Here is a 576,716-nt window from a genome sequence, read left to right as displayed (position 1 = left end):
ACAGACGAGAGACTTTCATTCCTGGTGCTTACTATCATTAGGTGTCCTTGTTTCATTGTGATAGGTTGTTACCTGGAACTGGAGACTTACCACTAACTGTATTAGGCGTCCTCATGCCATCGTAGTTAGGTACAGTTTGGTGGAATATACTGGGTGCATTTTCTGGACTTCAAGCCAACTCCTTTGTCATCTGTGGTAAGTTCCTCTCTGTGTATCACATACTGCTTTCCTCGTACTTAGCCCATGTTATAGTATTATATTCTGTTTCATAGGCACTATCTGGAACTGCATGACAGACGGTTATTTCTAGAGGCCAGTATTGTTCTCCTAGAGAGGAATCCATTTTATACACAGGTTAGCCACAGAACATTTCCCTTTTGATTCCTATTGTATGAATCCAGTATATCCAAGTGACTTGTTTTCTGTTACATTACAGTTACTGGGTTTCGTGCGGTGTTCCATCTTCCGATTAAATGATTCCACTGCATGCGCATTTCATTCAGAGGGTTACATTGGTAGGAAAAACTCTTCGAGTACACTTCGAGTTCAACTACCAGGATTCTGACATACTCCTTGGAACATCTGTTGAAGGCATGCACAAAGAAACCCAAGAAGTCGGGAAACGCGAACACTCGATAGTGGATGGAGTCCTGTTGCCGAATTCCATGTATTTGGACTCTGTTTTAGCAACACCCCTCATGATCCTTTAGAGGGATACATTGGTAGGAAGAACTTTTCAACTACACTTTGAGTTCAACTACCAGGATTCTGACATTATCAAGAAGCTTAGGTTCTGTAGTTCTAATATTGCATCTGTTGTTCATTTGTATTAACTGTTCAGTGAGCTCTAATTGACAATAATGTATTGCAGCAACGATTACAGAGTTACGCTCCCCATTGGAAATGCTACTCCACAAGATGTCACAAGGGATAAGCTGAAGATTCTGATATAACAACTGTAAGTAATATTTTCTTTTAAGAAGTAAGGCTGGACAAAAGATTAATAGATGTTTGAGTGTTTCAGGTTCTGAGGTGTCTTTACAGAATCTGTACACTCTAAAATGTCGTGCTAGTTTTGTCCTTCTTCCTACTACCTCATGCGTGGGCCAACGATTGAATCTAAAGCATAGGTTCATAGTTCTATGTTTTGAACTTGGAAACTTGATTAGATATGATTCAAGGTGATTAAAACTCTTCATTCGGAAATCGCCATCTTTGAATATTTTATAGTGCATGAACTGTTGCTGAGTCAAAATCCAATCATGAAGCCAGAGCTTCGTTTTGCCACATTCTGGATTGCCTATTAGTAGGTCTAGTGTAATTCCTATTGCTGACATGGTAGCCATAATGTGCTTCTTCCACAGTTCTATATTGTTGACCGCATTGGCGTTAAGATAAATACCCAGGATCGATAGGAGCGATTCTTGGGCATTATCAACCATACATTTCTTATACAAATTAAGCATCCTCCATGTGCAAATTGCATTAAGAGACCACAAACCGAGTTCATGTCTTATTATGCACGTTGGCTGACCAAATGGAATGAGCAAAACTCTTTTCCAAAGTTGACTTTCTAGGTTAGTCCAAAAAGCTATGTCCTTAAGAGCTCTGTGCCATACGTTACTACTGGGACCACTTTCTGTACATAGAACTTAATTAAAGGCAAGATATATGGTAAATCAGAGGGATGATTATTTATGTTCAGACTAAGGTAACAATGCTCGTTTACTACTTCCAAATGAGCACTGTGTAAACGCCAAATATATTTGCACTTTTTGATTTGTTGCTGAGAGGCACAGATCAAAATGTTGGTCTTGTTCAAATGTATGATTAACTGATTAGTAACAAGATAGGATTCTAAGGCTGAGAGGAGATTTTGTAAGCCTATTGGTGTCTTGGAGAATAGCACTAGATCATCAGCATACAATAGCCAAGGTAGTACATGTTCACCAATTTTCAGGGAGTAAGGCACAACCAATTTGAGATGTTGCCTGATATCAGCTATAAAGAAATTAAACAAGGATGATGGTAGAATACATACCGGCTTGAGGCCTCTGTAGATCGGGAAAGAATCTGTTAAATTTACATCTATAGAGAGGCGAATTTGCACAGAAGTATTTGCATGAAATTGGGAGACTAATGCTCTTATGTAAGGTGGACAATTTGCGTTTTTCATTTTAGCAAACAATAAGACTCTCTAAATGGAACCAAAGGCTGCTTTGAAATCCACTAAAGCAATATATGTAGGTTGATTGGGTTACAGCCCTTGACTCTTAATCGCCCCTATTGCAAATAAATTCACTGCTTTCCCCAAGCCCGGGGCAAACCCTGTCTGATAAGTATCAAACACCTTTGCCACTTTGACACATGCAGTGAAATTATTTAGCAATCGTCTGCCAAACATTTTCCCTGGAATGTCCAATAGAGCGATAGGACGGTAAAGTTCTTGTTGTTCATGATCGCCCTTTTTAAATATAGGTACAATAATCAACTTCTTCCTGGTGTGGGGGATTCGTTTTTGGCTGATTAACTTGGAAAGGATGGCATAAAGCACGGACGCCGAGTCGTCTGAGTGGTCTCTAAGCATACGATTTGTAAGAGAATCTGGTCCGGGGGCGGGTGAAGTACTTAGTTTTGTTATTTGATATAGTATGTCATCTTTATCAAAGGCCATGTTATCATTAGTGTTCCATTGACATGTCTCCCCCAATTCACTGTCCCTATGGCACGCATATACATTTTGAAAATGTTGTACCCAAACTTCTTTGGGAACAGAATTAATATGATATGGGGGTTGAGTTACTTGATTTGCCGCATTTAGAATTCTCCATGTTTGAGCACTATTTTTAGATGCTATGCCTGTCAACATCAACTCTGAATCTCTTTGATAAATGATGGCGTGATGAGACTTTAGCCAATTTTTATATCGCATTTTCAGAGTTGGAACGACATTGCACCTCATTTCTACTGCCAATTGACAGTGTAGTTTCATGTTTCCGCACAATTCAGATTTTTACATAGACACTGCCTTATCATAGGCAGGCATATGTTTATACATTGGTTTCTGATTCAGTTTTGGCTGCAGTTTGAACAAACTCATAGCTGCCTCATAGTGCCCGTCCGCCTGCAATAGGTGAGGATTCAGGTTCCATGGGTGATTTTGAAGAGAGTGTTGAAACTCGACCAGGAGGGCAGATGAACACCGAAACTGATGGCGTCCTCCTAGAATCTTGAGCGAAGGTTTATAATATTCCAGATCGTGTGAAGAAACTACCCATGACCAAGTCATCACTAGCAGATCGTGATCGCTGTGAACTTGCGGAAGTACTTCAAAGTTCTCAATGATATATAGCATACTTCGCTGAACAAATATGTAATCAATGATGATATGATATGATATTGCATTTGTAACACGTGTTTCAAGGCACGACGAGGCAAGGAAGGGGGAACAGAGGGAGGACAGAGACAACGATCTTAGTAGGCCAAGTGACATTGAGATCACGCAACTCCAGGGGAGGCGGAGGGGAAAAGTGCCAGGGGAAAGGGGACGGGGCAGTGCTGTACATGGGATCAAAACAATAACAAGAAGTTTAATTTAATTTAATTAATGTGTCACAGTTTTAAATTAAAACTTTACACATATTAATTCATCAATCAATACATCGAATATACAGCAACATTCTTTCATCATCATATCATAATATCATAGTATAAAACAGTACAATACTAAAACTATACCAAATTGCATGGAATCAATTGTGTTAATAATAATAATAATAATAATAATAATAATAAAAATAATAATTCAAACAGTTCAATTCAAAAGGTTGCAACAATGAAAAAAAAAAATATATATATATATATATATCCTCTACCTGTATAGCCATATCAATGTCATCATATATTTAAAACCAATTAAATTCAATCAAATTGTCCTTCACCTTCAAATTCTAGGTCATGTTCCTATACCAGCGGGGGGAGTCATCCACAGTTGAGCCAATGACATACCCACATTTCTGTCTCCTTTTAGTTCTAAACCAGATTTAAGTGTTTTTCGACCACCTTCCATACCCTGAAGAGTGCAATATGCTTGCTCTGATTCTGTACCCCAAGCACCGGCAGCCTGTTAATTCGTAATAGGCTGATAAATCTCCATAGCGTTTTAGATGGACACAATGCAAGATAGGATTGCATCCTTTCATAGGTAAAAAGAACTTCTATGATAAATGTATAACTTTTCAAGGATTCCAGGTGTTTAAAACTTTCACCCCAATCCCACAGGTCCAGTTTTTTAGTAAGACGCTGTCGAAGGTTATGTTCTTCTTTCCCCCAATTAGTATTCTAGCTTATTCCCTTAAGTAGTGAAGCAATTCCTCTGCTAATGCCAGATTCAGTTTCAGCTTTCCGGATCTTGGTGCCCAATGTATTTAACAGTGGGTTTGGCGGGACCTGCATAAGCTTTATGAATAATATTTGCCTTTTCTTCAGTACCATCGATTTGAGGGAGTAAAGGCCAAGTTCGAGTCTCAAAATAGCCATGGGAATGCAACTCGGGAAACCCAGTAGCTTCCTCCAAAATTTGCCTTCGATCAGTTGGAGCCAGTCAAGGTCAACTTCCATTAGACTCTCCAAACCATAGATTATTCCTGGGACCATACACTGCATATAGAGATATCTGATACCCAGCCAAAAATAGCCCACTCGTTGCCTTGCAAACTAATTAATGCTATGAGTTGGGCAGCTTTTCTTATCCGGGTTTCGATGCAAATTGTGTAGCCCCTTCTAATTTCAAATTCTATCCCCAAATACCTATACATTGGAGTACACATAATTTCAGTATTTAGAATCTGGATTCTAGGTCTAGCATTCTGTCTCATTGTAAATAGCATAATTCGCGTTTTTTCGTTGTTAATGACAAGGCCATTTTTTTCAGCATATTCCCACCGGTGCCGGGCAATACGTTGGATTCCATTAAAAGTATAGTCTAATAAAACCAACTCATCAGCAACTACTAGGTTCGTTGAATTCGGAGCTCCGCTCCGTCCACCTGCCTCATCCTTAGGTGCCCAGCTGGAAGACCCGTGTCCATCCGACGCCCCTTTTGTTGATTTCAATCCTCTTTTCAATCATCTTTGCCCATTATTTTCTCTCCGTTTGTTCGGAGCAACGTGGAGCCTGCGGCAAGCCTAAAATGGCCACCACAACAACGCCAGTAGGTTGCTAGGCAACCCGTTCTTTGTGTATTCCCCTGATTGGCCCAGCGACTGTGATCTGTGCCCCGGCCCCACCGAAAGGTGAGAGCCGGCACAGGAAGGGCCGCAGAGAAAGGGGCTTGCCTGTCTGCACCTGTCCGCAGCCAGTACGTGCAGTGCCCCAACTACTTGGAAAGAGCTAGTCAGCACATTCTATGAACGCTCTGCAGGAAATCTACACTGAAACACCAAGGTACTTTGATTCAGCTGTCCCATATTACTTGCATCATGGTAGCATCACCATTCTACTGGCTTCACCTGTGTGGACTGATATATGTAGTACTAATGTCTAGCCAAGACTGTTACATTATCAAGCTGAACTCTTCTTTAGATCTCCTGTGCATACAGACTTGTCCTGTAGAATCACTGATTAGCCACTGTGCACCGATCTATACACCCGGACGTATGCAAGTATACACTGCTAATTATGCTAATAACCGCTGTGACACTTAATCCTGTGCAATTGCATGCCATCTACGTTCTGAATTACCTATCACACACTCTGTGTTCATAAAGCTCTCCACTAGAACCTGTCTATCAAGCATCCTGCAGCAGTATGCCCAAATTGCTTACGGTGTGCCACTAGCTTATCTACATGACCAGTAAGTGCTTAGTTCCTACAACACAGCCATACATAGAAACAACTAGCCTCACCACACACTGCCTTCGGATACGCCTAGTAAACTTATTGTATCTGTAAGCTCTACACAAGACAACATACCAGCGTTGCCATACACATTCCCTATGACATTTTGGCTACCCTTAATCATGTTCCCTTTTTGCATTCTATCAGACAGCGTCCCATGCCTTGTCAACCACTACGTAGTCTACAAAAGTGGTCTAACTAAACCTACCTGCCCCGTCACCACCCCATTACTTGCCCTGAACCTTTCCTGCCCACTGTGCCACCATTACCACCAATCACCTACAACCCGCACAACATCAGTCCTTCTCACTGCACCCATGAGCAATAAACATGTACCATGCCACATATAACAAAGCCTGACCTGGTCTACTCTATACCTGGAAACAACCTCTCTGATCCTATCCTAGGTAAGACCAGATGTTCCCGTCTTAGATCTTGCATCATATGTCAGGCCAACACAACTCCACCCAACCACAAAAATGACGTACCCATACTCGCACCTACTGTACTTAAGCTACATGCAGGTATTCCTCCAACCTACCCCATTATAATAGAATGAAATTTTAGATTAGGTACTAGACTTCCTAAGAACAATATCCCATGTACCATACCTAACGCTATGACTACTAGCAGACCACACACAGTCCCCAACAATTCTAAACACATATGCAACAACGCCCAAACCAATACAACAAAGAAGCCTTCTAGCAATAATCCCAGCCACACTAAGAAGACTAATCTAAACCACCCCATAAAAGGAGCACTACTAAATGCAAGGTCCCTGGTTGCCCACGCAACTGAAATCGCAGACATCATATTGTCCAACAACCTAGACTTCCTTGCCGTGACAGAAACATGGTTACATGATGCAGCTGGACCATCTCTAACCCTAGCTGTCCCTGACAACTACTCCATCCTCAGAGCTGATAGACCCAGCGCCCGTGGGGGAGGATTAGCCATCATCTTCAAATCTACCCTTGACATGAGACTAGCCACCTCCTCTATTCTGACATCTTGTGAACTCCTTTCAGTCAATTACCAAACTTCCCCTAAAACCACCATCACCATCCACCTCATATATAGGCCTCCAGGTCCTCCCTCATCCTTTGAAGAAGACTTTACATCATAAGTAGCGGAGAATATTAAACCTAAGGCACAAAGTATTATCCTAGGTGACTTTACCTAGGCTACAATGACCCCGAAGACCAACCAGCCACCTCCCTAGCCAATGCACTATTAGAACAAGGATTCATACAAATCAGCACCCTACCCACTCATGAAAAAGGTAGAACTCTTGACTGGGTAGCAGACTTCAATTGCAATATTACCCTAAAGGACTCCTCACCTCTCGTATGGACTGACCATCATCTCTTGTCTCTAGAAATTAATGTCAATAACTCAGAGACCAAAAAATCTGCCACTGCGCCAGCTTGTCCAACTAGAAACAAACGAAACATCACAGTCGAGGCCATAATACCTTTGTTAGTTCCAATACCTTATGCTATGCCTGCCACTCATGACCTGAATTTATTGGTCAACACCTACAATGATTCCATGACTAAAGCCATAGACACCATTGCCCCACTTAAACTGCGTAAAGGCTAACCCAGAGCACATCTGAACTCATGGTTCACCCCTGAACTCAAAAAATTACGCTCAGATAAAAGAAAACTTGAGACTCTCTGCAAATCGACCCCGTCTATAGAAAATTAAATCAACCTAACTAACATCACAGCCACCTATAAAAGTGAAATTATCCACACCAAAAAAGAAATGTTCAACCTCAGAATAAACCAGGTAAACTCCAGCACCAAAGAATTATTCAATATCCTAAAGGAATTAGGAGACTCTATTCCAACTCCAGATACATGCACCAAGGACAAACCTTGGTGCACTAGCATTCAAAATGCTCTCGCCAACAAAATCACAGGGCTACAGACTAAAATAGCTGACAAACGAACCCAACTCACTTCTTGCAACCCCTCCAGCCCTACCCTGCCATCGACCTCTAACCCCACCATGCCATTGACCGCACACTCCAACTCAAGCTTCAAACTCAATCATGTTACCATACCTGAGGTACAAAAAATTATAGCATCTCTGAGACAATCTAACTGCAAAGGTGGCAGCTGCCCTGCGCAAATCATAAAAGATGCAGCTAGAGATTTATCCCCATTTATTACCAAACTTATGAACTTGACATTCACCAGTAACTCAGTCCCAAGTAATCTGAAACAATCTTGGGTTCTCCCATTATTCAAGAAACAAACACTACATCCGTCCATCCCCACTAAATATAGATCAATTATTACTACAGTCCCTTTTTTACTGAAAATCTTGGATAGAGCTGCATACCTGCAGATCCAAGACTACTTGGAGAAAAATCAACTACTAGGAACCCGTCAATCTGGCTTTAGGCCCCAACATGAAACAGAAACTGCCCTTGTTGATCTCAAAAGCCAAATTGACAAAATAAGACACAGGTAGAACTGCCATCCTACTTCGCTTAGACTTATCAGCAGCTTTTGATCTGGTTGACCATAATATCTTATGCAACCACCTCTCATCGGCAGCACATTTTTCAAACTCTGCTGTCATCTGGATTCAATCATTCCTCACAAAAAGAACCATGCATGTCTTCTCATCCACAGATGCAGCCAATCCAATCCCCATAACCTGCAGTGTCCCACAAGGCGTGTGTGTATCGCCCACTTTGTACAATATGTTTACAAAGCCCCTATTTGATCAACTGGTCCGTCTGGGTGTCACCTACACAAATTATGCCGATGACACCCAGATACTCCTAAAATTATAAAGTTCCTATGACCAAGACGTCTGTCGGATTAACGAAGTTTACACCATCATTCAGGCATGGATGGCCACACATGGCCTCTGCCTGAATGATAAGACTGAGCTACTCCTTGTGGGCACACTCAATAATTTGGCGATACTGAGTCATAAATACAGCAGCATCATTATAGATGGCAATAATATTCACATAGCCAAAAATGTAAAAACTTTTGGTTTCTATCTTGATGCCAACACCAATCTCACCAAACAAATCAACAGGACTGCTTCTGCCACCGCCTACACGGGTAAGCTGATCAGGGCTTTCAGACCCCTATTATCATCTTCCAATAGCTGCCTCATACTGGCCAGAGCACTTATTCAGTCCAAATTGGACTACTGCAATGGCCTATACCTAGGAGCTAACAAATCTATAATCCACAAATTTAAGGTAATCCAAAATAATCCAAAATAATGCGCTCAGAGTGGCATTAAATATACATAGAAGACAGCACATATCAGCAACTAGAAAGTCCTGCAAATGGCTTTCCATTCAAGAAAAAATTGACCTAAAAACCATCTGCCCCACTTACAAAGCTCTGAACCACCAAGCCCTACCATATCTTACGGATAGATTTACCTTGAAACAGTCAACTAGAACCACAAGATCCACTAACACTTCCTGCCTAGTGGTGCCTAGGTTCCAAAGAGAGCTGGCGGAACCAGTTTCCCAGTTCTAGCCGCCCAACTATGGAATACAAAATTAGCCCAACATTCGAAAAATTCAGAAGTCCCGTCATCATATGGTTACTGAATAAAGAGTAACTATACTCACCTCATACCGGATACCCAGACGCCCTATACCTTACACCTTGTAGTACCACCACCCCCTTGTAATGCTTAATCTATTTCCTGCACTATGTATGTGTAAAATGTATATTACTTGTATTTACAACTCTGTAATCTGTATTTATAACTGTATCTTCTAACCGTTATCTTCACCTCAAGCACCCAGATACCTCTGGGTCAGGCGCGCTATACAAATAAAATAAACAAACAAACAAACAATCTGCGTATGCCAGGACCTGACAGTGGGCATTGCCGATCTTAGGTGGAGAGGCTCTAATACAGAACAAGCAATCAGGGAGGTCAGATACAAAAATACTATACAGGATCAGTGCTGTTACGCAACCTTGTTTAACTCCTGTGTTTTGTATAACCAGGGGAGTCGTTGTACCATTGTTATCCAGCCTAAGGTAGACCGTATTGTTATTGTGGAGAAGTTTCAGAAAGTATAGGAGCCCAACTGGGCACCCCAAAAGTTCTAATTTCCTCCACAGCAAACCCCTCCTCACTGTATCGAAGGCAGCCTTCAGATCTACAAACATTGCATAGAGTGGAGGTCTATGAGTTACTTGAGCCTGTTCCACCATATGGTCCAAAAGAAGGAGATTATGAACCGTGGAGTACTCTGTACAGAAACCACTCTGGAATTTATCCAGTATGTTTATGTGTTCTACCCAGGATTGCAATTCTCTAAGGAGAAAAGAAGCAAACACCTTATGAGAGGAGTCTAACATGGATAACAAACGATAGTTACCAGGATCAAGGGGGGAGCCTTTATTTTTTTATTTCTTTCACAATCGGCACCAGATGTGCGGTTTGCCAAGATGTTGGAATTTTACCTTCTGCCAATACCTTGTCGAATAATATTTTAAGGAGGGATGACCAGAAAAAAGAGTTATGGCGCAGAAAAACATTGGCCAGACCATTAGGGCCTGGCAAACGCAAGGCTTTCAAAGTTTTGATTTTCCTATCTTCCTATCTTCTTCGGAAATTTTCACTGCAGGACCTATGGGTTTACAGTCCACCCACACAAGGGGGGTTCCCAGCCCCACTGTGTTACGGTCACTCAGGACCTTAACCCATTCACTACTTTTGATGGGATTTATCATATTCTGTTTGGTGTTTCCTTCGGCTTCCCCCAGGATTGCCCAGACACTACGTGTGTTTCTACTTGCCAAAATTGTCGCCATATTTTGACAGGCTTCATTATTATTGGGCCATCGCCTCATTTTTATCCCGTTGACGTAAGCATTTTTTAGCAATTTCCTTAATTTAATTAGGGTACCACAGGGAAGGTTAGCTGTTTTTAGTCTCCGGAGATCTCTTCGGAGTTTAGACTTAGCTTCTCTAATACCTTTATCATAGTGATTTTGTATTTTTGGTCCGTTAGCCAAAACAAGCGCCTTTGTCCCTGCGTGTCGGACTGAAAAGGACTGTATCCAATCCTCAATACCGTTCACTGACATGTTTTGAGAGGAACGGAAATCGAGCCTCTTCATGGGGGCTGTGGCTTGACAGGCCTGCATGATATTATTATCGGACCATTTTATTTGATTTCCGCTATGATTTACTACTATGTCTCCTGTTTGTGTGGTGTAAAGTTGTACAAACTCTGACCCCAGGGTAAGCACTATCGCATCATGATCACTCCAAGCATTTAGACTTACCCCGAAGTCCTCCACCCAATGGGCCAAGATCGAATTAACATAGATGTAATCTACAGTAGCAACCGATATACCTGACCTCCAGGTGGGTTTACCCGGACGGTCATTCAGTGTACGGGCGTTTAGCATTTCCAATTCCCAGGAGTGTAAGAATCTCAGCCATCCCTCACCCTCCGCATCCATCTGATTCATTGTCATGATACTATTCACAGAGAGTTTCCCCTCCACCTGTGCACCGCCGGATTCCACACACTTACAGTTAAAATCCCCAGCCAACAGAATACCCACAAGTTCCTCGCCACTGTCCCAGTTAACAAAAGTTTCCTGTACTGCCCCTGGTGGGTTGTATACATGTATTAGAAGTAATTTAGAATAGAAAGAAGTGCGGCCACTAGGTGGCAGGTGCAAGGGTAAATGCAGACAGCAGGTGTCCAAAAGTACAGGTTTGGGGACTGTAGGGTTACAGATACAGACCCAAGTGCAAGGGTTACCGGGAGGCAGTGCAGGTGTGCAACTGGGTGGTTAGGGACCTGGGCCCGAAATCAGAGGGTAGCCAGGTGACTAGTGTGGTATCAGACAGGAAATCAGCAGGGGAGAGGAAGAGAGAAGGCAGAAGCAAAGAGGAAGGTCTTGAGGTACTTCCAGAACTAGAGATGGTTCTCCTCGAGTTTCAGAGAACTGTTCCAGAGGGAGGCCCCAGCCAAAAAAAGAGATCTACCACCAACATTTTGCTTGGAGAATAGACTGACCCTAAGGGAGCTGGAGGTGGAGGAGCGAAGAGCTCGAGTAGGAAGGTATTTACAAAGAGAGATTTGGAGGTATTGAGGACCCAGGCCCCAGAAGGCCTTGTGGACAATGCAGAGGGTCTTGAACTTAATCCTTGCAGTCACTGGGAGCCAATGCAGATATTTCAGTGCTGGAGAGATACAATCCCTGGGTTTGAGGCCAAGGACAAGTCTCACAGTCGTGTTCTGGATGAGTTGTAGAGGGCGGAGGGTAGAAGCAGGCATATTTAGAAAGAGGCTGTTGCAGCAGTCCAGCCTAGAGAGAGCCAGAGCTCTAGAGACAGTGAGCTTCTAGGGGAAGGAGCGGAAAGAAAGAATATCTTTGAGGAGGTGCAGTTGGTAGTTTGACATCTTAGAGATGTTAGAGATGTGAGGAAAAAGGAGAGTGTGGAGTCGAAGATGACCCTGAGGTTCTTAGTCTCACAGGTGGGAGCAGGAAGAGTGCCACAGGAGGCGGGCCATAGAGGGACAGGAAGGGAGGGTGCAGGTGTGCTGATGAGGAGAATTTCCGTCTTACTGGCATTAAGGCAGAGATCGTTGGCGGCACACCACTTCTGGATAGCAGACAGACAGTCAGGGATGAGAGAAGGAGAAGAGGTGGCAGAGGGGAGCCTGAAAACGAGCTGAGTGTCATCCACATAGCACTGAAAGTTGGAGCAGAGAGTGGCACTGCGGTGGGCGAGAGGTGCCAGTTATTGGTTGAACAGCCAGGGAGAGAGGTTAGACCCCTGGGGAACACCACAGGTAGAGAGTGAGATAAAGGAAAGGAAGGACCCTAACTGGACCTGGGAGGGTCGATCAGAGAGGAACAAGGTCAGCCAGGTCAGGGCCTGATGGATGTTACCCAGGTTATCACTGAGACGATTGAGCAGGATGGCATGGTTGCCCGTGTCAGAGGCAGAAGAGAGATGGAGTAAGATGAGGACAGAGGGGAGATTAGAATGAAGGTTTGACAGCAGGTCTTCATGGATGTTCAGGAGAGCGCTTTCCGTGCTTCCGGCTGCTCTGAAGCCAGACTTATGGTAATGGAGACAACCAACAGATTCAGTGTGAGATTAAGCTGGAATAAGGCCAGCTTTTCCAGGAGTTTGCCCAGGAAAGGAGTGATGGAGATCGGGCGATAGCCAGACAGGAGGGGTCAGCTGAGGGTTTCTTGAGAAGAGGGTGCACAAGAGAGTGCTTTGGGGGGAGAGAAGGCTCCAGTGGTGAAGGAGTGGTTGCAGAAGTCAGCCAGGGCAGGAGCGAGTGTGTCAGTGTGGTCATTGATGGTTTTGGAAGAACAGGGAAGAACCTGTTTTGACAAGACTTTCACAGATCGGAATTGTTTAGAAACCTCATCAGTGGAGAACAGAGGAAAGGAAGAGAAAGAGGGAGGATAGGTGGCCGGAGGTAGAGGAGAGAGTATAGGGAGGAGGAGAGGACGAGAAGGTGGACAGGATTTCCTGGGTTTTAGAGATGAAATGAGAAGCTAGGGTGGTGCAGAGCGCCTGGGAGGGGACAGGAGAAGTAGAGACCGCAGTAGGTTTGGCCAGCTTCTTGCAGATTTTAAAGAGTTCTGCTGAGTTGTTAGATGCCGCAGAGACATGGGCTTGGATGTGGGCTCTCTTCTTAGTGCGGATGGCAGATTGGTTTCCCCTTTTTCCAAGTGGGCTGTGGTGGAATATCCCCCTTTAGGGCACTGTTTAGCATAATGAATTGCCTGTTGACCATACATTTAAGCCATTTATGACTTGCCTCAGTAGAATTGGTAATATTGTCTTAAAAACAATGGATGTTTAAATCACCTGCTCTGACTGCAAATGTAATGGAAGGTTCTTGTACAATTAACTCTAACATCTATCGTGTTCCAACTGGCTAACTTGCATTTGCGCGGCTGCACAGAAATGAGTTATGTATTACGTGCATCAGTATTAGTCTGTGGACATGCAGTTCCCCAGAGGTCATGTGAGGTAGCCAGTGGAACAGGGGTAATTTGTTGCACAGAATCAAAAGCACCCTGAGAGCAGGTCATTCTTAACGTGGTATTTGATGCTGCAGCAGCTGAATTAGTGTCATGTGGATTACGTTGTGCAACATCAGTTACCCACTTGCAAAGGTTATCTTGCTTTAGTATAAACCCCATGTGAAATAGATCCAGTCTAGCTTTCCACATGGCATTCAGCACTATACCTGATTTAATCCATAATCTAACTTGTGTCCAATCCTGCTCATGTACAAATCCCAGTTGGGAGATGTCCGTAGAACAGAAGTCATTCACTGTCTGAATATCGCTAAAGATGTTCAATACACTAGATCTATTCAAGATGTATGTCTGATATGGGCCAGCTCTACACTGTTATACAAGTGTAGAGTACAATATGGTATGGGTATGGGGCTTCTAAGTTTGCGCTAGGTCCACTTTAAAATAGATCCTGCCGTTTCTTTTGACATTGACATTTTAATTATATGATAACTATGATATTGCCGTAGACCTATTTATAAGGTTAGAACACATTCATTCTACTATGGAATAGACATCCAGTCTTACATCTTCGACACATTCTTCAGCACTTTAAGCACCAGCATAAATATATCGATGCTAATTTGCCATTTAGGTATCTATGATAAGACTAGAAGACTGCCTTGAAAACAACTATTTGTCGAAACACGTGTCGGCTGACATTTTCAATTAAATATTTGGACACAATATTCCAGCACTTTAAGATGAGATAGCTGCACCTCAAGATGGATGGGGGCGCAGGGTCTCTTACTACAACACCAATCAATAAGGACAACTCAATGGTTTGGCAAAGGGGAGTCCGTTTAATGACAAGTACAAAAAACAGGGAAATATGGAAATCGACAGCAGTGAGACAGCCTGTCTCGCTTCAACTGCCTCGAATTTCATACAAAACTTTTATACTCAAAACGCATCATAATCTGACGTGTTACACTCAAAAGTTAACATGCAATTCTATTGGTTGGAAAAAGGTAATTTTAATATAGGTGCTATATCTGTATATGGTAACAGAGTGAGGGATTGGGTAAATACTGTCAGGTGGGCATCTAAAACCTTCCTTCATAAATGACTACTGTAAACATTACTAAAAGTACAACGTCTCATTGGTTCTACTAACTATAGGAAACCAGATTATTTGGTCCACTGTGATTGGGTTGGCATCACCCCCATGCATACCTCTCCACTTTGCCTAGCAGCATGCAGAATGGTCAACCAGGTGGAGGGTGCCCCCTCAGCTACCCGGCCTTCCTCCAATTAAGGTTACAATCAATCATTGCTTCAACAACTATGTGTCAATTATGTTACTGTGGTTGGCCTCGAAACTGCATCTTCTGTCTGGAAAGTTTTGATATCTCTGTCTGGGCCGGTGCCAAGAGTAGGTGTGAACTTGTGCCTCCTCTTGCTTGGCTGGTCACGTGCTAGTACACCATGGATTTGCCTCGTTTCTCTCCATTTGTGCATTTGATTTTCGTTTCACCCTGCCACCTGCCTTCGCTTTCTTATCTCAATTCTTGAGAGGCAGGATATTCTGTTCTTTGCTTTAATTAAAGTAGCTACTGTCTACAGCTTCTATCTATGTGACCTTGGCTTCCCTGGCACGAGCTGCCTCTGCCAAGTTTCGATTCAGCCTTTTTCTCTTGATGCTAGAATATGAGACTTCTTGTGTTTGGCCTGTAATAACCTGAGTTGGTTCTGCTTTTTATGCAAAGTGGACCCGCACTTATAATATTGTGCTTCATTTTAAGGTAGATTATATACAATGGCGCTTGCCGCTCTATTCTTCTACTTAGCATAGCAAGCCGCACTGTTCTCTTTAGCTTCTTGCAGTTCCAAGCATATGTACAGGCGTAAACTGATTGACTGTCTTTATTTTGCTTACAGCGCAACTCTCTTATGCTTTGATAGCTTTCTATCACTTTAAGCTCACAATCTCTTTTCTCAGGGCATTTCGTCTTTTTGTGTCATTCTTGGTTCATCATTTGTTCTATCTGTGAGCCCGTCCAAGCTCTCATGACATCACCATTCACCCTCCCTCAAGGATTTTCTGGTTTCTTCCTGTACAGGAAGAAAAAAGAATGGGCGGACCCTCTTTTTTAGGGGGCCTGACTCAAGAGGGTAGAGAAGTACAGAGATACGAGGGGGTTGAGTCAAAGGCTTCCCAAGCCAATAGCTTGATAGGAGGTTACTGAAGCCTTGCAGGAAGAGCTAGATTATTACTAGCTCAGAACAAAAAATCACCGTAGAGGAACAATACAATATAAATTTATTTAACAGGAAGACATTTTTGAGTTTTTTTGTGCCATTATGTGGCATATATGCATACAATAGATCTGCATTATAGTGGATTAGTATACAATAGTGACAGTCTATTTTCTGTGTTGTTTACTTTCACAACACATTAACTTTGTCGACACTTGAGTATGTGTTTCTGGTTCGGTAAATAGATGAAATGAGGCAGTGGCTGATAGAATTGGAGCAGCGCTGCACAGAGGATACCGAACTGTCTTCAGGACTTGGAGGTCGATTTCAGGCTGGGTGAATGAGTGGGGCGTCATCCTATAGTAAAAGAGGCTATGTTAAAAACGGTGAGTCTAGATTATGTACACTAATGGTGAGAAAAAGCAAGGCAAGGGACCTACCATATGAATGTTGATTAGCGCCATGGCTGTGGTCTGAGTAAATAGCAGCTGCTGGAAATGCGGCTGCGGGGGTCGATCTGCAGATGTCAGAGGCCCCGATCTAAGTCAAAAGGGAGTCAAAAATGACTGGTAAGAGTTAATCTATGCAAGGGCCGTGACTGTGCGAATGGTTTCATCGAGCTTGTGTGCAGTGGGCGGCCAAGACTGGGTGTCTGAGGTGAAGAACACTCATGACTGATTCTCCAAAATTAAGAGAGAGTTAAGGTGAGGCAAGCGTTGGATTGATACAAAAAACGCAATAATTGCAAGTCCGTTATTTAGTGTTGTTTTAATTATGCTAGGAGACCGATAATGTGCAGACTGTTTAATTATCAGTGTGGGGCACGAGTAATCCAGGGATCTGGACAACAAGGGTGAATTGTAGGAGTGGAAATTAGGCGAAACCCTCAGTAATTGCGAAGGTTGGTGCACGCAATGCGAGGGGGAGAGCTGTGCCGTGAGACTTACCCGTGTCCCAGTCGGGAAAAGAGCTGTGTCACTGTCGTCGGGTGTGCTTGACTGACTGCGCATGTCAGTAGTTAAACCGAGGCAGTAGTGCTCGCAGGCACTGCGCATGCGTCTGGGGATAGTGTACGTGGTGGGCGCGGTCGTAATCAGTGCGTAGGTTCGTGCATGCTTGTTGGTCATGTGTGGTAGTGGACACAATTGAAACCTGGAAATGCGTAAGCCTTTTTACTCCTTGAAACATCGATAAGGAGATAGAGTTACCGGCATGCAAACAGAATTATTTATAACAATAGAGTCAATAGGTACTTATACTGTTATGATGCCAACAGTGTAGGGTTTCATTTCTAGTCGTGTGTTACAGTGTAATGCAGAGAAACATTACGGCACTCCATAACATAGTGCCTCCGGATACATTACAAATATAAACAGTATGCAATTGCTGTATCTTTTCTGTATAGACAGATGACCTTAATAAAATGCTCCGTTATACTAAACTGCGTAAACTCTAAATTATGGGCAGCTGAAGGCTGAAGGGAGCGTACTCCACTGGTTAGAGGAGACAAATGGGTGTATGGGTAAACATGGCGTGGTCAGGGCTCAATGAGGGGAGCAATGGGATATGACTTCACTTATTGAAGAACAGGTTCCATTCGATGGAAATATTAAGACCCTGTCTCACAGAATCCAGGCGATAAATCCATTTTTGCTCAAGTTTACGAAGGGCAAGGTCCCTGTTGCCTCCGCGGGAAGGGTTGCCTACTGTTTGCAATATTGCCCAGAAGATGTCGTTATGGGTGTGATTCATCATCTTGAAGTGTGCCACTAGTGGTTTATCTTCTATTTGGTTTCGCACACAGGAACGGTGTTCGCAAATCCGTTGTCGAATTTCTCTCTTTGATTTGCCTATGTAGATAAGGTCACAGGGGCATTTGATGATGTATACGCACCATTTTGTTTTACAGTTGGTGAACGAGTTGAAGGTCCACTGGTTTCCTTTCAGATTGATGGTCTTGAGGTTGGCCGTGAGGTTACAGACGGAGCAATTGCCGCATTTGAAATGGCCTATCACAGGCGGGAGGTTCCACAGTGTGGTTTGAGTACTGTTAGGAGCATCCACTTCTGTGTACGTGTGTACAAGTCGGTCTTTCAGGTTGCGACTCCGTTTGAAGGCGAATCTTGGTTTTTCTGGTTTAAAAGATTCTGTCTGTAGTATGTCCCGTTTTTTAGGACTGCCTTTTTGATTGAGTTACTCAAGGGAGTAAAAGTGGTGACGCAGGTCATTTTAGAGTTGGATTGATCTCTGGTGGTGGGAGTGAGGCAAATCTCCCGATTGGTGTGTTTGACTCTTTTTCTGGCCTGACGGATAATATGGCTAGGATATCCCCGTTCTTTTAGACGGGTAGCAAGTTCTTTGCTCTTGGATTCGTATTCCGTTAGTGTGGAGCAATTACGTCTGATACGTAAGAATTGGCCATAGGGTAAGTTGGTTTTTAACCCTAGAGGGTGGAAGCTGGAGTATTCTAGTAGAGTGTTTTTGGATGTGGGTTTGCGGTATAGAGAGGTGCTGAGGGAGTTGTTTAGGTTCTTGGATATTGCTAGGTCCAGAAAAGGAATTTGATTTGGACTGTACTCCATGGTGAATTTGATGCATTCATGTTGTGAGTTTAACCAAACCAGGAACGCGTGGAGATTTTCTTCGGTCCCTTTCCAAATCATGAACACGTCATCAATATATCTTAGCCAACATCCAATTGATTCTTTAAAGGTGTTGTGTTTATTGTAGATGGAGTTTTTTTCAAAAGTGTCCATGAACAAATTTGCCACATCTGGGGCAAAAGTGGCTCCCATGCTGGTCCCGTGGCATTGTTGGTAAAAAGATTGTTTGAAAATGAAGTAATTTTCCGTTAGAGCTAGTCGGGTACACTCAAGGAGAAAAGCGGTGGGGGGTTCACTTGTTCGCCTCTCGTCTAAGTAGGTTTTAAGAACTTGCAGGCATTCAATTTGAGGGATGCTCGTGTAAAGCGATTCTACGTCCAGGGTAACTAGTAGGTCCACTTGTTCGGCTTGTATTGTGTCCAGTTTTTTTATCATAGACGTAGTGTCTTGGACGTAGGAGGGCATCTTACTGATGAAAGGCCTTAGGAAGTGATCCACGTAGATTGATAGGGGCTCTAGGACTGATCCGATGCCGGCCACGATAGGTCTCCCAGGTGGATTGGTTGTGTTTTTGTGGATTTTTGGGAGCAGATAGAATGCTGGAATAATCGGATGGTTGTTGACCAGGAAAGCTTTCTCGTCCTCGTCGATCCAACCTTCGTCATATGCGTGACACATCAGGCTGGTGACTTCGGACAGGATCCTAGATGTGGGGTTCAACGGTATTGGTCTGTAGAACTTGGTATTCGATAGTTGTCTTATTACTTCAGGCTGGTGACTTCGGACAGGATCCTAGATGTGGGGTTCAACGGTATTGGTCTGTAGAACTTGGTATTCGATAGTTGTCTTATTACTTCAGTGTCGTATAGGGTGTTGCTCCAGAGAACGATACCGCCGCCTTTGTCTGCTGGTTTGATGAGAAAGTTCTTATTGTTTTCTAAGGATTTTAGGGCCAACCTCTGTTGGGCCGAGAGGTTATTCTTGAAGTGGGTTTGTTTGTCGAAGAAGTTCCGCATTTCTAAAAGGATGCGATTCTCAAAAGATAGAATTTCTGGACATATCATAGAGGAGAGGGGGGTGAAAGTAGATGGAGGTTTTAGGCCTGTTGATTTTGGCGGTTCTTTTTCAGGGCTATCTCTGAAGAAATAACGTAAACGGATGGTGCGAAAGAATTTACGTAATTCCACCTCGGTGTTGAACATGTCAGCACGGGAGCTGGGAATAAAGCTAAGGCCTTTGCTGAGGACATTGATTTCGTGTGAGGACAGGATGTGATCACTGAGATTAAAGATTGGGATCACCATGTTTGTTGTGCGCGTGGGGTCCAGTTCCGTGTGCGCATGGGGTGTTGACCTTGGTAGCGGGGTCTGCCCCGTTGTCCCCTCCCTTGAAAACTTGAAGATTGTTGGGGATTTGCAGCTCCTGCGGTAGTTGAATCTGAATCGCTGCTGTTGGAGCTATTAGAGAAAGTGACAAATTTATTCCTTTGTTGTCTCCGTGGGTTTTGTCTGTTATTTGATGCCTGTGAGTTCAGCTGGTTGTAGAAGCCTGGGACTAAATAGGGATAGGTTTTTTCCTCTTTGTAGTTTTTTATGTCGTTTTGTAGTTTCCACAGCTTTTTGTCAATTGTGAATTTTTGAAATTTCTTTATTTCCTCTTCTATCTTGTCCAGGTGTGTCTTTATCTCTGGTATTACAGAATCATTTTTAATTTTGTCCTCAAGGGTTTTGAGTTCTTCGTTTTGTTTCTTAGTTTCCTCGTCGCCTGTTTCAATTACTAAGATGACCCAATCACGGGAGCATTTGTTGCCGACGCCACTAAACTTGGTCATAAACCTGGGGTTGTCTAGAAACACCCGAGGTATGTTCTTTACTTGTAGGCCTTCGGGGATCACGCCAGCTTTCAGATACTCTAACATGAGTTGACCATGTGACTCTGTGCGGGTGAGTTTCTTCTTTTTTTGTAGTAGGGTGTCCAACTCATTTAGTGCCGGATCTTTCACCGGTGCCGCTGGTGTAGTGGTTACACCGAGTAGCGAAGGGGTGTCTAGAAGTTTTTTGTACAGATCATCGGAGAAACTGACAATATTTACTTTCTCCATTTAATGTTTGTCAAATAAATGATGCCCAACAACCAAGAGTTGTCCAAAGGGAAGAAAAAAGAATGGGCGGACCCTCTTTTTTAGGGGGCCTGACTCAAGAGGGTAGAGAAGTACAGAGATACGAGGGGGTTGAGTCAAAGGCTTCCCAAGCCAATAGCTTGATAGGAGGTTACTGAAGCCTTGCAGGAAGAGCTAGATTATTACTAGCTCAGAACAAAAAATCACCGTAGAGGAACAATACAATATAAATTTATTTAACAGGAAGACATTTTTGAGTTTTCTCACCATTAGTGTACATAATCTAGACTCACCGTTTTTAACATAGCCTCTTTTACTATAGGATGACGCCCCACTCATTCACCCAGCCTGAAATCGACCTCCAAGTCCTGAAGACAGTTCGGTATCCTCTGTGCAGCGCTGCTCCAATTCTATCAGCCACTGCCTCATTTCATCTATTTACCGAACCAGAAACACATACTCAAGTGTCGACAAAGTTAATGTGTTGTGAAAGTAAACAACACAGAAAATAGACTGTCACTATTGTATACTAATCCACTATAATGCAGATCTATTGTATGCATATATGCCACATAATGGCACAAAAAAACTCAAAAATGTCTTCCTGTTAAATAAATTTATATTGTATTGTTCCTCTACGGTGATTTTTTGTTCTGAGCTAGTAATAATCTAGCTCTTCCTGCAAGGCTTCAGTAACCTCCTATCAAGCTATTGGCTTGGGAAGCCTTTGACTCAACCCCCTCGTATCTCTGTACTTCTCTACCCTCTTGAGTCAGGCCCCCTAAAAAAGAGGGTCCGCCCATTCTTTTTTCTTCCCTTTGGACAACCCTTGGTTGTTGGGCATCATTTATTTGACAAACATTAAATGGAGAAAGTAAATATTGTCAGTTTCTCCGATGATCTGTACAAAAAACTTCTAGACACCCCTTCGCTACTCGGTGTAACCACTACACCAGCGGCACCGGTGAAAGATCCGGCACTAAATGAGTTGGACACCCTACTACAAAAAAAGAAGAAACTCACCCGCACAGAGTCACATGGTCAACTCATGTTAGAGTATCTGAAAGCTGGCGTGATCCCCAAAGGCCTACAAGTAAAGAACATACCTCGGGTGTTTCTAGACAACCCCAGGTTTATGACCAAGTTTAGTGGCGTCGGCAACAAATGCTCCCGTGATTGGGTCATCTTAGTAATTGAAACAGCCGACGAGGAAACTAAGAAACAAAACGAAGAACTCAAAACCCTTGAGGACAAAATTAAAAATGATTCTGTAATACCAGAGATAAAGACACACCTGGACAAGATAGAAGAGGAAATAAAGAAATTTCAAAAATTCACAATTGACAAAAAGCTGTGGAAACTACAAAACGACATAAAAAACTACAAAGAGGAAAAAACCTATCCTTATTTAGTCCCAGGCTTCTACAACCAGCTGAACTCACAGGCATCAAATAACAGACAAAACCCACGGAGACAACAAAGGAATAAATTTGTCACTTTCTCTAATAGCTCCAACAGCAGCGATTCAGATTCAACTACCGCAGGAGCTGCAAATCCCCAACAATCTTCAAGTTTTCAAGGGAGGGGACAACGGGGCAGACCCCGCTACCAAGGTCAACACCCCATGCGCACACGGAACTGGACCCCACGCGCACAACAAACATGGTGATCCCAATCTTTAATCTCAGTGATCACATCCTGTCCTCACACGAAATCAATGTCCTCAGCAAAGGCCTTAGCTTTATTCCCAGCTCCCGTGCTGACATGTTCAACACCGAGGTGGAATTACGTAAATTCTTTCGCACCATCCGTTTACGTTATTTCTTCAGAGATAGCCCTGAAAAAGAACCGCCAAAATCAACAGGCCTAAAACCTCCATCTACTTTCACCCCCCTCTCCTCTATGATATGTCCAGAGATTCTATCTTTTGAGAATCGCATCCTTTTAGAAATGCGGAACTTCTTCGACAAACAAACCCACTTCAAGAATAACCTCTCGGCCCAACAGAGGTTGGCCCTAAAATCATTAGAAAACAATAAGAACTTTCTCATCAAACCAGCAGACAAAGGCGGCGGTATCGTTCTCTGGAGCAACACCCTATACGACACTGAAGTAATAAGACAACTATCGAATACCAAGTTCTACAGACCAATACCGTTGAACCCCACATCTAGGATCCTGTCCGAAGTCACCAGCCTGATGTGTCACGCATATGACGAAGGTTGGATCGACGAGGACGAGAAAGCTTTCCTGGTCAACAACCATCCGATTATTCCAGCATTCTATCTGCTCCCAAAAATCCACAAAAACACAACCAATCCACCTGGGAGACCTATCGTGGCCGGCATCGGATCAGTCCTAGAGCCCCTATCAATCTACGTGGATCACTTCCTAAGGCCTTTCATCAGTAAGATGCCCTCCTACGTCCAAGACACTACGTCTATGATAAAAAAACTGGACACAATACAAGCTGAACAAGTGGACCTACTAGTTACCCTGGACGTAGAATCGCTTTACACGAGCATCCCTCAAATTGAATGCCTGCAAGTTCTTAAAACCTACTTAGACGAGAGGCGAACAAGTGAACCCCCCACCGCTTTTCTCCTTGAGTGTACCCGACTAGCTCTAACGGAAAATTACTTCATTTTCAAACAATCTTTTTACCAACAATGCCACGGGACCAGCATGGGAGCCACTTTTGCCCCAGATGTGGCAAATTTGTTCATGGACACTTTTGAAAAAAACTCCATCTACAATAAACACAACACCTTTAAAGAATCAATTGGCTGTTGGCTAAGATATATTGATGACGTGTTCATGATTTGGAAAGGGACCGAAGAAAATCTCCACGCGTTCCTGGTTTGGTTAAACTCACAACATGAATGCATCAAATTCACCATGGAGTACAGTCCAAATCAAATTCCTTTTCTGGACCTAGCAATATCCAAGAACCTAAACAACTCCCTCAGCACCTCTCTATACCGCAAACCCACATCCAAAAACACTCTACTAGAATACTCCAGCTTCCACCCTCTAGGGTTAAAAACCAACTTACCCTATGGCCAATTCTTACGTATCAGACGTAATTGCTCCACACTAACGGAATACGAATCCAAGAGCAAAGAACTTGCTACCCGTCTAAAAGAACGGGGATATCCTAGCCATATTATCCGTCAGGCCAGAAAAAGAGTCAAACACACCAATCGGGAGACTTGCCTCACTCCCACCACCAGAGATCAATCCAACTCTAAAATGACCTGCGTCACCACTTTTACTCCCTTGAGTAACTCAATCAAAAAGGCAGTCCTAAAAAACTGGGACATACTACAGACAGAATCTTTTAAACCAGAAAAACCAAGATTCGCCTTCAAACGGAGTCGCAACCTGAAAGACCGACTTGTACACACGTACACAGAAGTGGATGCTCCTAACAGTACTCAAACCACACTGTGGAACCTCCCGCCTGTGATAGGCCATTTCAAATGCGGCAATTGCTCCGTCTGTAACCTCACGGCCAACCTCAAGACCATCAATCTGAAAGGAAACCAGTGGACCTTCAACTCGTTCACCAACTGTAAAACAAAATGGTGCGTATACATCATCAAATGCCCCTGTGACCTTATCTACATAGGCAAATCAAAGAGAGAAATTCGACAACGGATTTGCGAACACCGTTCCTGTGTGCGAAACCAAATAGAAGATAAACCACTAGTGGCACACTTCAAGATGATGAATCACACCCATAACGACATCTTCTGGGCAATATTGCAAACAGTAGGCAACCCTTCCCGCGGAGGCAACAGGGACCTTGCCCTTCGTAAACTTGAGCAAAAATGGATTTATCGCCTGGATTCTGTGAGACAGGGTCTTAATATTTCCATCGAATGGAACCTGTTCTTCAATAAGTGAAGTCATATCCCATTGCTCCCCTCATTGAGCCCTGACCACGCCATGTTTACCCATACACCCATTTGTCTCCTCTAACCAGTGGAGTACGCTCCCTTCAGCCTTCAGCTGCCCATAATTTAGAGTTTACGCAGTTTAGTATAACGGAGCATTTTATTAAGGTCATCTGTCTATACAGAAAAGATACAGCAATTGCATACTGTTTATATTTGTAATGTATCCGGAGGCACTATGTTATGGAGTGCCGTAATGTTTCTCTGCATTACACTGTAACACACGACTAGAAATGAAACCCTACACTGTTGGCATCATAACAGTATAAGTACCTATTGACTCTATTGTTATAAATAATTCTGTTTGCATGCCGGTAACTCTATCTCCTTATCGATGTTTCAAGGAGTAAAAAGGCTTACGCATTTCCAGGTTTCAATTGTGTCCACTACCACACATGACCAACAAGCATGCGCGAACCTACGCACTGATTACGACCGCGCCCACCACGTACACTATCCCCAGACGCATGCGCAGTGCCTGCGAGCACTACGGCCTCGGTTTAACTACTGACATGCGCAGTCAGTCAAGCACACCCGACGACAGTGACACAGCTCTTTTCCCGACTGGGACACGGGTAAGTCTCACGGCACAGCTCTCCCCCTCGCATTGCGTGCACCAACCTTCGCAATTACTGAGGGTTTCGCCTAATTTCCACTCCTACAATTCACCCTTGTTGTCCAGATCCCTGGATTACTCGCGCCCCACACTGATAATTAAACAGTCTGCACATTATCGGTCTCCTAGCATAATTAAAACAACACTAAATAACGGACTTGCAATTATATGCGTTTTTTGTATCAATCCAACGCTTGCCTCACCTTAACTCTCTCTTAATTTTTGAGAATCAGTCATGAGTGTTCTTCACCTCAGACACCCAGTCTTGGCCGCCCACTGCACACAAGCTCGATGAAACCATTCGCACAGTCACGGCCCTTGCATAGATTAACTCTTACCAGTCATTTTTGACTCCCTTTTGACTTAGATCGGGGCCTCTGACATCTGCAGATCGACCCCCGCAGCCGCATTTCCAGCAGCTGCTATTTACTCAGACCACAGCCATGGCGCTAATCAACATTCCTATGGTAGGTCCCTTGCCTTGCTTTTTCTCACCATTAGTGTACATAATCTAGACTCACCGTTTTTAACATAGCCTCTTTTACTATAGGATGATGCCCCACTCATTCACCCAGCCTGAAATCGACCTCCAAGTCCTGAAGACAGTTCGGTATCCTCTGTGCAGCGCTGCTCCAATTCTATCAGCCACTGCCTCATTTCATCTATTTACCGAACCAGAAACACATACTCAAGTGTCGACAAAGTTAATGTGTTGTGAAAGTAAACAACACAGAAAATAGACTGTCACTATTGTATACTAATCCACTATAATGCAGATCTATTGTATGCATATATGCCACATAATGGCACAAAAAAACTCAAAAATGTCTTCCTGTTAAATAAATTTATATTGTATTGTTCCTCTACGGTGATTTTTTGTTCTGAGCTAGTAATAATCTAGCTCTTCCTGCAAGGCTTCAGTAACCTCCTATCAAGATATTGGCTTGGGAAGCCTTTGACTCAACCCCCTCGTATCTCTGTACTTCTTCCTGTACAGTACTTAAACAATCTTCATTTTGTTTCATTTGCTGGTAGGGTTTTCTCAATGGATACCGTACTGCCCATGGTTGTCTGGTTATTGATACTTCACTAGGTATTGTTCTTCTAATAGGTACTGGGCAGAGCCCCACTGCGGCTCTCTGCTGGTTTATTTGCTCATCATATGTCACATATCTCGGTTTGAACGTTCCTGGAGTGGGCGACTGCAGTGCAGGCTATATTTGGGACCTCCTCTACAATGGCATGGCTAAGTTAGCGTTATCAAGGTTTTCCAAATTTTAGCCATTTTGGTCTATTTTTGTGTTATTCGATTTTCTGTTCTCTGAGTTTGCATGGGTGGCAGGGATAAAAATTGTATAAAATTAGGGGACCTTGCCTGGGAGGATTTGTGCAAAGCCTTAAATATGGTTGATTGTTATGAAAAATTGGCAAATAACCCGTTACCAGAATTGGAACTAGAATAGTACAACACAATCAAAAACTGGTACAAACTGAGTCTGCTCAGCGAAAAGGAATATTATGGTCTACTCACCAAAAATTCAATTCAAGCAACCATGTATTTCTTACCTAAAGTACACAAAACATTCAGCAATTTCCCTCCATTACGACCTATAATAAATGGAATTGGATCAATCACTGAAAACACCTCTCAATACATTGATACACATCTTCAACCGTTGACCACCAATCTAGCATCTTTTGTGAAGGACTCAAAACACATTATTCAACAAGTAAATCAGATTCCATGGGAAGAGAACTACTTATTCGTTACCTTGGATGTAGTTCAACTTTACACTAGCATTCAACATAAGAGAGTAATGGAAAGCACATCATTATTTCTAAAAACCAGATCCATCTCATATCAACAACAAAACCAAATGATATTAGAAATGCTTAATTTCTGTCTTCATAATAAAATTTTCACCTTCAATAATACCCTATATAAACAACATCAAGGTACAGCGATGGGATCGAAATTTGCACCTCATATGCAAACCTCTTCATGGTTTTTTTTTAAATTCAGCATGCATGGAAACATGCACTCTTCAATAAAAATGTGAAATATTTGGGGACGCTTTATAGATGATATCCTGCTCATTTGGGAAGGGAATACGGAACAGCTGGATATCTATAACGCATCTCAATGATAACAACTATAATCTTTCCTTCACAAAATCGGTAAACTCGACTAAGATAGAATTTCTAGACTTGGAACTTTTCGTAGAAAACTCACAAATTCAAAGTAAACTTTTCACAAAACCGTCAGCAGGAAACAGTCTCCTCTATGCAACATCACATCATCCGAGACATACAGTTCAAAATATATCATATGGGGAGATCCTTAGAATAAAACGAAATTGCAGTACTACGTCTACCTTTCAAGAAAATTTGAAGACAACTTTTTCAAAATTCAGACAAAGAGGCTATGGCATTAAAAACATTAAAACCGCCATAAAAAAGGCAGAAAATATCTCTAGAGAATCCCTACTTATTGACAAACCAAAAATTGCAAACACCCGACGTAAAACCCAATTCATTACAATTTACAGTACAGAATCAAAGAAAATTAAAAAGATTCTATCAGAAAACTGGAATATCCTCCTTATGGATCCGACCTTAAAAACACATTTGGATGAAACAGCAAGCATATGCTTTCGGAAAGCCCCACCCATAAGAAATCTCATTAGTCCCAGCTCCCTCAAACCATTACCAGATACAAGGAAAATATTTTTTCAATCGCTCACAAAGGGCACTCATAAATGTGGACATTGTAAATTATGCCCGCTGTTAAGCACAGGAAAAAAGGAGATCTCACTACCAAATGGAAAAACTAAACAAATCAATCAACTTATTAACTGCAATTCAACATTTGTTATCTATGGGCTAGAATGTGTTTGCAGAAAACTGTACATTGGCAGCACAATACGAAAACTAAAAGTAAGAATTTTTGAACACCTGAGAGCAGTTCAAAATAAAGATCTAAGATCTCCCATATCAGTTCACATTATGGAAAATCATCCAACGATGGAGATATCAAATCTAAAGCTATTTGGCTTGGAAAAAATCTCCTTACCACCTAGAGGAGGAAACAAGGAAGAAATCTTGAGAAAGCAGGAAAGTAAATGGATATGTATTATGGACACATGTACAACTGGTTTGAATTACGACACAGAGATGTACAATTGGTTATGATTTCTTGTTATGTTAGCTATGAATATGTCTGACTAGAACAAGTTGTATATATGATTTGGTCTTGCTGAAGTAATGATATCCCAGTATAACTGATCATCAGCAGATTATTAAGTGTTAATTCTGGTTAAAATTATCCTAAATTGTAATTTAGTAATCAGAAGAACAAGTTACTTCTTACCTTGTAACGTTCTTTCGACGGGATGTTCCTCCGACGTATTCCTCATCTTAGATATATATCCTTCCAGCTCTGCTGGCCTCGGAAAATTGTTTCCCAGAGGGCGCTGCGCGTCGACGTCCCTCGAGTCGATGACCCTCGACAGCCGCCGTATCGACGCTCGACGTCATCCTGCCTATAAAGGCCGCGCGCAGCGTCCGTTGCTCAGTTCCGTTTTTTAGCCCACAGTATTACTGTTTGGACTAGATTAATCACCCTGAAGGAGCGTAAGCTGCAACAACAAGGGAAGTAAAACTGCGGGGATGGATGGGAGGGTCGATGAGGAATACGTCGGAGGAACATCCCGTCAAAAGAACGTTACAAGGTAAGAAGTAACTTGTTCTTCGAAGGGATTGTGTCCTCCGACGTATTCCTCATCTTAGATAGGCTCCCATAGCAGTATTCTATATTCGGAGGAGGGAGTACTGACTTCACGCTGTCTTCTATTGGTGAATAGAATGTAGTACAGCCCTTCCAAACCTAGTCTCTTGACTAGAGGAGGAATCCAGATTGTAAAAACGTGTAAAGGTATGGACAGACGACCATGTAGCGGCCGCACATATGTCTTTAATCGGCACGCCTCTTTTGAGGGCCGATGAAGCTGCAATACCTCTGGTCGAATGAGCCCTAAGGTTTTGAGGGGGCTCTTTCCCTGCCAGTTTGTAACATTCCAGAATGGCTAGAATGATCCATCTGGAAATGGTCTGCTTAGTTATTGGTAATCCCAGCTTGTGACCTGCGTAGCCTACAAACAGCTGGTCTGCCTGTCTTATCCTGGCTAGTCTACTAATGTAAAAACTTAGAACCCTCCTAGGGTCTAGTCTGTGTAACCTCTCTTCCTCTTTCCCCGGGTGAGGAGGAGGATAGAAAGATGGTAGGATAATCTTCTGAGAGATATGGAATTCAGAGACTACTTTTGGGAGGAAATTAGGCTTCACTTGTAGGACAACTTTGTCTTTGTGAAAGATTGTATGAGGGGGTTTACAAGAAAGAGCTTGTAACTCGCTCACCCTTCTAGCAGATGTAAGTGCTATTAATAAAACAGTCTTAAGGGTAAGAAATCTTAACGAACAAGAATGGAGTGGTTCGAAAGGTGTCCCCATCAGGAAAGTTAATACTAAGTTTAAATCCCATAGGGGAACTTGGAATGGTCTTGGGGGATAAACATTGGTTAACCCCTTTAGAAACTGTATTACCAAGGGTAATTTGAAATAGGATGGTTCCTCCGCAGTACGCTTAAAGATAGATAGCGCTGCGAGATAGCCCTTAATTGTGCCAACTTGAAGGCCTGAATTTGCCAAATATAGTAGGAAGGACAAAACCATTGGTGTACCAAATGAAAATGGGTCGATATTCTGTTCTCTACACCAGCTGCCAAATCTGTTCCAACGGCAGCGGTATAAAGACTTTGTTGCTGGCCTCCTTGCCGAAAGCAACACCTCCATAACATCATCAGGGAGGTCCCAATCCTTGTACCTCATCCGTTCAGAAGCCAAGCGTGAAGGTTGAGGGTTTTGATGTCTGGATGGAGAACCTGACCTCCCTTCTGTGAGAGTAGGTTCTCTCTGAGAGGAAGTCGAAATGGAGGGCAGATGGACAAGTCTAGAAGGTCCGGGTACCACGTTCTCCTGGCCCAATCCGGGGCAATTAGGATCATGGTTCGTCGGAATCTTCTCAACCTCCTGATCATTTGAGGAATGACAGGGACCGGTGGGAACGCGTACAGAAGCGGAAACTCCCAGTCCACTATGAACGCGTCTCCCAGAGCTCCTCTCGGAGGAAATTCCCTTGAGCAGAACAGGTCGCATTTCCTGTTTAGGCTGGTGGCGAACAGGTCTACCTGAGGGGTTCCCCAAAGGGCGAAGATCTCGTGAAGGACTTCCTGAGCTAGTTCCCACTCGTGGGAGACTGTGCTCTGCCTGCTCAGAGCGTCCGCTGTCAAGTTCTTCTCTCCGGCTAGGTGAACTGCCGCTAGAGAGATTCCTTCTTGGATTGCCCAAAACCAGAGCTGCATCGCCTCTCTGCACAGGGGTAGTGATCCTACGCCTCCTCTTTTGTTGAGGTAATGCATGGCCACCGTGTTGTCCGTCATTATCAGGACGTTCTTCCCTTGTACAACTGGCAGGAAAGCCTTTAACGCAAGTTTGATGGCTCTCAGCTCTAACAGGTTGATGTGTAGTCTGGACTCCGATGGAGACCAACGACCTCTGATGGTCAAGTCGTTGGCGTGGGCTCCCCACCCCGTGAGTGAGGCATCCGTGACTACTGTTATCTCCGGCCAGGGTTGCCAAAACTGTTCTCCTTTCAGAATGTTCTCCTGACAGGCCCACCACTGAAGGTCTCAAGCCACCCTGCCGGGAACCTGAAGAAGATCTGTCATTCTCCCTGAGAATTGAGACCACTGAGTCCTCAGTGTCCACTGGAGGGATCTCATTCTCAGGCGAGCCTCTGGCACAAGGAAAATGCAGGACGCCATGAGGCCTAGCAACCTCAAAAAGTCGAAAGCTGGGAGACGTTGGGCAAGTTGGAACTTGGTAACCATCTGTAGAATATCTTGAGCCCTCACCTCTGGAGGCGAGGCTTTTCCCAGGGAAGTATCCAGGATCGCTCCTATGAACTGGAGTCTCTGCGATGGTATCATTTGAGACTTCTTTAAATTGAGGGAGAAGCCCAGTTTGTGAAGGGAGTAGCATACGTGATTTAGCTCGATCTGAGCTTGCTCCGGAGAAACAGCCCTGATTAGCCAATCGTCCAGGTAGGGGTAGACGTGAATCCCTTCCCTCCTTAGACTTGCCGCCACTACCGACATTAACTTGGTGAAGACCCTCGGGGCGGAGGTCAGCCCAAAAGGCAGTACTCGAAATTGATAGTGAGAGTTGCCAATTGCGAACCTCAGGTATTTCCTGTGTTTGAGATGGATAGGCACATGGAAATAAGCGTCCTGAAGGTCCAGAGATACCAACCAGTCCTGAAACTGAAGGGCCTGGAGGATCTGAGAAAGAGTGACCATCTTGAATTTGTCTTTCCTGAGGAATTTGTTCAATTCTCGCAAGTCCAAGATGGATCTCAGTCCTCCGTCTTTCTTTGGAATGAGAAAGTAAGGGGAGTACCAGCCCTTGTTCCTCTCCGCTACAGGTACCAGTTCTATGGCACCTTTCTCTAGCAGGTCTATAATTTCCTGCAAGAGGAGCGGATCTGGAGCTTTCTGAGAGCTGATCCCCGGTGGATGACTCTGAGATATACGTAGGAAAGGTAGGCAGTAACCTTGGGCAACTGTTTCCAATGCCCAAGCATCTGACGTGATAGCCTGCCATTCCGTCAGGTGTTGAGTCAACCTGCCTCCTACAGGTGTCCTGTGAGGGAAGTCCTCAGAGTGGTTTTGGGGCGGCTGATGCAGATGCCGATGGTAAAGAGGCACCTGCTGTTGCTGCGGCTTTAGAATATCTACCCCGTCCACCTCGGGTAGTTCTTCTTTGACCCCTTTGAGCCTGTCGTCCTCTACCTCTTCCGAATGAGGAGTAGAAGCGAAAGGACTTGCCCCTCGCAGAGGTTCCTGTGGGACGAAAAGGAGTCTGACGGATTGCAGCTCCTAGGGATTTTGCTGCTGCTTTTGAAGTTTGCAGTTTCTCTAAACTGTCATCCGCCTTTTTCCCGAACAAAGAAGAGCCATCAAATGGCATGTTCAAGAGCCTGGCTTGCACATCTGGGGCAAAACCCGACTTTCTCAACCAAGCGAACCGCCTGGTTGATGTACTTGCCGCCATTGCTCTGCTGATACTGTCAGCCGAATCAATGCCCGTCTGGAGGGATTCGCACATAGCGTCTTTACCGTCCTGTATAATATTCAGGAACGCATCCCTTTCTTCTCCCTCCGGGATGCAGTCAGCCGCTGTAGAAGCACACTCCCAAAGTGTATGGCTGAACCTAGCAAGGGTGCAAGTAGCATTAACAGACTTTAACGCCATGCTACATGCTGAAAAGACTTTCTTAGCCATAGCATCATATTTTTTATCGTCCCTGTCCTGTGGGACAGTAGGATAAGCCGTCTTGACGTCGGTAGAGGATGCTGCTTGTACCACCAGACTTTCTGGGGATGGATGTTTGGACAAGAACTCTGGGTCTGTGGAAGATACCCTGTACTTTGCAGACAGTTTTTTATTTACTGCTGGTATTACATCTGCGGTTTCCCAGTTTGTCATGATCTTTCTCTGAAGAGCTTTATGAAAAGGCACCACTGGATCCTCTTGTGGGCCTTTGTCAAGAATATCTGTGAGGTCATCTTGCTGGAAAGATTGTGAAGGTGTAGACCACCCCATGAACTCTGTAATTCTGGCCATTAAGGCTATGTAGGGGGTTTCAGCATGCTCCCCCGGTTCTGGTTTAGCAAAATCCACCTCAGGGGAAGTGTCTAAACCACTTGCCTCATGTAAAGAATCATGAAGATCCTTTAATCTGCGCTCTTCAGAGGAAAATTCTTCTCTAACTGGGGTTACAGGTCCCTGTAACTCATCTTGTTCTGACAAATCACCCTCTTCTAAAATTGAGGATATAGTTCTCAATTGTTCTGAACTAATAAAGGGAGTAAATCCCATTTCCAAGGCAGAGGGTGCTGAACTTGTCATTATTGGCCTCGAAAGCGTCGATGTCGTCGACGCCGAAGGCTTCGAGCGTGGCGTCGAAAACAGAGGTGGAGGCCTCGAGGACCTCGACAGAATTGGAATTTTACTCGACAATATCGACGCCATCGACGCCATCGACGTCGAGGGCCTGGTAATCGTCACTGGATGTGTGGTCATCGTGACTTTTCCCGGCGTCGACGCCGGTGTCGAGGCCGGCGTCGAGTCGACAGACCTGTGTGTCGAAGGTCCCTTCGACAACGGCGTCGAAGACCTCGACGTCGACGGAACCTTCGTCGACGGCGTCGACGGAACCTTCGAGGAAGGTTTGGAGGTCATAGTCCTACTCGAGGGTTCGAGACGCGCTCGAGAGGTTTCTTTCGCCGGGTACTGCGACTCGCGGCGTTTTTGACCTTTGGGTCTTTCGACCAGAGCATCGCTCTCGGCAGTCTTCGAGGGGGTCGAGGCCGCTTTCTCGAAGACGCTCATCATGTTTTTTCTGAATTCCTCCCATTCAGCACGGGAACTATGTTTCGTGGGGCAAGGGATTCTTTTTGGCGAAACAGAGGAAGAGGAAGACGGAGAAGGGGATCTTCGACGTTTCCTCTTCGAGTGTTTCGATCTCGAGGAGTGATGAGACCCACTCCGAGATCTGGAGCGTGAATGGTGACGAGGAGACGAATGTCTCGACTTCGTCGAAGAAGAAGAAGCTTTAAAAGTCTTACCTTTCTCCAGCTTCCCCCTACGCTCCTTCAGGGCCTTAGCTGTCATGGACATACAGTCCTCGCACTCCGAACAATGGTGTTCGGCTCCCAAGCACCACAGACAATTTCTGTGAGGATCGGTCAACGACATCTTTTTTCCACAATCTCGACATTTTTTGAAGCCGGATCGAGGGGTTGTCGGTTCCGACGAGGAAGCCATCGAGTACGATTCGAATAACTTGAAGTAAATAGTACTAAGAACTGAGCAACGGTATTCCGAGGCACCGAGTTAGCGCGGAAAAACGGAACTGAGCAACGGACGCTGCGCGCGGCCTTTATAGGCAGGATGACGTCGAGCGTCGATACGGCGGCTGTCGAGGGTCATCGACTCGAGGGACGTCGACGCGCAGCGCCCTCTGGGAAAAAATTTTCCGAGGCCAGCAGAGCTGGAAGGATATATATCTAAGATGAGGAATACGTCGGAGGACACAATCCCTTCGAAATAATTATATACAAAATTGTATTTTTTGCGAACAATTCCCTCTAGTAAAAACACATCTATAGAATCTTAAAAATATAAAAAATATACAACTGTCTCGTTCAAACATCAAAGAAGGGATATATGCCATCTAATGAAATAAAATAGAACTAATGTGAATGTATTAATACCATAAAATCGAATTAGGAATACCCCAAAAATAAGCTTACTTCGAACTAGAATTACAAACAAAAATGGCCGCCGAAAACGTGAGGCCACACGATGATGTCATCACGTAGCACGTAACAGCGCGGCGTGATGACGTCATTGCGCCTCGCGCAAAGTATAAATACAGTGTTTCCCAACAGAGTTGCCGCGAAAGCATCCTGCAGCAATCTGCCAATTACCAGGACCAGGAAGGACAATTTTGAAGATGACCGCAAACAAAAAACAAAGGTGAGATTATCCAGCATCCTCACTAAGAGGTACTTCTCTGTTGAAAATTTAAATACATTTCCAAGCCATCTCTAAACTTAATATTAACCAGTAAGACCTTATACCTTCTAAGTAAGCCTTCTCTGTCTCAACAGAACTTATTAAGAACTATCAGCAGAGAGCTGACATCATAAATTATCATTTAAAAACGCACAGCTATTGGATTTAAAATGACTGCAAATTTAACCAACTTGGAAAAGTGAACACACTACTAAAAAGGGGTTATGAAGGAACAAAATAGGGTGAGTTAAGAAACAATACAACATTTTATATAATCAAAAAGTTGTTTTCTTAAATTTAAATTGTGACAATGGTCTTTTTCTTCTTTTACCCTTCTTTTTTCAACAATAGTGTAAAACAGACCAGGATTTGCTCTCCTGATGAACCATTGTAATGAGGAATGGGGAAACACGTGTCGAGAGTGGATGTGAATTAAACTAATCAAGTGAAAGCAAAAAATATTATTATTTGAGAACTACTTTTGCTTATTGAATTGTAAAGTGTGGAGTAAACACTTGGACTGAATGTTCATGTGATGGTAACATGTGGAAATCAAAATAAAGAGCACCACAAAATAGAAGCAATGTATTGAAGATCCTTTCTTCTTTTGAATACTCATCACAATAAATTTAACTTTAAAGGTTGGCGCATTTGAGTAGAACTTTACAGCTCACATCAATTCATTTTTCAAGAGCCTTTTAAATGTTTAGATTTTTTTTGGCAATTGTATTGTGTGATTTAAGGGTTTCTTTTTGCTGAATATAGTAAAAGGTAAGCAAGTGCGATTAGGTTTAATTGTCTCTGAATTTCGAACTAGTTCCTGAGTTGATTCACAAACCTCCTCTGGGGCAATACTCGGATTATCGCGTTTCACTGAAGGTGTATGTGCTTTCTTTCCCGATTGCTCCGATTCTACTGCAGCTAATGAACTAACTTCTGCATTATGCTGAGTACGTAAAGGTTTAGTTATCAGTGTATTGAAATTCCTCCTCTCTGGCCTTTGATTTGGAGGAGTTACTAGGTTAACCTGAGCATTATTTTGTATGTTTGCGGCTTGATCTAGACTACTGACCCAAAATGCATTGTTAGATGCACTTTTTACTGTTAAATTACATTTATTCAGTTAAATGGATGTTCTTGTTTACTTTTGTTCATGAGCCTGGCGTCAAAGGTGCCAGGACAGTGTCAACCCAGGTCTCCTGTGCAGGCAACCCCTGCATGCCTGTGCCCCTGACTTCATGACCATAACATCCGCATGCCTCTTCCTTGCAGTACGTCTACGCTCTGTCGTCGACGAGCACTGCTAGGAACGAAGCTGCCACTTTTCTGCCGTAGTTCACCCTGTTCATTGCCGGACGTTCGACGACCCGTGGCTCCTGCCTTAAAGGGAGTCCACTCAAGAAGGGCCGTAGATTTCCCGACAAGGAACTCTACAACACCAGGTACTTTGGGGTTGCTGAACAATTGGAAAGACTCTTGTGAACAATATATGGACTGGGCTTGTGATATATCTTTATTCTACAGATTGCCCAGGTGGGGGGATCTCCCCACAGAACTGTGTCTAGGTAAGAGGGCCAGTATTCTGCCAATTGTTCTAACCAACTGCTTTCCTCTTATATCTATTGTTGGTTTCCTTCACAAACTGATTTGTGTGACATTTAATCGTACGGTTTATGCACTTTAAAGAGATCGATTAGTGATTGTGGTACCACGTAGAACTGTTTAGATTTGCCATTATAGATAACCGACTACAAAGTGAGTTATCGTGATATTGTACATAACCTTGAACATTAATTATATAAAGACTGTGTTTTAACTAATACAGTGTGCAGACATTCCTTTGTGGGTGCTTGGGGACTACACTGTACTTAAGAACCAGCCCGCATCACCTCCTGAGATGCTAGGCCCTGATTGCTCATCCATTGCTACCAACAATAGAGAATCTTGGCTGGGGTCCTCTGTGCCTCCCCTCTACCACTTAGAGAGCAGGAGTACAAACCCCCCCTCCCTCCAGTCTTTACAGTGTCGCTATTAGGCACACTTTCTAAATTCAAACTTTAACACAGTGACGCTATTAGGCACACACAATTTTGTTGGGAGAACAGTCTAGCTGCAAGGTTCAGTATAGTGATGCTATTAGGGGACGAGTAGTCATTTGACTTTAATATGTGGCTGTCCGATGTAACACAGTAAAACTTTTTAGATTTCTTTTTTCTTTCTATAAGGAAGAGTGGTAGGGCTTTCTGGCGTGAAGTAATTGCTTCAGTCCCCACCCTTGCCACACTTACATTTAGTTAACAGGAGCGGGCCAAGCTGGTGTTTGTTGTTTTTAGGTCCACAATAGTCCAGATGGGTAATTTAACGATAACGCTGCAAATGGAATGAAGAGGAGAAGCGTTAGAGTTGCCTTTAAGCTGTGCGCTGATAATTTATAAGCAAGAAGGTCCATACAATGTACGATCCAGCAGCAGAGGTGCCTCCTGCGAAACTGCACACGCCAAACCACTCAGCAAATGCGCGTAGCTGGTTGTTTTTAAAGGTGATTACTGTTCAAAGGGGCGGGGCTAGCTGGGGTTCGTTGTTTTTAGGTCCACAATAGTACATAATAGCCCAAAAGGGTAATTTAACAATAACGCATTCAGCAGCAGAGGTTCCTCCTGCGAAACTGCACTCGCTAAAGCACTCAGCAAATGTGCAAATTCTATTATCTGCACTAGAGGTGTTGCATTAAAGCCCTATGGCAGTGAATCTTGTTTAGTTGTTTAATCAATGCAATAAGTGGTGTTTTCTCCTTCTCGCTAGGGAACAGCAGATGTGTCCCTTCTGGCAAATATGCTGCTTCTTTTGCTGCTGTCTGCTCTTTCGTTACCTAATGAGATAAAATCTTGTCCCCAATATGGGCTTTTCTACTGGGAGCGGTAGCATTTCCAATAATTTACTCAAAGGTGCTGCATGTCATACCTGTGAGCCATCCCTTCTCTTGAACCCTCTCCTTTCCCATCTTGCTAGTCCCGAATGTACTGTAGATGTTACGTACGCAGAATCTGAAAAAATATTTACTGCCTGTCCTTCTAATGCCACAAATTCTGTTGCTTTTGCTGAATATTGTGCTGGCAGGTGTGTTTGAGAAAACACCACAAATTCTCCTTCCTTGTGTATTTCATTTTTGTGCCCTACCACTGCTGTACCAGAATGCCTTTGTCCTGAATATGGGTCAATACTTGAAGATGCATCGAGAAAAACCATGTCCTCCCACCCCCCTTCGATTGCTTCTTCATTCACCATGGGGTTCCCTTCGCTCTTGTCCATGCATGTCACACAATCATGTATATAAATGTTCGTTCTCTATTGGTTCTGAAATGAATTTGGCTGGGTTTACTGTACTGCATCTTACAATTTCAATTGCAGGGTTTGTCAGTATAATTTTATAACCTGATGCCCTCTGAGTTCTCAAAGTTGATTTGGACTTTTTTTAGTACCGTAAATAATGCAACATCCACATACAGAACTATTTGGCATCCCATTGTTACTGTTGACACCTTCTCAATTGCGAATGAAGCGGCAGCGACTCCCTGCTCACAGGTATCCTTGCATCACTGCATCTAGACACCCACTGTAATATGCCAGTGGTTTATGTCCCTGTCCCTTCTTTTATGTTAGTACAACTGTCATTACTTTACCGTCTGAGTGAGAAAACAAATGAAACTTCTCTTTGTAATTGGTTGTGGCCAATACAGGTGATGTGCCTTTTTGAGCTTGTCAAAATGTTCATTCATCTCAGCTGTACGTTTTATGGTGCTTTTGTTTTTTTGAGATTCCTTAAGTGCCTGGATGAGTGGCCTGGGGTATGTGGAGTAATCAAAGACCCATGTTCTGCAGTAATTGCATAGACCTAGGAACTGTTGCATTTCTTTTACTTTCTTTGGTCGGGGTGTTTTATGTATTGCTTCAACCCTGTCTTGTGTTATTCTTCTACCATCTGCTGATATAATCTGCCCCAAGTAAACCACCTCTGTTTGACGATACTGCAATTTTCCTTTATTCACTTTTATTTATTTATTTATTTGTATTGCGCCGGTAGCTCTCAAGCTTCGGGGCGCAGAGACAAGAACATGAGGGACAGGCGATGAACAAAAAACATGCAACATGAGACTTTGTACCCATTGTCAGCCCGCAGCGTTAGTAGTGTCACTGAGACCTGTAAGGAAGGCATGGTATCAAACAGTAAGACAGACACAAGTGGTCACAGTTCAAGGGTGTTTATTGAACTTAAATTGGGTTGGAAAAATGCCTATCTAATCATAAATCTAAAGATGGGAGCAAGCTACGACCATCAAATAATAATAACACAGTCCTATTCGTGTCTGTCAAAATAAAAGGGCCTATACTAATACACCTATTGCCAATCCTTACTTCTAAATACAAATAGTGTGGGAAACAATGTTATTCAAAATGAAAGTGTTCAAGAAATCATATGTCAGGATATTCAAGCTGTTGCCTTCCCTTGCCCACGTTTTCAGCACGGGACAAGGCATGACACTCAAGCTTAGCACACTCTCTGGCTTCTCTAGCACAAGGATGCAGTTCAAAACTGCAGTATCAGGGCCTTCGGTGCGAAAGTCTCTTTGCCATTTAACGTATCTTATTGCAGAGGGCCTGATGCGTCAAACAAACATTAAAGTTCCTTCCTTCTCAGGATTTTCATATGCACAATTTCTCAGGTGATTCACTGTTCACCCCGGGTCCCTCTCCACCGGGCTCAGACCCACTTTAACACATTTCTCAATTGGTCTCCCTCGATCGGGGTCAGACCATTTTATCTCATTTGCCATACTTCCTTTTGTGCATCAAAAATCAAAGACTTTTGACTGTACGCAGGATTTTGCTTGACCTGTCGCAGGACCACTTTGATTCACAATTCTTTTGTGAATCGAACACAAAAGATTTGCAAATGTCTTTCCAAAAAACTGAGTAAGAGTTCTTTCTCTTGAACAAAAAATGTATCATACTTCACCTTTTAACTCAGGGTACCCTTCTGTGAGAAACCAGAAGAGGCCTCACCCTCTAGCACCCGGGGATCTCTCATCCAACAGTGGGATCGAATACTATTGAGAATCCGACCAGTGTTTACCTTCATTAGACCTAGTGCTGTAAATCCCCTAGCCCAAACCTTTTTTCTTTGGTACCCAATTACCATAGGTCGCAGGGCCATCTGGGTTACAGACCAACCTACCTAAATCACTCCCTTCGGCGGAATCAAACTCAGAAGGATCAGATGACTTCGAAACTTTATCCGAAGGAGTCAAAACATGTCTTTTTTCTGATTCAGAAAAGACCACAGAAGAAACCCTTACTCTCTCACCCTGGAAGAAATGGACGACCTAACCGATGTCATAGTCCAGTTGATGGCCCATCAAATGCAGGCCAAAACTATGCTCCAAGAAAACTTGACAAAATTAGTTGAGTTGCAAGCCATACCCCTACTGCCCCAAGGGATACTTCAACCATACCTAGAAAGCCAAGATGTAGGGAACTTTTCTGATTTTCGAACGATTAGCCAAACAGTTCGGATGGGAAGAAAACCTTAAAAGATGCCACTTGGGGCCCCTGTTGAAAGGTGAACTACAGACCACCTACCAATTACTCAATCTTGCCCAGGGAGCCACCTTTGTATCTATAAAAGAAGGTCTTTTGAAGAGAGTGGGCCAAACTTGTAACTTCTATCAGCAAACATTGAGGGCCATTAGATTAAATCCTGGAGAAAGCCCCCTTGAAATGGGTGAACGTATCAAAAATAGCATAGCCCTTTGGATCAATAAGAAATCCCTAGAAGAATTGATAGAAATTATTACGTTAGAACCGTTCACCAATTCCTAATCACCTTTTCTGCAAAAGGCCATATTACAATTAAAATGACCTACCCTAGCCATGGCCATTGAAACTGCACAAACCCACTCAGATGCAGCCAAACACTTCCACTCGGTACATCGAGGAGAGGGACAGAAAGATTACAAACCTACCCACCAACCCCAACCACAGGGAGTAGATAAACAAGGAGGGTCACATAATAAGGACTGGATACCAAAGGAAAGAATAGAAGACAAAAGATCTGACCCTAAAAGTAGAAAAGAAAGTAAAAGGGAGGAACCTAAAGGAATCAGACCACCCCCCCCTAATCTGTTTTCTATATATGGAAACTGGGCATTTGGCCAGGCCTGTCCGACATTTTTTAAAGAAGAAACTATAGAAATAGGTTGTTTAAAGGGAGAAGAGTGGGAAGAACCCAAAGAAGATCTAGGGACCTTCAGCATATGTTTATGTCAGTCTTCTACTGACTTTGCATATGAAAAATCTTGGGTGAATGGGAAGCAAGTGAAGGTGTTAATAGAGTCAGGTAGTAAGCACAGCACCATAAGAGCTGACTTGGTCACAACAACAGACCTCGAGAATGCTACATTAGTTAGAGTTACCTGTGTACACAGGGACAATGAAATATACCCCAAAATACCTGTGCGCATTAACATCAGGGGCGAGCCATGTTTAATATCTTCATCCATCTGTTACTCTCACCTGACTCCCACAGGAGCGTCGGTCGGACCCGGATGGCTGCGGTCTCCACCAACATGATGCGTAGTGCAGAGATGACTGACTGGACTGGCCCTCCTAATCTTGTTTGCTTGACCTGTAGAAGTATTCTCCTTATATTCTTGAAAGATGAGCTCTCCATCCTGCATGGATTGCAGGGGCGCGTTGCTGCCAGTTACTTCACTGTTTTGAAGGCGTGCGAGAGTTCCGGAGAGTATTGACTCAGAGGTTACTGGCGAGGACCAGTAAGTATCAAGTTCATAGAGTTCAATATGTCCGATGTTCACTCTTGTCCCCCCTTCCTTCCTTATCTTGCAGCTGAGTTCATAAGAAGATGCTCTCGTGGCAGCTGGTGGCGCTCAGGTAAGAGTCTGTATTACCCGACGCTGTCCGGTAAATGTTGCACGTGTTGTTTTCTCTATCTTTGCAGGTGCGGCACATGAAGATGTGGGGAGTTATAGAATAATGCCTCTGGTGGTAAATCAGGTAAGTCTATGGTGATAAGAGTTATATTTGTTGGTTTACTCGGCTCACCTTGTTGTTTTCTTTTGTCCCCCAGGAGCCGGAGTTCGGGGAAGAAATGATGGAGGCAGCGCCGAATCGAAAGATGCTGCGAGTACTGGTGAGTATGGCGCGGCGCTGCAGCTGGAGATGTGACGCGTACAGAAATGATGTTCTTTCCAGGTCCGGAGGCGAGATGGATCCGGAATCAGGTGAGGAATTTGAAAATAGTTTGTTTTCTAACCTTGTCCTTTTCTTTCCTCTTTGTTTTAGGAGCTCCAGATTCGAGGCGGGCGTGGCAGAAGACTGGATGCTGACTGCAGGCACGGTGAGCGTTACGCTGCTGGATGCAGAATAACGCAAAGCGTGTGCTGCTGTTCGGGCGTGGTTTAAATAGCCTCAAAAGTAGTTCCAGGTAAGAAGTTCCCCAGAACCACGCCTGAGTAAAAAATAGTCCCTGTAATAAAATAGTCCCATCCAGGCCTCACGTTGGCTTGGACTCACTTGCAGCATGGTCTGCATCAGGTAAGTAAAGTCTATGAGCCTGGCGCCTATGGCGCCAGGACTGATTTCTATGATGAGCCTGGCGCCTAAGGCGCCAGGACTGAACCCAAACAGCCACCAGCCGGGGCTGTTGGGGTTTTATTAAGTATCTGGATGCCTGCTCCCAGAGCTGATGGGCTTGGTCCTGATGCCCGGGGGTAGGCATCATGACACCATCATCCTTAAGCTCCCTGAGGAAGTCATTGTAGGTTGGGATTTCCCTACATTTTCCACTCTTTTGCAGGACACCTCACCTTCTTATAGAGAGTTTTCACCCCAGGACTGATGGCACTCTAATTCTATTCCCAAAACTCTCCAATATGGGACTGGAATCCCATGTACCTCCCACAAGAGAGTTTTCACCCCAGGACTGATGGCACTCTAATTCTATTCCCAAAACTCTCCAATATGGGACTGGAATCCCATGTACCTCCGACAAGATGTTTATTTTTGAGAGGTCAATAAAACCACCTTGCCCTCCCTACACAGTAAAAAATAAATCAGTGGAATATGAGAGAGTCCTTGAATATATCTCATCCCTGTTCTTTCCCAGGTCTTAACCATGAAGAACCTGGAAAAAGACCAGTCATATCCACCTCGCATAGGGGAAGGGTATGTGAGAAACCAGAAGGTGTCTCACCCGCTAGTCCCCAGGGATCTGTCATCCAGGTGTCCAGGACACGGCTGTCACTTTTGGATCCAGTTCCTGGGGGTGGACCAGTGCAGGAGGATTACCTGGATGAGGAGTCCTCAGAGAGTGGAAGTGGGACACCAGAGGGTGAGACGCGGTATCCCCTTCTCAATAACACCTTTTCCCCATCCTCCCAGGTAGGATGCCTAGGAATTCAACCCTCCCTCCCCTTTTCCAACACAAACCCTTTCTCACAGACAGCTCAATGTGAGCGACAACGGACTAACACCAGCGCTGCATACCCGACATGTCCCAACTCCATCGACAGGCGAGGTCAGGCAATTAGGGATTATTACAAACCCCTGACTTCAATCACAGTTCCCCAAATGGATAAAAGGCTGAGCACGAAAGCACATTCTGCGCCAGGCAAAGCGCACGAGGAAACAGCAGTTCCAAGATGGCAGTTTAATACAAGGAGAAAGATGGCGAGACAAGATAGAGTCACAAGAAAGGAAGTACTGTGGCCTCTAAAAATGGTCACTTTTGTGAGCCTTGGAAAGTAAGAAACCGAAGATCAGGTACTGAGGCTGATCAAACCTGCACAGTGTGTTGGAGGTACCCAGGGCTCTCCCACGTTGATAACCAAGGCGGAAAGGAGTGATTGGCGCCATGGTACTGTCCTTGGCTCCTACCACAAAGCGACGTCAGAAAAAATAGGAAAGCCGGTGAGTCAGGGAGACTGATATCAAACCAGCTTGTGTTTTGAACCAAGGTTGCAAGCAGCAACATTGTACAAAGAGAACAACGTGTGAGGCATTTGCAAAGAGCAACGCTAGTATAATTGGAACCAAAGAAGTAATTGAACTTTGTGATTGACCTTTGAGAGGCAACCCATGATACCATTCACAGAGTGGTCCAGCGCCACCTGGGTGCTCATTCAAAGGTCTCTGTTAGGTAACCAACTGATGCCGAGTGTGAGAAAAAGGAATACTGAGATCAAAGTGGTCATGCAACAGGTCTTGCTAAATCCTGTGCACATTTGAAAGTCTTCAATAGTTCAAAGTACATCACAATTGGTTCAAGCCCGGCCAAGGGAGACTAATTAAGTAAATTAAAGGGATCTGAGCCCGGCTGAAGAGTATCCGGGGTGAACCGTAAGTCACCCAAGAAAGAATTGTCTGAACATAGTTTGAAAAGGATCTGAGCCTGGAAGAGGGGGATCCAATGTTGAACTTTTTGTTTTGAAAAGGATCTGAACCCAGCTGGTGGGGATCCAGGTTGAACAGCCAAATTGAATGCTGAAAAAGGAAAATAACGTGTTTGTGTTGTTTTTGTATACTAGGCCCTCTGAGTCAAGAGACTTGCAAGAAGTAAAAGAGGCTTGGACACAAAAGGTCTTGAACTGTGAAAATGGAACTGCATCCTCGTGCCGCAGCAGCCAGAGTGTGTGCTTTGCTCGAGTGAACTGCCTTGTCCCGTGCTGAAAACGTGGGGAAGGGAGGCCAAAGGCCTGAACATCCTGACTAATCATTTTGTGAACACTTCTTTCTTTTTCCTGAACATCACACCACCTCATTTTGTAAATTAGTGGTAAGGATTGGCAATATTGTTTTATTTTTAGTGTAGGCCCTTTTTAATTTGACAAGACTCCACTAGGACTGCGTTATTATTATTTGATGGTCGTAGCTTGCTCCCATCTGTAGATTTAGGTTTAGATAGATGTTTATCTCACCCTTGTGAAAGTTCAATAAACACCCTTGAACTTTGGTTACTTGTGTCTGTCTTACTGTTGATACTGTGCCTTCCTTACACGTCCCCAAGCTTTCCTGGTCAAAGACCTTCGAAATGGCACAGAGTTTACCTCAGACCATCGGTAGACGCTCATGGAAGTTGCAGGACAGATGGAGCTTCAGACGCCATTGATTGTGCCCTCACGTTCTATTCGAACATGCTGACAGGTCTAGTCTTCTTGTCCGTCTTCTCTTCTTATTCCGGAACTCAATGCTAATACACTGCGTTGCAACTCCTCTTCTCACTTTCCGGGTAAGATGCTGTTTGTAGAGCTTTCGGCCTACAGTCCGTCCTTTTTTCTCTCTCCTCATTCTGTCTCCCTGGTCTCCCCTCATGGGGCTTCCCCACTCTATAGCTTACGGGCCACTCGTCCCTCATTTGCTTACCTCAGCTATGCAAAAGCGCTTCTGTCGCTCATCTGTTTCCCTTCCAACTATGCCACAGCAATCCTATCCCTCATTGTTCCTGCCATTCACCTCACTCGCACTGTTTGGGGGCCTCTCCTATTCAGCATCCCTGCATGCTGTATTACTGCTACGCTACAGCGCTCCTGTGCCTCATTTGTTCACTTTCCAACTACGCTACGACAGTCCTGTCCCTCATTTTTTCTGCCATCCACCTAACTGACACTGCTGGGGGCCGCTGCGCTTCTGCATCCCTGCATGCTATATACGTATTCAGTCTATAGCATCTGTTTTCCCAGCTTAATTGCTGAGACACTGCATATTGGGACTGCTATACAACTACTTGGAAAACAGATCCTCCTTCCATTCAGTGCCTTGGTGTAAAGCACTCTATAAATAAATAAATAAATCAATCAATCAATCATTCTGCCATAAGGGTCCACTGCCCTATTTCCTGATACTACCAAGGACCAGGCGACCGTCCTCATCTTCACATTAGACACCAGCAGGCATAAAGGGTTTTTTGCCTTTGGGATTTTTCCCTTTGATTTGGTTATCTAGGGCGGGGGCCTATTTCCTTCACTGTGGGATCTGCAGGCATAGTGGCTTCCGCTCAAGATCGTCCTTACCTCTTCAAGGATCGACAATCTACATGCAAGAAGGGAAGTACCCCTCTACCAGACGACTCACCTATTGTGTCAAGCAAGAAGGAATTAGGTGAGGACATTTAGCCTATTGGTGACACCATGCCTGACCACTTTGACCGTATTCAATTAACACTTTCTCTCTCAATGCATTCTGGTCTACGTAGTTCTTACTTTGTCATGAATTCAATTTCATTTGCAGTTCTCACACTTTGTCCTTTTGGTTTCTCTCAATCAGGTTCGAACCTTCGTGACACTTTTACAAATCTTTCTGGCTCCTTCTAACGCTGTAAACACTTTCAGGCTTCCCTCGATCGGACGCAAGCCTTCCTTGTAACACTTTAAACACTTTCAATCAACCAGACTTTTTTTCTGTAGATAACTCCCCGGCTGTATCTTTCAAGAATTTCTCTTCTGTTTTAGCAAACCTCCTCAACTCAGTCATTCACCAGGAGGGAAAAAAATAGTTTGTCGAGGACAGTGTCACCTTTTCGCCTGACTCTCTGGTAAGCGCTCTGCCACTCGCATAGCCTCCTGGATCTACTTCTGAGTCCTCTGCAGCCTTGGAAGAACTGTTTCTTTTTGTCCCCCAGTCTTGCTTTCTGAGGGATTGGGATTTTGGTAGGGATCCTCTGCCGGACTCAGCCTTGCAGCCTCCCTCCTTGCTTTGTGGGAGCAACCTTTCTCTCGCTGTCAGCAGCCTCCTTTTATACACCTGGGTGTGGTTAATTGGCTGCAGGTGTTTGGTTAGGGTTGGGTTTGCCTGACTTTGCCTGGCCTCATTAGTGGGACAATATGGAGGAATCCCATAGGAAGTCATGGCCCTTTTATTTCTATGGGAGATCTTCCTCAGCTCAGTAGAGCGAGTAGAGTGAGAAGGGCAAGAATTATGGGTGTTGTAGTGTCTTATCAATTTGAAGGGTATAGAGATGTGGGATGTGTCAAGAAAAGGAGGTCTTTTTCTTAAAGGTTTCGAGGAGAGGTGGTCTTTTCCATTATTAGAAATATCACCATAAAAGGGGAAAGGAGGATTGTGGGACTGGTAGTTTTGCATGCCATGTGTGGGAGTAAGGCTCTGGAAGGTGTCTGATGACAAGCGGCTTTTCTTTAACTGTGTGCCTAAAGGTAAGATTTGCTTGTTCCTTAAGGTACCCTTGTTTGATTTTCCTGCGAGGGACGAGGCTGGGGTGTAAGAGAGTTAATACAACAGCAGCCTATGAAGGTGGCGGGAATATCAGGTAAGGACGTTGGAACAGGGGAGGGGGCATACCATGTCTCACATTGGGTGTTCCATCCCCACCCCTCAAGGATCCCTCAACCAGGTGATCCTCCCTCGCTTGTCTGCCCCCAGGGTCAGGATCCAAAAGGGATGGCCCTCCCTGGCCACCCGAATAAAAGATCTCTTAGGACTGAGCAGTCAAACACCCTATGGTTTTTCACAGTCCTCCCTGCACTCATCTTCTGTTGTGCTTGTGAGAAAACAAAGGGTGTCTCACTTGCTAGTCCCCGGGATCTCTCTCTCAGGTGGCAAGGGCACGGCCATCGCATTTGGATCCAGACCCTGGGGGTAGACCAGTGTGGGAGGATCACCTGGGTAAGGGGTCTTTGGGGAATGAGGTTGAGGCAAACAAGGGTGAGACACAGTATTCCCCCTTTTCCCGTACCCATACCCCATCCTATTTTATAGGATTCTCCAATGTCCCAACTCCTCCCCCTTTCTACACAAACACTGGGCCGAGGAAGAGGGTGACTGAGGATAAAAAGGTAGGGGGATGGGCCATGTGGTAGTTGTTGGTGGATGAAATTCAGCTCATTGCCACTTCCATAATAATTGCAGCAGAATAGCAGCTTTACAAACAATAAATGGTGCTCTGGGGAGTAGGTGGTTTAACAGCCTCTGTCCCCTACCCACTCTTAATCGGGATCATGGCAGATTCGATGCAGAGGGCAACTTGGGGTGTTTCTTTGGTCGTGCAGGGGCAAATGATGCAATACATCGTCTGCTCTTACCAGACTCATGGTAGGTTAGATTCTGGACTGCACGGCCCGTCACTGTTTGCACAATTTGACGCTGCAGGAGCATGCCATGGTGTACACGGCATGGCAGTACCCATTGAGTTCCAGATCTATAATGAAGGGTGCAGCGTGAAGCGAGGCAAGGGCCAGGCTAGACCTTAGCTCCAGGCATGACCTCACCAATGGGGCTAGGAAAAGAGACGATTTCGTGTTAAGACATCATTGTTATTTCTGTGCTGCAGTTGGGGGTTTACGTGTTCACCTTAGATCTCACGATCTACCCCTGCATATATGTGAGATTCCTTATGTGGAAGGCATGGCAGTTTAATTATCTGTTCCGCTGCCTAGCTAACTTTGCTTCGATTAATTTAGATGATGGTAGGCAGTAGTATTTTGTATATAAGGTATGAGCTTGGTTGTTTGGTTTGTGCTCTGGGGTGACAAGGTATGTGGCAGTCACCAGTTATAGCAATACCAATGTGGCTGTCAGGGGGTGCAGCCCAGAGTCTGTCTATGCATGCCCCAGTTCTGTGGTGCCCGGCCTGCACACCCATGCTCGCTCTGAATCTGGGGAGTGCCCACAATGTAACTCTTCATACTTTTTCAATCTCTGGAGTGCAGCAGCAGGTCAGTGGATTGGTTGGTCTGTGACTCTTTCTAGCCTCCACTTAAGCTCCTAAAGACGTTTTTTTTCTGCAGAAGTTGTAGCAATGGAGATCTGTGGGTAGTGCGATGGAAGGGGGAATCGGGCTGGTGGTGTAACATATGATAGCTTTCCACCAGATCCTTCGACATAGTCAGTAGGCAGCGGGCATCCTGGACTAATCTAGGTGGTTCCTACTTATAACACCTCCCTCACTTAGTTCACATCACCTTACACTGCACAGTCTGCAGGATATGGCAGCCAAGTGTGGTGGAAGGGGCATAACCTAGCCATTGGCTGGCGGTATGTTTTGTTACGTTACTTTGCATTTATATAGCACCTTATGTACCATTGGTATGGTCTGAAGGCGCTGGTATGTTGAACGCCCTTGGGAACCGAAGTTCAAGTCAGTAGAGAGAGTCAAAGGTGCGTGTGAGCACCGGATATGTGTGCAGCTGGTGTGGCATTCATGTAATAACTGCTTCTTAGCAGTGGGTGTGGTGGTTGAGAGATCAAGAGTATGTGTTAGTTCTGGCAGGATTTATCCAGACCGATTGTGGCTGCGTTAGGCCTGAGGAGAACGCATGGTTGGGGGGTGTGTAACAAGCAGTTTTTAGTTAGAGTGATGGGGAGTCTGAGGCAGGTGTTGGTACGAGAACAGCTATACCGAATGGTGTCATAGTATCTCTGTGTTCTAGTTGAATGGTGGTGTAAAGAAGAGAGTAAGCGTGGTGATGTGATATGATGGGTTACATGCTCTTTCAAACGTTCCATGTATTCCAAACCATTCCACTTCTATGCGCTCCAATCCGTTCCACGCACACCAATCCGGTCCATGCACTCCAATCTGCTCCACACACTCCAATCCGCTCAACGCACTCCAATCTGTTTCATGTACTCCGATCCGTTCCATGTATTTCTAAGTTGTTTTATGCACTCCATCCATGTATTTCGCCCGTACCATCCACATACTTCCCTGTACCTTTCACATATTACACCAGTACCTTCCACATACTTCACCCGTTCCATCACCATACTTCACCCGTTCCATCCACATACGTCACCTGTTCCGTCCACATACGTCACCCGTTCCGTCCACATACGTCACCCGTTCCATCCACATACGTCACCCGTTCCATCCACATACGTCACCCGTTGCATCCGCTCTAGGCAATCGTCTGCTCTATGCACTCGTCTGTTTTATGCCCTCTCACACTCTAAGCATTCACTCGCTCTACTCACTCAGCCGCTCTACGCACTCACCCGCTCTTACGTACACATTCGCTCTTACGTACACATTCGCTCTTATGCACTCGTCTGCTCCATACATTCGTCCGCTCTACCCACTAGTTTGTTCTACGCATTCATCCACTCTACACACTCATCTGTTCTTACTCACTCCTACGCTCTGCCCACTCTCCCGCTCTGCCCACTCTTCCGCTCTGCAGGCCCATCACGCTCTGCGCACCCATCACGCTCTGCGCACCCATCCACTCCCCGCACTCATCCACTCTATGCACTCGTTCTTTCCACGCACTCATCTGCTCTATGTACTCATCTGCTCTACAAAGTCGTTCGCTCATATGCACTCATCCGCTCTATATACTCATCCGCTCTATACACTCATCCGCTCTGCACATTCATCTGCTCTATGCACTCCTGCTTTCTACACACTCCTCTGCACTTACACACTCATCCGCTCTACACACTGGTCCGCTCTACACACTGGTCCGCTCTACACACTCGTCCGCTCTACACCCCATCCGCTCAACACACTCATCCGTTCTATACACTCATCTGCTCAACGCATTCATCTGCTCAGCGCACTCATCCATTCCACGCGCTTCATCCATTCTAATGATTTCATCTGCTCCATTCACTTCGTTCATTCATCATGCATTATAGATTCAGGCCATGTCACTTGTTATACGCACTGGATCCGTTCCGTGCTCTCTATCGGTTTCATGCACTACACCCGTCTCATGTACTTGAATCGTCTATTCTGTACTTTCCATTTATGCCATGCACTCATACAGTTGGTGTCATCTGTCTGTGTAATCATCAGTCTCTTGTATTCATCTTTCCATCCTCTTCTCTTTATTCATTTTGTCCATTTTGTCCATTGCACTCATTACATCCATTTTATTAATTTAAACCTCATTACTGTTTTCGTACGATTTATTCTTTTTATCCACTTCACTGCTTTGATCTACTTTACTTGTTCTATTCTGATTGTCCTCTTAGTTTACATTAGCGGTTATTAGTTGTCGGATTCTCGCATGGATCTTGATGTTGTATTGTTATTTGTCTTATTGTTATTCAAGATCTAGTAGTTTGTTGGGTTGGTGTCATTGAGATGCTGTTATTCAGTTTGGGTTAGATTGCGTACGGGTTGGTTTTAGGGGAAGAGCCAAGTTTTCAGTAGTTTGCGGAAAGACATTAGATATTCATTTAGGCGGATGTGGGGTGGGAGTGCGTTCCACAGCGTGGGGGCCAAGGCTGAAAATGATGATCAGCCTAACCTGACTGAGTTTGTTTTAGGTATGACTAGGAGGCCGGCTGAGCTTGATCTTAGAGTATGTAGAGGGTGATAGAATTTTAGCTTGTCTTGAAGATATTGAGGTCCGGTTTTATGCAATGCTTGATGAGAAATGCATAAGGTTTTGAAAGTCACCCTTCGGGCCACTGGAAGCCAGTGCAGAGTTTTAAGGGCTGGGGAGATGTGGTCTCTCGGGCTGAGCGCTAGTAGCAGTTTGGCTGCAGCGTTTTGTGCTCTTTGAAGTTTATTCAGTTGGTAAGCGTGGACTCCGAGGTAGAGGGGGTTAGCGTAGTCCAGTCTTGATATAACAATTGATTGGACCGCAGAGTCTGTTGGGAAAGGAGAGATATGGAAAGATACACCTAAGAGTTTTAAGGTGGTAGTGGCAGGACTTTGAGACGTTATTGACTTGGTGCGAGAGTGTTAGGTCAGAGTCAATGGTGCATCCAAGGTTTTTTACTGAGTTAGAGGGAGTCGGTGAGTTCCCCATGGCAGATGGCCAGGGTAGTGGGTGTGGAAGAAGTTCGGAGTTGCCACATACCATGATTTCAGTTTTGGAGGGGTTTAACAAGAGGTGGCTCTGGGTCATCCAGAACTCTATGTCAAGGAGGGAGGAGGCGAGGTCAGGTCGGCAGTTGGGTTTTGAGTTCAGGAGTTTTAGAATTAGTTGAGTGTCATCAGCGTAGTTGTAACGCAGGATGTTGTGTGAACAAATTATTGGTGGGAGAGTGATCAAGTAGAGATTGAACAGGAGGGCAGATAGGCACGCTCCTTGTGGAACTCCCGTGTCGACTGGTCGGGCTTGGGAGGAATAGGTGGAGAGTAGCGTTATTTGGTACCTATATTTGAGGAATGAAGCTATCCATTTGAGAGCGGTTCCACGAATTCCTAGGGAGTGGAGGCGGTCAAGGATGATTGAGTGATTGATTGTGTCGAAGGCGGGGGATAGGTCAAGAAGGATTAATGCGGCGCATCCCGCAGAGTCTGCCGTGATTTTAAGGTCATCCCAGATTGAGGTTAGGGTGGTTTCAGTTCCGTGTCGGGTTCTGAAACCTGATTGTGCGGGGTCTAGGAGATTGTTGGCTTCGACAAAGGCATTTAGTTGGGAGTAGGCAGTTCGGTCAATGAGTTTGGCAAGGAACCTGGTGTTTGAGATGGGGCGGTAGTTTTTGGGTTTGAGAGGGTCGAGGGAAGGTTTTTTTATTAGAGGTTTGACACGAACCATTTTGAATGCGTCGGGAAAAATACCTGAGGAAAGGGAGTAATTTATGATGGATCTCGCGTGTTCTCCTGCGCATGTAGAAGCGAAAATTTCTTTGAGGGTTGTGGCCGGGCAGGGGTCTAGCGGAGTGCCAGATGGTTAGCGGGCAGAGAGAAGTTTGAGAAATTGGTCGGGTGATATTGGACTAAAGGAGTCGAACGTTGGTTGCGCAGTGGTCGCAGGTGGTGGGTTGGCTGGTATGGGGGGAGGGTTGCCTGGTGGATGTAAGAGAGCCAGTTTGGTAGTTAGCGCATCTGTTCTTTCGAGAGCCGTGGCATAAAAGTGGAGAGAGAGTGAGTCGCACAGTGATTGTGAGGGGGTCGGGATGGTGGTTTTGCATACCGGTTTGGTGAATTCGGTGATGATTTTGTGAAGTTCTTTGCTGGGGTTTTTGCATTTTAGGATTTGGGAGTTGTAGTGGGCTTTTTTTGCTTTCCGGATTTCGGCCTTGTACTGATGAAGGTGTCGGGCCAAGGTGTCTCTGCTCTCTTGGGTTTTGTCTTTCTGCCATTTGCGTTCTATGTATTTATATAGTTGTTTAGTGGTCTTCAATTCAGGTGTAAACCATCTAGGGAACAGGCCACGGCGGGCTGATGGTTTGCAAGAGGGTGTGAGCCACATTAGTGAGGTGTTGAGCCATGAGTCAAAGATGTCATTTGTTAGTTGTTTATTGAGTTGGCAGGTAGGTGGAGGAGACTGGAGGAGTGCGTCGGCTAGGTCAGGAACGATTATTCGTTTTTTCCAGCATTTGCATAGATTCGGAGGTTCAGGTTCGAGTACGGGAAGCGGGTTGGGTGAGCGAATGGCAGAAGAAACAATGAAGTGATCGGACCAGATGATAAGGGTGGGGGGGGTTTAGATGTATCCGGTTGTGCGAGCTGAAGATGGCATCAAGAGTGTCCTTTATAGTGAGTCGGGCCGTTTATGTGGGGTTGGAGGTTAATCGCGTCTAGACCGTCAACCAGAGAGTGTGTCATAGGGTTGGTGGGGATGTCGAGCCATATGTTGAAATCTCCAAGAAGGGTGAGGTTGGGATGGTTTAGTTGAAGGGTGGCAATAGAGTCGCAGAGGTTGTTTGAGAATTGTCTATCATTGCCAGGGGGTCTGTAGATTATTAGGAAGCTGTGTGAGAACGACGGGGAGAGGGATAGTTTAACGAGGAGTGATTCTCAGGAAAGAATGGAAGGTTGATTGTTGATGATTGAGGCGTGGAAGTGAGACTTGAAGACGAATGCTATTCCCCCTCCTCTAGAGGGACGGTTCAGTGGGATGAGGGAGTAGTCGGTGGGGGGGGGGGGGAAGGCTCCATTGGCGATCGGGGCAGAGTCGTCAGAGAACCAAGTTTCGGTGATGAAAACCAGGTCTGGTTTGTCAAAGGCGAGGAGGTCAAAGATGCTGTGTCTGTTTTTTGCTACAGATCGGGCATTAAATAGGATGCAATTCACTTCGGTAGGTGAGGTTGGTGTCGGAGCTGCAGCGTAGGGGGTCGGGGGATGATGGTGGGGGTTAGTGGGAAAAGCGGGGGATGCATGATTGCAGTGTAGGGTGTGCCCCTAATGATAGTAAGGGGAGCGGGCATGATCAATGTAGGCTGGTCGGTGGTGGGGTTCGGGGGAGCAGTGATCTTGGGGTGGTTGGCTCGCCATTGTGCCCCTCTGGCTCGGTGTTTGGAAAGGGGATGGGTAGGGGGTGTGAAGGAGGGTGGGATGATTTGGGAAGGGGGGGGGACGGGAGGCAAGGCTGACCAGAGAGTGGAGGCGGTCCACGGTGGTTGTTTCCAGCCGACCCTGGTGGATTGGGTGCACTCATGGTTAATACGTGCTATTAGGTGCAGTTTCAGGTGCAACTTACACTTTATGTTGGACTTTATAAGTTCGGCTATATCACTGGGTGAGATTAGTCTTGGTTTCTGGGTTCCACTAAGCAGGGAGATATTATTCACTTATTCTAGGTTTTAGTGTACTAATTGTAACTAGCCTGCAGGTATTAGGCCGTTTTGAAGTGTAGCTACACCTTAGGATATGCTGTTAGGCGGCCTATTTAGTTACAACTACAACACAGTTACGCTGTTGAGTACACTTTCTTCTAGCAAGCTGGAATACAGGTAAGCTATTAGGGAGAAATTGAATGTAGCAACGCCACAGGTATGCTTTCAGGTGGACTTTTAAGTGCAATTTAGGAGGACTTTCTAATTGTAGTTCTAAATTCAATAAGGGCACACTATTAGGCACACTTCCAGATTCAGGCACGGGGCGCTATTAGGCCCACTTCTAAATTTGAGTTTTGTACAGATAGGATACTAGGGAGGCTTCTATATTCATCTAGTAACTCAACGCTAATGGGCACACCTTTGCACAGAGAGGGATATTATGTACACAAAGAGGTATTAGGTACACTTCCAAGTTCAATTTGCACTGAGAGGGTATTAGGGACACTTCTGAATTCAACTAGGGCACGTTATTAGGCACACTTCTAAATTCGGGCAAGGTGCGCTATTAGGTCTACTTCTAAATTTAGCTTTGCACAGAGAAGATATTAGGGACACTTCTAAATTCAATTTTGCACAGAGTGGATATTAGACTATTAGGCACACTTGTAAATTCTACATTGCACAGAGATGAATTAGGCACACTTCTAAATTAAACTTTGCACAGACGGGATATTTAGGCACGCTTCAAACTTCAAGTTTTGTACAGAGAGGCTATTAGGTAAACTTGTAAATTCAACTTTATACAAAGCGGAAATAAGGCACTGTTCTAAATTCAACCAGGGTGGACTATTGGGCACCCTTCTAAATTCAACCAGGGCACACTCTTAGGCACACTTCTAAATTCAACTTTGTACAGAGAGGCTATTAGGGAATACTAGTCAGTTGAACTAGGGCACATTATTAGGTACGCTTCTAAATTAAACTTTGCACACAGAGGCTATTAGGGACACTAGTCAGTTCAACCAGGGCATAATTCTAAATGCGACTTTACACAGAGAGGATATTAGGCAAAATTCTAAAATCAGCTTTACACAGAGGGGATATTAAATTCACCAGGGCACGCTATTAGGCATACTTCTAAATTCAAACAGGGCACATTATTAGGCACATTTCTAAATGAAACTATGCACAGAGAGACTATTAGGGACACTAGTCAGTTCAACTAGCTATTAGGCACACGTCGGAATTAAGCTTTACCCAGAGAGGATATTAGGCACAGTTCTAAATTCAACCAGGGCACACTATTGGGCACATTTATAAATGCAAGCAAGGTACGCTGTTGGGCACGCTTCTAGATTCAACCAGGGTACGTTATTGGGCACACTTCTAAATTCAACCAGGGCCCGATATTGGGCACACTTTTAAATTCAACCAGGGCCCGATATTGGCACACTTTTAAATTCAACTAGGGCACGCTATTGGGCACACTTTTAAATTCAACTAGGGCACGCTATTGGGCACACTTCTAAATTCAACCAGGGCACGCTATTAGGCACACTTCTAAATTAAGCTTTACACAGATAAGGTATTAGGCACAATTCTAAATTCAAGTTTTGCACAGGGGGGATATTTAGGCACACTTCTAAATTCAGCTAGGGTACGCTATTGGGCACACTTCTAAATTCAACTAGAGCACGCTATTAGGCACACTTCTAAATTCAGCTAGGGCACGCTTTTGGGCACACTTCTAAATTGAACTAGAGCACGCTATTAGACACACTTCTAAATTCAAATAGGGCACGCTATTGGGCACACTTCGAAAAGCAACTAGGGCACACTATTGGGCACACTTCTAAATTCAACTAGGGCACGCTGTTGGGCACACTTTTAAATTCAACTAGGGCACACTATTGGGCACACTTCTAAATTCAATCAGGGCACGCTATTAGGCACACTTCTAAATTAAGCTTTACACAGAGAAGGTATTAGGCACAATTCTAGATTCAAGTTTTGCACAGAGGGGCTATTTAGGCACACTTCTAAATTCAGCTAGGGCATGCTATTGGGCACACTTCTAAATTCAACTAGAGCACGCTATTAGGCACACTTCTAAATTCAGCTAGGGCACGCTATTGGGCACACTTCTAAATTCAACTAGAGCACGCTATTGGGCACACTTCTAAATTCAACTAGGGCACGCTATTGGGCACACTTTTAAATCCAACTAGGGCACACTTTTGGGCACACTTCTAAATTAAGCTTTACACCGAGAAGGTATTAGGCACAATTCTAGATTCAAGTTATGCACAGAGGGGATATTTAGGCACACTTTTAAATTCAGCTAGGGCACCATATGGGGCACACTTCTAAATTCAACCAGGTTACGCTATTGGGCACAGTTCTAGATTCAACCAGGGCACGCTATTGGGCACACTTCTAAATTAAGCTTTACACAGAGAAGGTATTAGGCACAAATCTAGATTCAAGTTTTGCACAGAGGGGATATTTAGGCACACTTCTAAATTCAGCTAGGGCACGCTATTGGGCACACTTCTAAATTCAACTAGAGCACGCTATTAGGCACATTTCTAAATTCAACTAGGGCACGCTATTGGGCACACTTCCAAAAGCAACTAGGGCACGCTATTGGGCACACTTCTAAATTCAACTAGGGCACGCTATTGGGCACACTTTTAAATTCAACTAGGGCACACTTTTGGGCACACTTCTAAATTAAGCTTTACACCGAGAAGGTATTAGGCACAATTCTAGATTCAAGTTATGCACAGAGGGGATATTTAGGCACACTTCTAAATTCAGCTAGGGCACCTTATTGGGCACACTTCTAAATTCAACCAGGTTATGCTATTGGGCACAGTTCTAGATTCAACCAGGGCACGCTATTGGGCACACTTCTAAATTAAGCTTTACACAGAGAAGGTATTAGGCACAAATCTAGATTCAAGTTTTGCACAGAGGGGATATTTAGGCACACTTCTAAATTCAGCTAGGGCACGCTATTGGGCACAATTCTAAATTCAACTAGAGCACGCTATTAGGCACACTTCTAAATTCAACTAGGGCACGCTATTGGGCACACTTCCAAAAGCAACTAGGGCACGCTATTGGGCACACTTCTAAATTCAACTTGGGCACATTGTTGGGCACAGTTTTAAATTCAACTAGGGCACGCTATTGGGCACACTTCTAAATTCAACAAGGGCACGCTGTTGGGCACACTTCTAAAAGCAACTTTGCACCGAGGGAATATTAGGCACAATTCTAAATTCCACTGTGAATTCCCTTGTCTATGAACAACTATAACACAGCTATGCTATTCTGCACACTTTCTCAAAGCAAAAATATCACAACAATACTGTTAGGCTGGTTTTCTAAATGCAATGCTACCACAGTATGGCGATTATTACAGCAGTTTAGCTTGAATGAATGGACTTAAGCTCTGGCTGGGCTTTCAGGCTCTCCTCATTTAGTTGGGTTGCCTCTTTTGGGTCAGAATAATTGGTTTTACGATTAAAGTGTATTATTGAAGTTCTGCAACATATGGGGGAGGCAGGTCATTTCCCCTTAAATTGTGTTATCTTTCGTTTTGAGGACTAAGGTTGAGCTGTGGGCTCGGGGGCAGGTTTCTAATTCTGGTGGGTGGTTGAGCAGTGCACCTTCAAGAAACTGACCGGAAATCGGGCGGTCTGCTGCTATCCTGACTTGCTCTTATGGTCTTCCATATTAATTTTGACTTGAATATGGCTGAGGGGGCCATTACTTGGGTAACTGGGGTGGCAGGATCTGTGACGTGCCTGGCCTCCTGGGTTCAAAAACACCAGGTTAGATTGGGAAGTTGGGCGCCGACCAAATTGGTGAAGCGGGATGTGAAAATTGTGACATTTGACATGGAGTGTCAAAGGGTTGAATGGACACGGTTACGACATTGCTTTTCTGTAGGAGGCTCAACTGCAGGAAGGAGTTAAGGAAGGGCCATGTGGCTGGATAGGCAAGGGCTTTTAATATAGCTCAAAGGTCCAAGGCATGGCAACACTGATCCGTGTTATTTTCTTCGGTCCATGACCACACAGGCAGGTTGCATTCCGTTCAGGACATATTTCAACGTGGTGATTTATTATGCATTGAACTGTTGGGCTGCACACATTTTTCATGTGTCAACACTGCCTTGATCTCCAGTGTGATTTTCTTACAGAGTGAAGCGACATTTAGGAGGCCCTGGATAATGTGGTCAGGAGGACAGATAAAGGAAGGACAAACGGGGCTTGTTAGGGAACATGGCATAAGCAGAGGTAGCTTTTGTTGCGGGGGGTGCAGCTAATAGGGCACCAGCGAGAGGCTGGGGGGGCACTGGGCACCAAGGGGAGCAACCGCCCTGCCTGCTCCCCCTCACCCCTGGCTCTGCCACCGGAACATGGCATGTCTAACACATGAAGGTTAATATTAGGGAGGGATTACACCTTTCTCTTATGTGATCATAACACATCACAGCTGAATTTCTTTCTGCCCCCCACCCATATAGTTATGAACAGCAAAAAAAAAAAACTGCACAGGTGACATCCTCTTGTCCGACTACACAGCAGATAGCCCTTACAAATATCTTGGCCAGGTCTTTCAACTGGCACCTCAACATCTTCGACAGGATGACAAAAGTAAAAGGCTGAACTAAACAAGGAAGTGGACAAATTCATTAGAACAAACACAACCGGTGAAGTGAGTGACTGTTTAGGGGGCGAATAAGTGTTGCATACGAGAACCTTCTGTATAGACCCAGCAAGCAACAGAGGGCGAAGAAAGAATAGAGTGCAGGCTTGGCGAAGGCAGGGGTTCAATTTAGGATGCTTCAGGTTGCTGAGAGAAAAAAACACACTGGAAAGGGAGAAATTTGAACTGAAACCACACAAGGTGGACTGTGCCCTATTCCATCTAAGGGTGAATTACTTCGAGCAAGGGGAAAGGATTGGGAGACCTCTGGTCCCTAGTCTGAAGTGCATTGAAAGTCAACAAATAATTAAAGCAATACAGCTAGAAATTGTTCAGATGGCAAGAAACAATAAGTGAGGCATTGAGAAGATTCCACCCTACAGAAAGGAGACATCAGAGGTGAGTCTGATGGCAGAGTGCTGTGACAGGCTGCCCGTGCTATGCCTCTTACCTCCCCTTCAAATAACGTTGCTGCCTGTAAGGAAAGATTCCCATTTATGTGAACGTTTCCCTCCAGTTGTGTACCCCACAACTTTTTGCTGCTGTTTAAACACCATAGTATGACAGTGAAGCACAGCCTTCAGTTGCACTCCACTGGGCTTTTTCACTCACTTTTATGGGGAAACTGACATGCCCTTAATGACAGGGAGTACTGGGAGATTGTTTCCCTTAGTCCTTTCCAAAGTTGCAACTTTTCTGCAACATGTTACAAGTGCACAATGTACCTTACAGTACAGTGCGCTTGGGTCTTCCTTGCATTTCCAAAGGCCCTAGACTCCCTCAAAGAATGTTTTAGGAGATGTGCAGATGTGACTTGGATAGGGCTGGTGGCAGCTTATCTTTTTGCATGTTTAACCCTTTCCTGCCAAGCAAACCACGCTTACCGCGTTTTGCATAAGAAGGTGGCGCGGCTCCAAAATGGCCATGCCACAAGGTTCTTTGTCCTGTCCTTTGGCCATCTTGCCCCTTTGGCTTCCCCAGGTCGAGCCAACCTGTGTCAGTTCTTATTTGAGCATGCATTCTCCCGCGAAACGCCAAGCTTTTGCTGGCTTCTGCATGCCTTGTGTGTGTGCTTTCCGGATGTGGGTTGGACTGTCTAGTTCCAATACACATCCTGGGTGCCAGAGAGTCTGGTGTGCTCTGAATGACAGGTACCACTGTGGTCTGTGATTGGTCCACGTCTGGTGTGCCTGTATGTAAGCAGATCTCCTATTAGGTCCTCTTCGTTTTGGCGCGAAAAAGATTCTGGTTAAGAGAAGGCCCAAAACACCCACACCAGGTCGATTTCTTGAGTTCTCACTGAACCTAGGATAGGATCCAAGTATCCTGAACTAAGAAGCCGAGTCGAGGAACCGCTTGTGACCCACTGGAAGGTTTGGCACCTTGACCCCGCTGTCGTCCCGCTGGACCCCTCTGCATCTGATCAAACTAGAAGGTCTGCAAAGACGCTTCGACCCATTAGAATAGTGGGACCAACTACTCTCGGCATCTTCATCAAACCCTGCAAGTAAGCCTTCTCAGAAGTGTCCCTGTGCCAACTAGTGGGCTGACCAGCTGGCGCAGGACATTTGCTCTGACACCGCTGCAGTTTTGAGGAGACCCTTGAAACTTGGTACATTGCAAGCTGTCTGTTCACAGCACTCTCACACCAAATTCCGTACGCTTGACATTCCCAGGTCTGGAATAAAGAGAGAGCGCCCGAACCGGAGTACATGCGGTTACTGTGTCGCCCAGCCGTGGTAACAAACTTTGCAGGTGCCTTGCTGCTGTGTCCCTCTGAAGCCCAGAAATTGCCACCGTCCCACCAGGGAATCATCGCTCTAACTTTGCTGCTGAAAGCCGCAGAGCCGCACAACTGCTACATTTGAACCTGCAACTGAAGTGGACTCGACTGCCGAAGTTTGGTCCGGAGTGCGCTGAGGGTCAGTGAGTACCTGCAATACTTACCGGTGGCCCCTAGCGCATCCATCCACTTTTACGCACGAGTGTCCCGAGGGCCACTCTCCTTTCCAGAGATAGCCTGTGCTATCGAACTTCTCCCAACTCCTGGAACCTGTTCTGTCCTTTTGGGGAGACTCTCCACGAATAGTGGGAACTTGGTCTTCATTGCCTTACCCAACTTCCTGAGCTGCTTGAGCCCCTGCAAGAGACCCTGCTTTCACCCTTCTGCACTATCATGTGCACCAGCATTTGATTGGTGCAAGGCTCCTTTAGGGACTGCCTCTCAGTTAGGGTTTACTTTATGAAGAACTGCCTAAAGACTATTTGCACTGTTTGCCTTTGACAGTTCATTTCCCCAACGCACATGATCACTGAGCCATGCAACGCTGGGGGTGTTTTGCTTCGACAGTCTTGCATAGCTCATTGGAAATGCTGGCTGGGGCACTGCATGTATGGATGTGCGAGGGGGTGCTCCTGCGCCTCCCCGCACATACGGGCAGAGCAACCTGGAGTGGGGCATTTTAGCAACCACACGCAGGCCCCTGAAGAAGGTACGTTTATGGTGATTTATTTAAATGTGTATGGATGTGTGTATGCTTGTGTTATGGGACTGTGGTGGGAGCAGGATGGGCAACAGCACTGGGATAGTGGTGGGAGTAGGGTGGGGAGAGCCCAGGGTCTGTACTGGGAGTAGGGTACGGTGACGGCACGCAAAAGTTCACAGCGATTTCTACATACTGTCCATCTGGCACTTTTAGGGGGGCCCGGCCTGCCCAAAGTTTGAATACCACTGGCGTAGAGGCTCTCTTAATCGCTGTAATCTTGTCCTCTGAGGGAAAGACCCTCTAGGAGGTTGTATCCCAGATGAGTCCCAGGAAGGTGAGGCTCTGTGTGGGCTGCAGCTGTGACTTCTTGAGGTTGATCGTAAATCACAGGCCATGGAGAAAGTCAGGGTAACCCCCTCCCGAGATCTCGCCCTGACGAGCCAGTCGTCCAGGTACAGGTAGACGTGGTGGCCCTTGACCCTGAGGAGGGCTGCCACCATATGCATGAGTTTGGTAAATACCCTGGGGGGCGGAGTTGAGGCCAAAGGGTAGCACTTTGTACTGGAAATGGCAGCCCATGATCCTGAAGTGCAGGAAGGAGCAATGTGGCTGCCAAATTGGGGCGTGTAGATAGGCGTCCTTCAGATCCAGAGAGCACATCCAGTGTCCCCTGTCTAGTATCTCCGCAATGAGTGCTGGTGTTACCATCTTGAATTTCTGAAGAGGGGCGGAGAGGTTGAGGGTGGATAGGTCCAACACAACTCTCAGGCTAGCCTGGTTCTTCTTTTGTATGGTGAAAATCCTGGAATAGAAGCCTAATCCTCTCTGGGAGGCTGGGACTTCTTCCACTCATTGGCTCTCGACGAGCGACTGGATCTCCGCCAACAGCGTTGCTGTCCCAATCTGTGGGAGTGGAGGGGAGGAAGGAGGAGGAGAAGAAGAAGGGACCGTGTGGCGGTACCCCAAGGATACTACAGAGAGGATCTAGGGGTCTGCAAAGTTCTGGCACCAAAATTGCACGTGAAAGGCAAGCCTGCCCCTCCACTGGAGACACGTGGACCCGAAGGGATGCGTCATGCTTTCTTTCCTTCTGAGGGTGCTGATGAGGAGGGGGACTTGAAGAAGCCCTTGCTTTCCCCACCTTTTTATTGTTTGCGTCGGTGCTGACTGGGTGAACTGTCAGGTTGTCTCGACCTCTGCTCCTGGAAGCCCCGGAACCTGACGAACGAACGCCCCCTGTTGGAGTGTTGATGCAACTGGGTGTATGCCTTGGTAGTGGCCTTCGTTAAGATAAAGACTTCGCAGTTTGCGAGCTGTTTTTTCCTTTTATCTAATTCCTCATCGGTGGTAGAGTGGTAGGTGGTAGAGTGGAAAAGGTCACTACCCTCGAATGGAAGATCCAATATGTGTTCCTAGACATCAGGGTTAAATTTAGTAGCCCGAAGCCAAACCATCCCTCTCATGTCCGTGGCGATGCCCATGGCCCAGCCAGAGGTATCAATGTGGGCCATGGTGGACTCCATGATGTCCTGTGCAACCAGGTTGGCATCTCCTAGACCTGCTTTGAAGTGTGCCTGGCTCTGAACCGGAAGTTCTGGGAGGAAGTCTGCTATTTCCCGCCAAAGCCTCTGGTTAGCGGCTGCCAGCATGGCATCCGCGTTGGATTCATGCAAGTGCAAGGAGGGGGTCAGCCAGACCTGCAAGCCCATCGTGGAAGGACTTCGCCGATGATGGCGTGTCAGGGTCCTCCTCCTTGTCTGTGTTTACCAGAGTGTCCAGCTGGTCCGGAGCGGGTGGAGGAGTGCTGGGCACTGTAGGCTGTGGCGTGGGGACTGGAGCCGGAGGCTGCTGCGGAACCGCCTGAATTGTGGGAGGTAGGGGAGCTGGAATCAAAGGGGCCGCCAGGTGCTGCGCGGGGCCTGTGGCACTGGAGCCATGGGAGGAATTACTATGGGCGCCGGTGGGGTAACCGGAGGGAGCAAGTCCACGACTTCATCCCACAGGAGGGCCCCCATCTGGAGGGTTTGCATCAGCAACAGGAACCTTTCCAACCACCTGTCTTTGGAGGCTGAAGAGGTGGCAGGAGATATTGATGGAGTGGCTAGGGGCTGCTGGGGCCGGAGCACACTCTGTCTAGGTTGCAGGGGGAACGGCCCTGTGCCGCTGATGGATAAATATAGGCAACATACCTAGTTGAACGCAGGTACGTACTGCATGCTCCCAGGGCTGCACCCCTGCGCGCCGTGGGAAGAAGTTTTTTTCTGGTGAAAAAGGTTCCATCTCCCGTCCCTAGGAAGGTACGCCCATACAATATGGAGGAAAGGGGAGGAGACGTAAGAGTACTATGGTGGAAAGTGGACTAAGACTACAGTAAGTAACTCAGATCAAAAATCTGAGCATGCTCAAGGCATGTCTGCTAAAGACTAACCTAATACGCTAATGGCACAAATGGACATTTTCCTACCCCATTCAAACTCATTTCTATCTAAATTTCTGTGGTTCAAAGCAATCAATCACAGACACAGTGACCACTGACCTAGAATAATCCCGTCCACCACCACCATAAATGCTTTAAAGGCCCATCAACAAAAGGAGATTTTATACACAAGAGCCAATGTTTATTGCTAGCATATAGCCTGCCATTTTAATCTGGAACTACTACTTCCCCATCTTACTGTGAAGCCATTGTAGGATATGCACAGTAGAATACTTTAGTAGTCAAGAAATCTAAGTGTGTCCTGATGCGTCACTCCAATGACTACACAGGAGGATCATGTATTGTACATGAATGGAGGCATATCTTCTTAACAATATTTTTGTAATGACGTTGGTCTCGTGAAGCAGTCTGTTGTCCAATAGTTTGAGCTAGGTGGCTCACATTGAAAAGGAAATAGGATCTATGATTAAGAATCCCACTAGATCCCTTTTTGATACTCTGATGCAAGTGAGCATAAAAAATGGTTCCCTCCCTTTTTTCCACACCTGGCTAGTAAGGCTGAATTGGGGATTCTTAAATTATAGGTTGAAGATGTAGCTATTTTTCTTACTTTTGGAGTAAATTATTTAATCGCCTTATTTGGTGAACCAGATGCATTGTCGGGTTACATGTATGCTTACTCCAGGTTGACACTTTGAGAATCGGGCACAAAAAAAAAAACACACTGGTACATCTTGTTGAGCTACCTTACGAACATCAGCCATAACACAGCAACATGAGGAACTTCTCGCCAACACGGACATCAAGATACACCAATACGCAGATGTTGCAGCACTTTAATTAAAGATCAACTGCAACAACAATCTACTCAAGTATTGTCCATCCCTCATCTAAGCCTGGACATCAAATAACTATTTGAAGCTCAATCTGACAAAGACCAAATTCATTCACCTAGGAAACCCCACCAAGGAAGCCCATGTTCAGAACTGGCTTACTGGTATGAAGTTCAATAAGTATTGCTTCAACTGTCGCACAATGCAAAATATTAGGAACTCTGACCTCATTCAAAATGCACATCGCTAAGAAGACGGAAGCAGCATGGTACCATTGTGCGCTCCTCCACAGAGTCAAGCCTTTCATCCTGCCCCAGGTTTCAGTAGCGATGTCCAAGCCCTGTTCATCTATTGCACAGTGGATAGTGGCCAGCTCATACTTTACAGGATTCCTACATGTCACATTGGCTGCTCTGAAAGCCAACCTCAACACATGACTAAAAATTAAACAACATCACCTCCATTGTCACAGAGATGCATTGGCTCTCTCTTCAAACCCCGCATAATGTTCCAGACAACCTGCATTTTGTTCGGAGGAACGTACAGCTCTGATGCCCACCCAAACTACTCAGGCTTAGAAAAATGTATTCGCGCACAAGAAAGTGAAGGTGCGCGTCTAGAGGTGTGTGGCGAGTGCAAAAGAGAATACATTAATTTGTTTTATATCAGTCATAGAAGTGTAGGTAGGCCCAGGTTGATTGTGTAGCAGAAGTGAAATATGATGTGTAACGATGATTATGTAGACACAAGGCGTGGGTGCAGGAAATACTGAATTATCGCCATATTGGAAGTTAGGTCGAGCATTTTGTATTCCCTGTAGGAGGTGTAGCAGCGTGGCATGATGAAGAATTTGAATCATTTTCCTTTCTCAAGCCCTAGTAGTGAAGCTGAAAATAATGGCATTCACGCTGAGCAGATAATGGTTTTATTGTATCAAGCTGTAGGCCTGCGAAACCAGAATGGATTGTGAACAGCAGAGAAAGGGTAGGGCTGTGTCCGTCCCGAAGGACCAAACCATGGGAGACACGTTAGAAGTCTCGAGCTGCCAACATGCTTAGATTAGATTTAGGCCACCAGTAACTGCCAGGACTATGGCTATCCCATTTAAACTGCCAGACGGATGGAAAACAGCGTACCTAAATCCATCAGAATTAGGCCAATTTATGTGGTCCTCAAGAGAACAAGCAGGTGTACCATGGGTGGGCAACTGATAAGGGGGAAGCAAGGAGCACAACATCCAGTGATGTATGATACAAGGAGCGGTGATGCCAACAAATCTAGTCCTGTGCCGGTGAGGCATGGCTGGGGCTCCTGCGTGTCTTATATCAAGAGGAGCACACTATTATTTCAAAGGGCCAATTTGACCTAAAAGTTGTCCACTGAGCTTATGCGAATGACCAGGTGCATACCACATGACTAGGCCGGTGGGACGCTAACATCCCAGGCAACTCGCAAATCCAGTAGCTGGGAACCATGGTGACTGAGTAGGGGGGACCACGTGTTAGGGGGGCTGTCCAGTCAAATGGTCGACAGTGAATTGGTCGACAGACAATTGGTCGATTGAATTTGGTCGAATTACAATTTGGTCTAAATACAATTTGGTCAACAATATTTAATTTTGGTCGAAATGACTGAAGCATACACTTTTTTAGAAGTAAATATTTATTTTATTTTGTTTTGTTAGATATTAATGCATTGTATTGTGTATAACAGTATGTTTTATTTTAACATCTTAAACTTTTTAAACTTTGGAATGTTAACTTTTAAAAATAATTAAATATACCAACAGTTCTGTTTAAAAAAAAAATGTGTATTTCTTTTCCAACACTAGGTGGTGGTATTGTACCATTTTTGCATAGCATATTTACATTAAATTTCTTAAATATTGTAATTCGTGACGTGTTACGTTTTCGACGTAGACGCCATTTTGGAAGTTCCGTGTTCACGGTTGGAGACCTGTTGCTCGCGCTCCTGGATTTTCCCCGATTGGATGTTTTTTTTCCCCATGGATCGTGTTTCGGAAGGATTTTTTCAAGGATTCGGAGATGTTCACCGCAACGGATGTATTTTTTTGCAACGCCGGGATTCCTCTTTTTCATGGATTTTAATGGATTTTCTAATGGATTTTTTTTTTTCGGATTTATCAATGGTTTTATTAATGGATTTCCACCGTCTGGGTGTTTTTTTCGCTGGATTCTGTTCAAGATGTGTTTTTTTTTCATGGATTTGGGTGTTTCACTGCAGCTGATGTTTTAATTTTGCAACGTGAGGAGTTCTGGTTTTCATGGTTTTTCATGGAGTACTTGTTTTTTGGGGATTTTGGTTTTTTGCCATTGATGGATTTAGCAGCGAGCCCCTTTTTTGGAGTCGGTTTCCTGTAGTTGGTGAATGGTTTTCGTGCCTGGAGCTGGTGTTTTCTGTCCGGTGAGTTTTTTTAATTTATTTTTAACATTTAAATTGTAGGCTACTGCTTCCAGGAACTGTATAGGCTCTGTATTTGTAAAATTGTGTACTATGCTTGCAATTCTATCTTCATGGTCTCTGTATTTTTTTTTTGGTTACTGGTTGGTTTTCTAGTGATAGTGTCTGGGATAGTTTTGTTTCTTGTCTATTTTGTTCATTTTTTAGACTTTTGAGGAAGTGCCATAGTGTTGGGTTATTAGAATTAAATTCTTTATTTATCTTGCTGTGCCAACCTTCCTGTACGTTGTTTGTTCTGGTTTTTTTTTGTATTACTGATGTATAGCAATTCCATATTTTAATGTCATATTTTCCCTTTCGTCTGGTCCCATGTCTTGTAAATTGCCCAATCCATGTGTTTTCCATGTAGTCAAGTAAATTACACAATTGTTCTTCATGATTAGTATAGTAATCAGATGCAATCAAAGTATCATAATATTTAGTAACCATGTCCTCTTTCACAAATGCTAAAGCTTATAATCTCTTTATTTGGTGCTGAAATTCGGCATCTTCTATGTATAATGTCCGTAATCCTAATTTTTGAATTTGTCTCCACAATGATTGACTAAAATGAAAAAAACAACCTTGAATACGAGTTTCTGGATACATTTTTGAAAATGAGTTCATTTGTCCCTGTTCATAGTCCATGATTATTTTTTCTGGGTTTTTATCTGGCAGTGATTCGTGAATTAATTTGTATATACAGCTGTATAGTTCTTCTGTTTTTCCGGCATTAAAACGAAAATCAGAGGTATAACTGTGTCATTTATTGTTCCATGAATGCTATAAAACTGATGAAAAGGGGTTGGACAGGTTTTAAACGTGGCGTCTCCATGCCAAGTGTTTGAATTTCCCAAGTGGGAGGATAGCTCAGCGGCAGCGTGTGCGTCTTGGAAGCAAGACGACACGAAGCAACACAGGTTCGATCCCTGGGTCCGCGCTTAGAAACCTCTGGGTGTTTAAGCGCGTTATAAATACAAAACAATTACGCAACTAAGAAGAAAAAAAAAACAATTCCTGTAACAGCGCCTCGATGCCCACGGGCTGTGTGAGTGCTTTATAAATGTAAAAATAGAAAAAATGTTTTTAAAAAAGTGCGTTATGTTCTGAAAAGTAGTAAAAATTAACATTTTCTCCTTCTTTATGTCTATAGATTTCCATAGAAACTGCTCTCCTTTTTCTGTTATTTGTAATACATCGGGTATAATCATATTTTCATAATTTTGTGGTGCCATGGGTAAGTTTTCTTTTTGTTGTTTCTGTCTATTTATATTCCGTTTTACTGTTTTCGTATTTGGCATCTGTGCCGTTATATGAAGCGGTAAACTCTCATATGTCTTGGCTACTTGTGAAGTCGATGCTTCATTAATATTCTTCTCTACATTTTCCTTTAATTCGTTAAGCGTTTTCTTTATGAAAACTGCCATAGTGTCCGGCATATGGTTATGTTCGCAAGTCAAACGTATGTTTTCGCCTTCCGTTATTGCTCTTCCTTTGCATGTATTTTTGTTGTACTCCTTACACTTCCAATAGCTCTTTTCTTGTCTTGTGCATTCCTTATTGTATATATTTCCTTCATACGTTAATTGTGCTGCGCCCCTTTGTTATTTTATGAATTCCATTTTTTTGTATGAAGCCGTATCTGAAATAGCACATTTTAGAAATGAATCTACCTATTTTGTTATTATTTTCCGTAAACCAGTGTGTAGTTCAATGTTTGTTTCTTAAAAATGCAAAATTGAATATATAAATCGTAAAAAAACATTTGGTTTCTAATTCTATTTGCGGGACGGTTCGCATTTCTATAAAAAAAAAAAGATTTAAAAAAAAATGGGGGGTTAGGGGGAACCCCCCCCATTTATAATATAAAATTGTGTGAACCACTCTTTAATTTGCTTATTTAGTGTGTTTGACTCACCGTTTTTTTCTAGTCACGTATATGGCCTTCACTTGCGTGTTTTGATCAGCTGCTCTCTCTGTCACTTTTCTGACGCACTGACAGTTTGTTTGTAACCGTCATCTGTGATCATAGGTTTCGTACAAGGTGCTTTACTCTTCACTTAATGTTATCTCCTGTGACCTTCTTTTATGTTGATCGTACTTTCGACCCGTGTATATTATTTATGTGAGTGTCGACCATTTGGCTTTCGACCAGTTTGATTCGATATAATGACCCGTTTACATTGAGTACATGAGATGTCGACCATTTGACATTCGACCAAATTGTTTTGATCAATTTGTATTTCGATCATTTTTTTTCCGACCATTTGACCTATAACCGTTAGGGGGCAGGTGTAGACTAGAATGTGGCTAATCAGTCAAGGGACTACAGGGGACTGGTAGTATGTACATAGATGGTAGCCATTGAGAGTGGAGGATTAACACTGTACATTGTTCACGTCATTCATATTTGCTTTGAACTAACAAAACTTGTCAGTTTGGTCATACAGCAAAAACAAAGAGGTGATGGCTGGAAGGTTTAGAATGAATCTTAACCACTGGCATTGCTCTGGGCAACCCTCCAGACCACCGTTCTTCGCCTGCCAAGCCATTACAGAAGGGGAAAGACCATATGCAAATCAGGCTTGGCCATACCCCAAAAGGGGCAGTCCAGCCCGAACTGCTAGGCCACATCCCTTCTGCACGAGACCACAAGCGTCCCCAAACATGTTTCGCCCTTGTTGGGTCTCATCAGTGAGGAGTAGCTTGGGTCTCTAGGCCCAGCAGGCACGAGACCCACGTCTGGGCATACCAGTTCCACTCAGGGTGACAAAGCAAAAACAAAGAGGTGATGGCTGGAAGGTTTAGAAAAAATCTTAACCACTGACATTGTTCTGGGCAACCCTCCAGAGCACCATTCTTCACCTGACAAGCCATTACAGAAGGGGAAAGACCATATGCAAATCAGGCTTGGCCCTATCCCAAAAGGGGCAGTCCAGCCTGAACTGTTAGGCCACATCCCTACTGCACGAGACCACAAGCATCCCCAAACATGTTTCGCCCTTGTTGGGGCTCATCAGTGAGGAGTAGCTTGGGTCTCTAGGACCCACCAGGCACGGGACCCACGTCTGGGCATACCCGTCCCACTCGGGGTGACAAAGCAAAAACAAAGAGGTGATAGCTGGAAGGTTTAGAATGAATCTTAACCACTGGCATTGCTTTTGGTTATACAGGACCTTCTGTCACCTTTTTCCTTTTTGTATACAAAATAAATATTGTTTTCCTTGCAAAGAGGTGCAACAATCCTTTATCCTTAGAGGAGTGTTTTTATTGTTTGGAGGTCTTGGCCTTACAGATTTGGTGACCCTGACGTGATCCCAGACCCTCTGCGGTGACGGAGGATTCCTGACCACACCCACCTGCAGGTACCAGTCCCCTGTGCAGAACCTGGAGAGGTTTACAGGAACCGTGTTGCCTGAATTCCTGTCTGCTCTTTGGAGCGGGCCACCGCTTCTGGATTGTGCAGGCCGTTGATGGGACTCTGTGATGGAAGAACTCGGGAGAGCACATAGATGTAAGTGCACCTTTTGCAAGAGAAAACAAGGGGACAGGTTGCTAGTGTTGAGGAGTGTGTGTGGTGAAGTGGATCTGGAGTGGAGAGACCACGTGACATTATATATATATATTTTTCTTTTTTTTATATGAGGTAAAAGGATAAGAGCGTAACGGGATCCTCTGTGATTGGAGGGAGACGGTAGCGCTGCAGAACTAAGGAAAAAAAAGAGGAAGGGTAGAAGCCCAGTATATTGAGAGGGCATGTGATACCTCCACCCGATATAAAGGTGGCCTGAGGACAAATTGTAGTTTTAGTTGTGTTTTTATTGTGATGCTAGGGACCGAGGTGGGGTTCGGCATTGGTGTATATCATTTTGTGGAACAACTGTGAGTGTGCATGGTTAGTGTGAGGATTGTAGTGGTGTGGGGAAAATGGGGTGTCTGAGTAACGAGTGGGGACAGAAACAGGAAAGGGGTGGGGAAGGGCATTTAGGCACTGCTGAATTGGAGCCTGGGTCAATTAAGAACGATACAAACAAGTAGGGACCATCAAAACGGAGCAGTTGACTCCAATTGAGTATATGTGTACGGCCCTCCCTTTGTATCGGGAGAACATTCTGAAGTATTATCAGGAGTGGGTTGCCGAGACAAGAGGAGGGATGTATAAGCCATGGCCAGAACAATGAACAAACAACAAGGTCGCCTTGGGTCATATGCACACGTTCTTGGTAGCCAAGTAAAAGGGGAAGAAATTAAAGAATAGAAAGGGGGTTCTAGAATTATGGAGGGTGGAAGATTTGGAAGATATTCCCCCTGACCGGATAAAAACAGTGAGGGGGACACCGGTAACATGCCCCGTTTCCACCTACGCCCATTGCCCCAAATACCCAGCGGTGCTCTGGCCCGCCGAACACAGTTGCTATCTGAGAGGGGTCAGAAATGTGAGGCAGACAACTTTGGGAAGATTTAAAAAAAAAAAAAAATCCATTAAATTAAAAAGGTTGGATAAACGCCTCACTATCCCTACGCTGACAATGATTTCCCTGCCTAAAATAAACTAAATGAAACACTCTAACAAAGGATATCTGTCCCTTACACTTATACATACAATAGGGTAATATATATGGCAGTTCAAAGGCAACAAAAATATAACAGTTGAATTCATAATATGACAACAGTCTCTCCTTATAATCTGGATGAATTCCCCTTCCCCAGATTCAAGCAGACTTCTGCTCCACAGTCCCAAAAGAAACAAGGAAATCCTGATTTGTAACATTTCAACACAGTTCTTTGTGACTCCAACATGACAACAAAAGTTCCAACACTCCAGTTATTTAACCCCTTAAGTGCCAAGGGCGAGGTATCTCGTCCTTGGAATTGCATACACAGTGCCAAGGACGAGATAGCTCGTCCTTTTTGGCACCTTGTTTTGTGTGATCCCTGCAAAGCAGGGATCACACAAAACTGTAATCCAACCCCCGGGCTCAGGGGGCTGGATTACCTTCAGTTTCATGTCGTCGTGCGTAATGCACGTCAGCGTGAAACAAAGTAATTTTCACTGCACCAGCCATTTCGGGCTGCTGCAGTGAAAATGCAAGGTGAGTGTTCACCTTTCTCCCCCTCGATCTCTGGCTGTATTTCAAGCTGGAGATCGAGGGAGGTATCGTTGGAAAGGTGAGATTCTCCCCTTTCCAGCGACACCCTGTGTAACACCATTGCTGCCCACGGATCGGGCGCAGGGCGCTCGATGCGCGGACAGCAATGCCCACTGGACCCCCAGGGAAACGTTTGTGACGTGAGGGGGAGGGGGGCTGCTTACAGTAAGCAGCCCTCTCCCCCCGCCAGCCCCCAAAGCATGGGGGCCCATATATAAAGACCCCTGGGGGCAGACAGGTGACCATCTGCCCCCAGGGGTGGGGGCATAAAAAAAAGTGATGGAAGGGGGAGGGAGTTTGGGGGCCCTAGCCACCAGGGATTTTTTTCGGAAAGGGTGTCCTTGGAAAGGGGAGATTCTCCCCTTTCCAAGGACACCCTGTGTGACAGCATTGCTGCCTGCGCATCGGGCGCAGGGCGCTCGATGCGCAGGCAGCAATGGCCACTAGACACCAGGGATGTCTTTGAATGCAGGAGGAGGTGGGGGATGCTTACAGTAAGCAGCCCTCGCCCCCTCCCGGCCCCCAAAGCATGGGGGCACATATGTGTACAACCCTGGGGGCAGATGGCTGATCATCTGCCCCCAGGAAAGGCCCCCTGAAATGGTGGTGCCCCCCCTCCCACACCAAGTGGAAAGGGGGGCCACCCCTTGTAGCCCTCCCTGGGGGCAGATTTATGGGGGAGGGCCACCAGGAAGAAGTGTGCAGGCCCCCAAAGGATGGGGCCTGCAGGTTAGGGCCCCCCCTGGGGGCAGATGGCTGACCATCTGCCCCCAGGGAAGGGGGCAAAATAAAAATAGGATGTGTGGGGGAGAGGGCCCCCAGAAATTGTGGGACAGGCCCCCCAGTGGGTGGGACAGTAAGGTTTGGGCACCCCGGGGGCCAGATTGGCACACCAATGTGCTCCTCTGCGCCAAGGCAAGTTTCGTAAACAAAGAATAAAATGGAAAATGGTGGAATGCATTTTAGGGGGGCTGTGGGGCACCCCAAAGGGATGGGGAATGATCTAATGGGATGGGGTAGTGAACCCGTCTCCCCCACCCGCAATGGTGTGGGTGCCATGTCATGCAGCCCTCCCTGGGACCAGATATCTGCTCCTAGGAAGGGACTCCCAAGCCCATGGAGGAGTGCAGGATAGCCCCCCGAACTTATCTGCCCCCCGGGAGGGCTACATGACATGCGCCACCCCTCCAATTGGGGTGGGGATGGAGAGGTGCACCCAACTTCACAATAGAAAATGACCTGGCGGTGTATGGGGCCCCTCTGCTCCCGCTAAAGGGCAGCCTGCCATTTTGAATTATTTTCTTTGTTTACTAAACTTGCCTTGGCGCAGATGGGCACATTGGTGTGCCAATCTGGCCCCGGGGTGCCCAAACCTTACTGCCCCACCCACCGGGGGGCCTGTCCCACACATTTTTGGGGGCCCTCTCCCCCCCGCCCCAAATGGAGGGGGGGTGTATCTCACGCAGCCGTTTGTAGGAGGCCCATGGAGGCCTGCATGAGGTGCCCCCGCCACCCATTTGGGGTCAGGGGGGAGAGGGCCCCCAGAAATGGTGGGACAGGCCCCCCAGTGGGTGGGCAAGTAATGTTTGGGCACTCCGGGGCCAGATTGGACCATCAATGTGCCTCTCTGCACCAAGGGGAGTTGGGTTACCAAAGGGAAAAAGTGAAAATGGTGGAATGCTTTTTAGGGGGGGCTGTGGGGCACCCCAAAGGGTGGGGGAATTTTCTAATGGGATGGGGCATTGACCTCCCCACCCCCCACCCGCAATGGAGTGGGTGCCATGTCATGCAGCCCTCCCTGGGACAAGATATCTGCTCCTTGGAAGGGACGCCTGAGGCCAGGGAGGAGTGCAGGACAGCCCCCCCCCTTGTCTTCCCCCAGGGAGGGTTACATTTTGCTGGTGTGTCCTCTTTCCGGAAATGCATGGGGTTCCCTGTTTCCCTTGGTGGCTTGGACACCCGAGGCCCATATCTGTATGATGTGCCGGTCGGCAGAATGTCTGAGATTTCCCTCTGAAAACAGACTTGGGGTTACTTGTGTTTTAGGCTTTCCCCTTGGCGCCCAGGTAGGTGCACCCACACATGTCAGGTACCGTTTTCATCGGGACACCTGTGGGAATGCGGGATGGCAGGCCATGTGTTGTTGGCGGTGTGTTTCGATGGGTGAGCCGAGTGAAATACGCAGAAAATGCATTTTTTTCCCACATTTCGGACTTTGCGGGGGTGTCTGGGTAATAAATTCTGGGCCGATGTGCGCAAATCATACCTCTGCGGATTCCGACGGGTGTCCTCTTTTTGGAAATGCATGGGGTTCCCTGTTTCCCTTGGTGGCTTGGACACCCGAGGCCCATATCTGTATGATGTGCCCGTCTGCAGAGAGTGTGAAATTCTGGTGTGAAAACAGACTTGGGGTTACTTGTGTTTTAGGCTTTCCCCTTGGCGCCCAGGTAGGTGCACCCACACATGTGAGGTACCATTTTCATCGGGACACCTGTGGGAACGCAGCAAGGTATAACATTTGTTGTGTTTGTGTGGTTTTCATAACGTTTTGACCAGGGTCGGACTGGGACAAGAAATAGGCCCGGACACCCAAAAAAAAGTGGCCCACCCTCGCCTCAAAAAAGTGGCCCAGCCTTCAAGGTCACCTCAAAAAGTGGCCCACCACTTGCATCAAGAAAAGTGGCCCTCAAACCATTGCCAATGCAAGCAGACGTCAAGGCAAAATGATAATATGTTATTGTATAGCACTTACTCTTAAGCTCTTTTTTATAGAACAAATATGCATACAATATCACCCAACCTGTGTTGGTACTCATTTAATCGACCTCAGAAGGACGAAAGGCTGAGATGGCCTTGCTGGGATTCGAACCTGCAACCTGCAGATCACACACACATCGCAGTAGCAAGCGCTCAACCCACTGAGCTATCAAATCAGCAATAGTAAACTGAGCAATTATTATGTAGTGGATACCATTAATTGTGCCTGTCTCCACAATCATGCGGAGTGCAGTATGGAATGCAGTGTGGAAAACATGCCACAGTCTGTCGCTCTACTTATCACTTAACCAGATTTAGAGGCCAACCACAGTAGTCTTTTCTTGCTCCTAGCTGCCAGTCACAACTCTCCTCAGCAACGCCCAATCATGGGAAGCAGTGAGTAGGAGCATGCCATGCGGGGTCGCTATCTCATGTTTTTGCCCCACATGCATGGCAGGAATGTTCCTCTTTCACCCCAACAGCACAGCTTGCTGCTCCTGGGATCTAAGGATGCTGTGGTGGGCACTGGTGGAGAGGGAGTTGTAAGAGTAGTCAGCAAAAAGGGTGAAGGGGAGGCAGTGGGAGAAAATGGAAGGGAAACAAAGAATGGAGCTTTGGTTATCAGGGTGTGGAGCTAAGAGAGACAAAGTGAGACAGGTGGGGGGGACATAAATGATAATGTGTTATTTATATAGCGCCTTAATCCAAAGCGCTTTACAGAGCACATATTTACATACAATATCACCCAACCGAAATTGGTACTCATTTATCGACCTCGGATTACTGCAAGCTCTTCCAGTCAACACGCCATCAATCGGCACACCATTTCACACACCATTTCCCATTCCTAACAACTGTGCCCCAACCACATTATTGACACCCCATAAAAGTGCTTCAAGAAAACTTGCCCAACTTGTAGGTCCTCCTCCACTGCCCTTGAAAACCTCTGCAAACCTCTCTTTCCAAATGTTTTCTTTTGCTGATAGCATGAAGTGCTCTCAAAGCCTTTTTTTTGTCTGGAAACTTGTTCTACTTTCCCCTCGTCCTCCTTCCTCACTTTCCTTTCCTCCTACGTCTGACCCCTCTTTCGCGGTCATCGTACCAACTCTGGTACACGCTCCCTTTAGCATGCACATTGCCCTTTCCTGCTCTCTAAATCCTCCTGTCCCCTTTCCTCCTGGGGCCACTCTACTCTCACCGCCCCCGTTCCCATCCCCAAATCCACATCCACCCTTAGCCCACCTTCCAGCCTTTCCTGTGGGGACCCACATCTCTCCTTCTGAGAGCCCAGCACTGTCCATTCGCCTTTTCCTAAGCTGCCAACCAACCCTCTATTTCCTCCCCTGTCAGCATGTTCCTCCTCTGAGCTCATGCCCTCTTTTTTGCTGCGGGTGCCTGGGGTATGTCTTTCCTTTCCCCCTTCACCCTTGGCTGTGCTTCCATTTCTTTTTCCTCTGGAACCACATTCCACCATCACACCTCCATTCCATGTTATTTTGCCATCTGTGGCTGGACTATGCATCCTGCCCTGGGTGCCTATTGTGGGCAAGACCAACACTCCTCCCTTTTCCCCCCTTTGGCAAAAACCATTCTCTCCTACTACCATAGCCATGGCTCCTCCCATTCATCCCCAAGGAAGTTCCACCCCTGTGCACGCCCTTTTATCCTCACCTCATCATAAATCTCCTACTCTTCCCAACTATCCACCCCGCTTGTCCCCACCCATTCAACCCCTTCACTGTCCCAAGCCATTCCCATCCACTGAACCCTCGCTGTCATAATGCCCAACCTCTAACCACTGATGCTTGTGCCCCCTACCACTGCGGCCCTGCACTCCCTCTCCGAGTGCAGCACTGTACCATGCTGCCAACCCTTGTCCGGTCCGCCAAGTGCTCACCAAGTCCTGATCAGCTTTGGTTCTATTTCAAGATGGCCATCAACAGTCCCTCTTCCCCTCCCAGATAGCTCCAGGGAGACCATGCCCAGTCTCACCCCAACTTTATTCTGCTCCTGGGGGGTGTTGGGGGGCCTGAGCACTCATCCCAGCACCCACCTGTGCCAGGCCTCTACCATCGGGCATGGGTGTGCTTGTCATTGATGGCCATTTCTCCTCCTGCTCTACCGTGGCCGATCCTGAGGCTGTACCATGCCGGACCCCAATAACTTCCAATAACTCCACCCACTAACCCCCCTTTTACTCTTACCACTCCTTCTAAGGCTCACCTCCAGCCTACCTCTCCACTGTGACCCGCTCACCATCTTCAGCCTCAGCTACCCACAGTTCTTTGTACCGACCCCCAACTCTCCCTGACATATCGTGAGCAGGCCCCTCGCTTGGGACTGACCCTTCTGCCCTATTTCTGGAGAAACTACACGGCCCTCCTGGGGGTTTTTCAGCCCGACCCCTCTCCGAGCTGACCTCAAAGTGTTTAATATGTTCCACTTTGAAAATTATTTCCAGAGCATCTTTTGGCTCCAGGTCTACCCATGAGAGTAGCAGTTGTGCACTATTCCGGCCTACACTCTGACAAAGTGCAGCATAGCCATGAAGTGCAAAGCCCATCCACTCCCCACACACACGAGAAACCAGATGCAGACTTGATGGCGACGCTCGTACTTCACAGAGAGTAGAAGTGCGGCCCAGTAGCAGCCATGAAGCATTCCCTCGTCACACATCAAGAGTAACAGTGCACGTTTCTTTGCCTCAGTCCCTGTCTAATGTAGATTTCAATGGAGGGACTCGTCGAGCTACAGACGAGCCGATTTGCGGGAATGCTTCAGCGAGTGTACAGCACAAGGAAGCAGCGCCGAGCCACTCTCCCCCCTTCGTAGTCCCACACTGTCAGAAGCAGCGCGTGTGTGAACACGACGCTGGTAGAGGTCACCTGCCTGGCTTTCCCTGGGCTTCTTTGATGAGAGCAGAGTGCGGAAGATCATTAAAGTACCAGTAGGAGGAAGGATGAAAGGCTGAGTTTGCCTTGCCGGGATTCAAACCTGCGACCTGCAGATCACGCTCAGATCGCAGCAGCAATCGGTCAACCCGCTGAGCTATCTTACCGGCCATAACCGCATTTATGGCAGGTGACTCTTACCTCCTCAGCTCAGCCAGGGGCGTCTCTCCATCTCCACTGCCACTTTGGGGTAGTGACTGTGTGGGTAGGGGTCGCCTGTGCCCGAGACCGAGTGCCTGGGTGCCCTCCTGGGCTGGCCTCTGCTGCACTGCTGGAGATGAGTCGACTGACTCTTGCTGTGGTGTGGAGACAGGGGCCTCATTGACCTCACCAATGGCACTGGTCAGGTCCTCCTTTTTGCGCGGCTTCCTGCAGGCTGCAGCTCCAGTCCTGACCTGGGGCTGGGAGTGAGGGATGGTGGCGACACAGAGTCTCGCTGCATTTTCATTGGCCATGGCCAAGATTAGTTGCTTTCAACTTTGCAAAGTGGCGTGCAACAAATGTGTTGCTTGCTTCCTGCAAAGTTGAAAGCAACTTTTCGCGCTTCTGGCCAAGCCCAGCCCTGCAGGCGGCCTCCATGCTCCTCCATCAGAATGCCTGCTGCTGCCCCAGGTCCTTCAAGGGCGAGCAGTTGCAGGAATCTGTTACTTTTTTACAAAACACTGGTAGCGGGCCGGTGTATTGTAAAAAAGTAACACAATCACCTAGCGCCATGGTGTCAGTTTCGCGCTGACTTGCTGCCCGCAGGCCCTGATCATGCAGAGCAGATCGGCACTGCAGGCAGCCCTAAGCCAGCGCGAGAACGCCCCATGCATAGGCTTGAAAGCCGGCCCCTCGCCAGCCTCTAAGGATTTCGTATGGGCCATGGGGCGATCGGCCGACAGGCCAATCCAACACTGGTTTTGACCCATTTTCTGGTGCCCTTTGTCACACAACCCTTTAATTTCCCAAATGTGACCTACATTTAGTCGCTGCTTTAGGCACCATACACTTTTGTAACCTGCACAAGTCACCTACCCTTGAAAAGGTCTGCCTGTGCTCTTTCAGAAAATGTATGCTTGCCGTTCCTCACCACATTGGTTTTCCAAATGTACACATGCTAAGTGCATCTGTTCAGGCCGTGAGCATAAAACTCCTGTGTACCATGGCTCAGTGTTTGGCTTGTGGTATTGCTTGTTTTGTAAAACACTACAAAAAATGTGTGCTTTCCTAACTGCTAGCGTCGGGGGGAATGTAGCAGAGCATTGCTTTTCTCAAAATTCATAGAAGCCATTGCCGTACCAAGCCAACCATGTCCAACACACCTTTTTTTCGGTCATTTTCCCGCTTTCCCCCAATCTATGGCATTTTCCCCTACCTAGTTGTTGCCCGACCTACGCAAATCATCCCTTTGTAAACTTGGAATTTTGTCTACATTTCAGAAATATATGCCTTTCTGTCCTCCAATTCGGCTTTCCTACCCTTTTCTTCCATTCCGTCCATGCATGCCCAATTGGCAAAAATGGCCAAAATTGCCTACCTCTCACAAAACGGTTGATAACCACATCAAAATAATGTTTTTTCGTTTCCACTCAACCTGTTATTGAAAGCCAGGTAATTGGGGAATTCAGCACAGCAGACCATTTGTTCCTAGCTCTTACAAGGAAAAACCACAGGCTTCTTTGTACATCATTTTATTCACATTTATTGAAAAAAAAAAAGATTTTGCCCTTTTTGGTTATTTTCTCTCACCCCCCTACAGCAACCTAGGATTCCTGGGTGGCATTACGACTGCCTACATGTGGGGAAAAAAGGAGCCAAATTTGGAGGGATATCTCATGTAACAAAAAAGTTACAAGGCATTGAATGGCAACATACTGAAATAAGGCCTTGGCACTGCGGGGGAAACCCATGGCACTTAAAGGGTTAACAAAGAATGTAGTAGGTTATTTCTATTCCTTGAGCAAGAGTAAGATTTAGAGTTATCCTCTTCACATAAAGAATATTTTTTTAGTTCCTCATTCGCAACAATAATTGTCTTTGTCAGATGTTTAACCACAACTGATAATTTCTGAAGCAATGTAACTCTTCTACGTCAGTTTTATATAGTTCTTTCTTCAACACCACAGGCAACATAAATGGTCTTTGTCAGCGCCACTTTATAGCGCTTCATAAATTTCTACCTGTTTTACTCCTATGTCAGGCCTACTACTTCAAAGGGTTTGCCATTCAGGTATACTCCCCCGCCTGACCAGCGATTCACAAACAGCAAGCGCTTCTGTGGTTAGGATCCACTTATAACAGCTTCACACTGCTCATTGTTTTGCAACATCAAACTTAGCAACTCTTCAGGGAAAACAAGATTCACATTGGTGCTCTTTAATACTCATCTGCAAATTATTCTCTGTTCCTTCAGAATAACCTTTTCCAGAAGGGCAGCCTTCTTGCCATTCTTTTTCCCCACTGCATAAGTAACCAAATACTGACAAGGAGAAGATCTTATTCTACTTCTTACTTAGCTTTGGCAACAGGGGTTTATACCAGCTTTTGTTTTATGCTTTTCAAAATATGGGCAACAAGCTTCACAACCATTGGATTGTTCATTAGTCCCCTTCTGCCTTTGGCAATGGCTGTTGGATTTCAAATTGCCTTGTTTTTGGTTTCTCTTGGCTAGGGCAATGGTTGCATGCATTAGCTTTTAATAATATTGCCCCATCGGGTGGCTGGGTTCTCAACAAACTCGCAAGCTTAAAGTTACAGTCATTTGCTTTTAACAAATATTGCTTTTGCTGCTTTTTGATAGTTCGGTGTTCAAAATGACTTTTATTATCACTTCCACTGATACGCGAGGGTGCGATTTGGTAAATGCCTGCCTTGCACACATGGGCGTCTTGGAGCACTCCGGGCTTACTATCAACTGGTGAACTCACCTGGTAATACATGTTTGTCCTATCCCCTCGCTGCTCGCTGGTGATCTGCTTCAGGGGCTCCTTGCGACCCAGCAAACAGCTACTTCTGGTCCGCTGTCACGCGTGCCACTTGAAAAAGGAGCTTCCTTTACTCCAGAGGCACTTTGGTGCTTGCCAGCCACTGGAGACACCTCTTGGGAAGGAAAGTTTCCCCTCGCTTTCACTTCCCACTGCACAGCCTCTGCACTTAAGGTCTCTGGAGGCAAAGACCCCCTCAGGAACGGCTATTGTTATCTGCCTGCCACTGGTCTCGGCGTATTCTCCCTCCTCCAGTTCCTGTGTCGGCTGCATGCACGGATCACACTGCTCGTCATGCTCCATCTGCTCAAGAATGGCTTGCACCGATGGACGAATGAGGACGGGAGCACTAGGAGCTTCATCCGGGCTGCCGTTATCCTGCAATATATACCCTGGTTTCCAGTACGGATGGAGGCATTTTTTCAACAGCACAGGATTGTTGAATACACCAGTGCTTGGCTGCTGTATTGCCAATTGAAATCGGCCCAGGGAGACCGTTTTGTGCTGTCCCAACGCCAGGATGCCATCTTGGACCGGTGATGTGCTGCATAGACGGGGATCACCAAGGAGCCCTCCTCGCCCACCTCCCTACAGCAGGAGACTGCAGGAGATGGTGGGAATCCAGACTACCTCCCCGGAGACTGGGCCACCAGACACGGCTGCTCCAACCCCGCAGGCATCAGAGGTAAGGAGAGGCACCCGCGGAAGATGGCCGCTCGCTAGGGGGCACCGGGGCAGAGGGACACCAGTCAGCCAATACAGGGGAGACAGAGCCATCAGTAAGACCATCGGAAGGAGTGTGCCGGTGGCATAGGGGCACGCCTGAACAGCAGACCACACCCCTGCATCGGCCACCATCGGAGAGGGCACAGTTTCCACAAAAAAGTGGGCCATAACAACCGGCTGCTACATTGCAACATAGGACAACTTGGGGTGCCTGAGTTAGGCACACGCAGGACCTCCTGGCTGGAGGATTTCAGGCAGCATCCAGGAACGCCCCATCAGACACTGGACCAAGGTGCTACAATGACACCCACCCAGGCAGGAAGATTTCTCAGGCTGCCGCTGAAGGCAGGTGATCCCGGCGCAATTATACACATTGGGAATTAAACAGGGGAACTCTGGCTGGAGAAACACAGCACTTGAATAGGGCCCACAAAATGCAGAAGGGGCGCCCTCTACACCGTGGTGGAAGACAGATACTGCACAAGGCTGTGACTGGGGACCTCGACTTAAAGGTGGGGATCAGCCACTTGATGAAGCCCACAAGGTCCTGTACATAAGACACCTGACACGCAGAGGGCCTGTCCATACAAGTGGACCTACCCCAGGAAAGGAACAATCAGGTCCACTACTGTTGTGGAATGACCCAAGCCTACACTGCTGGGGTTGGTTGCCTGGGCTGACAACATCAGGGAAGTCATGGTCAAAGATAAAGGCAAGAAATCCGGACAACAGTGCAAAATTGACAAATTTACGGTGGGGGCCAGCCACCCGCATACAGCTCTGGTGCAAGAAACAGGGAATGTGGAGGAAGAAATGGGGGACCCACAGCTCTCCTTCTATTTGTCATGAAGGTCATAAGATATTCCGGCCCTGCAATTGAAGTCAAAGTTGACGGCCTCGCAGCACAGGTGTCCTTCCTGCGCCAGGATATATGGAACCTGGCACCAAGAGTGGGGGAAGTCGAACAACGTGTCTCGGACACTGAAGATGCAGTCCAGCGACTGGAGAAGCAGCTAATTTCGGTCACCCAAAAGCTCACCCCGCTGGATAATAGGGCAGAAGACAGTGAAGGCAGGGCACTGCGTAACAACCTCCGCATCACTGGTGTGCCTGAGAAAAAAGAGGGCCCCAGCATGGAGCTTTACCTGGAGGACTGACTGGCGGTCCCGTTTGCACCAAAGAGACTTTCAAAATTCTTCTCCGTGGAGCGGGTGTACAGAGACCCAACAGGCTGGCCCACCCCAGTAGCTCCCCCAAGCACAATAATAGCAAGGCTGTTGAACTTTCGCAATAGATGAGGCCCTACTGCAAATGGCAAGGGCCAAAAGGGCCCATTACCTACAATGGCCACCGGTTGGGCTGTTTCCCAGATTACAACAGGGAAGTCCAGAAGGCACGGCAATCATATGACTCAATCATAAGAAAGCTGCATTCACTTGGCATCAAATAACCCCTTTTTTTCCCAGCCCAACTGCAGCATGGAGGGTCGATTCATCTCTTCTACAACGCGAATGAGGCATTGTCTTGGGCTTGAGACTCAGGTCTTGTCGGGACCAGGATCCTAACTGACAAGCGCAGGGACGCAAGGTGAACCAGCCCAGAATGGCCCACAGGACACAGTCGGTAACCAAGCTCTGGAGCAGTCAGCATGGAACGAGGCTCATTCCGAAAAGGGAGGCAACGGCTGAGGAAATGTCATGATTAGCCCAAAACAACAAGAGTTAAGCACTAGACAGCGAGCCTTGCATACGCCGAGGAAGCATCACCAGTCCAGTAACGAACCAAGAAACGCTCGTTCGAGCGTTCCGCAACGGCTTGTACCTTGGTCTCCTTTTCGTCATCTCAGAATGCACGCCGCCATGTTACCATGGTGACTATGGCATCCTTTACACATGCAACGCTATCGCGCCTCAGAGAGGAGGAGCCAAGCGAGATCGCAGCCACCCGATATAACACTTCCGGTGGCCGCACTCGCTGCTTCTGATTTATTTGAATCACAGCTAGCGTTATTGTCCTGTTTCGTGTTCATGTTCTTTGGATCTTCTTGACCGTGCCTTGGTCTGCTTGGTTATTGTCTTCTCTGTTACCAACCACGGTCTGTGTTCTTGAACTGCCTCTGCCTCCTGTTTGTGAATACTTTACCTGCCCGCACTTTGCTGAACCCGGAACGTTTTTTGACCAGTCCATTGCCTCAACAATTAATGCACACTTGGTTTGCAAGTCCCGAATGACCCATCATTAGCCAGAGATCTACCTATCAGGCTAAAAGGAACAATTGCATTTCTCCTCTTCAGCTTGGCATTCGTTCTTTGTGAAAGCAGACGTGTTACAGCAATTCATCTATCTCGCTCCAAGTGGCGGGACCAACCAACACACCCACACTGCCTTGAGTGAACCTGCATTACCCGAACTCAAAGCACACAAACTAGAGACTGATACTATTGGCGCTCGGGGTAGTTTATGGACTAGAGACTGCTGATTTCCACCTAGGCGTCCTCGTGTCGTCAAGTATCAGGGATAGGCTGGGTTGTGCAGAGTTCCTCGGTAGTACCTCCCCTATGTCCCCACATTGGTAAGTCAAATCTATGTTCATTCCTCAGTTCATGTCGATGTAATTACCTCTTGCCACTATCTTTTGGTCTTGTTTTATGTTCTTGTTCTTGGGGTATTTTCTGACATAAGGTTTTCCTTTTCTACAGTCCACGGTGTTTGTGTCCTTCGACAGCTGGTGCAGTGTTCCCATCTTTCGTCTAATTGGTTCCTTTGTAGTTTACTTTGGAAATACAAAGGGATACATTGGTAGGAAGAACTCAACGACTACTCTTTGAGTTCTTCTACCGGGCTGCCTGATCAAGATCTGGAGTAACGTGACAGAATCAGAAGCCTAACTTAACAGAAAGATGGACGTTAATGACACTTTGATCAATCTTATGCAATTTATGGCTGAACTATGGACCGACATGACGGCCGTGCATGCTGCCACTCAAGCAAGGATTGATGAGTTACAAGCACAAACCCCACCTACGGTACCAGTAGCCCCTTCTTGACGTGAAATGTTAACAGACTGGGCTCCAGCATTAAATGTCTCCTGGTACTTCAGTATCTGAATAGACACACCCCAGACATAGCGCTCCTCACAGAGACACACCTGATGGGGAATGAGTGTAAAATGTTTAAGAGGACAAATTACACCAAGGCATATCATGCAGGCTTCTCAAGGGGAGCGAGAGGGGTGCTGATATTAATTTACAAGAGGACTCCCTTCCACATTACAGAAGTCAGATCGGACCCCCGGTCAGATACGTATAAAAGGGGAGCTGTGAGGTACTGCATGGGTGGTGATGGCCGTATATGCCCTGCCCCCTCTGACACTTGAACTGTTGAACTACCCACAAGCCCAACTACTCCTAAACCCAGTTTACACATGGGTGATTGGGGGAGATTTTAATGAAGTCATGGATCTGAGGGCAGAACGCACACACCAGGGAAGCAGGAACCCTTCCCTCACCACTAAATTACCACAGCATTGGGCCTAGAGGATGCATGGCAACTGTCGCATAAATCGTAGCCGGGGTATTCCTTTTTCTCGAATGCAGATAGCTCTATGTCATGCATTGACTACTTCTTCCCCACGAGGTCACACATAGGCTTATTTCAGCCACATATCTGACTAGAGGGATTTCCGACCACTCGACACGTCTCATTGAACTGAAAAGTGGCCAGACTAGACCAGCAGCAATGTGGAGGCTGAACACATACTACCTAGGGGTTCCGGAAGTGATGGAGGGGTTGTCCCAAAACTAGGGAATACTTTACCAAGAATGAGGGGTCTGCAGATAGCCCAGTTGTACTTTAGGAAGGTTTCAAGGCAATACTCCCGATAGCAGCCACACGAAAGAAACATGCGTGAAGTAGAGGCCGAAAACCGGATTCTAATGGCAGAGGAGGGGTTCCTTGCCTCCGGTACCAGGGCTACACTCGGGACCCTGGTCACGGCACAGGATGTTCTGAACAATGTAGCGCTAGATAATGCGAGGCAGGTACACTGGGCGATACAGAGCCGAGTCCACCAGTAAGGGGATAAGGCTGGGAAGATGCTGACGTGGCTGGAAAAGAGAGGGAGTGAAGGGACAGGTAAGTGCTATACAGGACTTGAATGGCGCAATACTGACCGGTGACAGGGAGATCGAATGGCGCATTTGCATCCTTATACGAGGAGCTGTGCAGCACCCCAAGGGATAAAACTAAGCCAACGGACCGTGGCTTTATTGGCCCCACGGAACTCTCTTGCCTAACGGTGTATCAGAGAGCACGGTTGGACACAGACATAATGACGGAGGAGGTAACGAGGGCGCTCATGCAATTATAAACAGGTAGGCCACCAGGTCCTAACGGCTTCCCGGTAGAGATCTGGAAGCGGCTCAGAGACAAAGTCACAGAACCAGTGCGCCATCTTTTTCAGCGGTGCAAGGTTGACAGGGTCTTGCCCCCGGACCTGAGGAAGGCCTGCATAGTGGTCCTGCCGAAACCAGGAACCCCCCCGCCCCGAGAGATGCTCCTCATATAGGCCGATATCGCTGATCAACGGCGAGGCCAAAGTGTTGGCGCAGGTGCTGGGCAATCGCCTCCAGGGTCAACGGGGTCCTATCGGAGGGGTTCACCCTCTCACGTGAGACAAGACAGGGGTGTCCCCGTTTCCCCCGCTGTTCATTTTAGCCTTTGAAACATTGGCGATTACACTTTGTAATGACCCAGCCTGGGTGGGCTTCCGCTGGCCCAGAGGAGGGGAGGACCAGGTTTCATTATATGCCGACGATCTTCTGATTTATATGGGCGAGCTGGTGACCTCCTGTCCTACAGGGATTAAGACACTGGGGGAGTATCAGGCCTACTGCGGACTCAAGGTGAACCAGCAGAAGTCAGCATTGTTCCCGCTGCAGGGTGGTGGGGGCAGGAGCTATTCCCCCAGGCTGCCCCTTCCCAGTCTCAGTCTCAGGGTTTAGGTACTTGGGACTACATCTGCGTCCCGAGCCAGAGGAATACCTCAGACTAAATCTCACCCCACTGATGGACCGGTTTACATCAGATGTGACACACTAGCAAACGCTCCCGTTGTCATTGATGGGAAAAGCGTCCCTCTTTCAAATGTTGGCTCTCCTTAGATTCCTATATGTGCTACAGAACGCTCCTAGGGCGATCCCCAAATCTACTTTTGGCATGATCGAGAACTCCTTAAGGGGGCTGCTGTGGGGAGGGAATCAACCAGGTATCGCTCTTCGGAGCTTCCAGCGCTCTGTGTGGGAATTCCCTGTCTGCAACAGTATTATTGGGTGATGCAAATTGGCACAGTAAATGACTGGCTGCATGGGGACCAGGGCTTCCGCACGTGGGAATGGAGAGGGGATGGATGGGGGGGGGGGGGACACGGTCCGAGTATATACTGTACGTGCAGGAGACCACGGGTGTGTCCCTCCCTCGGCTGGTTAAGCATACTAGGCAAGTGTGGGGTGAAGCACACCAGGACATAGGTTTGGGGAAGAGGCCTACATTGGAATAGCCTCTATGGAACAATAGACTCATCCCAGAGCTCAGGAAACTGGGACACTTCAGACAATAGGAAGAATTGGGGGTGAGAAACCTCTGGGATGTGGTCCAAGACGGGGCACTCATCCCCTTCACGAAAATGCAAGATACATTCTGAGTGCTGGGTAGCGACTACTACAAATACATCCAATTAACCCATGCAATGAGGTATCAGTTCCCTGCTCTAGATAAAATACCCACTTGTTCACCCATAGAGGCAAACGCCTTCCCTGCACGTACACCAACAAAGGTCACATCAACCCTATACCAGGTACTAACAGCCTTCGGACCGCCAGAACTATCCTGGCTCAGAGGCAGGTGGGAGGTAGAAGTGGGGATACTAGAGCCAGAAGAATGGGTCGAAGCGTTCATATTCCTGAGAGAAATTGGAATGGCTGCCAGATTACGCTTAATTCAATATAAAATATTCCACAGGGTATATTACTCACGAACAATACTGGTGCGATGGGTGGGTGAGAGACCTAGATAACTGTAGTGTGAGTACTTTTTTCCACACCCTGTGGAAATGTGCTCAAATACACGTATATTGGGGGAAAAGTATTCAAAAACAAAACTGTCAGCAATGAGGTCCCATGTGTTCCTAAACTGGATATACTTGTTATCTGGGGGGAGGCTGGGTTGACGAGACATGAAAAGGTGGTTCTGTCCACTGCACTACGACTGACACAAAAAAAAGAATGGCAACAATATGGGGGTCTGCGGGCCGCCCACGTCTCAGCCAATGGACTGTGGAAATGGACCAATGTATGTCTCTCGAACAGTGTATTTATAATGCCAGAGGCTGCTGACGGAAATTTTAAAAGGTGTGGGGCGCATGGGCGGGAGAGGGTGACTTAACAGGTGAGGGTTGGGGGAGGTGTCCCACCTCAGGCCGGCTGCAGTGGAATATGCCTTTATGATTACCTTTTACAATGTTACATATGATTCCCATGTATACGTGATTGAGGAACCCATGCCAACACTACCCAGTGTTTTGTTTGCTGTAATGTTACCAAAAAGTAATAAAAAGAGTTATTTAAAAAAAACAATGGCCTGCACTGAAGGGAGGCCTTTTAAGCCTCCCAGTCCACCTCAGGTGTGGGTAATTTCTAGTAACAATCTGACCACTCCTGCAGCATTGTTCCTCTTTAGCCCTCTTCTTCGTCCCAGTACTTAGGGAATTATGGGACTCGAAGCCCCTAATGGCAAAGTTCGTTTTTCTCACTTTTTCTGTTTTGCAATAAGCCATTAGGAGGTTGGGGCTTGGGGAGAAAGTTGAATAAGGGGTATTCCCATTCTTCCTGACCTGCTTCCGCCCTCCCCCTCCATGTGATCCTCCTGCAGAACACCACCCACAGGGTCGGGATCAGAAAGCGTCTGCCTTTCTCTAGCCACATGGGAAAGGTCCCAGGTCAGATTCTCTGGAGGAATCATTGCTGATTTACCACATATCCCACACGCGCAGCAGCAGGGTACACATCCATCATACGTCCCACTACCCGCTACTGGGCCCCCCCTCTGCTCAGCACCGCCACAGTATGAGAATATCCCAAACCCCATAGCCTCTGCGGCTACTCAAGTGTGTAGGGAACCAGAGCGCAGGCCACAGAAGGCTTTAGAGGAGGTTTTAAGGAGTACAAAAGAGCTAGCAAGGTTGAAGCTGCACAGAGAGAGATTGTCAGGGAGCCCTGGTTGGAACGGATGAATGGCGAGCAGGGGTAATTTTGTTCAAAATGGACAGTATGGTAATTAGGGATGTGCATGTGGAAACAGAAGGTAGCAGACAGTATTCCGAAAGCCAGCATAGAGGATGGCCACGGGCCGGCAGTTCAGATAATGGATCGGTTCAGTCCAATGCCAATATTGCTGCAGTTGCAAAAGCAGAAGAGTGGGTCACGGAGGAGAAGCCAGAGGAGGATGAAACTCCACCAATGATAACGCTGCAAGTTGAAAGTTTGTGGGAGCCCAGGCTGAGATCGCAGCACGAGCGCATGGTGGCAGTGAAAGGAACATGTCGAGGGTGGGGGGGACAGGCGTTGGGAAGGCTGGTAAATTCACAGTTCCTGTTGTTGCACAAGGATGCTGGCAGGGCATAATATGTACCTTGGCCACACATGGATAGGAACAATAGGAACACATTGATTACGGTGTTACAGTCTCTTAGTGGGCGCAACCAAAGGGATATATAGCTTCAATAAACAGACTTCAGGCATTACGCTATCGTTGGGCGGCTTGAATAGCTTGTTGGCCGCAGTACTAGGAGATCAGGCAGATGACATTTGGGGCAAGGGGGGTTATCCCAGAGTGCAGATAGGGAACGACAGCTATGATGGGGTCTACTTCAACGACTGCAGGGCCGGTGTGTGGGAGCCGATGTGGCGCACATACCCTGACAAAGCAGATCTCCAATTAATAAGGACACAAACTATGCAGGACGATGAGCACCCAGCCCAGTATATATTGCAAACGCAATAAAATGTGGGGGGCAGAAACAGGTAAACCATGGGACAGGTCCACAGCGTGTTCCTATTTTATGGTAAAGAAAGGCCTCACCAAGGAAGTGCAGAAGGCGCTAGATAAGGTGGTAGGGATTGAAGCAAAAGGGTGGGCGGAGATGCAGTCTATAATTGTACACCATTGTTAAAGGGTTCCTGTTGTTGCACAAGGATGCTGGCAGGGCATAATATGTACCTTGGCCACACATGGATAGGAACAATAGGAACACATTGATTACGGTGTTACAGTCTCTTAGTGGGTGCAACCAAAGGGATATATAGCTTCAATAAACAGACTTCAGGCATTACGCTATCTTTGTGCGGCTTGAATAGCTTGTTGGCTGCAGTACTAGGAGATCAGGCAGATGACATTTGGGGCAAGGGGGGTTATCCCAGAGTGCAGATAGGGAACAACAGCTATGATGAGGTCTACTTCAACGACTGCAGGGCCGGTGTGTGGGAGCCGATGTGGCGCACATATCCTGACAAAGCAGATCTCCAATTAATAATGACACAAACTATGCAGGACGATGAGCACCCAGCCCAGTATATATTGCAAACGCAATAAAATGTGGGGGGCAGAAACAGGTAAACCATGGGACAGGTCCACAGCGTGTTCCTATTTTATGGTAAAGAAAGGCCTCACCAAGGAAGTGCAGAAGGCGCTAGATAAGGTGGTAGGGATTGAAGCAAAAGGGTGGGCGGAGATGCAGTCTATAATTGTACACCATTGTTAAAGGGTGAGAGAGAAGGCAAAGAAAACGGCAAAGACTGCACAGAAAGAGTAAGCAAAACGAGTACAGAAGAAGCTAGCGAAGTTGATGGGGGAGGGAGCGGTAGTAACTGTGCCACAAGGAGGGCAGGCGAAGCAGAGGGCGATACCGGGAGAGGTACGAGCAGCCCCTGTGGGAGGAGGGTATGATAAGAACATGGGATACCAGGGGTAACACCAGGGAGGGCCTCAAGGAGGGTACCCTAGAGGTGGAGGGGATTTAGAGGACGTAGGGGGGCAGAGGAGGATTGGGCCATATGTTACAGAAATATGTTACCTACCTTAATTGGTAATTCATCTGTAAATTGAAATTATTTTATTGCCCCATAGAACCCTTGCGTTTCCATTACTTCACCCGATATGGGGAAATGCCCCTCCCTACTACATGACTTTGCTGCTCTGGTGTCTACCATTAAAATAAATGATTTGTTTCCTATCTTCATGCCCACCAATGGTTCCTCTTCTGAGTTGGCAGTGACGACTGACAGGACTGGGCACACTAAAGCTTTTTGTGGGATATCCTAATCTGGATAGGTATTTGTCCCTGGAAATGTAAAGGGATTCCCCCGACCACAATGGCACCCTGGAAATTGGTGTACTGAATTGTTATTTTTCATCTGAGGGACCTGCAATGTGTCAAATATGTGGCATAAGCTTGCATGCTGTTGGATGCTGGTGTGGGCTTCTGTGGATATTGGGGCTGGGCAACAGGTGGTTCCTGTAACGCTCACCTGATTCCCGCAGAGGCGCCGGTCTTGACTGGGCGAATACTGTATCTTCAAAGGTGATGTGTAACACACGGTTGGCTCTTTGGGCTGGACCTCTGTGCACTGTATGTCTGACTCGAAGAGTAAGATGTCTGCGGATAGAAAATATGGGATTAATGAACTGGGGTTATTGGGTGTCTCTCTCTTCTTCCCTTTCTCTTCTCCTGTAGAACCCCAAAGGTTAACGCTCTCACCTTAGGTAAGTGAACGCCGAGCTCTCCATCTGCCTCGGGGCAGGGTGCCGTAACCAGTTTCTTCACTGGATAAGGGTGCAGGCCTCTTGACCTCAGAGGACTGCTGTCCGTCGTTTACTGCACGAACGGTAAGTTCCGAGTATTTCAAATGTCTTTAAAAGTCTTTTGTAATGATGTCTCTTGTCTTGCAGGGTTCCGGCGATGGCGGATGACGGGCTGAAGTGAGTTGAGGATGGAACCCGTGTGAGGAATAGAAGCGCCTGGAAGCACGTAAGTAAGCGCTTGTTGCCTGCTTCACGATGTGCACTAACTGTCCTTTTATCTTGAAGGTACAAGTTCGGAGCTGCTGAAGGGTGCCGGAATACCCACTGGGTTCGGCGTGGGAAGGAGTAATGGCACGTGAGTAATAAAGTTACCCAATGTCTTTAAACGCACCTTCTTTTGTCTTTCAGATGCGGGATGCAGCGCCAAAGGCCTCCGGAGCGTGCAAAGAGTTGGTAAGCTTTTGTCTTTCAGATGCCGGAATGCAGTGCGAAGACCTCCGGAGCACGCGAAGAGTAGGTAAGCCTTTGTCTTTCCGATGCCGGAAAGCAGCGCGAGGCGTTGGTGACAGCCGATGGACCAGGTAAGAGAAGCGCTGTCACTGAAGACCGTATTGCTAACCTGTTCTTTCTCGTCTTTATAGGTGTTGCTGAAGACTGGATTCAGGATGGTAAGCCTTTTTCCCTTAGGCCCAGGATCAGATGCAGAAGACACGATGAGCGTTCTGCTGCAGAGGATGCAGAATAACGCAAAGCAAGATTCATCGATCGGGTGTGGTTTAAATAGCCTCCTGTAGTGCTTAGGTGTCTCCTTCCACAGCCTCGCCTAGGTAAGAAAAGAGTTCCTGCTTTCCAGAAGAGTTCCAGTGTTCTGAACCTAGGGAGTGGCTCCTGCCCCACCCAACAGGAAAAGTAGTCCCAAACAGAAGAGGATTAGAGGCTCAACTGGCAGGTAAGTAAGCAGCATGGTCTGCTGCAGGTAAGTCCACCCAAGCATTATGAGCCCGGCGCTTCCAGCGCTGGGACTGGGCATATTTATGAGCCTGGTGCCACTGGCGCCAGGACAGGGTCCAAAAGGTCCCAATTGGGACTGGTTGGCACTCGGAACCTGGGTTATGGGTCTGCTTCCAAGGGAGTTGGGTAAGTTCTGACCTTTTGGAAGCAGAGATCATGACAGTTCCATGGGCGGTGCTCCATAGGGTGCATTCGAGGATACCATGGCATACGGCTGTGGATAAGGGGCTGGTCCCTCCTTGCATGTATGGGGGCATGGACGGGTCATATACACCCACTGGTCTGCTCCTGCACCCTCGCAAAACAAATGTCCCAGTCTCCCGCAGGTCCAACATTGCCTGTTATGGTCTTTTCCCTTTTGTAACAGCTTGGCAGGTGAAGGACGATGGTCTGGAGGGTTGTGCAGTGCAATGTTAGAGGTTAGATTAATTGCCCAGAGCAATGCCAGAGGTTAGATTAATTTGAAACCTTACAGCTAACACCTGTTTTGTTTGACATGTATAAAACAGGGCAAACATTTAGGACACTGCGTGGCATATTATCCCGCCTCAGTGGGATGTTTCACAAGCTCCAAATAGATGTCAACGATATGGGAGAGAGGTGCAACACCCATAGGTATCTTGTTGTCATTGTGTGGTTTCACGGTGGGGTGAGGCAGGGCCATGTACACATCCAGATGCTAAATCAGAGGCCACATTCTTAGTTTGAGAAGTGTTCCCCTGCTGGGGAGTGTGCAAAGTACTTAAATCTGACAATGGCACTCACTTCTTCAATGAGCTATTCAAAGAGATAACGGAATTGCTAGGTTTTCGACACAAGGTTTGTTCTAACTAGCATCCTCAAGCCAATGGCTTTGTTGAGAGGATGAACACACTTTTGAAGGGGAAATTGTCAAAATTGTGTGTGACCCTCAAAAAGAACTGGGTGCACTGTTTGCCCCTGGGCCTGTTCAGTTTGAGCAAGCATCTCTGCAAAGATCATCACCTCTTGCCTCAAGAGATTGTGACTAGTAGGAGAATGCACATGCCACTTTCACCTACATGTAGTGCATCTGATGCTCACGGGGCTGCAAGGAGTTTGGGGGAGGAGTTTACAGGGTATTTGCGTCAGTTCACCATATGCATAAAAGTTCCCTCTCGACAGATTGCACCAAGAGGTGCAGTGAAAGACAGCACAGCGCCCAACAATGTAAGCTTGCCACCCCTGCAATTGCTGACGGTGACACCATTTAGGTTAGGAATTTTGTATGACACTAAGTCAACCGAGATTGAACGGCCCCCTTTACCATTGCCTATGTGACCCTGTTTGCTGTTAAGGTAACAGAGTTGCGGTATTGGGTTCACCTATCGGATGTCCGGAAGGCACCTCATGCAGCTTCCCCTTTGCCAGACTCATAGCAATTTACAGAATAAAGAGTAATTGTCAGAATAAAGATATGACTGTTTAGGTACGATTTCCAGCATTTGACACCTTAGAGACAACATTTTTTAGTACAGAATGGTTTTTCCTTTGATGACCATCTTCATTGAGTGGCATAACACGTTTGTTTTAATACTACAAAGTATGAAGAAAACTGATCGATGCATGGTTGTCTCGTTCTTCTCATCCCCTACAGGTGTCCCATCACAAGCAACAAGTAATAATGTCTATATTGTATATATGTTTAGGTTTTGTGGTAGGATTTTGCATATATTTGTTGGGTCAGCGACCATTGACCAGGAGAATTACAGGTCATACTGATGGACAGAGATGATGGAGAATGTGCAAAGAAAGAAAAGGACCCACAGTGCAAGACACACCCATTGATAAAGATGGAAGGAGTGTTGTTTGTGGCCAACAGATGGGACCGGGCAGTAGTAAGCAGTGCAGCTAGGGGGTTGGCTTGGGTTAGATGAAGATGTGATATGGAAGGTGAACAAGAATTGTCTTGCCATATGGGGCACATACGTGTCAAAGCCAACGTGGATCAAAGCAAAAGAGAATCCAGTGAAGATAAAAGAAGCAGCAGAATAGGAGTTTTGCTTTAGAGGAAATGGCACTCTTCCTGTAGGGACCAATATCAAGTGCAACAAGACATTGCTCATCCCTGACAACAAAGTAACAGCTGCTTGCGTGGACATTTTTCTGGGTGTGGTGCCAGCAAGCATACATGCATCTCCCACCATGATGGAGAGGCACCTGTTCACCAACTACCCTGCATTAACCTGTCTTAGTGGTTCCTGATGCACACTTGTCTCTTAAACACGCCAAAGAGCAGAGCCACCCCAACCCCTGCAAGTGAAAAGAAGATACCACTCAATCAGAAGATGCCAGAAACGATCCAACTATCCGTCTGAAGAAACTTCCAAATTGTTGAAAGCAATTTCAAATATCGCCTCTATAAAAAGACAAGTATTTTTTCCCTCCCATCTAGTGCCAGGCCCCCAGGGCGCCACCAGTGCTAAGTGGATGCATATTGTGCAGTGGGAAATGATCCAGTAGGTGAATGAAACATAGCAGGGTCTGAACTCAATAAAAGGTGAGCTGCGGGCCCTATAACCGATGACCCTGCAGAATAGGTACTTATTGACAGCCATGGAAGGGGGCGTGTGCAAGAAGATAGGATTGTTGTCTTGCATGCACATCACCCCAAATGATGCAGGCAATTGTCCTTGTCCCACATAATTGCGGCCCCTACATAAGTAAAGATCAGCATGGAGACAGAAGCAGGAGCTGAAGCGGAGGACTGGTTTGTCATATTCTTCTGAGCCCCAACTTGGCTAGGAATAGCAGTGAAGATATTGATGCCTATGGTGGTGTTCCCGCTACTAATATTCTGCACATACCAGATGGTTCTTCGATGTTGCACCACAACTCTCCCAAACAGTGCAATGATGATGGTCTCCATAAGGACAGGTAAAGCTCCTCCTCTCACAAAACACATTTGCACACAGACTGATAGGTGGGATGGGCATACGATGCCATGGATGATAAAAATAGAGCACCCTCTTAACCCCTCGAGGGACAGCAATCACACCCTCAATTATATTGAATGGTAGGTTGATTTAGCAGGAGATGGAGGTTTTTTTTTATGACTGGCACCCGAGGAGAGTACGCCCGTGATTGGGGGAGATTACGTTACATGTGTAGAGCATGGGTACCCAAAGATGAAGAGTATAGAAGAAGGGAAGCTGATGGGTTAATTAATAAAGGATTAACTAAAAAGGGAGGGAATGTTGTAATGCATGTACAGCTGCTGCCCACATAAACGATTCATGCGTAGAAAAATCTATCAGCAGAAGAGAAAGTGAAGGCGGCGGCTGCAGATTGGTGGAGAGCACAAAATAGAACAATAGATGTATTTGTTTTATTTGTAGTTCTAGAAGTGTAGGTAGGCCCTGGTATATGGCATGGGTGATATTGTGTAGCAAAAGTGAAAAATTATTTGCAAAGATGATGATGTAGACATGGGAGTGGGAAATACTGAAATATCGCCATATGGGAAGTGAAGCAGACACATTTTGGAATCTCTATTGGAGGTGTAGCAGCGTGGAATGACGAAGAGTTTATAAAATGTTCCTTTGCCAAGCCTTAATAGTAAAGTTGAGAATATTGGCATTCATACCAAGCAGATAATGGTTTAATTGCATCAAGGTGTAGGCCTGCAAAACCAGAATGGAATATGAATAGTAGAGCAAGGGTAGGGCTGCAGCCGTCCCGAAGGACAAACCCATGGGAGCCAAGTTAGAGGGCTCGAGCTGCCAAAATGCTCAGTCTAGATTTAGGACATCAGTGCCCCCCAGAAGAATGGCTATTCCATTTGTACCGCCAGACGGATGGAAAATAGCTTACCAAAATCCATTTATTTATTTATTAGAATTTATAGAGCGCACAACAGCCCGGGGGCATCGTGGCGCTGTTATATGGAGGCTTGCTGGTTACAATGGATGCAAACTTAGTTACAGGTATTTACATGGTACATATACTTGGTTACAGGACATTACAAGACATTACAATGCAGACAAGATGACATGAGAACCTAGGGTTGAGCAGAAGAGGGCAGAGAGAGGGAGACATGGCAGGCAGGGATTACTTGAAGAGTGTAGTTTTCAAGGTTTTGCGGAAGGCAGGGAGGGACATTTCAGCTCTTAGGGAGTTTGGTAGTGCGTTCCATAGTCTAGGGGCTATGGAAGGGAATCCTATACCTCCGGCATTCGATCCTTTGAAGGGAGGGATGCAGAGTTGATTGGTGTGTGTCTTATTGGGCGTGTGGAGGTGGCTCTGGTGATGGTTTCAGATAGGTAGGGTGGCGCGGAGAGAATGAGGCATTTGTGTGCGAGGGTAAGGATCTTGAAATGGACTCTTTCTTTGACGGGGAGCCATTGGGCGGCTTGTCTTGCCTGGGAGATGCGGCTCTTTTGAGGATGTTAAGGGCTGCTCGAAGCCCATTGTTTTGTACCATCTGTAACTTGTTGAAGTTTTTAGCTGATGGGCCTGCCAGAAGAGCATTACAGTAATCGAGTTTTGCTCTGATCCTGGCTCTGGCAATGGAGAGGCAGTTTTGTCTGGTTAGGAATGGTTTTATGGCATTAATGAGTTTGGTGGTGTGGGCAGCAACGGAGGAGATGGCGCTGACCTGACTATTCATGGAGAGAGGACTCTAGGTAGACACCTAGAGTTTTTACAGAGGATGAGACGGGTATGATGGAGTTGTCAATGTTGAAGTTTTCGTATTTTTTGTTCAGTTTAGGCAGGATTTCCTGGGGGCCCAAGAGGATTAACTCTGTTTTGTCCCCGTTGAGGCAGAGACTATTAGTTGCCATCCATGTTTGGATAGTAGTGTAGATTTAGAGGAGGGCTGCTTTGTCTTGGTCGTAGTCGCCAGTGAGGGGAAGGAGTACCTGCGTATCGTCAGCATAGTTTGTGTACGATACGCCAAGCAAGTCCAGTTTGCTGAAGAGGGGGTTCGTTAATAGGTTGTATAGGGTAGGGGCAGTGCTGGATCCTTGGGGAACTCCACAGTGGATGGTGGTAGGGTCTGCGTTGGCCTGGTCGGAGTACACCTGCCCTGCCCTCCAAGAAGGAGGTTATCCAGGAGGTGTCATGAGAGGAGATATGTGCTGCGTTCGTTAGATGGGAGGTGAGGATGTCATGATTGACTAGGATGAACGCAGCAGAGAGGTCTAGGAGCAGCAGGAGGGCTAGTTTGCCCCTGTCCATTATCTCCGTGATTTTGTTTTATTAGGTCAATAAGGGTAGTTTCTGTTCCATGAGCTTTGCAGAAACCGAATTGTCTCTTGCCTAAGATGGCATTTGACTCAAGGTAGTCTTGGATTTGTGTGTGGGCAGCTTTGTCAAGCATGTTGAGAAGGAAGGGGACGGTGGTTATGGGCCAACAGTTGTTAGGGCATGTTGGATCTAGAGATTTTTTTTTTATAAGTGGCCGGACCCATGCTTCCTTGAGGCTTTGTGGTACAGTCCCTGTGACGAAGGATGCGTTGACAAAGCTGCGATGAGGGGGGATAGGGCGTCAGCACATTCTTTGATGATGGTAGGCAGGCAGATGGTTTGATGTGTTTGATGAGGTCAATGACTTCGGATTTCGTGAATTCTCTGAAGGAGAAGAGAGGAATGGGATTGTGGAGAGGGGTAGGTGTGGGTAATGGTGTACCGTCTGCTTTGGGTCATCCATTCCTTAAATCCATCAGAATTAGTACAATGTATGTGGTCCTCGGGAGAACAAGGTGGTATACCACGGGTGGGCAACTGATCAGGGTGAGGGAGGAGCAGAACATTCTATGATTTGTGATACAAGGAGCAAGATCCAGTCCCACGCCGGCGATGCATGGCTGGGTCACCCACATGTCTGGTATCAAGAGGAGTGCACTATGATTTCAAAGATCCAATTTGATCTTGAAGTTATCCACTGAACTCATGCTAATGACCAGGTGCACACCACGTGATTAATCTGGTGGGGCAGGTAACATCCCAGGTAACTCACTAACCCAGTAGCTGCGAACCAAGGTGACTGAGTAGGGGATCACGTGTTAGAGGCATGGGTAGATTATGATATGGCATTTATAACTAACACATCTATACACAAGTGTTTCAGGCCAATAGGTCAAGGGACTATAGGGGACTTGTGGAATGTATATAGGCGCTAGCCAATGAGCATGGGGGATTAACACTGTATATTGTTCAGATCATGGGTGACTATTCCTTTCCTTATAACTTTGGATTTGCTTTGAACTAACAGAGCTCAGTGTCAGTTTGGTTCTGCGGGACCTTCCATAACCTTTTTCCTTTTTTTATACAAAATAAATCTTGTTCCCTTACAAAGAGGTCAGGGGTGGACTGTCCTATAGAGAACTCTGGAGATTTCCCGGTAGGCCTCTGCACACTGGGCCTTGTGTGGTATTTCCAAATTGTCCCATAGGTTGGGTTGGACTTGCTGAAAATGTGCAATATAGGGGCACTTTGAACATTTTTTTCAGAGCCTCTTTTCATTCCCAGTCCAGTACTGAAAGAGGTGCACCAAGACATTTTTCTTAGAGGAGTGATTTGTATTGTCTGGTTGTGTGGAGGTCTTGCCTTACAATCACCTGCAAAGCAGTCATCACCAAAACACCTCTCTACCTGGACGAGGAACTCCACTCTAGAGACCAGCATACCACCAGAAGCCACACCCATAGCCAGGCTTGAAACAAAGAATTTCAAGAGGGGGCGGAGAAACGAGACAACACCAGCTTTTCCTGCTACAAATCCAGTCTACGGAACAAGTTACCAACACAGGTAAGACTTCCCCAACACCCCTCACCATCCTAAACTTTAGGAAGGACCTGAAGACCCTTTTCTTCAAAGAACATCCTACCATTTGCTGATCACTCCACTCAACCCCAATTTTCCCACCTGGATCGGTCTCTATCCATCCCTGAGCCTCGACTACCTTTGCTTGTAATCCCCTTGGGTGTATACCCCATGGGAAGTGCTCCGCTGCTTCCCATATATGATTACGCTTTATAAATCTAAAGCATAAATAGGCTAAATTCATGTGTTAGATGCAATGTGTGTGTGTTCTAGAACACCCCAAACAGTTCATATTCTGACATTTTATACAATATTTCAGACCAAAATACATTACTTTGATATCTGAAAGAACACCTGCATCTGTAACAGAATCCTATTGCAATACAAATGTATTATAAAAATGTGAAACTGTTGTAGAGAAGCCCCTCAACGCTCACACCAGAGAAAATGCAACCCACTACGGAAAAAGGCCCAGCACGCTTCTTGCAAGGAGAACAAGATTTATTTCCACAAAAATTGGGATGTGCCAGCAAAGCACTGTGCTGCCACTGAACGTTCTGGTGAAGTTAGTACAAGCAACACATTAAAAAGGCACACAGCGTCAGCAGTGATGTAAGTTACATACGGTACAAACCCGAACGGCAGATTGGCGTGACCCTATACATATGCTACCTGCTCCATAGAGGATGCCAGGCCATTGTTTCCAGCCCCTTCTGTCTACCTTCCTCCACGTGGACACCTCCTCACACATCAGGCATGAAGCTACAATTCATTTCTCATTATAAAAAGAAAAATACATTCTTCATCTCTAACCTAATGTGCACCTGGTAGTGCAGACAAGGGCCAAAATGTTACTTTGCTGTCATTATAGCTAACAAACCCCAGCTCGATTCCAGACTGGCGCCCTTCCAAAGCTTTCCACTCTCATTTTAGAGATGGCCTGTCCTGGCTTTCTGATCTTTTCTGATCGATTGGGTGGGTCTAACAGCTTTATGGTCGGTTGTCTTGAACTGACTGGTACCTTGGAATGCTAAGGTATTGTGACGGGGTGCATCTGGGCGCTATTCCTTAGAGCTGGGATAGGGAAGTCCGGAAGTCCGGAGGCTTGAGCCCTCCTTCTCGTGGGATCGCTTTTCGCAGGGAGTGCTCAACCCCCTTGTGGTCTTGCAAGGCGCATTGCTCCTGGGATACAAAATGCTGGCAACATGACAGTGAAACATCTATGAATCTCTACAGCTCTGGCCTTTCTCACCGGTGCCCACAATATAACCTATTTTCGCATGCATACACTTATTTCCATGTTTATGAAGTGGGCCTGCAGTCCCAGCAGCAGCGCGGCATTAGGCCTCGATTTCAATATGGCTATTATCTAAGATGGCGTTTGATTCTCAGTTCGCTCTAAACCCACGGCATGCACTACCTTGCCGCAAAATAGCCCCTGTTGCGAGATCCTTCCCCCATGTAACCCCATGTAACCTCCCCAGATCCCTACCGTACGCTTTCAGGCCTCTGCCTGTTCTGTGGGGAACCATGTGGAGACCTGGGATGATCGTCCTGCGTCCCAACATTCCCCACTTTCGTTAATACCACATCAAGGAACTCCCAGGTGAGCTTCTGTTCCTCTTTCTCCATTCTTTCCTTCTCCAATCTTTCTGCTTCCAAATATGGCAGTGATCCTTCCTTTGGTACCCATGCTCTACATTACAGACCAGAAACATTAACCTGCCTGTGTTTATTGCTCGGGGGGGTACACGTCATATTAAAACATATAAAAAACATCTTCCATCCCCTGCTAAATCTACCCAGTGTTCTACATAATTTTAAGGGTCAGGTGGGGGGGAATTGTGGTGGTGCCTGGTTGGGGGGGGGCAAAGGCATTGCTCTATTGCAACCATGCGGCTTTTCTGGGTCATAGGTTTGAACTGCACCATTTCTTTTGTACCGCGTGGTGCGCCCTGTACCCGAATTGTGATCATCATTGTGCTGCTAGGCACTGCTTTGACACAGCATCGGAGCCCCAGCTGGCAAGTACAGAAAACCACCAGCTTGAACGCGATCACAGGAACCAGTAGCTCCACAATCGCCCCATCCAGGATGGTGCCCAGAAGAAAGGAAGTTTAGTTTATTTGTATAGCGCGGCCTAACCCTAGGGTAACTGGGCGCTGAATCCTTAGGAACAGCAGTGTTACAAATAGTTACACATACAGAATACAACATAGGGTGATACAGTACAATAGTTAGTGTGAGGGACCCGGTTGCAAAATGGTCTGTGCAGAGGCATATATTAGTAATAAGGATACAAGTGGCAGAGAAGCATACCTGGCGGCACGCCTTAGGTGCAAAAGATACATTAGAGACAGAGAGAGCAGGGCTCAGGATTTAGCCAAGTGCAGTTAACAATCTATTGCTGGATTGTGAGTAGTTCCTTTACCTTGGCTCGGAACGACCAGAACGATGTGTCAGCTCTGATTGTCATTGGTAAGACATTCCAGGATTTAGCTGCTAGCACGGGAAAGCTAGCACCCCCAGCTGTTTTCAGGTTGAACCTTGGGATGTTGAGTTGGTGTAGATATGGGGGTCTGGTAGAGTTCTGTCTCGTAAATTTGTCTGATAAGTAACATGGGGCTGTCCAGTAGAGGCATGTGTGTAATAACCAGTGCTCATAGTTTAATTCTCTCACGGATAGGGAGCCAGTGAAATTCCTTTCTAGCAGAGGAAATGTGGGCCTTGCATGGGAGATTAAGGGCATTGTTTTGGAGTATCTGTAGTCTGTTCAAGTTGTGGTTTGTGGAGCCGAGGAAGTGTGTTGCAGTAGTCCAGTTTGCACAATATGAGGGCCCTGGCCAGGTAGTCGAACCAGTCTCTCTTTTATATGCCAGCTTATGTTTGCAAGTGAGTGCAGTGTGTGTGCAGGGCCCCCATTATGTTGGTGAGGGACCCATTGTCTGCATCATTAGGAGGTACGTACATGCAACAGCAATCACCAATTTTCTTGCAGACCCCTCCTTTCATGGCTGTGAGGAGGTCCAGCACATAGTGGTTCTGCAACGTCATTAGCCAGATCACGCAATGTCCATCTTGATGGCACGGAGGCCTTGTTCAGTGTCATTGGCCGACTGGATCAATCTGAAGCCATTTGGCATTCGTGCCAGTTTTCACTCCTGGTACCAGTAACAATGCAAAAAATGTTTCTTCCTCGCTGTACATTGATCTGGTATTTGTTTGTTTATTTTATTTCTATAGCACTCCGGACCCGGGAGTAAAAGGGCGCTTAGTACAAGTTACAAGGCACAGTGCATGGTAATAAGCAGTAATACTTGAACAACTTGAACAACAGTTATATACAGAATATACAGACAGTGGAGGTGATAGCAACCAATAATGACATAAATGAGACATGTGCAATAAGTACAGTTTATAGCAAAGTCTAACTTGAAAGTTGACTTTTTGTCAGAAGCCACCCGATGGCAAGTTTCCTGAACGACTGGAAGGATTTGGATGACTTAATATTCAGTGGCAGGGCATTCCAGAGTTGGGAGGCGAGGACAGTGAAGCTCGAGCCTCCGGCTCTTTTAGAAGTAAATCTAGGTACTGTGAGACATAAGGTATTGGAAGATCTCGTGATTCTATGGAAGATTTCATGGTGAATTTGTTAGTCAGGTGGGGGGGCTAGATGGTTGAGAGCTTTGTAGGTGAGGTAGCGTGTTTTTAGATCAATTTCATGTTGGATGGTGAGCCATTGCATGTGGTTCTGGTGGCAGAGATGTGCTCACTTCTGGGAATGTTTAGCGCTGCCCGTAGCGAATTATTTTGAAGGACTTGGAGTTTAGTAATTATCGCTTGGTTGGCCCCTAAGTAGAGGCTGTTACGTAGTCTAACTTAGATTGTATAAGGGCTCTGGCTAGCGTGAGGCAACTGTTAGAGGAAAAAAATGCTCTACAGGCTCCGATTAGTTTTCCAGTATAGGCAGAAGCTGAAGCGGTCGAGTTGACTTGCTTAGTGAGGTTAATATTGGCATCGAGGGAGGGGCGTGGCCAACCGCCATGTAGGAGAGACGTGTTCGGCGCAGCTCCGCTCGATACGATTATGGATCCGCCGCCAACTATCGCTTAACTTGACTGCAGTCACCTGAAAACCGAACACAGGTCGTGTGAAAGTGTGTTCCGCCTGCTGTCGAAGTTTGGGAACCTCACGTCCCTCTGTTGGCCCGCACCATCGAAAAGAAACAGAACGCCATGCGGAGGCAGGAAATGCTGGCCATGATGATCCCCGGCCCAGCGCTGTAGCGGAGCCCTGCGATCGACCCCAGAGGAGCCCACCAGGGATCTGCCTTAGCGGAACTTGGACTGAAGCGGCAGCAGAGGCCTAAGCCGAGATTCACGCTCCTGCGTCCCGCAGAAGAGCGGTAAGGAGTCGGAGGGGGGGGCACCTGGGGCGGCCTTATAGCAGGATTGTGCCTGCCGCCCTGCCGAGCGGCCCACTGACATTGCCCGGCGGGTGGACGACACACAACCCCCCCTCACGAAGCATCTCCCGCACGGCGCCAGTGGACTGTATAGTGCCCGCCGAGGCCCGGCGGATCTCGTGGACAGGACATGACCACTAAGGGCGCCCGAAGCAAACACCGCCAAACCACCATGGAATCCTTCGCGGCCGCTGGAGCGACCGGACCCAGGGAGGCTCCAGCCCCTGGGGAGGCGTCGGGCGCCGAGAGGCCCGAGCCGGCCAACTCCCAACTGCTAGAGGCCATCAAGACACTCCAGAAAACCATGGGGGACAAAATAGACGCGGTCGCCATCGACCTGAACTTATTGAGGCAAGATGTGCGCTCTATCACCGGCAGAACGGACGCTCTTGAGATCCAAGTCCGAGACAACACCGACGCCAAAACTCAGCTCTTAAAGGATGTGGACATTTTGGCACAAAAAGTGAAGAATCTGGAAGACAGGGCTGAGGAGGCCGAAGGAAGGGCCCGCAGGAACAACATCAGAATTATCGGCCTGCCCGAGGGCATCGAGGGCAGCGACCCCACTAACTACATCGAGAACCTGCTCATACAGGAAATTGGGGCTGGGAAACTGTCGCAGGGCTTCACCATAGAAAGAGCCCATCGCTCCCTAGCCAGGAGGCCGCCACCGGGGTGCCCTTCCAGACCCATAATAGCCAAAGTCCTCAACTACAGGGACAGGGAATCCATTTTGGCCTTTACCAGGATGGGCGGTTCCATACGGAGGGACGCCGCGAAGATTGCAATATACCCCGACTACACCTTGCAGGTTCAAAGGAGCAGGGCCCAGTTTCACCACACCAAGGCAAGACTCAAGGAGGCGGGCCTGCGCTACCTACTCCTCTACCCGGCCAGACTCAAGGTCCTGCACAACAATAAGGCACACTTATTTGACACTCCCGCAGAGGCCTGTGAATGGATGGACAGAGAACAGATCCCAGACATTGAACGGAGGCAGCGCGGGCCCTAGCCGCCCGTAACAAAGGGACTTCTCCTCACCACCTACTGGCTGCAGCAGCCGATCGCACATCAACATGCCAGTACGAGTGGCGACACTGATGGTACCGGAGCCGCGCTGGCCGTGGCGCACCTCCTGATAACACCCTCGGAGGTAGCCCCTCTCCTATCCCCAGGATAATTTGGGTGAGCTCACCCGCCCGGAGGGCACCGGAAGACCCTGGTCTGATGGGGCAGAAACGGGGATGTCAGAGCAAGGGCAACCTCGCTAGACGTGTTGTGTTTGAAGTTGTGTTTGTAGTTAAGTTAGACGTTGTTGTTCATGGGGGTCTGAACCCCAAGTTGGGATCACAGTTTGAATCGGACATAAACCGGACCGGGACCAAGCGCAGCGGAATCGCCACCAGGATGACCAAGTTCGCCGAACACCTCAACCTCAGGCTTCCCACAGCCACACGACCGCACCCAGACTATGGCTGAGAGGATCAGAGTCATGTCCTGGAACGTCAGGGGTCTAAACAGCTACATCGAACAGCGCCGCATTCACGCCTACATGAAGCGCCACAGAGTCGGAATCGCTCTCCTTCAGGAGACCCACTTATGCGGCCCTAAGCTTGCAGTGCTAGCTAAGGTCTGGCGAGGTACCCTAGTGGGTTCCTCCTACTCCACCTACTCCAGAGGAGTCTTGATATGGATTGCCCCCTCTGTCCCATTCAAGCTGATCCACACCAAAACAGACAACGAAGGTAGGATGGCCCTAATTCAGGGCACCATAGAGGGGCGCGGCGTTCGCCTGATTTGCACCTATGCCCCGAATCATGATGCCACTGTTTTCTTTCGTTCGTTGTACGCCCGGCTGTCCCCGAGTAACGAATACATAACAATATGGGGAGGCGACAACAACTGTACCTTAAACCCTCGCATAGATAGATCGGATGGTAAGCATGGTGACCCCTCCCCACCCGCCAAGATACTGAACGCCCTCACGCAGCAATATGCCCTGAAAGACCTGTGGAGAGCGCAAAATCCCGAAATCAGAGGCTACTCCTTTTACTCCCCCCACATAAGGTCCACACCAGGATAGACTGCCTGTTCATTAGCGAAGAGCACGTGGCCGGATTTGAGGACACGCAGTATCTGGCCAGGGTACTTTCAGACCACTCCCCACTGATGACCTCGTGGGTGACCACAGCCCCCAGACCCCCCATCCCGACGTGGAAATTGAGAAGCGAAGCGCTATTAGACAAAGCCTTCAATGAACAAATCAGGGAGGGTTCCACACACTACTGGCAAACCAACATTGATAGCGTCAGATACTTAGGCACAGCATGGGAAGCCTACAAGGTGGTAACTAGAGGGGAAATGATAGCCGCGGCCGGAGGGGCCCTGAAATCTGTCACGTCTCAGCTAGAGCACGCTGAGGCCGAACTCCAAGACCTCGAAGCCAGCCCATCCCCTGATCCCGCCCACCTGCAGAAAATGATTGAACTTAAACAAACATGCTTAACACACTGGGAGACGCTGGGGAGGCTAAGCTATACCAAATTCACGGAAAGGAATCACGCCCTGGGCGACAAACCCGGGAAACTTCTCGCATGGCTTTATAAACGAGAAACTCCCAGACATCCCATTTGCTCCATCCGTAATACAGACGGCTTGACCCTCCACACGCAAGTGGGTATCAACGCAGTGTTTAAGCAATATTACCAAACCCTTTACTCCGATCCGGCCCCGCCCCCAGACCACGCGATCGAAGACGCCCTGGACGCCATCAGGCTCCCTCGCCTGGAGGACCACTTGGCAGATCCCCTCGGAGGCCCCGTCACCCCAGATGAGGTCACAGCCACCATTAGGTCACTGCCCTCTGGTAAAACGCCGGGACCGGACGGTCTCCCGGGCGAATTTTATAAGATCTACGAGGACATACTGGCCCCCCTACTGTCCAAAGTATATAACGAGGCGTATGAAATAGGCCACCTCCCTGACTCCATGACTGAAGCCACCATCATCCCCTTACTTAAGCCCGGCAAGGAAAGCTCTGACTGCGGCTCATACCGCCCCTTATCCATGCTGAATGTAGACAATAAGATCCTCACCGCACTACTGGCCAGAAGGCTGCGTGCAGCCGTCCCGTACCTTATACACCAAGATCAGACAGGCTACGTGCAGGGCCGCTCCATGTCTGAGAACCTGCGAAGGCTGCATCATGTGATACACAGCACAAACGGCATGCCCGGTAAATATGCAGTTGTGTCCCTCGACGCCTCTAAGGCCTTTGATTCGGTCCGATGGAAATGGCTCTACGCCACCCTTGCCAGGATGGGGATCGGAACGGCTTTCTTGAATTGGGTCAAACTCATTTACACTAATCCCACAGCCAGAGTGCGAACCAACAACACCTTTTCGGAAAAATGGAGCCTGGCCAGGGGCACTCGGCAAGGGTGCCCCCTATCCCCTTTGCTCTACATCCTGGCGATTGAACCAGTGGCGGCATACCTTAGGCAGGAGTACGGAGACGGAGGGATAGTGGTAAATGGAGTGAACCACCTTGTCTCCATGTATGCGGACGACACGCTCCTCTACCTAAGGGATCCCGAACTTCTTCTCCCCTACATTCTCGAAACCCTAGATGGGTTCCACAGATGCACCGGGATCCAGATTAACCACGGCAAGTCTTGCCTATTCCCCCTGGCTGCACTTAGTGGAACCAAGAAAGAACACCTCCCCCCTCTGGCCCTTGAATGGGAACCCACCACGTTCAAATATCTGGGCGTCGCGATCCACCGGGACCCCGAAGCCGAACATGCACTAAACACGGGCAGGGCTAAGGAGGGCCTGGCTAAATCAATTGACCTATGGTGTAAATTGCCCCTTTCGATGGCCGGCAGGGCGGGACTCCTTAAAATGGTTGCACTCCCGCGTCTTCTACATTTCTTCACTAACGTCCCCTACAACATCCCCCAACGTTTCTTCAAAGACCTGAGCAAACTATGTAGGAAACTCCTATGGCGGGAGGGGAGGCACAGAGTTGCCCTAGACATAACTCAAAGACCGTACGAGAGGGGAGGCCTGAAAACCCCTAACTTTGAGCTCTACTACATAGCGGCCCAGCTTAAGCACGTGATCCAGTGGATGGCCGATGATGCCACGACGGACACACGCCTATTGCAGCCCCCAGACGCACCTTGGTTGCTTAGGGACCTCCTCTGGACCAGACCATTACCTAAAACGCTGGATGCACACCTCATCCGCCTAGGCACTCAGATCTGGAGTCGGGCCTGCAAATCGGTCAGGTTGACCGACCCTTACTCCCCACAAATCCCTATAGCCGCCATCATGTCCACTAGACCGGAGGACCGTAAAGCGATCCGGAACATGTGGGAACCCTCCGGTGTTGCCACCCTGGGCGATCTGATAGACGACCAGGGCACTCACACATTTCCCGAACTGCACGAGTTGACTGGGGTCCCACTGGGTCAGTTCCTTTTGCACGGGGCGGTGATGGATAAGCTTAGGAAGCGATGCCCGGAAGCGGAATCTCAATGCGCCGGACACGAGACCATTGAGAACTTGGTGGGCTTTGCAGAGGGGGGACACGAAACCTCTAGGCTTTATGAGATCCTAATTGACAACACCACACACAACGAACTCACATGCAAGGGTAAATGGGAAGCCGAACTAAACACGCTATTCGGAGACACGGAGTGGGAAACAATAACACACTACCATAAAAATGTTTCCAGGAATGCCCGATTCCAGCTTATCCAATTTTACATCATCCACAGGGCCTACCTTACCCCAGCTGTCATCTCGAGATTCAATGGCGCCTGCGTAGTGCCGTGCCCCAAGTGCCAAGAACCCGCGGCTTCACTGACCCACATGTTCTGGGCCTGCCCGGATATACAAACCTTCTGGTCGCAAATTCAGACCAGGATAGCGGAGGAGGACATAACGCTAGACGTGCAATCCCCTAAGGCATGTCTATTGGGCTCATATCCGCAAGGGAAAAAAAACAAACCCCTCAATAGGCTCAAGGATCTGATGTACATCCTCGCAAAAAGGCGCATCGCAATGGCCTGGAAGTGCCCCAGGGCCCCCAGACTTGTGACATGGTGGGAAGACCTCCGTAGGTGGTCTGTGGCTGAAACCGGGGCCTGGGAGCTGGCGCAGCGACAGCAGAAAATAGGTGACTCGGAAGACCTCTTACAATGGATAGCCCTCACGACAGCCCTGTTCCGTCCTAAAGAGGTCAGCACCTCAGGCGAGGACCTGGACAGCCCGGGCTCACCCTAATACCAATAGCAGACCGCGCAACCCCGGTCCGGGTTCGCATGGGGGAGGAGGGAATGGGAAGTTATTGTGGATATAGAACTGATTGCTATGTTGATGATGCTGGTTGTATAGTTTTTCTTTGAAAAATCAATAAATATATTTAAAAAAAAAAAAAAAAATATTGGCATCGAGATAGAAACCAAGTGTTTTCACGTTTTTGGCGACCGGGATGGTATTGCCATCAATTATGATGTTGGAGTAATTTGGACTTAGTTTTTGTAAATTGTTCGGGGAACCAACAATGAGCAGTTCAGTCTTCTCGTCATTCAGGCAGAGGCCGTGTGTGGCCATCCATGCCTGAATGACGGAAAAGATTTCATTGATCCTGGCTACATCATTATTGTAATTGCCCGATATGGTGAGGAGTATCTGGGTGTCATCCGCGTAGTTTGTGTAGGTGACACCCAAACTATCCAGTATATCAAAGAGGGGCTTTGATATTGTATAGGGTGGGTGAAACACATGAGCCTTGTGGGACACCACAAGTGATAGGGATAGGGTCTGCTGCTGCCACCGGAGAGAAGACTCTTATGGTTCTATTGGCCAGGAAGGACTGTATCCACGTGACCGCAGAGGGGGAAAAGTGGGTGGCAGAGGACAGGGGGTTGCAGAGTATTTTATGGTCGACCAAGTCGAAGGCTGCTGAGAGATCTAAGAGGAGTAGGATGGCAGCCTTGCCCTTATATTTAATTTCGTCAATCTGACTTTTAAGATCAACAAGGGCAGTTTCTGTTCCACGTTGAGGCCGGAAGCCAGACTGACGCAATCCGAGTAGTTGGTTGGTAATGCTGAATTTGCAAGTCAGCAACTCTGTCAAGGATTTTTAACAGGAAGGGAACGGTTGCGATAGGCCTGTAATTTGTGGGGATGGCTGGGTTCAAGGTCTGTTTTTTTAGTAGCTGGAGGACCCATGACTGCTTCAAATTGTTGGGTATCGAATTAGTGGAGAATGACACAATTATGAGCTTAGAAATGAAGGGGGCGAGGTCTCTTGCTGCATCTTTTATAATCTGTGCGGGGCAACTGTCCCCTTTGCAGTTTGTTGGTTTGTTTGCTTAGTATTTATTATGCGCACCGGACCCTGGAGTATAAGGGCGCAGCAGGTAAGAAAATGTACAGTTTAGAACAAGGTTACAAGGGTCATAGGTTACAAGAGTGTTATACATGTGAAACGTAACAGTTGTATCAGACATGTAGGTAGAGGCAGTCGGTAGCAAGTTCATACATTCATTTAACAGTTGTCGTCAGCCAGTTGATCCCATTTTGCCTGAATTTGGTGAACGATTGTTCTAATCTCACAGTGGTGGGTAGTTCATTCCACAATTGCGCAGCTTTGACTGGAAAGCTGGCTCCTTCTATAGTGGCGTGTTAGAATCGGGGTACTTGCAGGCGATTGGTGTTGGCTAGTAATGTTTGTCTTGTGGAATGTGTTCTAGCGAATCTGTCCTTTAAGTATTGTGGGGCTTTATTATAAAGTGATTTGTGTGTGAGGGATGCAGTTTTGAGTTTAATTTTCTCGTGGGTGGAGAGCCATTTGTGTTTCCTTCTTGTTTCAGAAATGTGTTCTCTCTTGGGAATGCTCAATGCTGCTTGGAGAGCATTGTTCAGCTGTATCTGGATTTTGTTGATGGTGGATTTAGTGGCTCCGATGTACAATGCGTTACAATAGTCAAGTTTGGAGATAATTAGGGCTCTAGCTAATGTTAGGCAGCTGTGCTGAGATAAAAATTGTTTTCCTGCTCTGATTAATTTGCATGTGTAAGCTGTTGATGAGGCTAGGGTATTTACCTGTTTGGAGAATGATAAGGTGGAGTCAAGGTAGATACCTAACGTTCTTACTTCTTTGGCTACTTGTATGAGGTTCTCATCAATGATGAAGGAAGAGTAGTTTGTATTTAGTTTATTGATGTGGGAGGTGGTACCTAGGATGAGAAGCTCAGTTTTATCATCGTTCAGGTATAAGCCATGGGTGGCCATCCATGCCTGAACGATGCTGTAGATTCTGTTCACCATTGCTAAGTCCTTTTCGTAGTCCCCTGAGAGTGGGAGGAGGATCTGGGTATCGTCACCGTAGTTAGTATACGTGATACCCAGATGGTCCAGGTCATCAAACAGGGGTTTAGTGAAAATGTTGTATAGCGTTGGTGAGACGGAGGAGCCCTGTGGCACGCCGCAGGTGATGGGGATGGGGTCTGCGGCTGCTGTAGGGGAGAAGACCCTCATAGTGCGGTCACTAAGGAATGATTGGATCCACACTATAGCCTCAGTGGAGAAGTGTGCTGCTGTATCTAAGTGGTTACACAGGACTCTATGATCTACTAAGTCAAATGCGGCAGATAGATCTAATAGGAGGAGTAGTGCTAGTTTTCCAGAATCTCGTAATTTGTCTATTTGGGCTTTTAGGTCAATCAATGCCGTTTCTGTGCCGTGCAGTGGACGGAAACAAGATTGACAGGAGCCTAGTAGTTGGTTTTGTTCCAGGAAGTTCTGTATTTGGATATATGCCACCTTACCCAGGATCTTCAGGAGGAACGGCACAGTTGTAATTGGTCTATAATTAGTGGGTACAGCCGGGTCCAAGGTTTGCTTTTTAAGGAGTGGGAGCACCCAGGATTCCTTTAGGTTGCTCGGGATGGTGCCAGTAGTAAAGAAGGCATTAATCAGCTTTGTGATGAAAGGTGCTAAATCTCGCGCAGCATCTTTGATGAGTTGTGCTGGGCACGGATCTCCTTTGCAATTGGACGGTTTAAAACCGAGTATTACTTTCTCCACCTCTATTATGGAAACTTTGGAGAAGTTGAAATGGGTGGATGGTTTAGGATTGGATGGCGTTTTAGTGCTAGGCAGTGTGGTGGTGGCTAACGTCACTCTTTTTAGTTCTATTTTCTTTTGGAGGTTTAGGACTTTGTTAGATAATGCATGCTGGATTTCAGAGCACCATTTTTTGTCCTTGAGGCAGTTGTCTGGAGGCGTTATGGGATTTCCCAGTTCTCTGAGTATGGAGAACAGTTCTTTTATGCTTGAGTTAGCTTGTATAATTCTGTTGTTGTAGGTTTCTTGTTTAGCTGAAATTATTTCTTTTTTATATTGAGAAGAGATGTTAGTTAATTTCAGTTTATTTTCCGGAGTGGGGTGCGTTTTCCAAGTGTTTTCCCATTTTCTTTTTTCTAACCTGAGATTTTTTAGGAGCGGGGTGAACCAGTTATTCAGGTGGCTCTGTGGTTTACTGTTTCTAAGCTTTAGCAGAGCGATATCATCAAGAGTTTTGTTCATAATTTTATTAAATTCTTCCACTAAGTCGTAAGGGTTTAGGTTGTTGGGTAGAGCATTCAGAGTGGGCATAATACCGGGGAGTAGGTGGTCTATGGTCATATATTTTTTGTTTCTGGTAAGTGCAGGTGGTGCACAGAGTTGTTGCAGTTTAGGAGTTATAGTGTCCAAGGAGAATGATATCAGGTGGTGATCTGTCCATATTTGAGGTGAGATAGTAAGGTTAGATATTTTGCAGTTGTGGTCAGCAACCCAGTCTAGAGTTCTTCCTTTGATGGGCGTAGGCTCATGCACTCTTTGGGTGTATCCCAGTTCAGTCAAGATGTTGGATGCTGCTATGGCTTGTGGGTCATTTAGATCGTTGAAGCCAATATTAAGGTCACCAAGTAATACTGATTGGGTGGTATCTTTCAGGTTTTCTGTGAGGATGGTAGATAGGTCTTCTATGAAAGTCTTGATGGGACCAGGGGGTCTGTGTATCAAGTGGAGGTTAAGTGTTTGAGAATTAGCAGTAGGTGTCTTCGTAGACATTATTTCGCAGGATTCAATGGCCGGTGACGGGGTGAGTCTCATGCCAAGCTTAGTTTTGGCGATGATGGCTAGTCCGCCGCCACAAGCTCCACATCTATCCGATCTGAGGATAGTGTAGTTGTCAGGAACAGCTAGAGAGAGTGCTGGGTCTGAGGCCTCATGCAGCCATGTTTCTGTTATGGCTAGGAAGTCGTAATCTTCAGTAGAGATGACTTCCGGTATTTCTATAGCATGGGCGACTAGAGATCTAGCGTTTATTAGGGCTCCTTTGAGTTTGGGTATGGAGTTAGTTGGAGGGAATGAGATAAGGTTTATTGGCACTGTCGGGGTGATGGTTTTTTCTCTATTTGTTTGAAGGTTATTATGCCTTTTGTAGTTATGAGAACTAGGTTTGGGGATGGGTTCAGGGGCCATTTTGGTTCGATGGATATTAGTTTCATATTTGATAATAGAATCAAAGTTTCTAGGTAGGCGTGCTCGTAGTCTTGCATTTCTCTCAGCTATATTGCATTTTGTCAGTTTGATGGTTTGAGGGAGGTTATGATTTTTTTTGCACTTCTGGTACGGTTACTTTTTTGAAGGTGAAGCCATGGTTAGTGTTGGGGGTGGTGGGTGGGCTAGGTGGGCTAGGGTTGGGGCTACTATTAGAAAGTTGTAATCTTTTACTTTCAATTTTTGTTTGTAGGCCAGTAATTTTTTTTGCAAGGGCATCTTGGATACTAGTGCACCAGAGTTGGTCCTTCACGGACATGTCCGTAGGTGGATTGGGGTTTTCTAACTCTTTCAGGATGGTGAATAATTCTTTGGTACTGGAACTTGCATTACTTATTCTTATATTGTAGGCTTCCTTTTTAGTGCGAATTATTTCGTTTTTATAAAGGGAGGATGCATTTGTGAGATTGGTTTTGTGTTCCTCTGATGGGTTCATTTTCCAAAGGGTTTCCATTTTGGACTTTTTATTTCTTAGTATTTCAAATTCTGGTGTGTACCAGGAGTTAAGCTGTGCTTTGGGTTTGCCTTTGCGTAGTTTTAGAGGGGCAACAAGGTTGATAGCTTTGGTCATGGCATTATTGTAGGTGTCTACTAGTAAGTTAAGGTCCGATGTGTTGGGGATCACGTTTAGGGTGGGTAGAACCAGTGGGATGAGGGCTTCAGTGGTGATGTTCCGCTTATTTGTCGTCAGACATGCTGGTGCAGGTGGGCACTGTATGTGGTGTGGGTTATTAGTGCTAAGTCCTCTATGAGTAACGGAGGAATCTTGGGATAGATAATGGGACCTTCTTCTCCGCAATTTTTATTTCGTCTCAAGCCGCTGTAGCAGCTTAGTGGTGGGGACGTGGGACACTGGTGCTGGTGTTGCGACCGACAAGCCACTGGGTCCCATCTGCTTGCCACAAACTTTACGCCTTTCAGCTTTAGGTACAGTCTTTGCAAGCACTGCACACTTTTGGGGTTTTGGGCAGTTTGCAGTTGATCTGGATCCATTATTTCGAGTCCCACGCTTTGTGCCTGGAAAGTGCTTTGTAATCTGCACAAGGTCAGAGGAACTAAACATTGAGCATCCAAAATCAGAGTTTCCTACGGTATTAATACCTTGGGGGCTCCCGACACATGTGGAATCAAGGAACAGACATATCGGCTCACATTAACCTATTTCCCCGCTGAGCTCATGTATGTGTACCAACTATTACTTAACTCTGGATGGTGCACATCTTCCATTGTATCTAACCAGAGTCCTCGGTACTGTTTGTACTTGGCCCTTCTAACTTGTCTTTTAAACATTTCGAAACAGTACCATATGGGACACTAGAAGAGAAACTAACATTTGCAATTATGTCGGAAAACACATTAGGAAATAATAACATAAGTAGATTGAAATCATTAGCAGTTGCATTAGGCTTTGTATCAAGGACCGCAGCCGCAGTATTATTAATTTCAGTTACTTCATTTAATAGTGACAAATTAGCAGCATTGTCAAGTGTTAAGGAACCATTAGTTAAAGAACTATTAGTAATGTTTGCATGTCTAATCCCCCCCTTATATATGCCCATCCCATATAAACGTACATCCGAAATATATACCTAGTCCGAACATCGAAATAGCAAATAGACCAGCTACACAGTGCATAACAGGTGTTTGCAGAGAAAAACACTTTTAGAAGAATGTTGCCGGAAATGATACCTTTTGTAAATCAAGTGGTTGGAACCATGTACATCCATTGCAAACCAGGAGAGAGAGAAATACACTTTGTGCAAATAATGCATAGCTGTTTTTATTTATTGTTGAGGTAGATCAGTTACAGAATACCTGAATGATAAGAGGGGACTGGTATTCAAGGTGCAGTTGCACATGTTTGTTCAAGAATGTGAATATGGTGAAGGGGTCAGGGTGCAAGACTGGTTTTACACCTTGGATGTTTATTGAACTTGGATGGGGATGTGGCATGGGGTGCTTTGCGAACATCAGACAGGTGCACCCAATAGCGCAGCTCTATGAACTTTCACCGCAAGCGGAGTGGCATCAACGACCTCAAAGGGGCCGTTATGCCTAGGCCCACTCCACTGGGGGACAAAGTTCCATATGTAGACAAGGTTCCATATGTAGACAAGGTCACATGGAAATAGCTGGAGAGGAGGTAATGTTGCTTGTGTGTCAGATGCAGCGCTGGTGAAGTCTTCAATCCTTGGTGCAGCTATCTGTTTGAGGGATACATTTTATGGCTTTTGTTAGAGCAAACGGGTAACTTTTGAACACGGACGCAACCCTGTGAGCATCAGATGCTCTCCTGATGGAAGACAGGGTGTATTCCTCTGCCGCTCCGTTACCACCTCATGGGGTCATAAATGGTGATCCTTGCAGGGCTGCATGCACATGCTGAACAGTGGATGGAGCAAGCAGTGCACCCCATTTTTTTCTTTAACGTGGTGCAGAGCTTGGACAATTTACTATTTAATAGCCTGTTGATCCTTTCCACAACCCCGTTGGCCTGGGGTGGTTAATTGTGCACATGTGATGATTGATGCCCTGCAATACGGTTATCGATTTAAAGATCTCATTGAAAAAGTGTAAGCTATTATCAGATTTTAATACATCGCACACGCCCCAATGAGGGGAAACCTCCCTGACCAAAAACCTGGCCGTACATTTAGCAACCGGGTGTGCACAATGACCAGCCTCCACCTACCGTAAAAACGGACACACAACCACTATTAGATAACAGGATCCATTACACCTTTCGCTCATGTCCGTGTAATCGATGTGCAATTCGCGGAACAGCCCAGCAGGGTACCTCCGATTGTCCTTAGGGTAAGACCAATGCTTTAGGTTTGACACGTAGTTCAATGAATAACCATATTAGATACTGCCTCCTGCAGTTTGGGGACAAACCAGTCCTCCTGTGTATATGCAGCAATATGCTGTTTTGACACATGGGATGGATGGTGCAGCTGGTCGAATGCGACCAGCAGCAATTCGTGCAGCATGACTGCTTTGCCTGACGTTTCCGGTCGCCACAGTAAATCTGAAGGGGACTGCTTGCATCCCCTTTTCAACCATACATCCTTTTCTTCCTGTGGACTGTTGTGTTGCGTAAGGAATTATATGCATCTGGCAGCTGTTCTGTACTCTACACCAGCACTGGACACAGGGAAATACGCTGCTTGCTTGGCTGCTCATCCGAGGCAGCGTTGCCTAGTGAGACCTCATTGGTGTCATTAGTATGGGCGGTTCATCTCACCACTGCCATCAAGGAGGGCTGGGACAGTGCGTCAATCAGTTTATCTAACAGTGCCGCATGCTGTACCGGGGACCGGTGTAACGCTCACCTGATTCCCACGGAGGCGCTAACCCAAACTGGACTGCTACAGTTGCTTCTATGACTATGATGAGGCGTAGAACTCGGAAGACGCTCTGGGCAGGACCTCCGAATATTGACTGTCTGGCTTGTAAGGTGAGTTTTCTGCAGGTGGAAGAAAAAGGGGTAATTACAAGCTGGTTGGATAAGTTCTCCCACCAATCTTCTGCTTTTCCCACTTCTTGGTTCTCGACTGGTCTCCACGAACTCTCACCTTTGGTTTAGTAAAGCCGAGCTCTTCATCCTGCTTCTGGTGCAGTGGCGCCTGGAATCCAGTTACGTCACTGGATGATTTTAGCGTTTAGGCTCAGTGTCCTTTTGTGGCTTGTAATAGTCCTTCAGGTGCCGAGGAGCTGTTGGCGACACCACCACTGCTGTGCAAGAAGAGGCTCGTGAGTATAGAAGATCTGAGGCCGCTTCTGAAGGAGCACCCTTTTATAATGTTCTTTTCTGTCTTTCAGGTGCTGAGATGCTGTGGGCGATGCCGCCGCTGTTGCACGTGCGGTGGCAAGTAAGTATAACTGAATTGTGGCCGTTTCCAAATGGGCGCCTCTGATAATGTCTTTTCCTTTCTTTCAGATGCCGAAATGCTGAGGGCGATGCTGCCGCTGCTGCCCGTGAAGAAGCGCGTAAGTATAACTGAGTTGCGAACCCTTCGGCTCGGACACCACTAACAATGTCTTTTGTCTTCCAGGTGCTGGGATGCTGCCGAAGCGAAGGCTGCGGTGAACTCCGGTGTGATCACGGATGGATAAGGTAAGCGAGCGCAGCTGCGAGCGTGTTGCCCGTTTTCTAACCTTATGTCTTTATTTGCAGGTTGTCGGAGACTGGACTCTTGTGGCTGAATTCTGGTGAGTAGATGTTCCTGTGCCTTTTCTTCATCCACAGGTTGCTGCGCGAGAAGCTGAGGGTGTGTCTTGACCTGGAATGCAGGAGCCGACTCGGTGAGCGTCCTGCTGCTGTTGCAGAATAATGCGAAGCATGTGAATTCTATCTGGCGTGGTTTAAATAGTGGAGAAGTGCTTTGGTGCGTATTCTTCCTCCAGCCTCACCCAGGTAAGAAAAGAGTTCCTGTAACAGAGGATTGGTCCCTCCCAGTCAGTGGCTGGGACTTCACCCAGCTTGGATTGTTCTAGGTGAGTATGCAGCATGGTCTGCCACAGGTAAGTCCACCCAATCACTACTGCACACTTTAAGAATATGAGCCCGGCGCCCATGGCGCCGGGACTGTGGTTCCTTATGAGCCTGGCACCTGAGGCGCCAGGACATGGTTCAAAGGGCTCCTGTAGGGGTCTGCTGGAACCGGGGGTGTGGATGATGAGCCTGCTTCCGGGGACGCTGGGCCAGTCTTGGCTCCTCGGGAGTAGCGCTCATGACAGCACCCCCCCTCAAGGCCCTTCCCAAACTTGTCCTCCCCGGGGGTTTTGGTTTATCGGGAAAGATTCGGTGGAATTTCCTGACTAGACAAGGAGCATGGATGTAGTCATAGGGTTCCCAGGATCTTTCCTGGGGTCCATAGCCTTTCCAGTCGATTAGGTAGAATAGTTTTGATTTGATGATCTTGGAGTCCAAAATGTTTTTAACTTCAAATTCGGGCTCTCCATTCACCTGAATGGGTTCTGGAGGTCTGGTCAGTCTGGTTCCAGGTTGCATGGGTTTCAAAAGAGATACGTGAAACACAGGATGTATTCTCATATGGGTTGGCAAATCTAATTTAACGGCCACTGGATTAATTATGGCCGTAGTTGAATATGGTCCCAGGTATTGGGGTTGAAGGTGCGAGGTCCTTTTAGCGATAAATGTTTGGTGGACAACCAGACTTGATCCCCAACCTGGTATTGAGGGGCATCGCTTCGGTGTTGGTCTGCTCCTTTTTTGTACCTTTCTTTAGCTTGTTGTAGATGTGCAGTCGCTTCCTTGAAAGCTTGGGTAATAACAGAGTGCAACTGATCTACGGCGGGTGTTCCAAGATCTTGAGGTGGGTCGAGGTTGGAGGTTTGAGGATGAATTCCATACAAGATGTAGAAGGGACTCTTCCCGGATCCCGAATGAACTGAATTGTTGTATGCATATTCAGCTATCCAAAGCATGTCCTTCCAGTTGCTTTCAGATTGTTGTAGCATGCATCGTAAATATTGTTCGAGAGTCTGGTTTGTTCTCTCGGTTTGCCCGTCGGTCTGGGGGTGATGGCTGGTTGAAAGTCTTACATCGATTTGAGCTGACCGACAACAACTACGCCAAAAGTGAGAAATAAACTGGCTTCCTCTATCAGAGATTAGTACCGACGGGAAGCTGTGTAACCGGACAATGTTTTCAAGGAATTCTCTGGCTAGTACTGAAGCTGAAGGTAAGCCTTTTAGCGGAATGAAGTGGGCCATTTTAGAAAACAAATCCACAATAACAAGAATAGTGTTGTACCCGGAACAAGAGGGTAAGTCTGTGATGAAGTCCATGGAAAGGGTATGCCAGGGACACGGTGGAATGCCTAATGGTTGCAGAAGACCAGCCGGCCTTTTCTTTTGACCCTTGTTTTGAGCGCACACACCACAGGACATCACAAATTCTTTTATGTCTTTTCTCCATGAAGGCCACCAGAAGTGTCTCTTCACTTTTTCTGTGGTTTTGGCGATGCCAGGGTGACCCTCCATTAATGAATCATGATAACAGGAGATTACCTGTTTTTGTAAATCGCCGTGTGGTAGGAATAATCGTCCTTGGAAATAAGGCAAGTCATTGTTTACGGTGAAGTTCTCTCCTCTTTGTAACCAGTTCTGTAAGTCTGATGGGGTCACAAGTTGTTTAGTTTTTGCCTCAATATCCTCGATGGATTGCGAAGAAATCAGACCCAAGATCCTTTGTTCAGGAATTATTGGTACGGGTTCGGGATTGACAACGTTATCTCCCATTCCAATTCGGGAAAGAGCATCCGCTTTGCCGTTCTTGTTGCCCGGGCGGTAAGTGATCACGAAGTCAAATTCAGCAAAGAATAGAGCCCAGCGAAGCTGTCTGGAGGATTGAGCTTTGGCGGTTTTCAGATACTGTAGATTTCGATGATCGGTGATCACCGTAACGGTGTGTTTGGCCCCGAGGAGATAATGCCGCCAGGCCTTAAAGGCGGATTTAATAGCTAAAAGCTCTTTGTCCGTGATGGTGTAATTAATCTCAGGCGCCGAGAACAAAACGCCACAGGATGCAGTTGGTTAGTCTCTGGATCCCTTTGTGATAGAACTGCTCCCATTGCTAAGCTGGAGGCGTCGGTTTCAACGATGTAAGGGAGATCCGGGCGTGGGTGTTTCAGTATTGGCGCCGAGGTGAACTTGGCCTTTAGCTCTTGGAAGGCTTGTTCAGCTTCTGCAGACCATTCAAAGCGCTTATTTTTTCTTAAGAGGGATGTGATGGGTTGTACCACTCGTGAAAACTCTGGAATAAATCTGCGGTAAAAATTGGCAAAGCCTAGCATGCTTTGAACGCCTTTCACCGAAGTAGGAGATGGCCATTTGAGGATTGCGTCAACTTTTCTCGAGTCCATGTGGACTCCTTTGGGCGTCAGAATAAATCCCAGAAATTCGACCTCGGTGACATGAAAGGCACATTTCTCGAGCTTGGCAAAGAGTTTATGTTGGCGAAGTTTTTCAAGGACCGCCCTAACATGATTTCGATGATCAGCTTCCGAAGATGAGTACACAAGAATGACGTCTATGTAGACGACAACACAGACATCAATGAGCTCTCTGAGGACGTCATTCATGAAATATTGGAAGGCGGTCGGCGCATTGCATAGTCCAAAGGGCATCACTTGGTATTCAAATAGCCCATACTTAGTGCGAAATGCCGTCTTCCATTCATCACCTTCCTTGATCCGTACCAAATGATAAGCACCCCGGAGATCAAGCTTGGTATAAATACAGGCGTTTTTCACCTGATCGAGGAGTTCCGGGATCAGAGGTAAGGGGTATCTGTTTTTTACTGTTATCTGATTCAGAGCACGGTAATCAATACAGGTTCTGAGGTCACCTTCTTTTTTTGGTACAAAGAACAGAGCCGAGGATGCAGGAGACTTTGACGGACGGATAAAGCCATTGGCCAGATACTGGTCTAAATACTGTCGCAGATGAAGGTTCTCAGGCTCGGTGAGGGCGTAAATCCTACTGCAAGGGGGAGTTGCACCGGGTAGCAGATCTATCTGACAATCGTATGATCTGTGAGGTGGCAAGGTGTTAGCCTGTTCCTTTTGAAAAACATCTTGGAACTCTCGCTACTGTTGAGGTAATTGTGGACTGTCAGTCGTTGCTGACGCTAGGCCAATGCTGGGTCGTGGCTAGCAGGTTGGTGCACACTCAGGGAACATTATCGTCTTTGCTCGCCAATCAATCTGAGGGTTGTGTTTCTCCAACCAAGGGATTCCTAGGATTACTTGGAATTGAGGAGCCTTGATCACGTCGAACACAATTACCTCCCGATGCCCATCTTGGCCTAGTAACGTCACTTCAGCAGTGGCATGGGTTACCGGTCCGGAGGCGATTTCGGTCCCATCCACCGTGGTAATGACGTCTTTAACCGCCTTTGGACAAAGAGGTAGGTTCATCCTGGAAGCCAATTCGCGGTCCACGTAATTTCCTATTGCTCCACTATCAATGTATGCCTTAACAGCCTGCAAACGTTCTGGTTGCTTTGGGTTTACGAGGACCATAGGCATTATGAAGTGCAAGGTCAAAACTGTTTTTTAAGCTCGGCAAGCGGACCTCTACACTTGTCGGGCGAGGTCGTTTCCCGGCTCAGGCTTTTCAGATTTCTTGTCAGAAGCTCCTACTGTCTTCTTAGGTGGTTTTACCGGGCAATCTCAAAGAAAATGTCCAGAGTTTCCACAATAGAGGCACAATTGCATTTGTCGTCTTCTGTCACGCTCTTTCTGGGTTAAGGGACCCTTTACGGCCCCAATCTGCATAGGTTCAACGGTGTCGACCCCTTTGGCGTTGCTTTGTGTTTTCGTGAATACTCGGGTTTCAAACCTGGATCGGTCCGCCTTTCTGTTTTGGAGCCTATGATCCAATTGGACCACCAAATCAATATATTCCGAACAGTCCTGAGGAGGATTCAAGACTTGGGCAAGGACGTCTTTAAGTTCACCACGCAGACCTCTGTGAAATAGCATGATCCTTTTATCCTCGGGCCATCTAGTTTCCACGATTAACCTATTAAAAGATGCAATGTAGGCTAAGAGGTCCTGGTTGCCCTGTCGCAGGGAGAGGAGTTCGTTGTCCAGAGCCTGCCCTTGGGAATGTTTTGCAAAAAGTCTCTCCATACTCGCCTGGAAGGCTGAGAAGTTCCGAAGAATTGGGTCATCCTGTGTAACCAGAGGGATCGACCAATCAGCGGGGCTGCCGCTAAGATACGAAAGTACAAAGGCTACCTTGGTCTGGTCAGTTGGAAAGGCTGCGGGTCTACAAAGAAAGTGCAGTCGGCATTGATTTATAAACACTGCAAATCTTTTAGGGTCACCAGAAAAGCGTTCAGTTGGTGCCAATGGCACATTTCCAGGTAGGTTGATTTGAACGGGATTGGTTGAAGTAACTGGGGTATAATTCCCCCCTGAGTTAGGTAGAGGAGTTTTCCCCGCTTGACTCTGTAATAACTGTCTGGCGAGATCGTCAGTTCGTTCTTTTGACATTATCAATTCCCTCTTAAGGGCGTTCGTTTCCTGGCGAGCAGCATGGACTTCAGCTCTTAATTCCCCCAACAACTGGGCCAATTGGTCTGTGTTGGAAGTTTCCATAGCGCCTGGGTAGGAGATTATGGGTAGGCTTCCCGTTCTGTAACGCTCACCTGATTCCCACGGAGGCGCTAACCCAAACTGGACTGCTACAGTTGCTTCTATGACTATGATGAGGCGTAGAACTCGGAAGTCGCTCTGGGCAGGACCTCCGAATATTGACTGTCTGGCTTGTAAGGCGAGTTTTCTGCAGGTGGAAGAAAAAGGGGTAATTACAAGCTGGTTGGATAAGTTCTCCCAACAGTCTTCTGCTTTTCCCACTTCTTGGTTCTCGACTGGTCTCCACGAACTCTCACCTTTGGTTTAGTAAAGCCGAGCTCTCCATCCTGCTTCTGGTGCAGGGGCGCGTGGAATCCAGTTACGTCACTGGATGATTTCAGTGTTTAGGCTCAGTGTCCTTTTGTGGCTTGTAATAGTCCTTCAGGTGCCGAGGAGCTGTTGGCGACACCACCACTGCTGTGCAAGAAGAGGCTCGTGAGTATAGAAGATCTGAGGCCGCTTCTGAAGGAGCACCCTTTTATAATGTCCTTTTCTGTCTTTCAGGTGCCGAGATGCTGTGGGCGATGCTGTTGCACGTGCGGTGGCACGTAAGTATAACTGAATTGTGGCCATTTCCAAATGGGCGCCTCTGATAATGTCTTTTCCTTTCTTTCAGATGCCGAAATGCTGAGGGCGATGCTGCCGCTGCGGCGCGTGAAGAAGCGCGTAAGTATTACTGAATTGTGGCCACTTCAAAATGGGCACCTCTAATAATGTCCTTTCCTTTCTTTCAGATGCCGAAATGCTGAGGGCGATGCTGCCGCTGCTGCGCGTGAAGAAGCCCGTAAGTATAATTGAGTTGCGAACCCTTCGGCTCGGACACCACTAACAATGTCTTTTGTCTTCCAGGTGCTGGGATGCTGCCAAAGCGAAGGCCGCGGTGAACTCCGGTGTGATCACGGATGGATAAGGTAAGCGTGTTGCCCGTTTTCTAACCTTATGTCTTTATTTGCAGGTTGTCGGAGACTGGACTCTTGTGGCTGAATTCTGGTGAGTAGATGTTCCTGTGCCTTTTCTTCATCCACAGGTTGCTGCTCGAGACGCTGAGGGTGTGTCTGGACCTGGAATGCAGGAGCCGACTCGGTGAGCGTCCTGCTGCTGTTGCAGAATAACGCGAAGCACGTGAATTCTATCGGGCGTGGTTTAAATAGTGGAGAAGTGCTTTGGTGCGTATTCTTCCTCCAGCCTCACCCAGGTAAGAAAAGAGTTCCTGTAACAGAGGATTGGTCCCTCCCAGCCAGTGGCTGGGACTTCACCCAGCTTGGATTGTTCTAGGTGAGTATGCAGCATGGTCTGCCACAGGTAAGTCCACCCAATCACTACTGCACACTTTAAGAATATGAGCCTGGCGTCCATGGCGCCGGGACTGTGGTTCCAAATGAGCCTGGCGCCAGAGGCGCCAGGACATGGTCCAAAGGGCCCCTGTAGGGGTCTGCTGGAACCGGGGGTGTGTAATGATGCTCCTGCTTCCGGGGACGCTGGGCCAGTCTTGGCTCCTCGGGAGTAGCGCTCATGACAACCGGTCAGCCCTTCTAAATCCCCTTCTCTTCCACCATGCCAGTCCTGCATGCACCGTGATGGTGACATGGGCCCAATCAGAATAGATGGTCACATGTCACCCTTGCGACGCTAGAAGCGCTGTAATAAGCGCTATAAATTCTGCTGCTTGGGCCAAATAGTGTATGGGTAATCTTTTTGCACCAATACTTCATACACCCCTCCATCTACTAGGCAGACAACTGTCACCCCAGTATACCTCAAACCAGTTCCCTGGTGGATAGTTTCTGACCCGCCAATGAATAGCACCTCCCCTCTTCGAGTGGGCTTTCCCCTGCTTTTGGGAAGTCTTCCTCCCCTCAAACATCACAGTGAAGTCTGTGCACGGCTCTGTCAGAATGGTGGCAGAATTCACTGTTTTACACCTATGTCAATGTTTGGGCTGGGTAGGATTATTTCATACGCGGATGCCCGCTGTGTAGTCAACGTTGATTTTGATCACTCCAGGATGGCAAACATTGCATGTTCCACATACAGCGTTACAGACTAACCCATTACAATTGTGGAGCTTTTCTGAATTGCAAACGCAGCAGCAGCAAGCGCCTGCTAGCATGGGAACTGGCCTTACATCACTTAATCTAACATTCCGCTGTAGTAGGCTAATGGCTAGTGGCCCATAGTGCTCTTCTGTCCAAGTACAGCAGTCATTAGTTGGCCATTGGAATGAGAAAACAGATACATCTCTTGGGTGTAATCAGGGGTAGCTAGCACTGGGGCAGTGGAAATGACCACTTTCAAGTTATTGAAGCTGGTGAGCATATCCTCCCTCCATGTGAGTCTGTGGTAATTTTTCTCTTTGAGGCCCTGCAAAAGGGGCCTAGTGTAAGCTGTGTAGTCTAGAATCCATGCTCTGCAGTAGTTACACAACCCTAGAAATGTTTACATTTCCTTGACAGTCTTAGGCTGGGGAGTGCTGCGCATGGAAGCAGCAAGATCGGATATAATTATCTTCCGGTGTACAGATATCAATTGTGTGAGAAACCTGAAGGCGTCTCCCTGTCTAGTTCCCAGGGATCCATCATCCAGGTGGCTAGGACACGACCATTGCTATTGGATCCAGTTCCTGGAGGTGGACCAGTGCGGGAGGATCACCTGGATGAGGGGTTGTCGGGGAGTGGAAGCGGGACACCGATGGGTGGTACGCGGTACCCCCTTCCTTATAACCCCTTTTCCCCATCCTACCCCATAGAATATTCAGAAACTCTACCCCCCTCCCTTTTCCAACAGAAACTCTTTCTTACACCAGGATGACAACAGATTAACAGGGCCGTTTTCCTGACATGTCCCAACACAAGGGTCAGGCAGAGTCAGACAATTGACAGTAACTACACACACCTGATGGCCCTTTCCCTTCCCCACCGGGATAAAAAGGTGGAGCATGAGAGCACACTGGGAGCAAGGCAAAACACACAAGTAGGCAGCTGTTCCAGGACAGCAATTCAAAGGGAGTAGAAAAGCGGTGAAACCAAAAAGGACAAGGAGGGAAGTGAAAGCAATCATAAGACCAAGAACGACAGCTAGTGTGTGGTGCAACATATGTCAATGGTGCATGGTAGACTTCCACCCTGATAACCAAGACGGAAAGAGACGCCTACTTCCGTGGTACCATCCTCGACTCCAGATACCAGAAACGCCAGGGAGTTCAACTCAGCCAGTGAGTCGGAGGGCAAGCCGATAGCAGACCGGCTGCGTTGAGAGAAAGTTGCAACTGGCAACATATGAATTGAAAGAGCTTGTGAACAAAGAATGTGTGTGTGTTAATGAACTTTTGTGTAACCCTGTGAAGACTGGCTGCAGAGTAGTCCGGTACCATGGGCGCTTATTTAAAAGACTCTGGTTGGTCGCCTTTCATTGAACTACAGCTACCAGGAGGCCCTAGGAGAGCCCAATGTAAGAGGTCAAAGTGGTCATACAAGGGTCGAGGAATATCCCTTGTACAATCAAAAGTCTTTGACCCATAACCACGAGAACAAAAAAAGATCTGTGAACTTTGTGAGGACAAGCATGAACCCGACTGAGGGATGTCCACAATGAGATGATGATCTGAGCCTGATCGAGGGAGGCTATTGCCAAAGAGAGAAAGGGAAATCCAAAATAAAATAAAGCAACTACAAGTCCCAAGAGGCATTGGGGCGAAGGTGAAAACTTGTACAGCTCGAGCCCGGCTGAAGGAAGCGTACAAAAGGAATAAAGAGCGGAAAAATGGTCAGCGTGCTCATCTGGGGTTCCCGTAAAAGTCTCACCCACTCGAAAGTCTCTGACCCAGCAAACAGTGGAAGGTCAAGTGGCTCGAGCCCAACTGAGGGAAGCCAAAGTGCAAGAACCACTGAAGAAGGTTTCAGCCCGACTGAAGTGAACCTTGTGTGATAATAGAATTGTGCAAAGCCTGACAAGAGGCTTAAGAGAAAGCCTGAGTAGGGACTTAAGGGAGAGCCTGAATAGGGGCTGAGACCCAGACTTGGGGGGTAAGAGACAAAAGCTAAGGGAAGTGAATCCCACAGTAGGATTAAACCCAAGCGAACTTTGTAGCTGGCAAATGTGAACCCGGCTACAGGATGCCTGCAAAGTGGGGTGAAGCATGATAACGTTGTGAACATTGTGTTGACAAGAATGCACTCGGCTGAGGGATGTCCACAGTGGAAGGTTGTTTAAAAATATATTGAAACTCATGAATAAGACAGGTGACATTATTCTGATTGAAAAGCCGTAGTGAACCTGACGGAGGGAGGCTAACATTCAAAAGGATAGGAGCCTGGTTCAGGGGAATCCAGGAGTGAAGAAATCACCCTATGGAAAAATATATGGAAAGGAACTTTTTGTTGTATTATTTTGATACATCAGGCCCTGGGAGGCAGACACTTTTGTAGGAAAATGACTTGACCACGAAGATCCTGATATCGCTGAAGGGAACTGTAGCATCGTGTTGAAGCAGTCCAGGAGTGTGCTGTGCTCAAGAGTCCAGCCTTGTCCTGTGCAAAAAACATGGGGAAGGGAGACTCCGGCCATAGCATCCAGACTTATTTTTGTGAACACTTCTTGTGAACACTATCCCACACTATTTTTGTAAACTTAGCGGTAAGGATTGGCAATAATTTATTTTTAGAATAGGCCCTTTTATTTGACAAGACGCCACAAGGACTGCCTTATTATTATTTGATGCTCGTAGCTTGTTCCCATCTTAGATTTAGGTTTAGATTAGGCGTTTTTCGCACCCATTTAAATAGTTTATTAGAACACCCTAGTGGTGTTTCTGGGAAGCTGATTAGTCAATCTATGGGCTATTCGCACTGGTATAGCCCGCAGATTGATTACAGCCCGTAGTTCGAGTTGCATTCACTTACGTGAGCAATCAGGGCTGTCCACAGGCAGGGAAGGCAGCACAAGTGAACACGTTGGTCGGCGTGTCATTTCGGAATGGAAAGTTAACTTTCCATTCCGAAATGCACGTTGAGAAACCAACGTGTCCAAGGAGAGACGCCCATTGTGTTGGGATGAAAGAGCAACCTGCTTCGCAATGGGTGTGATTTTATCTTTGCTGACTTCTTTCCTGGCCGATTCCAGTGACCTTTCCAACAACCAAGGTAATCCAAACCATGTGAGGGTTAGAAGTTTGATTTAATCGCATGCTAGACTTTTACAGTGTTTAGGATGGATCCAGAAAGTGCTGTGTGTAAACGGGCGTGTTAGTGCAAGGAGTACACCTCATCATTTTGCCTTAATTATGACGTATTCGTGTGTTTCAAGAAATACACTGTGGGTTGTAGACCAGCCCCAATCACACATGCGTGTCAGAAAACAGGCTTTGATCCTAAATAATAATAATTTAAACTAATATAATAAGACATACAACGGGAGAGACTATTTAGTGATATGAATCACTAAACTAATGCAACGCTTTCGGTTTAAATGTATATATTGAAACCTTTAGATAGGTGGAAAAGGGGCAGACATCTGCAGCAGTGTGCAACGTGAAAGTGTGGAAAAGCTTTGTGTTTGTGAAGAAAATTAAAAGGAATTTTGCATGCACCTCGGAATGTTTAATAAAGCATGGAAATTGCAATATAAAAGAAAGGCACAGAAAGGTAAGTGAAGTGCCTGTTTATTGAATGTATGTACAGATGCAGCTTGCAGATGTATAGTGACCGCATGTTTGTGTAGAGTAATTTGAACCTTACATTTGTGTAGTGGGGGGGTAAGCACACCTGAATAAAGCATAATTAAAGCAGGGGACAGGCATATACACACACCTGATTACACTTTGGTAGCATACTCTTCCCACCCTAGCACCTTCCACCACCCTATACAAAAAATGAGATGTTTAATTGAAGTACAAAACATGTCTGCAACATTTATTTACCATTTTGCCCTTTTTGTACTTCAATTAAACGTCTCATTTATTCAACTTTAATTAAACAGTGAGGGTGTTCTAATAGCTTTATAGACCTGTAGCGAGGGCCGTACCGGGCGTTATGGTCCCTCATACTTCGTTAAAGTCCCTCGCTTCGCTCGGCCATTAACTCGGTCTTCAGGGCCCATAACGCCCGGTACGGCCCTCGCTGCAGGTCTATAAAGCTATAATAAACACCTTTGAACTGTTATCACGTTTACTGTTGCCACCATGAGTTCCTTACAATTGGCCCAGATCGAGCACTTTTTGGAGACAATATTGGAGCTTCACCTTGTCTACCTTCCCTTGTATGCTATAAGCTGCAAAGGGGTGCTAGAATCCTTTCTACATTGTTGCTCACTATCTCTACATACCAGTAGGTCATCAACATATTGAATGATGGTACTGGGCACCTAAATGCTTCCCAACACAGCATGCAATATTCTGTTGAAAATATTGGTGGATTTGCAGTACCCGAGGCAATCTCTTGTGCTCGAAGCGCATCCCTCCATGAGTAAACACAGTGAGGTACTGGGAATCGGGGCTGCTAAGGTATGGAAAAGAAAGCGTTCTTGAGATACACCACAGTGAAGTGGGTCTCCACATTAGGGATGCTGCACAGAATTGTTGCAGGGTTCGGAACTACAGGAAAATCTGCCTGTACAATGTCCTTTAGAGGGTAGCAATCCTGTATCATTCTCCAACTCACCCCCCTTTTGCCTTTTTGATTGGATAGATAGCCGTATTGCATGGGGAGGTGGAGGGTACAATTATTCCCTTATTCAGGAGTGCAACAATGATGTCCTGTATTCCCTCCTCGGCCTCTTTGGACAGCGGATACTGCTTAGCTTGGGGCAACACTGCACATGGCTTGAGCATTTTTTTGTTCTGGTTCCAATCCCTGCAAAAGGCTGACATTGTGGGCATTTGTTGTCCACAATCCTTCTGGGACCTGATCCAAGTCTGTTTCAGTAAAGGAGGGTGGGACGACAAGGGCCATCAAGGAACATTGCACTAAGCAATCTGTATCCCTTGTGTGATTATGGTGCAGTATTGCAAACAATTTCACCATCAACCCAATCCTCAAACAGTTCTGCGTTGATTGGATCAATCTATAATATGGTACGCCCCTTGCATCCATCAGGGTCTGCCACAACCATCCTTTTAGCTGACATAGCCAGGCCATGTAAATCTAGGGAAAGTATCATTCCTGCCACAAGCTCTGGGGTCACCAAAGGTCAAAAGATGTTATATGTCATCCGCCAACATGACATACCAATCTGGGGCACCATATCAAGCAGTACCGTGATCCCATACACAAAAATGTCAGGGTCCCCAGGTATGCCACAAATAACTACCTCCATCCCGTCTGGCCTTTATGATGACCATTGCCCTCAAGCTGCACATGCCTAGGGAGGCACAAACCACTACATTACAAATAAAGTCACAGGGCATCCACATTCTGTCTGGGCCCAACTACTATTTAGCACCAGACAGACAGAAACAAATTATTAAATTATAATTCCTACAAGTCACCTACGACTAACTAAATATCCCCGTTTAAAAAAAAAAAAAGTAACTAACTATGTGGGTGTTTGTCCCTAGTGAGCGCTGATGTAACATCTATCTAAGTTAGGGGATAGATAAGACTCCCTACCCTCTGTCGATATTTCACTAATCTCTAAGAATGGATTAACACTTCCGGAAGTCAATTTCATTTATTTTATTCATATTGCTTCCTTCTCATGTGACTCATCAATTCCTGTTGAAAAATGTGTTAAAAAATGCAAGCTCTTTTAGTGATTGCTGAATTGTTGTGCCTTATCTACTTTTCATTTTATAGAAACAGACCCTTCTTCTAAAATGATACTCATTTTGCCAAGCTTGTAAGTTGTTATACATGTCTCAGAGCTCAGGCCACCGGCCACCACCCTGAACTTTCTATGTCAACCGGTTTCAGCGGAATCAGTGTTACTTTCTGCTTTCTTCAGGACTCAAAATTTGACATAATTTGGCAAATGTATTAAAAAGACAATATTCTTTTTTATGTCTTGATCCCCTTATTCATTTTCGGTGGGAGAGCGTCTCATATTGCAATCATCAGGCGTCTTGGTATTTACTTTCCCTAAAAGGGAATACACAAAAAATGGAACCATCAGTTTCTCTCTGGAAGTAGCATATTCTGGTATCTAAAAAAATTACCCATTCTTTGTCCAAATTGTCTTACCCATGTTCTATACTGCAGGCTTTCTTCTTTATGTATTATCCAAAACGTCCCATATATGTATGGCACAAACCACCCCATGGTCTGCGAAAATGGTCATGTTTGCTCAACCAATCCAGTCCTAACAAATTAATTGGGGAGGCCTCAATACAATAAGGGTACATGCACCACAATTTTTCCTCCTATTTTGATTGCTACCTTTTCTGTGTAGGGAACCGTTGCAACAGCCCCAGATAATCCCTGCATGCTGAGAGGGTCACCTGATAATGGAAAGACTCCTTAACTGATGCATGATTTAGTGGCACCCGTGTCGACCATAAAGATGAATTGTTTATTACCTATCTTAGCCCCCACCAAGGGTTCCTCGTCAGGGTACCTGGGAACGTGAAAGGATTTCCCCCCCATGACGCTGACCCGGCGATAAGGCGCCACTGTTACGTTTGGCACTGCATTAGTTGTGGACATCCGACCTCCATAGCGGGGTGGGGGAGAGGTTCTGCTCGGCCGCTGGGACATTTTGTGTTGCACTTGGTATTATAACCGTCACTATCAGACCTCTGTTTCCACATCCCAGATGCCAGTCGCCCCATGTCCGTACCCCTGCCCTGGCACACACTCTCTTCTCAAAACCAACACCCACACTACCTCTGTAGGCCCCCTCTTGGACTCCACCTAATACACAATAATATTTCAACACAGTAAAATAATAAACTAAAACAATAAGCTAAAATAACCACTACCTTGTCTTCTTCCTCCACACAAAATATATTGGGCACAGGAATCCGAGCTCTCCAATTATACGGAGCTCCTAATTTTTGTATCCCCTTATTACAATAAAAATATAGCACCACCTTCTCCCCTTACTTGGAAAGGATCACACACGCTTGTGTTTTCCACTCGTTATTCCTCTCAATAATAATAATAATAATAATATAAAAACCGCCACATGGCCTCTCACGCTCTCCCTTCACACACATCTCCCGCACTCACTCTTGCTCCCGTTGTTACTCGCAGGAGGTGTACTTACATCTGTGTTCACCCGAGCTCCTCTGCCACTGGATCCCAATAATGGCCTTCACCCTCCTAGAAGCCGCGGCCCGCTCCACAGATAGGAATGTTAAAATGACTCCTGTTCATCACTACGGGTTACACACATGGGACTGGTCACTGAAAGTAGGGGGTTGCTGGGATTATGTTGGGGTAACCAAAAATGTAGAGAAGCCCATCAATGCGCTCACCAGAAAAAATACAACCACGGGGGAAAAAGGCCCAGCACACCTCTTGCAAGGAGAACAAGGTTTAGTTCCACAAAAATGAAGATGCGCTAGCAAAGCACTCTGCTGTCACGGAACGTTCTGGCAAAATTAGTACAAGCCACACATTAAGGCCTACAGCGCCAGTGACTTAAGTTATATAAAGGTACTAATACAAATAGCTGGTTGGTGCGACACTATACATAGGCTTCCTGCTCCATAGGGGATGCCAGGCCATTGGTCCCAGCCCCGTCTGTCCATCTTACTCCACGTGGGCTCCTCCTCACATATCAGACACGAAGCTACAATTGCTCATTATAAAAAGAAAAAATACATTCTTTACTCCAATCTAATGTGCACCTGGAACTGCAGACAAGGGCTAAGAGGATACTTTGAGGTCATTGTAGCCAACAAACCCCAACTCAATTCCAGACACGTCTGTGCCCTTCCAAAACTTTCCACCCTTTTTTTTTTTTTAGATAAGTTGTTTTGCCCCTCCCGGCACCTCGCAGCACAATTCACGTGACCCTTGCTGAAGGCAACCTGTCCTGCCTGTCTGATCGATTGGGGCAGTCCAACAGCTTTATGGTCAGTGTTCTGGAACTGACTGGTACCTTGGAATGTTGGGGGCTTGGGGCGGGGGACATCTGGGCGTCATTACTTAGAGCTGGGACAGGGGAAGGTCGGAAGCTTGTGTCCTCCTTCTCGTTGTATCGCTTTTCGTAGGGAGCTCTCACCCCCTTGTGGCTTTGCTTGCAGGGCATATTCCTCCAGGGATACAAAATGCTGGCAACATGAGACAATGAAAGGTCTATGAATCTACAGCTCTGGCATTTCTCACTGGTACCCAGGAAGCAACCTATTTTCGCATGCATACACTTATTTCCATGTTTGTGGCCTGGGCCTGCAGTCCCGGCTGCAGCACAGCGTTGGGCCTAGATTTCAATATGGCTGCTATTATCTAAGATGGTGTTTGATTCCCAGTGAGCTCTAAACCAACAGCATGCAAGACCTTCCCAGCACAAAAGACCCTGACACCACCTGTCCTCCCCCCGTACCCTCCCTGGGCCACTACCGTACACTTCTAGGCCTCTGCCTCACCCAAAACTGCTTGCGGCCTGGGATGATCGTCCCCACTTCCCAACACTGCAGAAACAGCATGACCATGTATTATTAAAACATTGGCCTTTGTGAAACAGCCGACGGGACCAGGCACCTTAACTCCAGGGAAAGTGCTATGCATGGGTTTGTCGGGGTATACTAGGTGAGTGTTGAGAATGGATGCAGGGAAAGGATTGGAGCGGCAGCCTCTATATATACAAAATAGCATAACATGGTTTAGTGTGAAAAATGCCTTTTTTAGTGAAGATTGCAGGCTCCAACTCCTGCAGGACCAACACAGCAGTTTCATTCTTCAGAGGTGATATTCTAGTACCATGAGGAGTTCAGTAAGGACAATTATTTAAGTATTCTGTTTGTGCTCTATATAAATATTCCATATCATGACTGCAGTGCTAATATTGAGGACTAAACTGATGAGAAATTTTCCATGACATTTTTGCTACATAGATTTTTTAAAACATTTCAGAGCCTATAGAATGCACTTGTCCATGTTCTGTGGCACTGTCTTTTAGTGACCTTTAATTCATGTACCGGTACATTCATTAAAAAGTAGGGAATGGGAGATGGCTATTGTAGTTTGTCTCTGGGACGCACAAAACATAAGAGTCAAATCAATAGCAGTTACATTTACTAGTGAAGGATGGATTTGCTAGGTGCACAACAAAGTGGTCATCCTGACTGTCAAATGGGTCACAGGAAAATCAGAGCGGGCAGCCGATAGGAGTATGCTCCCATCATGAAAATCATATCAGTGGCTGGGCAATAATCTTGCTCCTTACATTAATGACTGCTCAGTTGGAGTGTCAGCAATGGTGGAACACACTCGCTCAAAATAAAGGATACAAACCCTTTTAATTTTGACAGTGGAATGCTAGAAATGTGACGTCGCTGTGGATTTTGTGGGCATATTTTTTATTTACAAGATTGGTTACATGCTAGATTGTTGACAGTGCAGAAGAGGATTCGAACTTACACTTGAAACATCTGAGAAAAAGTAATGTATAACGGAAACCGTTTGGCTGTGGAAGTTTTATTTCGGATCATCAAGAGTATAGACATTTTGGAGAGTTTAAGACAGGGAGACACGTTAACAAAGAACATGTAGTTTATGTGAACTTAAAGGTGCACTCGAGGCACTGACTGTGCCCATACAGTACAACAGTGGGTCAGACATAAAAGAAAACACACAGAATTCACAGTTTCACACAGGATGGCACATAGGACATTTTGGGACAGATCATGCAAAGATATTCTGCTGAACTTTCAGTGGTCCCGCCTCACCCCAGCCAACAGAGCGCAGGGTGCAATACAGCAAGAATGTGCCTACAACAGGGAAGGCAAATTTGACATACAGTCTTATATTAGCAATACTTAGGCCTTGATTTAACTTTGGCAGTAAAAGGTAGAGTAAGACACTGAGTGCAAACTGGGTCCTGAGTCGTTCGAAGGATAAAACAACAAGCCTATCCTCTCATTCCTGCCTCTTCACCCATCAATGCAGATTTCTAATCCGATTTTCCCAACACAAACCTGTCCAACGGATCCCTAAGGGGGAACCACCATGCAGGCGGTACTCGGTTTTCAGCAGTGATGGGCACAGCAGACCGATGTTCTTATACAAGCCCACATTCCTAATGGAAAACCATGTTTTAATGCACATCCCCAACCCAGTAACTACTTTTAGAACAGAGTGAGTGGCTTTGTTTTAAGCACAGGAAGACAGACCTTAGACTTGGACTTGTGAACAGGCAGTGAAAGTGGAGACAAATGCATAAGAATGTGATCCACGTTGTACGTTCAGGCACAAAAGTAGACACATAACCCTGACCATTCTGCACCAAGACCCCTGCATTTCACGCTCTTTCATATGCAGACCCAAGGAAAGTAGCCAACTGATGGCTGGTTCCTTCAAGTTTCCACTTGGAGGTCTACATTTTGCACCAGTTTCTCAAAAGCCAGCCACTGCATTGCATCCAACTAGCTTACTTGCAAAGCAGTCTTAGTTTGTTTCATTCCACCAGGACAATTTTAAAAAAACAGATGTAGTGCTTCAGAAATCATTAGATCTAAAAGGTTCTATAAAGAAGGCTGTGTACGTACGTGCAAGTCAAATAAGGGTTGGCATTGCAAACCTCCTACACACTGCACTGCCAAAGGGTCCCATGCACTAGCCCAATGCCCCAAATTCTAGTTGGCTGGCGGCTTTTTGGAACGTGCAAATAAAAGTAGGGACAGGACTGACCACTAATTTCCTTCTGCTGAACCAAATGACCCCTTTTATGCAATGGAATTTATTTGCATTCTCCTACTGAGCGCCTCTCATTCATTTCCCAATAATCTTTACCAGCCAGGAGACATGCAGGACCTCCATAACCGAAAAAACATCTAGCCAGGACAGACAGCGGACAAACAGAAGGTAGCAGATCCTTCAGGTGCTTCCATTTAATAAATACGGCATATAGTATAGGCAACAAAACGTGAAGTCTTGACATATATATATGTATAAAAAAAACGAACACAAATAACCCTACCCTCCCTGCTTCACCTAAAAAGTAATTTCAATATTGCAACTCTGAAGTGCATTCCTTAAAAAACAAAACGGGTCATGGTTGCTATACACGGATGGCTTTCTCCAGTCTCAAGAGTGGCGGTTCATTCAGCCCCCACTGGCCCGCATTCTCCCAACGCTTCAGGACATCCTGCAGTTCTTGATTACATGGTCATATGCTCCGGCAGAACGTAGGAGATGTCGTCCCATGGGTGGCGGTACAGCCCTTGCTTCAGCCTCTTCTGATCCAAGTAGTGGCCTGAAATGGAAAAAGGACAAAATGTTGCTCTCACACATTAAGTAATTAAAATCGCAATTCTAAGGAACGCCTTGCCAGCCATAATCCAGGGTCAACACCAACAGCATCACCAGCATGTTGATATACCTGTTCCAGACTAAGACCTTAATTCTCAAGGAAATATTTCTGAATTCTCATCAGTTTGATTGGTCAAAGACTGCAGGTCTATTCTAACCCCCCCATGTGTCTTGCTAGAGTAGGATATGTTCTTACTGAAGTACTTTACTCGCAAGAGCTGTAGCCAAAATACCCTACTACTAGTCCTTCTCGAACAGCGATATCCAGCCATTCCCAAGGTCCTATACAAATCAGAAGGATTAGGGGGAAGGCTGGAGTTAACAATTGGATTGGCTCATAAATGGAACACCAATTAAGACTCTGAAGAGGCATTAAACGTGTGCTTCTTCAGACTCTTGCACAAGACCTGCAAGACAACACAGCAGTATACCAACGTGCTGGATTGCATAGAGGATCCTATGCTAGAGGTTCATTTTCTAACTGTTAAAATCAAGGAAGCAAGCCGATTTTGTACTGAAGTAGTCTGGTGAAGTATCGTGCAATAAGCCTTATGCCAATATTTGAAATCTAAACCATTTCCTCCAAGCAAAAAACACCTTCAGCGAGGACAGCTGGCCTGAGAAGGACAACATGCATCTGATGCCAAACTTATTCAGCATTAGTGAGGGAACGACGATGGCGCCTGAAAACTGACCTTTTGCTTATCTTCTGTATGACAGCACTACATCTTCCCCAAACCCTTCCCCCTTTCTGGGTCCCTTGTGCACCAGTGTCTTAAAAAGTGAGGGGATAATAGCATTACAGTGCCGTCTACTCGGTTTTGGCCTGCTGTAGTTTCCTTGTTCTTTTTCCAACGTACCTTTGAATCTTCTTCCACCATTACTCCTCCCCTCTGTACGTGCCAGACCTTTCTGAAATTGGTTATTGATTTTACACACGCCAACCCTGCGCACAGGCATTGTGAAAAATGTCCATCAGGGTCTTCCAGACCCTCCCGCGAGAAGCCTCATCTCCAGGCCACTGGTTTTAGAACTGCATGTATACTGGCATTTGCTAACCTCTTTGCCTCTATATATTCATCTTAAGTATGTAAATGCCACCATCATATCTGCGCCTTCTTCCTCCCCAATCAGAGATGATCCAGATGGCGGTCTTGGCATTTCTTCTCAGGGGTTTTCTGGCGCACCCAGGCATCCTCCTAGTAGTTCTGCTCTAGAGAGTACACCTAATAAAATATTTGTAAAGTAGGGTTCTCCTCCTAGAGAGGAGACCTCTAAATTAAGACAAGACTGCAGATAAAGCTCGAGCAATAATTTGAACAACGCTAACATACTGTCTTTTTCAAGCAGGATAAACTTCGTGTGTGTGTGCACAAATATGCCCTTGTCGCTTGACACTACCTTGACCCACGTTTTGGAAACAGACTTTTGGATAAAACATTTTTTTTTAAAATATGCTTCATGTTATGGAATCCAGCCTCCTTCTCGCGTTTTACTGATACCCCACTGCTGGCCCCTCCGAGTTGCCTTGCCTATTTGGTAGTGGTGAATCCTGTTAGCTACCTTGCTGCATGCTCAAGTTTACTGTGAAACCGACATGACCCAGATGAAGAGCCCTGCCTCTTCAGCCAGGGAGCAGCAAAGAGGAGCGTGCTATACTTACCAATGAATCCCATACTTCTGCCAAGTACAAATATGCCGTTCAGAGCTCCGATTTCTATATATTCATCAGCCTCCTCCCTGCAAAGAGAGCAAAAAGACCTCAGCTAACCAACAGCAGATGGCATCTTCCAATTCAGCAGTGGCGTGCTCGACATAAGAGCGCAGGCACACAAGTGTGAAATTACCAGATGTGGCACATCGATATAGCACCAAATATCCCTTCCTAGATGTTTCAGGACATATTTAAGCCCCATTTGGGCCACTGTGGGTGCAAGGGGATCATTATCATTGGATAATGATGCGCCCAATTTACTGAATAAGGCAAAGCAGAGTTCTATAAGTTGGGGAAGGGTCATTATCCAAAGCGATAATGACTCCTCCTGACGTCTAAAAGGCTTAGAGCACATGGAGTTGTGCAACTAAAAAGGAAAGTGGTTTTATTGTGGGGAAAAATGAGCACACACAAGTTGTAACGTTAATTTAATCATCTTGGACCTAGTAACGAATTCTACACATTTTGGGTTTCACCGATTTTTGTCAGTTTGCAGAATTGAGCTGCACATGCTCTGCAATGCCTTTGCGCACCTGAAGACTTTCCATGCTGCTTGCCAGCCTGCTCCTCAAGTCAAAATATTTGGAATGAGGTCCATACCAAGGATTATAGACTGCATTCTGATTGGGTGAGACAAGGCCTACAATTGAATCCCTGTGCTAATTATGCAATAAGCCCCATGCTTCAGATAATTCCCCAGGGCCCATAGTTACAGGCACGAGCAAAGTGAGGGCCTTAACACAGGCCATGGGGCATTACCTGAAGTGGTAATGCCCCCCAGCAAGGGGCTTAATGCGGTTAGTATTCTGGCCCGTTACACCAGGGTACTAATATTGCCTTTTTTTCAGTTGCGAGACGGCTCTGGCATTTTGCAACTGAAAAAAATTAGAAAAATAAAAGATGGCCATCACGGAACAGGTGGAAGGGACTATATGTAGTCTCTTTAACCCTTTACCCTTTCCATGGCGGGTAATACAAAAAAAGGAAAAAAAATAAAATAAAGAAGATGGCTGCCATGGAATGGCAAGAAGGGACTACACATAGTCCCATTCCATGGCGGCCAGGGCGCAGCTGTGACCGGCCCAACAAAGGATTTGTCAGGTTGGTAACAACCTGGCGAGGGCCAATCAGATTGCTTGTTGTAAACCGATTCTCCTTTGCTGGGTACTAATTAAGCTTCATACACCTGATTAGAGGACTGTTCTGGGCCCCGTTGACAGAGTTAAAGGCCAGAGTGCAGAAAAGGCATTTAACAAAGTTTAAAGGCACATTAACACCAGCTAAGGTCAGAGGGTGAGTATGTAAAGCTATTAGTTTATTGCAATATGGCTTAAACATGAAACCTTATGCAACAATTTCATAAGTATACCACAGTTATCAAACAGTTAAAACAAATAAGAACAATTTCAAGATTTTAGCAAAAAGAATTTTCAGAAAAAATCATTACAATATGAAAGCAATTTCAATATTTCTTAAAAACAATTTCTAAAAAAAAACAAACAAAAAAAAAACCACAATGCACAAACACGTTCTTTCAGAATTTTAAATATACCAGAAATAGACCGCTCATTAACACTTCAATTTCACACATTTTGAAAAAAATTGAATTTGTAACAGCATTAAGTGAGGACATTCAATTATCAGATCTTTCAAAGATTCCACATCACCCTGACAGTCTGCAGGCTCTCTCGCTATGTGGCTTCCCGATTCAAGCACCGATAACTTGGTTGTTAAATACAAATTAAAACGCAATCTTAAAATCTGTTTTCTAAAAAAGAGACGGATGTCTGATTAAATAAGAAGGCAAACTACCTAGAGCTCCGATATCAAAAGTGATATGGTTGAAGAGTTGGTAACCCGATAAACATCTGCGGTTCTCAAACAGTTTACGCTTTCCTTTTTTCTGAGCAAAAGTTTCCACAGAAATATTGTTTTTTGATAAAAAGTTCTTTCAATCATCCTATTCATTCAAGCTCTTACAGCCTCAGGTCAATTTGCTTACGGATAACCTGAAATAAAGAATTGCTAGGCGGAACCAACGGCTTTGCATATAGACGTACAATTTGCCACATGACCCGAACAGCTAGTGAAGGAAATCCCAGTTTGTGTCGTATTGCATACATAAGAATTCCCTGTGGCAGGGACAGGGTCTTCCTCCACAAAGCAGCCTCAATTTTATCCAAAACAGTGGTACCATATACTGATGGTACACCGTAAATCAGTCCAAGCACACTTTTTTGCATATAAATCTGGATGACAGGTTTGATGGAGAATTTGCCAAAATCTTCATCCAGCACACATAGCTGGGCAGCAGCGCTGACAACCACGGGCATCCGTTCTTTTAATGTGTCATCTTTGTTCTTGACTCCTTTAAATAAAACTGTATGCATTGGCAAAATGGCGGCAAAAATGTCAACTGTGCAAAAAAATTGCGGCAAAAATGCTGTGGTTTGACCCGGTGAAGGTGTACCCCATTATACCATTTAAGGGGAATAGGGATTGTGGGGGTGTCCCACGCTTCCCTTAAATGGTATAATGGGTCCGGGGATTGCAGGGGGTGTCCCATGCATCCTTTACATGGATTGCAGTGGCAAAACCACAGCCTTTTTGCCGCGATATTTTGCGTTCACGGCCATTTTTGCTGCGATTTTAACACATGGAACCTAAAGCACTCAGATATATAAACGCCTTGACTGTTTCAATCTTAACACTGTTTAGCATAAAAACAAAGCCGTAACTTCTATCACAGGCTTGTCTATTTGGTTTCGGGATCATCACTTTTGTTTTTGCAACATTAACGGTTAGATTCAGATACTGGGTCACAGCATCGATACCCCGGTGCAAGCCAATATCAGTTTGGTCACGTATTATAATATTGTCTGCATAACTCATGCTGTAGATCAAACTGGCCAATTCTCTGCGGTTTGTGTTCATTTTTACTAAAACTCTTAGTCAGATCCTAGATATAGAAATTCAAGAAAGGCACCAAAATGCAGCTTTGCTCAATGCACGGTCAGTATCTTTTCGGTGAAATTATCAGTCCGATATAAATTTGAATTCTAGTATTTCAATGCAGAGCAATTTAAAATATTGTGTGAATTTTCTGGGCAATTGGCATCATTCAAATTTTCGCCAGCGCTTATTCCTATTGACACAGTCAAAGGCTTTGCGTTAAATCTAGAAAAACTAAAAATATTGCTTTATTACAACCACTGGCTGTCTTGCAAAATCAGACAATTTAAGGAAGTGCACAAAACTTTTCTGAATCCGGCTTGTACAATATCCACTTTTAGGAAAAGATTGTATGCAGTACCCTTTGGGTGAACTACAATAACCCTGACCTCCTGGCAATAAGCACCCAACCTTTGGTATAAGTGAACTACACAGGTTGATAGTGTGGCTGAGCAGCCAGGCTCATCTCAAGAGGGGTCAATGTGAGCAGTAATGCTGTGACAGAGTTTCACAGTAACAGTTATTCAAATAAACTTACATTCAAGGTTTCTTGATAAAACAATTATTAATGTATTTGACAGTCAGTTGTGTAAGCCTTCTTCAGAAGGGAGCAAGATTTCTAACACTTATAATGCACATCAAACACACACTCTGTTTCTGTAAATCAGATGACACCGATTGGGGATGGCACACAGACACTTCCTACACCCTCAGGTGACTTAAATAGCTAGGACACTGTGGACATTGATTTATCACTGGTACATTTAGAGCAATACTGAGTTTGGTGTAAAAGATAGATAGCTGAATAAAACAAAGGTTAACAAATGATTCACAAACTGGTAAGTACTTTTGGAACCTTCCAATGCAGAATAAATTAACCCGTTCCTGGGGGAAAGGCCAAAGCACAAAGGCAGAGGTAAAGAAGAGTCTCTCAGGGAGCCAGGACAGCCAATGTTAATTGCACAATGTCTAGGGGAGCTGAAGATCTTCTTTGCAGGTAGGTAAAAAAGTCTTGCACAATGTTTTTAGAAAGGTTTGTAGAAAGTAGAACACTTGAAGGGCCACAAGCTGGGAGGTTTGTGAGGGGCAAAGCTATAGCAATTCTGCAAGGTAACCAGGACAGGTCTCAACTGAGTGTAAGCAGGGGTAAACAACAAGAGGTAAGTTCTGTTAGACTTTACAGTACCCCTGGTTAGAAAAAATGGTTCCAGCTGGCTTCTGTGACTGTACAGCTCTGCAGACCCCGTTGTTCCTGAGCCTCAGTCATGAGGACAAGAGGGAGGACGTCTGGGGACTCCTGCTATGCAGTGGGAATGTCAGCAGCAGGAATGGGCAAACTTTGATTCAGCGGTTTTTCAGTGATTCAGCTCTTCGTACCTGACAGCAAATAACACCGCAGTTCTCTGATACCGCTCTGGACTTTCCTTACATCTGGGGTCCAGTACTCTTGAGGTGGCTCAGGTTTGGTCAGTCCTGCTTCCTGGGAAGTCTGGAGGATCTTCCTGGCGCTCGGGTCTGACTTAAAAAGCAACACACACACAATCTGGTGTTCATCTCCCTGGCACTTCAAACCAGAAGCAGAAGTACAGCCAGCTCCGAGAGGATGTCTAGACGGGCTTACTTTGGCATGGATTGGTCCCACCAACTCAAGGGGAGAAGTCTTTGCAGGGCTTCTCTAGTCGGGGGGAATTTGGAGCTTCAACACAGCAGCAGGGCTTAACCGGGCAAACCAATAGTCCAGGAGTTGCAGCAGGTGTCTCTTCCAAGTTCTTCTTCTGATTCCTTCGTCCAGTGGTCGACTCTGCCTTCCAGGCCAAAAAGCCTAGTCTTTTATGCAGGTTTCTCCCATTAATTCCAGCCTAGCTGTCAATCACACAGCAGGGTGGCTGTCCTAGCCGGACAGCCAGCTGGCCAATCACCTTTGGATGCATTCCTGTAACCAATGGGATTAAGCACAGGGAGTTTTGGACACCTCCCTCACTTCCTGCCCCTGCCAGACATACTGGAGCCAGAGGCGGGCTTCACTTGTGAATCCCGCCAAAGACAAAACGAACAAAGGGACCAAACCTGGTTTGGCGCGCAGAGTAAATCTCAAGGACCTTTTCAACAAGAAATGGCAAAAAAAGACGACCAGGGCCATTTTGACGAAATGGGCACCCATGGGTGCTTAGCTGCAGCTGCAAACGCAGCCCACGGTAAAAACTCTCATCGTAGTTAAAAGTAAACCACTCCCACCAGCCATTAATTGTAGAAAGGGTAACACAAAACTGTTATGTGAGAAACTAGACAAAGGGGATACTAAGTAACCCCTCCAGCACCCTTTTGTAAGATAGTGTGTGCTGGGTCTAGAAAGTTATAAATGTAAGTAAAGTCAATTTCACTTCACTGCTCTTGGAAACAGTATTTTATCCAAGAGAAGGTATTTAAACCTTTGGGAAATCTGAAAGACTTCCTTGTGCCACTGAACTGAAGGTGCTGTGGCACACTATAAAGATGCCGCCTATGGAGTTTGTCAGACCCCATAACCAAAAGAAACAGAAAACACAGAATTAAAAGTACAAGGTCACAAAGTACAGCAAAAGAGCTGGGGGTCCCTAAGGCGGGAGGAATTTAGCACTAAACTGAAAATTCTCCCCAACGTCCCAGGAGGATAGCTCAGCGGCAATGTGTTCGCCTTGGAAGCAAGACGACACAAAGCAACACAGGTTTGATGCCCGGGTCCGTGCTTAGAAACCTCACGGTATTTAAGCGTGGTATAAATACGCAACTAAGAAAAAGAAAAAAAAAAAAAACAAACAATTACTCAACTAAAAAAAAAGAAAAAAAACCCAAGCAATTCCTGTAACAGCGCCTCGATGCCCGCGGGCTGTGTGAGCGCTTTAAAAATGCAAATAAATAAAAATGCAAATAAATAAATCCACCACCCCTAATCCAGTAAGGAAATTGGCCGGTAGTTAATAAAGTACATTCAATGGGGGCCCATTTTGTCAAATTGTCCCGGTCTTCTTTCTTCGCCAATTCTTGTTGGAAAGGTCCTTCTTGAGATTTACTCTGCGCACTGAACCAGGTTTGGCCCCTTTGTTTGTTTTGTCTTTGGCAGGATTCACTGGCTCCAGCGTGTCTAGCAGGGCAGGAAGCGAGGGAGGTGTCTGAAACTCCCTGCGCTTAGTCTCCTTGATTACAGGAATGCACCCAAGGGTGATTGACTGCAGGGCTGTCCTTGGAGGACAGCAACCCTGCTGTGTGATTGACAGCTAGGCTGCAAATGAATGGGAGAAACCTGCATAAAAGGTGAGGCTTTTTGCTTGGAAGGCAGAGTCGACCACTGGACGAAGGAATCCAAAGAACATGGAAGAGACGCCTGCTGCAACTCCTGGACCATTGGTTTGCCCGGTGAAGCCCTGCTGCAGGAACCAAAGTGCCAGGGAGAGGAACACCAGAATCGAGTGAGTGTCTTTAATTCAGACCCAAGCTCCAGGAAGACCCTCCGGACTCCCATGTAGAAGGACTGACTGACATTGAGCCACCTCAACAGAGTGCTGGACCCCAGATGCGAGGAAAGTCCATAGTGGTATCTGAGAACTGCGGTGCAGCTATTGGCGAGAGCCGCGAGGAGCTGAAACTGCAAAATGCTGCTGATCTGAAGTTTGCCCATTGCTGCCACCAACCTTCAATTCGTAGTGCTGTAGTCCCCAGACGTCCTCCCTCTTGTCCCCACGACTGAGGCTCAGGAACAGGGTCTGTGGACCTACACAGGAACAGCAGTCCGATGGAACCAATTTCTTCTAACCAAAGGTACTGTAAAACTAAGGGGACTTACCTCTTGTCGTGTAGCCTTGCTAGTTCTCAGTTTATACTTGTCTTGGTTGCTTTTGCAAAGTTGCTTGCAGCTTTGCCCCTAAAGCCTCCAAGCTTGTGGCCCTACAGTGATTCCATTTCATCTACAAAGACTTCTAAAACATTGTGCAAGACTTACTTACCTGCAAGAAGTGCTTCCGCTCACCTAGACTTTTGCTCAATTAACATTGGCTGACCTGGCTCCCTGAAAGACTCTTCTTACCTCTGACTTTGTGCTTCACCTTTCCTACAGGAAAGGGTTAATTTACCTTGCATTGGGGGGCTCAAAAGTACTTACCTGCTTCAAAATATTTGTTTAACCTTTGTTTTATTCCCAAACCCTTTTCTTTGACACCAAACTCAGTATTGCTCGAAATGTACCAGTGATATATTAATGTCCACAGCGTCCTAGATATTTAAGTCACCTCAGGGTGTAGGAAGAATCTGTGCGCCATCCCCAAATGGGTACTTGCTGATTTAGAGTGTGCATTTTGAAGTGTATTTTTGTGTTACTTATATATTGCTCCCTTCTGAAGAAGGCTTATTCAACGGACTGTTAATTGTTTAATCAAAAAACTTTGAGCGTAAGAGTTTATTTTAATGCTTGTCACTGTGAATCTCTGTAAAAACCCTACTGCTCACATTGACCCCTCTTGAGATAACCCTGGCTGCTCAGCCACACTACCAACCTGCGTAGTACAGATGTATACGAAAGGTTGGGTTACCTATTGCCAGGAGGAGAAGTTTGGTGTAGCCTCTCCCAAAGGGTACTGCATACAATCTTGCCTAACAGGGTGCATATCCCAAAACTCCAACTCAGCTCAGATAAGCACTTCACGATCATGTGAGGCTGATTTCTTAAGAGTATGTAAGGCTAAACAATACCACGTCTCCTTCAGGCATTTGCTCTTAAAATCACCCATAAGCAAAAAGAAGGGGTTACACTTTCGGCCCAAAATGCAAATATCATTGTAAGTACAACTAAGAAGTTTGAAATAGTATTATTCTTAACATTGACATATATACATTAATCAAAATATAAATTGACTATTTTCACAGGAGGCCGAAGGAACTTCACAACCAAAATGTTGGTTTTGTGAGACTATAATTTAGTAACACAGAGACCAAGATCATTGCATACTGCCCAGAGGAGACCCCCATAAGGACTTCCCTTTGGGCCTGGCTGAGCTTTCTCTACACATGTAGTGAATCCATCAATTACGGGTACCACCTCCAACCAAGTCTCTTGTAGACACAATATCATAAATCCCCCACAGAATTTAGAAAGTACGAGAACATGTAGAGAGTGATATGATATGGCATTTATAACGCACCTATACACACGTGCTTCAAGGTGCGACGAGGCAAGGGAGGGGGAACAGAGGGAAGACAGACAACAATCTTACTAGGCCAGGTGACATTGAGATCGCGCAAGTGCAGGGGAGGGGGGAAAAGTGCGGGGGAAAGGGGAAGGGAAAGGGGTAGTGCTGTACATAGGATAAACAATAAAATAAATAAAACAATAAAACAAACGATAAAACAATAGAGTGCGGCCAGCTGGTGGGAAGTGCAAGGGTAAGAGCAGACATCAGGTGTCAAATGCTGGTAGGGGGCTGTAGGGTTACAGAAGAAGCCCCCGAGTGCAGGGGTTGTGCCAGGGGAGCAGTGCAGGTGTGCAACTGTCAGGGGTGGGGAGAGGGGTACTTAGGCCCGAAATCAGAGGGTAGCCAGGTAACCAGTGCAGTTTCAGTTTAAGACAGGAGATCAGCAGGGGAGAGGAGGAGAGAAGGCAGAAGCAAAGAGGGAGGTCTTGAGGTGCTTTCGGAACCGGAGATGGTTCTCCTCAAGTTTCAGAGAGGCAGGGAGGCTGTTACAGAGGGAGGCCCCAGCCGAAGAAAGATCTACCACCAACTCGTTGCTTGGAGAAGCGACTGACCCTGAGGGAGTTGGTGGCGGATGAGTAAAGAATTCGAGAAGGAAGATATTTAGGAAGAGAGTTGAAGGTATTGAGGTCCCTGACCCCAGAAGGCCTTGTGGACAATGCAGAGGGTTTCGAACTTAATCCTTGCCGCCACTGGGAGCCAGTGCAGAGATTACAGTCCTGGAGAGATACGATCCCTGGGCTTGAGGCCAAGTACAAGTCTTGCAGTCCTGTTTTGGATGAGTTGCCGAGGGCAGAGAGTAGAGGCAGGCAGTTTAGTCAGCCTAGAGAGAACCAGAGCTCTGGAGACTGAGCTTCTGGGGGAAAGGAGAGGAAAGGAAGAATACCTCTGAGGAGGTGCAGCGGGTAGTGACTTCTTAGAGACGTCAGATGTGAGGAGAGAAGTAGTGTGGAGTTGAAGATGACCCCCAAGGTTTTTAGTCTCACGGGTGGGAGCAGGAAGAGGGCCAAGGGAAGCCGGCCAGAGAGTGACAGGAAAGGAGGGAGCAAGTGTGATGAGGAGAATCTCTGCCTTACTGATATTAAGGTAGAGATCAATGGCGGCACACCACTCCTGGATAGCTGACAGATGAGAGAGGGAGAAGAGGTGACTGAAGGGAGCCTTGAAATGAGTGGAGTGTCATCCGCATAGCACTGAAAGTTAGGGCAGAGAGCGGCAATGCAGTAGACAAGAAGAGTCAGGTATTTGTTGAACAGCCAGGGAGAGAGGTTAGACCCCTGGGGAACACTACAGGTAGAGATAGAGGAGAGGAAGGACCCGAGTTGGACCTTGGATGGTCAACCAGAGAGGAAAGAAGTCAGCCAGGTTATCACGGAGACTATTGAGCAGGGTGGTATGGTTGACCGTGTCAAAGGCAGAAGAGGGATCAAGTAAAATGAGGACACAGGGAATGTTGGAATCCAGGTTGGAGAGCAGGTCTTCACAGATGTTCAGGAGAGCAGTTTCCATGCTTCTGGCAGCTCTGAAGCCAGACTGATGGTCAAGGAGACAACCATCATATTCAGTGTGAAGATTTAGCTGGGAGATGGCCAGCTTTTCCAGGAGTTTGCCCAGGAAAGGGGTGATGGAGATTGAGAGATAGTTAGCTGGGCAGGAAGGGTCGGCAGAGGGTTTCTTAAGACAAGGGTGCACAAGGGAGTGCTTCAGGAAGGGGGGGGGGGGCGGTTGGAGATACCAGTGGCGAAGGAATGGTTGCAGAAGTCGCCCAAAGGAGGAGCCAGGGTGTCAATGTGGTCGTTAATGGTTTGAGAGGAACAGGGGAGAACCTGTTTCGACAAGACTTTCATAGATCGGACTTGTCTAGAAACCTCATCTGGGGAGAACAGGGGAAAGGCAGAGAAGGAGGGAGGTAAGATGGCCACAGAAGGGCCTGATGAGGAGAGGGGAGTAGGGGTAGGGGTAGGGGGAGGAGGAGGAGGAGAGGAAGGGAGAGGGGACAGGCTGTCCTGAGTTTTAGAGATGAAATGAGAAGCCAGGGCCGTGCAGAAGGCCTGGGAGGGGACAGGCGAGGTAGAGACTGCATCAGAATTGGCTAGCTCCTTACAGATTTTGAAGAGTTCAGCCGAGTTGTTAGATGCCGCAGAGACGCTGGCTTGGATGAGGGCTCTCTTCTTGGTATGGACAGAGAGCCAGTATTGCCTTTGGAACAGGCGGCAGGCCAGTTTGTCAGAGGGTGTACAGGAGGCACGCATTTCCGCTCAGCCACCCTGCACGTGCGTTTAAGAGTGAGTATGTCTGAGTGGTACCAGGAATTGCATTTGGCTTTGGGCTTCAAGCGGATCCTCATGACAGGGGCAAGAACATCAAGAGTATCAGATATAGCAGAGTGGAGCATAGAAAGGGCTGTGTCAGGCTCGAGTCAGCCGAATGGGGAGGGGGTGTGAGAAAGTGGTGGCAAAAGACTCAACTGACACACGCTTCATGGGTCGGATAACCGAGAAGGATGGTGGCAGTGCTGGGGTTGGCTTGGCTTAGCCTGGCCTGAGGGGGTGTGCGGGGTGAGAGCTGGGAGGAAAGGAGAATGTCATCACTCCAAGAGAGGAGTGGTGAGAGGGATAGAAAGAGGAAGGTCTGTAGAGATCAGAACATCCAGAGTGTGCCATGCAGAGTTAGTCGGCCCGAGGGGAGAATAGAAATTAGGAGAGTCGTCTCCAAGAAGGAGGGGTGGAAAGGTCGAGACCAAGAGGGAAGTAGTGAGGTCCGCCCACTCAGAGAGGAAGGAGGAGATCTGACCAGGTGGCCGATGGATGGTAGCCACAGTAAGGGAATGGCTAGGAGAGAGAGAGCCTGCAGACGAGGCATTCAAAAGTGTGCCTGCGTAGGAATGACAGAGGCAGGAATCCACTCAGGCAAGATCAGGGCTACACCCAGTCCGGAATGATTGGACCTGGGCGCAGAGAGGATCTTGTAGCCATCAGGGAGGAGAGTGTCAAAGCTTGTGACAGAGCTGGCCGCAAACCAGGTCTCAGTGAGACTGAGGACATCAAGGTCAAGTTCTTCGAGCAGGCGGCAGATGTCAGAGGAGTGTTGACAGCTGAGCGAGTTAAGAGTGGCAATATGGAGAAGGTGGCCGTCCTTAAAAGACTTCCAGAGAGGGGTACAGATCAGAGGTACGCTCTGTGGAGGTGTAGAAGAAGCCCAATGGGGCCGGTAGAAGAGGAATGAGGAGAGGGCAAGTTAGTCAAGGAGGAGACAGTAGGGAGAGGGGAGGAAGTTGTGGAGGGAAAAGAGGGGACAGCAGGAGAGGAAAGGAAATTCTAGAGAAGAGAAGAGAAGAGAAGAGGAAGGGGGGCGGGATGGGGAGGGCAGAATATCAGGTAAGGACACAGGCAGGGGCGCAAGCAGATAAGAGAGAGAGACGAGACAATAGTAGACAATTGGAAAAGACAACAGGTGCTCAGACAATGGTAGAAAAGTTTGCTAGATGAATGCTTTGCTAAGAAGCCAAGACTGCAGAACAGCCCTTCCTTCACAATGTAGTTTAGATACCAGAGAAAAACACACCTAAGTCAGAGAGTCCTGAATAATGTGAAAAGGCCTAGGTTTCACAGTGCAAGTTTAAAAACTTTCACAATGCCATTTTTGCCAGAGTGCGCCCTAGTATTCCAGCATATCAATTTTAACTGGCTCTTTCATTCGTCCTTGAAACCCACTAGGCCGTGTATGTGTAAGAATTTTGTAATAAGCTCCCAATCATCAGTTTGTGTTCTCATCTCTTGAGCGTGGCCCCTAAAAGTAATCTTATGGCTGTCCACCAGATCATGAGAAACACAGATTCTTAGCAGGGTTAAGCCACCACTTAACTGTGTTGGTGGCACTGGTCATCATGACCTTTGCCCCCCTCCCCCTTAGCAGGCAAAGTGGTCAACTATTCAAACATATCAAAACCAAATGAATTCAAACAATTGGCTTCCTCCAAAACAACCATTCTAACCATACGGGAGCCGAAGTGTAGTCTGTCCTGTCAAAATGTATAAATTCAACCTGCATTATATCATCAGACCTCAGGAACCTCAACCGTGGTATTTCATTGAATACATTCAACACATAATGAGGGGGGGACCACCAATCTTCCTCAAATATCCATTCTCTATACAGTGTGTTTTTGGTTAAGTCAGATCGAGTATCCACTGCCTTATTTTCCTTGCAACTTCGGACTTTTTTCTGTTACACGGGGACACTTATCCTTCCCTATGTTTTTCTATTGTGCCATCAGCACACCACCTTATGTGGAGTGCTCAGGGGCTACACAGTATCCCCTTTCTCACTGCTTCTGTAACTTTGTGGTTATAGGGACATGCTAATCTGAAAGACTGAGCATAAGAGGCAAAGATCCTGAGGCTGAAGTCAAGCTGACCACTGGAACTGAAGAAACAAGGAAGGAGAGGATATGCCTGCAGCCACTTCCAGACAACTGGAGATGCCTTCTGCGTAAATACTGGTGTCCAACCTCCTCCTTCCAAAAGTAGGAGAGCCCCGAAAAGGAAGACTCTCTCCCTTAGACTGGTGGGTTCAATCAGTCTGAAGAAGACCTACATTTTGAGCCATCCATTGACGAACTGTGAACATCACTGGCTGTAAACTGCCAATACCCTCCGACCTGTGGCCACAGTGCAGTGCATGGCCTGACAAAGATCAAATCCTCCCAAAACTTTGGTGAACTCCTTCTGGACCTCCAGAGGCGAGATTCCTCTCCATGAAGTCCCCTTACCAGAGTGCTGGACCGAGAAAGAGATGAATCTACCGGGCAGTAATCATTCTTCACTGGTGTCTTGAACAGTGCCAAAATCACAAAGCCATGAGGAATCCTTTGTCTGAAGCCTCTTCACTCGACTGCTGCTGCGAGATCCATTCTAGTGCCCATTCCTTCATCCGCTTGACCAATAATCCGGTGACCAGGTCTGCTTCATCGTGGGGGCATTGTGCTGCATCCTCTTCTTCACTTCTTTTTTTTAAAAACATGATACAACTTCAGACCTACATTAGGGCGGACTTAACTGTGCACGGTGTCCTATTCCGCCCCCCCCCCCACCCCGTCCCCCACCTCTCTCCACCACATAGTTCAGTATCTTCACAGATATGTACAGCGCTGTCCAGTTCTCTATTTCAGGAGAGTAAGGGTGCCAGGCCAAGTTGTTTTAGAGCGTATCGTCTGGTTAATGGGTGCTTGCTGGGGAGGAAGGGGCGTCTTCAGCTTCCCTCATCAAGAATAGCATCACTGGGCCCCAGATATCTGGTGGACGGGCATGTAGGGGCAGCTGTTTAACAAAGTCTGTTTCTACATCTTGACAGTAGAGGATGTCCTTGCGCCAAATAGAGACTGTGGGGACGGGTCCGCGGCTCCAGGCCATGGCAACTCTCCTGCGGGCGAGTGTTAACAGTAAACCTGCCAGTTTCCTTATTGGTGCTGATAATACCTTCGTCATTCCCAGTAGGGCTGCCGTTTGGATGGGTCGCATCTCTTCCCCCACGATTGCAGCTGTCGTCTCTAGGACTTGGTTCCAGAACGGGGTCAGTTTGGGGCCAGTTTGGGGCAATCCCACACGAGATGGACAAAATCGGCCGAGGGTGTCCCACATCTTTTGCATTTTGTTGATGCTTCAGGATGGTGTTTGTTCGCTTTCGCCGCCGTGTGGTAGGTTTGGTGAAGTAAGTTAAAGTGGATTAGTTTAAAGCGTGAATTGAGAGCTATTTTTTGCGTTTGTCTCAGGATGTAGGTCCAGTCTTCGTCTGGAATGGTTATATGTAGAGACTTTTCCCACCTGGCTTTTGCATGGGTGCTGGTAGGGGTTGTATCGGTGATGATGGTTCTGTAGATTTGTGATACCAGCCTGCCCTCACCCTGTGCCTGTATCATGTTGTGTAGTAGTTGCCAGGTCGGGGGTTGCCGTGGGAAGTTGGGCAGGAGTGCTTGTAGGGTATATCTGGTTCTAAAGTAGATGAATGTGTCCAGTGCGTTGTTGCCACCTCCCAGTCTTGCTTGTTATGGAGTTATGAAGCCGTCCTCGGTGAAGAGATCTCCTAGGGTACTTATTTGCAGCTTTTCAACCCATTGGTGGAAGACTCTTTCCGATGTCAGAGGAACCCCAGGTATGAATTTGACGGGGACAAGGGGCGAGTATCGTGTTTGCACTCCGTATTTTTGGGCGAGCTTCTTCCAAATCTTGCCCGTTGAAAGCACCACGTTCATGGTGTTGTGGGGGACCGGGGTCTGGCTAAAAATAACAGCACTCAACAGGTTGGGTGTCGCTAGGGCCTTGTACGTGTGGTCTGACTGCCTGTGTGGAGTACCAAAAGCTGAGGAACTGTGCTTGTGCTGTGCTTTTCTAGATCCGGGAGGGCTAGTACTCTTCTTGTCACCGGGAGAGTCGGTGTTGAATGTGCCACTCTGGCCGGTTTACCTGCCCATAGTAGCTCAAGGACCATGCTTTTCAGTTTGTTCAGGAAGGATTGTGGCAGCAATATGGGAATGTTGTTGAATAAGTACAAGAGCTTTGGTAGGATCACCATCTTGACTAGGGAGGCTCTTCCCCAGAGGGTTAGTGGCAGGGTCTTCCATCGCGTCACTTTTTCCTGCAGGGTTTTGGCGACCTCTTTGTAGTGGTCACGGAATACCTCATGGTAGCTTAGCGACATCTGTATCCCCAGGTACCGGACTTTGGATGTTTTCCACGTAAGCTGAAAGTCATCTGCAAACGGTTTAGTCGCCGGGGTCAACGGAAATATGATGGATTTTGACTGGTTGATTTTTAACCCGGAGGCCGCTCCGAATTTGATAACTTCCCTCATGACTGGGTTCAGGTTTTCTGCGGGGTCACGTTTGAACAGCGCCACATCGTCTGCGTATAAGGATAGGATGAGCTTGTGTGGGCCTATGAGACCCCCGAGTTGTCTTTGTTCTCGTAGATTGGACGCTACTGGTTCCATTACCAGAGCAAATAACAGCGCTGATAGTGGGCAGCCCTGTCTGGTACCGTGTTGTAGCTCCACGGGGGCTGACTTTGCTGATCCCACGATAACATTGGCTCGTGGTTTGGTGCATAATAGGGACACCAGTTTGATGAATCGGGCTCCCAGTCCCATCCTGGTGAGTACTGCGAAAAGGAATGGCCACTCCACCGAGTCGAACGCCTTCTCGGCATCGAGTAGGACTGCGATTGCCTGCTGTGAGGGCTCTAGCGCTTCGATGACGCCGAATAGTCTTCGGATTCCGAAGGTCGTGTTGCGGCCTGGTATGAACCCGCCTGGTCCGCCAGCACCAGGGCAGGCATCAGTGGCATCAACCTGTTTGTGAGTACCTTTGCTAGTATTTTGTGGTCAAGGTTGAGCAGGGAGATGGGGCGATAGGACGCACATTCATCTGGTGGCTTACCGGGTTTATGCAAGAGGACGACGTTGGCTTCGCAGGTGGACTGGAGGAGTGCTCCTTTCTCTAGTGCCTCTTCATATACCACCGCTAAGAGGGGGGCCAGGGTGTTCGCAAATGCCTTATAGAATTCTCCCGTTAGGCCGTCTGGGCCAGGAGCTTTGGAATTCGGGAGGGCCTTGATGGCTTCGATAATCTCTTCCTACGTGACCAGTTCATTAAGTGGTTCCCGCAGTTGGCTTTTGACCCAATATAGTTCCGTGTCTTCGAGGTATTCCAGTGGGACGTTTGCATCTTTGTTATGTTTGGTACTGTCAAGATCCTGGTAGAAGAGTCTAAATTCCTCTGCCATTCCTTCATCGGTGTGGGTTAGCCCACCTTGCTTGGTGCGGATTCCTTCTATTGGCGACAGTTTGTTGTCGGCTCTTAGGTTTGCCAAGAGGGCGCCGGGTTTTTGGCCTTCACCATATTGCCTGATTTGGCTTCGCGGTTTAGGAATTTTATCTTGCGATCTGCTATGGTCTTGAACTTCTGTAGTTCCTCTTTCAGGGCAGCCATTATTTTTGGGTCTGTGCTCGTGTTTTGGAGCTCAAGGTTCCTTAGTTCTTCGCTAGATGCGAGTTTTCGCCGGATGAGTTTAAGGATGCCATTTTCCTCAGCGAGGCATATTCCTCTCGTAAAACACTTCAGTGCTTCCCAGATCGTGCTGGCGGAAGGGACTGAACCCATGTTGGAGTCCAGGAACGTGGTCATCTCCTCTCAGTTCGGATGCGAAAACCTCGTCTTGCATGGAGCCATTTTTAAATCGCCAACGCTGCAGTGGGGACCTGGGGTTGGCTGGGTTGAGGCTGAGGATAACTGGGGAGTGATCGGAGAGAGTCCTTGGTAAAATATGACATGGGCCACACACCAGCGGGCCATTTGTTGAGGCGAATAGGTAGTCATTCCTGGAGCTCGTGCTGTGAACCGCCAAGCGGAAGGTGTAGCCTTGTATTTCTCCATTAGACGATCTCCATGTGTCTTTCAGCTCGAATGCCCTGCAGATTTCTCTTATTTGAAGGCTGGCCCTGGAAGTGGTCTGTGGTGTGGTCCGTGACCTGTCTTTCGCTGGGTCAAGCACCGTATTCATATCACCTCCCCAGATTATGGTTGCGGGTCTTGGGCCGAGAGGTGGGTTAGTACCCAGCTAAAATGTCAAAATGTCGGGGCCGTCTGTGTTAGGCGCATAGGAGTTGACAAGGGTTATTTTTTGGCCCGCTATGATGCCACTTACTAGAATAGATCTGCCTTTGTAGTCTTTCTCTGTGTGGACCAGTCGGAAGTTGGTCCTCCTGCTGATTATGATTGCGACGCCTCTAGAGTAAGACGAGTATGAGGAGAAGTATCTGTGGCAGCCCCAGCTTCTGGCCCAGAGGTGGTCGCTCCCAGGACGTAGATGTGTTTCTTGGAGCATGGCCACGTCGATCTCATGTCTTTTCAGATACTGTAGAATTTTCCTCGTCTTAGACGGGATGTTGCCTCCCCTGATGTTCCAGGTAACTACTTTGAATGGAGTGGGTTAATGTATAATTGGGCTTTCGTTTTGTTCACCTTGATCAGTGACGTTGTAGCTGGTTTTTGTCTAGCGGTCTGGTCACTGTTTGTGGGAGTATTTGCTGGATGGCGCAGTAGCGGTGGTGGTGACATGGGTGACAGAGGGTCGGCGGGAGGCGCTGAACGGGTGGCACAATTCCCTCCCATTTTCCTTGGTGAATCTTTTCCACGGGCAACGCCCAACTGGCCTGTATGTGAACTATTGCAGGAGGTGGATCCTGGGGATTCCAGGCCGTCAATTGCGTTCCTTCCCCGTAACAACAAACTGTAAAACGAACAAATGCTGTGCTAGGGGCGCTCGGGGCTTCCCAATTATCCCTGCCCCGTTGTTAAATCATTTTGTGCTTCTCCCGGTCGTTTTGTTGCGTGTTGCTGGAGGATTTCCTGCCTTTGGCATTTGCAGGTTATGGTGGATTCCTGGGTTTCTCTCCCTTTGTGGTCGGGGTTGGTTGAGATTCCGGTCGGGGCAGCCCCTCTGGTCTAGGAACATGCTCGCTTCTTCTGGAGATTGGAAACAGTGGACTCTACCGTTGGGTTGCACCCTGAGTCGTGCTGGGAAGAGCATTGAGTAGACCATCTGGTTGTCTGAGTCTTTGTCTAATGTTGGTAAATGATCTCCTCTGTGTTTGGACCGCGAGGGAGAAGTCTGGGTAGATGTGGATCTTGTCTCCATCGTGCAGGAGTTTGTTCCCCTTTCTCTCTCGCCAGGCGGAGGATAGTGCCACGGTCCCTGTAATTAAGTAGTTTTGCGATGATCGGTCTGGGTGGTGCGCCGGGGGCAGGTCTGGCTGATGGAATTCTGTGTGCTCTCTCTACAAGTGGGATAGGGCCTCTCGCCCGAAGAGGGATATGCAAAGTGCTTCGACGTAGTCTTCCATTTTGGACTGTGATTGGTGTTCACCCACTCCTATAATTTGGATATTGTTCCTCCTTGAGCGGCTTTCCAAATCTTCTCATTTGGCTATGGTTGTTTTCATTTGGGACTCCAGCCTGGACACTTTGCTCGATATGGAGTCTGCGCCATCGTCCAGATTGGAAACCGTTGGTTCAACTTCATTCAGGCGCTCCGTGTGAGTGCAAATACGGTGTTGTAGGAGATCTACTTTGGATGACAGGCCATCCATCTTGTTGTTTAGGCTGCATATGCCAGCTTTTAGCTCTAGGAGGAGTTATTTAATTTCAGATGGATTGCCTGCGGACTCCGTTTGTTGTGAATTGTCAGGTGTGGGATCATGATCTTCCTGTAAGCGAGGGGTTTTAGGGGTCGTGCCACTATCAAAGGTTAGCTTCCTTTGGGATTTATCTGCCTTTCCCAATGTGTCCGTGGGGTTGACAGCGAGGCTAGGTTGTGATCATTTTCCGCTATGGCTCAGGCGTTGCACCGGGGCTTCACCAGGGTGAGGTAATCCGGGTCTGTTCTTATGGGGCGAAGGAGGGGGGGGGGGTTTTGGGGGGCGTGGAGTGAATTGGAGAGATGGCAAGCTTTGGATAGCCGAGGGCTCAGGTGGGATTCAATAGTCCACAAAATAGCAGTACGGTTGATGCCTGTTGGTCAGCTCTAATGAGTTCATACAGCCAATGCGTGTTTTCTGCTTAGGTTTATCGCTGGTCAGATGGGTAGGGTGGTGGGCTCTGGGTAGAGTCGCTGTCGGGTCCTCCCCAGTCCGAGTGCCTGTTGGGCTTAGTGGCTTGATCTAGTGCTGGGGTCGGCGAAGGGCAGCCGTAGGTGTCGCGCGGATTGCAGCTTGAAGTTGCAGATTTTGATGGGGTATGGCTAGGCCGTGTGTCTCCACTGGGTCCCCAATGGCGCCTGCTGACAAGATGGTGCGACTCCGGCTGTCTTTGGCGGTTTCTTCACCCTCCGCCACCGGTGTTGGGGGGTTGGGGCCCGTGGCTCTGGCAGCACGGCGCCAGGGACGGGCCTCTGCTCGATCTGTTCTTGTCCTCGCAGCTCGGGCGCACCGCCCCGATGCGAGGCGGGTGGCCAGTGTCTCCACCGGAGACGAATCACCAGTCTGCGCCGGGCGGGAGAGGGATCTTCTGGGCCTCCTCCGACCGCCGCTCTTGAACCCCCGCTAATTTTCTGTGTCACAGCCTGGAGAGTCGCTGCGGGTCCGGAGGTGCGCTCGATGTTGGAGGCGCTGTCTCGCTCCGGCAGTCTGCTGGGCGCCTCCAGGCCTACGGGGCACAGTATTGAGCAGGCCGTTCAGAGGTTTGGGGAGGTCAAATTTTCCCCAGATTTCGTGATAATGCAGATAGGCGTTTAGGGAGTTAGGAGCAACAGTGATTTCTGCTTAGAGGAGCCGGGAACACCAGGATTATTACGGATTGAACCGGGGCAACGAGGGAGCTCAGACCTAGACGGCCATCTTGGTCGGCCCTTTAGCTCCCTCTCGTCCTCTTCTTCACTTCTAAGGTGCTGCAAGACGCTTGGTAGAACTTACCTAGAGTTGTTTTGCTGCTTCTGTGTTGCTGGAAAGCTGATTCATGTGTGTTGGAGTTCTCCCATGCACATTTACCCAGGCCTAATGCCTGTGTGCCTTAAGGGAGCATTCTCCTAAGTCCCTGATCCTTTCCCCAAGCAAATTGTTATTTACTTGCTACTCACGATTTCCTCTGGAACATTTTACAGCTTGTGCCTTGCCCGTTTAATACCCAGAGTGGTATGCCTGCTACTAGTGGGCTGTTTAAAAGAAAACAGTCAAGAGAAACTGGGAGAGCAATATTAAGGCAACCCTTCTTTATGACCGGAGGTTCCCAAACTTGACACAAATTAATGAAGTGATGCATTGGATCCGACTTGTTAAGGGTTGTCAGGCCATTAAAAGAGAAGATATCACATCTGCCAAAAGGCAATCAGACCCTTTAAATAACTTACAGAATGTAATTGAGGCTACTTTAGCAGACGCCAGACTGGTTGATGGTCCATTAGTGATGGACTTTTGTCGGCCAACAGGAGATAAAATTGTGCTGGGCAAGGAAGGATATAATAAGTTATATAGATTGATCTGCTCACTCGGAATAGCCCGACAACCCGAAACAGTAAAAATTCCACTGGTAATTAGTATATTACTTTGCTTTGAGAATAATTTAGTTCCCAAGGAGCTCCAATCCTACCTTTAAGCCGTACCTTGGTTATGCTTGCTCAGCAAATGATCTGGTCCCTCCAGTCTTGATTCTACCTCCAAGCAATAATAAATAGCCTCTAGAATCGACTGCCACTGTATTATTTGGGGTAGAAAAATCTGACAATCATGTCCCCAGAGGTAAAGGAAATCTGACGTCTTGGAGACTCGGATGAGTATTTGTCATATGTGTCGTGGAACATAGCTGGTTTATCATGAAGGTTAGAGGATTCAGACTGGAGGGATTTTATTGAAGAGTTTGCAGGAAACGTGGGCGAAGGACCCTCCAACGGTTCCAGGTTATTATAACTTCAGTATACCAGCACGAAGAAGTCTGAAAAAGGCCATCCTAGTGGGGGCCTATCAAGTTGGTGCCATCTGAATTGGACATCTAATATTTCAGTTGTCCAGATAAACAATTTAGATATTCTTGGTTTAATGTTTGAGGTGGATGACATCCCTCAATTCTTATTGAGCAATCTCTATCAAACAAAGGTAGAGTTGATTTCAGACCTCTGGAGGAATTAGACCATTTGGTAATGCTGCAAATTAGTAATGCCAACTGCAACGCTTATACCTTATACCTTTTAAGGCCCCAACCAGGTTCCCAATGTGTTGTAGCCATGGATTTCTTACCGTGTAAAGGAGCCACAGTTCCTGAGTAAGTCCACAAATGCCACGCCGATAAAGCCATCGACGTTCAAAATAAGATTGGGTTTCTAAAGCATAAGGAAAGATGCATGAGTTTTCATCATGTGGTACTGACTTATGAATGCTTTAATGAACTACCTAACATGTCATCTAAGATGTCTGATAGGACAATCAATCATCACTTTGCACTGGCCTAGCAACTGAATAATGCTATGCACAACACCCAAGACTGCTTTCTCAAGAGGAATGATCTCTGATAAGTGACTTTAGCAACAGAGTGAGCGAGGGAAGGAAACCCATGAGATGACTGGAACCTCACACTCAGCCTGCACCAATGTTTTAACTGCATGGCTAAAAGATATTTACATACTGTTCCCAAACATAACCTTTTTATACTGCTCAAGGATTTTTTTGGTTGGGTTCACATGCACAAAAAACAATATATGCTGATTTGGTTCCTTCACTAAAATCATAATAAGGAAAGAAGTGTGATCCAAAGGCTAAATATACAAGAACTGTTTAGGCCAGAAAGTTAGTTTCTACTTTAATACACCAATCAGACAAGGCTAGCAGTTCCTCCCTTGCATGGCCAACAGAAAACTCACAAGTATTGAGAAGCTCTTAAAAAGGGTGAATGCAACACTTTGCCTGGTAGCTGCCACTACCTTACCTTGGATGTAGTGATTTTCTCAACTTCCAGGGCATAGTCGAGCAGTGGCGTGGCTGGGAACTTTTGCTTTACGTAATCTTTCAGAATCTGGACCCGCATGTCTGGGTTGTTGATCTGAAAAATGCAAAATATCAGAGATGTAGCTGGTAATCTATTAACAAGCCCACTTCAAGCTCATTGCAGAATCTTTTCAGGATTTGCAATTCTCTCACCTAAGAAGCACTGTGATGGTTTGATCTATAACCTATGTGTTAAAGTTGATATTTCTATACCAGACTCCATTTTTTATCCCCCAGAAGTCGATTGATACAAGACCAAGTTTTGTCAAATAATTTACAAATTCAAAAAACGCTTTGAGAACGGTGACACAAGTCGACCAGATAATACTGCTCATTTCTGTATTGAGATATGTTAGTTAACTGCCACTTTGTTTGCATTTCCTTTTCTGTAATTCTGATGCAAGTGCAACTCTTTTCGGAGAAATAATAATACCATAAGTAATACATAATTCTAGTAATATTTTTACCATTCTTAATTCGGTGGCATAGTGACACATTACAAGCAAATTGTCTTGGTGCTTAAATAATGCATTACTATAACCAGATTCAATGGAACCAAGCCCCTTGCAACTGGGATTCACATTGTGATTCAGATTTGTGCATCCTGTACCCATGTAGCCACGCTTCATCAGTACAGAGAACATGGATAATTCCAACAAATCTGATTGAGACTGTGGCTTCACAATATTAACAGAAAATGTAGATTAAAAAGAGACTTGGTGGTTAATATTTTTCTATAGCCAGTGAATGCTTTTGCATGCACAGAGCTACTTATTTGTGAAGCCAATCTTAGACCTCCAGCCTTGGCTGCAAGTCAACATTAGTGCAGTACTATACATAGGGGTGAAGGAATATGTTGTCCGAAACCTGGGGGTATCCCCACATCTACTCCCCTTGGATCGTCTCCTCAGGTGGCCAGGGAAAGGCCATCGCTTTTAGATCTGACCATGGGGGTGGAGAAGTGAGGGAGGATCACATGGGTAGAGGGTCCTTGGGGATTGGGGAGAGGATATAGAAATGGTACACGCCTTCTTCTGAGAACCAACCTCCCCCTGCCTTTATGGGCTATTGTAAATCATCTCCCCTCATTCAACTCACTATGGTACTGGGACGATGAAGAAGTGACTCGGAGTAGTGAACACTAGTCAGGCATTTCACCACTCTAGTACTGAGACGAGGAAGAGGCCTGTAGAGTGTTGTAGCGGTCAGGCATGTCCCAAATATTGCACTAAATGCGACAAGGCAATTACAATTAGGGACTCACATCGGCAACCGGTCAAGTGTCATGGCTGGCAGGGGTAGGTGGAGATGGCCTGGGGTGATTCATAGAATAGGAGGGCGTTTTCATGAGGCAACACATTACAGGCTTTCCAAGCTAAGTTGTTGGAATGTAGGGCTAATTTTATTTCTTTTTTTTAAAAACCTTTAAGGTGCTTGACAGTACAGAGAAGAGCAAACAAATGACTGAACCGGAGGCTCACATTGGTCAAGTAGACATATAGAACATAGCAGTGCAAATTATTGTACATACACATAACAATTAAACATTCCGGGCGATCGAGGAATAGGTACACATTAATGCATGGGCTGAGAGGAATCATTCGTGGGAGAAGCAGAGCCTGACGAACCAGAAACTTCACCCCCAGAGATAGACGAGATGTAGGAACGGAACAGGGACCACACATTCCTAGGCCTAGATCTGGAGGGTAACTGTGCAGACCAGACCTCAGTATCTGAGGCCCAGGTCACAGCGGCCAACCATTGCGCATGCGTGGGAGCATGCGGCTTAAGCCAGCGGAGTAGGATACAGTGAGTAGCCAGAAGCATGCACAACCCTGCTAATTTACCAGAGTCATGATAGAGGCCGGGGAAATCGTGGAACAGGCATCCCAATGGAGTTGGAGTAATAGCATTTCCCAAGACATCAGTCATTTAGAACATAACTCCTTCCAGAACCGGACGAGCGAGGGGCAAGACCAGAGCATGTGAATGTAATCTGCATTGTGGAAACCACAGCGTGGACATCTGGGCGAACGATCTGGGAATATACGATGTAACCTAAGCAGGGTATAGTGGAACCTGTGTAGTATCTTGAATTGTATGAGTTTAAAGCGGGAATTGAAGGATACCCGGTGAATGCGCGAACACATTCGCTCCCAGCATTTGTCTGATGTCAATATGGAGGTCCTCAGCCCGGAACGCTTAAGTTTATCAAATGAAGGGGCAGACCCGGCCTGCAGCAGGGTGTATACTAGGGAAACCTGGAAGCCGACACTTAAGGAACCGGCGAAGACCAGACTACTGGAGCCAGACGGGAGACTCCGAGCGCACTGCCACAGGCAGGTCAGCCCATTCTCTTAAGTTATTTTGTTCGAAGATGTCGCGCATGAACATAAGACCAGAGTCTGCCTAGGAGAGTGCTACAGAGGCAGGAACAGAGGGGGCACCTGGGAGGAAGTTCCATATAGGCAGCGACCCGTGGAACGGAAAAGAAAATTTAGTCAGCGCCCAAATCCTGGATATAGCCATAAATGTAGCACCAACTGGATCCAGGGGGCTGACTCCGAGATCGGGTGGGGAGAGAACCAAGGGGCGAATATCAGGGTTATCCACCGCCCTCTGCTCCAACCGAACATGTGGGGGAGGATGGACCGTATTGAACCAATGAGATGCAAATTGTGCCGGAGATACCAGCCAATACCTCTCAAAGTTGGGAGCTCCAAACCCGCCCGCATCCATAGGGGCAGTAAGTGTATTTAGTTTAAGGCGAACCGCACCAGAGTGCCAAAGGAATGTGTTGACAATGTGGGATACAGATTGGAAGAACTCTCTGCCGGGCCATAGAGGAAGGTTAAGGAACCGGTAGAGAAGTTGAGGTAATACCAACATTTTAAGGATGCCCACCCGCCCGGCAAGTGAGATCGGGAGCCTCGCCCACCCCAAGCATTTATGGGTAAGTGCTGACAGGTAGTTTCGGTAGTTAGAGTCGAACACTGTTTGGGAATGCCTGGCGACAGTCACCCCAAGGTAAGTAAATTCAGATTGAGCCCATACAAACCCCAATAAATCAGTAGGTGGTGGTGGTGGTGGTGTAGCATCAGTGAGGGGAAACAAAGTAGATTTAGAACAGTTTACCTTGAGCCCCGAAAGCTGACCAAAAAGAATAACATCTTCAAGAATCGGGGCGAGGTTATATTCCGGGGAGTGGACAAACAATGAGTCGTCAGCATATAAGGATATATCAGGGGAACCCAGCAGCCGGAGTCCCCGGTGTGAGTGGACCTGGCGCATCACATCTGCAAGGGGCTCAATGGCGATGGCAAAGATCAGGGGAGAGAAAGGGCACCCTTGTCTCGTACCCCTGGCAATGGGGAAGCGGGGCGAGCACCTATCCTCTGTGCGGACCCTCGCTACCGGATCTGTGTATAGCAGTTTGACCCATGATATAAAACGGGGTTCGAAGTTGCAATTAATAAGCACCCGCCAGAGATAGTCCCATGATACCGAGTCAAAAGCTTTCTGCATGTCAAGAGCCATCGTTACAGCCTGTGTCTCAGGATTGATTCTCGCTATAATATTAAATAGGTGGTGAAGGTTAAGGGATGTGGATCTCCTCGGGATAAAGCCTGACTGGTCCGGGTGGATAATCTGAGGCATATAGGGGGTCAGACGTTGGGCCAAGATCTTAGCGTATATCTTAACATCGCAGTTGATAAGAGACAAGGGGCGATACGAACCGCATTGGATGGGGGGCTTACCAGGTTTAAGCAAGACTGTAATAACGTCCTCACGAAGAGAGGGCGGCAAAATACTCGCCTCGCCAGACTCCTCCCACAGCGCCAGCAGATGAGCGACTAACCATGATTTATATTGTTTATAAAATGCAATTGGGAGAATGTAGGGCTCATTTGATTGGTTGGGAGAACAATAGCCTGGGTACTTGGCTGTTGCACAGGGTTCTATAACTGCCATTCATCCAGAGAAATTCAGAGACAGGTTGTGCGAATTATAGTTCCTTAATTTAGGCCCAATATAGAGTCGTGAAAACTCTACAAAGAAGTAAGAAGACATCAGTAGCAGTGAGAGTCATTTCCTTAGAAGACCACAGGTGAGCGTTTCAATTTAAACACCAAATGCTAGAGAAAACATCAGATCTAAAAAGGTAGCTGTTCATTCTAAAGGTCTAAGAAGGAGAGAACAGTATATTTAATTCAGACACATGCTGACGTTGTCTTAGCAAGCAACAGAACTGTTCAACTGTAAAGTGTCATGTAAATAAGTTGAAGTTTATACTTTGAATAAGCGTGTTATGCCAAAACATTCAGCGCAGGTTTCAAAAGTGAAGGCAGCGTGTGATTTTTACAGTTACTTTCGGTACAGCTAATATAGCTGAAGGAGTTGCCAACGTGAGTCTGTTTACACACAAAACACGAGTTAATGAACCTCTAGAGGGGCGTGGAGGCGTTCGTTTCAAAGTTAGTCAGTTTTGTGTACAGTAGCATGGAGGATCGCACGCAGTTCATGCGCTCGTCCAAATCATTGAAATAAGCGTCGTGTTACAGACACACAGGGAATTGTGATCAGTTTCATGTGCACGTTTTTTTGTCATTTAATTATGCCGTGTTGCAGGCGCGTTGTTAAATTATAAGCAGTTTTATGCGCGAGTCCTTCTCTTTTGTATCAGCGCAGAGTGGTGGGCGCGTGTTATATATATATATGGGATACATTACTCACCGTAATCGTATTTCTGATGCTTGTATCTGCTTAGATTCACATGCTGTGCAGAGACCCTGAAGCTGCGGAGTATTACAGTTTGTTTTTCGAAACTCGAAAATGGGCGTCGACACAGGGCGTGCCAGTAATACTATCCCTAGTGTGACGTCCACTGTACCCAAGATCCCTCACGCGTCTAGGATCCTCAGATTGTATTTTTTCTGACATGAGGTAGCATGAGGAGTAGCGTGAGTACAGATAATCCAAGCAGATAGATAGAAAGGTAAGACTACAAGCAACCATGCGCTTTCTCTCAGAGGGGAGGAAGGGTGGGTCGCATGTGAATCTAAGCAGATGCAAGCATCACAAATACGATTACGGTGAGTAATGTATCCCTTCTGAGGCTTGTGGAATCTGCTTAGATCACATGCTGTGCATAGATTAGCGAGCAGTACCTGAAGGAGGTGGGATGTGAGAAGGGTCATGAGCAAATAAGTGTCTTAGAACCGCTTGTCCCACTTGTGCATCTGCCTTGGAATGGGTGTCAATGCAGTAATGCTGAGTAAAAGTGTGAATAGAGCTCCAAGTAGCTGCTTTGCAAATGGGGTCAAGGGGTACATTTGCAATGAAAGACAGAGTGGCCCCAATGCCTCTAGTAGAGTGGGCTCTTGGCGTGAAAGGCAGAGTTCTTTCAGAGAGTGAGTAACACAGCTGGATACAGTTAATAATCCACTTCGAGATGGCACCTTTAGAGACGCGATCCCCCTCTCTGCCTGTAGCTACGGAGACAAACAGTTGATCTGTTTTCCTTAGCGGTCTAGTTTTATTTACATAGTAGAGGACCACCCTATGCACATCTAGGGTGTGTAGTTTCACCTCAGCCGAGCTTTGAGGGTCCTGGAAGAAAGCCGGAAGCTCGATGGACTGGTTTACGTGGAATTTAGATATAAACTTAGGTGAGAACCTAGGGTGTGTGCGTAAAACCAGTTTGTCTTTATGGACAGTAAAGAAGGGATCCTGCACTGACAGAGCCTGAATTTCATTGACCCTTCTTATAGAAGTAATAGCTACTAAGAAGGCCGTTTTATAAGTCAGGTGTTTGAGACTGCTTTTGTGCATGGGCTCGAAAGGGGGGCCCATGAGCTTAGATAGCACCACATTAAGGTCCCACCCTGGTGGTGGGTTTGAAATAGGAGGGTGAAGTCTCTTTACTCCTTCCACGAAGGCTTTAACTACTGGTACTTTCCACCACGAGACCTTGTTATGGGAAGTGGTGTATGCCGACAGGGCTGCCAGGTGTACCTTCAGTGAGTTAAAAACCAATCCTGCATCTAGCAGGTGGAGCATGTATGTAACAATAGTGGAAGGAGTGCAATCAACTGGGTTGATTTGTCTACTCTGGCACCAGATAACAAATCTCTTCCACTTGTCAAAGTAACAGTGCCTTGTGTTTGGTTTCCTAGATTCCTTTAGGATGTCCATACACCTCTGTGGTAATTTGAGATGTCCAAACTCTATGCCCTCAGGAGCCATGCTGCCAGGTTCATTGAGTTGGGTTGTTGATGCACTGTTTGACCTTGGTGCTGGGACAGTAGGTTGTACCAGGCTGGAAGTTTGATGGGCTCGCACACCGCCATCCTGCGTAGGTGTGGGAACCACGGTTGTCTTGCCCACATAGGAGCAACTAGGACGAGCGTCATCGACTCTCTGTTCATCTTGTTGACCACCTTCCTGATGAGGAGTTGGTGGAAAAGCGTACGCAAACATCCCTGACCAGTTCATCCAAAGGGCGTTCCCCTGGGAGTCTGGTTGGGGGAACTTGGATGCAAATCCTGGGCATTGTCTGTTTTCGCTTGTGGCGAATAAGTCTATAGTGGGGAAACTCCACTGAGAGAAGATATCTTCTACGACCTCTCTGTGTAGAACCCATTCGTGTTCCTCTGGGAGGGGGTCTCTGCTCAGAGCATCCGCTAGGGAATTGAGCTCCCCTAGAACATGTTGTGATGACAGGAAGATGTTCCGTCTGAGTGCCCATATCCAGATTTTCTGGGCAAGCTTGGACAGATTTGGCGAACGAGTCCCTCCTTGCTTGTTCAGGTAGAACATGGCTGTTGTGCTGTCCGTCCGGATTTGCACTGACAGGTTTAGATGGTGGGGCTCGAACGCTTGAAGCGCTCTGAATACTGCCAGAAGCTCTAGCAGGTTGATGTGGTTCTTGGCGACTGAGGGAGACCAGAGAACCTGAGCTGTGTGGTGGTGATGGTGAGCTCCCCACCCAGTCAGACATGCATCGGTAGTGACTACTGCCTGTACTTCGGGATCGTAAAAGGGTTTTCCCTGTGCAAGATTCTCTCTTGTCCACCAGTGAAGGCTTTGTACTAGTGTTGGCGAAACGACCACTAGATCGTCCCACTGACCACTTGCCTGAGACCGCCGTTTCGCCAACCATTCCTGCATGGGACGCATGCGCAGGCACACGTGGGGGACCAGGTAAATACATGACGCCATCATGCCCAGCAAACGCATTGCTTTGCGTACCGTTATTTGGTGACCGGACTGAAATTGCGGAATTTGCAGTAGTATATTCCGAATTCTTTCCTCTGAAGGAAAGGTCAACCCCTCTTGAGTATCTAGGATTGCTCCTAGGAACTGTTTGGAGGTGCTTGGCACCAGGCTTGACTTTTTCTCGTCGATTGAGAAGCCTAATTCGTGGAGGTCGATAGTCCTTTGAATGTTTGTCCTGCAAATTACTGGGGTTTCCCCCGTTATGAGCCAGTCGTCCAGATAAGGGTACACCGGGATTGCCTCCCTGCGTAGGTGTGCAGCCGCCACCGCCAGTACCTTGGTGAATACCCTTGGTGCCGAAGCTATCCCGAAGAGCAGTACCTTGAATTGGTAGTGCTGACTGTCCACCTTGAAGCGCAAGTGCCTTCTGTGCACTGGGAACATGGAAATATGAAAATAGGCATCTTTCATATCCAAGGTTGCCATGTAATCCCCCTTTTTTAGGAGGGGGATTACTTCTTGTAGCATAGTCATACGAAACTTTTGGGGCTCGACATACTTGTTGGCAGGCCGTAAGTCCAATACTGGGCGCATTGTCAAATCTTTTTTTGGCACAAGGAAGTAAGTTGAATAAATACCCTTGTTTACCTGGTGTCCCGGGACGAGTTCTATCGCGTCCTTTGCTAGCAGAATGGCGATCTCCTCGAGGAGAATCTTCTGATGTTCTAAAGAGTGTATTCTTTGTCGTGGAGGATGGTTCCGGGGACGCTACAGTAGTTCTATACAGTACCCCTCGGATACTGTTGACAGCACCCATCTGTCTGATGTGATCCCTTCCCAAGCCTGGATGAAGTTGGAAATGCGTCCCCCTACTGGGGTTGTGTGAGAAGGGACCCTGAACTGAGCGTCACTGCTTTGGTGGAGGCGTGCCGCCTACTTTACTGGGGCTGCCTCTGCCTTTACCCCTGCCGTAACCCTGGGTAGACTGTTGGCTGTTGTTCCACTGTGTACCCTGCCCCTGGGAATAGTTAGATCCTCTCTGGGAATTTTGGCCGCGAGGACGACGAAAATTACTATTCCCTCTCTGGTTAGGGGGTTTATTGGTTAACTGACCAAGGGACTTGAGTGTCTTCTATTCGTCCTTAGCATTCTTCAGCGCGTCCTCGACCGCCTTACCAAACAGATCGGCTTCCACCGGTTTGTCCAACAATGATGCCAGGGTTTCTGCCTTAAAACCAGACTGCCGTAACCACGCATGTCTCTTGATAACAGTACCTTCTGCTTTCAATCTGCCTGCGTTGTCCGCGGTGTCAAAAGTTGCTTTTAAAATGCAACCAGACACAGCTCTACCCTCTGCTGAAATTCGTGCTAACTGGCCCTTTAAGGGTTCTGGTGCAGAGGCTATGAGTGCCGCGACTTCTTCCCACTGATGGCAGTTGTAGCTGGCCAACAGGGTGGTGGAGTTTGCAATCCTTGCCTGATAGGCGGACGTTGAGGCTACTTTCCTGCCGAAACCATATAGTTTTTTGCTCTCCTTGTCTGGAGGAGCTTCGGACGATGACAAGGGTGTTCCAGCCCTCTTACGAGTGTTAGTGACAACTAGGGAGTCTGGCTTCAGATGTCCTCTTATATAGAGAGGGTCAGACTGGGCTGCCCTGAAAAGTTTTTCAACTCTGGGATTGACTGCTCTGGTGAGGTTCGGGTTCACCAGGGACGGGTCTATTCTTCGCTGAATAGACTTGAGGATAGGGATGGTCTGGGCAACAGGCCTCCTTTCTCCCACTAACTCCTCGGCGAAGTCCCTCTCTTCCTGGACACCGTGGGTGTCAATATGGAAATGTTCTGCTGCTCGTGCGAGAACCTCGTTCAGGAGGGGTTGGTTATCGACAGGGGAGTCGGTAACCGGGGCATCCTTCTCTACCGGGGAATCTACTCTGTCTTCTTGGTCCTCATCATCCCCATAGTAGCCCGTCCCGGTTTGCTCTTCCATCATGCCAAAATCTTGGTCCTCACCGAAGGAAGTCTCTCCTTGATACAGTGAGTATGGCCGTGAGTATGGTTGTACCTCGAAGGGGTCTGTAGACCTCATCGGTGTTTCAAACCGGGGCTTCTTACTAGGGGGGATAGGATCATTAGAGCCTGAGGGTGTAGCCCCTTGTGGATCATATGAAAGAAAATGGTCTGGATTTTTATCGTAAAAGTCTGCCAAAGAAGACATCCTTGACATGACCCTATCTATGTCATCACTCGACCATTTTTTGGAACTGGGAATGACTGTCACAGAAAGTTTAGGAGATTTATCTTGAGTAGATTTGCTGGTTTTTGAAATATCAGCAGACCTGGTCTTGTCTGTCTGTTTAGGAGTGGAGTGTTTCACAGGTGTGGAAGAGTGCAGAGGCTGCTTCTTCTGCTGTTTTCCCCCCTCCCCGTGAGTGGAAAAGTGTTTTCCCTGTCCCTTTGTGGCTCCGGAGGTTTTCAACGCCTGGCATCGAGGATCGGGGGTAGAGTCCCTGTCCTTCGAACGTGGGACCGCACTGATCTTGTCTGCGGGCTCTGACTCCTGGAGCGCGGCCTGGGGGTGGAAGTCGTCTTCGTCCTCCGACGATCGAACTTCTGTTAGCCTAGGGAGCGAGGCACTCTTGGCAAGAGTGGATGATTGCCTGGAGTCATGCGGCGATCTCGATCGAGAACGCCCAGAGGACACCGATTCGGACCGTTCTGTTTGTGCCTCTTTCTGAGAACTCAACGTCGTTGAGTCTCGGTTGGACTTCGTGTGTTTAGTGTGAGTGGTGTGTGAAGCGCCTGTGTCGCCGGGGGTCTTCCCCATAGCCGCCCTGTCGGACGACCTTCCGAGGTCGGGGACCTGCGCTCGGCTGTCTTTCGACGCCGTAATGCCCTCGCCGTCCGAAAGCACGGCATCGCTGCCATCGCTGAAGGCGCCCTCCGCTGCCATGGCCGCCTGCCTGGCGTGGGGGGGCCCACCGCTTCGTCGAACGGTCCTTAAGTGTCTTAGGTTTAAACCTACTACACGCTCTGCAGTTCGCTCCGGGGTGGTCCCTCGGCAAGCAGAGATTGCACGTGGCGTGCCTGTCGACCCAAGAGTATTTGCGATTGCACTTGGGGCAGAATTGAAAAGGGGTACCCTCCATACGCACCTTGAGGCAGCGGGCCGTTAAGTGTAGGAAATGTATAAGGTATACCTATATACCAAGAGTGTAGAGTATGTCCAACCCCCCACTCTCCCTACTTGCAGGGCAGAGGCCTTCCAAGGCCAGGGCAGAGGCCTTCCGAGGCCCAAATCCGTCGTGTAGCAGCCAACGGTCGATTTCTTCTCCAGCCGGCGTCGAAGTTCGACGTTGGGATGGGGAAAGGATGTAAATTAATTAATATTTTAGCAAAAGTATGGCTAAGGCCAGGGGACTCCGCAAAATGCTTCCGACCAGTATGGCGGAAAAAAACAATCTCAGGATCCTAGACGCGTGAGGGATCTTGGGTACAGTGGACGTCACACTAGGGATAGTATTACTGGCACGCCCTGTGTCGACGCCCATTTTCGAGTTTCGAAAAACAAACTAATACTCCGCAGCTTCCATGTCATGATGCCTACCTCCAAGGAGCCAGGTCCGACCCAGCAACCCCAGAGGCAGGCATCATTTCCCCTAGGGGAGTGCCAGCGGGCCCAAGCTGGGGCCCTTTGGACGCAGTCCTGGCGCCTTAGGCGTCAGGCTCATGTTGGACCTCTGTCCTGGCGCCTTAGGCGCCAGGCTCATAAAGCTAGACATGTGTTCAAGTGTTTTAATGTGCACTTACCTGATGCAGACCATGCTGCCTCTTGAGGCCTGTATAGGAACTACTTTACCTGTGGGACTACTTTCCACCCGGGTGTGGTCGGGGAAGGATACATACCTGATCGGAGGAAGGATACACACTTGGAACTTCTTCCAAGCTATTTAAACCACACCCGATCAGCAACTCACGCTTCGCGTTGTTCTGCTCCTCGCAGCTGGACGCTCACCGTGTCAGCTCCTGCATCTGGACTTCAGCCACGCCTGTCAGCATCCTGGGTCACCTGCAAAGGGAGACAAGAGACCTACCAGCTTTTCTGCACCACAGAGACATCACCGACGATCCTGAAAGGGAAGAGATCATTTTTAAAAGCATTTCGTTACGATCGCTGCAGCGCTGCATTTCACTCACCTTTCCTGGGTTCCTCCATCTTCAGCAGCGATCATCCGGATACACAGCCACTTCCCAGAGCCTAGAGAAAAAGACAAGAATAAGAGGTGAGAGAAGGAAGGGAATAGGAAAAGCTCAGTTTCCTTCTAAGACTTACCTGTTGGGTCATTCCCATTTCATTTCAGGTCTTGCTGCTTCCAAACAGGACCCCGGCCCCTATGGGGAAAAAAGACAAAGACATTAGATGAGCTAATGCAAAAACATTACCTGAGCGCTCATCTAGGACTTACCAGATCTTTACTGGAACTGCACGTTTCACTTCGGGTCGGCGCCATATCTCCGGCATTCCGAACCCCGGCCCCTATGGGGAAAAGACATCAACATCAGCGCTTTGTTGCAAGAAGTCTCCAAAATAATCTTCATTCATCACCTGAAAAAAGACAATGAACATTATTTAAAGCTTGAACTTTTGAACTTGCAACAGAACTTTTACAGCGCCTTACCAGTATAATCAAGCTTACCTGAACTCCCATCCAACCTCAATCCAGTGAAGTAACTGGGTTCAACGCGCCCCTGCGTCAGAAGCAGGATGGAGAGCTCGTCCTTTCAGACCCTAAGGTGAGACTTCACGGGGAATCGTGGAAGGGTATCGTGGAGGGTTGGAAGAGAGTGGGAGGCTTGATCATAACTCAGTCAGTAGGTAATACTCCCTTTTCACGCACAGGGGAATATTCCTGCGAGCCGGAGAAGCCAGAGTAGAGGGCCCTTCCTGTCCATCTTCAGAGTCCTGCGCTTCACCATTGAAGAAGCATCAGCACTCGAAGCCAGACCTGCGCCTCTGTGGGAATCAGGTGAGCGTTACATTCCACTAGATGTCGGCCTATGCACAGCATGTGATCTAAGCAGATTCCACAAGCCTCAAAAAAAAAAAAAAAAAAAAATATATATATATATATATATAGATTAAGAACTAAAGTACATCATGGCGCGGTATGCAGTGGCCACGTGTGAAGCCTTCTGAACCGGCCATTGAAAGCAAAGTACGAGCCGTATGGAATGCAATGGGAAGTATGGAAGATTGCGAGAGAGTATGAAAGCAAGGTGGTGAAGGAGCAAAAACACAACGAAAAACTATTTGTGTGAGAGCAAAGAGGCTGGCAAAGGAAAAAGCACACAGTGGCAAAACCAAAAGACTAAAGGAAAGAACACATTATGGCAAAGCTAAGATGCTGACAAGGAAAAGCCAGGTAAGTGTGAACCATCATACAGGTACAGATACCGAAGCACCTGTCATTAAGTTAATAAATAATTTCTGTTTTAATTTGTTGTCCGTCTTGCTTCATGATGCCATCACAATGTATATAAACAGGCTCTGAGAGCTGCTGCATGTGCAGACCGAAAGCACACCAGCTGCCATTAAAGCCTAGCTTGGCTCACCAGAACACTGATGCTCACCCACAAAGTTTGTACATTCTGCGCGCCAGGTGTAAGACAATGCATTACTTACCGTAACAGCATTTCTGATGGTTGTATCTGCTTAGATTCACATGCTGTGCATAGGTCCGACATCCAGTGGTCACTGCGGAGTATTGCATTTTGTTTTTCGTAGTCGAAAAGGGGACGTCGACAAGGCGTGTCTGTAACACTATCCCTATAGTGGCATGTGTTGTACCCACAATCCCTCACGCGTCGAGGTCCCTCTGTTTGTATTTTTCTGCCCTGAGGGAGCCTTTAGACGTGAGTGAGTACAGAAAAGAGAAAAAGATGTCTATGTTCCTTCCATCCGAGCGGGGAGGAAGGGTGGGCGCATGTGAATCTAAGCAGATACAACCACCAGAAGAACAAGTTACTTTCTTACCTGGTAACGTTCTTTCGATGGGATGGTCCGACGACGTATTCCATATCTATGACATGTAATCACCACAGCTGTGCTGCTTCGGAAACTTTTTCGGCGTCTGCGTCCTGCGTCGATGAGCCGTCGTCGAGGACCTCCTCCGACGTCCGACGTCATCCGATGTGATAAGTAGGACGCACGACGCCCATAGCCTCAGTTGTAGTTTTTTCCCCCAGAACGTGTGACATAAGTCAACTGCCAGTCAGACACAAAGCCTTGCGGAACGTAAGCTGCAATCGCAAAAGAAATTCTGCAGCGGGGAAGGCCGGGCGGGAGCGATATGGAATACGCCGTCGGACCATCCCATCGAAAGAACGTTACCAGGTAAGAAAGTAACTTGTTCTTCGAGGGGATTGGGTCCTCCGACGTATTCCATATCTATGACAGACTCCCAAAGCAGTACCAAAGCAAGGAGGAGGGAAAGAATTTAGAATCAAAATGTAGAATAGCCAATCAAATAGCAGAGCAAAGGACCGCCTTGCCAAAGGCCAGATCCTGTGCTCGGATGGAATCAAGGGAATAGTGACGTACAAATGTATGTACGGAAGCCCAGGTGACTGCATCACAGATGTTGCGAATAGGAACACCCCTCTGCAGGGCAGTAGACGCAGCCATACCCCTGGTAGAATGGGCCCGCAAGCCAGCCGGTGGGTCCTTACCCGCCAAACGGTAGCACTCCGAGATGGCCAAAATAATCCAGCAAGACAAAGTCTGTTTCGTCACAGCTTGCCCCAAACGCTTACCAGCGTAACCAATAAAGAGTTGATCATCCACTCTGACCCGGGACATGCGTGAAACATAAAAGCTTAAAGCTCTCCTAGGATCAAGCCTATGGAGCCTCTCCTCTTCCTTACCAGGATGCGGAGGAGGATAGAATGCCGGAAGAACAACCTTCTGGGCCAAATGAAATTCCGTCACTACCTTCGGAAGAAAAGAAGGACGAACTCTAAGGACAACCCTGTCCTTGTGAAATACAGTGAAGGGAGGCTTAACTGAAAGTGCCTGTAACTCACTCACTCTGCGAGCGGAAGTAACCGCAACTAAAAACACAGTTTTCAGAGTTAACAGCCTCAAAGGGCAAGAATGTAAAGGCTCAAACGGAGCACCCATAAGAAACTTAAGAACCAGGTTTAAATCCCAACCGGGCACCAGGAAAGGTGACGGAGGGAACACATTAGTGAGCCCTTTCAGGAACTGTGAAATCAAAGGGATTTTAAAGTAAGAACACTCTTCAGACGAGCGCTTAAAGATGGACAGCGCCGCCAGGTAATCCTTAACGGTACCCACTTGCAAGCCCCTGTGGGCCAAAGAAAGTAAAAAGGACAGAACCATGGGGATGTCACATGCAAAAGGATCCACATTCTGAACTCTGCACCAGTCGCAGAACTTACGCCAACGGCAACGGTACAGAGACTTTGTTGCCGGCCTTCGGGCCGAAAGCAACACCTCCATCACGTCCTCAGGGAGGTCCCAATCCTTATACCTCAACCTTTCAGAAGCCAAGCGTGAAGGTTGAGGGATCTGACCTCTGGATGGAGAACCTGACCCCCCTCCCGTGAGAGCAGATCGTCTCGGTAGGGAAGACGACGTGGAGGGCAGATGGATAAGTCGAGAAGGTCCGGGTACCACGTCCTCCGAGCCCACGCCGGGGCAATGAGGATCATCCGGGAACCGAACTTCCGTAACCTCCGCAGCACTTGCGGGATGACGGGGACTGGAGGAAACACGTACAGCAGCGGGAATGACCACTCCACCACGAACGCGTCTCCTAAGGCTCCTTCTGGAGGAAATTCCCACGAGCAAAACCTTTCGCACTTCCGGTTGACACTGGAGGCGAAGAGATCCACTTGAGGGGTCCCCCAAAGGGCGAAGATCTCCAGGAGAATCTCCTGAGCCAACTCCCACTCGTGAGAGATCGCGCTCTGCCTGCTCAGAGCGTCCGCCGTCACGTTTTCGGCTCCGGCCGGATGAACTGCCGAGATCGTAACTTCCTGCTGGATGGCCCAGAACTCGAGGTGCATCGCCTCTCTGCACAGAGGAAGTGACCCTGCCCCCCCCTTTTTGTTGAGGTAGTGCATGGCCACTGTGTTGTTCGTCAGGATCAGGACATTCTTCCCTCGCACAGATGGCAGAAAAGCCTTCAGGGCTAGCCTGACGGCCCTCAGCTCCAACAGATTGATATGGAGTCTGGACTCCGACGGAGACCAACGACCGCTGACTGTCAGCCCGTTGGCATGAGCTCCCCATCCCGTGAGGGATGCATCCGTCACGATCGTCACCTCCGGCCAGGGAAGCCAAAATGGAGCCCCCTTCATCAAGTTGCCTTCGACGGCCCACCACAGAAGGTCCCGGGCGACCGAGGACGGCACCTGAATCGAGTCCGACATCCTGCCGGAGGACTGCGACCATTGCGTCTTGAGTGCCCACTGCAAAGATCTCATCCGCAGGCGAGCCTCTGGCACCAGAAGAATGCAGGATGCCATGAGGCCGAGCAACCTCAAGAACTCGAACGCTGGGAGCGTCTGGGCATGCTGAAACTTGTGCACCATCTGCTGAATGTGAAGAGCCCTCACCTGGGGAGGAAAACACTGCCCCAGGGAAGTGTCGAGCACTGCTCCGATGTACTGGAGCCGCTGTGTTGGCGTCAAATGGGACTTCTTTAAATTGAGGGAGAAGCCCAGCCTGTGAAGGGAGCGACAGGTGATCGATAGATGATCCAGGACTTGCTCGGGAGAGCACCCCCTGATCAACCAATCGTCCAGGTAGGGGTAGACGTGAATCCCCCCTTGCCTGAGATGCGCTGCCACCACCACCATGAGCTTGGTGAAAACCCTCGGGGCGGAGGTCAATCCGAACGGCAGGACCCGAAACTGAAAGTGCGAGTCGCCAACCGCGAACCTCAGGTACTTCTTGTGCTTGGGATGGATCGGCACATGGAAGTAAGCATCCTTGAGGTCGAGTGACACCAACCAGTCCTGAAGCTGAAGGGCCTGGAGGACTTGAGAGAGAGTAACCATCTTGAACTTGTCCTTCCTGAGGAGTTTGTTCAAACCGCGCAAGTCCATGAAGGGTCTCAATCCCCCGTCTTTCTTCGAAACCAAAAAATAAGGGGAATACCATCCCTTGTTCCTCTCCGCTACAGGCACCAGTTCTATGGCGCCTTTCTCCAGCAGGGCTTGAATTTCCTGCGCAAGGAGCGGATCCGGACTCTGCAAAGAGAGGTTCCCCGGTGGATTGTCGCGAGGCCTGTGCTGAAAAGGAAGACAGTAGCCGTGGGTTATGATCTCCAGAACCCACACATCTGAAGTAATGGCTTGCCACTCTACAAGATGCTGCGCCAGCCTTCCCCCAACCGGCGAACCATGGGACATGGCCTCACGACTGAGTAGGAGCGGCTGCGGCGTTACCTGAGGGCAAAGAGGCAACTGCCCGAGCGGCCTTGGCACCACGGGTACCCTGTCGTCCACCTCTGGTACCCCTGCGTTGGCCTCTTTGACTGCCAGCTCCTCTCGCTTTACTGAAGGATGAGTAATAGCGAAAGGAACCACCCCTCCATTGCTGTCCCCTAGGACGAAAAGGCGGAGGTTGGCGAACTGCAGCGCCCAACGACTTCGCTGCAGCTTTTGAGGTCTGCAACCTCTCAAGGCTCTCGTCAGCCTTGCTGCCAAAAAGGTGTTCACCATCAAAGGGCATGTTGAGGAGCCGGGACTGCACATCAGGAGCAAACCCCGACTTCCGCAACCACGCAAACCTGCGTATCACGGTGCTCGCCGCCATGGACCTACTGACGCATTCAGCCAAGTCCAGACCCGACTGAACGGACTCACACATGGCATCCTTACCATCCTGGACCATAGCAAGGAAACCATCCTGTTCATCCCCTTCGGGAATATGTTCACCCGCTAACGCAACACAGTTCCACAGAGTGTGCGTGAAACGTGACAAGGCACAAATGGAGTTGGCCGCCTGAAGCGCCATACCACCAGAAGAAAACACTTTCTTCGCCCAGCCATCAAAACGTTTGTCGTCCCCATCAGGAGGGATGGTAGGGTACGACGCCTGCTTTGCCGGGGCCGTGGCCGCCTGCACCACCAAACTTTCCGGAGTGGGGTGCCTGGTCAAGTAGCAGGGGTCGCTACTGGCTGGACGGTATTTACGCGTCAAGGATCTGCCCACCGCCGGGAGACTCTCCGGAGCAGTCCAAGCCGCCGCCACCCTTCTCTGTAAAGCCATATGGAACGGCAGTACCGGGTCAGTTGGGGGACCAACATCAAGGATGTCCGTCAGATCATCCTGCACAAACTCCCCTGGGGGAGCAGACCATCCCAGATACTCAGACACCCTAGCCATAAGGCGCCGGTACGAGGAATCGGCATGGGAGCCAGGCTCAGGCCTACAAAATTCCACCTCCGGAGAGGTGTCCAGTCCACTGGCATCATGCAGTGACTGCCTCAAATCGTCAAACTGACTATGGCCCGAGACAATTTCATCTGACACCTGACTAGGAACCAGGCCATCAGAATCCTCATCCGCCTCCGAAATATATTCCAGGTGGCGAAAAGGCACCCGAGAGTGCTTGCTCTTAACCAGAGCCTTCCTAGGGGGTACACCGTGACACGGGGCACCTCCGACACGAAAGGCGTCGATGGCGTCGAGCGAATCGGCGCCGACGCCGAGAAAACCGGCAACGGCGCCGAGAGGATCGGCGTCGACGTCGAGGAAATCGGCGTCGACGTCGAGGAAATCGGCGTCGACGTCGAGGAAATCGGCGTCGAGGAAATCGGCGTCGACGTCGAGGAAATCGGCGTCGACGTCGGATGCAGCGCCTCCAGTATCGGCGGCGTCGACACAGCCCTCGAAGCCGGAGCCCCGAGCGTGTCCCTCGACGACCTGATCGTCGACGGCTTCGACGACGTCCTCGAAGCCGGAGCCTCGAGAAAGCCTGTCGACGCCCTCGACGCCTCAGACGTCGATGTCTTCCTCGAAGACTTCACAGGACACACGGTCTCGAACGCGTCGAGGACCGGGACCTGGAACGGGTACGGCGAGAACGAGCCTCCTTGTCCGAACGGGACCGCTCCCGTGACTCGTGCCGACCACTCTTGCGAGCGGCGTCTCTCGACCTCACACGGCCGACCCCACTCGGGGGCGCGGACGGCTGAGTACCCTGCGACTCAAGAATCGCCAACATTTTCTTCCCGAAGGAAGCCCATTCCTCCGGCTTCGCACGGCTGGTGGGGTAACCGACGAGCCGTGCAGAATCCTCGGAAGAGGACCTGGAAGGCGACCGGTGACGGCGCTTCCGAGAATGCCTCGAAGAGGCTGAGGAGTGGCGAGACCCACTCCTAGAAGAAGACCGACGATGACGCGGAGAGTCACCCCTCGAATCATCCGTCGAAAGCCCCGCCGACTTCGACTTCCGGGGCTTGGACACCCGACCTACCGACAACTTCTTCTTACGTTCGCGTAAGGCTTTGGACGTGAGCGACTGGCAGTCGATACAGACATCCGTGTCGTGGGCCTCCCCGAGGCACCAGAGGCAGGCGTCGTGCGAGTCAGTCACCGACATCTTGGACCCACACTCCCCGCACTTCTTAAAGCCCGGACGCGGGGTTGAAGACGAAGTGGAAGACATCGCCGAAGGAAATTCACAAACGAACAGGTTCGAAGAACCAGAAAGAACAGAACTCCAAAGAGTCGAGGCTTAGAACCGAGAAACGCGAAGCAACACGTTCGCGGAAAAAACGGAACTGAGGCTATGGGCGTCGTGCGTCCTACTTATCACATCGGATGACGTCGGACGTTGGAGGAGGTCCTCGACGACGGCGCATCGACGTCATCGACGCAGGACGCAGACGCCGAAAAAGTTTCCGAAGCAGCACAGCTGTGGTGATTACATGTCATAGATATGGAATACGTCGGAGGACCCAATCCCTCGAAATCCTTTTACGGTAAGTAATGCATTGTTTTCTGATGTTTGTTAATCTGCTTAGAATCACATGCTGTGCATAGACTAGCGAGCAGTACCAGGAGTTGGCGGTGGGTTACGAGAAGGAACAGTAGAGAAAAGATGTCTTAGTACTGCCTGTCCCACCTGGGAGTCAGATCTAGAGTGTGTATCTAGACAGTAGTGTTTTGTAAAGGTGTGCACAGAACTCCAGGTAGCCGCTTTGCAGATGGACTCAAGGGGAACATTTGCAATGAACGCTATGGAAGCCCCAGTGCCTCGAGTGGAATGTGCTCTTGGCTTGAAGGGTAGTTCTCTCTTAGCAAGAGTGTAACAGAGAGTGATGCATTGCACAATCCATCTAGATATAGTGGACTTTGAAACTGCATCTCCTTCTCTTCCTGCTGCCACAGAGACAAAGAACTGATTAGTCTTTCTCAGTGGTCTGGTTCTTTCCATGTAAAACATGACAGCTCTGCGTACATCTAGTGTATGCAGACTTTTTTCTCCCAGGCTGGAAGGGTTTTGAAAGAACGTTGGTAGTTCTATTGACTGGTTTACATGAAATTTCGAGATGAATTTTGGTGCAAACCTAGGGTGTGTGCGTAGAACCACCTTATCCTTTTGAACTGTTACGAAGGGGTCTAGTACAGAAAGAGCCTGTAGTTCACTTACTCTCCTAATGGAGGTGATAGCTATTAGGAAAGCAGTCTTAAGAGTGAGGTCTTTAAGAGTTGCCTTGTGCATGGGTTCGAAAGGAGGGCCCATGAGTCTAGAAAGTACCACATTTAAGTCCCATCCGGGAGCTGGGTTAGCTATCGGAGGGTGTATTCTCTTTACCCCCTCCATGAAGGCCTTGATAACTGGTATCTTCCACCACGACACTTTAAGTTGGGAAGTGGTGTATGCAGAAAGTGCCGCTAGGTGGACTTTAATGGAATTGAACACTAGCCCTGAATCCAGTAAATGGGTCAAGTACAGAACAATGTTAGTGGGAGAGCAGTCAACCGGGTTGATGCTCTTACCTTTACACCAGATGACAAATCTTTTCCACTTGCTAGAATAGCAGTGGCGAGTATTAGGTTTTCTGGCTTCCCTGAGGATGTCCATACATCTCTGTGGGAGTTGTAAATGTCCAAATTCTATGATCTCAGGAGCCAGGCTGCTAAATTCATGGTCTGAGGGCATGGATGCAGTGTCCTGCCCTTGTCCTGTGACAGCATGTTGTACGGGCAGGGAAGTTTCACTGGGGGAGATAGGGACATCTCCATCAAGTGAGCGAACCATGGCTGCCGGGCCCACATTGGGTCAGTGTATAGGGAGACAAAGTTAAAGCACAGGTACTAGAGGTGCCAAGCCTTAGCACTTTTAGTAAAATGATACAAGGGACCACATGTAGTTAAAAGGTAGTATCAAATTTTAATAACGGAAAAATCGTAAATTTTAAAACGTTCAATTGAATTAATTAGTCAGGATTACAAAAACGTATTATTAATATCACTTCTAATGTGTAAAACCACACAACAATAGGAAATACGTAACGGGCTTGGATACCCAGTTTACAGAGATGTTATTCACAAAATACGACCACTGTGGGTACTTGTTATCTAAATAGTTTGGTACCCATCCAGAAATGGATCGATGTGTCATGAGTTAGAATCCCTGTTTAAGGTCCAGAGATAAGTCTCCACATTGGGGCCACATTGGGGCCACTAGTATCATGGTAACCTGCTCCTGGTGCATCTTGTACACCACTTTGTTGAGAAGGGGAGTCGGGGGAAAAGCGTAAACAAATTTCCCTGACCATTGAATCGACAGACCGTTCCCCTTGGACTGGTTCTGGGGGTACCTGGAGGCGTAACTTTGGCATTGTGAGTTCTCCAGAGTTGCAAACAGGTCTATTTCCGGGAATCCCCATTGCGTGAAGACGTCTAAGACGATGTCTTCGTGCAATTGCCATTCGTACTCTTCGGGCAGGGGGAAGTCTCTGCTGAGTTTGTCTGCTAGCAGATTGAGTTCCCCTGGTACATGTTGTGATAGTAGGAACATGTTGTGTTTGAGAGCCCACTTCCATATATTCTGGGACAGCTTGGACAGTCCTGGAGAGTGAGTGCCCCCTTGCTTGTTGAGGTAGTACATGGCTGTGGTGCTGTCTGTGAGGACCATCACTGTCTTTCCTTGTAAGTGTTCCTGAAAGGCTTTCAGTGCTTTGAACACCGCTAGTAGTTCCAGCAGGTTTATATGCTTGGCTGCTAAGCTCGGGGTCCACACTCCGTGAGCAGTCTGATGGGATAGGTGAGCCCCCCATCCTGTAAGGGATGCGTCCGTGGCAAGAGTGGCTTCCACTGCGGGTGTGGCAAAAGTTTTCCCTAATAACAGGTTTTCTTTTGTCCACCACCGTAGCGAGAGAACCAAGGCCTGCGAGACCACCACTAGATCGTCCCATTGTCCGCTGGCCTGACACCACTGGCTGTAAAGCCACTCTTGCATTGGGCGCATGCGCAAGCGCGCGTGAGGTACCAAATAAATACATGACGCCATCATCCCTAGCAAGCGCATTGCTTTGCGTACCGTCACCTCTCGACCTGCCACATAATAGGGGATCTGAAACAGCATGTTTTGGACCCCCTCGTTGGAGGGGAAGACGAGGCCGTCCTTTGTTCGAATTAGAGCCCCTAGGAATTGTTTGATTTGGCTGGGGTCTGTAGTGATACACGAAATTGCAACCTTGCCAATCAGGGCTTTAGATGACAGCATTAGCCGCTGAAAGCCAATAGTGTATTCAAAGTATGTGCTAAAAATGCTGACAGTAGTCTGTTGTAGCACTTCCATTATGCAGTAGTGAGCTACAAGGAATATGCAGGCCTAGTATGAGATAGGTCAAATTAAGCATTGTTGATAGACAGGCAGGGAGGGCCCCTAGCTATGTAGCTAATAGGTTTTTGGAGTGTTTGGAACATCATGGCACCTATATAGCGCTTAGATAGCCAGTCTTAAGCGCTATAAACACTAAGCTATGAGTGCATGCCTTTTAGAGCTTGCAGATGGGGTTAATACATCCCTGCTTCCCTTAGAATATTCAGCCTCACTAACGTTAGCCCTGGCTCCAAGCTAATCTTCCTTTTCTCTGGGAAGGTACTGATAAGACATTCCTCAGCCAGCGCAGATGGGAACAAGGGAGGGGGTAGGAGCGAGCAGGGAGCATCTCAGAGAGAGCTGGGTTTTTTCCATGAACCAGCCTCACAGAGAAAGTTCTGGAACTATGCGTCATGGTGACTGACAGCAAGAGATTATAAAGTATCCATGCACACATGGGATCAGGGGGAGATCGCCTGTGGACTTGATTCGTGTACAGTCAGGTGCCCGGAATTGGCTCTCACGGTGTCCTCCAGCCTTGTTTTTCTATGAGCGGGGCTTGTTTTACAGCTAGCTTATGAGAAACCCAGGTCTCCCAGGGCTGAGATTAAGGGACGTAAGACTGTGTTTCTCTATGTTTCTCTATATTTCTCTATGTTTCTCTATGTTTATCTAAGTTCCATGTTTCACTATATTTTGCATTGCTCTTTGTTTTATGCTTTGTAATATTCTCTAACTTGAATCCCAAATGTATATGAAATTCACTGCTTAGAATAAATATGCTAACACTTTGAGGGTGTCATTTGTCACTTGCATGAGATCACTGCTCAGCACAATAGAACCTGTATTTTGGGCTGAATTGGGTATTTTTGCTCTCAAAGGGCTGGCCCCGAGGAAGATTTTGCCCAATATCAAGACATTTGGTGGCAGAGGTGGGATTTGTGAAGAGCAGTGCCATGACATGACAAATGGTGTGAGAGAACACAGTGTAGAGTGGGGAGCAGGCTGTCGCATTTCCTTGATGGTCTCACTGCAGCTCTGAGACTTCAAAAGGCAGCAATGTTGTGTCGGCTTGCCGTGGCCGATAGCTTGTGTGGTTAAGACTCCCTTCAGTAAATCAGTCGTGACTGACTTATTGCATGGGATTGGTGCCAGGGAGTACAAGGCAATAAACGAGCGGGAAATGGCTTTGTTTAAAGCACTCCGATGAATGGTTAAGAAAGATGTATGCTCAATTAGAAAAAGAATTTTATCATGTGGTTTCCCAAGTTTAAAGTTGTAATTTGGAATGCATAGTGAGACGGAGTTCTCATCTCTATTCTGTCATGAGGGCAGGAAAAAAAAAAATAATTGCAGGGATTTGACATGCAAATTGTGAATAGTGATTTAACCATTGACTCAGCCCCAGTGTGCTAGCGAGTGGGGGCTGTAATGTTCGGAGGCGAAGGTTCGTCTTTTTTGATATATGCTTTTGAAGGGTTGGCATTCCTGAATAATGAGGAAGGGGAATGAGCCATGCTTAGGAGAATGAGTAACATCTGTGCTGAGAGCCTAAAGAGTTTTTTCTTTCTTTTGGCAACTGTAAAATTCCATGTGCTAATGGTGGCAAATTCTGTTTAAAGGAAACACACTAAAATGGTTATATTGCATTTTAGGCTGTGCCATGCTTTTATTGGGTGAGAGACTCACTTAAAAGGAAAGTGAGTGAATGTTATTTGGATTTTCGATTTTTGTGTACTGATTTGAAATTGCAGAATCAGTTTGCAATGGTTGGGGGGAAAAACAATTTATATTTTTCTAAATTGCCCCTGGAGTATTTTTGACTGTCCCCATGCTATGCCATGGATTTGTGCTGTTGCCTTATAAGTGATGTATGCTTTGGAAATAGTGACCTGTTGACTGTGATACATGGGGAAAAATGTTGTTGACACATTAAACAGCCCACAAGCAATAGAGTGTGGGTTGTTCTTGCAGAAAAAAAACGTGCAGGGAGCTGCACTAAATATGGCATTTTTATTTTTTAAATGCACTGAAATGAGTGGTTATAGTTTGGCAATGGTACAACAGAATGAAACATCTGTGTGTGATAAGATAGCACAAAGATTTAATGGGTTGTGAGTTCTCTTGAAAGATCGCACATTACAAGAAAAAAAAGACGCTTTGACATTTTGCAAAATTACATGGAGTAGAAAAATGACAAGAAAAGTGCCGCTTTTGAAAAACAAGAGTCTTGCTGTGTGTGCAGAGCTTGTGCCTTGAAGCTGTCTTGGGCGAGGTGCGTGAAGGCAAACAAAAGCAGAAACAGTACAAGAAAGAGTTAATCTGGATGAATTGTCTGAAACGAGTGAAGCCGCCACAGTATAAGAGTTATAGGCAAAAGAGATAAGCTGCGTGCTAATGGCGCTGCCAGGTGCACACGAAAGATAAACATGCCTGCATTCCTGAGGAAGGGGGAGCAAAAACAGAGAGCTGTTCAAAAAGTAAAGAATTTGCCCAGTAAACTGTGGTACGGAGCAAAGGCTTCATGCAGGATGGCAGACGGGCACATCACATCTGAACATTTACCTATGCATCTGTGAATGGGCCAAGAAAAGACAGCTGCCCATTCCAACAGACATTACTGTGCAAACCGCATTCCCATGTGATGTGATGTGAAGTGAAGTGAAACGCTATTGCTGTGCAAGCTGCATTCCAATGCTCCATGTGATGTGAACTGAAGTAAAGCGCTGTGCACTGGAGAAGAAACCTCTAGGCGCTTTGAGAAGAGAAAATACACATCTGGCAAACTGCAAGCTACATTGCCAGGGATGGAGTAACTGACAAAGACATTATGGCCTTCCAGATGGAAGCAAAACTGACAAAAAGTGCTTAGCCGTTTTGCAAGAGACAACATGCAGAGCGGGGCTTTGAAGTACAACATGAACACTGCACATTAGCCATGATCCAGAAGCCACACGGCTTAGTGCAAGAATGAATGATTTGTTGAAGCAACAAAAGAAACTGACTCAGACTATCGCACTCAAAGGAGTGGTTCAAAAACAGCAAACGCCCTTTGAAAAAATGACAAGTGAAAAAACCAGAGGCTTGAAAAGACACTGCTAAGAAAAGAAAGATAAATAAACAAAGCTGCTCGTACAACTGCAAGCGGTATTGGACTGAAAGACTTTACCTTTGAAAAATGGAGTGATGCCAGCAGGGCAACCTAAACCAAGATCATGGGACACTGGAAGCAAGTTGGCGCCTGGCATTGGTGATCGCTTTGGTGAAAAAAAAAGAAAAGCATTGTGCGACCTGGGTACTTACTATATGGCTTTGTAAAAGCACAGATCAGTCTGAGGTACCATTGACCAGCTATGATTGCATTGCACAAATGAGTTTGTGATTAGGCAGTTACACCCCGTATGGTTGAGTGTAAATAAGCCCCCAGAAACATGCAGAAAGGTGATAAATAATTGCAGTAGCAATGACAAAGTGTGTAGTTACCTGATGAGACTTTTTGAAGATGGGGGTGGTATTATGGGAAGGGGTGGATAACGCTGATATTGAACTTTTGATGAAATCCTAACATTTCTGTTTGTATTTTGCCTAGGCAAAGCACGACAAGACATTTCATAATATCAGAAATTAATATGCAGTTTGTGGGTGACAGGGTCAGACGCATTCTCAGAGAAAGCGAGCCACTGCGACATGCTATTTCAACTTTAACGTGCCCTGCACCGCACTCAATGCTGTAACCTGCGAATAGTGTCCAACAGAGTAATAACTTTTGCTGAACTGGCACGGTGCAGACTTGGCTAATTATCAAGTATTTGATGCTACACATTTAAATGACATGTTTTGCCCTTTCTTGTTTAAAGGACTATGGACAATGAATTGTGGACTGTAACATCAGGCACCACATACAGCTGTGTGACACAGCAATTGAATGCTAACACATTGAAAAATGGTTTTTAAATGCACTGTTGAGATGAATCTGAAAAAACCAAATGGTTTTACTCTTCCAACTGAATGGCTTTAACCAGAGATGTTTTGTTTTTTGAAAAAAAAAAAAATATTCTACATTGCACGTAGGCAGGAGAATGATTTATGAACTGTTGGGGCAGCAGAATTATGCAAGCAGGAGTGTAATTAATTTTGAGATAAGATGAGTGCGCACATCAAAGTCACCTGTGCGTAGGTTAAGATTCTTAATTGAAGTAATGCTGCCAAGTGTATGAGCTATAATTTGAAATGGTAATCTTTGAAACACTGGATACTTTTACAGCCAGCTTAAGGCAGGTAAATGAAACCATGACTGACTTGATGTTTGATTTTATGACACAGAGTGTGACACGGTTTTTTTTGTTAAACCAACCAGTTTCATGTTTTTGTGGGGACAGCTGTCTCCAGCACACTAATGCAAAGAGTCACCTTTTGATTGTAAACATTTGGAATAATTCTTTGGAAAAGCGCTACAAATGAGTATCCACATGGAATTGCTAGTGTACTGGCCTGGCACATTGTCAGGCATCTTTTGTCACTGAATGGATACCATTTGTTTAATTTGTCTAATGTGATGTTTTTCTGACCAAGAACTGCAGCGAGTGTTCTCGCCAAGATTTAATGAACTATAACTTGACTAAATGAATTTTTTCCATGGTGTGATGAAACAGCCACTGCCGGATAGTAGTATGGTGTTTGTGGCTAAAGTTAATATTGTATATGGTAGATATCCCACTTGAAGAAGGGTATTCTCCAAGTCACAGAAGGTAGACACTGTGAACCTGTTAGATTTTCCAGTGGTAAGACAACATGTAAATTGTAGACTGGTAATGCACACCTTCATTATTACAGTGCTACACTTAGACATAGATTTATCATGAGGCAATGTTTCCTTAGTACTACCAAGCTGCTACAAATGGAGTCCATTTCTATGGCCCATCACTAGAGTGCGCGTAGCTAGGGAGCTAGATTCATTAATTGCAGGAGCTTTATATGCTTGTGACATAGAAACTGTGCACAATAAGCTAGCCACTATGGGTTCTGATGCCAGCTCTGCTATAGAACTTCTGGCCTAGTGGGGCCCATTGATATGCCCAGCACTGCTACAAGTATTGACAGCCAACTGAAGATGGCAGGATTTTAGACATGAAGACATTTTTGTCTGCCATAGGGCAGGTCAACAAGACTGCTAAATACACACAATGCATTGTATGGCAAACATTGTTAAATCAGCAGGTGTTGGCTTTTTACTGGGTGGGGGCAACCATCCTCCACACACTGGCACGCAGAGCTACAGTTACCAGCATACATATGGATTGAATTGCTTGCTTTTTGATTGCATGAATAACACATGCCATGCTTTGATGTAAATTAGTAGAATTGTTTTTATTTAGACAACCTGGTGCCCATGGGTTCACCTTGTTCACGAAATTAGATGGTTTCTGGTTGGGTTCCACCTACCTGGGGGAAGTGTCTAGTCACACAGCCCATAGTCACGCTTGAATGCCCTGGGATCAGGGGGAGGGTAGGCCCTTAGGGTGAAAGGCTGCCAGGTTTTAGAATTGGTAACCATACATAAATGCAATAGTGCATTGTAGATTAGACTACACTGGATTGCCTTGACATTTTAACTGCATGCTGCTTTTTAACTGACAATCAGTTATACAAAATTGATTTAGGTATTTTTGTGTAGGCCATGTTTTGGCTAGAGTAAATGTCCATGTTCACTTGGTGCAGGTATTTTTTGTGTAGGCCAGGTTTTGGCAAGGGTATATGTCACTGTTCACTTTGTGTACATTTTTGTTTAGGTAGTGTTTTACCTTGCATGCCACGCTAACTAACCGCTATAAGATAGTTTGCTTAAACCTCTTGCAAAGCCCCAAGGTCTTTATCACTGCACTAAATACTATATTGATAGGTATTAGTCAGCATTTGTCGCACAAACGTTGAATAGGGGTGGAATGTAGTGATACACGAAATTGCAACCTTGCCAATCAGGGCTTTAGATGACAGCATTAGCCGCTGAAAGCCAATAGTGTATTCAAAGTATGTGCTAAAAATGCTGACAGTAGTCTGTTGTAGCACTTCCATTATGCAGTAGTGAGCTACAAGGAATATGCAGGCCTAGTATGAGATAGGTCAAATTAAGCATTGTTGATAGACAGGCAGGGAGGGCCCCTAGCTATGTAGCTAATAGGTTTTTGGAGTGTTTGGAACATCATGGCACCTATATAGCGCTTAGATAGCCAGTCTTAAGCGCTATAAACACTAAGCTATGAGTGCATGCCTTTTAGAGCTTGCAGATGGGGTTAATACATCCCTGCTTCCCTTAGAATATTCAGCCTCACTAACGTTAGCCCTGGCTCCAAGCTAATCTTCCTTTTCTCTGGGAAGGTACTGATAAGACATTCCTCAGCCAGCGCAGATGGGAACAAGGGAGGGGGTAGGAGCGAGCAGGGAGCATCTCAGAGAGAGCTGGGTTTTTTCCATGAACCAGCCTCACAGAGAAAGTTCTGGAACTATGCGTCATGGTGACTGACAGCAAGAGATTATAAAGTATCCATGCACACATGGGATCAGGGGGAGATCGCCTGTGGACTTGATTCGTGTACAGTCAGGTGCCCGGAATTGGCTCTCACGGTGTCCTCCAGCCTTGTTTTTCTATGAGCGGGGCTTGTTTTACAGCTAGCTTATGAGAAACCCAGGTCTCCCAGGGCTGAGATTAAGGGACGTAAGACTGTGTTTCTCTATGTTTCTCTATATTTCTCTATGTTTATCTAAGTTCCATGTTTCACTATATTTTGCATTGCTCTTTGTTTTATGCTTTGTAATATTCTCTAACTTGAATCCCAAATGTATATGAAATTCACTGCTTAGAATAAATATGCTAACACTTTGAGGGTGTCATTTGTCACTTGCATGAGATCACTGCTCAGCACAATAGAACCTGTATTTTGGGCTGAATTGGGTATTTTTGCTCTCAAAGGGCTGGCCCCGAGGAAGATTTTGCCCAATATCAAGACAGGGTCTAAGCTGGACTTCTTTTCGTTGATGGAGAAGCCCAGTTGGGACAAAAGGTCTACGGTCTTTTGGGTATTGGAGAAGCATGTTTCATAAGAATCCCCTGTTATGAGCCAGTCGTCGAGGTAAGGGTATACCGGGATGGATAACCAGCGCAGGTGGGCCGCTGCCACTGCCAGTACTTTCGTGAATACCCTTGGTGCAGATGCTATCCCGAAGGGTAGTACTCTGAACTGGTAGTGTTTGTTCTCTATCTTGAACCCGAGGTATTTTCTGTGCGCTGGCAACATTAAAATATGAAAGTATGCATCTTTCATGTCTAGTGTTGTCATGTAATCCCCCTGTGATAACAGTGGGATTACTTCCTGCAAGGTCACCATACGAAACTTTTGGGGTTTGACAAACTTGTTCGCTGGGCGCAGATCTAATACAGGGCGCATGGTTAAATCCTTTTTGGGTACAAGGAAGTACACTGAATAAATACCTTCTGTTACCTGAGATAGGGGGGACAGCCTCTATAGCTTCTTTTTTCAGTAGCTCTTCTACTTCTTGAAGAATAGTGAGGTGTTCCGGTGTCATGCGTCGGTTCCGTGGGGGTCTGTATTTCGGGGAACCGTTGAATTCGATGCAGTATCCGTGGGCTATGGTGGATAATACCCAGCGGTCTGACGTTATTCCCTCCCATGCTGAAAGGAACGATGTTAGCCGGCCCCCGACCGGTGATGCATGGGAGGGGACCCGAATCTTCGGGTCATTTGTTGGTATTGGGCGTGGGACCTTTGGGGCTGGAGCCGCGACCTCTTCCTTTGCCACGACGTTGGCCTCTTTGACTGAACTGGGTGCTTTGGTTAGAGGGCCAGTTGGTAGCAGAGTAAAATTGCTGTTGGCTTTGCTGCTGGCGTTGGCCACGAAAGGAGCGTCTATTGCCATAGCTGCGTCTGTTAGGTGGCCTAGAAATTTGGTCAAGAGTCTTGATGGTATCAAACTCTTTCTTCGCATTTTCTAGGGCCTCATCAAATGCTTTCCCAAACAGATGTGTTTGTTCTATGGGCTTATTTATCAGGGAAGCCTGGGTTTCCGGCTTAAATCCCGAATTGCGCAGCCAGACATGGCGTTTGAGAAGTATTCCCTGAACCAGGGAACGGCCAGCCGTCTCTGCGGCATCTAAGGAGTTCTTTACGATGCCCTGGTTTACAAGAGTTACCTCTGAGATTATAGCTAGCAGGCGTGAACGCAGGGGTTCTGGTGCGTCCTCTGCTTCGCTGCGCAGCTTGCTCCACTGTGCATCTGCGTAGCTAGCTAGTAGGGAATTGTTATTTGCAATCCTAGTTGAGAAGGCGGCGGAGGTCGTGATTCTCTTCCCAAGTGCATAGAGCTTTTTGCCCTCTTTGTCAGGTGGTGCCTCACTAGTGGATAGTGGTACCCCCGCTCTTTTTCTTGTATTAGTAACTACAAGGGAGTTGATGTACAAAGGGTCAGAGGACGAAGGGCTGAATAGCTTTTCTATCCGAGGGTTGACCCCTCTGACTAAGGCTGGATTGGAAAGGGAAGGAGTTATTCTTCTCCTTATAGAAGCCAGGAGCGGAATAGACTGACTAACCGGGGCTTTTTCTTTAATAACTTTTTCTACAAAGTCTATGTCCGGAAGAGTCTCCCCTGTGTCTATTTCAAAATGAGCTGCTGCCTTGCGCAATAGTGCATTAAGTGAAGGTTGGTCATCTATGGGGGAGGTGTTTCCAATAGGTGAATCCTTGGGAGAAGAAGGGTGAAAGACATCAGGGTCTGAGTGCACTGATGGGGATTGCCAGGGCTGTGAGGTAGCTGTATCTTCTTCAAAAGCTCCTGCACTAGTGTAAGGGTCTTTTTCAAACCCCTCTTCATGTTCTTCCTCTCCACCCAAATACTCCTCATCTTCCTGGAGGTATTGCTCCTCTTCAGTGAGGTCATATGCGTCTGTAGAAGGGGGAAACAGCCTAGGAATCTTGACCCTAGGGTCATCCTGGGTCCATTCTCTTGGTCTTTTGGGTGTGGGTGGGTTTTGGCTACCCAAAAACCTTTCCATTTTCTCCATACAAGAATGGAGTCTTTCAAGGGTCTCATGGGGAACCCCTGAATAGTCTAGAGGGGGGTAATCAGTGTTTTCACCTTCCAAACGCTTAGAACGCTCCCACAACGTCGACGAAAGGTTTCCGTCGCCCTCAGAAAAGCCCTCCGGTAGTTCAGAAGTGCCCTTAGATGAAGGGGGCAGTTCCTGGCTACTCTTGTGCTTTTTCGGCGTTTCTATAGCTTTTGGTGCGGTATTCGACGTCTGTTTCGTCGTCCGCTTACGTTTGTCTTCGGAAACAATTCTCGCCAGGCTCTCGACAACGAGTTCGTCAGTAGAGGGCTCTGGTGTCGACGTTGCCTGCGTTACGTGTTGTTTCTCGACGGCCGCTCTATGGAGCGTTACGTCGGATGTTTTTGAGGTAGCGCCCGTGTTTGATGAAAGCCCAATCGCTGGTCGCGGCTGCGTTTGCGGGTGGGGCTTGAGACCCTTACGGTCTGAGGTAGACGCCGGAGTGCCCTGCATCTCCTTCGGCGCTGATGGATCCTTCGTCCTCGACGAAGAAGAGCCGTGGGTTGTGTGCTTAGGCCTATGGGGTCTATGTACGTCCTTGTCACCGGGGTGTTCATCCCCATAAGCAGGGCGTGAGCCGAGCCCATCGGGGCCGGGGACGGACGTAGAGGAGCGCGAGCGCTCCTTCTGGGGGTTAATGACTTCCGTAACGGACGTCGAGTTATCACCCTCCTCGTCACTTTCTGTAACAGCGGCGGCGGGTGAGGAAACTGACTTCGACATAGCGTAGTCCGCCCACCTCTTAACTTTCCGTTCTTTAAGAGTTCTTGGTTTCAAGAGCTTACAGGCCGCGCAGCTGTCCTCCTTATGATCGAGGGGCAAGCAACGATTACAGAGCTTGTGTTTATCCTTCCAAGTGTATTTGCCCCTACAGCGTGGGCAAAACTTAAAAGGTGTCCTCTCCATAGCTGAGGCAATAATAACTGGTGATAACAACCCCAAGGGAACGATAGGTGAGAAAGAAAGACATTCTCAAAGAGAAGATAGAAGTTCGAACCCCCACTCGCCCTACTGTATGTTGGCCGGCGAGGCCAGGCCACGTGTTCGGCAGCGCCGAAGGATCCCCTCCGTCGAAAACTTGCTCGGCGGAGAAACAGCTTCACAGCTAACGTCGAGTAGAGGGATGTTTAACAATATAATAAGTATAATTAAGGACCGAGGTCCGTAGTAAGTATTTGCAATGTGTCTCTAGGAGCTCCGCGTAAGGCGACCAGAAGCTGGGCGGAAAAAAACAATCTGAGGGACCTCGACGCGTGAGGGATTGTGGGTACAACGCACGTCACTATAGGGATAGTGTTACAGACACGCCTTGTCGACGTCCCCTTTTCGACTACGAAAAACAAAATGCAATACTCCGCAGTGACCACTGGATGTCGGACCTATGCACAGCATGTGATTCTAAGCAGATTAACAAACATCAGAAATAGTGTTACCAAGTGATGTTAGGTCAGGTTACGTGATCGCATACACTGAGATGTGCAAGCATGCTCATAACGTTATGCTTATGTGTGCCATCTTGTGCACAAGAGGAAATTAGCACAAGAGGAAATTATACTTACAGACTTCACTCTGTGCCCGATGCCCATGATTAGCTTCCCATCCTTCTTCATCCTGTTGACAAACTCCATGGGGATGATGCCGCTGTCGAAAGCTTTGCTGAACATTTTAGCAGCTGCATCCAGCGCTCCACCGAAACGGTCTCCCTGTCAAGTGAGAGAAGGGCAATGCATTGAAGATGCTTATATTGAATAAATACCTACCCAAACATTGCCTATTCCCATAGAATTATTCGTCAATTTTCCACTCAATTATAAAAAAGGCAACCAAACACAAGCTACTACAATGAACTGCTACAGGATCCATAGGGTCGGGAAACCTTGTTGATTAAGTATGCCAGGATACAGACTATGACCACGCTCTACACTGGTTGTCTTGCATGTCTAAGGAGCAATACCAAACAGCTGGAATACCACACTTTGCTGAATCAGCAGACAGCTGTGGTCAATGCTCAAGACTGTCTGTGCTGCAAGGGTAGCAGTGAGCATAACAGGTTAAAACAAACGGGCAGATGAATTTTGCAAGAGATGAAACTTAACATGCTTACAATTGTTAGCAGTCCAGAAGTAACGCTAGAGATCAAGTCTTTCCCGGCACGCGCACAGACAATGGTGTTGTGAGCTCCTGACACAGCAGGCCCATGATCTGCAGTCACCATCAAACACATTTCAATGAACTGGCAGGCGTACTTTGGGACCCTGATGAAGAAAAGAGAAACCTTTCAGTTACAGTACCAACATAGGACAAAACAGTGTTGTGTGAGGAAGGCATGGTATCGAGCAGTAGACAAAGACAAAATAGATCCAAGTTTCAAAACCTTTATTTATGAATTTGATTGGGATGGTAGAATTTCTAACTGGCACCAGACTCTAAAATGGGAGCATTCTCGACCATTAAACAATAACAAATCCGTCCAAGTCAGCCTGGTCAAAATAAAAAAGGCCTTTACTAAGAAATCCTAACCTTGCCCTCCTTCTCAAGATAACAAGTGTATTAAGGGAATACAAAAAGGAAAATGGTGTCAAAAAGAAAGGTCAGAATGGCTTCAGTACTTACTACCTTCCCCAGGTTTAACCCCATGGGGTCTAGAGTCTCTCTTAATAAACAAAGAATAGGTGGATGGCACAGTTCTATCAGTCTTGCAAACTTTGGCTTACTGGTACAGATCAACAGGTCGATATTTGGCTTTCAACTTCTGGTAGTTCAATCGCTTCCTAAGGCTTCACCAGCCCACCTTGCCATCAATACTCAGTTCATATGCCTTCAATCACTCACAGTTCTGCGCAGGCTTCCCTCTGCTGGGCTCGAGCCTGTCTTGTTCTCTGTGGGGGTTCCATTCAGGACATTTTTACCTAAGATATCTTTCACTGTCAAAGACTTGAAACTGCAAGGAATTTACATATACCTCTGCATGATCACTTTGACCACTCTTTCCACAGTCCTTTAATTTACAATCTTCTCTTGCCGCATCAATGCCTCTTGGTACTTTTAGTTCTTATTTGCTTTCACTTGCCTTCTTGGCCTTTTCCAAAGTTCTTATGTTTCACTTTTGCCCTCTTGGCACGTTTCACATAGTTCACTTTCCTCTTACTCAACTTTCTTTCCTTTGATCTCTGCTCACAATAGATTTCATACGTTCATAATATTTCACAGAAACTTTCGAATGTGCGACTTACTCTCGCAGGACCCGTCTGAGACTTTGTATCCTTCACTTGTAACAATTTTCCTCTTCATTTGCGTTTTATCGGCACATGCGTATCCTTCAATTTTCCACATCACAGTTACTTTCCCTTTAACAATCAGACTTTTGTTGCCCTCGATAACTCACTGGTTGCGTTAAATGAACTTCTTTCATCTTTAGCTTTCACTCGCAGCACAAGGCCGTTACTAGCACCTCTGCTCCTCAACTCTGATGTTCACCCGCGAGAGTCACCGGCCGTTTCGTCGCACTCTGAAGGTTTCTTTCCTCTGCCCGCTGGGCTCTGCTTGTCAAACACTCATGCCTTCCTGAAAGCTTGGAAATCTTGCCCGTCTTTCTCTCAATCCTCTCAAATTGTTTATCAGCCCGTTGGCCTTCCAACTCCCACAGCCTGGTTCGCCTTAGCCTCAGAAGAGCTGTTCCTTCTCGTACCCAACTTCGCTCAAAAAAGTGTGCATGTGCGCGCACCACCTTTTATTTTCACAAGGAGTATTAATAAGTGGCAGGTGTACATCATTTGAGATAAGTGCCTGGCCTCATTACAGGGACAGGCCCAATGCAAGTCAGGGGAAGTAAGCCTTCTGATTCATTCCTCATCTTCCTTGGTGCAGTACTTCTGTCAAGACAAAGTGGGGAGGAATTATGGATTTGTAGTTTCCCATAAAATAAAATAGGGATAGGGGTTAGATGGGTTGCGGAAAAAGGAGATACCATGCCTCAGCATTGGGTGCTTCACTTCTACTCCAAGGACCGCCTACCCAGATGATCCTCCCTCACATGTCCACCCCAGTGCTGGGATCCAAAAGCTATGGCCTCTTCCTGGCCACCTGAGTATGGAATACCCGGGCACTAGGTTAAGAATCACCCTCTGGTTCTTCACAGTTGCAATGGAAAGGAGCATTTCCATAACAGTGCGGGGTGGGGTGCATGGGGAGGAGACATTTTCAATGGCATTAGCAGTCACAAATCAGCAAAGGTCTTAGAGTACAGCTTTAGTATCAAGGACATGTCACCAGTCAAAGTCTTTCCTTCGTTGAAGTTATAAAACATGCATATCAAATTTGCATTGCCTAATGGCAAAGTACTTGAGAAATTGAAGTTCGAGTTTAAATTGCAAGGATTACGAAATGAATTGGGTGTCATTTGAGAAAAGACAATCCTAATAAATCTGGCATTTGAATGCAAACATTGGAAAAATCTCAGTGAATGGAAGATTGATGCTGCACCTCCCAGTGGTACCCACTTACCTCTCTGGATCAGCAATATCCTGGAACAATTGATGAAATACAGGAATATGAACTTAAAATCTTGAGATAGGGTGCTGAATTGCCAACTTGTGCAGAGTCTGGAAAGTCACCATGAACTCCTAGTTGCCATCTTAGACTTTGGGGATCTAAATAGACATTATCTAGGAGCGGACAAGATTAGACTGGATCCCCTGAACATTGTGTGGAGTAGGATAAATATTAAGTGGTGAGAAGAATGGCCTGGCAATCTACTAATGCAGGGTTGCTGCTCTTGCCACTTATTCTGAATCAGGCGTGCCGCTGAAAGGTTACGTTGCAAGCCTGTGATCAACTAGCTGGGACTTGAGGGGACCAAACAAGCTTCCAGGAAAAAGGCAGAACTGGTATCACTATTTAAGAAAAGGGAGTTAGGGTATTACATCCCCTTCCCCCTCCCTTCAAGTACTTTTGCCATTTTGGACTTGCTTTGTAAACTTCTTGCAAGGTTAAAAAAATTTAAAGAAAATTAGGACCGATGGATTGGGCAACTGAGAATATGGCCATTTCATCAAACCAAATATGCATTAAAAAAAAAAAAAGAAGGGAGGCAATGTAAGACTTGCTTACCCTTATAAACATACAGGCAGGGCTATGTAAATTTTCCGGGTGTTGCGAGAACCAAGTAGTTGCTATTTATAGCCGGGTTATGTGAGGTTAGGGGTCCTTTTTGTATCTTGTTGGACTATTCATTTATTTTTAGATATCATTTTAGACTAGTTTGCATTTTATTAAGCACCTGAAATGTGTAAAACAGTTTTTCAAAAATGTTTTAAGATATTTGGAAACTGCATAGAGATTTAATAAAGATTTGACTTGGGGAATCCTCTGATGCAACACTGGCTCATTGGTACGAGTGCCTCGCCAGATCTAAACTAAAGAGCTTGGGCTCACTTACAAAGAGAACCTGCAGCATAGAGGATGACTTGATGGTACCGGTAAAAGAGGAGCCTACACTTGGGTGTACAAGAGCTACTAATGGGGAATACATTTGTTAGCTTCCCTCTATTTAACCAACTATTGGCAACATATGGGGATGAAAAATAAGTAGATGCGTGTTACTTCAAGTACAGATTTAAAAGAAATGTTTGGCAAGCTCGGCATCAACTCTGGCAGAGGCTTCTCCTTGGAAAAAGTTTACTATTACAGAGCTTCAGAAGTTTTTTACCCATAAAGAATAAATAGAACAAATTCAATAGGCCTACCGCAGTTGTGGGGAAAACTAGATATGTTATTTTATCCCACAGGTGGAGCAGAAGAAGTGACCAGGAAAAGGCAGAGCTACGGAGAGCACTGATGAGGAAGATTTGGCTGTGGAATGGTGCAGGACCTGTGAGGTTAGGCATCAGAATTTCGGTAAGCTAGTCACAGTTGGGACCTCAGACTTGAAAGAACTCAAAACCATAACCCAATGAACACCCGAACGACCCAACACTGATAAAAAAAAGGACACCTATTAGGAAGGCCTGCAAGGTAGACACGTCATCTTCTGAAGAAATGGCAACAGGACAATTTAGGAACTAGTCAAAGCTCCAGGAAGCTTAAGGGATCAGAAAAGAGCAGCCTGCAAGAAATGGTGTCACAGCTGTGGCAAGGGCAGGAGGTGTCTGCGGCATCCCTAGACGTAGCTGTGGTAGGATGATAGCAATCAACAAGACTTCCAGGGCAGGGGCACTACCTCAAGGAACTTGGTCCAAGATGATTTAGCAGAGAGGTAGCACAACAATGGTCAGGAAACTGCCCCCAATTTGCAACTAGACATCTAACCAGGAGGAAGGAATGGTCTGGGGCAATGAGGAAGAACTCAAGGTGGGCTTTCAACAGTTTTAGAAAAAACAGAGCAAAGATACAGGAGCCATAGTCCAGCCAGTATAACCACACAAGGGCCCTCAGCAGCAGCCCATCTTCAGCAGGAGTTTTCAGTAGCTCAGGTGTAGAATTTGGGGAATAGATAGGATCTCACTCTGAAAACATTCAAGTAAAGGCTGGCCTAAACCATCCCTCCAATACAATCACAGGGCAGCAAATTAAAGTTTTGACGTCCAGCCAATCAGGCCTGCCCTAAAAACCACCCAACGGACTGGCTCACTCCCACAGGCCCAGTCGCACAACAGATGGGGAAGTCTGGGAACTTTAAACCAGTCTACACGACTTGAAACCACAACAGAGGGTGCAAGGGTGGGTTCAGGCCGTGTCCACACCAACACAACAGCCACTTTATGCCTGCTGTGTGTTTCACACAGACAGAAAGGTATAGCCCAAAACAAAATGTCTGGTAGCAGGGCTTAAAAATATATTAGTGAGTCAGTGCTAACATATTGGTGCGTTGGGCTACCATTGGTAAAACAATACAAAAATTACAGCCGCCACCAACCTACTCCAAAGCACACGTGTATGTTGTTATAACTACCCTGGGATAACACAGACATTTAAAAGTAACTTGTGCCTACTATCCCCCCTTGCGCCTCCACCGCTTCCAGAAAGCCCTAGATCCCCATTGCTGGCGCCTTTGTGGCCACCTGGGTTCCTATTTCCACATGTGGTGGACATGCCCTAAGGTGGGAGAGTTCTGGAGTCAATGCCTGGCCATCATAAAGGACATCACCCAAGTTGAACTCCCGCTTGCGGCTGAGCAAGTCCTCCTGGGGGTACCGCTCCCGGGCTTGTATCCGAGATCTGGAAGGAGGGCAACGCTGATCTCCCAATTCCTCCTGGCGGCCAGGATCACAGTGGCTCGCACCTGGAAGTCGGTGGAGGGACCCCTTATAACGCTCTGGTGGCTTAAGTTGTGGGACATCCTGATAGCGGAAAAGATCACGGCAGCTAAGGTGGGTTTGCTCCACCGGTTTAATGACATCTGGGCTCCAGTCCTGGACTACGATCAGAACTATCCGGCCCTGACCTTCAAGCCACGCTTGGTTGCGAGAGCCCTGGATTCGATGGGCGACTGTTCGGCCCCGGATCAGGCTGAGTGAGGCTCGGGACGGGGCCTGCCTGGGGTCTTGGGGGTGGGAGGAACATGTTTTTCTGTGCTATAGGCGCTGTGAGGCTATAAGCATTGCGAATGTATCTGTTCTCCTGCTGCTGTTTTATAAATAAACAAATTTAAAAAAAAAAAGTAACTTGTGCCATGGTAACCATGTCAGGTACTAATGATTTATTTAGGACATTTATAGAACGTCCAAACCCGGGGGTATTGTGTGATTTGTTGCAGAGAGGATTGAGGAAAAGTTCCATGGAGAGTAATACATTAGTCATACTTATCAAAGAGCCATGTTTTAACAAGTTTTAACAAGAACCACCCCCTTGTGCCCACCAGGCAAGGGAAGTTTTATATGGCTTTAAGATAGGGTTAGGGATTGTAAGGGAGTGTCGAAGAAGGAAGCAGAAGGAATGGTGGTGTTTACAGACTTCTTTATGGAAAAAAGACCCTTGTATCCTGATCATCTAAGAGAGGTTTCTCTGCTTCAAACAAATAAAGGATCCATCAGAATGTCCTTCAAAATAGTCCACCATCCTGTGTCACAAGCTACTTCTATCCCTTACACTACAACTAAAGACTGATATAATCCAACAGTAAGTTCCTTCCCAAGGAGAAGCACTCCCATCTCATGGTATTCTGGTGGTGTTCAAAAGAATGTTCTCTTGCAAAAAAGGTTACAGGGTGTAACGCTCACCTGATTCTCGCAGAGGCGCCGGTCTTGACTGGGCGACTACCGTATCTTCAAAGGTGATGTGCAGCACCCGGTTGGCTCTTTGGGCTGGACCTTTGTGCCCTGTATGCCTGACATGCAGAGTAAGATGTCTGCAGATAGAAAATACGGGGTTAATGAACTGGGGTTATTGGGGTGTCCCTATCTGTTTCCTCTTCTCCTCTCCTGTAGACCCCCACAGGTTAACGCTCTCACCTTAGGTAAGTGAATGCCGAGCTCTCCATCTGCCTCGGGGCAGGGTGCTGTAACCAGTTTCTTCACTGGATAGGTAGCGCAGGCCTCTTGACTTCAGAGGACTGCTGTCCGTCGTTTACTGCACGAACGGTAAGTTTCGAGTAACTCAAATGTCTTTAAAGTCTTTAATAATGATGTCTCTTGTTTTGCAGGGTTCCGGCGATGGCGGATGACGGGCTGAAGTGAGTTGAAGATGGAGCCCGTGTGATGAATAGAAGCGCCTGGAAGCACGTAAGTAAGCGCTTGTTGCCAGCTTCACGATGCGCTCTAACTGTCTTTTTATTTTGCAGGTACAAGTTCGGAGCGGCTGCAGGGTGCCGGGATACCCACTGGGTTAGATGTGGAAAGGAGTAATGGCACGTGAGTATTAAAGTTCCCCAATGTCTTTAAACGCACCTTGTTTTGTCTTTCAGATGCGGGATGCAGCGCCGACGGCCTCCGGAGCGTGCGAAGAGTTGGTAAGCTTTTGTCTTTCAGATGCCGGAATGCAGTGTGAAGACCTCCGGAGCGCACGAAGAGTAGGTAAGCCTTTGCCTTTCAGATGCCGGAATGCTAACCTGTTCTTTCTTGTCTTTATAGATGTTGCTGAAGACTGGATTCAGGATGGTAAGCCTTTTTCCTTAGGCCCAGGACCGGATGCAGAAGACACGATGAGCGTTCTGCTGCAGAGGGTGCAGAATAACGCAAAGCAAGATTCATCCACCGGGTGTGGTTTAAATAGCCTCCTGTAGTGCTTAGGTGTCTCCTTCCACAGCCACGCCTAAGTAAGAAAAGAGTTCCTGCCTTCCAGAAGAGTTCCAGTGTTCTGAATCTAGGGAGTGGCTCCAGCCCCACCCAACAGGAAAAGTAGTTCCAAACAGAAGAGGATCAGAGGCTCAACTGGCAGGCAAGTAAGCAGCATGGTCTGCTGCAGGTAAGTCCACCCAAGCATTATGAGCCCGGCGCTTCCAGCGCTGGGACTGGGCATATTTATGAGCCTGGTGCCACTGGCGCCAGGACTGGGTCCAAAAGGTCCCAATTGGGACTGGTTGGCACTCGGAACCTGGGTTATGGATCTGCTTCCAAGGGAGTTGGGAAAACCCTGACCTTTTGGAAGCAGAGATCATGACACAGGGGGAATGACTCCTTTCCGCTGGCTTGCAGGTTCCACACAATATTTGTACAACTCCACGTTCTGGGTCCGAAGAAGGATTACGTTCTCCTGGTAATGGGCTCTACAGTTCACAATAAGGCCAGGGGAAATGACTCCCTTCCCCTGGGGTCTTTTGAATATGTCCCAAGGGTCTTTGTGTCGTCCAACAGAGAAGGACTCCCTTCTCCTGGTATTTTATTTGAAAAGTTATTTTTCATTTCTTTAAACTTGCTGTATGTTTTGCCACTCTCTCTGTACCAGCAAAGTCCCAAACCCTTCTCTTCTGATCAATGGACTAATTCTTGGCACTCTGCCGAGGAGGTTCTCAGAGCCCTTGCATTGGGGTTGCAGAGCCTTCTCTGGTGGTCAGTGGGCTTATTGCTGCCACTGTGATGAGGAAGTTCTCCTCGGATGCTTGGTTCACTCTTCCAGTGTCCACTAGCTACTTTGTTACTACTGGGACGAGGAAGATCCTTCCTGATGCACTCTACACAGTTCTGTTCATCAATCGCCCTAAAGCTGCCACTGTTGTGAGGAACATTACATTACACTGTGTCCCTCTCTCCGCCTCCAGAGTATCCCTAATGGGATTCCTGTGCCTCATTGTACCTTTCCGTGGGATGCAGCAGGTCACTGGTCCTTCCTGGGATGCAGTTCCTTGTCTGCGGCTTCCTCTGCTTCGAAGGTCTCGGTGCACCTCTGTAGTCCTCCACTCCTTACGGTCCTGGCTTCGCCCTGGGCCAAATGGCCGACGTTGTTGCAATCACACCTATGCTTCTTTCCTTCGGCCTCACAGTTGGGTCTACTCTCCTCAGACCTACAATAAGACTCTTGCAGCCGGCGCCGGCGTTTCCTGCACATCCTTTCTTCCAGCCCTCACTCACAGTGGGCTCCCGGCTTCCCCGCGGTCTGACTCTCCCTCTTCTCTTTCCTTTCTTTTTTATCTCAGGGACTCTGCCACGGCACAGCATAAACATCTGCAGATATTATCTTTGGCACTCCACGTGCCTCCGGTGAGCCACCTTGTGGCAGTACTTACGCGTTGGTTACTCTTCATGGTTGCTGTGTGCTTCCTTGTCTTAGTATTTTCTGGCAATATCCCCATGTTTTACAAAAATACATGGGATTACTCTCGATAAAATGGCTCGGTATGGAAAGGGGGTACGTAGGGAATGTTGGGAAGTGATGTGGCTCAACTGGCTGTGCCCTAGGTGAGCGTCCTTATCCCCAGAGGGGGAGTCGCTCCCCAAGAGGTCCTCCTGCATTAAACCACCCATAGGGGGACTATTTGGTAGCAGCTACACCTCCCTACCCTCATGGGAAAGTGTAACCCACCCCCCCCGGGGAGAGGTGACGACACCTTGCAAATCGTCACAGGATAAGGTCAGGTTGCAGGGCAAACACTGCTGTCTGACCCAGCGATATGCCCAGCCATAGTGGGGAGCTGGCTGTCTCCATCTGCCTGCATTTATGTATGTTCTGCTGAAAAGTATTCATAATGCACCCATGTTCACCATAGTAATCTTACCATTGCAATGAATGTTCAGAAAAGTGGCATAATGTGCCCTCGTCTAGGATCGTAATGAATGGGGAAAAAGGAGAAGAGCAAGTAGATCCAAGATGTCTAATTCGACCTTGGGTTTCCAGTCGACAGGGGGCAGCTGTCCCCTCCGTCTATGGTGCCAATCTTTGGAAGGGTGCGGGAAGCTCTTGATGAGATACGTGTACCACCTGCGTGGGTCAGACTAGCCCCATCACACAGTCTACCACCACTGACCTTGTCACACCATTAATTGTAAAATCTTTCTCATCTGGCATCATTGAGAACACTGCTGGATAAATTAAGGTCTGGCTATCTGGGTGGCAGCAAGCATGAAAATAGAACAAAAGCTTGAGAACGCTTCCTGACCTATTCCTCAGTTTACTAGTTCCATTCAGACTCTTATTTGGCCTGGAAAATATTCTGCATTTTTTTTTCCCTTTTTTACTCAAACCATTCTTTTACCAGCCATGGGATGATACTGGTCAATAGACCTTTCCGGTTAATAGTGTGCAGGATAATAAAGCTTGTACTGCATTTGGTTATGTTCATGCTGAAAGAGGAGTGGGCTTTAAATCCTCCGAAGCCATGTAATGCTGGCATCTTTAAAACATTGAGGGTGGGGAAGTGAGGTGGTGTACAAGGTTGACTGATGTACGATCATGCAAATGAAATAATTGTGACCGGTCTTGTAAAATCTAGGTACTAACAAATCGATTGTGTCCGAACAAAGCAAGATTCTGAATGAGCAATACAGAGTCCGTCACCAATGCAAGATCGACCATGACCACCATAATGTCCTGCTTAAGATAGGGTAATTATACTTTTGGAAATTATTGTTTTTTTACATTCTTTAAAAAAATCTATAAACATTATAATACATATATTGTGTGTTTGTTGTGGGTGGTGACTGTAGATGCACAACACCAATTAAAGCTACAATAAGCCCTTTAAATTTCTTTTAATGACAAATAAAAGACAGCCGATCATCTTGCTTGCTGAAAACATTCCTTATTACTCTTTCGCATAGCTGGCTTCCAGCGTGGGTAGATCAATTTCACAGTGCATGCTGCTCTGTATGCCTGGATTTCTGATCTCTAGAGGACAAATCTACTTTGCCCTTCTCTTTTGGATAATATCTCACCCTTTGTCATCTTCTCTTGCGCCATGTTGGAAAGTGACTAGACCAACACCCAGAAAACAGTTCTTTTGGTTTTCTTTAGGCTGCTCAGGACCACAGCTAGGAAGATGTATCAGTTTTATGTTTAATCCCCTCTCCTAGTGAGACCCCTGGCACTTTCTGAACTTCTGGACCTTTTTCTTTCTCTCCTGAATGAGGGGAGCCTTTTTCCCCCTCATTAATTCTTATTTGCTCTGACTTTGAAAACTCTGTTCTTTATGTTTTACCGTATGTGCAGTGTTCTGGGCACCCTTTGAGATGCTTTAATTTCCCTAAGAACTACTGTTCTTAAGGAAAGAGGGATCCTTCCTAAAACTAACTTATGAGAGATCGGCACACACCACCTTATGTGGAGTGCTAAGGGGATACCTAGTATCACACTCATCTCTACTCCTGTGACTTTGTGGTCACAGTGACAACCCTATGGCTTTAACAGGTGGCAGTGGTGAACAGATAATTTTCATAGGTGATTGCTTCACTAGTAGTTGCTCGTGCTTAATTGTTACGGAAAATTACAGTAATGACAGTTCTACTGTTTTAAATAGTAGTGGCACACAGCTGCATTTGGTACAGAGAAATTACAGTTTCATTAATTTACTATATAGTCACTCAAAGTCTGTAAGGAGGAAAAGAAAGGTTATTCTACACTATCCGCAGTGATTTACTTCTTAGGTATTGGACTGCCAAAGCATTAGAAGCCTTAAAGTGTTACTAACTATTCAAGAGTTCATCTTAGTCAGCATAGGATAAGTGCAAAAATCTTATGCAGCAGCAGAAAGGGTAAAATTCCTCAGGATACTTCAGTTACTTAAATACAATGCTTTAGTAGGATAACACAAGTTATAATGACCCTGCAAAAGACTCCCTAAAAGTGCACAAGCTGTTAAGCCTGGGCAAGAGATAAGGGTGGACACCCAAACACCTGGTATCGCACTAAAATCACACTGGAGCGACTATTCGGCTTGAGGTAAGTTCCACAGAACCTTAGGGAGGTTGAAGAAAATGCAGCTGGATTCTTTCCTGAGCAGCAGTGACAGATCAGGTCTGCTGATTACACGGTCTGATGATGAAAGGAAGGACTCTGAATGAGATGTCACAGCAGCAGTTGCGAGAAAGGACCCTCTGCGAGGATTTCTTTGGTCTCCGACATCTGTCTGCGGTTTTGGCGCCTTTTTATCAGCTCAAACAATGAACGGTTCCAGCCTGGTCGATCCACCTCGATTCTGCAATCCTGCACTCTGGTGAGGGGACTTGGATGAGCGGGATTGTGCATCTGGAATTCCAACTGGAGCTCGCCAAAGTTCTGGGAGGGTTCGTCCACGGAAAGACATTGCACTGCAAGTGAGTCAGAGGTCCCATGGTATTTGTAGTTTCCAGCCCTGGAAGGGTGTTAGGGAGAATTCTCAGAAATGTGCTAATTCCCTCCACTTTAGAGACCCTGAGCAACTTTGCTGGATTTTGAGGACTTGATTTTTTTTAACCTGGAGAGAGTGCAACCCTTTTCCCACTCTCTCATGTATTTTAATGTGATTTTGTACACTGTTTCTTTTGGTTGTGGAGTCTGACAAACTCCATAGGCATCATCTTTTACATTGTGTTACACGGCACCTTCAGTGCAGTGACACAGGGAAGTATTTCAGATTTTCCAAGGTTTTAAATACCTTCTGTTGGTTAAACTAGTGTTTCCAAGAGCAGTAAATTGAAAGTTAATTTACTTACATTTGTAACTTCCTAGACCAAGCACACACTATCTCACAATAGGGTGCTGGAGGGGTTACTTAGTATCCCCTTTGTCTAGTTTTGCATGTAACAATTTTATGTTACCCTTTCTACAATTAAATGGCTGGTGTCAGTGGTTTACTTTTAACTACCATCAGGAGTTTTTAACATGGGCTGCGTTCACAGCTGCGCTAAAGCACCCATGGGTGCCCATTTTGTCAAAATGGCCCCAGTCTTTTTTCGCCATTTCTTGTTGGAAAGGTCCTTCTTGAGATTTACTCTGCATGCCAAACCAGGTCTGGTCGCTTTGTTAATTTTGCCTTTAGCGGGATTCACGAGGAAAGCCTGCTTCTGGCTCCAGTAAGTCTGGCAGGGGCAGGAAGTGAGGTAGGTGCCCGAAACTCCCTGTACTTAATCCCCTTGGTTATAGGAATGCACCCAAAGGTGATTGGCCGGCTGGCTGTCCAGCAAGGACAGCCACCCTGCTGTGTGATTGACAGCTAGGCTGGCATGAATGAAAGAAAACGGCATAAAAGGGAAGGCTTTTTGGCTTGGAAGGCAGGGTCGACCACTGGACGAAGGAATCTGAAGAAGAACTTGGAAGAAACGCCTGCTGCAACCCCTGGACCGTTGGTTTGCCCGGTGAAGCCCTGCTGCTGTGCTGAAGCTCTAAATTCGCCTCAGCTTCTCCCTTTGAGTCGGTGGGACCAATCAACTCCAAAGTGAACTTGTTTGGACATCCTCTCGAAGCTGGTTGTAGTTCCAATGATGCTGCTGCTGGAACCAAAGTGCCAGGGAGAGGAACACCAAATCGAGTGGATCGCTTTTAAGTCGGACCCGAGCGCCAGGAAGATCATCCGAACTTCCCTGAAGCAGGACTGACCAAACCTGAGCCAACTCAGAGTGCTGGACCCCAGAAGCAAGGAAAGACTGAAGTGTTATCCGAGAACCGCAGTGTTGCTATTTGCGGTCAGACGCAAGGAGCTGAAACGCTGAAGTGCCACTGAATTGAAGTTTGCCCTTTGCTGTTGCTGATCATCCCCTTTTGTTGCAGGAGTCGCCAGAAGTCCCCCCTCTTGTCCCCATGACTGAAGCACAGGAACACAAGGATCTGCAGAGCCACACAGGAACAGAAGCCAGCTGGAACCATTTCTTCTAACCAAAGGTACTGCACAGTTTAATAGAACTTACCCCTTGTCTTGTAGTCTTACTTATCAGTTGAGACTGGGCTTGGTTGCTCCTGTAGAGTTGCTTGCATCTTCTACCCCTCAGAAACCTCCCAGCTTGTGGCCCTACATTGATTCTACTTTCTCTACAAAGACTTCTAAAACATTGTGCAAGACTTTTACTTACCTGCAAGAAGTGCTTCAGCTCACCTAGACCTTTGCCCAATTGACATTGGCTGGCCTGGCTCCCTGAATGACATGACTCTTCTTTCCTCTGATTGTGTGTTGGTACCTTCCTTCCAGGAAAGGGTTAACTTACTTTGCATTGGGGGTGGGGGGCGTTCAAAAGTACTAACCTTTTTAAGAATATTTGTGCGATCTCTTTTCTTGTTCTGAAACCTCTTTACTTTGACACACATCTAAGTATTGCTCTACATGTACCTGTGATATATTAATGTCCACAGTGTCCTAGCTATTTTAGTCACCTGAGGGTGTAGGAAGTGTCTGTGTGCCATCCCAAATGGGTACTTGCCGATTTAGAGAAACTAGGAGTGTGTATTTTGGAGTGTATTTGTGTGTTACTATCACATTGCCCCTTCTGAGGAAGGCTTATGCAAACAGACTGTTAAATTAATAATTGTTTAATCAAGAAACCTTGTGTGTAATTCAGATACTTGTCACTGTGAATCTCTGTGTAACCACCGTAATGCTCACTTTGACTCCTCTTGAGATAAGCCTGGCTGCTCAGCCACACTACCAACCTGTGTAGTACAGACGTCTATCAAATGTTGGGTTCTTATTGCTAGGAGGTCAAGGTTGTTGTAGTGCTCCCATAGGGTACTGCACCAAATCTTGCCCAACAGTTGGGGACATATATAACGAGGGATAGTTTTATAGAGTCTTACCTGCAGGTGGAATTTAGGAACAGTCACAAGCTCTCCTTTGGAGAGTTCCAATACCCTATAATAAACGACACTCACTGGTTTTCCACCTCCTTCACTCTCCCTTTCATTCTCCCTCCCTTCTCTCTCCCCAGCCTCTTGCAATAGGTTGGGTAGGGACGGTATTACAATTCCCAACAGTTCTTTTAGTCTTTCATTCAGTGCAGATGAATCATTCCCAACTTGCAGCTCTATCACGGATTATTTTCAGTCTCTCAGCACTGCTCATTCTCAGGTGCTCTCTCACCATGCCCTCTCACCATGCCCTCTTCCTCTTTGGACACAAGATCTGTGTCTGAAATTTGTCTAGGCCACTCATTCTTGCCCCGCTGGTATATGGTTTCCTACGACTCTTGCTAGCATTTGAATGTTCCTCCCATTAGACAGGGAAGCTTTCAACCACCAGTGGATTCAGCTCCAAGGAAGGGCTCCAATGAGACGGTGATTGCGCTCCGGCTTCGGCTAAACAACTCATGCCATAGCGGTATCTTATGTCATCTTCTGCTCGCCCAAGCTCAACTTTTTCCATTTTTGCTTCTTCTCCACCAATTTTTCATCACTTTGAGGGCCTCCACACCTGATCAAAAGCAGGGACAGCAAACTTACCGCTTAGCCATTTTATTTTTTCAAGCATCAGCACTTCACCACATAGTCCTGCTTCTGCAGTTTACAACAGAGAGGTATTTTTATAATAAAATAATAGTTAAGAACTGTGAATCAAGGCAGATGACAAGTGATTGTTAAATCTGAAACCCAGTGAATCATAGAGGGCCCATCAGGCTGTCCTGTATACATTTATATTTAGAGAACTCAGTGCATGGTTCTTACCGTCTCTGAAACCAAAGCAGGCCCAAGACTCCACCAATTCCAAGGTCTTCTTTGAAGACTTCTGTAATGGGCATGCCAGCGTAGATCAGCTCTTGCCCCCTTTCATCGCAAATACTGGTCATGAATGAAGCGGGCTTACGGATTAGGCCAAGCTCCTGTGCAGCAACACAAAAAGGCAGAGGTTGAGGTGAGAAAAGGAAGAACAGATGTGTGAATAAAATAGTTGCTATAGAAGGGAAGAGAGGACAGCTAGAATTGGAGAGAAGAAACAAGGACTTGATAAAAAAAGCTGAATAAAATCAGAGGGATGCAGCACAAGATATAGGAGTGGAGAACAACAAAAGGGTTGAGAAAAACAGATGGACACCTAGCAAAAAGGATGTGGAAATCCTGTGAACAGCAGTAAGAAGCAGAAACACATAGAAACCACTCCAGCAGACACTAGTTAATGGGCTCCCTACTTCACACAGGGTATGAAGAGGCCTAATCATATCAAGTATTCAAGATAATCATTGTCCAAGCCAATAACGTTCATTTAGATTCATTATATCCTATGTGGATAACAAACAAGCATGGAGTGGGTTTGGGTCTTTAGGAAAGGACTGAGAATGGCAGAATAGATATGAAAACCTACCCTGGCCCAAGAGTAATCCATGGGCACAGTTGGAGGAGGCACTTCTTGGGCAGGAACAATTTCCCCTTTGGCAACAAGCTCCTCATACACAGACCTGGGTGGGGCAATATAATGACAAAAGGTGTAAACCACAAGTAACCAGTTTCTCAGAGCATATTTATTCACAGAGTAACTGTTTAAAGATCATGAAATTTAGGAACTATATAAGACCATACTAGGAATAATGTGGTATGTGAGAAGAATGCACGTTTAGAAAATCAAAACATGCCCATGAAAGGAAAGTGTTCTTACCGGTGTGATATTTTCATGTTTCACACTAGAGTTGTTCAGATTGAAACTCCAATTAAGTTCAACCATCCAAAATGTATATGCAATTTAATAGTTTTAGAAATTGGTTCCTTAGGTCTTACATTAGCTGGTAAACTAGCTCAGCGGGTTGAGCGCTCGCTGCTGCAATCTATGCGTGATCTGAAGGTTGCAGGTTCGAATCCTGGCAAAGCCAACTCAGCCTTTCATCATTCTGAGGTCGATAAATGAGTACCAACTTCAGTTAGGATGATAATTGTATGTAAATATGTTCTCTGTAAAGCGCTTTGGCTTAAGGCACTATATAAATAACACATCCTTATTATTACATCAGGTTTGGGAGTATGGCACTGGAGCTCATCACAGAGACGGATAGTGATAGGTCCTGACATATTGCAAGGACAAGTACAATTTTAACACCGACGAACAAGTTACTTTCTTATCTGGTAACATTCTTTCGATGGGATGTTCCTCCGACATATTCCACATCTATGACAGTGATCACCACAGCTGTGCTGCTTCGGAAAATTTTTCGACGTCTGCGTCCTGCGTCGATACGCGGTCCCTCGAGGGCCCCCGTCAAGCGCCAACGTCACCGGATGTTATATGTAGGACGCACGACGCCCGTAGCCTCAGTTGTAGTTTTTTCCCCAGAACGTGTGGCACCAATCTTCCGCCAGTATGACTACAGAAAGCCTTGTGGAAACGTAAGCTGCAATCGCATAAGAAATTCTGTAGAGGGGCAGGCTGGGAGGGTGCGATGTGGAATACGTCGGAGGAACATCCCATCGAAAGAACGTTACCAGGTAAGAAAGTAACTTGTTCTTCGAGGGGATTGTGTCCTCCGACGTATTCCACATATATGACAAACTCTCAAAGCAGTACCAACGTATGGAGGTGGGAACATTTTTTAGAATTTTAGAATGCCCAATCAAATTACAGAATAGAGGACCGCCTTACCAAAGGCCAAATCTTTCCCATGGATAGAATCCAGGCAGTAGTGTTTTACAAAAGTATGGACAGAGGCACGTGTGGGTGTTTCACAAATATTACGAATGGGAACACCCCTCTGCAGAGCAGTGGAAGCAGCCACACCCCTAGTAGAATGAGCCCGTAAGCCCACCGGAGGGTCCTTACCCGCCAGACGGTAGCATTCAGAAATTGTCAAGATGATCCAAAGGGACAAGGTCTGCTTAGAAACAGCTTGACCCAAACGCCTTCCAGCGTATCCTACAAATAGCTGATCGTCCACTCTGACCCGGGACATACGCGAGTTGTAGAAACTTAAAGCTCTCCTAGGATCCAACCTATGGAGCCTCTCCTCTTCCTTACCAGGATGCGGAGGAGGATAGAACGTCGGAAGAACTACCTTCTGGCTCAAATGAAATTCCGACACAACCTTTGGAAGAAAAGGAGAACAAATCCTAAAGACTACCCTGCCCTTATCGAACACCATGCAAGGTGGTTTGGCGGATAGTGCCTGCAACTCACTCACTCTGCGAACGGAAGTAACCGCAACTAAAAATACAGTCTTGAAGGACAACAGTCTCAATGGACAAGAATGTAAGGGCTCAAACGGAGCTCCCATCAGGAACTTTAAAACTAAGTTCAAATCCCAACCAGGCACCTGGAAAGGTGACGGAGGAAACACATTAGTTAACCCTTTCAGAAACTGAGAAATCAAAGGAATCTTAAAATAAGAACACTCCTCAGACGAGCGCTTGAATATGGACAGCGCCGCCAGGTAACCCTTAATGTTACCCACTTGCAGGCCCTTGAGGGCTAAAGGCGGCAAAAAAGACAGAACCACATGAATTGAACACTGAAAGGGATCCACATTCTGCACCCTGCACCAGTCGCAGAACTTCCTCTAATGGCAACGGTACAGGGATTTTGTTGCTGGCCTTCTGGCCGAGAGCAACACCTCCATCACGTCTTCAGGGAGGTCCCAATCCTTGTACCTCAACCTTTCAGAAACCAAGCATGAAGGTTGAGAGACTTGACCTCTGGATGGGGAACCCGACCACCCTCCCGTGAGAGCAGATCGTCTCGGTAGGGAAGACGGCGTGGAGGGCAGATGGTCATGTCGAGAAGGTCCGGGTACCATGCTCTCCTGGCACATGCCGGAGCAATGAGGATCATTCGGGAACCGAACCTCCGTAACCTCCGCAGCACTTGCAGAATAACAGGGACTGGAGGAAACGTGTACAGCAGTGGTAAGGACCACTCCACTACGAACGCGTCCCCTAAGGCTCCACTTGGAAGAAAATACTGCAAGCAGAATCTTTCGCACTTCGGGTTGACACTGGTGGCGAAGAGATCCACTTGTGGGGTCCCCTAAAGGGCAAAGATCTCCAAAAGAACTTCCCGAGCCAGCTGCCACTCGTGAGAGGCCGTGATCTGCCTGCTCGGAGCGTCCGCCGCCTCGTTTTCGTCTCCAGCCAGATGAACTGCAGAGATCGAAATTTCCTGCTGGATGGCCCAGAACCAGGGCTGCATTGCCTCTACACAGTGGGAGAGACCCCGCCCCCCCCTTTTTGTTGAGGTAGTGCATGGCCACTGTATTGTCTGTTAGAATCAGGACATTCTTTCCTCACAGACGGTAGAAAATCCTTCAGGGCTAGCCTGATGGCCCTCAGCTCCAACAGATTGATATGGAGTCTGGACTCAGACGAGACCAACGACCGCTGACTCAACTCGTTGGCATGAGCGCCCCATCCCGTGAGGGATGCGTCCGTCACGATCATCACCTCTGGCCAGGGTAGCCAAAATGGAGCCCCCTTCATCAGATTGCCTTCGATGGCCCACCACAGAAGATCCCGAGCGACCGAGGGCGGCACCTGAACGGGATGTGACATCCTGCCGGAGGACTGCGACCACTGCATCTTGAGACCCCACTGCAGAGATCTCATCCGCAGCCTGGCCTCTGGCACCAGTAGAATGCAGGATGCCATGAGGCCGAGCAACCTCAAGAACTCTAACGCCGGGAGACTTTGGGCATGTTGAAACTTGTCCACCATCTGCAGAATGTGATGAGCCCTCACCTGGGGAGGCGAACACTGCCCCACGGATTTGTCGAGCACTGCTCCGATGTACTGGAGCCGCTGGCTAGGTGTCAAGTGGGACTTCTTTAAGTTGAGGGAGAAGCCCAATGAAGGGAGTGGCAGGTGACCGACAGATGATCCAGGACTTGCTCGGGAGAGCGCGCCCTGAACAACCAATCGTCCAAGTATGGGTAGACGTGAATCCCCCTTTCCTGAGATACGCTGCCACCACCACCATAAGCTTGGTGAAGACCCTAAAGGGCGGAGGTCAATCCGAATGGCAGGACCCGAAACTGAAAATGCGAGTCACCAACCGCGAACCTCGGATACTTCCTGTGCTTGGGATGAATCGGCACATGAAAGTAAGCATCCTTGAGGTCGAGAGACACCAACCAGTCCTGAAGTTGCAGGGCCTGGAGAACTTGAGAGAGAGTAACCATCTTGAACTTGTCCTTCCTGAGGAGCTTGTTCAAATCACGCAAGTCCATGATGGGTCTCAATCCCCCGTCTTTTTTCGGGATCAAAAGATATGGGGAATACCAACCCTTGTTCCTCTCCGCTACAGGTACCAGTTCTATGGCGCCTTTCTCCAGCAGGGATTTGATTTCCTGCGCAAGGAGCTGATCCGGACTCTTCAAAGAGAGCTTCCCCAGTGGATGGTTGGGAGGCCTCTGCCGGAAAGGAAGACAGTAGCCATGAGCTCCAGAACCCACACATCTGAAGTAATGGCACGCCATTCTACAAGATGCTGCGCCAGCCTTCCCCCAACCGGTGAACCATGGGACATGGCCTCATGACTGAGCAGAAGCGGCTGCGGCAGTGCCTGAGGGCAAAGAGGCAACTGCTCGCACGGCTTTGGCACCTCGAGTACCTTGTTTTCCACCTCTCGGAGTTTCCACTGGCCTCGGGGGTACCTCCGGTAAAGACTCTTCAAAAGGCTTCGAGGGCGTCGATGGAATCGGTGTCGACGTCGAACGAGGCGCCAACGACTCAGACAATGGCTGCGAGGCTGGAGCCCCGAGCGTGTCCTTCGACGGCCTCGGCGCCGATGGCATTGATGGCTTCCTCTGAGCGGGAGCCTCGAGAGAGTCCCTCGACGGACATGACGCTGATGGCGTCAATGCCTTCTTAGAAGGCCTCACAGGCTGCAACAGTCTCGAGGGCCAGGACCTGGACATGGCACAGCTATGGCGATCCGATCGGGACCTCGACGGCTCCCATTGATTGCGCCGACTGCCCGAGCCCGAAGGTGTGCGAGCGGTGGCCCCTTGCGAAACGTGTCCCATTCCGCCGGAGATGAATGCTTGTTGGAACAAGCGACCCACTGTCTGGCAGAGTCCTCGGACGAGGACGGGGACGGGGACGGGGAAGGCGACCGGTGACGGCGCTTCCGTAAATGCCTAGAAGAGGCAGAGGAATGGCAGGAACCACTCTGGGACACCCTGGACTTGCGCCGACGCGGAGAGTCGCCCCTCGAATCGTCGGTCGAAAGCACAGCGGATTTCAACTTACGGGGTTTGGAAACCCTACCTACAGGCAAACTTCTTCTTCCGCTCCCGCAAGGCCTTCGAAGTCAAGGACTGGCTTTCATCGCAGTCATCGGTGGTGTGGCTCTCGCCGAGGCACCACAAGCAGACGTCGTGCGGGTCCTCAAGCGACATCTTGGAACCGCAGTCCCGGCACTTCTTGAAGCCCGACCTCGGGTAGAAGACTACATATTTTCACAATTAACCAAGTACGAAGAACCGATTCAACAGGAGAAGAACCGAGAGATGCGCCGAGATTCTTAAGCGAACACGTTCACGGATAAAACGGAACTGAGGCTACAGGCGTTGCGCGTCCTACATATAACACCCGGTAACGTCGGCGCTCAACGGTGGCCCTCGAGGGACAGCGTATCCACATCATTGACGCAGAAAGTTTTTCCGAAGCAGCACAGCTGTGGTGATTACTGTCATAGATGTGGAATACATCGGAGGACACAATCCCCTCGAACTAAGGATTAAAAAGATAATTCAAAAATGAACTTTTTTTGAAAGTGCTACATGAGTGTCTATAAAGTCGACAGAATAACACCTTTGCACACAAAGCTTTCATTTTCATAGGGGGACAAAAATGGGACTATATGCAATTGGTATTGAAGGTCGTACAATCAAGTTGCTTAAATCCAGTAGCAGTCTCAAATACAGTAAGAGGCCTGTCCCAAAACATTAGAATCCAACATAAAGCATTCTCATCTTTGGTTATTCAATCATTTGAAGTCGGGTGGAGGTAGCACAGAGGTGCAAAAAAATTAAATAACATTTTTTAAAAAAGTGAAAATAAGAGCAACGCCTGGAATAGACTTGCTTTTGTTCTTTTTCAAATAAAATGTTTTGTATATTATAGATTTGTCAAATTAGGTTTTAGGTATCAATTTATATAGCCATAAAACAGACCTATTCATGCAAATAATTTGAAAATATTTGTTTGGTGATTCAGTTGATCTGATGTGATGATTTTGGAGCCTATTAAAAAATGTGTACTAAAAGGATTAACTATTAGCAGAAGGTGCCAAAACCTAATCGCAAATGCATATACTCACTGGATAACATCCCCTAGTTCATCAAAGCTCCGTGGTACATAGGCTCCCGCATTTTGCATTGCCTGGTTCTTCGCGACAGCGGTTTCGGAAGTTTGGTTTGCACAGGCCCCAGCATGGCCAAATTGGACCTGTCAATCAAGCACAACAGTAAATCCGATTCTGTGAACTGTACAAGATAAACCTAATTGCGGGAAAGACCTTTCAGTAGAGAAGCAAATGCATTTAGCATTTTCGCATTACCAACATCACCTCAAGGAGAGAGCGGACCGCCAAATACATACACATCAAAAATGAAAAACACGAAAGATTCAGCATAGATTCTAGAACAATGCATGGTATTTCAAATTCTGCACCAGACTATACAGCGGTCTAAATAAGACCTGATGTAAAAGAGGTAACTGTTCAAACTGGTTAAACAACCCTAAATACAGGTAGATAAGAATGTTTTTAAGGTACAATGAGGATTTTCCCTTCTTAGCTAATATAGCATCTGTACACATTCAAATCCCTTGACTGGAAGATCCATCCGGTAACAAAAAAAATCAGGAATATTCCTTCATCACACCTGTAGACCCAAATCTCTAATTTGGTTCTGTCTTGCAACATTTTCCAATGATTACATGTAAAAAAAAAAAAAAAAAAAAAAAGTTAAAGGAAATGGTTTTAGCATCTGCCATCATTGTGATCCATATTAGTGATTCTCCGATTGGTCTGTGTACTAAGCTCATAGGTCCCACCCCACAATCTTTTCATCAAAGTCTTACATTACTCTCCACCTGTGAAGTTGATCCTACAGGCTTCCTCAGAGGCAAAAGGTGTCCCACGTGCCCACTCCCCCTTTCAAGGTTCTATTAATCTGCTTTAATACTTCCCCAAACCATAACTGTAGATTTTGCAGTGCCTAGCCTTGTCTTTGAAGGATTATAATGTGCCCCAGACATTGCTCTACTGCAAGAGAGACATTTGCAAGGGGAAATATAAGAGGATGGGAAAGAGCTGCTACAAACAGATGGACAGAGGAATGAAGTGGGAGGGGGGGTGGAGAATGTTTAGTGATAGCCTGGGTGCATATCAGTCCTATTAGGTGGACATTGTTCTGCAAAAGGAAGGAGTTGCATATGGCCTAAAGTGTTGTGGTATTGGGTTGTGTTTCCAAGGGAGATTTGAAGAATTTCAAGTTAGTACACAATTTAAAATGTTCAAAGCAGGTGGGGCTCAATAGTGTACTCCAGCAATCCTGGAAGTTTAGGGATTTGACAGAAAACCTCTTTGTGATGTACCCTAGGTCAAAGTCCAAATGGTCATTCTGGGATCGCCAAGCCGGAGTCAAGAGTGGAGTAGTACAGAATAGACTTTGTAAAAAGGTGAAAGTTATTGGCAAGTGAGCAAATGGAGTGATCAAACTAGTAGTGTTAGGAAAGTTCTCTTGGAGCCACTTTTCCTCTATATTCCATGGACCCCCAAACATTTTGCTTTTGTTTTTTACACCTTGTCCTGACTTTTCGCAGTGAAGTGAAGCTTTCAGCTTTACTCCACTGACCTTTTGCTCACTTGTTAAGGGAAAACTGACTAGTACTTCAGACTGTCAGTACTGGGAAACCGTATCCCTTTTCTTTTTGCAGGTTATCTATTTTTGGTAACTTTTTCATATTGCACAACACATCTTCCAATGCAGCACGATGGAGATTCTTTTGCATCAGCCAAGACCTACACTAAAAGGATGTTTGGTTACTTTTAAATCTGCCTCAAGACAAGCAGGTGGCAACAGTTAAATGTTTAGTTAGTTCGCTTGCGTTTACCGTGTTTGGCTACTGACTGTACCTAGTGCCCTAACATGGCCATGCTACAAGGTTTTTCATTTGTTCTTTGGTCTTCTTCCAGACTTGCCATGTCAGGAAATGTATGGTCATGCGCTTGGCCAGGACACCTTTGCTTTACGCGGGCTAGCACAGGCCATGTATGTTGGAAGTCAAGTAATGGGTTGAGGCGGTCTGGTCCAAATCCACAAACTGGATTCAGTGCATCTAATGAGTTTGCCTGCAGTGGTCCCCAATTGGACCACTGCTGGGGTGTGTCTGAGGGGCAGATCTTCCATTGATTGGGCTGAGTTTCTGTGCTAACCTGGTCTTTAGGATAAGAAGAGTCCTGCAGCCATTCCCCAAAGATCTGAAGAGGGGCCAAGTATCCTGCATAGCTGTTAAGACACTAGAAGACCCGTGGACCGATCCCGAGAAGGCCTGGCAACCAACCTTTGCTGGAGCCCTGTCTGGCTACTGATCATAGAAGACCTTCCTCAGTGCTTTGACCCTCTGGAGTGGTGGGAACATCTATTCTTGAAGTCTTCCCTGTGCCCTGCAATTTGGGGGCCTTCAGAAGCATTCCTGAGCCATCCACTTGACTGACCCACTCCACTTTGGGCTACTGCGGTAGATGGGTCACTGTTCCGAGGTTTGACTCCGAACTTCAGGGGTCTTCGGCGTGTTCTGCAAGTAGCCTTCTTGCAAGAGTCTGGCATCCCAGCATCGACGGGTTAAGAGATAGAAGGCTTTCTTCAACTGTGACAATGGTGATGCCTGCAGTCGCTGTGCATTGGTGGCCATTGCTGAAACGACTTTCCTGCATCTAGCCTAGGATCCTGAAGTATTGTTCCATGAGAAGAGGTTGCGCACAGCTCCTGTACCCGACCAGAGCGCTTCTTGCACCCACAGCTCCTGGGATTCTTCGACCAGAACCTAAAGCGAGAAAATCTAGCTCAAGGGACACTCCTTTGACCTGCTAAGTCTTTGGAAAAATCATATTACAGGAGGCAAGTTATAAGAACACTTACCGGTACCTCCATCTCGACCGTTAAACATTTATTAAGAACTTGGACTTTTAAAACCCATTGCAACACTTGCTCCGAAAGTTCCCCAAAAACTAGAAAAACATTTGACATACTTGTAAACTCTTTGGAAAACCTTTTGGACCAATCTGCACATCCACAGGACCCTTCCAACTTTTTCCCAAAACTCCTAATATTATTTAAAACTGTGTGAACCTTTGGGCACAAGGCCCCAGTCAACTAAGGGTTTGACTTTACAAGTTTGTGTTATTCCTGTGGACTGTTGGTGCTATAACTAATATAACTAATAACTTACCTTCCCTTTGAGGTATTTGGGGGTGGGCGGAATTGATTATTCTACACCGACTGTGACTATGACATTACATACCTGCAGTTGTCTGACGCTCGTGTATGGTTAGATTCACATGCTTTGCATCGGCAAACATCTAGTGGTAGGTGCAGAGTGTTGCATGACTTGTGATCGAAGTTTTAAAAGGGATGTCAACTGGGTATGTTTGTAATAGTATCCTAGTGTGACGTGTACTGTACTCATGGTCCTTCACACGCCAAGGTCCTCAGATTATTTTATTTCTGTCATGAGGGAACATGAAGTGTAGGCATGAGTACAGGAAAGAAAGGTGTAAAGGATCTATGTACCATCAACTCCAAGAAGGCAGGAAGGATGGGTGCATGTGGATCGAAGCAGATACAAGCGTCCGAAACACAATTAAAAGGTAGGTAATGTAGGTCTTCTGAGGCTTGGGGGTCTGTGCTTAGAATCACATGCTTTGCATAGATTAGCTACCAGTGCCTGGAGAAGGTGGTGGGTTGTTAGAAGGTACAGCAGCAAAAAGATGACTTAAAACCACCTGGCCCACCTGTGAATCACTTTTTGAATGTGCATCTAAGCAGTAATGCTGTGTGAAAGTGTGAAGAGAACTCCCAGTAGCTGCTTTGCAAATATCATCGAAGGGCACATTTGCAATGAAAGTTAGAGTTGCTCCAGTACCTTGAGCGTGAATGGTAATGTTCTTTTGGACAAAGAATAACAGATTTTGATGCATTTGACAATCCATTGCAGATTTGGAGATAGTGTCCCCTTCTCTTCCTGCGACGTGGGAAACAAAGAATTTATCCGTTTTACTTAATGGTTTTGTCTTGTTTGGGTAATACATTAGATGTCAGGAGGGCAGTAGCGTATAGAGGCTTTCCTCTGCTGAATTTTGTGGATTTTGGAAGAAATCTGGAAGTTCTACGGATTGATTGTCATGGAACTTTGAAATACATTTATTTCAAGCAGAGAAACGAGGATGTGTACGAAACACAACGTAGTATTTGTGAGCATTAGGACAGTTTTTCTGAAGTCCAACCAAGGGTTTAGTAAAACCATTCAACTGAGGCAGTACAAGACTTCACTCTTAGTAGAGGGCTGACCCACCTGAGTTCAGGGTAGCGTAGACAGAGCAGCCAGGCTTATCTTAGGAGGGAGAGGGGGGGATGTAGAATCAGTACAAAGACATTGGTCCAAAGAAACACTGACGCTATGCATTGTAAAAATAAATGGTGTATTTAAATACAAGTAGGCCCAGGTAAATCCTGGGGGAAATAAGCACTATCATATTATATATAACCACTATTATAAAAACATAAAACTATGCTTGAAGGTGCATAGAGCAAAGCATATAACCTAATTTGGAACACCTAACAGTAGTTCTAGGGAAGTCAAAACCAATATTTATTTTTTGACTACTGTTAGGGAGAATTCCTAGAAATGTGCCAATTCCTCACTAGCTTAGAGACCCCCAGCACTTTACTTTTGCTGGCCTCTTGGACTTAATTTTTCTCCTGGAGAGAGCGAGACCTTTTCCCCCACTCTCTCATGTATTTTACTGCAATTTAAACAGTTTCTTTTGGTTATGGAGTCTGACTAACTCCATAGGCATAATTTCTTTTACATTGTGACCCATAGAACCTTCAGTGCAGTGGCACAGGGAAGTTTTGAAGATTTCCTAAAGGTTTAAATACCTTCTCTTGGATAAACTATTGTTTCCAAGAGCAGTAAAGTGACATTGACTTTACTTATTAGTAACCTTCTAAAACCAGCAAACACTATTTTACCATAGGGTGCTGGAGGGGTTACTTAGTATCCCCTTTAACTAGTTTCTCATGTAACATTTATGTTACCCTTTCTACAATTAATGGCTGGTGGCAGTGGTTAACTTTTAACTACCATTGGGAGTTTTTACCGCGGGCTGTGTTCGCAGCTGCAGTAAAGTACCATGGGTGCCCATTCTGTCAAAATGGGCCGGTCTTTTTTGCCATTTCTTGTTGGAAAGGTCCTTCTTGAGATTTACTCTGCGCCCAAAACCAGGTTTGGTCCCTTTGTTAGTTTTGGCGGGATTCACTAGTGAAGCCCGCCTCTGGCTCCAGTATGTCTGGCAGGGGCAGGAAGTGAGGGAGGTGCCTGAAACTCCCTGTGCTTAATCCCCTTGGTTACAGGAATGCACCCAAAGCTAAATGGCCGGCTGGCTGTCCGGCAAGGACAGCCACCCTGCTGTGTGATGACAGTTAGGCTGGAATGAATGGGAGAAACCTGCATAAAAGGCGAGGCTTTTTGGCTTGGAAGGCAGAGGCGACCACTGGACGAAGGAATCCGAAGAAGAGACGCCTGCTGCAACTCCTGGACCGTTGGTTTGCCTGGTTAAGCCCTGCTGCTCTGCTGAAGCTCCGAAGTCATTTCGACTAGAGAAGCCTTGCAAGGACGACTTCTCCCCTCGAGTTGGTGGGACCAATCAAATCCAAAGTGAACTCATTCGGAAATCCTCTCGAAGCCTCCCTGGCACTCTAAAACATGAGAACCATCTCCATTTCCAGAAGCACCTCAAGACCTTCCTCTTTGCTTCTGCCTTCGCTCCCCCTCTCCCCTGCTGATCTGCTCTCTCTTGGCACTGTGCACCTGGCCACCCTCTGTCCCCTGGGCCCAGGTATCGGCTCACCCTGCCACCCTCCTGCATTGTCACCTGGCCACCCCTTGAAATGGGGACTGTATCTGTATGCATACAGTCCCCCCCCTTTTCTTCCTTTTCTGCACTTTAGACTTACCCAGTCTGCTGCCGTAAACACTGCACTTGTCACTTGCTGGCTGCACTACCACTGTTTATGGCCTCTATTATCTATTTATGTATTTGTATTTATTATTATTTATCTTTTCTCCTCTGCTCCGCACTCTCCTCTCTCCACCGTCCATGCACTTTCTCCCCTTTCCTATGCACTTGCGCATTCTCAATGTCACTGGGCCTAGTAAGATCGTTGATGTGTTCTCCCCTGTTGCCCTCCCTTGCCTTATCACGCTCTGAAACACTTGTGTATGAGCGCGATACAAATAAAATATATAATATATCAAGCTGGCTGTACTTACACTGCTGCTGGAACCGAAGTGTCAGGGAGAGGAACACCAAATCGAGTGGATGGCTTTTAAGTCAGACCCGAGCGCAAGGAAGATCCTCCGGACTTCCCTGATGCAGGACTGACCAAACCTGAGCCACCTCAAGAGTGCTGGACCCCAGAAGCAAGGAAAGTCTGAAGTGGTATCCGAGAACTGCAGTGTTGCTATTTGCAGTCAGGTGCGAGGAGCTGAAACGCTGAAGTGCCACTGAATTGAAGTTTGCCCATTGCTGTCGCAGGAGTCCCCTGACGTCCTCCCTCTTGTCCCCACAACTGAGGCCCAGGAACAAAAGGATCTGCAGAGCCACACAGGAACAGAAGCCAGCTGGAACAATTTCTTCTAACCAAAGGCACTGTACAGTCTAAGAACTTACCTCTTGTCTTGAAGCCTTACTTGTTCTCAGTTGGGACCCGTCTTGGTTGCTTCTGTAGAGTTGCTTGCATCTTCTGCACCTCACAAGCCTCCAAGCTTGTGGCCCTACTTGATTCTTCAAAGACTTCTAAAACAATGTGCAAGACTTGTACTTACCTGCAAGAAATGCTTCAGCTCACCTAGACTTTTTCCCCAATTTACATTGGCTGGCCAGGTTCCGTGAATGACTCTTCCCCTCCTCTGATTGTGTGTTTTACCTTCCTTCCAGGAAAGGGTTAACTTGCTTTGCATTAGGGGGTTCAATCTCTTGTTGTATTCATAAACTCTTTTCTTTGACACCAACTTCAGTATTGCTCTAAATGTACCAGTGACACAATGTCCACAGCGTCCAAAAGTCACCAGAGGGTGTATGAAGTGTGTCTGCCATCCCAAATGGGTACTTGCTGATTTAGAGAAATTATAAGTTACTCACCGTAGTCACTAACGTACTTGGTCCCCTTTCCTCCATACAGCATGGGCATCCCTTCCAAGGGACGGGAGACAGAACCTTTTTCACCAGAAAAAAACCTTCCCCTTTAAATTTAAAGGCGCGCGGGGTACAGCCCTGGGAGCATGTGCTGCCCTGCCCTTCGGCGCCACACATCAGTCCCCATAGACGCGTTGACAATAGATTAACTTTGCCTAATGACACCAGATTTATTAGGGAGGGGGGTGGGTGAGGGAGGAGGATGGTGGGATGTATGGAGGAAAGGGGACTAAGACTACGTTAGTCACTACAGTGAGTAACTTCCAATTACTCTTACGTCCCGTCCCCTTTCCTCCATACTGCATGGGCGATTACAACTGAGTGTATCGCCAGGGTGGAGAGGAGACGCTCCTTAAGCAAATAGGCTTCTCAGAACCGCCTGTCCGAAGGCCACGTCTGATCTAGACCTGGCGCCTAAACAGTAGTGCTTGCAGAAAGCCGAAGGGGCAGCCTACCTGGCTGCTCTGCTTATGACCTGCCAGGTGACATGCCGCTGGAAAGCGATTGCTGTTGCCTTGGCTCCGACAGCTTGGGCGTACATGTTGGCTGGCAGTGGCTTATGCTGTCCCTCATTAGCTTCTTTGATGGCCGAGACCACCCAACGGGCTATGGAGGCCTTGGAGGCCTAATACTCCGGTCTTGATCCGCCAAAGGTGACAAAAAGTGTGTCCGACTTGCGGAAGCCCCTGGTCCTGTCGAAGTATAATTTCAGGGCACGCCCGACATCCAGGCAGTGCAGAACTCTCTGTGCCTCGTCCCTGGGATCAGCAAAAAACGTAGGCAGCACTATTTGTTTGTTCAGATGGAATGCGGAAGGCACTTTCGGTAGGAATGTTGGGTGTGTCCGAAGGACTACCTTATCCTTGTGAAAAGTAGTATATGGCTCTGGGATGACCAGCGCCTGCATTTTGCCGATTCTGCGAGCTGAGGCCGACTAACAAGGCCGTCTTAAACGGTGACCAGTCTGATGTCCGCGGAAGACATTGGTTCGAATGGTTTGTGCGCCAGCGCACCCAAAACTATGTTGAGGTCCCACACGGGGTGCAGCCTCTTAATGGGCGGGTAGAGCCTGGCGAGTCCTGTCAGATGTTTGACGATCGGGTTGGCAGAGGAAAAGGTCTCCTCCGAGTTTTTGTAAGCCCTGATGGCTGCCAGGTTGGTGCAGCAACTGTCCACCTGCACGCCTGAATGGACGAGGTGCGCTGAGAAGCAGAGCATGTCATCCAGGGTACAAGTCAAGGGGCTGATACCCTTCGAGTCTCCCAGTGGCAGAACCTGGTCCACTTGCTCTTATACTGGGCCCCAGTAGCCTTGCTCCTGGCGCCCTGAAGTATCTCTAGATTAGCCTAGGAAAGGCTGAGGTGACCTAGCATAACCTGTTCAGGAACCACGCTGTGAGGCTAGTTTCTGTGGAGAGGGGTGAATGACCCTGCCCTCTTGCTGCACCAGAAGATGTGCTGGGCCCGTCAGAAGGAAAATGGGAGGCCTCTCCGAGAGGCGGAGCAGCTCCGAGAACCATGGCCTGGCTGGCCACCACAGTGCTATTAGAATGATGCCGAGGTTGCGAGACTCATTGATCTTGCATATCAACCTGTTAATACTTTCAGTGTTTTGGGATTCAACCTTTTTAAATTGTTTTTGGGATCTAACCCAGTTATGTTTTGTATCAGGTCTAATTTGACTGGGAACTGGGTGCGCGCCTCGTCATCCCCTTTTGTTTCTTACAACCTGTGTATTAGCGGTGTGGGTGGGAAGGCGTATGCGGTCATTCCGTCCCACCGAATCTGGAATGCATCGCCCAGGGAGCCCGGGCACTGACCCTGCCAGAAGGCGAACAGTTGGTACTTCCTGTTGTCCCAGGAGGCAAAGAGGTCCACCTGGGTTTGTCCCCATTTGTAGAAGATCTCCTGCAGTACTAGGTTGTTCAACTGCCACTCGTAGTTGTCTGCTCCTAGTCTGCTGAGCAGGTCTGCCTCCAGGATAGATTCACCCGGCAGGTGGACAGCCATGAGGGAGATTTTTTTTTTCCAGGGCCCACTACCACATGCTGACTGCCAGTCTGCACAGTGGAGGGTGGGGGGGGCGGAATCTGGTACCTCCCTGCTTGTTGACATAGAACATACTGGTCGAGTTGTCCATCTGAATGAGGACGACCATGCCCTCGATAACCGGAAGGAAGGCTCTGAGCGCCAGCCAGATGGCCTTCAGTTCCAGCCAATTGATGTGGAACTCCTGTTCCTGATGGATCCAGGTGCCATGGACGCAGTGGTTGTCCAGGGTGGCCCCCCAGCCCGAAAGAGAGGAGTCTTTGGTGATGGTGACATGTGGAATAGGTTGCCGGAAAGGCTTGCCCGTCCGTAGGTTGCAGTCCCTGGACCACCATGTGAGGCCCGTTTGGAGCGGCGGAGGAACTTAGATCATCTCTGACTGAGCACCTCGCTCCTGGTTTGAAGATGCCACAAAGTGCAGCTGTATCCTCATCCTGAGTCTCGTGTGGGGGGACGGCCAAAAGGACTGCTGCTATGAGACCCAGTAGGTGTTGGTGCCAGCAGGCCGAGGTCACTTCTCTGCTGAGGAAGTGCGATGTGGCGGTCTTGATGGCCTTGATCTTGTCCTCTGAGAGAAAAACCTTCGGAGCACGTGTCCCATAGGAGGCCCAAGAAGGTCAGTCTCTGCATAGGCTGCAGCTGCGATTTCTTGAGGTTGAGTGAAAAACCCAGCTCGTGCAGTGTGTTCATGGGAGCGTGGGAAGTGTGGTGCACCGCTTCCGAAGATGTCGCTCTGACGAGCCAGTCGCCGAGGTACGGGTAGATGTCGTGGCCCCGTGACCTGAGGAGGGCCGCCACAGTATTCATTAGCCTGGTAAAGATCCTGGGGGTCGAGTTGAGGCCGAAAGGAAGCACCTTGTATTGGAAAGGGTAGCTCATGATCCTGAATCGTAGAAAAGAACGAGGAGGCTGCCAGATCGGGACGTGTAAGTACGCGTCCTTCAGATTCAGGGAGCACATCCAGTCTCCCTTGCACAATGTCTTCGCTATCAAAGCTGGCGTAACCATCTTGAATTTTTGTAGAGGTAGGGAGAGGTTGAGAGTGGAAAGATCCATCACAACTCTCAGGCCTGCCTGGTTCTTTTTCTGAATGGCGAAAATCCAGGAGTAAAAGCCCCAGCCTCGCTGGGAGGCTGGGACCTCCTCCATTGCCTGGCTCTCAACGGGCACCCGGATCCCCGCTAAAACAGTTGCTTTCCCAACCTGTGGGAGTGGAGGGGAAGAGAGGCTGGGATAGGGAGGCGGTACCCCGTGGATACTACAGACGATGCAGGGGTCCGCAAAATTCTGGGGCCAAAAATGTGCATGGAGAGCAAGCCTTCTCCCCACTGGAAACATGTGGACTGGAGGGGGCGTGTCATGCCTTCTTTCCCTCTGAGGCTGTTGCGGAGGAGGGGGACTGGATAAAGCCCTTAACCCCCCCCCCCTTTTTGTTGTTTCCGCCGATGTTGTGTCGGCAAACAGTCAGGCTGTCTGGACCTCCGCTCTTGGAAGCCGCTGAGCCCCCCCCCCCCGTATGTATGCCCCTTGTCTGAGCGCTGCTGTGACTGGGTGTATGTTTTGGGCGTGGTCTTTGTAAGGATGTCTAGCTCCCCATCTGTAGTGGAGTGAAAGAGGTCACCCTGTTCGAATGGAAGGTCTAATATGCGTTTCTGGACGTCCAGGTTAAATTTAGTCGCACTGAGCCAGGCTGTTCTTCTCATGTCCGTGGCAATACAGATGGCCCAGCAAGAGGTGTCGATGTGGGCCACCGTAGACTCCATGATGTCTTGAGCCACTGTCTTGGCCTCTGCCAGTCCAGCTTGAAATGTGATTAGCTCTGGGAGGAAAAACGCAATTTCCCGCCAAAGCCTCTGGTTAATGGCTGCCAACATGGCATCTACTTTGGCTTGACGAAGATGTAGGGACACGTTGGAATACAGCTTCTACCCGTACGCCTCCAAGATTTTCTCCTTGCCTAACAGCACCGCAGAGGTAGAGGCAGAGGACGACTGCGGCTTGGAGTATAGTGATGCCGCAGCGATCACCGAAGAGTGGGGCTGAGGGTGGGCCGATAACAAGAGTTTATCCCCCTCCATCTGCCTGTACTTGGCGTCCAGGCATCGATTTACTGGCTGGACCGAGTGGGGCTTGAACCAGCCCTTTTTGGCCAAGGCGACCATGTCCTTCTGCATCAGGATCCCCGTGCTTGCTGTGGGACACAGCGTGAGGACTTCTGCGAGGACCCCTCAGCTGGTTGCTCAACCTCGGGTTGAGGAAAGTACTCTGCCAGCCCTGCAATACACTTGTGGAAAGCCTTGGCTTGGGTGTCAGGGTCCTCCTCCTCATCCGTATCCACCTGATAGTCCGGTTGGTCCGGCACCAGTGGAGGAGTGGTGGGGGCCGAAGGCTGGGGAGTGGATACCTGAGCCGGAGGCTGCAGCGGATGGGTGATACGGAACCACCTGCACAAGCGGTTGGGGGTCCGGAGTGGGCGGCTGAGGCTGCACAGGGGCCAGGGGCGCCGGTACTTGGGCCTGCAGCGCCAGGGCCATTGGTGGGAGCACGTCCCTGATGGCGTCCCTGAGGATGTCCCCCATCTGAGGAGATTTCATGAGGCCGAGGAGCCTTTCAAAAAATCTGTCGTTGCATGCCGGAGTGGTAGGCGATATTGACGTGGTAACGGGTGGCTGTTGGAGCCGTTGCATGACCTGCCCATACGGACACAGCGGGAACCTGCCTTGCGCATATGAAGGGTAGGCTGTAGGCCACATACCTGGTTGACACCAGTCCCACCTCGACACCCTTTCCTCCACCTGCTCCCTGCCTTGTTGTGGTGTCGGGCAGATGTCCGGAATGTCTGGCACGGCGCTATTTTGTCAAGTTGCCTTCCACGTGCCTGCATCATGTTGCTCAGCTCACTGGGCCCCGCCCCATCCAGGGACTCTTAGAGTGTGGATCATGGGGTCTACCCTGTTCCTCAGGCCGAGGCTTGGTAGGTGTTGCACCCTCGGCAGATCTGCTGGTAGAACTGCGTAAAGGCACCCCCTTGGACATGTTGCCGGTATTAGGGCATGGCCCCTCGGGTAACAACCCAGTAAAAGAACCTTCCGGCCCCCCCAACACTGTCACCGGGAGGATCAACTGACCGCCCTCGGCCTGCCGGCCAGTAGCTAATATAGCCTCGGTACTCATGCTGGTATGAGGACCTGAGCGGTCCCTCCCGGGCGGGCAAGTCCTTGGGAAGGAGTCTCCCTTGCAGGGTGCGCTGGAAAAGAGCGGCCCTACCTTGGGCTTGGATCGATGATAGATGAAGTCCTTTAGGTCCTCTGGAGGTGATCTCTGGAAGAGCTCCCTCCACCTGGCTAGTCTGTTCTTCAGAGACCTCAAGGAGAGCGCGCTGCACACAGTAAAAGCTTGCCAGTTGTGGTCTGGGCCAAGGCAACGTAGGCAGACGGCGTGGGGGTCCTTAGTTGGAAAGAGCCCATCGCAGGATGGACACCTGCTGAACCCTGTAGAAGTCAACATGCGCCGGGGAGGTGCGTGACGCCTGAGGACCGAGTACCTGAATGATAAAAAGACAAAAAGACAGAAGAGAAGAAGTATCTGCGCCTGTAAGCCAAACCCAGGAGCGCTGGTGAATTCGGCCCGTTTCCGTCAATGCAGAAAAGGGGACTTGGGTGTGGCGCCGGAGGGCGGGGTCAGGGCAGCACATGCTCCTAGGGCCGCACCCCTGCGCGCCTCTAAATTTAAAGGGGAAGAAAGTTCTTTCTGGTGAAAAAGGTTCCGTCTCCCATCCCTTGGAAGAGACGCCCGTGCAGTATGGAGGAAAGTTTATTTGGATACTTGTCACTGTGAATCTGTGTAACCACTCTACTGCTCACATTGACCCCTCTTGAGATAAGCCTGGCTGGTCAGCTACACTACCAACCTGTGTAGCACAGACTTATACCAAAGGTTGGGTTCCTATTGCCAGGAGGTCAAGGTTGTTGTAGTGCACCCAAAGGGTATTGCACTAAATCTTACCCAACACCTGTTATAAATCAGTCGTTTAGATAAGGATACATTGAAACAGATTGTCTGCGCAAGTGGGCTGTAACCACTGCAAGCACCTTTGTAAATACCCTTGGCGCTGAGGCTATTCCAAAGGGAAGTACTTTGAATTGGTAGTAAATTGCTCCTACTTTGACCTTTAAATATTTCCTGTGCGTTGGTAACATTGAAATATGAACGTATGCATCTCTCTTGTCCAGCATTGCCATGTAATCCCCTCTTTTTAGAAGTGGAATTACCTACTGTAGCATGGTCATCCAGACATTTTGTGGTTTGACATGCGTGTTTGCAGGGCGCAGGTCGAATACAGGGTGCATAGCGAAATCCTTTTTGGTACAAGGAATTATGTTGAATAAACACCTTCATCTACTTCTTGTAGTGGAACCAGCTCTATTGCTCCCTTTTGTATAGGCGTTTGAATTTCCACCTGTAGTATTAAGCAATAGCCGTGCAACATTTTTCTTGACTTTAGCGGATGGTGGAGAGGTGTTTCCAGGAGTTTGATGGAATAGCCTTTGACTACTGTTGACAACACCCACTGGTCTGATATGATGCCCTTATGTGTGGGTGAAATGTGCAATGCAGCCCCCCTACTGTGCAAACATGGGAGGGGACCTGGATGAATGTGTAATTTGTTTGAGGGGCCAGAGGAGCCTCTTGAGGCTGTACCTCTGCCCAGAGCATTGCACCACCTAAAATCTCTTTGATTGGAGGCTTGAAAAGTGTCTGTCCGACCCGGAGATGAGAACCACAGGATGGGCATGCTCTAAACCCGGATTGTAGGCACCATGAATAACCCTGGCCCTGAAAGGAACAACGTGTATTAAACACCCCACATTGGACGTAAGGGGTTTATTGGGTATTTGCCCTAACGTTTTCAAGGTTTCGTGCTTCTTATTTGCAGGTCGAGCATGTCATCAACTGCTTTACCAAATAGGTCAGTCTTCTATTGGCATGTTAATTAGGGTGGCTTGTGTTTCTAGTTTAAAGCCAAAATTTCACAACCAGGAGTGGCTATTTAACAAGTGCTACTACTCTGGGCAGAGTATCTGCTGTGTCTAGGCTGTTAAAATATTTTGAGCCACCTGTTTTCCCACTAACACTTTTAAGCAACTGAAAAATCAAAGGGTTCTGGAAGCAACATAGTGTCAGCTATTCGTGACGAGCAGACAGCTGACGTAGCCACTTTTTCCCTACGGTGTAAAGTCTTTTACACTGCTTGTCAGGAGGAGCTTCAGCACTTGACTCCTAAACTTTTTCTTGTAGTGGTAACAACTAATGAATCAGGTTTTAAATGGCCCCTAACAAAGTGGGTCTGTAGGCGCACGTTTAAAAACGTTTTCAACTCTAGGGTTAACCACCCTTGTAAATGAAGGTGAAATCGATTTTTTTTATAAATTGAAGCAATGGTACTGACTGACTTACCGATATTTTCTCATTTAGACCATCATTCACAAAGTCTGTCTTCCACAGACGCTTGTGTTTGAATTTTAAAAAGATCAGCTGCTTTTTTGAGCAGATCATTAAATAAAAGTTGGTTGTCGATTGGGGAACTTGTTCCAGGATTGTCAGTGACATCGGGAGACTAGGATATCAATGTCAGGGTCATCGCAGATAGGATCACTAGGATCATCATACCATGTACGCTGGGGTCATCCGTGCCCTGATCATCCCGAATGGCGTCATGCTGCATTTCTTCAATTACATCAATAAAAGTATGAGATTGCGGATTTAGCTGGTTGTTTCCCTTCTTCTAAATCTATTTATGTTTTTCATACAGACTAGTGTTATACATTCTACAAAGGAGGGAACATTATCCATGGTTTACTCAAAATGCTCCCTGGCCCACAGCCCAGTCCAGGGTGTGTCTTTAAGTGGAAAAAATGTAGCCTCTGTGTCAACAGCATGCTGTCTCTTATGAAGTGTTTGAGACAATGGAGAAGTGGCATTTGTGTATTCTGAGGCCCCATGTGTTTTAGTAGCACTTGTAGCTGTTGTAGTGTTTCTGGACGTTTAAGAGTTTGCTCTGTCTTTTGTAGTTATTTCTGTTTTGACATATGTTTCGGCGAGGGCGAAAGCAAAACTTGTTCCGTTGAAGATTTGTGAACGGTAATTGTATCGCTCAGTGTCTGTCCTTTTTTTAGTGCCATGCGCTGAACGCAAAGGTGTAAGCGCAATGGACGGTGGATGTGTCGAGCCAGAAGACACACAAGTGCTTCATGTTGCTGTGTGGCCCTTTCTCAATGCATCTGTCGAAGAACAGCTGGGAGTTGTGTGCTTATGGTGGTGTTTGTGACCTCCATAGTGAGAAAGCTTGTGTGTGCCTTCGTTACCAGGTGTCCCCACAGCAGACTGCAGGACCTGCTCTGCGGGGTTGGGGACTGGCCCTCGGGAATCTGTTGACTACTCTTCAATGTCTTCAGCATCTGAAAGGGAGCCGTAGCTGCAACGGTCGTCTTCTCCCGACTAATGAGCGCCAGTGGGAGAACTGGACATGGCCTGCATAGCATAGGGTGCCCACCATTTAGTATGTCTCTCCTTGAACGTCTTTGGCCAAAAGAACTTGCATGCAGCACAGCGCTTTTCTAAATGGTCACTGGAAGACAGTGGTTACACACGTTGTGTGCGTCTACCCACAGGAATTTTCTATTGAATGAAGGACATCATTTAAATGTTGCTCTTTCCATGTTTAGGAGGACCTCAACGTGTGAAGGACCATGGGTAAAGTACATGTCACATTAGGGATAGTATAAACAAACACGCTCCGTCAACGTCCTTTTCAAACTTCGAAAACAAGTCATGCAGTACTCTGCACCTACCACTAGATGTCAGCCTATGCAAAGCATGCGATTCTAAGCAGAACCACAAGCCTCAGAAATATGTTTTATATTATTAGTAGTGTGTAATATTATTACCTGTTCCAAGTCATTTTCAGTGTGTTCTTTGGCCGTAATAAATATAAGCAATGTTGTACTTACCTGTCTAAGTGTAATCTTTGATTGCTCATTGTGTGGACTCATTGTGGACCTCCGACCCCACTCACCTCTCCCGAGACTAAGCATTGTCCACTCTCCATTCTAACTTGATTGTATTGGTCAAACTCCCAGAGTTTTCCCTGTTCACTGTAACTAGGGTGGCCTCCTAAACATCGGTCCACCAGGCCACAGTTTAGAAATCCATTTTAACAGAGTAAAAGTGATGAAGTCGGGCTCCTTGATGTTAAAGCATGTGAAACATATCTATAGCCACATTATGAAAACCCAATAAATAAAATAAAAAAGTTATTATTCAGAGTCTTTTCCAAGGCATGTGAGGCTATACTATTTTCGTTCACAGTGAGACATGGTGGTGTTTTATACGGGAGTAAGCTCAGAGTATATGAACTCAGTCTCCTATAGTGAAAACCTTGTCTGACCTACATAATCAGGCTGGGTTCTTTGTACTGTGTGAATGGCAGGGGTAGATGTGTGAAAAACAGGGTTGGTTATGAGGGCCAGATGTCTGTCTTTCTGTATACAGGGAGAGTCTGGTTCCCTTCTTTTATGTTGGGTTATTTCACTGTGCTTTGACAGTTACCAAACGGCTGCGATACAGATCTTTGCTTGAACAGTACAAATGCACCATATGTCCACCTCACAGGACTGAGGGGCAAGGGCATATTTCCAGGATGCACGACAGCAAAAATTACCACCAGTGCCCACAAGATCATCACTGATCCGACCAACCAGCCAATGTGAACAAATCCTGCAGTTATCCATAAACCCATGAATAGAATATTTTCACTCTGGGTCTCTAGGTACCTCACACCAGTCAGTACTCCCCTTCTAGGATTCCAGTATGTCTCAGTACATCCAAAGTGCACACTCACATTCTACGACGAATGGGAGTATGTATTCCCCATACCTTCAGTTCTCAACGGTGCAGTGTTTCCAGTTTACCCACTTCTGGAAACTCTGCATCATTGGCTTCTACTTTATGGATCAAGTAGATCTGCCCAACCACTGCCCACTCTACTTGCCATCCAAGTCGCTCTGCACATTAAGGGGATCTCATATGGGCAGATGGTAACCATGCTTTGAAGTAAAGGTTGTGTCCAATCTAGTATGTGCACTGGGAAAGATTATTAAATAATCCATTGTTCTATGTGAATCTTTTGGGATGGACGGCACCCACTGGCTCAGCCATCTGCTCGTCCTGTGTCTGGAGTGATGAGTCGATGGCCTGATATCCTGGTCACATCGCAAATTTCAAGTCTACAGTTCCATAGTAAACTTCTCCCCTCTACTTCCAATTGGTTAAAGACTCATTGACAAATTAGCAATCCTGCTCTTTTCCAACTTCAAATAAAGTAAGACATAGGACGGTAGTAGAGGTTTGAGTGGAAGGGAAAGGAATAGGAAGAGAGATCCTGCCTTCTAGCAACAATTGTTATGTGACCAAAGCGATGCTCGCTTCCTCTGTGGCTCATGTATCTCTCTCCAAGACATAGCTGCACACCCCTTTGCCTAGTGACAGCCCAATGGAGTTTTTAAAACAGTTGTTAGCTAATTTTGATCCAACCCCTAAATGGCAAGGCTATGTAAACCAAGTAAAACTAGAAATCTCTAAAAGCCATGTCACAAACATGAGCATCACAGATTATCTTTAAAAGCAGATATGATCAACTTCACATAGTGAGTGTTACGGAGATCAATCGCCACCAACTGTGACCCACTTCACCCCAACCCCCTTTCATTATGACCGAATTGCAAGTTATATTGCAAAAGATGGATGGCTTATCAGTATGTGCAGGGTAATAGCCATACCTCAGACGAAAACATTGTTGCACAGGTGCCGATGCACCAGCACACCACAGGCTTGGTAATTCGCCCCTCCTGAATGCCTTGGCAGATCTTGTACTCCTCTGAACCTCCAACCTGATCAGAAGACAAAGGAAGGCAAAACCAGGTTATTATTAAAGAACATAAGCTGCACCTCAGCATTTTGATTGGCTGTGAGGGAAATAACGATTTGCATATGCCAATATATATATTATGCTATGTTATGTTCATCTCCGTAGTTGTTGTATACTAACCTCTCCAAGCACCACAATCATTTTAACACCTGGAGTGTCCTGGTATCGCAGAACGTGATCCATGAACGTTGAACCAGGATACCTGTTAAAAAGGAGACCACTTCTTAATAAAAGTCATTGGAAGATGAAATTAAACTGATACACATTTAAATATTTAAAATCCAGCCAGAGCAGGGCATTTTATCTCCACGTTTGGTCTAGTAAACAATCCAGAAATCTCACCCTTCATTCCCTATAGTACCCAAATGCCAGTTATAAACTATATGCAAGGTCATACATGTCTTTTGCAGATTTCCCCCCTGCTCTGCCACCCAGCAACAGTCTGAGCATGCAAACTTAATTCACTTTTCTAATCATGCGCAAGTTAAATTCCATGCAACACATCAAATGCAAACTATGTCCAAACTACAGTCCCATTCAAAGAGCTTGTAAAACTGAACAGAAGATTATTGGGAGCTCCTGGATAGTAGAACCTAGTGGGGAATTGTGGTGGCTGCGAGAATAGTTTAAAAGTAACATTTCAATTCCCCTTGCCTAAATTCTGATTATTTCCTCTTATGGTTGACTTTGGGACCATGCAGAAGGAAACAGCACCAAAATGAGCGCCATCAAAGTTGTCGTAAAAAAACCAAGTACAGGGTCAAGAAAAAGATCTTGCTAGGGGAAGACAAAGTTCATGCGACACAACATTCATACAGAATTCTCAAGGACATCTCTATATCACATTTTATTCACACTGGATCAAAAAAAAACAACACATTAAATATATCCTTAGCCAAATCACATTTCATTCTTTGCTCCGTTATTCTGCAAGCTTAGTATGCATACATGCGAGATACACACCACAAAAAACAAGACTTATTTCATTGCACAGGCTTTCCTAGCAGTACCAATATACAACAAGCTACCACCTACAAGGGACAAACAGTATCAAAGTCAATGGATTTAGAGAATGCCTTTAGGGAGCCGCGACAGCCAAAGTCATTTGGACACAGTCTACAGATCTGATGCACTTCTTGGACGGACGTCTGGAGGGCTCCTGCGGCAGTACTTGGTAGGTCATCGGCAGCTATGGGCTTTTTTCGGTTAAGCGACACTTTGTACTTTCAGCGCTTAGCAAACAGCACTGATGCAGAACGCGGACACCAGTTAGACTTCCTTCTCTCTCTCGGTTCTGGTTCTTGAGGATCCTTGGGAGGCTCCTGGAGCTTCTAGCCAGATTAGTTCCGTGGCAGACGTTGCACTCAACTACCGATACTCGACCCTTTGTATTGGACTCCTGCAGCAACAGAGAGGCACTGCAAGTCGGGATGGTGGTCCAGTGGAGTTCGTTTCGGGGTTAGTTGGTCCAACTAACCCGAGGGGAGAAGTTGTTCCATCCGGAGCTTCTCTGTCGAGGTGAAAAAGGAGGTCAGCACAGCAGCAGGGCTTCACTGGGCAATTCAAAGTTCCAGGAGGCTTCATTCACGATTTCTTCGGTGGGAGTTTCTCTGGTGGACTCTGCCTGTAGTCCCAAACCCCTCGCATTTTAAGCAGGTTTTTCCCCCATTCATGCACAGCCTAGGCTGTCAATCACACAGCAGGGTGGCTGTCTTGAAAGCACAGCCAGCCAATCAGGACTAGTTGCATTTGGGCATTTCTAGAGACAAAGGACAGGGGACGTTCGGGACCCTCCCTCACCTCCTGTCCATCCAGACACATTGAAGCCAGGGGCGGGCTTCAGGATTGAAGCCCGGCAAAGGCAAGACAAAAAAGGGCTCAAACCTGTCTCAACGCACAGAGTAAAACCCAAGAAAGACCTCACAAACAGAAAATGGTGAAAAAAGACGACCGGTGACCCACGGGTGCTGTACTGCAGCTGAGGGTTCGGACTGGGTAGAAAAGCACAATGTTAGGAAAAAGTAAACCACTGCCACCAGCCATTTAAAATAGTGAGGGTACATACACATGTTACATGAGAATGTAGGATAAGGGGCTACTAAGTAACCCTCCAGCACACTACATAAGATTGTGTGTGCTGGACCCACAAAGTAAGTACATTTCACTTTACCATTCTGGGAGCTGTAGTTCACCCAAGAAAAGGTATTTAAACCTTAAGAGAAATCTAAAGGATTTCTCAGTGACACTGCACTGAAGGTGCAGTGTGTCACCATACAAAAAGCAGATGCCTATTGAGTTTGCCAGACTCCAAAAACAGTGAACACAAAATCCAAATCAGGTAAAAACGCATGAGAGTGTGATAAAAAGGTCTCACTCACTCCATGGTTAGAATTTAAAAAGTCCTAAATCCAGCAAAAGAGCTGGGGTCTCTAAGGTTGAAGGGAATTAGCACAAAAATGAAAATTCGCCCTAACAAGGGGGTATCCCTAAAAGGCAAAGGAGGATACCATGTCTCATCTGATGATCTAGCATCCTGCTCCCCCGCCCCAAAGTGTCGCTGCCTCCTCCCATGTGGTCCTCCCTCATGTAACCGCCATCCGGGTCAGGATCAGGTAGCGACTGCCGTCTCCTGGCCACATGGGGAGAGGCAACCGCTAGGAAAGAAATGATGACATCAGATTCATCACAGCACCCACGTTGCTTTAGATTATTTTTTTGTTCCAAAAATCACTGGGCCCCTACAATCAGTGATCAAGGGGTGTATCCGTTCCTGATGTCAACAAAAATCTCAACAATAAACATACAATAAAACATGCCAACACTATGTGCTTTGGCCTTGTAATGGGATTTACAGGTTGGTCACCCATAGTTTCCAACGGCCTTCATCAGGAAGGAAAGGATTTTCTTGTTCTTGTGTTCACCCGCTATCTGACAATCTGTTTTCTGTGGTGTGTATATCTCACATTTATGCATCCTAACCTCACAGAATAACTGAGCAAAGAATGAATTAATGTGATCTGGCAAATAATATTTTTAGCGTGTTGTTTTTGATACAGTGTGAATAAAATGTGATGGAGATTCTTTTTGAAAATTCAATGTGAAGATTTAGTCATAAACTTTGTTGACCCCCAGCAAGAAATATTATATTTTATATCATATGGTAAATACCTGTATTGACTGGGTTTGAATAGATGCCCCCATTTTCTATCTATACATCAAAGTCATCATAGATATAAATGAAGAGAACTTTGAACAATGACAAAAGCCTGCAATATCTGCGCAGCAGCACCCCAATACTTTTACTTTGTTTAAAGCGCAGACCTAGCTCCAGAGCAGTGGAATGCTCTATAGGGTGCCAGCGTTCTGGCTGGCATCTTTTAACAGTAGCAGTGCTGTGAGTTGCAGTCTGTGCCTTGGTCTGTTTCTCTATTGGGATTAGTCCTAGGTCAGTTGTTAAAAAAGACAATGAGACATTTGTGAAATTGGAGAATTGTGGGGCATTAGTACTGGGAAAGAGTTCCAGAAGGCGGGTGTGTGACGGAGAAGGATTCTTTGCACATCCTCGCTTTGTGGATTAATCATGATTGTTAGGGAAAACTTTAATTTCTGTGCCAATTCTCTTTAACCTTAGAGACACCTTAGAGACACCCAGGTCTTTTGATGGACTCCAGGTTTTTTTATTTTTACTCCTGGGTGAGTGGGACTTTTCCCCCCACTCCATCATGTGTTTTCCTGACTAGGATTTACGGTTTCTTACTGTTTAATGGAGGCTGGTAAACGCCATAGGCATCTGCGTTTTGCATAGTGACACACAGCACCTTTTGTCCAGTGCCACTGATAAGTCCCTTGGACTTCTCTTAATGTTTAAATACATTCTCTTGGATGAACTACTGTTCCCAAGAGTAGAAAGATGACCTTCGTCGTACCTATTCTTTTGTGGGTCCAGCAGACACACCCCTATGTGGGGGGGGGGGTGTTACCAAGTGCCTCCTTATCCCATTTCTCATGTAACATTTTGGTACACTAACTTGAATGGCTGGTGGCAGTGGTTTCTTTTTTACCACCTTTGTGCCATGTATCTGCAGGCTGGTTCCTCAGTTGCAGTACAGCACCCAACGGTGACCATTTTTCCAAAATAGCCCCAGTCTTTTTTTGCCATGTCTTGTCAGTTAGTTCCTTCTGGTCTTTTATTCTGTTTGAAGCAGGTTTGAGTCCTTTGTGCATTTATCCTTTGGCGGGCTTCAGCCCTGATGCCCGCCCAGGCTCCAGTTTGTCTGGAAAGGCAGGAAGTGAGGGAGGGTCCTGTAAGGAAGGCATGGTGTCAACAGTAAGACAGACAAGTGACCAAAGTTCATGGGTGTTTATTGAACTTCAACAAGAGGGTGAAACTCCTACGTTAGGGAGAATTATCTGAAATGTGCTTATTCCCTTCTACCTTGGAGACTCCCCCCAGCTCTATTTGCTGGACTTTAGGACTTTTTATCTCTCATGTAATTTTAATGTGATTTTAATGGTGGACAGCCAGCCGGCCAATCACCTTTTGAGTGCATTCCTGTAATCAAGGGGATTAAGCACAGGGAGTTTTGGGCACCTCCCTCACTTCCTGCCCCTGCCAGACATACTGGAGCCAGAGGTGGGCTTCACTCGTGAATCCTGTCAAAGCTAAAACGAACAAAGGGAACAAACCTGGTTTGGCGCACAGAGTTAAATCTCAAGAAGGTCCTTTCCAACAAGAAATGGTGAAACCCATGGGTGCTTTACTGTAGCTGCAAACGCAGCCCGTGGTAAAACCCCCACAATGGTAGCAAAACGTAAACCACTGGCACCAGCCATTCATTGTAGAAATGGTAACATAAAATTGTTACATGAGAAACTAGACAAAGGGGTTACGAAGTAACCTCTCCAGCACCCTATGGTAAGATAGTGTGTGCTGGGTCTAGAAAGTTACAAAATGTAAGTAAAGACATTTCACTTCATTGCTCTTGGAAACGGTTTCACCAAGAGATGGTATTTAAACCTTTGGGCAATCTAAGACTTCCCTGTGCCACTGCACTGAAGGTGCTGTGTGACAGTGTAAAGATGCTGCCTATGGAGTTTCTCAGACTCCATACTTAAAGAAACACAGAGTTCAAATCAATTTAAAAATACGAGAGTGGGAAAAGAGCCTCACTCTCCCCAGGTTAAAAATAAAAGTCCTAAAATCCTGCAAAGTTGCTGGGAGTCTAAGGTAGAGAGGAATTAGCACATTTCTGAGAACTCTCCCTAACAATATCAAACAAATCAATCAGCTCAAATGGCTTAAGAGGAACAAAAACATTTCAAATTCCAAGCAGGATAAGGATTCTGCAATGAGAGGGTGTGGTGAGTTTACTGAGACCACTGAAATGCCTCCTAAACACAGAACTGAAATAGGAACAACTGTCTGTATTAAGAAACTCTGTAAAACAAGAAGGTTCTGCAGCAAATCATGTCTGATGCCCGACCAGGGCAGCTCTAAAAAGGAAAGTACATCTTGCATGCCCAGCCTTGTTAACAAAAGTAACGCAGTTTCTCCGCTAACTGGAATATTACCCATGGAAATGTGCTCCCTAGAGGGTCTGGATGTCAGAGTGGCTGGTCTTCATAAGGTCTCTTCCAATCCTTCCTCAGAGCCACAGTCCACAACAAAAGTAGGCTTGAATGAGCGGTTCATGAAAAGGGTCAGATGGACCTTGTTGATCCGTGCACTCTATTCTCCGAACCTGCATAGGCTTAGCTGACAGAGCTAGTCTTTTCTTGACAGACTTGTGTGTGAGGAGTTTCATTAACTGCAGGCCCTGCCTGCACAAAATAGCAGGGGCCCCAAGGAGGGGGGCAGGGGGGGGGAGGTGCTTGTTCGCATTTGGTAGAAGTCAGACTGAAAAGTTTACACACTGGCTTCGGTAAACCCTCTGGGGACAACATGGGAGTATACCCAGCCTGCTTTGGATATCTACCAGACCGCTTTACATGAGGGCCAGTATTAAACCTTAGAAGAGGCACCACAAACTACTCCTTGTGGGTCCTCACGGGTTGGCATTAACCCAAAAGGCACCTCAGACTAGCCCTGAAACATGCACCTTCCCTCACCTCACCTCACCAAGCACAAATCCCCACAATGCCTGAAAATACAAGGATGTGACTCTTTTGGATAAGTTATTAATTTGTTTCGGTCGTGGGCAGTGGGCCACAGAAAAAATATTTGCACCAATGAAGACAAGTCTGGAAAGATTCTTAAGAAAGTGTCAAAAAGTGTGCAACGGCCGGATGTGATTGAGCCCCAAGCATTGTAAACAAACTGGGTGTAAACAAACTGGAAGCGGATCAGCATCCTAAATGGCTTTGCCGAAGGTCAGTGTATAAACACCAGATGGGCACGGACACGAAAAAGGTAGAAAAAAATCATTTCTGGCACAATGAACACTGCCGCTACAAAATGCTTCTGCTCAGTCAGCGTAGAGTTAAGGGCTAGTGGTTGGAGTTCAAAGTATGCACAAGGGAGGTGTTAGGGAGATTTATCATTACTGTGCTTCATCCCCTCTCCTACTGAGACCCCCAGCACATTTTGCTGGACTTCTGGAAATGTTTCTTTTAATACTGAATGAGTAGAGCCTTTTTACACTTATTTATTCTTGTGGGTTCTCCCTTTCAGCACTCTGTTCTTTGTAATCTACCTGTACTATGGAGTCTGTCTGCTCCATAGCCCTTAAAGGCACCTGCGTTTTATGGATCAAACACCACTTGTAGTAAAAATAAGAAAATATATTAAAACAAGTATGAAAGACTCATTCATTTCCTGAAAATAAATACAATCTGCATGAAATCACCAAAAAATTAAGCATGTCCAAATGAAAAAACAGAACACAAAAAAAGATGTCAAACTCAAAAATGCAGTTGATGTCCTTAAATGACTCAAAATAAAAACCAAAATTAAAAGAAATCCATTCCATCATTGTGAACACAAAAGGAACTAAAAAGATGCAAACTATGTACAAGTATAAGAGGTCCATATTCCCAAATGCATAACAAAAGCCTTTAACAAATCCACAAATGACACCAAAAAATAACTATATACAAAAAGTGGAGCACAGTCCAACAACTCAAAAAAAAAAAAAAGAAATTAACCAAAAAATTAAACGTACACCTAAATAACTATATACAATGGCAGCGAGCTAGTCCTTCTCACCATGCTCCCTCAGTCTCGGCCAGGACATCATTGAACACTACGTCCACTTCCCCTAGGCGGGCCACCGCTTCCCCCTCGAGTGCTTGCAGGGACTCCAACATGCTCCTCTCAAACTCCCTGCAAGTCTCCACGAGGACCTCTGCCCGATGCAGTGAATTCTCCGCCCTGGCCATGATGAGTCTTGCCTCCCGTGCCCGCTGCCGCCCTGCCCCGATCTGCTGGCCCAAACGCGTCCACACGGAAGACATCCTTTGTGTAAGGTCCACGCTTGCCTACTGCCTGACCTACCTTCCTGTGATTGAATGCCCAGAGTCCTGTAGCCTCCTACTGCGAGCCTCCTGCTGCCAAATAGCCTGGTGCCTGCGCCTCAAGGACAGCCTCTGGGATGATGACAACCCCAAGGGCTGTCGTGCATGTGCCGTGCTCCTTGGTGCCTGCTCTTCCTCCATTGCCACAGCTCCTGTTGCCGGCTGGATCTGCGTGGTGACCACCTTGGCTGATCCAACTTCGACTCCCGACTCTGGCAGCGATGTGACCTCCACCAGACTGGCCGCCGGGGTTGAGACAAGTGTACAGGGGGCCCTGGAGGTATCTCGGCCGGAAGACTGCAGGGAGGATGACTGGCGCACAGAGGAGGAAGACAAGGAGGGGCGGGGGGGTTCACATAAAACGAACCCATTGCAAGACCAGGAAATGTACTCGCCAGTCCAGGAGACGCCAGACCTCATTGCAATGATGTGCAAGCTGATTGGAAGCCTGCACATCATCACAAATGGTGCCTGTACGCCTCGCGATACTGGCTAGCACAGGTTCCACCCTGTCCCGAATGGCGACATCCGCAGGTATTGGTGTTTCAGTTTGTGTGGAAACATCCGCCACCTGCGGATGGGTCCGGCCTGAGGCATGCCCGCAAGTGCATACTGATGCAGTCGCAGTCCCAGGGACAGGATTAGGCACAGGCACCTCCACTGCCTCTGGCCCCTGAGTCTGGACTGCACCAGTCACACCTACGTCATCACCCCCACTGGGCCCCATGGGCTGGGCTTATGTGGCCTCTACCTCCGCCGACCTGGATGCCTCCCCACCGTCTTCCGCATTCGATTGCCCCTGTGCTACCTCACCTGTCCCTCCCACTGCCGAGGAGCCCACAACCAACTTCACCCTCCTGGGCCTTCCCTCAGCAGCTGCGGCTATTGCCTCGGACACAGCACCAGTCTCCTCGCTCCCCGAAGATAAAATGACCTCCGAGTGTGACTGGGTCTTGCGTCTGCCTGGTGGAGGCATCCCTGCTGCCTTGCTCAACAGCACCTTTTCCGCCCTCTACTTCCATCGTCGCTGTGGATAGGGAGACATAGAACACAAACATCAGGGTACTGAACATATGACGGTTTTGCACAAAGCAAATGTACATGAGTGGAACTGTCAAAGGTCACAACCATCATCACCGTCCACAACACACAGGTTAGTGCAATTAACACGCACAATCACGTCTGGCATTCTCAACAGACAATCACATCCTTGGACAAGGCACTGTCATCACCTCAAAATTGTGCATTCACCTCACATACATATCTCATTCACACACATCAGCTGACAGTCATGAAGCAGGCCATGGAGCTATCACGTCAGAGTGCACTAGAGGTCAATTTGGCAGCATGAGTCAATCACACAATCGAATGCTCAAGTGACATCCATCTCAGAGTGTTGGCCAGTCACACACACACTCTTCAGACACAGGCACATATGCACCATGCATGTCCATGATGTAGCCAAAAGCACCCATGTGTGAAACCTCTCACATGGACAAGTCCAGACACATGAAATCAACCATGTGCACGTCGTTACATGCGACCGCACATCACACATTGCTATCCAAACACTGTTGATGCGACACATGCTTGAATGGACTCACATGCAGGACTGTCTGGGACATGCACACAGACATCTGTACAAGAGGCATACCAGACACAAGGACAAGGTGCACACTCCAACCATACATCAACATGTACTATGATGGAGAGGTACACATGGGCACTTACCAGTCGACTCCAGACGGAGATCCAAATCCATGACCTGGGCGTACAGCGCTGGGTAGAACCGCTCCAGGACCTGCATGTTGTCAGTGATCAACAGGCCCTGGCGCCCCTCTTGGTTCATGCCAGCCTTGGGGAAGAGCATTGCCTTGTTGTGGGTCCTGGCTTTGAAGTCCTCCCAGCGCTTGAGGACATGGATGGAGTCGTGGGGTGCCACCCCCTCAGCATTGATGGCACCCACGATGTCTGCCCAGATCTTTCTGCGTCCTTCCTTGCTGACTTGCGATGGTCCATGGAAGAGGGCATCATAATGCACCAGGACTTGCTCCACCTGGATGTCAAGCTCCCTGGCTGAGAAGCTGACAGCACTCTGCCTTGCTGCCGTGGGGTTGCCACTTGCTCCGATGATGTTGCATCAGACATGGCAACCCCCACCGAGGCACGTGTGGGTGGGCAAGGTGGTCCTGGTGCTGGGCTGTGAAGCGGTGGTCTGGCATGTTGGGAGTCTTCTGGATCAGCAGATGTGGTCACAGGTCCGACGACAGGAGCACTGGCAATGGCTGTACAGCAAGCTCCAAAAATTGCAGGGCACGTGGGCAGCAGGCACACAGTGGGCAGGCAGCAGATGGCTCGTAGGAGGCAGCTCAGGGCACCTGGAGGCAGGTAAATTGGCTGGTAGGCAGGAGCGTGGGTCTTCTGTGTTACTTGTGTGGGCAGCCGGAAACCCCACACGTACGGAAAAAACATGTTAGTGTGGATTTAGAGGAAAGAGCCTACGCGTGCAAGTTACGCGCTCGACTTTAGTGTACAGTAGCGGGATAAATCAGTACGTAGGAGACCATCACACGCTTGTGCTAGTGATAGCGGATGGACGTGTGAACTTCTGCAATTCTAGTGTTTCCACGCCATCTCTTCCCTACGGCGAGAGTGCAAGCTTTTTCTTTTGGTGGGGGGGGGATTTGTCTTCGTGCACACATGCGTGCATTTTGATTTTTGTTTGAGGCCGACGGCGAGTTGTGTATGCATTTTGCATAATGTGGGTGCCCCCGTGTCTCGCGTACCACCATTTACAAGGTCATACTACCCTAAGTGTCATTCGCATATGCAATTTGTGTTGCTGGGTGCCACAGCGTACTGCGTTATGTTTTTACTTTACACATGGGCTAACAAGGGGTCGCATACACGTAATTTTTGTTTATGGAGTGCCTGCGAGTTATGCGGCCCGTTTACTTTTCCCCAGGGGTTACATTGAGCCTTGTGGGAGCACACTGGTATGTTTAACATCACATACAATGCCCCCTCACTGAAATTGCCCAGGACAATTGATATCTGTGCCTCCCATTGCACAATTCTATGAGTGGGAGGGCAACAAGTGGGAAGTGTGGACGAGGTGCCCAGGGCCATGCAGGGAGCGCTGTGGCCCCCACACAACAGGGTCAGGGAGATGCAGCTGATGCCGATGTCCCCAGCACCCAGGGTCCCGGGGCAGCAGCGTAGTCTGCTGTCGCGACTAGCCAGGGTCAGGAAGCTGCCCAGGCTCGTGGTCACACAGCCAGGCCTGTAGTGGTCCATGCACAGGTCCAGAGGGACCCAGGTGCAGTAGTCCCTGTCTCGAAGGGGACGGGACGTTTCGGAAAAGTTGCGGCCACCAGCAATAGGGGTCCCAGAGCAGCAGTGTCATCTGCTATCCCTACCAGCCAGGGTCAGGAAGATGCAGGGGCAGCTGCAGCACCCGCCGCCCAGGCTCAGGGTCACACAGCCAGGCCTGTAGTGGTCCAGATGGACCCAGGTGCAGTAATCCCTGTCTCGAAGGTTAAGGGACACGTGTCGGGGAAGTGGAGGCCAGCAGCACACAGGTACAGATACCTGCAAGGCAACCTCCCGTCCAAACATCAGTGGGTGAGGCCATAGTCCAGTCCACCAGTGCTCCAGCCCCTACTGACCCAAGTGGTCCCAGCCACTCAAGGTCTGCAAGAAGGCAAAGCGTGCAGTAGCAGGACAGGCTCCAACCCAAGGCACGGCACAGGAGACCCATGCGTTGAGGAAGAGGAGCTTCAGTGATGAGGAACTCCAGATCCTTGTGGACTACGCGCGGGAACACGAATGTGACATGCTGGTGCGGGCAGGGAGCACACATACGCATGCTCAGCGCATGGCCCACTGGCAGCGCGTCACAGATCTAATCGACGCCTTCAGCAATGAGAGGCGCACAGCTTCTGAGGCAGTGAAGCATTGGAATGACCCCTGACGCCGAACCAAAGATAAGCTGGGTAGCGCCTACGCCTCTAATCTGGTGACTGGAGGTGGGTCGCCACAAGAGGACGATGAGCTCACTCAACATGAAGAACAAGTCTGTGATATGATTGATGTGGAGCAGATCCAAGGCGTGGGAGACCTGCCCATTTATGAGGACATGTCCAGTGAGTGGTGATGCGTGAGTGTCCATGACAGGTGTATCTTGCTTGGATGGATTGTTGGGATTGTCTGCCAGTTATGCCTGTATTTATAGGACTGCCATGGGTGGGCATGTCATGGTGGACCGACACATGCTTTTTGTCCTGCAGACTGCATGCATAAGATATGATGCACACCGTGACAATCGTCCTCACCACACATAATCACTCCTTCCATGTCACTCTCTGGGCAACCTCCCGTGGCCCTCTTCCTGCTCCAACCTGTGATGACGGATAGCCTGTGATAATCTTCCACTCCACACTCCTTACCTACTCACATCTGTGACGTCTGAGAGGTTACCCTGCCAGATGCACCTCCTCAGAGGTATTCTTCCTTTCCTCTCATTACCCCTGAAGCTCACTGTCACCAGAGGACTGGTCTTACCTATGGTCGGCTACTGCAACGGACTTACTAGATTTCGGTGGTTGAACTCTTGCCTCTGCAAGTCTTCCAGACCAGGACTGTGGGAAGTGTCCTTTTGGGACAGGGATTGCGTCTCCCTCGTACTGTGATGATGCCACCGTCTCCCAGTGGCTACGACTGTTCTTTTCTAAACCCTGTGCATTGTCCACAAGTCCTTAGGGGTCCTGTGGCTGCTATTCAACTCCATCTTCAAAATTTGCTCACTTGTTGTTAGGGCGAATTCTCATAAATGTGCCAATTCCTCCCACCTTAGAGCCCTCCAGCTCTTTTGCTAAACTTTGGGACTTTGAACTTTTAATTATGTTTGTTTTCTGTCTGTATTTTCTTTGGTTATGGAGTTTTAGACAACTCCATAGGCATCATCTTTTCATGTGTCACACAGCACCCTCAGTGCAGTGGCACAGGGAAACCATTTTAGGCTTTTCCAAGGTTTAAATACCTTCTCTCGGATAAACTACTGTTTCCCAGGGTGAGTAAAGTGAAATTGATTTTACTATTTGTTTTAAAATTCCTAGACCCAGCACACCCTATCTTACAATAGAGTGCTGGATGGGGTTACTTAGTATCCCCTGTGTCTAGATACTCATGTAGCAGTCAAATGCTACCCTTTCCTCTCGGAATTGCTGATGGCAGTGGTTTTACAACAAACTACCATGATTTTTCCCGACCGCGAACACCGATAGCTTTAAATCACGGCAGCCATGTTTTTCAAGATGGCGTCTGAGCCCCCTCTGTAAAAACAGGTCCCGGTCTTCTTTTTTCGCCGTTTCTTTGTGGAAAGGTCCTTCTAGAGTTTTGCTCTGCGCGCCAAACCAGGTTTGGTTCCTTTGTTCATTCGCCTTTGGCGGGCTTCAGGAGTGAAGACCGCCTCTGGCGCCCGAGTGTCTGGGCTGGGCAGGAAGTGAGGGAGGTGCCCGAAACTCCCTGAACGTAGTCTCTTAGGAGACTCAAAGGCACTCTGTGGTGATTGGCTGGCTGACTGTCCGGCAAGGACAGCCACCCTGCTGGGTGGGTAACAGCTAGGCTGGAATGAATGGGAGAGAACTGAATAAAAGGCGAGTCTCTTGGCTTGGAAGGCAGAGTCGACCACTGGAACGAAAGAACCGAAGACGAGCTTGAAGAGGACGGCTGCTGCAACTCCTGGACCGTTGATTTGCCCGGTGAAGCCCTGCTGCATGTCCGAATCGGTAAGTTCATCTCGACAAAGAAGCCCTGCAAGGACGACTTCTCCCTTTGAGTTGGTGGGACCAATCAACTCGACACTAAGCCACTGGGATTCTCAGAGCTGTAAAGATACTGTAAAATCAGACAGTACTTACCTCTCGCAGTGAAAGTGCTTGAAACTTTCCCAACTCACAGGCCTAATCAGCTTGTGATCCAACATATGATTCTTCTTGCTACAAACTATTCCTAAGAACTGTTGCAGAGACTTTTCTGTTTTATCTACCAGAACTGCTTTACCCTATCCAAGACTTTAGCCCATTGACTTTGGTGTAGCCTATTGAATTGAATGGACTCTTCTGGGGAAATCAAAATATCTGCACTGCCTAAGAAATAACTATTCTTTCTAAGTTCTGATAACCTATGCCTTTTTGCTCCTCCTTCAAAGTATTCTGAATGCCTCAGAAACAGAGTGTACAGTACTGAAGTATATTTGTGTGCGATTATATTGCCTCCTTATGAATGAATGTTTTATAACGGACAGTTAAATAAATTAATAAGTATTTAACAAAGAAACCTTGAGTGTAAGTTTATTTGAACACCTGTGATTGTAGACCTCTGTGTATCATCATTACAGCTCACCTTCCCTCTTGAGATAAGCCTGGCTGCTCAGCTCCGCTACCACAAAACTGTAGTACAGATTTATACCAAAGGTTGGTTTTCCTTACACTTATAGTCCTACTTGTGTGTAGTGGTCCCAAAGCGTACAGCATACAAACTTTGCCTAACACCTTAGCACTCCGAATGTGTGCTCCACTATGGCCCTAGTTGCAGTATCGGCTGCGTTGCATCTTACCTGGTGTGGTTCCATATTGGCGTCATCATGTAGGTGCTCAGAGGGTAGGTACTATCCCCTGTGGAGGTGAGATGGGTTGTCAGTGGTGTGGTTTTGCCTGTGCGAGTCATGCATGCATTTGCAGGGCCATTTGTACTCACCAATTGTCATGATCTCTGCTTCCAAGAGGTCAGGACTTGCCCAACTCCCTTGGAAGCAGACCCATAACCCAGGTTCCGAGCGCCAGCCGGTCCCAATTGGGACCTTTTGGACTCTGTCCTGGCGCCGGTGGCGCCAGGCTCATAAATGTGCCCAGTCCCAGCGCTGGAAGCACCGAGCTCATAATGATTGGGTGGACTTACCTGCGGCAGACCATGCTGCTTACTTACCTGCCAGTTGAGCCTCTGATCCTCTTCTGTTCGGGACTACTTTTCCTGTTGGGTGGGGCAGGAGCCACTCCCTAGGTTCAGAACCCTGGAACTCTTCTGGAAAGCAGGGACTCTTTTCTTTCCTAGGCGTGGCTGTGGAAGGAGACACCTAAGCACTACAGGAGGCTATTTAAACCCCACCCGATGGATGAATCTTGCTTTGCGTTATTCTGCATCCTCTGCAGCAGAACGCTCATCGTGTCTTCTGCATCTGATCCTGGGCCTAAGGAAAAAGGCTTACCATCCTGAATCCAGTCTTCAGCAACACCTAGAAAGACAAGAAAGAACAGGTTAGCATTACAGTCTTCAGTGACAGCGCTCCTTTTACCTGATCCATCGGCTGTCATCAACGCCTCGTGCTGCATTCCGGCATCTGAAAGACAAAAGCTTACCAATTCTGCGCACGCTCCGGAGGCCTTCGGCGCTGCATCCCGCATCTGAAAGATAAAACAAGGTGCGTTTAAAGACTTTGGGGAACTTAAATACTCACGAGCCATTACTCCTTTCACATCTAACCCAGTGGGTATTCCGGCACCCTGCAGCCACTCCGAACTTATACCTGCAAAGGAAAAAGACAGTTAGAGCGCACCGTGAAGCAGGCAGCAAGCGCTTACTTACGTGCTTCAAGGCGCTTCTATTCATCACACGGGCTCCATCTTCGCCATCGCCGGACCCTGCAAAAAACAAGATACAACAGTACTAAAGACTTTTAAAGACATTTGAATTACTCGAAACTTACCGTGCGTGAAGAAAACGACGGACAGCAGTCCTCTGAAGTCAAGAGGCCTGCTTCCCTTATCCAGTGAGGAAACTGGTTTCCGCACCCTGCTCCGAAGCAGATGGAGAGCACAGCGTTCACTTACCTAAGGTGAGCGCGTTAACCTTTGGGGTCCTACAGGAGAAAAGAAAGGGAAGAAGAGAGAGACATTCAATAACCCAGTTCATTAATCCCATATTTTCTATCTGCAGACACCTTACCCTTCAAGTCAGACATACAGTGCACAGGGGTCCAGCCCAAAGAGCCAGCCGTGTGTTACACATCACCTTAGAAGATACGGTATACGCCCAGTCAAGACCGGCGCCTCTACGGGAATCAGGTGAGCGTTACACCAATGAGCCATGTGTTGCCATGCCTCCCAGCTTCCAGGGACTGGTGTAGGGGTGACATTCTGAATATGAAACTGTCATGGGCGGACCCAGGATAGTTGGCATATACAGAGGTTATGATTACCTTGGCATCCCATACAACCTAGACGTTGATGGAATGCCAGTGCTTGCGATAGATGTGCTTTGTGGCGCTTAGTGGACATAGGGCCACGTGGGTGCAATCAATGGCACCAAGCACTTTTGGGAAGTGTGCCACCCCGTAAAAGTCGTGGACCACGGTCTGCCTTTCTGCGGGTGTTCTGGGCATGTATATGTGCTTGTGGCCTGAGGGGCGTGCAGTCATGATAACCAGCGCCTGGTGTATGCAGCGTGACTGCGTGGCCTGTGAAATGCCCCTGACAATGACAGTTGTCCGCTGAAATGACCCAGTGGCCAAATAAAATGCAGTACATTGAGCACCTTTTCCAAGGGGCTCAGTGCTTGGGAGCACAGGGTGGGTGATGTGAGGTCATCTTCCCACTCCCTGACCAGGTCTAATATGATATGAGGTGGGACCCTATACTTGCCATAGACCTGGTCATCAGGCATCGCAAAAGGCTGGTCCTGGTTAAAACCATTTGTGCCCTGGCTATCCTCCTCCTCCAGCGGTGTCCCAAGATCACTGCTGTGAAAAATTGCACATTCATCGTAGCTGTATACGTGCGTTTGTGGTCGTGCAGTCTTTTTATGCATTGTTTTTGGTGCACGGTGACGCTCCTGCCAGTTTGCGCGTCTTTCTCCGCGCACCAGCAAGCCCGGTTTAAATCCATGAATACGTGTTGGCGCGCGTGTGGACTTTGCGAGTATTTTACTGTGGTACTTCCCACATAACGCCGACATTTCCGCTTGTTCCCCATTCCACGTGTTCCACCCCCTTTTTAGGTGACTGCGCAAGACTGTCCGCCCCTTCGCTGGGAGTCTCGCGCAAGGCATTTGTGGCGTTAGTGACGTGTTGGAGCCGCGCGGAATCATCGCAAGTCTCTGGTAAGCCACGCACATTGTGTTCCATGAATCGACAAACAGGCGCTTGCGTGCGTTTGGCACAGACGCAAAACTTTTTCGGCGCAATTTTAGTCTATGAATCGGGGCATTAGGGTCCCCCTTTAAGATTCTTTTTTATATCCTTAAGTAACTACATTTACTAAGAATAGAGAGATGTTTACTGGCTTTCCCAATACTCAAAAGTCAGAGATTGGCCCACACCACCTTCTGTAGAGTGCCAAATGGTATCCCCCTTCCCTCGGCTCCTGTGACTTTTAAGTTACATATACAATCACCTAGTTACGGCTGGTGACAGTGGACATGTTCTACCAACTATTGTGTATTTTCTATATTGCAGGCTATGTCCATAGCATCGGTAGTGCACAATAGGGGGACCCAAGTACCAACTTGGGGCCTCACTTCTTTTTTTGCCATTACTAGCGCAGTTGTTGTTTGGTAGCCCTTCTTCTTCCATTCTGGGAGGGGGGATGTCTGTATGTGCATTTTGCCTTTGGCGGGAACCAGTGGGTATAACAGCATAGGTGCCAGAGTGTCTGGGCAGGCAGGAAGTGGAGGTCCTCCACCCCCCTGTCCTTTGTCTGCCACAGTGCCTGAATAGGTCCAGCCTCAACAGGGGGTCTGGGTGTCCTGATTGTACAGCCAAACGCCCCTTTCTGTAAAATGCTGGGAGAGATTGCAGAGGAGTGTGCTGGAACTGTATAAAAGGCAACGCGTCTGGAGTGTAAAGCAAGTCGACCACAGGAAAGGAAGTAACCGAAGAAGACGACGACCAGAGACGCCTGCAGACCCTTTGCAAGGCTGAAGCCACTACTGCTGTCCTGACCCCCATTTTCTATGCGACAGAGGAGCTTCTAAGAGGACTCCTCCTTCCCTTTGGTTGGTGGGAACAACCAGTCCCAAGAAGAACTTTGAAACGAGCCATCTCCCAAGGTCCTAGGAGCTTCCAGAGCTGTAGAACCCAAACACCCGGAGACCTGCTGCCCATTTTGAGTGCATCGTTGTGGAAAGGCTGAACCCGTCCAAATCTGTGCTGAGCCTGTAAGGACACTCCAGAGATTCGATCCAACTCATCCAGACCGCCTCACCAGAGTGTGGGGCTGTAGGAAGAGAAGATTGACCGGGCGATACGGGTCCTTTGTTGGTGCTGCTGAAAAGGTATTGCTTACCTGATTCCAAGAAGTCGATTCAGAGAGAGTGCACATGGAGGTGTCCAGGGCAACCCCCTCTTACCCAAGCTGCTGCTTGTGTCCCCTTCTCGATTTAGGTCTCCTTTGTTCGTTGCTAACTTGCTGCTACAACAACTTTAGACACTGGAAGAAATCTGCAAGAACTCTTCATTATTCGCTGTTTGTCAAGACTTCAAGCCCTGTCCGAACTGCCTTTAGCAAGGGTTGTGTTTTTTGGACTTAAAAAACTTGTCACCATCTCTAGAACCTTGAACTAACCTCATGTTGCACTAACCACTTATTTTCCTCCATTTAAATTATTTTCATATATATTTGCGGAGTAAATGCATTGCCGTATCACCTGTTGAAAACCGCATGAGTGCGCAATTACCGCTAATACAATAACCTTGTCTTTTCCCTTTCTAACGTTGCTACAAATGTAACCTCGAACAAACACAAAAGGGAAAGTGCCCTTTGAAGTGTATTATCTAGTATTCCTAAGTGTTCTACTGTAAACGTCTGAAGTATTTAAAGTGATTCTGTGTAAATATAATATATATCTTTTATATAAGTATATGTGTAAGAGCTTCTTTGTTGTGCCTGTCTAAGATTCAGAGTACTTACCTACAGCTCACATCTTCCTCTTAAGATAAGCCTGATTGCTCTGCCACACTACCAAGGTCCTGAGCTAGTACAGACTGATACGAAGAGTTGGGGAGGGGGGGGGGAGGGGGAATCGATAAACCACTTTGATAGCTTACTAAAGTCTTACTGCCAGTAGGACTTTAGGAAACTTCCCCTAAAAGGAGGCTAGTGTGTGGCAGGTGGGGCTGTGTGGTGTTGAGGTCTTGTATGCACCCAGGCACGGTTTTATTTCTAAATAAAATGATGCTGCACAACATGCTCCAGTTCAGTCTCCTCCCTGAGGGCAACATTCGTAAATATGGAGGAAAGGGACAGAAAGTAGATGTATACATTTACATGGCATCGCCCATCAGCAATGAGAACGAAGTCAAATGCAGGACCTAGTTGGCTCAATAACCCTTTTTGAGCTCTATTTGATGCTGTACACGTTGCTATACAGGGGATCTGAGTGTTGGACCTCTGAGGAACAATGGAGATGCAGATTGGCAACTGGATTAGATGCCAATTGCTTTCACTTGCAGTACATTTGTAGGTTTTCATACGTTTTGTCATTTAATTACAGATGGGAGCACCGTTCTAGCCACTGTGTACCAATAGATCTGGTTTAAACATGTGTCCATGCTCACAACTGGTAACCTACCTGTCTCCACCAATCGCCACTCCCTCAAATACTCCATCTGTGGTCCTGGAAATGATGTTATTGAGCTCATTGGACATACCACCGGAGCGTGAAACATATGCCACACTACCAGGGCGGTAGAGCTTAGATGCAAGGATGTTATCTAGCATGCCACCGGTGTTGCCAATTTTAAAGCATCCTGGTTTGATGCCTCCAACCTACAGTAGAACATGCAAGAAAAAAAAGAAAAAAAATCAGTGTGGAAAAAAAAGGTCGGCCATGAGAATCACCAATGAGAGAACTCAGACTTCTGTGGTGTTTCTTTTCATACAAATCAACCACCTAATTAAAAATGATTCAGCAGTGAATTACAAAAGAGAAGACAGAAGATCCGAGAAGGCCATGACAGCTGAACGAAATGGAAATCAACAATGGCATCCACAACAAGGAATAAACAAGAAGATCATTATAGAAAACAGGGACAAATGACAAAGAAACCCAGAAATCACCAATTACAAGTATCTCTTGGACTTTGGGGTTACAGAAGGCTGTGGAGCCGAGTCATTCGCTCTCCTCTCGCACCCACAGACAGAGGTGGAATCTCCTCCAACAGCTGCAAGCAAATGCATTCAATTCAGCAGGATGCAACATATTCCTATTTAAAGTGACCAGGTCTCGATTCCAGAGAGGCCCATTCAAGGAGCCTGGTGTTCCCATTTCAGAAGTAAACACTGGCAAGCATGGACACAGGGAATAGGGCATATACTCCCTACCGTTGCAGGTCCAATGATGGCCACTCCTCTCTCATTAGCAGTCTTGATGAGCCTCCTGGTGAGTGCTTCTGGGATTCCTTCAGCGATGATGGCAATGGTGTGGATCTGCAGATCAATAAAATATCAAACTTTAGTTGCTCATCGTTAACTCTTTGAAGATCAAGCTTGGCCTGACTTTTAGAAAATTCTGGAGCTAGGAACGGGAAGGGAGGAAGCTTGCATATTCACATTTTTTTGTTGCACCCCTACAACACTGGAGATTTTTTTAAAAAAATGTTTAGCAACGCATAGCCCAGGGAATTTTCCCATCCATACGCTCTTACTGCTCAACATGCAGACAACTAGGGGACTTTAGTAGTGAAAGATATATTGTGTCAACTAGGTCCATGTCCCAGGGAGCAGATCCAGTATCATATATTTTTGCTATGAGTTGTGTGACCTGTAGTACAGCAATTATGATAGAGGGCAAAGTACAATGACCAGGATGCAACGTATAAAGATAGGACTGGCTGGTCTAGAACGGCCCAGCATTGGCCTAGATTATAGTTATGAAAACTGGTATTGACAAAACCAACTAATTCTAGAGGCATGTTCCTGCGTTCTGAGAGTAACAACTTTCATGTATTGCAATTTTCTACAAGAAGTTAATAACACTACTTTAAACTTTCAATACAAAAAAGACAATAAGTATTTTAATTCAGCAATGTGTGCTGGGATGCAGTATTGCTTAGAAATAAACTGCATGAAAGTACCCTTGGTTAATTAATCCGGATGAATCTAGATAGCTACAGTAAACCCATTGCCCTACAGGATGGACGCTTTAGTGGGACGAAGCAATGGTTTTAAAATCACACAATTGTGACAAGAATTTAGAGAATAAATAATTTGCTTCTGGTGTATATGCATCCCTGCATAAAACGACAGACATGCATGCATGCATGCCAAGCCAACAGGTCTTCATGTATTCTATGAGCCAAAACGAAAAAGGCATGCTTGCTTTTTCCAAAACAGCACAATTGACTTAAGAGTCTTCCTTCAATAAATCGGTACAAATTACTCACTGTACTGACTACTGTACCCCTAGTCCATAGTGTCCTTTCCCCCATATGTTTGGGGATGTCTTGCTTGCTTGTGAAGGACACTGAACTGGACTAATTGTGCTGCATCAATTTAAAAACCACCATTGTCCATGTGCAGTATACAGAAATTCATGCAGATACATGGGACCTCAGCAGCAACATCATCTTTTTTGGGGGTTTAAATAAACCAGGTTCCTGAGCCTATGAGGTATGCAGGCAATGATACAAATGATACAGTATTCGCTACAGTGAGCAACTTGTGAGCTAAGTGACTGGTATGCTGCTTATGTGTAGGAAGTGAATGCTGTGGGGGTGGTAGGTTGAAAAAATAAAAAACTTCCCTTAAACCCCCTGCTCCTTGACTGAGGTAGAAAAACCTCACTGGCTTTCAAAGTCAATGAAAAGGTTTAGTCTGGTCCAGCTATAGTACTGATGAACTCAAATGAGGTAGCAAGATTTTTCCTTTTTGCACATCTCTCTGCCAATAACCGCATAAACCTGGACTACAGCAGGTGCCGATACTCAAGCAAACCGGGAATGCAGCAGAGATATTGAATGAAGGGAAGATCCTTAATGTTTGCCAGTAGCTCAGCCCTAATTGGGCCTCCTCTTAGAGGGCTACCTTCCCTGTCAACTACCACCCTATCTGTATAAAGGTGTACGGACAGGATGGAGGTTTGCTTGGAATGGAAAAAAATGCCACCAGGCTGCAAGAAATTAAGGATAGTTTTAGGACGGGAACTTAATATGAACTTGTAGAAAATGAGACAATATATTGTAACACTAACTTGAATACACTGGGAATCGAGCTTTAAAAAAGGAAGACGCTGAAAGGTGGCAAAAGACTTCTTTGGCATTGATGTTTTTCAATGGATGCCTGGATTGGAGTAGTAGAACAAGAAAATGGTGTCTGGGAGCAGAGAAAGTGAAAGGCGAGAGGGGTTTATATGATTAGTATGGATCTGCAGACCCATTTGGAACAAGGGCACTCTAGGGCAAACAGATGAGCAGTGATTAACAGCAGGCTTGCACAGTTCAGTGCTCTCTGTTTGGAGGTAGGAGAAATCTAATTCAATCCGTGGAGTTCTTTAGGACTGTCGTAAGGCGGAATGCTTGCAGAGTTGAAGATCAGATAGCATGCAAACAAAATCCCATGAAAAGCCGTGAAAACAAAACAGGTCGGAAACAACAAGCAGTTGAAATCGCAATCCAGCGACAAGTCAAGATTTCAGGCGAAGGTCAGTAACAACAGCAAGGATCAAAGAAGGTAACAACTACGGAACTATACGGGTGGAACTTACTTTAATCAGAAGCGCTCGCTGAATGATTCAGAGTTCCTTTAAGCTTCCGTGTCGGATGCCTGCGGTGATGAGCATCGCACAACCATGGTAACAGCAGAGACCTACGGCCGGCAGGGAATGGAATGTCGCCTGATGCTGTGGCGCCGATACAGGTGCCATGGCAACCGCCAGGAGCGCTCTAAACGTTTAGTGAGCGTTCCCAGATTAATGGAACGGCAAATCATGGCCCATGAACGGGAACCGTGACACTAACCACTCTCAAAACAGGACCACAACTCCTCAGAGCTGCATGACGAGGATGCAAGACCTGGAACTGGTGACGCACACCAGATCAAGGGAGGAAGGCACACTTTAAGGCCTCCAATGCTGCACGAAGAGAAGAGCTCTGACTTGCTGTGGATGTCTTGGCCAATGGTAGCACCAGCAACTGTCCTGCAGCCTCCCAGATCCATTTTTGTTCCTGGAGTGTGGCGGCCCGAGCTCACCAATTTAAAAACCTGTTGCACTCAAACTCTTAGCGGCTATCCAATTATGGACAGGCAGCTCAATGACTCGCTTTGAGGCTAATTCACAGGCAGAGGATGCCCATATTGGTTGAAAGAGTGGATTTGGAAAGATTTCTCTTTTAGCCAACCTTTTCTCCATATTCCATGTACCCCCAAACATTTTGCTTTGGTTTATGGCCTGTCCTGATTTTTACAGAGAAGTCAAGCCTTCAGCTTCACAACCCTGGCCTTTTTGCTAATTTGGTCATGGGGAAACTGATCAGTCCTTTTTAAGGGAGGTTTCCTAAATCCACTTGAGGCAAGACTCTGTAAAACTATCCCTTGGTATACAGGTCCTCAACTCTTAGAATAAGTCTGTACTACCTAAAGGATCTTGGTAGAATGGCAGAGCAGCCAGGCTTATCATAGGAGGAAGATGTGAGCTGTAGGTAAGTACCCTGAACCTAGTAAATGCAATAGTCCAAAGAAACTGCCTGGTCTTCAAATCACTCCATGGTCTTGCTCCCCCTTATCTCTCCTCCCTCATCTCTCTCTCTACTCCCCATCCCGTTCCCTTTGTCTGCTGACCATTTCCTTCTCACTGTACCTCCGTCCCCTTGTGCCCCCTCCCATTTCCGCTCCTTCCAACTCCTAGCCCCCTGCACTGGAACTCCCTACCTCTTGCAATCCGCTCTACCCCCACCTTCTCCTCATTCCGCACCTCCCTGAAATCTCTCCTTCTTCACTCCCCTCTTTGAAATCCCTTCCCCTTCCTGCCTCCCCTCCCTCCCTCATCTTTCCCCTTGACCATTTCCCTCCCCTCCCCCACCTCCCCACTCTCTCCCTTCCCCTGTCCCCACCCCACCCAGTCCTACTCCACTATTCTCCCTATCTCCCTTCAGTTAATTGCTCTTCTTGCTGTTTCGTTCACTGATTCATATTGTAACTTTGCTTCTACGGTTATATTGTTTACGCTTATGTTTTACGTATTAAGTTGTTCACTTGTCCAGCGCTTTGGTGTAAAGCACTTTATAAACCAATAAATACAAACTCCTACACAGTAAAGGTTATATTAAAAATATACATGCATTTTTATATACACAAAGCAGGTAGATAATTACTATTTCACTTAACCAACACAAATAGGAATGAATAGTAATACTTTGCAGAGTTGATTGTAACAGAGAATGACACTCATAACAGTTCTACCGTATTATCGGTACTACCGCGCACTCGCATCGATTTACAGATAAACAATAATTGCATTCATTTAGTAAGATCACATCAGATAAAAGTCTGTAGGAAGGAAAATATTGGTTATACACACTTTGGAAAATCTTTACGTTGTAGTGCCACTTTTCAAGGCTTCTAATGCTTTTAAAATCCAATCCCTAACTATCCCAAAAGTTAGTGTACGAGTGGAGCAAAAGTCTTTTGTAGCAGCAGAACAAGCAAAGTTCCTCAGGATACTTTAGTCAATCGAATAAAAATCCTTAGCAATATAACACACAAGTTAGGGGGACCCTGCAAAGTACTCCCTAATAGGAAAAGATGTGAAGTCTTGACCAGGGTACGTGTGGACACCCAAGCACCTTTTCACGGACTCCAGTTACACTGGAGCGGCTCTTCGGCTTAAGGTAAGTTCTACTTTTAGCGCCATAGGGCTTCATTCACAGAGCGTTTTCCAATGGGGTTTTGCCATTATAAAAGGCTTCTGTGAATTAGGCCCACAGTACCTTAAGGTTGGTGATGAAAGCGCAGCTGGATTCTCTCCTGTGCAGCAGCAACGGACCCGGTCTCCTCATACCTCGTTCTGGTGGCGAAAGGAAGGCCTCTGAATGGGATATCACAGCAGCAGTCGCAAGAGGCAACTCTGAAAATATTTGTTCAGACTCTTTGTCGGTCTGCGGTTTTGGCACCTTTTTATCAGCTCAAACAAAAGGACGGTTATAGCCCGGTCGATGATCTTTGATTCTAAAGTCCTGCACTCTGGTGAGGGGACTTCGATGAGTGGGATCGTGCCTCTGGAGGTCCAACTGGAGCTCAACGTTCTGGGCAGATTTGTCCACACCAAGACATTGCACTGCAAATGGGACGGAGGTCTCCTGGCATTCGCGGTCTGCAGCTCTGGACGGTCACAGCACCTTGCGACATGGGTCAATTTGTATTTCATCCTGAGGCTAGTTGGTCCCACCAGCCAAAGGGAAAGAGGAGTCCTTTTCGGAGCTCTTGTCGATAAGAAAACAGGGTCAGGACAGCAGTGGTCGCTTTACTGTTACTGGAAGGGTCTGCAGGCGTCTCTGGTCGTCTTCAGCTTTGGATCTTCTGTTCCAGTGGTCGACTTGCCTTCTGCCTCAGGAACCTCACCTTGTATTCAGTTTTCCCCATTCACTCCTCTGCAAACTCTCCCAGAAGTTTACAGAAAGGGGCGGGTGGCTGTCCAATCAGGACAGCCAGCCTCCCCAGTGGGAACTGGTTCTATTCAAACACTCTGGGAGACAAAGGACAGGGGAGTGTAAAAACTCCTCCCCTGCATCCTACCTTCAGACACACTGGAGCATAGGCAGGGACACCCAAGAGTTCCCACCAAATGCAAAACAGACATTCAGACGTCCCCCTCCCAGAATGGTAGAAGGGTCAACAAAGGACAACCACGATAGAAATAGTGAAAGAAGGAGCCACCATGTTAGAACATAGGTGACCCCCATGGTGCATAACCGAGTCTGTGAATACAGTCTGCGGTAGAAAATAGCACAATAGTTGGTAGAACACGTCCACTGCCACCAGCCATAACTATATGGTTGTCTATGTGACTAAAAGGTCACAGGAGCAGAGAAAAAGGGGAATACTAGGTATCCCCTTAGCACTTCACATAGGGTGATGTGTGCTAATCTCCCATAGGATAAAGTTCTTGAAAGGATATAACCTATCCCTCTATCCTTAAGAGCAGTAGTTAAAGATAGTAAACAAAATTCAAGGAGAACCCAAAGGGGCCCCAGCAACATTGCACATAGGGTGCAGTGGTGTGCTGAAACGTTAAAACACAGATGCCTTAAAGAGATATGTTGGAAAGTAGACTCCACAGAGAATAGGTAAAACACCAATAAAGGTCAGAGCCCAGAAGACTGATGGGGGGGGAAAAAAAGTCTCCCCTCACACAGGATAGAAAGAAAAAGGTCCAAAGGTCCAGCAAAAAGTGCTGGGGGGTCTACCTAGGAGAGGGGGATTAGGCATATAACCGATACACCTCCCTAACTCCTTCAGACTGTCAGTACCGGGAAACTAGATTTCCCTTTTGTCTTGCTTTTTACCCGTTTTGGTATCTTTTCTTACAATGCACACACACTTTACAATGCAGGGCATGGGGATACTTTTGTATTACCCTAGACTTTTACACTGGGAATTTGTGGTTACTTGCATATGTGCCTAAGGACTAGCTTGTGGCAGCAGTTACATTTTCACTATTTTTGCGTTTATTTTCGATTGCACATTCGCGTTTAACGTGTCTTGCTACTAAACGTGGCTAGTGTCCCAAAATGGCCATGCCATAAGATTTTTTTCTTATCCTTTGACCATATTGTTTCTCTGCCTTCTTCCTGCCCTATCAGATGAGGCACCCCCTAATATGGCAATGCATTTGCCCGGGAAAGCTGAAGCTTTTGTGGGCTACTGTCTGCCATGTGTGCCTGGGCCTGGGGAAATGGGTTGGGACCCTATGGTCCCAATCCACAAACTCGTGCCATAAAGTCTAGTGTGCACAAACGAAAAAACACAGTGATCCCTGATTAGACCACTGCTGGCTGAGTGAATAGTGCAGATCCTTGCTATTGGATGGCTGAGTTTACTCACTCACCTGACTATAGTATAAAAAGAGGAGCCCTGCAGCCATTCGGGTAGATCAGCAACAGAGTCAAGTATCCTGTGTAGCCGTGCAGCCGACTGAAGACCTTTCCTGCAACTGCCATAGTGAAGCCCTGCTGGACTGTGGACGACTCCTGAAGAGGGCTGGCAACCTTTCCTGCAACTGTCACAGTGAAGCCCTGCTGGACTACCTAATCTGATAAGGCCCTGGTCGGTGCTTTGAGCCTTGGACTGGTGTGACCAACCAGTCTCAATGTTTTCTCACTTTCCTGCAGCTTTGAGCCATCGGAAGTGCCCCTAGACCATCCGGTGGACTAATCAGCTGTGAATTGGGCTACTGTGCCAGAAGCGTTGCGGTTCTGCGTTTTACCTGGAACTTTGGCTGTCGCCAGCTCTTCCTATAAGTCACTTTTCTGCCAAGTTACAGCTTCCAAGTATCAAAGGATCCTGGTCTGGAAGACCGTCTTTGTTTACGACTGGAGAGAGACCTGCTGTCACCCATGTGCAGTAACTTTTGCTGGAACCCGCTCCTCTCCGTCTGGTAGCACGTCCTGAAGAGGCCTACATAGGAGCTTTCTGCATTTCTTCATCGAAAAGGGTTGCACTCAGATCCTGGACCCGACCAGCATTTTTCGTGCACAGTGGTCGAAGTGTACAAAAAGTAGTGAATTATAGACCTATCACCAACATGCCTTTTTTTTACTAACGATTCTGGATCGTGTGGCATATATTCAAATTTCTGCCCACCTCAACAAATTTCCTATTCTCAGTAAACACCAGTCAGGTTTAGACAAGGTTATGGAACCGAGACAGCCCTACTGGAGCTGAAGTCTAGACTCTGGATCACATGGATAATGGAAAACCATCTCTCCTGATGCTGCTGGATCTTATAGCGGCTTTCGACCTGGTGGATCATTCCATCTTGATCACCAGGTTGAAGGACGTTGCTAATTCTTCAGGTGAAGCGGCCTTTGGATCTCGTCGTTTCTTCGCAACCGGGAGGGTCGAGTATTGTGGAGAAGCAGACGCTGCCCCTATGATTCTTGAATATGGTGTCCCTCAGGGGGCCTGCATTACAATATTTTGATGGTCCTCTTCTTTGCTCTCCTTGAACAGAATGGTGTGAACTTTACAAATTACGCTGATGAAACCCAATGTGTCATCCCTCTTACAGGTTCACACGATAAGGATGCACTTTTTCTTAATAGAGTATAATCTCATCCAAAAATGAATGTTACAGAACGGTCTTGCTTTGAATGGAGATGAGACGGAACTTATGCTAGTTGGCACCTCTAATATGGTGAGGCAATTAGGACACTCCTATGAGAGCTTTTTTATTGACGATACAAAAATTCCTACACAAAATAAGGTTATGACGCTCGGCATTTACCTCGACCAGCACTTGAATATTAAGGCGCAGGTTAGCAGTCTGGTCTTTTTTTCATCTTATTATATCAAACTTTTAGCCTATCGCAACCCATTCATTACGCATATGAATGCCAAGACTATTGCAAGGGCCACAGTGGGCTCCAAAATTGATTATTGTAGCAGTTTGTTGTACGGCATTACAGCTGCCTAGCCTTGCTGACCATGATTTATGGTAAGCGTTGATGACCCCTGCTCAACCCTGCAAAATACGCATGAAAAGCCCGTATTTTTCTCCAGCTGTGCACGCATTGATTCCGGACCCTAAAAAAAGAAAATATATGCGTTTATTTTCTGAAAAGCCCATTTCGAGCCTATCGCTGCCATCAAGGTACACAAGGTACCCAGCTCTTTAAAGATGGCTGACTGCCTTTTGCCCACAACACCATCCACCTAAACCAGGCCCCTGATGGTAGCTGATTGGTCACTCGGCCCATATTCACCCCCATTGGCCGCCGGCAGCCGAAGCCGGCCCACTCCCACCAAGGCCCACGGGAGGCAAGGCCAGCTCCTGTTTTGAGCCTGTTTTGCCATGGTTGCCGTCTGCCAGCCCCCCTGGCTCCTGCACCGGCCCATTGCCAAGGTAACACTACCCTTTTTATGCAAGCCACCGCCATGCTCACTTGCTATCTAACTTTGCCATCGTTTGTACCTACGCGCCACCATCCTTGTTAGCACTTATGATTATTTCACCGACGCTAATCATCCCTGCTCCATTGACTGCATGTGAGCCCTCTGTCACTGCTCACACCGTGCTCCTGCCTCTTGCCGGTGCCAAAACTAAAGTACAGTGGGGCACTGCTGTCTCTCACCTTATAACCCTGTCTCTAGTTGCTGTACCATGCACGATTATTATGTTTACTGTGCCATTCTGGGTATCAATACCACCTCTGGGTAGGCAACCTCCCGGCAGGACACAAAGTAACGTTTGCTTATATTGTACTACTTTTCTATTTAATGTGCTCAACATGCCATGCTGCCCACTTGTTGCTACGCAACTGAACTGCTACTTTTCACACTTCGTGTAAGTGTCCCTCAAGTGTTACCAGTGCATTTCTGCCACACTGCCTGATGTTAAAGCTAGGTGTTACTCACTGCCTCTAGCCATATTGCTTCACCTCTAATCTAGGGGTTACCAGTGCATTTCTGCCACATTGCCTGATGTCAAATCTAGGTGTCACCCATTGCCTCTAGCTATACTGCATTATCTCAAATCTAGGTGTTACTAGTGCATTTTAGTAATATTGTCTTATCCCAATCAGAAGTGCTTTCAATGCCTCGTAGTTAATTTGTTTAGCTCCACCTAGGTGTTACCTTAATGGAACTCTGCTCCATTGTGTTATTCCAACTTGGGCGTCACACTAACGCACATCGGTCTAACTGGTGTTAACCTATTCAACTCCCCGGGCACCCAATACTCTTGCCACGACTACAGAGCATGTGTCCATTAATTACCAACTTGCAGGCCTGCATCCTGATCCTTATCAACATTGCATTACAGCCTAATATGGCTCCTCACCTACCCAACACGCAATATTACTCAACTATGCCTAATACCAAGACCTCATACCTTGATATAAATGACCCTCAACTACTACAATTTACCAGTCTCCCACGTTCTACTATTGATAGGAACCTAGGACTTAGAGCCAGATTAGCCAAAATGTATGAGCCCCTCGCCTGCTCACTGCCTACCCCACAGAACTCCAAAATACTATCTGGCTCATCTACTAAAAAATCCAACCTGTCCCAAAACTCCAACCCTAGACCCTCACTTAGCTCCCCCACTCAGGCTACCCCCGAGTCACAGGACAAGCACCACACTACTACCGCTAAAAACACAACCAGCCCCAAAATAAAGGGAGCCTTGATCAACGCCAGATCGTTGGTAGCTCACGCCACAGAAATTGCTGACTTGATCCTCAAAGAAGACCTTGACCTCCTTGCCATCACTGAGACCTGGCTACACCCAGCAGCAGGTCCCATGCTTATGTTGGCAGACCCAGATAATTACTCCATCCTGAGACAAGATCGTCCCAATTCCAGAGGAGGAGGTGTTGCCATTATCCACAAATGTAGTCTATGAGACTAGCAACACCCACCAACATCCCATCATGTGAAACACTCTCAAAGTCCCACTTACCAACTCCCAAACCGTGAACATCCATGTGATCTACCGCCCGCCAGGCCCCATTGGCACCTTTGATGAAGATATTAACACTATCCTCTACCGTAACCTCACTAACTCTACCCATGTCCTCACTCTGGGTGACTTAAACTTGGGCTATAATGATCCTGAAGACCATTCTGCTAGCATCATAGCCAACACTCTCTCTGAACTAGGTTTTCGTGCAAAGAAGTATGGCACCTACACACTCCAAAGGCAGAACACTCAACTGGGTGGCCGATTACAACTGCCTAGCGAACATTACAAATACTTCACCACTAGCCTGGACCGACCACCACCTGGTTTCGTTCATGCTCTCTGCTGACAGATCACCCCCCACCCCGCCCATCATCAGGGCCCCGCCCACTCACAAGAAACAAGAAGAATATGACAGCTGAAAGACTCATCCCGAACCTACTCCCCACACTCGCACTCCCAGACAACCTGGACCCAGAGACCATGGTTGAAGAATATAATAAGATCATGGCCTCCTCGATGGACCTTATTGCCCCCCCTTAAACTGGGACCAAGCAAACCGAATACGCACCTAAACAAATGGCACACACCATTCCTAAAAAAATTAAGGCAGCTAAAAAGGAGTTGTGAGGCCATCTAGAAAAAATCCCGCTCAGCCGCGAACAAACTCAAACTTTCCAAACTAGCCACACTCTACAAAAAAGAAATCTACCTGGCCAAACGAACCTCATTTGACTCTTGCATATCCCAAGTGAAATCAAACATGAAGGGACTATTCTCCATCCTTAAAGAAGTAGAAACCCCCATAGTACCTCCTGACACCTGTACCAAAGACAAAAACTGGTGTTCAGAAATCCAAAGTGCCATAGCGAACAAAATTGCGACTCTCCCATAAAAAAAGCGTCCCTCAATGACACTCTTCCCTCAAAAACACCAGATAAACCCACGCTCACAGATCTCTCTCGCTTCAACTTCTCTAAAGTCACGATTCTCGAAGTAGAAAAAATCATCCTGTCTCTGAAACCCTCCAACTGTCAGGGAGACCTGCGCCCGGCACAGCTCATTAAAGATGCCGCCCGTGACCTCTCCCCCTTCATTACGAAACTGATTAATGCCCCCTTCGCCTCTGGCTCCATCCCCGCCAATCTGAAACAATCCTGGGTACTCCCACTATTAAAAAAAAAACACTCTCGACCCAGCCACGCCCACAAATTACAGATCCATAACGACCGTTCCCTTTCTACTAAAACTCTTGGACAAGGTCGCCTATGTACAAATACAGAAGTACTTGGAACAACACCATCTATTAGGTTCAAGACAATCAGGGTTCCACCTCTACATGGGACCGAAACCGCTCTCATTGACTTGAAAGCTCAAATCGATACGCTCAGAGACAAGGGCCAAGTTGCCCTACTCCTCCTCCTCGATCTGTCTGCAGCTTTCGACCTGGTCGATCACTCTGTCCTATGCACACACCTCCACACATCAGCTCACTTCTCAGCTGAGGCCATCACCTGGATTACCTCCTTTCCCAACGGTAGAACCATGAGGGTCTTCTCACCTACTGCGGCTGCTGACCCCATACCAATTACTTGCGGCGTACCACAGGGCTCCTGTGTCTCCCCCACATTGTACAACATATTTACCAAGCCCCTTTTCGATGATTTGGATCATCTCGGTATCACCTACACCAACTATGCAGATGATACCCAGATCCTCCTTCCGCTTTCTTGAGATTATGTAAATGATTTGGCCTTGCTAAATAGGGTGTACATCATCCAGGCATGGATGGCCATACATGGACTATGCCTGAATGATGATAAAACTGAACTCATCATCCTAGGCACCACATCCAGTTTAAAGAAACTTGGCCCTGCCTACAACTCGTTCATGATCAATGGTGACATCAGGGTTGGATAAGGTCAAAACCTTGGGCTTTTACCTGGACTCTAACTTCTCCTTCAGAAGACAGGTGAGCTCCCTGGCCTCCTCCACGGCATATACGTGTAAATTAATCCGCACAGCTAAACCGTTTGACTGTAGCTGCCTTACCCTCGCCAGAGCCCTTATATTGTCCCGCCTGGACTACTGCAACGCCCTTTATCTGGGATCATCCAAGGCCACCACTAGCAAACTACAAACCCTTCAGAACAATGCTCTCAGAGCAGCTTTGGGCATTTCCAGAAGAGAACACATCTCAGGACTTAGTGAAGAGAATAACTGGCTCTCCATCAACAAAATTCTCTTAAAAACTGCATCGCTCACTCACAAATCCCTTAATAACGCCGCCCCTACTTATCTGATAAATAGATTCCACAGACAGCCCTCCCTGAGACCTACCAGAACTGCTTACAAAGACGGCCTCTCTGTCCATAATTTAAACGTGCCACCATAGGGGCCAACAGTTTCCCAGTAAAAGCAGCTAAACTGTGGAACTCCTTACCGCCAAATCTCAGAGTGGACCTGCCCTACCGGAACTTCCGATCCAAGGTAGTTTCATGGCTTGAAAACGTAGGATATTTAAAGATACTCTAGTGCCAGGCTGTCCCCTTTCGGCACTACCCGCACACACTGTAACCACGTGTGCTCATTTGTTCATATGTATATAATAACTATGTACCTCATTGTTGATATGTATATAATATCGTACCTTATTTTCTCTTTGCATATTCTATGACTATTGTAACCAAGCTTTGCAAATTCTTGTAAAGACTGCGCTCTGATACCCTTGGGTACGCTCTCGCATTTTAAATAATAAACAAAACAAAGCTGGACTGCAACCGCTTGCAGCAGATGTTTGTTTGTTTATTTATTTATTTGTATTGCGCGCCAGAACCAAGGGTAACCGGGCGCAGTAAACAGAATATACAAAGCTTACAATGTTGCATGGAAATTACAGTGTTGCATAGTTAAAATTTACTATAGTGAAATCTTGATGGTACATATATATATACAGATAAGTAACATAACACAGATTAGAGTCTTTCAAACCTTACATATTGTTGTCATTGAGGTGTTTGATAAGATTTGTTCTAAAGTGGAGGAAAGGTTGGTCTGATCTCAGGTTGTGTGGTAGGGCATTCCACCATTTAGCAGCTAGCACAGGGAAGCATGTGCCGCCAATTTTGGCAAGTTTAAATCTAGGAATTTCCAGACAGTTGGAGTTGGGAGTTCTTGTAGGTCTGCTGGAGATTTTTCTTTTTATTTTGTCCATCAGGTAAATGGGGGCAGCGTTAATGAGGGCTTTGTGCATCAGGGAGAGCATTTTTAGGTGAATTGTATTGTCAGTGGAGAGCCATTTGTATTGTTGTCTAATGGATGAGATATGGACCCTTTTGTTTATGCCTAAGGCGGCTCTAAGCGCGTTGTTTTGTAGGATTTGTAGCCTTTTGGTGATGGTTTTGTTAGCGCCACTGTAAAGGGCATTGCAGTAATCGAGTCGTGATAGTATTAAGGCTCTCGCTAGGATCATGCAACTGTTATTAGATAAGAAGGGTTTACCTGCTCTTATTAACTTGCAGGTATAGGCTGTCGTGGAGGCTAAGGAGTTAACTTGTTTGGCAAAAGACATGGTGGAGTCAAGATAGAAGCCTAGTGTTTTTACTTCACTCGAAACCTTGATGCTATTGCCATCTATGTTAAATGTGGAGTAGTCCCTGCCTAGTTTGTTGATATTGGCCTGTGTGCCCAGAATGATCAACTCAGTCTTATAATTCAGGCAGAGGCCATGTGATGCCATCCATGCCTGAATAATGAGGTACACCCTATTCACCAACTACCTGTCCCTGCAGTGATCCCCAGAAAGCGGGAGGAGAATCTGTGTATCATCTGCATAGTTAGTGTACGTGATACCTAGAAGGTCCAGATCATCGAAGAGGGGTTTAGTGAATATGTTGTACAAGGTTGGTGAAACACAGGAGCCTTGAGGGACGCCGCATGTGATAGGAAGAGGGTCGGCTGCTGCTGAAGGGGAGAAGACTCATTTTTCTCTCACTCAGAAAGGATTCAATCCATTTGGTGGCATGCGTGGAGAAGTGTGCAGCAGTGTCCAAGTGTTTGCAAAGGACCCTGTGATCCACCAGATCAAAGGCAGCTGAGGGATCAAGTAAGAGGAGGAGTGCCGTCTTGCCTTGGTCTCTCAGATCGTCTATCTGGGTCTTTAGGTCAATGAGTGCAGTTTCAGTACCGTGGAGTGGACGGAAACCAGATTGTCTGGCTCCCAGTAGGTTGTTAGAATCAAGGTGTCTTTGAATTTGTGTATAGGCAACCTTGTCTAGTATCTTCAAGAGGAAAGGTACGGTGGTGATGGGCCGATAATTAGTGGGGATGAGGGGGTCAAGAGTCTGCTTCTTGAGAAGAGGGAGCACCCATGATTGTTTTAGGTTTGCCGGGATAATACCTGTGGCGAAGGAGGAGTTGATCAATTTTGAAATGAACGGTGAGCGGTCTCTGGCAGCGTCTTATTAGTTGCGCTGGGCAGATGTCGCCTTTGCAATTCGACGGTTTAAGGGAAAGGATGATTTTCTCTACCTCTAAGATGGTAGTTTTAGTGAAGGAGAATTTGTTGGTTGGGTCTTTAATGGTATTGTTAAGTGGCGGTTTGTTTATGAGGTTTAGGAAGTCTTTTTTTAATTGAATTTTATTTTGCAGTGTGGTGATTTTATTTGCTAAGGCTGTTTGGATATCTGTGCACCAAGTCTGGTCTTTAATGCAGGTATCTGGTGTGGCGATGGGGGACTCAAGTTCTTTCAAGATAGAGAAGAGTTCCTTCATACTTGAATTGGCATTGGCAATGCAAACATTGTAGGAATTACGTTTCGCTAGGCAGATTTCATTTTTATAATGCCGAGAGATATTAGTTAAATTAGCTTTATTCTCTTCGGATGGACATAGTTTCCAGACAGATTCGCATTTTCTTTTGTCTAGGCGCAAGGCCTTAAGTTCTGGCGTGAACCACTTCTTTAAGTGTGCCTTGGGTTTGCTTGATCGCATTTTAAGGGGGGAGACTTTGTCCATAGTGGTGCGCATGATGTTATTAAATTTGTTGACCAATGCACTAGGGTCGAGGTTGTCTGGTAGTGCATTTAAAGTAGGAAGGATCAGGGGAATAATATTATCTGCTGTAATATTCTTTTATTTCTTGTAGGGCATGGTGGAGCTGCCTGTGGGTTAAGGCTGGGTGGTTTGGTAGTTAGTAAGTTAAAGGACACCAAAGAGTGGTCTGTCCAGGAGAGGGGCGTAATAGAGGATACTGTGGCTGAACAGTTGGAATCAGCAATCCAGTCAAGTATTCTACCCTTTACATGTGTGGGGGTGTTACCTTTTTGGGCAAGTCCTAAGGTGTGAAGGGTATTGGCGATAGTGGCAGCATGGGCATCTGCTTGGTCATTGAAGCCAAGGTTAAAGTCCCCTGATAACAGCAATTGGGAGGTGGTTTTAGTATTGTTGGACAGAAGGCTGTGCAGGTCCTCCTCGAAGGTTCCAAGTGGACCCGGTGGTCTGTAAATTAGGTGAATTGAGATAGTTTGGGTGTTGTTTATGGGAATTTTGGCAGTGAGAGTTTCACAGGATTGCATAGTTGTAGTAGGGACTAGGCGTAGTGATAGGTTTATTTTGGATATAATGGCGATTCCACCTCCGCGGGAGCCTTCTTGGTCCTGCCTAGAAATGGTTTAACCGTCCGGAATGGCCAGCATGAGCGATGGGCCTGCTGCATTATGTAGCCATGTCTAAGTTATAGCAATAAAGTCTAGATTGGCTTCTGTGATTAAATCAGCTAGGTCAATGGCGTGTGCCATTAGGGATCTTACACTAAGGAGTGCTCCCATGAGGGAGTGTCCTTTGGGGTCCATTTTGGTTATGGCCGAGTTGGATGAATTGGTATTTGTCTTAGGCATGTTTGTATTCACTGATGGGGAAGATTGAGGGGGTGCAGAGCATGTTCTAATGTGTTGGTCTTTCGTTGTGCGTTTTATAGTGGGGAGGGATCTTCTAAGAGATTCATAGAGTTTATTAAGTCTGGCACGTAGTTTAAGGTTTCTCTCGTAAGTTGGGGTAGGCTGAGAGGTGTACATTAGTCGGCATGGTCTGGTGCGTGGGGCTGATGTGGACAAGGTAGTTGGGTATCTTGGGTGTGGTGAGTATGAGATGAGGCGCGAGAGCTGGCTTGCAAAGGGGAGCGTCAGTGTTGCTGTTCTTAGTGAGGCGTGTAGTGTGGCCATGATCATTAGAAAGTAAATGTTGATCATTAGAGAGTAAATGTTGAGTGAGCTAGACATAATGTGAAGCTATTCCTGTTGGCTGGCAGTGCGGCTTAAGAGTGTGTGGACTAGGGTAGATGGCCGTCAAGTACTAAATGTCAGTAATAGTGTCTAGGCTGTGTGGCTAAATCTATAGGTCTAGGCACCATTCACTAGTAGGGCACAAGTATATGAGGCACGAGTGGGCATTGTCTAGAGTACATAGCAAGGGAGGCACCTAAGTGCACCTGTTCCAACAGGGTTAGGCTATAGAGACTAAAGGCACCTAGATGTGGCAAACAGCGAATATGATACTATATATAATAATATGTATATATAATAATAAAAATATATAAAAGCATGGTAGGCTAAAATACAGGGACTGAGGGCACCTTGATATTGGACTCAAACAGTGACTATAGTACCTAACATAGCGTATGTGGCTAGGACACAACAAATCAATAGTCTGTTAGTGACCATGAGGCACAACACAAATCAAATGTGGTCTATTAGCGACCATAAAGCACAAGCGCAAATCAAATGTGGTCTATTAGCGACCATAAAGCACAAGCGCAAATCAAATGTGGTCTATTAGCGACCATAAAGCACAAGCACAAATCAAATGTGGTCTATTAGCGACCATAAAGCACAACACATATCAAGGGTGGTCTAGTGGCGACCATGGGGTGCAACACTAATTAAATGTGGTCTGTTAGCATCTGAAGTACATGGGCAGGGTTAGGCAGCGCCTCGGTTCAGTAAAAGAGGACTCTTAGGCCAATCCGCTAAAGGGCGACCATGGAATAAAGGATTGAGCCTAGCGCTACAGAGCTAGAATGACAAGCAGGAGGCAAATATAAGGCACAGGCTAATAGGTGCAAAATTAGGCAATACATTGTGCTGGGTTGGTAGCAGTTGTGGGCGAGCAGACTCAAGTTCGAGTTATGGGACACAGCAGATAATGGACATTGCAACGTATGCAGGCATAGTTCAAGGAGAGTGTCGCATCAGGCTGTGCATTGCACAGTGATCATTAGTAGGCAGAGCGGTGTACCGCAGGTTGGGTATGGGCGCACTGTATTGGGACAATGCCAGAAATGGAAGAACTGGTTGCGTAGCACGCTGGCTATAGGCAAGTGTAATGGGGGGGCGTCGCAAATGGAAATGGGCCGCCTGGAGTGTATTCTGCTCAGCTGGTGCAGCGAGGCAGAGACGCCTTAAAACATTGGGTATTACGGATGAAAGGCGAGCTCTGTGGGCGCAGAGGAGGAACGCTGTAAAGCAGAGTTAATAATAAGGGTTAGAGGCACTTGCAGTTGGGATTTTGCGCAAGGGCACACAGCAGCTGGTAATATGCTTGTGGCCTACCTGTGCATCCTGGATACAGTGCGGTGGGGAGATGCTGCTCCTGCAGCCTGTTGCCTTCTTGAAGTCCTTAGATGGTGGGTCCGCCGTCGACCGGCAGTGACGCAGGGTGTCTGGCCGACGGCCGGAAAGGCAAGGACAGGCTGGGACAGGAAGAAAGCCTTTGTGCAGGCCTTGGTGCCGAGGCCGGCTACGCCTCCCCGGCTTCGGATAGGGTGCAAATATGGGCAGGTGAGCCAATCAGGAAAAGTGGCCGCCTGGAGTGGCTGTTGCACGACGAGTCGGTCAGCTGTTAAGGTCGGACGGCCATCTTGGAATGGCGTCCGCAATGCATCGAGGTAACCAGCTGATTCAGAAAGGCAGCAATAATGTCGGATGGCGGATGCTGTAGGGCACAAAACGAATGCTTACTGGAAGTTGGGCGAAGCGCATTGAAGTGGCGCTTTTGGGAGGATTCTCGGCGAGAGCATGGCGATCGAGGATGAGCCCATGGGCTTACCTCTCAGTATGGGGAGAAGCTCCTGCTTCTCCTCCGTGCAACAGTGCACGGCTTCAGCAGTGTTTAGGGCTCCTGCTCCCACGATGCCTGAACGATCACAGGCTGGGACAGGATGAAAGCCTTCATGCAGGCCTTGGTGCTGAGGCCGGCTACGCCTCCCCGCCTCCGGTTAGGCTGCAAATATGGGCAGGTGAGCCAATCAGGAAAAGCGACCGCCTGGAGTGGCTGTTGCACGACGAGTCGGTCAGCTGTTAAGGTCGGACGGCCATCTTGGAATGGCGTCCGCAAAGCATCGAGGTAACCAGCTGATTCAGAAAGGCAGCAATAATGCCGGATGGCGGATGCTGTAGGGCACAAAACTAATGCTTGCTGGAAGTTGGGCGAAAAATAGCGTGGTTCGAGTGGTCATCAGTCTTGCTTGGAGAGACCACGTCTTGGAGGCCAGACGAAGTCTGCACTGGTGTCATGATGCCTACCCCCGGGCATCCAGACCAAGTCCATCCACCCCGGAAGCAGGCATCATGTTACCTTGAGCAAACCCAGCAACCCCTGTTAGGGGCTCATATGGGACATCAGTCCTGGTGCCATAGGCGCCAGGCTCATATGTTAAAACTTACCTGATGCAGACCATGCTGCAAGGGACCCAAGCATCCAAACCCATGTGATGCTTTGAAAGGACTATTTTATCTTAGGGACTATTTTGTTACTCGGGTGTGGCTGTGGAGGAATACTTACCTGGGACTACTTTGTAGGCTATTTAAACCACGCCCGAAGAGCAGCACATGCTTCGCGTTATTCTGCATCCAGCAGCGTAACGCTCACCGTGTCTGCAGTCAGCATCCAGCATCCTGCCACGCCCGCCTGGAGTCCAGAGCGCCTAGAAAGAAGGTAAAGAAGAAGAAAGGTTAGAACAAGAACTTTACTGGATTTCTTACCTGATTTCGGATTCAGCGCAGCTTCGAACCAGAAACAGACTTCATTTTAAACGCGTCGCATCGCCGGCAGCAGCGCCGCGCCATACTCACCGTTCCTTGCAGCATCTCTACGATCCGGTGCTGTCTCCATCACCTGGTTGCCGCATTCCAACGCCTAAGGGGGACAAGAAAACAACAAAGTGAGCCAAGGGAACAAACAAGGACAGTCTCTTGCCACCATATGCTTACCTGATTTTACCGCAGGAGGTATTATCCACCAGCACGCCAAATCTTCCTACGCTGCACCTGCAAGAAAAGAGAAAGCAGCTAGTTAAACCTTGGCATCATTTACCGGACAGTGTTACAGAACACAGACTCTTACCTGAACGCTTTCAGCTGCCACAAGATGATCATCTTTTGGGTCCAAGTTGCAAAAGAAACAAGGAATTGGACAAGAGTGATTAATCAGACATTTTTTAACTCATTAGAACTATATACTTACGGCCTTTCGCCCGGAGGTTTGGAGCCAAGATTTGTCCAGAACTCTTCTGATATCCTGAAGCCAATGAAGTAACTGGCCATCAACGCACCCCTGCATTCTTCGCAGGATGGAGAGCTCATCATACCAAACTTTAAGGTGAGCTTTGTGAAAGGGAATGTCAGAAGTGATAAGTGGGGACGCAGTGAGGTGTTAATACTCAAATCCACGGGTGGCTAATTCCCTTTCCCAGTCTTTAGGAGACTACTTCTAAGGGTCAAGCAGACAAAGCTAGGTGGGCCAGTCCAGTCAGTCATCTCTGCACTACGCATCACGTTAGTGGAGACCGTGGCTGTCCAGTTCCGCTCGACACCCCTGTGGGAGCCAGGTGAGCGTAAGAGCGTAACAACTGGCTTCCAGTAGAATCGAGAGTATTGTATTGCCTTCTGCTAATAACACACAAGTGCCGCTTAGGTAAAATGATTCTGACCTACAGGATTTATTTAAGGAGAAAACAAATATGAGATCTCTTAGATCTAATAACTGATCAGTTAGCTTCTCCCATATGCAACACCAGCAAAGCCATGAAAGGAGCATTTCAGAATGCGTCTCCGAGAACATGGAATGCCCTTCTGCTCGATCTCAGAGAATTGAAATCTACTGAGATTTTCAGAATTCTTTTTTAAAACTCTGTTATTTGCTGGCCTGCCTTTTATTAGGCCCCTGTTTGTCGTTCACTTTTGGTTTGGTTCGTTAGTCTTTGTGATTCATGTGCACCCTTAAACCCACGGGTCTTTGGTTGCGCGGTATAAATTAAAGTAAGGACCAAGCTACTTACCTGTAACTGTTGTTCTCCAGCATGGGTCTGGCATGGATTCACATGCTCATGAATATTCCCCGTCGTCAGGCTGGGAATCCTCGGTAAAGAAAAAATCAGTTTCAGGTTCGTTTCTGAATTGTCTTTCTCCTAATAACCAATCACTGGTCTCTGGGTCATACTGCCCCCAGCCAATGACTGCCCTCTACCTAAGCCCTTCCTCTGGCAGCCATCTTCGGATTTGGTAGCACGTAAAGTGGCAGTAGGACCCAGTGAAGAGCTGCAGAGGGGTAGGATGGAGGGTTCCCATGTGAATCAATGCCAGACCCATGCTGGAGAACAAGTTAGAGGTAAGTAACTTGTTCCTTCTCCAGCATGGGGTCTGGCATGGATTCACATGCTCATGAATATAAGAATCCATAGCAGTACACACATGCACAACCACGGGAGGTGGCAAGGCTCAACATTAAGCATTTCATCAACTCAACATTAAGCATCTCTTACCTCCTCACCAGGCCCACCTTCAGGCGAACAGGTTGCACAGCACTGCCTGGCCGACTATGGCCTCCTCCCTGGAATCCCGGTCGACGCAGTAGAATATTGTGAAGGTGTGCGTCGACCTCCACGTAGCAGCCCTGGAGATGTCCAGCAGGGGCACACCAGATAGGAACGCCGTGGTAGCAGCGATCGCCCTGGTCGAATGGGCTCTCGGACGGTCGGGCAACGGTCGGTTTGCCAACCGATGACAGTGCATGATGCAGCCAGAGAGCCATCTGGAAATGGAAGCCTTCAAGAGGGCCTTCCCCTGGTTCACAGGTCCAAAGTTCACAAACAGCTGTGATGTCTTCCGAAAACTCTAGTGCGGTCCACGTAGAACTTTAGCGCTCTAGATACATCCAGCGAATGCAAAGTCCTCTCGGCCGGCGACGAAGGCGACGGGAAGAAAACAGGTAACCCCAACGGCTCGTTGAGATGGAAGTCCGACGGCACCTTGGGCATGAACAAGGGGTGCGTCCTCAGCACCACCCTCGACTCGTGGAAAGTCAGTAATGGAGGCTTGCAGGAGAGGGCCTGGATCTCTCCCACTCGTCGTGCAGAGGTGATGGCCACAAGTCCATGTTTTCCATGACAGGAACTTCAACGATGCCGAATGCAGGGACTCAAATGGCGGGCCCATGAGCCTGGTCAGCACCACGTTGAGCTCCCACGCCGGGACCCGAGCATTCACCGGCAGAAAAGATCGGAACAGTCCCTTCATGAACTCCTTCACCAGGCGATGGGACCACAGGGATGAGCGTCCCTGAGTTCTGGTATAGCGGGAGATAGCCACCAGATGGAACTTGGAGGCATGGGCCAACCCCGCCTTGGCCAGCGATAGCAAGTACGGCAGCACTTGAGGGGCAGTAATCCGCAGAGGGTTAATCTTCTGTGCTCGGCACCAGACAGAAAACCTCTTCCATTTATGCCCGTAGCACGAGAGTTGAGGACGCCCTGGCCTTTGCAAGCACTTCCTTGCAGTCCGCCGGGATATCGTACCCTCCAAACTCTAGTGCTGCAGGAGCCAGGCCTGCAAGTTCAGTGACCCCGGGTCGTGGTGGAGGATGGCGCCTCCTTCTCTGGAGAGGAAGTCCGTTTCCGTCCGCAGTTTGACTGCTGGTGGGGGGGGTGGGGGGGGACGCTGACATGTCCAGAAGGTCCTGGAAACAGATCTGTCCCGGTGCGACGAGTATCATCCAACACCGGGACCGTCTGAGTTGGTTGATGAGTCGCAGCAGCAACGGCAACAGTGGGAACGCATAAAGGAACAGGCCGTCCCAGGGGAATGAGAAGGCATAGTCCATGCTCCCCGGCTGGGGAAACCTGCTGGCGAACCTCAGGCACTTGGCGTTCGGCGCCATCGCGAGTAAGTCGTTCTGGGGATTGCCCCATCGTTGGAATAGCATGTCCACTTGATCCTGTCGCAGCTCCCACTCGTGGCACGTGCAGCTCCCTGCTGAGTGAGTCGGTGATGGTTTTCTTTATTGCTGCCAGGTGGTAGGGTACAAGAAACATCCCTTGAGTGATGGCCCAGTGCCACAGATCCTGGGCCTCCTTGGACAGGGCTAGGGATCTGGTGCCTCACTGCTTCCGGATGTAGAACATCGTGGTGGTGTTGTCGGTGAAGATCCTCACCACCTTGCCCTTGAGGGACGGGAGGAATGACGGGCCCAGAACATGGCTCGGAGCTCCAGGATGTTGGTGTAGAGACCAAAGGCCTCTTGCGTGGAGATCTATGGTATGCTCTCCCCATCGCTCCAGGGAGGCATCCGTCGTCACAGTCTCCTGGTGTGCCGGGGTCTGGAAGTCCATACCCGCTGCGAGATGCGCGCAGGTGCCCCACCACCGGATTGCTTGGCGGAAGGTCTCGTTGAGCGAGATCCTGTCTTCGAAGCTGCCCGCCGCTTGCATCCAACGGGCGTTGAGGAACTCTTGCAGCGGAGGCATTCGCAGCCTGCACAGACGTACGAGGTAGATGCACAAGGACATCATGCCGAGAAGGGACTTGATGGACCTCACCCTGGCCAGGTTCATGGTCGACAGCCGTTGCACCTTGCCCAGGATGGCCTTTGTCCTTTCCTCCGACGGCGAGGCCAACTGTGCCACTGTGTCAAGCCTGGCTCCCAGGAACAGTGCGACTTGCGACGGGACCCGGTGGGATTTCGCAAAATTGATGGAGAATCCCAGATCCGGTCTTCCTGTGTGCTCGAAGGGGAGTTCTCTTGTCCTTGCTCGAATGAGCCAATCATCCAGGTAGGGGTAGACGTGGATCCCCTGCAGCCGTGCCGCCATTGGTGCTAGGCACTTGGTGAATACCCTGGGCGCCAACTTCATTCCGAAGGGAAGGGCCTTGAACTGGTAGAGCCGTCCTTGGACTACGAATCTGAGAAACCTTCGATGTCTTTTTAGAATGGGGATGTGGAAGTGGGCATCCTCCAAGTCCAGCGACGATAGGAAGTCGCCCTCCTCCAGCTGTCCCAGCACGTGCTGGAGAGTGACCATCCGGAAGTTCTGGGACTTCATGTACTTGTTTAAACAACGAAGGTCCAGGATGGGTCGCCAGCCGCTGGTCTTCTTTCTTATGAGGAAGTACAGAGAGTAAACTCCGGAGCCCCAGAGCCTCTTTGGGATGAGCTCGATGGCCCCTTTCTTCAGCATCGCCCTTACTTCCAGCAGCAGTTGAGGGACATGGTTTTCCTTCCTGGCCACGGGAGGAATGTGGGGGCACTTTAGAAACTCGAGAGTGTACCCGCGGGCCAGGACATCCAACACTCAACGGTCGGTGGAGATGGACTCCCACATGCTGACTAACTTCGCCAGCCGGCTTCCCACCGTGGTGATCAGGTGGGGGCCCGACGCCACGGCCGGTTTAGTCCTGCTTGGCAGTGGCCTTGCTGCCTTGGCCTCCTTGACGACAAGATCCTCCTGATTTGCTGCGTCCTCTGTAGGCCTCCTGCGACGAGGAGCGGGCCGCCTGGCGGTACGTCGAGGAGCCGCTGAATCCTTTGGAGGCACCTTGCTTTCCGCCGGAGTTCAGAAAGGGCGGCCGCTGCTGCTGTAAAACTCCCAAGGCCTGTGCCGTCTCCGTGTCGGCCTTGATGGCCTGCAGTGACTAGTCCACTGTCTTGCCAAACAGGTTGTTTCTGTCGAAAGTCATGTCCAAGACTCTGGTCTGCACGTCCTGGCGTAAATCGGTTGCCTTGAGCCAACCACGCCGGCAAATGCAAATACCGTTGCCCATCTGGCGGAAGCCCGTGTCAGCAATGTCCGTGGCCACCGTTATAGCGTGGTCCGACGCCACCTCGCCTTCCTGCAGGATCTCCAGGGCCTCAGCCCTCTTGTCCAGGAGGAAGTCCAGCAGAGGAGCGATCTTAAACCACAGCTCGCTGTCGTGGCAGGCCACAATTGCGAGGGCTTTGGCCGCTTTAATCGTCGCCGCTGGCGAGGTGACCCATCGTCCCATGGCGTCCAATTTCTTCACTTCGTCGTCCGGCTGTGAGGTCGAAGTTGAAGCCGTTGCCCCGCCGCTTTCTTATTGGCCGCTGCTGAGACGACCGAATCCGGGGGTCGGCTGCGCCCTAAGGCACATGGGGGCAGAATCCGGGACCCGGTACTTCTTCTCGTACCGGTATCTCTTGGCAGGGGTCGTGGACGGGTTCTTCCGGAGCTCCAGCCCCTCGTCCCAGATGTCATCAAGTAACGGGACCGAAAAGACAGTCTTCCTCTTGGCCTCACGCCGTTGATAGAGGAAACCTTCCTTCTACTGTTCTACGGGGCAGAGCTGGAAGAGCTCGGATGCCCTGGCGATCATAGCGTTGAAGGAGCCAATTTCGTCAGGCAGAGAGGCCCGAGGAGGTGGTGATGGGAGGCCCATCCCGACGTCACCACCGTTGTCATCTGTCTCCGTCGCGGCCCTCTCTGTCCCCGTGTCATCCCTCGGGATCGGGGAAAAAGAAGAAGACTGAGGGCCGCGCCGGCTGGAAGGGTGGTGGGGGATGAGTTCTCCTCCACTTGCTTGTAGGGCTTCCCGACGGTCCAGGCTCTGCTGGGACATCCGTTGGGGGTAAGGGCAACCTTGTCCTCATCTCCGTACACAAGGCCTGGATCGCCATCAGGATTGCTCCCGAGTTGTCCTGTGGTCCAGGTACCGGTTGCGACGGCTGGGGCGTGGAATCCTCCGCCTCCATGGGAGCCTCGTCGGGGGCTCCGTCGCTTTCTTCGTCCGCCTCGTCGGGATCCATCCCGTGGTACCAGACTTCCTCGAATCTCTTGTCCAGGATCTGCACGACTTCAGCCAGCTCCTCTTCAGAGGCTGTATCCGTGTCCGTGATGGCCACCGGCCCCCCCTCTTTTTCCACCGGGGTTCTCACGGGGGTCTTATCGATGGGTTGAAAAGAGTATTCCCTCCACGGTGGCAGGGAAACTCTGGGTCCTGAGGTAGTCTCCACTGGGGTAGCCTCCACAGGCTTCGCCAGGGCCGCCACGACTCTCTCGATAAGAGGCCTTAGCCGGGTGAATCAAGGCCTTCACGACCTTAGACGCGCCTGAGGCCTTCACCTTGGGGGGGAGGGTCGCTGACTCGCTCCCCCTCGGCTGTCTCCGTTGGGATCGACCGGGACTTATCCCTAAGTTTACCTGGGTTCTCCGACTTTCTTTTCCCCCCCGAGCCAGAGCGCTGGCTTGTGGTTGATGGCGTCGGTGAAAGTGCGCCCTGCCTGGCAGCCGAGGAGCTCGATCGTTCGGCGCCCCCGGAGCTTTGCCTTTTGTTGGGTCGCTGGAGCGCCCTCAAAGGTCTTAGAGGACCGCTCAGACCTCTTCTTCTCACCTGCTGCTGGGCTCTTACCTTCCAGCCAGTTGGTGAGGCGGATACTCCAATCCTTCATGGTCCGCTCTGACATGTTCTGGCAAAACGCACAGTCCTTCTCCACGTGCGTTTTTCTTCGTGAAGGCAGTAGAGGCATCTGGAATGCTCGTCCTCGAAGACATTCTGCAATCCGCATCCAGGGCAGCTCCTGAACAGCTTGGATCCGGACGTCGTGCTCCCTTTGTCCTGGGCCATGTGGGGTAGGCCTCAAGGATCTTCTGGAATCCTCCGAGAAGCGGAACTCGATGAGAACTTCGCCCTTGAGGGGCGTAGAAAATTCCGAAACGGGTTCCCGTTGATCAGAAGTAGAAACGGTGGAGCTTGAGGCTCGATTGACCGAAAAAACGAGATTAAACTCTTTGAAAAAAAAAAAATAAAATAACATTTAAAATAAATAAATAAAATCGCAAAACGCAGTAAAAGCTCGAGAGCTATAGCACGATGACTCCCAACACTTGAACGTGTGGTAAAAATCTGAAGATGGCTGCCAGAGGAGGGGCTTAGGTAGAGGGCAGTCATTGGCTGGGGGCAGTATGACCCAGAGACCAATGATTGGTTATTAGGAGAAAGACAGTTCAGAAACGAAACTGAAACAGATTTTTCCTTTACCGAAGATTACCAGCCTGACGGGGAATATTCATGAGCATGTGAATCCATGCCAGACTCCATGCTGGAGAAAGGTAAATTATGTTCCCAGCACACACGTCCCGCACAAACCCCATCCCCACACCTCCTCCCAGACCCAACAGAAACCCCACACCTGGGTCCCGCTTTTCCTCAATTCATTTTAAAAGAACCCCATTAACTTTATTTGTTGCCCCCACAGCATGCAGCTTTACGCACCCTCCCCTTTCTAATCACCCACCATTCGCAACTCTGAAGGGGCATGCTAAAGATTAAGGCCACCCCTCCCACCTACCCTTGATGCAGTGCAAGTTCTAACTTCTTCTTACACTTTTATTTTAAAATGAAACCATTCTGGAACGGTTTCTTTTTAAAATAAAAAGTTTTGGTTGTGGAGTCTGACAAACTTCATAGGCATCATTGTTTACATTGTGGCACACAGCACCTTCAGTGCAGTGACACAGGGAAGTCTTAGATTTCCCCAAGGTTTAAATACCTTCTCTGGGATAAACTACTGTTTCCCAGAGCAGTAAAGTGAAATTGACTTTACTTACATTTGTAACTTTATAGACCCAGCACACACTATATTCCAAAAGGGTGCTGGAGGGGTTACTTAGTATCCCCTTTGTCTAGCTTCTCATGTAACAGTTTTATGTTACCCTTTCCTCACTGAATGGTGGCAGTGGTTTCGTTTTTACTACCGTGGTGTGCATTTACAGCAGGCTGTGTTCACAGCTGCAGTAAAGCACCCACGGGTGCCATTTTTGTCAAAATGGCCCCGGTCTTTTTTCGCTATTTCTCTGTGGATCGGTCCCTCTTGAGATTTACTCTGCGTGCCAGACCAGGTTTGGTCCCTTGGTTCGTTTGGTCTTTGGCAGGATTCACGAGTGAAGCCCGCGTCTGGCTCCAGGGTGTCTGGGGTAGGCAAGAAGTGAGGGAAGTACTCGAAACTCCCTGTGCTTAGTCTCCTAGGAGACTCAAATGCACTCTGTGGTTGGCTGGCTGAATGCCCGACAATGACAGGCATGCTGCTGGGTGACTGACAGCTAGGCTGGAATGAAAGGGAGAGAACTGTATAAAAGGCGAGTCGTTTGGCTTGGAAGGCAGAGTCGACCACTGGACGAAGGAACCGAAGAAGAACTTGAACTCCTGGACCATTGGTTTGCCCGGTGAAACCCTGCTGCAGTGCCGAAACGCCAAGTTCGCATCGAAAGAGAAGCCCCTGAAAGGACGACTTCTCCCCTTGAGTTGGTGGGACCAATCAACTCCAAAGTAAGCCACCTGGACATCCAGCTCAGAGCTGGTTGAATTTCCAGAGTTGCTGCTGCAAACCGTAGAGCCAGGGAGAGGAACTGCAGTTTGTGTGCATTGCTTTTAAGTTGGCCAAGAGCACCAGGAAGATCCTCCGGACTCCCAGGAAGCAGGACTGACCGAGCCTGAGCCCCCTCAAAAGAGTGCAGGACCCAAGAAGCAAGGAAAGTCCATCTGGACAGCCAGGAACTGCGTGTTGCTATTTGCAGTAGACGCGAGGAGCTGAAACACTGAATAGCCACTCAAAGTGAAGTTTGCCGGTTGCAAGTTTTGACCGTCCCAGTGCAGTGTAGGAGTCCCGACGTCCTCCCTCTTTGTCCCCACGACTCAGGCCCAGGAACAGTGAGATCTGCAGAGCTGCATAGGAATAGGAATCTGCTGCATCTTTTCTTCATTGTAAAGGTACTGTACGAAGTCTAAGAACTTACCTCTTGCTGTAGAGTTGCTTGTATCTTCTACTACTCACAAGTCTAACAGCTTGTGGCCCTACATTGATTCATCTTTTTCTTCAAAGACTTCTGAAACATTGTGCAAAGACTTTTCTACTTACCTTCAAAGAAGTGCTTCAGCCCGTATAGACTCTTGCCTCTTGACTTTGGCTTAGCCTGTTTTAACTGAATGACTTTTTGGGGGATCTGAAAATATTTGCCTGCTTAAGAAATATTTGTGGTATCTTGTTTGCTCTAATGATCTTTTCCCTTTTGACTTGCTCTTAACTAATTCTGAATGCCAACAGTAATACATTAATGTCAACAGCACCCTAGCAATTTAAGTCCCTTGTGGGTGTAGGTCTCTGCTGTATGCCATCCCAAATGGGTAGTTACTGGGCTCCCCGTGGGAAAACAAATACAATGTTTTTAAAGCTGCGGTTTTATTTCTAAGTTTTCCGGGCTCCTCCAAATAAATAGCACTTACCGAGATGCAGCTGCAGCTTTTCTGCCTGTAGTCTCCGGTGCCCGTCCTCCGCGTCCAGCACCAATGAAGGAAAAGCCACCCAGTGGTAGCTTTTGTTTACTACAGCTGGCTGGCTTTTCCTTCATTAGTGCCGCAAAAGCCAAAGCGAGCACAGCGGCAGGCATCCATTTCACAAAATGGATGCCCCCATGTGCTATCTTTGAGCTTGAATTGCTCAAAATTTTACAAGCGACTTCGAAAAAAAAAAAATGCCAATTTTTTTTATTGCCCATCTATTTTTGAAATAAAATTTTTTGGGTGAAACATTCTTTTAAGAGTGTGTATACTTTTTATATTTGTGTGGTGTTTTACAGTGCTCCCTTCTGAAGAAGGCTTACATTAACTGACTGGTAAATTAATAATTGTTTTATCATGAAAACCTGTGTGTAAATGTTGGTTTGGAAACTTGTCAGTGTGAAACAGCTCACATTGGCACCTCTTGAGAAAAGCCTGGCTACTCGTCCACACTACCAACCTGTGTAGTACAGACTTATACCAAAGGTTGGGTTACTACTGCCAGGAGGTCAGGGTTGCTGTAGTGCACCCTAAGGGTACTGCATACAATTGTGCTTAACAGGAGAATTGTGGGGGCATTCTGAGCAGACGCTGGGATCGAGTTCCAGAGGGTGGGTGCGTGACAAGAAAAGGATTGTTTGCCGATGAGCTTGCCGGCAGAGATGCTGGTTCTGCACCAAAATGTATGGGGTTGGGGCTGAAGCAGAGATCCAGATCCCAAACGCTCTTGGTAGATCTGGTTCTCGAGAGCTTTTCATCAGACAGTTCTCTATGTTTCTATATATTGCACAATACTTGAAAGATACCATGTGAAGCAGTAGAAGACATTACATGAGCTGGGGTGCGGAGGTGAGGGGGCATTTTTTGGGGGGTGGGGATGATTTGGTCCCGAGTGGGACCTGTATGCCTAGTAGAAAAATCTGCTACCTCACCAGTCTGCCACAACGATTTGGTCATGTAAGCACCGCAGAATATTTTCTGCAACTACTGGTCTTAGAGGATTGCCTCCAGGGTATATTCCTCATGGTCCAGGTAGCGATTCAGCCAAAGAAGCACAGAGGCAACAACCAAGCTCATGACCAGATGTTGGGCCCAGAAAGTACGACTGTGCGAACTCTGGTTTTAAGTCACGAAGGAAATCAGTTTGGCCCTGTGTACAGTACATGTACACATCAGGATTCAATGAACCACTATCAATTTTGCAGCCTCAGGGAACCTTGCCACCAGATTCGGAAGCCTGGGAAAAACATAGAATATTGTGGTCAATGAAGGTCTTAATGGCTGTCGGGAGTTCACCAGAAGACCTTTTTCCTCTTTGCCAGGGGACCAGGAAGCCATCTAAGGGAAACTGCGTTTCGCAAGGAAAAGAGGCCAAGTGAGATACAGACCAAGGTACTTGAGACAAAATACATTAAGTTCACAGTGAGAAATGCAACATTTGCTTCTCTGTTTGCAGGTCATGAGGTGCTGTGGGTGGAAAAAAGATGAATAGGACTTTGTGCACGGAGCAGAGCATGAAAATTGCTATGGTCCAAAGAAAAGGACGTCTGGTTGTTGCTTGCGGAGATGGGAGAAAGGTACAAACATACATACATACATACATACATACATACAGTGGTTCAATAGGTGTTGGGTTCCAGTACCCTTCCTGGAGATGAGATCGTAAAACTTACAAAAGCAAAGGGGGACATAGGAGTAGAATCTATAAACGGTTTCAAACCACTGCTTAGTAGAAGCATGAAGCGGGTCTGCTAATTCCAATGACAAATCATTATGGATGTCAGCAATAACATTTTGTGGAGTCTCAAAGCTACTTCACAAAGTGGTCTGTTCATCACATACACTAACATCCGTTCAGTTCCCCCGCCCCATCCTGCCCATTAGGGAGGATTCTCAGAAATGTGTTAATTCCCTTCTACCTTAGAGACCCCCCAGCTCTTTTTGCTGGACTTTAGGACTTTATATCTCTCATATAATTTTAATTTGATTTATTTTCCGTTTCTCTTTTGGTTGTGGAGTCTGACAAACTTCATAGGCATCATCTTTACATTGTGTCACACTGCACCTTCAGTGCAGTGACACAGGGAAGTCTTAGATTTCCCAAAGGTTTAAATACCTTCTCTTGGTGAAACTACTGTTTCCAAGAGCAGTGAAGTGAAGTGAAATTGACTTTACTTACATTTTGTAACTTTCTAGACCCAGCACACACTATCTTGCTATAGGGTGCGGGAGCGGTTACTTAGTATCCCCTTTGTCCAGTTTCTCATGTAACATTTTAATGTTAGCCTTTCTACAATTAATGGCTGATGGCAGTGGTTTACTTTTTACTACCATTGTGTGCTTTTACCGCGGGCTGCATTTACAGCTGCAGTAAGGCACCCATGGGTGCCCATTTCGTCAAAATGGCCCCGGTCTTCTTTTTTCACCATTTCCTGTTGTAAAGGTCCTACTTGCGATTTACTCTATGCTCCAAACCAGGTTTGGTCCCTTTGTTCGTTTTGTCTTTGGCGGGATTCACAAGTGAAGCCCGTCTCTGGCACCAGTATATCTGGCAGAGGTAGGAAGTGAGAGAGGTGCCCGAAACTCCCTGTGCTTAATCCCCTTGGTTACAGGAATGCACCCAAAGGTGAGTGGCTGGCTGGCTGTCCAGCAAGGACAGCCACCCTGCTGTGCAATTGACAGCTAGGCAGGAATGAATGGGAGAAACCTGCATAAAAAGACAAGGCTTTTTGGCTTGGAAGGCAGAGTCGACCATTGGACGAAGGAATCCAAAGAAGAACTTGGAAGAGACGCCTGCGGCAACTCCTGGACTGTTGGCTTTCCCGGTCAAGCCTTGCTGCTGTGCTGAAGCTCCAAATTCACCTCGACTAGAGAAGCCCTGCAAGGACGAGTTCTCCCTTTGAGTTGGTGGCAGCAATCAACTCCAAAGTAAGCCTGTCTGGACATCCTCTCGAAACTGGTTGTATTTCAACTGCTGCTGCTGGAACCGAAGTGCCAGGGAGAGGAACACCAGATTGTGTGCGTTGCTTTTAAGTCAGACCTGAGCGCTAGGAATATCCTCCGGACTTTATACAGGACTGACCAAGCCTGAGCCACCTCAACAGAGTGCTGGACTCCAGACGCGAGGAAAGTCCAGAGTGGTATCGAAAACCGCAGTGTTGCTATTTGCTGTCAGACGCGAGGAGCTGAAACACTTAAAAACTGCTGAATTGAAGTTTGCCCATTGCTGCCGCTGACCTTCCCATTTCAGAGCAGGAGTCCCCAGACGTCCTCCCTCTTGTCCCCATGACTGAGGCTTAGGAACAACAGGATCTCAATTGTTGATTAAACAATTATTAATTTATTTAACAGTCACTTTGAATAAGCCTTCTTCAGAAGGGGCAATTTAATACTAACTCACAAATAGACTGAACAATACACAGTTAGTTTCTCATCGGCAAGTGCCCAATTAGGATGGCACACATACACTTCCTACACCCTCAGGTGACTTAAATAGCTAGGACACTGTGGACATAAATAGATCACTGGTACATTTACTGAGATGAGTGTTAAGGTTAAAGAGATTTCAGAATAAAACAAGGAGATCACACAAATATTCTGATGCAGGCAAGTACTTTTGAACCCCCCAATGCAAAGTAAGTTATCCCTTTCCTGGAAGGAAGTTACCAACACACAATCAGCGGAGAGAAGAGTCATTCAGGGAGCCAGGCCAGCCAATGTCAATTGGGCAAAAGTCTAGTTGAGCTAAAGTACTTCTTGCAGGTAAGTAAAAGTCTTGCACAATGTTTTAGAAGTCTTTGTAGAAAAAGTAGGGTCACAAGCGAGGAGGCTTGCGAGTTGCAGAAGCTGCAAGCAACTCTACAGAAGCAACCAAGACAAGTCTCAACTGAGATCAAGTAAGGCTACAAGACAAGAGGTACGTTCTCTTAGACTGTACAGTACTTTTGGTTAGAAGAAATGGTTCCAACTGGCTTCTGTTCCTGTGTGGCTTTGTAGATCCTGTTGTTCCTGGGCCTCAGTAGTGGGGACAAGAGGGAGGACTTCTGGGGACTCCTACAACACAATGGGATGGCCAGCGACAGAAAAGGACCAACTTCTATTCAGCGGTACTTCGCGGTTTCAGCTCCTCGCGTCACAGCAAATAGCACCAACATGGTCTCATGGATACCAAAATGGACTTTCCCCGCATCTGGGGTCCAGCACTCTGTTGAGGTGGCTCAGGCTTGGTCATTCCTGCTTACTCAAAGTCCTGAGGATCTTCCAGCAGCTCGCGTCCATCTTAAAAAGTGATGCACTCCATTTGGTGTTCCTCTACCTGGCACTTCGGTTCCAGGAGCAGTTGAAGCACAGCCAGCTCAGAGAGGATTTCCAAACAAGCTCACTTTGGAGTTGACTGGTCCCACCAACTCAAGGGGAGAAGTCGTCCTTGCAGGGCTTCTCTAGTTGAGGCGTAATTCGGAGCTCTAGCACAGCAGGAAGGCTTTGCTGGGCAAACCAATGGTCCAGGAGTTGCAGCAGGCGTCTCTTCCAAGTTCTTCTTCGGATTCCTTCGTCCAGTGGTCGACTCTGCCCTCTAAACCAAAAAGCCTCGCCTTTTATTCAGGTTTCTACCATTCATTCCAGCCTAGCCGTCGATCAGACAGCAAGGTATCACCTTTGGGTGCATTCATGTAACCAAGGGGATTAAGCACAGGGAGTGTCAGGCACCTCCCTCACTTCCTGCCCCTGCCAAACATACTGGAGCCTGAGGCAGCCTTCACTCGTAAATCCCGCCAAAGACAACACGAACCAAGGGACCAAATCTGGTTTGGCGCACAGAGTAAATCTCAAGAAGGACCTTTCCAACAAGAAATGGCAAAAAAAGACGACCAGGGCCATTTTCACAAAATGGGCACCCATGGGTGCTTTAATGTAGCTGCGAACGCAGCCCACGGTAAAAACACACAATGGTAGTAAAAAGTAAACCGCTGTCACCAGCCATTAACTGTAGAAAGGGTTACAAAAATGTTACACAAAAAACTAGACAAAGGGGATACTAAATAACCCCTCCAGCACCCTTTTGTAAGATAATGTGTGCTGGGTCTAGAAAATTACAATTGTAAGTAAAGTTAATTTCACTTTACTGCTTTTGGAAACAGTAGTTTATCCAAGAGAAGGTATTTAAACCTTTGGAAAATCTAAGACTTCCCTGTGCCACTGCACTGAAAGTGCTGTGTGTCAAAATGCAAAGATGATGCCTATAGAGTTTGTCAGACTCCAAAACCAAAAAAGAAACGAACACAGTCTTAAATCACTGAAAAATACATGAGAGAGTGGGAAAAAGGTCTTACTCTCTCCAGGTTGAAAATTAAAAAGTCCTAGAGTCCAGCAAAAGTGCTGGGGGTCTCCAAGGTAGAGAGGAATTAGCACATTTCTGAGAATTCTCCCTAACAATGTTTGAATGAGAAGTGTTTTTCTATGGTAAATACAAAATTTGCTTCTCACAGCAACACCAAACAATATCTAGGAGAACGGAAGAGACGGCTTCTGATCAAAAAGAGCATTTTAGATCCTTGATGCTCTGCCTGCTGCGGGATTGGAGTACCAACACTCGTAGCAAGCTTGGTATCAACATGGACTGCCTTTGAGTGACAAGACCCAGAAAAGTAAATTCTGACCTGGGGATAGTTCATGGTTTCCACTGTGCTTTCGTATGCAGATCGCAGAGAAGCAAAGTTGATCAGAACATCAACCTCGGGGTGCTTCTTCATGGCATCTGCCATATTCTTGAACACTGGGATCAGGATTTCCTTGTGGCCCCAGTAGAACTTCTGCTTGTGGTCACCGCTATGAACACAGTAAACACAGAAAACTATGAGGAAGGTAGAATATCAGTTAATGCAAATGCAGAGGTTGCGAGAAAACAAATACAAATCTAATAGCCACAGTTAAACACTCATATTCACCATTTAGTGTCAAAAGCATCTTCATTGCCAACAGGAGTTAGACTATTCCAATATTAACACACCAGAAAAACAAGCAGTGTAAAGATACTAGCAAATGGGTCTCGTCTGATGCACATAGATGGCACCCTGTACCCCACGCATTCTACATGTCAATTGGTCAACATTGTGTAATGTAGCAAGCATACCAGGCTCATTCCACCAACAAGCATGGCATATGTTCTCACGCCTATATCACAAAGTACCATTGCAAACATTAGGCCAACTATCCAGTTACTTACGTGAACGGATAGACCATGGCAGCCACTGAAGGCTCATCTCTGGAGCAAATGTAGTCAAAATCCAACATTCCTTGCACGGCACGCGTTTGCATTCCCCACACAATGCCTTTGGTGTGGCGGCTGAAGAGCGTGGTGGCCTTAGCTGGTTGGTGGAACAATAAGGATCAAGAACACAGGTAATTAACATCACAGTGCGATTCAATGCACATCCAGGAGGATATTAAACGCGTAAAATGAAAAGCCAGAGTGGGTGGGAGCAGCAGACTGTGTGGGTGTGCCAGCAAGGGAAAGGGTGATCGCAACAAATGGCTTTAAGCAATGATTGAGCACCTAAGTTGCGCAAAGGGAAAATACTTAATGCAGATAAAAAAACAACCCACCCCCCACACACACACAACCATTCCCCTAAGCCCCTTAAAAACATTACTTGAGGTTTTATTTTGAGAATACCTAAAAGACACCCATCAGCTGCAAAACACGAGTATGCCAACACACTGCCACATGGAAAATAGACGACAGTCTTTGACTCGAGTCTACAATTGTTTTAATAGTGATGACAAACTAAGGAGGAGGATGAAAAGCAAGAAACTAGGTTAGGATGTGAAAAATGTGATATAGCGATGTTTACATTAGTTATATATTCAAATTGCAGTCCAGTCCTAAAAGGCCCAGAACAATCAAAATACCTTCACTGTATACCCGGAAATAGAACCAGATTATCCTGAACGTATCCCAGAACCAGAGAAATTTAGCATCTACTGGGCGTCAGATAGGGAAAGGAGCAGTGTGAAACCGAAGTCTATGTGCGTGGTTTACATTGCTGTGAAGTTTTAGGCATGAAAGTCAGATTTGCCTCCCAAACCAAGTTCTCTAAAGCAGACAAACTCCATAAAGAAGGGGGAGCTGTGTTTAGTCACAACGCAAGAGGATTCCCAGTTCAGCATTGGGAACATACCCAATTACAATGGGTCGTAAAACCCTGGATGGTCGTGTTGCATAAAAGGAGGCATTTCTTTTTGTAAAGAATAAATTTAGGGGGGAGAAAAAAAAAACAAGGTACAAATGGTCTTGGTCTGTTAAACCATGCAATATAGGTGCTGTGAGCAAATCAATGCATGACATGAATCAGGTGCCCCCTTTCCCAAAACGTTTTCCTTTTAGCTGGTTTGATTACATCATTAGATTATGCCACAAAAACAAATCAATATGAATGGGGTTATTGGTTTTATCCACTTTCCGGAGGGGGTCTCACCATGAATTGGAAACCTACAAGCTTTGCACTTTGTTTGGAAATACCATCTTGTCAAGATCGAGTGAGGGGACATACTGAGGGTGCCTCATCACAAACTATTTTATTGTGGTCCTCTAGCTAGGTAGGATTAGAGGGGGGGCTGTTCATTAGCCACAGCCGGGAGGCGGGGTAGGTTTTATATTGCAATTTGGCACAGAATCATGCAGAGGATTAGCATTTATGACCCCATCAGGTGGGGGATGGCATGGCTGAGGAGGTGGCTTCAGTACCTTCCGAAAAGAGGAGAGCATGCGGGGGCATCAGTGGCACCTAGTGGAAAGGGCAAAGTTGGCTTACGTGCAAAACGATGCCATGTACCTCTAAGGGAGCGATGACATGAGATGGGACTTCCTGCTAAAATGTATACCATTGCAGGCCCCAACCAACGATATTGGCACCTCCGACAAGTGGCCTGGAAATCAACCTGACTGGTCCCCAGTCATCCTTTTAAATGGTTGAGGAGCGTATCAAAGTAGGATTTGAACACATTTACAGCAATTAAATTGCTCACATGCTCAGACATCAATACCCCTTTCCTTCATACTAATGGATTATCCATCCCATTGGGATGTGACACAGGAAAGGGGATTCTTGACTAGGTGTAGAAGAGTTCACACATGCTTAATACATAATGAAGAGAATAGCCAGGAAATGTGGCCCTTCCTTTTCTCACCGCACAAATGTGTGCCGACACCTCCCCAGTGACTAACAGGCCCAGGAGAATCTTTATTACCAGAAGGAGAGTTAAAATGACAAAATCAGTGGACAGACACTAAGCACAAGAGGACAGGATCAGACCGGAACACCACAGCACAAGTTCGGGAGAGGCAACATCAAAATGATCAGCCACCAGTGAGACCAGAGACAAGTAACTTATCACACAACTTGCCTACCTGGCACAGTTCCCGATCCTGCCACTGAATCTGTCAAAGAGAGAAGGACCAGGCAGAGATATGACAAGCAGCATATACATGGGTGCTTGGTGGTAGAAGAGCATGGATTAGGTCTGGAAGGGGCCCATCACTAATCATGGGAGAGGAGACTTCTGTAGCAATATCTGCTTCAGTTGTTGGCATAGACATCTGATGTTCACAAATAGCAAAATACATTTACATTAAGTAATGGGAGTGGACAGATGGCTCGGAAATGTAACTGAGGAAGTAATTAGAATCTTTAAAGCTTGGAGCAGAGAGGAAACAGCCTGCCTTTGCTGGTTAGATGCAGGGCCCCTTAAAACCGGCACACTTTACATGAATAATTTATTTTTTTATTTAAAAAAACACCGCATTACACAAGCAATACAGCAGGAATCAGCATCCAGTATCTCAGAGGAAAAGAATCATCTAGCAAAGGCAAGTTCCATGGCCAGCAGGGCCAATATGCATTTATCCGCATACAGAGTTACTTTAACGTGGCGAAGACATATTGAGTACTTAACACCCAAAAGAGGACTGGTCACCATTACTACACATTCGAGCTTGTTGAAAGTAGGGTGCGCACAGCTTTGAGCAGAGTACACCCTTTTCCACCGCTCAGCATTGTATAGTGGTGTACTGTGAAGTGCTCACATTTCCAGTCCCTGGAAACTGTCAACACTACACATTTACCTAAATAAGAATCCCTTCTATTTGTAACCTCAGACATTGGCATGCCTGTGATTTACACCATGAACACGTGAGAACTCGCTGCCATACAGTACTAAGTGCAGTAGAGCCCCTGCATGTCTGTCTTTGCACAGGCCGAGGGCCTAGTGTCCAAAGTCAAAACTCCAGCATTCAGAGTGACCTGCAGGTGAGCCAAGAAATGATATGTAGAATTGTGCACTTGGATACCGAGGCCCACTGTTCCCATGGAGAGCCCCTTAAATCCAAACAGTCAATCTTGGGGAAAAATAATCTATAGCAAATCCGACATACAAAGGCTTGTCCATTTAGCAAGAAAATGGCCATAAGCAAAGTTCTGTAAATAGAACCAGAACAATTCATGGGATATGAAAGTTTCTAAATGGTTCACAGGACTCACTTTGCAAGCAGCCATTTTCCACTCCCCTCCTCCACAATCCCTTGATGAAATCAGAGCCTCGTATTGGCCCAGGAAGTTACCTGAGCCACTCTCCAGACTTGACATGCAAAGGCAGGAAGGACAAAGTACTGCCTTTTCTTTGGTGAGGAGTTGGGAAGCAGCTGTCAAAGTGCCCCGTCAGAGGCATTTTTGATATTTTTAATCTATACATAAAACAGCTTAGGGATGTCCCAAGGAAACATCGAGTGAAATGTAATTCATACGCTGACGGCACGCAGATATTTCTGAGAGTTGAGAAATCGGAGGAGATGTGCAAATTAGTGGAAGATTGCTTAAAGTAAATACAAACATGGATTAGTGCTAACCAGTTACTGTTAAACGCTAATAAAACTGAAGTAGCACTGTTTGGTTCCAAAGGTAATATGCAACAGAAGAAACAGATATTGTCACCTTGTTTCCTGGGTTCACAATTGGAGTTCTCGTCAAAGATAAAAAAAATGTGGGTTGTATCTGGGAAGAGAACATGAGGAGTGGAGCTCAAGTTAGTGTGAAAGTCCAATCTGTGTTCTACACACTACAGATGCTCCGACAGATTCTCCCGTTCTTAGCAGATAGGGACCGACCGCATATGTTGGTACCTTGATTAATTCCAGATTGGATTACAGAAACGCCCCGTTGACAGGAATTCCTAACTTTCGATTATGCAGGTTACACGTAGCACCAAATGCTGCAGTCTGATTGGTTTTTGGGGTGGCAAAATCCTCTCCATTTTCTAATCTTAGACGATCCTTACACTGGCTGGCTGTTAAGGAACATATAGATTTCAAAACTCTTTGTTTGATGTTTAAATGTGTGAATCAGTGAGCACCAAGTTATCTGTTGGATAAAATCAAGAGTTATACGCCAGGCCGCCAACTTTGCTCCTGTGACAAGCTATTACTACATGAACCAAGGTCTAGACTACTGAATAAAGGAGATCGAAGACTTAAGAGTCTATGGTTCAAAACTCTGGAATAGCTTCCCGGGAGCTATCCGAGAACACAAAAATGTCATGGCATTCCGAAAGGCGTTGAAGACTTACCCGTTTTGCTAATAGGACTTTGCCAGCCGAAGATTTACATTTTGAAATCTTTCTTAGTGATAAGTGACACAGACAGATTTGGTATCATTTTACCATCTGCGCTCCAAATAGGATTTATTTTTGTCAGGTGCGCGATTATAAATAAATCAATGTTTGATCTTGAATCCCTATTTTCCTATGCTTTTTTAAGCCATTAAAACAATATTTGGGTGCTTTTAGTTGGATTAGTACTCTGTTAGGAAATATTGGGATAGCCTTTCTTTTTGCTTTGAACCCTGTCCTGAATTTTTGGAGGCAGGTAAAGCCTTCTGCTTTACTTCCCCCACCAGTTTGCTCAGTCTTATCGGGAAACTGATCAGTTACTAAAACGGTCAGTACTGAGAGACTGTGGGCCTGATCACGAGTTGGCCGGTATACTGCCCAACTTTATTAGCGTTAGCACCCACCCGTTTTGCGACATTACCACCGGATCAGGGGTTGGGGGCTAACTGTTAGTCTTCATTCTCCATTGGGTCCATTGGCCCCAATGTGGAAGTTGTGGTGCAATTACTACGCAGTAATACCGCCAGCGGTAATTGCAATGCAAATGGGCATTTTTACGGCATGTTTACCCCAAGCTCTGAGCTGGCGGTAAACATGCCAGACTCGAGATTAAGCAGACTGTTAAATGCAGCAGTAACACTGTTACAGTCACATTTAAGGGCTACCACCCAACTCGTGATCAGGCCCCATCACTTTATGAATTTCTTTTTATCATTACAATTGCACACATCACCTTACAGTAAAGTAGAGTTGGGAATATTAGCATCCTATCTTTACGTACTGACTTTTTGGTTACTTTTTCAATGTGCCTAAAACACGCCGGTGGCAGCAGTGATATTTTTACTGTTTTTCAAACATTTTACTTGTGAACTTTTGAATTTGCTGCAAAAGGCTAGTAAGCACCTAAGATGGCAGTGCCACCAGGTTTTTCATTTGTTCTTTGGCCTTCTTGGGTCCTGAAATGCCTTATATGGAATGCCCTTTGCCTGGGAAATCTGTGGATTTTGCTGGCTAAAGGGCAGTTTGTGTGTGTGGCCAGAGAAAGGGGCTGAGATGCTCTAGGGCGAATCCACATCGCTGGTGCCTGAATATCTGTTGCTGGGCTAAATGTTGTAGCCAGTGGCTAGCCATGATTGGGTAGCCACTGTGTTTCAATGGTGCAGATCCTTACCATTGGTAGGCTTAAGCATGCTCCCAGTCCGATTCTTGGCTAAAAAGGAGGGCTTCTGCAGCTATTCGACAGATCATTTTTGGAGGCAAGAACTATAGGAAGCCCAGCCTGCCGACGACCCCCCTAACGCTGACCAGCATAGACTCAAAGTTGTCCCAGTGAAGTCCTGCTCCTCTGCCCTGATCTCAAGAAGGCCCTTGTTGGTGCTTCGAACCCATGACTGGTGGGAACAACCAGTATCGACCCATGCTCTAGGAACTACGACTTCTGGGCTTTCGTAAATGTTCCTGGACTGACCAGACCTTGCTGCAGCGGTCGCCATTCCTTGGAGAATCTTCAACTTGTGTAACTAGACGCCTGCTCCTGTATTTTCAGCCTTCTTGCATGAACAGAAGCTGTTCTGGGCCTGCTCCATTGTTCGTCTCTTGAAGATCGCCTGTTGCCGCCTGACCGTCATGACTTCCCATTGCAACACTCCTTCGATCCCTGAAGGTGTCCTGATGTAGTCTGTCCTGCAGAAATCTTCATCTTTCTGCATTTGGATGCTCTACTGGGAGCTGTCTGGAACAGATTCCTAAGCACTGTGACAGACAAACTAAATCCTGTGTCCAGAAGTAACCTCTGAACCAGTGCCAAGAGGCCGTCCTGGATGGGACCAATCACAGAAGTGTGAATCCCCAGATTCTGGAACACCAGCAGTGCTCTCTGGAAAAGGATAGAGGGGTGGGGGAGATTAGTAAATCTATTTGTGCCCCCTCAATTCTCATTGGGGTTGCATGGTCGTAAAGTCCTGCACCTAAATCACTCTTTCCTAAATTTGGACAGAGGTCTGGTCAATGACCCATTCCTAAAACTATCCTAAGGTCTAGGATTAAGTGAGTTTACTTGCCTGAACTATTTGACTATTATTAATCATAACCACTGGCATCACCAATCTCATACACCTACCTGTGACGTATCTACTTTGGAACTTGTGGCATTTCGGCACAATGTTCCAACCATGTTAGGGTTGGGCTTTTTTAAGTGCTAGGAAAGCTGTTCTAGGATTATCCTCAAGTCTTCTTTCTATTCCTAAAGTGCTTACCTGTATTTCACTGGTCATTGAATAAAATGCTATTCTGGATCTCCTAAGATATTAAGGGTGAATGTATAGACTTGTTTTATTAGCGTTGGTGTGACAATATTTGACTAAAGGTTTTACTTGCTAACTGTGTATTTTAAAGGCCTAACAATTTTTCTCTCCGTTTATTCACATTTTAAAACCGTACCATTTACATCCACTGCAACACTTCTTGTTCAATTACAATATTGCCCTCCAAGAATGAATCCCTACTCCTCACCAACAACACTGAACTTCCGGACATGCAGACCTAGCCATCAACCATGACCCCCAGAGGGTTTCACACCAAGCTCCCCTCCTGTGCCATGTCCCTCGGTGCCACATCGACAAACACTGCTCCTTCAAGACACACATAGCTAAGACGCTCAGCCAGCTTGGTATCAGCTCTCCCTCCTGTGGGAAGTCAGGCCCTTCCTCCCCACAGACAGCTTTAGATCCACAGTTCAAGCACTGGTCCTACCCCACCTGGATGGGGCAATGCACTCCTCGAAGGCCCCCCTTTAAACTCCCTTGTGCCCCTGAGAAGGGTCCTACACACAACCGTACAACTCAAGGGTCTATTCAGATACCACCACATCACCTGGGCACAAGTCGACCTTCACTGGCTCATACTGCATGCACAAATCATCTTCAAGTCATGCTGCATCATCTATAAAGCAGTCGCACTCAAATCACCCAGCTACCTTGCAGAGTAACGCAGCATCTCCGACAGACATCGTACCACCAAGCCAGGACACGTGCAGAATTGAAATCCACTGCTGCAAAAAGCAAAGAACCAGAAAACAAGCCTTCTCTGCCTACGCCCCAAGACTATGGAACTTCCTCGCAGTCAGCATCGGACTCGCTCCTACAATTCAGAAAAGAACTGAAGACCCACCTGAACACTAGACGCTGCCCACCCGTCTCCGCCCGCCCAGCGACCCTGTACAAATGTGCCCAACCTCTGTGCCCCTCTGTATCCTACCCCTGCTGTATATCTGTTCTGTTCTGTTACCTCTGAAAAACTGTTATATACCTCTGTAAAGCGCTCCCTTGGCTTCTCAAAGCTAGGTCCATGCTTAATAAATCCCATAATAAAAAATACTGCTAACCTTCATAACAAACAAAACTAACATACTTAACTACGACTTGCACAACACCCTCACATCAAGACCATAATCATCTAAATTCCACAGGAAGGGCGTCTGCCACCTTCACATATTCACTTCCTGTGAAATTTCTTCTTAAATCATACCCGATCTAATTTCTGGTGACCTTTTTCCCCTCCCTATCTGTTCACAGTGCCAAGTTGCCTTCACACCACCTTCACACCTCCTCATTTTCATGGGGGCTTATCAGACGGGGCAAACATCGATTGTACATGTGCATTCTGGGCCATAATATCACTCGCCTCTCACATGCCTCTGCACAATGCCCTATGCCAAACTGTTGTCTCTGCCATAGGCCATCGTCTGAGATCCTTCCACCATGCCTCTATTCCCGGACCAGTCAGACTACCATGCCGTCAGAATCCTGCACTTTGCCAGTATACAGGCTAGATCAACCACCTTAATAATGTGCCTAGTGGTGTGCGGGCGAGGTAAAACTTAAAACAGACACGCCTCCGGAGTCCATAACAACTTGGCAATTCCCTGCACCGTGCAATTTTCAAAACCTATGCATCATATCAACCACACCATCTGCGTATCTAGGTAAACGAGTGTGGGTCAACCCTGGAAACCTGGCAATTCTATGCAGTGTCATGTATGCTCCATGTAGCACATATAACAGAAAGAGTTTAAACTGGGCATTCCTAGAGACCCTCTTCATGTATAGCAATGCATTTACCAACTCAGCTTCAGTGAGTTCTCTACCCACGTTATTCTCCCATTTAGTTTTCACTTTGAGTTCCCTTTTGTTCCATCTCACCAGCATTCCCTCATATAACCTGTAGACCCTGTGTCCTCCCTCTGTCAGGTCATGTAACAGTGCTAGTATAGCACCGTCCTCCATCAAATCTGGGAAACGCTTCCACCTGACCTTGGCATCTTTGATTAGCCTCATGCATGTGAGATATTGGTCAACATGAATTCCATTTCCCTGCATGAGCTCAGAGAACTCAAGTAGCTTCCCTTTCTGGAGCAGATCCCCACACAATGACACCTTTCTCTTCCCAATGATGCCTGCTGATGTCAAGGCCCCCCTTATCCTGCACACAGACCGCAACTAGGGGTATATACCAAATACCTTTCAATCCCACACACTCCTGCTTATCCGTAATTTGTGCGGGCTGTTGCGCAATTTCGCCTCCTCCATCCATAGCACTTTCTTTAGGCATGGCCTTACCGGGTCTTGCAAATATGCATCTATTGTGACTTCCATCCCGCCACAAACTGGATCTCTCCAGCCAAATAATACAATTCAAAGTGCAGCAACTTCAACCCCCCGAAATGGCCTTACCGGGTCTTGCAAATATGCATCTATTGTGACTTCCATCCCGCCACAAACTGCATCTCTCCAGCCAAATAATACAATTCAAAGTGCAGCAACTTCAACCCCCCTCTCGAGTATTCTATACACAGGACATTTAGCACCATCCTATGCCTCCCAAGCCGATATGAATCCACTCACAATTGTATTTAGTGGAATGAAGAAGGTTCTAGGGATGTCAAAAGGAACTTTAATTAAATAATATAACAGGCAAGGGAGAACCACCATATTAAATCACCGCCGCCCAACCCATTAGTGACGAGGGCAGCTTTTTCCAGAATCCCATTCATCTTTCCACTCCTCTCCTAGCTTTTTGTGTGTTCTGTTCATGCAAGGACCACACTTTATGGCATATGTTCAACCCTAGATAGCGAAATGTGCTAGTGGCCCAGTGCAACCCCAAGTCTGGTAGCTGTTCCTCTCTTTTGCCCACTAATCCTGCCAACTGATAAATGCATGATTTGCTTCGGTTTATGGTCATTCCCAAAAACAGACATTTTCCAGGACCTCAAAAACGTATGGTAGGTTAACTTCTGGATTTTCAACATATAAAAGCATATCATCTGCATATAATGAGATGACATGCCTAGTACCAGCCACTGTTCTCCCCACTTCCCCAAACTGCATTCTCAAATACTCTGAGAAGCTCTAAAGCTAAAATAAAGAGCGTGGGGGACAATGGGTATCCTGGCTTGGTGCCCTTTTGCAACTCCCAGTCCTCTGATATGTGCTTACCTGTCTGCACTCTGGCCTTTGGTGCCGTGTATACTAGTTCCACCCATCTTCTTAAACCCTCACCCACCACAAAATGCTCAAGAGTTCCATATACCCACCCCCATCTCACTGAGCTGAATGCCTTTATTGCGACTAGGGAGATCGTTGCACAGTGGTCCCCAAAGGAATTAGTCCAGTTTATGTCCGATTGTAATCTGTAGATTCCATGCAGTACTCCTTCCCAGGACATAACGTCTGGTCTGGGTGTATAAGCGTGCTCATCACCAGCTTCAGCCTCTCCGCCAGGAGCGCTGTTCGAATCTTACAATCTTGACTTACCATTGAAAAAAGTCTTTAAGATTCACAATTCTGGGGTGGCTTGTCTGGTTTAATTATTGGCATGATTACTGATTCTCTCATACTCTGGAGGTAGTATACCATGCTGGTATGCCCCTTCAAATGTTTCCACCTCTCTCAGGGTTACCACAGTCAAATTCCCTGACACCCCCTGACCCCGCGGCGCCTTACCAGAAGGCAAAGGCTGAATCACTGCAGGCACTTCTTCCGTCAATGGGGCATCCAATAAAGCTACTTGTTCCTGCTGCAAGTGTGGTAATTTGTTCTGGGACAGTATATGCTTAGTCTCTTGTGCACCTACTTTCCTATCTTCGCTATACAGAGCTTTGTAGAAACTCTGAAAGATTCCACTGATCTCCCCTGGGATCTCCATACCTCACCAAATGCATCCATCATTGAGCTTATTACCAGAGGCACTTCTCTACGACAGCCATGCTAACATCCTGCTAGGCTCATGTCCCTGGTCATGTTGCCTTTTGGCATATTTTGCCTAATCTTGTTTCCCAAAGTCTTCTCCAATCTTTGATGCACCTTTGTCTTAACGATATAAGTTCCTTCTCTAACTCGACATCCTTGACCTGTGAGTTTTCCAGCCATTGAATTTCAGCCTCTGCCCTCGATAAACTCAACAGCAGCGGTTTCCTCACTCCTTCCATCTTGGTAGACACCTCTTATGTTCCCCACAGGACATCTTCCCCCTCTACACTTCCTGTATGAACCTAAAGAAACTCCTCAATTTTCTCTGCCATATGCTCTATGAACTGTCCGTCACTCAGTGTCTCTGCCCTCAACCTCCATATTGGCAGCAGGGGGAACGCTGCTGTTCAATTGCCAGGAGACAAGTAAGGAAGCATGGTCGGACAGCGTTCTAGCCATATAGCTGCCAATGGTGAAATCTTGCACACGTTCCTGCCCCGTAAAGATGTAATCAATGCGTGTGTGGACGTTATGCGGCCTTGAAATAAGAGTATCCTTTTCATTCCCCATTTATCCAACTCCAGATCTCATCGGTTTTTCCCAAAACCCTAGTCGGTGGTGGCCGCTTCCAATAATTCTTGTTGTATCTTTCCAGTCTAGGATCTAGCGTACTATTGAAATCCCCTCCCCAGATCCATGTGATGTCTTGATAGGACACTAGCCTAGGGTAGTGACGAAGAAACTAGTGGCATTGTGATTTAGTGTGCATGTGTTCACTAGACACAGTTCCCCATTTTCCACATACCCATGCAGAAAGACCATCCTACTCTCATCAACGCGTCACTCGCGCAATTTAAAGGGCACTGTGGGTGCCACCCATATGAAGGCCCCTCGGGCATACGCAGAGTAGGTCGTCCATATCCTGCCACCCCAACCCCCATTTTTATTCATAATGGCCCGCTTTTCTGCTGCAAGGTAAGTTTCCTGCAGTAGTGCTATGCCAACATGTTTCCTACGTAAATATGTGCACACCCTGTTGCATTTGATACAGCTATTTAACCCTAGCACATTCCAGTAGACTAAATTTAATTTGTTAGCCATGCTCCCCATGTTTGCACTCACACCCTCTACCCAAAGTCCCACTTGCCACTGCTCCATTGTCCGCCCCCCTGGCTGCATCCGTAGTGGAGCAGACTGCCCTGAGCTATGCCACCTCTTCCCACGCCCCCAAACTGCCCCCCCAGCCCCCATCCCTATAACGCTCGTCAGCATCCGGGTCCTCCCTCGCAGTACCATGGTCTCCATGTTCAACACCAATGTAGGGCTTACTTTCTTGCACCCCCGGTATACAACTCGAGTCAACATTACCAGGCGTTCCTCCAACCCTATCCCTCCATTCCTCACTGAAGATCTTCCCTCCTCCCCCAGAACTTCCAAATAGTGATGTGTCAGCAAGCAGTTTAACCAACCATAGATAATCTAGGCTCAATAGTTCCATGCTATTCAAGCCTCCCTGCTCTCCCTCCCACCCTAAACTGGGTAGTTGTTGGCAGAGAGTACCAAAACGAGGTACTCAGAAGTTAGAACTTGGGTCAGGGGGGCCTTCCGGCCCGTTAACCAAAGAACTGCCAAGATTAAACACTGCCAAAGATGTGCCAGCCCTTCTAGCCCCGGCATGTATTACAAATCATTCCCCCACATGCAGTGCTTACATACTAAGTGCTTGTTTAGAGACCCTTCAGTTCAGCTTAAGCTAATCGTCCTTTCAGCGCTTCGTTTCGCGCTTCTCCATCATTAGGACCATTTTGTTGATGTACATCCACTGGTTCAGATCGTCCAGATTTTCGAAGCACCCCTTTTGTGCCTTAGGGTAATTATATAATTTTACATTGCTTATAGGAGGTAGGCTGGTGGCAGTTAATAATTAGTTTTGGCTTGACTATGGGTGCAAGCCGATTTCCTGCATTAGTAACCCAATGTACCTTTATTGTAGCCATTAGGGTACTGTTAAGATGGATTTTCAAATTCAGCCCTGGAGGAGGATTTTGGGAGGCCATCCTAGTATACTGAACTGGGAAGACAATGATAGTTTAACCAAACCTAATCGAGGTAAGGTAGCAGAGCAGCAAGGCTTAGTCTCAAAGGGTGAGAGTGGTCTAGGGCTACAATGAGTGCACACAGAGCCACACCAATAAGTCAATTTAGACATGTAAGTATCCAATAGTTTGTTAGAGAGGGGCGTGGCCTACAGCCACAGACTAAGACGTGCACGGGAGGCTCTCCCGACAGATCCTGAAGAATATGGGCCCCCAACTTCACAAATTAAAAATATTATATCCTGGAAGCCCGTGGAGATCATTGGGTAGCTGGGGGAACCTGGAGGAGAGCTGATGGGGCAGGAAAGAGGGGAGTCAGAGCGTGCCAAGACGAAGGAAGATCGCACCTGCGGCAGTGTGGTGGTTTGACAGCGGCGGCTGGGGGGGGGGTTGGACCTTCGGAAGAGGGCGGCAGAGGCTGGAGGAGCCGAGGGAGAGAACTGGCATAGCGGGAGAAAGAGTGGAGTCTGCTGAGGCCGTAGGAAGGGAGGCATCAGATGCAGCAAGACTGCAAAGAGCAGCGGGCGTGGGTGGAGGAGCGCTGGAGAGAGGACCCGAATACCGCCTGAAGAGGACGCACTGGGAGGGCAGTGGGGATGTGTTCTAGCAGAGTAGGGTAGTCCTCCACATTCTGTGCGCTAAGACTGATCCGGACGGTTCTCCGTGGACGGTAGAGCAGAAGGGCTCCTCTGCTAGTTGCTGATGAGCTACGGTGCGGCTGGAGACTTGGCATCTGAGAGGCAGCGGAGGAGAGTGAGGAAGTCATCAGCGGTGAAGGAGGACAGGAGAGAAGAGCAGGATTGATGAGGAAGCCTAAAGTTCAAAGGGTCTGTCCCAGAGTGGTGAGACGCAGGAGGCAGGAATCGCTGGTGTGGGTGGGCATACCTGGCCCATGGAGGACAGTGGTGGGCCTGGGAGAAAGATGTGGTAGAGGAGGAGAGCAGACAGTTGCCTGCACATACCGGGGGGCCACTTGACCATGGAGGCAAGAAGGTGGTTCAAGAGGAAGGTTACCCCAGATGTATGTAATATGTGAGTATAAGGGGGCTGAACGACTTGGTAGTGCCTCATCTAAGCAAACTACAATGGAGGCCTTTGCCCAAATGTGAGTGGTGCAAGCTGCATCTCCCTCGGAACAGAATTGTGCTGCAGGGGAAACGTCATCAGTGGAAGTGTCATTTCGTAGAGGCCATTGCGGCCCTTCGGACATCGATGGAAATAATTATTGATGAGGTTAAAACGGATGTGGTATTGCTCATGCAGGATGTACGCTCGCTGGCAGGGATGGTGAAAGCAGCGGAAGAAAATGTGTAGGATATGATCAGCGCCACCAAAGAATTGCAGTCTCTGGTATAGGATCCAATGTGAAAGTGAGAACTCTGGCATTTAGGGCAGGAGATGCAGAAGGAAGGTCCCGAAGGAGCAACATACGGATTCTGGGACTACTGGAAGGGGAAGAAGGCAGGGAGCCTACAACCTGTATAAAGAATATCCTCTCCAGTAGGTCGGACCAAGGACACCGATGCAGGGATTCACTGCTGAGAGGGCGCACAGATCCTTGCCGAGGAGGATACCTCCGGGCCAAACTCCATTCCCCCTACCACCTCACCCCCGCCCCGAGGCCATGGATCACCAAGATCCCGAACTTAAAGCACAGGGAGCGGATTTTGGCGTTTTCTAGGGGAGGACCGATACGAAGGGCGTCCTCAACACTGGCAATTTACTCGGACTACATTGAGCAGGTGCAGTGCCGCAGGAGTCCATTTGGCCGGACTAAAGAGACTAAAGCAGCAAGGCCTGAAATGTGTACTTTTCCCTGCCAAAATGAAAGTCCTACATAATGGAAAATCCCACTTCTTCGAAGGAAGGACCACGACAAAGCCAGAATTGGGAGAAGCGGTCTTGATGATGCAGCACAAACCTGCAGTCAAGGAAGTAGGTCAAAGGACTTCAGCTCCAGCAAGACTGCTGTATCCGGTGGAGGGAAACAGTAGCGCCACAAAGTCCATGTTCCTTGACAAAGTTATTCATCAAGTTAAACAGTACAGAAAGCTACACGATGTACTAGGCACAGATTTCCCACTCCAGAGGTAGCAGACCAGCTGCAGGACCACCATTTCTACAAGCTTATGAAGGATTCCAACAATGTATCTAACAGAACTGGTTGTTCCCACCATTTCAAAGAAGATGGACAATGTTGAGGCTTCCCCTGCTTGAAAGAGAACCAGTACTTTTATCAGGATCGCGTTCCAGAGTTTCTACTGCCGCCTTTCAGACCACAGTTTTCAAGGGTGACTGCAGAAATGGTTCTAGATCCGCTCCTAATACACAAATCTGGCTGGGGAAATACCTGTGAGAAACAAAAGGGTGTCTCCAGACCAGTCCCTTGGAATCCGTCAACCAGGTGGCCGGGGCACGGCATCGCCATTGGATCCAGACCCGGGGGTGGACCAGTGCGGGAGAATCACCTGGATGAGGGGTCAATGGGGAATGGGGACCCGGAGGAGACGCGGTATCCCAGTCTTCATTTTGCCCTCATTCCATGAGCCATCTAGGAACTTCACCTACTCCCCGCCCCCTTTCCTACATACACTCTTCTGCACGGCCAAAGCGATTCAGTAAAAGACAGACTCACACAGCCAATCCGTTTGACGTGTCCCAACATCAGGGTCAGGCACTTAACCTTAATGACCTGCACCTAAATCCTGTTACCTTTCCCCATAGGGATAAAAAGCAGAGCATGAGAGCACCCAAAGACCAAGGCGAGAAGGGCAACCGAAGCGAGCAAGACCAGCAGAACAAAGGGCAGGAAATCCCAGGAAGGCGACGCGACCATGGAAGCTGAGCAGACGGGACCGGGAGACTAATGAAGGGCCGTGGTCCTACCAGCTGCAGGGTGAAGGTCGAATCTTGAAGGGGCAACTCCCCGCTACTGCAGAAGTACTTGAGGACTTGAAAGGAGGCGAGCTGTGCTGGGCCATAAACCATTGACTAGATGGAAGGTCTTGATAAACTGTATCAGCCATCACCGGTGAGTGGAATGGGAGACCGGCTAGTGTTGATAAATGCACATAACATTAACATTTGAAGGGCTTGTTGAGTTGTTGAGAAACCGTGAGCGAAAGTACATTGTGGCAAGATTGAAGGAACAGTCAAAGTGGTCATACAAGGGTAAAGTCAAGGATACAAGCCCTCTCTCATACAGTCAAAGGTCTTTGACAAAAGGTGAAACGAAGTATAATGCTAATCTATGGAATTGTTAGCCTAGCAATGCTAACTAAGAACTGCAGATACCAGAAGGCTTTGGGGGGGAGGGGGTGGCGGGGGACCAGCATAATCCTTTGAACTGTATCCAGTATTGTGGGTTACGTGTAGGACGGCAGCCACAACAGAGATATGCCCGATTGTTGGAAGTAAACACACTTGCTACAGTATACGAGACCTGGTCGCCTATCAAGTCTCTGTATTGAACTGGCAAGTACTTTGAAGTGAAAGCTTGATGCTAGCGGTTTGAAGGATTTTGCCAGAGGGAAGCCAGAACTGCCTACAGAGGAAGGTCTGACCCCGAAGGAGGGGTACCCGAGTAAGTCGGTGAAAGTGAATCAAATATTTGTTTTAAAAGACATTAAGAGCTCCTGAGTGTTATTAGCTAGTAAAAATAGTAAAGTTAACTGAACTGTGATTTGAAGACTACAGTGAACCCAATGGAGGGATGCCAAGTGAGAGCAAGGGAAAGTGAATCCCTCATTTTGATAAAGTGACTGAACAGTGGTGTAAAGGCGAAGTTGAACCCAACCAAGGGGTATCCCGAGAAAGCCAGGGAAGTGGGGAATCCTGCATTGGGGGGAGCTTGGGAACAGTTTTGTGATGCCAAGTAAAAGCCATTGATTCGAGGCATCCTGCCTTTTCTGAAGAAACTGGTTCTTGATGCTTATAGCCTCAAGGGGTGCTCACAGTCCTGCCACTGTTCTGCCTTGTACCGTGATGTAACCTGGGGAAGGGAGTGCATTAGTTCAGCAGTCCTGAATTACCGAAACCCTTTTGGACATTTCAGTTTGCGCTACATTCTTGTTCTACATCTCATTGTCCCACACCCTTTTGTTATATAGAATAAGTATTTGGCAATAGGTTTATTAGTATAGGCCATTTTGTTTTGATACAACACCACTAGGACAGCGTTTTCTTTAAATGGATGGTCGTAGCTTGCTTCCATCCTAGATTTAAGTTTAGATTAGCCATTTTTCTCACCCATATACTGTTCAATAAACACCCTTGGATTGTACTCCTTGTGTCTGCCGTACTTCTGATAACCATGCCTTCCTTAGATACCCTAGTCAGATTTGTGTATTCGGAATGGCACGTTACCCATATATGGACATGCACCATTCAAATGGGAGTGGTTTTCCAATTCTGGAAAACTAGCTCTGAAACACTAATGAGATCAGTCAAGAGGAGGCTGTGGATTAGGGTGTCTGCACCCTAAACCAGTCCTCATTAGTTACAAGCACTCACCTGAATGTCCAGGGCTCTGGATAAAGCATATAAAGAGACATAACCTTTTATGCCCATTTCCTACCTTGGAGAACATTTTGCAATGTAAATGCCACACCATTAAAAACCAAGAGGCAGGATGCCAAGAGACATTGTACACAAACAGGGCTCTACCTTGGACTGAATCTCGACATGTTCTGAATTCCAGGGATGGAACCTAGACAGTTTGGTTTCCAGCGATGACTTCTTGGGCTGGGGTACAAGTGAGTACAAACAGTGGCACTGTTGGAGATTTATCAGTGTTATGCTTCATTCCCTCTCCCAAGGAGATCCCTAGCACTTTTTGCTGGACTTCTGGACCTCTATCGGAAATGAATGGAGCCTTTTCCCACTCATTTATTCTTATTTGCTCTGACATTTGGAACTCTATTCCCCGTTTTGTGTTTTACCTTATTATGGAGTCTACTTTCATCCATATCTCTTAAGGCATCTGTGTCATGATTGGAATTTTGGAAGAAGCACTTAGAAGAAAGTGGGACCTTCTTCTGCCAGGACTTCTTTTTGCCTATAGAGAAGTACCTCAAGCTGGAGTAGGCTTTAGTCCCTTTGAGTTACTTCATGGTCATTCTGTCAGGGACCCTTTGGCCCGATTAAGAAGGGTCTGGAGAGTGCTCCAAATCTCAAGCCATTAGGCAGTACCGACTATGTGCCAAGCATCAAAAAGAGGATGGCACATATGATAAGCTCCTAAGTACTTGAAAGATTGTCAAGCTCTGGTCAAGCAATGGCATGACCAGAAGGATAACATGGTGAAGTTTACTCCAGACCAACACGTTCTTATCATGGTTCCAGTAAGACAGTCTTACAGGACAAATGGACAGGACCCCTCTAGGTTGTAGGCAAACTTAGAGATGTGAACTATTTGGTAAAATTGGGCAACCCCAAGAAGGCCCCTAGGGTCTTTCATACCAACTGCCTGAAGGATCATGTATCTAGACCAGAAATATGAGCTTTTCTCTTAGCTTATGAACAAGAAGAGGAGGGTGAGCCTCTCCCAGATCTTCTCTGGAACACCCTTCAAATGGGTCTATAGAAGGAGTTAAACCCCTCTGATTTGACACTGCTGCAACAAGAGTAGTGCAAAGCTATGTTAAATCACATTGCCCCACTCTTCTCACTTACACCAGGCTTGACCCCTTTGGGCCAACATGACATTGACACTGGCGATAGTGTACCTGTGAAAAGCATGGGCTACAGAATGGCAGATAATGTGAGGAATCACACTAAAGAGGTGGTCAACAAGATGCTTGACCTTGGAGTGATTGAACATGCCACATGTCCATGGGCGAGCCCAGCTGTGTTCGTACCAAAGGCAGGAAATAAATAACTTAGATTATGTGTGAGCTATAGGGCCTTGAATTCAGTGACTAAGACTGATGCCCGTTCCTTGCCAAGGGCAGATGAACTGGAGGATAAATTCCTCAGTACTTTTGACCTGACAAGTGGTTATTAGCAGATTGCCATGACTGACCATGCCAAGGAGAAAACCGCATTCTTAACCTCAGAAGTCTTGTACCAGTTTAAGGTCATGCCCTTTGTATTAAAGAATGCACCTGCTACTTTTCAGAGAACGTTTAATCATGTTCTCAATGGGCTAGAGAACCTCTGCAGTGTTGTCCAGCCCTACCTGGGAAGAACATATCAACTTAGAACAAGTGTTGCAGGCCCTTCAGCAGGCAATCTGACCATCAAAGCAAGTAGGTGCCAAGTTGATCAGAGTAAAGTAGTCTACCTTGGTCATGAGGTAGGAGGGGAGATTAAGCCCTTACCCAGCGAAGTACAAGCTGTTCAGGACTGGGCTACTCCAACTACTCAAACTCAAGTAAGAGCCTTCTCAGGACTTAGTGGTTACTACAGGACATTCATTGAGAACTATGGGACCATAGCTTCTTCTCTGAATACTGTGTCCTCTCCCAAGTACCCTAAGAAAGTAAAGTGAAATGAGGACTGAAAAAGCATTTCGGGGGCTAAAAGATGCCCTCTGTAAGGCTCCAGTGCGGAGAGCTCCAGATTATGCTCGAACCTTCTTAGTCCCGACTGATGCTTCCAACACAGGGATAGGAGCAGTCTTGAGTTAATTTGATAGCAAAGGCAGGGAGCACTCCATCTGCTTTATTAGACGAAAACTAAAAGATGGGGAAACCAGGTTGGCCACAATTGAACGTGAACATGTTATATTGTATGGGCAATGAATAAGATCAGGCCATACCTCCATGGACCATCAACCCTTAAGGTGGTTGATGCAGGTGAAAGGAGAAAGCCCAAAGTTGCTCGAGTCACGGAGGGGGGGGGAGAGAGGGACTAGTGTTAGGAAGATCATTTGTATGCTTCATCCCCTTTCCTAGTGTGACCCCTGAGCACTTTTTTCTGGACGTCTGGACATTTATCTTTCTATCCTTAATGAGTGGAGCCTTTCTGCATTCTGATGTTTGTAACTGTGTTCTCTATGTTTTACCTTACTATGGAGTCTACTTTCCTCCACATCTCGTTTAAGGCATCCGTGTTAAACTTTTGCAGCACACAGCTCCTTATGGGCAGTGTTGCTGGGAACCCTTTGGGTTATTCTTTGAGATTCTTTCTTTATCCTCGAGTAACTACAGTTCTTACATTCCTAAAACTTGATACTATGAGAGATTAGCACACACCTCCATATGTGGAGTGCTAAGGGGACACCTAGTATCCCCCTTCTCTCTGCTCCTTTGACTTTTTAATCACAGACAACCTAGTTATAGCTGGTGGCAGTGAACGTGTTCTACCAACTATTGTGCTATTTCTTACTGCATACTGCATTCACAGTCTCCATTGTGTACAATAGGGTCACCTAGGTCCTAACATGGGGGCTCCTTGCTTTTCTCGCCATTTCTAGTGTGGCTGTTCTTTGCGAGTCCTTCTGCCATTCTGGGAGGGGGGGGGGGGGGGGGGAAAGAGGTCTGTATGTGTGTTTTGCCTTTGGTGGGAACCCTTGGCATCCCCCTCCTAGGCTCCAGTGTGTCTGGGCAGGCAGTAAGTGGGGGAGGAGTTTTTCACTGCCCTGTCTGCCTGAATGGAACCAGTGCCCACTGTGGGGCTGGCTGTTCTGATTGGACAGCCACCTGCCCCTTTCTGTAAACCGCCGAGAGAGATTGCAGAGGAGCGTGTGCTGACACAAAACAAAGGGCGAGGTTCCTGAGGTTAAGGGCAAGTCAACCACTGGAAACTGAAGTAACCAAAGAAGACCAGACATGCCTGCATACCCTTTGCATCACTGAAGCAACCACTACTGTCCTGACCCCGAATTCAACTCAACAGAGGTGCTCCGAAGAGGGGGACTCCTTCCCTTCGGCTGGGACCAACCAGCCCTGAACCAAACTACAATCTGAGACAACTCGCGAGATGCTGTGCCTTTCCAGAGCTGCAGACCGCGAATACCAGGAGACCTCTGACCCAGTTGCAGTGCATTATCCTTGAGAGGCCAAATCCATCCAAGTCTTTGCTGAGCTCCAGGTGAACCTTCAGAGGCATAATACGACTCATCCACGTCTCCTCACCAGAGTGCAGGACTCCAGGAATCTAAGAAGATTTACCCGGCAAATCGTGTCCTTTGATGGTGCTGTAGATAAGGCACCAATACCGCAGACTAACCAGAGAAGCAGAAGAAATACGTGCCAGAGGTCCTCTCTTGAGACTGCTGCCGAGATATCCTGTTCAGTGTTCTGCCTGTCATCGCCAGACTAAGGAATCCAGAGACCAGGTCCATTTCTGCTGCACAGAGGAGAATCCAGCCACAAACATTTCTTGTAACCTAGGGTACTGTGGGGGTGAAAAGGTATTGCCTACCTTTATCCAAGAAATCGCGCCAGAGTGGTAGACTGCACGACGAGGTGTCAAGGGTGTCCACTCTTACTTCTGAACTAAGCTGCCGGTTTGTGCCCCCTTTTGAGAGTCCTTTAACAAGGTATTTAACGTTGTGTTAATTCTTCTAGCATCTTTAACTAGAGAGTGAAAGTATCCACAGAACTTTTGCCGTTCTGCTGCTTCGTAACTGACTTTTGCATAGAGTTTGGGATCGGACTATAAAAGCGTTAGTTTGCTCTGAAACTGCCTCTAGAACCTTAAACTCTGCTACTGTTTGACTAACCACCTGTTTTCCGTCCTAAAAACTATCTTATGTGGTTTAGCTAACTAAATACAATTGCCGTATATCTTTGTCGGTGGGCGAGTGCACGGTCGTACTGATAATACAGTACAACTATCATTAGTGTCAAACTTTAACAATTGTATCGCAAACAACTACAAACTAATAGGTGGCCTTTGGACTGATAGTAAGAGTTGGGGACCTGTATACCATTGGAATAGTTTTCTGAAGTCTTACCTCAGGTGGACTTTAGGAAAACTCCTATAACAGGCACCAACAACAGAAGAGTGTGGAAACACTTAGCATGTTCGTCATTTAAAGTTCCATTAACTTTCCAAAATATGTAAAAACTATGTGCTGTAATTTTATTTACATTTTTTTCTAAGTCTTTGAAGGCATCTGGCAAACGCTGCTCTGACTACCAAATGCATGCTCTACCATGGCTTTACAACCACCTACTCTCATAACTGAGACTAGTCGGCTTCAAGAGGATGAAGAGTCCCCTTGTCCCCATCACCCTCCAGGGATAGACATTTTCCATGAAGTGGCCATTGGCTTTCCCTTGCAAATCACTCTGTCACGTTGGCTCAAAGGTATACTCCTGCTCCTCTTCCAGGCTTCCATCTAATGGCCAATGTTCGCTGGCTGCCATTTGGCAGTGTCTCAAAATTGCATACATTCTGTGGAAATTAGGAATGGCACTAGCTGAAAGAGGTATGGAACTTGATCCCCTAGACGGTGCTGGGTGCATTTCTCAAATAGCAGGATACAAACCTATAGTATTTGAGGTATTTGTATTTTATTTATTTATATAGAGCACCGGGCCCTGGGGCATGGTACAAAACTATGTCTTTCACTTCTTCAAAAATATATTTGATTACACATCTTAAAATCGCGAAAAAGAATATTATAAAAAGTCAATTTCTTAATGCATATAATCGTTTTTCACTTACATATCCAATTTATAAAATACAACAAATACATCCGTGTGCCTACATGCCAAACAGATTAATGATTAATGGGCCGCAATCATGTAGTCACCCTCGTGTTCCTAGTCAATGGCTTTCTTTAATTGGGGTACTTGCCAGATACCACTTCCTTATTTAGGATCCAAATGATTCCATTCATGTCCTTTTTCCATGAACATGTTTCTGTTCCTAATTGGGAACATTCTTTAGGATGCATTAGCTTTTCAAATACTAATCAAAACGGTAACACTATTCAATCTGATCATACTCTATCACAAGCTTTTTTCACATTCGAGTTTACTTCCATCTAGATTTATTATGGCCGATCTGACTTATTTAAAAAGGTTTCTCTGGATTGTCACAGGCTTGACTCTTGTTTGCGTTTGGCCTTCCTCTATTCCCCTCATAGCCATTTCATTAGGAATTTTCCTTCATACACTCCTTACAAGCAGCTCTCTTGACTCCGATGTGGTTCACTCATTTCTTTTTATTTAATTATTTTCTGCCCTGAACTTCCACTGCTCCTGCTTATTACTAGCAAAGTGAAACCTATGGCTCGTAGTGTTATTCCATGGGTGTGGCATGGTTTAAGTGTTTTCAGAGAAAAAGAAAATGCCAGATACTATTTTTGGAAATGCGTAGCTGGCGCGTCCGTCCATAACCTGGGGCCCGGTGTGTACCTGGATTGGCTTTCTTTCTAGAACTTTAACGGGAATGCAAATGCAGCAGAGACTGTTAGGAAAGATTGCCTTTTTGCTACTTTCCTTCCATTGCTTATCAGTGGAGTGGAACTCTGGTCTTCCATTACGAAATTCCTCATTTGTTTTGCACTACACAAACCGCCTTACAATGAAGTGTGGTGGGATACTTTGTATCCATTTCTCCGTTTTTGGTAACGTTATGGTTACTTGCATGATGTGTCCTTAATGGGCTAGTGGCAGCTGAGCGCTTTCTACTGTGTTTTTTTACATTCTTGCGTGCACTTTCGCATTTTACTGCAGAAGGCCCTTAGAGTACCACGTATAAAATGGCTGTGCCACAAGATTTTGAATTGTCCTTTGTCCATCTTGTATTTTGCTGTTCTGTCTACCCTCTCAGGGCTGGATTTGCAATACATGGTAAACTGTTCCCCAGCAAAGCGGCAGTGTGCGTTTGTAGCTGGATGTGGGGACCAGGACAGTCTAGCCGTAGCCCACATCCTGGCCAAAGTGTGTCTGTTGCTGGGCAAATGTGGTGGCCGTGGTTGGACAGCCTCTGCCAGTTTCAATGGAGCACCATTGGTGGGCTTATTTTCAGAAGGCTGTGTATTGTGTTTCAACTCCAGTTCTGAAATTGGTGCAATGCTTACTTTGACTTTTCATCACTTACTTTGCTATAGTACAGTGTTCTATATTCTGAACTTACTTTGTTTAAAAGCAAAGCATTGGTGCTCTGTATACAGAGCACCCCAAAGTGAACGTACATATATTAGTTGTGTACGTTTAGTAATTTACTTACCTGCAATTCTTGATTGCGTCAACTGAACCCTTCACCACTCTCACACGCTCCCAAGTTTAAGACTTACTGCTCAGTCACAATACTTTCATAGAGTTTGGATAGACGTTATGGTCTTTCCCAGTTTACCAAAATAAAGTGGCCTCTCAAAATCAACCCACAGGGCGGATTCTGAAAATCCATTTTAAGAGACAAAAATAAAGTATGCAGGGGAGCAAAGAGGACACACAATGCTTATTCGTAATATGTTTCACATATGCACATATATCTCTTGTGGAATGGAATGGCAGGGTACTTATAATGAAATTCCAAACATGGCATTCCATTTTATATAAAGGGGTCACGTCACATGGAAAGATTATGTATGTACACTAGTTTCTTGCTGTAGAAATGGAGCACACAAGACAGGTGGAAAAGTAGTGTGTGTGTGTGTGTGTATGAGATGGAAAGACCGCACATATGCACAGCTCCATTGATCTGAATCGACAGGACAAATAAACAGGTTTCAGAAACAGAAAAGAAGCATAAATATGTTGGTTCTATGTTAAGGAGAATCAAAGTAAATACATGAGATCTAATTAGGAAAGGCAGAGTGAAAAAAGTATCCAAAAACAGTCAGTCAGTGGAGAGGAAGGAAGATGGGAGATTTGGTAACAACAACGTGGCAGCAGTGGATCGGAGGTTCAGCGAGGGGGGTAGCAAGGATAGCTACAACACATCATTGCTCACTTACCTTGTGGCACAGCAGCCTTGGCTCTCTTGGCTGGAGCAATCTCATCGGCTCTGGATTCAGAGAAAGATGCTGTTCTACTCGGAGCTGGTGTCTACAATAAAATGCATGGCATAAGCACCCAGACAAAGACACCCATCAGGCATACCTGCCAAATGCCACATTGTTATGTGCAAGACATTCAGCCAGCCCTAGTTTTTTTTGTTTAACCATTGTCGTCAATGATGGGCCGTCAAGCTTCCAGCATGCCAAGCACTGCTGGCTACAAAGCAAGGACCGACTGACGTTCACTTGTGGCACAGGGGGCACTTTAAACCTTAAAGTTTGCAAATCAGCCAAAAAAGAAAAAGAAGCCTTCTTGTTCTGAGAATTCTCAGACATGAGCAATTGTGCCAAATGCTCAGCAGCGTTAAGCCTTTTTGTCTGAGACAAACGCACATTTTAACACTGGCATTCCAAATACCAGTACTCATTTTCACTCCTCATTTCTTTCAGGTAGGGAAATATTTGTTATAGGAAAGTGACCTTACAGTCTTCCCATACAGGGGTTAACAGAAAACACTGGCATCATCGATCAACATCCCCGAGGTCCGTCTCCACCAACATAAGATGCAGGGTCTCCAGGTTTCCAACATTGATGACAACTGGTTGCCAAACTGCCTCAAACAAATTTCAAGAAGGATCTTCCATTGGTCACCTCATCGTCCCTGCTCACACCCCCTCCCAATCCACCATCGGATGTCCACCTCATAGTTTTTATCCCAGTCTGCAAGTTGAAAAGCTCATTAGACTTTATACATTAGAGGCATTCTCAGCTGTAGACCGTCAGGATTAAGCGGCAGACACAAGATCCAGACAAAGTACACTGAATGATTAATTCAATATTGATCTGTTCAGGCTCAACCAGAAATTGGCAGTGCAAGGTTAAAGATGGCATAAGGTGCTTGATTGCAAGGAACAAAGGACCTTGGCACAACAGAACCTATAACAGAAAAGTTGTAAAACACACCATTTACAGGGCAATACATGAGAAACTAGGGAGTGATCAATCCACAAATGAAAGCATCACCGCAACCAGCACTTTAAAGGTAATCATCAGCCTTCACATGTGCACAGAAAAGAATTGAAGGTAATCACTCTCCAAACACTCATTACAAACATTTTATAGTAAAGAACTATTAAGGTCTGAAACTGCAATTGAAAACCAAACTCAAGTACTTACTGAAGGACTGCCACTGGCATTCAGGAGGAAGTTGGCAGTGTGGGCTGCTGTGGGTGGTTGGTTCGGGATCGGTCTGTGGCCCAGTGCCATGCCCACAATGGCGGTCATGTGGGTCTCTGTTCCGAACACATGGATAGGGATGCCTGTAGTTTTCCCTGTGGGAACGATCACATTTAAGCCGGGGGAACAGTTACTAGCAACTTTTCTCAACCTTGCCCCACATGATTCACTTTCATTCTAAAAAGTGTAAGGCTGCAGTCATACAAAGTTATACGATTTAACATGTCATCGTAATCCCAGCATTTAACTTTCACATACAAAACATGAAGCAAAAGAAATTTGGGATATGCGACTGCTTAACACAGTCAGCTGGAAACAAGGATTTGATCTTACAACATCAATGCCCAAAACCAGTGTTCTAATATACAGGTAGGGCTGTGTACTAGGTAGTACAGACACCGCTGCAGACCAATTTGTAAACTGGATCTGCTGTACCCCCCTCAATCACCTGGAGATAGTGATGCACACCTGGTATATAATCCATCATTACACTCCATCGAGATGCAGAAAGATCAGGCCCAAAAAGTAACTTTGCATGCATGCAATGGGCTACAAACGTGCGTTAGGGAGTTAATTTGTATGCATCATCCCCTCTCCTAGTCAGACCTACAGCATGTTTTGGCTGGACTTCTGTACCTTTTCTAAAAACCTGAATGAGTAGAGCCTTTTTCCACTTTTCATTCTATGGGCTTTATCTTTCGAACTCTACTCTTTGTATTGTACCTGTCCTATTGAGTCTATTTTACTCCATAACTCTTAAAGGCATCTGCATTTTACTACTGCAGCACACAGCTCCTTATGGGCATTGTTGCTGCGGACCCCAAGGGTCCTCCTTATTTTTCTTTATCCTAGAGTAACTACAGTTCTTAAGGATAGAGAGATAGGAACAGGTTACTTACCTGCAACTGTTGTTTTTCACCATGGGTCGGGCATGGATTCACATGCTCATGAATAATCCCCGTTGTCAGGCTGGGAATCCTTGATAAAGGAAATAACAGTTTCACTTTAGTTTATAAACTGTCTTTCTCCTATAAACCAATCACAGGGCTCTGGGTCATAATGCCCCCAGCCAATGACTGCCCTCTCCCTAAGCGCCTCCTCTGGCAGCCATCTTCAGATTTGGTAGCACGTAAAGAGGCAGTAGGACCAAGAGAAGAGCCACAGAGTGGTATGCGGGAGGGTTTGCATGTGAATCCATGCCAGAACCATGCTGGAGAACAGTTACAGGTTAGTAACTTGTTCCTTCTCCAGCAAGGGGTCTGGCATGGATTCACATGCTCATGAATAAATAATACACAGCAATGCAGAATTACACAACCACGGGAGGTGGCAAGGCTCAATGGAAGCAATTACTCTTACCTCCTCACCAGGCTCATCTTCAAACAAACAGGTTGCGCAGCACTGCTTAGCCGACTCTGGACTCCTCCCTGGAATCCCTGTCAACGCAGTAGAATTTCGTGAAGGTGTACGTCAACCTCTACGTAGCAGCCCTGCTAATGTCGAGCAGGGGCACACCAGACTGGAACGCCGTCGTCGCAGCAATCACTCTGGTAGAATGGGTTCTCGGACGGCCAGCAGAGGTCGGTTTTCAAACCAGTGACAACAAGTGATGCAGCCTGAGAGCCACCTGGACATGGAAGCCTTGGACAGGGCATTCCCATGGTTCACATGGCCAAAGTTCACAAAAAGCTGAGAAGTCTTCCGGAAACTCTTTGTGCGGGCCATATAAAACTTTAGTGCTCCTCTCAGCCGGCGACAAAGGTGTCAGAAAAAACAGAGGCAACACCAAGGGTTAGTTCAGATGGAAGTTCCGATGGAACCTTGGGCATGAATGAGGGGTGCGTCCGCAGCACCACTCTCGTCTCGTGGAAAGTCAAATAAGTCTGCATGCAGAACAGGGCCTGGATCTCACCTACTCTTCTGGCAGAGGGGATGGCCACGAGGAAAGCGGTCTTCCAAGACAGAAACTTGAGCGGAGCTTGATGCATAGGTTCGAATGCAGGCCCCATGAGCCTAGTCAAAACTACGTTGAGTTCCCACGCCAGGGCCAGAGCCTTCACCGGTGGGACCAAACGGAACAGTCCCTTGATGAACTCTTTGACTAAACGGTGTGACCAAAGGGAAGACCGTCCTGGAGATCGGGTGCAGCGGGAGATAGCTGCCAGATCCACCTTGATGGAGGCGTGACCAGCCCCGATTTAGCCAATAACAACCAGTACGGAAGAACTTGGGGGGGCCATGACCCTCAGTGGGTTAATCTTCTGCGAACGACACCAAGTCACAAAACGCTCCATTTGTGTCCGTAGCATTTAAGAGTCAAAGCCCTGGCAAGGACCTCCCTGCAGTCCGCCGGCAGCTCATAACCACCGAAATCTAATGCTGCAGGAGCCAGGCCTTCAGGTTCAGTGACCCTGGGTCGTGGTGCAGGATTCAGCCTCCTTCCCTGGCGAGCAGATCCGCGACCACTAGTAACTTGACTGGAGGGGACGCTGACATGCTGAGTCGGTCTAGGTACCAGATCTGCCTCAGCCACGCTGGTGCGACGAGGATCATCCTGCACCGGTACCCTCCGAGTTGACCGATGACAACTGGGGGTGAGGGGGAACGCATATAGAAACAGGCCTTCCCAAGGGAAGGAGAATGCGTCCCCCCTCTCCCCCCTATGATCCCCGGCTGGGGAAACCTGCTGGTGAACCTCCGGCACTTGGTGTTTGTCGCCGTCGCAAACAGATCAATCTGTGGACTGCCCCACTGGCAGAAAAGTCTGTCTACTTGATCCTGCCGAAGTTCCCACTCGTGACAAGAGCGCAGCTCCCTGCTGAGAAAGCAGACGGTGTTCTTTAATCCCGCCAGGTCAAACAGAATGAGGAGCATCCGCTGGGCAATAAATCCTGCGCCTCTGGAGAGCGCTGGGGATCTACTGCCACCCAGCTTCCAGATGTAAAACATTGTGGTGGTATTGTCTGTGAAGACACTCACCATCTTGGCAGAAACGACTTCAAGGCCAAAAACGCTGCCCTTCGTTCCAGTACATTGATGTGTAGCATCTTCTCCTCCGGCAGCCACAGACGTCTGGCGTGAAGACACCCGGTGTGGGTTCCCCATCCTTCCAGGGAAGCAACCGGACTGCCTCCTGGTACAGGGGCTCTGGAAGTCCATGCCTCTGGATATGTTGGAGCACACTCCCCACCACCTTATCGCTCGACGGAAATCTTCCTTGAGCGCGATTCTGTCCTGGAAGCCTCAGGCCATCTGGATCCAACGGGCGTCTAGGAATTCCTGCAGCGGGCGCATACGCAATCTGCAGAGCCGGATCAGGTATATGCATGACGACATCATGCCGAGCAGCGACTTGATGGTCCTCACTGTGGCGATCTTCAATGCTAACAGCCGTTGCACTTTGCCCAAGATGGCTGCTATCCCCTTCTCATATGGCGCCGCCAGGCAGGACACGGTTGTGCCTGGATCCCAGGAACAGCGCATCCTGCGATGGTGTCAAGCAGGACTTGGCATAATTCACTGAGAACCCCAGGTCCATCAGCAGCCGGACGGTCCTCGCCATGTGATCGACGGCGATGTCCCTTGACTTGGCCTGGATGAGCCAGTTGTCGAAGTAAGGATACACAGGAATCCCCTGTAGTCATAGACGGGCCGCCAGCGGGGCCAGGCACTTGGTAAAGACTCTGGGCACTGGCTTCAGTCCCAAAGGGAAAGCCTTGAACTGGTAATGCTTCCCTTGTACAACAAAGTGCAGGAACTTGCAATGCTTTTAGTGTATGGGGACGTGGAAGTACGCGTCCTCTAGATCCAACGATGACAGAAAGTCTCCCGCCTCAAGCTGGCCAAGGACGTGCAGCAGCGTGACCATCCTGCACTTCTGGGACTTTATGAACTTGAGTCGTCGTAGATCGAGAACGGGCCTCCAGCCCCCGGTCTTTATTCTTACAAGAAAGTATCCTGAGTAAACTCCGGAGCCCCGGAGTCGCTTTGGAACCAGCTCCATCGCCCCTTTTCTAAACATGGCCCGAGCTTCCAGCAGCAGCTGAGGGATGTTGTTCCTGTCGGGCCACCAGTGGTATTCACGGACACTTCAGTTGAAATTCTAAAGTGTGTCCGTGGGCGAGAGCATCCAGTACCCATCGATCGGTGGAGATGGTCTCCCACACGCTGAAGAAGTTCGCCAGTCGGCCTCCCACTGGGGTGCAGGCCCGATGTCTTGGCCAGTTCAGCCTAGCTTGGAGGCCGGTGTGCCACCCTGGGAGCCTTGACGACGACCACCTCTGAAGGCCTTGGAGCGACCCCTGTTGGCTTCCTGGATCGTGGAACGGGAGGTTTGGAGGTAAGAGGTTGAGCCTCCGCCAAAACCCTTTGAAGACCTGCTATATTTACTTCCAGAGGAACAAAAGGACGGATGGTGCTGTTGCAGTGTGCCCAAGACATGGGCCGTCTTTGTGTCGGTCTTGATGGCCTGGAGGGATTAATCGACGGCCTTCCCAAAAAGGTTATCTCAGTTGAACGGCATGTCCAGGACCCTTGTCTGGATCTCCTGTCTAAGTGTGGTGGTCTTCAGCCAGCCACGACGCAGGCAAACCCTGTTTCCCATCTGGTGGAAGCTTGTGTCTGCAATTTCCAGGGCCACAGTGATGCGTGGTCTGACACAACCTCGCCTTCCTGAAGAATCACCAAAGCCTCAACCAGTTTGTCATCGGGGAGGAAATCCAGGAGCAGAGCCATCTTGTACCAAACCTCCCGGTCACATCTGGCCATGATCGCTAGGGCGTTGGCCGCCTTGACCGTTGTTGTCACCAAATAAATGACCTTTCTACCCCTGGAATCCAATTTCTTCCCCTCGACAAATTCGACGACTTCTTCCTGGCGGCCACCGAGTCCGGCAATGGCTGAGACTGCAGACACTTGGGCGCAGACTCCAGCACCCAGTATTTCTTTTCAAGCCGGTCTCTCTTTGCTGGGGCTGAGGCGGGGTTCCTCAGCAGCGCCAGCCCCTCATCCCAGACGTCGTTGAGGAGCGGTACTGACAGAAGGGTCTTCCTTTTCGCCTCCCGGCGCTGGTATCGGAAGCCCTTCTCTTTCGGAGTAAGTTGGAAAAGCTCCGACGCACAGGTGATCATGGGAATGGAAGGATACCACTTTGTCTGATGGAGAAGCCCTTGGTGGCAGAGACATCCCTCCGTCGGTATCAGTCGTCGCTGTCCCCGTCCCCCTAGGGTGTGGGCGGAGGGCAGCGATGGTTGGAAATGAGGGGTAGGGTGCCTCCTCCTTTTCTTCAATGGTAGTTGCCCCATTGTCACAGATGGTGGTGCCGTTGGTGGCGCAGTCAGCATCCTCTTGAATCTCTGACACCAGCGTGTGGAGGGTCGAGAGAATATCCTGCAACAGGTCTAGGAGGAACCCGGGGGCAGGGTCGCTGGGTCCAGCACCCATGTCGTTGTCGACGTCACCACCACCCTCCTCCGGGATGGTGTGGACGGAAACTATCTCTTCCTCCTCGGACGAAGAAATGTCTGTGTCCTGGAGTTCCTCTCCGCCCCCACCCCCTTCTTTGGATCCTGAGGGGTCTGTCTCAGGCTAAGGTCTGTTATCCTCTTCTCCAGAGTCTTTTCTACTGGTTTGAACGAAGCCTCCCGCCTGGGAGGAAGAGCCACTCTGGCTGCCACCGGGGTACCCTGGACCGGGTCAGCCCCTTTCGCCTTTGAGAGGGCGACAGCGACCATCTTGATGGAAGAGGACGTTTTGGCCTGGATAACCTGGGCCTTAATGGGCAGGTCGAACACTGTCCTGCTTGTCCTTCTCTAGTTTCTCCCGCAGCTTCCCTGGGGTAGCCGGCTTCCTCTTGGACAAAGAGCTGGAGCAGTGGCTGGAGATCAAGGCAGACTAAGACGATTAGCGCGCCCTGACCATTGTGGGACCTGCTTACGCGGCCACCACGACGGAAGCGGACTCGCTGTGCTTGGCCTTGACTTGGGCCCCCACAGATGGAGCACCCTCAAAGGAATTAGAAGCCTACTCTGGTTGGCTGTATATGGATGACGCATGCTTCTGAACCACCCGGGGTAGAGGCCCTGGCCTTGAGCCATGTCTCCAGCCGGACGGGTCGGTCCTTCATTGTGCACTTGGAGAAGCCACGACAGATCTCACATTCTTCTTCCTTAAGCGTCGGGTGTAGACAATACAGGCACTGGTAATGCTGGTCATCTGTGAAAACATTCCTCAAACCGCAGCTGGTGCACAGTTTGAAGAGGGAAGCTCCATCCTTCTCTGACATGATTCGGCGCAGTGTAGTCCTGATGGACCTCTGCAAACTTCCAGGAAGAAACACTTTACGATTACTGCCCCTGAGGGGCGATTAAAGTTGGTGAAAACAGGTGCCCGTTAATCAGATGGATAAACAATGGAGCACACCTCGATTGAACCTACCAAAAAAAAAAAAACCACGAAAAAATGCAGAAGCTCGAAGAACAAAACGCAAGGACTCCCCCAACACTTGAAAGTGCGGTAAAAATCTGAAGATGGCTGCCAGCGGAGAGGCTTAGGGGGAAGGCAGTCATTGGCTGGGGGCAGTATGATCCAGAGCTCAGTGATTGTTTTATAGGAGAAAGACAGTTTATAAACAAAAGTGATTTTCTTTTAGTGAGGATTCCCAGCCTCACAACAAGGAATATTTATGATCATGTGAATCCATGCCAGACCCTATGCTGGAGAACTTAGTATCTCTCCAACAACTTTATAGTCTGACGGATTGGCACACACCACCTTATGTGGAGTGCCAAAGGAATACCTAGTATCGTGCTTCTTTCTCTCTGCTCCTGTGACTTTTTAGTCACATTGACAATGTCCCAATTATGGCTGGTGGCAGTGGACGGGTTCTACCAAGTATTGTGTGATTTTCTACCTCAGGCTATGTCCATAGCTGCGGTAGTGTGCAATAGGAACACCCAAGTACCAACTTGGGGCATCCCTTTTTACACCATTACTAGCGTGATTGCTCTTGGTTAGCCTTCTTCTACCATTCTGGGAAGGGAAGGCCTGTGTGTGTTTTGCCCTTGGCGGGAACCCTTGGGGGTCCCCGCCTAGGTTCCGGAGTGTCTGGCCAGGCAGGAAGTGGGGGAGGAGTTTTTCACCCCCCCCCCCCCCACACCCTATCCTTCCAGAGTGCCTGAATTGAACAGCCAAACGCCCCTTTCTGTAAACTGCCGAGGAAGATTTCAGAGGAGTGAGTGCTGGGACTGTATAAAACGCGAGGCTCCTGGAGTGCAAGGCAAGTCAACCACTGGACGCTGAAGTAACCGAAGAAGAAGACAACCAGAGATGCCTGCAGACCCTTTGTAACACCATAAAGTGATCACTGCTGCCCTGACCCAGTTTTCTGTGCGACAGAGGAATTCCGAAGAGGATGACTCCTTCCCTTGGACTGGTGGGAACAACCAGTCCCAAGACAAACTTTGTTTTGAGCCATCTCCCGAGGTACTGTGAGTTTCCAGAGCTGCAGAACCCCAATACCAGGAGACTTGCTGCCCATTTCGAGTGCATCATTGTGGAAAGGCTGAATCTGCCCACATCCTTGCTGAGCCCTCAAGGACACTCCAGAGACACAATCCAACTCAACCAGACTCCCTCCTCAGAGTGCGGAACTGCAGGAACTGAAGATGATTGACCAGGCGAATCGCATCCTTTGTTGGTACTGCAGAAAAGGTGCCAAAACCACAGAGTGACCAAAGAAGTTGCCAATAGCAGTGCCAGAGGTCCTCCCTCGAGAATGCTCCAGAGCTATCCCTTCCCTCCTTTCGTCATCAGACCAAGCAATCCAGAGATCGGGTCCAGAGCTGCAATTTCATAGAGCATCCACCACAAATGTTTTCTTCTGACCTAAGCTACTGTGGGGGGGGGGGGGGGGGGGTGGGGGGGGGGGGAGTATTGCTTGCCTTATTCCAGAAAGTCGCTGCAGAGCATTGGAGTGCACGTAGAGGTGGCCGGGGCAGCCCCTTTTTACCTCTGACTCAAGCCGCTGTAGCAAGTCCTTTAACATGGTCTCCAATGTAGGTTAAGTCTTGTATCTTCTTTCCTCGAGACTAGAAGGTATCCACAGGAACTTTTGACTGTCGCTTTTCAAGACTTTAAGCCTCTCAGAACTGCAGGGAAACTGCCTCTAGAACCTGAAACTCTGCTAGGATAACACTAACCAACTGTTTTCCTTCCCAAAAATTACCATCTTATATGTGTACGTTGACTAAATGCAACTACTGCATTACTTTGTAGGTGTGCGTTATTACCGATCGTACGGTAGACCTGTCAAACTCCTGTAACAATTGTGCACATTCATCAACTACCAATTAAGAAGTGGCCTTTTGAAAGTATTGTAAAGTATACCTGTGTGTGTTAGTTCATTGTGCCAAGTATTTAACAGTAACTCTTGTGTAAATATAATAAATCTATATGTTAATATAAATGTATGTGTGTTGGGGGGGCGTGGCTAACTGCCATGTAGAGTGGACGTGTCTCCTGTGAGCTCCGCGCCGATGTGCCATCATAAGCTGATTTTCATGCATTTCTGCTAACTTTTAAAAGCTCCAACTTGCACCATTCGTCGCCGGATCTCATCAGCTGTCGCTTGATCCATCTTTCAGACGGTTGGAGACAACCAACATCGACTTACGTCGAGCGAGAAGAGCCGCAGCCGAGAACCAAAATGGCGGCTCCCGCGTCCTGTTTCGAGGGACCGGAGCGCGCCTGCACCGCGGAGGACGTCGTCCATCGGGGCCTGCCGGGGAGCCAGAACAACCGGCCAGCCTGCACCGGGGTCGGGAGAGAGAGCAACCACGCTCGTAGACAGAGCCTCCATCCAGCGGCGTCCTGCCCGGGGCCGCGGGGCCCAGCGGAGCCCTGACAAGACCTGTGGCCGGCCGGAGCCGCGAAGGTGAGCGGGGCGGGGGGTAACCAGCGACAGAGGACTTGCGACTGCATATCACCGGGGCCTCGTCCCCCCTTAACCCCTGCCAACGCATATCCGCGCCTGGGAGTGTCGCCGAAGCTGACTCCGCCACCTTGCGCCCTTCGGCCGACACCGAGAGCGACCCAGGCCTGACGCTCCACATCCACAAGAGCCGGTGAATCCCCAGACGGCCGCAGCTTACCTTCACCCACAAGACGGGGCGCGGGCACTGCCGAAACTTGACGCCTGCCTCTTCGGATGCGCGAAGCCCTGCTTCGACGCCCTGATATTGCAGCCTCTCCCCCCCTTCACCTTCATCTTGGCCCTGGGCCCGCGGCAACAGCACGAGGAACCCCGCTGCGCCGCTTACTGGATCACAAGATGGCTGGTAAAAGTAGCAGGCCCAAGCAACAGCAGACCACCCTGGACACATACACAGCCAGCGAATCTCCAAACCCTGAGCGCACGATTTGTGGGCCCACAAGCCTTCAATCGGACCATACAACACTGGTGGCACCTGAACCCAGCAACACCCAGCTCCTCGATGCTGTTGCCGTTGACCTGGGCCTTCTGCGCCAAGATGTCTGCTCTCTGGCCGGCAGGACTGACGCGCTCGAAATACAGGTCAAGGAAAATGCTGAATCCAAAACGCAACTCCTCCGAGATGTAGACGAACTCCAACAAAGAGTCAAGAATTTGGAAGACAGGGCGGAGGAAGCGGAGGGGAGAGCCTGTTGCAACAACATTCGTCTCCTTGGGCTACCTGAGGGTATCGAGGGCTCCGACCCCACTAACTATATTGAGAACCTCCTGCTGCAAGAGGTGGGAGCTGGCAAACTCTCCCAAGGCTTCTCTATCGAAAGGGCCCACAGATCCCTTGCTAAAAGACCCCCGCCGGGTGCTCCACCCAGGCCGGTGATCGCAAAAGGCCTTAATTACAGAGATCGAGAAGTGATCCTAGCCTTTTCTCGTGCAGGTGGTCAAATCAAACGTGACTCTGCCACAATTGCAATCTACCCTGACTACACCTTCCAGGTTCAAATGAACAGAGTCCAGTTTATACACACAAAGGCCAGATTGAAGGCAGCTGGATTGCGTTACATGGTCCTGTACCCTTCAAGACTCAAAGTGCTGCACAATAACAGGGCACACCTTTTCGAAACTCCGGCACAGGCCAGAGACTGGATGGATGGACAGCAAATTCCTGACATCGAAGAAAGAAAGCGGAAACCTAGATAACGTTCCTCCCGTCATTTCAACAGCAATCAGACAGCCTTCACCCACCACAGGCAGGCGGAATAAGCCCCCTACTCAGCTGAATGGATCCTGATATGGAGACACTTGAGTCAAGGACCACTCCTCCCCCTGGAAATTTCTTTCCTTTTTTTTTTGGGTGTACATACCCACCCGTAGGGCACAGTGACCCATGCACGGTCCTACGGAGCGGAAACGGGATTGTCATAACGAGGGCAACCTCGCTGGGCTAGTTTTATGTTTGGGTTGTTTACAGTTAAGGGGGGAGGGTGGGAAACGGGGAGTTATTACTATAGTTGGGAACCGCAAACGGGAATCACCAAGACCACGGAAGCACTCGTCATGCACTTCAGCACCAATAAGACCCAGAGTCCTGCTGGCCCCACTCGTCCGACTACGCAACGACTATGGCTGACAGTTAAGATCATCACATGGAACGTTAGAGGCCTGAACAGCTTTGTCAAACAACGACGCGTCCAGTCCTACTTGAAGAGATGCAAGGTCGGAATCGCCATGCTCCAAGAGACTCACCTGTCTGCCAAAAAGCTAGACGCCTTGGCCAAAACTTGGTGCGGCACCCTAGTGGGTTCCACATACTCCTCCTATGCCAGAGGGGTCCTGATCTGGATTGCCCCCACGGTACCCTTCAGGCTCACCAGCACTAAATCAGACAGCGAGGGGAGAATGGTTGTGGTTTGTGGTTCTATTGAGGGTAAAGAACTGTGCTTGGTCAGCACTTACGCACCTAACCACAACGCAACTACCTTCTTCCACTCCCTCTACACACGGCTCACCCCGTATATGGACAGAATTATGATATGGGGGGGCGATCATAACTGCACCCTCGACCCTTTTGCTGGACAGATCCGACGTCAAACACGACCGCCCCTCCCCTCCGGCCAAAATACTTTCCAAGTTAGTCCACCAGCTACAACTAAGTGATATTTGGAGGGACCAGCACCTGGGGCAACGGGAGTACTCCTTCTACTCCCCCCCCCCACATGCCGTGCATACCAGGTTAGATTATATCTTTCTCAGCCAGACACAGCAGTCTATGTTTGTTGACGCGCATTACTTGCCGAGGGTGCTGTCCGATCATTCTCCCCTGCTGGCCACCTGGGAGGTGTTCCCGCCTAGACCCCTCATACCCACGTGGAGATTGAGAGCCGAAGCTCTACTTGATACATCATTCAGAGAGCACAGAGACGAGACCGAAGAATATTGGGAGAACAACCTACATAGTGTTAAATATATAGGCACCGCCTGGGAGGGATATAAGGTGGGCATGCGGGGTGAGATGATCGCAGCAGTTGGGGGCGCCCAGAGATCCATCACAACCCTGTTGGAACAGGCCGAGGGATACCTGCGCACCCTCGAGGGCAGGGCTGACTTATCTCCCGATCAATTACTTAAAATTTCTGAACTTAGACAAACCTGCCTAAAGCACTGGGAAGCCCTTGGTAAACTAAGCTACGCCAAACACACAGAGAGTCCATGCCCTGGGAGAAAGCCCGGGAAACTCTTGGCCTGGCTCTACAAAAGGGAAACCCCCAGGCCGCCCATATGCCACATACTCGCACCAGATGGCACTACTGTGCATACCCAACCGGAAATCAACTCGGTTTTCTCCAGCTTCTACCATAATTTGTACTCTGAGACCCCCCCCCCCTCTGACACGGGGATCGAGGACGCCCTTGACGTCATCGATTTGCCTAAACTAGACCCGCATATGGCCGAGACTCTCGATGAGCCCATCACTCCTGATGAGGTCAAGGTGGTGATCAGAACGCTACCAGCTGGGAAGACCCCAGGCTCGGATGGCCTCCCAGGGGAGTTCTATAAAACCTACGAGGAAACACTTGCCCCTATATTGGCCCAGGTCTATAACGAGGCCTTCGAGTGTGGCACCCTCCCGGACTCCGAGCGAGGCCGTGATAGGAACAAGTTACTTACCTGTAACTGTTGTTCTCCAGCATGGGTCTGGCATGGATTCACATGCTCATGAATATTCCCCGTCGTCAGGCTGGGAATCCTCGGTAAAGAAAAAAATCAGTATCAGTTTCGTTTCTGATCTGTCTTTCGTAGTAGTAACCAATCACTGATCTCTGCGTCATACTGACCACAGCCAATGACTGCCCTCTACCTAAGCCCCGCCTCTGGCAGCCATCTTCAGATTTGGTAGCACGTGAAGTGGCAGTATGACCAAGTGAAGAGCCGGAGGGGTAGGCGGGAGGGTTCGCATGTGAATCCATGCCAGACCCGTGCTGGAGAACAACAGTTACAGGTAAGTAACTTGTTCCTTCTCCAGCATGGGGTCTGGCATGGATTCACATGCTCATGAATAAAGAATACATAGCAGTAAACACATGCACAACCACGGGAGGTGGCAAAGGCTCAACATTAAGCAATACATCAAACTCAACATTAAGCAATTCTTACCTCCTCACCCGGCTCACCTTAGGCGAACCGATTGCGCAGCACTGCTTGGCCGACCCTGGACTCCTCCCTGGAATCCCGATCGACGCAGTAAAATTTCGTGAAGGTGTGCGTCGACCTCCACGTAGCAGCCCTGCAGATGTCCAGCAAGGGCACATCAGATAGGAATGCCGTGGTAGCTGCGATCGCTCTGGTGGAATGGGCTCTCGGACGGCCAGGCAGCGGTCGGTTTGCCAACCGATGACAGTACATGATACAGCCGGAGAGCCATCTGGAAATGGAGGCCTTTGAGAGAGCCCTCCCCTGACTGACAGGTCCAAAGTTCACAAAAAGTTGTGACGTCTTCCGAAAACACATCCAGCGAGTGCAAAGTCCTTTCGGCCGGCGACGAAGGCGACGGGAAGAAAACCGGCAACACCAAGGGTTCATTGAGGTGGAAGTCCGACGGCACCTTGGGCATGAAGGAGGGGTGCGTCCTGAGCACTACCCTCGTGTCGTGAAAAGTCAAGTACGGGGGCTTGCAGGAAAGGGCCTGGATCTCTCCCACTCTTCGTGCGGAGGTGATGGCCACAAGAAACGCGGTTTTCCACGACAAGAACTTCAACGGAGCCGAGTGCAGAGGCTCGAACGGAGGTCCCATGAGCTTGGTCAGCACCACGTTGAGCTCCCACGCCGGGGCCGGAGCCTTCATCGGCGGGAACGATCTGAACAGTCCCTTCATGAATTCTTTCACCAGACGATGAGACCACAAAGACGTCCGCCCCGTGGTTCTGGTGTATCGGGAGATCGCAGCAAGATTAATCTTGATGGACGCGTGCGCCAGTCCAGCCTTGGCCAGCGTCTGAAGGTACAGCAGTACCTGGGGAGCCGCAATACGTAGAGGGTTAATCTTCTGTGCGTGGCACCAGACAGAGAACCTCTTCCATTTGTGTCCATAGCATTTAAGAGTTGAGGACGCCCTGGCCTTTGCAAGAACCTCTCTGCAGTCGGCCGGTATGTCGTATCCTCCAAACTCTAACGCTGCAGGAGCCAGGCCTGCAAGTTCAGCGACTTCGGGTCGTGATGGAGGATGGCGCCTCCTTCCCTGGAGAGAAGATCCGCGTCCACTGGCAGCTTGATTGACGGGGACGCTGACAAGTCCAGAAGGTCCGGGAACCATATCTGCCTCGGCCACGCAGGTGCGACGAGGATCATCCTGCACCGTGACCTCTTGAGCTGGTTGATTAGCCGGATCAGCAATGGCAATGGAGGGAACGCGTATAGAAACAGGCCCTCCCAGGGGAACGAGAAAGCATCGCCCATGCTCCTCGGCTGGGGAAACCTGCTGGCGAACCTCCGGCACTTGGAGTTCGTCGCCGTCGCGAACAGATCGATCTGGGGTGTGACCCACCGTCGGAAGAGGCGGTCCACTAGATCCTGTCGTAGTTCCCACTCGTGGCACGAGCGCAGCTCAGTCGGCGATGGTGTTTTTTATCCCTGCCAGATGAAACGGCACCAGAAACATCCCTTGGGCGACGGCCCAATGCCACAGATCCTGCGCCTCCTTGGACAGGGCTGGGGATCTGGTACCGCCCTGCTTCCTGATGTAGAACATGGTGGTGGTGTTGTCGGTGAAGATCCTCACCACCTTGCCCTTGAGGGACGGAAGAAAGGACCTGAGGGCCCAAAACACTGCACGGAGCTCCAGGACGTCGATATGGAGGGACCTCTGTCGGAAGCCAAAGGCCTCTCGCGTGCAGATTTTCGGTGTGCGCTCCCCACCCTTCCAGGGAGGCATCCGTGGTCACTGTCTCCTGATGCCGGGGGTCTGGAAGTCCATGCCCGCCGTCAGATGCGCGCGGGTGCCCCACCACCGGATCGCTCATCGGAAACTCTTGTTGAGTGTGATCCTCTCCTCGAAGCTGCCCGTCGTCTGGATCCAACGCGCGACCAGGAACTCCTGCAACGGGCGCATCCGGAGCCTGCACAGGCGGATGAGATAAATGCAAATGGCCGCCGAGTTGTCTTGCGGCACTGGTTGAGGGGAGTCCGACGGGCGGTCAGGAGCCCCGTCGGCACCCTCGACGTTCTCGTCGTCTCCTACGTCGGGGTCCCTCCCGACGGGCTGGACTTCTTCCACACCAACGCCGTGGCTTAAGACTTCGATCAGCTCCTCCTCAGAGGTTGAGGCCAAATCCACGACGACCTCCTGCCCCCCCTTTTTCTTCTCCGTCAGAAGTTTCACGGGGGTTCTGTCGATGGGCATGAAAGAGGACTCCCACTGGTGTAGCCTCCACAGGCTGAGCCAGGGCCGCCGCGACTGTCTCGATAGAGGCCTTGGCCAGGTGGATTAAGGCTTTCACCACCTTAGGTGCGCTCACCGCCTTCTCCTTGGGGGGAGGGTCACCGCCTCGCTCCCTCCTCCAATGGGGCCTTCGAGCTCGACCGGGGTCTCTCCAGGAGCTTTGCCGGGTGCTCGGCCTTCCTCTTACGCGAGCCAGAGCGTTGGCTCGTGGTTGATGGCGCCAGGGAGGATGCGCCCTGCCTGGCGCTCGTAGAGCCCGACCGTTCGGCGCTCCCGGTGCCAGCGGACTCGCGGTGCTTGGCCTTCTGTTGGACCCCCGTCGCCGGGACGCCCTCAAAGGTCTTAGAAGACCGCTCGGACTTCTTCTTCTCGCCTGACGGGCTCTTTCCTTCCAGCCAGTTGGCGAGACGTTGATGGCGGTCCTTCATGGTCCGCTCCGAAATATTGCCGCAAAACGCACAGTCCTTCTCCACGTGAGTCTTGTCCTCATGTAGGCAGTAAAGGCAAAGGGAGTGTTCGTCCTCCTTAAAGACATTTTGAATCTGGCATCCAGGGCAGACCCTGAACAGCTTTCCGGGCGTCAAGCTTCCCTTCTCCTGGGCCATGTCCGAGATGGGCCTGAGAAACTTCTGGAGTCCTCCAAAAGCGTGGCTCGACGAAATCTTCACCCGTGAGGGGCGTAGACGAATCCGACACGGGTCCCCGTTAATCGGATGAAGAAACGGTGGAGCTTGAGGCTTGACCGAAAAAAGAGACATTTTTCTGAGAAAAAAACGTGAAAAAAGCACTAACGCTCGAGAGTAATAGCACGAGGATCCCAACACTTGAACGTGCGGTAGAAATGTGAAGATGGCTGCCAGAGGTGGGGCTTAGGTAGAGGGCAGTCATTGGCTGTGGTCAGTATGACGCAGAGATCAGTGATTGGTTACTACTACGAAAGACAGATCAGAAACGAAACTGATACTGATTTTTTCTTTACCGAGGATTCCCAGCCTGACGACGGGGAATATTCATGAGCATGTGAATCCATGCCAGACCCCATGCTGGAGAAATACCCTTACTCAAACCTGGGAAGGACGGAGCAGATTGTGCCTCATACAGGCCCCTCTCCATGCTAAATGTAGACTGCAAGATCCTCACCGCATTGCTCGCCTCCAGACTGCGCAGAGTGATCCCACTGCTGATCCATCAAGACCAGACCGGATACGTCCCCGGACGATCCATTACTGAGAACCTGCGCAGGCTGCATCATGTCATTTATAGTACCGAGGGAAGACCACAGAAACTTGCGGTGGCATCACTGGATGCCACCAAAGCTTTTGATTCCGTGAGGTGAGAATGGCTATATGCTACCATGGCAAAGATGGGAATTGGTCCCGTATTTCTGAAATGGACCCAGCTGGTCTATGCCAACCCCACGGCAAGAGTTCGAACTAATAGAACCTTTTCTGCGAAATGGTTCCTACACAGAGGCACCCGCCAGGGATGCCCCCTACCCCCCATGCTGTACATCATCGCAGCCGAGACTGTAGCAGCCTACCTGAGACAGGAATACGTAGATGGGCGCATCACCATAAATGGGACAACTCTTCTCGTCTCCATGTACGCGGACGACACCCTCTTATATTTGCAGGACCCCGAACACCTCCTACCCTACATTCTTGAAACCCTGGACAGCTTTCATAAGCATACCGGGATCCAGATTAACAAACAAATCTTGCCTCTACCCCCTAGCCGCACTACACAGTGATCATTATGGGTCCCTCCCTCCCCTAGATCTCGAATGGCAGGCAACATTGTTTAAATATCTGGGGATAACCATATATCGGACCCCCGGCACGGAACATATACTTAACACCGTAAGGGCCAAAGACTCTCTCTCGAAGTCCATGGAATTTTGGGGGTGGCTTCCGCCCTCGGTGGCCGGGAGGGCGGGTCTCCTTAAGATGGTCGCCCTGCCCTGCCTATTGCACTACTTCACTAACATTCCCTTCTACATCCCCCCAGCATTCTTTAAAGACCTCAACAAGGTCTGTAGGGGCTTCCTTTGGCAGGGAGGCAGGCATAGGGTGGCATTGCAGACCCTCCAGAGACCATACGAGAGGGGTGGGTTGAAGATCCCCAATTTTGAACTTTATTTCCTAGCCAGCCAGCTGAGACACATTGTGCGGTGGATGGCCGACGAGAGCACAACAGACACCCGCCTCCTCCAACCGGCCCTCCCCCAGCTATTACTCAGGGATCTGCTGTGGACCAAGAGGGGTGCTCTCGAACACTGCCCTTACCTCGTCAAGCTGGGACTCCGACTCTGGAAAAGGGCCTGCAAACTGGTCGGGTCCAAAGACCCATACTCCCCACAGATCCCCATTGCAGCACTCATGCCCAACCATTCCTGGGGTCAACTTGAGACCTGTACACAATGGGAGCCCCTTGGGGTGGCCACGCTTGGGGACCTGATCCAGGAGCAGACGGTTTTAGCCTTCCCAGACCTTAGTGACGCCACTGGCCTCCCGGCCGGGCAATTCCTACTGCACAGAGCGGTCATACAGGCCCTAACTAGCAGATGGCCCGCCGCTGGCGACCTGAATTACGAAAACGAATGTATTGAAACGATTCTTAATGCCGCCGAGGGGGGCCACGAAACCTCACGTATTTACGAGGCCTTACTATGGGGCTCCACCAAAGAAGACCTCAGATGCCGAAACAAATGGGAAACCGAACTGAATCTGGTTTTCGAAGACAAAGCCTGGGGCGATATAACCCACTACCATAAAAAAAATCTCCCGGAACGCCCGCTTACAGCTCATTCAACTGTACGTCACGAACAGAGCGTATCTCACCCCGGAAGCCATATCCAGATTCACCGGTGCGACCACCCAATCATGCCCCAAATGCGGCGAGCCCGATGTTGGCATGACCCACATGTTCTGGGGATGCCCAGTGATTAGAGAATTCTGGACTCAAGTGAGGGATAGAGTGGCCGGTGCAAACATTGACATCGAAGTGGACGAGCCCTCGGCATGGATCCTGGGCAGGTTTAGGCGCAGCAGGGAGAACAAATCCCTCAACAGGCTGAGAGACCTTATTTACATAACTGCCAAAAGGCGCATTGCCATGGGGTGGAAGAGCCCCAAAGGCCCACCTATGCCCCTATGGTGGGGGGACCTTACAAAGTGGATCGCAGCGGAAACCGCGGCATGGGAGACTGCGATCCAAGTGCTGAGGCTTGACTCCAGCGAAGAGCTTCACCGCTGGGTGGCCTTGACTGTACCCTTGTTGCACCCTGAATCACAGGAGAGCGAGGTAGCTGGGTAAGGCGACCCAGGCCCGAGCATGGACTCTTGACGAACTTAGTACTTACTGTGGTCTTGGGGGGGGAGGGAAGGGAGGAGTGGGGGACAGTTGGGGATTTAATCTTTTCTTCTGATATGCTCAATCATCACCACTGATACCTGTTTTACTCTTTGTTATGGTTTGTAATGAAACTAATAAAATATATTTAAAAAAAAAAAAATGAATGTGTGTTTATTTGATATGCATTACTAGCTAGGTTCAGTGTACTTATCTACAGCTCACATCTTCCTCTTAAGATAACCCGGACTGCTCTGCCACTCTACCAAGGTCCATGAGTAGTACAGACTGATACCAAGAGTTGGGGGATCTACAAATCACTGCGGTAGCTTACTAAAGTCTTACCTCCAAGTAGGACTTCAGGAAAACTCCCCTAACAACGTGCATTACAAGGCCACCTCACAAGACTGGATCATGAGAAGAACATGGAGCCATTTGGTCAGCCAATTTGTGGGCAGTGATCATTTGGCTCAGTGTTGCCTGGGGCAACTGGTCTCCAGCCATGGGCTTCCTTTTTAAAAACCAGTGCAAGTACATGCTTTAGTACAATTGGGTTAATCAAACCGAACTGGGACTATACATTTCCCACAATGCATTAGACTGCTGAATAGACGGCCAGGACCGGCAGCATGGTGTTCCGCTGGGACACAGTTCACAAATGTAATGCACACATGGGACTGTGGGTGGCAAAAGGTTCAACACATTGGAGCAGTGTGAGAGACAGTGATCCAATTAAAACTGCTTGCGTTGACATCTAGGAACTGGTTATGGTGATTTGTTCTACAATAATATAGTTCCATAGGGAAGCATTAGATGTTACACTGCATTTGTAAAGGACAACATCTCCCACTTCGCATCTAGGTGCAGCTGGGTGTCTCAGAGTGTAGTCTGCGAAGACGGTCCCAGGACACCACTACTTGGATTCAGCAGTCACAGCTAACCACTAGCAAGACCTATCAAAGGCAATCCCTTAGCTGATGAGTTTAGGGGAATACTGCAGGCAAGTCACCCAGACCAGGTAGGAGAGGCCAATGCAACTGACTAAGGTTGTGCCTCAAGAAAAGACCAATTGTCTCCAATCCAGGTGTTTGGCGGTTTTTCAGACCCACTGTTGAAGGGTTCTGGGAAGCCAGCCTTAATGGACCTGGAAAGTCTTGGAACAAAAAGTATGAATTTAACTCCTGATCGACAATAAAGACGGGCAGTTAGGCTCAAACTAAGGAGATCAGCAGTTTGGTATCAAGTACAATTAACAAAACACAAGAGCTTGACATGCACTAAAGTGTGCACACTACTAAAATACTAATTTATTTATCAATAGAAGGTCAAAAAGCAAACAAGTTTTTTTTTTAAAAGTTAAGTAAAGCAATACCTACACATATACAAAACAGTTTGGTGTCCCATTTCAAACACATCCCCAGTCTTAATAGGAACACAGTTGAAAACAATACACTGCAATCGCTTAAAGTGGAGGGAGTAAATAACCGGGGAGTAAATAACTTTCCAAAGAACTGCATAGCAGTTCTTTGAAAAGACTATCCCATTTTGTGCTTTAGGTGGCACTGCAGCAACTGGAAGCTTTGTTTGCAGAGATTGCAGAACCATGTGCGAGTGGATTGTGACTTGAGTGGGTGTGACAAGTTGCTAGAGGGCCTCTACTCCGGTGAAGCATGCTACACAACCTCCATGCCCAACCACGTAGAAGACCGTCAGCTGGAAACTGCCACACTACACCATGAAGTCCCCTGCAGCCATACTGCATTTGGGAGGGACCGGCGAGAGGCACTGTTCAAGCCCAATCAGTATTTTAAGTGGGAGGTTAAATCAGGGGGTGGGGGCCCCTCTAGTTAGGGGCGTGAACCAAGTATGGTGGATGTACTTAAGCTATGCCCCCCAGCTAGAGACCCCCCCCCCACCGTGCATGCATGGAACATCCTCTCCTCTTTGCACCTCTGAGATGGCATGTTAAACCACCTCAGAAGATTACACCAAACAGTCATACTGAAAAATAACCACTTATAACAAGGTTACACAATATTTATGATAGGGAAAAATAAGTACTCCAATTAAACAAAGATTATATTGTACAAATAAACAATAAATGGCCAGTTATGGCCATACGATCTTCCTCTTTATCCTAAAAAAATAAAAATAAACAAGCCCTACACAATAATACACACAGTAATTACCAGTTATGATCCAAAGATACAATACAGAACTTGGTTGAAGGTTTCCCGCTACACTCTAAAAAGATAAATACAATGTACACAATACAATTATAGCACTTTGAAGTAGAGCACAGGGAAACACAATGTCCAACACAATCAGGACTACTACAAAGTCCAGGATATAGTCTAGTGAGCCAGTCCCTAAGCCCATAAGGGCATATTACACACTAAGGATGGAAACAATAGCACCACAGTGAAACATTGTATATCCTTGGAGTAGGGTGTAAGAGATTTCAAAATACCTAGCCAATCAGAGACTAAGAATCCAGGGCATGGTGGAGAACTCCAGAGACCCTAGAAAATGCCACAGTCCATTTAAGTACCTTCCAGGGTCACTTGCAGTTCTAAATTTGAAGAAAGGCGCTATAAGAATGAAGACAAAGTTTGTAGACTATGAGAATGCAGGTAAATCACAGTTCCTTCAGAAGCTTACAAATTCAAGGCAGTAAAAACCTTGGAAGTAAAATGCAGTAAAAACACGGTGCCAGGGTTAAAGGACGAGATTAACTCGGAAGCCATGCAGCCAAAAACCCAAACCAGAGATTGCCCCAGACCACTGCATCCAGTCAGTCTGGCCAGAAGCGTGCCTAAAAAAACAGCAATGGCAGGAAACTGCAAGAGTTCCTCTAGTAGGTAACCTAACGTGTTCTTCTAAAAATCCAGCAGCACTGTGTAGGGACAGAGGGTTTCCCTGTATGTGCTGGGAGAAACCTGAGGGCGTCCTCACATCTATTTCCCGGAGATCCTCTGCACAGATGGCCAGGGAAAAGCCATCTCTTTTGGATCCTGAACCTAGGGGTGGAGAAGCCAGGAGGATCACCTGGGTGGAGGACAATTGGGAAATGGGAAGAACAGTCTTCAGGTGAGAGACCGTATTACCCCTTCACAGCTCGTGATGAACCCTTGTTCCCAGAAACCTAATGGTATATTGTCACCCCATATCCTTTGGCCAGAATAATATTAGGAAATATTACTAACCTCGAAAACCCAGAAAAAGGAGAAAGATGCCATTGGGCGAGATATGGTATCCCCCTTTTCCCACTTGACAACCAACCAAAGCCTTCTCCAACTTTAATGGGCTATTATAAGCCAGTTACCCTCATTTCTCCACAATCGACACTACTGGGACAAAGAAGAAGCAAATAAGAACAAAGACTATGCTCTTTTACCACTCTGATACTGGGACGAGGAAGATGCCTGCTAAGATGTGTGAAGGTCAGGCATGTCCCTTTGATTGCGGTAAGGCAGGGTTAATTGAGCATTCACATCTGCAGCCTGTCAAGTGGTTGCAGGCTGCAGGTGTATAAAACGAGACCTGCCCAGTCAAAAAGAGAACGACAGGAGAAGCAACAAGGAAACCAGTCCAAGCAGCTGGAGCAGGGCGCCAAGGCGCTAGGAAATACGGAGAGAGGCGGTCCTTGGAAGCATGGCGGGAGAGCTGGGACTCCCTGGAGCTGGCTGAACACAGTGAGGGGAGACATGTGGGAATGCTGCCCCTTACCTTGTTACTTGAAGCGCTTGTTGCCCTGTGTGAGAGGACCAAAACAGGGGTGTCTGAAGGGCAGGAGCTGGAGCCAGAGCACAGAGACTAAAACTAGAAGGCTGTGCGATCCGCGCTGCAACAAGAACAATGAAAGCAACCATTGAGTTTCTAATGAATGGGAAACCCGGTGCGCGAGTGTGTGGACTTTGTTATACGCTGAATACTTTGTATCAGAGTGGTTGCATGCCTTGAATATGCACGTTTTCGAAAAAGTCTCCGATACTTCATTATCAATCGTCAAAGGGCTCAAAAGAACTGAGAATTCTTTGTATTGATTGGTTGCATGTGGCAAGAAACAGGTTTTCAAAAGTCTCCGAACACTGGCCAATTCAATTATAGTGAAATAAACGCTTATCGAACAAACAAAGCACAGATGAGCGATAAGCAACGCTTATGATTATTGAATACCAAACTGAATTACAAACCTTGTTAACCATTCGAAATAATACATTTGGAACCCAGAAAGGGAGCAGAACCAGAACCTCAAATTGGAAAAAAAACATTGTATATGAAAAGGCTGAAATTAATACACCTTTAAAAGGATAAACAAACCACTGCATGCTGAGTTCTAAAATGAATGTGACTTTCAGGAACATGAAACAGAAAAAGGGTGCTGAAGCTAGATTTACAGTGGAACTTTAAAAATTAGAAGGAGTATAAATGGCCACTTGTGTGAAAGCTACAAACTAAAAAGGAACCAATGTTTGAAAACCTTGAACTTTGGAACTTTAAATTTAGAAGACAAGGATACCTTGCTTTTCGAACTGTGTTACTTAAATCTTGTGGCAGGGACGCCCTAGTCCTGACTTGGGTAAGGGAGGTCCTGATTCAGACTATTTCATCCTAAATCCAAAGAAGGTAATTTTGAGACTTTTTACACTTGGGGAATGGAGCTGGAAGGAAGCTGCAAGCTGGAAGAAGCTCAGAACGTTGTTAAACACAGTTTTCTTTTTGGTTGGCGACATCCCTACACATTACAGATTCAGTTGTGAGGGTAAGCATGGGTTTTGGACACAGACAGATTCTTCAGTTGAACTCTTTGAATCAGACTTTTCTTAGTTTTCTTTAGGTAGGAAAATCCTACCTTAACATAGGGCAAGTTAGGCCTTTTTTCCATTCTGACATTTAAGTTAATAAAAGTGTTTATTTTGACCTTTGAATCTGTTGTCCTTGTCTTGCTTCGTGTTGCCTTCACAGTGCCTTCACTCGCAGGAGCTGGCTTCTGCCAGTCCACCAATCCCATTAGGAGATTTAAAACAAAGGTTTTGGGCCAGCCGATTGTACACAGGAAGTATAGTGCCCTGAAAAGGGCCCGGAACTGGTCTAGACTGGTTCAAACCACTATGTAGGTTGCCATCTTGGGCTCATAAAGAGCTCACAGGAGCAGAACTGCCATTTTAGGCATGCCTCATGGTTTCTCAGAACAAAGGAAGCTTGTAAAACAAAATAACTGTTTAGGACTTTAAAAAAAACCATTAGTACTACAATGGCTACTATAAAAATACACTGGGCTACTAAATAAGTAAATTGGCTTGCACCCCTGGTGCAGCCAAAACTTATTAGCTGACACCAGCCTACCACCTAAAACCTATGAAGGGGGATAAAATTACCCTAGGGTAAAAAGAGGACACTTAAGAAGCACCCCATAAGCCTGGGAACCTTCCAGATGGCCTAGGACCATGTTCTCTAAAAGATTGAAAAAAGGGATGTAGTAGCAGGATGACTTCAGTAAAGGTTCGTCTGACCACCAAAATAATATAGAACTCCCCAAAAAAATATAGTGGGAAAAACAAATATAGTGCGGGGTGCCACAAAATGAGACAGCAGAACCCTCAGAAGTGTTATTCTGCCCTAACAGGTGCAATAAATGAACTATAATTTCTACAAAGGATGTAAATAGCATTGACTTTAAAAGTGTTTCAACTAATAAAAAGGCCTTGGTTTAAAAAGCAGACTAATGGCACAGTAAAGCCTGATTTTGGTAGCAGACTTCAGTAGGACATGATGCAGGAGGACAGATGGACTGTCTCCAGACCGTTCCCTCTCCTCTGCAAAGAGCAACAGCTAGTTGAGGAGGTCCTAGTCCCACGACTAAGATCTGACAAATGGCCAGACCCAAGTATAGATTGTGTATGTGCACTGTTGGGGAGAATTCTCAAAAATATGCTAATTACCTTCACCTTAGAGACCCCCAGCAAGTTTGCTGGATTTTGAGGACTATTTTTTTTACCTGGAGAGAGTGTGAACCTTTTTCCCCCAATTGCTCATGTATTTTGATATTTGTTTTATCATCATCTTTTACAATTGTGTCACACAGCACCCTCAGTGCAGTGACACAGGGAAGCCTTTTCAGGCTTTCCCAAGGTTTAACTACCTTCTCTGGAAAACACTGTTTCCCAGAGTAAGTAAAGTGAAATTGACTTTAGTTTTTTAATTTCCTATACCCAGCACACCCTATCTTACAAAAGAATGCTTGAGGGGTCACTTAGTATCCCCTGTGTCTAGCTACTCATGTAGCAGTCAAATGCTACCCTTTCCTCTCAGAATGGCTGGTGGCAGTGGTTTTACAACGAACGACCATGATTTTTCCCGACCACGAACTATTCGTAGCTCCGGTAGTGTTAAATCGCGGGAGCCATGTTTTTCAAGAGGACGTCTGAGCTCCCTTTGTTTAAACAGGTCCCGTCTTCTTTTTACGCCATTTCTTTTTGGAAAGGTCCTTCTAGAGTTTGTCTCTGCGCGCCAAACCAGGTTTGGTCCCTTTGTCCCATCACCTTTGGCAGGCTTCAGGAGTGAAGACCGCCTCAGAATGGCTGTGGCAGAGGTTTTACAACAAATTACCATGATTTTTCCCGACCGCAAACTATTCGTAGCTCTGGTAAGAGCGCCAAACCAGGTTTGGTCACTTTGTTCATTCACCTTTGGCGGGCTTCAGGAGTGAAGACCACCTCTGGTGCCCGAGTGTCTGGGGTGGGCAGGAAGTGAGGGAGGTGCCCGGAAACACTCTGTGCTTAGTCTCCTAGGAGACCCAAATGCACTCGGTGGGGATTGGCTGGCTGACTGTCCGGCAAGGACAGTCACCCTGCTGGGTGAGTGACAGCTAGGTTGGAATGAATGGGAGAGAACTGAATAAAAGGCGAGTCTCTTGGCTTGGAAGGCAGAGTCAACCACTGGACGAAGGAACCGAAGAAGAGCTTGAAGAGGACGGCTGCTGCAACTCCTGGACCGTTGGTTTGCCCAGTAAAGCCCTGCTGCAGGTCCGAATCGCCAAGTTCGCATCGACATAGAAGCCCTGCAAAGGACGACTTCTCCCTTTGAGTTGGTGGGACCAATCAACTCCAAAGTAAGCCACCTGGACACCCATCTCCGAGCTGGTTGAATTTCCTCAGATTAACTGCAGGAAACCGTAGGATCATGGAGAGGTACACCAGTTTGTGTGCGTTGCTTACAGCCACCGGAATTGAAACCAGTTGCAAGCTTTTTGACCTGTTCCAGTGCAGGAGTCCCCCGACGTCCTTCCTCTTGTCCCCACGACGAATGCCCAGGAACAGCAAGATCTGCAGGAACTGCCAGGAACAGAAGTCAACAGCTGCCTATTTTTCTTCATTGTAAGGTACTCTGAAACAAGACTGAGAGAACTTACCTCTCGCAGTGAAAGTGCTTAGAACTTGTGCCGAGACATTACCGTTTATGATATGGTACTTACCAGAACCGCTTTCTCCTATCCAAGACTTTAGCCCATTGACTTTGGCCTATTGAATTGACTCTTCTGTTGAACGCAAAGTATTTGCACGGTCTAAGAATAATTGTAGCCTTTCATGTTCTAATAATCTTTGCCTTTTACTCCTCTTGAAAAGTATTCTGAAATAGTATTGAAGTACATTTGTGTGTTATTATATAATTGCCTCCTTCTAATGAATGTTTTATAACTGACAGATAAATAAAGTCATAAGTATTTATCAAAGAAACCTTGAGTGTAAGAGTTTATTTGATTGTAGACTTCTGTGTAACATCTTTACTGCTCACATTCCCCTCTTGAGATAAGCCTGACTGCTCAGCCCCGCTACCAAAGCTGTGTAGTACAGACGTGTACAAAAGGTTGGTTTGCTTACACCTGTAGTCATAGTTGTGTGTAGTGGTCCAAGAGGGTACTGCATACAAACTTTGCCTAACATGCATTGGCAAAGTCTGCCCTCCAGATGCCAGACAGACAGGCCTAATGACTCCCCAGAGCTCCAGAAGACAAGACAGCAGAGAAGCAGACTAGTTATGCCCAACAGAAAGAGGCTCCCATGATGAGGTTCCCCGTTTCTATAGATGGCTTGGCCAATGTAGGGTCCAGTGCAGCATCATGGGGGATCTTGGCTCCAGTGGTTGACTAGCTCCAGACCCCTTCCCAATAAGTGAAAACCTACGGTGGGAGTGACCATCTTCCAATATCCAGCCAATTCACTCAAACTGAACATTTCCTGGGCTTCTTTCAAGAAACCCAGGAGAATGCAATACGATATTTGGCCCTTTCCAACCTTGGTCAGCCACATGAAAGCCAAGACAGACAGAATAAAAGCAGGCGTTAAAGAGTATGCGTTTTTGGACCATGATGGTGGTAAATGGCTACCATGCGGTAAAAACACATGGGGCATGCTAGTGAGACCCAAAAATGGTTAAAATAGGTATGCCATAAGTCTGTCAGTGTTGTACTGGAAAGTACAACCATTACACTAAAAAGAGAAATCATGTTTCCCTGTAGTACTCCTTATGGGAGGTAGTACTGCTACACATTGGTAGCTACAAGGACTGACCAGTGCCACTGTAACAGGAGAATTAAGCCAGGGAACTAGAATGAAAAAGACCTCACCAACAAGAATCGGTCCACGATCACAAGGTCTCCAGATATGATTGAGGGGGAGCCCATTAAAGCAGAGAGGAAAGCTGCCAAGAGAAAAGATTTCCTAGCACTAGGGATTCCCTTTGTTAGGGAGAATTCTCATAAATGTGCTAATTTCTTTCTACCTTAGAGACCCCCAGCACTTTTGCTGGACTTGCAGACTTTTTCAATTCTAACCTGGAGAGAGTGAGACCTTTTTCCCCAGTCTCGCATGTATTTTTCTGTGATTTGGGCTCTGCGTTTCTTTTTGACTTAGGAGTCTAACAAACTCTATAGGCATCATCTTTACATTGTGACACACAGCACCTTCTGTGCAGTGGCACAGGGAAGGTTCTTAGATTTCCCAAAGGTTTAAATACCTTCTCTTGATAAAACTACTGTTTCCAAGAGCAGTGAAGTGAAATTGACTTTACTTACATTTTGTAATTTTCTAGACCCAGCACACACTATCTTACAATAGGGTGCTGAGGGGTTACTTAGTATGCCCTTTGTCTAGTTTCTCATGTAACATTTTTATGTTACCCTTTCCACAAATGGCAGTGGTTTAATTTTACTACCATTGTGTGTTTTTACAGCGGGGTGCTTTCGCAGTTGCAGTAAGGCACCGATGGGTGCTCAATTTTGTCAAAATCGCCCCGGTCTTGTTTTTTTGCCATTTCTGGTCAGAAAGGTTCTTCTTGAGATTTTCTCTGCACGCCAAGCCAGGTCCCTTTGTTCGTTATGTCTTTGGTGGGATTCACGAGTGAAGCCTGCCTCTGGCTCCAGTATGTCTGGTAGGGGCAGGAAGTGAGGGAGGTGCTCGAAACTCCATGTGCTTAATTCTCTTGGTTACAGGAATGCACCCAAAGGTGATTGGTCGGCTGGCTGTCCTTGGAGGACAGCCACCCTGCTGTGCGATTGACAGCTAGGCTGGAATGAATGGAAGAAAACTGCATAAAAGGCAAGCCTTTTTGACTTGGAAGGCAGAGTCGACCACTGGACGAAGGAATCCGATTAAGAACTTGGAAGAGACGCTTGCTGCAACTTTTGGACCGTTGGTTTGCCCGGTGAAGCCCTGCTGCTGTGCTGAAGCTCCGAATTCGCCCCGACTAGAGAAGCCCTGCAAGGACGACTTCTCCCCTTGGGTTGGTGGGACCTATCAACCCCAAAGTGAACTCGTCTGAACATCCTCTCAGAGCTGGCTGTACTTCCACTGCTGCTGGAACCGAAGTGCCAGGCAGAGGAACACCAGATCGAGAACAGACATTCTATAAGATCTGAAGAGGAGATGTTGAAGATAAGCAACATTTCGGGATCGAAATGAAGATACTAATGCAAAGAAACACTGAAGAAAATGTAAAGTAATTTTACACTTGTAGAGATGCTGTAACACAAGTAGACAAAGTGATCTAGAGGCTGGCTACGTAGTAAATAGATTGCGGTGATGCGCCAATGTATATACATAGGAACGTATAGAACCTGGATGTTCCACGAAGAACTTTAGCAAGGCTTGAAACCCCATGACTGGAAAGGGTTTTGCGCAGTTGCAAAATAACTAATGGCGAAGGAGAATTCAAGAAAGGCTTGGCTGGCCCAGCACCAAGAGTCGAGGACACCGTGAGTCTGGTTGTATGTCAAGAAGCTACAATGAACGTGAGAAAGAAACAAACCTCTGAAGTAGATTGAAAAAAAACACTGAAGGTGTCCAGAGTTCATCATTTAATAGTATTATATAAGGCAAAAACCTCTGAAACATGGTCTTCAGTCACATGGTCGAGATTAAAATAGCTTGGGGTCGAGCTTCACCGAAACCAGAAGACAGAACCATGCCAAACTCCCTTTAATTCTCAGGCACACAGAGCTTCTGCAAGGCCAAGGTCAAAGCCTTAATTGATGAGACTGTAGGAGCGATGCTAGATGTTGGGCTGATTGGGTGGGGAGGCATGACCAGGCCAACCCTCCCTGCACCTGGGATGATCAGCCTGCGCGCTGCTAGCGTGTGGAACATTCCAGAAAGGGTCCAAGTGTGCCAACCAATTGTAGAGGGCCACGTAACTGAGCACCCTATAGTTTGTGTAACCAATGAATCGTGTATTTTATGACAATGAAGATGACTTGGGATGGGCTTATTTGTCCACCTGATCTTTGAGACCCAATCACAAATAGTATGGAACGTATACCTAGATGTTCCATTTAAGCCTATCACTTTCCCTGATAAGTTGTCTTAGTTTGCCACGTAGTGTAACATCAATGATGACGAATTTGGACTATAAAAGTTATGTTCTTTATGAAATGCATTGAGAGCTCGAGCGAATGTCGGATAATGTCAATTGTAACCTCCCTGTTTTAGATAACTGCAAATAAAACAGGACAGAGTTTTGCCAACTTCCTGAGTCTATTTGATTATTGAGCTATGAATAATTCCTGCATCCCCATCCATCTCCAAGTATTGCTAACTCGTTGTAAAGGACACAGGTATATGGGTTCAGCCTTCTTCTGTGCAACAGAGAAGATCCAAACTGGACAACTTCCTCCCTTGGATCGGTAGGCCTAACCAGTCTTGACACCATCTACAGTTTGAGCCATCCCACGACGAGCTGCGACCTTCCATGCCTGCAAATTCTGAATCATTTCACCAAGCAGTGCATCATTTTGCCAAGCCCGGTTCCGGTTGTAAATTCATCTGTCTGGGCCTACAGAGACTCTATCCTGATCGTAGGAATCCCCTTAGTTGAGCCGTAGAATGAGAAATTGAAGGAAGTCTGCCGGGTGACACCCGTGGCTGCTTCAAAGCCTGTGTCAATCCTCCATAACCAAAAGCCACAAAGATAGTCTGCTGGGCATCCCTGTGACTGAGTGTGACCATCTGCTCCCACCAAAAGTTCTGCCTCCAGCCACCAAGGCCAGAGACCCAAACCAGAGCTGCTGATGTCCTACCTTGAGGACCCACTAGCAACATTGTTGTTCTTCACTGAATAAGGTACTGTGGCACTCCTGGGTACATACCTGGGCAGTTGTGTTGCTGTTCCCTCCTCTTGAGCTTCTGAAGTCATGTTGGGGTGGACCACCCAACCGTGTTCCCTCAGGCCTCAGGACATCTGTCCTCGGTGTTGAAGTCCTTCAGGTGGCCTACCTAGCCCCCCCCCCCGAACCCTTCACATTTAATTTCATTACTTACCTGCTATGAACTGATAATTTTGACAGCATTTGCCTTCCTTTGTTCTGGTGCCCACAGGTCACTGTCCCCTTCTGGCTTTTTGAGACACTCAATCTCCAGATAGGGTTGGACTCCTAATGTTTAGGCCTACACAAAGTTACTTACTTACCATTAATACCTGGCGGGGGGGGGGGGGGGGTATCCTCTCAGGCAATGAGGCTTGGAATGGGATCCTTGCCACACAGGGAAAGACCCTGTTCCAAACCTCCTTGGAGCGGGAGGCAGCCATCTTCCCTCACTGGGATTCAGGTAAGTATGCTCCCCACGGGCCCTTAACCCCCCCCCCCCCCCCCCAACCAAACCCACCTTTGTCACATATTTAAGGCCCCTAATCCCCACAATGAAGAAGCTTAAAAGAACTGAAGTTCTTTTATGCTGTCCCTTGCTGGTGCCGGGAACAGGACTGTTGCAGACTCGCGATTAGCTGCCATGGAAAGGGACGATATGTAGTCTCTTCTCCCCTTTCCATGCCAGCCATTTTGTTTATTTATCTTCATTCATTTCAATGGCCGCCCTGGGAAGGGAGAAGGGACTATGTAGTGCCTTCTGCCCGATCCCTGGCGTCCATTTTTGTTCCTCGAGTGGGGATACGGTTTCAACCCCTTTGGGCTTGTAACCATCACCCCCGGGGCATTAACAGAAAGGAAGTGCCCCCCCCTCAGGTTCTAATGCTTCAGTATTGCACCTTCTAGAAAATGTTGGTTCATATGATAACTTGAAACTACTCTTAGTACTTACCTGTTATTCTTTTCAAAGTCTTTTGCTTTGAATATTGCTACAGTAGATATCTAATGTGTATATCCATTTCTGTGAAATATTTTCATTTACCCGAATTGCATATTGAATTTAACATTGCCTTAGTGTATACAAAAAATAACCATATTTTTATATAATTACAGTGTGTAAGTGTTCCTTGACTAGAAGCTTGCTCAAAGGTCTCTGTACTCACCTACAGCCCTTCTAGCTCCTATACTAAGCCTGGCTGCTCGACTATAGCTACCAAACCTTCGGAAGTCTGACCACAGCTGGACTTTAGTAAAACTCCCCAACAATGGCAAGTGTGTGGCGCTGAGGCACATGCGACTTGACAGCTTAAATGGCATATTCTACTCTCACAATTCAAGCATTTATTTAATACTTTTTTTTTAACTCACCATAGCATAAATGGTGTTTGCGCTCCTTTTCTACATACATACAATTTCTCTTAGTTTTAAGTAAATGTCCCTACCTTGAAGAGTTTAGAGCCCCGGTTTGGAAAAAGGCAGTGCCCCACCTCTAATTGATTAATTGCCTACTTCAAATTCAGTGAAGTTTTAAAATAAAAAGATCAGAAATTCTGTGCAGGGTTTCGTTCAGCTGAAAAGCAGTTTCATGTGATAACTATTTGATAGACAAAATAATTAAAAATTGGGTTTAGGATTTCATTTCTTGAATCGTTTGTCTATATAACAGGTGTATTGCTTTGCTTTCCAAAATGCTCCCTCCTTAGTTTACAAGAAAGTGCTGGTCTATTGCATAAGAGATTGACAGCAAAAACTGTCCAGACTAGAAGTTGTCCCAGTAGACCATTAGATCTGAATCTCAAAGACCTTTTACTTCTGGACCAGCTATGTCTGACAAGGTCCTGCTTTAGGGGCGATTTTCAGTAACCAACCATGTTGACTACCTAGTGATCCAATTGCAGCATTACCCAAGTTGGCTGCATCAAACTGACAATTTGGCCATAGAATGGCTCAGGCAAAAGTTGCTTTAATAGACACCTTATTGGGAGACACTGAATTGGGGTTTTAAGCCAAATCTGTGGCAACTGAATTGCCTCATACAGGGTGCCTATTGAATGTTGGTCATCTATGGCTTCCTTGCAAAGGGTCGATAATGTTTTTCCGTAGATTAATGGGACTCCAACAGTTCACTTCAGCGTTTTCATTCTGGCTGGGAATGCCGTTTTTGTCCGCTATAGTAGACCGATGCACTCAACCCATGTGCCTTTGTTTCAAATAATGACAAGGCTGATTTGACAAAAGCGGTTTTGATTGTTCATGCAAAATGAATCTTTGACTTGGCTATAAAGAACATTTGTGAAAATAGCTGTAGGGCCCACAGTTTGAGAAAACCAAAATGATGTCAATAAATGCTAAACTGACAATAAGTGTTAAAATAATATTTTACGGGCAATCATGAAACAATTGAATGGTGGAAATTCATGGTGAAGACATATTTCCAGTTTTGGGCAAATGTCCTATTTTTATAAGATGTGTTGGATATAAGAAAACTATACTGACCAGTTTTAGATGTGGCCTACTGCGGAAATGCCCCAAAATATCATATATAATGCCAAATGCGCTTTCACTGAGCATTCGGCATTATGTATATTGCTGAATCCGAAAATACCGAACTAGGTGAGTAGGGGTTGTAGGGGTGTACCCCCCAAATGTATTAAAAGGGAGGCGGGGGCAAAACACCACAGAAGAGCTCGAGTTGGAAAATGCGTTCAAGTCAGATTCGCAATGTTGCAACTCAAGATTTCGAATTCATTCTTTTAACGTACATCTGCCTATTGCTACTAAAAACAAACAAGAATAAGGGGGAGGGGTGTGAATGAAAACTGGTGGGCTTGTAAGGTAACTACTTTGAAAACTATTATATACGTCCGGCTTTGTCACCCCAAGTGTAAATATATATATCAAAAGACTGACCAGGGCGAGTCCAACTGAAGTGGTCTCCATTACCCACGGGACACCACAATTGGAATTTTGTAAAACACACTGCTTGTGAATTTGCAACCACGTGCCAGATTCTTCAGAGAACGATCATCATCACAGGATACCTCTTGAATGTGAGTGCCTTACAATTGCCTGTCCTGATGAAGGCTGATGTACTTGCAGCTCTCCACAAATGCTGAAAAGCCAAAAAACACAGTTGTGTCGACAATCCTATTATAACACAGTGTCCATTTTATAACACTGGTCATCAAGCTGATTGAGCATACGTAGTACCACACTGCCTGCTCCAGACAATGTTCAGGGGCTGCCTAGCTTGGACTTGATCTTTTGTTTGTATATTAGTCTTATAAGTATCGCCGAATGTATGGAATGTATGTAGTTTACTTTCCTGTGCCATTTGTCAATTCAATATATTTAAATTGTTTTTCTTTAATACACTAAATGAAATAAAATGGTGTGTCACACCATATTTGGGCTCGCCCAGATCTGTCTTGATATACATACATTTACATTTTCACCTAGAGATAATAGGGAATTGCCAGGTGCCCCTCCAACTTCTTGATGCCCCATCTGTAAAGACATTACTTTTACTCATTGCAAAAATGCTTTTTTTTTACTGGTTGATGCTAAATTATATACTTGTGTATTTAAAGTATACTGTGTAATCTGATTTTATTGTTCTCTAGCCTTGCAATAAGTGGTTTACTCAAGGGACATTTTTTAGATGTACAATGCACCTTAAATTGTAGTGGACATTGTAATTAATGTATTGGTATGTGATGCTTAGTTCAATTTAATAGGTCATTAAGATTTGAATGAACAGAAAAACCTAGTCAACTAACATTAGGTACCGACTTACGTCTACATTGGTGATTGGAAAGTGAGCAGGAGCAAACACTTGTTCAAGAAAACAAGCAATTGGCAGCATGACATTTGTGGGAATGGGAAGCTCTGGATATTGGGGTTTGTATAGCGCACATGCTGTTCAGTGTCTAGAGGACCAGTGGCAGCCAAATAATGAGGAGCATCATGAAAAGGTGGTAGCGAACACTTGGTTTATTAACACCACTGAAAGTTACTTTTAATTCTCTGGAGAGCAGGTGTTCGAAACATAGTCGATCAGTCAAACAGAAGCCAACGTGACTCAGAGGCAAGCTCTGCATGAGATCTTGCAGCCTCACTTTCCCTCAAAGCCTCAGGCAGATGCAGACAGTGAGAGTTCTGTCCTTCAATACAGAACTGTTATCTGGCAGCATGGTTCCCCATCATGCAGCTGACTTACCAACTTCTCCCATTACCCGCAGTCCCTCTTGATAATTTGGTCCTCCTCTCCGAACGAAAATTGTGACTTCATGCTCTTTCAAGGGCCCCTGGTTATCCTTGATAGCTCGCACAATCCCCTAGAACACAAAGCAGCAGTTTAATAGCAAAAAAAAAAAAGCAGGAATTACAACCGATACAGCCCTTATCCAGCTCTAGGAGTGAGCTGGAAGCGGGGCAAGCTGGCAGCCATGTGAGCTAGGACATTGCAGGAAGAAGTGGGCACTGCTGCCCAATGCTAAAAGAATACAACATATCCCCCAAACCCTTTCCAATGCTCACAGAGATGCAGAGACTGGAGGATGAGGGAGATGCAAGGGCTATATTGAAGTTACCTGAAACCAAAACACTTAACACACCTGCCACCCTTCCTCTTTGATCTACTCTTTCCCTTTATTTCTCTTCCCTATCATCATCCGGCCTTGCTTTTATACTTGAATATGTGTGCTCATTTTTTAAGCCCAAAGTGAAACAAAGCACTGTTTAAACTGGATCATTCTATATATAGACCTCGAATGGGAGTGTCATGCATGAGCACTGGGGTGTTAAGCATCCCCTCTCTCTGCCACCATGTGTAATGTTCCTGCAGTCTACACCAGTTTGTAACTACAAAAGCTCTGAGTGAGGTTGCCAATTTTTTATAAGGTTACTGCAATGGTTGAACACCTGACTATTTACCTTTTTAGATAGTGTTCTACTTCTACTGAGGCATAACAGAAAAGTTATGTACCGACTAGGGAAATGCAAGCTAATATTTTCATTTTTGATATAAAAGGGAGGAGTCTCTTCATAAACAGATGAAGTACTGCAAACTATAAAACAAATACCATGCGCCATCTGGTTAAATGTTACATTAAATGCATCAGATCTAAATTATTTTAAAAAATTAGTAAAAGGACATCAGCATGAGCAGTTTCAAAACAGGTTCTGCTATGGACCGCTATAGAGGAAGAAGTGGTTGATCGTTGATGTTGCTCTGGAGGTTGTAAACAAATACCTGGACTCTTGTTTACGACGGGAAAGACAGATATGGTCCGGATGGTGACTTAAACACTAAGTTTCTGGCAGCTGCATGTCAGCTGATCCAATTTGATTTTAGATTTGGTGGATTTTCAGCAATTCCTTTGATTAAGCAGTTCAGACAAAAACAATCGTGCCTCAGACTATGGAAGGTGGTGCACCTTGGTCTAAGATGGAGGGAAAGCTCTGGAGGAAAGTACTGCGCCTCCCTCCCTCGGTGCCTCTAGCAGAGATTTTGTATGAGCTAGGGCAATTGCCAATCCAGACTTTAATCAAGTGGGGTAGATTACAAATATATGCCCAGATCATTACACCCCCCAAGGCTTCTCTTTTCGAGTATTTAAATTTGATGGTGGGAAAAGGAAACTGCAGGGTCCTTGATAACTGGGTAGTTTGTTGTACTCTGGCTCTTTTGCAAATTGAATCCTGCACACAGGAACTGACAGGAAATCCAAACAAAGTGAAATTAAAGTTGTATAGATACACATGGATTCAGCCAGGGCTGACCTGCTGAAATACAGATGTTTTGATGACCACTTCACTTGGTCTATTAAACATTTCAACGTATTTGGCCCCTTATCTGAAAAAGCACCCATCGAGAGACTTCAGGTATAAAATGTTGCAAATGACGCTCAATCTGTTCCCAACTACGGAGGTGTTGGGGGCAAGGAAAAAGGTGCCTAGGGGAGTGAGATTGTTTCGCTATTGTGGCAAAGAGGATGAGACCCTCAAGCACCTTTGCATTCATTGTCCTTTTTTACGCCGCCTGTGAATGGAGAAAACATTATTTGTCCATGTAACAGAGTAGGCACTATGGATCAGAATTACAAAGTAACTCACCGTAGTGACTACCTTACTCCTAGTCCATAGTCCCCTTTCCCCCATACTTGTGGGACATTCTGTCCTTCGGCCTTCTATTTTTACGCAGGGCCACTGCACATGGCCGTAACCCTCCCTCATCGCCCTCCAGTCATTTTCTATTGCCAGGTCCGAGACCATTTAAGCAATAAGGATACTTAGAGGGGACGGCGGGCGTATGAAGGGAAGGGGACTATGGACTAGGAGTAAGATAGTCACTACAGTGAGTAACTTTGTTATACTCCTACATCCCGTCCCCTTTCCTCCATACTTGTGGGAGATTCCCCAAGCACACACCATCGGTAGTACGGGTGGATGGAAAACCCCTTTACTAGAATAGGTTCTGAAGAACAGCCTGGCCAAATTGGGCATCAGCCCTGGAGCTCAGGTAAAGCCGATGGGGAGGTCCACAAAGCTGCCTTGGCGATGGACTCCCAAGGGGCATACTTTTGGAAGGCAACAGTAGTCGCTTTACCACAGACTAGATGTTCATCGATGCTGTTCGGTGGTTGAAGGCCATGAATGATATAGGCTTCTGAAAAACATGAGGCAATCCAGTTGGGAATAGTTGCTTTGGGAGCTTGTTCCCCCTTCAGGTCTCAGAATGTGAGAAAGAGTTGTGAGAAGCTTCTGAGTTCACTCGTTCTATCGAGGTAAACCTTCAGGGCTCGCCGGACGTTCAAGTTGTGTAAACTCTCTCGGCATCAGATGCCGGGTTAGGAAAGAAGACAGGTAAGGTGACCGAGTGGTTCAAACTAAAATATCTAACCACCTAAGACAGGAAGGATGGATGAGTGCGAAGCACAACCTTATCCCCGTGGAAAGTGAGGAAAGGATGTTCCACGGAAAGAGCGTGATCTCACCAATTCACCTCGCCGATTTTATTGCGAACAGAAAGGCAACCCAAGATCGGTAATGGCCATGGATTCAAACGGCTTATGGCATAACGCCCTGGCGGGAAGAGATGAAGAGACCTGCAAAATGCCATTTGATGACTGGATTACGCAACGATAAGCAACATCTGTCCGTAGACCGGTAAACCGCAATAGCGGATAAGTAAGTTCTGCAGAACAGATCATGGATGTTTCAAACAGCCAGATGAGACACAAAAGATAGAACAGTATCGACCGAAGGTTGCCTGGGATTGAGCACTTTAGCTAAACATCAATGGCAAAACCGGAGCCATTTGCTCCTATACTGAGCCCTCGTAGAAGGCTTTCTTGCCGTTTGGATAATGCGCACATTGTCTTCGGATAGATCAAACTGCGTTAGCAATCCGAGCTCAGGCACCAGGCCGCCAAGCTAAATGATTGTTGAGGGGTACCACATCTGGTGAATGCTCTGGTGAAGCAGGTCGGGAATCGGTGGCAATCTTATCGGGGGAAGTTCTGACAGATGTAGTTACAAAACCGAGAATCTGGTTGGCCACCAAGCAGCCTTGAACAGGAGAGTGCAGTTTGATGTGCTCCTGAGCTTGCAGAGCGACCGATGGATCAGAGGCAATGAAGGAAAAGCATTAGCTTTCATGCTGTCCCACGAGATCTTGAGGGCGTCACTCCGGAAGGATCCTCCAAGCCTGTCCCTGGATGCATAAAGAGGCAATTTCTTGTTTGAAGAAGTTGCCAAGAGATCCACCTCCGGAGTGCCCCATTGATGGAAAATGTTGGAGGACATTGCTGTTCATCTCCCACTCGCAAATGCTGCCGACTAGCGACTAAGTGAATCTGCGGTCACATTGATGTGACTAGGGCTGTGTACAGCCTGGAGCCAAACATTGTGCTGAATGGCCCAGTCCCAACTTTGTATGGCAAGATCCACAAGGAGAGAGGACTTCATGCTGCCCTGCTTGTTGATGTAAAACATTGCCACTGAATTGTCCATGCGATGCGAACACAAACTACACTGTTGCTGTAAGAGGTATTAAAAATGGCCACTGTGGTCCACAGAGGTTGGGCAGCCATTTTCTCAATGCCTGGGGTGAACTGTGTCACATGAGCAAGTGTGGCAATAGTCTCCTCAGGGAGTCAGGTGCCTTGTGTGCCATCTTAGCCTTGAAACAAGGAACCTTGGCAGAGCCGGTACTGGCAGATCTAGGGTGTTTATTCGACAAGTTAGGGGCTGCCCCAGAATTAGCCTCTAGTGGAGGATCCTTGGCAGAGCCGGTACTGGAAGGCTTGTGGTGCGCGAACGCCTTCTTTTGCCACATCAACGGAACTGGTATCACCACGGCTGTTCGCGTGGGAAGGCTGAGGGATATACCTTACAGCCAAGACCCTCGATGAGGGGTCCTCAATTCTGTTGGTGTCCGATTTAGTCCCAAGAAGGGGAATCTCAGGTTTAACCCTGGTACATATAGCCACCTCGAGAGGGGCCTCGAGCCGAGACTTGGTACAATTAGCTCCAGATGCAGAAGCCTCAGGGCGAACCCTTGTATCCAGAGCCACAGAAGAACTGGGCTCAATCTTATCTCCCAAACAGGGAACCTCGGAAGAAGATCCGGTTTTGGCAGACCCGCTGCAGGGGCCCTTGGAGGAGATATTTTTGATGCGGCCTCCGTATCAGGATATGCATGTAAGCATCCTGAAGTTCCATTACACTGAGCCAGTCGCCCTTCAGAAGAGAGGACTTTATTTGGCAAGGCGTGATCATCTTGAATTTCTCTTGGGGAAGAGAATGATTGAACTGGGAAAGATTGAGGATAGTGCTCAGGCCAGCCTGGTTGGGTTTGGATACTGTGAACAGACGAGAGTAGAATCCCCCCCCCCTTGATCCCCAAGGGGAACAGGTTCCACCGCCTTGAGGTCTAGAAGTTTCTGTACCTCGGCTATGAGGAAGGGTGTCCCGATCTGTTGGAAGGGAGGGTTGAAGGGTGGGCTAGGGGGCGAGGGGCAAGCAAAAGCTCGCCCGAGCGATGGACAAAACCCACCGGTCTTGGGTGATGGTCTGCCACGCCTCCAGATAAGATAAGATTCGTCCTCCCACCGAGTCTCGTGCGACTGACAAAACATTTTGCTGATTTGTCGGCAGGGAGACTACCTGTCCCTGGAGAAGAGGCTGATGGGCGAGAGAAAAATGGACCCCCTTGCCGTTGTTGCTTTCGGCGGGTCCCGCCAACGGAGCATCGCCGCGCACGACGATCCTGAAACCCCCAAACCCAGAGAAGATAGAGTCTGGGACCCTGACCTCTGTGTATAAGGGGCCTTAGCTGGAGCTTTTCGCCAAGACCGATAAAGATTTGGCGGTTTGGGTACTCGCTTTGGTCTTTGTGAGCTCCTCGTCGGTAGAAGAATGAAATAATTACTTGCCATCAAAAGGAAGTTCCAGCACTTTTGTCTTGAACTTCCTTTGAAAATTTTGTTGCATGGAGCAACGCCTGGCGGGTGGTTTCAACCCCTACCATAAGGACTCGAGCTGAGTTATCTAAGTGGTGTGCCGCAGCTTCCAGTAGATCCTGCGCCAACACTCTGGCGTCCGACAAATTGGCTTTAAAGGCATCTAGCCTACCCGCAAGAATGCACTCGTGGAAGCCAGCTAACTCTTTCCACAGCCTCAGATTGGCTGCTGCTAGGATGAGCTTGGTGTTCGCTTGACGAAGTTGGAGCGCTGAATTGGCAAAGACCTTCTTGCCCAAGGAGTCCAGAAGCTTATGCTCTTTGGATAGGATTTGGGCCTCTGCCGTTGAAGATGCAGAGACCGGCTTGGAGTGGAGGACGGGAATGGACAAGCCAATAAGGCTATCTCCTCAGAGGTGTAAAGCTTGTATCGAGGTTCAATTCTCTTGTTGAAGTGTAGCCCAGTGTGGGGTTTATCCCAGCTCAGCCAACACGTCCTTCTGAAGGAACAGGCCGGTGTGCTCTTGAGGTGACAGGGTAAAGGCTCCCTAAAGCACTCCCTCCTGAGGAGTGAGGGCCTCAGGTACTGGAATGTCAAGGATGGCCATCATATCGAGGACCCGTTCATGGAATGCTCTCACCGAGCGGGGCTGCTCATGGCTGTCATGATCCACTTGAGGCTCATGCAACGAGGCAGAAACAGAAGACTGGTACATTATGCATACTGCCTCAGGTTTTAAAGTGGTGTCCCCGTCGCCAATGTCTTCTCTATAGGAGACAGCGGGGCAGAGGAGGAAGAGATGGAGGAGGTCCAGAAGGAAGCAGTGGAGGGAGTGGCACCACTGGAACTTGCAATGGAAAATTCAGGGCAGAAGGTGGGACAGGAGGCTCAGGATACATTTCCCTGAAACGACACTTGAAATACGCCTTCACAGGGTCAGAGTGCATGAGCATCTGAAACTTCCCAAAAAACTCATCCTCCGCCAAAGGCTTTGGCGCTGGTACAGGTAGAGGCCGCTCGTGAGGGGCATACCCCCATGAACGCAAGGAGGATGGTTGCCAGGAGGACCCACCACCGGCCTGATCCACGTAAATCAGTGGAGCGGAAGCAGGAGGTAGGGAGGCAGTATGGGGCAGCGGTGCCCGGTCTTGCCAGTCAAATGAAGGGCGGAACAGATTTCTGTTGTCCACATAGCGTGGAAAGGCTGCTCAGCCCCAAAAGGAATGCTTCAAGGGCGTGAACGTCGGTGCAAGAGGTATCCAAAATGGCCACCGTAGACCACAAGGGTTGTGCTGCCATTCACATTTTTGATGCTTTTTGACACAAGTGCTCCTGTCCTGAAGAATGGAATGTCCCGCAAGTATGGAGGAAAGGGGACTGGACATAGGAGTAGTTTAAATGGCAATTAATTTTCTTTAACGTAGGATTTTGGGAATTTGTGGAGGTCGTTTTAAATTCTTAATGGCAAAAATGTAGGTTTTAGTGTTTTTTTGTATTTTGAATTTGGAACTTCGCATTTTGTACTTAGATTTGTAATCTGCACTTTGCACTATGTAAAATTTGATCATGTGGAAATTGTGGTTTTAGACGTTACAATTGTCAAAATTGTTTTTAAATGTGTTAACTGTGTGAAAAGTCAAATGAATGTACTCTATTGCACAAAAAATAAATACAAATTAAAAAATAAAACAAAAAATTTAAATATAAAAATAGAGGAAGAAGTGCTGAAGTAATGGACCTGGGCTTAAAAATGATTCATACCATTAATTTGCCCTGCAAATAAAAGTGGTCAAATCATCCAATTTTTGACTATCTCTGCTTGGATGGGTGGACCTCATGCGCATCAAACGCTAGATGCGACAGATCAGATCTAATCATGACCTAATGGGCAGGATTTACACCTAATTCCCTCCCCTTAAAAATAAAACCGATTGGCAGGTTTAAGAATAAGTGTCCAGGCTGTACGTAAAGTGGAAACAATCAAATTGAAACCCCTCATTAGTCTCAAGTTGAGAAGAGAATTACATTCTAAAGTTATGAGCAATGCAGAAAACTATTTGGAGCAATGACAGAGGTTATCTGCAAAAGATGGCTGTATATCATGTCCCCATCAAGTACAAATAGTCTAAAGATATGTCAATACAACAATTCAAGTTTTTGCATCCAAAATACAGGGAAGGTCCCTGTGGTTAAAGGGCCTCAGGCTCTGAAGGCGCGCTGGATACCACAACCAAATTAACTGCCCTCAGAAACACCTAAAACCCACTTTGGAAAACACAACAATCTAGGCTTATTGTCAAATGAGAGCACCGAAACTCCCACCCCAAGATGAAATGGGCACATAATTCTCCCATGACATCTTGTTTGTACTCTGCAGGTAGCTGTCCCAAATTGTTTATGGAAAAACACACACCTTTAACTTGGCAGTACATTACTTACCTTGAATGTAGCAGCTACGTTTGTGAAGTTGGCGATGCTACCTCCAATAATCAGGACCTTTCCTGCAATGGGAAGAAACAAATAATATTTCAACCTGAACAGCTTTAACAGACCTCGAGTGGATCAGCTTTTTGTTTATAGATTGTACAGGGCAGCACGGACGTTTGCAGCTATCACTTAATGGTTTCTTCCAATGCTTTCATATTCAAATCGCACATTTACAGGTCAGACATTGTCAACCCCACTAAAGAATCAATACACATGTTCCAGACACTCTTGCAGTGCTTGGCGGGAAAAAACTATGGTAATGTGCTTTTAGGCCTGATTATTTGGACTGTTAGCGGACAATCACAACTTCAGTATCCTCTAACAGAAGATTCTAGGCATGCACAAGGACGAGGTCAAGACAAAACTCAAAGCAAGCATAGGCTACCAACTGCTGGATGGATCCCAAGGGAAATTTAGACTTCATGTTGATGTCCCTTTCTTACCATGGAGATGCTTCTCCCGTGTCATGAGGGAGAGGATGGTCTTGGCATAGTCGTAAGTCTGCTGTTCACTCGGGGCTCCAGAATATTCCCCATAATTTGCAAGCTCATCAACCCCTCCCAGGTCACAGATGGTGTCACTGAAAAATAAAATCTTGTTAGAATTATTCCCAAGATGTCACTCCTACTCAATGTGGTAGAGCTGGTGCTTACCCTTTATCTCCTAGGTTTAGGAGCCCCCTAGCATTATTATATAGATGGATCATAACATTTACCAACTAAAGTGTTCGCAGACGGACAGTGCGACATTAGGGATGTTGCTCTCCAATCAACCATCTCACAGCAGTCCAAAAACTAAGATCTTTCGTTCTTAACTTCTGCACCTACCTGCGCCTTTGACAAAACTACAGTCCTAGCGTCACAACATTGTTACAGTGTTAGGAAATGGTGCTGTAGTCAAGTAAGTAATACGTTATGGTAATCCTAAAACCCGCAAACTGTTAATTGCTTTGGCACCCTAATATATAGTATTTAAAATTGCTAAATGTATCACTATATTTTTTCCATACATTTTACATGACTCCGCAATGGAGAGCAGTTTATTTGCAAAGAGAGCACTCAACCCTGTTATACTACAAGTATAGAGTGCGCTTGCAACAATTTCAGCTCCCCCTTTCTCAGCTGCCGAGGACCGGCTTCAGGAAGACAGCGCCACTGCTATGCATTGCCAAAAGGCATGTAGCAACGGTTACCAACCAACCAGGGAAGAACACTCAACAGCTGGCCCCATGCTCACCTCAATCATTTTCCAATACAGAAGCAACTTTAACAGCAAACTGCTTCACAAGTATTGAGAATTACAGGTATTTGTCCAATCTCCGATAACAAATGACAATGAGTGGAAGGAAGAAAGATAGTGGGATTTTTACCTGTAGACCACGGAAGCACCACCACCAGCCACCATAGTCCAAATTCTTCCTCTGGGATTCAAGATCGTCAGCTTAAGGCTCGCACCACTCTTGGCATCCAAGTCTGCAATATATGCTTCCTATAAAAAGACACAGATCGGTTCTACAGAAGGCCGTCAATGTAGAGTTCATGTCTCAAAAGTAACAAGGGTGGGGCAGGGGGGGCAAGGAAAGAATCAATTATTTGCCTTTAACTGTAGTTCTCCAGCATGGATATCATTCAGAGTGACATGCTCCACTATTCTCAGTCACCCGGCTAGTAATCCTGGATGCACAAAGTTATAACAAAGACTTTCATTTCTATCCACTTAATTTTTATCCTTTTCACTGGACCAATGACAAATATACCATGCCAAGAAGCCATCTTCAGAGTCCTACAGCATGTGTATAGAATGGTACACTGAATCCACAACCGATAACACCAAATGAGGACTACAGGTGAGTAGCCAATTCTTCGCCAGCATTGGATCTTTCGGATTCACATGCTTGAATACAAATCCCAAACAGCAAAATACAAAGAGGTAATGCTGGTTTTTCCTTAAAAAATACTGAAGGATCACACGCTAGCACACTCATCTCAGCTGCAATGATTGGGGAACGTGTGGAGGGTTCTCCATGTTACCATCGTGCAGATGTACTGTAGTATCAATGCCAACATGGAATGTGCCCTGGCTCTTGCAGAGGGTATAGTAAACAGCTGTCCCACGATACAGTGGCAGTAATTGATGTAACTGTCTCGAGCCAGATTTCCTCAAATTCCAGAAGCTCCTCAAGAGTTTCCTTTTCACCTCCTCCCTTCTCTCCCTCTCGTGCTAAACCCCACAGTCACAGATTGGTGGCCTGGGCCCTTATGGCCTTCCGCCCAGTCTCCTTCAGACTTCCGCCCTCTCCCAGCACTTGCCTTTCGGCACCCACTGGCCTGTGTTCTCACACGCCTGCACTTACTTTTGGCAGATGATCACTCTTTACCAAGTGATCTCCGTCAGGCACTTAACTGTTGCTCGCAACTCACTCTCAGGCACTACCATCTGCGCAGTTCCTAGCACTTAACCCTTCCCCTGTCCCTGCTCTCTCTCTGCACCTGCACATTCCGAATGTTCACAAGGCCTAGTAGGACCGCCTCTTTCTTGTTCATCAGTTTTTATTCTATTTGCCTTTTGTTCCCATGTTCCCTCCCAGTTTGCCCTGTGGGTGCTTTGAAACACCATTTCTTGATGTATTAGCGCCTTACAAATGCACTGTTAAGCAAGATTGTGTGCAGTACCCTTTTGGAGACTACAGCAACCTTGACCTCCTGGCAATAGGAACCCAACCTTTGGTATAAGTCTGTACTACACAGGTTGGTAGTGTGGCTGAGCAGCATGGCTCATCTCAAGAGGGGTCAATGTGAGCAGCAGGGATTTTACACAGATTTACAGTAACAAGTATTCAAACAAACTTACACTCAAGGTTTCTTTATTAAACAAATATTAATTTATTTAACAGTCAGTTGAATAAGCCTTTTTCAAAAGGGAGCAACATATAAGTAACACACATGTACACCTCAAAATACACACTCTTAGTTTCTCTAAATCAGTAAGTACCCATTTGGGATGGCACACCGATGTTTCATACACCCCGAGGTGAAATAACTAGGACACTGTGGACATTAATATTTCACTGGTACATTTAGAGCAATACTGAGTTGTTGTCAAAGAAAAGGGGGTTAGGAATAAAGCAACAGACTTCCAAAATGGCCACGACGTACTAGCAGCGTGGCTCCCGAGCTCCCAACCCGACGAGAACCTGCTCCATGGAAAATAGCTTGGAAAAGCCCTCCCCGAACTTCTATTCAAGATTTTGTCGGCGGAACACAGGAGGAAATGAGGGAGCCAGTTTGGGAGAAATATATAGAGGGGGGGCGACGCGGATCGCGGGCTGTCCGGCCAGGCGCCCCATCATACGCAGCAAGGAGTCAGCCCAAGGCGGCCGTTCAACGGGACGAAGCCCGTTGGAAGCACTGCGCCACTGAACACGGAGAGAGATTGACAGCCCTGGACATTGCAAACCATCGGTGGTTGCGATCAGGAGTAGGCGCCACCTAACACCAATCGCTGCGGAGCTGCAGAGAGGGAGTCTCCGGCCTGGCATCCTCCCTCGAGAAGAACCCTGCTGAGGGCTCTGACCTGTAGCCCCGCAATGAACTACAGACAGCAACACCAGCACTCCCGAACCGGCCGGGCGGGCGGAAGACAGCGTTCACCTCCTCAATCTTTCCAGCCTTCAGGATGTCCGGACAGGTGGAATCAGAGACCAGACGAGAGAAGGGGCACCATCCAGATGCTTGTCTGGCGACCTGAACCCCACAACAGGAGGGCCAGCAACCGGAGCCAAGCCATCAGCACGGATGCCGACGTCGGGTCCGGCCCGCAGGATACTGAGGGGAGACGCTGTTGTCTTGACCGCACCACCCGACACACAAGGGCACTTACCCCCCCAGAAGAGCTCCCAAGAGCCCACTCGTCCTTTAGAGGCCGGGTGCTCAGGCACACGCAGTCTGCCAGCAGTCGCGGGGGATCAGGACCCCCACACTTCACTCCGGCCCTATTTGGGCGGTAGGATTTGGCCTTCCCTCCCAAGCGTTCACACTGCCCTGCGCAGCAGGGACTGAGGGTTTCGGATTGCCTGGCACTCCGCCAAACCTCAGGATAACGTCAATAACAGAGGCACCACAATACACTGCTTGCAGCAGCTGGCTCCTCTCCGTGGGACTCATCCAAGGAGCATCTGACTGCAATTCCAGCAGGAAATAGGGAACCCCATTGGGAAGGCCCTCACAGCCCGGCACCCAAACCCTAACCAAGCAGTTTGCAGATAAAAGGCTGAAGACTGCTCCCCCCCCCCCCCGTATAAGTGGAGTCATGCGGCCCAGGGGAATCCAGACCGGTACCTAGATCTGCAAGCACTAACTTAGAGGCCCTTACTGTGCAGCGACGTCCAGAACAGCAACCATACTGGATGACAATCGGGCCACACTTATGCTGCCCAAGAGGGTGGACCCTTCTCCCTCAGCTTGGAACATTAGGAGACCACAAAATACTGAATTACTCTGAGTCACAAGGACACGGCAGAGGGGAAGGGGGCCACGTTACAACCCCAAGGGACGGCCGCAACACAGAGGAAGTTTGCCACTGGGGCAAGAATCTGATCAAGCGACAGATCTACGCCTCACACAGATTTACACGAACTGGAGCAAGCCCAAACCACCCTAAACTACGAATCGGACAATGGTAAACAGGGTCCCTACCTTACTCACAGGCTCTCCCCGCCAATTCACAACTGGTATGTCGAGAAACAGACCGAAAGAACTGCCTTCACCACCCAAAACCACCAAAAAACAGCAAGAGGAGCCACTAACAAAAATGTGGTTCCGGGAGGCTGACGAGACAGCAGATCACAGTACGGACAAGTCACCCACCGACTCTGCTGCGGCGGGTTCAAAGGAGGACCAGGACAGACCGGTGACCCAGGCCTCACTGATACAATTCCTAGGGGAAATGGTGGACAAAATAACAGCCGCAGGCCAGAAGCAAATGGGCACTCTGAGGGAGGATCTGGCAGAGGGGATTCAGGAAATAAAAAAGAGACATTAATAAGATAGAGGAGAGAGTGGATACAAACGAGTGCGCCATCCAGGACCTGACTGAAGACGCAAGGAAAGAGGAAGTCGTCTTAGAAACGCTTGTGGCGGCTACTCAGAACTTAGAAATACAGGTCGAAGACCTGGAAAATAGGTCCAGGAGGTCAAACATAATAATCAAGTCCCTACCAGAAGAGACACAGGATCTAGACCTCAGAGGAATACTCAAGTCCATTTTTAGTGACCTCCTGGGCACGGACATAGATACGAACATGGAAATCTAGTTCGATAGAGCTCCTAGAGTGGGCCCGCACAGGATAGAATCCGGAGCGATACCAAGAGACGTCCTGGTGGCATTTCACAAATATGCGGTCAAAGAACGAATATTAGCCAAAGCCAGAAAAGCAGACCACATAACATACAATGGAGCCAAAACCTTTCTGTACCAAGACTTGTCACAGTCTTGGGAGGCAGATGGGCCCGGTGCTCTCCTATCTAAGAGCCCAACAGATCCGATATAGATGGACGCATCCATTTGGCCTTAGTTTCAATTGGCAGGACAAGCAGCATAAAGTGCCGACCTGCGACCAAGGAACAACCCTGCTGGGCATTGAGGAACCACCAGCGAGGACTTCCTCTTCCTCGACTAGCTATCCCAATGTCCAGAAACGATGGGAATGGTCAATGGCGAGTTCTAAAAGATCAAGGAAGGGGGGGAAAACCAACCCACATCCAAATACACTCCGGTGGGAAAAGGATCAGATCATCCAGAACCACTCGGACAGCACCAACTAAGTCTCCTACCCGAGAACACAAGTGGTCAGGACGGCGCGTCTGGGGAGGGTGCACGCTTCAGCAAGTTAAGTGTGGGGCTACAAAGTAGATGGACACAAAGGAGCCAGAATGGGGAGGGGACGGAGGATTGGACTTGGAATGGGATCGGAGAATCCTGCGTGGGGTGATTCTGGGTTTATCTTAGCGCTCATCTCTTGTGAAACCGATACAAGAGGGGCCGATTGCCAGCTGAGTGCTACCAGGGGGGAAGGGGGGGAGGGGTAACAGGGGGAGGGGGTGAGAGAGGGGAGGATTGGGGAACAAAAGGAAATCGAAGCGAGATCTCACGACAGGCGCACCAACGGATCCAGGGGATCATACTCGACCCAACATTCGGCCTAACCAAAGATATTTAGATGGCTAGAATAGACCGATTGAAAATCCTATCGCTGAATGTGAATGGGCTAAACTCTTCTGTGACGAGGAAGAAAGTAGAGAGATTCTTGAGGAGAGAGCAACCACATAGCTACCCTGCAGGAGAAACACATCCAGACCTCGGACACACACAGAATTAGGATCTGGGGATACTTGAGAACAGCCCAGGCCACTCAACCGACTAAAGAAGGGGGAGTATTGATAGCATTAAAGGATGGGCTGGACTTGAAGATTAAGGGGGAAGAAAAAGATGTACAGGGGAGAGACATAGCGCTGGCACTGGAAGGAAGAGGGGAGGCCTACATAGTGGCGATCCTCTACGCGCCCAATGCAGGCCAGGATGCCTACATACAGAAAGCTCTCACCCGCCTAGAGAAAATTGCTAAATCACATACTGACAGGCGACCTCAGCATAGCCTGGGATCCCACCAAAGATAGGTCCTCAATACCCCTGTGGCAAGTGGCTACTCACTCTGGGGACCTAAAGTGGAAAATTCAAGAACTGGCACTGGTAGATGCATGGAGGGAAACACATGGGGACACACTTTTTACTTGCATGCACACCAGTGACACTCAAGGATAGACTACATATGGATCTCCAGAGTTCTGCTTGGGAGGGCAGCAGACATAGCATTAGGTGCAATAACAGTATCAGATCACGCCCCTCTGTCCCTTTCCCTAAAGAGAAGACGAGGCCCTCCGGGTCTGTGCAGGTGGCGCTACCCGGCACACCTCTTCAGAGACAGAATTCTTGTCGGGGAAATAGAGGAAGAAATGGAGGCATACGTAGCCAATAATAGGGTGGAGGATACCTCTACGCAAATTCTCAAAGATAAAATGCCAAAGCTGGGGGAAACCCAGATGCCGGCAACCAAAAGAGAGTATAGGGCAATCCGAGGGCAACTCTAGTTTATCCAGACCAGGGCGGCGGAACTGAGTCTACTGCGCCTTAGGTAGAAATATTACATTAAAGCCAACAAGTCAGACTGAATGTTAGCCAGGATGCTGAGGAAGGAAGAGAATGACAAAACAATCATGAAAATCAGGGAAGTGGGAGGCCAGGTCAGCAGTAAGAATGAAGTCAGAGAGCGAGTTTGTCCAGTTCTACTCCAATCTATATAGCTCTAACAACCCACCGCCCACAAGCTACGAAACCTATCTGAATAGAATTAAGATGCAGCAAATCTCAGAGGGCGAAAGGGAAACATTGGAGGCGGAGATTACTAGGGATGAAGTTAGGACGGCAATAAATGCACTCCATACGAACAAATCGCCAGGGCCAGATGGCGTTGTTGTGGAGCTCTATAAGATCCATAAAGAACTCTTAATCCCCCACCTCACAAACCTTTACAAGAAAACAGAAGAAACAGCCACCCTGCCCAAATCAATGGAGGCGGCAAAAGTAATACTGATCCATAAAAAAGGTAACGATCCCATGGAATGTGGCTCCTATCGCCCAATAGCTCTGATAAATGTTGATGCGAAAATCCAAGCAAAAAATACTGGCATCTAGACTCGATACATTACTCCCAAAGATAATCCAAACAGACCAATAAGGCTTTATAGTAAGAGGCAGGCAGACTGAGGGCAATGTTAGGAGAAGAACACACCTAATTGAGAAAGTACATGAGACGGGGTTCCCTGCTCTCCTCCCGTCACTTGACGCTGAATAAGGGTTTAACAGGGTGGAGTTGGGTTTCCCCTTTGCCGTGATGTCCAAGACGGGTTTCGGTCCCAAGTATCTGGCGAGGGTCAGAGCTAACTAGCAGCATCCACTCCTCTGATTATCCATAAACAGGCATGCATCAGAACCGGTAAAAATTGAGAGGGGCACGAAACATGGATGCTTATGGTATCCTGTGCTGTATGCCTTACATCTAGAACCCTTTCTGCAAGCCATAAGAGAGAACAAAGACATTGCAGGGATACCGTTCGGGGGGGATGCCCCACAAGGTCTCTGCATTTGCAGACGACAAGCTCCCGACACTGACCCAACCAGACTCCTCCCTAGCAGCGGTAAATGAGGAGCTTGCCCACTTTGGGATAATGGCGGGGCTAAAAATGAACATTAATAAGTCGGAAATCCTCAACCTTACACTTCCAAAAACCCTGGAACAAGATATCAAAAAATCCAAACAGTATAGCTGGGCGGATAAAGCCATAACGTACCTAGGGATACAACTGGCCAAAACGGTGGACGGAATGTATCAACCAAACTACCCACCCCTGCTGCAGAAAGTGAAAAACAAAATGATCGACTGGGGACCACTTACTAGAACATGGATGGGATGCATTCATGTATTGAAGATTATGGTTTTGCTGCAACTGCTGTACTATCTTCCAGTCCTCCCGATCCGCGTTCCAGCAACCTTTTTTGAATCCCTCTTCATAAAACTACAAAAACTTGTGTGGAATAGGAAATCCTGAGGATATCGGAGAGGCGGGGGGGCGAAGGGGGCGTGGTGTGGGTTTATGGGGAACCAGATTTTAGAGTTTACTACACTGCTGCCCAAACAAGAGTTGTCAGGGACTGGCTTAAGGACGGTAAGGGGAAAGTATGGAGACCAATGGACAGGGCCGTTGTGGGGGCGTCCCTGGAGGAAATCCTGTGGAAGCCTCGTATAGACAGGCCGGCTCAAATGTACCGCAGTCAAGTGCTCTCGACAGTCGGAGATGAATGGGACCACGCATTGGAAAAGGCGCATATCACAACTTACCCATCCCTGTGCACACCTCTCTTTGAAAACCGACAATTCATTCCAGGCTACAGGACACTCACCTTCAAGACATGGCAACAGGGGGGCTGCCACAGGGTGCGAGATATGCTTGAGGGAGGCAAAGTTAAACAGCTTGAGCAATGTAAAACGGACTTCAACCTAGGGGAAGAGCAGAGATCCAAGCATGAGGCAAGCGGGGATCAGAGACCTAATGCTTTTTGGGGAGGACTTAAATACTAACCCTGGGGACAGGAAAGTAGTCACATCTATACATAAACATATCAAAGAAGGTGAGGACCTCCCCAATAGAGCGTACATCGGAAAATGGGAACTTGAAACAGGAAGCACCATAGACGAGGCTGAGTGGAACTGACTGGGTACAGATCCCCAATCTAACGAGGTCCCTCCAAATCCTAGGGATATGGCTTAAGTTAATGCTCCAGTGGCACCTGACCCCAGTAAGGCTCCACAGGATGTACCCGGGTTCATCACGACTCTGCTGGAGGGAACGCGGAGGGGAGGGCTCCGGGAATCACATTTGGTTGAATTGCCCTAAGTTAGACACCTACTGGAGAGGAATACAAGAAGCAGTGGAGCAGGTCCTGGGAATCAAGTGGGGAGGAAATAGGGGTCTAGAAATGATTGGTCTCAATGGTATATTGGGGAAAATTGCCTCCAAGTCAGGCTGCAAATTATTCGCGATTATGATGATAGCAGCCCTTGTCCTTGCCTGTAAATGGAAATCTAAAAAACCCCCACAGGATCACGAATGGTTTGCAAAGATTTGGGCAATCTGCGCCATGGAGTGGCTCACATACTCGATACAAGGTCAGAATTTAAAGTTCAGCGTGCACTGGTCCGGCTTGCTAATATACTTAAGGGACGGGGCGCGCCAAGCATGGTGCCCCAGATCAATGAGACTCTTGGGAACATTGGATCTACCGGGAGAAGGGGCCCCCACAATTCCCACACAAAGGGGGCACTCCCCAAAGACTTCACAAAGACACGTCAAAGCGATTGCATGGCCAAGGTAGGCCCGACTCGAGAAATAGTACAAGAACAAGGAAGGTTCCCTAATTGGGGAGGGGTCGGGGGATGGAGGATTTTTGAGAGGGGAGGGAAGGCAGGGGTGAGGTGGTGGTCGGGAACACAATCAGGGTAAGTTGTTGTTGGTTAAAAAAAAATGCACATAAAAAATTCTTGGAAAAAAAAAAAAAGAATAAAGCAACGGTTAAACAAATATTCTGAAGCAGGCAAGTACTTTTGAACCCCCAATGCAAAGCAAATTAACCCTTTCCAGGAGGAAAGGTAAAGCACAAAGTCGGAGGCAAGAAGTCTTTCAGGGAGCCAGGCCAGCCAATTTTAACTGAGCAAAAGTCTAGGTGAGCTGAAGCACTTCTTGCAGGTAAGTAACAGTCTTGTACAAGGTTATAGAAGTCTTTGTAGAAAAATAGAATCACAGAAGGGCCACAAGCTGATAGGTTTGTGAGGGGCAAAGCTGCAAAAGCAACCAAGACAAGTCTCAACTGAGAACAATTAAGGCTACACAACAAGAGGCAAATCCCCTTAGTTTTACAGTACATTTGTTTAGAAGAAATGGCTCCAGCTGACTTCTGTTCCTGCGCAGCTCAGCAGATCCTGGCGTTCCTGGGTGTTAGAGAGAACTCCCTCTACCTTAGAAACCCCCCAGCAACTTTGCTGGATTTTGAGGACTTGATTTTAACCTGCAGAGAGCGAGACCCTTTTTCCCCCACTCTCTCATGTATTTTAATGTGATTTTTAACACTGTTTTTTTTGGTTGTGGAGTCTGACAAACTCTGTAGGCATCATCTTTTACATTGTGTCACACAGCACCTTCAGTGCAGTGACACAGGGAAGTCTTTCAGACTTCCCAAAGGTTTAAATACCTTCTCTTGGATAAACTACTGTTTCCAAGAGCAGTAAAGTGAAATTGACTTTATTTACATTTGTAACTTTCTAGACCCAGCACACACTATCTTACAATAGGGTGCTGGAGGGGTTACTTAGTATCCCCTTTGTCTAGCTCCTCATGTAACATTTGTATGTTACCCTTTCCTCGATAAATGGCTGGTGGCAGTGGTTTACTTTTTACTACCATTGTGTGTTTTTACCACGGGCTGCATTCGCAGCCACGGTAAAGCACTCATGGGTGCCATTTTAGTCAAAATGGCCCAGTCTTTTTTCGCAATTTCTCAACGGAAAGGTCCTTCTTGAGATTTACTCGGCATGCCAAACCCGGTTTGGTCCCTTTGTTTTGCCTTTGGCAGGATTCACAAGTGAAGCCCACCTCTTGCTCCAGGTTGTCTGGCGGGGGTAGGAAGCGAGGGAGGTGCCCAAAACCCCCTGTACTTCGTCTCCTAGGAGACAGGAATGCACTCTTAGGTGATTGGCCGGCTGGCTGTCCAGCAAGGACAGTCACCCTGCTGGGTGACTGGCAGCTAGGCTGGAATGAATGGGAGAAACCTGCATAAATGGCGAGGCTATGTTAGACAAGATAAGGTCTCAAATGACAAAAGTCAACAAAACGAACCATGGAGTGATTCAGCCCTAGTCTAGTCCTTGGTTCAGTCCTGTGGCAATGGTTTCCTGAAACAGGCTGTTCAGATTTGAGGTTGCATGTGGACTATAGGGTTTTGAATGCTGGCATCAAACAGATTTCAGGTCTCTGGTGGTTACTGGCAAATATCCAACAGTGCCAAGAAGAATACTGCATTTTCCACCTCAAAGGACATTACCAGTTTGGCGCTATTCCTTTTGGCTACTTCCACATTTCTGAAGTTGGTGTTCTGAATGAGCTCTGAGAATTGTAGGACTTGCTCCTCTTCATGCCTTACAGCAGGTCCCTGGACCATTGTTAGGAAAGATTCATCTTTACTGCACCTTTCTTTCCAACTTTATGGAACCCCAAACGTTTTGCTTTTATTTTTGATGCTGACCTGCTCTATTTTGCAGTGAAGCCTTAAGCTTCACCACAATTGCATTCGTTCATATGTTATGGAGAACCTGACATATCCTTCAGGATATCAGTACTGGGAAACATTGTTTCCCTTAGTCGTGTTACTGTGTTACTACTTTTGGTTATTCTTGGATCACTTGTGGTACATTTTTATCATTGTATCACACAGCTTACACTGTAGTACAATGGGGTAAATATTTCTTTTTTTTTTGTTTATTAACCCAATTTGTTTTTTTACAAAAGAAATCCTTGCCAAACTATTTTTCTGTCTTGTGAAGGCTCCTCAGGACACCACTCAGGATCAACAAGACGTTTCCTTTTTCAAAAGTTTTCTAGAAGTCAGGTAATCGCAGAGGCTGTTTACCAGGTGCCATATGGGAAGAGACGCCTGGAGCGGTGGCTCTTTTAAGGGCCAGTTCCAAGAATTTTGCTGCCAATCTTGACCATCTGGTGGAGTCACCTGCAATCAGCCGGAACCATATATTTTCTTCATGTAGGAGTGACGTCTGTGTAATGGGTGGTTCCAAGTAAGCCTGCCTTTCCAGCGCCAATGCTGTGCACGATGTAAGAAGATGGCGAACTGTCTCCACTTGATCCACAATTCCGCATAGGCGGCAGTTCGAAGCTGACGCAAGAGCTCTGGTTGCCAAAACTTCCCTGGTGTGAAGTAAGTTCAAACGAGCACACATTTATACTTTCCGCAGATTCTTGTCAGGGAATTTTTCGCAGTACCTCAGGGGGGCCTTTAATTGATTGTGGCTTGGCGGGAGAGGTTTTAGGGATTTGTACTGGAGAATTTTTCCATTTGTGTTGATCCAATCTTGTTGGAAGAGTTTGGTCTTAACTCGTCCAGGATTGGAGATAAGCAGGTCCTCGTTGCAGTTGACTTCTTCCAGCTTTGTTTGCATTTTCTTAACCCACTCTACTGGTGGTTTGCAGGATCTTTGCATTACCACTGAAGCCAGAGATGGTAGACCAAGATCGCATCGGATGGCTGGCATTGGGGCTGATTTTGGAAGGCCTAGCACCGATTTCCACAGGAATCCCTCTAGCTTGGTCCAAAACTCCACGGTGAGGTTTAGGTTGGCCGCCATTCCATATGTAATCGCCGGGACTACTTTTGATTTATAGAACTGTAGTGCCGGCGTCCATGAGACGGGTTTGTGCTGTCAAATTTCTCATTTTAGACCACAAAGAGTTTTGAAGGGAACTTTCGCTAAGTGCGTTATCTAGCTGAACTCCGAGATATTTGAATTCTGTGACTGCATCGATTTTTGTTTTGTCCAAGAACCAGGATGGACAGGCGTGACTCTTCTTGGGTATTTTGGAGAATGACATAATTTTTGTCTTGGTTTTGTTGATTTGCAGATTATTGCTTTCCATGTATGCGGACAGGTTTATGAGTTGCCTCTGCAGGCCAATCGCCGTCTGGTCCATCAGGATCAGGTCATCTGACTACCATAGTCTGGACACTTTGGAGGCTCCAACTTTTGGTGGGAAGGATCTTAGCATTTTTTCAGATTCTTGAAAATCACCAATAAAGGCAATAAACAGGGCTGGAGCCAAAGCACAGCGCTGTTTTACGCCACGCTCCGTGCCAATATGATCTGAGAGAAGCCCTTGCTGGTTTAGGCGCACTCGGAGCGAGGTTGATGAATGAAGTGCCATTATTGGGTCAATAAGCGGTCCCGGGCATTTCCAAGTAGTTTAGACCATAGTTTTTAACGGTCTACAGTGTCAAAGTCCTGAGAAAGGTCCACCATTGCCATGTGGACCGTAGGCTCTCCACTCTTCACCTTTGCTTTAATGATGTTAAAAATTAGCAGGTTTATCGCTGTACCGGCGCCCTTTTGAAAGCCAGTTTGAAAGATGTCGGCTTGCGGCGAAGTACAGGCCCAGCCTTTAAAGTGTCGTAGCAACAGGGATGCGAAGATCCTACCAATGATGTCGAGTAAAACTATAGGTCTATAGTTTCTTGGGCTTTCTCTTTTCCCCCTTTTTGAAAATTGGTACCAAGACTGCCTCTGTCCAACTTTTCGGAATTTGTTTAGTTTTTCGGCAGTGGGTGAATAGCTCACCGATCCCTTCTGCCCAGGCTTGCGAGAATTTCTTAAGATCTAGGTTAGTCAACCCGTCAGGTCCCGGGGCCCTGGATGATTAAGTTTGTGTTAACTTCCAGGAGGTCTTCGATATGCGACAAGTGGATCCATGGGGCATTTATCGACGTGAATTGCGATGGAGATGAGTTGAGAGGTCGTCGATAAAGCTCAGTGAAATGCGAGATCCATTTTTGTTCTGGGACAGAGTTTCAGAGTGAATTTGACTTCTGTCCATTTATGCTCTTTAGCAACGACCAAAAGCCTCTTGTGTTTCTTGAAGCCGAGGTGTATAGCATAGCTTCGGCATCATTTTGATACATCTTCTGCCTCTGTTGCTTGAGCCAGGATTTGTAAAGCTTGTTTTCGGAGTGGTACATGGTCCACGCTTCAGATGATTCTGCTCTTGATGCCAATTTTTTTTAACTTGTTCACTTTCGGTCGTTTTTCCGCCACCTCCAAGTTGAACGTGTGATTACGAGTTTGCCGATTATGGTTTTTGCCTGTGAAACTCACTTTGAGGGGCCAGCAGAGCTAGATATTCAGGTCGAACTTCTGGCATGTCATTGTTTGCTTGGGCAAATTTCGTGATTAAATTGACCTTGAAAGATTTAACATTATCCAGTGTTAGGCGTAGTCGATTTTGGTTTAAATTTGACTCAATGGCCGGAGTGTAGAGGAGTTTTATCGGAGCAGCCCCTCCCCACGACATATGAAGTAGATTATGATCACTCTCAGTTGTTTTTGTGACTACAAAGTCAATGAAGTATGGAATCAAACCCTCCGTAATGAAGATATAGTGAAGGGTGGCGGCAGAGCCTGGCCTTCCCCACATTGCAATTTGGGTTTTCTTCTCCTGGAGGGACGACACATTTTGGAACTTTCTCGTCTTCATTAGGTCGGACCAAGCTCACCCTCTTTCCATCCATCCGCGAGGTGGTCATAAGGCCTTTGTCGTCGGCCGAATTTTCTCTGTATTTAACGTTCAGGTCCCCACATATTATGATGTTTGGCACTTCCCTGTCGACGGTTAGGTCGTCGATTGTGTTGGCGACCAGAATACAGAATTCTTTGATGGTTGTTTTGCCTGGCTTCCAATACAAATTGATTATACCCAATTCGGAATTTATCCAAGAGTCACGGGCTCGGTCTTGATGGAACCATGAGGTCAGTGTAGTTAGCATGCCACTCTTCTGCGATTTTCCCCTTTGGTGTAATCCCCGAACCCAGACGAATTGCCGTCAGTAGGCCTGCTGATGGACGGCCCAAAATAGACTTGGAAGCCGGCGGGACTTCGATTGCAAATCCGTCCATGGATGGTTTTCCCAGGAGCCATGTTTCTTCGAGGCATATCAGCTCAAATTTACATTGGTCGGTGTAGTTAAGTAGCGGTGGCCTCTAGTGTTCCATGATGCCATATAGAAGATGCTCTTGCTTAGGTGGGTCTAAGGTCCGGTTGGGTGTGTCTTCGTAAGTGCGGGGCCTTGCAATCGTTGCTAATTCTTATGGTTGCGGGAGAAGGTGTCGGCTATCCATCTCCACGGTTTGGACGCAGCCGATTCATTCGATTCCAACCTAGACGAGGACCCCTTTATTTCCGTGTGGGCTTCCTTCCGGGTACTTTCAGCGTGTCTTTTTTGGATTTTTGCCGTTTCATGGTTGTTGTCTGTCCAGTTCATTGCGTGGGCGGGGTGGTGGGACTTCCACTCCGGGTCCTCTGTTTGGGAGGGAGGGCCTTCTGGGGTCCTTTAGCGTGTCCATTTCTCTGCACTGGTCTTTGCGCCGACTTGAGGATTTCCTTGTGTCCCTACCCCGATGTGATGAGGCAAGATCGGGCTTCTGCAACAGGTGTAATGTTAGGCCCCAAGGGTGCAGGTCTTTTATGAGCTCGGGGGAAAGTTCGCTTAAGGCATTGCTTCTTATGTGTAGGTACGCTTTAGCTCTGTGCTCACGTTGGTAGGGTTCAACAAGTATCAAATCATCCGTTCTTAGGTGACGAAGCTTGTCGACTTTCCCCAGTATGTCTAGGACTGTTCTTCGATTCAGAACTAGGTAACTGTTCTTTGCCAAAGTTTGTTCCAGTTTGAAGAGCGACGTCCCTGCCAGCTTTATTTCTTTTCTTAGGCAGGCTACCGTAGGTTTTTTAGCCTCATTTCGAGATGGAAGTCATGGTCTGACATGTCTGTAATTTCGATCCGGTCTCGGGTCACTGGTTCGTGGAGATTCATGAATAGAAGTTTGTGTTTGCTTTAGGTTTCTTAGTGACTCTAGTGCTACGCTTGGAGAATTTGAACGAGGCCGCTGGTTGTGATCTACGAAATCCTCGGTCTTGCGTTTATTTTCCACTTGGGGGAGAGGCTCCACTTCTGTAATGGGAGTTTTTTCTGTTGTCATTGGTGGTGCTCCTGTCTTTGGCGAAGGTGGCAAATTTGCTTCTGCAGCAACTAAGTGCTGTGATGTATTCAGCAAATCTGAGGAGGAGTCCGGGTCATCATTGGTTATCAGTATGATTGCGTTGGCTTAAGCAGGTGGCATTTGCGTTTTGTTTTTGGGCCGTTGGATCAACGGGGTGTCCACCCCTTGATTGAGGCCTGGTGAAAGCGAAGGTTCTAATAGATTTTCTTGGGTGCGTAAGAGCGCAGTAGGTAAATTGCACTTTTTGCGCTGCTTGGTACTCCCTGTGGACGTAGAAGCAATAGTCAGGGGAACAAGTTTTGAGGCTGGCTTTGAAGGCATTTTTGCAAATATTGGGGCCCAAGTCTTTGATCTGCTCGCTCTGCGTGATCTGCAAGTCTTTGCTTATGGACAATGCACTAATATGCTGTAAATTGGCTCTGCTCTTAGAATCTTCAGACAGCTTTTCTATTTTTTCTTCCAGTTTTGAGTATGCGTTCGAGTTCTTTTCAGTGGCAGTTAGGTACCCTTCAATGAAAGTCAGTTTGTCCTTCATTTCGGTGATCATTGTTGTATTGTCTTTGAGGGCCTCGTGAATTGATTCATATAGCTTTCTGAAAGGATTTAAAGCCATCGTAAATGCTGACATAATAGACAATAGGTCTTTTTTTGTTTGTTGAGGGGGTGTCCTTTTCTGACGTAGTCAGTGTTTCACTTGGCCGTCTGTTTTTGAGGGGCGTATTTGGGCCTCTATCGCTTTGGAGCGGCGTAAATCTCTCAGAGAGCCTCCTTTCTGAGGCAGATGTGGAATCTTGACTGCTGTGTGGTCTTTCTTCCAACGTTCTACTCGAGTTCCCTTGAATATGTAGTCGGGTCCATGCATAGTGGTCCGCCTTGTGGGTGAGTCGGTGGTCTTGGTTGGACTCGTCTATTCCTGCACTAGCAGGAGATTTTGCAAGTACTATGGTAGGCCTCTGGTCCAAGCTCGGGCCGTCTTTTAAAATTTCTCTTGTAATGGAACCGGCTCCTGTTTCCGTGTTATGAAATTGTCTTACTTCAATACGGGGGACTATTGGGAGTGGTGGTCTCTCTATCTCTGGTCTCAGAGTCTGGGTTGGGTCTGGTTTAGGAGGCGAGTTGGAACTTGAGGGGTGCCCACGATGGTTTGAGTCCGTTTTGCGTGCTTTGGTCAGTGGAGAGTGGTCTCTAGGATTTCTGCATCCGACAGCTCAGGCTCTTGACCTAATTTTCTTTTGTGCAGTTTGATAAAATATTCTTTCAAGGAAGATGAGCTCAGCGGAGCTAGGCAGCCCTTTTTGCCCCTCTGCGGTTTTAGGGTAGCTTTCCTCTGTTTCTTTAAGGGCAGCTTTCCCAGCGTTGTTTTTGGGTTGAGAGTTCCATTGGTAAACAGGATCTTAGGTGCCAGGATTATCTTCTTGGCGGGTGCGCCAAGAGGTTCTGAATTCCTCTGATGGACTTCGCTTAGTTCCGAGAGGCTACCTGCGGTCAGATTTGAGTTTACAGTGTGGAGAGACGACCCCTGGTGAGGGTCCGCTCCTCTGCTGGCCACTGCGTCAGCCGCCATCTGATCTAGGCAAACTCGAAGGTCAAGTTCTGGGTCATGATACGTGGAATTTGCCGCACGACTGACTTTGCCCACAGAAGGCACATCCAGCTGGTCATTAGGTGAGAACACCTGGTCCTCAGTTTCGGTGTCCCAGGAGTCGTTAGCACTGATTTTCCAGAGGGCGGCTTTCCACCGGCGATGATACGCCCGTTTTGGCAGGCCTGTGTGATGCGTTCGGCTGCAATGAATTTGGGCTGTAATCAATATTCCTCGGCTGTTTAAGCCTCTTGTGTTGCCCAGCGGTGCGTCGTAGTCTGTAAGGTCCATCGGCTCCTCCTGGTCGCTGGTGCTGGCCGCCTGCAACGGCGAGTTAGGGCGCGCCGAAGAATGGAGCTGTGTATTTAAGTGAGGGCTTGTGCGCAGCTGATTTTCAGTCACCCCACCCGGCCTTTTAGATCCCTGCCGCGACCGTCCTCCGACAGTCTGCGGCGAGGAATCGCTCGTTGAAACGGTAATTGGGCCGGGCACTGGTAGGCGCGAGGATCTTGGCGGCGAGTTGGTTGGATCCAGCAGTAATTTACTGCTCTGTAGTCGCCGACTGATGTCGTCCTCACAGGGGGAAAGTGATGCCATGTATACGGGTGGGGTGGAAGCGGGATACGATGAAAAGATGGAAATGCTCAGTTCTGCTGGGACAGAGCCTTGCCGCTCTGACTCCCGCCACCCGCCACAAGACATACTGCTATCATCTACATATGTATGCTGTCTAACTGCACTTATGTAACTAAGCAGTGGGCGCTTTACAAATTCATGTGTAATTCATATAAAAATCACAGATAAGTGCAACACGTATTAAAGGACCCAGAGCTCACCAAGCATTTAGGGGGTCCAGGAATAACTGTCAGCCGCAGGTAAGTACCCCACAGTCAATTTTAGGAGAGTTCCAGTGTAAGTGAACAAGGGCCATGCCCTTTAATGGAGGTAAGTCTGATCCACTCCACAGGTGCGGACGCTGGGACAATCAACCCCAGGGAAGGCCACAGGAGTCCCCAAGGAAGTGTTCCAGGGGTCAGAAAATAGGCCCATACCCCAACAGAAGGACCTCCCAATAGAAGTCTATGGGGAATGCAGTAAAGACATGCCTAAAAGAAACCTCTATCACAGACAAGAGGACCACTTGGGGGTGAGTATCTTAAATAATCTCCCACCTCAAGACCCCAAGGTAAGCACTCAGGTCAATGGCGTTGGCAAAAACGACTCCAGCAACCTGAAACATCAGTGAGTAAACGGCTCTTTCACAGGGGTTGTTGGCAGGATTCGATTCTCCGGGATTTGCACCCGAAGCCAACAAAGATCTGTGAAGGCATCATGAAGTAGACACAGACAACAGGTTCAAGTTTTATTCCCAAGTGTTTTATTAAAGTAAAATGCAGTATGGAGAAAGGCCTAACTTGCCCTGTGCTAAGGTGGGATTTCCCTACCTAAAGAAAACTAAGGATAGTCTATGTCAGGAAGTCCAAATCAAAATGTGCCAGAAATCTATACTTGCCGTCACAGCTAACTGTATACAATGTGTTGGGATGTCAGCATCAAAATAAATAGTGCATAAAGTGCAGAGCTTCTTCTAGCTCTTGGCTTATAATCAGCTTTCCCTTCCCAAGTTCAAAACAGTTCCAAGGTATTGGGGTTCCCTTCCCCAAGAGCTCAATTGTTCCAGCTTTTCAACAAAAGCATCATAGCTCCTTGGGACACTTCCCAGCTCTTTGGATATCACTAATTCACATAGGCAGATCTTTTTCATTATTTCAAAATCACACAGGTTGTTGCCAAACCTAGGCTTCTTTATGGATACCTTCATTGACTTATCCACACAGGGCACTCGGTCTAGGCGCAGTTGCCGGACCACACGGTCCATCCATTAAAGGTCACGCAACCGATATTACTCTGTTAGCTTTCCATCACCAACAACCCACTGCTTCCTTGGGACAGTGATGTTGAGGTGATGACACTGTATTGGGGCTTTCTTGCAAACAGGTTTCCTTTTTAACCTTGGACTCCTTTGGCTTTTATCAATAGTTGGCTTCTGATCTTATACCCTTCTTGGTATGCTTTGACTTTGCCAATACTTGTGTTTCATCTAATACACTTCAAGGTATCCGCCACATGCACCACCTTTCTTTCACTCCAATCATAAGTGCTCAACCCTTGCCTTTACTCTGTTGGCTGTTCAAAAGTGCTCCTAACTTTCAGTTCATTCGTCATTCAAGCGTACTTGTTTCCGCATTTAAAAGTACTTGAAATTATATTTAGTTCATTCTGTATTCACAAGCACTTGTTGCAACATTCAAAATACTTGTAATGACTTTGTTCGGTATTCAAAAAGTACTTGCCGGCATTCAACAGTAATTGGAATAGCTTTCAGCTCATTTGGTATCCAAAACAACAATGTTCAATGTGCATTTGGCTGCCAGCCCAGTGCTTCCCATTCAGTCACCAATTGGAGCTTATGGCGTTGCAAGGTCTCTGCCACTCCGGGTTCTTGCCTGCTCGAGCAAGACCTCGCTCTTCTCCCAGCAGCTCTGCGTGGTGGTGTTCCCTAGCAATGCTCTGCCTGCAGCCCAGTACTTCTGTGACCACTTCGCTCGGTCACGGCGGTCTTTCACGAGCAAACTGCACCGACCTCCCGCTTTCCTTAGCGCTGCTTCCTGCTGCATAAACTCTGCATTTCTCACAGGGTCTCAAATGCTCCACTTGCCAGGCCACTTCCCCAGGAGTTGCTTCCCCAGCTGCTGGCTGGACCTCCTTGTCTCACACTGCCTCCACAGCAGAGTTCATTCCCAAATGGAGATTGGGTTTTAAAGTGTGCACCACTGTTAAGGAGAATTCTCAAAAATGTGCTAATTCCTTCCACCTTAGAGGCCCCCAGCAACTTTGCTGGATTTTGAGGACTTGATTTTTTTTAACCTAGAGAGAGTGAGACCCTTTTTCCCCACCCTCTCATATTTTAATGTGATTTTATACACAGTGTTTCTTTTGGTTACGAGTCTGACCAACTCCATAGGCATCAGCTTTTTCAATTGTGTCAGAAAGCACCTTCAGTGCAGTGGCACAGGGAAGTCTTCCAGATTTCCCAAGGTTTAAATACCTTCTCTGGGATAAACTATTGTTTCCCAGAGCAGTAAAGTGAAATTGGCTTTACTTAGCATTGTACTTTCTAGACCCAGCAAGCCCCATCTTACAATCAATTGCTGGAGGGGTTACTTAGTATCCCCTGTGTCTAAATGCTCATGTAACATTTTTTATGTTACCCTTTCCTTAATTGACTGGCTGGTGGCAGTGGTTTCGTTTTGAGCTACCTTGGTTTGCATTCACTGTGACCGTTCGCGGCTCCATTAAAGTAACCGCGGGAGCCATCTTTTTCAAAATGGCACCCAGCCATCTTTGCTAAAATGGTGCCCAGTCTTCTTTTTTCCCCCCCAGGTCTTTGTGGGCAGGTCCTTCTAGAGAGTTTCTCTGCACGCCAAACCAGGTTTGGCCTCTTTGTTCTATCACATTTGGTGGCCTTCAGGAGTGAAACCCGCCTCTGGCTCCAGAGTGTCTGGGGTAGGCAGGAAGTGAGGGAGGTGCCCGAAACTCCGTGCTTAGCCTCCTAGGAGACCCAAATGCACTGTGGCGACTGGCTGGCTGAGGATCCGGCAAGGACAGCCACCCTGCTGGGTGAGCAACAGCTAGGTTGGAATGAATGGGAGAGAACTGAATAAAAGGCCAGTCTTTTGGCTTGGAAGGTAGAGTCGACCATTGGACAAAGGAACCGAAGAAGAGCTTGAAGAGGATGGCTGCTGCAACTCCTGGACAGTTGGTTTGCGTGGTGAAGCCCTGCAGCAGGTCCGAATTGCCAAGTTGGCATCGACAGAGAGGTCCCTGCATGAACGACTTCTCCCTTTGAGTTGGTGGCAACAATCAACTCCAAAGTGTTAGGGAGAATTCTCTGTTAAGGCTAATTTCCCAAACCTAGTGAGTCCCCCATCAGCTTTGCTGGATTTTTGGGGTTTATTTTTTTCTCCTGCTAAGAGTGAGACTATTTCTTCCACTCTTAAAAATGATTTGAGATATCATTCGATTTTGTAATGCGTTTTATGGGCTATGGGGTCTTTTACTCCATAGGGAGTCATGTATTTTTGGTAAGTGTGTTACACAGCACCCTCAGTGCAGTAACACAGGGGTGTCATAGTGACCCCCAAATACAAACTCCATACCCTGGGACTGACTGTCTCCCAGGGCATGTAAAGTCACCATTGACTTTACTAGTCTTAAATCGTGAACAGAACCAGTACAAACCATCATATTGTGGAAGTACTGGTAGGGGTAATTAGATTGCCCCTGGGTCTGTTTTTCGAGGGGGCACTGTGCAGTCCCCCTCGTCGGGTTTCTGGCTGGTGGCAGTGGTTACCACGCAAAATATTCCACCGGAATATTTCCTATGGGATTTTCCCATTAATTTTAAACGCACCACTTTTTGGTGCGATGTTAAAGATCCCGCCGGGTTATTTATTTAATATTTATTCCCCGGTTGGGTCTTTTTGCCAGGACTCGGTTTTAAAACGGCGTTTGTGTTCGCCTCTGTAACTCCAACCCAAGTCGAGCCCTTTGTTCCACTTTTTTGGCGGGCTTCTGCACAGAAGCCTCCAAAAGTGGTGCCACTCTGTCTGGGTCTACAGGATGTGTGGGAGGGGGGTTTAAGGCACCCTGGACTGAGTTGCCTCAGCAACTCAAGTCACACTCTTGTGTGATTGGACCAGTGGTGAGCCGCCCGGCTCACCACTTAGCAGGTTTGAGTGACAGCTAGGACTGATGAATGGGGGTTTTCTGCATAAAAGCAGGGCTTTGGGAACTGGAACTTCAGGAGTCGCCACAGGACCAAAGAATCCGAAGAGGGAGAAGCTGAGCCGACCTGCAACGACGACACCACCGGTGGAGCCCTGCTGAACCGTCTCACCACTTCCCAACGACAGAGAAGATCTTCATCCCGGAGAGTCTTCTTCCTCTGAACTGGTGGGGATAACCCGTTCGCCCTCTTTTCGCCTTCCTGGATCGTCTCTTGGTCGAATCGCCCGTGCCAAGCACCCCGGTGGCTGGATAGCTACGCTTCACCACTACCGCAAATAAAAGGGTAGTACCTTTTAACCAGGAAACTCTGCGGCTGGTTTCTTCCCTGGCAGTGCAACGACCTACAGCTTTCCTCCACGTCGAGATCTTCTCTTCCCCTGGACGAAGCACCGACTTGCATCCGCTGCCAGGAACAACTGCCCCCGCTGGAGCTTTCTCACCATTTCAGGTACTGTGTCCCGCCTGGTCTCCCTTGCAACAGACTGTTCAAGGTGTCCCGTAAATCCTTGACTTTCTATCCTGGGGTGACTTGGGACCTGCTAACTAACTTTTTCTGAACTGATCCAACCCTTTTTGAACTATCTGCAACGACTCTTTAAAGTACTATTCAACTGTGTGATCTTGGACACATTCCGCTTTGCTCTCTCCAAGAGTGGGCCTGGCCCATGACTTTCTTGCTCCTCAGTAGACTCTACCTTTTCTGACTTGCCCTGGTTCCCTTAAGTGTTGGTATTGTGTATTTTCCTAATTCTGCCTTTTTCCCTCCCTTTTTAATTAACTTATTGGAGTGCCATCTTAGGTTAGGCGCTCACCTCTGTCTGAAAATAAGTGTGTTTTAACTAAGACTTGTTCAATAAGTAATCAGGGATGTATATATATTGATAGTGACAGTGTTTGAACTTGCTTGCCATATTAGTGTTAGTGTATTTTACAAGTGTGTTTTTAAATAAATAATTATATACTTTTGTACCCAACCTCTGGTCAGTGTTTGCTTGTGCTACTGTATCTCTGTACCTAATTTGTATACTCTATATACTGTAACTCTTCTTGAGAGAAGTCTGGCTGCTCAGCCACAGCTACCAGGTAAATCTGGGTGGTACAGACTGCTACCAATTGGGTTTACTGCCAACACCTGTAGTCCTAAGCCTTTTGCAGTGGTCCCTAAGGGAACTGCACATGTTTCTGCCCAACACAAAGTAAGCCACCTGGACATCCATCGCAGAGCTGGTTGAATTTCCTCAAAGGTGCTGCAGGAAACCGAATAGCCAGGGAGAGGAACACCAGATTGTGTGTGTTGCTTTTAAGCTGGCCTAAAGCTTTTGGAAGATCCTCCGGACTCCCACAAAGTAGGAGTGACCAAGCCCGAGCCCCATCAGCAGAGTGCGGGACCCCAGAAGCAAGGAAAGTCCACCTTGACAGCCAGGAACCGCGTTGTTGCTATTTGTGGTAGCCGCAAGAAGCTGAAACACGAAACAGCCACTGAAAGTGAAGTTTGCCAGTTGCGACAGTCCCAGTGCAGGAGTCCCCCGACATCCTACCTCTTGTCCCCACGACTGAGGGCCAGGAACAGTGAGATCTGCAGAGATGCAAAGGAACAGAAGTCATCAGCTGCATCTTTTCTTCATTACCAAGGTACGGTAAATCAAGTCTAAGAGAACTTACATCTTACTGTAGAAGTGCTTGTAACTTCCACAACTCAAGTCTAATCAGCTTGTGGCCCTACATTTGATTCTTCTTTTTTTTTAATCAAAGACTCCTACGAACTTGTGCAAAGACGTATCCATTCCCTCACCTGAAGTGCTGCATCCTATACAAAGACTTTTGCCCATTGACTTTGGCTTAGCCTATTGAATTGTATGACTCTTCTAAGAGGATCTGAAAGTATTTGCCCTGATTAAGAATACTGGTGATCTCTTGTGTTCTAATAACCTTTGCCTTTTATCAACTTTTAAGAGTGTTCTGAATGCCAACAGTAAGATAGTAATGTCCCTAGCACCCTTGTTATTTAAGTCACTTGTGGGTGTAGGTTGTGTCTGTGGGCCATCCCAAAAGGGTCTTGTCTGATTTAGAAACTCAAAGCTTACAGTATCGAAGTGTATTTGTGTTTTACTATTATATTGCTCCCTTCTAAAGAAGGCTCTACAAGTGACTGATAAATTAATAATTGTTTATGCAAGAAACCTCAAGTGTAAGAGTTTATTTGACTACCTACAACAGTGAATCATTGTGTAACTCCACTACTGCTCACATTTCCCCTCTTGAGATAAGCCTGGATGCTCAACACGCTACCAAAACTGTTTAGTACAAGCTTATAACAAAGGTTGGGTTGCCTATACCTGTAGTCATAGTTGCGTGTAGTGTTCCCAAAGGGTACTGCATTCAAACTTTGCCCAACAACCACCATAATGATTCCAGGAAAGACTATACCGCTCAGAGTCAGAACAGTGGTTCTGCCTTATTCGCGTTGTCCCCTCGTCCCAGTACACAGCTAAGGCTGATAAATGTATTAGCAAAAGGAGGCTGACATGTGTTTGTATTAATAAAAGGGGGACCAATATATGTTTGTCACCTTCAAATGAGGATATATCTTCCTAGTCGGTCTCTTCCTCATGCTACAAAGGCTTGAGGGATAGAGGGTTCAGTGAAAAGGGAAAGGGGGATACCATGTCTCACCAGAGACATACTCCCCAAGTTCCCTCCACCCAGGTGATCCTCCCTCGCACATACAACCCCAGGGTCAGGATCCAAAAACAATGGCCTTTCCCTGGCCACCCAAGAGGATGATCCAGAGAAAAAAAAAAAAGGGGGGGACACGCTCAGGTTCCTGACAGATTCCAGCAACCAAGGTAAGGAACAAAGGCTCTTCTGGGGACATGGATGTTCAAGCCAGGAGTGAAAAATCTGCTGAGGAAGAATAGGGAACCAGAACAGCCTGTTCCCAGCAGCTTGATGCACAAAAGAAGCAGCAGCATAGCAGTGAACTGTCCCAGGAAGAAGACAACAGCTGGCACCCTTGGAGAACCTAAACTGCAGAACTGGGAGGTGTTGAAGACTCCAGACTTTTCTGGACATAGCCAGTGACACAGCCAAAACTGTGGGATGTGTCAGTAAAACAGCCAAGAAAATGTCTCCAGATGCGATGGATCGGCTCAGCAGATGTGGGGAGTCACCAGGAGTCTTCAAGAAGCCCAGAATGGACGCAAGAAAGTAAAGAAATCCAAGCCAAGATATAGCAATTATGGCCAAGGAAGGCTTTGAGAAGATGGCAAAAATGTCAGGAAACCTCTTTCAGTAGGTCGGAAGACCTGCCACCTACACGTAACAGGGTTATGAAAGCACAAACGTGTAACTGGGGCAGGACAAAGCCTAGAAACCCTGGCACCAAGGTGCTGACCAAAGGCCAGCCACCGAATCACTAAAAAGGGGCTGAGGCTCATTCGGACTGGCACTGTCCCAGAGCCACCCCCACAGGCAGCGCGAGGGGCTAGACCAAGGACCTACACTGCCCCAATACCAGTTAAAACTAATATGGAGGCGGCCATTGTGGGCTCACAAAGAGCCCACATTTCAGAACAGCCATTGTAGTTTACCTCATGGTCACCTAGACAAAGAAAAGCTCTAATACTCTTAGTGGACTGTTAGGAAAGATCTTTTTGCAAGTTTTCCTCCACAGTTCCAATGGACCCCCAATATTTTTGCTCTGTTTTTGAACCAGTTCTGACTTTTTGAAGGGAAGTAAACATTCAGCTTCACTTCAATTTATTTTCTCATTTGTTTTGGGGAAACCGATTAGTCCTTCAAAGTATCAGTACCTGAAAACTATGGTTTCCCTTTAACATATTTTGACTTTTTAACATTGCACACAGCATCTCACAATGCAGTGCAATGGGGATACTTTTGTATCACCCTAACTTTTTACACTTAGGATTTCTGGTTACTTTTATATGTGCCTAAAGACAAGTTGCTAGCAGTAGATACATTTGTACCACGTTTGCATATTTTTTCAGTGTGCACATATGCGTTTGACGAGCATGGCTACTAAACCTGGATAGTGTCCCAAAATGGCAGTGCCACAAGATTGTTGTTTGGCCTACTTCCTGCCTCACCAGATACAGAAATCCCTTATGAAGGTTATGCACTTGCCCGGAAAAGCTGCTGCTTTCATGGGCTAGTGATGTCTGTGTGTATGTGGCCCAGGAAAGGCGTGGGACTGTCTAGATCCATTCTACATCTTTTGTACCAAAGTGTAGGTGTGGGTCTTGAGTGAAACCAATAGTGGTCCATGATTGGACAACTACTAGCTGTTCGAATGGTACAGATCCTTACCATTGGTAGGCTTGGAGCCTAGATTTAGGTAAGAAAATCCATTTCTTCAGATCAGCGCTGGAGCCAAGAATCCCCAATTTATTTTTATTTTATTTATTTTTGGATGTGCAGAGCACACTACAGCCCACAGGCATATAGGAGCGTAAGAAGGCTTAATTCAGGGTTACAAGAATAGTGCCCAACAAAAGTTACTTCGTACAGGTTGCTTTGTTACATATACAGCGATACATACGGGTGGTGCACAGGCACTGTCATACAAAGAGCCTGGTTTTGATGGCTTTCCGGAAGGCTGCATGAAAGTCAATCAACCTGATATGAGACGAGAGGGCGTTCTAAAATGTGGCGGCCATAGTTGGGAAACTGGTACCGCCTGCAGAAACTGCAGGTTTTGGGTACGGTGATTCTGTTTGAGTATGCCGCTCTGGATGACCTGGATGGAATGGGTTTGGAAATCCTATGGACCAGGTAAGGGGGTGCCAAGTCATGGACACACTTGTGCGGCAAGGGTTTTGAAGACAATCCTTTCCTTGATGGAAAGCCAGTGGGCCTGCCTCTTGACCTCAGAGATGTGGTCCCTTCGTGAGATACCTGTCGCAGCCCTGAGAGCGTCGTTTTGAGGTAGTTGAAATTTGGCAAGATTCTTCCAGGAGGTCTCCACAAAGAGGGCATTACAGTAGTCCAGTCTTGACTCAATTATTGCCCTAGCAATGGTGAGGCAATTCTGCTGGGATAAGAAAGATCTGGCTGCATTAAGCAGTTTAGAGTGGTACGCTGAGGAGGATGCTATGGCATTAACCTGTCTATTCATAGTCAGGTTAGGTTCCAGATATACGGGCAAGGTCTTAATCGCTTGGGAGACAGTGATGGGGATGTCATCAATGGTGAAGGAATGGTATTGCTTGTCCAATTTACCCAAGGTGGACGGGGATCCAATTCCAATTAACAGAAGTTCAGTCTTCTCACTGTTGAGGCATAACCAGTTTTCTGCCATCCAGGATTGGATTGTTAAGTAAATGGAGTTGAGGGTGTTCAAATCAGAAAGATAATCACCCGAGAGGGGGATGAGCACCTGGGTGTCATCTGCATAGTTTGTGTAGGAGATGCCCAGTGTGTCCAACATTTTTAACAGAGGCTTGTGAAAAGGTTGTAGAGGGTGGGAGCTATGAACAAACCCTCTGGGACCCCGCATTTAATGAGACTAGAGTTGGCACATGATGATTCAGAGAAGACCTTCATCGCTCTTTCCTGTAGAAACAAAGTTATCCAGGCACAGGTCCTCTGGGAGAAGTTAGCTGTGGTGGAAAGGTGATGGCAAAGGGTCTTGTGATCCACCAGATCAAGGGAGCGGATAAGTCCAGGAGAAGAAGGAGCGCAGGTTTGCCTGTGTCTCTGAGGTAGTCCATTTGATTTTTTAGGTCAAGCAAGGCCGTTTCGGTGCCATGTTGTGGCCGGAACCCGGACTGCCGTAGACCAAGAAGATGGTTATCTTCAAGGAATTTTTGGACTTGCAGGTAGGCTGCTTTGTCCAGGATTTTTAACAGAAAGGGGACAGTGGTAACAGGCCTGCAGTTCCCTGGAACCAATGGGTCAAGGGAGTTTTATTTTAAAGGAGCGGTCTAACCCATGCTTCCTTGAGTCCAGTTGGGACATGGCCAGACTGGAAGGAGGAATTAATGAAGGCAGTGATAAATGGAGCAATAAAGGGGGCACAGTCTTTTATGATCTCTTCAGGGAAGGCATCCCCTTTACAATTGGAAGGTTTGATGGATTTGAGGAGGGCAGTGACTTCTAGTTCACTCATATCCTTAAATTCAAACAAAGGGGATTGGCTGAAGTAGGTTACTGGGGGCGGGGTACTGTGACTGATGGCCACCAGGTTAGAAAGTGCCTGTTGATGGGCTAAGATTTTAGTGTGCAGGGTGTCCAACTTATCAAGTGTGGCAGATTGAATTTTGTTGCACCAGGTCTCGTCCTTCAGGAGAGTACGAGGCGGGGGGGAGGGAGTCTCCAACTCTCTAAAGATGGCAAAAATGTCTTGTCCCGGATTTAGCCTTTTCAATACTAGTGTTGAAAGACGGCTTTGCCTGGGTGATGGCAGTTTTCTAATATTTGGAAATAGCCTTAAAGGCTGCTTTAGAGGCGTCATTAGTTATTTTTCCATGTAGGAAGCACTGCCCTTTTTTTGGAGCGAAACACCAGGAGCTCCTGGGTGAACCAGGCATTCGAATGCTTTGCTTTCTTAAAGGTAAGTGGAGCAATGTTATCTACAGCTTGGGTAATGACGCTTTTAAATGCATTTGCCCGTAGCTCTGGGTCCTTGGAAAAAGGGGGCAGGAGGGCGGGCACTGAGAGGAAGGGGTGATATTTTCCTTGGTGAGCTTACACAATCTTCTCGAAAGTGCAGCAGGAAGAGAGAGGTTAGGCTTAGACGACCCTTTGGGGGTATGGAGGTCAAATTGAATGCAATGGTAGTCAGACCAGGGAATGGGAGTAATCTCAGTGACAAGGAGGGAACAGTTGTGATTAGACACCCAGTCTAGCGTGCAACCTTAAATGTGGGTAGGCATAGAAATGGCTTGGGTAAACCCCAGGGTAGGTAAAGCTTTTTGCAAGGCGGTGGCGTGAGCATCGCGAGGGTCATTAAGATGAACAGCCGCCTAAATATCCAAAGAAGACTCCTCAAGAGGCCTGGCATCACCTTCCTGCATCTGTCCCAATGAAGCCATGTTGAATGATACTCTGAGTTTTGCTTCAGCCCTTGGATTAGTGGAACCAACTAGTCTCAACACCCTTGAGGATGCAGCCGTCCGGAGCCTTTGGAAGTGTCTCTGCACCACCTGGTGGACTGATCAGCTCTCTCGTGGGCTACCTCGCCAGAACCGTCAACGTTCTGCAGTTGCACCCGAAACTTTGGTAGTCACCAGATTGTGGTACAAGTAGCCTTCCATCTGAATTTCAGTGTCCCAGCATCAAGGGGAGCTTCTGTGACCGCGACTGAAACAACGCTTGTCTGTGTGCGGAGACACCCCCCCATCCTGTGAAGTGTCCTGAAGAGGTCTGCATCAGTGAATCGTGCCTATCGCTAGTGCCAGGGGTTACATCTTGCTACTGTACTGGACCTAAAAAATCCTTGCACCTGCAGATCCTGGGCCCCTCTTACTAGAACCAACGGTGGGAAATCCAACCTCCAACGACCCGCAGCAGACCCACCAAGCACCTGGGAAAATCAGGGCGATCAGTAAACTCAGTGCATCTCCTCCCCCTCCATGGGATAACATTGGGAGTATGTCCCTTTGTCTCCTAACCTTCCTTTCCACTGCCTTTGCATCATCGAACCGGAGTTGTAACGTCTGAAATATAAAAAACAACTATTTATTTACCTTAGTAAAAATGTTGAAGAACATTTAATTATTCCATTCCCTCACCAACACAAGTAAATTATAGCTTACCTGCAAAGACTCCTGGTGAGAAGCTTTGCAGTGCCTGTAACTTTTGGGCACAAGGCCCCATTCTTCTTAGGGAATGGAATTCTTAAGTTAGGGAAATCACTTGTGAATTGGTTCGATCAGATACTGCATTATTTTCCTGATTCCCCCCCCCCCTGTGTTGAATAAGTTATCTGAATGCATTTATGAACCTATGGTGAATGTATATATTATTAAATATTGCATAATATCACCAGTTTCATTTTTCAGTGGGTCTAGAAGGCCTAGAATACATCATTGTATTTGTATACATATCTATCGAAATTGAATTATTGTGCATTATATTGTGTGGACTCATCGAGGGCTCCTGACCCCACTCACACTCTAAGAATAGCCCTGACTGCTCACCACGTTTACCTAGATTGGATTTTGTCCAACGTATCAGAGTTCATTGTTCACTATAACTAGGGTGGCCTCCTAAAATCTGTCCACCAGGCCAGATTCCAGAAATCCAACTCAACACTGGCTCAATTGCTACCAAAAAGGTACACTGGGCTACCAAAGTGGTAAAATGACTCAACCCTGGTGAAGCCAAAACTAAAGTGTAGCTACAACAATCTACTCCCTTAAACCTGTGAAGGGAGCTCAATCACCCTATGGCAAAAAGGGGAGCTAGAGAGGCAGTACACTTTGTTTTAAGGTAAAATGGGACGTAAAAGGTAGGGGACCTCAGCAGAAGCCCCTCTGGCAACCAAAAAGATCAAGGAACCCCAATAAAAGGGGGTGTAGAGGGAGCAAAATGCTGAGGGGCCATAGGCAAAGAGGAATCCTGGTTTAAAAGCCACCATCTTTGAATTTGAGTGCAGTGAAAAGATGGATTGTAGGTCCCAGTGAACATGCAAACTGGCAAGACAAATGGCCAACTGAGTGAGGGCCCACAACCAGCACAGATTAATTAAGTCTGGGGCCAAATCATATGGCCACCAAACTGGGTTCAGCTATTCTGTTAAATATCACTGCGGACCAGTGATTGCACTAAGTCAACCTGGTGAAAGTACCAGCCCCTTGTTCCCTGTGGTGGGCACACAACACTTTCTTTGCATTCCACTAGGCTTTCAAGCAAACTTTATGCATTCGAAAAGAGCAGTCCAGTTCAACAGCTACAGCATGACCTTCCTACATGAAGCAAAGGTAGCCCCAGGGAGTTTCTGCCTGCTTGGGTTTAGCTAGTCAAGCACACCTTGATAAAGCAAGCATGAGGTCTAAGTCTGGATAGGCCTCAGAACAGAGAGTTACAATTCAAAACCAAAATGTGTGAATAGACCCTTTATAGATTTGCAATGTAAACCAAAACATACCCTGTGAGCTGCATTATATAGCTTTATTTGCAGCCGGCAAGAGAGATCACAATAGGTATACTCCAAATGGAGTAGACCAAACTGCTACGCTATATTCGATCTACACTGATCAATCAACAACGGACCAGTTCTTTCTCAATACGCTTCATTGGTAAGGTAAAGCTTAACCTTTGAGAATTTGAATCTATGAAACATTCAGAGCTGGAGAACACGTTAAAACCAACGGCTGGCCATTTCCTTCTATTGTTACCAACTGCAGACTCCAGCAAGGATAATATTTAAAATCAAGAAGCAGAGGTACGATTGATCTGGATTATCACAACAGGACTGATTGAAAGAAATAATAGACATTTTCAGTAAGGAGCACTGCAATTCTAAGATTCTTGCTATGAAGCTGGTGACTTCTACATGGTTACAGTCTTCCAACGCTGCTGGAATATTCCTACAAATTTCATGTTTTTAATGTCTTTCATGACTTTGCAGAAAGCACAGCAATTTCCAGCCACAAAATGCTGAAGGAAGAAACTGCTTCTAAAAGGAACACTTAAATGCATTATTGCCATGAGACGGTGCACTTACCACTTTGACATGGGCATCCTGCCTAGCAACACGTAAATCACATCCACCCCAAAGTTATTCATAACGGTTTCCAAATCAGTGACCTTCAAAAGAGCTCCCAACAATGACTCGGGAGGCTTTGCTAATTAAATGGATTCATTGAACACTAATTGAATTGAAAGCAAACGTCCAATAAGACAGCTGGAGTCCAAAGGCTTAAAAGGATTGTTGGCATGCATACAATCTAAGCTTTTTATCCAATCAGATGGTCCACCGGCATCACTGAACCATTAAAGTTAAGCATAAAAGTACATTGGCACATACTGCAAGTATTTTCATGGGGGGGTTATATTCTCAGTGGGGGCAGGCAAGGCTTGCTTCCGGAAGGTGTTACGCCTTCAATAATGCAAACATACAATTTAAAAACCATCAAGGGAGAATGTATTTTGTATTGCACACTACCATGGGAGCATGTTTGTACAACCTATAGCCTTTATAGAGGCTTCCATAAAGCGTAACGGGGCACCGACCAACCAATACCTTTGCCCATTGTGGAGGAACCATGGCCTAAACTGTCAAAGGGAACACAATTTCCCTTTGACAGTTGCTGTTGCCCAGCATGCATGTCCAAAGAACCATGCAGGGGTGGGGGTGTTTTGCCTCCCCAGCTTTGCATGGCCCATTGGGGATGCAGGCTGTAGAAATGAATCTCAGAATGTTCATGAGGGTGCTTTTGCACCTCCCCGCACATTCAGAGGGCCTGGGGCGGTACGACAGGCGTGCTCCTGCGTGCCTTTGCAGGAACCAGGAAGTGCTCTTTGATTTCTGTTTGTGCTCCAGGAGCTGGAGGGCTTTCCGGGAGGAACCAGCTTTGAGGCTTCACCTGACGGGGGCAAAAGGGAAGTGTGAAGGCATCATGAAGACACAGACAACAGATTCACTTTCAGAAATCAATGGTTTATTTCTTGAATGTCAGGATGGAGTAAGGCATAACTTGCCCTATACTAAGGTGGGAATTCCCCTACCTAATGAAATTAAGGATAGTCTGTGTCATACATTTCAACTCAAAAGTCTGTCTGTGTCCACAACCTATAATTGCCTGCCCAACTAAAGACAGTGTGTAGGAATGTCAGCAACCAAGAAAGCAGTGTTCAACATAAAGTTCTGAGCTTCTTCCAGCTCCTGGCTTGCTCTCAGCTTCCCTTCCCCGAGTTCACAGTACCAAAAACGTCTTGGGGTTCCTTGCCCCAAGAAGGCAGCTCTCCTGGCTTCAAATTCACAGTCAATTCAACTTGCTTGATTCTCAATACCGGCTCCAAATCCACTTTGTAAAATTTCAAGCTTTTCAACACTTCACTTGCCTTTTCCTTTAGTCACTTTCACGCTTGTTAGGCAAAACAGCATCAGCCTCTTGACTTTCCTTGGCTCTCTCCAAGTAGGGGTTACTCGGTCTAGGCACAGTTGTCTGACCACATGGTCCAAGCATCACAGGCCAAGCAACCGATAACCATTGAACTTTTCACTGTGCCAATGGTTATCATTGGACTTCCTTGACAACACAGGTTTCCTTTCTGTATCTGGAAGTCCATATGCACTTCTGTTTCACTTTGACAGTCTTTTGGCTCTGCCTACACGTGACTTTCATACACTTCACTCTGATATTTCTCCTTGTTGCCACCTTGCTTTCACAGTATCCAATAGTGCTTACCATTTGCTTCATATGCTCTCATTACGGTTTTTCACTTGGCTCTGTACCTTCACATTCTTCATAAATGGTTTTCCTTCAAATTTGTTCGTTAATGCACATCACTTTTTCATTTCACTCATGCATTATTTTCATATCTTTTCCTCAGTTCTGTATTCAATAACTCATTAAGTACTTTGCAGCTTGTTCGGGATTCAAAAATGTTCATTTCATATCTGCGTTCACTTGATCTGCATCTTCCTTTCACCATACTAAGCCCCTGAAGAGCCCCAAAATGAGCGGTCTCCTCCATCACTTACTGGTGTACGGTCACTCCTCTGGCCACTTTCGTTTTCCTCTCTGGCTCTCACCTGCTCCACTCTCCCTCTCGTTGGGAGCTCCAGTGAGCAGCACTTGCCTCTTCCAAACCTTCCTGCTGCTTTCAGAGGCTTTCTGGAGACTTCCGTGTCCCCCAGCTCCAGAAGAGAACACACAGCATTGGGCTCTACAGAGCTTTCGACCATCTCAAGGCACATCCTAGCCTTGGCATCTTCTTTGCTGTTTAGGAAAAATCCCTTAAGTCCTACTGGCAGGAAGACTTTAGTAAGCTATCCCAGTGGTTTGTAGATCCCCAACTCTTAGTATCTAGTCTGTACTAGCTCAGGACCTTGGTAGGGTGGCAGAGCAGTCAGCTGTAGGTAAGTACAATGAATCGTAGCTAGACAGGCACAACAAAGAAGCAGTTACATTTAGTTATTTTTTTTATTTTATTTGATTTAAATGATGAACAATTTTTACAATAAAGAATAAACTGGAGATCTGTCCAATTTCCTATCCTTGACTAAGTTGGTCTTCAGATATATTACTGTCCATCTCATCGTATCCTTCTAGATACCTCTTTACGAGAAGTCTCAATAAGTACATAAACCAGTCTGATCCAGTTTTTTTTTTTAGGCTGTAGGGGGCTCATCTAGGCCAAGTTTAAGTGGACTACTGCAATTACCCAACTCGGCTTCTCTCCACTCATTAGCCTGGCCCACCATTCATCCACATCATAGTGGCACAGATCTTGGAATAAGTGACAAGGTGGTTGTTGATGTCGTCCTGGGTACCCTGGCATTCCAGCAGCAGATGTTTTAGGTTTTCCGCTTGGTCTTGAGAGCTACAGAACCTGCAATTATTAAGGCAGGATTTACATGCTCTTGCTGTTATCTAATTTGTATAAAGCAGAATCCTCATGAAGCACTGTTGAGTTTTTTTTTTTTAATCAGGGAATTTTGCCAAATATGTTCTTATTTCATTTATTTTAATTGGATAATAAGTGCTTTCGAGAGTTTTAAGGCTGCAGCTTCGTTCAAGGTCTGTATCCAGTCTAGTTCTAGTAAATGTTTTTTGACTTTTGTTGGGTTATTCTTTAAGTCCTCTTCTGAGCTTTCCATGGTGTTTCCAGGAGGACTTTGTTCTTCTCAGACCATGTGGTAAGCATCTTACAGTTCTCACTTTTTATTTCTTTATTTATGGACTCAAGGATCAATGGAGGCGCCGGTAGGATGATCTTTCTAAACAGCATTAGGCTGTTTCTCAATACTGTCACCCTAATTGACATTAGGCCCCGCTTGCTGCCATCGACGTCGATTGGGGTAGAACTAGCACCTTTTGCCAGAACAACCCTTCTAATTTTAGCAAAGTGTTTCCGGAATCATTGGCATCGCTTCCACTCCGTATGTTAAACTAGGCACTACCTTGGATTTATAACAATTGTTAGCCGGAATTAATGAAAAAAGCGTACTTATTTCTTGTTTACGGCTTTCGTTTGTGCTATCAGGGTCTTTGTTTTTGCATAGAGGCTTTCCTGAATTGGGGTTTCGATTATACGGTTTCTCAAAATTACTCCTAGGTATCAAAAGCTTTTTACTTTTTCCAATAGGATTCCATCAAGGGTCGTTTTTCGCTGCTCAGTTCTTTTAGTAGATTTCTCGAAGGACATTATTTAGTTTTTTTTCTCCGTTTAGGTCATGGTTGTTTTCCTTGATGTATTGATGTAAATTGGATAGCTGTCGCTGCAGGACAATCATGGTTTGATCCATTAAAATAATGTTGTCCGAGTAGGACAGCTTTTCTTCTCCCAAAGACGTTATATAAAAAGTATATATTTCTTATATTTACACCAAAATCTATTTGAAATACTTCTGCCGTTTATACTTAGGAATACTTGATAATACACTTCAAAGTGTCAGGTTTCCCTTCCGCCATGCTACTAAAGTGGGAGGCTTCCTGCATCACGAGCACTCAGGGATCGCTACTTACGTTGCATGCACTGGTCTCATGTTATGAACGCTCGTAGCAGACAGAGCATGCTTAGCTCTTTGAGGAGATTAGAGCCAGGTGCCTGGAAGTTGGCATGACAAGGCTAGCGTCCTGTACACAGTTCTTTGTTCCGCCTCCTGCACCGAAACAACGCAAAGCGCTGTCATGCGACTTGGCATTCATAAGCACCTCCCATTCAATCTGCCAGTGCTTCTGATTTTGTATCGGTGGCGTTTTTGGAATCCTTCATATTCCTGTTCTATCCTGAACTCTGTTTTCCATTTCTGGAACCTTGCCCTCGCCCAGTCCCACCCTGCATCTTGTTACCTTGAACCTAAGACCCGGACTGCATCCAGACCTGCTTTGCCTACATTCCGTTACTTCGCCGCCCGCTCCCTCATGTGACCACGGGCTCCTACTGGATCTCCTTTGCCTGCCGCTCTCTCTGCTACCTCATTTCCTGCTCTGTCTTCGACCCGGACCGTTTTGGATTGTTTTCAGATTTGTTCACGCAGACTTGGGATTTTGGACCTTGCTTGCTGAAAGACTTGAGACTGCCATTGTGTACTTTGTTTGAGGCGTCCTTGTGCCGTCAGGGTAGGTTTGGGAACATTCCTTCTGCTTCTTGTGGATCATGAGCGGACGCCCATCGATCTTTGAACTCCTTGACCTCTCCTAATTGCATTCTGACAGGATTCTTGTACGGTAAGCCATCTAGCTCTCTCTCTCTCGCTCTTGTGAACAGTAGACGGTTCGGAACCTTACTTACTTTCTTGGGGTTTCTTGTTTCAGAGAAGACCTCAGAGGCCTGCACCTTGTATCACATATTGCTTTCTGATTGCTGCATAGTTCTATGACTTACAGGTCAGTGGGTATTGCACGTCTGACTGTTTATAATCTGATACGCACTGCATTGTACTAATAACTTGCCTTCCTTGCAGTCTTCAGTGCTACCTCCTACAGCACCCTATCTTTCTGCTAACTGACCGTTCTGGTTTGTATTTCCTTGTCAACCAGACAGGTACTTTGGAAAGAAGAATTCATCCACTACACTACATGTACAACAAGCATCTGACACAAAGGGCACTTTTACTTTTGTGTCTGTTAGCAGTTACATTTGTAGCAACGTTACAAAGGGAAAAGACAATGTTATCGTATTATCGGTTATTACACACCCATACGGTTTTCAATTGTTTATACGGTAATGCATTTACTCTGCAAACACATATAGTAAAGTAATTAAAGGGAAGAAAATTGTTAGTTATGTAACAATAGCTTAGTTGTAGGTTCTAGAGACGGTTTCTTCTCCTAGTAAGTCCAAAAACACAACCCTAGCTAACGGCAGTTCAGAGAGGGCTTTAAGTCTTGACAAGCAGCAAATTACGGAGAGTTCCTGTGGATTTTTTCCAGTTTCAAGTGTTATTGAAGTAGCAAGTTAACAACTAACAATGGAGACCTTAAAAACGGACTTGAGAAGGGAACGCACGCAGTGGCTTGGGTCTGAAGTAAGAGGGGGTTGCCCTGGACACCTCTACTTGCACTCCGGTCTGCAGCGACTACTTGGATCAGGTAAGCAATACCTTTTTCCACACAGTACCTTCAGTTAGAAGAAAACGTTAGTGCTGGATGCTCTGCGATGTTGAAGCTCTGGACCAGACCTCTGAATTCCCTGGTCTGATGACTCAAGGCAGGACAATGGACAGGATATCTTCGCAACAGCCTTGAGGGAGGACATATAGCAAGACTCCCAGCAGCTTCTTGATTCACTCTGCGGTTTTGGTGCCTTTTCCGCAGCACCAACAAAGGACATGGATCGCCCGGTCAATCTTCTTTGCTTCCTGCAGTCCCACACTCTGAGGAGGGGTTCTGGACGAGTTGGATCAGATCTCTGGAGTGTCCTTACGGTTCCAGCAAAGATTTGCATGGATTCACCCTTTCCACGATGATTCACTTGAAATGGGTAGCAGGTCTCCTGGTTTTGGGGTTCTGCAGCTCTGGAAGCACGTAGGAACTCGGGAGAAGGTTAGTTTCAAAGTTCGTCTTGGGACTGGTTGTACCCACAATCCAAAAGGGAAGGAGTTATCCTCAGAGCTCCTCTGTCACAAAGAAAACTGGGTCAGAAAAGCAGTGGTCGCTTCATGGTGTTGCACAGGGTCTGCAGGCGTCTCTGGTTGTCTTCTTCAGTTACTTCAGCTTCCAGTGGTCGACTTGCTTTTCACTCCAGAAGCCTCACCTTTTATACAATTCCAACACACACTCCTCTGCAATCTTTCTCAGCATTTTACAGAAAGGGGTGTTGGGCTGTCAAATGAGGGCAGCCAGACCCCCTGTGGGAGCTGGACCTATTTGGGCACTATGGCAGACAAAGGACAGGGGGTGGAAAACTCCTCCCCCACTTCCTACCTGCCTGCCTGCCTGCCTGCCTGCCCAGACACTGGAGCCTAGGTGAGGATACCCAAGGGGTCCCACCAAAGCGCGCGCACACACACACACACACACCCACACACACACACACACACACCCACATACACACCCACACACCCACACACCCACACACACCCACCCCCCCCCTAATCCCAGACTGGTAGAAGAAAGGTTAACAAAGGACAACCACGGTTGTAACGGTGAAAAAAGAAGGGAGGCCCCAAGTTGGTACTTGGGTGCCCCTATTGTGCACTACCAAGGCTATGGACATAGCCTGAGGTATAGAAAATACACAATAGTTGGTAGAACACGTCCAATGCCACCAGCAATAACTAGGTGATAGTCAATGTGACTAAAGTAACAGGAACAGAGATACGAAGTATCCCTTTTAGCACTTGGCTGAAGGTGGCGAGTGCCAGTCTCTCAGACTATAGAGTTTTGGGAGAGATACTAAGTCTCTAGAACTGTAGTTATATGAAGATACAGAAAAAGAGTCTTAAAGGAGGACCCGAAGGATCCCCAGCAACACTGCTAAGGAGCCATGTGCTGCAGTTGTAAAAAACAGATGACTTTAAGAGCTATGGAGCAGACCGACTCCATAGTACAGGTAGAGGACAAAGAATAGAGTTCCAAAAGACAGAGCCCACAAGAATGAATGAGTGGGAAAAGGCGCCACTCATTCAGGATTGAAAGAAAAAGGTACAGAAGTCGAGCAAAAAGTGCTGGGGGTATTATCAGGAGAGGGGATGAAGCATAAAAATGACAAATCTCCCTAACACTTGCTTTCCAGCAGCTGTCAGCGTCCTTTACCACTGGCCCCTCTCCAACCTACGCCACATCGGGTTGCCGCGTCCTCCTTCCCAGGTGGATCTCCCTTTCCAAACTGCCCTCTTCCATTTATGGACCTGTAGTCCCTCAATTGGTTGCATGTGCAAGCCCTTTGCCTGACCATAAATACTTCTGTCACTGGGACATGCCTGACCCCTAGGGTGGTGTCGACAGTCCTCTTCCTCGTCCCAGTACCAGAGTGGGGTGCACAGGTGGAAGTGTGCATTACTCTTAGTTGCCTCTTCCCAGTCTTAAAGGGATATGAATATGGGACAGTTGTGTAGGAAAGTGGGGAAGATGGAACAAGTTACTTACCTGTAACTGTTCTCCAGCATGGGTCTGGCATGGATTCACATGCTCATGAATATTCCCCGTCAGGCTGGGAATCCTCAGTAAAGAAAAAAATCAGTATCAGTTTCGTTTCTGATCCGTCTTTCTTAGTAGTAACCAATCACTGATCTTTGGGTCATACTGCCCCCAGCCAATGACTGCCCTCTCCCTAAGCCCCTCCCCTGGCAGCCATCCTCAGATTTGGTAGCACGTAAAGTGGCAGTATTACCAAGTGAAGAGCCGCAGAGAGGAAGGAGGGAGGGTTCGCATGTGAATCCATGCCAGACCCATGCTGGAGAACAACAGTTACAGGTAAGTAACTTGTTCCTTCTCCAGCATGGGGTCTGGCATGGATTCACATGCTCATGAATATAAGAATGCATAGCAGTATACACATGCACAGCCACGGGAGGTGGCAACAGGCTCAACATTAAGCAATACAACAACTCAACATTAAGCAGCTCTTACCTCCTCACCAGGCTAACCTTAAGCGAACAGGTTGCGCATCACTGCTTGGCCGACCCTGGACTCCTCCCTGGAGTCCCGATCGACGCAGTAGAATCTTGTGAAGGTGTGCGTCGACCTCCACGTAGCAGCCCTGCAGATGTCCAGCAGGGGCACACCAGACAGAAACGCCGTGGTAGCAGCGATCGCTCTGAACGAATGGGCTCTCGGACGGCCGGGCAGCGGTCGGTTTGCCAACCGGTGACAGTGCATGATGCAGCCGGAGAGCCATCTGGAAATGGAAGCCTTCGAGAAAGCCTTCCCAGGTTGCAACGTTCACAAACAGCTGTGATGTCTTCCGAAAACTCTTTGTGCGGTCCACGTAGAACTTCAGCGCTCTAGCTACATCCAGCGAGTGGAGAGTCCTCTCAGCCTGCAACGAAGGCGACAGGAAGAAAACTGGCAACACCAAGGGCTTGTTGAGGTGGAAGTCCGACGGCACCTTGGGCATAAAGGAGGGGTGCGTCCTCAGCACCACCCTCGTGTCGTGAAAAGTCAAGTATGGAGGCTTGCACGATAGGGCCTGGATCTCTCCCACTCGTCGTGCAGAGGTGATGGCCACGAGAAATGCTGTCTTCCACGACAGGAACTTCAACGGCACTGAATGCATAGGCTCAAATGGGGCCCCAATGAGCCTGGTCAGCACTACGTTGAGCTCCCACGCCGGGGCAGGGGCCCTCACCGGCGGGAACAATCGGAATAGTCCCTTCATAAATTCCTTCACCAGGCGATGAGACCACAAGGATGCCCGTCCTGTAGTTCTGGTGTATCGGGAGATGGCAGCCAGATGTATCTTGATGGAGGCGTGAGCCAGTCCAGCTTTGGCCAGCGACAGTAAGTACGGCAATACTTGAGGGGCCGGTATCGGCAGAGGGTTCATCTGTGCACGGCACCAGACAGAAAACCTCTTCCACTTATGTCCATAGCACTTGAGAGTTAATGACGCCCTGGCTTTTGCAAGAACCTCTCTGCAGTCAAGCCAGGATATCATATCCTCCAAACTCTAGTGCTGCAGGAGCCAAGCCTGCAAGTTCAGCGACTCCGGGTCGTGATGAAGAATGTCGCCTCCTTCTCTGGAGAGAAGATCTGCGTCCGTCGCCAGCTTGATAGGTGGGGACGTTGACAAGTCCAGAAGGTCCGGGAACCAGATCTGTCTCGCCACGCCGGTGCGACGAGGATCCTCCTGCACCTGGACCTCTTGAGCTGGTTGATGAGACGGAGCAGCAACAGCAACGGAGGGAACACGTACAGGAACAGGCCGTCCCAAGGGAACGAGAAAGCATCGCCCTGCTGTGAACCTGCTGGTGAACCTCTGGCACTTGGAGTTTGTCGCCGTCACAAACAGGTCGATCTGGGGTTTGCCCCATCGTTGAAAGAGCCAATCCACCTGGTCCTGGCGTAGTTCCCACTCGTGGCACGAGCGCAGCTCCCTGCCGAGTGAGTCGGCAATGGTGTTTTTTATTCCTGCCAAGTGGAAGGGAACCAGAAACATCCCCTGGGCGACGGCCCATTGCCACAGATCCTGGGCCTCCTTGGATAGGGCTGGGGATCTGGTGCCTCCCTGCTTCTGGATGTAGAACATCGTGGTGGTGTTGTCGGTGAAGATCCTCACCACTTTGTCCTTGAGGGACGGAAGGAACGATTTGAGCGCCCAAAAGACGGCTCGTAGCTCCAGGATGTTGATGTGGAGAGACCTCTCCTCCGGGAGCCAGAGGCCTCTTGCGTGGAGATCTCCGGTGTGGGCCCCCCCATCCCTCCAGGGAGGCGTCCGTCGTCACTGTCTCCTGATACGCCGGGGTCTGAAAGTCCATGCCTGCCGTGAGGTGCGCATGGGTACCCCACCATAGAATTGCCCGACGGAACTCCTCGTCGAGCGGGATCCTGTCTTCGAAGCTGCCCGCCAATTGAATCCAGCGGGCGTTGAGGAACTCTTGTAGCAGACGCATTCGAAGTCTGCAAAGGGGCACAAGGTAGATGCATGAGGACATCATTCCGAGGAGGGGCTTGAGGTACCTCACCCTGGCCACATTCAGGACTAACAGGCGCTCCACCTTGCCCAAAATGGCATACGTCCTTTCTTCCTACGGAGATGCCAATCGCTCCACTGTATCGAGCTTCGGTCCCAGAAACAGTGCCACCTGCGACGGAACCAGGTGGGATTTGGGGTAGTTGATGGCGAATCCCAGTTCCGTGAGCAGGCGGACGGTCCTCGCCGTGTGTTCGACGGCGAGTCTCTTGACCTTGCACAGATTAGCCAGTCGTCCAGGTAGGGGTAGACGTGGATCCCCTGTAGGCGCAGCCACGCCGCCAGTGGTGCGAGGCACTTGGTGAACACCTTGGGTGCCGACTTTAATCCGAACGGCAGGGCTCTGAATTGGTAGTGACGCCCCTGGACTACGAATCTGAGGAACTCTCTGTCCTTGCTGGAGGGTGACCATCCAGAATTTCTGTGCCTTGATGTACTGGTTTAACCGACGCAGGTCCAGGATGGGGCGCCAACCGCCTGTCTTCTTTCTGATGAGGAAGTACCTCGAGTATACTCCAGAACCCCGGAGCCTCTTGGGGTCGAGCTCGATGGCACCTTTCTTGAGCATCACCCTTACCTCCAACAGCAGTCGAGGGACGTGATTCTCCTTCCTGGCCACGGGAGGAATGCGAGGACACTTTTGAGTGTCCGCGGGCCAGGGTGTCCAGCACCCAACAGTCGGTGGAGATGGACTCCCACACTCTGACGAACTTAGTCAGCCAGCCTCCCACCGGGGTGCTTCGGTGGGGGCCCGACGCTACGGCCGGTTCAGTCCTGCTTGGAAGAGGCCTTGCCGCCTTGGCCTCCTTGACGGCGGCGAGACCCTCCTTGCTTGCCGTGACCTCTGTAGGCCTCCTGGGAGGAGGAGCGGGCTGGATCCCTTGGAGGCTCCCCGTCTGCCTCCGGAGCTCCGAAGGGGCCACCGTTGCTGAAGGACTCCTAGGGCTCGGGCTGTCTGTCTTGATGGCCTGGAGGGACTCATCCACCGTCTTCCCAAACAGGTTGTTGCCGTCGAACGGCATATCCAACACTCTGGTCTGGACGTCCTGGCGAAAGTCCGTAGCCTTGAGCCATCCTCGTCGTCTAAGGCAAACCCTGTTGCCTAGCTGGCGAAATCCGGCATCGTCAATGTCCGTTACCACCGTAATGGCGTGATCCGACGCCACCTCACCTTCCTGCAGAATCTGTAGGGCCTCCGCCCTCTTGTCGTCCGGTAGGAAGTCTAGCAGGGGCGCTATCTTGAACCAGAGCTCCCTGTCGTAACGGGCCACAATCGCTAAGGCATTGGCCGCCTTAATCATCGTCGCCGCCGCCATGACTCGTCGTCCCATGGAGTCCAACTTCTTGCCCTCGCTGTCCGGCAGGGAAGTGGAAGTTGAAGCCGCCGCACCCGCCGCTTTCTTCTTGGCCGCTGCCGAGATGACCGAATCCGGCATAGGATGGGCCCTGAGGCACAAGGGGGGGGGGGGCGCGTCGGGGACCCGGTACTTCTTCTCGTACCTGTCCCTTTTGGCGGGTGTCGTTGAAGGGTTCTTCAGGATAGCTAGCGCTTCGTTCCAGATGTCATCGAGCAAAGGTACCGCGAGGACAGTCTTTTTCTTGGCCTCCCGTCGTTGGTAAAGAAAGCCTTCCTTTTTCTGTTCCTCAGGGCAGAGCTGAAGAGCTCGGATGCTCTGGCTATCATGGCGTGGAAAGAGCCAATTTCGTCGGGCGGAGAGGCCCGGGGGGGACGGTGATGAAGGAATGTCCGTTGTATCATTGCCACCGTCGTCGGCCGTCCCCATCGCTGTATCCGTCGCCGTATCATCCCGAGGGTCCGGCGAGGGGGATGAGGGGTCCACAGGCCTTGTGGGCATGAAGGGCGGTGCGGGGTGGACTCCCCTCTGCTTTTTCAGAGGTCCGTGGTAACCTCGTCCTTATCTCAATACGTAAGGATTGGATCGCCAACAAAATGGCAGCCGAGCTATCCTGGGGCTCGGGCAAGGGCTGCGACGGGTGGGATGGCTGCTCCACTGGGCCCTCATCATCGATCACATCAGCAGGATCCTTCCCCTGTGATCGAAGCTTCTCGAACCTCATGTTGAGGCCTTCGAACCTCTCGTTGAGGCCTTTCACGGTTTCCACCAGATCTTCCTCGGAGGCTGAATCCGAGTCCGTAATGGCCACCACCCCCCCTCTTTTTCCACTGGGGTCTTCACGGGGGTCTTAACGATGGGCTGGAAAGAGGATTCCCTCCGCGGTGGCAGGGAAACACTGGGCCCCGAGGCCGCCTCCACTGGCGTAGTCTCTGCTGGCTTCGCCAGGGCCGCTGCGACAACCTCGATAGAGGCTTTTGCCGGGTGGATCAAGGCCCTCACCACCTTAGGTGCGTCCTGGGCCTTCACTTTGGGGGGGGGGGGGTCACCCCCTCGGCTCCCTTCGAGATCGACCGGGGCCTCTCCAGAAGCTTACCCGGGTTCTCGGACTTCCTCTTCCCCGAACCAGAGCGCTGGCTCGCGGTTGATCATGCCGGGGAAGTCGCGCCCTGCTTGGCAGCCAAAGAGCCCGACCTTTCGGCGCTCCCGGTGCCCGCAGAATAGCGGTGCTTGGCCTTCTGTTGGGCCCCGTCGCCGGGGCGCCCTCACAGGACTTAGAAGACCGCTCAGACTTTTTCTTCGCCTTCTCACCTGATGTGCCCTTCTACAGCCAGGCGGTGAGGCAGGAACGATGATCTTGCTTGGTCCGTTCCGACAGGTTCTTGCAGAACGCACAGTCCTTTTCCACGTGCGTCTTGTCCGCATGAAGGCAGTAGAGACATCTCGAATGCGCGTCCTCCTTGAAAACATTTTGCAATCCGCATCCCGGGCAGCACCTGAACAACTTGGATCCGCGAGTCGAGCTTCCCTTGTCCTGGGCCATGTCCGTTGAGGTAGGCCTAAGATCTTCTGGAACCTCCAAGAAGCATAACTCGACAAAAACTTCACCCTTGAGGAGCGTAGAAGAATTCCAAAACGGGTCTCCGTTATCGGAAGTGGAAACGGTGGAGCATGAGGCTCGATTAAACCGAAAAAATGAGAAAATCTCCTGAAAAAGCGCGAAAACGCAGTAAAAGCTCAAGAGCTAAGCATGAGGACTCCCAACACTTGAACGTGCAGTAAAATTCTGAGGATGGCTGCCAGGGGAGGGGCTTAGGGAGAGGGAAGTCATTGGCTGGGGGCAGTATGATCCAGAGATCAGTCATTGGTTACTACTAAGAAAGACAGATTAGAAACGAAACTGATACTGATTTTTTCTTTACCGAGGATTCCCAGCCTGACGGGGAATATTCATGAGCATGTGAATCCATGCCAGACCCATGCTGGAGAATAGTAATAACCTACAAAGGTTGCAGGAGGGTAGGATGTATTCTGAGAAGGGAATGGGGACACCATATCTCTCCTAAAAGACCTTTCCTACACTCCCCAACGACCCTCCACCCAGGTGATCCTTCCTCACACATCCACACCCAGGGTCCGGATCCAAGAGCGATGCCCCTTCTATGGCCACTTGAGAGGAAGACAAAACGGGGAGTAGATGGGAGGATGCCCTCCCGTACCTCACAGAACTTTATGTAATGAGCGAGTGTATGATGATGGAAGCACATGTGAATGAGGAGTGCATGGTGTATGGGTGTGTGTGTGTGTGTGTGAAAGGGCGAGTGAATGTTGTGTGAATGTGTGCCCGCGCGCTTATGCTTGCTGGGGCGGGGGGGGACTGATTTTGGCAGGGGGAGGAAAGTTGAAGAATTTTATACTGCAGATCTATGATAAAGCAAGCGTGATAAGCATCATTACATGGCTAGACTGCCATTTTGGAGCAGACCGTCTAGCGATTTCTTACTGTGGAAATCAAATCTTTTACTGGGCATCCATTATAAAGCAAGCATGATGTGTGTTATTACGTGTCTAGACCGACCACCATAGGTGCAGCTAGTTGACATTTTCTTATTGTGGCATCACATTTTTAAATGGCAAAGCCAACAAGAGTATGGTTTTACATGGTGATACTTGCATATATTGGCAGAGGAAGCTTGGACATGTTTTCTGACGCGGGTGGAGTTGGAGCTCTGATTCTGCTGGATCTGTCTGCCGCATTCGACATGGTGGACCATCTTATCCTTCTGTCACGTCTAGCACAAATTGGGATCTCTGGCCCAGTCCTTGCTTGGTTCTCCTCCTTTCTCGCAGATCCCACTCAGACCCTTGCTATGCCCCCTTTCCTCTCTTCCCCTTGTGTCCTCACTTGCGGTGTCCCCCAGGGATCGTCTCTTTCCCCTATTCTATTCAACATTTATATCTGGGCGCTTGTCTGCCTTATCTGCTCGTATGGACTCAATTGTTATTCCTACGCGGATGATACTCAAATCCTGATCCGTTTGGATCAGGATCATATTGAGGTCTCAGCTGGTCTTTGTGACTGTTTAAATGCAGTCGGTGTCTGGATGGACCAAAATTGGCTCAAGCTCAATGGCGATAAAACAGAGGTGATGCTGGTGGGTTGCCCCCCCAGCCCCTCACTATGGACCCCTGCTTTTTGGTCTACATCATTGGGCCCCCTGCCCTGTCCAGTGGACAAAGTAAAGAACTTAGGGGTCATTCTCTCCACCTCTCTTTCCATGTCAAACCAGGTTTCAGCAGTCTGTCAATCCGCCCACTACCAGATTAGGGTACTTAAGAGGGTCCTTCCTATGATCCCAGAAGTTATGCGCCCTCCCGTGGTGGCTGCATTAGTCCTTTCACGGTTGGACTATTGCAATTCCCTGTACCTCTCTCAGCCGGCGGGCCTTCTCCAGCGTCTCCAACGCATGCAGAACCTGGCAGCTAGACTGGCCACAGGCTCGCCCTATGGAGCACATATCTCGCCAGTGCTTCGCCAAATCCACTGGCTCCCAGTGGCTCAGCGAGTCAAGTTCAAGTCACTGTGTATTGTCCATCGGGCAATCCAGGGTCTAGGAGCTGAGTTTCTTCAAACCAAATTTGTCCGATATATCCCGGAACGTAATCTCCGCTCGACCACCAATCTCTTGGTGGTTCCCAGATACAACCGGGAAAGACTCGGTGGCAGAGCTTTTTCCATTGCTACGGCCAGGCTATGGAACACCCTGCCACCACTACTCAAGTCTACCTCTAACCATTTAGTCTTCAGGAAAGCCCTGAAAACAACTATTCTAGCTCTCTGGCCCTTACTAATCTTCCTGTTCGGTAGCTCCCTCACCAGCGCCATGATGCCCTTGGGCGACCGTGCCCTTTACAAGTCCAGGTAACATAACATAACATTATAGTATCATTACTGACATTATGAGCAAAGCAAACACGAGTATGTTCTTATATGGGAATACTGTAGCAATCACCTCTGCTTATGGGCACCTACAGGGCCAACCTGTACCAGTAATGGCCCAACAAACTGGGCCTCAGGATCATTACCGGCCCTGTATGCCCACTTAAATGGGGATGATTGCCTCCCAGATTAACCCTAGGTATGCGAATAGCAACATTTCTCTTTTTTTATTTGGAGAATGGCTCCACACACATCGTGCAAAGCCAATTTCCAACAAATAAAGAAAAAAGCAACCAAAGATGGCATCTGACATAGTAAATAGAAAAGGAACGGTGTCCCTTTTCTATTTTGGTGGCTGTGGGTGGGATGAAGCACAAAGCTCCAGTCCAGTAGGTAAGGGGGGGCAGGGGAGAGCAAGAGGGGAGTGGAAGGTGTGGGATGTCTTAAGGGCTGAGGGAGAGGGTGAGGCAAAAAGAGAGGGGCTCTGTTGCCTCCCCAAAATAAAGATGGCAGCACCCAGGCAAGGACCTCAGGTGGCTGGAGAAATGCTGCCAGTACAGTGTTTTCGCCTGCATTTCCAGCCACCCGATTGGCTGACCGCCCTTCCCCTTGTGCAAATATTGCTGCAGCCAGCATGGAAATGTATGGGCACAGACAGCGTGAACATGTTTTTTATATTAGCATATATTGTGATGGAAAGCATCATGCAAATGCATTGGGAAATGCTCCTGTGCACTGTTGGGGACATGCATCTATAGGATTTATTTTAATGAGCTACCCTACATGACAGATTGCAAACGGGGTGGCTATTTACCCAATTATTTCCCAGAAACTGCTGTATAATGAACCATTTTAAGCAATTACTCAAAACATTTTCTCTGCGGGAGAACCCCTGAATTCCCCTTGGTTGGGGTGGGCTCCCTCAGTATGCTCGGTACCGCTCGCATATTTGGGGCACATATTTACTCCCCTCCAAATAAAAACCACCAGCCACCACTGATCTATAGTTAACTTTGAAATTGTTTGGTGTCAAACTGTGGCAAGACAAACAGACACACCAAATAGTTAGGATATTCACTTATGTGCTAAAGCAACGGCATCTATGCCACAGCCAGCGTTCTAAAGCCTCAATACTGGAGTTCCTATGCAGAAATGGAACCTTGCCTTCCATTGCCATTAGACATCTTTGATTGACCATTTTGGCACCGTTCCGAAACATGTCAGCTATGAATAGAATTTCATTTCTAGAACAGTATATTGCTTCCGACAAACCCGGTTTACTGCCTTGAATAGGGGATGCAACGGCTAAGAGTTAATCTTTGATTCAACTCCACGTATTGTTAATTTACTCTTTGACAAGGATGTTAAGTATGCAAAAACTGGAGGTATAGTTGATAGGGTCTCACATTAGCATAAGCAATGGGCTAGCTTACAGTCAACCAGAAAAAGCATTACATTACCAGAGAGGCTTCAGAGTGTGGGCACCCGGGAGCTGTAAGTGTGAGGGAAGAGAGTCTATTCCCCACCTTGGTTGGGCAGTACATGTTAGGGAGAATTCTCATTTCTATGCTAATTCCCTTCTACCTTAGAGACCCCCAGCTCTTTTGCTGGACTTTTAATTTTTATCCTGGAGTGAGACCTTTTTTCTCTCATGCATTTCTGATCTGATTTGGACTCTGTTTCTTTTGGTTTTGGAGTCTGACAAACTCCATAGGCATAACCTTTTGTATTGTGACACAGCATCTTCAGTGCATGGTCACTAAGACGTCCTTTGGATTACTCTTAAGGTTTAAATATTTTCTCTGGGGTGAACTACTGTTCCCCAGAGTAGTAAAGTGAAATTGACTTTACTTACATGTTTTTCCAACGTAGGACCAGTACAGCCCATCTTATGTGGAAGTACTTGGAGGGTGGGGGGGTTACTTAGCAGTCCCTTTTCCTACTTATTAATGTAAAATTTGTTATGTTACCCTCACAACATTTAATGGTTGATGGCAGTGGTTTAATTTTCCTACCATCGTGCGTTTTTACTGCAGGCTGAGCGCTGCAGTATTGCGCCCATGGGTGCACATTTTGTCAAAATGGCCCTGGTCTTTTTTTCACCATTTGTTGCTTGTGAGGTCTTTCTTGGGTTTTATTCTGCGCGCCAAACCTGGTTTAACCCTTTTGTTCATTTTGCCTTTGGCGGGTTTCACTGCTGAAGCCTGCCTCCGGCTCCAGAGTGTCTGGCAGGGCAGGAAGCGAGGGAGGTGCCTAAAACTCCCTGTCCTTCGTCTCCTTGGTTACCTGAATGCACCCAATGGTGATTGGCTGGCTGGCTGGCTGACCCTGCTGTGAGAGTGACAGCTAGGCTGTGCCTGAATGGGAAAAACCTGCATAAAAGGGAAGGTCTCTTAAACAGAAGGCAGAATCGACCACTGGACGAAGAATCAGAAGAAAGAAACTGGAAGAGAAGCTTGCTGCACCCTCTTGGACTGTTTGTTTGCCCGGTGAAGCCTTGCTTCAATGCTGAAGCTCCGAATTTTGTATCGACTAGAGAAGCCCGGAACGGAAGACTTCTTCCCTTGGGTTGGTGGGACCAACTGACCCCAAGACGAACTTTACTGGAACCCCTCTCCCTACTGCCTGTACTACCTTGCTGCTGCTGGAAGAGTGCCAGGGATCAAGAACACCAGGAACGAGTGCATCGTCTTTGAGCCGGGCCCGATCTCCAGGAAGATCCTGAGGACCCTCCCCGAAGCATGACGACCCAAGCCTGAGCCACCTCATCAGAGTGCTGGACCCCTGAAGCAAGGGAAGCCCACAAGGTGTCCACGAACCGTAGTGGTGCTATTTGCCGGTAGCTAAAACCGCAAGTGCTGTTGATATGGAAAGAGTCCATTGCCTGCCGCAGACCTTCAAACTGCAGTGCAGGAGTCCTCCAGACGTCCTCCCTCTTGTCTCCATGACTGAGGCCCAGGAGCCCAGGAACTGCAGGACTGCAACCTGAACAAAAGCCAGCTAGATCCTCTTCTTCCAACCTAAGGTACTGTCTTGACTAAGGGGTACTTGGCTTTTTTTTGTCTGTAGCTTCTCTGTCTCACTGGAGACTTATAGTAGCTGCTTTTTCTGCAGAGTTGCTTGCAGCTTTGCTTTCACAAGCCTTACAGCTTGTGGCCCAACAGTGGTTCTTTTTTACAAATTCACAAGACTTTTGTGCCATCTACCAGAAGTGCCTCAGCTCCCTGGACATTGCTTCAAATCGACATTGGCTGTCTTGACTCCCTGCAGACTCTTCTGACCCATTGATTTTGTGTTCATCTATCCTTCATAGGTGGTACATAAGTTATTTGTATTGCTGGGAAAGGGTTAACCTATACTTCATTGGTGGATTGTAAAGGGTATCATACTAAAATGTCGCCCTCATTTGTGTGCCCCTGCGACTTTGGGGGCACACAAAATGAGGGCGATATTTACTGCACCCCAGCAGAGCAGGGATTGCGGGGGTGTCCCGCGCTCTGCTTGGGCGCTGTAACAGGAGTCGGGGGTTGCCGGGGTGTCCGCCGCTTACCATTTTGGGAAAAAAAGAAAAACAAAAAACACTGCGGCATCAGCTCCAACCCACATTAGTGGAAGGAGCTGGCGCCGCAGGGATAGAAGGGTGTGTGTGGCACACAGAAGTGTGCCGCCGTAAAGGTAAGTGGGGTGGTGTCACCGGAAAGTAAAAGCAGGCCTTGGGAAGCGGGCATAGTGATCTATATGATCACTGCGCTGTGCCTTAACTGGCATCAGCATTTTCAGCTGTCGCAGTTACAGGCAGCGCAGTGATCACATAGATCCATTGAAAAGTACTCACCTGTTCAGAGAACTTGTCAACCTTTGTTTTCTTCTCTAACCTTTTCCAACAATCTCAGTATTGTATTACGTGTTAAAAGTGATATATCAATGGCCAGTGTGCTAGCAATTGAAGTGTTTGTGTGTGTATATATATATATATATAGTATCCACTTAACTTGGATCCGAGGACTTACTTCATGGTTGCATATTGCCTTTTCTAAATAAGGCTTATTTTGCTTTAGGTACTATATTACACCGTCCCAACTGTATAAAGCGGGTGTGAGGCGCTCACCAAACTGCTGGAGGGGATGTGAGCAAGAGGGGTCGCTTTTCCATCTCCTATGGGACTGCCCTAAAGCGGCGCACTATTGGAAGGGGGTTCTGACGCATATCCGAGCAATAACGGGCCTCAATATTCCATGGGACCCTGGAATCATTTTACTGGGAGACTCAGGGGAGGGGGACCTCCCGATGTCAGGAAACGCAGCCCGCTTATGCACCCATCTACTATTGGCGGCCAAGATCGTCCTCGCCCGTCTTTGGAAGCACCACGAGGGCCCCTCCATCCCACTCTGGTGGGCTAAGTGCTGGGACATTAGTGTTGCAGAAAGAGTCACTGCATCCCGCCTGGGCAACCTCAATCCCTTCCTGAACACCTGGGCCCCATTTATGGACTATGCGGACCGTTACCCTGCCCTCACACTAAAGCCACCCAGTGTCCGCTGGCTGAACTGAACTCCGCATGGCTATAGCCCAGCCCAACATAGAAACATCCCCCTCCACCATCGCTTCCCTATCAGGATATTGCTATAAATGAGTTGCATACTAAACTTCACCTTCTAATATCCATCCTTCCACTGTAATGAACTGTGTTATCACAATCTTGTGCTAATTCCGTTGTCTAATGTTCAATTTGTTTCCTTCTTTTGTTTTGTTACTGTTATTGATTAATATTGAATAAAATATATATATTTTTTTTAAAAACGGACTATTAAATAAATAATTATTTAACTAGAAACTCTCGAGTATAAGTGTTAGTCTGGCTGCTCAGTCATTATACAGACTTGTGTAGTACAGACCTATACCAATAGTTGGGTTTTCTATTGCCAAGAGGATAAGGCTGGTGTAGTCTCACACAGGGTTACTACATACAATCTTGCCTAACAGTACACAAGACGCATCTCCACATGAAGCAGCCCCAGTGAGACAGAAGAACCACCCCCTAAACTCATATAAAGAAGTCTGTGGAAGGAACAATATGTCTCAGGTTTTGAAGAGGGCCTGGAGATGATCTGCAAAAGAAAATCATGCTGTACCCTGCATGGAAATTTCAGGCAAACCACTGAGAATGTTTTACTTTCAAAGGTGGAGCATGTTGAACACAGGATTGTTTTAACATTTAGGAATACACTTGAGAACAACATTACCACATCATTTTGAATTTTGTAAAGGAAAAGTGAACATCCGATGCCTGCTCCCACATCAAAAAAATGAAGGAAAAATTAAGGCACGTCAAGGCTTTTTAAAAATTATTTGAACATCTACATTAATTTACACATGTTCTGTGGTATATCCAAAATAAATACATATTGAAACCTACTTCAGCAAAAGAATTCTATCAACCAAACCATAACTGAGCATAAACCAGGAGGCAGAGGAGCGTTTTCTCAAACCCTTCATTTGCTAAAAGCACGTTTTAAACTTGATCTATGAAAATAGGATCCTTTAGCGTTTGCTTTTAAGCTTGCTTTTTTTTAATGTTTTCTTTTTATTGCAGCTGCATGTCACTGTCTTAGTTTACACAGTTTAGTCACATTAAAAGACTGGCTGGTAAAGATAGTAAATGAAAAGGCAGTAAAGAGGGTGCATTTGTATTTTGGGCCTTCCTCTACAGCTTCCAATTACTTTGAATGAAATTAAATATTGGAGCTTGAATGCAGGGAAGATCCCCCACTTACATTCTTAGGTCCTTCATAGTGTGGAATAGGCCCTACATTTTAGACCAGTGAAATGTGTAAATATTGAATGGTTTCTCAGGGTGCCTTACAGAACCCTGCAACATTCTCAAGGTAGCCAACTGGAGACCTGCAAAGCATCTGGAAATATTTTGGAGTGGACACAATCCAAACAAACCATACAAACGCCTGGAAAAAAAACGACTCACCTCAGGATACGCCTCTCTCCCAAACGGTGGAGGGAAATCCACTTCCCCCCACTTGGCTTTACAAACGTAATCGGCTGTAGCATCAATCTTTGCAGCCATATCAAGGACATAAACGCCATCTTTTGTCACAACTACATACAGGAAAAAACAGAGTAACCAATAAATATGATTAGTCAGTGAACTTCCTGATGCTTCCCACCACTTACACAAAGACTTGGGAGAGATACTGCATTTAATGTAATCCACTAGCATACAAATGAAGGTGCACTCTAAGATTCAATATCCTTACAGACGAATACAGAAGTAGTACGTCTCAGACGCTGCTGAGTAAAGCGCCATTCTTTCCTGTAGTACCATTTGCTGGTGGGCAGTGACTGGTTTAATGTGGATGAGGGTCTCCTAGACAGCTCAAACCACATCGGTGTGTGTACCTGACAGATTAAGTTTGTCTGGCCAATCCCAATTGGATGGCCACCAAACATTGAAAGTTGCACACTAGAATGGTGGGGAGGGCTAGACCTCCGCCAATGTGTTTGTTTAACTATGTAACCACGGTTAAGATGGATTTAAAAAAAAAAAAACTCCTGGGGGTAGGTTTTGGAAGGCCACCCTGTTATGGTGAACAGGGGGACACACATTTTAGCCATGCCCAATAAAGGTAAGGTAGCAGAGGGCAAGGCCTTGACTCAAGAAGAATGCAAGAGTGGTCTAGGGCAACAATACGTCCACACAGAGCAACACCAATAATTCCACAGTTAGACAGGCAAGTACAAAAACATTTATTATGCCTTCAAAATACACACTAAAAAGTAAACCCATCTAGTCAAATAATGTCACACAAGTCCTGATAAAACAGATTTATACATTCACCCTTAGTAGCTATAGGAAAGCATTTGATTCAATAACCAATGCAAAACAGGTAGGTACTCTGATGTAATAGAATTAGCAAAGGCACTGTAGGATAATCAAGAACCAGCTTCCATAGCATTTATATAGAGCAAAGGCGGTCTTGGGCTTTTTACCCAAAAGTCACCAGTTCCAAAGTATATATTCTCATGTAGAGATTGGAGATGCCAGTGGTTACAATTAATAGAATGAAAGTCAGCTAAAGTTCTGATAAGTAAATCTTCTCAATCCCGGGCACTAGACTAGGTCTAGTAAGGGATCCTTGACCAGGCCTCCATCAAACAAAGTCGGTAAAGAGTGATTTAGGGACAGGACCGTAAACCCATGTAACCCTATGGTGGATGGGAGGGTGGAGCGGACAGAAACAGGTATGAAAATAAAGTTGGACTCTTCCCTCGCTTCCTGTCCTCACTGACAGGCTGGAGCCTGGGCGGAATCCAGGGGACTCCCGCCGAAGATAATAATCACACAAAGGAATTTCCTGCCCTGGATGTCAGGAACAAGAAAGGACAAGAAACACTAAAAAAGGCGAAAAAAGAAGACAGGGGCCATTTTAGTAAAATGAGCACCCTTAGGTGCCTTTACTGCAGCTGTGAACACAGCCCGTGGTAAAGGTGCACCAAATTAATACAAGGTATCATTGCCACCAGCCATTGAAGGTAAGCTTGTCCCTGTAACAAATGCTACAGTTTTAGTGTGAAAGGGGATACATTGCATCTCCCCAGCACTCCACATAAGGTAGGGGTGTACTGGTTTCACCTAACAAAATGTAAAAGGGATCCAAAGATCCTTTATACTTTTGGGAACTGTAGTTCACTCAAGGTTAGCCAGACAAAGTTTAAAAGGGGAGCCCCTAGGGCAACCCAGCAACAACAGGCACTTATTGCCAATAATTTGTTAAATAGTTCAAGGTTCTGTGAGTGTGGAAAAAGGTTCCCACTCACAGAGGTATTAAGGAAAAATATCCCACTAGTAAAGCAAAATGTTCTGGGGTTGACCCAGTTCAGGAAGATTTACCAGTTCTGTGAAAATCTTACTTAACATTAGGCAACAGTTGTTAGGACCGTGTTTCTAAAGTCCACAGAACGGGCTTTATAATATCGATATCTTGGGCAATACAGAACCTCCAACTCTTAGTAAAGACCTGTACCACTCAGTAAAGGGGTAGCTATGGCAGAGAAGCCAGGCTCATTTTAAGAGGGAGAGAGGGCTGTAGAGAGGTACAAATAAAGTGTAGCATACGTAGGGTCCAAAGAAACACGTACACAGATGCATTGTAAAAATAAAGGTTTATTTATATATACACAGGCAAAGAGAATTCTTCAGAAAGGTAAGTACTATTAGAAGTCAAACACATTATAAAAACCAACAATGCTTGTGGTAGGTAAACCAAAGCATAAACTTAATTTATAATAGCTATATACAGTTCAAGGTGAGTAAAACCTAGTGTTACACATTTATAATGGCAGTATACTATTCAAGGGGAGTAAAACCCTATTGGTAGTGAACTCTTAAACGTATTATATTTCTGGAATATGTAGGTAGACCAATACTTTTTAGAAGAGTGGAACACAATTCAAAGGCAAGTTAATAAATCTTCTAATACTTTTCAGAATGGCACTAAGCAACAACTTTGTAATACTTCTGTTTTGGGAATCAAATTTACAACACTAGCACATGACAAATAAGTACTTTGCAACACTTGTTATACTTTCTTACAGAGGCCTATCCTTTAGAGGTCCTTCCCTATTCTAGGGCAGTAGGGTTCTCAGAGTGAAAAGTGGGGACGCTGGTGGTCCAGGGGCCAGCTGTAGGCAGGTCAGGAGAAGGCAGAACTGTAGGAAGAGTTGTAGAGGATCTCTCGGACAAGTAATTAACAGACTTTAGAGTTAGTAGAAGTGTCCAGGGACTTCATAAAAGGCTCCCTAAAGGCATTCCAGCGTTAGGCCTGGGCGAACGGCATGGGCAAACTCCCAAACACACAAATCGCCACCCTAGCCATACAGAAAGTCACAAGACTTAAGGTAAGTTGTACCCCATGCCACACACTACCCCAGCAGTGAAGACGAGCTTGCAGACGGATGCCTCCATGATGCAGCAGCACAGGACCCGGTCTCTGTATTCTTGGTCATGGTGATGAAAGAACAGACACTGGTTGGGAACTTGTAGCAGCGGTTTACGAGAAAAGGATCCCAAAGAAAGGATTTTTCAGTGCTTCATGTAGCTTTGTGGATTTGACACCCTTTTCAAGGTACCAAATGAAGGACGGTCATCGCTGCCGAACGGATTCTCCTCGCTAGCTCGGTCCATGACTCTTCTGAGGGTACTGCGAGTGGAATCTTGCTTCTGGAGGTCCAGCAGCAGTCCAAAGTTTCAGTGAGATACGTTCTTTGTAAGACACTGCATAGCACTCAGGCTCGAGGCCCCAGGGTATTGCGCTTTGCAGGCCAGGAAGGACGCAGATCATTGTGGGATGGCTTGAAATGCAGGCCTTCTTAAGACTGATTGGTCCCACCAGTCTATGGGTCGCATCAAAGAAGGGGTCAGGGGTTACACAACAGGCATCTCTGGTCTCTGAAAATCAGCTACATCCAGCTTATCTTCTACATCAGATTCAGCTCCAGTGGTCGACTTGTCTTTAGCTTTCAGATACAGGCCATTTATACAGAAACCCAGCCAGCCAATCAACAGCCATGCAACATTCAAACTTTGGGGGGTGGCTGTCCTTTAAGGCCAGCCAGCCTACCAGTTGGAACTGGTTCCAGTCAGACATGCCAGAAGACAAAGCACTGTGGACTTTCAGACTTATCCCTCACTACCTGTATTCACAGACTCTGGAGCCTCGGCGGGCTACACAAAGGGTTCATGCCGAAGACAGAAGTATAACCAGGACCTCTCCCACAAACGATGGCAGAATAAGGACCAAGAAAGGATGAAACGCACAGGAAATGGTGAAAAAAGAAAGAATACACCATTCTAGCTGAATGGTGAACCTTCTGTGTATTACCGTGGCCGTAATGACAGCCTGCGAGTAGAAATTACACAAAAAAAGTCAGTCGAACACATCCATTGCCACCAGTCATAATTGTAAGCTGGTCTCTTTAACAGAAATGTTACAGGAGCAGTTAGAAAGGGGATACAGACGTGGGGTGTGCTGGACTCAATACAAAATGTAAAGGGGATACAAATCTCTCTCTGCCCTTCAGAACATGTGTTCCGTTTCAGTTACTTACCTTGCTGAAACGTTACAGCAACAGTGAGAAAGTGATACGATGCATCTAATCAGCACTCCACATAAGGAGGGGGGGCTGCAATAGTAACATGTAGATGCCCAAAAAGTTATAGGAAAGTATAGATTCAAAAATAAAGTATGGAGAGTCCAAAAAATGATACTCCTAAAAATAGTCAAAGAAAGGGTGAGTGGGAAAAAGGTTCCCACTCAATCAGGAATATAGAAAAATAATCCACAAGTTCAGCAAAAAGTGCTGGGGCTCTCGCATGTGAAGGTGATCAGGCATATAAATGAAAATCTATCCCAACAGTCCTGGTACAAAACAGATCCTAGTACACTCCATTCCTCACAGGAAACAAGTAACAATCAATAGTTACAGGATACCTATTATACTAGTGAGATGCAGTGAATTCGAATTTTGAAATAGATATTACATGACTGTACCTCCTAGAATTACCAGATTCTTCACATAGAGGAGCCCAGAGGAGGGTGTGGGAGGGTACTAATAGGAAATGGTCACTGTCTGGGTAGATCGCCTTAAGTGACACTTTGAAAGAGATTAAGTCCCTAAAAGGTGTTCTATTGAAATCACTCTGGCCAAAAAAGAAAAAAAAAAAAGAAAAAAAAAAAAACAGTAAAACCAAGGCACCCCGCTCAAAGTTTAAGGGTCCCAGAAATGCCAAGAAGGAAAGACTTATCATCAAGTACTTGGTTTCTTCAGATATTTTTTAAACGCATGACAAAGTATATGTTTCAGTAAAGAATGGTGTGGATTTCCCTTTCTCTGCTAGCTGTTCCTTGTCCGCCCCTCTCCCCTCCCAAGAGTGAAACCAGACTGCACGGCCAGGTTTACCACTGAAAGACTGGACTAACTTGGGGGAACCCTGTAAATACACCACACTTGGTCTTCTTAAAACCCCTTATTAGGAAGAGTTTCCTTTTCAAATTTCCCCACTACCTCCTCTGAGCTCCCAGCATTACTGACGGACTTTTCATGAACTTTTAGGCAGAGGTGGGTTTTTCACTTCACTCCCCTGCTGGATTCCATTTGGTTTTGAGTCACTAGTTCATCCTTTTTGCTCTCGCTTTGTTAGTGGCATATGTGAGAAACCAAAGGGGGTCTCACCGACCAATCCAGATCCTTGGGATCCGTCATCCAGGTGGCTGGGGCACAGCCATCGCCATTTGATCCAGATCCTGGGGGTGGACCAGTGCGTGAGGATCACCTGGATGAGGAGTCCCTGGAGGAGAAGCACAGTATACCCTTTCCCCATTTCCCTACAAATCCTCCATGTTCCATGTACTATCTAGGTACTTTATTCCCCACCCGCCCCCCCTTCCCCACACCCTCTCTGCTGCACAGACAAAGTGCTTGAGGGAAAGAGACTCACACAGCCAGTCCGTTGGATATGTCGCAACATCAGGGTCAGGCAAAGTCAGGGACTTTATTCTGACACTCGCACCTGAAACTGGTTACCTTTCCCCGCTGGGATAAAAGGCGAAGCATGAGAGCACCCGGAGAGTGAGGCAAAGCACACGAGAAAGGCGAGAAGGGCAACCGAAGCGAGCAAGACTAGCAGAACGGAAGGGCAGGAAATCTCAGGAAGGCGACGCGACCATGGAAGCAAAGCGGTCGGGACCAGGAGGCAAATGAAAGGCCGGCAGCCGTGAGAAAGAGAAGTCGGATTGTTGAAATAAAAACACAATTGCTACAATATAACACAGTGACCCGGTGAGATGAGATTGCCTATGTCTCTGTATTGAACTAACAAGTCTGATGCTAGCTGTTTGAAGGCTTGCACCTGATAGAGAGAAGCCAGAACTGCCTACACAGGAAGGTCGGAGCCCGGAGGAGGGGGACCTGATTGAATCGGTGAAAGTGCACCAAATATTTGTTCAAAAAGACATTAAGAGCTCCTGTGAGATAAGCTAGTAGAACTGGTAAAGTTAACTGAACTGAGATTTGAAGGCTACAGTGAACCCGATGGAGGGATGCCAAGTGAAAGCAAGGGAAGGTGAATCCTGCATTTTGATAAAGTGAATGAACAGTGGTGTAAAGATGAAGGTGAACCAAATGAAGGGGTATCCCGAGAAAGCCGTGGAAGAGGTGAATCCCGCATGTTGAGCGCTTTGGAAAAGTCTTGTGATGCCAAGCAAAAGACATTGATTCGAGAGATCCTGCCTTTTCTGAAGAAGCTGCTTCCTGATGCCTGTAGATTCAAGGAGTGCTCCCAGTCATGGCCCTGTTCTGCCCTGTCCCGTGATGTAACGTGGGGAAGGGATTGCACTAGTTCAGCAGTCCTGAACTACCGAAACCCTTTTGGAAATGTCAGTTTGCACTACACTCTTGTTATACATATTGTCGCACACCCTTTTGTTATATAGAGTAAGGATTTGGCAATGGATTTATTAGTTTAGGCCATTACAGCGTTTTCTTTACTTTGATGGTCTTAGCTTGCTCTCATCTTAGATTGAGGTTTAGATTAGGCGTTTTTCTCACCCATATACTGTTCAATAAACACCCTTGATTTGTACTCCTTGTGTCTGTCGTCATTCCCATTACCATGCCTTCCTTACACATATGTGTTTTTCAATGGCAGCACCTACCCCACTTTATGTGGAGTGCTGCTATGAGCCCTTGCAGTCCCTTTTTCTGTATCACATGAGGTACTGCATCCCAGATTCTTACCAGTGCATGGGATGCCATTCCATTTTTATGACTTTCACTTATTCCTTTGTGGCACAGGCCGTTTTACAAGGAGTTCTATAGGGACACTGTGGGTCCCGTTTCCTTTGCCAGGAGGAACATTTTGTTACTTTCTATATACACCCTGATAGGCCGGTAAAAGCAGACGAGTTTTGACTGTTTTTTGTTGCACTATAAAATTGTTGGATTTATTTTTTTTTTTTTTTTTTTTTACAGCGATAATGCATTTAAGAGGACCATATAACCAAAATGATTACAGCTCTTGAATAAAATCCTGTTCAGGGTGACATGTCTTGTTGACCATTCTCTGCCTTTCCAGGCCACGGAGCTCCCTTTGTCATCATGCAGGTTTGCAGTCTTCCCCCAGGAAACCTGTGAAAGCAGACCAGTAGGTTTGAGTCAAGAAATGGGTAGGGTGCAGTCTGGCCCCAAGCAACATTTCTTCAGAAGCATATTGGTTACTGTGCAAATTCTGGGAGGTTGGATGTCCCCACAATTGGACAGCCACTTCCAAGTTTGAATGTTACAAGTCCCCTTATTGGAGGGCTGGGCGGATCCCCAGCTTGATTTCTGGATATAAGGAAGGGAACTGGATCTAGGAAACAAGTAGATCATTGGAACCTGAAGCCATCTGATGCCTTCTATGATGAAGGCATGCCAGTGGACTGCTGAAGAAACCAGCATTGACCCTGCAAAAACCACCATGTTTCGGACCCTTTAGTCTACTTGACACGAGACTTTTGGAAGGGAGGCCCCTTGCTTTGACTGGTGGGCATAACCAGCAGGCTGTTCTTTTCAAGCTGCATCACCGTCCCAGGGTCAAAGGAGTCAGCAGATGTGCAATTTGCCTTCACCACCCAGACGAAAATCTTGAGGAATAAAATACTGAATGCGCGTTTTATGCGCATTCGACATTGTGTAAAAGAGAAATGAATTCTGATAATGTTGAATTAGGGCCGCTGGGGCGTCTCCCGGTCCACTTGATCAACATTATGGGAATTTAGGGGTAGCATGGGTGTCCGACACTTCCATAAAAAAGGAAAGGGAGGGGAAAATGTTTATATAAAAAAAAAAAAAAAATCCCTGCGGCAGAGGAAGGACATCAGGTAAGTGCACCACCGCAGGTAAGGTTTAGGGGTAAGGGATAGAAGGATAGCAGGTGGGGGTGATCTATGCGATTTGTGTCGTACATTTCAAATTCAACATTTTTGCCTACGCAAGAATCAAATTGATCCCTGCCAAGGCACTGAAACACTGTGCTGACCTTTACCAGGAGAGTAGCCTGCTAGGAACCCAGAGTCCAACCGGCAAGCTGCAGAGGGCCTTCTAGCCCTATCCAGGGTCAACGCAAGACATACATCAGTCCTGTCTGTAAGGGTCTCTGTGCCGATGTGAGACCAAGCCAGGGCCAGGGTACATTAACTCCAGTTGGATGTCTCCAGAGGAGCCAGAAGACCTTCAATGGTGGAAGCCTTCAAACCTACAACCAGACGACCAAGTACAATCCAAACGGTGGCGAGGCTACTCTTACCCTGCAATTTTCTATCCATTGGGGCATATTTACCTTTGGAGGAGGGGGTAGCGGGGAGGAAGTCCCTGAGATCACATACCCACTGAGCCCACATTATAGGCTTTTGGTTTGCAATGGGCATAAAAGCAGAGGCAGTTTTTGGGGTTGGGGGCAAGTAATATGGCACCAGCGGGAGGTGCACTGGGCACCAGTGTGGCGCCAGGGAGTTCAGCCCCCCTCACCATCCCTCTGGGCACACATCCTACTTACTGTGAAAAGTTAGGAATGAGACGCAGACACAGGAGGACACATGGTTTTGGTTATAGACTTATTGAAATTAAGTTGGGTTGGAAAATGCCTTTGTCTCAAATCTAAGAGGCATTTCCCTACCTCAACCAAAACAAAGGGTCTGTTCAGTGTCAAGATGTCCATAGTAAATGTATGACCCGTTTCCAAAATCCTATCCTCGCCCTCACACTGTAAAACTAACTTTAAGGTGCTAAGGAAATTGTCTCTGCTTCTTGAAGTACATACATTTTCAAACTCCAACACAAAAGTTCCAAATGGTCAATTTTCAGCTTCAGGGAAGGACTCTTCCCTAGGTTTCTCTCCAGAAAATACAAGGTCCAAAACGAAAGAATAAGAATAATCCATGTTCCTTGTAGTTCAAGAGCATAACTCCCTTCTCTTGTTGTAAACCACTTGTGGGGAAATGGTTCCCTTCCCCAGGTTTTCCTCCACATTCAGGATAACTCGAAATCATCAGGACATGGGTCTTCCTTAGGATTCTCTTTGAACTGTACTTGGGAGGGTGTCTCAGACTTACAGGATACCTGGTATACTCCCTTGCCAGGGTTTCTTCCCAATTCAAATGCATTTCAAAATCCCTAAGAGCATGGATCTTCCTTGGGATTCTCTTTTACAGTTCCTTGTATACATTTGACTGGGTGTGGTATACTCTCCTGTCAGGACTTTAGAATGCAATGTCTCCCTCTCTCATTCAGCACAAAGGGCATGTGTCTTCCCTTAGTTAATTTATGGCCAAGAACTGGGAAGATGAAGATGACAGATTCCAATGAGGATTACGTGTTCCCACAATTTGGTAACTAATTCACTCTTTCAGGGTGTCTTCTGCATTCCATTCACCCCGTTGGGGCTTCCAACAACTTCTGTGCCGTTTTCTGACCCATCACACTAATTTGGTTACTTGCCTCTATGTTTGGTGTTGTCGAATCTCAGCTCGCCTCTTCACGTCTTCTCCAGCTGCTGACAGTGCTTGGCAGACAAAGCGCACGGTTCTGCCTGCTCCTTGGTTTCCCTGGCTGGTGCAGGATGCTGAAGTTGGCTGCCTTTCTCGCCACCTCCTCTCGTCCTGCCCTCAGGGTTCGCCTCCAGGTCGGGACACAGTGTGCTCTGTTCCATACACTGCGTCTCCTGTCCACTCCCAAGCCGATGCTTGGAAAAGGAAGCTTTCCCCATTTTCCAACGGCAGCTGATTTAAGCTCCCCACCTCCAAAATGGAAGGGGTTTTGGACCAATCACATTCTTACACACACTAGACTGCATGTCGTGGTTCAAACTGTGGCTCATTACAGTCCTCAAACTCATCTCATAACGTGTTCCTAAAGATGAAAATAAATTGTACATAGATACGGTCATCAACTTTGGCAGGGTATTGAAGGGACTTATCACAATATACCATTAGGGCAGAGAGGGAACTTCCCTAGTAGCCACCCTCTCACCCCCATGTAGTCCTCCCTCATATAGCCACCCACAGGATCAGGTCGCAGCTTCCGTCCTCTGGCCACATGAGTGAAGGTTCCCCCCCATGGAAGCAGTGATGACATTGCCAGATTCATCACATCAACGTAGTGCTACTCGAAATGACCCAGGTCGGTGGTGCCCAAGAAAATACTTCAAGGCCAAGTCTCTTTAGACCTTAGGGGTGGTGGCTGCTTCCTAAAACCTCTACAATCTATCTACTCCAAATTGTGTTTCTTTTTTTTTTTTTTTTTTTTAGCTATACACCCGCTTTCTTCATGGTTTGGAAATCCCTATCTCCCGGGGCCTCCCCCAGTGCTACTCACCTGTGACTTAACAGAATCTTTTGTGGCACACATAGCAAAGACTTCTAAGACTTTTCATATCTATGGACTGGACTTCTGAAGTTAGCTACACTGATGTGTAGGGTATGTATTTTAAACTCCTAACAAAATGTGTCTAATTAGGCAATGTACAGTACATAGACTTATAGAGTGAATACTAAAGTAGTCACTAACCCATTTAGGGATACAAAACAGTGTATAATATACAGTGGTAAACATTTCAAGTTGCAAGCTATTAGCCACGCAAATAAATATTCATGTGCACAAAGCAGATCATTTCTTACTTGCCAAGAGTCCATTATCACTTCCCAATGGCTATCTGGGAGTGCAAATTATGAGGCCAGGAATATACAGTATTATTTTTACTTCTTTAATTCTGTAAACTGTGCCTTGGTGCGCTATAGCAATAAATTAGATTTGTACTTACAAAGATGATAAAAGGATTCCCACAGTTAAGAACTACCCGTACTTTACAACAGTACCTCCCTCCCTCCTAAGTTCAGCATGAATGCTCATCCTCGCTACCCTTGAGAGTAGTTAAGTCTCCAAAGACAACACCAGAAACCCCCAACAGGCGCATCTTCATTATTACCATAAGCACTTACCAAGGGGGTTTATCTCCAGATAAGTGAAATACAAATCCTCATAGAAGTCGAAGAGTCCAGAAATAAAGCTGGCAAGAATGCTACATGGGTTAGAAACAAAGATCTAGATTAGAAAAGGAGCAAAGAGCACTCCACTGCTACGCATTTCATAAAGACTCAACCGTGGCTGATGGTGGAAAATCTGCCAACAGATAATGTGCAGGTGCAAGAGGTTAGGACAACTTTTCTTCACCTACACACATTATTCCCTGTTCAACAGTCCTAAGACAAAGTGCGGCAAAATGCAGTAAAATTGAATGCAATCTTTTGTAAGGAATCATTTATTTGACTAAAAAGTTTTATAAAAAGACTGAAAACACAAGGACTAAATGCGTAATGCAAAAAATATGGAGAAAAAAAAGAAATCACATAAATACAATACGAAAGAGCAGCAACATATTTACAACAGTAAGGTCAGGTTATCCCAACACAAAGAACACATCTACCACTTAGAGAGGCAGAGATAAAAGAGGAAAAAGACTGCTGCAAAGTGAAGTGTACCTATTAAAGTCTTCAGAATGGTCCTCCTTTTCAGGTGTTCTAGGGGTGAGGAAAGAGGAGGTGTGTGGGGGTACATGAAGACTGACCCACAGCTAGGCAACACTTTTTCCCTGGTTCACCTAGTGTTACATGTGGCTGCGCAGTTAAGGTAATATTCGAACCAAAATGGGGTGGTTAAGACATTCAATAACAGGTTGTCCACACAAACAATATTAAAATAGACTCCTTCTGTGGAAGGAAGCATCTTTGGTCCATGTACGTGTATTAGGGTCTCCCAGAAAGTCCATTGAAGAAATCCAATGTACTAGTTCTGACCACCACTGGTCGGTTGACCTCTTAAATGGCTCCAGATCACCTCCCAATGTACAGAATGCTGGGTTTGGAGGAGGGTGACCCCAGCCTACCGAGTAGACAACCTGCAACATTCAAACTCAGAATGGCTACACAGTTAATGATAGAGAGCCTCAGCCACATTCAGCCCTTCATTCTGGCTACAGAGTAGATTAGGTTGTGCAGGACTCTGTGCATGCCAAACTAGTTCCCAGCACATAAAGGCTAATTAATGGGCTTTGGTTACAGCCTGCAAAGAACATTAGCATATAGATGACCCCTCGTCCTCGTCCTCCCCCGCACCCCTAAGGAAACTTAAAAAATAAAAGGAACTACTTCCACCAGGCGGTGTATGCTACACTGAGTAAGAGAAAAATGCCTATACAGTAAAAAGAAAAGGGGGGCATACAATTCACTTGTATTACTGTCCATAAAGGAGGCTGTAATGCTTCACAACAAACATCAATGTGGGACTGTGTCCCTCTGCATTCTGCATTGGTAGCCTTTAGGACTGCCCAGTGCTCCCAAACCAAAAGGCCTTAAGCAATTGAGTGAGCTGAAGGCCTCACTCAATGAAAAGTTATCAGGATTACAAATCAGTCAGCAGATATGCAGAGTCCCATTGAAAGAGAAGGATAAGGCTGGAAAAAGCATAAATCTTTCCCAACAGTACTACATTAAAATAAACAAAACATTGTGGAAACGAATAGTAAAAAGCCAAGTTGCTACATTTAATTAAATGACAAAAAACCTATTTGACAGAAACTCTGTGCAAAAGCAACTGGATATAGAGTTCTGTAATCATTAAATAGCCAGCGCAGTTTGTTAGTCGACCCTTTGTGTCAGGACACATTATATGCAACAAGTAATCCCCCGGCAAAAATCAATTCAAAATGGGGATTCCTTTGCAAAAGGAGAAATCATAGTGATGAAACTGAATTGGTAAAATGCTAAAAATCCATTGTGGAGACATCTTTGGAGAGAGCCAGCAAAGAACAAAAATAAAATATATATATATATATATATATATGTTTGAGACCCAAAAAAATGTTTTCCATCAAGATCGAGATTTCATTCCATACACTGTACAATATTATTCAAAGCACAATGATTATCCTTGCCAGTTGTCAGTAAATCTGCCGAATTATTACCAAATAATAGATAAATATCAGTGATACCACCACTCGGTCCTGTGGAAAAACCACAGGATCATGAGTGGTGGCACTGTGGTGTTAGTTTCCATTTTTGGAGTCCATAGGGCTCCAGCGAGTATTTCTCCGAGTTTCCGGCAATTATGAGTAGTAAAGTGGATGATATGCCTCCAGCTATTTGCTGGAGGGAAGTCGTCCACTTCAACACTGAAACCTGTCCAACACTGTTGAGATAAACTGGCAGTAAACAGACTTACCGGCATTTCAATGTTTTTACTTGCATCACAGTGCGTGTAATGAGGCCCAATGCCTCAACATTTGCACCTAGAGGACAGATAAAGACCTACATCCATATCCATCTGAGAGCCTCACAATTACACTAAGAAAGGTCTAAAGCTTTGAAGAACATTACTATCAATATTGATACAAAAATGTTTGACATTGAACAGGTCAAACATCCCCAAAGTGGGACCAGGATTTTGCTAACAGTTCAATGATGTTGTCTGCATATCAATTTCAAGGATTAGCTCATGTGTGCTCTTTTGGGGACTCTTCAGAACAAGCACTGGTGTGTAGTTCTGGGAAGACAACTTTGTGCACCTGCAAAGGTTGTTCACACTAAAAAGGTCAAAGTAATTGTTCACCAGGTAACAAGGCTGAGCATTCAAATAGAGTCTTAGGAGATCACGGATTCATTGTGAGATACAATTAGCTTCAAGAGAGCTTGGCAAGTATTAGAATGTGCACACAGATCTGTACTAAAAGTAAACTCTTTTTTAAAAGAACACTTGCTGTTAGGTAACAAAGACTGCAATCTAAACACATAGGCCTGTACAGTTTGGTAACTCAAGATGGATTACAAACCACTTTCATTATTTGCACCATTAAAATAGGCATACAGGCTTTTACTATACTTGAAGTAGGAAAGAGGTTCTCACATTACATGCCTAATCATTTTAAAGTACCCACAACACTTTCAACATTACTTAAGAAGTCCAACTCTATTCTATCCAGTGTTCAGCTGTATTACAGGTAAGTAACCCTAATTTTACAGGTTATAGATAGGGCAGTTCTAACACATACCTATGGATTGACAGGCAGGACCATAGAAATAAATAGGCTGCAAGTGGTTAGAAAGACTGTTCAAAAGTCAGTCGGAGAGCACATTTTGGATTAGAGGTTCAGAAGTCAAGGTTCCTGTAATGAAAAAAAGACAGACCACCAGTCTCTAGTGGGCAAGGGGACCACATACAGGACTCCTACATGCCTCAGGTACCACTACCTTAGTCGAGGCAAGGATAGCGGTGGGAGATTTCATAACCCAATGCTTTTCAATGGGGACGGGGGTAGGAGCTAAAGAATATTCTACCCCATTTGACTCTGCAACAGTAGGCCCCTAGTTGTGGGTTCGAATGTACCCTCTGATCGAGCACGGGAAGTTCAAACCAGGACTGAGAAAGTCCTCAGTGGAGAGGACGCTGGAAAGCCGAAGAGGCAGGCCCTGGAGAGACAGAGCCAAGCTGTCTATCTGGGAAGAACCTGAAGGCGGTGGCGCGACCCAGAGAGGGTGGACTGTGTGGGCCTCGAAACGGCGCAAATACCATAACAGGAAGGGCTCTGCAAGGCTGTGTAAAGAAGAAAGAAGAAGCAAATGATCAAAACAGTTGTACTGGAAACTGGAAACTGACCACAGTGTAAGTCAATATTGGAAAGAGAATAGAAACTGCCAAGGGACCAGTAAAACCCTGCCCAGTAAAGAGGAATGCGACAAACCAGGCAAAGAAACCCACAAAAGCCATTCGGGTTACTTTCAAGAAAGCATAGAGACACTGCAAGGTTTAAAGAAGGATCAGTAAACAGATCTTCCGTTGTGGAATCAAGGAACGGTTTGTGTAGAGAACAAGGCAAAGCCCAAGAGGGGTAAAAGCCCCCTTGAAGAATTAAAAGACGTATAAAAGAACATCCCTAAAAAAGAACTGTTAAGGCTATAGAAGCCTGTCTAGGTGAAGGGAATCATTCTCCTGGACCCCTCTTTTCTTTGTGTTTTCATGACCAGTGGTAGGGACAGAGTAGGTTAGTTTTGGAAGGACGACAGACTTTGATTTGGACAATCTCACGGATGAGCACCCTAGTTAGTTTTGTGTTAGGTAGGGCAAACACCTTAATAGGGTTAGCTAGTCCCTTTATTTGAAAAAACAAACCTGTAGAAATGACATCTATTGGTCCGTCTCCTCCTTCAGGCTAACACAATTCCCAAGAATAGATGGCATCCATTCCATGAGGCTGTCCAGCTGCGGAGGCATCGTGGATAAATGCAGTATTGCAACTCTTCCAAGCACCAAGACAGAGGTCTGCAAGAAGGACTGGAGAAGGTGGGTCCCACCAGTCAAAGGGAGGGAAGCATGTGGTTTAGGTCTCTCCAGTAAATATGAAGGCAGAACTTCACAAAGCGGCCATTGGCTTTGCCAATGCTGGAAGCAGCAATGGCCCCTACTGGACCTCTCAGCCTCTTTCGAGACAGTAGACCACCAGGCACTTACCCTACATCGCCACATGAGGGATCAGCAACCTTCTCCTATGCTGGTTCAAGTCTTAACTCACCAAACACAAGCAGTTTGTTCAGATGAACTCCTCTAGATTGCCAATGCTTCCAGCCACCTGTGGAGTCCCCCGCAGGATTCCATCCTCTCCGCAGTGTGTCTTCCTAGCCACAGATAACATCCACCAATATGCCAACAATGCACAGCTATTCTTCAAGATCGACTCCATCAAGGACATCCATAGGCTCAAAACCTGCCTCTCAGTGATCCAGTATTATGTCCAGCGCATATTTGAAGTTCAACCCCTACAAGACAGATTTCGTACTCCTCACCAACACCACCAAACACCTAGACATACAGACCAGGCTATCAAACATGAACTTAGAGGGCTTCACACCCAAGCTCACAACCTGTGCCAAGTCCTTCAGGTTCCACATCGACAAACCCCTCTCCTTCAAGACACGCATAGCTAAGAAAGCTCAGAGAGCTTGGCATCCGCTCCCACTCCTGCGAAAGGTCAATTCCTTCCTCCCTCCAAACAGCTTTAGATCCACTATTCAAGCAGTGGTCCTATCCCACTTGGATGGGGCAATGCACTCCTCGAAGGCCTCCAGTCATCCTCACTTGTGACCATGAGAAAGGTCCTACACGCCTCAAAGGTCTATGGAGATACGACCACATCACCCCAGCCTTCATCAACCTTCACTGGCTCCCACTGCATGCACAAATCCCCTTCAAATATTGCTGAATAATCTACAACCTCCTTCCTCTCTGATCAACCCTACCAGCTCCAACGGGGGGGGTCCTTTCTCTCCACCAACTCTCCCTCTCTACATGCGGTGTTCCCCAGGGCACTAACCTCTCACCCTGGCTCTTCAACCTTCACTTGGAACCTCTGGCCCACCTCATCTCTACCAACTTTCAGTGTTATGCGGATGACACTCTGCTCTCCTTCAAGCTCCCCTCAGCCTACTCTCCTCCCTTGCTCATTCCTGACAATCTATCCGCAATTCAGGAATGGTGTGCCTCCAGAATTCTCTGCCTTAACAATAAAACAGAGATCCTTCTCATTGTGATCCCTGCTCCAGCTTTCCCTCTGGCCGCCCTCTTTTGGCACTCTACCTCCCAGGCAAAAAACCTTGGTGTCATCTTCGACTACACCCTCTCCTCTCCTCACATCATGGACCTCTCTAAGAAGCTGTACTTCCTTAGAGATATTCTTCCTTTTCACACACTCTCCCCACCCCCCAAATCCTCCCCACCCTCGCCCCAAGAAGCTCAGTGTCTCCAGAGCCCTGGTTCTCTTTAGGCTGGACTGCTGCAACATCCTTTCTAAATCTGCCTGCCTCTACTCTTTGCCCTCTTCTACTGATCCAGAAAAGGACTGCAAGACTTGTCCTTAAGCCCACTGGCCGTATCTCTCCATTGGCTCCCGGTGGCGTCAAGGATCAAGTTGAAGACCCTTTGCATTGAGGGAGAGGGAGAAGAGGAGAGAGAGAGGGGGAGAGAAAGGGAGAGAGGAGAGGGAAGAGGAGAGAGAGAGAGAGAGAGAGAGGGAGACTTTCCCCCTCCCCCTTTAGGCCTCCCACACACTTAGGGACCGTCTGCAACTCTACAGTGCCCTGCCTCCCTGCACTGCCTTATAGCCGGCAGCACTTACTGCGCTTTACCTATTGCACTTTCCTCTTCCCTCCACCTGGCACTTCTCTCCCAAACCCCTTGCACTTGGGCGGTCTGCAGGACAAGGCCTGGTAAGATTGTTGCTTTGTCTCCCCTTCCTTGTCTTACCTAGAAACACTTGTGTACAGGCACGTTTTAAATGACTTATCATAAAGGGCAGTCGCCCTAAAGTCACGCAGCTATCGCATGGAGGAACTCTGCATTTCCGGTAGACAGTGCACCACCAGAAGCCAGGACACGTGAAGACTTGAAATCCGCTGCTGCAAAAAGGAAAGGACCAGAAACAAGCCTTCTCTGCCTACGCCTCAACACTATGGAATGTCCTCCCTGTTGGCACCAGACTCACCCCCACACTCCTAACATTCAGAAAATAACTCAAGATCCACCTCTTCGGGAAGTCTCTCCTCCTCAACACCTAGGCCATCATGTCGCCCCTCACAGCACCTGACCCGCTAGACACCGCCCGCCCTTCTCCCCACCACCTGGTACAAATGTACTCCTGTGACCCCTCTGTATTGTACCACCCACCCCAGCTGTATATTTCTTCTGTTACCACTGAAAAACATTCCGTTACACATCTGTATTGGTTTATACCTCTGTAAAGTGCTCTCAACAAAAAAAAATTCAAAAAAAATAAAAATCACATTAGGGAACAATAATATGGGACATAAGAAGTACTCCAAGTGGCTTGTGCTGCCATGCAACAACAAAGGTGAAAAGTAAATGAAGATTTCCCTGCACTAGTAAATGCAGACCTTACCAGTGCCCTCCAGACAAAAAGGGTTCCAGTGGTTTGGGGACTTCAATAAAAGTCCCTCTAGCCACAAAAACAACATCAGGAAAACAGGAAAGCAAGCAAAAGAAAACAGCGCTCAGTGGCAGAGCATGTGAAACTTATTTTATGAATGGCACACGTAACCAGTTGACTGCCCAGGTGCCCCAACGCACACTTTCAATGCATAGTACAGAGACTTAACTCAATGAGTGAATCACAAATTCTATTTCTTTCAAAATCCCTGTAATTGTACTTGTATGCTTAAAGAAGCAGTCTGCAACCTGCAGGTGTCAGATGTTTTTGATTAAGACTCCTGTGAGCCTTCACCATTGACCTGGCTGCAAAGGTCTGATGAGATGACAATGCATTACTTACAGTAAAAGCATTTCTGATGGTTGTATCTGCTTAAATTCACATGCTGTGCAGTCCGACATCCAGTGGTCACAGCGGAGTATTGCATCTTGTTTTTCGTAGTCGAAAAGGGGACGTCGACAAGGCGTGTCTGTAACACTATCCCTATAGTGACGTGCAGTGTACCCACAACCCCTCACGCGCCGAGGTCCCTCTGTTTGTATTTTTTCTGCCCTGAGGGAGCCTTCTATACGTGAGTGAGTACAGAAAAGAGAGAGATGTAGAAAGATGTCTATGTTCCTTCCATCCGAGCGGGGAGGAAGGGTTGGCGCATGTGAATCTAAGCAGATACAACCATCAGAAATGCTTTTATACGGTAAGTAATGCATTGACTTCTGATGTTTGTTAATCTGCTTAGAATCACATGCTATGCATAGACTAGCGAGCAGTACCCGGAGTTGGAGGTGGGTTGTGAGAAGGAACAGTAGAGAAAAGATGCCTTAATACTGCTTGTCCCACCTGGGAATCAGATCTAGAGTGAGCCTCTAGACAGTAGTGTTTTGTAAAGGTGTGAACAGAACTCCAGGTTGCCGCTTTGCAAATGGACTCAAGGGGAAGGTTTGCAATGAATGCTATGGATGCCCCAGTGCCTCGAGTAGAGTGCTCTTGGCTTGAAGGGTAGTTCTCTCTTAGCAGAAGTGTAACAGAGAGTGATGCATTGAACAATCCATCTAGATATAGTGGACTTTGAGACTGCATCTCCTTCTCTTCCTGCTGCCACCGAGACAAAGAACTGATTAGTCTTTCTCAGTGGCCTAGTTCTTTCCATATACAACATGACAGCTCTGCGCACATCGAGTGTATGCAGGCTCTTTTCTCACAAATTGGAAGGGTTTTGAAAGAACGTTGGTAGTTCTATTGACTGGTTGACATGGAATTTCGATATGAATTTCGGTGCAAACCTTGGGAGTGTGCGTAGAACCACCTTATCTTTGTGAACTGTTACAAAGGGGTCTAGAATAGAAAGAGCCTGTAGTTCACTTACTCTCCTAATGGAGGTGATAGCTATTAGGAAAGCAGTCTTAAGAGTGAGGTCCTTAAGAGTTGCCTTGTGCATGGGTTCAAAGGGTGAGCCCATGAGCTTGGTAAGTACCACATTAAGGTCCCAGCCGGGAGCTGGGTTTGCCATCGGAGGGTGTATTCTCTTTACCCCCTCCATGAAGGCTTTGATAACTGGAACTTTCCACCATGACACCTTAAGTTGAGAGGTGGTGTATGCCGAAAGTGCCACTAGATGGACTTTAATAGAATTGAACACTAGACCCGAGTCCAGTAAATGGGTCAGGTAAAGGACAATTTGTGTGGCAGAGCAGTGGACTGGGTTGATGCTCTTACCTCTACACCAGATGACAAATTTCTTCCACTTGCTAGAATAGCAGTGGCGAGTGTTGGGTTTTCTAGCTTCTCTGAGAATATCCATGCATCTCTGAGGGAGTTGTAAATGGCCAAATTCTATGACCTCAGGAGCCATGCTGCTAAGTTCATGTTCTGTGGGCATGGGTGTAGTGTCTTGCCCTTGTCCTGTGACAGCAAGTTGTACGGGCAGGGCAGTTTCACTGGTGGGGACAGGGAAATTTCCATCAGGTGCGCAAACCATGGTTGGCGGGCCCACATCGGGGCTATCAGTATCATGGTGACTGGTTCCTGGTGCATCTTGTGCACTATCTTGTTCAGCAGAGGAGTCGGAGGAAAAGCGTAAACAAATTTCCCTGACCATGGTATCCAGAGACCGTTCCCCTTGGAGCGGTTCTGTGGGTATCTGGAGGCGTAATCTAGGCATTGTGAGTTCTCCAGAGTTGCGAACATGTCTATTGCTGGGAAGCCCCATTGTGTGAAGACGTCGAAGACTATGTCTTCGTGTAACCACCATTCGTACTCTGAGGGCAGAGGGAAGTCTCTGTTGAGTTCGTCTGCTAGCAGATTGAGTTCCCCCTGGTACATGTTGTGACAATAGGAACATGTGTCTGAGAGCCCACTTCCAGATGTTCTGGGACAGCTTGGACAGTCCTGGAGAGTGAGTGCCCCCTTGCTTGTTGAGGTAGTACACGGCTGTGGTGCTGTCGGTGAGGACCATCACTGTCTTCCCTTGTAGGTGTGTCTGGAAGGCTTTTAGTGCTTTGAACACTGCAAGTAGTTCTAATAAAAGTTTATGTGCTTGGAAGCTACGCCCGGAGTCCAAACTCCGTGAGCAGTCTGATGGGATAGGTGAGCCCCCCATCCTGTGAGGGATGCGTCTGTGGTTAGAGTGGCTTCCACAGCGGGGGTGGCGAATGGTTTCCCTATTACCAGGTTTTCCTTCCACCACCACCGTAGCGAGGGAACCAAGGCCTGCAAGACCACCACTAGATCGTCCCATTGTTCGCTGGCCTGTCACCACTGGCTGTTGAGCCACTCTTGCATTGGGTGCATGCGCAGGCGCGCGTGAGGTACCAAATAAATACATGACGCCATCATTCCTAGCAAGCGCATTGCTTTGCGTACCGTCACCTCGCGACCGGCCACATATTAAGGGATCTGAAACACCATATTTTGGACCCTCTCGTTGGAGGGGAAGACGAGGCCGTCCTTTGTTCGAATTAGAGCCCCTAGGAATTGTTTGATTTGACTGGGGTCTAAACTGGACTTCTCGTTGATGGAGAAGCCCAGTTGGAACAAAAGGTCTGTATTCTGGGTGTTTGAGAAGCATGTCTCGTATGACTCCCCTGTTATGAGCCAATCGTCGAGGTAAGGGTATACCGGTATGGACAACCTGCGCATGTGGGCTGCTGCTACTGCCAGTACCTTCGTGAATACACTCGGTGCAGACGCTATGCCGAAGGGTAGCACTCTGAACTGGTAGTGTTTGCCCTTGATCATGAACCCGAGGTATTTTCTGTGCGCTGGCAACATCAAAATATGAAAGTATGCATCTTTCATGTCTAGTGTTGTCATGTAGTGCCCCTGAGATAGCAGGTGAATTACCTCCTGTAATGTTACCATATGACATTTTTGTGGTTTTACAAATTTGTTCGCTGGGCGCAGATCTAGTACAGGGCGCATGGTTAGGTCCTTTTTGGGTAAAAGGAGTACACTGAATAAATACCTTCCATTACCTGAGATAGGGGCACGACCTCTATTGCTCCTTTCTGTAGCAGCTGTTCTACTTCTTGCAGGAGGATGACGAGGTGTTCTGGCGACAGGCGTCGTCCCCTTGGAGGTCTGTAGGTGGGGGACCGATTAAACTCTATACAGTACCCGTGGGCTACGGTTGACAATACCCACCGGTCTGATGTTATTCCCTCCCATGCTGATAGGAACGATATTATCCGGCCCCCAACCGGAGACGCATGGGAGGGGACCCGAACCTTCGGGTCATTTGGTAATACTTGCCGGGGTGCCTCTGGGGCTGGAGCCCCGGCCTCTGCCCTTGCCACGGCGTTGTCCTCTTTGGTTATACTGGTTACCAGTACCCTGATTAGAGGGTCAGTTGCCCGCAGTGTAATGCTGTTGCTGCTGCTGTTGGCCACAAAAAAAGTGCTTGTTCCCAAATCCCCACCTGTTTGGAGGCTTTGAGATTTGGTCTAAGGACTTTATGGTGTCAAATTCTTTCTTCGCATTTTCCAGTGCGTCATCCACTGCCCTTCCAAAGAGATTACACTCTTCTATTGGCTTATTAATGAGTGACGCCTGCGTTTCTGCCTTGAAACCGGAATTGCGAAGCCAGACGTGACGCTTCAGCAGAATTCCCTGCACCAAAGACCGGCCAGCAGTTTCTGCCGCATCAAGAGTGTTCTTAATGATGCTCTGGTTGACCAGAGCTCCTTCTGTAACTGTAGCCAATAAGCGAGATCTTAGAGGTTCAGGGGCTTCTTCGATGTCCTGCTTAAGCTTTCTCCATTGAGCATCAGCATAGCTTGCCAACAATGTATTATTATTGGCAATCCTAATTGAAAACGCTGCTGAGGCGGAAATTTTTTGCCCAAGGCATAAAGCTTTTTCCCCTTCTTTATCTGGGGGTGCCTCGCTGGTTGACAGTGGAACCCCAGCCCTCTTCCTTATGTTAGTCACCACTAAGGAGTCCAGGACTGAGTGACCCCTGATATATAATGGGTCCGACTGAGAGGGTGAGAACAATTTCTCGATACTTGGATTGACCCCTCTTACCAGCGCGGGGGTGGACAGCGATGGGGCGAGTCGTCTCTTAACCGAGGCGAGGATAGGAATAGTTTGACTAGTGGGAGGTTTTTCTTTAATAATCCTTTCGACGAAATCAGTATCTGGGGTGACTTCCCCAGTTTCAACTTCAAAATGCGCTGCTGCCTTCCTCAGTAGCGCATTGAAGGTGGGCTGATCGTCTTCTGGAGATGGGTTCCTGACCGGTGTGGTCTGAGGAGAAGAAATGTCTATAATTTCGGGGTCTGTGAGCCACCTTCACCTGGGTCCTCCTCGTAGCCCTCCTCACCTATGTTAGTGTCATCATGAAAACCTCTCTCTTGTTGGTCTTCATTATTCACAAACTCATCCTCTTCCTGGAAGTGAGAGTCCTCTTCAGTGAGGTCGTAAGAGTTCATGTCTTCCTGTAGGTGGTTAAAGAGCTTCGGGTATTTAGCCCATGGCCCCTCCTGGAGTACCCCCTTGGTCTCTGGGGTGTCCTATTTTCTGGGATGGCCATGAACCTGTCTAGCTTGTCCATACATGACTGGAACCTCTCTACAGTCCGGTAAGGTAGGCCAGAGCGGTCTGGGAGTGAAAAGGGAGTTTCCTCTCCTTGTAGTTGCTTAGTTCTGTCCCATAGAGTCGAAGATAGAGTCCCTTCGCCTTCTGAGAAAACTTCTCGCTGGCTAGGGTCTTCTGTCGACTGTGGGAGCTGTCCCAGCCTACCCTCCGGAGTCCTCGGCGTTTCTTTGGCCTTGTGAGCGGTTTTCGACGCGTCACCCGCCGTCCGTCTCTGGCCGTCTTTAGAAGCTATATGCACGAGGCTTTCGGCGATCAGCTTCTCCGTCAAGGGATCGCCTGCCGTCGCGCTAGACAGTGCCGAGTCTTTACTGGCAACGTACGCACTCTTGCGAGGCGCGTCGCCTGAGGATTTGGGGTTAGTGCCCTTATTTACAGAAAGCCCAGTGGCCGGTCGCGGAAGTTGTGGCGGGGAGGGCTTGCGACCCTTACGGTCAGCGGAAGACGCCGGTGGACCCGACGCCTCCGTTGACGCTTTGGCTGCCTTCGTCTTAGACGAATGCGTGCCGTGGGGTATGTGCTTATGTGTTTTTCTGTGTTCGTCCTTGTCGCCGGGGTGTTCATCCCCATAAGCGGGGCGTGAGCCGGGCTTGTCAGGGCCGGGGACGGACGAGGAGCGGGAACGCTCCTTTGAGAGGTCTACAACCTCCGTTGCGGAGGCCGTGTAATCACTGTCCTCGTCACATTCGGCAGCTGGCGAGGAGTCAGACCTAGACATCGCATAGGCTGCCCACCTTTTGACCCTGCGGTCCTTTAAAGTTTTGGGTTTAAGTAACTTACAGGCCGCACAGCCATCCTCTTTGTGATCGAGGGGCAAGCAACGGTTACACCGTTTGTGCTTGTCCTTCCAGGTAAACTTGCCCTTGCAACGCGGGCAAAACCTAAAGGGCGTCCTCTCCATAGCTGAGGGCATGAAATGTGATTACGACCTCGAAAGAGAGGGAGGGGAAAGAGAAAGGCTTTCTCAGAGTGTTACAACCCTACTCTCCCTACTGTGTTAGGCCGGCGAGGCCCGGCCAAGTGTTCGGCAGCGCCGAAGGATCTACACCGCTCGTCCCTCCGTCGAAGATCTTGCTCGGCGGAGAACAGCTTGGCAGCTACGTCGAGGGAGGGTCTATGCGATAGTTAATAATAATAAACGACCAAGAGTCGAGGAAATGATTTCGCAATGTCGCTCGAGAAGCTCTGCATAAAGGCGACCAATAACTGGGCAGAAAAAAACAATCTGAGGGACCTCGACGCGTGAGGGGTTGTGGGTACACTGCACGTCACTATAGGGATAGTTTTACAGACACGCCTTGTCGACGTCCCTTTTTCAACTACGAAAAACAAAATGCAATACTCTGCAGTGACCACTGGATGTCGGACTATGCACAGCATGTGATTCTAAGCAGATTAACAAACATCAGAAATGTAGTTACAAATCTCTGGAGCATCATAGGTTGGGGACCCCTAGCTTAAAGAGTTCCAGCTTAACTTTCCCTTTATCAAGCAGTCTGAAAAATTCAAACAAAACCAAAGTTAGGGCAATTTTCCCACCACCCTGGCATGAGATGTAAAACCGCCTAACCTGAACAAAAGATAGCATTTCCAATCACAAGAAAAACTAAACTCTATAGTGGCAGCCATGATGGAGCTGTCATGCTTAAATGAAGGGAGGAAGTAAGCAGGTAGTGAAATACAGTCCCCCCTGACCCCCGCCCAACAGTTACCCTTATAGAACACCACACAGTTATACCCGGGATTGAAATTAAGATCGGATAAACAGGAACTAAAGGCTTCTCCCGAGTATCCATTACCCAGTGACCAGGAGCTACCACCGGGGATCCGGGACTCATGTTTCCGCAAATCTAACTTCCACATAAGATGCAAATCTATTTTTTAATTATGTATGACTCCTTACTCTTCTAATGTCCTATAGATGTGGCCCAATATTTATTTATAGATTGTCTCAAAGGCACACATTTGAATTCACATAGGTGTACTTGTAGAGTTGGTTTAAGTTCACCATAGGAATAAAACAGAACAAATCAACTAGGCAGAGCAAAAATTATGGGGAAAAGTCGGGCAACTCTGTTCTACCATCACAGGTTTGGAAAAGGAAACAAACCAGCCCCAGGAATAAAGGAAGCAAATCTGGAATTGGGTATCTTTAAGTCAATGGTGAACCATGGTCTAAAACAACTTCAGAAACCACTGCCACAGACTCCAGGTAACCGTCATGGCAAACACGAATAACACACCAGCATAGGACCGAGGGCACGTATTCACCATGCCAACTTCAGATCATTTCACTCAAGAATAGTTAAACAACCCAATAAGTACAAATCTTTTGCAGGGCAAGTTACAGGATCTGGTCACCGAACGACTATCTCAGAACCAACGATGAACCAGATGACTCAAAACAAAAAGCATCAGCCTTCCCAGATGGGACACCCACCAAGCAGGAGTGAAAGCAATGACGGCAATGACACCCAGAAAGTGTGGGAACCTGACCAAGCAGATCCAGATGGCTCAGAGCAAAACAGATCTGCCAGCCAGCAGAAAATGGCCCAATGATTGGGACAACAGTGGAGGTGACCTAAGTTGTCCCAAGTGAAGAACGGATGCAGGATGGTGGTGCCCCCTCACCGTTGGATGACTGAGGCTTCCTCCCTCAAGGAGCTATGCCTAGAAGGACAAGACGGAAAGACAGGAAAAACGGCCCAGAAAGAGTCCCAGCACAGGGCGTTCAGTCTCAACCAGTGAAAGGGACCAGAGGAAGGCACACTACAGCCCAGGATGGTCATCCAGCAGCCAAACTAAAAGAGGAGCAAGATACTGGACAAAGTGCCCAGCTAGTATTGCCAAACCTGGTCCAGCGGCACATCCTGTCGCAATGTCCTGCTGCTAACAGGTAAATTAATGTATAATATCCCAGAACACTTTAGCAATGGCCAGAGCCTCCCCCTAGGTATAATCATTAATTCATACGTTGGTCTAGGCCAGCCCTCCAATCCACAAAAGGCAGACGCACAAAGATTTTCTAGCCAGCTAATCAGGCTGGCACCAAAAACAACCAAAGACCTGTTCCACCCACACAGTTCATGTATTGGCCCTTCTAGGGCAGGAGACCATTCTAAAGTGATCCAAACGACTACAGGGGAAGCAGGACTGGGCTGAGAGGAATTTTAAAAAATACATTAGTACCTCCAATGGCTACCATAAAGGAACTTTGAACTACTAATGCAGTCAAATTGGCTGCACCCTGGTGAAGCGAAAAATAAATTACTGCTGCTACATGTGACGGAAAAGACTACTGTTCCGCCAGAGTAGAGGGATGGGTAGTGGCGAAACCACCTACAACCTCCTCCCCCCTCTACTACTACTGAATCAGCAGTGATCTCAATCAAAGGTGAAACAGGCACAGCCGGACCGGATATCTCTTCAGGAGGGGTGCAAAGTACAAACCCAAACAGCATTCCAGCCACGGCTCCAGAATCAAAGAATGTCCAATCAAGATTCTAAAAAAAAATATTTGCAGTTTTAAAACAAATCATTGCAAAGTATAAAAAATATCCCACTAAAAAGTGACAGCTGTCAAAGAAACACAATTCAGAACATTGATGAGAAAGGGCCTTCTGGTTTTATAGGCAAGGTTATTCAGGCAGGAGACTTGGAACAAATATGTCAACAGTTAGTAGGTCTTTGGGAAATATGGAGGGGTGCTTAAAAGCTGTTATAGCCTCTAAAAGCAGACCAGAGGCATAGTGCCTCTACACAGTACCTTTAATCCCATATTTGGTGCTCGACAGACAAGGTGGGCTTCTAGGCTCTTTTGCTACTGTCAAGACGTTCCAAGTCGATGTGATCCTACTGGCTGTCGGGGGTCAAGGTGTCTGCTCAAAGGTGCGGGTTGAGTCAACGCTCGAGACGATTGATTCCAACAGTTTGTGCCTGGGGTTGAATCGCCAGTGAGAGGATAGTCCTCCTGGGTCGAGTCAGTGTGAGGGAAGGGTGAGTCATTGGCTTGCAGCCGTCGAGTCAGCACTGCAGTCAGTTTCTCCCACAAGGCCAAACGTGCGATCAGGTGGAGGTTGGTCCATTTGAATGGGTCGAGCCAGCATTTGAAATGCTTTCAGTGCAACAAGTGGTTCAAAGTTGCGTAGAGTGCCAAAAGAAGCACCACCGGTCCTTGTTCTGGCTCGAAAGGCATAGAGTGTGGTTGATTCAGCTTGAAGATGTTGAGGCGGCAAACAGGATTCCAGCTGCTTCCAGACTCAACCCAGGGTCTCCAGGAGAAAGAAAAAATAAAAATAAATAAAGAGTCCTTCGGTTATGCGCCTATGCTCCAAGTGGTTTGATGGAACCTACAGGCCCTCCTCCACCGTCCAACGCAGGATCCTGGTGTCAGTCCCATAGCCAGCAGAAAGGCATTAGTCTACAGCGGTTCACACCACTGTTTGCTGGTGTTGTTAGGGAATAGAGGCCGTCTTTGCCTTGCCTTCAGTCTTCACCTCGGGCAGAGGACTTTGGGATAGGCTGCATCCCCAACAGATGTCCAGTGAATCCATCTAGACTCGAGTCCAAAGATGAATAAAAGTAGGAGGGGGGCGCCTCCCGCCTCAAAGGCAAAACGTCACAGGGGATTGGTCCAAAGCAAGCCTGGTGTAAGCGGTTAATTCAGGCTGTTGTAACAAACCCACTTTGCCTTCTGACGTCATACCAAGAACACCTAGTCTTGCAAGAGTAAAGGAGGGTGGAAACAGGAAGTTGTAGAGAGCCCTAGAACAAACAAAGATGACTGAACCCCTCTCAGCAACCCCCTCATCTCTGATTACTCCCATATCTGCTGATTTACATGGGACTCCAGTGGCTTTGTTATGTCATTGCCGCTGGAACATAAAGGGACAGCAGGGAAAGGTGGCTTTTTAAAATGTCTGCACATCCAATACAAACGTTACAATTGTGTAACCAAGTCTGCCTGGTGGCACGTTAAAATTTAAATATAAGCTATGTCTGCTTGCGGCACGGTGGCTGGTTGGGTCATACAATTATACATCCACAGCAATTGGATATATGTGAGCATGGCCCAGCTAGGACAGAGCAATGTGTCCTAGAAGCCATTAGGCTACCATGGGACAACATGGTAAACCGGGTTGCAGTGGCAAGATGCACCAGCTCAGAAAAGCCTATATAATTAGTATAACGTTGGCTGTTGAAAAAAGGTGTATTTTACGGTTTGCAAACAATTACATTAAGCATAGACACGGTAAAAAAAAATAAAAAAATATATAAGTTCATGGTGAACGGGTGTGTATGCTTAATGGAATTAATTGCATATTCATACCAAGGCAAATGCTGGCATGTTAAGGCAAACTGTCACAAGTGTATCTTTAAAGGGGCAAATGTTGGTAATATTTGGGCAAAGCCATCATAGGCGAGCTCCTTCACTGTCAATACTGGAATTGTTTTCCATCTATACAGTAGATTTAGAAAATGTTCCACCTAAGAAATGGGCACTTACTTGTTTTTGAGAACGTTTACCTGTGTGGAGTTCCCAGTTTCAATTTTACTCCTTTTTGTGCTGACATAACCCCCGATTAAGACACTTCACCCTGTCAATAATCCATCATAAAAAGAAATATATAACTAGCAACTAAAACAAATATTTATGAAGGACATTATTTGGTGCTTATTAGTAGTATTGCTGCTTTCATTTTCAAAATGGCTCTATGGAGGGAAATACTCCCTGAACCCTCCTGAATGGCTTCAGGCTGGCTCACTTCTCTTGCACCAATCGCTTGCTCTATCCATTTTAAAAATCCACTGTGCATTACGCTTTCAATATTCATAGATCCAATGGTACTGGCCACTAGTGGTGCTTTGGAATGAAGTTCGGCCCTCCTCCACCCCAATTGAGTTTGTTAGCCCTATGTAGGACTTTGCCCTCACACCAAGTACTCTATATAGCAGTCATCAGCTGTATAAAAGAAGGGTATAGATTCTTCAGCCAATGATTGGGCAGCTTCTGGTTGTTCTGCAGTTCGATGTCCAACATCTGTGCATTGCGAGCTGGAGTTTGAAAGTTAATTGCCTCAGTTGCTAAACACACGTTTCATATAGACTCAGAATGCAGTCAATGAAGGCTCTCAAGACCTGGAGTAAGGCAAATACACGAGCTGGTAACGAGTAGCTCGCCCCACTCTGATCGTTTATATTCTTAGAGATATATATAAAACTAAAAGTGGCACAACACAGAGAAAACGGGGTCTAGAGAAGCTGTTTTTGTCAGATCGGACACACATTGGAAGGCTGACCGGTACAAGCCTGGCTGCAGCACAAACCACCGGCCTAGGTGGAAAAAATGAAGACTTGAAGAGGCCTTTGCATAGAACAGGAGAAAGAGCATCACTGTTGCAGTGCCTTTGGACGTCGGATGTCCTAGTAAAGATATAAATGTGTGGCTGAGAGTTGCAGGGCCAGTCATCCAACCCTCTCCCTCCACCCCAGCACTGGTGAACGGAAATCAGTGCCGACGACAGATGGGAACCCCAACATTGAAACTTGTTGGGTTAAGTTATGAACCAACAATTGCTTCCATCACCTTGCATGAAAGAAGAAATCGATAGTGGGGCACAAGTTATCAGAAAGAGCATTTTTTTTAAAGAGGGACACCTAAACAAACTGGAAGAAGGATAAAAACATTCCAAGAAAAAAAACATTTAATTCTAACATTTTTCTACATCCCTCGTCAAGTGCAAACCAACACAATGGAGAGTGTTGAAATCCAAACAGTATGTTGGCTATATTGTATTTCTATATTCATGTGAGATTGTGTGCCCAATTAAAGCCTTGAATTGATTTTCAGAATGGATTAACAAAAAACGCCCATTTCCGTCAGGGACGATAGCTCCCAGAAGCAGATGGAAAACCTGCTTCTAAGCTGACATTTCTACACATTGCACATTCTGTCCATTTCTCAGTCTGCAGGATGAGTCAGAAGACCCAGGGCGCGAGCGAGACTGTCTAATGGGCTGGCTCCCAGCCATCTATGACATCTCACCATCGGCAGGGCGCTGCCAGAGGAGAAGATCAGTTTAGCTTAATTGGAGGATATCCGTCAATGCCAAGAGGTCTCATTTTTGCTCTGCGGAAAAACGTGCTCTGCATCAGTCAGTTGGGACAGCCAAGGCTGCAGCAGAGGAGAACTAAAAGGAAAGGACGACATGCCATGTATTTTAATCAGTGAAGCAGGCTTTCATCTCAGAATGAAGGCTACTTCAAGACTGTACTATTTTTCCAATGGTTAACACATTTCCAATGACAAGATAAATTCCAGATGAGCTTACTGATGCGTAAAAGAGGTGGCAGAGAAATCTCAAATCCGTATCAAGGAGCGCACAGTCTCCTCATACATAGGACAAGCTTGATGGTATAGGTTTTGATGACGGAGGTGCGTGTTCTCTTCGAGGGGAACCAGGAAGAGTCAATTGACGATCCTGTAGTGGAGGCAGAATGTTAAAGACTACCAATCGAAACAAGAGGACATGTGCACAGTAAAATAGCAAGAACAGTTAGCCTTTACAGAAGACTTAATTAAATGTCCAGTAAACAGAAATATCCAGCATTGTTGGGAGCTGCTACTGGGCTGGGCTTGGCTGGGCTGGCGAGGACAGCGATAAGAAATGCAGAGGATACATGCACCCCCAGGCATTTGAATGCACCCAGTAGGCTTCCAATTTCCTAGATATCAAGGACTGGTAGGCTTGTGCTAGGCGAAGTGGTGCAAATAGAAACGGAAAGACAACAGGGTGCTAGAACGTTCAAAGTGATACATTTAGCTGTAACAATGGTTCTCCTCCTGGACCATAGCAAAGGATGCGAGGATTGACGAGTCAGGAAAACTAGGATTATAATTTACCATGCGTAATACCCCATTGCTTGAGCGCCCCTCGTCACAGTCCATACTTTATGAGGTGGATATGAAGAGCAGCTTCCTTAAAAAAACAGGACATCATTTTGCAATGCACAGCAAGGGAAACAAGTATTCAAGATTATTGCAAAGGCTACACTCCATACCGGACTGCCAAACTCTGCAGACAAGCAATACCCTAGTGAAGGAGGCCTGACCAAAGGGATGCCCAGTTTGCACCATCACAGATATCAGTCAAGGGGACTCCCTGTGCATCTGCCCATACCACTATTAAACCTCTACTTGATCAGCACCTGGAACTAGTAACATTTGTTACAGACCACAAATTGAAGAATCATGGATGCCCCTTGCAAACTGGAATGCAAATGTTATCAGGAAATGCCATTTAGGATCTGCACCTCAAAAACATCTTCAGATTTATTTATCCAAAACAATACAAGCCCCCCATTCCCCACCAACTGATTTACCAGAGAATAAAATAATGGAAAAAAAAAAAAAGCTTGCACAGGTCCCAGTGTTAAGGGCTGACTACGTTTTGTGCGGACCTACACAGCGTAGAATTGAGCCTGCCATCTGACTGGACAAGTGTAATGGAGTAGCCAAGATTCTGGTGGATGTTCCAGGAACTCTATGGTCTAGCCAACCAAGACTACCTCATGCACCAACAAATCTGACACTCAGGTCAGGATCATGCTTCTCTGCCCCAATGTTTATGACGAGAAAAGTCTAACCAAAGCTGTGCCCCAAAGTCATCTTGCAATCCACTGACTCACCGAGTTGTGAATGTGGCAGTAAATCCAAGGCAGCACTCACAGATTGAGGCATGTAGTAAAGGTACAGCAGACGCTATAACATACAGTATTGGATAGACAACACAATAGATTGCTCAAAATATCTAACTAGTTCAGGTTGCGACATTGCAAGTTATAGAGTTCGTAGCCAACTCTGGTTCTCTGGGACGAAGATAGTCCAGTTTAAGATGTTCCGAAGGCAGTGTTGATTATAAAGGGAATAATCCTCCTGCCTAGAAGATATTGCAGTGGTGCAAAGTCAATAGGCAACCATCTGGTTACAGGACAGCAACAACAAGCTTACAATAATTTTGAAAGTAAAAAGACCACAACAGAAAACTGTCCCTCATAAGGCAACAACGGTTCTGGCTAGTTTAAAGATGATTACCATGCAGGAAGAGTTATCAGGGATACTGCTAGGTCAGGACAAAGATGATCTGATGTGCGTGTATGGTACTCCTGACCAGCAACCAATAATGGGACCCAGAAGCTAGGCAGTGCAGACTTTGGCACAATCTGGAGTTTGTTACTGTCCCAGAGTTTCAATTTCAATGTCTCATGATTGTAGGTAGTCTTGTAACGGAAGGCTATTGGCTTTGCCAGTTCATCTGGGTCTGTGTCAATACGGCCTGCACTTAAGAATGACTGGTTAATGCCTGGGTGATTAGCCGGAGATCCTCTCGTCACCATCTGCTAGGTTTCCACAGCGAACTAGTCGAGGTTACAGGCCAGGGAACCTTCTCGGCATCCAACCATGAAAGCCTTCAGGACTCTCAGGGACCACAATACACAACTGCACACATACATCCTCCCGGGAAGAGGCATCACTTGGAAGAAAAAGAGGTGAACCGATCACAAAAAGCAAAAAGATCAGAGAGCTCTAACTAGAACCACATCTCAGAACGCTTGTCCCGATACATTTGTACCACTGTTTTGGAAATAAAGACTGCCTCCACCAGCATATGCTCCACCTCGTAGTCTGGGCATAGTCTGTCTTTTAGTGGAGGGGAAGCGGGGCGGTGGGGGGAGGGGGGTCACCTAAATGCACTAGAAGTCTTACTTCTATGCCCATGAAAAGGCAACTTGGTTGGGGTAGTCTTATAAGTGGCATCTGCCTTCTCGTTGCTTAGGAATAGGTGTCACCTGCTCCTATAGTTGGGAATGCCTCCAGAAGCAAATTCACTCATGGCGTTTTAGTTCATGCCCAACAGTAAAATAACATGGCATTCAGAAAAAGGAGACATATGCACTCCTTGGAAGGATGTCTACAGGTTGTTTAAGTCTTCCAGAAGGGACTGAGTTGCATAAGCAGAAGGGGCACTTTCACAGAGAATGAGGTAAATGGCAGAGAAAACATTTGAAACGCTTGTGCGATTGATCCACTGTCACTGTATCTTCTGGTGAAAGGTAAGTTGATATCATCCGCAAACTATGTAGCCCATTTAGCATTGCCCACAGGTATAATGCCAAAACCTTGTACATCATAGTTTACATGAAGTGGAAAAGATGGCTTGTCTGGAAACTTCTGTTCTTTCAGCAATGTTCTAGACCCGCATAAGGAAGGAAATAAACAACTCCGATTCTTTTGATTGGGGGTAAAAAAATAAATAAAATTTAAAAAAAACACACACACACACACACACTGAGGAACAAGCTATTAATGTTTTAATTAAAACAGTGGTACATTCAAATGAATTTAAAAGCCAACAAATTGCCCTTGAAAGTTATTGGCATTATCCACCGACATGTTCCAGTGGAAATACCCCCACCTCCCCTCAATCTCTGGGTGTATGGTAGAGCATCTGCAGAAAGGCTAAGCCAGGGATCCCCAACCTTCGGCTCTCCAGATGTTCTGGACTACAACTCCCATCAGCTCTAGGCAGCATAGTCAATGGGTAGTAGTAGTAGTACCAGTAGAAGTAGTAGTAGTAGTACCGCAAATCTGGAAGCAAAAGGTTGAAGATCCCCGGGGCTAGTCAGTTCCTTATAGCCTGGCTACAGAATATTTTGAATGGACTTCCTGGATAAAAATAAGGATGGGCTTGACATGTCATACATAAACTAGTCAGATCAATTCACCTTCATACAGGTGACTTCAAGAAACACTGTTTAGGAGGTCTCCTGGATGCTCAAAAGACACTGATGATGCAGAAACATTTACCTTATGGACTTCTCCATGCATTTCCTCCCCTCCTTTTCTGAAACAGCGAGATTAATACGGGTGCTGTCGCTTTATTACCAACACCAGCCAAGTCAAAGAGATATATGCAGACTCTAGACAGCCATTCTAGGAAAAGGGTTGTGCTATGGAAAGTGGGGGCCACTGAGCGTAAAGCTCTGCAGCAGCACTGCCCCATTCCACGGGCCATTCCCAGGAATTACAAACACTGCACAGAAACTAACCTGCCTCCAACAGGCAATGACTTGATAAGGATGGAAAACTGGGTAACTCCTAAAGAAATGTGCCACTATGCAACTACGCCTGGCTTTGCAAACTGGAGGATCAGTAGGTTTACAAAAACTAATCTGCATCCAAAATATACCTAGAGTCCCACAACGGCATGGGCGGGAATGTCAGGTAAGGCAGTTACCTTACCTACATTCAGAATTCTGCCATGAAGTGAACCTCTGGCCCTCCAAATCCCACAACTAAAGCAGTATTGGAAGAACTAAAATCGACAAAACCGTGTCATCATTTCATGGAAGAGAATGGGCACTACCCAATCTCACATTCTGTTACTGGGAAACTAGGGGCACAGACTTTGAAAATAATTAAACAAGACCGCTGGATACTTGAAACAAGTGATATTCTATAAAAAACACACAAAGAAGGGGGCATAGATATTTAAGCATTGGCAATCTTATTTCAAACAAATTAGATTTAAGATGCACCGTCCAAGAAATTGACAAACATACCTAAAATAGTGTCGAGGATTAGCGACATTCCACACAAGCATGTTAGTAATACTTCGCAATACGAGCCATGTTTAATGATGTTGTTAGGAGAATGGTACAGTAAAGTAATTAGACATGAAGGTCAAATAATAAATCTTTGCACAAGTATGGTATTTTCCAAATGCCTAAAGATTCTATGCTTTTACTAAAGATCTTTGTTGGCAAGCATCTATTAGTAAACCGTTCAGCACTGTGTAAATTGATGCAACCAAGTAGCACCCAGATGTACATTATATAAGACGGCTCTGTTAGAGAATTTGACAATGTGAGCTGAAAAAAGTATGACAGAAATGCATAGTCATATTACAGAGGGACAGATGTGATAAATCCTGAACCTAAAAGATGTACAACTAAGATGCTAATATAATACAAGAACGTAACATGTATGAAGTTACAAAGTATTTGGGAAGACACCATCATTAGCGCAGTGACAGAGGAGACCCCAATTTAGAAATGGTTATAGTAGACATTGACATCTCCAAACGTGAATGCCTGGATGGCCATAACCCATTTATCCTTCCAACTGGTGTATCTGCCTCCCTCTTCCGCCACCAGGGTATATCCTTGCACTAAAGGTGAATAGTTGAGATTGGTATTTACCCTATTTATGGTACGCACAAAATCGACCTTGGAAGGCTGAAGGCCCGATTGGACCTGCCAGGTTCGAACCTGTGAGCATGAGGGTAAACGCAGACCTCTGTAGTTAATGTATTAGTCCAGTGGGCCAGAACCCCAGTAGGCCAGGTTTTGTTTTTTACTGCAAGCCTTTATATACACATTCTAGTTAAATTTGTATGCCTTTTCTGCGCTGCAATGCGCAGAGTGATTGTTTTTCCTGCTGGTCCAGCCAGGCTGCGCGCTTCCAACAGGGGCTTGGTGGGATGGGGTTGAGGGAGGGGGAGGGTTTAGGAGGAAGGTCCCTCTCTTCTCACCCTCTCCACCCTTCTCAGTCTGTGCTTTGGAATGGGGATCCCAGCCCAATTGCCCCATCCCAACATTTGCCCCCATGTCGCCGTCTAGTTCTCCCCTGTTCTTCCACTCTCTCATATCTCAGGCAGGTCACAACCTCCATCCAATGTCCCTTCCTCGCTGCCACACCCACACACATACCCTTCCTGACCCAGACGCCTTAGCCCACCCGTGTTGCCTTTGCATCACAGTAAAGACCCGAAGTGTGAACACTCCCCCTGCTAATGTGTCAGAGGTAAGAAATATCACCCTGTTAAATATTTCAACTGGAATACAAGAAGTCTGGAAATCAGTATGTAGAAGAGTAGGCATCAAGACAAAGCAGTGAAATGTATTAGGAAGACTACAGTTGTAGCGAGAGCCTATAGTAATAAACATGGACATGGCCCATTAGGAGTAATTTATTTATTTATTTAAATTCTTGATAACGCGCCAAATCGCCCAAAGGCCTCACGGCGCACAAAAAACAAAAAAGACAATACTAAAACAGACAGTTGAAAAGCAGACATCTCAGGGGGAACTATGAAATGAAGATTTAAGGAGCATTGAAGAGATGGGACTTGAGATTTTTCTTGAACTGAGTCAGTGAGGAGGAGCTCTTAAGATGGAGAGGAAGAGTGTTCCAGAGAGTAGGGGCTGAGACACTGAAGATAGTTTTGCCGAACTTGGCAGTTCGAAAACGGGGCTGAGTGAGCATGGCTTGCTCAGTGGACCCAAGTGAACAGCCGGGGACGTAGCGATGAATACACTGGGTCAGGTAGATGGGTGCAGAACCAATCAGACATTTGAAGGTAAGAGTGAGTATCTTAAAGGATACTCTATGCTTGATGGGCAGCCAGTGCAATTTCTTCCTGGCATCAGTAATAGAAGAGTGCCTGGCCAGGCCTAGCACGGCTCGGACTGCACCGTTTTGGGTTGTCTGGAGCAGCAATATTAGCAGCAGAAGTATTTGCTAGGAGACTGTTACAATAGTCTAACCTAGAATTAACAAGGGCCGTTGCTAGAAGAGACATCTTGCTGACAGAGAGTAACGGCCGCAACGCAAAGAGTTGCTTGTTAATCCAGCAACAGGATGCCCTGGTTTTAGCAACATGTTGGCGCATTGAGAGCTCGGCATCAATAGTGACGCCCAGAGTCTTAACGCTGCGTGCCACTGGAATGGATACATTGGCAATGGCAAATGAGTCGTATTCCTTAGAAAGGCTTTTTAACATGTGGCTTGAACCTGCTATGAGAAGCTCAGTTTTATCGGCATTGAGAGCCATAAAATTCGTACTCATCCATGAATGGATGACAGAGTAGATAGCAGAGATGGCCTTGGAATCTGTAGGGTAGGAACCAGACAACTCAAGGACGACCTGGGTGTCATCCGCGGAGTTGGTATAAAGGACACCCAGATCGTCGAGCATGCGAAGCAGGGGGAGAATATAGATGTTTAACAAGGTCGGGGATAGGGATGAACCCTGGGGGACACCACGTGTGAGCAAAGAGGGAACCGAGGAGGCATTTTGAATGACGACCCGAGCATTTCGAGGTCCAAGAAAAGAGACTAGCCATTGTGTGGAGAGATTAGAGCAGCCCACAAGGGATTGTAGCCTAGATGCCATGAGTGAGTGGTTGACTAAGTCGAACGCCGCAGAGAGATCCAACAACATCAGGAGTGCAGGATGACCCCGATCGATGATGGAAGCAAGATTTGATTTTAAATCCAACATAGCTGTTTCAGTGCCGTGAAAGGCACGACAACCTGACTGACGAGGCCATAATGATATTATAATTGTACAATTTAGGTGGCACAGGGTGACACAAGGGGCAGCCAGTGGAATCTGAAGTCACATATTGCCCTCATAAACCATGCCAAGACTTATCCCAATTAACCACCAAAACCTCCCCTGCCTCACAGGCACTAACTCCCTCAATTCCGACCTCACCCGGGAGGAAGACTTGAATTGTTCATTAATTTGCTATGATCAACTGATGGTTGGCCATTTAATGTACACCATAGGATGAACCTGTTGATTACCTTTATTTTAACATGTCTTCCAATACATTATAATTGACTGGAACTGAAGCTCTAGACTAAGGTAAAGTAGAAGAGTTCCACCAGGACACCTTTGTGAATTATGGCTTTTTTTGAAGAACTATCTTCATGATCTAATCCACTTGAAAACCCCTTTCTAGCATAACAGTTTCTTAAAAAGCAAAGGTCAGCAACAGTGAGTTTAAAGAGGATGGCCTCGCTTCTAATACATGAAGACCATCATTTGAGAGTCACGCAGAGAGGAAAACAGTGCTGCACAATGTCACAGCAAAGTACACAATAATGCAGTGTATCTTAAACAGGTCTTCAAATTTGCATATCAAAATAGACAGGAATAATCCAGAGTGCAAAACACACCATGTAACTACGAAAAGCAATAGGCAATGGTTGTGAAGATGGATATCCAAAAATAAGCTGTGGTGGGACAATTTGGGAGGCCACTCTATTTATGGTAAACGGAGAAGACACAGAGGTTAGCCAAAATCCAATCAAGGTAATGTAGCTGATAAGTCAAGGCTTATTCTCAGGAAAAGTGGAAATGTGGTCTAGGGCTACAATGAGTCCACACAGAGCAACACCAATAATTCAAGTTAGACAGTAGTATATAAAAGTAATTTATTAGGCCTTCAGTTACACATTAAGCTAATCAAAATCACAGGTATGCATTGTCACATAAAACCATATATAACATATATACACATTCACCATTAGGAGAATAGAATTGCATATGAATTAATTATCAGTGCAACACACAGGGTTAGTCATATGCAAGAAAAATAGGCAAAACTGACACAAGATCAGCTGCTCTCAATCTTAATAAGTCAAACGTTGAGAGGGTATGGGGGCTTGTGCCAAAAAGTCACAAGTTCCAATGTATTGCTTCTTCATAAATAATGCAGCGGGCGGCAGTGCTTTTAGAAAGTTTTCAATGTTGGATAAGTATTTTGTCAAGTTCAGGTAAGTACTTAACTCAATCCTAATCACTAGGGTAGGCCTAGGAAAGGATGTTTAACCAAGGTTCCACCACCAGAGGCCATGTCAGAGCGAGTTGGGGCAAGGCCCTTACTCCCAATGGTATCCTGTAGGGAACAGAGTGGGTGGGAAGGGAGGGGTAATAGAAACAGGTAGGTTAACTTGGACCCCCCCACCCCACTCTGCCCCCTCCGCCCCCCCCCCTTGATTCCAATTCTTCCATATACCAATGCACGTTTTCCGGAATGTGTTAGACACAATCTTCTGCCCTTGGTTTAGTTGAGAAGGCCCAGGGGTCGTGGGTGCATAGATCATTTTTGGCATCAGAATTTAGTTTGTCAGTCAGTCATGGTGCACAGGAATTAGTTCTAGTCAGCTTCCAGACCCAAAACAATGAAAGAGGAAGACTTCTACAGTGCAGACACCCTCAGGCCACCGCACAGGATTAAAGTAGTGCTCCAACAAGTCTCCATGGTCAGGCTGCGACAGGGGATCATACAGAGGTGAACATAAAAGCAGCTCCAGCACAACTTCCCTTGGAGTGGGATGGCTGGGAATGCAGAAGCAGGTGACTTGTGGCACAAGCTGAAGAGCTGCAAAGTTCCAAGACTCTGCCCGACTGCGCTTGCCCCAAAGTAGCCCATGGGAGAGCTGGTCAGTCCACTGGTTTGTCTAGGGACACTTCCGGAGGCTTAGAAGGCACGGATCCTTGAGAAGCAGGAATTGAGGGTGGGTGCGGAATCTAGACTGGTTATTCCAATTAGTCCAGAGGTCGAAGCAGAAGAAATAAGGGCCTTCTTCAGATCCAGCAGAGGACCAAACCTTCACCAGGCCAATCACTATTGTTAAAACTGTTCAGCTGCTGGAGTCGTCCTCGGGTTGTCAGCAGGCTACTCTTCTTCGTAGGTCTTGGCTGAAGCGTTGATCTGATTAACAGTTGCAGGAGTCCCCCTTTTATCCAACATTTAGGCTGGTTGCAAGCTCGCCAATGGTAAGAATCTGCAACATTCAAACAACCCAGGGTTGTCCCATCAGGGACAACCACTGGTCATCAAATATACCCAGCAACAGGCTTTTAGGCAGGAAGGTTGTGGATTGGGACTAGACCGTCCCAGTCACTTCCTCTGGCTCACACAAAGCCCCTTTAACACTGCTTTCCCCGGGAAAGGGAGTTTCATATAAGAAATCTCCTGACCTGAGAAGGCAAAACAATATGGCCAAGCAAAAACTGAAAACCTCATGTCACAGCCACCTTAGGGTGCTAGCCACTTGCAGTAAATGTGAAAGTGCATAAGTAAAATCACAAAAATGGTAAAAATAAATAAAACAGCTGCCACCAGCTTTGTTAGGTAAGAATTAGTGCAGTCCTATTGGTGTGGGACTACACAAGACATCTCTTGGTATTAGGTAAACCACCTTTTAATATAGGCCTGTACTACACAAGTTGGTAGTGTGACTCAGCAGCCAGGCTCATCTTAAGAGGGGTAATGTGAGCTCTAGAGCTGTACAATGAAATCTGTAAATGCAGGTATCCAAGTAAACACTTGCACACTTAAAGTTATATGACACATTATTTATACACAAAGATATTTAAAGCATTCTTTAAAAAGCAGCAATTCGGTGCAACATTAATCCCTAATTAAGATTCAAATCAAAAAGTGAACAATAAGCAGTGGAGTGTCGGTCATATGTTACACATTTTCCAGCACCCAGAGGTGACATCATTATAACACTTATTTTGTATCACCTTTGCAGTATTGAGTTATTAAAGGAGGGAAAGGTTAGGGTTGATCAGAACAGACTAGTATTCTATAAAAACAGATTCTCCAAAAAGGGATGCAGGCAGTCTTTTATCCTAGCATTATAAGTGTTCAACAATTAAAACCGGTACGGGAGCGCACACTGCCAAAGCCAATCGGTTCAAAAGGAGGCCTTTAGGGAGCAAGGATAGCCAAAGTCAAAGTTATGATGCTCTTCTTAGAAAAATGTTCTTAAATAGTGTTCAAAAATAAATCACCGCAACTCAAGGAGGAGTCACCTTCAAGAAGCACAAGCTGAAAGGCCAATGCAAGTGAGTTGAGGTCAACTCAGAATAGGGTTAAATAGCACTCCCAAAAGGTAGGAAGCACCCCAAATGTCAAAAGGATAATATACCTCAAGCCACTCAGTACCTTTGAACTGAAGAAGTTGTTCCAGCTGAATGCAATGCAACAGTCCCTTGTTCCTGGTCCTTGGTTGTGGTGATGCAAGGGAGGATGTCTGGCGGGCTCCTGCGGCAGCACTCGAGAGGTCTCGGCAGCAATGGCTTTCCATCGATTTAGCAGCTCTTTGTGGTTTACCGCCTTTTTTCTCACCGCCAAAGAAGAACACACAGCTCTGGTTGGATGTTGCTTGATCCCTCGGTCCTGGATTCTGGTAAGGGGATGCTGGATGTGGATTTCCTGCTTCTGTAGGGTCCTCTGGATGCCCACGAAGTTTTGGCCGGATTCGCACTTCTGAAGACAATGCACTCACAGGTGGTCGAGGTACCCCGGGTATTGGGATTCTGCAGCCTTGGAAATTCACAGCAAGTCAGGGATTGCACCAAAATAAGAGTTTGCCACCAGCCGAAGGGAGGAAGCCGTCCTGTATGGGTCTTCCCCGTTGATTTGAAAATGGGGTCAGCACAGCTGTAAGGCTTCACTGGGCAGTTTGCGGTACAGGACGGTGCTGCTTGCGTTTTCGCTCATCTTCTGCTTTGGATGTTGTCCTCCTGTGGTCGACTCTGCTCTTAATCCCAAAAACCTTGCTTTTTATGCAAGCTCCCGTTCCTTCACAGCCCTAGGCTGTCAATCACAGAGAAGGGTGGCTGTCCTCCAAGAGAGCCAGCCGGCCAATTAGAACTGTTTCACTCAGGCACACCTACAGACAAAGGACAGGGAAGTTTTCGGGACCCTCCTTCACTTTCTGCCTTTCCAGACAGAGAAACATGGGCGGGCTTCAGGGCTGAAACCCGCCAAAGGCAAAACACACAAAGGACTCAAACCTGATGCAAACCGAGTAAAAGCCCAGAAGAAACTAAACAAGAAATAGCAAAAAAAGAAGACAGGGGCCATTTTGTGAATATGGTCACCCTTCAGTACTGTACTGCAGCAGAGGTATCAGCCTGCAGATACAGGTCACAAGGTAGTAAAAAAGAAACCACTGCCACCAGCCATTCAAGTGAGTTAATGTAACATAGGGAACAGGTTAAAGGAGTTACTATGTAACCCCCCCCCAGCACTCAAATAGGGTAGTGTGTGCTGGACCCATAAAGTAAAGGGAGGTAAGACAGGTGTCATCTTACTATTATTGAGAAAAGTAGTTCACCCAAGAAAATGTAGTTAAACATTAAGGTAAGTCCAGGGGACTCAGTGGCACTGCACAAAAGGTGCTGTGTGTCACAACGCAAAGGCAGATGCCTATGGAGGTTACCGACTCCATATAACAGTAAGGAACACAGAAAATCAGAGTCAGGAAAACACGTGAGTGAGAAAAAGTTCCACTCAGGAATACAATTTTAAAAAAGCCCAGCAAAAGAGCTGGGGGTCTCCAAGGTGAAAGGGAACTGGCACATAAATTAAAGTTCTCCCCAACAAGCTTGTCTTAGGCACATTATCAAAAGTACCTAAAAAGTAATTATATAAAAAAGGTAGCATACTGCTGGTGCCGGGGATTGCGGCAAACTCATTCCATGGAGTCCTGTTGGACACCATGTAACGGGAACTTGCTGCTGTTGCCTGCACCCATAATATCCCGGTAACACTGGGATATCGGGAGCCAGTAACTTTAAGGCAAGTTTGATGGTAACCCACCTTACCAGCAAACTTGTAATGAGGCCCATAGTCTCTCAGAACTGACAGTCTTAGGGACTAGTCTAAAGAATTAGCAAAGCCGGCAATGGAAGTAGAGCAGAAGGCTTTACAGACCTCCAAAAAGTCAGAACAGGGTTCAAAACAAGCAAACCAAATGGGGTCTCACAGAATCTATGGTGGGAAAGGCGCAAAAAGAAAATGTTTTCCAACAATGGTTATGATGAGAACAACAAAGTTTACGAGACAAAAAGGCATTAAAAAAAATGTATTTCTTTATATTCCTCCCCACATACGTGAAAACAGAATCCACAAGTGTGGTACATCTCCAGCTGAAGAGAAAGCTTAAAACCAAAATGTTGGCATGAGTGATTGAGGGAGAACAGACAGGGGGTCCTTCATAAAACTCACCAATCCATTAATCAACTATTCCCTTTGTCTTTCAATACAATGCACTACACTGAAGCAAACCGGCTTCTCTTTGTACACTCATGGCATAGTTAGGGACTCCTGCACAGAATATTGGGTTAAAAATATTGAAAGCCAGAAGATCGTTCTCATGCATCGGGAACAGAAAGTACAAGGACATAGATCTATTAATTCCAATAGACAAAGGACTGTCAGCGACGCCACTGAATAAAAAGGTAAAGACTTACAGGCTTGGCTGTAGAAATGAGCTACATAGTCCGCCTTTAATGACCTTTCCATTAATAAGACTGCTCACTAAATATTCACCAGCTGCAAGTACGCTTCTGTTAATGGGAAGATCAAGGCTAATCACTGAATAAGATTCCAATGTCTTGTGACTCATGCTGTGACAGGAATAAGGATGGCGCACATATTTAGATTATACATTCTGTCAGTTAGATGCAGTTGTCAGCAAGCCTATTATGAGAGTAGAACCTGAAAGAAGGACAGTTGCTGGATGTTTGTGTAGCACAGAGGTCAGTAATAAAAAAGGTGCACATGCTGTTTACGGATTCCAAAGTGATTTACGAACATAGAACAGGTGACATACAATCAAATTCTAAGATATGGGGAGATGCTTATTCAACACTTAAAATGCTTTCTAATATAAAGTTCAGGAACTACATCACAGAGGGAAGATTAGCTCAAAGGCATAGAGCTGGGTGGCTCTAAAGGAAATCCACATTGCTTCCTACAGATTCTGTCACTAAGAAGCACTGGGAATGCATGTTCACTCTAAAGACTGATAAAGGGACCAATTTGATCAACTTGAAGGAACAGAAGGCCACCTGTTTGTTTTCATTGTCCCAACGCCCCCAAGCAGAGGACTGCGTGGATCACATTTATCCCTGTCTGGAGGTGGAATGGCTCACCATTTGTATTGGTCCTCGATTGAGCAAATGCTGATAAACTGTGCTAAACTTGGCAGGAACAACTCTGCGATGCACTTTTGAAGCTAGTGCTTCAGTGGAATGAAGTGCCAAATGGCAAACTGGTCACTGCAGAGATAAGGAGATGTCCATGCAGCCTCAGTGATTGCTTGTCAGTGTCCCACGTCATGGCACCTACCTTCCTCATGGCCTATGTTTTACTTCGGACTCGACATTATGTTTGAGGTAGTGCTGGTCACAACCGCAGCACAGGATACAGCTGTAAAAAAGATTAAAAAAAAAAAAAAAAAAAGCCCGACAGAGCAGTGGCCTTCACCACATGGGGGTTGCCATCTATCAAGATACACGCAAACACCTCAGTCGTGCTTGTGTAGTACTCTTCACCATCATGGCTCTGGCTGGTCCAGTTAGGTAGAATTTCATTTTTGTGCACAATTCTCCTCACTGTGTTCATCCCATCCGAGTGGCTGGTGGCAGTGGATATTTTCTACAGAGATTTGTGAATTTTACACTCGGGCTTCTCTCGCAGCTGCAGTAAGGGACACATGTTTCTCCAGTGACCTAAAATGGTGCCAGTCTTCTTTTTTTGCCAACACTTCATGACTTTCTGGATCTTTTTTCAACCTACGCGGGTGGGTGGTGGTCCCGCTATTTTTCTTTTCTTAGACGGACTTCCTTGCAAAAGCCTGCCAAAGCTCTCTGCATGCCTGAAAGGTCAGGCAAAGGGTGAGGTGAACAAAACGCCCGGGTCTTTCTTCTGCTGTGTGTCTGCATTGATCCAGTGGTTTCCCGACAGAACCACCCTTGGCTGCCTTGTATTCTGCAGGCTTTCTTTGTCTGCAGGTCTCACTTCTGGCCTCCCCGAGTTCTCCCTGACTCCACCTTTTACACACCTGCAACTGGTTAACAGGTTGCAGGTTCAAGTCTTCAGGCTCAATTGCCTGACCCCAATTAGTGAAGCATTCAGGACATGCATGATCCTTACACCAGTCTGTAGGCCTCTTCCTCATCTCAGTACCAGAATGGTGAAAGGACCCATCAGTGTGCATTACTCCTAGCCCCCTCTTCGTCCCAGTACCATAGGGGAATGAATGACATATGATATATGCCATTTATAATGCGCCTGTACAGAAGTGTTTCTAGGCATGACAAGATAAGGGGCGGGGGAGATAGACAGAAGGAGGACAAGACAAACAATCTTACTAGATTCAAACAATGAGTATACTCTATAGCATTTTAAGTTAACCACAAGTCATGCCACAACTAATTAAAAAGGTAAAACAATTTATTGAATCATATACAAAATTCATCAAACTCCATCTATTACTCCGACAAATATTACAAGGACTAAAAAGTAAGTAGAAACCAATCTCACACTAGGCATCCATACCATTCATACAGATAGCATAACAATGAGCAAAATAAATACACAGTGAATGTGGCTAATTAGTCAATTCCATTCTGCAGTAGTTCTTGAAACCCAAGACCCTATGTTGCTTTTAAAATCACTCAACATGGCTTGACTAACTCTTCAGAGTGCAAACTAGTGAGCATCATGACATTGATACGTATATAGCAATACATGTCAATCTTCTCCTTCAAGGCACAGATGTGGATTGAAGGTAGTCTGTTAGCGTCAACTCGAGTTTCGGCTATAAGGGTCCGCTAGCAGGTAGTGGGACCAGACTCCTCAGGACAAAAAGCGATGATAGGGCAGGGAGAGCCTCGTGGCACTGAGGCGCGAGTACTCAAATAATGAATCTGTGGTGGTTGCTGAAGTGGGGAAGACTCAATGGGGAGGGGCATTCATGGCTCGCCTCTAATTCGCATAGCCTTGGTCTCAAGATGGGGGCGCGTGGCTCGACGACCCCAAACTAGAATGTCCCGACTAGTCACTGGTACAAGGCTTTGTGTCATTCAGATTGTGCAAGTGCGAGAGCACACAAGTGCAGGGGGAAGAGAGTGGGGGGGGGGAGGAGGAGAAGAGTGCCAGGGCAGCAATGCTCTGAGTGAGTGCAGTCAGGGCAGTGTGGCTCTGGGTAAGTGCACGGTAGGCCTGGAGGCGGTGCAGGGGAAAGCAACCAGTCGGCACAACAGGCAGTTAGATAGCCCAGCTGGGGGAGGGGAGAGGGGCGTAAGGGAAGAGAAAGAGAAAGGGAAAGAGAAAGACGAAAAGGAAGTGTTGAGCAGCTTCCAGAACTTCAGGTGGTCTGGCTCAAGTTTGGGAGGGGCTGGGAGGCCATTCTATTTTTTTTATTTTTATTTATTTGAATTTGTAAAGCGCACTACAGCCCAGGGTGATCAAGGCACTGTTGCAAGAATATGACTTTGCTACAGGTAATGCAGGTTTACACAGTTAATTTAGGCTTGTCTCGTGGTTACAGTGAGCATAGGCCTAGCTTTGTGAATACCGAAGTAAATACAAGAAATACAGCGGTTACACAAATAGAAGTGTTTTGATAGCTTTTCTGAATGCTGTGTAAGAGTCAATGTTTCTGATGTGTGGAGGGAGCAGGTTCCAATTGGAGGCTGCAATGACGGAAAAACTGGTTCCTCCCGCTCTTGCTCCGAGTGTTTTGGGGATGTTGATCCCATTTACATAGGCCATTCTGGTAGGTCTTTCCGAGGAGGGTTTGGTGATCCTCTGAGAGAGGTAAAGGGGAGTGGTGTTGTGCAGACACTTGTGTTTAAGTGCTAAGGTTTTAAACAGGATACGTTCCCTAACGGGTAGCCAGTGGACATGTTTTCTGGTTGCTGATATATGTTCACGTTTGGCGATGCTCGTGGCTGCTCTCAGTGCATTATTCTGTACTGCCTGGAGTTTTCTAATGTTTCTGGAGGAGGTGCCAGCCAGGTGTGCATTGCAATAATCTAGCCTAGACCCCACTATTGCTCTGGCTATGGTGATGCAGTTTTCTTTTGTTAGGAATGGTCTGGCTGCCATGATCAATTTTGAATGGTAAGCTGCTGCAGAAGAAATAGCGCTAACCGGTCTATTCATAGAGAGGTTTGAGTCAAGAAAGACCCCTAAGGTTTTAACCGCAAGTGCAACTTTGATGGGCGTGTTGTCAGAGAATGATTTGTATTTCACGTCCAGTTTTTTAGTGTTCCTGGTGTGCCCGAGTAGAACCTCAGTTTTTTCTCCATTGAGGCACAGCCAATTTTCCACCATCCAGGTTTGGATTTCAGCATATATGGGGTTAAGAGATTTGCGGTCTGCTTCGTAGTCCCCTGTGGGGGGTATGAGGATCTGCATGTCATCAGCATAATTTGTGTATGTGATGCCACGCGCGTCCATGAAGCTAAAGAGGGGCCTCATTATAGGGAGGGCCCCTGCAGAGAAGAGCGATCTACTCCCCCCCCCCCCACACACACTCTCTGCCTGGAGAAGCGTCTGACTGAGTTGGAGGTAGCTGAGCGAAGGGCTCGAGAAGGAAGGTATTTTGGAAGAGAGAGTTGGATGTAGTGCAGGCCCTGGCTCCAGAAAGCCTTGTGGACGATGCAGAGGGTCTTGAGCTTGATCCTTGCAACCACCGGGAGCCAGTGGAGAGATTTCAGGGCTGGAGAGATCTGGTCCCTGGGCTTGAGGCCAAGGATAATTCTTGCATTCCTGTTCTGGATTAGTTGCACAGGACGGAGAGTAGACGAAGGCAGATTGAGAAAGAGGCTGTGTCAGTAGTCCAGCCTAGAGAGAACCAGGGCTCTGGAGACAGGGAGCTTCTGGGGAAAAAGTAAGAATACCTCTGAGGTGGTGCAGCTGGTAGTGAGCCTCCTTGGCAAGGTCTGTGATGTGAAGAGAGAAGAAGAGTGGCATCGTAGAGACCCAATGGTTTTTTGCCTCACAGGAAGGCGAAGGAAGAAGGCCCAATGAGGGCAGCCAGAGTGAGAGAGGGAAAGCGGGAGCAGGGGTCCCAATGAGAAGGATCTCCGTCTTACTGGCATTAAGGCAGAGATTGTTGGAGGCGCACCAACCCTGAATCGCGGATAGACAGTCAGGAATGAGAGAGAGGAGGTCGAGGGGAGCCTGAGAGAGAGCCGAGTGCTATCCGCATAACACAAAGTTAGAAGAGAAGGTAGAGATCAGGTGGGCCAAAGGGGCAAGGTAGACATTGAAGAGCCAGGGGGGTAAGGATAGAGACCTGGGGAACACCACGTGGAGAGAGGTGGTGGAGAGACAGGACCCAAGTTGGACCGGGGAGGGTCGGTCCAGGAGGAAGGAGACCAACCACTCCAGGGCCTGATCCGTGATGGTCAGGTTCTCGCAGAGTCGACTGATCAGGGTGGGGTGATTGGAATAGGAGAGGTACAGACTGTAGATGAATTGGCCAGCTCCTTCCGATTTTAAAGAGTTTATCCGTGTTGTTAGAGGCCACAGAGACACAGGCTTGAATGTGGACTCTATTCTTGGACATGGCAGAGTCCGTATTGCCTTTGTAGCAGGCGGCAGGCCAATTTGTCAGAGGATGACCCCGAAGCCCTTTACTTCCTCTCAGAGATCCTGCACTTGCGTTTCAGGGTCGGCGAGGTTGGACATACAAGAGTTGCACTTGGAGGTAGGCTTCAGACGGATTCTCATGACAGGAGCAAGGATGTCCAGAGCATTGGAGGTAGAAAGATGGAAATAGAAAGACAGAGGGTTAGTCATGGTATCTATTGGACACCTTCAAGGATGAAACCGTGTAAGCTGATGCAGATAAATACAGATAAATACATGATGGAATTGTACGAAGGAGATTGGCAACTATATGCACATGTTTTGGTCCTGTACAAAGGTGGTGAGTTTTTGGGAGGGGATCTTACAACGAATGGAGCTGGTGTTGGGTCTGTCACTTTCTCGGTCACCTCGTATGTGCGTGTTAGGGTTATTTCCAGTGGGTCTCCAACTTTTGTCTGATCAGTCTTACTGGGCATATAGAGCCCTCTATATGCCTCTTACTGGGCATATAGAGCCCTTTTAATAGCTAAAAAAACAGGTTTTGAAGTATTAGAAAAGTGATACTCGTCCAACGATTGACAGCTGGCTACATTATCTGTTCATTCTATCAAACAGAGAGAAAACCAGTTATCAACTAATAAAAAGAATGGATAAGTATCTTGCGAGTTGGAATGCCTTTAATGACTTATATGTTTGATGTCCGTTAGGCTCCCTAACTCCCTCCCCTCCCCACCGAATCCAAGTCCCCGGGCGCTTTATTTTATTTTTTATTGTATTTTTTTATTTTTCTCTTGCTTCTCTCTCACCCCTTGTTCCATTCTCATTTACCATGTTAAATTTCTGTAAATATGTTTTCTTTTTGTATATTCTGCAGATTCTGAACGTTATCTTTTCATGTAAAACAATGGCTTGGATTTTTTCTGATTATCACTCTTCAATGTATCATTTGTTCTCATTTCTGTCATTAATGTTAAAATTATAATAAAATAGGTTTTAAATAAATAAGATAAAAGAAAGATGGAGGTTAGCAAGGGCTGTGCCGGAGCGTGAGTCAGCCGCAGGAGTAGGAGAAGTAGAGAAAGTAGAGGCAAAGGCATCCACTGACACGCTTCATGGGCCGAATGAATGAGAAGGTAGGTGGCAGTGCTGGGGCGGGCTTTGCCTGAAGGACAGAGTTTCAGGTGAGAGGAAAGCAGAAAGTGGTCAGTCCAAGAGAGAGGAGTGGTGAGAGGGTTAGAGAGGGGGGGGGGGATGTCTGAGGTGAGGAGTACATCCAAGGTGTGTCTGGCAGAGCGTGTCAGACCAGAGGGTAGAATGGAAAGTGTTGCAGAGGTTGCGGAAGAGTCCAGAGGGATGTTGAGGTCTTCGAGGAGAAATTGAGAGGTAGAGGCAAGGAGAGAGGAGGAGAGGTCGGTCCACTCAGAGGAGGCCTGTAGAAGGTGGCCACAGTCAGAGGGTGGCGAGGAGAGATAGACAGCCTGCAGACCAGGTATTCAAAAGGAGGAGTAAACCTGCATAGGAATGACAGAAGCAGGGACCCACTCCGGAAAGATCAGAGATACTCCACCTCCAGATCGGTTGGTCCTGGGCCTGGCGAGGATCTTGTAGCCATCAGGGAGGAGCATGCCAAAAACTTGACAGAGCTGGCCGTGAACAATGTCTCAGAGAGAGCGAGGACATCCAGGTCAAGTTTTTCGAGGAGGTGGCAGATGTCAGAGGAGGTTTTTACAGCAGAGCAAGAGTTGAGAGTAGCGACGTGGAGAAAGTCTTCCGGGGTGGGCTATAGGCTTGAGGTACACCCAGCGGAAGTGGTAGAGGCACCCGAGAGTGGGCAGAGGTGGTAGCAGTAGGTGGCGTAGCAGCCAGAGAGGAGGAAGGAGCCGTCAGCGGTGGCAGAGGATCCAGAGAGGTGCTAGGAGGAGTAGCAGGAGAGGGAAAGAAGGTGATAAGACGCAGGATACGCCCATCAACAAGGAGGAGATTGGGCTGAGGGCCTTGGACCAAGACAGTGCCATTCAGATAGACATTAATGGTGGTCTTTGAGGAGTGGAAGGAGGCCACCATTAATGGGAGTGGAAGAGATCTGAGAAGGAACCAGAGACCATATGAGGGGTTCATAGGTCTGGTGAGGGAACGACAGAGGATGTCGGGGAGAGCCTGTCAGGAAGCACTGGTGTAATTATCAGCGATAGGGAGGACTGGGTTGAAGACCAGGATGTCCCTCTTGAACTTCATCCTTCCAGACTTGGTGAGAGGGATAGTATAGGAGATAGAATAGCACTTAGTGAAGATGGGAGAGTGGGGGGAAAGCACCTTAGAGGATATGAGGAGGAAAGGGAGGAGGGAGCAAAGGTGAGACACAGCCCAGCACAATGCAGGAAGCGCAGAGAGGAGGTGGGGGGGGGGGGTCACACAGAAGGGAACACTCAGGAGGAGCAGGCAGGAGACACAGCAGTACAACGGTACCCCCAGCAGGGGTGGGGAACTAGAGTGGGAGAGAGCCTAATGGGACACAGTTCACAGTACAATAGTAACCACAATGCAAAACCACCCAGATTCAACTTTCCTAAAAAGTGAAAAATTCCTAGTTATAAACACAGCAGCAGTGCAAATGTGACATTCCAAAGGAAATGTGAGGGGTGGCTAATGAGAATGAGAGGAACAGAGGGAGAGGGTTTACAATAGCCCAAAAAGGCAGGGGGGTGTTGGTTTTCAATTAGAAAAAGGGGGATACCATGTCTCGCCTGTGGATCTTCTCCCCAATCCCCCCAAGGACCCTCCACCTAGGTGATCCTCCCTCACATCTCCACCCCCAGGGTCAGGATCCAAAAGTGATGGCCTTTCCCTGGTCACATGAGAAGAGGATCCAATTGGAGTAGGTGTGAGATGTTTCTCACAATACATATGTGACTATGTTCACTTACCCGTAATTCTAGTATTGCCTTAGTTACCTTAGTGTTTAAAATAACCATATTCTTTTTAAACTACAGTGTGCAAGTGTGTTCTTGACTATAGGTCTGCGTACTTACCTACAGCCCTTCTCCCTCCTAGACTAAGCCTGATTGCTCGTCCATAGCTACCAAACCTTTTGGGTAGTTCAGGCCAAACTTAAGAGTTGGAGCCCTGTACATCCAAGAGTGAGTCCTCTAGTCCTACCATAAGTGGACTTTAGTAAAACTCCCCAACAGGTCCTAACTCCTATCCATGGAGAAATCCTGCTAAATGGCAGCTGATACGATTCCAATGACTCCTTGTCCAGAGAAGACACTGGCCAAGATCCCCAGTTGGATCTCCGGTCTCTACCTTCTCTGTCTCTCAGTACCAATTTTTCCTCAGGGTGCCTTACCCTTAAATTCTGCCCTGCTCGCACTCCTCTTCAGCTTCTTAACTTTCCTCGCCTTCCTGTGCCTGTCATTGGTTCTCTGGTTTCAAGCCTGCTGCCTCCTCCACTCTCCTCACAGTCTATGTGCACTGATAATTTTGACTAGTCACACTCTGCTCGTGCACTGTCCTTATACCACGTTAAAGCAAGGGCGGAGCACTTACACGGTACAGGGAATCCCTGACCAAATAGGTGTGGTGTGTGCCTTCAACTGCCTTGCTGGTTTTGAGTTTACTGCTACATTCTCGTCATTTGTGCCATCACCACTGTGTAGTCAGCTACTCTATGACAGGCCCATCAAGCAGATGCCAAGCACCAGCGACAAATGCACATTATGTTAGGCTGAGCATTTATGGAGCCCCAACTTGACAGCAAATCCAAGATTTCTGTAACAATCTTGCCACCTATGCCAAAAAGGTCCACGTACCGATTGGTTTCACGCCTTAGCATTTCAGTCTCGCTCTAATCGATTTAATCCTACCCACCCTTTTGAATTTTTTGCACTTGATCACTGTAAAAATGGCATACTGCTGTGGAGTTCCAGAAAAAGCAGCTTCAAACTTTAAATATTTGCAACTGTAGCACCTTCATAATTTACGCATTTGCCTCAAACCCCCGGGCTTAAAATCAAGATGAGATTGCTCCCTCCACTTACTCTTTCTTGTCCTCAGATGCATGCACCAGGAGATGAGTCTTCACATCTTCAATGCTCAGCTTTTCACCCACGCCAACCAGGAACTTCTGCGCCTTGGAATCCACGTCCCCCACATCCACACCTCCTTCATGGTGGAACAGCACATAATCGCCCTCCCGGGCCGCATAGATGCAGACGTAGAACTCTTCCTCCTGCAAAAGAGCAGCAGAGTTATCCTGTGGGCTAACAAGGGATATACTCCGCTTTCCACTCTTCTCCCATCAATATAAACATGCTAGGCATCATTCACCCTACAATGCCACACTTTTCCACAACACAACTGGCAACACCATTCCAGTGCACTCCATTCCAGTTGAAAAAAAATGTGCACTACCCAAATGAGTTTCCAGCTAAAATACCTTTGCAGGTTACGTACCTATTGCAGATATGTAACTTCTTGGGAGAATATAAAGCGTAGCAACGAAGTGTGCGACACCAGTTATTTAAGGCACTATGAAAAGGCAAACATGCTTACAGTTGCTTTATATAGTCTATCTACAACTCCATTTTCCCAGCTAGCTTAAATGGGGTAGAGCAAAGCAGAAGGGAGACCTATAATAGGGGAATGAAAACATCCAAATGTTCTCAGATCTGAGGGACAGGTTATGACCCTGTTGGAGCAACACAGGGACCCTCTTGATGTGGGGCAGGTGTCCTACAAGCCAGACCTACCCCAGGGTGCTGAGGAGGGGTGGTGGATGGGGGTAGTCGACCAGGACCCCAGTCGCGGGCTTCCCAGCCGATTCAACCTGGTGTTTGCAGTTTTGTACCACTATCCCAGTGCCTATTACCATCTGTTCGAGCCATTTCTATGTTTCAGATGGTCTGACAAAGCTATGGGGGAAATCACAGAGGTCCAATATCATGAAGCTAGACCCAGCTACGACAGCCATCAGCATGCTTCACATTCTTAATACCACCACAATGGCAACTGAAACACAGGGAGTGGGGGAGGGACGATAGCTACTTCCAGAGACCAGCAACGACCAAGCCCTTTGGGTACCAACCAAGTCTAAAGAGAGAGTATGCCACTGTACGCAGTAGGAGAGAATAAAGCTGAAATGGGAAAGAACTAGAAATACCACAATGAACCTGCGTCTAACAGTTAAAACCCAGACCAGAAAGAAATTATTGCCCTGATGTTTGTGGGTTTTTTTACCATCCATTACGGTGCCAAATGGGAGACCCTACACTTGTCCCAGGTTCCCCTAAACCGACTACAAGGGGACTATGGAACAGCAGCAGCAGAGCTAGAACCAACAGGGAGCAACAGCAGAAAGAGAGCAGGAACACTCCCCAAAAACTATCAACTGCAACTTAACAGAAACATAAAAGGAGAAAGAACAGAGCAACTGACCATGAACAGCATGAACGGGTGGAAAACAAAAGAAAAAAGGGGAGAGGGAGATTGAAGTCAATTTTGGAGATACAGGTGTAGCTGTGTGAGCAGGAATATGCAGAGATGTGGAAAATAGGGAAGAGGAGAGAACAGTGAGGAGGATTGTGAGAAGATTAAAAGGAGGCACGGACAACTGTTAGGAAGTGTGAGGTGGGGTAAAAGAGATAAGAAAGGTAGAGTGGGAGGAATAGCAAGAGAATATTATAGTGGGAGAAGGAATAGGAAGAAGTGTGTGAAAAGACCGGGAAGTGGATAAAAAGGTACGACAGGACAGAGAAGAAAAGACTGAATCACCCCAAGAGGGTCCATCCCGATCCATGTGATCACTGAGGAAAAGAAAAGGATTTGGAATATGAAGATACCAAATTTCTTTTTATTCCCCAGCAATTACATCTGCGGGGCTGATCCCCTGCAGCCCTTCCCCCCCCTTCCCACAACATATAATTGCGTGGAAATGTGCTTTTTCGAAATTCGCCATTTTTGTGTTCAACATTTTCTTCCGATCAGTAAATGACTGATACCGTCCATACCTTTCAGGACACTTAGAAAACAGGAGGGAGAGAGCGAGATAAAGCCACAACATAATACAAACAGCAAACTAATGTTTTGGTCTGAGAGAAGTAAGGACTTTTATCACATCAAACCATTAAATAGATCTTGAAATGTGTTTTGAAAAGATCCTAGCAAGAGGATTAAGGCACGTCTATCGTGTGCAATTTGGAGAGAAGTGTAATATCTATTCCAGAATCTAGAGAGGCAGAAGATAGTTAAATCTATCTGGAAGTCTGCAGGGGACAAGCAAGTCTTAGACCAGATTGAGGGAGAATGTTTTTATAGTGCTCTGGCCACGCAAGGTCAACTTTGGAACTGAATGTGTGTAGCCAGCGAGTTGTTGCTTTGCTGTTATTTTTCCCATTGTTTACATTATAGCCTACAGAGGGCTTTACAACTGTTGTTTAACAAACCATTTCTTTCAGCCCTCGTGGCATGGATATTCCTTGTTGTCTTATTATAAATTAAATGAGGCAAATATATTTAAACAAACACAAACTAGTTAAGAAGGAATAACAGAAACAGGACCAAAGCCAGCAGCTTTGTTTGACAATGAGAAATGCCGCACTGCGGAGTAAACTGGAACACAGTAGGAAACTGAGAGACAGGCTGCAGGCCTTCAGGCAGAGAAGGTGAGGTCAGTCATACAGCACCACAACAGGTAACAGGCAGGGGGGCAACTAGTTGCACAGAGGCAGCCCTCGAGTTGTTTTTTCCACAATTTGCTTCCTTCCAGACAGTGTATGATCTTTGGTAAATGCCGCATTCAGATGCAGTCACATGTCCATTATACAGCACATATTCCCCTCAAGGTGCTAATAAGAAGAGGTTTGTGTTGGCAGCTAAGAGCTCAGCTTCCCCAAAGCGAAAAAGGTGCTTTACTTCAGATCAATAAAAAACACACACCAGCTATACTAAGACCCAATACAAATAATTCCTTCCCACAGCCAAGCACGGACAATCACTTGGGGGTGGGGGGGCGGTTTATCCTATTTTAGAAGCTTTTTCTACAAGGCATCTGGTGATGAGTTCGAAAGAATAACTTGCAGTGTACATTCGGGGATTTCACAAAGTTAGCCTAGAATTGAACAATGGTAGTGTGACCGAGCAGTCTGGCTACAAACTTAGGCGAGGAGAGGGGTGATATGAAGGTACACCATACACCTGTTCTCAAAGGATTTTAAATAAAGGTTGTGCATTTAATCATCATTTATAAACAAGTTGGTAGTAGAAATCAAGCATGTACTTCAAAAACAGTAGCAGTGCCTCAGACAGACAATACAAAATTACAAAGTCAAACACACTTTTAGCTATGCACGTTTCAGTTTTAAAAGTGATTGAAAGATTGGTGATGTAAGTCCCATAAAAGTCAAAAAGGAAGTATTAAAAGTCAGTACTGTCCCTAGAAATCACAAATCCAGGGCTACGATTAGATGGTTTCCAAAAGTGTGTACATCGACTAAAATGGGACAAGCTCTGTGACAGTTTGCAGTTTTACTAAATACAAAGTGAAGTGTTACCAGTGTTCAAATGGAGTAACGGGAGGGGAACCTTTAGCTCATCGGGGGAGGAGGGTAGATAGAGGTCTTCTGGCTAGACCCAGGCCTAGGTTCAATAAATGGAGTGGAGTAAGAACCCCATTACAGTGAGCAGGGCAGTCTGGGAGCTTGAAGCAAGACTGCCGGTGTGGCACCAGGATGACAAGACCAGTGATGAACCTGCAGGGAGAAGACCCCGGGACCATTGGAAGCAGTCGAGGATGCAGGGGAATTGTGGGTGCCATGGTTAGTTTTACCATACAGGCTTCAGTCGTAGGTTGCAGTGCCTGTTCCGTTTGCAGAGCCTGCAAGCAAAACCCCTGGAAATAGCGGTGCGCAGAAAACACATGCAACAACGTTGGAAGAACCCGCTGAAGGCGACCCAGGAAGACATGAATAAACATGCAGCAGTAAGCACAAATGGTGACCCTTAAAACAGGCCAAGAAATGCTTTGCTAGAGAATGCTGAAAGGCCCCACAATGAGGAGTTGCAGATGCCCAGGCCAGGATTCTCCATGAAGGAGCAGATGTCTGAGCAGCAGCAGCAGCACCACCACCACCACCACCACCACCACCACCACATGGATTCCCAGAGACAGGAGTTCCCACTTGTGTGTTGGGGGATTCTTGGTCCAGGAGCTTCAGGGAAGAACAAGTCTGTGGTGGGGGTAAATAGATTGTTCCCTTTGTTTCTTGGGAGGGTACCACCCAAAATGAGTTTCCTCTATTCATGAAGAGTGACAGAGTTTCACCTCAGGAAGATAAGGAGTAAGGCGCACAAGCAACCAGGCAGGAAGACTTAGCACGGTCGCTCTGATGCATCATGATCAGATTCAATGGTCTACTGAAGCAATGGTATACTGCCTCCCAAACAGCCTCTGTGAACCATTAAAAGCTTTGGTACCCATCTAATGAAGGGTGGCAAGCAAAATTCATTTTTCATCAGCACAGATCCTTACACATGAATTTACTTAAAACATATACTGGTAAAGAGCCCTCCACAAAGCTTTCCATGTCCGTTAGTGTGGGTAAAAAGGCTTCCACGTTTCAAATAATGTATTTTCTCAGCACAAGAATAATACATAGTTTGCATAGTATGCAGAGGTCTCTGTAGGGTATCCTGAAATTACAGGATGCTTACTTTTACAAGGCTGTCCTTTTTTTCCTCATCGAGGATACAGGTCATTCATTATACTGCAGTCTGCATACTGAAAGATGTTATTAGAAGCTTTGTAAACCTGGACAATAACCTTGTCTTAACAGGGGAAAATGCGGTATATAGAGAGAGAGGCAATGCCAATACAGCAAATGGTGTGTCGAGGAGCCACAAGACAAAAAAGGGCGGGGGTTACAGGGAAGAAAAGGCCTTGTGTCATTCAGATCGTGCAAGTGCAGTAACATGAAGTGCAGTGGGGTGGGGAGGATGCCGGTCAAGGTGGAAGGGATAATGCTAGGGTGGGAGGAACGTGCAGGGCAGAGCAGAGGCATTCAAGTGCAGGAGGAGGAGGGGAAGAAGAGGGTTCCCTGGGGCTAGGCAAATGCTAAGGGGAGGCCAGGTGGCAAATTCCATGGAATGCAGGGAGTCTAAGGAGTGAGGACCACATGCTAAGTGGGAGGACAGGGGTGGACCAGGCCCGGTAGGGATGCACCCCCCCCACACCCCTCCCACCAGGCTAGTCAGGGGAAGGGGGCCCGGAAGGGAAAGTGTAGGTCGGGGGAGGGGTGCTGGGGTGAGGAGGGCCTGGTACCCTGTAGGAATCAGAAGGGGCCAGGCAGCCAGACAATGCGGCAGAAGGGGGCATTAGCAGGGGGGGGGGGGGAGGAAGGAAGGAAGAAAAGAAAAGAAAAGAAAAGAAAAGAAAAAGGAGAAGGAGGAGGGTCTGGGGAAGCTTCCGGAACTTCGTGAGATCCGGCTCAAGCTGAGAGGGGCAGGGAGGCCATTCAGGAGAGAGGCTACTGCCAAAGAGAGATCTACTCCCCACCCCCTGCTTGGCAAAGCATCTGATCTGTACAGAGTGGGAGCAAGAAGACCAAATGGCTCTAGCAGGGAGGTATTTATGGAGAGGGTTGGTTGTAGCGGGGTACCAGGCACCAGAAAGCCTTGTGGATGATGCAGGGTCTTTAACTTGATCCTCGCAGCCACTGGGAGCCAGTGGATCGATTTTAGGGCTGGAGAGATGCGGTTCCTGGGCTTCAGGCCAAGGATAAGTCTTGCAGTCCTATTCTGGATTAGTCGATGGGAGGATAAAGGTAGATTGAGGAAGAGGGTGTTGCAGTAGTCCACCTTCGAGGACCAGAGCTCTGGAGAAATTGAGTTTCTGGGGGAAGTTGAGAATGCCTCCGCGGAGGTCCAGCTGAAAGTGGGCCTTCTTGGCAAGGTCCGCAATATGAGGAAAGAGAGGAGTCGAAGATGACACCAAGGTTTTAGCCTCATAAGAAGATGAGGGGAGGGGGCCCACAGCGCGTCTCCCCCCCCCCCCCACTAATTTGCTGATACAATACATTCTTGCTTGGCCGTAGCCTCCTATATTCTTGTAGAGACTGAAAAGCACCTCAACCCTGCACAGCTCCTGCTATTCCAGCACAAACACTTGCACGTAGCACTGCCAAAACCAGCATCACCTGGAACTATTCCAATAGCGGCAACCTGTGAAAGCCCCTCAGTATTTTAATGCAGAACCCCTTGCTATTTAATTTCTGCCCAGTCATGGCTCTGCCAATTAACCTTATCCCTAAATTGTAGCATCCATGCTATGCCTATAAAGCACATAAACTGTCATCTTAACTTGCAGCAAGACCTTATTCCAGTACTCCAACCTCGCATGACAGTTCTGCCAATGCACGTCAATCTTGAAATGCCCCATTTTGTTGTAGTTCTGGGACCTACATTCAGGTCAGATGCCTTTGAGCAGGCCCCCAGCACCACCTTCTCTTCCACTGCAGGAAACCACAAGCAGTTTGGCCAACGTAGCCATGGTTTGAAGTGCTTCTGCAGTTACTTTGGTAGTAACGCTGGTGTTGCTTATTAGGAGTCTCAATGCTGCTTCTTAAAATCGTTTATGGCTACAACCAAAACACTGCAATGTTCTATAAAGATTGTCATACTGCCATGCTCCAACTCCGGAGAGGTCACCCCCATTGTCGCATTGGGGATACACTATAAATATTAACTTGTTCCAGAGTATTTGAGGGCAGTTCTGGAATTCAAGGCTAGAAACCTCGGAACAGTATTCTCTCAAAGTCAGAGAAAGAAGCATTGTATTGCATTTGTGCCAATAAGCCATTTGAGGCACTGCAGAACTCGCATGTACCTTGAAGTGAAACATAACACTCCATAATACTCCAAATCCCAGTGTTGTCTTAAAATGTCTCAACTTCGAGTGTGGCAGCAGAAGACCAAAGGCCTAATTCCAGACTTTCCTGCTTAACCAGATTTGTGCATCCTGTACAGAGGATTTCAGTCTCCATGAGCTAGAATTCCATTTTCTTCAACAAAAAATGAATGTGCCTAGAAACTGTAAGGGTGCAGAGGTAAGGCTTGGACACAATGGTGGCATGTTTTGGATATAGACTTAAAGGAATGTTGAGAAAATGCCACTCTATCCCTAAAGCTAAGAGGGCTTTCCCTGCCTCAAAGAAACTAGTGAAATTGTCAGGAAGTCCGAAACTAAATAGTACATCACCATCGTGGCCCTGAAAACCTACTCCTGTCCCTAACACTATTAATGTAAGATAACTGCACAAGGAAGATCTCTTCTCAAAGAAAAAAAAGCTTTCCTTGTGTTTTGAAACAGAAAGGTTCCCAGTCGGTGGTGGTAAAAAGAGATGCAAAATAATGTTCCAAAATGCACAATTCCAAATGCTAGGGTTCTGTTAATTTCCCCTGGACTTCTTGTCTTAAGTTGCTAGATATCTCAATCTCATTGGGTGCGGGTCCCTGACTCGCAATACTTTACACGGCTTGGTTTGCTCCTCTGCCAAGCAAGTGTTTTCTCTTCTACTTTCTCTTTTCGACTCTCAAGAGTCCCAAACCCTCTCTGCTTTAAACTTTGGCTTCACATATTGGTGTGAGTCTCAGACGTGCAATGTTGCATTGTATCTACTTGTTTCACTCTCCTGCAAAGTATACAACGGTCTAATTTCATTCAGGGTCCCAGACCCCTGCTCTTCAGTTTCTGAGCTCACCCCAATGCTACCCCATGACCTCCGACAGCTCCCAGGCAACCCGTGTACCAGTTTGCTTCCTTCTTGGTGGTAATGGTGGTTCCGGAGCAGCTGTATCCTCCTGGAGGCTCCAGTAGCGTTTGGGCGTACAACGGGGTCTGTAATGGCCCTGCAGACTGAGGCTTCTCTCCGGCTGAGCTTTAGGTCTCTTCCCATGTCCGTGCACGTCTCCCACCACTCCTCCCGTATCAGGAGGAGGGTGGATATCATTTTTTTTTTAAACTTCAAATCTTCTCGGTTTGTTGTCAAAGACATCTGGAAACTGATCTAACAGTTATGTATGTCTGGTTTCCTACTAGGTAGTAGCTCAGTAGGGACTGAATTAATTCTATTTGCTTAATTGCCAGCAGACTTGCCATCACTACAGAAGTTGTTTCAGCTGGGTCTTTGTCCACTCCTTCAACAGATTGATGTGATAAATCTGTGCTTTGGCCCGTCTATCTGGTTAGAACACCTTCAAAATACAGGGTCCCGCTTGTTCCAAAACTTCATAGGGACCATGCCAACAGGAAAGCATTTATGTTCCGAGGTGGGAAGGAATACCAATACTTTTGACCAATAGAAAAGCAACAAACAATGGTGTTTGTCATAATTGGCCTTTTGATGTTCTTGGGATCTATTAAGATGGGAGCAGACTATAGATCCAACTACGACCATATGTTTTCAGACGTTCAGTGGTCTGGGATAAGGGTAACATCGCCTCTTCTCGTTCTTTGCATGTTTCTCCTACCATATTGTGAGAATCCTGATGGTATTCGTACAGCTACTCCCTCTGGATCTTCCAGTCAGGTGACCAGTGAAGGGCCATCGCTTTTGAATCCCGATCCTGGCGTTGGACAAGCAAGGGAGGATCACCGGAGTGGAGGGTCACGAGGGATTGGGAGGAAAATACCCAAGGGCGAGACATGGTATTCCCCATTCCCAATAATACCCCAACCCACTCTGCCTTTATGGGGTATTTTCAATCCCATCCCATCTCCTCCTCCCCATTTCCAACAAATACTGAGACGAGGAAGATGCAACTAAGATCAGTGAAGATTATCCATAGAAACATGGGGAAAGTAAGGGAAACCTAATATAGAAAGAACTCCAGTTGTCCCACTAATAGACTCAGGCAGGGTCAGGCATTTGATAATGACCACTCACAACTGACTACACTTGACTGTTCAACTATAAAAGGTGTGGTTTTTCACAGAGCAATAAGCGAGCTGGGGATGCGGTCCGAACCGGAGAAGCCAAGGAGCAGAGAGCAGCAGGAGTTGAAGCCTGGAGGAGAACAGCGTGCCGAGATGCTGGCACAGTGTTTGTGAGGTGCTGCAGCGTGGCTAGGGAGCCAGAGTAAGGCAGCCTGCATCCTGCTGGTGGCGTTCGGTACAATCCCCTTTCCATTGGAATGTTTTTTTCTGTCCCAAGGGTGTCTGAGGAGCAGGTGGTTAGACCGTGACCTCAACCCTTTGTATCCAGAGGGGCCGCTTGTTATCCCAATGTACCCAGTGAGTGAGAGAGAAACTCAGGAGCGTGCGTTTTAATCAAGTGGAGCGGGAGAAAGACACAGTTTTAAAGCTGCACGGAGCAGACAGTGAGATAAAGTGTACGAAGGACAGAAAGTGTAAAAACTAATAAGTATAAAAAGAAAAAAGGGAGTTGCGCTAGCGGTGTGGAAGAAAAGTAAAGGGAAAGAAATTATTTAAAGAGTGCTAAGAAGGATAAGTGGAACAAAGTAATTTAAAGAGCGCAAGGTAAAGAGAGGATAGTGTGCCAAGTGTGCAGGAAGCACGAGAAAGAAACGGACATGTGCAAGAGTGCACGTTAAGGGAAAAGAAAGCACAAGAGGCACAATAAGAAAGCAGAGGAAGTTGCAAGAGTACACAGTGGAACAAGGGAAGAGCAAAAGGGAAAATTCAAGTGCGCACAAGGAAGAAGCAAAGGATAACAAGAAAAAGGTGAAATGATTTAAAGGAGGCGCAAAGAATAAAGAGGGGTTACAGATCGAAGTGGTCATGCCTAGGAGCATCAAAGAACTAGGTGGTTTCAAAGTCTCCGATTGCACCCCACAAGTAAAGTGTGTGCGAAAGAACTGAATATAGGTACACCCGACAAGCTTAACTTGTGTTTGAAACCCAAATAGGCCCTACGGTTGGGGAAGGGAACCCAAGCTAACAAAGTGGAATACCTATTGTTCCATGATATGGCCAGACAAAACTGAATTTTGTGTTGGAAACTGAAAGGGGCCTGAACTTGGGGAAGGGAACCCCGAGAGGCCTAGTAAGTTGGAGACTTACGGTTTTGTAGTGTTGAAAGGATTGAAGCTTGGGGAAGGGAGTCCTGAGAAGTGTCAAAAGGAACAATTATATTTCTTTTGTAGTTTTTGGAACTTGGGACAAGTTGAAGCTCGGGCAAGGGAACCCTAAGGAACCAAAGACACTGAAAGTATGAGAATATTGCAAGGGCTCTGTGGACAAGGTCTTACGAACAGCCCTTTCTGATTGAACTAATTTTTTGTGACATTGGCCAAACTACACCTGGTGAGAAGACCATCTGAAACCAACCTTAGTTTCCTATTATTTTGTTTGGTCACCGTTTCTTTCCTTTCTTAAAGACTACCCATCACATTTAGTAAAGAGTGAGGGCAAGCATAGGTTTAGACAGACTTATTTTGGACTATTAGACATCGACAGCCTTTACATCAGTTAAGGGTAGCATCCCTTTAGAGTGTCAATTAGGCATTACACCAATCCGGGAACCTTAGTAAATAACGGTTTTGAAACTTCAGTGTCTCTCTTGATACCATGCTTGTCTCAATATTGAGAACATCCCTGGGGTCTCGCCCATTCAGAAGCTAAAATGGGGACAAGCCCAGAGAGGCTTGCAGGGTCTTTCGAATAGCAAATAGGGCCCAGGGTACCATAGTGTCCCAATCCCTCCCATCTGCTTCATCCAACTTTTTAAGCACAGTTTTCAAGGTTTTATTAAATCTTTCTACTAGTCCATCAGTTTGTGGCTGATGAAACTGCGGTCTAAAGGTCTTGATTTGTAGAACTTTTTACCTCAGCCCTAAACCGGCTCATTAAAGTGGATTCCTGGTCAGTTAGGATTCTGTTAGGAAAACCTACTCTGGAAAAGAAGGGAAGAAGGTGTTTGAGGATTTTGTTGTGTAGTATTCAACCTCATAGGGAAGGCCTCTGGGTATCTGGTGGCATAATTTACTACCACTGAGATATATCGGTTCCCTACTTTGGAAGGTTCCAGAGGGCCAACTATGCCCATTCCTATTCTTGAAAATGGGACATCAATAATGGGAAGTGGTTGTAAAGTAATTTGTGGAGGGAGTAGGAGTACTGGTTTTCTGATAGGAGGGGACAAATGAGAATAACGTTTTTGACCTCTACATACACCCCATGCCAATAGAAGCGTTTTAATATTTGGGCCTGTGTCTTGGTGGTCGTCCAGCTGTGAGGCGGGCAATTTCTAGAACTATTCTATGGCTGCGTGGTACTGCAATTTGAGAGCAAGGGGTCCCATCCTGTCCGACATCACCCCTATAGAGTGTCCCGTGCCTAAGAAAAATAAATTAACCTTCTTGGTTTCTGCCCTCTTCCTCAAGAATAACCTTGGAGGAGGGCCTCTGCTAACAAGGGATCATTCCTCTGGGCGAAGGCTAAATCATTAAGGATTTCAATATGTTCAGCAGGGGGGAAATCTTTCACCTTGGGGCCAACTACTGGTTGCATGTCTGCCTCCCTGAAACCTTTAGTTCATCTCTCAGCATCACCTAGTTGAGTTGTCTCTACTATTCTGGGGAACAGGGCCTTTTCTAAGATACCTTGGTCTACCTTGACCCCCAGTTTTAACAGGATAGGTTGTTTGCCATTGTTTTGTACTAGTATTTTAACATCCCCTCTAAAGTCTGGGTCAATTACACCCGCCATTACATCTAGGCCAAACTCCCATGCCAAGCCAGACTTAGAGGTCAACCTGATGTAAGGCTCAAACACAAGGGTGGCATGTTTTTGGATGTAGACTTTTATTAATTAAAGAAAGGTTGGAAAAATGCCTCTATATCCCTAAAGCTAAAGAGAAGTTTCCCTTCCTCAAAGGAAACTAGTGAAATTGTCAGGAAGTCTGAAACTAAAAAGTCCATCACTGTCGTGTCCCAACTCCCTACTCCTATCCCGAACATCATTAATCTAAGATTACTGTGCAAGGAACATCTCGGCTCAAAGAAAAAAAAAAAAAAAAAAAGTAGTTTTCAAATTTTCAAAATGCAAAATTCCAAATGCAAGGGTTGTGTTCCTTTCCCCTAGACTACTTCTTATCTTAAGTTGCTGGATATCTCAATCGCGGAGTGCAGATCCCCTTGACACAGCTTGGTTCGTTCCCCTGCCAAGAAAGTGTTTGTCTTTTGGGGTCGCTTTAAATTTGGCTTCACATATGGTTGCAGGTCCCAGACTCGCAATATTGCAGTGTATCCACTTGGTTCACTCTCCTGCTAAGTATACAACTGTCCCTCATTTGATTAAGGGTCCCAGACCCTGTCTCTCCATTTTCAGAGCTCACCCAAATGCTCCCACGGAGTTCTCACAAATCCTGGGGCAATCTGCATACCAGCTTGCTTCCTTCTTGGCGGTACCGGCGGTTCCCGGGCTGGTACCTCTCTTCTGGAGGCTCTGGTTCCGTCAGGCGTCCAGCAGGGTCTGCAATGGCCCTGCAGACTGAGGCTTCTCTTCTGCTGCGCGTTCTCCCTCTTCCGTGCTTCGTCTTGTGTCCGTGCAGAGCTTCTGCTATTCCTCTTCAGGGGATGGATCTCCCCCTCTCGTGTCTCTCCAGCGCTTTGGTTTGAGCCAGAGCATGAACCTGGACCTTCTTGGAACTCGTACATCAGACTTATGTATTACTTCAAGCCAATTATTGGTCTTTGCAAACTAGATTGCTCGCTCCACTTCTTGCAAGTGATCCTTGTACTCCTGGCCTTGTACTCCTGGCCATCTTCTTCGTCACAGTAACAGCCTTAAAGCTACATACATAATGCTTTGTATTATCTGGTTTTTCAGTGTGGTCATGCATGCCAGTTTTGCCAACTTGACAATATATATTAGCTCTATTCGGGGAGGGGACATGAGGATTTGGAGTTGGAAAAGGAGTTGGGTATGGTAAATCAGGGTGATACCGTGTTCTCTGGGGATGTCCGTCCCCAATACCATTGAGAGATTCCTTCCTCCCATGCGATCCTCCCTCGGTGTGTACCGGCCCCAGGGGGACTAGTGTACTGTGGAAACACCACCCTGACCCCATGGGAAAGGTCTTCCCCTATGGAAGAAGGGGCCACGTACTCACATTCATCACAAAACACTTCTTGGCAGTTCAAAGCATTCCATGAATTGAAAAGAAATTGGACATTCAAAAAGTCCATTCTCCAAGATACTTCTCGCCATATCTTACTAAATGAATTCCATAGCCAGAAGTCAGAACCTCAAAGGGACGGATTTTAAGTTCATCGTTCGCACTTATCAAAACATTTAACCATTTTCAGGCTGCTTGCATGCTTTTTTGGCTGGTGCAATATATAAAATCAAATATGGCCTTTCATAGGGGAAAGCACTGGGGCTGTGTCTGCATGAGTTCTCCAGCTGCAACTGGTTTTCTGAACCATAAATGGAGCACGATTGGATGGCAATTATCACCACCTCCTCCCTTCATGTCTTCAATTTGGTGCAGGACGAGCTGCATTTACCAGGAATAGCAACAACAAAATCAAGTTTTTATGCTCCAGTCCTTGACATTCTGCACAGTTGGTAATCAATCAATCCGAAGTCTTCACATCAGGAGGGGAAATCAGTCGACGGTAAAAATAAAATGTCTCTTTCACAAACAAGATCATCTTTGCATGCAGCCATCACAGCAATAGGAGGCCACCGTGTTGCGGTTTTAATTTAGATGCACAGAATGTACTGAGAGTGCAACAAATAAGTTTTTAAACTAACCCCTGCTCAGACTCCCCACCCAGCTAATAAAACACAATCTGGCTACTTCTCCAAGTTCACAAAGAAGCTTTGCTACAATATGAGCAACAGAAAGATGAGCCCCCTCCCCTCCTGTATTCCAAAAGATTTACAACCTTCTCCTTCAATGCCCCAGAACGTTTAGCCACTCTTTGTGCCCAATGCAACATTCCAGTGGTTCATCCACCATCCCTTAGCAGCGCAAATATTTTCCTTATTTGACAAAACAAAAAAGCAACCCAAATTTTGACAATACATATACCCGAAGGATCCATGCCCAACAGGTCAAATAGCCACATTAGACTTCAATTACATGAATGGGACCTAGATGGTGACACCGCTGAATGAGTTTCAATGGAAAGGTCCAAAAATTCATGCCAAAGGACCTTTCAGAGCCTTTCCAAGTGAACCGTCATACCAACCTGCGTGTGCGCGACGAACGGTTCAATCAAAAAGTTCTTCAACACACCTTTGGCTTTGGCGATCTGTGAATGGAAAACAAGAGGTCATATTAAAGTCAACTGTTCAGGACCTTCTAGCCCAATTACAAGTACATCTCTAATCTCTGCAGATTAGTTTAGGCGTGTGTTTTGTCTAGAAGCACCAAACTGCAATAAGGTGGCTTCACATCACCAGTTAATAGATACAGGGTTACACTTATTTTGGCCGTGATATGGTCCCTGTAAGTAGTGGTGTGAACAATATTCATCCCTTAAGCGATCTAATCAGGAAATTGAGTCAAACTAGTAGAACTATCCTTCCCGGGCTACTCTGATTTTCACATGGTTCCCCTCCCCATTCTTCCAATACAGTGTAATATAGAGCATAGCATCTTTTCACAGATTATGGCCCCAATCTGCACTGCCTGGATGCAGCTTGGAATGCTCTTATTCTGCATACATTCCACACGCTGAGCCAAAATGGAGCATAGTGTTGAGCCACAAGGTCAACCAGAACAGTGAAGCACCAAGCCAGGTTTGTGGCCTTCAAATGGCTCCCTTTATTGTAAGCAGGGTTTCATAATGGCTGTGAATACGGCATTCCATTTTGGAAATGGGTTACAAGATAGATGCCAAACTATTGCACATCCATATTGTTAGAATACACTGATGCGTAGCTTCTCAGGGAACAAGCTGGATTATCAGCAACTACAGTAGTACCCAGCCCTACAGATAAGGGGTAAATACTTACTCCCTACAAATAGGTAAATGCTTCCAAAAAATAAAAAGAGGAAGTAAACATACTCCCACCAAAAATAGGAAACAGACAGTTAGAACCTTGTGCCCCTGCTTTCACTGACACTGCTTCATTGATATGTTTGGACTAGTAGTGCACATAGTAGAACAGGAAGAAACTACTATTACTGCCTGATCAAGAAGTAAACAGGTATCTTTTAATGTGTATGGATAACTCGGTGCAAAGAAATTATAACAAACAAAAACATGTTTACTCTTTTATAAAACACTCCCAATGTGAATTTGAGTTACATTTTTACTCCCTAACAAATCATTTTACTCCCAACTTCAAAATAAATAGGGAGTAAAATACTTCCACTTCAAAATCTTATCTGGAGAACTGGTAGTACCAGAGGAATTCTGTAAAGAAAAATCCTGGAGGGGTGCTATTTATGGGTACACAATTATCCCTGGTGTAAAGCGGATGCCATGTTGCCAGATTAAGAGATTTGTTCTTGTATGAACAATAATGGCACTAAAAGCCCACATCCCAAGCTGAACGGTCTCATGGTGCTTCGAGATGGGTTATAAACCAACTCAGCGGTGGTCATTTTATCAACATCAGATAGAGACAATGTGGAATTGTGCTTCCCAGTTTGTGAGCCTACAACTTGCATGTTTCGGCACTAGCACATAAACCACTGGGCTATCTTAATAAAAAGGTACTTGTCCACTGTCATACACCCTATGTAGCAACAAGATATTCATCCACAGCTGGAATAGCCCGCATGTGCTGGGCCATGTTTTCAACTTTCTTGCAATCAACCTATAATTTGTTCAGGCAGTGGGAAAGTTTCAAGGTGCGACTCCCACAATCTGGATATCACCATAAGGTGATGGAAAGTGACTAGGATATGTTAATCGGTTTTTATACAGTGCCAAACCAATACCCTATTAGTCTCAAGCCTGCTATATGCATGTATACACCGAGTTATGCAATTCCATATAACCCACCCTATTTAAAGGCTATCCACAGAAATCTCAGAATTTCCTGACCTAGAGTGTCAAGCAAGAAGGCTGATGTAGTTGTTTTTTGCATTTTTCCTAAACTACCAATGGTTCATACTAAGAGCAGGGAAAATGTTAATGGAGAGGATGCAATGACTTCTGGCAAAACAGAAATCAACTGTGCAACTATGATTCGATGTGATAAAATTCAAAGTCATGCAAACACTACTCTGTGATGCCTGGAAAACCCCTGCAACCCCCCACATACCCCATACCCAATTAATACCCCTACCCCACTTACCATCTATTTTTCAAGAAAAAGTGCAAATGTTCGACGAAAAACACCCTACATTTCGGGTTCACAGTGATGATATTTGACATTTCCGTCCTATCCCATCCTTTATACTGTGCCAGCCACCACCCTGGTGATCTCCCAGCATGAAGCCTTGAGTCAAGACTCCAGTCAGGAGACTTGCTCTCCTCACTTTCCCCTTGTAAGATCTTCTTAATGTATGTCAAGTGTGATGCTTTAGCGTTTACTGGGCAACAACAATACAACCAAGAACAAAAAAAAGATTTCCGAAAACTGCATCACCCCATAATTTTGTGGCAAATGAATTCGCAGGCCAAAAATGCGGATGTTTTAACTGTGCATTTATACGTGGGAGGGCTTAGGTTAATGAATAATGCATGTGCAGTACGGGGGGGTCTGACCCTGCATATAATTGTTTTTCTTTTTACTCCATATGCTCCCTAGGATGCACAGAAAGCACAGTAGATTTCCATAGCTTTAATTTGCTTTTTACGACTGGGAACACATACACATTACACACTGCAGCAGACTGGCATTAGGAACACTAGTACTTGTTACTTTGTCTCATAATCCAGAATGACACTTTTAGACAAAAGCCCTCATTACAATTTTTCTGGTATTCTGATGGTAAATCTGCCAGAATACCACCATACGGAATTACTGTTACTGCCACTTGGTCCAGCGGAATAACCGCCACATTACAAGAGGTGATATGGTGGTATTGATCCCCATTACCATGAGGATTTCAGCAGAATTATCGCCAGCAGTAATTCTTCTGATTTCTTGGCAGTAAATTGGCGGAATTACCTCCAGGTTTTTCCTCCACCAAAGTTGTAGTACGATGGTGCGGTAATGCAGCAGTAATACTGCCCCCCCCCCCACCAAAGTACTTTTAATGAGGCCCAAAGTTTCTCACATATAGTTAGGTCTCTCTTCACTCAGATGGATTACTTAACCCAGGGTTCTGCAACCTGAGGCAGTCTGGATGTTTTGGACCATGATTTCCATCGTGCCTCACCACTGACAATTTTGGCTAGGTCCGATGGGAGTTGTAGTACAGAATAAGTCATTTATAACGTGCCTGTACACAAGTGTTTCTAGGCGCGACAAGACAAGGAGGGGGAAACAGAAGGAGGACAAACAATGATCTCATTAGGCCTTGTGTCATTCAGATCGTGCACGTGCAGGGAAAAGGGGAGGGGATTGATTGATTTATTTATAGAGCGCTTTACACCAAGGCACTGTACATTGGAACAACAAAATACAAGATAACAAGAACCAGTAACAGTGAGAGCAAAAATTTACATCATGAGTCATTCAATAAAACAGTGGAAAGGACAATTAACGGAAGGGGTGGGTAAAGGGGAGAGGGACTAGAAGTGGGGGGGGCGGATTGAAGGGAAAATGGAAGGGAGAGAGCAGGAGAAGGGGGAAAAGGAATCAGGGAAGGGGGGAGAGGAGAGAGCAGAGGGGGGGTTTCAAGGAGGAGAATAGATGAGGAGGGATTTAAGGGAAGTGCGAAATGAGGAGAAGCTTGTGGTAGAGCGGATTGTGAGAGGGAGAGAGTTCCAGTGCAGGGGAGCAAGGAGTTGGAAGGAGTGGAAACGGGAGGAAGCGCAGGGGGATGGAGGTACAGTGAGAAGGAAATGGTCAGCAGAACGAAGGGAGGGGGAGTAGAAGGAGAGAAGGGAGGAGAGAAGGAGGAGCAAGACCATGGAGGGATTTGAAGACAAGGCAGAGAAAGTTGAATTTTAGTTGTGAGTGGAAAGGTAGCCAGCCAAGGTAAGAGAGCGAAGAGGAGATGGAGTCAAAGGTGGTAAGGAGACAAAGGGTACGAACAGCCGAGTGGTAAACGGACTTAAGACGGGCAAGCTAAGATGCGGGAAGACCAAAGAGTAAAGAGTAAAGAAGAGCAGTAGAAGAGGCGGGAAAAGACGAGAGAGGAGATTAAGAGTTTGGAGACGTGGAAAGTAAGGGAGGGATGGATTTTTTGCGAATATTATAGAGGTGGTATCGGCAGGTGCGAGAGGTGAGTGAAATGTGTTGCAAGGAGTCAAAGAGAACGCCTAAGTTACGAGCTTGGGGAGAGAAAGGGAGATTGGAGGGAGGAAAGTGAATGAAAGGGGGAGGAGAGGGAGAAGAGAATTAGAGGGGAAGAAAAGGACTTCAGTTTTATCGGTGTTGAGAGAGAGAGAAAGCAGGAGGAGAGAAAGCAGGAGGACATCCAGTTCTTGATAGCAGTGAGGCAGGAGGAGAGCTTAAGGTGAAGGTCAGTCGTGAAGGAGGAGAAGGAGAGAGTTGGGTATCGTCCGCATAGAAATGGTGGGAGATGTCAAACGAGGAGATGACAGGCGCAATGATGGATGTGTAGAGAGAGAAGAGGCAAGGACCAATTACAGAGCCTTGGGGAACACCGTAAATAAGAGGGAATGAAGGAGAGGTCTGACCTCCCCATGAAACTGTGAAGGAACGGGAGGGGAGGTAAGAGGATAACCAGTTTAGGACATGGTCTTTAAACCCGAAGGAGGAAAGTGTGTGGAGGAGGGGGAGTGGATGATCGACAGTGTCAAAAGCTGCAGAGAGATCAAGGAGAATAAGGATAGAGGATTGCTTGGTATGTCGAGCAGAGAGGAGGGAGTTAAGGATAGAGGTGAGAGCAGTTTCAGTGGAATGTTTGGGACGGAAGCCAGATTGGAAGGGAGGAAGGAGAGAGGAAGTATTGACAAAGGATGAGAGTTTAGAGTAGGCAAGGCGCTCAAGAAGCTTATTAAGGAAAGGTAGAAGACAGATGGGTCTGTAGTTAGCAGTGATGAGTGGATCGGCAGATGTCTTCTTTAGAATAGGAATAATCGTTGCATGTTTGAAGGCAGAAGGAAAGATTGATGAGGATAGGCAGGAGTTGAAGAAAGTGGTGAGGGAGAAGTGCCAAGGGAGGTTGGGGGATATGGATAAGTGCAGGTGACTCAATAAGTGCTGCCAGAGGGTGGCTCTTAAGTGCAAAGAGAATGGACTGTAAGGTTACAGATAGAGACTCTTAAAGTGCTGAGGGACCCTGGAGGCAGCGTGAGGGCAACTGGACATGCAGGAGCCTGGGCCAGAGTTCAGGGGTGGCAGGGTGACCAGTGTGTGGAGCTATCAGGGACATTAGCTGGGGAGAGGAAGAGAGAAAGCGGAGGCGAAAAGGAAGGTCTTGAGTTGCTTCCGGAACCAGAGGTCGTTCTGCTCAAGTTTGAGAGAGGCAGGGAGGCTGTTCCAGAGAGAGGCCCCAGCCAGGAAAGAAATCTATCCCCCCATTCGCTGCTTGGAAAAGCTGCTGACCCTCTGAGAATTGGAGGTGGTTAAGCTGAGAGCTCGAGAAGGAAGAGGTTTAGGAAGAGAAAGTTGGAGGTAGTGCGGTCCCAGACCCCTGAAAGCCTTGTGGACGATGCAAAGGGTCTTGAATTTGATCATGGCAGCCACAGGGAGCCAGTGCAGAGATTTCAGAGCTGGAGAGATACGATCACTGGGCTTGAGGCTAAGGACCAGTCTCGCAGTCCTGTTCTGGATGAGTTGTAAAAGTGAGAGTAGAGACAGGCAGATTTAGAAAGAGGCTGTTGCAGTAGGCCAGCCCAGAGAGGGCCAGAGCTCTGGAGACAGTGGACTTCTGGGGGAAAGTGAGGAAAGGAAGAATACCTCCGAGGAGGTGCAGCTGGTAGTGGGCCTTCTTCGAAACATCTGTGATGTGAGGAGAGAGTGGAGTCGAAGATGACACCAAGATTCTTAGCCTCACAGGAAGGAGCAGGAAGAGGGCCCAGGATGGGCAGCCAGCGAGAGAGGAAAGGAGGAAGCAGTTGTCCCAAAGAGGTGGATCTCGGTATTACTGCCATTAAGGCAGAGATCATTAGCAGCACACAATTCCTGAATTGCGGCCAGACAGTCTGGCATGAGAGAAGGAGCAGAGGTAGTTGAAGGGAACCTGAAGGAGAGCTGGGTGTCATCCGCATAACACTGAAAGGTAGAACAGAATGTAGCGATGCAGTGGGCCAGAGGTGCCAGGTAATGGTTAAATAGCCAGGGAGAAAGGTTAGATCCCTGGGGAAGAGAAAAAGAAAAAGAGAAAAAGAGAGAGAAAGAGTAAGAGAAAGAAAAAGAGAAAGAGACAGGAGAGAGAGAGAAAAGACCCCAGTTGGACCTGGGAGGGTCGGTCAGTGAGAAAGGAGGTCAACCATGACAGGGCCTGACCAGTGATACCCAAGTTGTCACGGAGGCGATGGAGCAGAATTGCATGGTTGACTATCAAAAGCAAAGGATAGATCGAGGTGAATGAGGACAGAAGGAAGATTAGAGAGCAAGTCTTCACGGGTGTTCAGGAGAGCAGTTTCCGTACTTCTGGCAGCTCTGAAGGCTGACTGGTGGTCGTGGAGACAACCAACAGATTCGGTATGCAGATTAAGTTGGGAGATGGCCAGCTTTTCCAGGAGTTTGCCCAGGAAAGGAGTGACGAGATAGGGCGATAGTTAGCTGGAGAGGAAGGATCGGCAGCAGACTTCTCAAGAAGGGGGCGCACAAGGGAGTGATTAAGGGGGCAGCTGAAGGTTCCAGTGGCGAAGGAGCGATTGTAGAAAAAACGGCATTGGCTCGAGCCAGGGTGTCGACGTGGTCCTTGATGGTTGTGGATGAGCAGGGGAGAACCTGATTGGACTGGTCTAGAAACATCGTCAGGGGTGAATAAGAGAAAGGAGGAGGTGAAGCGCTCAAAGACAGGCCAGGTGTGGCAGAGAAGGAGGAAGAGGAAGAGAGAGTGGACAGGATGTCTTGAGTTTTAGTGGTGAGGCAATAGACTAGATGGGAAACCTAGTCACACAACCGCTCTCCGTTTGTACCCAGTCTGGGTAATTATATTCGAAAAAACAATTCCAAATAGTTTTAGTTTGGTTCTTCTTAATTTGAGAATTGTTCATAGAAAAATGAGTTCCAAGACTTTGTTTATGTAATATATATTCTCACAATTCTCACAGTTCTGTATAACACTTTTTGAATACGATGGAGTTCGATTACACTTGCCTTATATAGGTTATGTTTGACTTATAATGTGGATGTTTACATATGATGAGAGTATTTTTTCTATGTCTATGTTATGCACAATTTTTATTTTTTCCTTTTTATTATTCATGACTCAGCCCCTACAGCCCCCGTAATGGTTTTTCTTGCACCATTGTTGCCCCCAACGGCAGTATGCTGCCACTTGAATCACATTTCGCATCGCGCGGGTTCGCCCAGCGGGTTGCGGTCACGTGCCTATTTCACTTACTGTTTCCCTAGCAACGATTTCAGTCAGCGATGCACCACGGCTCGCTGCGTCCACCGCTGACACTATTCTTTGAACTCAGGTAACCGTTTCGGTTGTGGCTTCTTACACTCCGTGTACTTACTCTTTACAACCGCACCCACTGAAGTAGATTTCGCTTTTACAGATCGCACACTGGATTCCCTCCAGCATCCGATCGTGTTCTTTGCGAAAACATACGTCTGATACTGTTTCTTTCCTGTTTTAACGCGCCTGACTCCATTCTTTAAGCGAGGTAATTTTCTTCCACCTATGAGCTCATGACATTAATTGAATGATTGTAAACGCGAATCTGCACTGATTTCTATTTACTTTATTTTTTCTGTTTTTACATATTACACCTTGACTCGAATTCTTCCATTGGGGTATGTAACCATTATTCTTCTATGCGCTTTATGATCATTATGCTACCATTACATATCATTATGTATCTCTTGCTTTATATACATTGTATGCATTTTTGTTGATGTTATTGTTTCCTAAAAGTACAGACTTGCCCTGATGAAGGAGTTTTATACTCCGAAATGCATTGGCATTTTAAGTCTACTTGCATAATGCAACATGTCAGCTGCGTCCTCACTAAGATTTGATTAGTGATCATTATTTTGATTTTTTTGATAAAAGAATATATATTACATAAACAAAGTCTTGGAACTCATTTTTCTATGAACAATTCTCAAATTAAGAAGAACCAAACTAAAACTATTTGGAATTGTTTTTTCGAATATAATTACCCAGACTGGGTACAAACGGAGAGCGGTTGTGTGACTAGATTTCCCATCTAGTCTATTGCCTCACTTGTTTTCTTGGGTCAGAGTGACTCCAGACCCTTCTCAGCCTGCTCCCGCAAGTGTTTAGATATTTCTTTGCTAAAATTTAAAATACAAATACGGACTGAAGACGACAAATAATAATATTTACCCTGTGGTGCCCACTTATTTCTCTTTTTCTCGTCCCTCCTGTTTTGAGTTTTAGTGGTGAAATAAGAAGGCAGGGCCGTACAGAGGACCTGGGAGGGAACAGGAGAGGTAGAGACTGCAGAGGATTAGCCAGTTCCTTGCAGATTTTGAGAAGTTCGGTTGAGTTCTTAGATGCCGCAGAGAGGCAGGCTTGGTTGTAGGCTCCCTTCTTTGAGAGGACAGAGACTGTACTGCCTTTGGAGCAGTGGTCTGGAGAACCAAAGGTTCAATAGCAATGACTTCATTTCTCAGGTGTCTGCTCTTGCATTAATTTAGTCCAGTGTTGAAATTGACAATTTCTAGCTCGTTTCACAATTCTCAGCCCTTCTAAGGTTTTCAGCTCCGTCTCACGTTCTAGGACCCTTTCAGAGTGCCCCGTTCAGTCTTTATGCATTTATCAGGGTTGTCAGGAGCGTCTTGCTTCAACAACAGCATGCAGCATTCAAGTACTCCTAAAGCATAACAGAGTGATTTTAACACTCCTGCATGTCATGATCAAAAAGCACTTGGCAAGCAAGGGAACCACATTCACAGGAGCTGCATTCTAATATACAGTCATGTGCAATCCCCTTCATGCACCCTTTTCACTGGTGCACGGAAAGTACGCAAATATCAGGATTCCTATTAGGATTCTTAGAAAATCCCTGCAATAAAAATAAACAAAAAGATGGAGTGCTCGGTAAACCCATCTTGGCGTTTCAGCAGTGGAACTCCTTGAATGGCCTAGCTGCTGAGGGAATAGACGAGAGGGGCCTTTTAAAAATAAAAAATAAATATTAAAAAGAACACATTACATACTGGAACCTTTGTGCTGTCCTTACACCTGGAAAAAGATTTGCCCCCCACAATCCCTGCAGTTTAAAAGATTCTGTAAAGTTTAGCGGTTACTCCTGCATAGTTACAGGACTAGGGCTATCAAATTCGAGGGCAACGTGCAAAGAGGGGAAGCAATTGTCAGTATCTGTCAGCATGCCTCACGATACCACAAGTTGTGTCAAAATGAATTTCTAGACTCCAACTCCTCTGCTCTGGACCCACCTTCACCACTCTTTCCCAACCCTCAACATTCACTCCATGCTACTCACCGTGGTTTCTTTTCCTAGCCTCAGTTTGAGCCAGCTTTTCACCTGATCCAGGTTTAAATTCACTCCAACAAGCCCAAGCTTCCCACGACGTTTAATAAGCTGATCGGGCTTGACAACCAGGGGCTGCAGAAGTTGAGGGGGTGGGGGAAAGAGGGAGAACAAAAATAGGTGAAAAAAGGTTTTTCCTTAAAAGAACCTTAGTGGCACATTTAAATATATAAATAAAAGAAGGAAATTACAATGAGAAAGATACTAAGCTCCAGGATACCCAGTGGCAGCAACGAATGTGTAAAACCTGAAATAAATGGGACTATGCTTTCAGGTTCAAGGTTCAAACACTGAAGCAACCCCCGTTAAAAAAATGATTCGAGTTTTCAAACATTTTGTACCAACCCTTTTCTGACAAATTATTGCCAGACATTTGCCTGCAGTGAGTAGAGGCCGCTCCATCATGTTTCTGCAGTGCAATTGAAGCATTGCTGGAGTCTTCTCAGGAGGATGCCAACGTGACTTGGCCTCTCCACTGCTTAAACAGCATCAGAACGCCCTCACCCAAGCAGCACTGGCAAAGGATGGTTGCCAACATTGAACGTGGCTTGCTCCTTAACACATCAGAACAAGCCCAGAGACATGGTAGAGTAAACATTGGTGTCTGCGATAGCAAAAATCCTACTCATCCAGGCAGGTTCTTGCTGCCTGCAATTCTTTGTCATGTGTTTCCACACGCAGAGGTCCACACAACCAAGTTAGAGATTCCCCCCCAATACCGAGAACTCTGATGCAACACAACCTTTCAACATGCCAATAATTACTGATTGCTGCATCTTGACCTCCAACTGGCAATGCAAACAACAAATCCCTGTTAGGACAGTTTTTCTAAAGTGCAACTAAGGGCTTCATAAAACTATTCATCTGAAGCAGTACATAAATACACTCTTAGTAGAAGGATGTATGATCTGAGACCATTTGGTAGCATAGACAGAGCAGCCAGGCTCATTTTAGGAGGGAGCGGGGCAATAGCTTGGAACAAAGAAATTGTAGCATACAAATGGTCCAAAGAAACACTTAAGCACCAAGTATTGTAAAAATAAAGGGTTTATTTAAATACAATTAGACCAAGATAAATGGTGGGTACGTAATTATTAGATCATATAAACACAATCATAAAAACCAACTCAATACCTACGGTATGCAAACCAAGGTATAACCTTATTTAGAGGAGCCATAAGCAAGTTAAGGTGAGGAAAAACCCAAGGTTATACATTCAGGATAGTAATATACTATTCTTGGGGAATAAGACTAGGTTATATATACTTTTAGAATACAATTAGTATTTCAAGGGTAGCTGACCCCTGTCAGTCATGCAGTGACATAGTTCTGAAATCATATAATTAACCAACCCTGTTACAAGTATACTCCTTGCAACTTTACTTTTTAGAACTCAGTTTAGAGCTAGTAAATCAACTCATACTTTCTGACTCATACCCACCCCCCCCCCTATTTTTGAATGCACTAAGCAAGTCAAGGAAAGCAAAACCCAATTACACTTTAAGAAAGACAATGTATTTCAAGGTAAGTAATTGACTAGGAGTATTTTAGAAATCCTCTAAGCAGTTCCAGGGAAAGCACAACCCTGTGTTACAAGTTTAGAAGAGCAGCACCTATTCACAGTAAGTAAGCCCCTAAGAGAGGCTTCAAACAACTCATAAAACAAGTATTAAGTTCAAGACTGTTTTAGGTCTGTATAAAAGCATATCAGGAAAAGCAAAATCCTATGGTACACTAAGAATGACACTCTGTTATTCAAGGTAGATAAACCCCATTGGTAAGCTTTTACACTCATTCAGTTAAGCAATGATACAACAGTACCAACACATACTCTGAATGGTGTCCCACATTTTAAAAAGTAAGTAAAGGAGCAACCAGCAACTTAAAAAGGTAAGTAACATGTAAACACGGTGTACCTTTTCTATTGAAGAGATTCAGTTACTACACTAACTCTTTGACAAGTACCTATACACTTGTTATACTTTCAAGACAGAATCCTTATCACAAAGTCCTTCCCTAGTCTATAGCATGCGTTTCTCAGAGGCAGAAGAAGAACCTTAGTGGTTTAGGTGCCAGCTGTAGGCAGGTCAGTATAGGGTACAGTTGCAGGAAAGTCAAAGTTCCAGAGGAATCTTCTTAAACAAGTAAGTATTAGCTTCAGAGTTAGATAAAGGGTTCAGGGACTTCAGAGAAGGCTCCTTATATGCATTCCAGGCCTGGCAAGTGGTATGGGCAAACTCCCAACCACACAAATCACCCCTTCGGCCTCACAGGATGCACACCAGACTCAAGATAAGTATTACCCCAGACCACACAGTACTTTAGGAGAAACAAAGCACTTCGGAGTGGATGCCTTCAGGATGCAGCGGCACAGGACCCGGTCCCTGGATTCCTGTTTGGGAGATGAAAGAACTGGATGAGAACTTCCAGCAGCAGTCAGAGGAGGCTTCCATCAAAGGTTTCTTCACATAATCGTGCGGCTCTGTGGATTTGGCACCTTTTTACAGCAGCCAGATGAAGAACAAATATTGCCAGTCGGATTCTCTTCACTCTCTCGGACCTGCACTCTGGTGAGGGGACTGCAGGGATTTGAATAGTGTCTCTGGGGAACCAGCAGGAGCCCACCAAAGTTTCAGCGAGGTTTCGGAATACCATGCAGTGCACTCAGGCTCGATGTCCCAGGAGATTGGTGGTTTGCAGCCAAGCAAGGTCCAGCACGTCGTGAGAGGACTCAAAATGCAAGTCTTCTTGAGACTAGTGGATCTCACCAGCCTCTGGGTAGGAGTCGTTGCATTGGGGACCCCCAGGTCGATTGGAAGGAAGGGTTGCATAAGGTTCCGGTTACACAGAAGGCTCTCTGGTCACTGAAAAACACAGAGTTATTTTCTTCATCTTCCTCTTTGGATTCAGCGCCAGTGGTCGACTTGTCAGCAGCTTCCAGGTATGCAGTATTTTTCAGGAACTACAGCACAACATCTGCAAACTCTGTCTGCAGTTTACAGAAAGGGGCGGTCTGGCTCTCCAGTCAGGACAGTCAGCCCCCCACCCCCCATTCGGACTTGGTTCCTTTTAGGCAAGGTAAAAGAAAAAAAAAAAAAAAAAAAAAATAATAATAGGACTGGAGTTTTGGATTCCTCCCTCGCTTCCTGCCTTCTCGGACACTCTGGAGCCTAGGCAGGGAATACAAAGGATTCCAGCTGAAGACAAAACTTCCATCAAGGTCGTTCCAACCTGGAATGGCAGGGGAAGATCTCAGAAACAAACAATCACATGGGAAATGGGGGGGGGGGGTGACGACCAAGGAGCTCACCATTCTAGAAGAATGGTGACCATTCTGTGCATTAACTAGGCTGATTTAACAGCTTGCAAGTAATGAGTAACAGTCTCTGCCATGCAAGTAAACTTGTAATTGCAACTAATATTTTACCAGGTAAGTCTATCCCTCCAGCACTCCACCTAATGTGGGGTGTGCTGGCTCACTTAAAATCATTGTAAACGATATGTGAATCCCACTTCCTTCTTGGAAACAGTAGTTCACCCATGAAATATTAGGAGAATTAAAAGGAAGCAATTGCATTTAAAATGAATGTGCTGCCACAGTAGATCACAGCCAGTCCAAAGTTATAGGAAACCATAACTCCAATCACACACTACGGAGAGACATACAAAGAAAGGTCACACATAAAAAGAGTAAACCAATAGTTAAGAGGGGGAAAAGATTCCCACTCACCTAGGGACAACGTAAAATAATTATCAAGTCCAAAAGGTTCTGGGGCTGACACAGGTCAGGCTGGTTATCATAAAGATGAAAATCTTAACCAACACTCATCCTTCCAAGACTAAGGGATGGGAGGACCTAATCCACTCCTGGATGGATCTCATGTTACAGTTGGTTAACCTACTGTGGAGTCATTAGAAATCTTTTTTGCAACTCTTTGAGATTAGTTGGATAGTTCTTTAACAAACTATAGGACCTGCAATCTTTGTTAGGCACTTTACCTCTTTTTAAAAAGAAGGGGTCTGAATTAACAGATCCTCAAGAGAGGTTTCAGTTCTTGAACCTGCAATAGGCTTTTTAAAGGGATTCTTATAAACAAGTCCCATGGACCTAGAGGGGTCTCCAGGATTCCTCACCACTTCTCCCTCTGGAGCAGGCTGGGTCTCAGGTATTTTAGTTGGAGTAGTAGTGGTAAAGCATGGTACATGCTTCTACTTCATCAGAGATCCCAGTTTACCTTGGTTAGGGGTCCCCTACTAACACTAGGATTTAATATTGGGTCTCCAGTAGAAGATCCAGCCGTCTCACAGTGTTTAGCCTTAAACTTCAGTTTTCTACCAACTCTGAGAACTACCAGTCAAAGGCCTAGAGAGGTTTCCAATTTTCCAATCCACCTCTTCCTCAGAGGCAGTGTGGTTCAAAGGCTTTACATTTGGAACTGAAATGGTAGAGCATGGTTTAGGCTCCCATTTCCCTTTAATTCTAGTTGTTGGTTTGTCTGTTAGAGGTTGCTCTCCTAACATTAGGACTAACGGTGGGGTCCTCTGTAGAGGATCCCACAGATTTAGAATTGTCTGTTGAAACAGAGAGCCTAGCCCTTTTAGAACACCTATCCATCTCTCCTGTAGGAGCAGATGGAGCCACAGGGTTTTTTTTAACTGAAGGCCTAGTAAGAAAGCTAGGTTTAGATTTCTTGTATTCTTTGTTTTTCAGCTTTTCAGGCCTGGAAGTTTCCTTCTGGGCACTCTGAATTTAGGGAGAAAACGTAATTCCTGCCTCTGGGTCACATTTCCACCTAGCCCTAGTGGGTTGGCCAACAACATCAGTCGTCCCTCTGGGTCACCTCCACTATAAGTGGATTTCCGGGTGTATCCAGCTTTAGAGTTTTATGAACCACTTGCACTGTAAGTGGATTTTCAAGTGGTTCAGCTACTTCAGAGTTAACTGACAGTGCCTTTGTGTCAATGGTAGGACACCATTCTGGGTTTCTGACAGGAACAACTAAGTTCTTGTCAGCCCTCTGAATTGTCTCCACAGGTTGTGGGAGATAGTCCAGGTTTTGAGATTCAAGGATTACCTCTAAATCCTGTGAGGTTTTAGGGGTTTTAGTCACCTTAGCCTCAGATGTGGTCACATCAGTTACCTTTACGGTGGTACTACACCAAAGTAAAAGTTTAATAGAAACACTGAGGTTTTTAAATCAGCCACTCACCACTTGCTTGGACACGGTGGGCTAACGGCATTTGTGACAGTGTCAGAGACCTGACTTGCATGGGGATGCCCTTACAGCGTCCCATCCAGGCAAAAAGGTTCAGGTTGAAGAAACCTTATGCAACTATGTGGGAGCAAAGTGAAGGTTGTGCGGCGGACAGAGCATACATTCTCTTAGTTAGGTCCGATGCATATTAGATACTCACATATAGCAACACAAAGAGCAACAAATGTATTAATGTTGGGGTTCCAGAGGTCATAGATAGGACAGCATCATAGGGCCAGTGTTTAGTTGATGTACTGTAGTGACGTAGTATAGCGTGATGTGCGGGAAGGATTGAAATAGGCAGAAGATGATCAGCAAGGTAGTGTGTTAGAAGCGAGGTCAGTGTATTAACTTGGCAGAAATGTCATCATTTCTTTTATGTTAAGCCCTAGCACACAATGAACAGAAGAGAACACAGGCCTCGGTAAGGAGCTGTGGCTCTGGTAGTTCAGCTTCAAAAACAAATACCCTTTCCTGTTCCCCAGCAGAGAAGACAAGGTCAGAGGCACCTATAGAGCGAAGATAAGCACAAATTGTATGCTGCTGCAGGGCCTGAACGTGGTGGGAACAAAATGTTAGTTGGTAGAAGAGCAGAAAGGGATGCGCCCTTTTGAAAGACAAATTCATGAGAATAGTGCATGAGGCTCTGTGGTGCCAATGAGCCAGGCAAAGATTTAGAACACTTCTGCCCTATGAATTATACCTTGACACACAACTTAAGCAAACAAATCCATGAAATTCAGACTCTAGAGCAGTGCCCTGGTCATGTTATACCTGGGCACCTGGAGTTGGGAGTAGAGAAGAGGGAAGCCGTGTCTGGAACCTCTTGCGATGCGTCCTTTGGGACAGAAGGAGCAGAGGTGATGCCAATACATTTAGTACAAGGTCGGGGCTGCAGCTTGTATACGCCATGGCATCTGGGTTAATGAGGAAGCCCATTAATCAAAAGCAAATTTTGCCTTGCTAAATTACTTTGATCGCATCTAGAACAGGAGGGTGCACATCACGTGATGATCCCAAATGTACTAACCTATTGATAAGAACCCACCAATCATAGTCCTTTTCAAACCCAGGTATATGTAGGGGACCACCTGTCAAGGGAAATGAGGTAGCATAGATGGGGCCAATCAGTCAAGGGACAATGGGGGGGAGGGGAGGGTGGATTAGCATGTTCTATAGGTGGTAGCCAATGAGGGTGGTGGGATTATGCTCTACTATCGCATAGTATTGTTAATTTGCGGACATCTGCGCTATATAAACTGTAACCCTTTGACATAAGGAGAGCTCTCTGTCAGTTTGTTTCTACGGGACCACCTGAGACCCTTTTGCATGTAATAAACCTTGATTTCCCTTGCAAAGAGGTGCAGTGATTATTTTCTCTTTTGGGTTGTTTTGATCCCCCAGTTTTTGGGCTGTCATCCTTTCAAATTGTTGGCCCCGATGGGATCCCAGACTCTCCGTGAGGTCATGGTGTCCCAGCCGTGTACCCTGGCGTGCAGCGCCCATCTAAACAGACTAGTGCCCATCCAAGGCTTGAATAGAGGTTCACAGGTGCCGTGTTGCCAGAAGGCCAGTCTGCTCTTTGGAGGGGGTGCTGCTCCCCGATTGTGCAGGCTGTTGACAGGTCCCTGTATCAGAGGCACTTGGGAGAAAATAGACGTGGCAGTATATAGTCGTTTTGTATAAGGTGGTGTTACAGTATATGTTATGAGGTAAAAGATGAAAAGTAACAGGAACTTCTATGATTGTGGAGGAAAGGCAGTGCTGCAGAATAAAATGAGCGAGGTCCATTATATGGAGGACCTGGGATACCTTCTCCCAGCTGAAGGGGACATAAGGAGGTAACTGCCCTTGTCTCAAGTGGAGATTGAGGAAGGCTCTAAAGCATTGCATATATATTTGTGTTTTTATTGATTTGTGGTGTGATTGCATTGTTGCGTTGTGAAGTAGTGGTTGTTGAATTGCGTGGAGAGTTGTATGTGGTATTCAGTGTGTGCTGCGACAAGGGAAAGAAGGGATGACGAGAAGGGTGATGAATAGTGGGACAGCAAGAAAGATTGGTACCGCTGGATTGGTGTCTAGGAAGTGAACGTCACTTGAATATATGTGGGTTGTTGATACGAGAGGGGGAATGTATAAGCTCTGGCCCAAAGAAGGAACAAATCGAGTCATATGTACACTTATCTGGCGGCAAACTATAAAGGAGAAGTTGAGGAATAGAAATTGCCTTTGAGCATGGTAGAGTATTTGGAACATGTCCCAGAGGATCCTAATAGAGAGATGTATACGTGTGTGTGTGTGTGCACATGTGTGTGCGTGTGTGACATGATCCTGACCTTGTGGAAGGCTGTATGAGGAAGGATCACATGGGAGGAGACAGCCACCGGAGGAGATGTCATGGCTACATTGGATGAGGCACGGCATCCCCCATTTTCCCATGAGGAAGATCACCACCGTTACCCAATACCCTAAAGGCCTATTGCCATGCATCTGTTCCCCCACTATAGGGAAAATAAAGAAACCTTTTCCCAACACCCTTTGGTCAAATTCCCATCCATAACCCGAAGAGTAAAAGCTCCAAGAAAACCCTTTTCAGTTCTAGTTTTCCTTCATGTAGAACTTATCTTCCATATGTAATCATTGGTAAAGACTCTCCAATCACTATGCATAAGAAACCACCAGTGGACTTCAATTCCCACAACCACCCAAGTACCGAGACCAGAAGGATGAAGGAATTGATACAAAGCAGCAGTTTCATCAAGCTTAATGAGCGTGCTAGTTGTTGGGTGAAAACATCTGTGCGCAGGACCTTTAAAAATGGCAACCAAACTAAGAGAGAGCTTGAGAGAAGACGTGGCATCTACATTGAAGGCGGACAGAGGCTGGAGGGACGAGCCAGTGTGCGGAAGCTGGAGGCGAGAGCAGGGGTGGCAGAGCAAAGGAGCTTTCCAGCAGAGAAGGAAAGTAACATGGTGCAAGCAAGGTGTGCTGTGGAGAAGCCAGGAACAGCAAGAAGATTCGTGGGCGTCTAGCAGCCGAGAGAAGCAGCGTTGACCTTACCGTGAGCTGAAGAGACGCTGACGTGCAGGACTAGGAGGTGCGAGAGACATCAGAGCCGCCCAAAGTGGCAAGTGTTAGGGAGAATTCTCATAAGTGTGCTAATTCCCCTTCACCTTAGAGACCCCCAGCAGCTTTGCTGGGTTTTAAGGACTTGATTTTTTTTCACATGGAAAGAGTGTGAGCCTTTTCCCCCCACTCTATTGTATGTATTTTTGATTTATGTTTTACACTGGTGTTCTTCGATTATGGAGTTTTAAGATAACTCCATAGGCATCTGTTCATGTGTGTTACACAGCACCCTCGGCGCAGTGACACAGGGATGTTTTTTTAGGCTTCCCAAAGGTATAAATACCTTCTCTGGGATAAACTACTGTTTCCCAGAGAATGTAAGGCTAAATTGAGTTTACTAGTCTTTTTAAATTCCTAGACCCAGCACACACACTATCTTCATATAGAGTGCTGGAAGGGTTACCTAGTATCCCCAGTGTCTAGAAACTCATGTAGCAGTCAAATGCTACCCTTTTCTATTGAAATGGCTGGTGGCAGTAGTTTTCGAACAAGCTACCCTGATTTTTCCCGACCGCGAACACCAGTAGCTAATAATCGTGGGAGCCATGTTTTTCCAAGATCGCGCATTAAGCCCCTTTGTTTAAACAGGTCCCGGTCTTCTTTTTTTGCCATTTCTTTTTGGAAAGGTCCTTCTAGTGTTTGTCTCTGCGCGCCAAGCAAGGTTTGATCCCTTTGTTTCCATTCCTTTGGCGGGCTTCAGGACTGAGTTTCTAGTGTGGGCAGGAAGAGACGGTGGTGCCCAAAACTCTGTGTGCTTAGTCTCCTAGGATACCCAAATGTACTCTACTCTGGCATGATTGGCTGGCTGACTGCCTGGCAAGGACAGTCACCCTTCTGGGTGAGTGGCAGTTAGGCTGGAATGAATGAGAGAAAACTGTTTAAAAAGGTGAGTCTCCTGGACTGGAAAGCAGAGCAGACCACTGGAATGAAAGAAACGAAGACAAGCTGGAAGAGGACGGCTGCTGCAACTCCTAGACCGTTGGTTTGCACGGTGAAGCCCTGCTGCAGATCCGAATTGCCAAGTTCATCTCGACAGAGAAGCCCCTTCAAAGACGACTTCTTCCTTTGAGTTGGTTGACCAAGCAACTCGTAAGCCACCTGGATACCATTCTCAAAGCTGCTTAGGATTAACCAGGGGGAAGGACACCAGCTTGTGTGCAGGAAGAACAGCTACTCGAGCTGAAGTGACTCCATTTTGTTCACATTTTCTGACGATCCTGTGCAGTGCAGGAGTCCCCCGACGTCCTCCCTCTTGTCCCCATGACTGAAGCGCAGGAACAGTCAGATCTGCAGGAACCATCATCTTCAGCTGCACCTTTTGCTTCATACTAAGGTACTGTGCCAACCCGATTGAGAGAACGCTTCTCTCGCGGTGAAAGCATGTGGAACTTTCCCAATTTACAGGCCCAATCAGCTTGTGACCCAACATATGATTCTTTTTCCTACAAACTACTTTTGAGAACTTTGGCAAAGACTTTACCGTTTACTTCAAGAACTGCTGTTTCCTATCCAAGACACTAGTCCATTGACTTTGGCCTATGCCTATTGAACTGAATTGAGTCCTCTAGTGAACTATAACTATTTGCACTACCCAAGAAAGTAATTGTGATCTATTCTGCTAACTTGTGCCTTTTTACTCCCATTGAAAGTAACAAATACCATTTTGCTCCTTTTTCAAGGGAGCCTAATTTGTTCAGAAATGTATTGGTTTGCTAATGAAGTGCGTTTGTGTATAATATTAAGTTGCCTCCTAGTGAAATGTTTTCTAAATGATTGTATAATAAATGAATACGTGCTTTACCAAGAAACGTATAAGTGTCTACTTTAACCAATGTGATTGTAAGACCCCTGTGTAACCTCTTGTACTGCTCACATTCCCTCTTGAGATAAGCCTGGCTGCTCAGCTCGCTACCACAAAAATGTGTAGTACAGACAAATACCAAAGGTTGGTTTTTGCTTACACCTGTGGTCCTAATTGTATGTGGTGGTCCCAGAGGGTACTGCATGCAATTCTGCCCAACAGGAAGCAAGCAGCTGAGGTGCACTGCGTAAAAGCAAGCGATACCGAAGACACTACACAAAGCTGGTGAATCTGCTTGGGTAGAGTGGGAACCCCAGGGTGTTTTGGTGACCGCACCAAAGAATTTGAACTGTGAATTTACGGAAAGTGAAATAAGATTGTTTTTGAAAAGGGCACAGTGCCACACTGAACCCCAATAAGAAATAATGCAAATGTGGGGAAAGCCTAGAAGAACAGTGAAACAAGTATATATATTGCCCCGGAGGATAGCTCAGCGGCAACATGCTCGCCTTGGAAACAAGACGACACAAAGCAACACAGATTCGATCCCCGGGTCCGTGCTTAGAAACCTCTGGGTATTAAGCGCGCTATAAATACATAACTAAGACATATTCCTGTAACAGCGCCTCGATGCCCCAAGGCTGTGTGAGCACTTTAAAAATGCAAAAAAAAAAAAAAAGATATGTCGCGCTAAGAAGGGTAGATGCTACTTGGCTGTGGAGCCATACTATAAGAGAAGTCCTGGCAAGAGAGTACACCAGGCATTTGGAAGTGCTTAAAGAGTCCTGGCAGGGGACTATACCAGGCACATTGCAAACCTACAAGGAGTGTCAAGCATAAAGTGTTTGTTAAACAAAGAAGGAACTTTTGTTAAAGAAGAACTTGCAAGTCTGAATAGACTTTTATCCAACATTATTTTTGTAGGCTAAGAAAGACACAAAACTGTTGTAACCAGAGACATTTGTCATACCAGTTAAGAATCCAGCAAAAGGGATGCACCCTATGGAACAAAGGTCTTTTCCATTTTGGAGAACATAAACGTTGGACTGATTCTATTTTTGAGAACATATTTTGCAAATACCGGGTTAAAGACATTTCCCTTTTAACTTTATTATTTTGTTTTTAGTTTGAGGGTCAGGATAGAACGTTTGGACACAAGGGTGGCTTTTGATTTCGAACATCCTGACAAATACAGATCCATAGTTTCTGGTTTTAGGTAGGAAAACTCCTCTTAGAGCAGGGTCAGAGAGGCATTTTATAAAGAATAAAAGTCTTTAGCCAAAAACATGACAATTTTGTGTCTGCCTTTCATTTACGACCCCTCACATATTACCCCATGCAAGCAGATGCAGGGTATACCAACCCAGGTATGTACCCGATGCAACTCCACGACAGCAAGCCCCTGCAACTGATGAAATTGTCCCACTAGCCCCTAGCAGCAAGTGCTGCATGCAACCTGTTAGTGATGAAACAGAAAATGGGGCACAAAGATTTAGAAAAGGTGCTCCTAAGGACAGAAGCAGAGCTTGTGCGAGTAACACAGGACAGGGGAGAAGGGTGAAGAGCACCAATAGGTAGTGGAGAGCGGGTAATATTGTATGTAGAATGAACAGGACTGTGATTAGAGATGTCCATGTTGTAAAGAAGGATGATGGTCGCAATGAAGGCTATAGGGGAAGCTAAGTTAGTACATAAGTTGGCAAATTGGGGTATATAAAGGAGCAGTGACTACGTGTTCACCCGTACAGCAGGTGGAAAAAAGGACAGCTCTGGTAGGGGGTACCAAGGGTATCAGGGCGGTTACCCAGGAGGTTATTTGCAGGGAAGAGGAAGGTTTTAAGGGGGGGTGGGGCGAAATAGGAGGAGGAGGAGGAGGAGGAGGAGGAGGAGGAGGAGGAGGAGGATGATTTGGCAGGAGATTTGCTGGGTTGGGACCGTGTTGGTCTAGTGGGAAAGTGGGTCATTTTGCGCGAGAATGTAGGAGCAGTCCAACATATGCATACAATCACAGCGCATATCCTAGTGGATCGGCAGCCCCAGTTACAAATCAACAGCAGTATGGGATGATGCCCTCAAGCGTTCCGTATGGTGCAATGAACTTGCAAACGCCCCAGCAGATAAAATAGCCCCAATATCAAGCCTCCGTACCACAGCAGATGCAAACTCCAGTGCCCAATAATGCAGCATTGTAGCAGACGACACAACAGTCAGCCCCAAAGGTTTGGGACAAAAATGTTTTGCGCACAGCACAGTGGCATCGTGCATAGGGGCAGGTGTGTTGGGCCGTAACCCTTTCTTATTCCCAGTGTCGAACACATATCCCGATTAGGACAGCCCACAGAGATGCTGGACGTGCCCAGTCCAGTCAGACACTGCCGACCCGGCATCCATAAAAACAAATGTTTGAAGTAATGGACATGAAGGGATTCTCTGGAGCAATGTATTAGGTTCCATTCACAGAAGATTTACCCATCAAGGTAGGTAACCAAGAGGTATAAGCGCCACAATTGTTTTCAAAGGCGATGCCGGTAAACTTGTTAGGAAGGGATTTGTTAAGCAAATTGAAAATTATCATTTCATTTTCAGAAGGATAGCACGTTCCACACTAGGGATTTGTTACGCTGGAATCCTGGCCACAACAAGAGCATTGTTCAGTGAGGTGCTACTCAGGGAGTAACAGTGTCCACCCAGATGTGTTAATGTGTGGAGTAACAGTGTTGTCCAGTTGGGTGCCAAGCATTAAAAAAAATGAAAAATAACCATCGACAGTGCTGTCAGAATTTTTGTTCAGACCAGCAGTGCCCCAAGAACATGTTCCAGGAACCATTATCACGTTAGATTTGAAGGGGGTGTTGACTGCAGATTACAAAATAGTGCTCATAGGGACTGGTGAATAGGGAGATGAGTGTCAAACATTTTTATGTATGGACCATGCTCAACCATTGAGTGGGTTATCGGACGGACAATTGTTTGAAGATGTGGACAATGACAGCGAAATGATCTTGGAGTTGTGCGCACCCAGTCAAATAATTATTCAGCATAGGAATGTTAATGATAAAGGATATTTGTACTGCGCACTATCACCACCCAGTGGTCCCCTGGCGCTCTGGCGGCTCTGAAAGAAAGGCGAAGGGGAGAGGGGGGGGTTTCAGTTAGTGGGAATAAGTTGGAAAAGTGCAAGGGAGCAGTGAAGTGCAGTTGGCTGCGCTTGCAGTGTTTTACGATCGGTAGTCCTTGTGTGCTGTTGTACGAGTCTATGTGTGAATTGTTTTGTTGTTGCAGTGTAGTGAAGTTTGTGCGGATTGTTGCGTTAGGTTTGTGGTTGTGTTTGGTTAGAGTTTGAGAGGTGTATGCAGAGGGGTGAAATTGTTAGTGGATTGGTTAATTGGCGTTGCTGTCTGGAACTGCAGTGCTAAATTTCAGTATTCTCTCCATGAGGTGTACGGGAGCGTCTCTGTCCTGATCTGGACCGTCCGATACTTACAGTCCATTTCACACACAGCATCCACTCACATTCATAACCTGACCGAGGTTTAGTCTAAGAGGTGGGACCTCTGATTTTGCCCAATTTACCCGGTATCTCATCATAGGCCCAAATTCAAGGAGCAGTTTGTGTAGGCGGGGGAACGAGACTGTAGGATTGCTAATATACACCAGGAGGTCATCAGCGTACATGGAAATTCAATGTTCTTTTTGCCCTCTCATCGCCACGTTCCAATGTGGGTCAGTGTATAGTTTTTCAGCTAATGGTTTGATGCCGGAAAATACATTGAACATACTAGAGGCTATCCCGTTGGTGGTCACAGAGGCTTTGAGATTCGTGTAGAGTAGCCTCACCTGTGCCATGAATGTTGATGGTAAGCCGTACACTCAGTGCCTTGAACATGAAGTCCCACCCGACTTTATTGAATGCTTTTTCAGCATCAATAGTCAATAACATTTCGTCTGGGTGGTCCCACCTGGCTAGTACATGTAGAAGGCACCCAACATTGTCCGCAGAGTGGCGACCGATGATAAAACCTGTCTAGTCACTGTGTATTAGTCGTGGGAGAGTACGTGCTAGGCAGTGTGCCCGAATGTTGGCGTCTCCTGGGTCGCAGCCCTGTTTATAGAAAACAATATTGGCCGCCATCATTGAGCCCGATAGGTGGGCCAGTGTCAATGCTTCAGCGAACACAGTTTCGAGCAATGGGGCAAGGCGGTCCGACAGTACTTTTATATAAGTCTATGGAGGATACAGTCTGGTCTGGCCACTTTGCCCCCTGTTAATGAGGATATGGCTCGAGTTTTCAGCTGTGGTTAATTGGGGTCTCGAGTTCCTTTTATTTGCAAGTCGCTAATTGACTTTAAATGAAGATTGGAGCGGAAGGGGTCTATAAAATCTGCTGCGATCGGCTTTGGGCTAGCATATAGTTTGCTGTAGTATTCTGCAAAGCGTTCATCTTGTGCTCGCTGGTGAACAGGTTTCCTGTCCGGTCACGGATGCCGGCTATGTGCTGGGAGGCTTGTCTGGTGCAGAGGGCGAGCGCCATCAGATGGAGGGGGTCCTCGTAATAGGACTGACCAACTAGTAAACAATTTCTGTACCCATTGGGTGGAAATTCTGCTCTGAGTTTGCTGAGTGAAGCGTAAATACTAGGATCGAGGGTCCGTTTATGTTGGGATTGTGTGGTTTTGATATCGGCAGCAATCAAATTGTTTTGTGTTCCTTCCATCCCTCGATTTTGTGTGCCCACCGCGAGATGCATTGCCCTCTAGGTAAGGCTTTATAAACAAACATCCAGCAGGTGACTGCGGAATAGTCTGGAGATAAATTAGTTTGCCACAGAAGGTCACTGCCAACTCCCAGGAAGTCTCAGTATGCAAGGGCTCTTAAATTCAGACACCAGAAAAGCCTAACGGGTGTGGTTCCGGGGAGTTCTATATGGAAAGGTACTGGTGCGTGGTCTGACACTGATAGGGAGTATCGTGCATTCCTTTATCTGTGATAGACTGAAGCCGGGGCAACCCAGTAGTTCAGCCTGGAGTAGACGTTTTGGCAGTTAGAGTAGAATGTGTCATCTAGGCGTTGTGGATGGAGTGAACGCCAAACATCGGTTAGCCCCAGTTCAGACATGAGGGTTAGTACGGTTGTGCATTTAAGTGGGGTCAGAGGTTTGCGTCAGGGGTGTGCCCTGGCAGTCCATTGAGACAGCCAAAATTGTGTTCCAGTCGCCCTCTACGAGTGCGAGGATTCCCCATGTGTTGCACAGATTTTACGAAGACTTGCGTTAAGAAAGATGGCATGTCATTGGTTGAGCATAAATATTCAGGAGGGTCAGGGGATGTTGGCGGAACAGGCCATATCTCCCGTCTTTGTCTGAGACGGTATGGAGCACCTGGAAAGGGATGCATTTGCGAATGAGGATGGACACCCCTCTTATCTCTGTGTGGCGAGTGAGCTGCTGCCCCGGCCCATCCTCATTTTAATTTCCCCGATTCGTGTTCGTCAAGGTGTGTCTCCTGAAGGAAAGCGATATTACTCTGGCTCTCCCGCAGGTAGTTAAGACCTCAACGCCTTTTAATAGGATGCCCCAGCCCTTGTACGTTAAGTGTCACTAGATGTAGGCTAGTCATCATAGTGGAACCCTGGTTGATCATTTAGTGGGGTTAGGGAAGAGAGGGTACTCTTGCACCAGGGTGTGTGGGGGGGTAAGTTGTACAAACATATAGGTAATAGGTGAGAGAGTAACAAAGAACCTCAACAAAACAAACATGGCCTTGAACCTGTAGGCCAGAACCTTAACATTGGGAAGTGTCAACAGTGTCCCAATACTGCTTTGCGGAAGCCCATGCACAGGAAGGAGAAGGAAAGATAGCAGGCATCTCGTCCACCCTTGTGGCATGTTGGTGGAACTTGTCAGGGGCATCCAATGATATTGGGAGCCCATGGGGCCAGAGGACAGCTCATTGTGGAAGGCGAGTTTCTGGTTGTGCATTGGTAGGTTAAAATGATTCAACCATTTAGACATTCATTAGTTGCATATTCTTTTCCGAGATGAGTTTCATATCCGGCCTGGGGGATAGTTGCTTTGGTCCTAGCATGATGAGATTGGTATGGGATGAGTGCCAAATGATAGAAAGCCCTTTCATTAATGTCTGGGGACATTGTGGTCAGGGCCATTTGGGCCTCCATCATGGTCGCTTGCTCCTGGGACGTTGCTGTTGTTGGATTTGCCATTGCGAAGGGTCAAATTGGTGGGTTGCCCTCGCGCCTTCGGTGTCTGCAGGGAAGTCAGTGGAGACCAAATCTTGTTACCGCAGAAGGCGCCAGACATCTTCTGGATCATTGAAAGAGTGCAATTTTTTGCCCAATTGGATGCACCAAACAGCAGGGAATTTTAGCTAGAATTTGTGGTGTGTGCCCTGTAGAGCCGTAAATAGGGGAGCAAATAGTTTTCTTTCTCACGATATTTCCGCAGAGTAGTCGTTGAAGATACAGACTTCTGAGCCTTCTATTTGGATTACGCCGGTTGCTCTGTAGGCATGCAGGAGGGCTACTTTATGTTGAAAGTTAAGGAGCCGCACTGTAATAGGTCTTCGGCGCTCCCCTGCTGCAGGTCGTGGGATAGGGGGGGGTCCTATGAATTCTTTCAATTACATATGGTTTTGGATGTGGCTGTGGTCTTGAAATAGGCCATAAGCAAATGCCTCGAGGTACGTTCCCTCCACCTGTTCAGGGAGACCGATAAGACAGAGGTTGTTGCGCCTTGAGCGGTTTTCCTGGTCTTAGACTTCGCTCCAGGTCACTGTGCTTCCTTAAGACCGTTGAGATTGGTGGCGGCCGTCGTGCCATTATCCTCGAAAGCACCGATACGTTGCTCATTGTCAGTAGTGCGTTTTGCCTGGGCATTCAAGAAAGTTTGCATGCCTTGGATGTCACACTTGATCTCCAGCACTGTAACGTTTGTCTCTTGGGTGCTGTGACCTATTGCTCTCATTTCTGCAAGAAGTGTCTGGAGCGGATTTTGCACATTCCATTCATCTTTGCGTTTTGACGTGAAGAGCGGAGCAAGGGTGAATATGTTAGGCTTGCTTCAGTGTCTTTGCTGGCGTCCCTTCTAGGGAGACGTTTTTCCATGCCACAGAGCCCGGACCGGAACCTGGCAGGTGAGGTGTGTGGAGCTCCTTGGGTGGGCAAGGCCCAACGTGTTGCCTGTTGAATGTTGGAGTGGCCGAACTACCTGCAACCTGCGACCCAGGTATTAGTCAGATGGCGCACACATCAAAGCCTGGTACAGAGGTGCTGTGGTGGGCTTTCCGATTTGTCTCCACGGTATAACGCCTTGGTGTTTGGTGTGTATATTTCTTTGGCGCAGATCTCAGATAGTATGGCTATCGCGGCCCCCCGGTGGGCTTAGCCTATCCCTTCAAGCTGTGCAGCCCATTTGGGTGGGGTGGTAACAGCAGCGTTTCAGGGCATCTGCTGCGTTTTGCCATTTTTTCGGGCCCCACTAATTATGAACTGCATGATAAGGAGATGTGGGCACAGCAAGTGATTCGATTAAGCAGGCTTGTATGCCAGCGGACAATCAAGCCCCCCCAGTTCCTCCACATGCCTGGATAGAGTGGTAGACACTGCAAGGATTTGTATATCCTACTGGGGTGTGGGGTGGTCAATCTCCAGTATATTGGGAAGCACAAGGGTCACCTGGGTAGGTAGGTCTAGCCGGTAGGAGGGTCCTCTGCAGATGTCCGTACACCCTCCTGCCTGCTTCTGCTTTTACTGAGACCCTTAGTATACACCAGGCGATTTTTGCCGTTTGACCGGGTAGTGGCCCAATGTTCCCTTGTGTCATGCCCGGTTGTAGATGTGCAATTGGCAAGGAGCCAATCGGTCAAGTGCAGCGCATTTTAATGCAGTGCATGCTTTTTGCAGTCCCTCAATTGGGAATTCGGACTTGATTGGATGCGGGAGAGTGAGTCGCTCAGTTTAGTGGGGGCGACTTACCGCATCAACGCTCCGTTACACAGCTGCCCCAGGCTCTGCCATGTTGAAGCGTTGCCAAGCAGAGATAGAGCACCGTCTGTATTTCATCTCCCCACGTGGCGAGGGAGAGATAGATATGATAAGGGGGTTTTAATCTATGTGTAGGAGCGTTGATGGGGGTGTGGGGAGGACGTGCTGGGGATTACTCCATCATACCTTGACATTAGTGGTCAGACTGCTCCACTGTGCATTCTGCAGCTGGAAGGCAGTCCGATAGTCATCGGAACTGCGCGTTACCGTAGCTCCTCTCTTGTTGTTAGCATTGGGAGCTCCTTCTCCTCTGTTGCATGGTACGGCCTTCAGCCCGTTAATCCGGCGTTGGAAGCGATTCAACCAGCTCAGCGCAAGGGATTCACATCTGTTTGATACCCTTGTCATGGTCTAGCTGATGCTTGGACTTTGGTTGTGAACCGGAGAGCATAGACTTTCTTTTTTGCAATATTCCCCCGCGCCCCTTCCTCAGAGCAACATCACCTAGCCGCCATCTTTCTCGGGCTCCCGAGCACCCCTGTAGTCCCAGTGTATTTTGAACAGATTATTACACATAGATTTTCGCAATGCACATGTACCAAGCACTATCATTCAGTATGTAAACTATCTTTTAGTATGTAGCACCACAGAAGAGAAGTGCAGAGCAGATTTGATTACATGGACATTGCTTGCAGACAAAAGATACAAAGTAGACAAGGAGAAAATGCAATGTTGCCAGAAAGAGGTTGTGTATTTGGGACAGATCATATCAGCAGGGAAAAGAGGAACTCTGGAAAGAGCTGCTTCAGTGCAGAATACACCACAAACTAGTACAGTCAAAGGGATGTAACAATTATTGAGTTTAACTGCTGTAGAGCTTAGATTTCGGACTATTCTAGTTACACAAAACGTCTCCTGCAGGGACTGAAAGAAGCACAGAAGAGGATGGGGGTCACCGACATGGACAGGCGAATTGTTAACATGTTTCGCAAAATTGAAAATTTCTATAAGTAATGTTCCAGTATTAGCAACTCCCAATTACACAAAATAATCGTATTTATTGTTGCATTCTAACGGACAAGTAATGAGTGCCATATTGGCTCAGCAAACATCCCTGGGACATAAGCCCTTTGCATAATACAGTGGTATTTTAGATTCAGTAATGCAGGTCCAATTTCCCTGTGAACAGGCTTTTGGCGCTGCCCATCGCGAAAAGCTCCATCACTATCGGGTGCTCATTTACATTATATGTAGAGCACGCTGTGGTCGCAATACTGGAAGAATCAAAATACACATTAACTACACAGAGTGCCTCGGCCTATGACGTAATTTTGTCCAGCCCATCCACTCACATTGTAATATGCCGCGCAGTAAACCCTGACACATTTATTGCTATACCTGATGAGGAAAGAGAAGCAGTGCATGATTGCATCACTTATGAAGGTCCTGAAGATTATGTAGTGCGGGCATGGGAGGACGCACTGGTGGGTCGGGGTCCTTTTCGTTGATGGTTCATCGATCAGGAGACTGACCAGAGTCACATGGGAGCAGCAGTGGTGCGCCTCGTAGATGGGGAATATGAGGTTGTTATTCAGAAAAGATTACCAACGCATTATTCTGCTCAGGCCGCAAAAGTCATTGCCTTAATTGAAGCATTAAAAGCATCTCCGGGATGCTTGGTGACCATTTACACCGAATCGACGTATGCCACTACCACCATACACTCAGGTTTGCCGGGTGCAAAAAGAGGTTTTGTAGGTCCCATCGCACTCCAGTACTGCATCCGGCCATATTGGAAGGATGTATGCATTGTCCCGCCCCTCCTTCGTAGCAGTGGTTAAATGCACTGGCCACACAGAATACAGACCCTATTTGCTCGCCAACGATGCAGCAGAAAAGGCCGCCAAAGAAGCGGCGAATCACAGGGTCCCAGATGTCACTGCGTATTTTGAGGTGAAAAATCAACAGTTACAGTTAACTATTCCATACACTGCAGTACCGATTATGCAAATGACTGAGTTGCAGGTACAGGCCCCCCAAGAGGAGAAGGATCTGTCGGTGAAGAGAGGCTGTCCCCGATGGATCCGATTTGTAGACAAAATATTACAGTTAAGGTGGTAATGACACAGAATTTGCTAATGGTTGCTTTTGAGCAGCTGCACTACCCAGCAGATGCTTGTAAACAAAACATTGCTGCAGATATTTCGGAGGACTGGTTTGTCCCCAATTTTCAAGAATTTCTAATCAGATTTAGGGCAAACTGCACAACGTGCCACCTTTACAACACTGTACCTCACAAAAGGGAAAAATACTCAAAGCCTCCATGGGACAAATGAGCAGAACAATAAACAAAAAATGGGGAATCCCCTATATGAACCACTTCAATTTATGATTATATGTAGCCTGGCCTTTATTCGGGCCTGCCCATTATTTTAATCATGAACAAATCTATTAAAAAGGCACACAAATGGATATTAAAAATACATTATTTTGTAGGCCTATAGGTCCTACAATGTAACATATACAAAAAAAAAATGTATTAAGTATGTATATACTCTTGATCTATTTCAAATCATACAAATAAATCAAAAACAAATGTACATATAATAAAATGTCAACAATAAATCACCACTCCAGACCTAAAGTCCAGACTTAACATTGCATATACACAAATTGAAAATACAATCCGTACATGAATGCATATTAGTTAGCTGGATTCAGAATTCCAAAATGAAGAGGTTGAGAGTGGAGTTTTGCACACACACACACACACGAGTAAGGCTAAAGATATGAGTCAATCAACTTCATGAAAGTACGATTCTAATCCTGTACTGCTGACCCTATCTAACTACGGCAAAGCAGAATCCGAATGTACCAACACCTTGTGGCTATTACATAAAGAACCAGACACATCCCAGGTCGTTGATTGACTCATATCTTCAGCCTTACACGTGTGTGAAAAACTCCACAGCTTGTGGACATGTTCATAACTAACCAGATTTAATTTTTCATTTTTGTCAATCTGTATCCAGCTAACAAATATGCATTAATGTACGGATTGTATTTTCAATTTGTGTACATACAATGTTAAGTCTGGACTTTAGGTCTGGTGTGGGGATTTATTATTTGCAAATTTGTATTCGATTTATTTGTACGATTTGAAATAGATCAAGAGTATAAACATAGTTAATACATTCTTTTTTTTATGTGTTACATTGTAGGACCTATAGGCCTACGAAATACATAATTTATTTTTAAATATCCATTTGTGTGCCTCTCAATAGATTTGTTCACGATTAAAATAATGGCCAGGCCCGAATAAAGGCAAGGCCAGATAGAATCATAAGTGGCTCATTTAAGGGACTCCCCATTTTGCGTTTACCTTTAGAACACTGGCCAGACGCTCAGGACGTTTCATGGCACATTGCCCAGACCCACTGGACCGTTCGGGAGCTTCACATGTGCGGATATATCGAACAGATGTATTAATTACCATCAATTTATTGTTGTATGTCAGTTCTCCCATTGGGTTGAGGCTAGCCCCTGTGCACAAAGATGCAAATTCTGTGGCAACATTTCTAATACGCAAGGTATTTCCTCATTGGGGGGTGTGTGAGGTCCAAAAATCTGATAATGGAACTCACTTTTTTAATTATTTTACGGAGACTGCAAATTTGTTGAGGATCCGGCATAAGTTGTGCTCCATATAAAGCCCTCAAGCCAACGGGATTGTAGAAAAGATGAACAAACTTAAAGAAAATGTTGTGTAACTTTAGGAAGGAACTAGGTGCAATGTCTCCCTTTAGCTTTGTTTAGCCTGAGAACGCAGCTCAGCAAAAACCACCATTTGTCCCTGCACGAGATAGTGATGGGAAGAAGGATGCACACACCTCTTACTCCCACTCACGGAGCATCAGATGCTCACAGGGTAGCAGGAGTTTTGGGGGAGGAGTTACTCGCGTGAATTACCTAAATGGATTAAAGTGCTCTCTCAGATTACTCATGAAAGAGAAGATGCAGCCGTACCATTGGCGACCGATGAAAAACTTGCTGCTGCTATATTTCCGGGCAAGAAAACATATATTCAAAATGTTGCCACTGGAACAAGCATGGGTTCCATGGGACGTACACAGTAGTGTCTGCAACCCCTTTTGCTGTTAAAGTGAAGGAGTTGGGGTATGGGTTCACCCATCCGATATTCAAAAGGCACCAGACACTGCTCCACCGTCCCATAAAACTGATGCATATTACATCATGTTCCCGATTGCCCTTTTGCAGTTTGAATTAATCTAATTATTGACCCACTATGAGTTGAATCGTGCATTACGTTCGCTATTGACCTGTTACAGCGTGCTGTGCACCACATTCCCTTTTTGACGCAGTTGCTCATTGAGTTTAAAGTGCATAAATTATCAGTCCCTTTTTTATATAATTACAGCGGATTCTGGTACCTTTTCTATGATGATGGATTTGTGATTGTTTGCATGGATGTATGGTTTTTCTCTCCCTCTGGAGGTGCAACAGCACAGATGTGCAATATATATGTTACTTAGTTTTTTCCTTGCAGATTGTATATTGCTTCTGTGTGATTATTTTAAATGGTGGAGGCATATAAAAAAGGGGGAGCTATGGGATTATGGAATGATTTTGAGAACGAAACACTTGGGGATAACACAAACTAGGATTGAAACTGAGGAAGATAGAGAGTACAGTCAATATAAGGGCATTATATTTGACACTGTGGCCGATGTGCACCAAACCGGACATGTGGTATTACCACATGCCCGAAGCGGGGAGGGAGATGTGAAATAGAGCTGCTATGTATGCTCTTTTGATACCTCATACGACGAGCGCACCCAAGATGTGGCATCACAAGAGAGCTGGTCAGTCCACCAGTTGATCCAGTGACACTTCCGAAGGTTCAAATGGCACGGATCGAGACTGGTCATTCCCACCGGTCCAGGCATTGAAGCTCCGACGAGGGTCCTCAGGCAGAGGAGCAGTGCTTTGCTGGAGTGGTGCTGGTCAGCTGCAGGGGTTATTAGCAGGCTGCTCTTCTTTGTAAAGGACTGAACTCCAATGAGGATCTGAAGAACGGCTGCAGGCATCCTCCTTTTATCCAAGAACTGGACTGGAAGCTCAGCCAAGTCCACCAATGGTAAGGATCTGCACCATTCACACTGGCAGCAGCTACCCAATCCTGGATAATCACTGGCCACCACATCTACCGAGCAATAGACATTTAGGCACATGGATGTGTACTGGACTAGACTAGACAGTTGCAGCCCCCACATCGGCATGACAAAAAAAAAAAAACGCTCTCCTGGGCCTGCGAAAGCAGCAGCTTTCTCCAGGAAAGGGTGTTCCATGTATGGCCTTTCCTGACCTGAAAAGGCAGGAAGAAGGCCAAAGAACAATGTAGTCACAGGACAAGCAAAAACCTTGAGGCTTGTCCATTTTAGGATGCGAGCCACCTTTAGTATCCCTTTGCGGTAAATGCAAAAAGGTACGAGGAAAAAGTATAAAAACATGGTAAAAAATATCTGCTGCACCCAGCTCATCATTGGCACATTGTAAGAGTAACCAAAAAGCCATCATAGAAAAAGCTAGGATAAAAAGTATCCCAACTGCCCTTCACTTTAGGCTGATGTGTGCAATTGTAACAATATGAGAAATTCACACAAAAAAAAAAAAAATACAGTATCCCAGTAATGACAGTCTTAGTGACTAATCAGTTTCCCCTAAGAATGAGGAAACAAAAAGACAGGGGAAGTGAAACAGAATGCTTTGGTTACCTCCAAAATTCAGGTCAGAGGTCCAAAGAAAGAAAAAAATAAATGGAAAAATAAATAATTAAAAAACCCTCTTTTAATAGGCGCGCTGGGCTTTAAAACACAGTATTTGGTTCACGTCATGTATAAGTTGAGCTAATGCAAGCCTCAAACCATTGAAATAAAAGAAATTACAATTTGTAGCTAAAACCTCTCTTGTAGTGCAGCGTCTCACAAACGTGCAGCGTTACTTTTTAGAGCCTACAGTGCCGCTCTTGGCCTCAGAAAAGAAATGGGTCACAGCCATGGATGGAAGGTGGGGCAGGTGGCCACTCTAAAGCCACTGACTAAACAGCAAGGCTGCATACAGTAAAAGGAATGCTGGCCTCTGGGGGATAAGTGCTTAAATAAACCCATTGAGATTATGAAAAGATTTCAAGCAATAAGGGAAATCAAGTAATAACAGCTTCTGGGAGAAGGTTACATAAAGAAGCAGTGCACATTTGTTGCGGTCTTTTGGCTCATTTATTACTCTGTTGCAGAAATCAAGAGAAGACAGTTTATTAATGTTTACTCATGGTTATAGCGTGGGAATTTAACTATGTGCCCCGGGGCATTACCTGAAGTGTAATGCCCCCTCTGCTCGGGGCTTATTGCTCAATCATATATGATCTGCTCTAGGACTCTTAAGGAAGGTGCAGCACGCAGTACTAAAGACAGTCCAGTACATTTCAAAGGGGAAAACATGAATTCCAAACTTGGAGCATTTACAAATCATCCAAGTAGATGCTAAAACCATACTAGATTGTGTTACATGCCCGTCTCCCAAACGAACCTAAAGATCTGGAAAACAGCCTCCCAAAATCCTGGGAAGATGAATGCATATCATCACATAATGCACCCAGATCAACAGCAAATAGGTCCGGCATAAAAACAATGGTTACTGCGTTAAACCGCATGGAACTAGTTATTGACATCTTCTCAACCAATTAGAAAGTTTAGTGGGCCGTCAAGAACTTCTGGTATTGGCAGCATTGTGAACATTCGGTCTTCAGAAGAAGACGGGGACACAACAATGAAATTTGCAGGCAAGATTCTGTTCCAGCAAGACTCTCTGGTTTGGCCTTTTCTTTTGGTGCAACATTCTATTTAACACACGAAACAGAAAACATTGGAACATGCTTTCACTTATAGAAGAAACATTTACTTGTAGATGCCACCTAATGCATGCTCATATTAAACCTGTTCCAGTTCAACCAAGTTAAAATTATTAACTTAGGAAGACAACCATATTACTTATTAATGCTACAAAATGATACCACATTTAATTTACTAACTCATTTTGTCGGTTTACTTTTACTCACTCTTCAAGCCCATTGTTTATTTCACCAAGAACCATGTGCTAATAGCCTTATAGATTTCTTAAGGAGTCATTATCACTTGGGTTAAATGGCCCTTTGCCATCTTATGGCCCAAGGCGAACATGTCATTATCCCGCGATAATGACCCCTCCCACGCTCTATATGCTATATTAAATAAAGGTAAACGACGAAGGAAGCTCTTTGAAACTCCTGCTCACCTCAGTCAGCAGCCAGGGATGCTCCTGGACCAGCCTATTCCAGTCGGTGTCATAGGTCACTCTTGCATACTTGAACCGATTCTGCACAGCGGCCGACGTGCAAATGTATTTGTATAGGAACTCTTTCCCAGTCTGCTCAGAGATGGCTTTGGCAGACATGGCTGTTCACTGCTGATGCACTGTTGTGAAACTACAAAAAGAAAAACAAAGATTTACATTAAATATGTTCCCGCCTTCCTAGACACACGACCTTGCGCAGCACACAGGCAAACAGAGATCAGTGAACAAGCAGATCGACTATTTTTCCGTTGTATGCAAGTTCCAACGCAGCTCTCTAGTGGCACCACGGGTTTTCATGTTCTAAGGCAAGAAAGTCATTCTCCCTAGGTTGAGCGACAACATCCGAACCAAAGAAGTAATCTGTCAACAAGTGGTTTGATCTTTACCTACAAATGAAATTGATCAAAACCGCAGTAACCATGGGCATCTGTTAGTCCAGAGGTCTCTAACCTTTACGTTAGCTAGAGCTACTTGTAGTGGAGAGCTACTAGCGGGCGATATCGGGGTGGGGATATTTATAAACCTCTGAATATTTACCAATATTTTTTTGGCCCAATTATTTCCTCTCTATAAACAGATGGAATAACATATGCCTTCACGATTATATTAAGAACTTCAAAACCCTCTTTGTTGCATTATTATTTATTAGTAGCTGTCTCAAAAAGACAGATATTTGTTGGACTACCACACAAATATCCTGTAATTTGTGTGCCCTTCCTTTGCGTTTTATGGAGGCTTTCTACATGTGAGGCACACTATTGTTTTCCAAATGTGCATTTCACATTTCCATAAAAAAACAAAAGTAATTTCCAAATTGAAAAAAATGCTGCTTGCGTTCACTAGTTTTCGTTGAAATGTTTTTTTGTCAGACACCACACATACTCTATTTGTGTGCCCCTCTGTGTTTTAGCACAGGTTATATTTATAAAGATGTTATATACTTGTCAAACTGGTTAATCACAAATAAATGCTTCTGCTGTGCAGACAGCAGTTTTTAGGAAATTAAACTGTGGGTTCATGGGTGCCAACTTTTGATTTTCATTCCAGGGGAAGAAATATCCCCACCTCCATCCTGAATATAAGCAAGCAGCCAGCCCAACCCATACCCTGGCCAAACACATTTTATAGTACTTTTTCCATGATTCCAGTGTTATGCAGACGACACTCAGCTCATTTTCAGGCTACCCTCAGCCACCTCTTCTCCGTCCCTCATCTCCGACTGCCTGTCCGCCCTCCAGGAGTGGTGTGCTGCCAATGATCTCTGCCTTAATGCCAGTAAGACCAAGATTCTCCTCATTGGAACACCTGCTCCCTCATTTCCTGTCACTCTCTGGTCGGCCTCCCTTGGCCCTCCTCCTGCTCCCACCAGTGAGGCTAAAAACCTCGGGGGTCATCTTCGACTCCACACTCTCCTTCTCTCCTCACATCTCTGACATCTCTAAGAAGGCCCAATACCAGCTGCACCTCTTCGGGGGCATTCTTCCTTTCCTCTCCTTCCCCCAGGTGTTCAATGTCTCCAGAGCTCTGGTTCTCTCTAGGCTGGACTGCTGCAACAGCCTCTTTCTAAATCTGCCTGCTTCTACTCTCTGACCCTCTGCAACTCATCCAGAACAGGACCGCAAGACTTGTCCTTGGCCTCAAGCCCAGGGATCGTATCTCTACAGGACTGACATCTCTGCACTGGCTTCCAGTGGCTGCGAGGATTAAGTTTAAAACCCTCGGTATGGTCCACAAGGCCTTCTGGGGCCTGGGGCCTCAATACCTTCAGCTCTCTCTTCCAAAATATCTTCCTTCTCAAGCTCTTCGCTCATCCGCATCCACCTCCCGTAGGGTCAGTCGCTTCTCCAAGCAACGAGTTGATGGTAGATCTTTCCTCGGCTGGGGCCTCCCTCTGGAACAGCCTCCCTGAAACTTGAGGAGAATCATCTCCGGTTCCGGAAGCACCTCAAAACCTCTTTGCTTCGGCCTTTTCTCCTCCTCTTCCCCTGCTGACTTCCTGGCCGATACTGAAACTGCATTGGCCACCTGCACTGGTCACCTGGCAACACCACCCTGCTCTCAAGCCCAGCCACCTCCCCCTATCCCCAGTCGCACACCTGCACTGCTTTCCTGCCAACCCCCCGCACTTAGGGACTGTTCTGTACCCCTACAGTCCCACCACTAGCACTTGACACCTGATGTCTGCACTACCCTTGCACTTGCCACCAGCTGGCCGGACGCTACTGATTGTTATTTATTATCCCATGTACTTCACTGTCCCCTTCCCCTCGCCCCTGCCCTTTCCTCCTTCCCTCTTCCCATGCACGATCTGAATGACACCTGGCCTAGTAGGATCATTGTCTGTCTTCTCTCTGTTCCCCCCCCCCTCCCTTGCCTCGTCGTGCCTTGAAACACTTATGATATGATATAGCATTTAGTTTTGAATATATAACATCTCACCATCGGTCTGTCAACCTGCTGAGCTACCCTGGTAGGCTTCTACTGTACAGCGTGTCTATGGATCGCTTAATGTACTAAAAGTGGATGTACCTGTGTCATGGAAGTGATTTAAAGTGGAAATGTACAGTGTGGAGTTTGGAAAGAAGCCACATGAAAGAAATTGCACAATTTTTTAAATATTATTTTGAACATTTGCAGGCGAGCAGCAGTGCTACTGTGATATTTTCATTGTGTGGTCTCAATGATCCTGATCCTACCCCAACCCCTCTGACATCTCTGGCAAACAAGAGCAGCTTTCTTAAGCAAGACAGTGTCGGGGGCACACAAGGCCAACTCTGGTACTACAGGCGGCCTGCCATCCGTTAGGGAATTTGCAAGCAGCTCCATGTGACACAGAAGCCAAGCTCCCCGCCCCCAATTGGGATGACCAGGGTTCGGATCCTACTCAAGGAAAATAACTGCAAAAACACAGCATTGAATAATTTAACTTTAAAAAGTGTTTCTTTTTCAGCATTTCCAGTGCGGGCGACTGAAGAGGCTCAGGCGAGCTACTAGTCGCCCGCGATCGACCGTTTGGCGACCTCTGTGTTAGTCTGTTCCACCTAACCCACAGAGATAATGATGGGCATCCGACAGCGTATTCCACCTAACCCACAGGGATAAAAAAATAATTTTAAAAAAACCACTTCCCATCTACACCAGAGACACAGACCAGGCTAAACCTACTACCCCCCCAATCTCAGATACATTCAACAGCTTGTTGAGAAAAAGCAATAGAGCAGGTTCCCCAGCCAATCCCTGCCCAACGGACATCTACAAAGCCATCCTCTCCCAGAAAATGCAGGCAGAATACTATCTCAACCCCTTATTAGCAGCAGGAACAGTGCCACAAGCCTTCAAATCTGCTTGCATCAAAACACTCCTTAAAGACACAAAGGAGTGTGGGAGCCCGTCTACCGAGAGCGAACATGGGTCAAATACTCTGTTCTATGGAATTACTTCCACTTAGGGGGGTCTACAACCACGTTTTGCCTCACTGCACTCTTCACAGAGGAGAAATATCAATTTGCATACGAGTGAAAGAAATTACATAGAACAGGGTATTTCACCCATGTTCATTCTCAAGAGAGGGGCTCCCACACTCCCTTGGCGACCGTTAAAAAAATAAATAAATAAATAAAAAATATAAGAAAAAGACATTTCAGGAAATGTGGAAGACCTTACCAACTACCAACCACACTTAAATATCTCATACCCATCAAAGCTACTATAAAGCTATGTCTACAAACAAATCTTGGAATAAATGGAAAACCACCATTTGCTAGATCAGGCACTGGTAGGCTTCAGACCCATCAGAGGAACGGAAGCTGCTCTACTCTATCTGGGACAATTTAAACACCAACGCAGACGCCAACATAAACTCAGTACTAATACTACTCGATGTCCCAGCAGCCTTCGACACGGTCAACCACGACACTCAAAAGACTAGATGATGTTGGGATCGGCAACACAGCTCTTCTCTGGCTTTAAACATTCCTGACAGAAACAACTTTGCTAGCACCATTCAAAACAATTCCTCAGAAAAAACAACATGTTGAGTCCCACAGGGCTCTTCACGGTCACTGTTACTCCTTAACATTTATAGGACAACCCTAAGCAACCTCAAAAAAGACCTGCCCTCACATGCTACCACTACGCAGATGACACCCAATTCATCCATCGATGCCAGTGAACAGGAAAACCCAACACTAACCCACTGTTTCAATTAACTAAACCAATGGATGAGCACCAACAGCCTTAAACAACCCAGACAAAACTAAAATCATGACAACACCCAATGAACTTTCCATGGCCAAACGAGCTGGGAAACTCGCCAGAACCATCCAGGGTGATCAGAAATCTTGGAAGTCTAATGGACAACAAGCTAACGCCAGAACCACAAGACAACGTGATAGTTAAGAAATGCTTCCACATGATGAAGACGATACTTCCCTTCTCCTTCACACACAGACCACCCTCCATCATTTCCCTCATCATGTCAAGAATAGACTATGACAGCAGCATCTCCCTGGCAATGCCAGTTTACCGGTTGAGAAGGTTACAAGGAATACAGAACGCAACAGCAAGACTACTCCTTAAACTCACCAGAAGAGACCACATCACACCGGCACAGAGAACGCTGCATTGGTTGCAAGCACTCTGCACAAAAGATAGAGCAATCCACGGCCAAGGAGTAGAATTCATAGAGGAAATATTCACCATCTACAAACCAGCACAACACTAAAATCCAGCAATGACATCCGCCTGGAGCTAAAACAATACTCAAAATATAAATTTGGAGGATCAGCGTACTCCTGTATAGCAGTGAAACTCTGGAACTTGCTCCCAGAAGAAATACGAACAGAGGATCATCTCAACTTCAGGAAGCTGTTAAACGGGCCTCTAACACTCAAAACTGGTACTAAATTCATATGTATCTATAGGGTAGCATATATATATATATATATGTACATACACACACACACACGCCTCTACTGCAAAAAAAAAAAAAAACATAAAATCATCCCAAACTACAACGAACTACACACACACCACTAAACAAGATACCACACAAACCGCACACATGCACACAGCCAGGTGATCCTCCCGCACTGTTCCACACCAAGACGCTCCCAACAGCACTTGCACTTTTCACTCTCAATAAGCACCCCCATCACTCCTTCCACATAAGTGGAAGCAGCACAAGACCAAATACCATGACAATGGCCATCTGCTAGCCTATTCCTAACCCACAGGGATAATGATGGGCATCTGGTAGCCCATTCCTAATCCACAGGGATGATGGGAATTTGGAAGCATATTCCACCTAGCCCATGGGAATAATGATGGGCATGGAAGAGTATTCACCTAACCCAAAGGGATGATGATGGGCATTTGGTAGAATATTCCCAACCCATAAGGATAATGATGGGCATCTGGTAGCATATTCCTAACCCACAGGGGTGATGGGCATTTGGTAGAGAATTCCACCTAAGCCACAGGGATAATGATGGGCATCTGGAAACGTATGTATTTTATTTATTGAACATTTGTATGGCATCTTTACAGCAAAACGTTTTCCAGCACCACAAGATAAAATAGGAGACTTTCATAAAGTAGACAGTCTTGGTGATCTCATCCAGTGCTATGGGTGAAAAGGAGGTAAGCAGGGGGGCCAGGGGAGGCCTGTACGCAGGCAGAGGAGGGAGGGGCGTTGAGGAAGTTCAGCCGTGTTGTTTATGGCCCCAAATGTGCAGGCTTGGATATGGGCCTGTTTCTTCGAGCAAATGGAGAGTATGTATTGCCTTTGGAGCAGGCGACAGGCAAGTTTGTAGGAGGATGTGCTAGAAGCCAACCACTTCCGTTCCACAACTTTGCACTTGCAAGTGGGCTTCATGCGGATCCTCATAGCAGGGGCAAGGACATCAAAGGTGTTGGAGGGGAGGTGAAGATTAGCAAGAGCTGTGTCAGTGTGAGAGGGAAGAGTAGAAGTTGTGAGGTGGTTAAAGAGGCAGCAAAGGCAGCTACTGACACTTTCTTCATTGGCCGAAAGGACGGAGAAGAGGACTGGCAGTGTGAGCAGAGGCTTATCCCAAAAAAACCAAGGCGCTCCAGATGGGAGGAGTGGAGAGCATGGTCAGGGCAAGAGCGAGAGCGAGAGAAGTAGCGAAAGGGTTCGAGAAGGAGATATCAGGTGTGCCAACTGAGTGGGTTGTGCCAGAGGAAAAAATGGTGAGGGAAAGTTACAGAGGTTGCGGAAGAGTAAAGTGGCTGCATCCAAATAGGTGAATATTGAAGTCTGAGGAGAAGCTTGAAAATAGAGGTCAGAAGGGAAGAGGCAAGATCGGCCCAAAAGTCCTGTAGATGGTAGTGAGAGTGAGCAAGAGGGAGGGAGAGACGCAAAGCTTGCAGACAAGACATTCAAAGGAAGGGTATGTTAGGATATGGCATTTATGGCCTATACACAATGGTTTCAAGGCGTGACGAGGCAAGGGAGGCGGAACAAAGGGAGGACAGACAACGATCATACTAGGCCAGGTGTCATTCAGATTGCACAAGTGCCTGGGATGTGGGAAAGGGACAGTGCAATACATGGGAATAGAATAACAACAATAAGTAAAAGTAACGGCTTTGTACACAGGATTTTGTATGACCCGTCGCATGACCCCTCTTTCACCTTTCTCAAGTCAGTTAGATACCTTCGAATGAGGTACCACTCCTGTAAAAGGTATTGTATCTTGGTTTCAAAGTTCAATCACTCATCTGTTCAATTTTACATCGCGTTGGTTATCATATGAGTTTCATACACTGTTCACTTCAGTGCCCACCATACAATCTTGCCACTTGCAACCTTGGCTTCAACACGGACCGGTCTGGTCTTGGTCTCCCCAACTCACCGGGTACCTCCAACACAATGCAGGATTCTTCAGCCTAGTTTCCTGGTTTTACGCTTTCTATTGGAGGTTTCGCGAAAGGGTAAAGGTATTACAGGGAAGGGGAAATACTGCGTCTCGCCATCCGGTGTCCCACTCCCCGAGGACCCCTCAGCCAGGTGATCCTCCCGCACTGTTCCACACCAAGAGAGAAAGAGCGAAAGAAAGAACTCACCCAGATTTCCAATAATCAAGTCTGGTAAAGGCAGAGTTGCAAGAGGACACAATGCAGGTGGGTAGGCCAAATCCTGCTTAAAAATCACCACAATTGGATTACTTCCTGGGAAAGTCTCCCCGAAACATGGGAAAGAACAGGGATTGCACAGACAAAAAGGAGCAACTCTGAGACATACAAAATGGTTACTCAGTACTAGGGTGGAAAGAACCTCTCACAATAGATAACTGAATTTTCATATGAGGTGGGTAAATAAATGCCACCCATGCAGGGAGGCAAAAAAACGTTGGGGAGACCAGGCGTGAGGAGAACATTCTAAGTTGTACGGAACCCTTCATGCTCAAGGGCTAACTTTATAGCAGTCTCCAAGAAGATGGAACACAACTCAGCGACCTCAAAATGTTAAGAACAGAGTAATGGCAAGATTGGAGAGGAATTAAAAGGTTCGGAACAAAGGCAAAGCTAAAGGAAGTCTGTACATCAAGCTGGCAATTTCAACATCTAGATGATGCAAAACAGAAGGTAAAAAGGTAGAAGCATTTCCATTCAGAAACCAGGGCAGAGCCCCTAAATCAATGTATCTAAGGGGGAGCAAAATACTGTGGTGTCTCGTACTTGCCCAAATTGATCTGTGGAAACGCATAATAGACTCCCCTCTCCTTCGGTGGCTGGACAAGTGTTCAAACATGGTGTCAGGGGGTCACAAAGACCATCCACACACAAGTGGACCACTAGGATTCACGAAACCGATCGTGCTCTGTGCCACACTTGAGGGAGTGGGCTGATGGGCAGAGCACAATATATTAAAGGCTAACAGAGCATAAAGAGGCAGCAAGCCAACAAACAAGCAGCATACCAGCCACATTTAGTCCCTAAAAACATGCAAATACTCACTAGACCAAGAAAATAAAATGGAGTAAAAATGTGCCCAACAAGAAATAGGACATAGACCCATAGGCCTGCTTCCCCCCCAACGAACCTCGGCAGAGACCTTTTAGATAAGTGGTACCAGCTGGGTTGCAACATGAAGAAGGCCATCCAAGAACAGGAAGTTTGGATACACTGAAACACAGGATAAAGACACTACTGGCGATTGGCTTCAAAGATTCAGAGGCACATTGCTCTACAACTCCACAGATCAGAGGTGAGCCAGGTCTAAGACCCACAAACTCTACCCAGGGATTTTTGTCCCCACTGCCCAGGCTACAAATTATGTTGAACCTGCCGATCTCTCAAACATGGTGGCCAAATGACGGATTCCAGCAATTGGATATTTGACAAGTACATGCTTAACTAATCTAGGGATTTGTCTAGGGGTGCTCCTTGCAAGACTAGGTTGAAGTGCCCTTGACATTCTTATGCTTTGCTCTTAAGCTGTAGGCAGATTCAGGGTGCTGTTCCAATGGAGGGGTGGACTGTCCCGATTGGCGACATATTTCAAATTAGCATAAGTGTTTAGGATTTCCATTAATGTCCGCAATAAGTAGATAATGGTCATCTTTGATGCAAATCACTTCTCTATGCAACGCATGCATAGTTTCCAGCCATGCAGGGACATCATATGGAATTTCGAATTACCCTACACCGTCTTTGTGAGGCTGAAACAGAGCACACACTCGACCCAGATGAATAATTACCAGATACGAAAGGAGACCAACACCATCAACAAAACCTACAATATTTACATTGTTACAGTAGAGGTTGATCATTAGGGAGATATAATGGCAGTGTAGGAACCAGAGGAAGGTGAAAGTTAAACAATTCCCCTTGAGGCATATTAGGACGTCTGCAAAAGGAACAGAAGCGGAGAACGGGCAAGAACCCTAAGCAGTAGCACAGTCTGCGGACTACTAGGGTGTGGGGGAAATCAGTGTTCAGAAAGGAAGGTGGGGAATGATTTTGAAAATGTCAAGAAGGTTGACAGGCAGCGGTTGCAGTATAATTCCATAAGAAGAGCACCACATTGAAAATGATGGGCGAGACAAATCAAGGTGAAAGAAAATGGAGGAAGGAAGAAGTTGGTTGATGTGGGCAGGGAGACACATCCCTTCAGTCTTTGATGAATTAAGCATCAGGCAGTTTAGTGCCAATGATTCATAGCAGAGACAGTGTGATGATGGATGATCATTGCTGACTGAAGCAGACGATTTGGGTATCATCGGCAAAGAGATGTTATGAGAAGAGATTTCTAAGAGAGAAGGTATAAAGCATGGATTGGTAAGAGCAAAGGACAAAACCTTGGTGATTAAGATTACCATAAATGATAAAACAGTCCATTAGAGAACCTGTAGATGTAACACTACTCGGAAATCAGTCTTAACCAGGCAAGAACCAGAAAGTTCAAGAACAGGCCTTTGTGCAAGAGAGTTTGCCACTCATAAAGTGAAGGCAACAAACAAACAAACATTGCTTCATTTTTCTCTTACAAGTTGGCATTTGGTAGAAATTCTCCTAGCTGCCTGGGAATTTTGTTCCGAGACTGCACAAAATGGCCAAAGAACAAGAACCAGGAAGCCGAGCTCAGACATTTACCCAAACAGTCATCCAAAGTAGCTGCAAAACGTAAACAGCTAAGAAATACTGCATCCACCAACACGGACCTTGGGGAGAACATTATGGTCAGAGTGCAGACCAATGGACATACCTTATGCAGATAATGTACTCACCCACAAAACCGAAAATATCCTGTGAAGCTATCAGCTGGATGGAATACAGAAAGAAAGCATGCTTGTAGTCCAAGGTGAGGCACCAACTCCCCCCTCTTCCCAGTTACCTACTCCCTTCGCCCACCTCAGACTAAATAAGCACAGCCATAGTATTTTCTGATACAGGCAACATTTACAGTGAACAGTAGAAACAGGACTGTTAGGAGTTATAGAATGCACCTCAGCCATCAGCATGGTCTCCATTTGCTCTGGCGGCTGAGAAGCATGGATGAGCATTTGGTTAGTAGGGATGAGAGCAGAAAATGCAAGAATGATATGCTTGTGTTGATGGGTACAGACCAGAAGTACTTGGTGCTCTGCGTTCATATGAGCTTCAGCGTGCTCGGTGTTAAGAGCATTGAAATATAGTGCTCGGATACTTTGACTGGGACCTTTGATAAAGCAAGCTGGTTGTAGGGGTGTGATATTCCCACCAAGACTATACTCTCTTGGGTTGGGCTGTGGAGCTGAACCATATCACTTGTGCTCATTTGAGGATGAAAGTCTAACTATGCCTTGCATACACAAAAATCGGATAGAAAGCAATGTTTTGGGAATTCATAAAGTACATGTAACTGAGAGCGAGGCCCTCTGTGTGCATGCAGAGGCATAATGTAGATTAACTTCAGGCTGCATTACAGGATTAACTAGGAAAGGGGGCCTCGTTTTCTTGCGAACACGCCCAAAAAATAAAATTACATGGATATCACACCACACTCTTCATGTTGGAGACCAGCATTTTAAGCGCGCGGCCGGGTGTCGAAACCATGATGCTCCCGTTGTCTTGCTTCCAAGACAAAAGCGTTAGCCCCGAGCTATCTTGCGGCCAAGACAATTTGCTTTTATGTCACCGGGGGTGGGGGACATGGAGCTGGATGGACTTACATGACTGAAACTGGAGAGGAAGGCCCTCCTGCCACCATTTTGTATCCATGATAGACAATAACTCGTATTCCATTGTCTGAAGAGGTGTAAAGAGCCATCGGCAAAGGAACAGAGGTACCAACAGTCCTAGGACTAGGTCGTACACTCCGAACTCGTAAAGCTATTCTGGTTGGTCTTAAATTGAGAAATGATCAGTTTCTCAAGTCCTACAGTCCGAGAGGAAACAACTGGGACTGAAGTGACATCTGGAGCAGTGACTGCAAATTCGAAAATCAGATTGGTGATGACCAAGAACCCAAGGAAGCAGAACAACTGAGAATTCCCTCTCCTCGCCCCAATGTATAATACACACATTCTCAAATCATGAATCCCTGGGTAAACTCTGAGCCCTGAACAGATAGTTCCAAAGTTCCAAGAAGAGCGGACTCCGGGGAAAGATGCTTACTCCCCTTGCCAAGCCCTCGCTACCAAGATCTGGGGTTACCCATTCCCCCACAATCCACCCGACATGTGCTGCATGGGCGAGGACCCCAGTGGCCTTTACATTACACGGGCTCTGGTTGCATCCAGAACATTTTGAAGCACACAGATCTCAGCCTATTTATCTCCAGGATTCATGGGGCAACGGGTGACATTCCGCAACGGGTGACATTCCAAACTCACAGCTACAATCGTTCGATCCAAATTAGTAAGTGGCAGTAGAATCAGCCAGCAAAGATGGCATGGGTGTGCAAGGGGAGGTAGACAAGAGTTAATGTCTTCTTATAGCACAGTATTGGAGAGCCTGGTTTTGACGTGCACGTGTCCTGTAGAAACAAAGCATTGCCCTACACACACGGCCACAAATGGAAGGAGTGTGTGCGTCACAACCGAGGAGCCGATTTGGGGGTTCTGGACGTGAGGAAAATTGTGTTTGTGGCAGCAAGCTTTCTGGAAGACCGCCATTCAGATCTCTGCAGGGAAACACACTGTACTCACAGGTGACAACGTGAAAAAGTAACAAGACTACGGTGCAACTACAAAGTTCCTGGTATGCCAAGATAGTCATCTTTTTCTAATGGCGATTCTGCAAACACGCCACGTTAGCACCTGACAATATGTATTTGCTTTAGCCAACCCCTCCTTTGAGCTTGCCTTAAAGCAAACAGTCGGTCCTGCCTAGTACAAGACTAGCCTGACCTTATGTAGAAGGAAGAGGTTTTAGGCCGTTCATGAAATGTAGGAGCCAAAATAAAGAAAGCTTCCAAACTATTCAATGGATAACACCAACACAAAAGCTTGAGAACAAGAGACAGGAAGGCACATGGAAAACACCAGCAACTGACACCAAACTCATTTACCACCAGAGATGTTTCCTTTGTTACCTCGTGCCACCTATCTACACCTGCAATCTACCCCCACCAGATCCCATGCCAGGGATCGAAATAGCTGGGAGCAATTTAGCTCCAGGATCAAGTCTAGAAGAGCCTGGTTAGCTTGGCACAAACAGCTGCTAGGAGCCAATTTTGGCCTCCCAAGCCAACTGGTGCAACATAAATATTTCTGTACGCCATTAACTAAGAATATGGGAATTTGCATTAAAAGGTGGATAAGGGAAGATATGTAAAGCAAGAATAGTCGATAAGGCGTGCATCAGCCACTTCACTCACTAAAAATAGGCACATTATTGTCAAAAAATAAAAATAGAAAACAGACAGAGCTTTTGTCACCGCTCGCCTCGCCTAACAGTTCCATGGGAATGTTTGGACCAATACTACATGTGTACCACAGGAAGAAACTATTATTATTACTGCCCAAGCCAAATACATAAAAATGTGTCTTTTAAATCGGCATGAATTACTTGGTACAAAGAAATGTTACAAAAACATTTTGTTTTAAAGTCAAACATTTTTACTCGCTTCTAAGACTTACGTTTAATCATTTTAAAGAGTAAAATCCCTCTTCAAAATCTTATCTGATCATATGTACTGGACACAATTAGAATCGCTTCTCATCCGGAAATTAGATTTGTTGTATACCCACTGCCACGTGCCTTAAGAGCAACAACACAGTTGGTAGTATTTGGCTCCCATCAATCCAGGTTAAAACTCTGCAAACTACTCGAGCATCACGACTGAGGACTGTGCGATTCCGCTTCACGAGTAAAAACCTTTCGTGTTTATCTAGAGGCTTCATTGGGTGCTGATGCTCAGGGAAATTACATTCCCAAAAGTTCATAGTACCATCTTCAGCTGCTGAGACAAATAAGACCTTTCCTCTCTGAATGTATTTCTCTAACTTTCCCTTGCTCGAGCCATTATTCTCCCCCCCCCCCCCCCAAGAGTCGATTATTGTAACGCTCTGTTGGAGGGGGGCGTGTAAGAGCTGTATTCAGAGATTGCAGTTTATACAAAACTATGCCATTTGCATCGTAATTAACACTCACCTCGCTGAAACGAGGAAGGAACTGCGCTGGCAGCTTGTGGCAGCCAGCACGTGTACAGTTCAAGACACCCTGGTTCACAGGTGCGTTCATGGTGTTGCACACGCAGATGCGTAGACAGGGTAAGGCCTGAGGGGCAAGGCCCAGCACAAATCTGTGACTGTCCACTCAGCAACACTGTGTGGGCATTTACAGATGTCAATGTCGCTGCAGTGGCCCAACTACATTAGCTTCAAGCCCCTCTTGTTAGACAATCCTGGCTACGCCTCGTGCACACACCTACCTCCCCAAAAGACTGGTTAAATTAGAACGAAGTAGAACTTTAAGATCCTCAGGTACCGGGCTGCGTGTGTGTCCTAAAGCAAGGCGTGCCTTGGGCAACAGAAGCTTGTTTGTCACAATGGCTCCGAAAGCTTTGATTCTGCAACAGAAACTCAACTCATTATGCAAACGTTGGAAGACTTTCTTGTTTCCATAAAACACATTTCTTCCTTCTGCATTGTCGTGTGTTTTACGTTTGTTTTTTGTCCTCGTGTGAACCCCGATGCCTGTGGACTTTCGGGGCGGTATAGATAAAAACACAGAATATAAATCGCACGCATTAGTGCATCATTCCGAAGCAGCAGCAGGGAGGCAGAGTAGGCAAGGTCACATCACAAAGAATAGGTGGCAGCAGAGATAGTAACAGAAATGAAGGCAGTAACAGATGCAGTGGCAGAGTCAAGACGTGGCGGTAAAGACTAAACGAGAAGGAGTAGCAAGATGGAAGACCTGACAGAAAAGAAATAATAATAGGGAAAGCAATTCAAAGAGAAAGGAAAATGTGAAGACACGCAAAAGCAAATTGGTACAAGACAGGAGCTACAGTACAAGACAGAAACACAGTAATCGAAAGTGGGGTTCAACACGTGCATTTTTAGGGTGCATGCCACAGCTTCATGAAAGCCAGTTTGGACCCCTGCACTGGTACTGCTTTCCTCGGAGGAGATAGAGGGGTGGCATAAATGCACTCCCACCTGGTTTGCCCCAAACTCTCCCTGGATACCGTACATAGGCTTCCTTCACAAGTCTCCAGCGCCAGAGTAAGCAAAGAAACAGCACTCATCAACTGAGCTAAATAATCCAACTTGGCCTGGCAGTGCAGTGCCCACTCACCAACGCCCTCTCCACCCTTCGTACCCACAGAAGTGAACCAACTAACAGCACTGAATCATCATGCCACCCGACTCCTCCGGTTGGTATCCTCAGGCTGTTATTCCACCTCCCCCACCCACTCCATTTTCCACATGGTAGCGCTTTTTTTTTTTAAAAGCAGACAATATTCATGCTCCAGCAACCCGCAAAAAAAAAAAAAAAAAAAACAACACATTGAAGCAGCCCAGGTCAAAAAGGATGACTTTAGAGACCATCCTGGAGTCATCCGATGATCATCGAACTACATTAGAAGTCATTCCCACATCATCAGAAGTCATCAGGCTGTTAAAGTCATCAGCAAATGTCTCCAAATGGTGGGTGATGATTTGGAGATGAGCTTAGGATGACTTGCTGATGATGCCAAGATCATCCGTATTTTAGAAAACTTTGTTCCTGATGATTTTAGGATGACTTGCCGATTACTTCAAAAGCGCATCACCTTGTTTGCCTCTGATGATTTGGGGATGATTCTGGGATGACTTGCCGATTACTTCAAGAGCATCACCTTGTTTGCCCCTGATGATTTGGGGATGATTCTGGGATGACCTGCCGATTACTTCAAGAGCAAAAACATGTCCCTGTTGATTTGGGGATGATCCTGGGATGGCCTACTGATTACTCCAAGAGCATCGCCATGAAACATGTTTGTTCTTGATGATTTGGGGATGGCTAACTGATTTCTTAAGAGCATCAGAGTTTGTAGGATGATTTGCGGACTAATACTGATTGTCAGTCAGCTTTTGCTTAGTTGCCCTTGTGCTGAATGATTTTCAAATGCTTTGCTAAGCACACCTATTTGACTATGTTGGGTGAAAATGGAAGCCACAGGCCTACATATAGCATGCACCCCCTGGGTGAGAGTCCTTTGCCATCCCAGTCAAAAGCAGGCCTCCAGCACCCTCAAAATCCCCAATGTGGCAAGGGTAAAGCTTGAGACTATGTTGGGCAAAAATGGAAGCCACAGGCCTTGACATACCATGCACCTCCTGGGTAAGAATCCTTTACCATCCCAGTCAAAACCAGGCACCCAGCACCCTCAAAATCCCCAATGTGGCACAGATAAAGCTTGAGACTATGTTGGGCGAAAATGGAAGCCACAGGCCTTAACATAGCATGCCCCCCTACCCCCCGGGTGAGAATCCTTTGCCATCCAAATTGTTTTAAAAAGGCATCCAGCAACCTCAAAATCCCCAATGTGGCAAGGGTAAAGCTTGAGACTATGTTGGGCAAAAATAGAAGCCACAGGCCTTAACATAGCATGCAACCCCTGGGTGAGAATCCTTTGCCATCCCAGTCAAAAGCAGACACCCAGCACCCTCAAAATCCCCAATGTGGCAGGGGTAAAGCTTGTGACCAAGCCTCTCACCTGTCCCTGTCATATAATTCAATGGACTCTCACCCGTCCAAAACAAAATCATCTGCTTTCACCTGCCTTGGGGCTCTGAAAGGTTGAGAGGCATATGGCTTGGGTGGTGGAGTTGCTGTTGGCAAGGTGGGTGGTGTGGGTCGTTCAGAGCAATGCAAGGTGATGTTGGGAAGTACGGGTCGGTGAGTTACTGCAGACCTGCCTACATTTGAAACCTGCCTACATTTGAGACCTCAAGAAGTGCTTGAAAAACCAGAGGATGGGGGTGGGAGGGGCCACCTGGAGGTCCTGGAGGTTAGGCAAATCTGATTTTACTGGGGTAGCTACTTGGGGCAATGGGGTCAGCTGCTGTGGTGAGGTAGGGTGTTTGGGTTGCCTAAGTGAGCTGCTATGGTGAGATTGGTGGTGGTGGCATAATATATGTATATAGAGCATTTTGCCTCTGAGCTATCCTCCCGGCCCATGAGGTTGTGTGGTGGGTCTGGGTGATCGATTTGCTCGTGTTAAATGCCAAGTGTGGTATGTCAGGAGAGCCACTGGTGAAGCCCAGGAGGAGAGTAGTCTGAACCCAGAATTTTCACTTGTGTGGTTCCCTGCACTGGAAAGGGAGATATCAGGACCATATGGGAGGCAAGGAAACATTTGAGCAATACCATGATTGAGGCCTTTTTAGAACTGTGTTCCCTACAAAATAATTCACTCCCAGGTACCTCAAATTTTGTCAGCCTAGAAACAGCAAGATCTAAATGATTTTCCCATGATAAGACGCTTTAGGCAAGTGGCGAAATCAGGACTGGAGTCCAGTCTTGCAATTGAAGTACTTAACCACATATCTACCCATCTGCAGTTTGTGGACATGTTTGGGTTTTGATGGAGATGACTTAAAAAGTATGCAAATCACATGATAAAGCAAGCTGACAAACATAACCTTTGTGATATTTTTCCTCAGATGTTGTCACTTGTGATTTGTGCGACTCCTGCACCAGATGTGATACTTTAGACTCTTAGTTATTTAAATCATGAATGGTTTTATTTTTCATGTATTATTTTCATACATTCCAGTCATCTAAGTTTACATGAAAACACTTCTATTCTGCCAACACGTGTTTCACCACAGCTTTTAGCCGTGGTTCCTCAGGAGAGATTCCTTTCTTTTTTTCTGAAAAATAGTCGTTTTTTGATTTCAAAACTTGAAAAGTGGGTTTCTTTTATGCCAAATTGATAAATCTTAATCTTCTTGTTATTTGCCAGGTCCGATTGCCTTAAGCATGCTCGCCGGGATCACCTTTGTGATAATAAGGTCACCTACTTTTAGTCATTGTTTGATGGAGGCATGCAGCTGGTTAATAAAGAGGATTTCATGTAACTGTGCTGCTCATAACAAAGCGTGTTTTTTTCTTCTCCCCTTAATTGCACTGGTAAAACTGCAGAATCGCCGTCAGGCCTATTTGCTGTGTCTGAACTGTTAAATGTATATTACACACTTACTTGTCTCAGAATTTCAAGGGCACTGAGCGACTTTTGTTTTTTCACCATGTTCCCACCCTCCTTGAGCACTTTCCGGTGTATAGGCGCTATATAAATAATTTACCATTCACAATTATACATTTTAAACATTTGAGCATCTTTCCATGTTGTGCTGTTTGATGGGTTAGCATTTTCGAATGCTCCAGTGGTGCTAATAATATATGTTTTGTAATTTCCTGTGATGTCATTATGCTAAATAATGTTTTTGAAACTTGAAAAATCCTACATCTTTTCGGTCACAGAATGTTGACAAGTATGTATATTTCAACAACAATTTTTTTTCTCCCAAGCACAGTTATAAAAAACGACATGGGCTAAACTTTTGGGCTACATTGGTTTCCTTTCAATCAAGTCTTTCCTTTCTGCCTATTCTGTCCCTGCTTTGCTTTTCCTACCCAGTCTTTCCTCTCTGTCTATCATTTCCCAGCATTCCTTCCCCAACCCAGTCTGTCCTCTCTGTCTATATCATGGACTTGCTTTGTGGGGGGTATGGTCTTGGGGATATATATGGGCACTTTTCAAGAAAATCGGACTTGCAAAACTGTTTGGAGGGATTGCGAGATCACGCTGATAGAAGGTAAGCACTTTGCAGCTTTATTTTGTATTTTTTGTCATTTACGTACGTTTAAATCCGCGTGGGGAGCGACGCCAGCGCATGCAATTCGGGCCGCGCTGCGCCCTGCATTCTGTGCCAGTCCTTATTGCTGTTCACATTGTGCGGTATTGCGCGCACGCGATCAGCGTTGACCGCGTGTGATGCCCGAAAATATATTTTCAAATATGGCGATTCTGCCCCAAAATATATTTTCAAATATGGCGAAGGGCACGCGTTGCCGTGGTAACTGGCTTCTGGCTTGGGAGCGTGCTGGGCGGTGCATGATCAATCCTGCTGCCACGCATAAATTATAATCCCCCCCACCCCCCCGGCCACCATACCCCATTGCATTCGATTCCACCAGATCGCGTTTCGGCGCGCTGCCCCGAGCTATGTTCCGCTGCCCCCCACCCCAGGTCAGCCACCCGATCCCGGCCAACATACCTTGTGCAGAAACCGCCGTGCACCGCGATCCCGACGTCTAGCAGCAGCTGTTTCTTTAAATGCCCAAATACGCCCAACATTCGCGTTTCATTCGCATTTCGGGAAAATGCGAGCCAGCCAATAACAGGCAGGTTCCCTAAACCCCCCCCCCTCCCCCACACCCCCCCCGCCCAACATGCCATTATTGCATGTGTGCTAATTTCCCCCCCCCCACCCCCCGTTACCCTGTGCTGCAATGCCCCCCCACCCTCTCCGTTACCCTGTACTGCTAGGCCCCCCCACCCCCTCCGTTACCCTGTACTGTTAGGCCCCCCCACCCCCTCCGTTACCCTGTACTGCCATTCCCCCCCACCCCTCCGATGCCCAGTGTGCTACTATCCCCCCACCCCCTCCGTTACCCAGTGCAGCTAGCCCCCTCAGCCCCTCCGATCCCTGCTAGGCCCCCCACCCCCTCCGTTACCCTGTACTGCTAGGCCCCCCCACCCCTCCGATGCAGTGTGCTACTATCCCCCCACCCCCTCCGTTACCCTGTGCAGCTAGCCCCCCCAGCCCCTCCGATCCCTGCTAGCCCCCCAACGTGCTGCTAGCCCCCCCAGCCCGCGGTTATCCTGCAATGCCCCCCCACCCCCTCCGTTACCCTGTACTGCTAGGCCCCGGCCCCCACCCCCTCCGTTACCCTGTGCAGCTAGCCCCCCCAGCCCCTCCGATCCCTGCTAGCCCCCCACCGTTACCCTGTGCTGCTAGCCCCCCCAGCCCGCCGTTATCCTCTACTGCTAGGCCCCCCCACCCCCTCCGTTACCCTGTACTGCTAGGCCCCCCACCCCCTCCGTTACCCTGTACTGCCATTCCCCCCCACCCCTCCGATGCCCAGTGTGCTACTATCCCCCCATCCCCTCCGTTACCCAGTGCAGCTAGCCCCCCCAGCCCCTCCGATCCCTGCTAGCCCCCCACCGTTACCCTGCTAGCCCCCCCAGCCCGCCGTTATCCTCTACTACAATGCCCCCCCACCCCCTCCGTTACCCTGTACTGCTAGGCCCCCCCACCCCCTCCGTTACCCTGTACTGCCATTCCCCCCCACCCCTCCGATGCCCAGTGTGCTACTATCCCCCCACCCCCTCCGTTACCCTGTGCTGCCAGTCCCCCCAGCCCGCCGTTATCCTCTACTGCTAGGCCCCCCCACCCCCTCCGTTACCCTGTACTGCCATTCCCCCCCACCCCTCCGATGCCCAGTGTGCTACTATCCCCCCACCCCCTCCGTTACCCAGTGCAGCTAGCCCCCTCAGCCCCTCCGATCCCTGCTAGCCCCCCACCGTTACCCTGCTAGCCCCCCCAGCCCGCCGTTATCCTCTACTACAATGCCCCCCCACCCCCTCCGTTACACTGTACTGCTAGGCCCCCCCACCCCCTCCATTACCCTGTACTGCCATTCCCCCTACCCCTCCGATGCCCAGTGTGCCATTCCCCCCACCCCTCCGATGCCCAGTGTGCTGCTGTTTCATCCGATGGCCTTTTCCCAGGCCTTGGAGTCTGCAGTCCCTGAACTGGACATTCCATGCAGCTGTTTCGGAGTCTAGGCACTGGCTGGCTCGCAGCCTTCTTCCTCCTGTGTTGCGATCTGATGCAGCTTGTTATGGCCCTGCCGTGCTGTGTTAAGTGTCTCTCCCTGCTTGTGTGTGTATGCAGGCTGTTCTGCTCACACATACCGAACAAGCAGTTCTTTGCTGCCCTACCTGTATTGATAGTTTTTTATTTTTGGGCTCTGCCACCCTTCCTGTGTGTTACACATGCGATTGCTGCTCTAATTTTCTACTTATGTTGTCCCCACACTACCCTTTGCGGCCCCTCCGTCCTGCTAGTGCTAAGGCTCCTCTTGCCACTACCCGCAATCTGTCATATTCTCTCTGGCTACGACACCTACACGTGTCAATGGACACGCAGCACCATTTCTGGCCAAGCAGCTATGTCCGGTTGAATTACAGAATAACGCCGGAATCCAGTCTTGCCCCGCCTCACGTTCTGGATACATACCAACAATAGCCAGTGGCTTTTCACCCGCCTATGTTATGGTTGTTACCGCCACCCCAGCCTGTACACCCACTTGATATAGGTTTGCTCCCAGCACGCTAAATTCAACGTCACTCCTTCTCTCACATATATAATATAGCCATTGTAACAGTACCAACATAGAACTAACTGTGTCTCTACCACTGGTAGTATTTCGCAATAGCCTACCTGCCAAACTGTTTCTGCCCTACCAGTCAAACTGTGTTAGCCTACCCACCCACGCTTCTTATCTTACTGGCAGAGCAACTAAATTACTCTATAAGCTAAGCATGCCTATGTTTGACTAGCCCACTGTGCTGCCCACTGCATTGATGTACACTAGCCTATGCTTGACTAGCCCACTGTGCTGCCCATTGCAATGATGTACACTAGACTATGCCTATGCTTGACTAGCCCACTGTTTCGTTTCCTTCCCACTCTCCCCCTCCCTTCCTTATCTATGTCGCAGCTTTTGCACTATCTGACATGTCGTCAGGCTGAGTAAACTCTTACTGTTCATGGCCTGTAAGAGTGTCATTGTATTCTCCCTCGCCTCGAAGCGATTTGAAACACATTGTGTATAGGCGTGCTATAAAGAAATTATCATATCATGTGAGTAGAGTGAGAAATCGTGAGTGACATGACAAGAGGGGATGCTTGGTCCCTGGGCTGGGCCCCCACCGGACTCGCTTGGTCCCTGGGCTGGGCCCGCACCGGACTCGCTTGGTCCCTGGGCTGGGCCCCCACCGGACTCGCTTGGTCCCTGGGCTGGGCCCCCACCGGACTCGTGTGACTTTCTGGACTGGTTCTGGGTCCTCTCACCCATTTTTTAATTGTAAAGCACCCATGTTTTGGATTGCTACAGTCGTGTTTTTGTGCTATGTACACAGTGTCCGATTGAATCTCTGCCTCTTTTTAATAAATATAGTAGTGAAAAAAAAATGTTGCTTTTTTTTAAATATAGTTAATATGCCATTACATGGTCCTGACTTTCGTGGCCATTTTACCTAAATGACTGACCTAATAAGTCATCACTATAGTTCTAAACAATTCAAAATGCAACTCTCTAAAATGGGCAGCAGTTAAGCCACAGTGAGGCTTTTAAAGCCCAATTCAACAAGGTGCACCGAATGTGTTTTTTAAGCGTTTCTTTTCAGGATTATAGTAAACATTATTTTTGTAAAACTCCTAAATTTATTTCCAGCTCATAAACCGAAACAATGCCTATATTGTTAAAGGATATTTTTGGGGTTGCTTTGTTTTTTTGATTATTTGGTGACTACATTAATTGCTTTTGGATTTCAAAAGGTTTATTTGGGGATTGCATTGCATTGCTTTTGGATCTCTACGAGGGTGCATTAAGCCAAAAGGAAACCGGATGTAATCCGTTGCTTTTGTATTTATTTAGGGATTGCTTTTGAATTTTTATAGGATTGTTTGGGGATTGCATTGTTTTGTGATTTGTAGTGGATTGTTTGAGGATTGGATTGCTTTTGGATTTTTATAGGATTGTTTGGGGAGTGGATTTTTAGTGGATTGGATTGCTTGTGGATTGGATTGTTTTTGGATTTTTAGTGGATTGTTTGGGGATTGGATTGTTTTGGGATTTTTAGTGGATTGTTTGGGGATTGGATTGCTTGGATTGTTTTGGGATTGCATTCCACTGAGGATTGCTAATTAACATATTTAAGGGTGCATGAAGCCAAAAAGAAGCCAAAAGCAATCCTCTGAGTACAATGGGAGTTTCTGGAGTTAAAGAGGATTTAAAGAGGATTTAAATGTTTGGGAAAATCCAGTAGCAATCCACTTTCAATCCAGATTTTTTTGGTAGGGTACTGTTAAACTCTTCAAATGTTAAAGAGCACGTGGACAGCTGCCCCTCTCAGGCTGCGGCTCTTAAGTGCCCCTGCAGTCAGGGGGCAAGGTGCCTGCCTGCATGCAGGGACGGCTCCAAACCAGGGAGACTTCCCATTATCATGCCCTCCTGACCATCAGACTCAGTGCCCCCTGCCGAGATACTCATCCTCGTGCCCACAATAACACAGCATTCTGTAGGATGTGTTCAACCTGGCAAGATGCCTCTATCAGGGTGTGTATTTTGCGGGCGGCAAGTGGTGCAGTGGCCAGTCTGCCAGCGTGCTGGCTCTGGACCAAGCAGACCGAGTCTAGTCCTATCTCCACTTCAACTCGGTGTGATCCTTGTCAAATCACTTTCAGATCCTTTTTCTGCCAACATTGGAACTAGTGCCTTGTTTCGAAAAGACCGTTTCTGTGCGATATGCATGTTTGCTCAGGTTTGCCTTGTGATGTACAAAACAGGTAAAGCCGATCAAAATAATGGCGTGAGGTTGAATTGGATTGGCAGAGGGGGCGAGGCTGGGTCTGCTCATATGTGCGCCCACTTGACCTGTTTTTCCTTCCCTCCCACACCCCCTCCTGTGTTACAGAAGGACTGGACCACCCACCGAGGAGGGAGAGGAGCCATGAAGCTGCTACTGGGTGGTGAGAGCGCTTTCTATTTTAATTCTCCACCAGGGCAAGCATACCTACTATGCGCCCCCTCCCCCAGGGGACAGGAATAACGCACCCAGGGGCAAGGGGTGGGAGTTTCAGAGATGGGGGACGTGGTTACTTCCCTTTTGAACAAACACACACATGTTCGTGTCATGCCAGTGTATACACTTGCAAACCAGAAACTAGCCTGCTTCTCGGCGCTTAAGTGATTGGTGTCGCTGAGGGCGTCTCTAAACTCAATAACATTCACAACATCAACCTCAGAATAAGGAAATCCTAAAAAGGAGCTCAAGCCAGTTGTTTGAACGTAAATCTCTTTTCACAGGTGCTCAACCGACTGAGCTATTCACCGTGTCTGTCAAATCATGGAGTCTGCTGGCCAATAATACGCATTAGCCGAGTCAGGGCTTTGTTCCAGAGTGGAGCAAGCAACCTCATGCGGCGCCCGTGAACACCACATCAATTCTCGACATAGTGCTCGGCTTTACCTGAAGGGAACTTCAGGGGCGACGCAGCCCCCAAACTTATCCCGTTAAAAGCCCTGCCACTGTATCAGCAGCTGTGATTCTGTATGAGATAAATGAGCCAAACAAGAAAAATGGCTCACAAACAGCTAGACGTCTTTTCCTTTCCGCAGTTTAGGGTTCCTTTCATGGTGTAGTGGGTTAATGCACCTGCTGCAGGTATCCGTCAAACAGGTTGAGAGTCACGTCTGCCTGCCTCTACTCTCCGCCCTCTGCAATTTATCCAGAAGGACTGCGAGACTTGTCCTTGGCCACAAGCCCAGGGATCGTATCTCTCCAGGACTGAAATCTCTGCACTGGCTCGAGGTGGCTGCAAGGATTAAGTTGAACACCCTCTGCATTGTCCACAAGGCCTTCTTGGGCCTGGGGCCGCAATACCTTCAACTTTCTCTTCCCAAAAATCTTCCTTCTCGAGCTCTTTGATCATCCGCCTCCAACTCCCTCAGGGTCTTTCGCTTCTCCAAGCAACGAGTTGGTGGTAGATCTCTCTCCTCGGCAGGGGCCTCCTCCTGAAACAGCCTTCCTGCTTCCCTGAAACTTGAGGAGAACCATCTCCAGTTCCGGAAGCACCTCAAAACCTCCCCCCCCCCCCCCCCCCCATCCCCTGCTGAATTCCTGGCTGAAACTGCACTGGCTACCTGGCCACCCTTTGAGACCTTGGGCCTAGGCCCCGCCATTTACACACCTGCACTGGCAACCCCCGCACCTGGGAACTGTATTCTGTATCCCTACAGTCCCCCACCAGCACTTATGTCTGCTCTTACCCTGCACTTGCCATCATCCCGCCTTTATTTTTCTTATTTATTCTATTATCCCATGTACTGCACTTTTTCTCCCTCTCCCATGTACTGCACTTTTCCCCTCTCCCTTCCCCTCGCACTTTTCCCCTTCCCATGCACTTGTGCGATCTGAATGACACCTGGCCTAGTAAGATCGTTGTCTGTCTTCCCTCTGTTCCCCCTCCCCTGCCTCGTCGCATTTCGAACACTTGTGTATAGACGCATTATAAATGCCACATATCATTTGCAAAGAAAGTAGGATGGATAAAGAAAACAAGAGTGAACTCTTGGGAGGAAGTAGTCTGTTACCCCAATGCAAATATGCTACCTTTTTTAAGAAGAGTATCTCAAATTTGTATTTCTTTTAACATGTTTTTTTTTTTCTTGTTTTTTTTAATACTTTTTGGCCCCTTCAACTGCATAGAGGAAGTTATCGAGTAGCCGGGTGGGTGGCAGAGGTTGTGCAGATGGGAGTGTGAGTGTGGGTACAAGATATGTGCGCGTTGTTGGTAGATATGTATCGGGGTGTAAGAATGGTATGGGCAAAAGGGGAGGTAGTTAATTAGCAAAGGGTTTGAAAGACTATTTCCCCATTTTCACTTATGCCTTCTATTTCTAACTGATATAAATCAATATAGCTACACTAAAGACAATAAAATTCTGAATGCAGCCACAGAAAACCATAATTCATTTTCAGTTCAAATCTATCTTTAAGCCCGTTTCATCCTTTGTGTACAAATGCATTTAAATGTAGTGATGCATTTGTAAATTGACATTTTAACATTAATCTGGTATGTATTCTACAATAAGGAATTTAACAATGCCTATTCAGATGTCCATTTAGGTTCATATATCCTTTCTTTTTTTGTAGAATCTTTGAGATCTGTCTGCAAGGCTAACAGTTGGCCTACTATGGACGGCTGGGTGATAAGGAAGCTCGCCACCAAAATTTGCAATGCCAGAAGAGGCCTAAGGAAGACTCTGCATTTTGAAATGCAGGATCGATGATATTTGTTGGTTTTTTTTCAAACCTATTCATTCTTATGGAATACAGCTATGCTGTTAAACCGAATTTGTTGAATAAAAAAATGCTGAACACTTTCTGAGCCTATGTTTGATTGAAGATATCTTATAACAAGAGCAATACTATATTAAAATATCAACAATTTATAGCTGCTACAATCATAATATGAACTGGGTAATTGTTAGCTGCTCTTATTGATATTGGGTGAAGTGACTAGCGGCAGTCTGTCATGCGGGTAGACCTTTAACAGATTCTGTGTAGGCTGCTGGAAGAGTGTATTTTAGTGCAGTGCTTTGCAATTGTGGGAGTTTATTGGGGGTGAGGCCATGCTGGCTAGAGGTGAGAATTGAAATGAGGGAGCTTACAGGTTGGTTTGTGACCTGGGAAGTGGGGGTGTTTGTAGTTGTGTGCACTAAATCGAGGGAACTTAGTTAACGGGTGCTCTAGCAAAGATGAAGTGACACCTGCAAAATTCCATATAATTTTATTTTTCCTGTAAACTATCTAGAAGTCTAACTAGAGTCATTGTAAAGTAATGCCACCAATGTTACTCAAAAGGGATACATCCTGGGGTAATCCAACCACTTTTCCTAAATCTTTTGGAAGCATCTTGAAATCATTAAAACTCATCCTGGAGTAGTCTGCATTAATCATTTACAATTCAGAACCCATCCTAAAGTTATCATGGAACCATCCTGGAGTAATCCCCACCCATCCTAGAGTTGTCATGGAGCCATCCTAGCGTAATACGAAGTCATCCGGGAGTAATACAAACTCATCCTTAAGTTGTCGTGGAGTCATCCTGAAGTTGTCATGAAGTCATCCTGGAGTTGTCTTGGAGTATTCCGAAGTCATCCTCGAGTAATCCCAACTCATCCTGAAGTCATTGTGGGGGGAGTGACAAACTTTTGGACTGGAAAGGCGCTGGTTGGGTTTGATAGTCCAGTATTTGTTTGTAGGTAGTTTGCACAAGAAAATAGATGGTCCAGGTTGTTGGTGTGTTAAACATGAGATTTATAGGTTTATTCCTTGTTATAATCAGCACCAATGAAAGACATCATTGGATGTAAATGTAATATTCATAACATGATGATATGTTACACAGCCGACGCGCGTTTCAACCTAAGTCTTTTTCAAGGCCAATTGGGTTTGGTGGTTGAGTTTTCAGGTGGAATGGGCTGGTCCTCCCAAGTGTGGGTGCCAGAGGGCTGAATAGCCGTACTTGGCCGGGTTGAGCAATGCTGGTGTGTGGAGTCGTGAGTCAGGAGTAATCCCAACTCATCCTGAAGTTGTCGTGGAGTCATCCTGAAGTTGTCAGAGTCATCCTAGAGTAATCCCCCACTCATCCTGAAGTTGTCATGGAGTCATCCTGAAGTTGTCAGAGTCATCCTAGAGTAATCCCCCACTCATCATGAAGTTGTCATGGAGTCATCCTGGAGTAATCCAAGATCATCACTGGAAGTAATCCGAACTCATCCTGGAGTAGTTTCTGTGATAACTCTAGAGTCATCATCTCATTAAATATTTTGGCTTGTACGCAGACTTGGGATGATCTTCCTAAACTCTCCATGGATGACTCTAGAATGGAGTCATCGGATGACTCCAGAATGATTCCAGGATGATCTTCCTTTTTGACTAGGGAGGTGCCCTTTAGAGGACAGAGGGCGCGGTTTCAATAGTTACCCAACAGCCTAGGCTGGGCATGGAAAACCTTTGCTGACATGACAGATGGACAAGTGCTGCTCGGAGGAAGATGAGAGCCACATAGTGAGGAGCGATGGATCTCCCAGCTGACTCTGCACCCTCTAATTGGCTGCGCTTTGAGAAGCCTGTGGAGCTCTCTCTCGGCACCAAGAGACGTTGTAGCACGAGTCGGCAGAATTTCCAAATAACGTGGGCAATGCAAGCAAATGATTCTGCCCTTCATGGAAACGACCACTACATGGTTAAGCAATGGCTAGCGTAGTGATTGGCTAAAACTCACCAAGCCTTACCCAGAGGCAGGCTACAGCGCTTCACACATGTATAAATGGGGGTGCTCTGACTAATGAACTGTGTTGTTTATGGAGCGAAAAATGCTCATCCAACCAATCAACAAGAACTGTAAAACTGGGTGGAATATAGATGGCAGAGTTTCAAAGGCATCACTGAAGAGTGATAGATGGGGAATTACAGAATAAATCACAACCCCTGGCATTGCTTTGGGCAACACTCCGGGCCATCGATCATTTTTATCAACGCCCCATGTCATTACAGTAGGAGGGCGGGGGGAAAGGGGGGTAGGTCAGACCACAAGCAACCCCAGATAGGTTTATCGGGGCAGATATGCCATAACGCGGGGTGGACGGTTGTATACTAATTGACCTCGAGAGAATTGACCCAATTTAGAAGGTCAATTCGGACATATATGCGGGGGAAACCCCCCCTCAACCCCCCCACCCAATCCTCTTATATTATTTATAATCCAAAACCAACCAAATACATATATAATAACTAAAATAATAGAAAGGTCAATTGTGCAGAAGGTCAATTAGGACCACTATAATTAGGTCAATTGTGCAAAAGGTCAATTGTAAAAGGTCAACTTGGGTAATACCAGACGGGGCACAGCTCAATAACTCCACTACTGTATCACCATGTGCACAGCCACTAGGCACTTTCAAAAGAAGTGCTTTGGGGCCATGCCTGTGTGCTAGCATAGGTGTGCCTCCGAACTTGTTCCAGATCAAATGTCCACTCTAGAATTTGATTTGTAGGCAGCCAACAGCTAAAGCAGATCTCAGTAAACAAAGCCGTTTTATATTAATAGGTCAGTGATTTGGTGCAGTGTAAAATCCTAACAGTTTCATAGCACCTACTCTTGTCCATGGGAGTAGCGTACCATGCCCAGATGGAGAGGCATACCTCAGTGCTATCCGCTTCTTAGACTGCTTGAGTAAATGGAGGGCGCAAAAATCAGGGGAAGAAAAGAAGCTACAAACAAACAGAATGTTTTGAGATAGTAGGAGTGCAGGTCAGTCCTTTTAGGTGGGGGCATAGTTCTGCAAAAAGGAGGTGATCATTTGGTTGCTTTTCCAAGGAAGATCTCTAGAGAATGGTAAATTAGAGCACAATAGAAGGTTGGATGCACGAGGGGTTCTGATGTGACGTGGGACAGGCCTAGACGTTCTGTGGCTTATTTCCCATTGCATCTGTATACATTGTACCCCAGCTAAAATGCCACGGTTAACTCTGAGGCTACCAAGCCTGAGCCAAGAGTGGCCTCGCCAAGAATAGTCTGTGTGTAAAAGCTGAATGTTGTTAAGGGAATGGAGTGATGAAACGAACATCTACAAGCCTGCCACCTTAATGTCAAGGATCTATGTGATCACTGCGCCACAGAAAATGTAAAAAAAAAAATAATAAAACAAATAATTACAATAACAGCGAGGCGCAGTAATCACATATTCCCTTATCCCCAAACCGATTACCCTTTTCTTTTTCCCTTTCGCGCGTGCGTGCGTGTTCGACTCCACTCTCTCTGCAACGTCAGTTCCCTCCCACTTACGTGGATCGAAGCTGACACCACAGGGTCCATTTAAAAAAAAAAAAAGGAAAGGAATTATCTTTCTTGTCCCCCGCTTACCATGTAATTAATGCGTGGGACCGCCCCCCTCCCCACAACACCCACTCCCCCTTGGTCGGTGTGTAATGGAAGTTGGTTTTTTGGTAGCAGCCTAATGTGCAGTAAATGCCCATTTGGCATTTTATTGTCGACATTTTGGCCCGATACCGATGTCAATAAGTTGCGTGAGTTCCAAGTCATGTCATGCTAGGCTTATTTTAATTCAAGGAGTAACAGAGGTGCGGAGCACCCGACCAGTGGAGGCCCAATCTCCACATTGCGACAAGCACCCCAAAAGGGACCAGGGCAAGACTCACAGGCCCGCCGGCTCTGGACAATAAAGCTCACTCTCACTACATTGGGTCTTCATGATCAGGGCACAGGTCCGTAAAAAATGAGGGACTCATGAACATAGGCAAGTTCCGTCAAATGACCTTGCCAACACAAAGAAACTGCACAGGATAAATGATAATTTACCTTTCAGGAAAAAAGGCACCCCCCGATAAATGGGAGGGGTGTAGTGCGTATGCCGTCAGGGGTCTGGCGGAAATGGCCAGCACCTAGGGGGCATAAATAGCCTGGGCTGAGAGAGCAAGGTCTCTATTCCAGCCCAGGCAGCAGCAAACACCCTCCCACCCAAGCTGTAGGATAAGACAAAAGGCATGAAGGGAATAAACAGGGTTTTTGCCAGGAGGGCAGAGTAGTGAATTCGTAAATATCGTACTTGTTTTGATGCATGTCTATCTCGTAGTAACCAATTTTCTTCTCATAGGTGATGGTAGCAAAATGTTCTAACTATTTTTCTGTTGCAGGCGGAGTTACAAGGGCGGTCCCAGAGAAGGAGGCACGCTGCGGTCTGTTCCGTGAGCTACAACCACTGGCTGCTTTAGCCAGGATGGGGTGACACAGGCACTGATACTACTAGAGACAGTTGGAACTCAACAACTGATGGCAGTGGCCTTGATCGCTCATTATCTCTAAATGGGAGTGACTGAACTGGCAGTCGGATACCAGGGCGGGCCGTTCTCGCAAAAACGGAATCGGTTTGAGAGGGCTCACAGGTTTTTGGACATGGGACTGTGATGTCGTCACATAACTCCCTGGTCACGTGGAGAGGAACACGGGGCCGCAGGAAGGGGAGGGACATGAGATGACGTGGGTTGGCCAGTTCTTCAGGGCAACGTTAGGAATAAAGATGTGTTAGTGAAGACTCTGCGTCCTTTCATTATTTCGGAGTGTAAGGGGTGCGTGTGGAAGTCTGGGCACATCTCGACACTGGCGACGAGTGAATCCACGCAGCAGGATCACTTTTCCGGTGTTTCAGGCGCGACGGCAGTGTACGGCGGGTGGGAGTGAGTATACTCCCCGCCAGCTGAACTTCCATCAAGAGCCCGAGCGGGGTTTCACAAATACCTGCCAACGGTGACAGGAAGACTCGCGGGTGGAGCGCATCGGCTCCCTGCGACTGCTTCGCATATTCGCAGAGGCATATTCGCGTGTGAGTGGAGCGCGTCGGCTCCTCACAGCGTTTTTTCCCGCCAACGGCGGGCAGGAGATTCGCGGGTGGAGCGCATCGGCTCCCCGCGACGGCTCATTCCAGTAAAAGGGATTTGCTCGTGAGTGGAGCGCATCGGCTCCTCATGCAGAAGCGCGTGAGTGGAGCGCGTCGGCTCCTCACAGCGTTTTCCCGCTAGAGGAAGTGGCACCAGTGGGTGGAGCGCGTCGGCTCCCCACACACATAAAAGGTACGCGTACAACAAACGAAACACACGCGAGTGGAGCACATCTGCTCCACACAGACTTTCTCTCTCTTTCACAAAAAAAAAAAATGTTTTTTTCCTTTTCCTCTTGCTTTATCTCGCTCATCTTCGTGTGAAGACTGGGAAGTTTTCTCTCTCTCTCCAATTTGAGGAAGCCACGTGGGTGGAGCGCGTCGGCTCCCCACACACATACATTTTCGTGTCACACACGGAATATCCACCATTTTCAAGTCAAGTCTTGACAGGAAACACGTAGCTGTTGTCATCCAAGTTCCACACCCAATTAGTGCACAGTTGCATATCATCTGTCATGCTTGATGATTCGTCTGAGGAATCACTAACTGTACAAGTAACTCCTGCCAAAACAACACGCACAAGCATGACGGACGGCCTAATAACACAGCTACCCCCCAACTTTGACTTGAGTGACACCAGCACACTAGGACCAAGGTGGAAGAAGTGGGTGAGGGATTTTGAAGTGTGTCTCAAGGCGGTAGGCCCTTTGGAGGATGAAAGAAAACACAGCCTACTCACCCATGCCATAGGATCAAATGTGAGAGACATTCTGGATGAAATTCCTGAAGATGACAGACACCTACACCAAATTGAAGACAACCTTAACCAACTATTTCACGCCACACACAAACGTGGACTATGAGCGTCACATCTTCCACACCACTAAACAACTGAAAGGTGAAACAATGGATGCGTTTGTGATGAGATTAAGAATAAAAATGAAACACTGTGATTTTAACAACTACTCAAATGAGGAAGCACTTCGCTCACAGATAATAGTAGGGTATGAAAGCAGTGATTTCAGAAAACGACTTCTGCAAAAACCTCGAAACCTGGAAGAGATTCTACGCCTGTCTCGATCCGATGCGGCGCTGACAGCACAGGTCGAAGGTCTTGATGGCATCACCATCATTCATGGGAAGCATGAGAATCTACATAAACTTGAGAGCACCACCAAGGGAAACCCAGATCCATTTTGCTATCGTTGCAGACATGAATATCCTCATGAAGGCACATGCCCTGCCATGGGTCAAGTGTGCTCTGCCTGCGGGGGGAGAAAATCATTACAAGGCCGTATGCTTCATATATCGTAGCAAAATGCGAGGAGGTGGAAAGAATAGACGCTCCACACCAGAAAGAGAGCCAAGACGTCTGAGCCCTGGTCGTGACTCACACTATCAGAATGACGCGACACGCCGCAGACAACGGGAAGAGCCCTCGGATCGAAGACAATCAAGGAGCTCACAGGAATGGCGAGACAACAATCCTGCGTCCTCAGGACGAAGAAGGCGTCCTCTGAGATATGTCAGGTGTTTGGTAGAACAATCACACTCTGACAGCATCTCCAGCACCTCCTCAGAGGACAAACCCAAGAAGGAATCAAATCTACGAAGAGGAGAACCAAGGATAAAAGGCTACCTATATGCACTTGGAAACCCCACCGCAAAAGAAAACAGCCCCACTCTCATCATCAACGTCAACCAAGTGGCTGCTGAATTTCTAGTGGACACTGGAGCCACGGTAAATGTGGTGAGTGAGGAAGTGTACAACAACATGCCAAATGCGCCACGTTTACAACCAGCCAGAGCACTCATTTTTCCGTATGGTTCCAAGACGCCATTACCGTGTAAAGGCTTCTTCACGGCATCATGTCGGTACAAAGATCACGTAAAAGAAATACCCATGCATGTTCTTGAAGCTGCTACCGACAGCGGATGCATTCTCAGTTACAAATCGGCAGTTGACATGGGGCTGATTCATGTTCTGTATAGACTCATGATGCATAAACATCTGGACCCCACTGCCAACATTGACAACATTTTCCCTGCATTGTTCAAAGGACTAGGAAAATTGAAGAACAGACAAATTGAACTACATATAGACAACAGCATTCCTCCGGTAGCGCAGCATTACCGCGGTATTCCCATTAATATACAAAAGCAAGTGGAAACCGAACTAATGAAACTTTTAGAAGCAGACATAATTGAACCGGCTGAAGGCCCCACTCCCTGGGTGTCCCCCATAGTACCAGTCCCCAAAAGAGACTCCGCTGACATTCGCATTTGTGTGGACATGCGAAGACCAAATTAAGCAATCTTGAGAGAACGTCATCAATCTCCTAGGATAACGGACATGGTGCATCTGCTCAATGGAGCCACTGTATTTTCAAAACTGGACCTCAATAAAGGGTACCATCAATTAGAACTCCACAAAAGATCCAGATACATCACCACTTTTGCTACGCACCTGGGTCTCTATAGATACAAGCGGCTCAGTTTTGGAGTTTCTTCAGCAGCAGAAATGTTCCAATCGGAAATTCACAACATAATAAAACACGTGCCAAATTGCTTGAACTACAGCGACGACATCTTAGTATTTGGACAAAATCAAGAGCAACACGATGACACTCTTATGCGTGTGTGCATGGCACTGGAGGAAGCACACCTCACCCTGAACAAGGACAAATGCGAATTTAGAAAGCCAACCCTACGATTCTTCGGCCACATTTTCTCTAAAAATGGAATGACACCGGATCCTGAGAAGGTCAGTGCACTCACGAGCATGACTCCACCAACCTCCGTCACTGATCTGCGATCGTTTCTAGGCCTAGCAAGCTATTGCACAAGATACATAAAAGACTTTGCATCGGTTAGCGCACCCTTGAGAGCCCTCACTAAACTCAACGCCGATTTCCGATGGACAGATGAATGCCAACAAGCGTTCCAAGTCATCAAAGATCGCATTGCGGATGCCAAAAATATGGCATATTTTGATCCACGGAAGCACACGGAATTAATAGTGGATGCTAGTCCGGTTGGCCTAGGGGCCATTCTAACTCAACTTGATCACAAAGACGGCCAGGCCATACATCTAGTATCCTATGCCAGTCGCAGCCTCTCAAAAACTGAACAAGCATACTCACAAGCCGAGAGGGAAGGTCTGGCTGTTGTGTGGGCATGCGAGCATTTTCATCTCTTCCTTTACGGGAAACCCTTCACAATAGTCACAGACCATCAGGCATTACTATTAATCTATGGAAATGCTCAAGCTAAAATGCCTCCCAGAATAGCTTGCTGGGCCCTAAGGCTACAAGACTACCAATTCAACATCATTCATCGACCGGGAAAAGAACAAAATCCAGCGGACTTCCTTTCGCGTCATCCCAGTCAAGATTGCAACCCCGATTCGTCCATTGCAGACCAATACATCATGTACGTGGTCCAAGAAAGTACCCCACAAGGTTTGGACATGGAACAAATAGCCAGAGAAACCAACTCAGACCCCGCAATGCAGATCATCATGAGATGTCTTGAGACAGGTCACTGGAAACAGGCAAAGCAACTGAAAGAAGACGCCGGAGAGGAAACTAAACAAGACATCTCCTGTCTACTCACAGTAAAGGAAGAGCTCGCTGAAACAGAAGGACTCTTACTAAAAGGAACAAAACTTGTGATTCCTCGTTCGTTGAGAAAAAAGGTCCTTGAACTTGCACATGAAGGACACCGAGGAATAATGTCCACCAAGAGGATGTTGCGACAAAGAGTATGGTTCCCTCAAATGGATACACAGGTGGAAGAGCTGCTCAAAAGTTGTCCCACGTGTGTGGTTCTTAACCCTCAAACTAGACCTGAACCACTCAGAATGACTGAATTGCCCAACGGAACCTGGGAAGAGATTGCGGTAGATCACTATGGTCCTTTGGAAGGGGGAGAATATGTCCTTGTAGCAATCGATGAATATTCAAGATTCCCAGACGTACAAATTGTACCGTCAACAGCGGCATATCACACCATCCCGGCATTGGATAGGATGTTTGCCACATACGGAATTCCAAAAGTAGTGAAATCAGATAATGGACCTCCATTTACCGGACAAGATTTCAAAACCTTCGCGGAATATATGGGTTTCCATCACAGAAAAGTAACACCGCTATGGCCTCAAGCGAATGGCACAGTTCAGCGTTTCATGGGGAGTGTCAAACGCACCACACAGATAGCTCGCCTAACAGGAGAACCAGTGGAGAAATTACTGTGTAAGCTAATGAAAGACTATCGAAATACCCCACACAGCACCACTGGCAAATCACCATCAGAAGTCATGTTTGGAAGAAATGTGCGAACCAGAATACCCCACATAGAACTAGAAGAAGAGAGGTACAAAGGTGATGCTGAAATGAGACAACAAGACGCATCCCAGAAAGCAAACATGAAAGACACAGCGGATAAGAAAAGAAGGGCTGAAGAGAATATCTTGGAACCAGGAGACATTGTCGTTGCGAGACAGCCACAAAATCGCAAAAACATGGCAGCGTTCAATGAAGAACCCCTCACCATCACGCATAGGAAAGGCTCTCTCATCACAGCTGAAGGAACTACGCACGTAGTAACAAGAAACAGTTCTCACTTCAGAAGAATGCCAGGGATCATACCCCTAGTCGAACATCACATGCCAAGAGACGTGTTGGTGCGGGATGCACCCTATGAAGGAGATCAGGAGGATTCCGACACTGATGAGCCCTGTTGGCTACCTCAGGAATCGAATGAAAGAAACAATTGGAGACCTCAGAGAACTCGAAGAAGACCACCTCGTCTCATTGAAGAGATGCCCTAATAACGAACTTAATGTTTAGTATCGGGGGGGGGGGGTGTGATGTCGTCACATAACTCCCTGGTCACGTGGAGAGGAACACGGGGCCGCAGGAAGGAGAGGGACAGGAGATGACGTGGGTTGGGCAGTTCTTCAGGGCAACGTTAGGAATAAAGATGTGTTAGTGAAGACTCCGCGTCCTTTCATTATTTCGGAGTGTAAGGGGTGCGTGTGGAAGTCTGGGCACATCTCGACAGGGACTTTGTAAAACAGGATTGGCAGAGCCACCCGGGAAAGGACTATGTGTTGGGCCAGGCATTCATAAGACCTGAGCGGGGCTGGGGCCGCCCGATAGGATGACTAATAATGCGACCATATGTTTCCAATAAAGCGTAATGTTTCCAACTTTCAAAAAGGTCTCGTCTCATATCATATCATTGGGTGCAAGCATGGTATGAGAGATTATGCATTTACTGTTACTATGTAGGGACCATGGTAGGTGTTAGCCCTGCTATGTATACCATAGTTCCAATCCCACCCAACGCTGGTAACAGCGACCCTTGCATCCACTTTCGGCAGGGGCTACAGATTCAGTGGTCGAAGTGAGGGGGGAGCAGTGCGCCTCTACTTTATTTAAGGATGTAATTTTATTTGAAAAAAGAAACCATTCCGTAATGTTTTTTTTTTTAATTTATTTATTTTTGATAGTGTAGTACGAAGTTGAAACGTGCTTTTTCAGTGCATTGCCCTGAACGTTGCAGAGCAGGCGCATGTGTTTGGGAGTTTATTGTGCTTGGGAGGGGGTTGTGGTGATGGGGTTTGTAGGGAGCGAGGGATAGGCCAGTAGTGAACATAGTTCCACTACTTCCTTTCATGCACTTTGACCACTGCATAGATTCCTTGACAGCTCGCCTTAACATGCCTTTTTACTCAGTACACATGCTCGGCGCATAGCTCTCAAAAGCTCCAGATAAAGAATTTAGAAGTCCCTAAGCAAACGTAATGAAATGCCAGGGAAGCAGGCAGGCAAAGGACTGGCCCTGCAAGCCACATCTTTGTAGCATCTGAACTCACGCCGCTATCCGTGAACCTACTGTATTGACTACAAAAGGAAGAGCGTGGGTGGCACATTGCTAAGTTAAGCGGCAGTTGCTACGCAGTTGCCGGTGCAGCGATGGGCGAGCCAGCCTGGACGGTAAACGGACACATCCAAGGTAAACAAGACACTGGCAGAGCTCATAGAGCATGTCGACCGTGTACACAATGGCCATGTGTGTGCGTGGCAGGTCTGATCAGAGCCTGCTTTGTTAGGGGAGCAGAAATGCAAAACGCACTGGCGTTAAGAAAGAAAACCCGCCTTGCCCTCAAATTGTATCCGGTTTGTAGATGCGGACAGTTCCTCGCTCATGCGTGTGCCTAACGTTAACCCAATTGAACACACACACGTGTTCGTACAGTTAGGTTCCCTCAAGGTGTGGTTGGGGGGGGGGGGGGGAAGAGGGCGGGTCGGTCAGCAGGAGTCCAGTTTCTCAGTTTAGGTGGGCGGTGGCGGTCAGGGGAGGGTAAGTAGACGATGCCTCAATGATGTAAAGGTAAGAACGTGGGTGGTAACGAAAAAATAAACCAAAAAATGAACACTTCCCGTGTGGCATAGTCAGTGACGTGCGTTTGCATTGATGCATTGCCATCTTGACTCATTTGCAGGAGTGCACTTGCATTGGTTTTGCCAACTTTCCGGAGAAAATTCAAACCGGATTAAAAAGCAAAACAAGCAGGGGGAGCAGGCACAAGAGCATGCCAGCGAGGCAAGCCGAGCAAGCAAGACAAGTGCATCCAAGCAAGGCAAGCCGGGGCAGCAGGCACAAGAGCATGCCAGCAGGGCAAGAGCATGCCAGCAAGGCAAGCCGTGCAAACAGGACAAGTGCATCCAAGCTGCCGCAGCAGGGACCAAAGCATGACAACAAGGCAAGCCAAATTAGCAGGACAAGTTAATCCAAGCCAGGGGAGCAGGCACAAGAACATGCCAGTAGGACAAGCAGAACAAGTGCTTCAAGCAAGGCAAGCCGGGGCAGCAGGCACACGAGCATGCCAGCGAGGCAAACAGAGCAAGCAGGACAAGTGCATCCAAGCATTGCAAGCCAGGGCAGCAGGCACACGAGCGTGCTAGCAGGGCAAGGGAATGCCAGCAGGGCAAGCAGGACAAGTGCATCAAGCAAGGCAAGCCGTGGCAGCAGGCACAAGAGCATGCCAGCAAGACAAGCTGAGCAAGAAGGACAAGTACATCCAAGCAATGCAAGCCGGGGCAGCAGGCACAGCCGAGCAAGCCAAGCAAGCAGGGCAAGTGCATCCAAGCAAGGCAAGCTGGGGGAGCAGTGACAAGAGCATGACAACAAGGCAAGCCGGGGCAAGAACATGTCAGCAGGGCAAGCTGGGATAAGAGCCTGACAGCAAGCTGGGGCCAAAGTATTCTCTGCTGATTGGAAGGAGCGTTTCATTTCTCCTTCGAACGCTCGTGCTTGCAAGGTCCATCCCTCACAGCTGCACTGCGAGCAGAGCTCTTGCAGCCCATTCTGCTTCCTGGAGGGGGCGGACCCCTTCCTGAACACGTGACACAGCACGTGACTGCCAGCCTGCACAAGTTGCCGGCACAGCCGCCCTTGCGGCGTATTCTCTGCTGATTGGAAGGAGCGTTTCATTTCTCCTTCGAACGCTCGTGCTTGCAAGGTCCATCCCTCACAGCTGCACTGCGAGCAGAGCTCTTGCAGCCCATTCTGCTTCCTGGAGGGGGCGGACCCCTTCCTGAACACGTGACACAGCACGTGACTGCCAGCCTGCACAAGTTGCCGGCACAGCCGCCCTTGCGGCGTATTCTCTGCTGATTGGAAGGAGCGTTTCATTTCTCCTTCGAACGCTCGTGCTTGCAAGGTCCATCCCTCACAGCTGCACTGCGAGCAGAGCTCTTGCAGCCCATTCTGCTTCCTGGAGGGGGCGGACCCCTTCCTGAACACGTGACACAGCACGTGACTGCCAGCCTGCACAAGTTGCCGGCACAGCCGCCCTTGCGGCGTATTCTCTGCTGATTGGAAGGAGCGTTTCATTTCTCCTTCGAACGCTCGTGCTTGCAAGGTCCATCCCTCACAGCTGCACTGCGAGCAGAGCTCTTGCAGCCCATTCTGCTTCCTGGAGGGGGCGGACCCCTTCCTGAACACGTGACACAGCACGTGACTGCCAGCCTGCACAAGTTGCCGGCACAGCAGCCCTTGCGGCGTTAAGCCCTGGAGACTGTAAGGGCTGGAGATACTGTTTTGCTGTTTGGCTGTGATCTGTGAGTACACTGTTCTGGGCCTTCCCTAGCCAACCCAATTGAAGTTGCATTCCTATTACGAGGGTTTGGGGTGGAGAGTCGGACTCTGGCAGCTCCACAAGCCGTCGGGCGTTCCCTCCCCAAAAAATGACTATTACGCTGACACAACTCATTTACTAAAACTTTTATTTAATTGAGTGTGTAATATTGCTTTTTATTTTTTTAATTCGCTCTTAATGCTAGGCTATATATATATTTCATAGGGTTTTTAGACAATGTACTGGTTTTTCAGAGTTTGATTTTTGCTATTTGTGCCATATTCTAACACTTGCATTTTTTAAAATTTAAAAACTGCCTAGTATTTTTTGCTGTGTGTCTCTATGTCTAACTTCCCCTGACATCTAGGCTTATTTCCAGTGTATTTCTGGGTACCTTCTCTGGCATAACTCTTAGTTTTCTTTCTCTTTCTCCCTACTGTTAGGCTGAGGTTTTATCCGAATGACACGTAGGGGACTTAGAAGTCAGACTGCTATGGAGGTCTCACTTCCTTTGTCTCCTTCGCCCATTGTCGGTATGCCCTCCATGCCATCTACAGTTATTGTGCCAGAAACCCCCATTCCTATTGCTATGGGGAGTTCTGATGATGCTCCACTTCAGGACCATTATAACCCTCTCCTTTTAAGGGACATAGCCCAGGCCCAAATTCATCTGAGAGAGAGGTCTGAGGTTTGCAATGCTATGGGTATCACTTCACGTAATACAGCTTATAATAACTGTATTTTCAATGGAATACATGACATTTCTATAGATACTCAGGAAGAACGTCTAGCTGCTACTCTTGCCTCCAATCTTTTGGTTGGGGTCAGTTTCTCAAAGATTAAAACTAACATGGCATATGACAACAACCCTCTGCCTAACATCCCTCTTCCATCGATTGCCTCACTGAATCCTAGTATGCCCATACCCCCAGTCATGGTGGGCGAATCAGAAGTTATTGCATCACAACTATTAGAGAAGAAGGACAGTGGGAGCGTTGCTATCTCCCACACTCAACCCTCTTTAGGATCCAAAGCATTACTCAGTGATACTAAGCACACATCTTCTTCTCACGTTAACCTTTCTACTAGTGTGGTGGGAACTTCCTTCTCCCCTAATGGGATCTCTTTGCCGTTCAAAACCCCTCTTAACAAGCCCCGTAACTCAATATCAAAAATAAAAATTAATCTAGGTACCCAGGGTAATCCAATCCAGGGGAAAAACATCACACATTTCTTTGGTAAGAAATCTGTCTCTAGCACTCTGGCTAAATCTCCTCACCCTCTTCCTTCAGTATATACCCCGGCCCACACCAACTTAATTAACGTAGCTAAGAAACTGGATATTGAAGATCTCTCAGTCCAGGATATTGATGACATCAGTATCATAGAATGTGCAGATAAGGCAATTGCTGATAGCCACTTGGACTCCCATCTTAACAAAACAAATAATGTTACACAACAAATTTGTGATGAATCATTGGCAGGTCCCCCTTCAGATCTCACCAACTTTATTGACGAGTATACTGAAAAACAAAACTGGTTAAAAGAAAGAGGTCTTCTTCCGGACTTCAAAACTGATCCGCCCAGTGAGTCTATTCTGCATCATACCCTTAAAGATGTTGATGATAGAATTAAACTCTCCCATCCAACTATCTCTGCGTTGAATATGGTTCTGAGTTCCTTCGTGAGTCTCTATGATAACATCTGGTCAGAGGTTAGATCCCATTCACGTATACTTTCCGAAATATATTCTAGGCTGGAGGGCCTAGATAGATTTGAAGAACTAGTAAAAATTATAAAAGAAGAAAACCAATTTTTGACCACTCAAGGCCTTGACCCTACCTCTTTCAATCCACCTTTGGCCCCTACACACGATTTTCATCAGGGGCCTACAGGGATCACGGCAACTACCTTAGGGGCGGTCCCCAATGCGGCCCTGGGTCTTCCGGTTCTCCAACCTCCAGATCCTGATTCCCGGGGCTCTTCCTCTATGACTCCCCGTGCTGCCTTTGATGGTTTGCGAGAGGCTGACGACCCTACAGATATACTTCCTAGTGTCCCGACTGTATTCTCTATGGAAAGAGGAGAGGACAAAGTACAGGAGGATCTGCCAAGGGTATCCCTCAAACCCTCTATACAAGACCGTTCATGTGCAGGTGGGACTGCAGAGTTGGCCGTCCGTTCTAAAGGTGACCATGTCGCATCCTCAGGAGAAAACATGACTATCCTAACTCCAGAGATCGCAGCAATTTCCTCTGAGCCCCCAGTGGAAACTTCCTGTCCAAAAGTCCTCCCCTGTCTAGGAAAGAAAAGGAAAATGAGCCAACAAATGAAGAAAACAAAAAATCAGAAGAATGTCAAAAAGATTACTTCGTATACTAATCAATTTTTCAAAAACCTCTTTATGGCAAACTCTATAGTCCCTTCAACCACTGTTTCAGTTCCACAGGGGACTGATAACTCTGTTGAACCAATCCCCTCTCCCATCCATGTGACCACTCCAGATACCGCCAATGCTCCACCTATTTTACCACGTGCATCTGTCTCAACGGATGCGGTGGGTATGCTGATTAACACCTCTGCTTCTATTGATGCGGGGCCAAGGACTGTTGGTACTGGTGAAATTGCAGTTTCTAGCATTCAGATAACACCTCTTACCGTACCACCATCCACTAGTACTAACCCTATAGCACTGCCAACTGATATTGTTGCAGCGGAGGTTATGGACTCTGCCCCAGAAGCAATTCTCCCTTCTACTTCTCTGGAGTCTACTTCTGGTAAAAGCCTGAATCATCCGGACACTTCTCTAACTATGCCGACTGTTAATATGGTTAACATTGATATGGCTAAACATTTACTTCAGTCGCTACTTGTTCCCAAGATCAGCAAGGTGACAGTGTCTAATTCAAATGTAAGCTTGTCACAGGACGAGGTTCCTACTACTCGGCTCTCTTCTTTTGATCCGGCACTCTTGTCTGCTCCTGAGGAGCCCCCTGTTAATATGGGCTGCATTAAGAGGGATGGAGATATGACAGATCGATCAGACAATGTCTCATCGACTCTCCCCCCTTTTAACCATGCGTCTCTTAGCATCTCAAATATGCGCATGTCTGCGGTTCGCGAAGCGGTCCCCTCTGGGTTTGACTTTGCCTATAATAAGAACGTTTCCAATTCTTGGAAAAGATTTCCACTGGGGCCAAATGTCAACCATAATAGGACTATACTAAGAGGGGCGAGGGGTTGTGATCTGGCGGCTGACCCCCTTGGGCACTTTACCAAAAAAATTATTGAGTCCTTGCCTGTCTCTGCAACAACAAAAGTCTCTGGTGATGTTATACAGCTTTCCAGTCTCTGGGGCGAAGATATGCCAATCTGTTTAAATCGTGGTAACATACTTAAAATCTTTCACCAACTTCCTTCGCTTTCGCTTATCTCTAGCTATGACATAGATTGCATCTTATTCCCTTTCCATGATCGGGTAGATGTTAGTAATATTATTCTTAGATCGAAGGTAGTTTTAGACTTGATCATGGGGCATATGGAAGGGTTGAAGCAACTAGGATTTGAAGCAAAAATAGTGGACTCTTCTCAATTTGCCAAAAATAAAGGAGAGGGCGCTGAATATAGAGGTAATCTTACAATGGTCTACCATCCAGAAAGAACTCCCCCACCCCAACGGAGGCATTTTTTGCCCAAATCTAATGGAGACTTCGCGAGCTGGGCACATGTCACCGCAGGCCTATGGAAATGATTTAATTCCCGCTAAATCAGAATCCTCTTCGAAGGCCCGCCCTCTATATAGCTTCGGTTTCTTTTCTTGGAACTCTAGAGGTAATTCTCATTTGTTCACGAACCTAGAAACGGTTGCCGTGATTAAGGCTTCGCATTGTTTTTTTCTCCAAGAAACTTGGCTACTTTCAACTCCAGTTCTTGATGGATTCGATATTTTCTCTCAATGTGCCAAACCTAGCCTGGGAGGCCGCGCATCGGGGGGACTCATTATAGGGGTAAGAACCTCCTTAGGTTCTGTCGCTAAGGTGCTTTCGGATACACCTTTTGGCTTTATGGCCTTAGAGGTGTTCTTTCCGGATTCCAATTGCTACTTTCTCTTGGTCAATGTTTACTGGCATATGGGAATCTCTCCTCTCGAATTGTTTCTGGAGAAGTTAACTGATACAATCCTTGCCTGGAGATATCTGCACCCCATGGGCAAACTCATTCTGGCGGGCGATCTTAATTCAGACTGTACTCTCTGTCTGGAATCCAATTATGATGACCTGGGCTTGGTTATGGAAGACGATCCACGTACAGGACTAAAACTTACATGGGGTCGATCTTGGAATCTGGCTTTGGATTCAATTGGCCTAACTTGTCTTAACAGCCATTATGATGCTACTAATCCTTCCTGCCCAACTTGGCGTAGATCGTCCTTATCTTCCACCTTAGACTACGTCTTTGTCGACCATTCCCTGATTCCATTTTCTTCTAATGTCGAGGTGTCCTTCAATTCATGGAGCGACCATGGTATTCTCCGGGTTCAATTTCTATGCCCCTTTCTTACCAAGCTTCTGCCGGAGGGTGGACCCACTCAGCTTTATACTGTTAGTCAAGGGACAGGGATAAGGTGGTCTCCTTTTAACATCAGTGTTCATAATAACAAACTGATCTCTTCCCTTAACCACACCTCGCTCTGCTGGAAAATAGCAGTCTTTAACACCTCTTCTTTTGATAGCTTTCTCAATGTCTTACAGAGTAGTATTTATGGCCAGCTAAGGAAAGGAGTCTCCAAAAAACTTCACAACCATAGTTTCGACCAACAATTGGCCGATGTAAAGGCCCTTACTAAGAAACTTATTAGGGATGTTCAAGCCCTAGATATGGATTGGGCAGATAAAACAACAAAAATTAAAACCATTCGCCAAAAATACAAAAACTACTGTAAGCATAGAAAAATTACTATGATTCAAAATGATGCACAGTATATGCTTGCAGTACTAATAAAACGAGATGTGAGGGCCTTCTGGGCTTCGGTTTCCAGCCTAGATAACACATTGATGGCTGATCAGCTCAATGCAATCCCAGAGGCCAAATGGTTTGACTACTACTCTAAACTTTTTGATATTGGGGAGGAAGACTTGGCTTCGGATGTATCGATGATTTACCCATCGAAAGACGCATGGAAACCAGTTTTTGATCTTGAGACAGTGTTCTGTCTTATTTCTAAGGCTAAGAAATCTAGGGCGCCAGGCCCAAATGGCCTTACGAACAATACGTTCAAAGCCGAGCCTGAGATTTGGGCCAATCTACTCTTCCTGCTTTTTCAGGACGTCGTAAATTCCGGGAAGGTCCCTATGAGCTGGCATACGGCCCATATTGTCCCAATCTTTAAGAGAGGCTTACGCTCTGAGGTAAAGAATTATAGACCGATCTCTCTTATAGACGCGGACTGTAAGCTTTTTGCTTCTCTGCTCCTCTCCCATCTTAACATATGGATCAGGGACAATCATATTCTCCCCAAATACCAAACTGGCTTCAGGGCCGGCCACTCTACCAATCTCAATGGTCTTATTTTAACTGCCCTTCAGACCTCCTCTTGGGGAAAATCTGATGGTCCTCTGTATGTCGCCTCTATTGATTTATCTAATGCATTTGATCTGGTCATTAGATCCAGATTATGGGAAAAATTAACTAAATGGGGCATCCCGGCGGGCCTCCTTTCTCTCATTATGGCCCTCTATGAAAACTCGGGGGTACACATCAGGCTTGATTTGGCTGGTACTCTCTCTAGGAGAATTAGGACGCGTATTGGGGTGAGACAGGGTTGCTCGTTAGCTCCCTGTCTATTTATCCTCTATTTGGCTGATGTGGATAACTTCCTGAAAAATGCAGGCATGGTGAGTGCTAAACTTGGGGACCTGAGATTCTCATGGTTGGCATATGCCGATGACTTTCTCTTGTTCGACCAGACCAAAGTGGGCCTGCAGAGGCTCCTGTGTAAATTTGAACAGTACGCACTGCTAAATGGGCTGAAGATCAATCCTGGTAAAACACGTATCATGGAATTCTCAAAGGGGAGAACCCGAAACAACAAAGTATGGAAAATGGGGGGAGCAAACATTTCTCGAGTTAATAAAATCGTCTACTTGGGCTTTTTGATCTTGGCCCAACCATCGGTGATAGAACTGAGACGATTTCTTAGACAGAAACTGCTCCCTCTCATCTCCCAATCACGTACTTTGGAGAATAAATATTGTATGTTTTCCCTCAAACCCGTGGTAGACTTTTTCAAGGGTAAGGTGACTCCAAAGTTATTGTATGGTATGGAACTCCATTACTTTACACTTTTGCCCTTCTGGGACTCTCTTGAAGGTATTTACTGGAGGAAAGTTTTAAAACTGCCCAATTCAATTCCTACTGTTGCCATTAGATATGAGTTGGGTCTGGTTTCTCTACGAGCTAGGATTCTTTGGAGGGTTCTCTCATTGTTCTCAGCCTTGCTTTCCCCTAGACCTGATACTTTATATGTTGATGTGGGCCGCATGATTTTTTCCCAGACACACTCGGGCCACAACATATATCTCCATCTTTTCTCCACTCTCTGCGATAAGACCCTTATGGACATTTCCTCCGACAGGGATACATTACTTACAAACCCTAATAAGGTAAAGGAGTCTCTCTTCAGCCATGATTGGAGTAACACTATCGAAAAACTTCATGGTTATTCCTCACTGAGTGATCTTCAATTTGATCATAAGAAGAGAGGTGTGATGTCTTTTATTTTGATCCAATTTCCTAATAGACATTACCGCTCTCTTCTTATTAAACTCAGATGGAACCTTCTTCCCACTCGGGAAGTCCTATGCAAAAGGAAGAAGTTTTCTGATTTGGATCCCACCTGTCGTTTTTGTAAACTTTTGGGGGTCACTGAAACTTCTCGGCATCTCATTCTTGACTGCAAGGCCTTGACCTCTTTAAGGGACAAATATCTAGGCATTTTTAATGTTATGGGGCGACTGGGGGTAGACAATTGGATTTGGTCACAATGTCTCTCAATCTCGAACATCAAGGTTGGTCTGGCTGTGGCGGGCTTTATCAGAGCCCTTGACCTATATGCCCCTTTGGTCTGATTTTTGCTCCTATTCTTGGAACTATGAATTTTTTACTATATGAGCACAGTGTTTTTAATATGAGCAATGTATTTCATATTTTATACCTTGCATTTATTCTATTTGTTATTCTTTATAACTAGTACTTTGTATTGACTCGACTAATCTTAGACAATCAAATTTTAAATCTGAAACCGGTTGATTATCTATTGTTTGTCCCTTTTCTGTAAAATTTGCAAACTTTTACAACCTATGTAAATCTGTAATTTCGTATTTCTTTAGCGGGCATTTTCTTTTTTCTCTTTTTTTAAATACAAATGCAAAGCAATGAATGTTTATCTTTCTTTTACTATCTTGTTTTTTAATTATAAAGTCTGTTCTATTTGTAAAGGTTTTTTGTAAACCATATACAATAAAAAAAAAAAAAAAAAAAAAAGGGCAATACACAAAAAGATAAACACAGGCAACAGAAACCATCAATGCAATCTGGGCACACTGAGGAAACAAAGCATTCAAAACAAGGCAACAAGTATGCAGAAATTGACTCAACCAGGGAAACTAGTTTGTGGAAAATGTCACCATTGAGGAGAACATTTGATGAGTGACAACCTTGTATTGCAAGGTTCCAATGAGTGCGTGACAAACCGCACTACACATGAGTTTAAACAAATAAACGACAACCAGCCTAGGTAGAACGAGTTGTATTCCCAAGGATAACACCACATATGTCTGCCCTACTCCTAAATAACGAGGGATTAGGAAGACAGCAGGTCTCCACCTTACAACTGTACATCATACAGAGTCCCAAAATACAGATTATTCTGCACTGTGGACATGGGATATTACTGGTTAAAATATATTTTTTAAATGGCAGCCATGGGAAACAAATCACAGAGAGATGAGATATTCGCCCCAGATCAAATCATTGGTTCAAGTAAAGAAGCCGAGATGAGGAACCAGATCTCGGCTACAAAGACATCATTTTAGCACTTAACTACAGCTCCACTCTCTTTGATGGAGCAGGTGGACTGCGAGAACATGCCTTACTGAGGTGGCAGGGAGGGGAAATGGACGGTAGAAGTGTAGGTGCTTTTCATTGTTTCAATACTTTCTTCAGTATAGGTTTCCATAAAGTGCAAATGCTAGCATACATAGCACAGCCCAGCATCGACTTGCATTTATTACAGTATAAATACTCGCATTATTGGACACAGTCAGCACGAAGATGTATTCCTACTTTGGCAGAAAACTGGAATATGTAGATGGCCAAAGCATAATTTAATGCCACTGGGTATTTTTGGTTACCTACCAACTATTGTATATTTTTATTTTTTAATTTTATTTTTTAAACGTGATACCCTGCAAAACAGATTGTAAATTGAATGCCTTTTAACCCAATTTTTGACAAGTGTGCTGTAAAATGTACCCTTTTAACCCATTATAAAAAATAAAAAAATAAAATAAAAGTGTCTTGGGGTTGAGAAAGCTCAGATCCTGTGTTGCTAGGTCAAAGCTACCTCGCTTCGCTCAGTCATGTGTGCACATTCAAGCTCCTGGACTGGTTATCAGAAGTCGCCACTCTCATTAACACTTGCTGAAGTGGCTTTGAGTTTTTTTTTATTATTATATATTATTTTTTTTTAAAGGGGCTGGACGCAAGCAGTACATCTGGGCGCATTCTGCTCACCTGAAGTCCCTGACGACTGAAGTGCCTCACACCTCCCCACTGAACCCTCTTGTTCGCAATGGTCCAATTCTCTGTTTGAAGGTCCTCAATAGTTTAGACCTTAAGTATCACTCCTACGTAGATGACGCACACATTTTCTTCACGCCATCCAAAAACTTCTTGACCAACAACACCTGGAGGCAAAATAGCGGACTTTAACTCAAGGCCTCAAACAGAGCTCCTCCTACGGGTGCCAAGCCATCAACTGCAAAATCCCTCCAAGTGACACCTCACTGCACCCCTTGTAATCTCTCCAGCTCTTTGGTCACTCCTCTTGGCAAATAGTGTAAAAAGAAAACCTGGGGAATTCTCTGAATACGCAGATTAATGCCATAATAAAAAGGGTATTTTTTTAATCTATGACATCTTACACGGATCATCCCTTTCATCCCCAACAATCTTCATCAGATGGTGGTTGGGTCCCTTATTCAATCAGAACTGGATTATGTGAACCCAGTGTATGCGGTATTCTGGCTTCCTGACTTCAATGGCTGCAATCACTGCAGGATTGTGCAGTGCAGCCATTTCTTTGTCCCCCAAAAATGTAATTCCACCAACAGTTACACTGGTCATCTGCTAATAGGTACTGTAAGAAACCAGAAGGTGTCTCACCCGCTAGTCTCCACGGATCTCTCTCTCTCTCTCTCTGAGGAGGTCAGGGCACGGCCATCGCCTTTGGATCCAGACCCTGGGGTGAACCAGTGCGAGAGGATCACCTGGGTGAGGGTTCCTGTGGGAGACCGGATGGTGTGACGCTGTAGCCGTCTCTCCACTGTAACATCTTTACCCCATCCTACCCGATGGGATATTTTGAAATTCAACCCCCCCACCCCATTGTACCTGTCTTTCCTGCACAAACACTCAAGGCAGCCCACTCTGAGAGAAGAGGAACAAATAAATAAATAAAATTAAACACACACACACACACCCGAGCCATGTACCTTACATGTCCCAATACTATGGTCTGGCAATAATCAACAATCACTCACTCCTGACTTCCATTACACTTCCCCACACGGATAAAAGGCAGAGCACGAGATCACACTCGAGGGAGGCAAAAAACACAAAAGTGCAGCGGGTTCGAGTCGGCAGTTGAACGAAGGGAGAAAGACAGCCAAGCACGAGAGGTTCGTGAGAGGGGCAACACCATTGACCTTTATAGAAGGAAGCCATGACTCAAGAAACCTTCAAGGGAGATAAGACCAAGAAACCAGGCTTAAGAATCCTGCATTGTGTGTCAGAAATACCAAGGGTCCTTCTGCGTAACTGACCAAGGCGGGGAGGAGCAGCAGATGCTGTGATATCGTCCTTGGCTCCAAGAACAAAGAAGCAACAGAGAACAGCACAACCAGTGAGTTGGGGAGATCAATGCCAGACCAGCCTGTGTTGAAGTCAAGGTTGCAAGCGGCAACATTGTGAAAGCGAACATTGTTTAAATGCGCGTTATGAGACGCGAGTGAAGCTAAATTGCTTGTGAATATTTGAACATTAAAAGGAAAGCTACAATACAGTTGACAGAGTGGTCCGGCACTGTGAATGTGCTCAATCGAAAGTCTATGTACGGTATCATGACATGAGAAACAAAAGTAGATTGATGTGAAGTACAAATTGTGTGAAGTTAAGCGACGGTTTAAGCAAAACCCATTGTACATCCGAAAATCTTTGATTCTGGGATCAAAAGGGACCTTGAGCCCGAGCAAGGGAGACCAATTTGTGAACATTGTAGAAAAGGGGCCTGAGCTCGGACAAGGGCGATCCATGGTCCAAGCCCGAAGGAGGGAGACCAGTCTTCAGCTTGTGAGTGAAAACCTGACAAAGGAAAGGAACTTTTGCATTTTGTTTATTACATCAGGCCATCTGCAATAAGAGACTGTCATTAAGAGAGAGACTTTAGCAGAAGGCCCTGGTGCCTATGTGTTGAAGAAGCCAGAGTGTGTGCGAAGCCTGCACGTGCCGCCTTGCCCAGTGCTGAAAACGTGCAAGGGAAGACAACCGCTCAACTATCCAGACATATCATTTCTTGAAAAATTTTCCTTTGTATTCATTTTTATCTCACACCATTTTGTATTTAGAAGTAAGGATTGGCAATAGGTTTATTAGTATAGGCCCTTTTATTATGACAGACTCCACTAGGACTGCGTTATTATTTGATGGTCGTAGCTTGCTCCCATCTTTAGATCGGTGTTCTACCAACCCATTGAATTTCAATAAACACCCTTGAACTGTGATTACTTGGGTTTGTCTTCGCTGTGATACCATGCCTTCCTTACAGTACATTCAGTTTCATACCTCCAAAGGCTTGCACCCACACTCCCATCTTGTCCAGATCCTGCTCCACTACTGCCTCTGTGAACCTTATGCTGACCACCCTACACTTCAGTTATAGGGCCAGAAGTGATGGAGGTTTCTCCACCCTCACAGCACTCTTTCCCCACAGTTTCAGGTGGTCTTCTTACTGAAGATCCATCTTTTTCAGAATTTCCTTTGCTTCGGAAAGGACATTAAACGTTTCATCTCTCTGCGACCTACCTCTCGATTAGGCTTTCTGTGCTCCAAGTTTTGCCAACCACTTGGTTTTGTATTCCATTTTGAGCCAGAAGCAATAAAGATTGCCTTGCTTTAACATCTGTACACTACACACATTGAAATCAAATCATAAGCGGTTTGGGCTGGTGCTTTCTGCGACATGCTAACTTCTTGACTTGGAGTATTAAAGTATCAAGGAGGAGGTTCTGCAGGAGATTGACCCAAGGCTGGCTTTTAGCTTTCTCCAGGTCAGCATCACAAGACATGTAAATCAAAGAGGATCAGCAAGCATGGCACCACTTCAAAGAGGCCCTCCAATTGCCAGAAGCCAGCATGCATAAGCAGTAGAGAGGATGCCAACAGAGTGGCAGGGGTCCCAGAACAACTGAATCAGCCTCAGGCTATCAGTTTTGCACCCCAATAGTGTGACTCATGAGGTATGGGTTGGGGGAGGGGGGGTATAGGGTACATCATGATACCACTGCTTAGTTGCCCCACGAGGGAACTTAGCTTCTACAGTAGTATTGCATGGCCCCCAATGCTGGTAAAGTCACTTTTAATACGAGATAGCTTAAATCCTGTGCTTTTCTTCAATTTCTAGCCAATGAGATCCAGCTTTGAAGCAGCTTTTCGGGCTCCAGACACTCAACAGCTGGACCAAGTAGCAATAACCCTAGCACACTCATTGGATGAATAATCTTACGGAAAGCACCAAACAGCCCTCGGCTATACATTACTTGAAAGTTGCATTTGCACTTAAAAAAAAAAATTAAAAAACACACACAAAAACAAAAAAAATAATTTCTAAAAAACTCACTTAACTGTCGGCCCTACATAGAAAAGATCTGGTTTATTTATGAACAGACCCGAAAAAGGTTCTGGATGCTAGCTGGGCCATATTACCCCCAAACTGAAGACACAGGGAGGGGGGCCAAACACTACACACAATGATTTTTATTGGATTGCTTTAAAATGCAACATCCCTTAACTAGCAACACTATGCGGCCAATAGCAACCCGTCAAACGACATCTGGGCATTGCAACCAATACATATTAAGACAGCCTTCAAATAAAAGCGTTTGCATAAAAGACATTACTCTCACATAAAATAATACATTTTGGGCAAAAGCTCAGAAGTGCCATTCATAAAGTACATTTTAATTTGTTAGATGTCTAAATTGGTGTGCTACATTAATGCATTAGTATCAAGGTAGGGCAAGCATAATCTTTCGGCTATATGCAACAGGGACGCCAATTACTTATTCTCAATCTCAATTGTTATACCGCCGATTTACTTAAAGCAGCAGCCTACCTGCACCGTATTCAATAAACAGATTATTGTGCCATGGCAACCGATACAGAAATGTAAAACCCTCCAAACCAACGAGCCCCCCCACTCACACAACCAAACTTTCAAAACAGTGAAGCACCCGGAGAGGATTAGGTGTGCAGTGTTTGGCTATACGTGCACCTTATTAATTCACTGTACAATCCGTGCGCTAGTATGTAAGCAGGGGGGCGGGGGGGAGAAAGGAGTTGCAATCTTCTGGCCAGCCATAAAAAGTTACTCGTCACCTCAATTCTGCACACATAATACACCACTTCTTACACCACTTCTTACTCTCCAAGAGTCATATTACTATCCAGGGGCCAGTGCAAATGTTGCACCCTGCAACAGGAACAGAAATAACAGTAATAATGCCCTTTGAGGACTTCTCCACTTGGTCAGCCGCCACCCAAGGACAATTAATGCACCCATATAATTACATCACCCCTCCCTATGCGTGCAGACCAAATCTGCTGGATAGCCATACCACCCCTGCCGGTAGCCTACAAGAGCCATCTTCAAAGTTTGACAACCCACCTACACTGATGGCATATAAACGCACCTACATACGTTAACTCTGCATTTGGGAATGTCTCTTGAAAAGGGGCACATGGGCAAATTCAAAAGAGGATTTAAATGTAACGGGTCACATGAAAAAGTTACAGTTTGAATTGTGTGTAGAAGATATATTTGCAGCATGCTGCCTTCTTGCTAGAGGTGGCGATTGCTTACTGCTGGAGAAATCCTGACGCCCAGAGGTGGCTTCTAGCTTCTGCTTGATCCCAGTGAAAGTGTCCGGTACAGCACAGAAGACTTCTTACGCAATAATAGAACAGACTCCCTCTCTCTGTCTGGAGATGACGTAGTTCAGCGTTTCCAAAGTCTCGTGGTGTTGAGTTGACCCACTTGGCTTTCACCACCGCAAAGCCCAGAAAGCAGGCATGACAGAAGCATTGACAAAGCCAATCGTTTTGGTGTTGGCATTTTATCTCCAGGCACTGCCATAAAGGCAATAAACGGCCATAAGTTTGTAACAGATGGCAATTGATGAGACCTGGCACAGGGTTCGAAATTCCTAGGAGCTAAATAGTTCCTGGTTAGGAGCTAGAGGAGCCTGGGTTGTCTGGCACCAACAGCTACTTTTTTTGGCCCCAAGTCAAATGATGCAAAACAAATATACCGGTCTGACATAACTATCTGCATTAAAATAAAAACATTAAAATAAATTTAAAAGTACATTGGGAAAACCTCTAGAAGGCAAGCAAAGAATGAATGGTTATATCAAATGTACAGTTATAGTTGCTTCTCATTTAGATGTATTGTAAGCTATGTATTAGTGCTTCATTCTACAGCAGGAGAGTGAACGTGTGCGCAAGGGCACATCTTTACAAAGAAAAGTGGGAGCACGGATAAAAGGGTGGCAGTAAAGAGACAGTAACAGCAATCCATGCAGTAAGAGGTGTAGCTGCAAACATAGTTAAAGACTAAATGAAAGCTGGCTGCAAGACTAACGAACTGACAACAATCAAGGAAAAGCTATTGAAAGAGAATGTCAAAAGAAAAGCAACATGGCCTAGAGACCATAAAGAGTGAGCAATGGCGTACGTACAAGACTGATCAACAAATCAATGGAAGCGGGCCGGGGTTCATTCAAGACGTGCATTTTTTGAGTGCATGCCACAGTTGGTGGGGAGGGAGGGGGAAGCAAGTTCCAACATCCTTCATGATCCATTCGTGAAACTGGACTTATTCGCTCCTTCTAGCTTCTCAATTCCAATTTCCCTATATTATGGCAGTCCCTGGCCAATGCATATATAAAAGGCAAAACGTTGGATTGGCCGTTGCTTGTTTTAAGTGTCATTCAGTGCAAGAAACATTTGCAAGGACACACTTGGTTAAGACATTTTAAAAACACTAGGAGCTGGTTTATAGTTGCACTTAAGCCATTACCTTTGAGAAGGCTCCTCAAAAAGCAAAGAAAAACCTCAGAGGTCCCAGGGGTTGTGCTTTGGGCAGGTAGTGGGTGAAAATGGAAATCAGGACAAGCATGGCTATGGGTAGTCAATGGTTAGGTAAAAATCAAACACCCACAGGCTGCGTGTTCCTCGCCACATCTCATCTGGATCCTTTCTTCACTTTGATGCTCAACCTGGGCCACTCAGAAGAACACAGAGTTTACATATTGGCACACAGGTGACTGGTATTTCTGAACTGCACGTACAACTCTACAGGCTGTCCACATCTGCCTTCCAGCTATCTGAGCAAACATTCTCACCCGTTCGTTCCTTACAGAGGCATACACAGCAGGGCTAATATTATTGGAAGATGGACGCTTTATAAAAGACCACTTACCTTACTTCTCAAAACAGTTGTGGGCCATAGGCAGGGCTTACACTGCCACCTAACCACCAAAACAAAGCGGTTCTTTGTGTGCACCTGCATCCATGTCTTTATACGATATGCACTCCTCCCTACGATGCTGTCACCTGCTTTGCCCTGTGCCATCTCATTACCAGCCAACCCATCCAAACCTCCACACCTCTTGTGCCACAGTACATGTCAATATCTCCCAACGCTGGACGATAAGTCGAACACATTTTGTCGGGAAGATTGAAAGGCTGCAACTTCCCAGTGAAAGCTATACAAAAATAAAAATAAACTCATTTGAAAAAGGGGGACAAAAGTGGACGAATTGTAGTACAAGAATCAGTGCTGCAGGGAACTGAAATAACAAGGAGCTACCTGTTTCTGCAGGCACCGTTAAAGAGCCTGGTTAGCTTAACACAGCCAGGCTAATACCTGGGACAACATCGGACTCCAAGACAAGCAGTGCACAAAGTATACTCATGCGACATTTCAAACGCATCGGCCATTCGGCATTCCCCACACACATGCATCTTTATCCCATTTTTAAATACGGCGTTTTATTCCTGTGTAATACACTTAACAAGCAAGCCACCTTGTGTTGTTTTTGAAATTCCCCCGAGTCAGAGGTTGTTGATCGCAGCAACAAACCGGGCAGAGAGCCATTACTTCCCTTTGGTTTCCCTGTGCACAGTTTTAAGACCTGGATTAGAAGTATTCCACTTCCTGTTATCTATGCGAGTCCCCCAGAACGTACAAAAAAAAAAATAATTTGACAATTTTGTGATCATACTCGAAGGGAAAAGGGACCAAGCTTAAGATCTCTCCATACAAAAAGTGACAATGTATCTCAAGTTAGAGTCGTTGTACACAACACTAATAAAAAGAATGATGCAATGCAGCATTAAAGACTTCACCTTAAAATGACTAATTGCCTTTGTCACAAATAGAACCGAAAGAACTTACCTATGCCTTTCACCTCACTCACCAAAAACATCTCCTGCTGAGTGCAACAAGGATCCAGCCCCCCTCCCCTCCTTTCAACATATACATGTCCCCCTTGATGAAAATCATTCAAACCCACGGACTGACCGCCTACGACTACACACAACTGATCGTGAAGATAGCCACTGCCCAAGACCTAAACAATACTCTCAACAATTGTCTCACAGACATTTACAGCTGGATGATAAACATCTCCAAATTGAACCTGGCTAATACAGAAATAATGATCTCACCCACAGAGGACAACAGAACCAAGCCCCAAATTGTCTAGTTGCCAGGCATGGGAACCCAACCGGAAACTTCAAGTGTGACAAACAGCCTAGGAATGCTCATGGACATCAGGCTCTCTCTGTAACCACAAGTCAACGCTATCACAAAGAAGTGCTTCTATTGTCTGAGACTCCTAAGGGGGTTGCTCTGTATCTCTTTTCCACATAGACCCCGTGCAATCATATGCCTGATATTGTCAAAAATCGACTATGCAAACAGCCTCTACCTGAGAATGCCTGAAAGGCTCACCAGAAAACGTTAACGTGTCAAGAACACTAAAGCAAGGATACTCCAGAGATTAAACAGAAAAGACCACATCACATCAGCTCTGAGAAGCCAACATTGGCTCCCAGTAAAAAAAATAATCAAAAAAAAAATAATCAAAAAACATTAAATTCAAGGCCCTCTGTATTGCCCACAAATCTCTACGCAGACAAGAAACCGAATTTCTCCAGGATAAGATCAGCCGCTATCAAGAGATCCAAGATCAAGCCACAACGCCCAAATAAGAGACAAAACAATACAAAAAAGGAAATTTGGAGGTACTGCAGTCTCACGCCTAATTGCTAACCTATGGAACACAATGGCAAAGAAAATTAGAACCACAGAAGACCACTTCACCTTCAGAAAACAACTAAAAAGCTGGCTATTCAATGAGGGATGAAAGAAATGCCCCAAACGCCTCCACTCCCCCCTCATGCATCACACCTAGATAGACGTGCGAAGAATAGCCATACCTCAAAGACAGATATGTGTAGACATCCTTGCACAAAATCTATACAAATCTAGTAATATCAGCCATACACTACATGAGATTGAACTTTGTAGACTAACCATGCAACACTCAAGATAGTTTGGGTAGATCAGCTGTGCATCACTTCGTGAATGTCTGTGAAGATTAGCTATGCGTCACTTTAGCTGCTAATATTACAACGCACCGAAGCACAATTGTACCAAATAATTCTTGCTGAACAAAAGGGGACCAATTGGGAGCAGTCAATGTGTTGCACTCCGAGCAACCTTTGGGAGAAGGTAGCGCTATGAGGGCAGCCAGTGGACCTCAGCCGGAAGTCTTGGAGGGTACCACCGAGTTACAACTGGATGAGCACGGAGGACATACTTGGAGGTACTGTCGAGAGTAAACCACCCCACATAACTCACAATTACTTTACAAGCCTATGGGTTAGCCAAACTACACATGCACACACCAAAACCTAACTAACATTTGCAGTCAACAAACATTGCAGACACTTGACCTACCCTACAGATGGAACATACCAGTGAAAACAATCAAAAAAAAAAAAACAACACCACAACAACACACACACACACACACACACCAGCCATACCACACACCAACACTACTTTCTTCTGCATACAGCAAACGACCACAACACTGGACTGCCCCCTTACGGATACAACAAACCAGTGCGCTCTATTATACTACCACCCTTACCGCACATGATTCACACAGGCAACATTAACATTAGCGCATATCGAGGCACTGAGTCTTACTATTATGGTTACAACAAGTCAGGTCCCACAACCAACTCACATGGAAGACACACACAGGCGCCAGTTTCTCCACTAACACAACTGCACCCTCTTTTCTTGCAGAGCCACGTGAGCTCCTGCAGTCCGTCCCGGGGGTGATAGTGGTGCACAGTATAAGTCAACACAATATAACGTATCTATGCATGCACACAAACACTAGTAGTACTAGTGCCTTGTTCTCCAGTTCATTTGGTGATGTCCCAATACCAAAAGACAATTTTAGTTACTGCTTGAAATTCTTTATCTCATTCCCTAGACGGTCCTTCAAATCAAATACAGCTGGGAGGATTACACAGCACTTTATATATAATAACACTCGTTGTAAGCTCCAGCAAGCGAGTGCCTAGAGTACTGTGATGGACGCTGCACTGCATGGCTTCAACCCCTCCCCCCCAACCCCCATGTGAACACAGACGATAAAATACAAATGATGATAACTGAGCTCTTTGCGAGTCCCACTGTACTCTAGGCACTGAACTACTTGTGGGCAGTTTGGAAATAGAGCCCCACCCGTTCTTCTGTATAAGCCTCAGTACCAAAGGACGACTTCAACTGTGCAGTCCAGTCTGTACGGTTAAAATAGTCTTTTGGGGCAGATAACAAAGGTGGGAGTAGCAAGTAGCTCTGCAGGGGCACATAAAGTACAGTGTGGGCACGAAAAGAGATTTGTTATTATTTTGGTATAAATACACAATAATAACATTCTCTCCTGTGCATTGACCTGCCAGGATGCTATTAAGGCAACCCCCGCATGCACCCAACTCTTTACCTCTTTCTGATTCGCCCCACAAGGTAAAGCCTGATATGTACTTTTTTAAAGCACTCCAAGGCATCGCTTTTGTGGCTTGCCACCAGCGCTGTATTCGCTCACCAGATCTACTGGAGTGTTGCTCGGCCAGATGACACCCTCTTCGATAAGTCCCACACTTATTACAGAGCACTTGAATACACACACATTACATAGCGTTGTGTACACCTTATTCTACTCGCCTGCTGCTGCGATCTTGTGACCTGCCTTCGCGTGGCAATCGCTGCCGTGTTGCTGGGACTCTCGTCCTGCCCGTGTCTCTCACCTCTTGTCTCCTTCCAGCCCCTGCGCTACACAGGTTTCTTCCTCCTCCTTTTGGTCTCTACCTTCTAAGCCTCCTCACCATCTGCTGATATGGCTACACGCCTTACTGGCCCGTCCATTGGCTAAACGCAGAACATGTGACCACCCCTCCAGTGACAGGCCCCGCCTGATGCACGTCACATACCGGCTGAAAGAGAAAAACGCAGAGTCTCTGAGCCACTCTTCCGGGTGTGGACCGATACACGAGCTGTGCGCATAGAAATGCACCTGCCACCCCTGCCCCTGAACAGTTCCGGGAAAAACGTAGCGGCCATGTTTGAAAGGTTTTAGCACCCATCAATAATTAGCAGACACAGAAGAAAACAACTAGATTTTCACACATACTCCTCCGCGCCTACTTTTGTAGCATTTTTTTGTCTTTAACTGTATGTTAATCTACTTACCGGAGTTTATGTTTCATTTGCCCCTGTTACAAGACGTTTGTCTATTTAAAGTATATTTTCTGTTAGGCAGGTTAATTACAGAGAGGTATTGGTTGTCATATTGTCCTGGTGATTTGTTTACTTCTGTTCAGGAATTTCCCTGCTGCTCAGACACTGTCTTGCATCTTCTCTGATTATAATGTTATTTCGGTGTCATCAGTGTCCTAACTTAGAAACGCCAGCTGAGGAGCCAGTTATAGGTGGTATGGCACAGTCACAAATATAGACTCTGCACATGGTCTTAATAGTATGGGTTCTCCGCGCTGACTACCTGGAGCGTACCTTGCATCCCCTTTTATTAGTATAGCATACATTCCAACCCTCCCGATTTAGGCAGGAGATTCCTGATTTTTCAGTAAAATATAATGCTATTTTTCACGTTCTGTCGTCTAAAATAATTCTAGCCCCAATGCATTCGTATGGGAAAATGTACATCTCCCGATTTCTCTGACAAAATCTCCCTCCTGGGTGTGTTGGAATATTGGCATATATGGTATAGTGTGATGACCCGTGCAGTGGCATCACGCTTAAAGCAACAGTGCTTACGCCATGAGGATCACCCTCTTTTCCCCACTAACCCTATTAAACTCTCTGTACTCCTGAAAACACAGCACACACGGAAGAGCTACACCACTCACACACTACAAACACAACACCCACTCTCACAGAGCCAAACTTCAAACTCCACAACTCCTCCAATAACATACACAATTGCATCACAATCATTGCACCCCTTCTCCACGGGCACAGAATACCCCCCCATATGGACTCAAGTACTTGCATGCCTGCTGACCAGTACCACCTAGAAGCAAACTCAGACACAGTGACCTTTTTTCTGAACCAAAACTAACAACAAAACAGCAAAGTGCCGGTGCACTCTCTCTTTACTCCCACTAACGACCCTGCCTCTTCCTCTTATTTCCATCCTGCCATGGCGCTTGGAGACCATGTAACTGGCAGCGATTTACAGTTTAAATCCCATTTTTCATACACTGTAGCATTCCTCCTTAACCACACCAAACAAAACTTTACTTTTAAGCACAAACTGAATATCCTGTATCAATGCCTTCATTCACAATACATAGCTCTAATCAATCATCTAGCACATACTCATTCAGATATTTGGATCTGGTACACATTGTGCGTTTCTAGTACCGTGACTATTAAACAGGATAACATGTTCTTGATCGTGTTATATCCAAATTGTCTTCCTGAACCTCTTCTGATTCTACATCTACTATTTCCTCCGGCTATGCAAGTACAACCTTCAGCATGGGATGTCATCTGGGTCCCCTCGGGAACTGTCATTTATATTTTGTGTAGGTTCAATTTTCAAGCAACTAAGAAATGTGTACTGCTGGTCACTTTCTGCCTCTCATCAGAAGCAGTGATCGTGGACCCCTGTTGTCCTTCCACTCTCAATGGGTGAAGTATATCACACATGCCAACCCTCCCGATTTGAACATGATACTCCTGATTTTTCAATTAAAAATAGTGCTATTTTTTACTTTCTCCCACTTAAAATTATTTGAACACCAATGCAATCCTACGGGAAAACTAATTTCTCCCGCTTTCTGTGACAAAATCTCCATCCCAGGTGATCCAGAACATTGGCATGTATGATATACCCCATCATAAATGTCTCTACGTTCTTGAAGGAATGACAAGGGGTTGGCCCCTGGGATATCTTCCCATAAGCGCCTAGGCAGGACCCACTACAATCAAATAATGAGGCATTGATCAAGACTCCATTAAGAATTGATATAAGGCCCTTTCAATGGTGACTCCTGCCCCTGTGCAATCCCAAACACCTTGTTAAGTGTCCTCATGAATCATTCTGTGTCACCATTGCATACATGCCGCCAACATTCTCGAGCACTTGGGAGGGAGAGTTTGCTCCAGAAAGCAGGAGAAAGACATTTTCTCATAGGATTGCATTGGTAACTAAAAAATAGCAATTATTTTAATGGGAAAATTGTGAGTCCCCTGCTTAAATCGGGAGGGCTGGCATGTATGCTATTGGCACACAGCCACATCCTTCCCTGTGTAGCTCAAATAGTTCTCCAGAGCAGCTTTTGCAGTTTGAAATAAGCCATCTATGGGTGTTAAAGTTTTAAATATTCCCAGAATCGTTGTGCCCGACATATAAAGCACAATGGACCTCTTTGTGGCATCACTTTCTTCTCTGGTGGCAACAAACTACATCTCCAATCTTTCCACCCAGAGAGCGCACCCTGGGCCTTGGCTGGATCAGCCTAAATACATCAAATTAACTTAAGGAGATTACGGGGCCATTCTGCCTCTATGATACAGATGGACTTCCCCTGCACCATCTGCCACTGCGTTCTTTCATGATTGGATTGGTCACTGCTCTCCTTTTGTGTTCTTGAAAGTTGAAGAGATACATTTGTACTGTCCCAGTGCCTGCAACCATGTAATGAAACTTCTCCTTTTTCCACTTCAGTCTTAAATTTGAAGTTGCCACTATTTGTTTTTGGCGCCTTATTTTGGTAAAGTACAACCTGTGACACATGGAGAGCGAGGCACACGAGCACTGTTTGATAGAGCCACAACCTCGAGATGCGTGTGAGATGCGTCACCCAGTGGTGTTGCCGAGCGGTTCCACATAGAGACACTCTCCTGCTCCTGCTTGGGCGGGTGGACGGCGGTGGGGGGGGTGGGGGGGTCTCACTCCGCTCCCCTCGGGGCAGGCAGGCGCCTTCTTTGCTCCGTGGGGAAGAAGCACTGCGCCTCAGCTTCAGAAAGCAGATGAAAGATGCAGGCCTAGTGGGTGCCGGTGCTTCGTGCAGCGACCTCTCCGGGGACACCTTCATCGCCAATGTTGTGACTTCAAGTCAGCAACTAATGCGCCCGATATCAGCGGTATGCCGCAGTCACAAATAAAAACTCGAACACAGTCTTAACAGCACGGGTGCTGCATACGGACTGCCTGCATCTACTTTTATTGCATCATGCTTAAAGCAACAGTGCCTATATTGCAACATTCGGGTCAAAGGCTACACGATATTATTCCCTATGCTAATTATGCTAATTTCTAATTTCTATTTTGAAGCTTGAACAATACTACCCGTTTTTACTCAAAGTACGTTAGTAAGTATGCCATATTAAGGTTACCAGACACTAAAGACACCATGCCCATTTCTGGGTTTTCCATTATCCTTCAAAGCATTCTAAAAGTTATAGTTTTGGTCATTATAGAGTCCAGACATGCTCACCCACCGTCCCCCTTCCATACCTGTCAACTCACACGCTTTTGGCGGGTGTCACCCACCACGCCCCTAGCCCGTCCTTACACACCAATTGGCTCTCAGCCTCCAAAAACAAAATCACCCTTTTTCACCTGCCCTGGGGACACAAACAGTTGAGTGGTGTGACCCTCCGCCGGGTTTGCTAAACACATTCTGATCTTTTGCTGTGGCATTTGTACATAGTTATACATTGGTGGAAATGGAAAAAATGTGGTGGGGGATCCCACAACACAGTGGGCCGGATGGAGTTTGGGGGGGCAGTGCCCAAGAGGGCGTGGTCTAGAGTGGGCGGGGCTCGTATTGGACATCCAGCAACGCTGGAATACCTAAAAAAAAAAAACTAAAATAAAACGCCCACGCGGTAAGAGGCAATGCTGCCGTCGCGTGCGCTTATTTATTTTTTTTTTAAGTATTCCAGCGCGGTTCATGGTCTTGGGCGGCTGACTCTGGCTGGATCCCGAGATCCGGCTCCATATCTGGTGCCGGATGCCCGGATCTCGCATCCACCGACAGCTGGCCCAATGACCAGCACTGTAGTTATAGTTGCAATTTGTAAAGCATGTTGCTTCACCAAACCCAGCCTGATCAGTGGGTCCTACACAACACCCCTACTAGATTGATGACAAGGGGCAGCAAGCATCATTTCCAATCCAAAATGTGCAGCAAGTCAAATCGGAACTACCCACACATGCAGAAAGAAAGGTCGAGAAGTCATCCAGGGACCGATGCTGCCGCCGCCATTAATGGCAACCCCCAGAAGAACCCCCATTAAATAGACTGTACCTTTCTCTTTTTCAAACGTGCCCGGGGGTGATAAGAGGCACAGGGAATGCACTGAAGCAGAAACGAGCTGTGCTACTAAATACCTTAAGTACCGAAGTTGTGAGTGTTTTATTTGTCCTACATCAAAAAATAGCTCTACACCAAAAGGCAAGACATTGATGAGTCAGCAGATGACTATTTGGTGAGCCTCTGCAAATTAACAGTGCCCTGCAACCTCTGGGACCAAAATAAAAACATTGTGTCTGATATGTTGGTTGTACTATGCAAATAATGGCAAGATGCAAGAAACATACATGCACGCTAAAGATATTAGATGGGGTGGAGAGTGGTGTGGAAGTGCAGTGATTGGCATGTCAGCCACAAGAGGCTACATGCCAGGCCAGAGCAGCCACAAAATGTAGAGATCCCAGAGGCACCATTGGATAAACTATCATGATATCTTATAGGTTCTCTCCAAGCGAATAGAACTTCAATTTGCCCCTGATATAATCACCGAAACCATGACTGGCTTATTGGGTGACATTTTCAGAAAAGATGGTTTCCAGAGTGAAGTGGTGACTGATAACTAGAGTCAGCAATGACGGTCTTCTCTGAGGAATATAACATCACAAAGATGAAGGCTGTCTTGTACTACCCACTGCCAATGGACAAGCATCAAGGCCCAACAGATTAATTGATGAGAGCCTCCAGCAAGAGGCAGTGTTACACAAAGACCACAAATGGACTAAACTGGAAGCAGTGGCAGTGCATAGACATACACGCAACACTATAACATGCATATCGCCATCACAAGTGTTGATGTGTGCCCTGTGGAGACCTAGCTGTTGATGATCGTCAAGTCTGTCTGGTTGCAGGTTTTGTTTCCTCCATATTTTCTCCAGTTTATACTTTTCTTTCTTCATGCGTTGTGAATTCTGGTGTGTATCATTTTGCAAAACTCTTCTTCTGTGAGCTTTTGAAAATGATTTCAGACCAATGCCCTTTAAGGTAAAGTTATGGCAGTTATGAGCATGTGTAAGCTACTCATCCGAAGTTGTGCTTGTTGGCTTCAATGCGACGATTGATTTGGTCGGTTCAAGCATTTCTAATAACATGTTGATTCCTACAATCAGCATGGTCATGGTCACTGGTCCGAAGGATGGCTCTTTCTGTCAGTGCCTCACTGAAGCTTGTGAATGGAATGTACAAGTGGTCTCCTCAGGGAAGATGGAATGGGGAGCAAACCGTGATACTGTCCTATTTACAGATGATGCCATATAGCATGTGGCTATCTATGTCGGTGGTGCTCCTCACCATTTGTTTGAGATGTAGTATGATGAGATTTGCTCCGAGGGCTTTCGTCTTGGAATGGTCTTGTTTCTTGAGCCAGATGTGGAAGTCGCTGAGCATTATCAGATATTGATGACCCACAGACAGATGTGTGCCTGCATTGGTGAGTTTGCAAAGGGTGGACTTTAGGAAAGTGGCCTGTAAATTAGGAGGAAGCTAAGCGTGGATGTGGAAGAGATTGAGGCCAACAGAGCAAACGAGAGAAGAGAGAATGAATGGAAAGGAATTAACAAAGGTACAATTACCAGGAGAGCCTGCCAACATTGTGGCAGTGTCATGAAAAAGATTCAACCGGTAACAAGGTGATTGATGTAACTATGGAATGGATTCAACTTGTAGCACAATGGCCCTCATTATAAGGTTGCCGGTAGGCCGCCGGTAGTACAAGCGGCCTACCGGCAACCTCGGCTCACCGTTCCTGCAGCCCGATATTCCGGTGATACCGGGATATTACAGGCAGCAGCGGTACGGTAAGTTCCCATTCCCTTGGAGTCCCATACGACTCCACGGGAATGGGAACACTGAAGCACTGGCACCGTTAGTAACAATGCTGGTGCTTCAGTGATTTATCTGCCTGGAGGGGCCTGAGCTACCGACAGGTCAGGCCTGCTGGTAGTTCAACACCCCTACCAGCAGACTCGGAGTGAGCCGGTCCAGAAAAGGTGGCAGTAAAGATGTTACCGGCACCTTCTTTCCGGACCGGCTTCCTTATAATGAGGGTCAATGATATTGATGTAACTATGGAATAATTGGTGGCACAAAGAAATTTGCAAAGTGAAATGGATTGCACGGGTAGCAAAATGGGATTGCTGTACTAATGCAATGGATTCAAAGTGGTGGTGAAATTAAATTGATGTAATTATGCTGTGGATTCCAAATGGTAGCACATTGAATTTATATAACTATGCATAGGAATCAACTGGTTATATAATGCAATTGATTTAATTATGCAGTGGATTTAACTGATAGCACAGTGACATTGGTGCAGTTATACAATGGATCCAACCTGTGCCAATGAAATTGATGTAACTCTGCTTTAGATTCAACATGATATTGCTATACCCATGCTCTGGATTCAGTTGGTAAACTAGTATAACAATGCACTTGGTGTAACTATGCAATAGATTCAACTCGTAGCAACGAAATTGATGTAACTATGGTATAGATTCAACTGGTTGCACGATGCATTTGATGCAACTATGCTATGTAACCAACTGGTAGCCCAATGAATCCACCTAAGTATGCTATTGGTAGTTGGGAAACTGCTAGCACGGTGCAGTTGATGTGACAAGGCAATGGATTCGATTGGTAGCTCTTTGGGTTTGACAAGAAGAGAAACAAATGACATAAGCTGGAGTTTAGCTCTTACCTGACTGATGTGCAATCTACTTGGAGTTTAGCAGCTAGGAGAACAGCCAGGCGAGTAGGCAAACAGGAGGCACCCTTAGCACCTGCCCTTCGCCAGCTACTCTGGGAGCCTTTTTTAGGACAGGCATGCAGGAAGGGAGGGGAGGCTGACTATGGGGAGGAACTGAGGAACTGAGCAATAAACGAATGAAGCATGGATTACTCTTGCACAAAAGAAAATCTGAGAAGTACTTTAAAGGGGTGCCAGGAACTGCTTGGGTACTGCCAGGCAAGTCACACTTAAGTATCTGTGGAAATAGATCCGGAGAGCTTGTAGGTGTCTCCCCTAATACACCAGCCCGAGAGCATGACTGTACCTAGCAGCCACTAAATCCAGTGAGAGGCCGGTGGAATGCAGACTTTCTCCCAAAAGTGACACACACCACTACCTTCTATATGTTGCACCACCAATCCTTCAAAAGTCGGTGTACCTTAGAGAGAGTAGTCATGCATCCTTCAACCAAAGCAGTATTGCCCACTAAGAAAAATCTGCGGCCAGAGTTGACTGCAGAAAAGCTAGATTTAAAAAAATGAGATTTGAGGGGCCTACATGCCGACATAGGGACACAAGTACTGGAAACAGGGACAAGAGGATACACTATAGGGCTGCAGGTAAAGGCATGAGCAGGACCGATAGAGAAGTAATGAAAACAGGATGCAGGAAAAGAACCAACCAATGGGAACGGCACGGACTCAGAGGCGGAAAAGAAGCCATGCCACCCTAGTGGAATAAGGAAAACT

The 576,716-nt window shown here is 46.8% G+C and overlaps 1 protein-coding gene and 1 long non-coding RNA gene across 5 annotated transcripts; one reads left to right on the top strand and one right to left on the bottom strand.

Moving 5' to 3' along the window:
• Positions 1-134,618: 134,618 nt before the first annotated feature.
• ACLY (ATP citrate lyase) lies at positions 134,619-568,845 on the bottom strand. 4 transcript variants are annotated; one of them, XM_069634496.1, is made up of 29 exons: positions 568,707-568,845; positions 511,280-511,469; positions 485,698-485,820; positions 476,254-476,316; positions 462,081-462,271; positions 420,638-420,717; positions 409,573-409,703; positions 357,023-357,141; positions 356,097-356,233; positions 355,606-355,667; positions 347,918-348,035; positions 313,726-313,880; positions 312,507-312,597; positions 290,051-290,080; positions 287,867-288,008; positions 287,301-287,469; positions 252,733-252,837; positions 251,981-252,177; positions 232,964-233,045; positions 232,695-232,805; positions 214,646-214,773; positions 208,712-208,805; positions 208,078-208,232; positions 193,190-193,340; positions 192,645-192,788; positions 159,818-159,931; positions 159,133-159,215; positions 138,131-138,207; positions 134,619-136,411 (listed from the first exon to the last, which is right to left on the bottom strand). In XM_069634496.1, the coding sequence occupies exons 2-29, from the start codon at positions 511,436-511,438 to the stop codon at positions 136,317-136,319; spliced, it is 3,306 nt and encodes a 1,101-aa protein (XP_069490597.1). In that variant the 5' UTR covers positions 511,439-511,469; positions 568,707-568,845; the 3' UTR covers positions 134,619-136,316. The 4 variants fall into 4 exon arrangements, with proteins under 4 accessions (XP_069490597.1, XP_069490596.1, XP_069490599.1 ...); XM_069634495.1 differs by having other exon boundaries at positions 568,624-568,760; XM_069634498.1 differs by lacking the exon at positions 290,051-290,080.
• On the top strand, positions 528,967-536,524 carry LOC138521560 (uncharacterized). Its single transcript, XR_011283074.1, has 3 exons — positions 528,967-529,101; positions 534,054-534,108; positions 536,295-536,524. It is a non-coding gene; the product is annotated as an uncharacterized lncRNA (long non-coding RNA).
• Positions 568,846-576,716: the final 7,871 nt, after the last annotated feature.

This window comes from Ambystoma mexicanum, chromosome 13 (genome assembly GCF_040938575.1).
Source record: "Ambystoma mexicanum isolate Mex_15411 chromosome 13, UKY_AmexF1_1, whole genome shotgun sequence".
Lineage (NCBI taxonomy): Eukaryota > Metazoa > Chordata > Amphibia > Caudata > Ambystomatidae > Ambystoma > Ambystoma mexicanum.
Note: the sequence above shows the minus strand (reverse complement) of the source record. Positions and strands in the feature narration are given on the sequence as shown.

What these genes read in the sequence shown, in the direction of transcription:
- ACLY (XM_069634496.1), bottom strand. Translation starts at nt 511,438, where the DNA reads ATGTCTGCCAAAGCCATCTCTGAGCAGACTGGGAAAGAGTTCCTATAC. An exon ending in GCGGGTAATGGGAGAAGTTG is followed by an intron (nt 313,881 to 347,917) that starts GTAAGTCAGCTG and finishes TCGTTCCCACAG; the next exon opens with GGAAAACTACAGGCATCCCT. An exon ending in ATGCCAGTGGCAGTCCTTCA is followed by an intron (nt 312,598 to 313,725) that starts GTAAGTACTTGA and finishes ATTTTATTGTAG; the next exon opens with ACACCAGCTCCGAGTAGAAC.